This window comes from Acomys minous (genome assembly GCF_964271855.1).
Source record: "Acomys minous genome assembly, chromosome: 12".
Taxonomy (NCBI): Eukaryota; Metazoa; Chordata; class Mammalia; order Rodentia; family Muridae; genus Acomys; species Acomys minous.
In genome coordinates, this window is record NC_140493.1 from 112381031 (window position 1) to 112911050 (window position 530020).

General features: G+C 53.3%; 23 protein-coding genes and 8 long non-coding RNA genes across 68 annotated transcripts; 16 read left to right on the forward strand and 15 right to left on the reverse strand.

Annotated features, from left to right (window-relative positions):
* Positions 1-4397: 4397 nt before the first annotated feature.
* Positions 4398-39079, forward strand: ASPSCR1 (ASPSCR1 tether for SLC2A4, UBX domain containing). Its single transcript, XM_084751436.1, has 16 exons — positions 4398-4576; positions 5478-5533; positions 8163-8277; positions 9284-9384; positions 16518-16575; positions 18172-18245; positions 18558-18990; positions 31666-31805; positions 32324-32405; positions 33172-33238; positions 33775-33837; positions 34226-34278; positions 38326-38377; positions 38574-38643; positions 38714-38889; positions 38979-39079. The coding sequence occupies exons 1-16, from the start codon at positions 4475-4477 to the stop codon at positions 38990-38992; spliced, it is 1656 nt and encodes a 551-aa protein (XP_084607562.1). The 5' UTR covers positions 4398-4474; the 3' UTR covers positions 38993-39079.
* A 1054-nt stretch (positions 39080-40133) lies between these two features.
* On the reverse strand, positions 40134-42744 carry CENPX (centromere protein X). Of its 4 annotated transcripts, none has more exons than XM_084751443.1 (5): positions 42629-42744; positions 40961-41012; positions 40828-40881; positions 40585-40670; positions 40134-40503 (listed from the first exon to the last, which is right to left on the reverse strand). In XM_084751443.1, the coding sequence occupies exons 1-5, from the start codon at positions 42653-42655 to the stop codon at positions 40489-40491; spliced, it is 234 nt and encodes a 77-aa protein (XP_084607569.1). In that variant the 5' UTR covers positions 42656-42744; the 3' UTR covers positions 40134-40488. The 4 variants fall into 4 exon arrangements, with proteins under 4 accessions (XP_084607569.1, XP_084607568.1, XP_084607567.1 ...); XM_084751442.1 differs by having other exon boundaries at positions 40585-40673; positions 42629-42741; XM_084751441.1 differs by lacking the exon at positions 42629-42744 and adding an exon at positions 42467-42622.
* An 87-nt stretch (positions 42745-42831) lies between these two features.
* LRRC45 (leucine rich repeat containing 45) lies at positions 42832-49840 on the forward strand. 3 transcript variants are annotated; one of them, XM_084751434.1, is made up of 18 exons: positions 42832-42976; positions 43177-43443; positions 43809-43870; positions 44305-44375; positions 44576-44754; positions 44928-45056; positions 45564-45676; positions 46007-46065; positions 46352-46429; positions 46779-46914; positions 47130-47207; positions 47309-47420; positions 47512-47582; positions 47902-47994; positions 48301-48393; positions 48710-48883; positions 48999-49146; positions 49375-49840. In XM_084751434.1, exons 2-18 carry the CDS (start codon positions 43224-43226, stop codon positions 49569-49571), a joined length of 2013 nt encoding a protein of 670 aa, XP_084607560.1. In that variant the 5' UTR covers positions 42832-42976; positions 43177-43223; the 3' UTR covers positions 49572-49840. The 3 variants fall into 3 exon arrangements, with proteins under 3 accessions (XP_084607560.1, XP_084607559.1, XP_084607561.1); XM_084751433.1 differs by having other exon boundaries at positions 42835-42976; positions 43134-43443; XM_084751435.1 differs by having other exon boundaries at positions 42837-42976; positions 43188-43443.
* A 364-nt stretch (positions 49841-50204) lies between these two features.
* On the forward strand, positions 50205-54024 carry RAC3 (Rac family small GTPase 3). The gene is made up of 6 exons (XM_084751439.1): positions 50205-50374; positions 50985-51056; positions 51205-51322; positions 51432-51494; positions 52022-52181; positions 52288-54024. The coding sequence occupies exons 1-6, from the start codon at positions 50340-50342 to the stop codon at positions 52416-52418; spliced, it is 579 nt and encodes a 192-aa protein (XP_084607565.1). The 5' UTR covers positions 50205-50339; the 3' UTR covers positions 52419-54024.
* A 173-nt stretch (positions 54025-54197) lies between these two features.
* On the reverse strand, positions 54198-56078 carry DCXR (dicarbonyl and L-xylulose reductase). Its single transcript, XM_084751438.1, has 8 exons — positions 55933-56078; positions 55765-55862; positions 55167-55321; positions 55037-55079; positions 54860-54959; positions 54717-54781; positions 54513-54630; positions 54198-54373 (listed from the first exon to the last, which is right to left on the reverse strand). The coding sequence occupies exons 1-8, from the start codon at positions 55982-55984 to the stop codon at positions 54270-54272; spliced, it is 735 nt and encodes a 244-aa protein (XP_084607564.1). The 5' UTR covers positions 55985-56078; the 3' UTR covers positions 54198-54269.
* A 2402-nt stretch (positions 56079-58480) lies between these two features.
* Positions 58481-60522, reverse strand: LOC311580146 (carbonyl reductase [NADPH] 2). The gene is made up of 8 exons (XM_084751437.1): positions 60384-60522; positions 59913-60010; positions 59648-59802; positions 59516-59558; positions 59327-59426; positions 59165-59229; positions 58819-58936; positions 58481-58731 (listed from the first exon to the last, which is right to left on the reverse strand). Exons 1-8 carry the CDS (start codon positions 60433-60435, stop codon positions 58628-58630), a joined length of 735 nt encoding a protein of 244 aa, XP_084607563.1. The 5' UTR covers positions 60436-60522; the 3' UTR covers positions 58481-58627.
* On the forward strand, positions 60017-62306 carry LOC311580150. Its single transcript, XR_014773381.1, has 2 exons — positions 60017-60193; positions 61614-62306. It is a non-coding gene; the product is annotated as an uncharacterized lncRNA (long non-coding RNA).
* Positions 62307-75464: 13158 nt separating this feature from the next.
* Positions 75465-79167, forward strand: LOC311609799 (carbonyl reductase [NADPH] 2-like). Its single transcript, XM_084803168.1, has 9 exons — positions 75465-75595; positions 76961-77176; positions 77607-77704; positions 77815-77969; positions 78059-78101; positions 78191-78290; positions 78391-78455; positions 78684-78801; positions 78889-79167. The coding sequence occupies exons 2-9, from the start codon at positions 77125-77127 to the stop codon at positions 78990-78992; spliced, it is 735 nt and encodes a 244-aa protein (XP_084659294.1). The 5' UTR covers positions 75465-75595; positions 76961-77124; the 3' UTR covers positions 78993-79167.
* Positions 79168-84148: 4981 nt separating this feature from the next.
* Positions 84149-86999, reverse strand: RFNG (RFNG O-fucosylpeptide 3-beta-N-acetylglucosaminyltransferase). Its single transcript, XM_084803167.1, has 8 exons — positions 86662-86999; positions 86527-86575; positions 86014-86116; positions 85763-85916; positions 85420-85508; positions 85165-85330; positions 84783-84868; positions 84149-84708 (listed from the first exon to the last, which is right to left on the reverse strand). Exons 1-8 carry the CDS (start codon positions 86917-86919, stop codon positions 84639-84641), a joined length of 975 nt encoding a protein of 324 aa, XP_084659293.1. The 5' UTR covers positions 86920-86999; the 3' UTR covers positions 84149-84638.
* GPS1 (G protein pathway suppressor 1) lies at positions 86971-91876 on the forward strand. Of its 8 annotated transcripts, none has more exons than XM_084803162.1 (14): positions 86971-87099; positions 87771-87863; positions 88291-88472; positions 89169-89345; positions 89431-89566; positions 89650-89727; positions 89870-89930; positions 90280-90365; positions 90547-90641; positions 90730-90835; positions 90910-90990; positions 91073-91210; positions 91291-91425; positions 91498-91876. In XM_084803162.1, the coding sequence occupies exons 1-14, from the start codon at positions 87067-87069 to the stop codon at positions 91570-91572; spliced, it is 1476 nt and encodes a 491-aa protein (XP_084659288.1). In that variant the 5' UTR covers positions 86971-87066; the 3' UTR covers positions 91573-91876. The 8 variants fall into 8 exon arrangements, with proteins under 8 accessions (XP_084659288.1, XP_084659289.1, XP_084659290.1 ...); XM_084803163.1 differs by having other exon boundaries at positions 89873-89930; XM_084803164.1 differs by having other exon boundaries at positions 89181-89345.
* Positions 91877-92043: 167 nt separating this feature from the next.
* Positions 92044-98964, reverse strand: DUS1L (dihydrouridine synthase 1 like). 2 transcript variants are annotated; one of them, XM_084803157.1, is made up of 14 exons: positions 98800-98964; positions 97987-98233; positions 97278-97353; positions 96644-96694; positions 96162-96274; positions 95225-95307; positions 94928-95031; positions 94383-94527; positions 94101-94197; positions 93931-94019; positions 93275-93420; positions 92712-92749; positions 92484-92559; positions 92044-92386 (listed from the first exon to the last, which is right to left on the reverse strand). In XM_084803157.1, the coding sequence occupies exons 2-14, from the start codon at positions 98221-98223 to the stop codon at positions 92268-92270; spliced, it is 1374 nt and encodes a 457-aa protein (XP_084659283.1). In that variant the 5' UTR covers positions 98224-98233; positions 98800-98964; the 3' UTR covers positions 92044-92267. The 2 variants fall into 2 exon arrangements, with proteins under 2 accessions (XP_084659283.1, XP_084659282.1); XM_084803156.1 differs by having other exon boundaries at positions 97278-97386; positions 98800-98962.
* A 9749-nt stretch (positions 98965-108713) lies between these two features.
* FASN (fatty acid synthase) lies at positions 108714-125568 on the reverse strand. Its single transcript, XM_084803155.1, has 43 exons — positions 125410-125568; positions 124193-124328; positions 123600-123752; positions 122454-122627; positions 122065-122265; positions 121821-121943; positions 121617-121732; positions 121400-121534; positions 120284-120746; positions 119972-120159; positions 119532-119721; positions 118920-119014; positions 118564-118698; positions 118290-118493; positions 118090-118205; positions 117748-117920; positions 117462-117653; positions 117305-117385; positions 117032-117211; positions 116741-116923; positions 116462-116665; positions 115960-116246; positions 115231-115617; positions 114981-115148; positions 114785-114903; positions 114531-114685; positions 114238-114441; positions 113943-114093; positions 113681-113859; positions 113459-113578; positions 113237-113359; positions 112926-113149; positions 112508-112709; positions 112232-112383; positions 112038-112129; positions 111748-111899; positions 111423-111665; positions 111011-111199; positions 110607-110834; positions 110299-110519; positions 110079-110177; positions 109711-109962; positions 108714-109625 (listed from the first exon to the last, which is right to left on the reverse strand). Exons 2-43 carry the CDS (start codon positions 124317-124319, stop codon positions 109488-109490), a joined length of 7518 nt encoding a protein of 2505 aa, XP_084659281.1. The 5' UTR covers positions 124320-124328; positions 125410-125568; the 3' UTR covers positions 108714-109487.
* A 1884-nt stretch (positions 125569-127452) lies between these two features.
* On the reverse strand, positions 127453-230328 carry CCDC57 (coiled-coil domain containing 57). Of its 5 annotated transcripts, none has more exons than XM_084751659.1 (18): positions 230138-230325; positions 225093-225507; positions 223808-223916; positions 209382-209483; positions 209087-209244; positions 208925-208999; positions 207553-207753; positions 205726-205884; positions 201821-201983; positions 192487-192621; positions 186457-186655; positions 185749-185901; positions 181301-181401; positions 180296-180469; positions 175746-175959; positions 166794-166915; positions 159924-160140; positions 127453-127855 (listed from the first exon to the last, which is right to left on the reverse strand). In XM_084751659.1, exons 2-18 carry the CDS (start codon positions 225497-225499, stop codon positions 127647-127649), a joined length of 2898 nt encoding a protein of 965 aa, XP_084607785.1. In that variant the 5' UTR covers positions 225500-225507; positions 230138-230325; the 3' UTR covers positions 127453-127646. The 5 variants fall into 5 exon arrangements, with proteins under 5 accessions (XP_084607785.1, XP_084607783.1, XP_084607784.1 ...); XM_084751657.1 differs by having other exon boundaries at positions 186457-186658; XM_084751658.1 differs by lacking the exon at positions 230138-230325 and adding an exon at positions 228469-228666 and having other exon boundaries at positions 186457-186658.
* Positions 147206-150135, forward strand: LOC311580248. The gene is made up of 2 exons (XR_014773403.1): positions 147206-149373; positions 149470-150135. It is a non-coding gene; the product is annotated as an uncharacterized lncRNA (long non-coding RNA).
* Positions 179060-181163, forward strand: LOC311580249. Its single transcript, XR_014773404.1, has 4 exons — positions 179060-180144; positions 180325-180505; positions 180771-180928; positions 181031-181163. It is a non-coding gene; the product is annotated as an uncharacterized lncRNA (long non-coding RNA).
* Positions 208929-210188, forward strand: LOC311580250. Its single transcript, XR_014773405.1, has 3 exons — positions 208929-209016; positions 209182-209377; positions 209462-210188. It is a non-coding gene; the product is annotated as an uncharacterized lncRNA (long non-coding RNA).
* A 12441-nt stretch (positions 230329-242769) lies between the features above and the next one.
* On the forward strand, positions 242770-255027 carry SLC16A3 (solute carrier family 16 member 3). Of its 4 annotated transcripts, XM_084750256.1 has the most exons (7): positions 242770-243680; positions 243785-243934; positions 249847-249941; positions 251194-251437; positions 251751-251894; positions 252952-253722; positions 254187-255027. In XM_084750256.1, the coding sequence occupies exons 4-7, from the start codon at positions 251215-251217 to the stop codon at positions 254468-254470; spliced, it is 1422 nt and encodes a 473-aa protein (XP_084606382.1). In that variant the 5' UTR covers positions 242770-243680; positions 243785-243934; positions 249847-249941; positions 251194-251214; the 3' UTR covers positions 254471-255027. The 4 variants fall into 4 exon arrangements, with proteins under 4 accessions (XP_084606382.1, XP_084606381.1, XP_084606384.1 ...); XM_084750255.1 differs by lacking the exons at positions 242770-243680; positions 243785-243934 and adding an exon at positions 243961-244155; XM_084750258.1 differs by lacking the exons at positions 242770-243680; positions 243785-243934 and adding an exon at positions 244168-245539.
* Positions 254515-287294, reverse strand: CSNK1D (casein kinase 1 delta). Of its 6 annotated transcripts, none has more exons than XR_014773195.1 (10): positions 286341-287294; positions 279574-279684; positions 270138-270286; positions 269206-269434; positions 268724-268894; positions 268056-268204; positions 264913-265084; positions 263825-263964; positions 255315-255467; positions 254515-254652 (listed from the first exon to the last, which is right to left on the reverse strand). XR_014773195.1 is itself a non-coding variant. In XM_084750263.1 (10 exons), exons 1-9 carry the CDS (start codon positions 286414-286416, stop codon positions 260964-260966), a joined length of 1230 nt encoding a protein of 409 aa, XP_084606389.1. In that variant the 5' UTR covers positions 286417-287288; the 3' UTR covers positions 257778-259879; positions 260934-260963. The 6 variants fall into 6 exon arrangements, 5 of the variants coding, with proteins under 5 accessions (XP_084606387.1, XP_084606391.1, XP_084606390.1 ...); XM_084750263.1 differs by lacking the exons at positions 254515-254652; positions 255315-255467 and adding exons at positions 257778-259879; positions 260934-260996 and having other exon boundaries at positions 286341-287288; XM_084750261.1 differs by having other exon boundaries at positions 254515-255467.
* Positions 287295-307074: 19780 nt separating this feature from the next.
* On the forward strand, positions 307075-308855 carry LOC311579585. The gene is made up of 3 exons (XR_014773201.1): positions 307075-307309; positions 307914-308075; positions 308291-308855. It is a non-coding gene; the product is annotated as an uncharacterized lncRNA (long non-coding RNA).
* Positions 308856-336334: 27479 nt separating this feature from the next.
* Positions 336335-338593, reverse strand: CD7 (CD7 molecule). Its single transcript, XM_084750297.1, has 4 exons — positions 338412-338593; positions 337258-337578; positions 336880-337016; positions 336335-336642 (listed from the first exon to the last, which is right to left on the reverse strand). Exons 1-4 carry the CDS (start codon positions 338482-338484, stop codon positions 336535-336537), a joined length of 639 nt encoding a protein of 212 aa, XP_084606423.1. The 5' UTR covers positions 338485-338593; the 3' UTR covers positions 336335-336534.
* Positions 338594-351668: 13075 nt separating this feature from the next.
* On the reverse strand, positions 351669-352367 carry LOC311579581. Its single transcript, XR_014773197.1, has 2 exons — positions 352187-352367; positions 351669-351967 (listed from the first exon to the last, which is right to left on the reverse strand). It is a non-coding gene; the product is annotated as an uncharacterized lncRNA (long non-coding RNA).
* A 66-nt stretch (positions 352368-352433) lies between these two features.
* Positions 352434-358844, reverse strand: SECTM1 (secreted and transmembrane 1; the record flags this gene model as incomplete). Its single annotated transcript, XM_084750300.1, has 4 exons — positions 358580-358844; positions 353664-353857; positions 353065-353221; positions 352434-352828 (listed from the first exon to the last, which is right to left on the reverse strand). Coding segments are annotated over exons 3-4 (489 nt in total), but the record flags the coding sequence as incomplete, so codon positions are not given.
* A 5614-nt stretch (positions 358845-364458) lies between these two features.
* On the reverse strand, positions 364459-375199 carry LOC311579576 (secreted and transmembrane protein 1A-like). Of its 3 annotated transcripts, none has more exons than XM_084750295.1 (6): positions 375078-375199; positions 368890-369046; positions 367962-368270; positions 366273-366326; positions 365917-366043; positions 364459-365365 (listed from the first exon to the last, which is right to left on the reverse strand). In XM_084750295.1, exons 2-6 carry the CDS (start codon positions 368978-368980, stop codon positions 365356-365358), a joined length of 591 nt encoding a protein of 196 aa, XP_084606421.1. In that variant the 5' UTR covers positions 368981-369046; positions 375078-375199; the 3' UTR covers positions 364459-365355. The 3 variants fall into 3 exon arrangements, with proteins under 3 accessions (XP_084606421.1, XP_084606420.1, XP_084606422.1); XM_084750294.1 differs by having other exon boundaries at positions 364459-365422; XM_084750296.1 differs by lacking the exons at positions 364459-365365; positions 365917-366043 and having other exon boundaries at positions 366320-366453.
* Positions 375200-410024: 34825 nt separating this feature from the next.
* On the reverse strand, positions 410025-412917 carry TEX19 (testis expressed 19). Of its 4 annotated transcripts, none has more exons than XM_084750281.1 (3): positions 412867-412917; positions 411612-411672; positions 410025-411498 (listed from the first exon to the last, which is right to left on the reverse strand). In XM_084750281.1, the coding sequence occupies exon 3, from the start codon at positions 411384-411386 to the stop codon at positions 410409-410411; it is 978 nt and encodes a 325-aa protein (XP_084606407.1). In that variant the 5' UTR covers positions 411387-411498; positions 411612-411672; positions 412867-412917; the 3' UTR covers positions 410025-410408. The 4 variants fall into 4 exon arrangements, with proteins under 4 accessions (XP_084606407.1, XP_084606408.1, XP_084606410.1 ...); XM_084750282.1 differs by having other exon boundaries at positions 412484-412882; XM_084750284.1 differs by lacking the exon at positions 412867-412917 and adding an exon at positions 412033-412173.
* Positions 412918-429097: 16180 nt separating this feature from the next.
* On the forward strand, positions 429098-430695 carry LOC311579580. The gene is made up of 3 exons (XR_014773196.1): positions 429098-429307; positions 430251-430311; positions 430425-430695. It is a non-coding gene; the product is annotated as an uncharacterized lncRNA (long non-coding RNA).
* An 80-nt stretch (positions 430696-430775) lies between these two features.
* Positions 430776-431991, forward strand: LOC311579584. The gene is made up of 2 exons (XR_014773200.1): positions 430776-430932; positions 431703-431991. It is a non-coding gene; the product is annotated as an uncharacterized lncRNA (long non-coding RNA).
* An 11107-nt stretch (positions 431992-443098) lies between these two features.
* UTS2R (urotensin 2 receptor) lies at positions 443099-444259 on the forward strand (the record flags this gene model as incomplete). Its single annotated transcript, XM_084750266.1, has 1 exon — positions 443099-444259. One exon carries the CDS (start codon positions 443099-443101, stop codon positions 444257-444259), a length of 1161 nt encoding a protein of 386 aa, XP_084606392.1.
* A 7690-nt stretch (positions 444260-451949) lies between these two features.
* OGFOD3 (2-oxoglutarate and iron dependent oxygenase domain containing 3) lies at positions 451950-481011 on the reverse strand. 3 transcript variants are annotated; one of them, XM_084750278.1, is made up of 9 exons: positions 480877-481011; positions 479392-479609; positions 477466-477541; positions 476566-476608; positions 474453-474517; positions 473848-473904; positions 472043-472196; positions 452120-452352; positions 451950-452082 (listed from the first exon to the last, which is right to left on the reverse strand). In XM_084750278.1, exons 1-9 carry the CDS (start codon positions 480948-480950, stop codon positions 452070-452072), a joined length of 933 nt encoding a protein of 310 aa, XP_084606404.1. In that variant the 5' UTR covers positions 480951-481011; the 3' UTR covers positions 451950-452069. The 3 variants fall into 3 exon arrangements, with proteins under 3 accessions (XP_084606404.1, XP_084606402.1, XP_084606403.1); XM_084750277.1 differs by adding an exon at positions 461675-461798 and having other exon boundaries at positions 452000-452352; XM_084750276.1 differs by having other exon boundaries at positions 451950-452352.
* HEXD (hexosaminidase D) lies at positions 480933-498336 on the forward strand. 4 transcript variants are annotated; one of them, XM_084750249.1, is made up of 13 exons: positions 480933-481065; positions 482098-482233; positions 487112-487221; positions 489326-489413; positions 490364-490528; positions 492529-492712; positions 493643-493714; positions 494087-494282; positions 495269-495351; positions 496511-496589; positions 496664-496765; positions 496903-496992; positions 497902-498336. In XM_084750249.1, the coding sequence occupies exons 2-13, from the start codon at positions 482150-482152 to the stop codon at positions 498107-498109; spliced, it is 1461 nt and encodes a 486-aa protein (XP_084606375.1). In that variant the 5' UTR covers positions 480933-481065; positions 482098-482149; the 3' UTR covers positions 498110-498336. The 4 variants fall into 4 exon arrangements, with proteins under 4 accessions (XP_084606375.1, XP_084606377.1, XP_084606376.1 ...); XM_084750251.1 differs by lacking the exon at positions 497902-498336 and adding an exon at positions 497787-497893; XM_084750252.1 differs by lacking the exon at positions 480933-481065 and adding an exon at positions 484546-484779.
* CYBC1 (cytochrome b-245 chaperone 1) lies at positions 498277-505226 on the reverse strand. 2 transcript variants are annotated; one of them, XM_084750298.1, is made up of 7 exons: positions 504888-505156; positions 504295-504437; positions 503129-503170; positions 502645-502718; positions 501611-501707; positions 500428-500572; positions 498277-500131 (listed from the first exon to the last, which is right to left on the reverse strand). In XM_084750298.1, exons 2-7 carry the CDS (start codon positions 504377-504379, stop codon positions 500011-500013), a joined length of 564 nt encoding a protein of 187 aa, XP_084606424.1. In that variant the 5' UTR covers positions 504380-504437; positions 504888-505156; the 3' UTR covers positions 498277-500010. The 2 variants fall into 2 exon arrangements, with proteins under 2 accessions (XP_084606424.1, XP_084606425.1); XM_084750299.1 differs by lacking the exon at positions 502645-502718 and having other exon boundaries at positions 504888-505226.
* Positions 505227-511959: 6733 nt separating this feature from the next.
* Positions 511960-528319, forward strand: NARF (nuclear prelamin A recognition factor). 2 transcript variants are annotated; one of them, XM_084750259.1, is made up of 11 exons: positions 511963-512129; positions 513065-513145; positions 515723-515866; positions 518037-518169; positions 519407-519541; positions 519796-519914; positions 520638-520767; positions 522711-522774; positions 523621-523758; positions 524091-524248; positions 526192-528319. In XM_084750259.1, the coding sequence occupies exons 1-11, from the start codon at positions 512103-512105 to the stop codon at positions 526431-526433; spliced, it is 1371 nt and encodes a 456-aa protein (XP_084606385.1). In that variant the 5' UTR covers positions 511963-512102; the 3' UTR covers positions 526434-528319. The 2 variants fall into 2 exon arrangements, with proteins under 2 accessions (XP_084606386.1, XP_084606385.1); XM_084750260.1 differs by lacking the exon at positions 515723-515866 and having other exon boundaries at positions 511960-512129.
* The last annotated feature ends 1701 nt before the right edge of the window (positions 528320-530020 follow it).

The following is a 530020-nucleotide window of genomic DNA, read 5'->3' on the forward strand; positions in this document are numbered from 1 at the left end:
GGAACCCTGGGAACTCTTCTCTCTGAGACTTTCGGCTCTGGCGAACAGGTGGCCATCTGCAGGCAGGATGTGAGTAACCTTGAGGTCACTCGGCAGAAAGGGCTGTATCCCTGATCCTAGGGGTCTGAGTTCCTTCATTGGGAGCAGGAGGCCCCGAGGCTGTGGGTCTACCACCACCCCTCAACAGTGAACCAGTATGGGGTGACCCAGTGTAAGCGGCTTGGACTCTACTGATGTTTTGGTAGCGTCTGTTCCAAACAGGACCTCTGTAGCTACTAAGGACTGCCCTATGCCATTTCCTTGCCTGGCAAACAGTCCGGTGGGAGGACCCAGCTGGATTCTGGTTCGCAGTGACATGGGCTAATTGGAGAGGGTCACTAGGGTGTGGCCACATTCCCAGGCTGGGGGAAGACGAGGGTAGGCCTCGAAGGAGGTCCCTGCTTATTTGCAGAACTTCGGGTAGCATCCTGAGACGCCTGGTATACATATGTCCTTGATCCTGACTGGACAATAATTCTAGAAGATGTCCTAAGAGCTGCAGGCTGGTACCAACGTCTCAACTGACCAGCTGTTGGCCCCCAGGCGCCTGAAGCAACAAGCGCTACAGGCCAAGGAGGCCTGCTGCCATGTGACCTCCAGCTCCCTCTTTCCAACCCTGTGATCCTCCTGCAGCTTGCACGTGGCCTCTGGGGAGGCAGAAACAAACCCTCAGATCTTGCCACTGGGAACCTTTCAGCTGGAGGCTGCGGATGCTCCTCTTAAAGGGCCATACCGCTTTTAATTCAAAGCAGATCCTGGGACCAGCTGTCGAGCTGCTAGCAGGAGGCAGGAGGAGGGAGACCGGCCTGGCATAAGAAGGAAGGTGTCCTCAAAAAAGATGCTAGATTCATTCTCAGAAGTAGTTAAAGTGGAGGCAGACAGGGGCTCAGGAGCAGCTCCTCCTCCTCCTCCTCCTCCTCCTCCGGCACCTTGTTCTTTCAACAGAGGCCCCTAGAGTTGCCGGGAGGGGGCCTCTCTTTCCTCAGAAAAGAAAACCGAGGCTGAAAAGATCCCTAAGCAATGGGTTATTATTCTGGTAGCCCAATCTGTGGTGTGTGTGTGTGTGTGTGTGTGTGTGTGTGTGTGTGTGTGTGTGTGTGTAGTTTTTTGAGACAGGGTATATATAACCCTAGCTGTCTTGGAACTCACTCTGTATACCAGGCTGGCCTGGAGCTCACAGTGATCCACCTGCTTCTGCCTCCTGAGTGCTGGGATTAAAGGCATGCGTGCGTCACTGTAGCCTGGCTGACACTGGGAATATTTAATGAAGGAATTACATGATTTCTTTTGTGTATCTGGGACCTGAGTAACAAATGTCTGCCTTGCCTGTAGGCCACTCCCTGAGGCCAGACATGTCCCAGCCCCAGTGGACTGCACGGGGTCTGTGCACAAGATGGCTCAGACAGGCATTAATCCACCTGACCCTGAGCGGAGCCCAAGGACCTAAACAGAAAGTACTTCTCAGCTAGGTGGCACATTGAGATTTGTCTGTCTAGGTCCTGTCATTCCACTGACTAGGGGGACCCTAAGCCACTATCGTCCACCAGGGGACTTTGCTCTTGATTCACAGGCTGCAGAGAGAAGAACAAAGGAGCTATGTATCAAGGCTACTTATTTTATTTCATTTTTGGTTTTTCAAGACAAGGTTTCTCTGTGTAGCCTTGGGTGTCCTGGACTCGCTCTGTAGTCCAGGCTGGCCTTGAACTCAGAGAGATCCACTTGCCTCTGTTTCTCCTAGTGCTGGGATTACAGGAGTGCACCACTATGCCGGGCTCAGCTTTGCTTTCCTTTTTCCTTCTTCTTTTCTTTAAATAAACATAGGATACCTAACTTATTTGGAAGCTAAAGATAGTACGGGTGTGTGAAGTAATATGCAAAATATCAGCTTTGTTTCTTTTTTTTTTCTCTCTCTCGAGACAGGGTTTCTCTGTGTAGCCCTGGCTGTCCTAGACTCTCTTTGTAGACCAGGCTGGCCTCGAACTCACAGCAATCCATCTGCCTCTGCCTCCCCAGTGCTGGGATTAAAGGCGTGCACCACCACGCCCTGCCCTCAGCCTGCTTCTTATAGAGCCCAGGATCACCAGCTCAGGGTGGCTCCACCCACAATGGAATGAGCCCTCTCCCATCAATTGCTAATTAAGAAAATATCTTACATCTAGGATCTTATGGAGGCATTTTCTCAGTTGACTTTCGGCTGACTCCAGCTTGTGTCAAGTTGACATAAAACTAGTCAGGACAACTGTCAAGAAAAAAAAAATTCACTGGTGTTAAAACTGTTGCATAAATAGGTTTGGGGAGACATGACTTCTGTAGTCTTAAAGAATTAGCCCACAACTGACTCATAAGGAACAAAGGAGCTTGATTATGGAGGACTCTGACTTTAACTTGACCGGGTAAGCGGTCACATTTCACATACTTCCAGAACAAACTGTATCTCCTTATGGTCTGCCTTTTTTTTTTTTGTCACCTCACCTTTCTAAGTGTTCTGCCTCAGGACTTTAGCTGTGGGACAGTTGAAAGAAAACAAGCTTAAGTTTGTTTTTGTTTTTGTTTTTCCTTAAGAAGAAAGAAAAAGAAAAAGAAAGAGGGCCAGGCCAAGTGCACAGCTCGCCACAGAGCACACAGACTTCACCATCTCTCTCATGTACAAGGAGGTGTCCACGTTTGTCAGTATGCAGTGGGACACAGATGCATCACCTATATGAAGGCGTGACAGCACCACACACAGGCATCACAAGCTTAAGCAAGTGCTAACGTTTGCACATGGCTCTCTACACTTCTCTGCGCCTGAATCCCACCAGGACACTGTGGAGCGAGCACATGGACATGGTTCAGCTGAGGGACACGTATGTGTGCATGACCAGAGCTAGGCAGCTGAGCCGGGGTGAGCAATGCACAATGGTGTTTAAGATTTCCCTAAGCTGCTGGGTGGTGGTGGCGCACGCCTTTAGTCCTAGCACTTGGGAGGCAGAAGCAGGCGGATCGATGTGAGTTCGAGGCCAGCCTGGTCTACAAAGGCAAGTCCAGGACAGTCAAGGTTACACAGAGAGACCCTGTCTCTAAAGATTTCCCTAAGTTGCTGGGTGGTGGTGGCACACGCCGTTAGTCCCAGTACTTGGGAGGCAGAGGCAGGCAGATCGCTGTGAGTTCGAGGCCAGCCTGGTCTACAAAAGCAAGTCCAGGACAAGGTTACACAGAGAGACCCTGTCTGAAAAAAAAAAAACAAACAAAAAACAAACAAAAAAAATTTCACTAAGTCTAGGTTATGTGTGTGTGGGGGGGGCAAACATGCACATATGGTGTCTGTGAGTAGCCCGTCTGATGGGGGTTGTGCCTGGTCAATGGCTGGAGGATCACAGAGACCTGCTCTTTCCAGATCTGGTGTTTGCAGTCTGATCGTGTGAGACCAGTGGATCTGGCACCTCAGGGCTGCAGCGCGATTCCGTAGCTCTTGCTCAGCCTGGGACTTGACCAGGGGAGGTCCCCCAGGCACCTGAGCCCAAGGCAGCCCACTCAGTGTTTCTGGGTTATGTGACAACTTCTCGACTCTCAGATTTAGTGATCTTCACAACAACCCCAAGGGCCACAAGCATTTCACTCCCCTTGCTGTCCTGGTGGCAAGTCAAGAAACGACCAGAAATTAGCAAGATGGCTGAGCAGGTGAAGGTGCCTGTCTCCAAGTCCGATGACCTGATGTTTTTCCCTCAGTTCCACAAAGTGGAAGGACAGAACAGACAAGTTCTCTAACGTCCACATCCATACTACGGCATGCCTGTACCCATGCTTTCACAGACACAGACACACAAAACAAACACACACATGTATTTATTATTGTTGTTTCAAGACAGTGTTTCTCTGTAGCCCTGGTTGTCCTGGAACTCCCTCTGTAGACCACCCTGGCCTCGAACTCGGGGATCTGCCTGTCTCTGCCATCCCAGGCCCAACAGAACATTTTTCAAAAAGGTCTAGAACGGAGGCAGTTGGGGAAAAGACCAGCGCAAGGGGTGTGAAGGCGATGATCACGGACAGGGACATCGGAGGCGAGGGAGTCAAGGAGGCACAAAGAACGCCATAGCTAGCACTTGGTGGCCGCAGGCAGCACAGCTTTGCCGCGGGAAGTCTCCAGAACGTGGAGGATCCCGGGAACATGTGGCGCGGGATGAAAAGACAGTGGCCCTGACCGGAGGGTGTTCCTTCTAGGGGACAGCCCCGTCCCGCCCGCCGTCGGGGCGCCAGGAATAGCCACCAGCCGGCCCGCCCCGAGCCGCACTGCACCGCGGCAGAACCAGGGAGGGAAACTAGGGCGGCGGGGGCGGAGCCGGGGGCGGAGCCAACTCGCTCCCGGGCCCCGCCCCCGAGGCCGCGTGGCCGTGCGTCCCGGCTGTTGCGGATAAAGTTGTTTGAGGCGAGCCGCCTGCGGTCACGTGAGCGGAAGATGGCGGCCCCGGCGGGCGGCGGGGGCTCCGCGGTGTCGGTGCTGGCCCCGAACGGGCGGCGCCACACGGTGAAGGTGACGCCGAGCACCGTGCTGCTGCAGGTGCGGCCGCCGGCCCGGCTGGGGAACGGGGGACGGGTGGACGGGCGGAGGGCCCGGGTCGCCGCGCCGGGGCCCCGCCCCTGCGGTTGCTCCCGGGGCTGCGGGGGGCGGGGCGCGGGGCCTGAGGCAGCCAATGGGAGGCTTTCGCGCGGCCGCCCGCCGGGTCCTCCGGCGCTCCCGCTCCGCTGGTCCCGGGGGCGGGGCGGGACCCTCGGAGGCGCGCTTCCTGAGCATGGCGGGGTCCAGGGACCCCACCTACGGGGTCGTGCCACGCGAGACCCAGGATCTTCGGCGCTCGGCCGGATCCAGCCTCCTCGGTCACCCGGAATTGTGGCGTCCCGCCCGGCCTGCTCGGCTCAGGGGCGTCCCTCCGGACCCTAGATCGGGCCTGTCTGTGTTCCCGGAAGTGAATTTTGCCAAGTCACTCACTGCTTTTGGCTCTTGCTGCCTGTGACCTGGTGTGAATTAACACCTGCCCGTTGACCCTCTGTTAGGTTGCAAAAGCGCACAGGGTGGGGAGGGAAACACAGGCCAAAAAGGAGGTTCTGCCACACCAAACACAGCCTCACAACCCTTTGGAAGGGCCCCGTTTGGAGCTGGGCTTATGCAGGAGAGGGTTTCTGGTCACGCAGCGGTTGCATAGAGGCTTCCAGGCCACAGAGGAGCCAGGGATGTAAAGTAGCCCCCCGCATGGCAGGTTATATCTGTGGCTAGAGGCCACCCAGAACCCAGAACACGGGACCAGGCATGAACGGGCTGTGGCACAGCCGGGCGTGTAAGTCAGAATTTGCAGGAACAGTTTGCTTGGCCCTATTAAGTGGGATGTTGGGTGGGCTGGCCTGTGTGCCTGCCAGATGAGTGCCCTGTCCGACATGGGTTTTACTGTCCCTTCGTCCCCTAGGTACTGGAGGACACGTGTCGGCGGCAGGACTTCAACCCCAGTGAATACGATCTGAAGTGAGTTTGCCTGGGTTCAGCTGTGGGCTTCTCAGTCCACCTCTGGTCTTTTTTTTTCTCAACACACACATTGTCTCTGCCTTGGAAGAGCCCCCTTGGGTAGTTTTACAACGACAGAAGTTTATTTTTGCCCAGTTCTGGAGGCAAAGTCCACAATCAAGGTGTCAGTACGGATGTGCTTTTTCTTTTCTTTCTTTTTTTCCTTTTTCTTTCTGAGTCAGAGTTTAGAGTTTCTCTGTGTGGCTTTGGCTGTCCTGGAACTCGCTCTGTAGACCAGGATAGCCTCAAACCCACAGAGATCTGCCTGCCTCTGCCTCCCGAGTGCTGGTGTTAAAGGCCTGGGTCACTACCACCCCGGCAGCCGTACTCTCGAATGCTCTGGGGGTGAGCTGGTAGTCCAGGTGTCTTTGGCGTGTGATTGCATCACTGCAGCAACCTCTTCCTGAGGACACAAGTCACTGGGTTGAGGGTCCTCTGGTTGTTTCAGCGTGACCTAATTTAATTACTCCCTTAACTTACATTCATATATACCTGAACCAAATAAAGTCATGCCCACACGTTTTAGGGGCAAAAATAGGGATGTGTACTTTGGGCATACAGCAGAGTGTGCATTCTGAGTGGCTGGGCTATCCCAAAAAGCTTCGTGCCAATTCTGGCCCACTCGCCTGCCCATGGCCCATGTGAGGGTGCCTGGTTGGATCTCTGACTATAATTTGAGCAGTCTGTCTTCAGCTCTGTATGAGCGTTGCTCCTGCCTCTCCTGGCCATCTACTGACCGGAACTTGTTTAAGACGCGTTCTTGCTGCCCTGGCTGCTGCCTGCCTGTAAGCCCACTGGTCTCCCTTCTTGGGTCTGCTGTCCTGGTTTGCACTAGCATTTTCTATGGCCGTTTGCTTTTGGGCTTTATAAACAGTCTGGTGTGTAAAAGGAACTTGTAGTAGCCTGCTTCATTGTTGTCTCAGAGGATTGGTGCCTCCTTCTGCTAACCTAGGCCTAGTCTGTCACGCCCTCCCGCCGGCAGGAACGACACAGACACCAGGATTCTTCTCAATCACGCTTTATTGAGAGCATCCTTTGAAGCTGAAGCGAAAGACCCCGAATGCCTGCGAGCACGCTGCTTAAATACTGTCTGGATGTGGCGTGTCAATGTCTCATTGGTTACATTTGGATGCCCCATTAGCATGCCCGCAGTCGAGAGGGCTGTGTTGGAGTGCTTCATTTGCATACCCCTGTTCGGGAGGGGTGCATTGAGAGGGCTTATGTCTGCGCTGGCTCGGGTGCGTTAATGGTTGCCGCCAAGTGGTAACGGTCGCCGCCATTATCGGGTGTGGCCGCGCCTTACACTAGTCCTGGAAGCTTCTAGCCTCCATACAGTCTAACCTAGACCTAGAACGTTTCAGCCTCTGAGACTCACTGCTTAATGAGCTCACCCTTACTTGTTCTTCCTGAGCTGGCTGTTCAACTCAACTGTTCTGGCTCAAACTCTTCGCCCAGCTGACTTACATAATCTCGTTTCTCTCTAGGCCTCTGAATTGCTCTGCTTGGCCTCAAACTAACTCAGCAACCTGCTCTAATCTTCTGGCTCCTTCTTATTCTCTGGCTCAATCTGTCTTCACCTGAGCTCTCTCTCTGCAACCCATCTCTCTATTACTGCCCTGGTAAACCTGCCCCCACCCCCACCCCATTGCCCCTTAAGTAGCTTCCCTTTCCTCTCTCTTCTCAGGAGAGGTGGGCGGATCCTAGTCTATCAGGTCTTCTCTGATTCGTCACCTTTTCTGCCACTCAATTAGATATCACTTTCAAACATGGGTGCTTCGTACATCAAACTAACTTTACCTTCCTTGTTTGGGACTAAAGGCGTGCACCACCACACCTGGACCTAAGCTTTACCTGATACTTGCTCTTTGCCAGGCTGGCCTTGAACTCCGATCTCCTTTCCTCTGTCTCCTGGATTAAAGTGTTTTTTATTCCAGCTGGATCACACAGACCTAGAAGGTCCTTGGATATGATCTCTTGCCAGAGCAGGCATGTTGTGAATTGAAATTCCTCTGCACTGGTGGATGTTCCTTGGTCTTGCTTGAGACAATTTTCTTCTTTTCTTTACATCTTCTACATGAATTGGTACATGTGTGTCAGGCATGCCTGCGGCGGTCATGGAACAGCTGGCTGGAGTCAGTCCTCTTCTTTTCCCAGCTCACTGGCGTCCAGCTCCACCCCACATCTAGGGCTTTTTCTGAGTCCAAGCTGGCCTCCAACTCCCTGGGTAATCAAGATGGCCTTGAACTCCTGACCCTTCTGACTACTCCTCAGAGCTGGGAATACGGGCGTGGTCCCCGTGGCAGGGCTGTGCAACACTGCTGAGTGACCCTAGGCCTCCTGCATGTTAGGCAAGCACTGCACCACCTGTGCTGCGTCACTGAGAGACAGCTTCCCCGGGTCGCTAGGCAGATGTCTGCTGCGGCGTCTGCAGATTCCACCCTCACCTTTCCCAGTGGCCCATCCTGCGGTCTTTCCACTCCTATCCCTGCCAGCCCTGCGGTCCAGACTTTACCTCTTGTTTCTTCAGGTCCTAACTTTTTGCTCTTGTAGCCAAGGGAACAGTAGGCATGCGGTTGTGTCTGTTCCGCAGGTTTCAGAGGACGGTGCTTGACCTCTCTCTCCAGTGGAGATTTGCCAACTTGCCTAACAATGCCAAGCTGGAGATGGTGCCTGTGTCCCGGAGCCGTGAGGGGCCTGAGAACATGGTAGGTGTCCAGTTGGGAGGCACAATGTCTGCTTCTCTGTCTTTGCTGGGGCCGTGGACGTGTGTGGGGTGGAGCTGCAGTGGAGATGTGCCGGGGCCGTGGACGCGCGTGGGGTGGAGCTGCAGTGGAGATGTGCTGGGGCTTTGTCCTGGGCCTGAGTAGGCGTGGGGAGGTTGAAGCAGGTTCTGGGTCCATTCTGCCTTCCTCCGTCAAGCCAGAGCTGCATTTCCTACCTGAATAACTCAGGACTGGGGGAGGGGGGAGGAATTTTCTTCCGTTATGCAGGTTTTGTGTTTGTGTTTTTGTTTTTATTGTGTTGTTTTGTGTTTTGGCCTTGATAGGGTTTGTTGGTAGTGTTTCCCTTGCAGCTGGATGTTTCTGGTCAGAGATCTTGAATTGCTGTGTGGACGTGGCTGACAGGCACTTGCTTCTCAGCCAGCCTCCCCAGAGCGCTTGCTGTGCCTCCGCTGCAGCTTTGCCCACTTGCTGACATGACCTAGAAAAGTGGTTCTTAGCCTGCGGCCCTTTCACAGGGGCTGCATACCACGTACCCTGTGTGTCAGATACTTACGTTCCCATTCCAGTTGCAAAGCAACAACAAAACTGTTTTATGGTTGAGGGCACCACATGAGGAAGTGCATTAAAGGGTGCAGGGCTGGGAAGGTGAGAACGTAGCTGGAGGGCATCGGGGACTTTCTCCACCTTAGGGTGATCATGTTCATTGTTGAAGATGTGGTTGCTCGTAATAAACAGAAATGGCGGGAACAGCAGGTGTCAGTCCCCTGTGCTGCGGAATTAGCCGAGTCAGGGAGCACCTCATCCTTGGCCTGCCAGAGAGGCTACACTGCTGCTGTCTACAGCCTGCATGAAAGTGTTCATGAGCTTGACGCACAGCACTCCTGGGAAGCCCCCATGGGCGTCACCCCCTCCTCAGTGCGGATCTCCCCAGGAGTGAGGAGGGGCTGCAGGGATAGTGCGTTTCTAACTGACCAGGTGTTTTCTCCAGGTTCGAATCGCATTACAGCTGGAAGATGGCTCCAGGTTGCAGGACACTTTCTGTTCCCGCCAGACCCTCTGGGAGCTTCTCAGCCACTTTGTACAGACCAGGTAAGCACTGGTCCTTCCCGAGCCCTCCTGGCAGAGTCTGCAACCCGCGCTGTGCTTCCACCCAGAGCCTGGGACTGATGGGCGGCCAAGGGAAATGAGATGTGGGCCGTGTCTCCCTGCGCCTGGGTAAGATCTGTGTTTTGGGGATCCATGACTAGAGTGAGGGAAAGACCACTCACTGCCTGTTGCTGCCTCCTGGCTCTGTCAGCTCTTGTTGATTAGTAGTTTAAGTGTTATTCTGAACTGTTTTTGTGGGGCTTTTTTTGAAGTTTTTTTGTGGAGTGGAAGTCTTGTCTTTTTGGAGTTTTTTGTTGTTGTTGTTGTTGTTGTTGTTTTTTGTTTTTTTTTTTTTTTTTTTTGGTTTTTCGAGACAGGGTCTCTCTGTGTAGCCTTGGCTGTCCTGGACTCACTTTGTAGACCAGGCTGGCCTCGAACTCACAGTGATCCACCTGCCTCTGCCTCCCGAGTGCTGGGATTAAAGGCGTGCGCCACCACGCCCGGCTGTTTTTGTTTTTTGAGACAGGGTTTCTCTGTGTAGCTGTAGCTGTCCTGGAACTTGAGTTGTAGACCAGGCTGGCCTCGAATTCATAGTGATCCACCTGCCTCTGCCTCCCGAGTGCTGGGATTAAAGGCGTGCGCCACCACATCCAGCTAGCACATAATTTTTTTTTTAAAGATGAATTTAGGCCAGGTGTGAGCAGCTATGTAAATGAAGTCCGTGGAACAGCGTGGGGCAGTGTTGGGCAGGAGCTCTAGTACTTAGGATGTCCTCAGAATTCCGATGAGGTCATGGGCACAGCTGGTTAGAAAGGGTCACTTAGGCTGTAGGTGCCGTTCAGTAGGGAGCACGCGCACACACACACACGTTTGTACACGTACGTGCATGCTGGGTATGGCTACCCATAATTTGGGACACTGACTCAGAAAGCTTGGGAGTTTGAATTACAGACCAGCTTAGGCTGTGTAGCATGGCCTTGTCTCTGAAAATAGGGATAAAGGAAGGCCAGTAGGTGGGGTGGCTGAGTGGCCCTGGGCTGGCGAGCTAAGATGAGAAGAAACTGTTGGAATTTAGGGACACAGCAGCAGTTGGGGCCACCTCAGTGTCAGGTGCAGTTGTGGGTCACCTGGCCAGAGCCCTGCTGCAGCTGCGTGAGCCCCTCCCTATGGAGGTTGTGGGCACTGATGGTCCTGCCTGCTCGTGCAGAGGGAAGCAGCTCCCTATGTATCCACGGAGGACAGAGCAGGTCACTTGGGGTCAGGGGGTCTCTCAGCCTTCTGTGCTGGGTCTAGAGAACTGAGACTCCAGACTGAGCCGAGCTGCCACAGAGGATTTTCCAGAGCTGAAGACAAAATGGCCCTGACTTCCAGGCTTACGTAGTCTCAGCCAGCAGGCACAAGACCCCTGTCAAGGGATGTCGTCAAATGTAGGATCAGGGGACAGAAATGATTCTGTTTCACAGGGAGGGAGGAGTCTGCTTGGGCTGGACGTCACGGAAGAGTGAGGATAGCGCAGGCACCTAGAGGTGACCAGTCCCAAGTTTACCCTTCAGGGAGCAGCCTGCAGCATGCTGGGGTGCTGGGGCAAGAAGCATCAAGGGTGGGTGCTGGGGAGGAGCAGTCAGGAAAGATGCAAGGCCCAGAGGACATGCCTCAGGCAAGCTGATGTCCTGAGGTGTCCCCCAGCCTTAGAGCACGGCCGAGACACCACACGTGGTGGCTGTTTCTCCTTTCCTGTCATGCCTTTCCCCCAGGGCCATGAAGATGAAGTGGCCCAGAGTATTTTGGGGGAGTTTCCTAGGGAGGGGCTGAAGGAATGGATGAGGTGGGGAAAACACTGGGGTCCACCCCTCAGGATGTTGGCTCTTCCTGTTAAGTGCAGTTGAAGACACAGACAGTAGCATGCTCCAGAACACCATGCAGCACCCGGGTCAGTGCCTCTGCCCGGGTCTGCCCGTGGGTACTGACACCTTTTAAACGCAGGGATATTGCATACAAAGTGATTTATACTTGACTTTTCTTTGTGGTACTGGGGGTTGAACCTTGGGCTGTGTGCATGCTAGGCACATGTTCTCCCACTGTGTTGTGTTCTTAGCACTCCCCTCACTCTTCTGACTGTGTGTGTGCCGGGAACTTGCCAGCTGAGGTGGGTTGCTGGCTACTAAGCCCCAGGGAGCCTCCTGGCACTGGGGTTGCAGGGTGCCACTGCCCAGCCTTCTGATGTGAGGGTGGGCTCAGGTTCTCGTGTCCATGGCAGACATCCCCCTCAGGGCTATCTCATCGCCCACCCCTGTCACTTTTTGAGACAGGGTCTCACTTGTTTGTGAGGCTGCCCTTGGACTGACTATAGCCAAGGCAGGCCTTGAACATAGGGTATTTTTGCCTCAGCCTCCTCAGTGCTTGGATGCCGTCACCCTGTGATTGACTGTGATTGTCATAAATATTTTCCTGAAGATCCTCATTCCTTCCTGCATGCTGTGTTCTGTTGAGTGGACAGAGCCTCCGTTTTGTACCTAACTTGTGTACCTGAGCTGACAGGCCCTGCTCCTCACTGTGTGGCCTACGGAGGCGGAGCTGGAGTAGAGCCGTCCTACTTCCTCCGCCAGAGATAGGGTCAGTGGACCAAGAGATAAGACATGATTTCGGACCTGAACTTGGAGGCCTGAGCTGGTGCCCACTTGTGCTCCACATGGGTGCATGCTTAGTCTCACGGTGAGGGTGGGGACTACATAGAGGGGACAGTTGGCTAACGGTGGATAAGCAGGCTCTGAGTGGTGAGCCCACAGCTTTAGGTAGTCTTTGTTTGTTTGTTAGTTTGTTTTGTTTTGTTTTTTCGAGACAGGGTTTCTCTGTGTAGCCTTGGTTGTGCTCACTTTGTGATCCACCTGCCTCTGCCTCCCGAGGGCTGGGGTTAAAGGCGTGCGCCACCACGCCCGGCTAGAACTCACTCTTGTAGACCAGGCTGGCCTTGAGCTCAAGAATCCACCTGCCGAGATGGCTCAGCGGTTAAGAGCACTGCCTGCTCTTCCAAAGGTCCTGAGTTCAATTCCCAGCAACCACGTGGTGGCTCACAGCCATCTGTAATGAGATCTGGTGCCCTCTTCTGGCCTACAGTTGTACATGCAGGCAGAACATTGTATACATAATAAATAAATAAATCTTTAAGGAAAAAAAAAAAAAAAAAAGAATCCACCTGCCTCCTCCTGCCTCTGCTTCCTGAGTGCTGGGGTTAAGATGTGCATCACCATCTCCAGTTTGAGGATTTACTTATTTCTGGTTTTCACGTTTGTCTGCATATGCTTTGTGCTCACAAAGGCCAGAAGAGGGAGTCAGCGTCCGGGAACTGGAGTTGCAGATGCTTGTGAGCTGCCATGTGGGTGCTGGGGCTGCAGCTGAGTCCTCTGCGAGAGCAGCCAGTGCTCTTACCTGCTGAGCCGTCTCTCCAGGCCTGGTGTGAAATGTATGAAATCGCAGAGTCTCATTTGGAGCTCAGGCCATCCCTACTGCCCCAGGGACTGACACCAGGCCTTCAAGTAGCTAGGGCTGCCAGCTTTGAGCCGCCCCATGGTCCTGCACCCTGATGTCTGGTCAGCAGCCACACTGATCGCTGGTCACATGATGGAGCAAGACACAAGTGGAAATGGCAGTGTCCAAAGCTATAGAAGTGGAGAGAGACAGGGCCCTGGGACTTTGTAGTGTTACCACACCTCCTGCTATGAGTCAGAATTTACCACATGTCCGGAGGTCCAGCAGCTTTCCACACAGCCTTCATGGGTGTGTGGTCAGTTGGGCCAGTCCAGCAGGCTGCATCGGGCAAGTGGCCACCAGGAAGTGTTGAGTAAGACAGATGAGGTGGGGTGTAAGGAGCTGTGGGGCACCTCAGGGTTCAGGCAGGCTCAGTCTCTGTCCGTCTGTGCCCCAAGTTGCTCTCTGAAGTCTGTTTGGGAACAGTGTGGGTTCTTTCTTTTCTTTTTTTTTTTTTTTTAATGTCAAGTTCATGGACTCATTGCAGAGGGTACTGCCCTCAGAGGTGCTGGCTCTGTAGGCTGGACGCTCCCAGGACCCACTGGCTCCATTTGCCCTGTTCTCAGGTGTTTCTCTTCCTCTGCACCTGCCCCTGGGTCCCACCCTGCTCTTGCTGTGTAGCGTAAGCCATTTCTCTGCCACTCCTGACTCTGAGTGCCAGCTGCAGCTCTCAGGAGAACCAGGTGATTCTTAGGGTTCCTAGGGATTAGCGGGTGGAGAAGACTGTGGGCAAGAAAAGCACTCCCCTGGGGCTCTGAGGTCAAGCCTATTCAGGGTAGGTTTGTGTACCCAGTGGCTGCAAGCATCCATGTAGTCCCAGAGCCTCCCTTCCTGGGCTTCCTTGTTCCCGCTAGGCAGAGCATGGGAACACGGGGCCCCACTGTCAGCAGCAGCGGGCACCGGCTCCTAGCGCTCTCAGGACATGGCTTCCCTCCCAGAGAGCACCTGAGCCAGGAGAAGCCACACTGCCTGCGTCACGGATGGGTGGGCGTTCTTGTTGGTTTTACCTGTTTGTCATTCACTTTGGGAGATGGTGGGCCAGGCTTTTCTTGGCAGCAGTGGTGTTGGTGCCTGCCCTTTGTTAGTTGGGTCTGAACAGGCGACATACACAGAGGCGTAGATAGTACTTCTTCTCAGCGTGCAGTGCCCTTTAACCAGGAGCTGAGCCCCAGATGCCCAGGCTGTGCACCCCTAAGGGGACGATGAGCCTTGTGGTGAGTGGGGCGTGCATCTGACATCTATGACCTGCTCAGCCACACTGACTCCCACCAAGGAAGGCTTGCTGGTCTTGGAGCCCTGGCTAGACACCACCAGCACTTTCCCATGTGGGGCAGGGTGTGATGTGGCCCCACTGGTGTGTGAGGGGTGTCTTCCAGTCCCAGCAGCAGGACTGGCAGTTCTGCTTGCTAGGCAGGGGTGGCAGATCTGGAATCTATTTTGGCAGCCCCTTCCTGGGCCCATGGCCACACGGCATGTTTACCCACTGCTCCTCTAGACGACGCTGTGCGAGGGAATTGACCCGCCTGCTGCTCGCTGTGGAGAAGCACATCACAGCTGGCCGCTGTCTGATAACTTGATGTTGGACTCTGCCCGTTTGTGATTTGTTATCCTGTGATGCCCCAGGCAAGGTCTCTTGGAAGGGGCACTGCATTGGCCATGTCCTTGCTGCTACTTGGGGCAGCCGTGGGTCAGGTGGCCAGACAGTATGACCTTCTTGTCGGAGTGTGTCACATGTCTGGTATCTGGGAGACAAAGCCTCGCAGCGTTCTCGTCTTCCTCCCCAGTCTCTGTCCTGGTTCTGTCTTCCTGGGCCGGTCAGGGTAGTTCCAGTACCCAGCTGCACGGTGACTTGGCCTTTTATGGAGGGGATACCAGCTGTGGACCTTACAGACCTCAGCCAGAGCCTGTCTTGCAGGGCGCGCTTAGTGGTCCCCTTAAGCCCTGTTGTCTTGCTATCCTGACAAGGCCTCCGGAGACAGAGGACGCCGGCAGTGCTGGGCCCTGTCAGCAAAGGCTAGACTCCAGGAGTGAGGAGCGCCCAAGGGCAAACCCAGCAGAGTACACTCAGGCTGCGGAGGTCTGTGTGGACTTGGGCGGGCCTGCTCCCCTGCTTCCTGTGGGGCTGACTCGCTGCTCTTCTCCAACACTTCTACTTCATTTCACCCCTGTGGACCTGACCCATTGGACCTGGGTTTGGTACATCTGTGCCCCAAAGGTCCTTTGAGCACTTGGGGTTGCTCACGGTGGAGGATTGTAAATACCCTGCTGTGCGGGTCTCGTGTCTAGGTGGCCGTCATGTGTGGCTTCCGCTCTCCCTGCCTGCCCTGCCCAAGCTCAACCTTTACCTCACCCTGGCATCCTGACTCCCGGCCCCCAGCTCAGTTCCTGCCCTGACTCTTCTTTCCTTTGGAGAACAGCTGACCTGAGCCTGTTCTCGCTAAGGTCTGAGATAGGGTCTGTGTTAGGACACATAGGAACTAACTCAGTCGTCACGGTCACAAGCAGAGGAAATGCTTCAAGGCCAGCTGGTCACCTGGCCTCCTTAGTCCCCTTGTTTGACAGCAAAAGGTAGGCTACACCTGTGTGTGTGCTGAGGGGGTGTCACTGTGTGACCAGTGTGCTTGGGTCTGCCAGTGTCCCTGGGGGACCTTGGGGCTTCCATGTGTGTGGCAATATTTGGAGACCGGAGAAAGAGCCCAGAGGCTGAGCCCTTGGGGGTTGTTTGAATGGTGCTGAGAAGGATGAAGGCCGGGAGGTGGCGGGGCCTGCGCGTGGTTGCCCTCTGTCTCCCGTGCCTCCCAGCCCTTCCCTGCTCTCCGCCTTCGCCCTCAGCTCACCCGTGGTGCTGAGTGCTGCCTGTGACTGCCACCCGGGACGGGAGACCAGCTCTCTCCTTCTGTTCTGGGTACCTATCACCTTGGACCCTAACCCTGTGGACATCTGGTTATTCTCCCACTCTTTGTGTCCAGGCACAAAAAGGACACTTGTGCTCTGTGGTCACAGGCGAGGACGTGGTAGAGCGCACTCCAGCACTTCAGGGCACTGGGTCAAGTCAAGTTCAGGCTGCAAACCATTATTACATGGAGGTGCCTGTGGGTCAAGAACTGTGCTCTCCTGCCCTTTGGGGAGTTGCTACCTTCCTTAAGTCCTGCTGGCCCCTCTTGGGTCTGGGCTGAGGGTAATGCTCACGGCCTTGAGAACCCAGGCTGTGTAGAGTCTGCAGAATGGTCCTGTGTGTCCAGATAAAGGCTAGACCCAGGACTCCCCAGTCTGCTTGGAGGGTTAGTGAGGTGATGTTGACAGTGTGCAGCATGGGGGAGGGGCTGCTTATCCCCTGTGGGTCTGGTGCCATGTGGTGGCCTTCTGGCTGGAGGGGAGGAGGAATCCTGGCCATGTGCTGCTGCTGAGGCCCTTCTCGGGCTCCATGCAGCCCTTGGCTGCCTCCTTCTGATGGCTGTGGGTACCGAGGGAATCAGGACAGCTGGGGCTGCCTAGCAGAGGGCTGGCCCTGAGCCTGGATCCCTGGCATTTCCACAGTGCTGGGCTGGGGCCGTAGGGTCGCCACTGTGCCCTGTGGTGGGCTCCTGATGTTTTCGTTCTTTTCTTCCCAGGGAGCGTCTGCAGCAGCTGGGCGAGAGGACCCCTGTGTGTGTGTACATGAGGGATGAGGTAGGTGCTGGCCACCCAGCTCCTCTCCTACACTTGGGCTGCCCAACCCACTTCCCAGCCTGGAAACTTCGCTGCCTTGCGTCTTCAAAGCAGTGGTGGGAGCAACAGCTCCTGAAAGCATTATGTGTTCTGTGGAAAAAAGCGGAACAGCCGGCTCCTGCACTGGAGCCGAGCACGGCCGCCGGCCGCTCCTGAAACCTCCCTCAGAGCCCTGTTTGTTGTTTCAGCTTCTCTCAAAGCCAGAGAGTCACAAAAGTGGTTTCATTTTAGTAAATATTTGCTTTGCTCTGTGTTTTGATCTTTTTCAAAACTGAGTGCCGCGTGGCGCAGGCAAAGCTGGCAGTGAGGTTGTGCTGGCCCGCCAGCCCCGCCCGCCACCACGAGGACCCTCCTAGCCCTGGGTCCCCTGACCTCACAGGGGCTTTTTGTTTGTTCCCTGGCCCAGCGCCTCATCCTGGCTCAGGCAGAGGCTGTTTCTGCGGGTCCCCAGGAAGGCCCTGGGGTGGGGCAGGACTTTCTCTGTCAACTCCACTTGCCGTTCCTCAACCCAAGGAGCTGAGGGATGAGGAGGCTGCCCAGGACCCCGGGGACCCCTGGGACCCCTGGGACGCCAGCCTCATCACCCTGTTTGGTCACATAATCTGGGTCTTGAGCTATGTATGACTGCCTGCCCTTGTGGGTAGCTTCTCAGAGGGCCAGCCTTGGCTCAGTGGCTGTGGACAGTCTTGCCTGAGTCCTCCCTGTCCTGAGCTGAGTGGTCAGAAATGACCTGGGAGAATTGGGAAGTGTTTCTGCAGTAGCCGAGGCTGGAGATGGTGGAGCAGTTAGCTGGCCAGGGCAGGGCAGAAGAGACCACGAGACCAGGAATTCTGATTTGGGGGCTCTTACAGCTCACAGAGTTTTGAACACTGGGTGCCACCATCTTGTCTTCGGTCTACCAGAGAGAGTGGACTCTCTCTGTGGCCTGGTGGACGCCTGTGTGGAACTGAGAAGACCCGGATGCAGTGACCTGTGTGTCCAGATTCCCAAGGGTCAAGCTGCCCGTTTTCTTTTGCCCACTGTTGTAGAGGGCCTTGAGGCTGACTGGAGAGTGGTGGCCTAGAGCTGCTGTAATGGGTCTCAGAAATGTAGAAAGAGGTCTGGGTACTTGGTGTCTGGGCGGTTAGGCAGTAGAGATGCTGGCCATTGGTGGCCCTGGAGACTGGTGCCCAGGGAGTCATTGGGAGTATGGAGCATGCTGTGTGCCCTCCTTGTCCCCAAGATTCTGGCCAAGGAGCCATCTGTCTTCAGCACAGGATTCCTGGTTTCTGGGCACCTCACTCAGCTCAGTCTGCCTTCTCCAGGCATAGTAGGCTCAGTGCACAGCTGAGGAGGCCAGACCAGGCCAGGAGACAGATGGTTAGCGCACCCTCACCAGCTGCATGCTGGCCCTCACAGAATACAGATTTTTCAGGGACAGCTGAGGGGTTGCAGAGAGAGGGTACCCGGTCAGTGCTGGGCCTGGGGGATTTTACCAACCAGGGCTCAGGAGGTGGAGGGAGGTGTTCCAGGCTTGAGGAACTAGGCAGGGGCCTGTGTGTCTTGGTTTTTCTGCAGGTGACTGGTAGAGCTGCCTTGCAGAGCACAACGCTTCAGTCACTGGGCCTAACAGGCGGTAGTGCCACCATCAGGTAGGCTTGCTGGTCTGTTTAGTTAAAAAAGGGGCGGAGGGCTAGGTGTGGCACATGCCTGTAACCCCAGCACTAACCCTGAGGCTGAGGTGTGGGGGCCAGTGTGGAAAAGCTGAGAAGGCGCTGTGCCTGGGATTTGGAACGTGGGCAGTGCTGCCCTCGCAGTGAGCGGCGACATAACTGCCTTCGGGGAGCATTGCTTCCAGCCGGTTTCTCACTCTTCCTCTGGAGAGAGGACAAGAGGATTTCAGACGGGACCCTAAAGGAGGAAGGTTCACTCTATGGTGTTAGACTCACTCTTCTGCTCCCCAGGTTTGTCATAAAGCAGTGCGACACCACAGGCAAACAGGAGCCCATCTCAGTCAGGAGCAAGGCTGCAGGAAGTCCGACCTCCTCCATGTCAGCTGACCAGACGTCCAGCAGCCCCTCACTGCCTTTGAACCCTGGAGAGTTCAGCAGGGGAGACCTGAACCATCAGGGCGATGCAGGCACCTCAGGGACCAGCCCTGGGGATGGCCCGAAGCCAGCAGCTGTTCAGGCAAAGCACAGCACAGAGGAGCCTGCGTCGGCGCCGTTCATTCCCTTCTCTGGTGGGGGCCAGCGCCTGGGGGGCCCTTCTGCGTCCGTGAGATCCCTGACTTCACCTTCAGCCAAGTCACCCAAGCCTTTCTCTGGCCCTGGGGGCCCTTCTAAGCCCAAGAAGTCAAAGCCTGGTGAGGAGGAGCCCCAGCAGGAGCCTGAACCGGTAAGGAGTGCACTGAGCCTCAGTGGGCAAGACTGGACTCTGGCCATGCTGGCTGTGGTGTCCGAGGTGGTCCAGGCATCTCCTGGGCAGAGACTTGTTCTGTCTGAGCTTCCTGTTGAAGCATGCAGCTCTGTGAACTGTCCAGATCATCACAAGGATGTTCGTGCCACCCACGTGCCCACCTCCATGGGGCGACTGAGAGCAGCATCCACCCTCTTCTGCCTGGTTAGGGGTTTTGATGATGTGAAAATGGCTTTGAGTTTGATTTGAGTGTCCCATGCCAGGCATCTTGCCTGGCGTCCCCGTCTTGTTGCTGGTCAGCAGGTTCGACACGTAGGTAGAGCTTATGTGAGGTAGAGTGAGTTGTGTAAGGCTGGCAGTGGGCCTGTCTGCGGTCAGGACAGCCACACCTTCACAGAGAGCGTAAGCAGCGCCCTTGAGCTTGCTGCTGGGGATGGCTTTGGCATGGACAGTGCTGCTGGCTGCTGGTCACCTTAGCTGGGGCGGAGAGCAGCTCATTCCCGAGGCCTTAGGATGTGGCCCACTCGGTGTCCCTGGCCTAGAATGACCTGTGCTGTGTTACTTCTGTTGTGTGCTTGCCTGCTGTGGTTGTTGTTGTTTTTCGAGACAGGGTCTTTCTGTGTAGCCTTGGCTGTCCTGGACTTTGTAGACCAGGCTGTCCTGGCTGTCCTGGAACTCACAGAGATCCTCCTGCATCTGCCGACCTGATTTCTGAGACTACAGGTGTGCGCCACCGTGCCCAGCTGGTTGGTTTTCTTGAGGCGGAGCTTGTCACGGTGCCCCTGTTGCTGTGTGTTCCCATTGCAGTGTGCATCCATTTAAACAGTTTTGCAAAACAGCTTGGTTTTTTGGGTTTTTTGTTTTGTTTTGTTTTGTTTTGTTTCTTTCCTGTTTTTGCTTTTTGAGACAGGGTCTTACTACTGTAGTCCAGGCTGGCCTTGAACACACAGAGATCTGTCTGATTCATCCTCCTTCGTTGCTGGAATTAAAGATGTATACCACCATGCCTGACATAGCTCTTTGTCCTAATTGTGGGTCTGTCTTTGAGCTGTAGTTGTTGCTGTCCCCAACTGGCTAATGGCCCAAGCCAGCAGGAGGACATGGTGTGGGCCACTGTTGGTCTTTCCCTGCCTTCAAGGCTTGTGTAGTTTTCACTTGCTCATTTTTGGAACTCTGTAAGTGAGGCAGAAACCTCCACTGGCTTCTTGGAAGTGATGTGCTGTGTGTTCCCATCTGCACACGTTTGGGTTCCAGGTGTGGCATTAGCTTGTCCTCAGGTCCTCTGAGCCACATGAGAGTACCCTAATCTTCACTGAAGATTTCCTCAGAAAATACCGGAAGTTCCTAGACTGTCAGCTCAGCTCTTTCCCCAGTCTTCCAGAGTCCAGCCAAGCTGGACTCATTCAGCAAGACCTGTGGTTTCTGGCGCAGGGCTGCAGAGGGTCTCTCTCTGGCCATCACATTGTCTGAGGTTAGCTCTGGGCCAGGCTGTGAGGCGACCGTGCCTGGAGCCTTTTGTAGCTGGTGTCTTAAAGGAGAGAAGATTCGTTATTTATTTTCCTCTCAAATTTAAAAATTATTATTTTTTTAAAGACAAGGTCTCACTCACTATGCAGCCTGGCTAGTATGGAATTGCTCTGTAGATCAGACTGGCCAATTCACTCAGAGATCTCCCTCTCTCTGCCTCCTGAGAAGTGGGATTAATGCTATATGACACCACAAGTATCTATTTTAATGTTTCCATGTGTGTGTACAATACGTATTATGTTTTGCAAGTATGCAGGCACAAGTGTGCATGGTGTGGGTATGTGTACACATGTGTGCACAGGCACGTAGAAGCCTGAGGCTGATGTCCAGAGTCATCCCTTACTCACTGAGGCAGGGTCTCTCCGACAATCCCAGCGCTCACCCATGTGACTGACTTTGCTAGCTAGATTGCTCTGGGGATCCCTTGTTTTTGCCTTTGGAGGCTGGAACCACAGCTGGGCTGTCATGCACACCTGGCGCCCCCACCCCCACCCCCAAGGCAGGGTCTCTCTGTGTAGCCCTGCTTGTCCTGGACTCACTCTGTAGAGCAGGCTAGCCTCAAAACCACAGAGATTCGCCTGCCTCTGCCTCCTGAGTGCTGAGATCACAGGCGTGCACCCCCACACCTGGCTCACACCTGGCATTGTGTGGGCTCAGGGATCTGAGATCCCATCCCCTTGCTTGTTGAGCAAGTGCTGTAACCGCTCAAGCATCTCCCTGAGATAGGTCTTGAGAATGTAGCCAGGATGACCCTGAACTTGGGACGCTCGTATCTCATAGTCTGTGGACCACCAGGCCTGGCTTAGAGGTTTTTTTCATTGAACACAAGTTTCCTGCCTGGGATGCCCTCGGCAAGGCAGCTGCCTCAGGCCCAGGCCCTACAGCCACTCTTTAAAGTGATCCGGGTACAGGCAGTGCCCCCACTTGCACCCCGCTCCGTTCTCCCTCCCTTTCCTCTCTCCAGAGTGGGCCTGCTTACACCTGTGCTTGCATCCCAACGGTGGTGAGGCTCGGAGACAGGATGTCCCATCAAGTGCTGACGCGGTGGACAGGCTGACCCTGATGTCCCTGCCACCCTGGCCCAGGGCTTACATTCAGACTCACTGTGGGTTTGGAGACAGGTATAGAAACAGAGAGAGCCTCACCAGCAGGGAAGGCGCCTCCTGGGGTTCCTGCCTTGTGCACCTTCCTTTGGCCTCCTTCAGCATCCTGTTTTAGGGCAGGTCCCCTGCCATGGATTACTGAATTATCTGCCGAGACTTGACCCTCCTCCTCCTCACCTCGCTCCTGCCCAGCACTTCTGGATCCCAGGGTTGCTGTGCGTGCTGACAAGTTCATACCAGGTCCTCAGTGCCTTGGGGTGTTGCTACATCTAACAGTTGCCAATGAGATGAGACACACACACACACACACACACACACACACACACACACACACACACACACACACACACACACACACACACGTGCGCGCGCCAGAAGGGGGCATTGGGTCCTCTGGAGCTGGTGGTGTAGGCAGCTGTAAGCCACTTGGTATGGTCCTATGCAAGAGCATGAGCCCTGCTGACTGCTGAGGGCGTAGGGTTGTGTTTGCTAACACTTCATCTGTGGTGGCTGTGCTTGAGCGCAACGCCTCCTTGCGTTCTTGGCTCCTGAGCTTTGCCTTCGTGCTGTGGGTGTCCTTCAGCCTCTGTTGCGTTCCTGTCGCGTTGGTTGTGTTAGGTGAGTCACTGTGGCTGTGATGGCAAGAAAAAGCCTAGACTCTAGCTGCTTGGACCTTTGTTCCTGATCTTTGGTTGTCAGCGCTATCAGGTGGCGGCCTCTGCTTTGATTTCCTTTGACTCCATGTATTAATTTTTGTTGTCTGTGTAGAGTATGAGAGATTTCACTGGGTTCCCCAAGTGTTTGGTTCTAGCCAGTCTTGCAGCACAGACTTGAGCCGCACAGCTTCCTCTTGCCCTGTCCCGGCAGCAGCCAGTCTGCGGGTGCTGGGATCACGGGCATCCCCTCCAGTGGCTCCCTGCTGCTGCTGGGACTCATCTTGGAATAGCTGCCAGAGAGGTCTCCTCCTGGCCTTTCTTTGCCAAAAGTGACATGTCTCTTCAAGGACTTTATCCTTTCAAATAGTTTTCAGGATGTTAGCCAAGTTCCTGAGAAATTGCTGTTGGACATTGATGACGTGAGGTTGAGTTTCTGTTTACTTCACGTTGTGTCACCTTGGCTATGAACGTCACATTTCTTTCTGGGCTGTCACCTTGGCTATGGACGTCACATTTCTTTCTGGGCGGCTGTCTTGTCATGGCCTTTAACGTAGGCCTTGGATACTTGAAGTCACTTTCTGTGGTATGAGGAACAGGATCGGGGTTCCTGCTGCGCTGCCACAGATGGCCCCTTTCTTAGTTCCAGGAAGTCTGCCTTCATTTTTGTTGGGGTCTCTGTGACCATCCTGACTTGGTTTTTCGATGTCAGACCCATCTTGTCTCTGAGTCTCTAGTGTTCTTTGAGTCAGGGCAGTCTTAGTGGAGGCCTTCCCTTGACCTTGGGGAACATTCTATAACTTGACTGTAAACAATCTTTATCAATCTCCTCAGTTTTCTAAAAGTTTTCTCTTCAGACATTGGTGTTGAGGCCTGCAGGCAGCGCTTCCGTATCGACGGTGGGCCTCTGAGTGCTGTCTTCTTCACCCCTCACCTTTGAGCTTTTGGGTGAACTTGGGCTAAGCCATTCCTGCTTCCGTGGTCAGTTGCCAGGGATCTGTTTCATTGTCGGCCACATGTAAGTTTAGGTTAACAGTTTATTTCTGACCTTTGCGTATGTAGTCGGGGGGGGGGGGGGGGGGGACAGGCTGATAGGCTGTGCTCGCTTTCTTTCTTTCTTTCTTTCTTTCTTTCTTTCTTTCTTTCTTTCTCACTATTTGTTTAGCCTGGTCAATGAGCCCTATCCTCCCTCATCACTCCACCTTCCTATATGCTGGCGCCTCTGGAGACTTGAAGGCCACATGCAGTTGGTGGCTACGACAAAGAGTAATAGTTGGACTCCAGGGGAGGTTCCTGTGACTCCTCCTTGCTCAAGCAACAGCCCACACTGCTGTTGCCACAGAGCTACACATCACTGCTTATTTTATGCCATGACTCCTGGGCCGAGTCTCCGTGCAGGATGCCCTGTGATTGTGTTGGTCCCTAACTCTGGGAGGTAGTAGTAGTTCCAGAAGGTCTGTGCTGCCTGCTGCCAGCCCTGTCCAGCAGTGCAGCCTTTCTTCTCAAGGCTGGTGTGTACCCCTGAGCATACCTGCATAGCATTGTGGCTTGGCCTTTTCAGGTCCTACCTCTGGAGGGCTCCTGACCCTTTGTCTGACTTGTCCCAGCTGTCCCTGCTCTGGCCTCTGTCTGATGGCATCCTCTCACCCAGCCCCATAGCTGGGTTGTTTAAGTGTCTGCTTCGTCAGCATCCTGTGCAGGATAAAATGGTAAAGGCACCCATAGACTTTGGATGAGGTAGATGAGGCTGTGGACAGCTCTAGTACTGGCTGGAGACCAGAGTCCATTGTGGGACATGGGGAGGAAGTGATAACATAAGAGCCCAATTGGCCTGGGGTTGGGCCAGTGTATCTGCCCTCTTAGGCAGGCCTACCTTCCCTTCCTGAATCGCCCTCTGGGCCCCCTTTGTAACGTGCATAAGGGTGACCTCAGGATGTACCTTTTTCAGAGAGTTTGTCTGTATGGCTAATGCTCGGTTCCCACCTTATTTCCTGTGTGTGCTGCCGAGATGGCCACCGTGTATTGAGGAAAGGCCTCCCGTGTCCTGTTTGCTCAGATCTCAGCTGCCCATTCCTGTGCCCGTTCCTATGTGAGCTGTGGTACGGTAACCTGGTCCTGTTGGCCGTCATGCAGTCCCTGTTTGGGCCCCTCACCTAGTGGCTCTGAGGACAGTTTATGACTTCAGGGCTGAGCTTGTGATAGAACCCAGGGCAAGGTGCTTTGAGCCCACTGCTGAGGGGCTGACACTGTCAGTCAGGGACATTACTTGGGTGGCCAGTGGCAAGTTATAGTGCTGGTGCCAGTCTGACTAGCTTCCGTGTAGACACCACTTGAGGCCCTCACTCCTGCCCGTTGTCTCACATCTGAGGGGGAGGGGGCTGCTTACCTGTGTCCCTAGGGGGTGAGTGGTCACTCTTGTCCACCTCTTCAGAGCTTTGCTCACCTATTTGCTCATGGCTCTGAGTTCCAAGACTGTCCTTTTGGCGCAGTTCACCCTGGAGCGGGGAGGGAGCAGCGCCTTGCTGAGCCCTGCCCTGTGCAGCCTGGCTAATATGAAGTCCTGCGCCCACAGTCAGGGCGAGCTGGCTCCAGGGCCTTGGTCATCTGTTTAAGGGGCAGGCAGCTGTCTTTCCCCCACCTATGCCAGTCTTTAGTCTCTTGCTCCCTCTATGCCAACTTGAACCCATTCCTGACTGTATAGTGGGTGCAGCAGTTCAGGGCAGTTGGCAAGCAGTCACTGTCTCTCTGTCAGGCCCTCAGCCAGCAGGGTTGTTCATGGAGGGCGTCTGCTCTGCCTGTGCTCCTCTGCCTGTGCTCCTCTGCCTGTGCTCTTCTGCCTGTGTTCCTCTGCCTGTGCTCCTCTGCCTGTGCTCCTCTGCCTGTGTTCCTCTGCCTGTGCTCTCTGCCTGTGCTCCTCTGCCTGTGTTCCTCTGCCTGTGCTCTCTGCCTGTGCTCCTCTGCCTGTGCTCTTCTGCCTGTGTTCCTCTGCCTGTGCTCTCTGCCTGTGCTCCTCTGCCTGTGCTCTTCTGCCTGTGTTCCTCTGCCTGTGCTCCTCTGCCTGTGCTCTTCTGCCTGTGCTCCTCTGCCTGTGCTCTCTGCCTGTGCTCCTCTGCCTGTGCTCCTCTGCCTGTGCTCTTCTGCCTGTGCTCCTCTGCCTGTGCTCTCTGCCTGTGTTCCTCTGCCTGTGCTCCTCTGCCTGTGCTCTTCTGCCTGTGCTCCTCTGCCTGTGCTCTCTGCCTGTGTTCCTCTGCCTGTGCTCCTCTGCCTGTGCTCCTCTGCCTGTGCTCCTCTGCCTGTGTTCCTCTGCCTGTGCTCCTCTGCCTGTGCTCCTCTGCCTGTGCTCCTCTGCCTGTGCTCTCTGCCTGTGCTCTCTGCCTGTGTTCCTCTGCCTGTGCTCCTCTGCCTGTGTTCCTCTGCCTGTGCTCCTCTGCCTGTGCTCCTCTGCCTGTGCTCTCTGCCTGTGTTCCTCTGCCTGTGCTCCTCTGCCTGTGCTCCTCTGCCTGTGCTCCTCTGCCTGTGCTCTCTGCCTGTGCTCTCTGCCTGTGTTCCTCTGCCTGTGTTCCTCTGCCTGTGTTCCTCTGCCTGTGCTCTCTGCCTGTGCTCTCTGCCTGTGCTCCTCTGCCTTTGATCTGAGAGCCTTGGCAGCTGATTGATTGTGGAGCTGCCCCCACCCCACCCCACCCCTGCCTTGAGCTTCTTGTCACCAACAGCCCCACACCCAGAGGGCTGGCTGGCCACATGCATCTGCTTTGTGTCCCTACTCAGTCTTTGGGGGGAGGGGGACGGGAACAAAACAGAACTTTTTTGGGGAACTTCAAAGGTACACTTTAGTAATCAAAAAGAGTTTCCAAGTTTCCCATTAATGTTTTGCCTGTGTGTGGTTTTTGGATTTAAATAAAGACTCAGAAGAAAGAGACAGGATAAAATACAGGCAGGTCCTCGCTGAGGCCCGGGATGGTTCACAGAGCCCGGCGGTTCCTGCCTTTGATGTCAGACATTAATTATTAGAAGGTAGTTTTACTGGCGATCAGAACCGGGCTCTGGGAGAGGCTGGGGCTGCCCGGCGCCCCCTGGCCATGTCCTTTGAAGTCCCTCCACAGCCCAGGAGGCCGCCTTGTGAGCTCCAGCTCACTTGCAGGCCGGTCACAGCACATGACACCCCCTTGCCTGCAGCCTCCCCAGCAGCTGGCACAGGGGCCAACTCTGATCAAAGGCCCTGGATCCTCTTGGGCAGGACTGGCTGCCCCTCCCCCTGGGGATTTCCTTCGTGTCTGCCCCACGTGCCCTGCGCACACAGCCTGGTTCACCCTCCGTACCCTGGGCTGGTGGCTGGTTACTGCTAAGGGGCCGGCAGGGATCTGTGGTGGGCCTTGGGAAGTATGAAGTGCCAGGCTTGACGATTGTGCCGATTCACAATGCCAGCCAGGGCAGGGCGGCAGGTGTCTGTGGAGGGCTAGAGCCCGGTGCCCCTAGATGGGGACTCTGTGACTCTTGCTCTCTGCCCTAAGGGCTCCTGTTTCTGTCATCTCCAAAGTCTGGCCTTGGGCTTGCTGTGCTCCAGTGTCTGTGGGTAGCCCTCAGGCTCTGAGGACCCAGCTCACTTCCTCTGAGAGCTGCAGCCTGCACCTTCGTTGGAAGGTCTGCTGAGGCTTTGCAGTGGCCAACCGAATGTCGGGTTTTTGCTTGTTTTGTTTTATTTTAAAGATTTATTTATTTATTATTTATTGCATATGAGTGTTCTATCTGCAGAAGAGGGCATCAGATCACATTATAGATGGTTGTGGTTGCTGGGAATCAAACTCAGGACCTCTGGAAGAGCAGGCGGTGTTCTAAACCACTGAGCCATCTCTCCAGCCCATTTTATTTTAAACATCTTGTTTGTGTTTGTTTGTTTCTCTGTTTTAGAACCAGGGTTATACTGTGTCGCCTTGGCTGGCCTGGAACTTGCTATGTAGACCAAACTAGTCTCAGTTTCAGAGAGACACGCTGTCTCTGCCTCCTTAGTGCTGGAATTAAAGATGCGTGCCACCGTGCCCAGCTCATCGTCATTTTCAATAATGTGTGTGTCTGTGTGTGGCTGCGAGTACATGGTTGCAGTACCCACACGTGCCAGAAGAGGGTGCGGGGTCATAGAGCTGGGGTTCCAGGTGGTTGTGAGCCACTCACCGGTGTGAGCTGTGAGTTCTGGGGACTCAGGGTCAGCTTTCTGCAGGAGCAGCACATGCTCTTAGTGCTGAGCTATCTGTCCAGGTGCTTGCGCTTCCCCAGGGTAACTCAGGGCCCTCTGCGCATTGCACACGTGCAGCAGAGAACGGTCTAGGAGAGCAAGGGCCCCGTTGCTCCACCCAGCCTGGTGCTGAGTGCTCCAGGGTTCATCGTGGATGCTTGTCGTCTGTTTTTATTTTTTTAGACAGGGTTTTATTATGTAGCCTTAGCCGGCCTGGAACTGACTCTGTAGACCAGGCTGGCCTTGAACTCACAGACTCCTCTGCCTCTTCTTCTTGAGTACTGGGATTATAGATACACCCCAGCAGACCCAGCATGGAGGGTTGTCTTTCCTGATCCCCAGGAGCAGGGGCCAGACACATCCAGGCCATCCCTCCCTGCACTGACCCACCCTTAGCTTCAGTGAGGTGGTAGATGCCTCTGAGGCAAACATGCTCCAGATGTTTGGGTTTCAGTGCTGCGGCTGAGGGTTTGCAACTGTGCTCTGCATGGCGCGTGTGCGCCCCTCCCCCAGGCGGGTTTCTCTGTGTAACTTTGGCCGTCCTGGAACTCACCGGGCTGGCCTCAAACTCGGAGATCCGCCTGCCTCTGCCACTTGAGTGCTGGGAGGACTAAAGGTTTGCGCCTCACCCGCTTTGGTCGCTTTGGTCATTTCTTTGAGAGGGAGTCATTCATACCCACAGCAGAGAAGCTGAGCAGCAGCTGAGAGACATGTGCCTGGAAATGAAAGCTGCCCTGGCGCTGTCACTGTGCTGGGTCAGATTCGCCCGCAGGTGTCTTGAAGACGGGCAGCCCAGAGGGTGCTGAGTCTGTCTGGCCTCCTGCTCTGGCGCAGCTGTCTCCTGCTGTGCTGGCCAGGGCCTTTGATGGTGTCCCTGTGCTCAGGCGCCTCCCTCACAAGGGTGGCTGAGCCCGTGAGGGACTGGGAGGTTTGGCCTGCGTCCCTCTTGTAGTGACTCATGTAAGCTCAAAGCCTCAGGGGAAGCGCTTCACATTCCCTCCGCCAAAGCCATTGTCAGCGCTGGCGGGGCTGAGGGAAAGCAAGCAAGGGGGCAGCAGCCGTCACGGAAAAGCTGAGATTGAGGTCACCTCTAAAGAGTGCTCACATTTTTTCTTCATCTGTCATCATGTCCTGGAAAATCACTGTCAAAAAGGGGGACTTAGCAGGCCCATTTCTAATGTGAGTAGGGAACCCCGGGAGCCACCAGACCCTGCCATGGCTGGGCAGGCCAGGCTCCAGTGAGCCCTGTCCCCAAAGGCTCTCTGCTTGGCGTGGCCCTTTACTCCCTATTTCCTACTGACCCTGGGGTGGCCCCTGCCTGGACATTGCTCACACTGGTGCCCACCTGGCCCTCAGGGGTCTCTCCTCTGTGTCCCTGTGTCCTAGCTCTCAGCTGCTTGGGGTCAGGAGTGCTGGAGTTTGTGCATATGGGCGACGACTGCTTTCTGTCCTGCTCGGCTGCCCCTGCCTATAGCCTGCCCACCTGGCCTCCTTTCTGGTCAGTGTGCAAGACCCACTGCTAGCCAAGACTCAGACTCTGTAGTGTTCCTGGGCTCCCTGGAGCCAAAGCCTCCTGTGTGGGCTTTAGTGACGGGTCTTTCATCCCAATGTCAAGCCATCATAACCCCACCAACAGGGAGGCCACCCACCATCCATTTGTGCGCTGTGCCTCAGTTTCTTCACCAGTCACATAGCAACCGTAACACGCCCTCACCCTGTAGGCTTATTTTGAGGACTTGAGGCCAACATGCACGGGCCTCCTGGGGACAGGCTCTTTGGGAGGCCTTTTACACCGCACCCCCTCACACCGCACCCCGTCACACTGCACCCCCTCACACCGCACCCACTTCACACAGCACCCCCTGTTCCTTCATTGGCTTGTTTTTGGGAGCCTCCTGCCAGGCTTCTCATTGTGATACCAGGAGCCCCTTGGCTTTCCAGGCACAGCACACTGGGGCACGGCCTTTAGTGTCCTCCCCACAGCACACTGGGGCATTAGGGTGTCACTGTTTTGGTTGGAGGAGTGGCAGGACAGCCCCTTTCTGCTCCTTCAGGCCCCAGCGGTGCTCTGGTTGTCTCACTGGCCTAGTCAGGTTGGACGACCCTTCACAGCTGTCCCTGTGTGCTTTCTTTCTCCTGATGTCTCATCTCCAGAGTTGAATTCTTTATCATAACCACAACATCTCCATAAGTATACCTAGGATGGGGATCAAGTGTTAAGACTGTCAGGATGGCACATAGGAGCCAGGCACTGGCAGAACATACCAAGTAAAGTGGGTCAGGCATGGCTAGGGGACAGCTGTGTGGCCTCTGCACTGGTGACTGCCCTGTTGCAGCCCCTCCCTGCCCAGCGGCTCTTGGGAGGACTGTGGGGCTGATAGAGTTTCTGCACTGGGTTCCCTGGCGTCGCCTGCTGCCACTGCTGGCAATGTGATGCTTCCAGACAGATAGCCGCAGACCTTGTGCAGTGTCATGGCAGATTTTAGAGCCTTGGACCCTTCTGTAGCTGCTCTCTTGGCCTGATCCTTGCCAGTAGGTGCCAGTGGAGCCGTTAGCTTAGTGTTCTTAGGTTGCGACAGAGCTGTCCTGCACAGGCTCTTTGACATCTCCTCTGGTCCCTGGGCTCCCATAGCTTGTGATACTTTTCTGAGTAAACCGGGGAGAAAGGTCCAAAACAATGAAAGATGGCAGTTTTATTATTCTGATTAAAGTCAGCAGCCCATGGACAGTGTGATGCTGATGTCCCCGTATCCCGTGTCCTAGAAATGGCTAGCAGTCTACCGTCCTCCCTGCTGCCCTCAGGCTGTTCCTAGGGAGGCTCCAGAACTGGCAGCAAGAGAGCCTGCCCCACGCTCCTCTCTTCTTAGCCTGAGGCTACATTTGCCTTCAGCTCCCAGGCTGCCACCACCCAGCCTGGACTGGCTGTTCATGGACACTGTTGCTCATAGCTCAGGATGTGCCTGGGTGAGCTCTTGGCCTGCTGGAATGCAGGCGCTGTGGCCACGGGGGCAGCCTGGCGCCTGGCATCATGTTTTAAAGACCTCTGGAGCAGACTGCCCGCAGTGGCTACTGCGTGGCTGTGGCTTTAAAAGGGCAGCCCCCTGGGTCCACGGTTAGCCACCTGTGGTCCTGTCCAGGCCTTGGCCAGCCTTTTTAGCCATGTAGCCCGAGGTTAGATGGGCTCCCAGGCTGGAGCAATATGGCAAAGCTTAGTAGATTGTACGGGTATGGTGTCTGTGAACAGTATCTAATGAGAGGACTTCCCAGAAGACATCTGGGACATGTATGCACCAAAGTCCACCCAGTGGGGGCATATTGAGGGTGAGTACCTTGGTCCTGGCTAGGGTCAACCTCCTTGGCCCTGAAGGCATCCACAGAATGATGGCGGAGGGCAAGAAGGGGACGCTTGGTTCTAGGGCCAGACAGCCTGTCCTAGGTTGTCAGCGTTTCAGGGCCTGGCATTACAGTTGTTTTGTGCCCAGCATGGGCTCTGCCAGCCCAGCGGGCACCTTGGTCAGGCCTGGCTCCATGGGGTGGCGCTAGCATGGAGGAGGTATCCCATCCCCCTGGGCACCACACACGGACTGGGCCTGCCTTGTAATTTTCATTGCCATTGATGCCAATTAGGAGTGACGCCGTCCCTTCCTCTGTCCCTGGGTGGGCAGAGGAATGGCCAGCTTGCTCCCTAGGGAGGGAGAGGTGGAGTCAGCCTGGCTCTGGGGCTGTGGCCGAGAGAGGGCAGTAGGGCAGCTGGCTGGGGTTTTTTGCCAACACTCTAATTTGGTGGCTTCCACTATTCCTCCTTTTTGGAACCCCTGACGTGGCCTCCAACAGGGGTGCAGCTCCCCAAGTTGGTTTCCTGATCTTGAGGTTCTTCCATTGAGGCAAGAAATATGTTAGGACACCCCCTGGGCCGCTCTGAAGTGCACTTCCCATGGGCAGCACCGATGCCCACTGAAGGCTGAGCATCTCCACCTCAGGCCTCCTAAACATTGCTGTCCTGAGCCCTCCTCTGGCCCTGTGCTGCACAAAGGCTATGGAATGGTTTGCTGGGACGGGGAGTCTCCGTGGCTGTTCCAGCTGTGGGAACATACGCATGCACGCACACACTGAAGCCATGTCACCTGAATTCCTATGTTCACAGCCCGTTGACCGAGATCCTGTGGTGTGCCACCCTGATCTGGAGGACCTGTTGCAGCCCTGGCCAGCAGAGGTACCTGACGAGTTCTTTGAAGTGACTGTGGATGATGTGAGGAGACGCCTGGCTCAGCTCAAGAGTGAGCGGTGGGTGCTCCTGGCCCCATGGTTATCTCCAGTGGCTCTCCTGTGTGGCCTCACCCTGGATATCTCCAGTGGCTCTCCTCTGTGGCCTCACCATGGATATCTCCAGTGGCTCTCCTGTGTGGCCTCACCCTGGATATATCCAGTGGCTCTCCTGTGTGGCCTCACCCTGGTTATCTCCAGTGGCTCTCCTGTGTGGCCTCACCCTGGATATCTCCAGTGGCTCTCCTGTGTGGCCTCACCCTGGATATCTCCAGTGGCTCTCCTGTGTGGCCTCACCCTGGATATCTCCAGTGGCTCTCCTGTGTGGCCTCACCCTGGTTATCTCCAGTGGCTCTCCTGTGTGGCCTCACCCTGGATATCTCCAGTGGCTCTCCTCTGTGGCCTCACCCTGGTCCTTCCTACCCTCTGGGGGAGAAGAGTCCTTTGGGCCTCGGAGAGCAAGGGGAAGGCAGTTGCTTTTTGGGCTCAAGGTGAGGAGCTTTTCTGTTGAGACCTGACTGTGGTCCTCTTCACCACAGAAAGCGCTTGGAAGAAGCCCCCTTAGTGACCAAGGCCTTCAGGGAGGCTCAGATGAAAGAGAAACTGGAACGCTACCCAAAGGTAAGCAGTGACTTCCCTAAGTTCCTGTGGGGAGGACACACCCCAGCAAGTGACTATTTTGTGGCCAAAGGTAGTTCACAGCTTAGGTAGCCCCAAGCTTGCATAGCCCACAGCACCATAGGGGACGGGTATTCCCTGGTTGAGTGGGTATCCTAACAGGCCTGCGCGCCTGAGGCTCAGGATTAGCCAGCTAATCCTTCAACATTTTATAATGAAAAGGTCCTTTTTTTTTTTCAAGTGCTAAAAATTGAACTTGGCCTTGTACATGCTAGGCAGGTGTTTATCACCAACTATCCCCAACCCCGTAATGAAAAATCATTTCTGTGTGCTTTGTTGTTGTTTGGTGTTCTGCCTCCACCTCCTGAGCACTGGGATTCCAAGGCACAGCACCACACTCAGCCTTGGAAGCTCAGGCTTGGAAGCACACACAGGGCACATCAGATCAGTGTGTCCATGTGTCCGTGCATCCTGTGATCTATCTATTCACGTAGACAGGGGCCCCTGTGGTCCAGGCTGTCTTCACGTCTAGTTTATAGGCAGAGATGACCGTGGATCCCTGACCCTGAGGTTATGGGACTGTGCCGCCACGCTGAGCTGGTGAGCTCTTAAGGGCGCACATGTCTGCACATTTGGGCACCTGGCTCCTTTTTCTTGTAGTTCAGATGCTTTGAGGAGCTTGGGGAACATGACGCCTGGGGTAGCTGGCAATTCCTGTGCTGGGTGTAGCTATGACTCCCTTCTGACTGTCTTGCTTGCTCCTGAACAGGTGGCGCTGAGGGTCCTGTTCCCTGACCGTTACATCCTGCAGGGTTTCTTCCGCCCCAGTGAGACAGGTGAGTACCTGCAGTGGCCTGGGGAGGGCCACTGTGCCCTGTTGGGCTGTTCTAGGCCCGAGGACTGCAGTTCCTGACTTTGGAGCTCCAGGAAGATGGGGTAGTTGCAGGCTGCAGTCCTCTCTATGTGACATGCAGGTGGATCTGAGGTCGCAGCCGCTGTGCAGAGCTAGAGTACCCCCTGGCGGCCTGTTGTCAGGCCGTGAGGAGGAAGGAATCTAGGCTTGAAGGGCTTCCCACCCTGTCAGGGCTTGGCTTCTCCAGGAGCTGGAGATGCTGTGGCCTTGCCTGGCATGGCTGTCAGTACGCAGTCTCTCTTGCATCAGGATGGGGATCCTAGAAGCAGTCTGTACTGTGGTTCAAACCAGGCTGAGCACCTAGGATGGTGGGAAAGCACTGTTGAACCCCCATCCAGGGCTTAGCATTGGCCAACAGGATGGATGTGAGTTTGCATTGCCAGGGGGGGGCCCTGGACCTGATGTCCCGAGGTTCCCAGCAGGAAGGGTCAACTCTGCTGATGTCCCCTTTCTCCACAGTGGGGGACCTGCGAGACTTTGTTAGGAGCCACCTGGGGAACCCTGAGCTCTCCTTCTACCTGTGTAAGTCCCTGTTCCTCAGCCTCTGTCTGGCACTGACCCTCCTTCCCTCTTTTTAGTCTTCAAGGTGTGACCTTCTTTCTGGGATGGGATTTGACATGTTTTTGCCCTAGAAGCCAAGTTGTCTAGCTACCCAGCCCTGTGGTCCCTGGAGAGAGTGTCAGTGCCCGGCTCCCTAACTTGGACTCTTTCCCAGTCCCAGTGGTTCAGGTTGCAAGGGAGATTGGATCCAGGATATAGCTGTCAGCAGGGTGGTGAGGACCCCTTTGAGCAGCAGAGGCGGGTGGGCGACCTGTGACATGAGAGGCAGTTCACAGTGCCTACTGAGGCCTGCCTGTCCTGAGGTGGGGGCGCTGCCACTGCCCTAAAAGACAGTCCCCTCTCTCCACAGTCATCGCTCCTCCCAAAATGGTCCTGGATGACCACACGCTGACTCTCTTTCAGGTACCAGTTGCCTCACGGGGGCGCTGCTGGGGCTTGCTGTGCTGGGAGGGCTGGACGCCATGCTGCGGTTGGGTTGGGAGGCAGCTAACCCTGGCAGGCGCTGCTTGGGTAATAAAGCCTTTTAGAGCCAGTGAATTCAGAGGGAGCAGTGCGCCTCTGAAGTTGTTTCTGACAGGGCTTTCCCGTCTCCTCCGCTTCCTGCCTGGTTCAGCCCCAGCTTGGGATGGGCCTGCCCAACTAGCTGGCCTGCTGTACTCAGCTGGGGCCGCCTGGAGGTCCTGGCCCTGGGCTGCTGGATGACACTTCTAGCAACTTCCTAGCCTCTGGGTGAGGAAGGGGCCTGGCAAAGGAGTGGTACAGAGCCCCAAGAGGGCTGGGGTCCTTGACTGCTGTTGCCCCTAACTCTGCCAACTCTCTTCTGAGCTAACCTTTCCCCTGGAGCAGGAACCCCATGGTTGGCCCCAGGCTGTTCCATGGGGCCTTTGGAGGCCCTGAGCTCCAAGAAGAGGCTGCTTGACCTTGCGCCCTGCAAAGCCAATAGGACCGAATGCCTTGTCTTGGGCCTCCTGGGAGAGCAGCTGGGCCCCCCCAGCCCCTCTGGCCTAATGGTTTCCTTTTCAAAGTCTTTAGATATTTTAATTAACAACAGAGGCGCTTCTACAAAGGTCTGGGTTGGGGGGTGACAGGCTCCGCTGGCTGCCTAGAACTGCCCCCGTTGGGGTGAGGTGGGGCAGGGAGCGGGCTGGGAGGGAGGAGGTGGAGCCACGTGGGCCTGGACTAACGGAAAGCGGGAGGTACCCAGAGCGGCCCTGTGACCCTGGGATTCCCTTCCTGGCTCTTGAACCTCCAGGTGCCCTCTTCCTTCATTGCTGCCTTTCCCTACCTCCCTGGCCAGCTTGTTGATAAATATTGAATCTAGAAGATGCTCTGGGATTGAGGGCCAGTGCCCAGTCCCCTCCCCCAGGCTGGGCTCACATGCCCCCTCCCCAAGCCCCCGGGTGCCTCTCATCCGCCTTTGCCTGATTCCCTGTGACACTCCACTGCTACCAGCAGCCGGCTCCTTTCATGCATCACCTCTGTCTGGAGCCACAGGACAGGGCCTCCCAAGGGGTGGCATCCCTGCCTGCTGCTGAGGGAAGAAGCCTGTCCCCCTCTAGTAGGTGAGCATCCCCAGCCCTGGAAGCTGCAGCTTTCCCATCTCTGGAAGGACTGGGCTCTGCTGTCCAGGGGTGGGGATGACACTGGCCCAGGAGAGCAAGGGCTTTCTGAGGGCTCCGAGGGAGGGAGGACTAAAACTTCAAAGGTGGGAAGAGTCCTACTTGCACTGTACACCTTCTGGGGCCGAGCCCTAGTCTCCCTGCCTGGCCCCGGCCCACCTCCATGCTCAAGGCTTTGGAGATCGGTAGTGTTTTGTTGGTGCCACAGGGAAGGAAGTCAGGCAAAGCAGGGAAACGCCTAGAGACCCTGTGCCCAGCTCCACCTGGCCTGCTGTGCTTTCTGAAGCATGGAGAGGTCTTGCCTTTCTTGCCCCTAGTGTACTCTGGGAACTGCTGGTCAGTTCACACACACACACACACACACACACACACACACACACACACACACGCACGCACGCGCTCTGAGGAGTCCTGGAAGCCTATCGGGAGTGGTGTTGGCTTGAAAGGTGTATGTAGTCAGGTGGTCAAGTCTGTCCCGCTGCTTCTGTGTCTGTCTGTGCTGGGGTGGAGACTAGGTCAGATCCTGGAGTTGTGGGCCTGTGTTCAGTCCAGTGTGGGGCAGAGCGACCCATGGTGGGCTGTGGAGTGAGCAGAGGCTGCAGTCTCAGGTGTTGAGTGGGTGAGCTGGGGAGGAGCTGGTCCCAGGGACTAGAGGACTCCTTCCTGCGCTCTCCTGACTTCCTGCCCCAAGCTGGAGTTGTGTCACCTCCAGGTTCAGGGAGAGGAAGTGTGAGGAGTGAGGTAGGCCCTAGACTCTGCTGCTGATGGAAGAAAACAATGCCCAGGGTGCTCCTCATACCCCTGCGGAGTCAGGTGACCAGTAAGTCTCCCGAGCACGGTGTCCTTACCCCCTACCATTGGAGTGTAGCCCACTCTCCCCTGGAAGGAGACCCCAGCAACAGGCTGTCCTGCTGCGCCCTCCCTTGAACAACCTTGACCTGGCAATGACTAGTGTTTGCTTGGAATAGGCAGGCAGCTCAAGAATACAAAGTCCCAAGGGCAGCCTTGGCCTCTTACAGGATATTTGGTCCTGGGGAGAAAGAAGAAGGTGGCAGCCTTGCTTTTGGGGTATGAACTAAATTGCTGGTCCTGAAGAGGGCAGAAGCTCACACTGTCCACAGTGCAGAGAGGAATAGTGGGGTTCAGGGAGGCCCATTCTTGGGTTCATATTAAGACCCAGTGTCCTCTGAAACCTGGTGAGCCTTGATGTCAACAAGTCTACTGCCCTCACCCTCCCCATCTGGGGCTGGCCATAGGCGTGGGGGAGACAGAGCCCACAGCCAGCCTTTCCTCAGGGTGCTCTGGGCCCTGCTGGCCCTCCCTGAGCTTCCCACTAAGTTGCCAGTGGTGAGAGTAGCCGGTGGCCCTGGCCACTGCACGGCTGCCTCGGTGGGAGGTAGGCCAGCCATTCTGGGCTGAGGAGGACTTGAGCAGCGTCCTCCCATTCCCCTGCGTGGATGCCTGGCTTCCTTTTGGCGCCTTCCCAGGGGCACTAGGGCAGCCCCCCGCCCACCCCACAGGCCTCTTCTCAGGATGCTTTGATCGCAGACCTCACAATTGCGTTTCAAAGCATTCACCGCCCTTGTTTGTGTCCCTCTGCTGCCGGCTGGAGGCTGAGGTTTCAGCGTTCCTAGGCCTGGCCTTTGAAGCTTGCTCTTATTAATCTTTTAACATCCCCCCCAACCCCGCCCACCCCTCCAGCCTGTGGCACTCACAGGAGCCTGGAGCCTGGAAAGAATGCCCTCAGCTGCAGCTGCAGCCCCTTCCCAAGTCCTGCCAGACTCATGGCTACCCTCAGCCTCTGGCCTCGCCAGCCAGCCCCAAGCCCAGCCCCCGCCCCCACCTCCCTTGGACACAGAGGTAAGAAAAAAAGAAAAACCCAAAACCATTCTGATGTATGATACTAGGGCTTCTTGGGCAGGCTGGGCTGTTGAGGCCTCAGAACCTTGGGTCCAGGGGAGGCACCTTGTCTCCTGGCTCCCACCACCACCTTGCCCCAGAAAGCAGGGCCAGTCCTTACACAAAGCCCCACACCCTCTGCGCTTTGGATAGGTGGACCACTGGATGGCAGAGCCAGTTGGGAGCCACTTCTCACTGTGTGGACTGCGGCCTCCTTCACATCCCACTGCCCAGCTGTAGCACCAGAAAATTTGGTGCTGGTGTGGTTAGGATAGGTGTGGTCAGCATAGGTGTGGTTTAGGAGCCTTTGATCCCAGACTTTGAGTTGGGTTTTCAAAGCACTAGCTGCCCTTGTTTGGGTGGGACAGGAGGAGCTCGGGCTGGTCCTGGCTCTGGCTTCCTACTTTGTCCAGTGACAACCCTGCCTGGGCTGGTGTAGCTTACAAGGAAGTGCCTCTCAGCTCATGGCTTCTCTAAAGTAGCTTGATTCTGGGAGCCAGCCCCTTGCCTCATGCCTGGACCTGTCCTGGGGGCTCCTGCCTCCCAGTGGTTCTGGGTACATTCCTAACACTCAACCCATAGCCCCTCACGCTGGTTGGTTGGTTTGTTTTGCATAAGTGGGGGAGGGGTTTATGTCACGGGACAGTTATACAGGTCTCTCTGACCCACTTCTGTTACTAGACAGTGTCAGGCTGTCCACCCAACTCAGCAGCCCTGGGCAACATGTGCCTGAGTCAGAAACTCAAGTGACATCGAAATTTTGCTAGTACTACTGCTGGGGTAGTGGATGTGAAGGAGGCCGCAGTTCACACAGATGAGAAATGGGGATCCACGCTGGCGCCCTGGAGTGCTAGAGGAAGGGGTAGAGTCATCTTTGGGGAACACTGGCTGCCTGGCACTCAGCCTTCCCCGCTCCCTGCCATCCTTGTAGGCAAACCTCTTCCCTGCTGCCCTGGTGCACTTTGGAGCTGAAGAACAAACAGGTGAGTGAGGCCTCATTTCTGACCCAACAGGGGAGTTTACCTGATTCCTAAAGCAAGATGCCTTCACTCTGGTGAAGGTCCTCATGTGGGTTTGGGGGACTGCAGCCCAGTACCCACCTCCCTGGGACACCTGCCTAGCCACACCCCACTTCCAGTGTGTGGGTAGCAGTGCAGGTGTCATCTCTGGCCTCCGAAGGTCTCTACCTGGAAGCTGGGCTGCTAGAACACACCGTCTCCCCATCTGCGGCTGATGTGCTGGTGGCCAGGTAAGTTCCTGAGGGGTGGGAGCCCCTCCAAGGCTGTGCCCACCACCTGGCCTTGACCTCTCGCCCTTAGGTGTATGTCCCGAGCCGTTGGGTCCCCACCCCTGCTGCCAGACCCTGACCCTGAGTCCCTGGAGTCTGAGACAATTGCTGAGGAGGAGGCACTGGGGCCCCCAGAGCCCATCCAAGGGACAGCCCAGCCTGTGAGGAGAAGCCTAGGCAAAGTGCCCAAGTGGCTGAAGCTGCCAGGTGCCTGCCTGCCAGGGACTGGCTGGGTAGGGCAGGGTGGCTGGGCAGGAGCCCAGGGCCGTGTGCTCACTCTGGTGTTTGCATCACAGCCGGCAAGAGGTGAGCGCTGCCAGCCTGGAGCTGCCCATCGTCAGCCACAGGGCCCCACCCACCCACCCCGAGCAGGAATAAAGACTCGCGCTTCTCTCAAGGTCCTCTGTGTTTTTTCGGCAGAAAAGGCCACAGGCCTCCTTCTAGCTCAGTCTCATCCACTGCTACCCAAAGGGAGAATGGCTGGGATGCAGGGTGTTTCTATCTTTAAAAAGCTGAGGTACCTCTGAAGGGCCTGAGAAGGCCGGAAGTCTGGGCAGGCCAGCTTCCTCTCCACTTACATCTGACCTCTGGTTGGAGCTCTGTGTCCCACCCGCCAGCCCCTTCCTGAAGGTCTCCTGTCTCCCACTCTCCAGTGCTTGGAAGCCAGAGCCTATGGAAGGGTGTGTGTGTGTTAGAGGTTGCAGACGCTCAGAGCAGCTCTGTCCACCCAGCTTGATCCAGTCTGGCAATAGCCTTCAGAAGCTACCCTCCAGTCTATTCTATGTCCTGTGTGAGTTGTCCCTTCATAGTACACGCCTTCCCTGCTGACCCTAACCCTGCTGTCCTCCACCTCTGTCCTCCACCTCTGTTCCTAGCCCTTTCAGTTCTCACTGCCTTGATCCTGAGTAACTGGATCTCCTAACTCCTGGGTGCTCCATGGTGTTTCCACACTGGACTCTGACAGGCAGAGGGACTTTTCAGGCTGCAGTAAGGTGCCCTGAGACCCACCCTGTGTTTCTGAGAACTGGCCTGCCAGGACCTGATCATCAGAGGGCTCAAGGCTGGACTGGACTTCCAGGAAGGCCTCACAGTTCCACCTGAGGCCACAGCCTGTCCCTTACTTGTTCCCAGGGCACTGGGCAGGGCAGGGCTAAAGGAGGACCCTCTGCAGCTGAGAGTGGCCACAGACAGGCCCAGGCCGCAGCTCTGCGGGCTTCTCACCTTGTGCCTCCACTTCACAGAAACATGGTCGCAGCCCGTTGCCTACCAGTGGCAGCTGCTGTGGCCTGTGGCAGGAGCCACTGTGTGAAGGCTCCAGTCTTCTTGCGTATGTGCACACATGTCCTGCCGGCTCTAGAGCTGTGCATCTGTCCCACTGAGGCAGACGGAAGGCAGCATGGCGCTCAAGCTTTGAAGCAGCTGACTTGCAGTGATTAGTGGCGACAGGAAGGCCTTGCCTCAGAGCGATGCTGTTGATTTATTGATATTGCTTTGTAAGAACCAATTCACAGCTCAGGGAGGCATCCTGGGGGTGGGGGTCAGCTGGTGAAAGGCTACACAGCAGCTTTGCTGTAGGGTGGCAAGAAGGCTGTCCTGCCCCAGCTGGTTTGTTTATAGTGGAGGCTGGGGGCGATGGCTGCCTGCAGGCTGGTTCACCTTTCCCGCCACCTGTCTCACAAGGACCCCAGAGGCACCAGCTAGGGAGGGTCACAGCTGCTGAGCCTCCCCAGCCTCTGGAAGCTGGAGAACTGAGGAACTAAGCATTGGTGGTGGGAATTCACTGTAGACTTGGCAGGAGGGGTAACTCTAGAAGTCCAGGAGCTATGGAAGAGAAATGTGCTCAGTGACCACACTGGCGCCGCTCTGGAGAGCAGCTGGCCACCCCACCTGCATCCCACCTACCAGCTGCGGAAGCACCTTCTCCAGCTGGTCCACGCCCACATCATCCAGGTCTTCTGCCTGTGCCTGCCGGACCGCACGGGCAGCGGCTTCTGGTGAAACACTGAAGTGAGCCAGGGAGGCCAGGCAGCTTTACCCCACCCTTGTTGGTCTCCTCTGCATCTACTGTCAGCCCTCAGGGTTGGTGGTAGCCGGGAAAAATAAAACAAGGGACGTCCATCTTTCTGGTGCTGGCCCTTAGCTTACCGACTACAAAGACTCTCAGGAACTCCACCATGAGCTGCAGTGCATCCCCGCTGACTGCAGGGGAAAGGCAGGTCATACAGGACAGCCCCACCCTCACCCCCACCTTCTTTCCCACCCCACTGGGACCCCGAACCTTTAGTCTTGCAATCCCTGAAGTGTAGGTGGAGTAGTCTGCTGACCAGCTCCTGGAGGGAGGGAGGGAGGGAGGGAGGGAGGGAGGAGTCAGTGCCATGGCCCACCCCCACCCCCCACGGATCGGTTCTGGATGGAAGATGGCTGAGACTTGCAGCTAAGAACAGTGCCATCCTGGGCTGCTTCCCGTGCTGAGGGGACGAAGCCAGATGTGCTGTGAGGGGAGATGTAATAAGGGCTATTTCCTGTAGGGACGAGGGAGCACGAGAAAGTTCAGTGACATCCTGGACACTGAGGGACAGGGCTCTACCTTCACTGCTGGGAGATAATACTCCATCAGATGGGTGGGGAGGGCATATGCGCCGAGAGTGGACCCTGGCAGCCTTGAGGAATGCTGACCCCTTTGGCAGTCCTGGCTTGTGTCTAGTCACACATACACACGGCATCAGCACGTTAAAGCTGGGCTGTGGCTGGAGGGATAGGTGGGTGGACATACATGTACCCAAGCACCCATGAGCTGTCACTGGCAAGAAACTGGAAGTCATTTCTAGTTGTGAATGGAGACACAACACTAATTTTGGGAAGACACTTAGGTCTCTGGAGAGACCCAGCCGTAACGACGGGTTGTAATGGCAGGGCGTAGCCAGGCCTCAGGTTGGTGGCAGTGTGAGAGATGGGGATGAGGGGGGAATCCGGAGGCCTAGGGATTCAGCGAGACACGACGAGTGCAGTCTGAAGCCATGAGACCATTCACGTTTTCCTAGTGCAGAGCAGAACAGGCAGTGGCTGGGAAAAGGCAAAAGGTCCGCAGCAACAGGCGCCCACGACCCTAGAAGTCGGTGGCTTGCAGAGGAAGGTAGTTTGGATTCACAAGCATCAGCACACGGAGGCCATGATACCCACTCGCGGCAGAGGGGCACGGGTGGAAGCGGACACGCTGACCGAGGCACAGGTGAACTAGTCGGAACAACTATGCGAGAGCAGCGCCACCTGCTGGGGGTTTTCCCCTGCACACTAAAGGCTCCACCGGTTCGACCCGCAACGGGCCGATCGCTAGCACCTGGGCGGAAGCCCGTGTCGGGGAGGCAGCCAAAGCCCAGGCCGGTCCATGGGCCAGTGGATGTGACTGCTGGAGGGGAGGGTTAGAGAAAAACCTGTGGCGCATCAAGCTCTGCTCCACAGCCAGGCATACAGATCCCTCCCTCCCTGTCAGTCCTGGGACAGCCCGCTCACCATAGTCCACAGCCCCGGTTCTGGCCAAACCCCCCAAAACTCTATTCAAGTACTGAACGGGATAGAGAGGGCAGCCCGAACTCCGCACAGGGCGCGCACTGGCCTGGTAGGAAAGGCGACTCCTAACCGCACCATTTAGCTTGGAAAGGGACGCCCCCGCTTCAGCTTCCCTCTAGCAAAGGGGCGAACCTGTCACTGAGGGATGACCTGGACCCAAACAGGGGAGGCCCGCGTCGGTGTGCCGAGGGGGAGACCGCACCGTCCAGCCCGTTACCTGCAGAGCGCGCGGGCTGCCCTGCCCAGGCCTCCCCTGCTGCCGGACCCCCCGCCAAGGACGCAGGAGCACGGCGATGAGGCTGACTTCGCGCATGCACAGGGGTCACGCGGGGACCCGCAGTGCCCGACCGAACCTGCCACCGCTGTGCAGGGTCTTTACCTTCCGGAAGCCGCTGGTTTCCTCCATCGCCCACGGTCTCTGCGCGCGCTCTCTCTGGAACCCTCCCTCATCCCAGCCAATGAACGCGGAGCCCGTCCCCGAAGTCCCGCCTCTAACCCCAGCAGCCAATCATCCAAGCGCTCCCCAGCGCAGGCCCGCCTTTCGCTTTCATTGGCCTACGGCTAGCACCTCTTCCGCAATGCCTCCTGGGAGTTGTAGTTTCTATTCTTCCCTGCGCGCCACACTCTTCCTGGATACTGAGGCGCGCGGGACCGCGTCCTGAGCACAGCACCAGCTACCCTAGGCCACGTCGCGAGGGCGGGCTGGGGGCCGCAGGGCGGGACCAGGGTACGTGCAAAGCCTCCTACCAGCTCTCCTGGGCCAGTGCTCTGCGCCCCGGCCCTCCCTATCACCGAACCCCTTCGTCAGGCGCTTCCAACTTCCTTTGTACTCCACACTTTCAGGCCTCTCCTCTCTATAGCTCATCCCCGTGTACCCTCCCTAGGGAAAGGGGCTCCCAGCCATCGGCCTAGCAAGCTCATCTGCAGCCCGTCTCTAGGGGGATGCTTGGGAGCCCCTGTCAGCATTCGGGGACATGGAGGAGTTCCGGCGCTCCTACAACCGCCTGTGCAAAGAGAGTGGGGCTGAGCCCCAGGAGGCTGTTCTGCAGCGACTGCACCAGCTTCCGCGGGGCCAACTGGACCTGGCTACCCAGAGCCTGACGGTGGACACCTGCAGGGCCCTTGGCAAGCTGCTGCATAAGGAGACGCTGCTGAAGGAGCTTGTCCTCAGCGACTGCATGCTGAGTGAGGAAGGTGAGGCCACGGCCTCAGAACAGCACTTGAAACTTACGCCCTTTTGCCTCCGCGCTGGCCTCTGGGTGGGCGGGTGTCTTGGCTTTGCTTCACCTGGGTAGCCTTAAGCAGGAAAGTCTCTGTGGGGGATCCACCGTTGCTTTCTCCTATCTCTGCACCTCAGAATTCTTTTCCAAAACCTGGGAGTAGAGACCAATGTCTCTGTAATAGAGACAGCTTTCACAGTCACCCATGCTGGCCCAAGAACGGCCACGCCTGGCAAGCTCGAATGCTTCTAACATGACATTACAGCCACCCAAAACAGTGGTACCCCAAGAACAGCCAGCCCCCTGTGACAGCCCTCTCCTCCAACTCCCTTTACACAGGGTCCACACTGCTGTTCCAAGGGCTGTGTGCCAACACCACTGTACAGCATCTGGATCTGAAGGTGAGCACAGGAGGCCTGTACCCCGGGTAGCGGCGGGAGACAGAGACAGAGAGACAGAGAAGAGAGAGGGAGAGAGAGAGAGAGAGAGACCGAGAGACCCAGGCAGGGACCTGGGGTCTTGACAGTTGCCAGGCCATGTCTGTAAGAGTTCCCAATACCCAGTGTCTCAGAGCTGCTCCCTGACAGTGCCATGGGTTTGGGGAGTGTCTACAAGGCAGAGTGTTGTCTCAAGCACGCCCTACATACCCTGATCTCCACAGCATTCACAAAGTCACCAAGGGACTGGCCAGTAGGGTGGTCCTAAGATCAGGAAAAAATTAGGACCTGGCAGCCACAACTTTGCCCAGAGCTGCCCCCTAGCCTTCCCCACTGCCTGAGACGTGGTGTTAGGAGCCAGGTAACAAGACTGACTGGCCAAGGTGTTCCTCTCCTAGGGCAACAACCTCCGAGCTACAGGAGCCGAGGCTCTGGGAAGGCTCCTTCAGCAGAACAGGTCCATCCAGAGGTGACTACATCCAGGCCTCACCTGTTCCTCACAGCGTCATGTCTGTGGGCTCAGGGTTGGCCCCGGTGGGCACAGTCCTGCAACCAGCTCTGCACCTGCTGGTGGGGAGTGAGCTGGCCACGCCTTGCCTTCCACACGCCCTGGACTCCGTGGGGCAAGTGCTCTGCTGAGCCGAGAACCTGTGTCCGCCCTCCCTGCAGCCTCATCTTAGAGTGGAACAACCTAGGCATGTGGGAAGACGCCTTTGCCACCTTCTGTGGGGGCCTGGCGGTCAACACCACCCTGCGGCAGCTGGACCTCCGGAACAACCAGATCACTCACAAGGGAGCGGAGGAGCTGGCTCTGGCCCTGCAGGGCAACACCACCCTCCAGCATCTGGGTAAGGTCCCCTGAAGTCTGCTGTACCCCAGTGAGACACTGGGGTACCTTGTCCCTCGGATGCTGGTGAGGTTGCCCTGGGCTCCTGGTTGTGTTGGCAGCCACAGGCAGTAAAGCACCCTGGGCCAGGCCAGCGTTTCCAATCCACCTGAGTGACATCGCGTGTCCTTCCAGACCTGCGTTGGAATAACATTGGCCTCCTGGGGGGCCGGGCCCTGGTGAACTGTCTCCCCAGCAACAGAACCCTGTGGAGGATGGACCTGGCTGGGAACAACATCCCGGGTGACATCCTGAGAGCCGTAGGTATGGGCGCTCAGGGCTGCCTTTTGCCTCCAGGCTGGCCTCAGGGTGGGTGTCGGGGCAAGGCTTGGAGTCCGTTAACAGAAGCCCTAATGCCACAGAAGGGTGTGGCCGCCCGGGATACGAGTGGCTAGCTCAAGGCAGGCAGGTTTTTTGGCGCCCACCTCTGTAGTCACGGGTGCTGACTTCACAGGCAAGGACCTCAGGCCCCATGGCTTGAAGCGTTCCTCCGACAGCCGGCAAGTGTCCAGAGCCTCCGCTAGGGAGACCTCTTGGTATCCCCTCACCCCTCGCCAGCTACTCGTGAGTTTGTGCCTGTGCTGTGCATAGAGTGGGTAGAGGTGGGGGGTGCCAGGCCTGTGTCATTATAGCCCCCACCCCTTAAAGTCAAATACCCTTCCTCGTGTGGGGCTCCCAGATGCCAGGCTTCCAGGGTCGGGCAGCGCAGGACAGGGCTGGTCATCGCCCCTAAAGTTGAGCCCAGTGGATAACATGGCACTTTCTTGACAGAGCAAGCCATGAACCACAACCAGGACCGGCTCACAGCCTTTCGGGAGAACCGAGCCCGCACCACCATCCTTAGCAAGGAGGTTCAACACCTCCAGGAAGAGAAGTCCAAGCAGGTGAGCTCGGTGCCCTCACCAGCCCTGGGCTGGCAGCTTTCTCCCTTACACGCACAGTATATCCACCCCTCCTCCTGAGGGTCTCTGAGCCAAGGCTGACCAGGGCCCCCTGGCCCCACCTCCTGTATGCTGACCTCAGCTCAGAGTTGAGCGCAAACTGGAGTCCTCCCCTCCAGGTCTCCCTCTGTCAGTCACCCACCTTCTGAAGGAGGCGGTGGGGTCAAAACAACTGAGTTCTTCATGGCCTGAAGTGTTATGGGGACCTGCTCTCGTAGCCCTAACCGAGGTAGACCCTGCTCCTAATGATGCTTTGACTGATTTTGTCCACAGTTTCTGGATTTGATGGAGACCATTGATAAGCAACGGGAAGAAATGGCCAGAAGCAGCCGGTGAGCCAGCCCTGGGGCTGTCGGAAGTAGGGCCGTAGCTTAGCCGGGTCTCAGGGCCTGGCTTCTGGTTCGTTAGTGACCTAACCTGAGCCCTGTCTGACGCAAGGCCAGAGGACAAGGTCATTGCTTCCAAGCCAGTGGGCTGGTGGGCATGAATGCTTAGCTCTGTGCCTGGAGGCCTGGGGATGTTATGGAAATAAGTGTGTAGATCAACAGCTGCTGAGAGGGGGGGGGCGGGGGTCCGGCTCTGAGCTGGCATTTCCCAGAACCACTTCTTCATCCACAGGGCCTCAGCAGCACGAGTCGGGCAGCTTCAGGAAGCCCTCAATGAGAGACAGTCAATCATCAATGCCCTCAAAGCCAAGTGAGGCAGAGGGGGGCTGCCTTGGAACACCTCGTACTTAGAACTGGGCCACACGGCAGAGCGGGGCTGCCATCCAACACCTCACACTTAGAACCGTGCCACACGGCAGAGGGGGGCTGCCTTCGAACACCTCACACTTAGAACTGTGACACACAGCAGAGGGGGGCTGCCATCCAACACCTCACACTTAGAACCGTGACACACAGCAGAGGGGGGCTGCTTTCGAACACCTCACACTTAGAACCATGCCACACGGCAGATGGGGGAGTTCGAATAGAGGCTTGGGAGTCATGAGAACAGAAGACCTCTGCCAAGCAGGCGACGTTCCTGACCGTCTTCCTCTCTGTAGGCTGCAGATGACAGAGGCTGCTCTGGCCCTGTCAGAGCAGAAGGTGGAGGACCTGGGGGAGCTGCTCGCCACAGCAGAACAGGAGCGGCAGAGCCTCTCCCAGAGACAGGAGAAAGAGCGCAAGCTAGAGCAGCAGGTAGGAGCTGGGCTGCCTGGTCACCTTCCCCAGACGGTGGCTGTCACCTTGCCCAGACAGTGGTGGCTGTCACCTTGCCCAGATAGTGGTGGCTGTCACCTTGCCCAGACAGTGGTGGCTGTCACCTTGCCCAGACAGTGGTGGCTGTCACCTTCCCCAGACAGTAGCGGCTGTCACCTTCCCCAGACAGTGGTGGCTGTCACCTTCCCCTCTAGGAAGCTGCCGACCGGGAATCTAAGCTCCTCAGGGACCTGTCTGCTGCCACTGAGAAGAACCTGCTGCTTAGGAGCCAGGTATGAGGGGTGTGGGTCCGAGGGGGGATGGAGCCAGCTGCCCAAAGAGCCCAGGGTGGCGCCGCAGGAGGGAGGCCTCCTCTGGTGTTGCCCGCTCCCAGGTGGATGAGCTGGAGCAGAAGGTGAAGTCACAGCAGGAGCAGCTGTTTCTGACCAGGCAGGAGCTGACGAACACGTCAGCTGAGCTGAAGATCCGTGCTATTCAGGCCGAGGGTAGGCGCGGGCAGGGCCTGGCACTGAAGGGACAAGGGGCCCCGGGGGCAAACACCCCCAGAGACGGCTCACCACGTTCTTCCCTCTCCAGAGCGCTTGGATGTGGAGAAGCGGAGAGCCAAACAGAGTATGGAAGACTTGGAAAAGCTGCGCTCCAAGGAGGTGCTTGCTGTCTATGGACACCCATGGGTCTCCTGCCTGCACCTGGGGCCCCGCAGGCCAGCCCTGTGTTGATGCACTACTCCCAGTGTGCGCCTGGCCGGGGACCCTGGAGTTGGCGGCGCCGGAGCTGCCTGTCTATAGTTCAGGCAGCGGTGGACTCCTTGTTGTGTGTCCTCCCGACCAGAGCTTCTGCCCGTAGTGTCCACCAGGGCCCTCAGGGCAGGCCTCTGCCAAGTGACACCTGCTTTCCAGGGCAGGGACTCCATGGGGTGAGGGCTAGGGGAGCCGGGGTTTGCTAGCTGACCCTCTCGGTTGACAGGTGGATCACATGACCCGTCACCTGGAGGAGAGTGAGAGGGCCATGCAGGAGAGGGTTCAGAGACTAGAGACCCTGCGGCTGTCCCTGGAGGAGGTGAGACCCCCACATGGGCCCTGAGTTGAGTACAGGGTGGTATTCATGGCCTCAGGACCCCGGAACACCCCTCAGGTCTTAACATGAGGGTCCGCCCATCAGTGTCCCTGAGAGAAACTAAAAATAGCATTCCGGCCTCGTTGGTAGTAAAAGCCCTGCTCAGTGAGCGAGGACTAGGTGCGTGGCCCTGAGGAGACTTGTGGGGAAGTTTCTCCGTCCTGGCTGCTCAGTGGCCTGGAAGGAGCCCTGGATCCTGGAGGTGGAGGGGCCAAGAGGACGGGCTAGTGGTAGCTATCTGCCATGCAGGAGCTGAGCCGCGTGAAGACAGCAGCGTTGAGTGAGCGCGGCCAAGCTGAGGAGGAGCTCATCAAAGCCAGGAACCAGGCCCGCTTGGAGGAGGTGAGCAAGACCAGGGCTGTGGGCCTCAGGGCTGGGGCTCAGACAGCGGATCCAGCAGCCAGCAGGCTGCATGGGTGTGCGAGGAAGGCTACAGGCCACAGGTAGACTTGGCCAGATACATTGGGGTGGGGGTGGGGGATGCGAGCACAGTGGGAGGTGCTTCTGGCTGCAGAACAACTTTAGCGACCCCATGAAGTCGCCCCCTCGGTCCTTGCAGCGGGCCCGAGGTCGGCCCACTTGGGGACCGCCTGTCCCTCCAGTTTTGAGCTCAGACTGGGAGGCCTGCGTATACTTCAGCTAATTCCCATACCCGCAGCAACACCGCCTTGCTCACCTGGAGGAGAAGATTCGGCTGCTGGTGCAGGCAAGGGACGAGGCGCAGGGTTCCTGCCTGCAGCAGCAGCAGAAGGTAGCTGAGTGCCAGGCCCGGGCCAGCCAGCTGAGCCTGCAGATAGAGGGCCAACAGCGGCGCCTGGAGGAGCTGCAGCAGGTAGCACAGCTTTGGGGAGTGGGGGGTGGGAGGAAGGGGGAGGGGGGAGGGGCGGGGGGCGGGGGAGAGGGGTCCTGCCCAGGCTGTGATCTCACCCTCCCCAACCCAATCCCAGGAGCTCAGCAACAAGGACCAAGAAAAAGTGGCTGAAGTGAGCAGGGTGAGGGTGGAGCTGCAGGAGCAGATGGGCCGGATGCAGGCTGACCTGGTGGCCCAGGAGGCGCTGAGGGAGAAAGTGGCAGCCCTGGAGCGCCAGCTGAAGGGTAAGCACAGCACACACCACCTGGGCAGCTGAGCGTGGCCCACGGCCGGGCTTCCCTGTGCAGCCTGGCTGTCCTATAACTCACGCTCTATAGGCCAGGCTGGCGTCGAACTCACAGAGATCTACCTGCCTCTGTCCCCCCTCCCCGCACCACCCCCACCCCACCCCACCTCACCTCAAGGCGTCAAGGCACCTATCCCCTCCTTACTGAGTGAGCTCTCACTTGCAGTGGTCGGGAGTGAGCACCGGGAGGCGCTGCTGGACAGAGAGAGTGAAAACGCATCTCTCCGAGAGAAGCTGCGGCTCAAAGAAGCAGAGATTTCCCGAATCCGGGACGAAGAGGCCCAGAGAGCAAGCTTCCTGCAAAACGCTATCTTGTCTTACGTGCAGGGGTCCCCACTGAGAGCCTTGAGCCCCCCTAAATGAAGGAAGGGAGGGAGGCCTGGGGTGCCCAGCGAGGGCAGAAGTACCGCATCCCTTTCTCAAGGGCAAGCCTGGGGGTCTAAAAGCATTAGCTGCGGCGACAGTGCTCGCGGGCACACCTGCTCATCCAGGGTAGTCCACGGCGGGACGGAGCGCGCAGGAACGCGCTCAGACGACCTAGTCCCTTAACCGCGGACCAGGGCAGTACTGCTGCGGCGGGAGGGAGCCGACGCCTCAACCGCGGGGTGGAAATACAGGACTTTTGTACTTGGTGATACATTCTCGTCCAGTTCCTTGCTCCCGCTCCCGCTGCCCGGACCGCGCGAATGACGACTGGGTCACCCCGATCGCTATCGGGCGGCTGGGTAGAGCCACCCCTGTACTGGGTGTGCAGACACGAGGGTGTCTCGGCTGCGGGATGGGCGGGTGTCCCCGCGAAGCATCGGGCTCGGCCGCCCCGCGCATCCAGCTCGGCGGCGTGGAACCCCACCTGAGCTCGCTTCGTGCCACGTCCTTGTTCCTGGGTGTGGACCCTCAGCCGGAGCCTTCGGGGTCCGAGGACCGGCTGGGGCCCCGCCCCCGCCGCAGCTCGCCCCTTGCCCCGCCCCGCCTGCGCACACTCGGCTGTCTTCGCACCCGGCGCTCGGCGGCGCTCGGCTGTCTCCGGCCGCTCGCTCGGCGTTCGGGTCCGCGGCCGCTGCGGCGCCGGGCATTTCTCCGCAGCTCGGCTCGCGGCCGCGCCCGCCGCCGCCGCCGCCCGGCCCCGCGCCCATGCAGGCCATCAAGTGCGTGGTGGTCGGCGACGGGTGAGTGCGTTGTCCGGAGCGGCAGGGGCGGAGGGGCTGGCAGGCGGCTGCGGGGTGCGGCTCGGCGGGGCGGGGCGAACAGACGCGCGGGGGTCCTGGCGAGGCTGCTCCGCCGCGCCCCCGGAGCCCGGCCGCGTGCGTCCAGGGCCCGGTGGGGTGGGGGGTGGGGGGTCAAGCTCAGGCTGCCCACCTTCTTCCAGCCCAGGCACACCTGATGCTGCCCGGCCTCTGCCCGGTGCTCGCGGTGGGTGGGGCCGGGCCTCACCTGCGCTGATTCCTGGGTGGCTCCACCCTCGCGCCAGCCACCCGAGGTGCCGGGAGCTCTGACGCCCCTGTGCGTTGCGGCGCGCCCTGTCCAGGGTTGTGAGCCCTTGCAGCCGCGCCCACTACCGTGGTCCCTCGCAGGCTAGCCTGCCCTTGGTTGTTTTCTATCCGCCCCCCCATGTGGCTGCAGATCTGCTGGGCTACGACAGACCCACCCCGCCCCAGTCACCCAAACTAACCTCTAGCTCAGTGGGAGCGGGCTGCCCTTTTGCGGGGTGGGGTGGGGGCGGGGGTAGGGGTGGAGGCTCGGGCCCGGAGCCACGTGGGCTGAACCTCTTTTCCACAGTGCCGTGGGGAAGACGTGCCTGCTGATCAGCTACACGACCAACGCCTTCCCGGGAGAGTATATCCCCACAGTGTGAGTGCGTGGGGGTGGGCGGTGGCTCTCTGGCCACTAGCGGTTCTGGGTTTCCGTGGTGAGGCTGAGGCACCGGCTATAGAATTTGGGTTCTGTGTGGGGTCCGGTCGCCTGGCATCGTGCCCAGCCTAGCCTTCCCACTTTGCAGTTTCGACAACTACTCGGCCAACGTGATGGTGGATGGGAAGCCGGTCAACCTGGGGCTGTGGGACACTGCTGGCCAGGAAGACTACGACAGGCTTCGGCCACTCTCCTATCCTCAAACTGTAGGTGGCAAGAGGGCCAACTCCAGGCGCTGGGTGGCTCCCGAAGGGGGAGGAGACACGGGCTACTTGGACATCCTGTGGTCAGTTCTTTCTGGTCCTTCCTCTGTAGGACGTCTTTCTGATCTGCTTCTCCCTGGTGAGCCCGGCCTCCTTTGAGAACGTCCGAGCCAAGGTAGGGTGGGCCTGGGGTCCTAACAGGAAGCACACCCCCACTGAGCACGGGTCTCTCCCAGTGATCTTTCCTGCTGAGGGAGGCGCTGAAGGACTCAGGGTGTGGGGAGAACAGCTCACCAGTGGCCATGAGCCCTGACTGAGGAGCTGCAGGAGCTGCAGGCAGTCCCAGGACTCCCTGCATGGGTGTCTTTTATTTTTAAAGATTCATTTATTAAGTATAGACTGTTCTGCCTGCATGTACACCTGAAGGCCAGAAGAGGGCAGCAGATCTCATTATAAATGGTTATGGTTGCTGGGAATTGAACTCAGGACCTTTGAAAGAGCAGGCAGTGCTCTTAACCTCTGAGCCATCTCTCCAGCCCTGGGCGGCTATCTTTGTTCACGGCCAAACCCAACAGACTCTTAGTCACTCTATAAAGCAGGAAGAGCCAAGTGTGTCTGGGGAAAAGCCTCAGGAACTGGGGCTGCTTTGGGCAGACTGGGAGGTCCCTGAAGCCTGAAAGGTCAGAATCTCTGTTCCCACAGTGGTACCCAGAGGTGCGGCACCACTGCCCACACACGCCCATCCTTCTGGTGGGCACCAAGCTGGACCTCCGAGATGACAAGGACACCATTGAACGGCTGCGGGACAAGAAGCTAGCGCCCATCACCTACCCACAAGGCCTGGCCATGGCCAGAGAGATCGGTGAGGAAGCATGGGGCGGAGGTTGGGGGTGTGCTTGGCGCAGGTTGCCCTGCCTCTGCTGCTCCCTTTCTCACTCTCTGTCCTCCCCTGCGATGACTGCTCCTAGGTTCTGTCAAGTACCTGGAGTGCTCCGCCCTGACCCAGAGAGGTCTGAAGACAGTGTTTGATGAGGCCATCCGGGCTGTACTCTGCCCGCCTCCGGTGAAGAAGCCAGGCAAGAAGTGCACTGTCTTCTAGAACCCTGTGTGGCCGGCCTGGCTCAAGTGTGCCCTCGTGTGGAGCTGTCTGGTGTCCCTGAGTCCGCTGTGGGAGGTGTGGGGGGAGGGGAGCATGGGGGCAAGGCTGGGGTGATGGGGTCCTGTCTCCCATGCCTCCTTTTTCTGGGATTTAACTCTAGCCTCCCCTGGGCCCTATGGGAGGCCAGGAGGGAGCAGGGTCTCCCTCGGGGCTGTAGGGGTGGGTCCAGGGGAGCCCCAGGATGGGCTTCCCTGGAGGGAAGGGTGGGGGTGGGTTTTGTTCATCACGTCCCAGGAAAGAGCAGCCCCTTCTTATTTTATACAATAAACCTTCACTGCCCCCTTTGTCTCACTGTCTGCGTCTGCTCACCTTCCGTGCTGTGCTTGCCCCAGCCACTCCCCTAAAGAGGGCAAAGAGGCTGGCATCCCTCGCAGCGCCTTGGACCACACAATTCCAAAGGAAGCTCTGAGCCTAACACACCCTAGGTGTGGGAGGTGACACCACTCAGATCAAAGCAGGGGTATGCACACTTAGCTGTATACAGGATGGCCTCTGTGTGCAGACCTGGGGGACACGCTGCAGCAGGCTCATTGAGCTGACAAGAATGGTCTATTAAGAAGTCTCCTGGAGCTGGGCTGCAGCGGCCTTTAATCTCACCAGGACTCGGGAGGCAAAGGCAGGTGGATCTCTGTGAGTTTGAGGCCAGCCTCATCTACAAAGTGAGCCTGGGGCAGGGCTACACAGAGAAAGAAACCCTGTCTCAAAAAAAAAAAGAAAGAAAGAAAGAAAGAAAAAGAAAAAAAAGTTTCTTGGAAGCCTACTTGACCCATCTCTGTCTGGTATGAGATGCTGACTGAAGTGAAGGGGGCCAGCCCCAGAGACCCAAAGTTATGGTCTGGCAACTCGAACTTCGCCCCAGAGGCCACAGGCCATCTCAGGACGGCCAGAGGATGCTCTGCAGCCACACATCATCCTCTGAGGTGCATGCAGGCGGTCCGTGCTGGCTCAGAAACCGGGTTGGTACCTTTGTTCCCCCCAGGAAGTTTGCCAGCCAGTTGTTTAATGGCTCTTATTAATAATTAAATCGTACAACTTACAGTTAGTTGTGCTGAGAACAAAATTAGGGGATTCATCATTTCCTAGTTAATATATGTTGCTGTCTTCTACACCTCATGTTGTTACTTATGGGGTGCTACTATGGACCTCCTCACCTGCGTGTCCCCCCAGATCCACCTCAAGCTACCCACTTGCTGTCATTTCATGTTGAGTTGGAGGTTCCCCCCAAACTGCACGGACCAGGGCTTGGGTGGCCCAGCGCGCGGACCAGGGCTGGGACTCAGATACTGCAAGTTAAATACCACCAGGGTTCTATGTCGCAAGAAGCGCAAAGGGTTGTGGGAATGTTCAAGTGTTAGAAAACAGTTAATCAACTCAACAAAAAAGCTGTTCGGCTTATTGGCAAACTAGTAACCTGTGCCACTTTTCTCTGGTGTGGGCTACTGGCTGGCTTGCAAGTAAGGTAACTGGCGTTCACATCAGAGTCACACGGAGCCTTTGCTCAGCACCAACCCAAACCCACAGCTCCACCCCGAGACCTCTGAGCAGACTGTCTTCAGAAAAACTGACCAACCTCCTGAGGGTCCAGCCTTCTGGAAGAACCTGCCTTCCGTCCCATGCCTGGGAGCTGGCCAGACATGAGTGTGTGGGAGCCGGGGCCTACACCTGCTGTGGCTCACAGATGGCACGGATCTCTGCCTATCTGAGAGTCGGCACACGGGCTGGGCAGAGAGATTTATTGCGTTGGGCGGAGGGCGGTGTCCCGAGAAGAGCATTGGTGGACGGCCTCAGGCCTTAGGTAGCCAGGAAACCCCCGTCCACCGGCAGAGCGGAGCCAGTGGTCATGCTGCTCCGGTCGCTCAGCAGGAAGAGGATGGTGTCTACCACATTATCCACCTCTGTAGGGAGCGGAGGTCAAGAGCGGAGATGCAGGAGGCATCCCTCATTCAGCCCAACCGAAGCCCCGCCTCCGAGCCCCCACCCCCACTCCTACCCGGACCCAGGCAAGCACCAGGTCTGGACCCCTGCCTAACTTACCGGCAAACTTGCCAAGCGGGATTCGATCCAGCATAACCTTGGCCTTGTGGGGGTCACTCCAGTTGGCCCTGCCCATGGGTGTCATCACTACCGTGGGGTTTACTGCATTCACACGGATCTGCAAAGAGGCGGGCACGGGAAATGACGTGGGAGGGTGCCCTGGCCATAAAGATTGCTCGGAGGAGTTGCTCCAGCCCAACGCACCTTGTGGGGCCCAAGCTCTAGCGCCATCATCTTGGTCAGCATGTCCAGGGCACCCTTTGTAGAACCTGTAAGGAGGGTTGTTGTAGAGCCCAAACTGGCCCCCTGGAGCAGGGAGGGGGTCATGCCCGGCTGGGATTACTCACAGTAAACAGTATGGTTGGTCAGTGCACGCTGGGAGGACTGGCTGGAGACGTTCACGATGGCCCCTGGGACTCCGCGGGCTATCATCCCCTTGGCCACAATCTGAAATGTTGAGGGACATGAAACAGGACTAGCACTCTTCTTCAGGGTCCCTGCTCCAGCCGGGTAGGGCGGCTCACCTGAGACACCTGGATGACAGCCCGCAAGTTCACACTGAAGGACCTAGGGGTGAATGGACGGCCTGGTCAGGCGCAGGCCTGGGGGCGGCAGCGGGAGATGGTTTGCTTCCCCCAACCCCTGCTGCCTTACGTGTCACAGGCCTCCTTGGTGACCTCCAGGAAGGGCTGCAACAGAGCCACCGCAGCGTTGTTGACCAGCAGGTCCACAGGTCCCACATTGCTTAGGGCCTTTTCTGTGGCCTCCCAGTCTGCCAGGTCCACACACACAGGCTCCACGCCAGGACACTGTGTGTGCGTGTTTTGGAGAAAAGCAAAGCCGTGAGCAACTGTGTCCCAAGAAAGTGCCGCTGCTTTCGCCTCTTCCACCTGGGAGAGTTGGATCTGGAAGGGGACTCTCAACTGAAGAGGCGGGCGTGGGGTTGGGGGTGGCGGTGGGGGTGGCGGTGGTTCCAGCTACGGCAGCAAATTGCGAGGTGAACTGGGAGACACAGCTCCACCTCCGGGCAGTGCAGTTCCTCTTTGCCTAGCATTCTTGGACCCAGGACTGCTCCCTCCTCGGACACTCCAGTCTCTTCTAAACTCTGAGAGCCAGGATGTCCTAACGGACCACCGGGCTCGCTCGGGGCCGAGGAAGGAGAGCCCCGGGTGACGGTGTAAGGGGCGCAGTGCGTCTCACATGGCCACTAACGCCAACCCCAACCCTCGCGGCCTCTGGACCCGGCGCCTACCTCGCGGACCAGGCTGTCAAGGTCCTCTCGGGTCCGGCTCACGGCCACGACGTGTGCGCCCGCCGCCTGCAGCGCCAGCACCGTGCTGCGCCCGATGCCTGAGGCAAGCGAGGGTTAGCGCGGGGACCCCGTCTCCCGGCCGCCGGCGCCCCTCGCCCGCCGCCTTACCTTTGCCCGCGCCCGTGACCAGCGCCCGCCGGCCTGCAAGCCCCAGGTCCATGGTGGCCTAGTCTGGTCCAGCCCCGGGGCAGGACGGACTTGGAGTTCCGGAATCAGGGGCGGGGGCGAGGAGAGCCAATCGCAGGGGCAGCGTCCTGAAGAGGGCGGGGATATTGAAATAAAAGCTGGGTCTGTCGTGCTGATTGGACGAGCGGAAGTGGGCGTGGCAGAGGCGGGGCTCTGAGAACCAAGGGACGCAGCTTCTCAAATTTGCAGCGGACTTTACCCAAAAGTAGAGGGGAGAATCATCAGCCTTGTGAACCCTGGTCAGCATGCATGGTTTCCACTGGCGAGAAGATCTCCACGAAAAGCGTGGTAATTTTTTCCAGGAGTCGCGTGATACTCGTGAACCCGAGGGGCATGTCTGAAAACGTTTCTATAAGCTCTTTCCCCGGGCCTGGGAATGGGTGACAATAAAGGAAGGAAACTGGACATCTAAAGCCAGGAAGTGATGACGCTACCTGTAATGTCAGCACTTGGGAGGCAGAGGCAGGAGGATATCTGTGAGTTTGAAGCCAGCCTGGCCTAAAAAGTGACTTTCAGGACAGCCAGGGCTACACAGTGAAAACCTATCTGGGGGGGTGGGGGGCGCGGACAAGCAAAACAAAACAAGAGCCAGACAGTGGTGCACACCTATAATCCCAGCGCTCTGGAGGCAGAGGCAGGTGGAGCTCTGAGTTTGAGGCCAGCCTGGTCTACAAATCCAGTTCAGGACAGCCAGGGCTAACACAGAGAAACTCTGTCTCGGAAAAAGAAAGAAAGAAAGAAAGAAAGAAAGAAAGACCAAAATAAATAAATAAATAAATAAACAAACAAATAAAGGCCTGAGTTAGCATCCAGGGGAGCTGCTGCAGCCCAAGATGACCTCACCCAGCTTGCATCAGGCCACTAGCCCCTTACAGAGAGTAAGCAGACAAGAAGAGAGAGGATTTGCGGATGTACGTGGCCAGACAGACACTGCTTTCCAAGGCTGGGGAGCCACTTACAGATGACTGAATGGCCAGGTGTGCACTGGGTCTCCCTATGAGAAGTTTGCAGAGGCAGGTGGATCGCTGTGAGTTCCAGGCCAGCCTGGTCTACAAAGTGAGTCCGGGACAGCCAAGGCTACACAGAGAAACCTTGTCTCAAAAAACCAAAACAAACAAACAAACAAAACAAAGAAAGAGAGAGAGAGAGAGAAAAAAAAAGTTTGCTGTTAGGGCCATGGCAAGGAAGACCAACACTACGGCTTTGAGGACCCACTCTGGCCAGTAGAAGGGATCTGGTGACTGGTGGGGCGTTGGGCAAAAGACGCCATTCTGGAAGTCGGCTACAGGGGCTCAGTGGATGGGAGCACTGACTGCTCTCCCAAAGAACTTGAGTTTGCTTCCCAGCACACAAATGGCAGCTCACGAGCACGGGTTCTAGGGTAACCCAAGCCCTCTTCTGGCCTGTGTGGGCATGCACGTGATGCACAGACATACAGGCAGAGGGCACTCATATGTATAAAATAATAGTGATTTTTTTTTTTAATTAAAGGAAAGAAAACAGCTGGAGGGTAGACAGGCGAGGGCTCCCTCCTCATCTTTGATCGGCTCGCCTCTGCTAAAGGGCATTCTGCAAACAGGGCCACCTGCTCCCAACCTTGAACAGCACCCAGCCTGCCCTACACCTGCCCTAAGCACCCAGTTGCTTAGACCTCACTAGTGGCTCAGGGTTCCAGGACATGGACGAATCTCACTCACTGTTCTGTGGTCCTGGGTGCACACAGATGCAGCTCCGGCCTCGCTCTCTGGAGAGAGGCACTTTCAGAGCCTGTGCCGTGCGCTCTCTTGAGCTCTTACCTTAACCCACGGTGCCACTTGCCCTGAGTGGGACCCTGTGCCAGCTCAGATGGTTGCCCACCTGAGGCCCAGCAGACTACCAGATGCCACAGGCCAAAGCTAGCAGGCACAGGAGAACCTGCCAGGGCATGCAAGACGCTCTGAGAAGCCTGGGTTCAGGCCAGGGTGACACACCAGCGAGCCAGCTGTGAACGCATCAACCAGGTTTGGGCAACCTTCTTAGCATGGTTTTATGTATGGTCCAGCAGGGAAGTGGACATGGGCTCCACCAGAGAAGAAAGCGAGATTACAATCGCACCCCTGCAGCTTCTCTCCTGCACTAAGAGACCAGAGGTGACCTTTGACCTTCCTCTCGCTCCCTTCCCCTGATTGCCAGGTTGGAGGTCAGAGCACCAACAGGTACCAAACCCACGAATGGAAAGGTGTGGGCACTAAGGGGAGGGGCGTGACAACACAGACTCCTTCTTTTCAGATGAGCCGCTGCCTTTTGGTCACACTAGTCACGAGGCACAGTTGGGATTGGATTGCAGGCTTTGAGGTGAAACGCCTGGAGCGGAACTTGAGCAAGCATCCAGCTTTGCAACGGGCCACACCCAAGGAGACTTGTGCAGTGGTTCGGGAAACATGGTGGCACATTTATTTAGGCGAATGAGGACAGGAGTCCAAGGTGCTGAGCTTGGAGAGGTTCTGGGATCGGACAATAACATGGGGGCGGAACCGTGAGCTGTGCGGAGGGCGGGGCTGTGGCCTGGGGGCGGGGTCATGAGATCGGTAGCCGCTTTGGCAGACAGGGCCTACGGGGTCCACCGCATCTGGGCAGTCTAGGAGGCCAGGTAACCAGCGTCCACCAGGATGCCAGAGCCGCTGGTAGAGGCGCTGCGGTCGCTGAGCAGGAAGAGGATGCTGTTGACCACGTCCTCCACCTCTGCGGGAGAGCAGACCAGTCAAAGGCCTTTGCTTGGTGGCTGCTGGGAGCCAACGCTGATTCCCTCAGCCCCTGTCCCCAGCTGACCTGCGAACTTCCTCAGCGGGTGGCGTTCCTTGAGTTTCCTGGCAAACTCGGGGTCTGCAGAGACTTTCTTGCCCATGTCAGTCAGCACCACAGTGGGGTTCACGGAGTTTACCCGGATCTGGGGTCAGAAGCCACAGCTGGTGTCACAGCCAATGAACTCGCCCTCTCCACCACACAGCTCAGGACTGACCGCCCCAGGACAAGCCTGAGGAGCTGCTTCCTCTGTCCAGCTGAGCACTGACCGCACTGCCCAGAGCCTCGTGTCCACCTCCGTAAGCCTCAACCCACCCCCCACCCCAAGTGCCCATCCTCTGTCCCTCAGGTGTGGCCCAGCCCCTGTGCCTACCTTGTGTGGGCCCAGCTCCATGGCCATGGCCTTGGTCAGCATTGTCATGGCGCCCTTGGTGGAGCCTGTGGGGGAGTGGGGAATGCTGAGGACCCTTTAACTACTCTTCCATGAGGCTCACCAAAAACCTGGACTCCTGTAGTTTTTGGAGGGTGCACTCACTGTAAGTGATCAACTGAGGAAAGGTGACATGGGCCACCATGCTGGAGACGTTGACAATGGACCCCGCCACTCCACGGTTGATCATGTCCCTGGCTACCATCTGGAAGACAGAGCTGTGGGTAGGTCACCTCGCCCCACCCCACCCTCTCCAGGTGTTCCCCTGGGCCAACAGCCCTCCTGCCATCTCACCTGGGACACCTGCAACACGGCACGAAGATTGACATTGAAGGACCTGGCAGGAGGGGACAATAGTGGCCTCCTACACCTCTGGCCCTCAGCAGCCCTCCCCAGCCCACCCACCCTCCCCTGCCGAGTGTCCACCTGTTGAAGGCCTCCTTGGTAATTTCCAGGAAGGGCTGCATGATGACCAGGGCCGCATTGTTGACCAGCAGGTCCACAGGGCCGATGCCGCCCAGCGCCTTCTCTGTGGCCTCCCAGTCACCGAGATCCACACACACAGGCTCTATCCCGGGACACTGTGGGCGGGCGACATTGTTTGGTGGCCTGAGGCACTGCTCCAGCCACTTTCCGAGGTGTCCCTGAGGGTGGGGAGCAGGCCCAGGTGAGGCAGGGCTGTGTGCCTTACCTCTTTGGCAAGGCTGAGCAGGTCTGCGTTGGTACGAGTCACGGCAACCACTTTGGCTCCCGAGGCATGCAGGGCTTTAACAGTGTCGCGCCCAATCCCTGCAGAGAGGAAATATGGTTGGGACAAGGGCCCTATATACCTGGGTCACAGCTAGAGTCAGGATCCCAAGTGGAAGTGAAGACCCTACATGGCAGCTGGCTCGTGTTGGACCCCAAGGAAGAATGCCTCTGGTGGCTGTCATCTGGGACCTAGGAGCTAGGAGCTACCCTGCAGTGAAACAGGTACTGTGATGGCCAGTGTGGGTTGTCATCCCGTCCTGGTCCCCTCCAGCCGGGTGACATAAGCCGGTCAGTCCTAGTCAATGGGAGGCAGGTTCTGGAGGGCTGAGCTGTGACAAGGTCACCTTGGGCAGTGTTGAGCCTGGCCCCCTTCCTCTCCCCAGTGCGGTCTCCCCCACACGCTCACACTCACCTTTCCCTGCCCCTGTCACCAGGGCGCGCAGGCCGCTGAAGTTGAGCTTCATGCTGTCGGCACCAGCGTCCCCCTGCAGCAAGACATGAGCACCCTTTTTTATGGCTGGGCTAGCAGGCGGGGCAAGGGTGGAGCTAGGAGCCGACTGGGCTGGCCAAGGTGGCATGAGCCACTTCCTACAAGGGCAGACCTCTTACTCCCCAAATATGGCAGCCAGCTACTTATTAGAGTTTGAAGAAGAAATGAGAAACCGTGTGCACACACCTCGGAGAGGGGCCGGCACAGACATTGTCACAGGAAAGCATGAGGCCTGAGGATGAAATTCATTTTCTTTTGTCTGACACTTGGTCTTCGGCCCTCGTTATGTATGAGGCAAACTTTGTCCCGCTGGGCCACACTCCTATTCCAGGAGAATAGAAATTTTAGTTTTCTGATTTTGCCTTCTTTGGGCATCAGTAGCTGGTGACAATTTTAATGGAAGAGAAGCCGCACTTTCCAGTCAGTTGCGGGTGCTTCAGCCCAGCTGACAGGCCAGAACAGCTGTGCCCGTTGGCATACTATCCCAGCACTGGCAGCTCTCAGGAGATAATCCAGCATCGGGATTGCTCTGTGCTCCCGGGTAAAGGCAGGCTCCAATAACAAGAGTGGTAATCTGATTCCTGGCCTAGCTAGGTAGGGCAGGTGGCTTAGATGACAGCTTGAGGCAAAACTCTTCCCACGCCACCCCTAGCCCCACATCAGAAGTCTGTCAGTCTCTTCCCAGGCTTGTCCCAGGGTATCTCCACCAGGTGACCACACTGAGATGACCGCTGCCCTCTGAAGTGAGACTCCCCATTCTCAGAGCAGATGGGTGGATCCTTCTGGGAAGTTTTAGAACCAGAGGATTAACCTTCCATCCTCTCTCTACATCTAGATGTTGTCTGCCTTGGTGCCAAGCCCTTCCTGACCTTGTGTGACTTCTTTTTTAGGGGGCAGGGAGCAGGGGGTCTGGCAGGGCATAAGGCAGCTGTACCAAGCAGGAGGTTTGGATGCACCAAGCATCTCAGGGACGTCCCAAGGAGTGTGCTTAGGCCCCTGCCCGCTGCTTTCCCTTCTTGATGACAAGTTCCATGCGGCGCCTGAGTGACCCTCAGGAAGAGGGCAGATATGTGCTCAGCCCTGAGTAGGTCAGGCTAGATGCCCTGTGAGCCTCCAAGGCTTTGCGAGTCTCTGCTTCCCGTTTCTCCATAGGAAAGCTGAGGCTGCACACGCGTGTGAGCTCTCGAGGACTGCATCAGGCCCTCATGTCGACATAGAAAGCATTTTCATCACTGAGCCATTTCCTCAGCCCCAATTTCCCTCTTTGTTTCAGCTAAAATTCTGGAGAAACTTAGAACCAGCAAGGTCACCAAGTCACGTTGACTTACTCTTTTCTTTGCTCCTCCCCCTCCCCCCCAAGATAGGGTTTCTCTGTGTAGCCTTGGGTGTCCTGGAACTCACTTTGACTCTGGTAGACCAGGTTGGCCTTGGACTCAGAGATCTGCCCAGAACAGACTGAAGGCATGCCACCCAGAATCTTCTACTTCTTTGTTTCCTTGAACACAGTCATGCCCACCAACAGCAGTGATGGTAAATTGTGGTTGAGACAGTATGGCCTACACAGTCTCAATGACAGTCTCTAGCCCTTAAAATACAGTCATGTTGACTTCTGCCCTAAATATTAGTGGCTCACAATTTGGGCTATGTTGTAAGGCACTGTCCTTGGGCCGAACCACTTCAGAACTGTGGAGGGTTAGTCAACAGCTGGGTGACTAGAGGAAGGGGCACTTCACCCGAAAGGCCATTGTCTGTGTGGTGCGGCTACTTTTGGGTCACCCACACTTCTGTCAGTAACCCCTGACCTATGCTCTATATGTAAGTCCAATAAACTCATTGGTTCCCCAAGGTGGTCTGGGGTGAAATGTTCCTTTGGTTTCTCATTGGGACCCAAGGCAGAGAGGACAGACATCACTGATCCCCCAGGGGCAGGGAAATCAAGAAGGGCTTTTATGTTTTGTTTTGTTTTTCAAGACAGGGTCTCTCTGTGTTGCCTTGGCTGTCCTGGAGTCACTTTGTAGACCAGGCTGGCCTCGAACTCACAGTGATCCGCCTGCCTCTGCCTCTCAGGTGCTGGGATTAAAGGCATGTGCCACCACCACCCGGCTCAAGAAGGGCTTTTTAAAAAGGCCACTTGGAATAAGTTTATGCGTTGTTGTTGTTGTTGTTGTTGTTGTTTTTATAATTTGGTCAATATAACCAGGTATGGTGGCATACACCTTTAATCCCAGCACTCGGGAGGCAGAGGTAGGAGGATCGGTGAGTTCTAGGCCAGCCTGGTCTACAAAATGAGTCCAGGACAGCCAGGGATACACAGAGAAACCCTGTCTTGGAAAAAAAAAAAAAAAAAAAAAACAAGAGAGAGACAGAGAGACACAGAGAGAGGCCAGAGCAGGAAGCAGAGGCAGAAATCAAAGCAGACAGCATGGAGGAACACTGGTTTACTCCTATGGCTTCCTCAACCTGGAACTCACTGTGTGGAACTCACCATTTGGCCTCAGACTCACAGAGATCCACCTGCTTCCGCCTCATGACTGCTAAGATTAAAGATGTGTGATGCCACAACCTGCTTGTGGTTACGTCCCAGGACCCCCTGCCCAGGGATGACCCTGCTCACAACACACACCCGCTAAGAAAGACAACAGCCCACAGACTTGCCACTGGCCAATATGATGAAGGTGACCTTTCAGTTCCTCCTTCCCCTGTGCATCACAACTGTCTGTGGCTCCAGATCCAGGGACTCTGATGCTCCCTTCTGCCTTCCATGGGCACCAGGCACACACGTAGTGCATGGATATACATAAAAAAGGTCCTTTAAGGCCTTTAATCCAAACACTTGGGAGGCAGAGGCAGGCGGATTGCTGTGAGTTCTAGGCCAGCCTGGTCTACAAAGCAAGGCCAGGACAGCCAAGGCTACACCAAGAAACCCTGTCTCAAAAAAACAAACACAAAAACCAAAACAAAACAAAACAAAAGGTCCTTTATAAAAATCCACAATTCAAAACAAAAAAAATCCCCACTTCCCAGATATATCTAGCTTGATGTCAAGTTGACAAAAACTAACCAGCATATGATTCTTTGACAAATGACAGACAGCTGCCATTTTCTATGAGGAATATTCTGAGGGTCCAGTACTATAAATTCATCAGTAAAATTCTGTTTGTTTGGTTGGTTGGTTTTGGTTTTTCGAGACAGGGTTTCTCGGTGTAGCCTTGGCCGTCCTGGACTCACTTTGTAGACCAGGATGGCCTTGAACTCACAGCGATCTACCTGCCTCTGCCTCCCTGAGTGCTGGGATTAAAAGCACTCTTCTACAAGTCTAGCACAAAGAATTCTGTCTCCCCAAAACCGTTTGAGAACAATTTGCCAAAGTAACACTTCATGGAGCCTCAAATACCCTGGTGTTCATCTCTTTCCAACAATGCCTTGCACTGTACAGCCGCAGTCCCAAAATCTTGAAGTTTTGTTTTTTTGGTTTTTTTTTTTTTTTTTTTTTTTTTTTGGTTTTTCAAGACAGGGTTTCTCTGTGTAGCCTTGGCTGTCCTAGACTCACTTTGTAGACCAGGCTGGCCTCGAACTCACAGTGATCCACCTGCCTCTGCCTCCTGAGTGCTGGGATTAAAGGTGTGCACCACCACTGCCCGGCTAAAATCTTGAAACTTTTGTGGATGTCCCACTATGGAGCCCTCAGCTCTGTCCAATGAGGAACTCACAGCAAAGGCCACAGGCCAGGCCCGCGTGGGGCTTCTTGGCAACGCACCTCTGTAGTCCCTGGTACTCGGCCTACCTCTGTCTTTTCTTTCTTTCTTTTTTTTTTCTTTCCATATTTTGAGACAGGGTTTCTCTGTGTTGCCTTGGCTGTCCTGGACTCGATTTGTAGACCAGGCTGGCCTCGAACTCACAGTGATCCACCTGCCTCTGCCTCCTGAGTGCTGGGATTAGAGGCATGCGCCACCATGCCCGGCTACCTCTGTCTTTTCTATCTTCCACACTTTGTGTGCTTACGTGCGCAGATACCAGTGTGTGCACATAGATACTGGACACCAGTCGCCTTCAGCTTTTCTCCATCTTCTAACTTTTTACATTCATTGTTACTATTTACTGTATTTTTGTATTGTGTTGTGTTGTTGTGTGTGGTGTGTTAGCTACCACATGCCCATGCAGTCACACACACGGGCCGTTGCGCTAACACCGATGTCAGAAGACAACCTGTGGGTGCTGATTCTCTTCTTCTACCTGCTCAGCCACCTCAAATTCCTTGTCTGGGGAAGCCGGGCGGTGGTGGCGCAGCCTTTAGTCCCAGCACTTGGGAGGCAGAGGCAGGAGGATCGCTGTGAGTTCGAGGCCAGCCAGGTCTACAAAGTGAGTCCAGGACAGCCAAGGCTACACAGAGAAACCCTGTCTTCAAAACAAGCAAACAAATAAACAAACAAACAAACACATTCTTGCACTGGAAGAGACATAAACATGGTCAGCCTTGCTTCCCAGGGTCCCAAGAGACATAAACATGGTTGGCCTTCCTTCCCAGGGTCCCAAGGACAAACCAAGGCTGATTCCATGAAGTTATCACTTCCAGGGGTGTGCTGTTTGCAGAAAGCCTGTATCCAGCAGGAAGAAGGGTTCCCTGTAGCTTCACATATCCCCTCCCCCACCCCCCCATGCCCTGTATGCCCTAGGTCCCCTCCCCTAGGCGACATACAATTACGGCGCAGTTGCATACACATGTTAAACCTGAAATTTTAGAGGAGAAAGACCAAACCCAAGACCAAATTAAAACTTCATTTACTACCGACCAGGAAGGTGGACACCAGCCGAGGCCGTAGCTGGGATTCCCAGAGCTCAGCGCCTATAAAGACCAAACCCTGAAGGCGATATATTTTCAGCCTTCGTCCAATCAGGGGCAAGCGTGCGTCCTGACATGTTTTCCTGCACCTGTGCCTCCCTCCCGTGTGGGATCAAGCGCATCCTGTGCAGCTGGGGCGACCGAAGTGAAAACATAACAGGGTGACTTGATGCCTTCCCTAAACAACAGCGCCCAGTACTCGAGGCTTACCGGCCAGCTTTAGCCCTTCCACAACACTGGCCGAGCACTCCCGGCTCCCCGCTCCTCCGCCAGGGGCTGTGAGTCCTCAGCAAGCCCAGCTAGGGTCTTCCTTTCACAAGCCATACAGTGGAATCCCTCAAGATGGCTGTTGCTTAGCTTAGAGGACAGTCACAGCACCATCGAGGGATGCATGTGGAGAGAGGCAAGATGTTATGTCACACACCTGCAGGTCCAGCGAGCATGATCTCAGCCTGGCAAGAAGCTTGCACGATGTCCTGTAGAGTGATGGGCATCAAGGTGCCCGAGCAGGGCCGGACAGTCAACACGGCGGCCAGGGAGCTACATGTGGGAAGAGGTGAGGAAATTTGTCTGTCCCTGAGAACAGGGTCCCTGGTGGTCCTTACCCAGGCCTCAGAGGGAAGGGCCCTGGAACAGGGGCGCAGCTGAGTGTGTTCACGAGAGAGGGTAGCTGCAACTGTGCTTGCAAAATAATGATTTATTTTGTGAGAATCAAGTCGTTTGCACAGATCCGTCTCCCTAGCTAGGTGGTGGTGGCGGCATGTGCCTTTAATCCCAGCACTTGGGAGGCAGAGGCAGGCAGATCGTTGTGAGTTCGAGGCCAGCCTGGTCTACAAAGCAAGTCTAGGATAATCAAGGCTACACAAAGAAACCTTGTCTCGGGGGGAAAAAAAGAGATCTATCTCCTGTCTTCTGAATGCCTGGGGAGGGAATTCGTGTCGTGTGGCTGTGCTGGGCATATGTTGTCAGAAGCTGCCCAGATCCTATGCACAGCACAGTCCTCCCGTTTTGGGTTGAGACTGAGTCTTGCTGTGTAGCCCCGGCCTGTCTGGGACACACACAGTCCTTCACGGTGGCACTAACCTCTGAAGGGCAGAGTTACTGCTTCAGCACTGGAGAAGCAGAGGCCCCCAGTTTTGCCATCCCGTGGCCTGCACTCAAGGATTCAAGAAACTGACTCGGGCTTCTCCTGTGTGTGTGTGGGGGGGGGGGGTGTATTCAGCACTGAAAACCACTGTGAGCCTACTATGGGACAGTATGTGCTGGAAATCCACGGGCCACCTGTCCTCATAGGCACACAGTGGGGCTGCAGGCTTCCAGGAGTGCATGTCACCCTGGCAGATAAGCTGCCAGCATCTTTGGGGGAAGCTGGGAGGTGGTGACCTGCTGGAGCTGGCCTTCTTCACAAGACCCAGGAGGGTAGTATCGGGGTTTGGGGACTTGATCCCCCCTCAGCTTTGTCGGCGAAACCCTTTTCAAGTAAGGTCCTGTCTAGAGGCACCCACAGCTCACGGCACCACACAGCTGACGGCACCACACAGCTGACTGCACCACACAGCTCACGGCACCACACAGCTCACTGCACTGGTATGCCCCTCATTTGGTTTTGTGTTTTTTAAATTTTTTTTGTTTTTTTGAGACAGGGTTTCTCTGTGTAGCCTTTGCTGTGCTAGACTCACTCTGTAGACCAGGCTGGCCTTGAACTCACAGCAATCCTCCTGCCTCTGCCTCCTGAGTGCTGGGATGAAAGGCGTGTGCGTTTTGTGAGTTTTGCATCCTGTTTTCCTGCCACTGCAGAGTCCGAGCCATTGGGTGAACGCGTGTGTCCCTTGCAAGGGGAGCAGATCTGGGAAGTCCCTTGCTGGTCAGTGCAGAGCTGACCGTAGGCCGTGTCACGCCTTCAAGTCAGTTTACCTCTGAGCTAACCAAGCACAGTGTCCTGTCCCGGCTTCCATGATGAGGCTGCTGTGGAGAATAGGCTGTGCCCTGACCAGCCTGGGGCCGCCCTGGAGACAGGCTTCAGGGGCACACAGCTGCACAGGCACCGGTGTACCCTTGCACGTCACTATGAACACCTGTGTGCACACATGTAACAAGAGAAGTGGCAGAGCAATGAGCTGATGGTACCACAGGTGGCCGGCGGGTGGCCAAACAAGCAAGGAAGAGACCAACAGGGTCTCGGAAACTGCTGCAAGTGATGTGTGTGTAGGGGTATGACCCCTCCTGATCGCAGGAGCAAGCTATAGCTAAAGCTGGACAAAATCCTTCTAGAAGCTTCTGAGCCTCCTCTCAAATTCCTTCTTTGGAGCTCTATAGGGGGAAGTTTTTATTTGACTTTCCTGCTCTCAGGACAAAGAGAGCCCTTAACAAAACAAGTACAAGCTTGACTCAGGTTCACAAGGAAATACAACAGGCAGGTGTGGACCCAGCTGGATCAGAGCTGCCCTTCAGGGTTAGGGACAAGTGGACTTGAGGGGAGAGGGAGGGAGGCCCCAGGCACCTGCTGGACAGGCTGAAAAGGACAGTGCGGCATGGGATAGAGGCCCCAGCCTCATCCTGGGTATGATGTGGTGAAGGCCCTAAGCCAAACAGGAGCAGAATCCTGGGGCTCCCTTTACTCACCAAGCAGAATAGTGTGCGTGTGCGTGCGTGTGTGTGTGTGTGTGTGTGTGTGTGTGCGTGTGCGTGTGCGTGTGTGTAGGGGGGACAGGAGGTTGTTGGAAATAGAAACTCAGAGCTGAGTATGGCACCAGAAGTCAGACGTGCGTAAAACCCTGAGTTCAAAGCCAGCCTAATCTACAAGGTGAGTTCCAGGCCATCCAGGGTTGTAGAGTGAGACCCAGTGTCTCAAAGTGGCAATCTTAAACAAACAAACAAACAGAGGAAGAAAATACAAATTCAAGTCTGGGCTTTCAGTCAGCGTCTACTTGCTGGTCCCCTGGGGTTCCCTCCTCTCCACTCTGGTCTGTGGGTGACCCCCTGCTTGTCAGCAGATCTGCACCAGGGCCGGGAGCTTAGCCAGGCCTGGGATCTTTGAGGGACAATAGAGGCAGGGCAAAGACTCCTGCCTGGCAAGGTAACCAAAACTCATCCAAAGTATTTGATTTTGCCTGCACACTCATGGTGAAGATGGTCTGGTTTCATCTCCTCGGCGCAGGTAGCTGGTCCTGCTGCCTCTTGCAGCCCCCACCCTCTGCCGTTATGTAACAGGTCATAAAAGGACTCATGACTCACACACATGAACAAAGGACTTCCTCCACTTGAACCTTCCCAAAATCTAAGCTCTTCTGAGTTGGGCAGGTCAGGGCCTGGCCAGAGAGGCTTATGTAAGGAGAGCCGGCTGGAGAGCCTGCCAAGATTTTCTCCAGATTATGAAGTGGGGCAGGCGAGGCTGCGGTTGGGGGGTATTGTATGAGAGAATAAATAAATGAAAAAAAAATAGTGGGGCTGGAGAGACAGGTAGGTGCCAGGGTAGAGAGAAGTCCCACCCCTGACCCCCACCTCAAGGACCCTGAGGCTTTTAGCCCTCTGACCTTCTGTGTGTGTGTGTGTGTGTGTGTGTGTGTGCAGTGTGGGAGGGCCTGTAGTCTCCTCCGTAGGCTAAGTCTGGGTTGTCATCTGTCTGCTTGCTTCCTAACACAGTCCTCCCCTCCAACCAGAGTCTCAGGGACGAGAAACTGCTCCACCAGGAACTGGTTCTGTCCTCTCAGACCCCTTCCGGGCCTCTGCCCCCACCCCCACCCCCACCGCCCCCATCCTAAGAAATGCCTGAGCTGAGCCCCCAGTTACCCTGCGAAACAGCACAGTCAGACTGGGCCTTGCCCTGGGTCACTCCACTTAATGGCTTTGTACTCTCACACCAGGCACAGAATGGTAAGTGATGAGCTGCCTGTTCAAGCAGAAAGCACCAACAGCTTCTCAGCGTAGACTGGAGGGTCTCGTGTGCGTCACGTGCGTGTCACCTGTGTGCAGGGTGCACTAAATGTTATGGGACCTAACCAAGCCCTGGTCCGGTTCTGCGAGGTGATTGGAAAAGTTAACTGACACTAAATGACTTCAAATCACTTCAGGCTCTGAGGGGCAAGCTCACCCTTAAGATGACCGCCCTCCCTGAGACGGTCTGTCAGCACACAACACTTAGGGGTGTCTCTGTCCCCATTATAGATGTTTATCGGTCCTGCTGCTCCTGGAATCCAAGGTGACCTCAGGTTTAGGCGCCTTTGAATGATCTGGACACCGCACTGTCAGGGTGGGCCGTACTGTGTTTAAGGAGACAGGACCAGCTCATCCCCCAACAAAAGGCACAAAGTGAACAGAAACTCCTCAGACTTTCATTGTAGTCACCTTGTGGGCTCCGGACGGGAATCTCAGCTTCAGCAAAACTGGTACAGGTTGTGTCTTTCACTGAAAGACAGGGTTTCTCTGTGTAACCTTGGCTGTCCTGAACTCACTTTGTAGACCAGGCTGGCCTCGAACTCACAGCAATCCGCCTGCCTCTGCCTCCCGAGTGCTGGGATTAAAGGCGTGCGCCACCACGCCTGGCTGCCTGCACCGGGTTTTCATTCCTACCCACACGGTCCGCTTCCCTGCCTGCGCACCTGTAGGGACCCCCTCTTCCCAGTAGCCAAGGGCAATGGCTGCTCTTCCAGAGGACCTGGGTTGGATTCCCAGCACCCTCGTGGCAGCTAACAACCATCCGTAACTTCGGGGCACAGATGTACATGCAGGAAAAACACTCCACACACAAAATAATAGAGAAATGAAGGCCAAGGAGAAAGGTGTCCTCCACTGGCCCCTGGCCACCTGCACGGAGCTCTCACCACTGTGTGTGGCCACAGATGCGCAGTTGTGGGTGGCAGCAGAGGGCGCAGGCCTCACCCAGGCACTGCGCCTTACCACACTGGACACAGTTCCTCCCTCACAGCCAAGATCTTCTCGTGCCCTGCTCACAGTCAACCAACAGCTGTGGGGCCCGGAAGTGTCTGGGAGAGCGAGGCTTAACATAGGGACACCCCCTGCCTTACCCAGGCCCATGTCTCCCGAGGCCCTAACCTGCTGTCCTACCTATGCCCACGACATTGAACAGTGCTCAGAAGCCTCAAAGTGCCAGGCCCGAAGAGAAGTAGCCAGGTCGTGGGACTGTGTGGCGGACTTGGAGACCAGGGGTCCAGGCAGAGCCTGCAGTGACAAACCTCGGGTCGGCTTCCTGACAAGGGCAGGACATTCAAACTCTACAGCACACCACGCACACCACGCACACCCCTTGCCGTGATGCAGGTGTGATGGGGCTGGCCTCAAGCCAGTGCGGAAAAACAACTTCCAGGCCAGAGAGATGGTTCATCCCACAAAGGAGATTGCTACCGACCCGACTCTACACGGCAGGAACACAGAACCAATGTCTTCCCTCATTACACGCAGACCTTCACGTGTGCTCTGGCATATGCGCGCGCGCGCGCGCGCACACACACACACACACACACACACACACACACACGCATGCACACTGACTAACCAAAGAGGTTAATGCTGTCCAAACAGCGGGAAATAAACCCCAGCGACGTTCAGGACGCTGCCAACTGACGGCCCTGCTGTAGCATCATCTGGACGCTTAACACCCAAAGCGAGATGTGCCAACCGTGCGGGGCTCACAATCATGGAGAAATATAAAACTGATCTTAAAAAATAATTTAATTATGGGCTGGAGAGACAGCTCAGAGGTTAAGAGCACTGTCTGCTCTTCCAGAGGTCCTGAGTTCAATTCCCAGCAACCACATGGAGGCTCACAACCATCTATAGTGAGATCTGGTGCCCTCTTCTGGTGTGCAGGGGTACACGCAGGCAAAACACTGTATAAATAATAAATAAATACATCTTTTTAAAAAAGAAGTATTTTGGGGGCTGGAGAGATGGCTCAGAGGCTAAGAGCACTGGCCGCCCTTCCAAAGGTCCTGAGTTAAATTCCCAGCAACCACATGGTGGCTCACAACCATCCGTAATGAGATCTGGTGCCCTCTTCTGGTGTGCAGGCACAGATGCAGGCAGAATATTGTATAAATAATAAATAAATCTTTATTTTTAAAAAATAAAAATAAAAAAGAAATATTTTAATTAATTAATTAATTTTGGGTTTTTTGTTGTTGTTGTTTAAGTTTGGTTTTTTGGTTTTTTGAGACAGGGTTTCTCTGTGTAGCCTTGGCTGTCCTGGACTCACTTTATAGATCAGGCTGGCCTCGAACTGACAGAGATCCTCCTGCCTCTGCCTCCCGAGTGCTGGGATTACAGGTGTGCGGCACCATGCCTAACTAACTAATTAATTTTTTAGTTTTTGAGACAAGGTCTCTCTATGTGGACCAGGATAGCCCTGAACACAAAGAGATCTGCCTGCCTCTGCCTCCCAAGGGCTGGGATTAAAGAAATACGCCACCACGCCTGGCTTCTTCCTTTCAATTTGCTGCGTATGAGTGTTTCCCCAGCTTGTACCTAAGTACAGCACGCACATGCAGCGCCCATGGGGAACAGAAGAGAGTTCTATCACCCAGCACTGGAGCTACAGATGGTATAGACCGCCATGTAGGTGCTGGGAAGAGACCCCCAGGACAAGGTCCCCCCGACAAGTCCCCCCCAGGACAAGGTCCCCCCAGGACAAGGTCCCCCCCAGCTGTGACAGACACACCATGCACGACCAAGACAACTTACAGAAGGAAGCGTTTCATGGCTGGGGGAGGGGGTCAGGGTCCCAGCAGGTTAGCGTCCGTGACCAGCATGGCAGGAAGTGCTGCAGTAGGCGGGCAGGCTCAGTGCTGCAGCGTACCCCTCAGGCCCCTCAGAGCTCACATCCGATCCGCAAGCAGGATGCAGAGGGGAAAGAGCCAACTAGGAATGAGAAGGCTTTTGAAACCTCAAAGCCTCCCCACAGGGGCACACCTCCTGCAATGAGGCCACACTTTTAAAAAAAATTATTTAGGCTGGGCGTGGTGGTGCCTGCCTTTAATCCCAGCACTTGGGAGGCAGAGGTAGGTGGATCACTGTGAGTTCGAGGCCAGCCTGGTCTACAAAATGAGTCCAGGACAGCCAAGGCTACACAGAGAGACCCTGTCTCAAAAAAACAAACAAAAAAAAAACAAACAAAAAAATATTTATTATATGTACAGTGTTCTGCCTGCATGTACAATTGCTCAACAGAAGAGGGCACCAGATCTCACTATAGATGGTTGTGAGCCGCCATGTGGTTGACTGGGAATTGAACTCAGGACCTCTGGAAGAGCAGGCAGTGCTCTTACCCTCTGAGCCATCTCTCCAGCCTGAGGCCAAGCTTCCTCATCCTTCTCAAACAGCTCCACCAACTGGAGACTAAGCATTCAAGTGGAGCCTGTGGCGGCTGTTCTCACCTGACCCACAGGGCACGCTATGGAATTCTGGGCCATGCAGGCCTAGAACAGGGAGAGAGTGGTTTTACTCTTGCTGGTCTCAAGACAAGGTTTTAGGGCTTTGGACATGCCTCAGCCTCACTCCTGCTCCAGTCTGCCTCCCCAACTCGCACAGTTCTCCAGTCCCACAGTTCCCTGCAGGATGGAATTATTGTTTTTTAAAATTACATGTATTATCTATATTATCTATAGGCCCGGCTAGCAATCAATCAAGACACAGACACTTGTTATATTTTAAAATAGCCTCAGCTAACCTGGGGCAGGGCAGATATCAATCCTCTAACCTACCTCCCATAGTGGGGCAGGCTTGGGATCCCTGCCTCAATCCCATGCCATCTGCTTCCAATAACTTCTATCAGGCTACCTCCCATCCATCATCCCAAATACCTGCTCATGTTCTTCTTCTGGGCTGGATTCTCCATCCACGCCGCGGGCCATGTGCTTCTCCTCCAGCTAACCCATGGCGGCCTCCTCCCTTCTCCTCTCCTCCTCAGGGCTCTCTCCTTTCTCCTCATGATCGTCCTTTCTTCTTCTGTTTCCAAGGATCCCTCTCTCTCCTAGGCCCACCTATCTCCTCTGCTCTGCCCAGGTGGGGATGGCTTTTTATTAAGCAAAAGGTAGGTCAGACAGCAAGCAGTAATTAGCATCAAAATACATCAGACCATTCCCCAACATGGAATGTTTTTGGGCTGGTTTGTTTGTTTTCTTTCTTTTCTTTTCCTCCCCCCCCCCCCACCTCCCCGAGACAGGGTTTTTCTGTGTGGCCCTGGCTGTCCTAGACTCACTCTGTAGACCAGGATGGCCTCAAACTCACAGAGATGCGCCTGCCTCTGCCTCCCGAGTGCTGGGATTAAAGGCATGCGCCACCACACCCAGTGAAAGGAAAAATTTTTAATTAGCATTAAAGCAACCAGAACAGCAGAGCTCTCTAACTCATAAGTGCAGGTCGACAGGTATTTTAGCCCAAGGTCCCAGATGATAAGTCACAAAGAATGCGGAGATAAGAGACAAAGGCCTACTGAGTGTTCCAGGGACCAGCTGGTCATAAAAGATAGGGAGGATACACAAGGACAAATTCCTGAGAGAAACAGGTACCGGACATGGTTGAGTGAGTAATGAGCCAAGACCCCTCATCCAATCTTATGGTGTCTGCTTAATCCCCCCCTTGAGGCCCGCACACAATGTTCTAGGTTTGAGTTTAACCAGATGTGTCGTTAGCTCAGATAAACATCTACCCTCGGGTTCCAAGAAAGACAGGAACCAAGGACTGTACCCATGTGATTAAGTCTGAGCTTACCCCAGATTTGCCTATGCAATTTGCTGATGTTCAAATGTTTAAAACAACCAATCGTGTGTGGCCGCGCCAAAACTTCCCACTCCCCCCGACCCTTGCCCATATAAACCCCTAACCCTTGGGCTTCTGGGTGGACCCCTCTGTCTCCTACGTGAGATACGTGTCGACCCGGAGCTCCGCCAAAAAACTGCCTCATGTGTTTACAGCAAGACGGTCGTTTGTGTGTCTTTGGGTGTGCGCCATCCCGAGGCTTGAGTGAGGGTCTCCCTTCGGGGGTCTTTCACCAGCTAGGATGTAATGCTTTAATCTCAACACTCCTCACATAATGCTGGAGTGGGGGCTCAGCACCTGGCTGTGGGTAGAGAGGCCATCAGGGCATCTAGGTGGCAGGAGGCAGGGCGGGAGCTACAGAGAGTGAAGATGCTTCCACCTTGGAGAGGGCAAGCCTAGCAGAGGACGACCTTCGCCAGACCTCGGCGCCGGTGCTCCCTTCCTGGGGCATCAGGCATTCTCTATACGGCTGCTGGCTGGGGTGGAGGTAAACTCGGAGGCACGGACTCATACACTGGGTCCTCCGTGCTAAACCACTGCCTGGTGCCCAGCTGGCCAGACCAACCAGGTCCCTGAAAGGCACTGTTTGCCCAGGGTTCCAGCAGTACCGCACGCCAGGTTGGTCACAATTAGCCGCTTTCATCATAGAAAGGGGAGGGTTTTGTGTGGGAAAGATTAAGCTTTGTCACAGGTGGAAGCAATCTTGGCGGGCTTTAACCCTTGGGGCACCCCATGAATACCTTGTGACGACAGACTGTTTGAAGCCTTCCTGGGCTTGGAATTCAGGAAGCTTACCTGGGAACCCCACCGTGGCTATTGTTTTCCTAATTGCCCCAACGAAGGAAAAATTCGGTGACTATCCAGGCAGTCTGCTCTCTCTATACTATGCAACTTGGAAGTTGCCGGCCAGCATTTCCTTTATTAGATAGATTTTCCCTCTTGGGTCTCTGATGGGATTGAAGACTAGATAGCCACAGTGTTACTAGAAGCTTTAGTCTAAGAATTAAAAACACATTTATAGATTAATAATTGCAATTTCTCATGAAAGAAAAGGACTCTCTTTGGTAGGATAGTGGAATACTTTCCCTTAGGTTAACGAGTATAAAAGGACTTTGTTATGTTCTTGATACCTGATGAGTATGTATATATGTACATGTGTGTATATAGTTCTTAATTTTTTAAAAGGGGGTCGTGTGGGAAAAATTAAGCTTTGTCACAGGTGGAAGCAATCTTAGCGGGCTTTACCCTTGGGGCACCCCATGAATACCTTGTGACAGACTGTTTGGAGCCTTCCTGGGCTTGGAATTCAGGAAGCCTACCTGGGAACCCCACCGTGGCTATTGTTTTCCTAATTGACCCTGGAAGGGAGAAGGAGACCGCCCTTTGCATGTGACTGGGAAGGTGGGAGGAAGACAAATCTACAGGAGAGGCGAGGAGAGCGCGCGGAGAGAGGATCAGACCGGACCAGCTCGCGGGACAGAGAGACACCTAAGGACCCGTCCCGTGGAACGGATACTGGAAGGTTCACTCTTCTGTCCCTTTAATCTTTTTTTCCTTCTTGTGTATGCTAGTTGGGTTGTATAATAAAGTTTTATTGTTAAGAAACAGAGCCAACAGTTTTGGCCTCACCGGGTCTGGCAGGCCAGACCCCTGCATTCTCAGGTGGCTTTGCTCAGGCTGCGGTCAGGGACACAGTGAGCAGGTATGATCTGCCCGCCAGTGCTATGAGGAAATTGCCAGGCAGCTGCCAACCACTGGGTGTCAACCTGTGTGTGTCATGGGGACAGACTCTGGCATGGAGCTACCCCCAAGTCTCCCCCTGAGCTCCAGGAAGATCCCAGAACCCTTTCTGACCAGGTGGAGGAACAGTCAGTGGGCTACTGAGTGGAATCCTCGGGTACTACTGTGCCCACCGTAGTGGTTTCCTGAGCTGCCTTCTCTGAGGGAGTAACACACAAGCCATGCCAGGGGCTCCCCAGGCCTCAGGGCAGGTAGAGCACCTGAGATACACCTGACTTTTTTCAGAGAGTCACACAGTCTGGGTGCAGTCTGGACTGAGCAGGGGAAAGGCAGCCAGCAGGTGTCTGAGCACACCTGCTCCCTGGGGCCGTCCATGGTGGTCTGTGCATCTGAGCCTCAGGCCTGGTGTAGACGCCATGACTCTGTGGACAGTTTCCAGGAAACCCTGGCCCAGAACCACAAGACCCTCAGCATAGCCTTAGATGAACGGCCAGAGGTGGGATTGAGATGGACAGTACGTTCTCGGATTGTTTCTTCTAACTGCCCCAAGGACCCATCTGTCTACTCTGCGGAGACCCATAGAGGAACACAGGGCTCACTGCTGGACCAGAACCCCCCAGAATGCATGCTTAGGTTTACAAGAGTTCTGCCACATAGGACAGATGGTGCCTGGGTGTAGGCACCAAAGACAGAGTCTCAGGCTGGTAGGGGGCAGCAGTGAGGAGCAGGTAAGAGGGACACCAGTGGGCTTGCTGGACAGACTGCAACCATGGTGGGTCCTTGGGTCCTTGGGCATTTGGGTCGTGCTCCAAGAGCAGGCAGCTAAGCCACCTGTTCTAGCTAGATTAGGCCACAGCCCTCATTTATAATAATAAAACAAAAACGGGCTGGTGCTTCTGTCCAGATAAGGCAAATCCCAAACCCAGAGTGTTCGCTTCCCTGGGTTAAGGGTATATATAGCTCAGTGAGGGTTTCATTTGGTCTAGTGTCCTCCGAGGCCCTGGGTTCAAGCCTTTTTATGGGCACGTGTGTATGTGCGCGTACGCATGCATGCACGCACGCACGCACGCACGCTCTTTTTCACTGCTTTGTCAGACCTCTCCACCTGTGTGCACACAAACCTTTTCATTGCTTCTTCAAATCCCAGCAGAAGCAGCTGTGTGGCACTTCTGAGGCGTGAGGAGGCCACAGGAGGCAAGCAGGTCATCTACTCCCGGCCCCAAGCTTGTCCACCTTCCAGTTCAACCTTAACAACCGCAGCCCCCCCCCCCCATCCCTGCTTTGCTGCAGGGGGACGCTGGTGCCGACAGCATGCAGCTGAACTTCAGTGGCCTGCGCGCCCTGGTGACAGGGGCAGGGAAAGGTGAGTGTGAGCGTGTGGGGGAGACCGCACTGGGGAGAGGAAGGGGGCCAGGCTCAACGCTGCCCAAGGTGACCTTGTCACAGCTCAGCCCTCCAGAACCTGCCTCACACTTCACGCAGGACTTCTGTCACCCAGGCCCACCGTCCATCAGGACAAACGCCAGTCTCTCCCTGGTGACCTCAATGCTGGGCGAGCTAAGCTTGGCTTTAAGGCAGCCCCTAGATCCAGGCTGGGCAGATGGGCACAACTGCTGCCTTTCTCTGGGACCCCATCAGGGTGCACTGCGTTCTGGGTCCTCCTTCGGCCTGTTACTCAGTCTGACCTCTGCTCAGGGATGGTCCCACCCAATCCTGGCTCACAGCCTTCTGGTCAGCACCCGCTCATTGCTGGGAGCAACAACCTTTACCCCCACCACACTCCCGCCCTACAGGGATTGGCCGGAGCACCGCGAAGGCCCTGCATGCCTCGGGAGCCAAAGTGGTTGCCGTGACTCGTACCAACGCAGACCTGCTCAGCCTTGCCAAAGAGGTAAGGCACACAGCCCTGCCTCACCTGGGCCTGCTCCCCACCCACAGGGACACCTCGGAAAGTGGCTGGAGCAGTGCCTCAGGCCACCAAACAATGTCGCCCGCCCACAGTGTCCCGGGATAGAGCCTGTGTGTGTGGATCTCGGTGACTGGGAGGCCACAGAGAAGGCGCTGGGCGGCATCGGCCCTGTGGACCTGCTGGTCAACAATGCGGGGGTGGTCATCATGCAGCCCTTCATATCATCTACAAAGGAGGCCTTCGACAGGTGGACACTCGGCAGGGGAGGGTGGGTGGGCTGGGGAGGGCTGCTGAGGGCCAGAGGTGTAGGAGGCCACTATTGTCCCCTCCTGCCAGGTCCTTCAATGTGAACGTGCGTGCCGTGTTGCAGGTGTCCCAGGTGAGATGGCAGGAGGGCTGTTGGCCCAGGGGAACACCTGGAGAGGGTGGGGTGGGGCGAGGTGACCTACCCACAGCTCTGTCTTCCAGATGGTAGCCAGGGACATGATCAACCGTGGAGTGGCGGGGTCCATTGTCAACGTCTCCAGCATAGTGGCCCATGTCACCTTTCCTGGCCTGACCACCTACTGTGAGTGCACCCATCTTTGTGGTAGGAGTAGGTTCTGGGTGGGCCCCCAGAAGGAGTCCTAAATAACTCAGGGTCCTCAGCATTCCCCACTCCCCCACAGGCTCCACCAAGGGCGCCATGACAATGCTGACCAAGGCCATGGCCATGGAGCTGGGCCCACACAAGGTAGGCACAGGGGCTGGGCCACACCTGAGGGACAGAGGATAGGCACTTGGGGTGGGGGGTGGGTTGAGGCTTACGGAGGTGGACACGAGGCTCTGGGCAGTGCGGTCAGTGCTCAGCTGGACAGAGGAAGCAGCTCCTCAGGCTTGTCCTGGGGCGGTCAGTCCTGAGCTGTGTGGTGGAGAGGGCGAGTTCATTGGCTGTGACACCAGCTGTGGCTTCTGACCCCAGATCCGGGTAAACTCCGTGAACCCCACTGTGGTGCTGACTGACATGGGCAAGAAAGTCTCTGCAAACCTTGAGTTTGCCAGGAAACTCAAGGAACGCCACCCGCTGAGGAAGTTCGCAGGTCAGCTGGGGACAGGGGCTGAGGGAATCAGCGTTGGCTCCCAGCAGCCACCAAGCAAAGGCCTTTGACTGGTCTGCTCTCCCGCAGAGGTGGAGGACGTGGTCAACAGCATCCTCTTCCTGCTCAGCGACCGCAGCGCCTCTACCAGCGGCTCTGGCATCCTGGTGGACGCTGGTTACCTGGCCTCCTAGACTGCCCAGATGCGGTGGACCCCGGAGGCCCTGCCTTCCACCCAGCTCCGCGGCTCTGCTTCCATCCTGGGGACCCACTCCACATTTATCCAGTTTCAGACCCCGGGACCCCTCCCCTCCATATGCCAGCTGTGCTGGGCTATTTTGCCTAAATAAATGGACCATAGTACCCCAAGCCCTGGTGCGCTGGACTAGTACGTAGCATGGCACAGGCGTCCGTGACTTGCCACACCCCAGTGTCTCGTGCAGAACTCCTGGGTGGTGAGAACATAAACATAGCTGCCCCTCATTTCCCCTGTTGGACTCTCTTCTGCCACCTCACCTGTGCCCGTGTCATGGCCGGGAAGCTCCAGGACAGTTGGCTTTTTGTTGTTGTTTTGTTTTTCGAGACACAGTTTCTCTGTGTAACAGCTTTGGCTGTCTTGGACTCGGATCAGGGTGGCCTCGAACTCACAGAGATCTGCCGGCCTCTACCTCCCAAGTGCTGGGATTAAAGTTGTGTGCCACCACACCTGTTCCCAGTTAGCTTTTTAAAAAGGAGGGATATAGGGCTGGAGAGATGGCTCAGAGGTTTAGAGCGCTGACCGTTCTTCCAGAGGACCTGGGTTCAATTCCTAGAAACCACCTGGTGGCTCACAACCATCTGTGATGAGATCTGGCTCCCTCTCCTGGCAGAAAGGCACACATGCAGGCAGAACACTATAAATTATATATATATATAGTCAAACAACATGTTAAACCTTTTGTCATGATTATTAGCTGAAGGGAAGTGGGTGTAACAGAAGCAGCCGCCTACACAAGGGCAAAGTGCACTGGATTGACCCAGCTGCAGAGAATGGAATCTGCTAAGTCAACTCCTGTTCTGGCTGGCTTTAGGTCCGCTTGACACAGCTGAGAGTCAGCAGAGAGGAGGGTCCGGCTTTAAAAGATTTTCCTAATTAGTAATCAATGGAGGATGGCCTGTGTATCGTGGGTGGTGCCATCCCTGGACAGTCGGTCCTGGGTTCTATAAGAAAGCAGGCTGAGCAGGCCATGGGGACAGTGGTGGTGCCCTTGGGAGGGAGAGGCAGCCAGATCTCTGAGTTCGAGGCCAGCCTGGCCTACTTAGTAGATCTATATAGTAAGTTCTAGGCCAGCTGGGTTACATAGGGAGACACTGTAGCTTTATTGGTAAAGTGCTTGCCAGGTAAGCATGCTCTTTCAATCCCAGTGCTAGGGAGGTGGGTGCAGGGGGACCCCTGAGGCTCACAGGCCATCCAGTGTAGCCATGGGCGATCCTCAGTCCAGTGAAAGACCATCTCTGAAGATGACACTAGTTGTTCACTCTGCACCTGCACGCACATGCACACACGCACACACACACACTATAAAGGAAGCAGGCCTGTGGCTGTGGCTCTCTTGGTAGATCAGGTGTGGGATGCGCAAAGCTCTGGGTCCCATCCCCGGGACTGTCTGAAAGGAGCCGTGTGATTATGTCCTCTGCTCCCAGGACTTGAAGAGGAGGCAGGAGGAGCCGAAGCTCAAGGCCGCCGTCAACCACACAGCAAGTTCTAAGCTATACTTGACATAAGAGCCTGTGTCAAAAAGTAATGTCACCCAGAAGGGCCCTGAGGAGCAGCTGCTGCCTCAGAGTCCTGGGTACCCTCATTCAGCTAAATCTAACGAGACAACTGCCGCAGCCTCAGTGTGTTTGTGTGTGTGTGTGTGTATGTATATGTATGTATGTATATATATATATATATATATATATATATATATATATATATATATATATGGCTAGGCCCAAGTCCTAGACTCAATAGTGAGGACCAGCTGGAACTCTCCCCTGGGGACACACTCCACATTCCCCCAGGGCTCTTAGCACAGAGATCACGCAACATCTAGCTCCTTAAGGTACCTTGAGCCTTACTTTTTGGATTTAAAAACAAAAAAAGATGTAAGCCTAAAATAGTCCTTAACAACCACCACGCCTTGACCTTCCTGTGACTAGCCAGCTATGGCTTTCCCCCAGCAGGTCTGAACCCAACCTGAGCCTTTGACCATCCCCGGGCTCTGACCCTGAGCCACAATTCCTTAATCTCCCACAGAGGCTCCAGCCCTAAACACCTCACTGGGACCAATCATGGGGCGACTCCTTTGCTTTCTCTTGGGTCCTCTGGAGGGTGAGCTCAACCTGCAGGGTCGCGTAAATCCCCGCACTACAAGCACCTGGTGTGCACTCCACTGTTGTGACCACAAAACAGTATTGACTTAACATTCATCACTGTTACTGGGAAACACATGGACAAACAACTCCACAGGAGGAAATAAAGAGCGCCAGCGGCTTTCCAGGGACCCGCCCAGCCCCGGGTCCGCTGCCAGGCTTACGGGCCACAGCCAGCTCTTGCTCTGTCCTGCAGCGCCCCCTGCTGTCTGCGCCTGCCGCGCCGGGAGCTGAGCCTGAGCACACGCGCAGTTCAGAGCCACCTGCAGCCCAGCTCCCAGCTCCCGCTGTGCCAACTGCTGCCCATCTCCAGACTCCACCCCCACCCCCGCCCCAGAGGTGCACGCTCCCCTTTGGGCCTGAGACTAAACTCTCTTCCCAGGATAAGTGCATGCAACAAGGACTGGATGAGAGCAGAACTTGTCAGAAAGTCTGTAACCATAGCCGGAGAGTAGACAGGAGTGCATGGCTAGTCACCCAAGGAAACTGCAAGACGCTGCGCGCGCGCACACACACACACACACACACACACACACACACACACGAGGGAGAGACATCGCTCTCTCAGACACACACACACACCAACACCGACCAAAGACTGTAGACAGTAAAGCTATATTCAGTGTGACAAGTAAAGCCGTACTCAGGGGACATGCCAACTGTCTAGAAATGGGGGCTTGTGTGCCAGGTCGTCTTAAACTCACTATGAGGTTTGAATTCCTAAGCTTTCTTCTTCCACACACTGAGTGAGACTTTAAGATTTTATTAAGTAGGGCTGGAGAGATAGCTCAAAGGTTAAGAGCACTGGCTGCTCTTCCAGAGATCCTGAGTTCAGTTCCCAGCAACCACATGGTGGCTCACAACCATCTAAAAAAAAAAAAAAAAGATGAAGCTGGGCGTGGTGGCACAGGCCTACAATCCCAGGTCCCCTTCAAGAGCAACAGCTATTTCAGCCTTTTTGCTGCTTTTAACCTTTTCTAATTTATATAAAAACTCAAGTTAACATATTTAATTTTCTTCATCATATTCTAATTAGTATATTTTGATAAACAGAACAATTAGCTTTAATATTTGATTCTGAGTAGCTGAGAAATTAAATGACTGTGATGCTCAAAAGTAGCAGTTGTAGAACAATTTTCAATTAAAATTGTCTTGTGAAAGTTAAAAAAAAAAATCTGGTGCCCTCTTCTGGCCTGCAGGTATACATGCAGGCAGAACACTGTATACATAATAATAAATAAATAAATCTTAAAAAAAAAATTATGTATAGTATCTTTACCTGCCTGTTCCCCCCCACACACCAGAACCCAATCTACATGGTTGTGAGCCACCATGTGGTTGCTGGGAATTGAACTCAGGACCTCTAGAAGAGCAGATGGTGCTCTTAACCTCTGAGCCATCTCCCCAGGCCCTGTTTTGTCTTTTCCAGGCAGGGTCTCTCTGTGTAGCCCTGGCTGTCCTAGACTCGCTTTGTAGACCAGGCTGGCCTCAACTCACAGTGATCCACCTGCCTCTGTGTCTCCCCAGTGCCGGGATTGTTTTTGTTTTTTCAGGCCAGTTTCTGGCCCAAACCCTGGTTGTCCTAGAACCTGCTTTGTAGACCAGGCTGGCCAGCTGCCTCTGTCTGAGACTAAACGTGTGTGCTGCCACAGGCAGCTCACTCAGATTGTTTTATTGCAATAGGCCATTTATTAAAGAGAACATCACATCCGGTATTGCTGCTCATGAACCACAGTTATCAGTGCAGTGGTGTGGGAGCTGCTGTTCCTCAGATACTGTGGGTTGTGATGCTTGGTCACAGGAGCAGCCTGTGGGGACACAACCACATGTTCTCTATCACGCAGCAGCTGTGCAACCCTGCCTTGAGCAGTTATACCGACAGCCCTCCTCTTGGTGTGGAGAGACTTTCATCCTTGGCCCCTGCAGCCCGAAGACACTGTGTTTGCTGGTGGGGCCCGAGTGCAAACAGTACAGTCTGAGGGCAGAGGGGAGGCCTCCCACTTCCAAGCCATGGGTGGAGTTGAGACTGGCCACATTTGAGTCACAGGCAAGTGAACAGGTCACAGAGAGGTTGCCGACACTTCTTCCTACCCTCAGAGCGCCTTAAAGTTGTTGTGAGGCCTCCACACAGCTTTCAACAACTCCATGCTCTCCGGCTGCCAAGTCCATCCAGCTCAACCTGGATGCTGAACCAGTGGCTGTTTCCCAGCCTCGGCCCTTCTGCCCAGAACCTGTCAGGACCGAGCCAAAGCTTCTCCCTGGACTCCAGCTACCTAAAGACCCCAAGACCTGTAAGACGTGAGCCATGTTGCAGCTTCTCTTCTGTGAGTGCATGCACATGAGGAGGCGCCATCCCTCAAGTAGAACACATCATCTTTACCTGCCTCCCTGGAGACAGGGTTTCTCTATGTAGCTCTGGCTGCCTAGGAACGAGCTCTGTAGACCAGGCTGGCCTCGAACTCAGAGACCTCCCAGCCTCCTGACGGAGGAGACTAAAGGTGTGCGCCATCGTGCCCGGCTTATTCTCTCAATGTGGGTTTTGTAGTCCAAACTCTTATCCTCATATGTACATGGTAAGTGCTGCAGTGACTGAGCCATCTCTCCAGCCCCCAGGTGAGTGCTCATGCGCCCAGGCGCAGCCGTGTGCCCGGGTGTAGCCGTGTACCCAGGCCCAGCTGTGAGCCCAGGCGCAGCCACACATATGGCAGCCGTGCCTACACCTTCTCATACAACCAGCAGACACATTCACAAAACATTATTCCCATACTGGCCTGTACTTAGGCAGCTCTGCACACGACATGCTCATGTGTGTGTCAGGGGTCCGCCCCATCATGTGTGTTGCGAAAGACGCTCTCGCCCTGCTTGGCCTCACAGTATGGAGGGTTAGGGAGGTGGGACAGGTGGGGGGTGAGCTGCCACGTGCCTCGGTCATTTATTACAAGGGGAGCCACACTAAGAATGACAAGCCTTTACTCAGCACTGCAGCAACGTCCCATGGGGCACCCCTATAAAAGCTGCTGGTCTGCACCTTGCTCCTGAGGGGCCCAGAGGAAAGGCTCGAGCTGTGCTAGTGACTCTTGGGGAGTTCAGGGAGGAGAGACCCTGAACACCGAGGATGGAGGTAACGGAAGAGGAGCACTGTGCTGGAAGCCCTGGAGCTGTGACAAGTGTCAGCTGGCCAGGCCTGGAGCCCACCTGGCACCATCTTAAGCTGCAGCTGTGGAGGGCTGGGGCCCAGCAGGCCTTACCCGCGGGAAGGGCCTCTGGGCTGCGCCAGGGGCTCAGCAGCATTCCCGTCCACTCCGCTCCTGGGTGGTCTCGGCATGCACAGACCGGTCGTCCTCACGGTGTCCACCTGGGACCGGGATCATGGGCGGCCTAAGCAGCTTCAGCCTGAATGCGAGGCCCGAGGCAGCCACCAGGGGTCGTCAGTGACCGACAAGCTACCTCACGCTGCTCTTCGCAGGACACCAGTGGGTGTCTGGGTAGAGAAGGCAGTGGACAGACTGAAACCTGTGAGGGGAAGAGAGGAGTCAGGAGCTGACAGCAGAGCCCTCCAGGGCCAAAAGCCGCCAGCGCCCACTCACCGTGTGGGGTCCTCTTGTATGCTGAACCGTCCAGCCACGTTCACCACGTTACGTGGGTTCTCAGGACCGCCATAGCTCAGGGTGACCTGGGAGGGGGATCAGGGAGAGTGAGGGTCCGCTCTTTCTCCTGGGTCCTCCGCCTGCTGGAGGACACTTCACTCACCCCTCAGGCTTAGGGACGCCGGATGGTGGCCCTTCATGAAGAAGCCCCTGAGACTTGCTATGGGCTTCTGCCCCTGAGGGCCCGTCATGCAGCAGGCAAAGTCTCTGCCTATGGTCCACGGCCCCGGGCACAGGGAAATCCTGAGGCTAGCCCTCTCCTAAGCCTTGCGCAGCCGGGAGACCCCTGGGAGATGAAGGCCCGGGTGGGAGCGTCTGCTACCTGCTGCAGAACAGCGTCGGATGGCAGTCTCTGCAGGTTTTCCAGGTGGGAGTGGAACAGGGGACTATGAAGCAGCCGGGCCCCCAGGAGCCCTTCCACGATGTAGCCCACGGCACAGTCGTCAGGCAGCCGCACGCGCTCGGCGGTGCTCATGAAACTGCCTTGGCTGGGGGCGGGGGGCAGGGGGGACCGGTCAGCACCTCTGCCATCCTTACCACCCCCAACCAGGCAGCTGGGCCCCAGTCTCCCACTCACCTGGCCCACGGACTCATTTTGAGGGCAAGGCCCCTGCTCAGACAGAATCCAGCGCCACCAGTGGCAAACCAGAATCTCACTGGGTTTGACTGGAAAAAGGGAAAGCTTGGTCAGGGCTGCCCAGGGTAGGGCTGGTCACCCCCAACCCTCCAAGCGAGTCCTGTTATCCTGCCTAGGCGGAAGGCACAGGGTGCTCCAAACCTGTCACCTCTGGGCCCTCCTCCACCACTGCGCCTGATCTGCCAGCTCCGTGGGGGGCTGGGACCAGGCACCTGGCCCACGCCTGTCTTAGCCCTTTCGCACTCCCTGTGTCCCCCAGGGAAGATGCTGGCCCTGCACTCACGGTGCCACCGCCCTGGACCCTCTCAGTGGCTTCGATGGGGTGGTCCAGACTGGGCCGCCCCAGGTAGACATCCTGGCTGGAAGGGAAGGTGGCAAGCAGGCGCAGCAGGCGTTGGGAGTTCACGTAGTTGTCATCATCCACGTGGCAGAACCACCTGAAGGTGGGGGGAGGGGAGGCCTGTGAGCCCTCCATTTGCCTGGGACCCTCCACAGCGCTCGGGGCCTGGGCTCTCCGCCGGGGCGGTTACTCACTTCCGTCCGGACTCTATGAACTTATCATATTCCACTGACATCTTACAGCACAGGGCTTGGCGGGTGCGCACAGCAGAGCAATTGGTGTTGACCATGCGGCCGCCTGCACGGTTGGAAACGGGAGGTGTGAGGGTTGACTTCCAGCACGCCTCCTCAGGTCCAGGCTGGACCGTGTCTGTCCGGCCACTGGACCAGGTCCACCCGCAGCCCCTGCCACTGCCCTCGCCCTGAAGCAGATGACAGGTGGAAACGGGACAAGGCTTGGCAGGGTGACCGATGCAGCCGGCTGCTTCGGGGGATGTGGATGGCACTGGTCGGAGGCCGGGGCACCCTGACAGGCACTGGGGGGCCGGGTGGGGACATGACGACTTGGAAGGATTGGGCACTGGGAAGCGGACTGGCGATGGATGGGTCTCATGGCTCTGCCTTCGCCAGCTGTACGACTCTAGTCAAGTGCCCGACAGGAGAACGAATGGCCCAGCAGACACAACACAGTCCGGGCGAGCGTCTCACCTGCCAGCAGCTGGAGCTCAGGGTCGTCTCCATCCGTGAAAATGAACGTCTGTGGGAGAAAACACCGTGAGGCTCCAGAGGATGCAGTGAGAGGTCTGGGAGCGGGTGCGGAGCCCCGGGCCCACGGGCGCGCACCTGCCGTGGGGCTCGGGAGATCCAGGTGCGCAGCAGCAGCCGCAGGCGCGGGCCGTGGTTCTTCCGAGTGGTCTTGACTGCGATGAAGACGTCGTCGGGCTGCAGGCGGGAGACCTCGAGGATCAGGCCCGGGGTCGGGACCCGGCCGGGGTCCGGTGCGGGCGCGCGAGGCAGCGGCAGCGGCAGCAGCAGCAGCACAGCCAGGACCGCGGCCAGCGCGAGGCAGGCCCGGCACAGCACCCCGCGCGCGCGGACCATACGACCGCTCCCGGGGCGCCGGGCGCCGGCCTGCGAGAGCGGCGGCCCCTTTAAGAGCGACGAGCGCCCCGCCCCGAGCCCTGACCCGGAACTGACGGACGCGTCGCCCCGGAAGTGAACGTCGCTCTGCGGCGGCCGGGGTGGAAGATGCCGCTGCCGGTTCAGGTGTTCAACTTGCAGGTAGGGGTTGGTGGTTGCGCTCGCCGCGTGGCGGTTCGGTCCAGATCCGGCCTGGTGGGCGGGGCCGGCGGCGGGCGGGGCGGGGCGGGGCCCGCGGGGCTGGCCTGGGCGCGCGAGCAGCGCCTGCCTCGCGGGCCGCCTGGGCCCCGGCCCCCGCCCCGCCCCCGCCTCGCGCGCCAACGCTTTCCGTGCGGTGCGGGCCGCCCGAGAGGAGCGTCAGGCCAGGATGCGGGGCAGCCCGGCGCCCAGCTCTGCCTCGTCGTCGGCCTCCGACCTGAGCCGCAGCCCCGCGCACAGCAGGTCGGACCTGCGGCCCGGCACGTCGGGCGACTTCAGCCTGAGCGCCAGCCTGTCGGCCTGCACGCTGCTTTCCGAGGTACCGCTGCGCGCCCGCGGGGGGCGGCCCTGGGCCTCGGTCCTGGCTCGCCTTCCGCGTGGGGGCTGCCTGCCCAGGCCTCCTGACTCGTGGAGATGGGCTGTGGCCTGGAGGAAGCTGCCCCAGGCTGGCGGCCGAGGGCGGTGTGCCCAGCAAGGAGCCGGGTGGGAGAGCTGAGGCGGGCACTTGGCTACCAGCACCCGTGGTGGAAAATCTTGGGCAGAACCGACCCTGGGAGCCAGGAGCATCCCCTTGTGTCCCGGTGCCGGGTCAAGGTGCTCTTCCTGCGTTTCAGGGGGCCGTGGAACCCATGCAGATCGATGTAGATCCCCAGGAAGACCCCCAGAACGCACCTGATGTGAGCTACGTGGTGGAGAACCCCACCCTGGTACGGATGACTGCTGGCAACTTCGACCTGTTGAGGGGTCCCCTCTGTGGTGGATAGCCTAGGAAGATAGATGCCTCTGAGCGACCACTTGAGTCACGGCTGTCTCAGCCAGGAAACTGGCTTTTCATTCGCTGGGTCCTCAGGCAGTTAGTTCTAAGACGCAGCACCACTTCTCCATAGGAAGCAGCTCCATAAAGTCAGAGTGTGAAGCAAAGGTCTATTTGCAGCCAGCACACTTTCCTCTGGTCTTACCCAGCACCCATCCCTCGTCAGGGTAATGCTCAGGGTCCCACAGTGCAGAGCTTGGACCTGAAGGTCCTTAGTCCACCCCAGTGGCAGCAGTCAGGACCGTGGCTGGCGCCTCAGGGGAGGATTTAGGAGCTGGCCCAGGCTGTCAGGTCTGACCCTGTCCTCCTCGCCCGCCAAGGATCTGGAGCAGTATGCTGCCAGCTACAGTGGCCTGATGCGCATCGAGCGGCTGCAGTTCATTGCTGACCGCTGCCCTCCTCTTCGGGTGGAGGCCTTGAAAATGGCGCTGTCCTTCGTGCAGAGGACCTTCAATGTGGACATGTATGAGGAGATACACAGGAAGCTCTCTGAGGCCACTAGGTACGGCCTTGGAGGGTGGCAGGTGACGGTGCCTTTCCCTATGGGAAGTGTGGGTGTTTCCTCCTTGGTGAGGGAAGTGTGGACAGGCCTCATTTCTGGCTTCCTTTGCTCTGTGCAGACACTTGGGCTTTTTCTTTTTGTTTTTCTCTGTGTAGCCCTGGACTCACTTTGTAGACCATGCTGGGCTCTAACTCAGCCCACCTGCCTGTGCTGGGATTACAGGCATGCGCCATCAGGCCCAGCATGACAATTGGACTTAAAAAAAAAAAAGATTTATTATGTATACAGCTCTCTGCCTGCATGTACACCTGCAGGCCAGAAGAGGGCATCAGATCACATTATAGATGGTTGTGAGCCACCATGTGGTTGCTGGGAATTAAACTCAGGACCTTTGGAAGAACAGCCAAGTGTTCTTAACCTCTGCGCCATCTCTCCAGCCCTGACAATTAGGATTTCTAGTTCTTGAGAATCTAGTGTAGCCTGGCTGCACTGGGTGGAAACCACTCATTCTCCATGGAATTTTCTTGTCTGGCCGTGGGCTCTCGGATCAGCAATTACTTCTGTGCCCCTGGTACAGACTGGGCCCTTTCAGTGGGGTAGGGAGTCGGGCAAAGGCCTCTTGAAGGAGCAGCCTATGGCTTGTGCTATCCTCTCCCCTTCCTCTTGGCCTGTGGTCATCACTGTCCTGATGGCCAGATTGTCCTCCAGGGAGCTGCAGAACGCACCTGACGCCATCCCTGAGAGTGGCGTGGAGCCCCCGCCTCTGGACACGGCCTGGGTAGAGGCCACTCGGAAGAAGGCTCTGTTGAAACTGGAGAAGCTGGACACGGACTTGAAGAATTACAAGGGCAATTCCATCAAAGAGAGCATCAGGTGCTGGCCTGCTCTGGGCAGGGGAGGTGGGCACTTGGGCCTGGCTGGCCCCTCGACCAGTATCCACTCACTGCCAGGCTTACAGGCGCGGCCATGACGACCTGGGTGATCACTACCTGGACTGTGGGGACCTCAGCAATGCCCTCAAGTGTTACTCACGAGCCCGAGACTACTGCACCAGTGCTAAGCATGTCATCAACATGTGCCTCAACGTCATCAAGGTTGCCTGGGTGACAGGGGTAGGCATGGAGGGGCGGTAACGGACAACCCAGACTTAGTCTGGCCTTGCCCACTCATCTGCCAGGTCAGTGTCTACTTGCAAAATTGGTCTCATGTGTTAAGCTACGTCAGCAAGGCTGAGTCGACTCCAGAGATTGCTGAGGTAAGGTCCACCTTCACAGCTCCCCCCTACCCCACTAGCCTCAATCTCCCTTTGAGTTTTTCTCAGGGTAGGGCGGGGACACGTAATGGAGCTCCTTGAATAAGGAAGGCAGGGGCCTCATGTCCGCCTCCTTCCCCTGCAGCAGCGTGGAGAGCGGGACAGCCAGACGCAGGCCATCCTCACTAAGCTCAAGTGTGCCGCAGGTGAGGCTTCCACTCTAGATAAATACCTGAAGACAGCACTGGCAGGCTTCCTTGTGTGCCTGTCTGTGTGTGTGTGCAAGTGGCACTTACTCAAGTTCAAACACGCTGGTGGGGCTGGGGAAGTAGGTCACCTGGTCTCCCTGAGTCTGGCTGTGTGTGTGTGGGGGGGGGGGGTCATTTTGAGGATTCCCTGCAGACCTAACTTACGGGAATGTCTTTAGCTAGATACGAACAGCTAGGATTTCTGCCCCTAAGCTGAGGACTACTGGGCACTGACAGGCATGGTCTCCAGGGCTCTAGCAGCCGCCTCTGTATAGCTTGGCTTCATTCTCCTCCCTGGTCCCTTTAGGCCTGGCTGAGCTGGCTGCACGGAAGTATAAGCAGGCTGCCAAGTGCTTCCTTCTGGCTTCTTTTGATCACTGTGACTTCCCAGAGGTGAGGAGGAGCGCGAGGGACTCTTCAGCCTGTGCAAGCTCTTAGTGTGAGGGTCTACGCATTGCCTGAGCGGGCAGTGGGAAGGGCGAGACAGACCCCAACTCTGGACTTCCTCCTTGTCTGTGTACCTGTCAGTGCCGGGACCCCAGGTCTCTGACTCACTCCCCCTCCTGCCTCTCAGCTGCTGTCCCCCAGCAATGTGGCTGTCTATGGTGGCCTGTGTGCCCTCGCCACCTTCGACCGGCAGGAGCTGCAGCGCAATGTCATCTCCAGCAGGTAGGCTGGGTGGGGGGCTCCTGCCTTATATGGCTGCCCAGAGCCCCGCCTTGTGCCCCTTCTTAGCTGAGCACTCTGGTGTCTGCAGCTCCTTCAAACTGTTCCTGGAGCTGGAGCCACAGGTCAGAGATATCATCTTTAAGTTTTACGAGTCCAAGTACGCCTCATGCTTGAAGATGCTGGACGAGATGAAGGTAAGGGACAGGCCTGGGCTCGGTAGGGCTGGTGTAGACGTGCCTCGGGGTCCCTGACCCACTGTCCTCTGCAGGACAACCTGCTCTTGGACATGTACCTGGCCCCTCATGTCAGGACACTGTATACCCAGATTCGCAACCGAGCTCTCATCCAGGTAAGTGTAGGTGTTGGGGAGGGAAGCAGACATTCTGAGGAGCAGCGGGCAGCTTGGGCAGCTTGTGGCTTCTGTCCTGTAGTACTTCAGTCCCTATGTGTCAGCCGACATGCACAAGATGGCTGCAGCCTTCAACACGACAGTTGCAGCGCTGGAGGATGAGCTGACGCAGCTCATCCTGGAAGGGCTCATTAATGCCCGCATCGACTCACACAGCAAGGTGGGCAGACAGGGCTGGGCGCCGGTACTGCACGCCCTGGGACCTGCCAGCCTTCTGAGCCCCCTCTTGCGCCTGTGCAGATCCTGTACGCTCGAGACGTGGATCAGCGCAGCACCACCTTCGAGAAGTCCCTGCTGATGGGCAAGGAGTTCCAGCGGCGTGCCAAGGCCATGATTCTGAGGGCAGCTGTGCTGCGCAACCAGATCCATGTGAAGGTGAGCGGCAGCCTGGCTGCAGAGGGCGGGTGGCTTAGACAGCCTCCACTGAACCCCTCCTTGTCCACCCAGTCTCCTCCTAGAGAAGGGAGCCAAGGGGAGCTGACTCCAGCCAACAGCCAGTCCCGGATGAGCACTAACATGTGAGAGCCGTCCGTCCGTGACCTTCAGAGGGTGCTCCGCACACCTGCTCTGCTTGCGGAAGCAGCACCTGGGCCTCCTGCCTGCTTTTCTCAAGATGAGACCCCAGACTGTGTGTGGTTCGTCAGAGCAGCCGGGCCACTCTGGGGTGCTCTCTGCTGTGACAGGCAGGCTGACTCTAGGCTTCTGTTGAATCAGACAGACCCTGTGCAATGCCAGGAGGGTACCGTAAGCCTTCCTGTCTGTGTGCTGTTCTGACTGCAGCAGTGTCACTGACCGAGTGGTCCATTAAAGTACAGATTGACCAGTGTCCCAGGCTCGTCTCTTCCTTCCTCTGCTCTGGGCGATTTGATCCAGGGCACTCTGCCTGGGTCCCTGGATCCCCTGAGACCACTTAGAAGAAGAGGGGGGAGGTCCAGGGAGCCAGGAGGGCAGCCACCTCAGATGTGGGAGCAACAGCCATAGGCCATTACTAGATTTTTGCAAACGCATCTCTGAGATGTTTATTGTTCAATGCTGGAAACAGTGTGGGGACAGGGCAAGTCCAGCCAAAGCTACCCTTGGGGCCACACTGCCAGGCCCCCACCTGAAGACACCAACATGTCCTTCTGTGTCAAATAGGAGATTCCCTGAGAAGAGGTGTTTCCTTAAGAGTGTCCAGGCGTCAGTGGCTTCCTGGAGTAGATGGTTCTTGCTGGCTGTCAGGCCAGGGCACTACCCATGACTTCAGGCCCCACCTGCTGAGGTTCCTGCAGCCCAGGCTGGGTCCCTTTCCAGGCCAGAGACTTCTCTAATTTGGTCTTAAAAAGCAATCCATGACCTGATGGTGGGCAAGACGGGAATGAGGGGTGGGGGGGAGCCCAGGCTCCCACTGCTGCTGGGGGCGGGCGGGCTGCTTTCAGCAGGCACCTGCTCACCTGGGCAATCGGCTGTCTCGCGGAACGCTCGCTTCTTGCAGCAGCCACGGCATAGGTTGAACACACACCTGTTGCCCTGTGTATAGGAAGCTAGTGAACTGAGGCCAGCACCCACACCCAGGCTAGATTCTGAGGCAGACAGTACCAGCCAGGCCCCAGCAGCATGAGGCGCCGCCGGAACACCCGTGGGGACTGCCCTGCCCACAGAAAAGCAGAGGGACAGCTTACCTTTGGATTCCCACACTGGTCACACTTGGCATATTTGGCTGGAAGCAAACCAAAACAAAAAGAGAGGAACAGCCGAGTGAGGTGAACACGAGCCAGGCCACGGTGAGTCTGCCCTCATCCTTTACAAAGTCCTGAGCGTCTACGAGAAGCTAGTACCTTCACCCCATGTATGTGGGTCAGGCTCCTGGTGACCTCTCCAAACACAGCAACCTAGCATGCTCCCAGTGACTGCGTGGAGACTGCCAGAGCCTTGTGCAGGGGTGATGCACACCCAGGACTCAGCAGGACCCAACAGAGGCAAACCCCTCTTTGGTCACTTGAACAGCACCTAGCCAAGGAGCTTGTCCAATGGCCTTGTCTGATGCAGTAAGTACGCAAGAGTTAAGGCCCTTCACAGGTTCTTAGTGTCCGGCCCAAAGTCTGGTCTGGATTGTCCCCGGGGATCTGTTTGGTACCGAGGCACTAAACTTGTCAGGCCTGGACTCCTATGTCCACTAAGGATGAAGAGACCCCAGGCAGCCTGCCCAGCTGCCCTGGCCTCAACAGCCTAGAGCAGCACTTACGCTTCAGGGAAGGGTCAAAGGTTTTGTGAGGGTTTCTCAGCTGTTTCTTCAGCTTATTCTTGGATAGGCCGTCCATGCTGCTCTCTTCTTCCTCTAGAGCGCGCTTGCTTCGACCACCACTGTTCTCCTTGCTCCCCTCCCTAGGGCTGAAGGAATGGGCAGGGAGCATAACCAGAGCTACCCTGAGACACGATTGGTTCACCAGAGCTCGGGTCAGGATTCCGGAGGCACAGGGGCTGGATAACCATGGAGGCGCTGGTGCAAGGACATGCGTGGGCCTCCCGCCCAGCCCAAGTAACTCTGTTCCTGGCTGCCCAGACAGGGCTTGTCCCTGTACAGGACATAGGTGCAGCCCATACAGGACGGTGGCTAACAGCATTAAAGCCTTCCTGGAATGACAGCTAAGGTTCAGGGGCCCAGGGTCCGTGACAGCAGGGGACAGTCTGACCACTTTAGAGATTCCAGGCCCAGGATCCACCTGTTACCCCAAGGACAAAGCCACCGGGGGCTAAGGGATCTTGGAGAAGTACCCAAGGCCCCTCCATCCCACACAGCCTCTCTCCTCTTCCTTCAGAGCAGGGACTTTGCCTGAGTGACCGGAGGAAAGGGCAAAGGCCACCTGTGCCCAGACGCCCACTGTAGCTGGCTCAGCTCACCCCGGCCGGATGTAGGGCTGGCAGATCCAGTGAAAAGCAGGTAAGTTGCCACCTGGCTTCGCTCCTTCTTGCTGCTTGGACATGTCCTCCTGCAAAGGCCCAAGGCCTGTCAAAGACCCGAGCTGCTGGCCACTACACCACTGACTGAGCTCCCACTGCCCTGCACCTGCCTGGCACCGAAGCTTGAGCGCCTGGCTCACAGCGGCCACGCCTTCCAGGGTCTTCGCTTTGGCCAGCTCCTCTCGAAGTTCCTGATGCACCTGCAGCCTGAGGTAGATGCCTGTCACTCAGGCACGAGGTCGACGTCCCTTTCCACTAAAGTCCCTGTCCTCCGACTGCCAAGCCAGCGGCCCTCAGCAGTCGTAGTGGCGAATGGTTTTGGGACGACTACAGAACAATCTGACAATGGCCAGAGAGGTGCACTCTCACCTCCTCCCCAAGGAGCAACTCACGTGTGGTGCCACAGCTTGAAGAGATGGGCGCGAACGTAGGACAGTGGGCAAGGGTGCTGCTGCACGATGGCCAGGTACTCCTCGGCCAGCTCCCACACCGCAGGGCTCCGGCCCTCAAACAGGGCAGGGTTATGAAGATTACCCTCTGGGAAGAGGGGAAGGAAGAAAGCCTAGAACACTCCCCTGGCCACTCAGGTCGCTGGCTAGCTATAGGGTTGGCAAGTCTCAAAAGTCTGTCTGAGGGCTTGGTTTGGGCTCCTTGGAGCAGACAGGACAGCAAACACCATCTCCTTAAACAGGTCCACACGGACAGAGCAAGGCTGAGTCACCCATCTGCTCACGGACAGAGCAAGGCTGAGGCACCCGTCTGCTCACGGACAGAGCAAGGCTGAGGCACCCGTCTGCTCACGGACAGAGCAAGGCTGAGGCACCCGTCTGCTCACGGACAGAGCAAGGCTGAGGCACCCGTCTGCTCACGGACAGAGCAAGGCTGAGGCACCCGTCTGCTCACGGACAGAGCAAGGCTGAGGCACCCGTCTGCTCACCTGCCGTCATGACTCCCTGCACACCCGTTTCCTGGATGCACCGCTCCACGTCCTGCAGGCACCGGATGTTCCCGTTGGCAAACACAGGGATTCCTACAGCCTTCCTGTTGGGGGAAAGAGAGGCCTGACCATATACTATGCCAGTGCAGTGCTGAGCCAGGAGAGACAGACCAGCCACCAAGTTCTATCTTGCAGAGACACCTTTCCTTCCCCCTGGAAGCTGTGAGGCTGGGCTTATGAGGAGTCCACAAAGTCCAAAGGACCAGTGACTGCCCCTGACCCGCTGCATCTACTCACCGAACTGCCTTGACGTGCTCCCAGGAGGCCGCTCCTGCCAGGGGCCCCTTCTGCTCCTTGGTGCGCCCATGCACAGTCAGCAGCTAGGACAGACCCACACTTGGTTCAACCCTGCATCACACACAGGTCCACGCCAACGTTTCTCAGTTTCCCACGCTGTGGAGAACCAAGGCCACCTGGACACGGATCTGCCCTGGCTGCAGCCTCCTGAGAGCCCTGCCCCTTTGGAGGAGCCCCAGACTACAACCAGGAACACGAGTCAAGAGCCAGAACCCCAGGCTGGGCATGGTGGCGCACGCCTTTAATCCCAGCACTTGGGAGGCAGAGGCAGGCGGATCACTGTGAGTTCGAGGCCAGCCTGGTCTACAAAGTGAGTTCAGGACAGCCAAGGCTACACAGAGAGACCCTGTCTCAAAAACAAACAAACAAAAAAAAAAAAAAAAAAAAAAAGAGCCAGAACCCCAAGTTCAGGAGATACTGGGAAGAACTCAGGATGAAGGTGCTGAGGCGGCTCCTGCTGTTTCCAGAAGCTGCAAGGCTACACTTGACCAGGCTCGGCAGGCACGCGCGAGGAGGGCCTGGTCTGCTACTCCATGACTTCGGCCTAGTCCTCCAGAGACGCCGGATGCTGAGCTCACCTGAGGCAGTGCTGCCTGGTGACTGGAGCCTGAGATGTGCTGCTCCCCACTGACAACACTGCAGCTGGGATGGCAGGCTTAGAGGTCTGAGACCAGAGTAGGTGTTAAAGAAGTGAGGTCAGGAGAGGCCCCTTCCCTGCCTTCAGAAAATGTCTTTTCTGTAGCCCGGACTCAAGAACTACAGGAGAAGCAAGAGCCACCTGAGTTTTGGAAGACTGTCAGGGGCAGACAGTGCTGGAATGTGAGGCCAGGCTGCCTGCCGGATCCCAACAACCACCCCTGGGAGCCACGGCCCTCACCTGACAGCCAGCTTTCTCCAGCATCTGGGCGTACCTCACTGTCTTGTCAATCTCAGGGAAGACACGGATTTTGCACGTGACAGGAACAGAGAGTCTCTCATGAGCCAACAGAACTGACAAAAAAACATGGCTTCTGAGGGAACCATGGTCCTACTCCAAGGTGGCCAAGCCCCTACATGCTAGGCCCACAGAACCAGACTAGCTTTGCTGTGTGGGTGTGAAGTGGCACCCAAGAGATCTGGCTGCCTTCACAGGGCATTAGGAGCTACAAGGAGGACAGCCTCTGCCCCAGCACTTGATGTCTGGTTCTGAGGGGACAGCTGGCATAGGTCAGGGGACTCTACAGTCACCTCGTTCCAGCAGGGAAAGTGGACCAAGAGCCCCCGGAGGGATCACCATGGTCCTCCCCTGAGCCCCAACCAAGCAGCCTGCCAGACTGGGGCTCCTTTGTGCCCGGACGCAGCGGTGTGCGGCCAACTCACTCATTCTTTGAAGAAGATCCCACTCCTCCTGCAGAAAGGCGCCATAGTGACCTGCAAAGGGAGAGTGGCCCAGTTCACTCTTGTACCCACAGTATTGTGAACAGCCTACTAGGCCAGCTCCTCAGAATACTGAGGACTCCACAGCTAGGCACTGTGTGCCAACCTTTACATAAGATCCCCCAAATCAGCAGTGTCACTGGCTACAGCAGGGGTGAAAATGAAGTCAAACTGCCTCTGAGCCCTGACTTAGGAGCTCTGCTCAGCTGTCAAACTCAAAAGTGGGCCACACAGAGCACTTAACCTGCACAGCCAAAGATACGTAGTGCGTGCGTGGGGGCCCAGGGAGCCTGTGTGTGAGATTACTAAGCCATGGACCACACATCAGCTGCTCATACTACTTATAGGATACCTATGTGGCCAGCAGAGTCTGGTTCCCAGTCAGGTACCTCAGAGCGCTCCAGGAAAAGGGCTGCTTGCTGGCCACAGGTGCCCCCAGGCAGAGGCAGGGATTGACTCTCCCTATGTCCACCCATACCCAGGCTCCACAGAACAGGGCTAGGGCCTGTTTGGAGGCCCAGTAGACTTAGTACTGGCCTGGGCACATGTCAACATAAGACTGTAGATCTGACCTCACCTCTTTTTGCTATCATCTGTGGGCAGCCCAAGTTCAGGTCAATGGCGTCACAGTGATCTTGCGCTAGGAGAGCTGCCTGGACAAACACCTCTGGGTCATTGGCACAGAACTGAAGAAGACATGAATGTCACCCATGGTCAGACTGAGCCTAGGACTCTCCCTCCCTAGGCCACCTAGCCCTGTGAGAAGGCCCATGGTGACTCAAAAAGCTATGGTCTTTCCACCAACACTTTTAGGAAGCATCTCACACCACTGTACATATATATGTATATGCTTTCTTTCAATGTGTCACAGAAGCCACTGGCACAGACTTTTTTTTTTGGCTTTTTAAGACAGGGTTTCTCTGTTATCTGGCTGTCCTAGACTCCCTTTGTAGACCAGGCTGGCCTTGAACTCAGTGATCGCCTGCCTCTGCCTCCCGAGTGCTGGGATTAAAGGTGTGCGCCACCACGCCCGGCTATGGCACAGACTTCTAAAGAACTGAATGATACCTAACAGGAGGGGACCAGACTGAGGGGAAGTGTCATGGTGACACTGTTGCGGCAAATCCCTCATGTCATCCAAGCTGTCCACCAGGGCTTAGGCTAGTTCCCAGAGAAGGGCCCAGTTTGGGGGACGCTCACTCAGCAGCTTGCTACTGCCTGTGTCAAGGCAGGACTGCAGAGACCCCAACCCTCCTGGGCGTGAGAGCCATGTTCCCTCTGCCCACCTGCACAATGAGAGGCCTGTCCTCGGGGCACACTTCACAGTACAGGTTCTCCTTCCGATAGTTAGCATCCCTAACGAAAACCTGGGCGTGCAGCATAGGGGTGTAGCACAGCTGGGCTCCGTGGCGGCGGCTCAGCAGTCTCCAAGCTAGCTCACTCTGGTCCACCATGGGCGCCACCACATGTCGAGCACCCCCAAGGGTACGGCTCCAAAACTCAAAACCTTGCAGCTTGGGCATCCTCTCCACACTAAGGGCAAAAAGCGGAGCAGGCTGTCATTTCAGCCACAGTATGCCACTACGCCTTGGGAGGGCACAAGGTCCAGCTCAAAGGCGCTGCCCACACGCGCGCGCAAGTGAAGGTCTGCCTAACCCGATGGCGACGGGAGACGGCTCAGCGGGCAGAGGGCCCGGCTGCCCTCCCCACCTTTCCAGCAGTGGCCCTGACATATCACCCGCCCCCTCTGGCCCGTACCCCCCTCATCTGCTGCTATTAGATTAAACGCCAGCCTAGTGGAACTGGTGTGGGGGATAAACAGGTCTGCGCCCAAACAATGAATCCGCGCTCTTGAGGGCCGGACGAAACCACCGGGCTGCAGGAGGCCCGACGCCGCCTCGGGTCCTGGGCAGGAAAAGCAGCGAGCGCGTCGGTCCCCGCTCTGGCTTAGATCCCCTCGGGCAGGGGACCCGGGGCCACCACCGGACGCCGGCCAAGCGGCTTGAATTAGGGCTACTTCCCGCACGGTGGGAGCTGGCTGGGGCTCGGGGAGGGCCTGGAGCTGCGGGGACACACAGGGCCCCGAGGCACCGCCTTACCCGCAGCGCCGGCAGGAGGACCCGCAGGGACGCGGCGGCAGCCGCCAGGTACCACGGTTCTCACTCAGCGCATCTCCGCCGGAAGTGCCGGAGCCGGAAGCGCACTGCCAAGCCCTCCGCGCCGGCTGCGGTCCGGCGGCGAACAAAGTCCTCGGAAACTGCAGCTCAGAGCTGAGGTACCGGCACCGTGGAAACTGGAGCTGAGCAAGTACAGTCTGCGCATGGCCGGGGCCACGTCGCACCTTCGAGACAACCGGCATTGGGAGAGCTTTCTCCCCACCTCTACACACACCACACCCTTCACTCCTCTGTGTATCCCAGGGCAGCCCTTGGTTCTTGAGACACAAGGTGTAAATTCAGTATAACACCACAACAGGAAACAAGATAAGGAATTATTGCTTTATGTCATGGCTAAGAAAGGCCGCAAGCCAGGCTTGGTGGCTCACGCCCTTAATCCCGGCAAAAGCAGGCGGATCGATGTGAGTTCGAGGCCAGCCTGGTTTACAAAGTAAGTCTAGGACAGCCAAGGCTACACAGAGAAACCCTGTCTCGAAAAACCAAAAAAAAAAAAAAAAAAAAAAAGGAAAGAAAGAAAGAGAAAGGCTACAAGAGACCAGGCCTTCTTGAGTAAGCTTCCTAGAGGAAAGAAACAGGCATAAAGAAAGATGGTGTGGCGGGGCATGGTGTGGGTGTTTGTCTATAATCCCAGCACTCGGGGAGGCAGAGGCAGAGGCAGAGGCAGAGGCAGAGGCAGAGGCAGGCGGATTTCCGTGAGTTCAAAACCAGCCAAGTCTACAAAATGAGTCCAGGACAGCTTTACACAGAAAAGCTCTGTCATGAAACAACAGCAAACAAAACCAAATCCAAAAACACTTTTTACTGATTCTTTGTGAGTGTCACATCATGCACGGCTAGGCTTGCTCATCCCCTCACGCTGCCCTTTGCACTTGCAACCTCCCCCCAAAATAAACACACACACAGAGATAACGAAAGAACAACAAAAACAAAGCACAGAAAAAAAAATCTCATTGTGAAGGCTGCAGTGTGTGACAGTGTGCCCGCCCCCCGGTGTGTCCCTCTGTCCACACAGCCTCACTTGCCATGTTCGCTGCAGGGAGTCATCGGTCTGACCCAAGATCTCTGGCTTCTGCGACACCATCAATCTTGTATCCTTATCTGGACTCTTCCAGGTCATCTTATTGTTGCTCTGTGACATGGAGATCCTGCAGCTTTGGATCTGCAGGACTGGCTCCATCACTCGTCCCGACTGATAGACATTTTGGGGTGTGCCAACCCAGAGCCCTAGATCTGGGCCCGGGTGGGAGCTGAGCTGGGCAGCATGCCCTCTCCCTCACTGCACCACCAGGGTGAGCTCTCCAGCACTGCTCCGGCCAGGCCATCTGCTCTCATGACCTCAGGGCTGGACCAGTGATGAGGGATGGGGGCGTCACCCCCACCCCCACCTGAGGCCACCCAGCAAGGGGCGGGGCACAGGCCCTGGACTTCCATGGTCCACTGAGTAGCCACGGACTCAGACATGGCCCTCAGAGGCAGTTCAGGCTGGGACTTCACCACGGCCTCAGGTGGCAGGGCTGGGCACTCACAACTGCTGGCTCCCCTCCACCCTTGAGTCTCCAGTGCCCTCTTTCTTCACAGTGCCCGAGCTGCTGCGCCTTTTTTTTTTTTTCTCCCATCTGACCACCATATCCTCTCACACTGTGGTGGCTCCCACTGCAGGCTGGGGATGTGGCTGGCAGGCCCTTGAGTGACATTCTTCATCTGTGCTACATGGCACGGCAGCAAGTGGGTGTCTCAGCAGTTAAGAGCGCTGGCTGTTCTTCCAGAGGTCCTGAGTTCAATTCCCAGCAACCACATCTCCTCTGGTATGCACTAAAACAAGAGTACTCACATAAACAAACAAACAAACAAACAAATCTATCTTTAAAAAAATAATTACAAAGAAAACCAAAGAAAGGGCTGGGGTGTGTGGCTGAGCTGGTGGGGGATTGGCCATCGCTCCAGCTCCCACCCACCCACCGCCCTTTCTTATTCTTTTTTTTTACTTTCCTCATTTGTGCAACAGCCTAAATTTCCATTGCTTGTTGGCTACGGGGTGGACTGGAATTTCCTTCTGCTGTTTCCTGGGGGCCCCTTGGATGAGCAAGGGCATTCCTTGCTCTTAGGTTGGCCTGATGCCTAGTGGAACCTTCCAGCACCGTTTGTCAGCTGACCATCACAAGCCAGCAGCAGCAGCAGCAGTAGCACCACCACCACCACCAGCACCACCACCCTCTCCTGCCACCAACACGGATGCTTCAAGGCACCTGGGAAGGGGCAGCCTGCGGTTTCCACTCATCTTTCTTGGCAGGAACTCACAATGTAAGGCTGGATAAAGACACTGAGATGGACTCCTCTTCCTGCCATCCCAGAGCCGAACTTCCAACCTCCAGAGGGTACTTGGTGAGGAAGGACCCTGGCAGCCTCTTAAACACAGAGCTGGGCGGTGAGCCTCTGGTAGGCGGCAGGGTAGTGGCCCTGGGGGAGGGAGCCTGGCCTGAGCTGCACCCATCTAGAGTGGAGCTTGCATCATGTGGGCAGCTTGGAGCAATGGGCCAAGGCGAGTGCCCCAGACTCATGGCCAGGATCTGGCAGATTTTCCTGAATACTGTTTCTCCTTTGGCTGAGAGTCCTCAGAGCAACTTCCAGGACTTTCAATGACTCTCTGGAGACTTTTCACTGGAAAAGGCTGCTCTGCTGGGGGCAGTCCTCAGAACCCCTCCAAGCTCAGTGTGACTCACACTGCTGCTCAGGTGTGTTCAGGTTCCACCAATGTGTGCCCACATGCTCTCATCTTCATTTCTTTTCTTTTCTTATTTTTTGAAACAGGGTCTCACTATGTAGTCCTAGCCTGTCCTGGAACGTGATGCATAGACCAGGCTGGCCTCAGCCTCACAGGGGACCAGCCTGCTTCTTTCTGCCTGTGCTGGGGTGAGAGTGCATGGGTGGCGTGTGCCACTGTGCCTAGACACAAACTCTTTCAAATAACAGCAGCTGGACTAAGCAGTGTAGTCTGAGAACAACTCCTTGCTTCCTCCCATCCGCCCATCCTTCCTAAGACACAAAGATGGCGTTATCATTGAGTCCTCTTGTTTGGTCCTGTTCTGCTGGCACAGGGTGTCACATGGCTTGGAACTTACTCTGTAGCCCAGGCTAGCCTCAAACTTACATCATCTTTCTTGCTTCCTCCGCCCAAACTGCTAAGATTACAGGTGTGCTCCACCGTCCTGGGCTTACCTGTCTGTCCCATTTAATGTCTTGAAGTTTATGTTCGGTTTCCTTACTCATGGCACACTCCTCCAGACACACACACAAAACCATTTGTTCTGTCAGCCACCTATGATAGATATGTAGGTCATCGCCAATGTTTTGCAATCTACACAGTTTTACAATACATGTGTGTGTGTGTGTGTGTGTGTGTGTGTGTGTGTGTGTGTGTGTTTTGTGTTTTGTAGGTGAAGTCTGGACACTTTCCAAGAAGCTTGACCACGAGGTGATGTCTCTGTGTGCTGCCAAGTCTTCCCCGATACCCTTTGTTCTGTGCCTCCCACTTGGTGCCATGTTCCTGTCGCCTCCGCAGGGCTCTGTGGTCATGTTGCGACTGTGTCCGCCTGACAGATAAGGAATCGTCCTTGCTGTAACTATCATTTTTTATTTCCCTTATAATGAGAGGTTGAACATCTTTTTATATGTTTAGAGATCTAACTACTGGGTATTATTTTTGTTTATAAATCCCTCTTAAGCAGCTTCACAGAGGCATAATTAGTATTTTTAAAGCACATATAAAGTGACAATTACATGTTTACAGATATCCATATATACAAGTGAAACTGTTACGTCCGATAATGAAAGTGTATGTTGGGGCCCCCAGTTTCCCTGTGCCACTCCCAACCCTCTTCCTCCTCGCACGCCTGCCGCTGTTGACGTGTGTGCTTTTGTAGGGCTTCATAGCCATGGAACTGTGTCAAGTTCTTGTTCTCAGTCTGAGGCGTGCACCCCTTTCTTTCCATGACTAAGCAGGGTTCTACTGTGGAATGCTCTGGAATGTGTCTCTCCACTCAGTGCTTAGGAATCTGGTTTCCCATTGAATGTTCTTGTCAAATCTTCATATGGACAGAGGGTAATTTATATACCTAGGAACAGAATGGCAGAGCGTATGTTTTTTGAGGTGGATTTCATGTAGCCCAGGCTGGCCTCAGATTCTCTATGTAGCCAAGGATGACTTTGAATCAATGATCCCTTCCACCCAAATGAGTACTAGGGTTACAGGTATGTGCCACCACATCTGGATTCATGTTTCAGTGTGTGTGTGTGCATGTGTGTGCGTGTGTGTCTGTGTGTGCATGTGTCTGTGTGTTTAAGTGTATCTGTATGTGTGTGTGCGCACATGTGTCTGTGTGTCTCTGTGTGTGCGTGCGCACATATGTCTGTGTGTTTAAGTGTATCTGTGTGTGTGTGTGTGTGATGTGTGTGTGTCTGTGTGTGTGTCTCTCTGTGTGCATGTGTCTGTGTCTGTGTGTTTAAGTATATCTCTCTCTCTCTCTGTGTGTGTGTGTGTGTGTGTGTGTGTGTGTGTGTGTGTGTAGGAAAGGCTTTATTTGGCTTATTCCTTCCAATCACAGTCCATCACGAGAGAAAGTCAGGACAGGAACTCAGACAGAAACCTGGGGGCAGGAGCCAAAGCAGAGGCCATGGTGGACACTGCTTGCTGCCAGTGCTCAGCCCTGAGCCATGGCCACACATCCTGTCTGTGACGTCTTCGGTGGCTGCTGTTGGCTTTGCATTACAAACTAAAGCCGCCCACCCCGGCACCACCTCACCCCATTCCAGTGAAGGGCGCAAACGCTTTCCTCTTTGCACTTCTGGTCTATATGCCACCTGAATTATCTCATTTTTTAAAAATAAGGATTTATTGTACGTGAAAGAGTGTTTGCCTGGATATGTGTCGCTTTTGGAGCTCGGAAGATGGTGTGGGATGCCCTGGAACTAGGGTGACAGACGGTTGTGAGCCACTCAGGCCCCCTGCAAGAGCAGTCATTGCTCTCAAGCGCTGAGCCGTTTCTCCAGCCCTCAAAATTGCCTGTCCTATTCCTCTGTGTACACTCAGAGTTACGTGACTTACTTTTGCTATTTTGACTCCATTTTCTTTTGAGGCAGGGTCTCATGTCGCCTCACACTCTCCATGTGCCCGAAGATGATCTTGGGCTCAGAAGTTCTTCCTCCACACTGGAGTGGCGGGAGGTGGAGGCCAGGCGCGCGCCACCAAACCCAGCTCTTACTTCAGTCATTAAGCATGAATTAGGGAGGCAGAGGCAGGAGGATCGCTGTGAGTTCGAGGCCAGCCTGGTCTACAAAGCGAGTCCAGGATGGCCAAGACTACACAGAGAAACCCTAACAAACAAACAAACAAAGCATGAAATAGGGGACTAAGAGAAGAAAGCACTGTATTTACCCAGTGCTTTTTGCTGTCCCATTTTCTTCCTGATGTTTTAAGGCTCTTTTGTTGGGAAGGATATTAAGATTGGGTCTTCCTAACTTTGCCACCCAGGCAGCCCTTGAGCCTGCAATCCTCCTGTCTCAGCTTTTGAAGTGTTTTTGTTTTACAAATTTTTCAAGACAGCGTTTCACATCCCCGGGTGTCCTGGAACTCCCTCTGTAGACCACGGAGCTTCATGGGCCTCTGCCTCCCAAGTGCTGGGTTTAAAGGCGGCGTGCGCCACCACAGCCCAGCCAAGTTTTTTTCTTCAGTAGTTGGGGGTCTCCCATCTAAACCTCACCATTCAGCATCCTCTCTCTTTGCTGAGGTTTCCTGTGTTCACTGTCTTATTAGATTGTTCTTTATTGATCACTGCAGCACGTGGCGCCCGCTGCTTTAGTCTTCTCTTGCCTGGGGTTATAGGTCATGCCACCTACCTAGCTGGAGTTCTTTCCTCCCTCCCTCCCTATTTTCTGGTACTGGCCCCCTCAACCATAGATGAGCACTCTACACTGAGCTACACCCAAGCCTGTCAAGTGCTGTCAGTTTGTTTTTCTTTCTTGGCGGATACCACGCAGGAAGAGCTGCAGTGGGCAGGTGAGCTTCCTGGAGACGGCCCGCCATTTTGCACGGCTGTGATGGTTGTACCTTGGAGAGGCACGGCACCAGCAGCTTCGTCTCTGGATTCCCTCTTGCTGCTGCTGCAGTCCCTACATATCTGGCAAGGTGTGGTGGGGCGTGGGGAGACCCTCATTGCCTATAGTCTGGTGTGACTGCTTTTTGGGAGACATTCCCCTCATTTGGACAACCTTCCTGCAGATCAACATGAAGACGAACTTTCATAAAATAATATTGTTGGGCTGAAGAGTTGGCTCGGTGGTTAAGAGCACTGTCTGCTCTTCCAAAGGTCCCGGGTTCAATTCCCAGCACCCACATGGCAGCTCACAACTGTCTGTAAGTCCAAGCTCTGACACCCTCACACCAATGCACATAAATTTAAAAATTAAATAAAAATATTTTTAAAATAATATTGTTTAGGTGATTTAATATTTGACAAAACTCCTGACTTGATTTAAATAATTTTAGAAGGTTAGGTAGGTTAAAATGTTTTTGCCGGTGGCTGTTTTTTTGTTTTGATTTTTTGAGACAGGGTTTTTCTGTGTAGCTTTGGCTGTCCTGGACTCGCTTTGTAGACCAGTCTGGCCTGCCAGTGGCTTATGATGTAGAAAATCTTGAGGAACAATTTGAAGTTCAGAAAAGTACAGTCTTAATAGTTGAGCTGGGGACTTTTTGAGGTTAGGGAGCAAAAACAATACCCTAATTAGCAATAGCTGTAGTGACTCTCCTGGTGATGATGAATTCTTGCACCCATTTTGCCCTCAGCTGCTGCTTCTTCTTTTTTTTCCTTTCTTTTTTTCTTTTTTGGCTTTTCGAGATAGGGTTTCTCTATGTTAGCCTTGGCTGTCCTGGACTAACTTTGTAGACCAGGCTGGCCTCGAACTCAGTGATCTGCCTGCCTCTCCCTCCTGAGTGCTGGGATTAAAGGCGTGTGCCACCATGCCCTGCCTACATTTTTTCTAAGATTACTTTTTTAAATAATTGATTCCTTTGTTGTAACTGCAAATTGAAGCCTGCCAGTAAAGAAAGACTGGCTGAAAAAAAAATACCTTGCTTGCTTATATTTTGTTAATCTATAACAAGTTGGAGCCAGGCAGTGGTGGTGCACGCCTTTAATCCCAGCTCTCGGGAGGCAGAGGCAGGCGGATCTCTGTGAGTTGAAGGCCAGCCTGGTCTTAGAAAGTGAGTCCAGGACAGCCAAGGTTACACAGAGAAACCCTGTCTCAAAAAAACCAAAAAACCCAAGTTGGATAGTTACAAATGTATGTGGGTTCTTGGGAATTTGTTTTTTTGCATTTGTTTTTCACCCATAATAAGTAAAGCATTTGATCATGTGTGGGTGCTGGGGAACATGTTTTTTCCTATGTATATTCCTTATAATGGGTCACTTAAAAAAACCAGAATGTGGGGCTGGAGAGATGGCTCAGTGGTCAAGAGCACTGGCTGCTCTTCCAGAGGTCCTAAGTTCAATTCCCAGCAACCACGTGGTGGCTCACAACCATCTGTAATGTGATCTGATGCCTTCTTCACTGTGCATGAAGACAGTGTACTCACATACATAAAATAAATAAATAAATCTTTAAAAAAAAAACCCAGAATGTAGCCACCGTGTTTTAAAAGATTTTTTTATTGTATATGAGTGCTTTATCTGCAGAAGAGGGTATCAGATTACATTAGATGGTTGTGAACCACCATGTGGTTGCTGGGAATTGAACTCAGGACCTCTGGAAGAGCAGGTGGTACTCTTAACCACTGAGCCATCTCCAGCCCCACATTGTGTTTTATTTGTTTTTTGTTTTTGAGACAGGGCTTTTCTGTGTAGCCTTGGCTGTCCTCGAACTCACAAAGAACTGTGTGCCTCTGCCTCCCGAGTGCTGGGACTAAAGGCGTGCGCCACCACTGCCCAGCAGTCTCCTGCTTCTTATACAGCCCAGGCTGCCCTCTGCCTGCTGGGGTCATGGGTGCAGTTAGCCAATGCCCCAGTCTTCTTGAGCTTTGTTTGCATAAAGCAGTTTAGTTAGAAATTTACGACTCTTAGGGCAGTGGTGGTGGTGCACGACTAAGGCAGAGACAGGCAGTTCGATGCAAGCCTGATCTATACAGTGAGTTCCAGGACAGCCAGGCATACACAGAGGAATCCTGTGCCAAAAACACAAAAATAGATAACATAAAAAATAAAAAGGAGGTGAGGCATGGTGGTGTATGCTTTTCATCTCAGCACACAGGAGGCAGAGGCAGTTGGATCGCCCTGAGCGAGTTCAGGACAGCCAAGGCTACACAGAGAAACCCTGTCTCGAAAAACAAACAAACAAACAAAATAAATAAATAAAAAGGAAAGGGAAAAAGAAACCTTGAGCTGGTTTTTGGGCTTTTCTTTGTTCTTTTAATTTTGTGTGTGTGAAAGCTTGGCTTGCATGTATGTCTATGCACCGTGTGTGAGTGTTTCCTGCAGAGGGTGTCTGTCCCTTGGGACTGGAGTCACCAACAGTTGTGAGCTGCCACGGGTTGCTGAGAACCTAACCTGGGTCCATTAACTGCTGAGCCACTTCTTTAGCCCCTTAAGAGTCATTTTATTGCATGTGCACACCCACACCCACACCCACCCCAGCATCGGTTGTGGCTAACTCTGGTTCCGACTGGTGGAAGGACCCACGTGGTGTCACACGAGCCAGATATTAACCCTGGTCCTCCAGCACCATCCTTTCACAACAGCAACTGCTTTCTTTAATTTTCTATTTAGTATTGCTCCGCTCAGCACACGTGTGGACGCCGGAGGACAACTGCTAACTTTTCCACCTTTACGTGGGTTCCAGGGACCAAACTCAGACCACACAGCGTGCAGCGCTACCCACTGAGTAATCTCAAGTCACATGGCAGACAGCCACAAAGAGCAGGAAGGAGCAAGGGAGCTTAAGGAGTCTCAAGATTTTATTTAGTGCCAGTCAGCAGGAACTGTACCCCACCATGTGAGTAGGAAGGTCACAGGCTTGTGAGGAGCCAGGCCCTGCTGGGCGAGGTCGTAACTGTTCCTTTGTGTCCCCAGACTCCAGCTAGGTAAACACCAGAGACAAAGCAGGTCCTTCCCAAGGAGGAGCAACTCTGGACGACAAAGAGCCCCACAAACTTTCCAGGTGGGACCAGAACTGGCCAGTTTCTTGTCTGCTTGGGATAATCACTCTGTCTGGGACGAGACCGTCCTGAGCACCCTACCACAGTAGCCCTGTGGACAGGAATGCCCAACGCTTCTGCCTTCTGGCTGTCTCTCTCCTGGACACTTAAGCTTGGGGCCCTCACCGCCCTCTGGCCCGCCTCAACAAGCTACCTTGCAAGAGCCATTATGGCTTACCCCCAAGCCAATGTATGCAAGTTGGTTGTCCCTGTGTGTCCATTAGGCCGTGCCTACTTTCCTCAGGGACCTTACAGGGCCCTCTTGGCCCACCTCTTCCATGCAACTCCACTCCTCTGCTCACAGCACGCGGTCAGCTGAGTGACTCAGGAAGCAGCCCTCTGCTCTGCTCAGTTCCCTTCTAGAGAGGCTGGCACCGTCGTCCAGCGGACCACAGTAGAAGATGCTGCTCTATCCCGGGTGGAGCTACAGGCTGAGCGACCTCAACAGTGCCAGCCGCTGTGCTGAAACACTCCACTTTGACAAAGCCCCACCCCCCACGCCCGTCAACTCAACCCTCACACGCAGGCCGCTGGAAAAGTCCCAGATGGTGCTGGGACCTAAAGCGCAAGTCAGGGACTGGAAAGAGACAGAGGCCAGCGCTCACGTGCAGTTTAATTGTGGGAATGGGACAGCATCAAGAGCAGCATTTTACCAGGTTGGTGTAAAAATGACACAGTCCAGACATGGCTCTTTACACTGACAGCTGCAGCAAATTCAAAACCCAGCAGCAACCTGAACCTTTTCTTGGAAAACAAGTAAGAGTCAGCGCCCGGTGCGGTCCGCAGGGTCAGGTTGACCCTGCATCATGGGTGCAGCCGGGGTGCTGGGGACCAAGGCCATGGGCTACAGTGTCTGCTGGGGTCCTCGTTCCCCGGGAACCAGCCCTCGCCATACCCTGCTCTGCAGGGAGCAGAGCCAGGACACAAAGGGGCTCCAGGCAGCGGCCCTTCTGTGGGCCCAGAGACTTTCCCAGAGATCTTCCCCACACACAGCTTCTACTGTTTTAAGGGTTCTGGAACCAGTCAACCCTGGGGGTCTTTCCCAGTAATACAATAAATATGAGAATTTAATGGAGAAACAACCAGTGTGGCAAGTGCCACACGGCAGAAAAGGCTCAGTTTGGTTCCTGCCGGCCTCCACTGACTCTTCACAGACCAGGGTGTCTCCAAGTCAGTGGCTCTGGGAACCCCACTAGGTGGCTGGGACACATGTGATGGTTCTGTTTCTAGCAGCCACCAGGGGAGGGGGTGGTGCTGGGCCACTAGGGGCAGGGGGTCCCACCAGCAGGACCCTCCCTAGTCCCTGCATTCAGGGTGTGGTAGGGGTCGGAGCATCTCTGGTGGCGGGTGTGGAGTGTGGCTTCCTGGGCTAGCCCTCCCGTACACTCACTCGAGGCTCAGCCAGGGAGCTGTGGATGATGCTGATGATAGACTCTAGGCCACTGCCCTCCAGCAGCGTGCGGTGGTCACCCTCAATGATGTGCACAGACACCTTCCCGTCGCACACCTGTACACAGGCCAGTGTCCGTCTGTGGCCCTGCCACCCACCCCGCCCGTGGCAGGTCCACCTGCCCACTCACCTGCCCACTCACCTTCGAGAGGTTGTAGTCAGCACCCAAGCCCTCGCCGTAGGTACCGCCTGTCTTGGCACGCATCAGCGTCACGTTGCCATGGTACTTGGCCTTGGGTTTATACTGCTCGGCTGCTCGAAGCTTGTGGTAGAAGGACAGGGCAGCAAAGCTCAGCTCACGGCGGTCCAGGCTGTGGTGGCTTTTTGTGATGAGGTTCACAGCAGCAGCCACCCGGTCCTCCAGGTTCTTCAGTGGCAGCAAGGCCTCCAGCACCTAGAAGGGACAGCTCTGAGCATGGGGAGGCGGGGCCATGGGGTTGGGTGGGGGCGGGGCCACGGTCTGCCTCCCTGGTCCTGCAGGTCCTGGGTGGTCCTTGTTTCCCGGCCCACCTTGTTATGTTCTGCATCGATGAACTGCTTTATGAAGAAACATATGGCCTCGGCCTCGGCCTCGGCCTCACAGCCTGGGGTCATCTTTGCCCGGTAGCTCTGTTGGGGAAGGAGAGACTGCTACAGCCAGCACCCAAGTGACCAGGACCCCTCCCAGGAGAAGCGCAGTCTGAGCCAGACGCAGGCAGCGAGGCTCAGGACCAGTTGGCCCAGCTCTCACCTGGGTGTGGGCCAGTACGTAGGCGTGTGAGCCGTCAAACAGGAAGAGGCTGTTGTGTGCGGGGGCTGGGCCCTGCTGGGCCTGCAGCTGGGAGCACATCTCGAAGGCGACACAGGCTCCGAAGGAGTACCCAGCTACTCTGTAGGGGCCCTCTGGCTGCACCTGCTTGATGCACTCAATGTAGTAGGCGGCCAGGTTTGGAATGCTGTCCAGAGGTGCAGCTGTAATGACAGCAGAGGGCTCAGCAGCTGATGAGGGACCAAGGCCCAAGGAACCACGCCCTGCTCGGTCCGACACATGCACAGTACCTTGGGTGCACTGCAGACCGTAGGTGGGCACGCTGAGCTTGGCAGCCAGGCTGTGGAACACAGTGGTAGAGCCTTCAATGGGGTGCACCAGGAACAGAGGCCGCTCAGAGCTCTGCACGGAGTTGAGGCGGGTCAGGGTTGGCCCCTCGGGGTTCACCAGCAGGATGCTCAGGTTCAGCTGCGCCTGCCTCAGGGTCGTGTCATTCTTGGACTTGGGGGATGCCGACTCTGTAAGGACAGAGGATATAGGGTAGCCCGACATGTGGCTCAGGCACGCATGTGACCACGTGCATACACATATTAAGGGCGGCCCCAAGCGCTCTTTGTGAAAAGGGCATTGCCGCTGCCTCTGCTACTGCACGCCCCGGCAGGACCCCTCTCACAGCCTGCTGCCTGCTACGCACCACTGGTTGAGCCAGCACTGGAGGACAGTTCCTGCAGCTTCCGCAGCGTGAGCTGCCGCACCTCACGCATGGGCAGCACCAGGTCATGTTCACGTTCCAGGATCTGGCGTACTTCCACACCCATGAGAGAGTCCAGGCCGAGGTCTGCCAGCGAGCTGTCCAGGTTAATACCTGATAGGTCTCTGATGCCTGTGAAAGGGGATGCCTGGTCATTATTTAGAAGGGCCGTGGGGACCACACACAGGCCATGTAACCTCTCCAAATAACCATCACTACAGTCATAGCTCCCCAGCCGCCTCCCCCCCCCCCACTAGCCCAGCACTCAGCCCACCTAACTCTGCCCTCTGCTCCTGTAAATGGGACGCTGAGGCTCAGAGTCACCTCAGCTAGGAAGGCGCTGAGGCGGGCTCACCTAGGATGTGTGCTACGGCCTTCACCAGATCCCTCTGGGCTTCACCGTCATGGGACACAGCTTTCTTCTCAGCCCGCACAAAGCTACTCAGGACTGCGTGGGGCTGATTCAGGAAGAGGTCCAGCACCTCCATGCAAGAAGCGATACGCTGCGGCAGGGTGCCGCCGATGACTGTGTCATTGGTACCCATCGCTTCCAGGACAATGCCCACGTCACCAATGGCACCCCACTGTATGGCTAGGCCTGTGGGCAAGGCAGGGAGTGTGTCAGGTGAGTGAGGCGGCAAGAGAGCGGCAGACGGGGTGGACCGGGCAGAAGGGCCCACCTGGGAGGCCGTTGTGTCTGCGTTGCTCGCATATACGCTCCATGGCAGAGTTGGCGAAGCCGTAGTTGGTTTGGCCAGCATTACCACGCCCACAGCTTACAGAGGAGAAGGCCACAAAGTAGTCCAGCTCGGGGCAGGCTTCCCGTGTTGCCCTGTGGGTGGGGACTCGTGTCACTTCCTGCTTACTACCATGCCCATGCATAACCAGAGCAGGCCTCCCCGGTCCTCGGGTCCAGCAGGGACCAACACAGGCGGGCACACATGGAAACCTAAGCGGAAGGACTGCCCACCTGTCAAGGTTCAGAGTGCCACTGTATTTGGGCTTGTTGACATCCTGAAAGAGTTCTGGAGTCTGGTTCTCTAGCATGGCGTCTCTCAGAACCTGGGAGAAAGGGTTTTAGTGCTTGCTGCAGCTCCAGCCCAAAGAATAGCTGCCCTGGGTCTCAGGCTTGGAGGTACCCAGTGCCCAGGATGCCTTTCTCACCATGGCCAGGTTGAAGACACCTCCAACAGGCCCAAGCTTTGTGGCTTCAGCAATGAGTGCACGGGCCCCGTCCAGGGAGCTGGCGTTGCTTGTTGACACCAGCACCTGTATCCCCTGGCGCCTCCACTCTCGAACCTGCTTGGCCTGGTAGCCTGCGGGACACAGGGCCGTGGGGCTGCACCGGAGGAAGGGAAGCGGGCTACAGCCCCTCCCACAACACCTTCCAGCACAGGGCAGCCTTCCTTACGGCTGGCCCAGGTGCCCCTACTTCCTTACCTGTGCGGACCCCGGACCGGGAAGTCAGCACAAGCTTCTGGGCCCCCCGAAGCATGAGCCACCGGGCCAGCTCCAGGCCAAAGCCACCTAGGCCACCAGTGATGATGTAACTCTTATGGGCCGGGCAGAAGGTCTTGGAGATGGCGGAGATCACGGTGGGCTGGGCCCCTGGTAACACAGCCTCTGGCTCCTCTGCCCGCACCTGCACGTAAGCAACTGTGGCTCAGACCAACCCAAGGCCATGAGGGAAAGGAGCTTGTGGCACGCCTGATGACCTGAGCCTGAGCCCTGGGACCCACGTGGTAGAGGCAATCAACCCCGACAAGCTGCCCTCTAAGCCCAGCACAGGCGCCATGCATGCTCACGCCACACTAACAAGGCAGCCGGGGTGGGTGAGCACCCGAGGGCCTCGCCTCACCTGGACAAGGACTTTGCCAATATGCTTCCCCTGAGCCATGTAGCGGAAGGCGTCTTCCACCTTGGCCTTGGGGAACACTGTGCACTTGAGGGGTTTCACAACCCCATCACGGATGCCAGCCTGCAGCAGTGCCGAGACCTCCCGCCAGCTGCTGCTGGCCTCCTCAAAAAGTGCGTCCAGCAGGATCCCATGGAAAGTGATGTTCTTCAGGAAGATAGCCATGCCTGAGCAGGAGAGGGAAAGTCATGTTCACTGGTGGACATCCCTGTGCCCAACACCGGCCCCCACCCACCCCAGGACTACAGCCATACCCAGTGGGTGGTTGTTAGAAAGATCAAATTTGCCGATCTCTAAGAAGCGGCCATGCTGAGCCAGGCACCGCACGCTGGCCTGTAGCTTCTCTTCTGCCAGGGAGTTGAGGACCAGGTCGACCCCTGTGGTGGCAAACAGGTCGTCCTGGTCATCCACACCTCCGTCCAGAGGCTGGGCTGACTGCGCGCCCACTCTCAGCAGTGGCCCAGGTGGGTACTTACCTTTGCCACCAGTGTGTCGTAACACATGCTGCTCAAATGACGTGTCTCTCGAGTTAGCAAAGCTGGTGTCATCGAGCTGAGGGAACCTGGCCTGGAGGTATGCTCGCTTCTCGGCAGAGCCTGTTGCGAGAGAGGACACAGTGAGGTTGGGCCACCGAGCTCACGAGGGTCTGAGGGCCTGGGAGGGGCTGGGCGGCGGCGGCGGCGGCGGGGGAGGCTTACCCACAGTGGTGAAGACTCGGCAGCCCAGACTCAGGGCGATGGAGATGGCTGCCTGGCCCACACCACCTGAGCCTGAGTGGATGAGCACGGTCTCCCCAGGCTGAATCCGCCCACGCACTACGAGGGCGTAGTAGGCAGTGGTGTAGACAACGGGCACGGATGCTGCCTCCTCCAAGGTCCTGAGGGAACAGCACAGGGTCAACTCCGTCTGGTCACCAACTAAGATCATGTTACGCCCCCAACTGTAGCCCAGCCTGCTCACCAGCTGGAGGGTACATCCCAGAGGAAGTCTGGTGACAACAGGACTGAGGTGGCCAGGCCTTCTGCAGGCACCAGCCCCATCACGCGCCGGCCACACCTGTCGCGGCCTGAGAATTCCATGCCGAGCATGCAGTCCCGGCTGGCCCATTTACCTGTGGGCAGACAGAGGAGAGGCTCCTGTCTGCACTGAGGGTTGTCAGGGTGCAGGGTCCAAGTGTAGGCCCTGGTGCTGGGGAGCCCTCTCCTCCCCAGGAGCTGGCGTCAGGACTTCCTTCTCACCCCACCCTGAGTGGCACCTGGAATGGCATCAGGGGACAGCTTGCCCGTGGCCAGCATGATGTCCCGGAAGTTGAGTGAGGCGTAGTAGACTGTGCAGAGCTGCGCCCCTGCGCTGGCGGGCTGCGCGTGTTTGAGGGGCGAGCAGACCCAGCGGATGGAGGCAAGGTCGCCTCGGGTAAGCACATTTACAAAGGCGTGTGCCGTCTGCTCCTCGGGCTTGTCTGAGGGCGAAAGGAAGCAAGGATGCCACAGGGCTACCCGGCCAGGCTCCCTCGTTGGCCAGACAGGTACAGGGCAGCAATGGGCTTACCCTGCTCTAACAGGAAGTGACGGAATGCACCCCAGGCGCCATCGCGGTACACATTCATCACCAGGTCACTCTCCAGCACACTCTGTAGCTCTGAGGAGCCAGGGTCCAGCTTGGGGACATGAGATGTGCTGCTGAGGTTGGACAGCAGGATACACCTGTGGGGACAGAGGTGGTAAGGGTATCAAGGGTGGAGGGGAGGGCGGGAGGGCGGGAGGGAGGAAAGGAGGGACGGCATCACTCAGGGCCTCTCCTACCGAATCCGGTGTCCACCAGGCTCTTTGCGGAGGCAGGTCACCAAGCCCACCACACCCGAGTTGGGGCAATCCATGGCTGTTAGCCACACAGGCTGGGAGGAAGATGTGGCCAAGGTGCTCTGCGGAGCAAAGAAAGGTCAGCCTCCAGGAGGGTCATGTGCCAGGGCAAGGAAGGTGCCCAGCCCCAGGCCCTGACCTTCAGAGAGTCCACCCACTGGAAGCTGGTGTCCTCCACAGGCAGGAAGATGGGGCCGTCCTGCAGGGTGGCTCGGCGGCGGCACAGGAAGAGTGCGGTCCCGTAGAAGGACTTTTTAAGGCCCACCAGACGCAGTGCCTTTTGTGAGAACAGGCTCTCCCACTCTTCCTATGTATATGGAGTCTTGTAAGTGCTGAGCTGGCCGAGCCACGCCCGGCCCTCTCCTGCCCCTCGGGACTAGCCGCAGTACCTGGCTTAGGAGGCTGAGCCCAGGCTGCACCTCAGAGGGGAGGCAGGCCAAGGTCTCCCCAAGGACATGACCTTTGAGCACTGTGTGCATTAACAGGAAACCACCTTCCTTGAGGGCGGCTGCCATGTTGCCCAGGGCCAAGGCTGGATCCTCCAGAGTGGCCACTGAACAGTTGCACACCAGAAGGTCAAGTGCACCCAGGTTGTTGGGAGCAGGATCGGAAGGGTTCCACTGCGCCTGAGCAACGTCGTGCTGCTGCAGCTTGGCCTGGACATCCTGCAGGGACTGGGGGAGGCAGTCGGTGGCTGTATACTCCAGTTGCAGCATAGGCTGGGTGTTGAGCAGGGCCGGGATGCGGGTGTACAAGTGACCTTCTCCGGCCAGCACCTGGGGTAGGGGGAGCATCTTAGTTCTGTTGCTTCTAGGAAACAGCAAAACCTCGGGGGCTGGGTCTGCACCCCGGCTGCTCAGTTCTGTGGCAGTGGCAGCCAGGAGCGCCCCCCCAAGTGCTCTACTGCACTCTCCTCTGGAGTTTGTCTACAATGTCCCAGCTTGGATGGAGCCCAAGGCACCCCAGGATTCTCCCCAGAAGTCTTCTGGGTGGCGAGGGGTGAAATTCTCCCATAATCATTCACAGTGGACCAGAGCACCACAGTGACCTGCTACCCCCTGGCTGCCTGCTTTGCCCTGGACCCACGCACAGGGCCTGCCCACCTCTCCAGCACCCACCTCCACCACCTTCATCTTGAGACCAGTCAGGTTCTCCAGGGCCGTGTCTACGCAGGCCTTGAGTGCCTGGGAGTTGAGGAGGCCACTGATCAGAGGGTCTTCCGGCAGCAGGAGCCTTTCTTGAGCCAGGGCCTCGCCCAACTCCAGCTGCAGGGTCCCGTTGAGCTGCAGCTGGCAAGCAGCTGCCAGCAGCTGAGGTAGAGCATGCTGTGGGAGCTCCTCCAGCCCAGGCACTGCCGTCTTCAGCCCCTGCTGGGGGGCCTTGTTCTGCAGAGCCTGTGCCAGCCCTGGGAGCGGGAGAAGGCCTATGTTCTCCAAGGCTTCCAGCCACCTACCCCACCCGCTGGCCCACAGGACAAGCCAACAGCTGGAGAGACAGCAACCGGAGGAAGGGACGCAGTGCAAAGCTGCGCCCAGCCGAGGTGCGAGCCCACCGAGGGAAGGCTCCCCTCTCACCAACCCCAAGGTCCACACAGTCCCACAGAGGAGGGAGCTCCCTCACCCTGGCACAGCTGCAGCTCTCTCTGCAGGGTGGCGCTCTCAGACAGGCACCCGGCCTCCATGTGGGGTGTGAAGACGAACTTCTCCAAGGTGGGAACCAGCTGTTCCTGCTGCCGCCGTGGGGCTGCCGTGGTGTGTAGTCTGGAGATGCGGACACCGCCAGACACCGTGCTGCCCAGACAGGAGCTAGTTTTCACATCCACCACTATGGAGACACACTGGTTAGTGTAGGTAATGCCCAGCCCAGGACTCAGGTGCACAACGCGAGGGCCAGAGCTACCTTGGGTCTCCCCCTCCAGCGTGTACACCCTCTGCAGGTGGGTGGCGGGGTGGATGTGGATGGCCGTCACGCGGGTCGGTAGCCGCAGACTCTGCTGCTGGCTGGCACCCAGAATGGACACCTGCAGCATTGTGTCCAGGAAGGTCACCCAGTTGTCTCTCCAGAGCAGCTTGCCCTGCTCACCTGCAGCAGAGGGGCCGGTCAGCACGCAGGCCCACCTGCTCCAGAGCCCCCCCAGCAGGAGGTGCCCCTGGTAGTCACACTCACTGACTCTGGGGTGCCAAAACCCACCTTCAAGGCTGGCCTCATAGATGCCCTGGAACTGAGGGCCATAATCATAGCCACGCAGCCTCAACTCCTTGTACACTTCTGTCTGGGTCAAGCGGGAGACAGGTGTGGACTCAGGGGGGTTCAGGTCTTCCGGGTGGTCGAAGAACTTGGAGTTAGGGTCTTCCCACTGGGACACTTTCCCTGCAGGAGACAGGGCAAGCGGAGGGCCTGAGCCCGGGGCAAGCTAGGAGGAGCTGGGCCCCAGCCACACAGGCCCAGCCAGGTCACACTCACCACTCACGATCAGGTTGCCGTTCTCAGACACTTCAAAGGCATGGGAGGCCTCTAGCAGCCGCACCTCCAGAGACACAGTTCCTGCGGGGAAAGGAGGTGGGGGTGTCAGAGCAAAGTCATGACAACTTCAGCAGCTCCCACGGAAGGCGCCTTGTACCTGTCTTGGGCAGTATGGTGGCCTGATGAAGTGTCACGTCCTCAAATACCACAGGAGTCTCTTCTAAGGACAGGCTCAAGCTGCGAGCCAGCGTCTTCCACACCAGACACAGGTAGCCAGTGGCAGGGAAGATGACGCGGCCGTCGATGCAGTGGTCTACCAGGTAGTGGTCAGGCGACTCGGGACCGGCATCTGTGAGGGATGAAGGCCTCAGCACTGGCCCATGGGCCTGGGAAGGAGACCACCACCACCACCACCACCACCACCACCACGAGGCCCGGCTCACCGATACTATAGACTGTAGCAGACGAGGAGCTGGAGCCATTGGGGAAGTCTTCAGCAGCTGGGACGTCCCAAGTCTGACTGTGGTCCCACTTGATGTGAGGGGAGATGAGAGGAGTCCCCCGGGGCACCGGGAGCGCCACAGGTGGGAACAGGCCATTGGGGTTGACATCGACGCTGGTGAAAAGGGAGCGTGAGTAACACAGCTGGCCCTAAGATCTCAAACACTTTTTGCCCCGTTTTTAAGTCCTCAAGACTGAGGGACAGAAGTGAGTTGGGCCAACAGCAGCCCTGTCATGGGGGGCGGTGTGGGCCCCACGGGAGCAGCAGAAAAGCGGAGACCTACCCTGTGAGGTGCACCTTGCCGAGGTTGGTGAGGAAGAACTCCAAGTTATCTTTATGGTCCCTCTTCATCAGCGGGACGATGGTGCAGGTGGACTTCACACCTCGCTTCAGGACAGCCTAGCAAGGCAGAGAGGGGCCAGGCTGTGACCTCGTCCCTGCCGCCTTGCCCTCTCCAGTGACCCAGGCGGCCCGGGCGCTCACCTGCAGCAGTGCGTGGGGTGCAATCTCCAGCACCACGGCGTGCTCAGGGATGTGCCACAGTGCCTCCTGGAAGAGCACAGGGCTCACCAGGTTGTTGACATTGTATTCAGCAGAAGATGTCTGGGCCAGGCTGCTCTGCCACTGGGCCTCGGGGATGGAGGTGCTGAGCCAGCGAGCTGAGCGAGGCCTTGGCTCCCGGATCACCTGCACACAGGAGCTTGGTTAGCAAGTAAAGTCACCATGCCTGTAGGTCCAGGTGTGGCCAGCCACTCACCTTCTTGAGAGCCTGCAGCAGCGTGGGGGCGATGCCTTCCATGAAATATGAGTGAAAGGCAAGGCCGCCGGTTCGCACCTCCTTGGCAAACACACCTTCCTGCTTCAGCTGAGCCACAAACTCACTCACTGCAGCCTGCAGGCATTAAGGCCGGTGTCAGAGGGGCCTGGTCTGGCTCTCCCTGGTCAGGTAGAGTCCACCCAGCTTAGGTCTCACCCTGAGGGCCTGGGACAAGTGTAGCTCACCAGCTGGGCCCTTTAGGACTTGGTAGACACAGACTGAGGAGGCCTTGCCTCCCAGGTAGGGCCAGAGCAAAATGCAGGGGACAGAAGTCCTGCTATGGTTGCAGGGCCCACCTGAGGTCCAGAGATGGTCACAGTGTCCTCAGAGTTGTGGCAGGCAGGCACCACACCAGGCGGACAGCGTTCTTTACACTCCTCCCAGGACAAACCTGCAGGCAGAGTGGCAGGCCTCAGAACTGGCTGCAGCCCAGCCCAGCATCCTGGACCAGGGAGGATTCTGCCATGAACACCACCTGGGTGGCCCACGGTGCTGGTGGGTTGTCAAGAGATGGCATAGTGACTGCCTCAGCACTTGGCCTTCCCAGGGCACGTTCAACTCCCCCGCCACGTCTAATCTCAAGAGGAGGTGACAAGTTAGAAAAGGAGCCAGGTGTCACCTGAGGGGTGTCAGAGGTAAACAGTGGAGGAGCTGGGCAGTGAACACTCAGGGTGAGTAGCTAGCTCTCCTCAGCCCCTTGACCCTCATCTCACGTGTGGGGTGTTTTCATACCTTACACAGGCCTGCGGGCTCAGCACAACTGAAGCCTCCTATAAAGACAATCTGGGCAGAGTGACCTCTCCCCTTGAAGCCAAGACAGTTGGTTCTTTTGAAGGACCCAGGTCAGAAGCCCCTTCCAGGAAGATCCCGGTGCCTAATGCAGCTGGAGACCCTGGGAAGGTACCTACCCACAGCTGCCATGGATCCGGGTGGGAGGTGGGCCTCCTTGATGCACTGGCCTCTCCAGTAGGCTGCAAGCACAGCCTCTCTCTGGGAGAGGCAGCCATCCGCATAGCCACAGGCAACCTCTCCCAAGGAGTGCCCAATGATGCCGTCGGGTTTCAGCCCCACAGCAGTCAGCAGGTCTATGAGGGCGATCTGGGGAGTGGAGACATAGGCCGGGTCACACAGGCCCTGGATCACTAGCCTGACAAGCCGGAACGGAAGGCCCAGCACACCAAGCCTCCCCCCTCAGGGACCTCTGTGTCAGGACTGCTGCTTCCCTAATGTCGCGCCCGGCGTGAAGCTCTGCCCAGTGAAGGGCACGTGTTGGACAGGGCCAGCACGGTGTGACTGCTGAGTATGGCTCCTTGCTTCTGAGGAAGGCAAGGCCATGCACGTGACATACCTGGATGGCAGTGAGGCTCACAAAGGCGTTCACGATGTCGTCAAAGGTGTTCTCATCCGTGCTGAGCAGAAGGTCTGACACTTTCACTCCCAATGGCTTCACAACCTCATCAGAGCGCAGGATTGACTCACGGAAGCTGTCCAGGCGCATGAGGCTCAGCCCCATCCCACGCCACTGTGTGCCCATTCCTGTCCCAGAAAGCTTATCAGGGCCACAGCATGGCCACCTACCAGCCTCACCCTCAAGAACAGTGGACTGCCCCCCCCCCTCTGATGAGGGCCAGCCAGGGAGAACAGGGGTGGGGAGGCTCACCGGAGCAGATGAACCAGACTGGACGCTTGCTGGCAGACACTTGCTGCACTTCCTGCACAGCTCCCTCAACCCCGAGCACGGCGTAGCCCCTGTAGGGCATGGCAGCTGTCGGGGCCACTGCGATGTTGTTGAGCATGTTCACAAAGGCCAAGTCCTGGCTGTGCTGGCGGCCCTGCTCCAGCAGGCCCTGCACTGCCTCCATGGTGCGCCCACTGGCCTGCAGCAAACGGGGGAGCGAGGCATGTGGGGCAGGCGCAGGGGCCTGCTGCGTGTTGGGTTGGAGGATGATGTGAACGTTGGCACCTCCAAAGCCAAAAGAGTTGATGCCCACGTTGCCACCGTGAACAGGCAGGGGTTTGTCTACCACCTGCAGGCGCCCGTCAAGAAGTGCTGGGATTTCAGGGTTGGGGTTGTGGAAATGCAGGTTGGGGGCCCAAACCCCATGTTCCAGGGATAGCAGCACCTGTAGCGAGAACGCACGATTAGTGGACAGTTGACCCAGCCAGGTGTGGACACTACACCACAGGTCCATGTGCTGTGTGTACTGGGCACAAAGACTCAAGTCTCCTCTGGTCTTGTGCCCTCACCGGTGTTGGGGGGGGGGGGAAATGGTCCCCAAGTTGAGGGTCTGTATGCCTGAACACGAACCCCCAAGCCAGGCCCAGCCCCAGAAGCCCAAACAACCGCACATGTCTGCCAATGTAGAAACAAGCTGCAAGTCCCTCCAAGTGGACAGCCAGGTGTGCAGGGTCACCCAGCAGGAATGAGCACACCAGAGCTGATGCTGATGCTGGCTCACTCCCCAACCCCATGACCCCCGTGATGACCCGCCCCCGAAGGAGGCATTTTGCTGGACCTGGCTGCCTGGACATTTCCTCAGAACTGTCCCCATCCTTTCCGTAGCCAAGTGTTCCTTTTGGCCAGAAGCTACACAACTCAGCACACTGACCACAGGATGTGCCATGAGGGTAGCCCCACTCTCCCTGCATTTGAGCCATGGCACAGCCGAAGGGTTAGTTAGTAGGCAGGCAGGAGCTCCGAGGTCGGCAAATGGTGGGCACAGCATGCAGCTAGCCATGTGGCAGAGACCCTGTTCAGGGAGCACAACCTGCTCACCTTGGCCAGGGCTGCTAGCCCAGACGCAGGCTCGGGGTGTCCCATGTTGGATTTGGTGGATCCAATTAACAGAGGGCTCTGGCGGGAGGCACACAGGGCTCGCACAATGCTGTTCAGTTCCTGGGGGTCACCCACCTGCAGGGGACAGAGTAAGTTAAGGCTGCAGCCAGGTGACACCCTGTTGAGGGTAGAGGAAAGCCCCAGGAAGGGCTTTCACCTTGGTGCCTGTGCCGTGGGCTTCAATATACTCAAGGGACTCAGGGGCCAGGCCGGCTGGTCGGTACAGCGAGTGGATGAGCTGCTCCTGAGCTTCTCCAGAGGGGAACGTCACACCTGGGGTAGAGGGCAGTGCGGTATTAAGCCCTGCACACTCCACATCCTTGCTTCTTACAACCCACGCTCTCTTTCCCCGCGTGCCCACCTTGCTCCTTGCAGCCATCTGTGTTGGTGCCAGCATTCAGTACAGTGGCATAGACCCGCCGGGCCAGGGACTTCTTGGTCAGCAGAACTACCACAACGGCCTCGGAGCGACAGTACCCATTCCCTAGGGCAGACCAACACCTCAGCCAGGTGCTCTGGCGGCGTGGTGTGCGTGCACACGATCCACGCCGTACACACTGGGCACGGGCTCCAGAGCCCGAGGGTCCTACCCAGCCCAGTCTTACCCGCGTCGTCGAAGGACTTGCAGGTGCCGTCAGGGCTGAGCATGCCCAGCTTCATGAACTGCACCGAGGTGTTGGGCTTCAGCAGCACGTTGATGCCACCCACGAGGGCAGCAGGGCACTCGCCGCTGCGGATGGCCTGGTAGGCGTTCTGCAGTGCCAGTAGGCTGGAGGAGCAGGCTGTGTCCAGGGCAATGCTGGGTCCTGGGGGCACGGGCATAAAGCAGGTGCTGGTGCCTCAGGACAGATCCTAAACCCCCCACAGGGGAGGGGAAGGGCCTGAGCAACCCCCTCAGCCTTCCCCAGGACCGAGGACGTCCAGTCTAAAGGGCTGCCTAGGTGGGTGCACACACACAGTTGGGCCCATGCCCACAGCTGGGAGAAAAACCCACCTTTGAAGTCAAAGAAGAAGGAAAGCCTGTTGGCCATCATGGCTCGCTGGCAGCCCACCATGCTGTAGCCTAGAAGTGTCTCAGGGTCTCTGCTCAGGGCCTCTGATGCCTCGGATCCACTCACGCCCACCCAGACGCCAGTGCTTGTTCCTCGGAGTGAAGCCGGGTTGATGCCTGCCAGGGCAGCAACAGCCACATGGGTTTGGGCGAGACGGGCACCATAAGAGGACACAGTGGCCCTCGGAGGTCTGGGTCACGCAGCAGCCATGGAGGCCACAGGAAGCACAGAGGACAGCATTGTCCAAAGGCAACAACTCCCTTGGCCTCTGGTGTCACTGCTGGGTCTCAAGAGCCTGCTGGCCAATGAGTCCTCTAGTGCCAAGGGCAGCTTGGCCTGGGACAGGCTGAGATAAGGACACAAAGGCCAAGTGTCCAAGCTGAGAAAGCAGAGGACAGTGGGTAACCCCCAGGGAGCGATGCCCAGTCTTTAACAGAGCCTGGGCAGATAGGCCCAAGGTGGTAGTGGTGTCGACCTGCATTTTCACCTCTGAGGCTCCAAAAGTCCTGTGATCCCTGGCCTTAACCCGACCCCACGGTGGCCTTACATTATCAAGTATCGGGCCAGTTAGCATCCGCCAACCTGAAGCTCACCAACCTACGCTGGCTGCCCAGTGTGGGGCCTTCTATCCCTGGGGGCACGTCAATGTCCCAAGTAGCAGGATCCATAATAAGAGACTGCCAGTGGACAGGGTTGCTGCCAAAGCTTGAGGCTGAGCCCCCGCAGGCAGAGCTACCTACTGTAAGCCCCACCCTCAGCCCAAGACCAGCCAGACATCAGGGAGTGAGGAAACTGGGGTAACAGGGCGCGCCTGGGACACTGCTAGTGTGCAGTTGTGAAACCATGGCTTGCTCAGGGCCCCCGCCTCCAGAACCAATGGCCCTACATCGGGGTTGGGGACACAGCCAGAGAGGCCTGTGCCATGCCTTTCTCTGACCTCAAAGCCTAGGAGATATCGTTGCTGCATTTCCTTGTCCTGTTTACAGTGCTGGGGATGACGCCCAGGCTCCTGTGCACACAGACCAAGTGCTCTCCCCTCAACTACGTCCCCAGCCCCCAGGGCAGCATGTGACACTCCAGTGACCCACCTCCGTCCACAATGGCCTCATAGCTGACTTCCAAGAGCAGCCGGAGCTGGGGATCCATTGTGTGTGCCTGCTTGGGGTGGACCCCAAAGAAGGAGGCGTCGAACTTGGACAGGTCTTTCAGCTTTCCAGACCGCTTGGGCAGACCATAGAGCCCTGTGGAACATCACAGCCCCTGAAGCCACAGGGAAGGCTCCCAGAAAGAACTGGCTGGTGGCCTCGCTGCTAAAGAGGGGGTCCCAAAACATCCACCCGAGTGTGGTGACCCAAAGTGGAAGCCCCTGGAGGTGAGGCTGGTGACCACCCCTGCTGACCCCAGCCTGACCGGGAGACCCTCTGCCTGATAAGAGGCTGGCCAGGCTGGCCTCACACTGCTGACTCACACTTGCCCATCAGGTCGAGCTGCTCGCTGGAGCCCGTTGGGTGTGAGAGTCAAGCAAGGAGCATTCTAGGTGCCATGTGCCAGCTGGGGGCGTAGGCTGCAGGCAGGACATCGGTCGCCTTTGGTGTCCTCCGTTCGGGACCCAAGCAAGCCACCTGTCCTTTACATCAGGCCCTGTGTTCGGGAAGTGTCTCGGCCCTGAGGGGACACTCACCAGCCTTCCACCGCCTGTCATCGTCTGTAACCATGTCCACACCGTTAATGAGGTTGTCCCAGAACTCCTGCAGGTTCTCTGACTCGGGCAACTTCCCCGACATGCCGGCTATCACCACCTCCTCCATGGCTCTTCTCTGTGGGAAAGGTAGCACGGTGGGCCACACACAAGGGTCAGCCCAGCCACAGCTGCCCTGAATCCACAGGTAGCTAGTGCCTGCCCTGACTTTCTGAGAGAAAAGTGCTCAGAAAACCTCTAGGGGAAACTATCGGGTAAGTCACTGGGCGGGCTGGGTGCTAGGTCTCTCTTTGCACTGATAGCTATTTCTGAGGTTTTGTTCCCTCTCAGGGTACCGGCACTCGACCAGGCCTGACCCTGCCTTGCCAGAGTGTATGGCTCCATCCCAAGCTGGTCAAATCAGGAACTTGAAAGAGAAGGTGGGGCTGCGAGGAGCAGGGTCTGGGCACTCTCACCTAGGGCCACCGGGAAGCCAGCGCTTCCCTTCCGTGATGGGGGTGGAGAGCCACAGCTGCTCAGGCTTGGTAAGGACTCAGAGGGTACAGGCCTGACGACTACCGGGTGCCCAGGCCTGGCGGGGCCAAAGGACCCCTCCAGCAAGATCCGCTGGGTGCGGAGCAGGGGCAGGAAGAAGCCTCTCGCCACTTGGCTGAACACCTTGTGACCTGGCCGCGGCAACACAAGGGCCTTGCTATGTCCTCGGGTCCCTAAGGCACTTGCCCGGGACAGCACAGGCTTTACAGCCAGCCGTAGTGCAGCGTAGAGGCTTCCGCACCACCTTGCGGGGCGAGGCCTGGATGGGTTGATGACTTCCGCTGAGGCTCGCGGGGCCTCGTGCGCACCCAGACCCGCATCTGGCCTCTCCAAGCTGGCGGGTACCACCGCGGCCTCCCGCGCCCCGCCAAAGGCCCCCACGAGAGCGGAGGCCCCGGCCCCATCCACGCGGCGCCCGGCCTCCTGCACCCGGCTGGCGCGGCGCCCACGTGACAGCGGCCCGCCGCGCTGGCTCTCCGCACACCCCTCCCGCGCCCCTCTCGGCCGGACCGAGCGCGCAGCCGGGTGGTTGGCCGTCGGAGGGGCGCGGCGGCGCTTTTGTGAGCGCAGGGGTCCTGAGGATCGGCGCCCGCCTGTCCTCCCGCCCGAGCCGCGGCAACCCGACCCCGGCCGGCCGCCCCGGACCCCGGCCCGCAGCGGCGTACCTGACTGGGCTCTGGAGGCAGACGACAAGCGCGGAGCGCGGCAGGCGAGCTGGATGGGACACCGCTGCCGTCTCTCTGGCTCCCTCTAGGCCGCGCCGGCGCTATTTAAACCGCGGCCATCCCCGCGCGGCCACGCCACATGGGCTGACAGCTTGGCTGCGCCGCCCAGGCCAATGAGCGTCGGGGCTGCGCCCCGGGACCCGGCGCGCCGCCGCCGGTGGGGTGATGCCCGCGCGCGCCGCCCCCAGCCGGGACCCTGAGCGGGCGCGCGCATCCCCCGCCCGCTTCCGTCCCCGCCCCCAGCCTCGCGCAGGCCACGCGGGTTCCATCCCGACGCCCTCGTTTCTGTGCCCCCCACCCCCCAAGCCCCCAGGTGTGCGTTGTGCGCGCGCAGTGTGGATCGGGAGTGCTTGGTCACATTGGGGACGTGAGGAGGACACCAGGCCACGCGGGGGACAGGCCCACGTCGCCGCGACTCCACGCCGTGATCGTAGCGCGCGCGGAGCCGAGGGGCGTGGCCAGCTCCACATCGGGACCAATTGGGCACCGAGGCCATTCGTGACGGCCCAATGGCGGCGCGCGGGTGGGCGTTGCTAGGCAATAGGGTGATGGGCCGGCAACAGCGGCACGGAGCTTCGTGGGGCCCGCGCAAGCGCGGTCGTTGACCCTGGCGGAGGGCGCCTCCGGCGGGGTTACTAGCGGTCATCGTGGCCTGGCTTTCTCGGACACCCACCCTATCTGTCAGGGCTTCCTTGGAGACCGGGGTGCGGGCAGGGACGGGAGCAGTGGGCAGGATCGGGAACGCAGGAGTGCGTGCGGCGGTCTCGGAGTCCGCGCGGTGTCCAGGCGCGGCCATCTGGCGAGCGGGATACCTCCCCTCCCCCGCATGGTGGGAACAAAGGAGCTGCTGCGCGCCTCCTGAGATGCTAGCTTCCGGGACCCTCTTCCTCCCTCCCTTTAAATTCCTCTTTGGAAAGGGTTTTCGAATTTGGGGACGGGAGATGACAAAACCCACCGACCAAAAAGAGACAGACTGCTCAGGGCCTCCTGAGTGCCCAGAGAGGTTGCTTTCTTCCCTGCTGCCCTTCCACTTAAGGCCCAGGCCACTAAAGCGACACCTTATAGGGCAATGGCCTTGTGGGGGGGGGCCTGTGGTGAGGCGTCAGTGGTCCTAGAATGCCTCTCTATAGCTTGGCGCCTCAAAAAGCCTAGATGCAAAAGGGTGCCAGAGCCTCAGCCTCGGGTGTTAACCCTGACTTCTAGCTTCTCCAACTTGGCTGTCCACTCGAGTTCCTTCTGAAAGGTGCCTGAGCCCTGCCTCTGTAGCTATCAGGGGCTCAGGATAGCAGCGGGCTTGCAGGCAGAGTCTCAGCCTGTCCACGGAGAAGGACACCGCGGTCAGAGCAGGACATCTCTGCTCATCTTTTCACCGATGGAAGCAGCAAGGCTACTTGTGAGACACAGCCCGTGCTGGTTGGAAGCACAGTGTCCCTAGGTGGGCTGTTAGGAAGCTGTCCCATGGCTCCTAGTATAAGCACCTGGAGAGAAGCCTCCCTGCAAACACAGCAAGTGTGGGCTGCAGAGACTCTCAACCGTGTCCAAGGCCACATTACTCAGTGTGGTTTCTCCTGTGACATTTGTCTGGCCCACACCCGTGAGCCAGTCAGCCAGGAATCACAGTATGTTACACAGGTGCAAAATGAAGGTGCAGGAATCACGATTAGGGACACACAGCAGCGTCCGGCCCCTCAGCCAGGCCATGGCTATCTTTACGTTCTGCCATGGGCAGGGCTCGTGAGCTTTTCGGAAGAGCGTGAGGGGTGTTCTGTGGTACCTGAGGCTGAGGGGGCTTCCCCTGGCCAGGCTCATGCTCCTGGGAGGACCTCTCACACAGTGTTCTTTGTAGGTGGCCACTTAGTCTCCTCACCAGGTTGTAGAGGACACGGGGTCAGTGACATGGTCAGTAGAGGCCAGCCCAGGCTCTAGCATGCTTGTTGATACTGTGTCCCCATGTAGGACAAGACAGACAACTCTGCCGGCAAAGCAAATGGAGAATGTTTTAATGGCTTGGTAACATCAGGAAGGCCATCCTTTGGGAGTCTGCCCTGTGCTCACAGCCCACCTGTATGCCATGTGTACCCTTGTTCCCAATGTGTACAAGCACAGGCCTTAAGCACCAAGGTGGATGCACTGTGGGGGGTGGGGGCGGGAGGGGCGGGCATGCAGGGGACTGAGACTTAGTCCTTGAGGTTGTAGTTGCGGACCCTAGGGTGCCGCTGGCGCTGGCAGTTTGTAGGTTTAGCCTGGTGGGACTTGCCAGGTCTGGGGTGTGTGGCTTTTGGCTGAGGTTCCATCTTTAGCCCTTTGACAGCAAAGGCCCTATGCGTGGGGCCAGGGCTCCGGCTGACCTTTTGGAAGCAGCTGGCTCCTGGAGGTGCTGGGCACTCTACAGACAAGAGGCAGAAAACAGGTAGGTTAGGAACAGGTAGGGAAGGGGAGGTGGGTGTGTGCCCAGGGTTGATCACATCACAATCAACAGCCCATGGGGACTCTCTGTTCTTTGCAGGAGCCTATACAGACCAGCAGGCCCTCCATAGTGACCTCGCCCTAGCCAGCAGCAACAACTGTGTTTGGTCCTGACTGCAGTGCAAGAGGTCTGTGTGGCCATGGGCTCCACATATTCTCAAGTGACCCTGGGCCTCCCCTACCCCCAGCACACAGACATCTGGGCTCTGGAAACAAACAACAGCACCCCCCCCCCATTCCCCCACGCCCTACACCCTTTCCTCCTGTGACCATTTCCTAAGGGCAGGAGCAGGAGGCTGACTCCTGCTCCTGGGAGGACCTCTCACAACCTTCAGCCCTGTCCTCAGGGCCTGAGTACATAGGGAGTGTTCATGAAGACTGTGGCCAGTCAGCACCTCTGACAGACAGGCCAAGGACCTGGAGCTGCACTGCACACGGCACAGGTTAAAGCCCGCTTGGCTTCGCTGCTGCTAGAACCCAGACTTAATGATTAAGTGTCTGTTAGTGAACTACATCTGGGCTTCATAGGTGAGCATCTGTACCTTTTGAGCTTTTCTGTCTTTGAGTCTTTGACAATAAAAAGTATTTCTCTTCTAAGACAGAACAGTTCACCTCTCTCAGGTGCCCAGACAGACCTGTCCTTCCTGGCAGCTGGCTTGGCAGACCGGAAGCTTCTGCTTTACCTGGAGCTGGAGATTTTGCATTTTTATACTTTTTGTTTTCCTTTTTAGGCAGGATCTCCTATGTGGCTCTAGTTTACCTGGAACTCACTATATAAACTGCCTGGCCTAAAAAATTAGAGACCCGCCTGCCTCCCAAGTGCAGGGATTAAACGCGTGCACCAGCGTACGCTCTGTGTTTCACAGCAGAGCCTAGCGGCTTGCGGACCTAGCCGCACTGCTTGCCACCCTTGGCTCAGCCATCTTACATGCACGAGGCAACCTGGGAGGTGAGCGCATTGTCTGTCCAGAGATGGCGAGTCCACCCCTACCTGACTCCCATGGACACATACACTGAATGGGCACTGCCTAGGGTAAGAGTCAGTCCAGCCACACGGTGCCCAGCTGACCCACAGTGCAGTGGGCACACAGCCCGAGTGCTTGCACAGGCTCCAGGAAAGTGACACCAGATGAACTGCCCTCCGCCTACTTCCTGTCCTGCGTTTATTTCTACTTTAATATCCTGGGAGGGTATGTGTCTCTTTTAAGTCAGGGTCTTGCTCTGTAGTCCAGGTTGGCCTTAAACTCACAGCAATCCTCCTGCTTCAGCTGTATGAGGGTTGGGGTTACAGGTATATGATACTATGTCCAGTTTTCTGAGGAAACTTTTTGAAACATCTAGAACCAGTACCCTCATTAGGGTCGTTTCTGCTCTAGTCCCTGCAGGGCCAGGCTCTGCCATCTGACCAGCAGGGCCAGGCTCTGCCATCTGACCAGCAGGACCAGGCTCTGCCATCTGACCAGCAGGGCCAGGCTCTGCCATCTGAGCAGCAGGACCAGGCTCTGCCATCTGACCAGAAGGACCAGGCTCTGCCATCTGACCAGCAGGGCCAGGCTCTGCCATCTGACCAGCAGGACCAGGCTCTGCCATCTGACCAGCAGGGCCAGGCTCTGCCATCTGCCCAGAAGGGCCAGGCTCTGCCATCTGATCAGCAGGACCAGGCTCTGCCATCTGACCAGCAGGACCAGGCTCTGCCATCTGCCCAGAAGGGCCAGGCTCTGCCATCTGACCAGCAGGACCAGGCTCTGCCATCTGACCAGCAGGACCAGGCTCTGCCATCTGACCAGCAGGACCAGGCTCTGCCATCTGACCCTGTAGGACCAGGCTCTGCCATCTGACCAGCAGGACCAGGCTCTGCCATCTGACCAGCAGGACCAGGCTCTGCCATCTGCCCAGAAGGGCCAGGCTCTGCCATCTGACCAGCAGGACCAGGCTCTGCCATCTGACCAGCAGGACCAGGCTCTGCCATCTGACCAGCAGGGCCAGGCTCTGCCATCTGACCCTGTAGGACCAGGCTCTGCCATCTGACCAGAGTCCTCTCTGTAGGAGGAAAGGAAGCACCTGGCTGCCTCCCAGACCTTCAGGGCGGGGGGTGGGGGTGGGGTGGGGCACCAGCCCCTACTCTGTGGCTGGGATGCATAACACTGGTTATGTCAAGCCTGTCTGGGGCCTGAGTCCCTGTGACCAGAGGTTTGGTTCCCACCTGTGCTGACCTGAGGGCCAGTATCTGGCCTGCAAAACCCACTCTGGCTATCTGGAATTCTATGTTTTCACCTGGGCTCTTGAGTGGGCACCGGGGGGAAATCTGGATGCACAGCTGTCTTGCACATTGCCAGGCAAAGACTCCTGCACATCAGCCTCCTGTTTGCTCTGACTCTGCCCAGCACTTGACTTGTGGAAAGTTCTAGTTATATATTTTAGTGCTTATGGCTCTTGAGGGAGAGGAATTGGAGCCTTGTGGGTCCATGTGTGTGGGGTTACTGCAGCGCCATGGCGTGTCTTCACTGAATGCTTGACCCTGGGATCGGGGGGTGGGGGGGGCAGGGGGAGCCGACTGTGTGTGGATCTGGCTCTTACCTGGCGAGGGCACTAAAGTGTCTGACTACAAGGCGTATACTTTCTGAGCCATAGCTCTCTTGCACCTGAGATTCCTAGCCCCCAGAGTCACCTTCAGAGCTACTGTCCCAGCTGGCTGCCTCCAGAGTATGCTGTGACCTCCCAGCTCTATGGCTGCCCTCATGTAGCTTTGCAAAGGACTGGGCTCAGTGAGGTCTCCAGAACCTGCCTTGGAGCTGGGGAGGGCTGGCCCTTTCTCATCGTAGGTGGCTGCCTCAGCCAGCCCTGTCTTTGGGGGTTAGCCAACCTTCACTGAGACCTCTCTCCTAGCCCCATAGGGCCTTGTGCGCCTCGGCTTTCTTGGCATTTACCCTGGGCTGCTTTTTTTCCATCGTGCTTATCAATTAGGTCGTATTACACCTTCTGGCCCTTCCAACTCCCCAAGGCTCCCTGCCACCTCCACGGTACCGTCCAAGCCTTCCTTCTGTGTGCCCTCTTGTTCACATGCAGTAATGTCCCAGCATCCCCAATCCTGTACCGGCCCCCTGCCTCATGCCTTTTCCTTTAATTTATTTTTTTTGGTTTTTCAAGACAGGGTTTCTCTGTGTAGCCTTGGCTGTCCTGGAGTCACACTGTAGACCAGGCTGGCCTCGAACTCACAGAGATCCACCTGCCTCTCTGTCTCACAAGTGCTGGGATTAAAGGCCTGTGTCACCACGCTGGCATTTTTTTTTTTAAAAATCACCCCATGCCTTTTTCTAAAGGGACCTCTAACCTTGGGTAATCAGATGCTACCTAACTACTCACCATCACTGTGGGAACCCAAAGGCCCATGGCCAGCAGCTTGGGCTCTATTCACAGGACTGTTAGACACCATGTCCCCTTGAGCTGCACCACAGCAAAGAGCAAGAGGCTCAGCTAACACCCACTGCCATGGGGTTCAAGAGAGGGAGCCCCAGGTGGTTTGGGCCCGCCATCTGTCCTGTTTTGGACACTGGACCTGCCATAGGGTTCAAGAGAGGGAGCTCTGGGTGGCTTGGTCCCGCCATCCGTCCTGGTGTGGACACCGGACCTGTCTCAGGCTGCACTGCCTAAAGCACGCCATTTGTATAGGGAGCACACAGACAGGCTGTGCCCCACAAACGCCTGCCCGTGCAGTTGCCTGGCCTAATTCTAACCCTGCCTCCGGGAGGAGTGGGAGAAGTGAGTAGACAGGGCTGAGGGGGGGGGGGCAGCTGCAGGAGGAGCTGCACTGTGAGGTGGCCTGAGGACTTCTAGAAGGTGAGGTGGCGAGGCAGGTGAGGTCCAGGCACATAATATGGGGATGGCCAACTTGTATTGGCTGGCTTCTAGATAAAATTCATGGCAGAGGTACTTCTTTAGGGTCTACCTAGCAACCTGAGGCTGCAGGCAGGCGCCTGAGCGTCCTAAGCTATGCTGGTAGAGCAGGCTGAGGACGGAGGGGCTGTTAGATCCTCAGTGTGTGGGAAGCAAGCCCCTCCCTACCTCACTGTCGTGCCTCATGGTTGTGGCATCTCTGGGCTGCTGTACCTTAGCTGTTCTTTGCTTTCCCCGCCCAGGACAGCTGAGTGAGGTGATGTGCCCTCCCTTCATCTTCCAGTGTGGCCTTATTGGGGGAGGATGCTGGCCACGCTGACACAGGCTGCTCAGCTTGCTCAAGACATTATGGGCAGCTGGCCAGGTCAAAGGCCTCCCCTGAAATCGTTCTCTGGAGGTTTGGCCAATGACCCTTTGGACCCCATGAGCTGCTTTCTGTGCCCCCAGGAAGGAGAGCCAGAGGGATGACATGCCTGCAGCACATGCAGGAAGGGTGCACTCACCCAGCTTGGGCCCGAGGGCCTGAGGGCCAGAGGCACAGGCAGGGCTCTGACGCCTGGTGGGAGTGCACAGCTCTCCACCGTGTCTCTCAGCTTCAGCGAGCTGCTCTATGGAGGTCAGGAGGCCTCCTCCCTCAGCCTGAGGTGGGGAAGAGCCTGAGGACATGGTTTCATGAGGAGGGAGCCTGGCTTCACACAACTAGTGCGCAGCACAGGGCCCAGTGCACAGGATTGTTTTGTAGGTTCCAGGACAAAAAGGACTTGCTGGTCTGGGCAGGGGCCCTCAGGGATTGGATGAGGAGGGACACTACTCAGCACTTCTCTCTCTGGCTTGGGGATAAAGGATCAGTCTACTCTGAGGCGAGGTTCCTCAGGGAGCCGTGTAGTGGCGCTCAGGGCTGAAGACAGTCCCTCCTGCCTCGGTGGCTTTCAGCTCCCTCCATACCACCAAGTGCTCATGGTAGCTGTTTCTAGGACAGGCAGGACAGCTACAGGGCTGGAGTCATTCACTACAGGAGAAGGGACATTTTGGATGCACGGGCTGGGCCACTGTGTCCCTCTCACAGATAGGAGCTCCCCAGGCAGGCCGGTCTCTCCCACTCTCCCCCGATACCGCTCGGGCTCTCCCATGCTGCTTTAGGAGCACACGGAGCTCCCGTGTTTAAGGCCGGAGGCCGCTGTCCTCAGATAATGCGGATTCCTTGACCGTGGAGTTTGGAGCACAGGCATGCCACTCTGACTGGCTAAGAGGGACTCTCTGGTCACTAGGACACTGCTGGGAGGTGACACCTGCTGCAGTTTCAGATGTTTGACGTGCACCTCCACCCCACGGTGGCTGCACTGGCCATATGAAGGGTCCTCAGGACTCAGCGGGGAGGTGGCATGGGCTTGGCGAGCGCACACCTTAGCCTGTCACCCTGCCACCCGCTCCCACTGCAGACAAACATCAGTGGTGGCACAGAGCACATGCTAAGAGGACACCGGTCCCTGTCTCTCCTGAGTGCCCACCAATCTCTCACCTCCCGTTCTCAAACTCAGGCCTGACAGGGACCATGGCCTTTGGCCCTGCTAGACTGATGAGTTCTGAAGTTGTGTTAGGAAGGCCCCGTTTCCTAACCCTGAGCTTGAACGGAATGTTGTATAGGGGAACTGCTGCCAAGGTCTCCAGCAGTAGTTACCTACTCTGGAGAAAACTAAAAACCAAAACCAAAACCAAAACCAAAAGAGACAGGGTTTCTCTGTGTAGCCCTGGCTGTCCTGGAACTCACTCAAGGCTGGCCTTGAGTTCACAGAGACCCGCCTGCCTCTGCCTCCTGAGCACTGGGGATAAAGGTGTGCACCACCGCAGGCACTAGATTCTGCTTCTATATAGTGGTTTTACTCGCAGAACCCTCTTGTAGAAACTTCTAAAGCAGGGTGAGGCCAGATGTGGTGGCGCACGCCTCTAATCCCAGCACTGCAGAGGCAGAAGCAGATGGATCTTTGGGAGTTCCTGGACTGCCAGAGTTTTTTTTTTTTCAAGACAGGGTCTCTCTGTGTAGCCTTGGCTGTTCTAGACTCACTTTGTAGACCAGGCTGGCCTCGAACTCACAGTGATCCGCCTGCCTCTGCCTCCCGAGTGCTGGGATTAAAGGCGTGCGCCACCACGCCCGGCTTTTTTGGACTGCCAGAGTTACACAGTGAAACCCTGTCTTAAAAAGAAGGAGGAGGAGGAGGAGGAGGAGGAGGAAGAGGAGGAAGAGGAGGAGGGAAGGAAGGAAAAGAAAGAGAAAAGTAGGGAAGTAGGGAAAGAAATTTTAGGCAATAGTCAAGTCCTATCTTCTCCAAATTATCCAAAAGATCAGAAAAGAGTAAGAGCTGAGCTGGGCTGATGACACGCGGGAGGCAGAGGCAGGCAGATCCGAATTCGAGGCCAGCCTGGTCTACACAGTGAGTCCTGGACAGCCAAGGCTACACAGAGAAACCCTGTCTTGAAAAACAAAACAAGGAAACAAACAAACAAACAGAAATCGAAAAGTAGAGGGTGGGAAAACGGCTCAGTGGGTAGAAGGCGCTTGCTGTACAAGCTGGGACCTGAGTCCAACCCCAGGAGCCCATGTGAAGGTGCAAGGAGGGAACCAGCTCCACTAAATTGTCCTCTGACTCCTATGTGGGCAAATGACATGCACATGACCTGCCCCCCCACACCACACACATACACACACGCACATCAGACACACCCCACACCCCACACAATATGCACATACACACCACACACACACACACATGCCACACACCACATACACATGCACATACACACCCCACACACACATACACACCACATACATGCACACACCCCACACACATATGCACATACACGCCACACAACACACATACATACACACACATGCCACACACCACACACACATGCACATACACACCCCACACACACACACACACACACACACCACATAAAACAAATCTAGGCAAAGCATACCAATCAGCACTAAGATGGACACGCCCGCCCCGCAGGGCTGGCCCACACCAGGGCTGCCACTGTTTCACCACACTCACTTTAGCATAGACACAGGACTGGGCAAGGTTTAAGGCCTGTCTGTGATGACAGGGACATAAAGTGCCTTTACAGTTCTGGCACAGGACGCGAGGCTTTGCGCATGCTGGGCACACACACCAGCACTGAGCTCCAGCCCCTGCTAGAAGTGCTCTGCGGCGTGATAAAGGTCCCATTGAGAAGCACACAGCAATCATCACATTTAGGAGCTTTAGCCTAATCCCCTTATTTAGGAAGGATACAAGACAACCACTGTCACCACTCCTGTTGCCATGGAGGCAGGAGGCCCAGCCAACTCTTTAAGAAAAGGAGAAGGAGTGTATGGAAGAGAGGAAATACAAGGGAGACCTCATCATCCGCTTAGTAGGAGGAAGAATCAAAGCCAAATCCAGGAGCTCAGAAAGGCAAGCGGCTCCACCTACACCCCAGACCGTTTCTGAAGCAGCCGTGAGAGCCGCAACGTCAGAAACGGCAGAGCTGAAGCGCCTGCCAGCACCTTGTCGCAAAGTTTTCTGAGTGCTGGGCCTAGGTGGGAAAACGTGTCAGGGCCAGGTACCTGCTCGGCAATCCAGGAGGCCAGTCCTGGTGGCCTGCTTTATGCCTGATTCAAGTTAAGTCTCCAGGGCAGGTAGTGTGTGTGTGTGTGCACGTGTGTGTGAGTGTGTGTGTGTGCATGTGTGCATATGAGTGAGCGTGTGTGTGTGAGCGTGTGTGTGTGTGAGCTTGTGTGTGTGTGTCTGGCGCCTCCACTGGCTCTGTCCCCTGGGTTCTACCACACTCCCATGGTGCCAGGGCTCCTGGCCTGTTTGTCTGCAGTAATGGCCTCCCTTGGTGTCCCTAAGTGCCACAGAGGAGAACAATTAAGAAGCCTCCAGTGGCTTGATAAAAGTGAGATGCATCCTGCAAGAGAGGCCGCCAAACAGCAAACTCAGCAGGACAAGGCGTTTCCTACACAGACTTGTCCTGATTTTGTCTGTAATGGGCCCAGATCTCCAAGGAGAAAGAGTGTAGTAGTGTTTTGTGTGTGTGTTGGAGGAGGGGGTCCATGTGTACCACAGCATGCTGGACGCTACAGGCAGCTTATGGGAGTACTTTCCTTTCACAGGGTGGATTCCTGAATGGAACAAAGGTTGTCAGGCTCAGAGGCAAGTGCCCTAACCTGCTGAGCCATTTCTCAGGCCTCTTCAATCATTTTTATTAAGGAGAAATGTACACACAATAGAGGGCATCTTCCTAGAACTTCCTGGCAATGTATCCATTTTGTAAAGTATCTACTCAAATATTTTAGTAATTTTTCTTGTTTTCCTTTTTTTTTTTTTTGGCTTTGGTTTTTTTCTTTTTCTTCCTGAGACAGGGTTTCTCTGTGTAGCCTTGGCTGTCCTGGACTCGCTTTGTAGACCAGGCTGGCCTCGAACTCACAGTGATCCGCCTGCCTCTGTCTCCTGAGTGCTGGGATTAATGGCTTTCCTTTCTCTTGAATTAGAGTTTCATGTGTCCTGCGTTCACGTCCACAACGCCCTGGGCTCAGTCACCAGTGTTACATAAAGGGAGGAACCTGAACAACTGAACTATTTATCCCAAGCCCAAAATTGTCAATTCAGATGTTCTGGATATGAATTTTTTTTCTGGATATGAATTTTTGTTTTGTTTTGTTTTTTTTGGACAGGGTTTCTCTGTGTAGCCTTGGCTAGACTGGACTTGTTTTGTAGACCAGGCTGGCCTCGAACTCACAGAGATCTACCTGCCTCTGCCTCCCAGGTGCTGGGATTAAAGGTGTGCACCACGATGCCCCGCCCCTGGATATGAATTTTTAATATGTTTTTGTTGGTTTTCCTGTTTTGAGACAAGATCTCACTGGGTAGCCTCCAACTTGTGATCCTCCTGCCTCAGCTTCTTGAGTTCTGGGATTACAATTGTATGCTGCCAGGCCTGGAAATTTTGTTTTGCAATTTTGGGGTTAAACTGGGGTCTTCCAGGGTAGAAGTAATGGCTGAGTGACTAAAAACACTAGTAACTCCCACAGAGGACACACATTCACTTCCAAGCACCCATCTGGTGGCTGAAAACCATCCCTGACTCCAGGTCACGGGACCCAATGCCCTCTTCTGGCTTCGGAAGGTACCAGGCACACATATTGTACGTACACATACAGGCAAACATTCTTAAACATAAAATAAACGAATAAACAAACAAACCGGGACTTTCCACGATGTAAGATGACCTTCAGGCTGGCCTCGAACTCACAGCACTCCCAATGCTGGAATTAAGTATGTGCTACCCTGACTTGTCTTTTTGTTCTTGGTGGGTTCCTGGGAGGAAAGCACACGTAGGCTCATGGGCCTTAAATATTTTCTTTGATTCTGGAGTGTCCGAGAATCAGCTCCATCAGAAAGGGAGCTGAGACCTGTGTCGTGGGTACCAGGTGTGGTGAGGAATGGCGGGGCTTCTCCTCAGAGACTCTCTGTGCGTTTTCATGTAACCCTCGCCCCTGCACTTACTTGTCCATTCAACTCAACTGAGGAAACTCTGCTGTTGGTAGCTTGACAAGCAATGTTTGCAGGACCCAGTACCAAGCCCTGGGGTCTGTGTGGCTGCAGCACCAAGTTCCCCACACACCCTGTGGCATCACCATTTATGATTGGTGGGTCCTCTGGTCTTTGTTCCTATTTCCTGGTGCACTTTTGCTAAAACCACAGTAGAGTCATGGCTCCCAGCCATCTCCCTCCCCAACACTAAAGTATGCATAAAGTGCCTCAGCGTTTGAATGACGCCGACTCTAAATCACCTCTCCTGATTCTATATAATTTAACATACAATATAAATGCTGTCCCTGTAAAAACCTGCTGCACTATATTGTTGGATAGGACAGAAAGAGTATGTACATGTTTAATACAAATTCAAATACAAATTAATACAAACACACATTTTAAAAAGTATTTTCAATTTTGGTTGAAATCAGGGGCCCAGATTAGCCATATTTTCTGCTTGCTTTGGCCTTGCTTTGTTCATAAGCCATCATCTCCTGGATCACTAGAATACTTATTCAAAAGCATACTACAAATGGGGAGATTATATTAAGAAAATAGGAGCTGAGTGTGGTGGCGCACGCCTGTAATCCTAGCACTCGGGAGGCAGAGGCAGGCGATCTCTGTGAGTTCGGCCAGCCTGGTCTACAAAGTGAGTCCAGGACAGCCAGGGCTACACAGAGAAACCTTGTCTCGAAAAACCAGAAGGAAAGTATTATGGTATAGTGTGTGGCCTGAAGACAAAGCCAATAAAGTTGCAGGTAAACATGGTGCTCAGCCCAGCTCTTCAGAGGCTGAGACAGGACAACTGCTGTCCACACTGCAGTCACAGGCCTTTGCCACAAGGCTCGGCTGAAAATGTTATTTCAAAGTTACATTCCTCGTTGGGGCTGTAGCTCAGCAGTGGAGTGCTTCCTAACCACGCACACGACCCTGGGCTCAACCCCCTCAGCAGAGCGAAATTAACCAACTAAATAAAATTACTTTCTTTGTAAGGTTGGACCTGGCAGCTAGAACAATAGAAAAATAGCTGACTAGGCAACCCTGGTTAGCCTTAGGGATGCTGTTCTGTGAGGGCGAGGGCGGGGCAGTTGTGTCTCCAGGTCTGACTTCTGGAACTCGAGGTAAAGAGCTCGGCTTTGAGTTGGACAAGAGCAGTGGCCTCAGCAGCTCTATGTTGACAATCTAGCCTGGTCACCCCAACAGGGCCCTCTTATTTCTGCCACCAACTCCTGATTCAGCAATCGAAGCTGGAGCCATTTCCTCCCTTTCTTGGGCTACTGTTTCTGGGTTCCTTTTTCTGCTCTCAAGAGATCTTATTTTTATGTTTTCTCTGCATGTATGTAGCCGTGCATATAGATGTGGTCTTCAGAGGTGTTTTCATCTGGAACCACTGCCTGTTGGGACTAAACCCTGTCACTGAGGCACTGACTGGAAGCAGCCATGCTAACTGGTCCTGCGTACAGTGCTCTGCCTGCATGTGCATCTGCCTGCCAGAAAAGGGCACCAGATCCCAGTACAGATGGTTGTGAGCCACCATGTGGGTGCTGGGAATTGAACTCAGGACTTCTGGAAGACCAGGCAGAGCTCTTGACTGCTGAGCCATCTCTCCAGCCCCTGTTTGTTCTTTGAGACAGGGTTTCTCTATGTAGCCTTGGTTGGTCTGGACTCTCTTTGCACACCAGGCTGGCCTTGAACTCACAAAGATCCGCCTACCTCTGCCTCCTGAGTGCTGAGATTAAAGGCGTGCGCCACTGTGCCTGGCTCTTCTTGGTGTTCTTAATCATGGGTGTGGTGACACACTCCTGTAATCTTAGCCCCTTGGATATAGAGGCTTAGGATAGTATAAGGTCCCACACAGTATGCGCAAGGTCAACCTGAGCTATATTAGATCCTGTCTTAAAAAATAAAATAAAAGGCTGGAGAGATGGCTCAGAGGTTAAGAGCACTGGCTGCTCTTCCAGAGGACCCAGATTTAGTTTCCAGCTCACGGCTGTCCATCACTCTAGTCCCAGAGGATACAATGATCTCGTCTGGCCTCAGACATACACGCGCATTATTCTGTCTACAAAGTCCGTGTGCTTACGGTGCTGGTCTGGAACGTCAGGCTCCACTGTCCTCCTGCCTTGGGCTCTGGAGTAACCGGCTGCTGTGTGGGCTCCTGGGACAGCACATAGCTGAATCCTGCTTCTCCTTCCAGTCAGTGAGCACGGTGCTTAGACCATATAACTGTACTTTATTCTCAGAAGCTAGAGACTGAACTCTGTCACACATGCCAGGGCGCTCTCTCTCTCTCTCTCTCTCTCTCTCACACACACACACACACACACACACACACAAGTCTCGTGTAGCCTAGGTTGGCTCCAAACTCCCTATATGGCTGAAGTACTTGACGTTCTTGCCTTTGCCTCCCACATGCAAGGATGAGAGACCTGTGCCACTGTGCCTGTTTCTGCCGTGCTTGGGATGGGGACCCATGGACTCAGGGTAGACACACTCTCTGATGAGCATCCTCAGCCCCTAGTGTTCTAACGCTGAGCCACACACAGGCCATACTGCTTCTTTGTTTTGTTTTTAAGTCATTGCTTTTTGTAGACAAGTTGTCTGTGTAGGTAGCCCAGGCTAGCCCTGACTTTCTAACCCTTCTATCTCAGTCTAAGTGCTAAAGTTACAGGAAGGAGCACACACGGGCCTGTATTTCTGGGGAAATCCTGGCTTGTGGTTTCTGAGAGAAACATGGCAGGATTTTAATCTTCCTTTCTCATGTGCAATGTGCTAGTTTTTCTTTGATAGTTTTAAGATTTTTCTCTTAATCGCCTCTCTCTTTTCTGTTTTTGTTTTTGTTTTGTTTTGAGACAGGGTTTCTCTGTGTACCCTTGGCTGACCTGGACTTGCTTTTTGTAGACTAGGCTGGCCTTGAACTCACAGTGATCCGCCTGCTTCTGCCTCCCAAGTGCTGGGATTAAAGGCGTGTGCCACCACCACCTGGCTACCTGCCTCAATTTTACTTCCAGCACTCGGGAGGCAGAGGCAGGCAGATTGCTGAGTTCGAGGCCAGCCTGGTCTACAAAGCGAGTCCAGGGCAGCCAAGGCTACACAGAGACTCTGTCTCAAAAAACAAACAAACAAAAACCCCAAAAAGATATTTTTATTATTGTTTGTGCAAACCTGTGTAGGCATGCGTATGGTGTACACAGGGAGTCCACAGTGCACACTCAGAGGCCAGGAGAAAATGTTGTGGTGTTATCTCCTCCCTCGTATCTGTGGGTGACAGGGATCCAACTCAGATGCCAGCTCTGTTTGGCCTTAATCACTGGCCCACCGCCCTGGGCCGTTTATCACTGATTTTAAAAAGTGTGATCATTCTGCCTGGTGGAGCACGCCTTTTAATCCCAGCACTAGGGAAGTCAGTCTGCCACACAGTGAGTTCCAGACCAGAGAGCTACAGAGTGAACCTTATCTTAACTAAAGCCAGGCAACCAAACAAGTCTCACCAAGATGTGAGATTGTGGAGATTATGATTGGAATTAAATGTTTGCCACCACCATCTGGCAAGGCTTTCTTTTCTTTTCTTTTTTTTTTAAAGAGAAATAGAAAAGGAGTGGATGGGTAGGAGTGGAGCAATAGGAGGGCCCCAATGAGGGGAGGGCCTGGGCAGCCAGGAGGAAGGGGAAACTGAGGTCGGGATGTAGGAAAGATAATTTTGAAAAGGAGAAAAACAAACCAAAAAATCTTTTTTAAAAAGCCCCTGTGGGATTCTGTTCATTAGAGTGGAAGTCTGGTCTTCTCTGGATAGCAGATTTCCTGCTCGGAACATGGGAAACAGCGGCCTTTCTCAATAGGCCCTTTCACCCACCTGATCTAGTACTTCAGGAACTACAAGCCCAACTTTTCCTGATAAGAGGGAAGTTCCAAGGAGTGCCCCACCGGTGCTGAGATCTTAGCCTCCAACAAATGGCCTCTAATTGCCCCTGGCGCTGTCCCCTGCACACAGGACAATTAAGTACTGTTTTAACTCCTGTGATAGAGGCCTTGTTATGGAGGCACAGCACCACTGTCTGCAGATGAGGAATCCTGGCTCCTTCAGCCCTAGCGAATCAGACACATTCCCCCTCACTTCCCAGGGTCTGTAACTCCCTAATTCACAAGCAAAGTTGCCCTAAACTCCTCCCCAGGGCTTCTAGCCTGTTGCCAATGTGCTCAGTCACCTGCTCCAACCTGCTTGCCAAGCAGCCGCTAGGGACGAACTCATGGAGGGCATCTTGCCCTGTCTCCCAAGTCCACATCCCCTCCCCCGCTGCGCAGGGTTCAGGACGCAAACCTACCTGCCTGCAGAAACCCAGATCTGTGCGACTCGAGCTGCTGATGACACAAGCTCCCAGCCCCAAATGTGTTGACAACAGCCCAGGCTGGCCTAAAACTACCTAAGTCAGTGGTTCTCAGTCTGTGGGTTACTGGCCTTCTGTATGGGTCTGACTCCAGGGACCCTGCACCGAGCACAGGCAGCACAGTGTGGAGGAGATGGGAACGGAGCTTGGGAAGGCCAGGAGGGATGGCAGTTGTGGTAGAGTCTTAGTAAAAGAGAGGAGCCGGGCGTGGTGGCGCACACCTTTGATCCAGCGCTCAGGAGACAGAGGCAGGTGAATCTCTGTGAGTTCAAGGCCAGCCTGGTCTACAAAGCAAGTCCAGGACAGCCAGGGCTGCACAGGAAAATACTGTCTTTTGCTTGGGGGGCGTTGTTTGTTTGTTTTGTGAGACAGGGCTTTTCTGTCGGCATGCCCAAGGCTCTATTCTTCCCCACACCACAAAATGAAAACCAGGTACAGGGAGATGGCCACAAGTTCAAGACCAGCCTGGTCTACATGTGAAGCTCCAAACCAGCCAGGGCTATACATGGGACCCTGTCTCAAGAATCCCTCCCCCTAAAAATAAATGTATTTGAGGCCAGCCTGGGGTACTTGATAGTTTGAGATTCCAGCTCAAAAATTCAGTGAGGGAGGGGGGAAAAAAGAGAGGAGAGAGAGGAGTTAAGGGGAAGAGGAGTAAAAAAGAAAAAACACTAAAAGATGACGTTTCCGGAGCCGGGGTGGGGGGTGGGGTGCAAGCTCCATACAATGTGAGTGGCCATCCGTGGGGGACCCAGCGCAGGACCCACTGCAGGAGGGTCAGAAGGTGGCCCTCAGCTCAGCGCTTCTCGCCCGTCCTGATGCTGCGACCCTCGAACCCAACCACAAAGTGATTTCATTGCTCTTTTATAACTGTAGTTTTGCTGTTAGGATTCGTAATGTGCATATCTGACCTAGAACTGACTTCTGTTCCTCTGCTCCGAGGGTGGCACTCAGTGAAGCCAGTTGTTTACGGGGGACCTTAGAGTCCTGTCCTTATCGTCAGAGCTTTCAGAAGCAGAAGTGGGTGCCTAGAATAAATACCACTAAAAAGCAAGCCAATGTGGTTATTTCTAAATGTATTTGCTTTGCTTTAGAAGTGATTTCAAGCTGGGCGTGGTGGTGCACGCCTTTAATCCCAGCACTCGGGAGGCGGAGGCCGAGGCAGGCGGATCGCTGTGAGTTCGAGGCCAGCCTGGTCTACAAAGCAAATCCAGGACAGCCAAGGCTACACAGAAAAACAAAAAACAAACAAAAGAAGTGGCTTCAACATGTTGCTTTTCTAAGTGGCAGTTGCCATTTCCTCCTATTTAAGAAACAACAACAACAGATCCCTGGGCATCCCTGTCTCAAGATTGTAGAGGGTGCCCTGGCCTGAAGGGCCCCAGCACAGGCAGCAAACATCCACTTCCATATGTTTGCTTGTTTCCTGTTTCTAAAACTTGAGCTATTGTTTTGTTTTTTGAGTTCTCTGCGTATGTGTATGGCTGTTCTAAAGGTGTGGGCCACCACTACCTGCCTTTTTTTCCTTTAAAAATATTTATATTTTCTTTTGTTTGTTTGTTTGTTTCGAGACAGGGTTTCTCTGCATAGCCCTGGCTGTCCTGGACTCACTCTGTAGACCAGGCTGGCCTCAAACTCAACAGTGATCCACCTATACTTTAAGTGTGTGGGCATGCACTGAACCATCTGGAACTGGAGTTATGACAACCGTGAGCAGCTATGTGGGTCCCTGGAATCAGACTCAGGTCCTCTGGAAGAGTAGCCAATGCTCTTAAGTACTGAGCCATCTCTCCAGCCTTGCACTGCCTCCGTGGAGGCAGTTCCAAGATGCTGTGGAGCTGAGTGCAGGCATCTCAGAAAAATGGTGCCAGCAGCAGGCTCTTATTCAGCGACAGGGACCAGGCCAAGGACAGGCATGCTTAGAAACGGGGAGGAACCATGACCTCATACATGATGACAGTCTTGGCTGTAGTGGGCGGCGGGCAGAGGGGTGTGAGCACAGTCTTGGCTGTGGTGGGCGGCGGGCAGAGGGGTGTGAGCACAGTCTTGGCTGTGGTGGGCGGCGGGCAGAGGGGTGTGAGCACAGTCTTGGCTGTGGTGGGCGGCGGGCAGAGGGGTGTGAGCACAGTCTTGGCTGTGGTGGACGGCGGGCAGAGGGGTGTGAGCACAGTCTTGGCTGTGGTGGGCGGCGGGCAGAGGGGTGTGAGCACAGTCTTGGCTGTGGTGGGCGGCGGGCAGAGGGGTGTGAGCACAGTCTTGGCTGTGGTGGGCGGCGGGCAGAGGGGTGTGAGCACAGTCTTGGCTGTGGTGGGCGGCGGGCAGAGGGGTGTGAGGACAGTCTTGGCTGTGGTGGGCGGCGGGCAGAGGGGTGTGAGCACAGTCTTGGCTGTGGTGGGCGGCGGGCAGAGGGGTGTGAGCACAGTCTTGGCTGTGGTGGGCGGCGGGCAGAGGGGTGTGAGCACAGTCTTGGCTGTGGTGGGCGGCGGGCAGAGGGGTGTGAGCACAGTCTTGGCTGTGGTGGGCGGCGGGCAGAGGGGTGTGAGCACAGTCTTGGCTGTGGTGGGCGGCGGGCAGAGGGGTGTGAGCACAGTCTTGGCTGTGGTGGGCGGCGGGCAGAGGGGTGTGAGCACAGTCTTGGCTGTGGTGGGCGGCGGGCAGAGGGGTGTGAGCACAGTCTTGGCTGTGGTGGGCGGCGGGCAGAGGGGTGTGAGCACAGTCTTGGCTGTGGTGGGCGGCGGGCAGAGGGGTGTGAGCACAGTCTTGGCTGTGGTGGGCGGCGGGCAGAGGGGTGTGAGGACAGTCTTGGCTGTGGTGGGCGGCGGGCAGAGGGGTGTGAGCACAGTCTTGGCTGTGGTGGGCGGCGGGCAGAGGGGTGTGAGGACAGTCTTGGCTGTGGTGGGCGGCGGGCAGAGGGGTGTGAGCACAGTCTTGGCTGTGGTGGGCGGCGGGCAGAGGGGTGTGAGCACAGTCTTGGCTGTGGTGGGCGGCGGGCAGAGGGGTGTGAGCACAGTCTTGGCTGTGGTGGGCGGCGGGCAGAGGGGTGTGAGCACAGTCTTGGCTGTGGTGGGCGGCGGGCAGAGGGGTGTGAGGACAGTCTTGGCTGTGGTGGGCGGCGGGCAGAGGGGTGTGAGGACAGTCTTGGCTGTGGTGGGCGGCGGGCAGAGGGGTGTGAGCACAGTCTTGGCTGTGGTGGGCGGCGGGCAGAGGGGTGTGAGGACAGTCTTGGCTGTAGTGGGCGGCGGGCAGAGGGGTGTGAGCACAGTCTTGGCTGTGGTGGGCGGCGGGCAGAGGGGTGTGAGCACAGTCTTGGCTGTGGTGGGCGGCGGGCAGAGGGGTGTGAGCACAGTCTTGGCTGTGGTGGGCGGCGGGCAGAGGGGTGTGAGCACAGTCTTGGCTGTGGTGGGCGGCGGGCAGAGGGGTGTGAGCACAGTCTTGGCTGTGGTGGGCGGCGGGCAGAGGGGTGTGAGCACAGTCTTGGCTGTGGTGGGCGGCGGGCAGAGGGGTGTGAGCACAGTCTTGGCTGTGGTGGGCGGCGGGCAGAGCGGTGTGATCCAGGTGTGCCCTCCTCTTCACTCTCCTGAGAGCTCATCTTCTCCCTCCCAGAGCTGCTGTTCCCAGGATCTTCTTGCCCTGTGTATCTCACCCTGGCTATCCCGGGCCTTATGTCCACCTTCTAGCTCGGGTTATTCAGACCCTGGGGAATTCTGCGTCAGTTCTCAAGTGTGAGACGCAGAGAGGAAAGGAAGATGGTGTTCTGGTTTAGTTTACAGCAGTCACAAACTGTTCTTGGAGGGTACCCATCCTATGAGGTTTTCACTTGATTTTTCTTATCGAGAACACGCACCACAAGCGGCTCATTACCATCTCCCACAAAGGCATCTTGACTGCTTCCCTGAGCTCACCTTGGGTTTCACAAGAGACACAAAGCACCCGCAGAGACCAGACAGGGGGCAGGTCTGGTGCCAGGGACTCCTGGTTAATAAACATCACAGGAGGCCAGGCAGGGAGCGAAAACCAACAAAGCAGAAAAGCATCAAAATGGAGTTACTCACAGGAAACCCCACGTCACCGTCCTGAGGCTAACCTGCTTACGGAGCCTGCAGGGACCAGGCTGGGGAGCCCACGGCCACTTCCCCCCCACAGGCCTTCTCCTGCCCCCCACTTCCTCTTTCCTTCCTTAAAATGTTGTTTTACATGTGTCTGTTTTGCCCACCTGTGTAACACGTGTGCCACGCGCATGCTGTGCCAAGGGTGTCAGGGTGCTGGATTTACTGGAACTGTTCTTATGGATGGCTGTGAGCCACCGTATGGAGCTGGAATTGAACCCAGCTCCTCTGCAAAAGCAACAAATGCCCTTAACCACTGACCCATGCCTCCAGTACTCCTTGTTCTTGGTTTTTAATCATTATTATTATTATTAATTATTTTTTAGTTTCTCAAGACAGGGTTTCTCTGTGTAGCCCTGGCTGTCCTGGACTCTGTAGACCAGGCTGGCCTTGAACTCACAGCGATCCGCCTGCCTCTGCCTCCCAAGTGCTGGGATTAAAGGCGTGCACCACCATGCCTGGCTTGTTCTTGGTTTTTTAAAGCAGGGCCTTTTATTTATTTTTATTTTTTAAAAGAAGATTTTATTTATTTATGTATGCACACTCTATCTGCACGTGCATCTGCCTGCCAAAAGAGGGCACCAGATTCCAGTGTAGATGGTTGTGAGCCACCACGTGGTTGCTGGGAATTGAACTCAGGACCTCTGGAGGAGCAGACAGTCTCCAGCCCTAGAACAGGGTCTTATGCAGCCTACACTGGCCTCAAGCTTCCCACTGCGCTCCTGGCTTGTGAGCGCCAGAGCCACGGGCATTTGCGCCGTATCCACACTTCCTTTTTTTACCACAGCGTCTTGTTATAGTCCATGCTGGCCTCAAACAAATAAGCTATCCTCCAGCCTCAGGCTCCCTCGTGCTGAGATTAGAGGTACGAATCCCTCTCCAGGGACGTTTCTTTCATTCTTAGATTTTATTTGTTTGTTTTCTGAGACAGGGTTTCGCTACGTGGCCCTGGCTGTCTCGGAACTCTGTAGACCAGGCTGGCCTTGAATTCAGAGATCCACCTGCCTCTGCCTTTTGAGTGCTGGGATTAAAGGCCTGCCTAGTTTTATTTATTTTTATCTTGTATGTTTTAGTGCTTTTCTTAAATGTATATCTGTGTACAACATGTTCACACTGTGCCTTCAAAGGTCAGAAGTATGTGCCAGATTCTCCAGGACTAGAGTCACAAAAGGCTGTGAGCTGCCGTGTGGGTGCTGGGAATTGAACATAGGTCTTCTGGAAGAAAAGTCAGTGTTGTTGTTGTTGTTATTATTATTATTATTATATTATTATTATTATTATTACTACTACTACTACGTTTCTCAGATGCTCTGGCTGTCCTGGAACTCACTTTGTAAATCAAGCTGGCCCTCAAACTCGGAGATCTACCTGCCTCTGTCTTCCAAAGTGCTGGAATCAAAGGCATGTGCCACCATGCCCTGGCGCGGTCAGTACTCTTAACTGCTGAGCTGTTTCTCTCTCTCTCTTGTCTATCAGGCCCTCAGTTGGTGTTGACAGAAAGGCTGCTGTTGGGGTCCACGAGGCTGCCCAGTGACTGGACGGAGGCCACATCCAGGGGAGGTTTCAGGCATGCACAGATCCCCAGGTTTTGTTTTGTCTTGTTTTGTTTTGAGACAAGGGTTTCTCTGTGTAGCCCTGGCTGTCCTGGACTCACTCTGTAGACCAGGCTGACCATGAACTCACAGTGATCCTCCTGCCTCTGCCTCCCGAGTGCTGGGATTACAGGCATCCGGCACTGCTCCTGGTTGTTAAAGTTTAATTAATTTTTAGTTTCTTTTAAAGATCTGCTTATTTTCTTTATGTGCATAGGTGTTTTCCTGCATGTATGCACAGCACACATGTAACCGTGGTCAGAAGAGGGTGCTGGGCCTTAGAACTGGAGTTACACATGGTTGTGAGCAGTCGTGTGAGCGCTGGGACTCAAGCCTGTGCCCTTGGCAAGAACAGTAAGATGGCTGAGCCATCTCTCCAACCCCCTGTTTGTGAGGGGGGGGGGCACACTTGTCACACCATGCATATGAAGGTGAGGAGTCAGTTTGTAGTAATTCTTTCCTAATCGTGTTCCGGAGTCCAAATCCTAGTTGTCAGGTTTGGCAGCACTTTTATCTACTAAGCCATCGGCCAGCTCCTTATCTTATTTTTTTTCCTTATTTTTTAAAAAGATTTATTTATTTATTATTATGTATACAGTATTCTGCCTGCATGTACACCTACAGGCCAGAAGAGGGCATCAGAGCTCATTATGGTGGTTGTGAGCCACCATGTGGTTGCTGGGAACTGAACTCAGGACCTCTGCAAAAGCAGACAGTGTTCTTAACCGCTGAGCCATCTCTCCAGCCCCCTTTACCTTATTTTATTTATTTTGGTTTTTCAAGACACAGCTTCTCTGTGTAGGCTTGTCTGTCCTAGAATTTACTGGGTTGTGCAGGCTAGTTTTGAACTCAGAAAGATCTTGTATTACAGTACCTTAAACTGTTGTTATTTCAAGACAGGGTTTCTCTGTGAAGCCCTGACTGTCTTGGAACAGTCTGTAGACCAGGCTAGCCTTGAACTCACAGAGATCCCCCTGCCTCTGTCTCCTGAGCGCTGGGATTATAAAGGCGTACACCACCCAGTTTACCTTACATTTTCTGAGACAGGATCTCTCTGTTACGTAGTCCTGGCTGCCCTGGAACTTGCTCTGGAGACCAGGCTGGCCGTGGACTACAGAGAGCCCCTGCCTCTGCTCCCCAGTGCGCCTGACTAAGGCTTCTTGATGTTTTGAGACAAGGTCTCTCACAGAATCTGGAGCATGCTGTGGCATCCGGGCTGACTTGCCAGCACCCCCAAATCCACCACAGGTGTACTTGGCTTATGTGGATGCTGGGATCTGAACTCAGGGCCTTGTGCTTAAGCGACAAGCATGTCTACCCACAAAGGCACCCCTCAGGGCCCTACAGGAATTGTTTTGGCTGGGCAGTGCCAAAGGCACACCTTTAATGGAAGCAGCATGGATACAGAGGCAGCTCTCTGAGTTCTAAGACTGCCGGGGCCACGCTGAGAAACCCTGCCAAAGCACAAACGAGCAAGCAAGCAAACTGTTTTGTTGTCGGTTTCAAAGTGAGCATTTTGAAGAAAGAAATGCTTTAGCCTCCCTGGGAACAGAAGCCTACGGGACCCACGGAGCCAGGGAGGAGCCACTGTGGGCGAGCCCAGGCCTAGCCCAGTGGCCACTTCCTGCCTGCCCCCTCCCGCTCCTGTCCTTTCCTGCTGGAGACACTGAGGCCAGGACGGCTCTCCTGAGGTGAGGCCTGAGGTGGAGGTCTGGCTATTGGAGCTGGGTCTGGCACAGTGAGACGCCACAATGAGGCCGGCGGACAAGGGGCGCTTGTTTAGCTCCCTTTGTTCCTTCTGGATCTCCAGATAAGAGAAGCCTGGTGTGGTGACACCGTGTGGCCACGGTCACTGTCAGCATGCGCACAGGAGCTGTATTAGGTAAGCAGGACTGAAGCAATGGCTTTGGAGTACAGTGCATTTTATCTTACTATTTTAAACAATCCTTTCCCCGCTTTTCCTTTCTTTTTCTTCTAGACTGGGCAGCCCAGGCCAGCCTCGGATTCATGAGGACCCACTTCCCTCAGCCTACCAGGAGCTGGAATTAGAGGCTTGTCAAGGGGATGAGCTCAAAAGCCACAACACTCTAAAGAAAAAAAAACCCACCCCACCCCCTGCCCTGCACTAGCCCACAGCTCGGCGGGAGGAGCTGGGCTAGCCCCAACCAGCAGCCACATTCCTCAGAGCTGCCACGCCCATGACCCTTTGGCCCGTGGGCAACCATAGCCCTCTCCTGCTAAGCCTGCCCTTTCCCCCCTGCGCTGACTGGGCCTGTGCAGGCCAGGAACACCAAGCGAGCAGCTGTTTGGTGACAGTCATCTGGCCTCAGTCTCCACTTGAAAATGGGATCGCTGTACCTGGGCCTTTCTGGTACACCTCAACCCAAGCGCTTAGCTGGACTGAAGGTGCTTCCAGGATACGGGCTGGTCAGGCCACTCCTACCTGGAGCCCCTTCAGCGCCTGGTTCCTGCAGGTACAAGTTCTAGGCCCTGTCTCTGGCCTCCCAGCACTTTCTAGACCACCTGTCTACCCTCCCCAATGAGTCTGGTACCCTCAGTATCCAGTTTCAATTTTCCTCAGTGAAAAGGTCACAAATCCACATTAAACCCAACCATGAAATAAATGCCTATAGCTTCAACACTGCAGATTAATGGGCTGAGTGTGGTGGCATACACCTTTAATCTTAGCACTCTGGAGCCAAAGGCAGGCAGATTTTAGTAAATTTAAGGCCAACTTGGACTACACAGTGCGTGGTTCTGGAACAGAGTCAGTGTTATAAAGTCACACCCTGCCTCGAAAACACTCAAGCAGGGCACGGTGGTGCACACCTGTGATCCTAGCACTCGGGAGGCAGAGGCAGGGGGATCGCTGTGAGTTTGAGGCCAGCCTGGTCTACAAAGAGGGTCCAGGACAGCCAAGGCTACACAGAGAAACCCTGACTTGAAAAGCCAGAAACCAAACAAAAACTACCCACTCAAACAAACAAACAAGCAAACAGACAAAACAAAAAACAAAAAAGCAGCAACAAACTGAACCAACCAAGTAAACAAAACAAGTGATTGCAAAAGGAGTTGGAGGTGGGAGGATCAACAGTTCAGAATCGTTTAAAGCTGCTCGGAGTTTGAGACAAGCCTGAGATACAGGAAGGCCTGCTTTAAAAACCAACAAACACCTCTAAGACCCTCAAATAATTGTAAATTAAAACCAACAATGTATCAGTTTTCATGTATCAGACTGAGAGAGAGATTTAGGCCCAGGGCACTGGAGCAGAGAGCTGCCTTCCACCCAGCTAGCAGGCAGCTGCAGGCTCAGAGCCAGGGTTTTTTTTTTTTTACAACTATTTGGTAACACTTCAAACTCCCCACACCTTTGACCCAGCGATTTCCTCTCTAGATAATTGTCCCCCTGTGGGCTCCCCCTGTGGGCTCCCACAAGGAGAAGCACGCACACTGCAGCACCCCGTGTAGTGTGGAAGATGACACCCCTGAGACCTTGGGACAAAATGAGGTTCCCAGTGCTATGGGCCACTCTAAAGATCTGTCAGCCCTGCATATGCCACCAAGAGATCTTCAGATAAAATAAAAAAGGAAGCTGCTCGCGGCTACAAGCTGTTGGAAGGAAAAGGGCAAATCTGTGTGTTCGGTGCACCTGGCCCTGGCAGCTGGGTGTGTGGAGGGACTAACTGGGCAGTGGGTGGGCAGGGGCAGGCAGGGGAAGCAGCACTGGGAGGGAGGCCTGTGCTGCGGGGGAGGCAGTGTTGGGGGGAGGCAGCGTTGGGGGGTAGGCAGTGTTGGGGGAGGCAGCGCTGCGGGGGAGGCAGCGCTGTGGGGGAGCCCTGTGCTGTGGGGGAGGCAGCGTTGGGGGGGAGGCAGTGTTGGGGGGGAGGCAGCATTGGGGGGAGGCAGTGCTGGGGGGTAGGCAGCGCTGCGGGGGAGCCCTGTGATGCGGGGGAGGCAGTGTTGGGGGGGAGGCAGTGTTGGTGGGGAGGCAGCGTTGGGGGGAGGCAGCGTTGGGGGGAGGCAGCGCTGGGGGGAGGCAGCGTTGGGGGGAGGCAGCGTTGGGGGGAGGCAGTGCTGGGGGGGAGGCAGTGTTGGGGGGAGGCAGCGTTGGGGGGAGGCAGCGCTGTGGGGGAGGCAGCGTTGGGGGGAGGCAGCGCTGTGGGGGAGGCAGCGTTGGGGGGAGGCAGCGCTGTGGGGGAGGCAGCGCTGGGGGGAGGCAGCGCTGGGGGGAGGGAGGCAGCGTTGGGGGGAGGCAGCGTTGGGGGGAGGCAGCACTGGGGGGAGGCAGCGTTGGGGGGGAGGCAGCGCTGGGGGGAGGCAGCGCTGGGGGGGAGGCAGCGTTGGGGGGAGGCAGCGCTGTGGGGGAGGCAGCGCTGTGGGGGAGGCAGCGTTGGGGGGAGGCAGCGCTGTGGGGGAGGCAGCGCTGGGGGGGAGGCAGCGCTGGGGGGGAGGCAGCGCTGGGGGGGAGGCAGCGCTGGGGGGGAGGCAGCGTTGGGGGGAGGCAGCGCTGTGGGGGGAGGCAGCGCTGTGGGGGGAGGCAGCGCTGTGGGGGGAGGCAGCGTTGGGGGGAGGCAGCGTTGGGGGGGAGGCAGCGTTGGGGGGGAGGCAGCGTTGGGGGGAGGCAGCACTGGGGGGAGGCAGCGCTGTGGGGGAGGCAGCGTTGGGGGGAGGCAGCGCTGGGGGGAGGCAGCGCTGGGGGGAGGCAGCGCTGGGGGGAGGCAGCGCTGTGGGGGAGGCAGCGTTGGGGGGAGGGAGGCAGCGTTGGGGGGAGGGAGGCAGCGTTGGGGGGAGGGAGGCAGCGTTGGGGGGAGGGAGGCAGCGCTGTGGGGGGAGGCAGCGTTGGGGGGAGGGAGGCAGCGCTGTGGGGGGAGGCAGCGTTGGGGGGAGGGAGGCAGCGCTGTGTGGGGAGGCAGCGTTGGGGGGAGGGAGGCAGCGTTGGGGGGAGGGAGGCAGCGCTGTGGGGGGAGGCAGCGTTGGGGGGAGGCAGCACTGGTGGGGAGGCAGCGTTGGGGGGAGGCAGCGCTGGGGGAGGCAGCGCTGGGGGGAGGCAGCGTTGGGGGGAGGCAGCGCTGGGGGGAGGCAGCACTGGGGGGGAGGCAGTGCTGTGGGGAGGCAGTGCTGCAGAGGAGCCCTGTGCAGGCTGTTTTTCCCACTCGGAGTGGAAGATGATCTGACCAGGCTGACCACTGCATTCCTGGGACAGACACTAGGGAGCTGGACTCTCCTAATTCCGGGAGAGGACGTTCAGGCCACCAGAAGCCTCACTCTACGAAGGTAGAGGAGTTCTGCCTTGGGACCGGCTTTGGGGCCAGGTGCTGCTGGAGGAGGTCTGTGGAAACCTCTGGCTGGGACCTGGGAGCGTTAGAGGTGATGCCTGTGTTGGGATGCGCGCTTAATCTCTGTGATTAGTTTCGGTGCTGCGGATAACTCTGGGTCTTGGAAACGCCCGGCAAGCCTCTGCCAATGATCTACTCTTTGAGCAAGTGCCCCACAGTGCTGCCCGTCTCAGGGCTGGCCGAAGTTCTGCTCTGGCTGTTGGGGTTAGCGTCTCCCAAGCCCAGGGCCTGTGTGTGCACATGTGTGTCTGCAGATGAACCTGGAGCCGGGCACATGGGAGGTACGTCTCTGTCACTGAGCCGCGCCCCAGCCTTGCGTCACATGTCTTAATGTTTAATGTGTGGAAGGCTGTGGCAGGCTGACTGCCTCTTCCCCAGGCATTTCACTGCTGTGGAACTTGAAAAGCCACTTGTTTGGCTTCAAGAGAAAGTCTGTCCATATTTCAGTTAGGATCACACGGAAGGGTTCTTCACTGTGGAGAAACCGCTGCTGCCCTGATCACATTAGTACTTTCATCTAGGAAGTACATGTATTTTAAAAGCCTTACTCTTTCCCCTTTTCCTTCCCAGAACAGGGTCTTGTTAAGTACTCAGTCTGTCTTCAAAGACTTTATTCTCCTGCCCCAGGCTCCAGGGTACTGGGATTATGGCTGTGCACCACAGAGGCTACAGGGCAAACCTTAGTTGGGGGAGGGGTGTGGGGGGTGAGCTCAGAGCTTCCTGGATGTTGGGGCTTCACCACTGAGCTGTATGGGCCATGCTTGGCAGCATCACCAGCCTGACTTCCTTTCAGGAATGTCATTCTTTCTACTCCCTCCCCCACCGGGCTGCAGGTGCCACCCGCCCCTTAGCTTGCCCACCACCGGCAGGCGGTCCTTTATCCAAGACAAAGCCTCAAGCATCCCCACCCTTAGGGGTGTCCCTGAAGAGACAGAAGGGAATGAGCAATAGGCCTGGGGCAGCGAGGTGAAGGCTGGGTGGTTGACCTGTTGGATTGGCTGGGGAAGCAGGTGCTCGGGAGATGGGGGGGAGAGGGACGCCCTTGGGGTGAGGGGTGCATACTTGTGTCCACAGGTGGGTGCGGAGCCCCTGGGCTATCCAGTAACACAGGGAGCAGAAGACTGGGAGCCAGGCACTGGGCCAGCACTGCTCAGCCAGACTTGAGGCTTTTGCAAGAATAAAGGTGAGAGGAGGCCGGGCTAGCGGGCGGGCGGGCGTGGTGGGGTAGAAGTCAGAGTGTGTCTGGGTGCCAACTTTGTATGATCTAGACCCCAGGAAGCTGCGCAGAGCTCGTGTGGGGATGAGGCCTGGCAGGACCTGATAGGAAACCAAAGGAGCCACTGAGGGCGCGGGGTGGGGTGGGCAGTGCTGGTTCCCACCTCAAAACCTAGGGTGTGAGGTGGTGGGGTGGGCAGTGCTGGTTCCCACCTCAAAACCTAGGGTGTGAGGTGGTGGGGTGGGCAGTGCTGGTTCCCACCTCAAAACCTAGGGTGTGAGGTGGTGGGGTGGGCAGTGCTGGTTCCCACCTCAAAACCTAGGGTGTGAGGCGGCAGTCCCAACCTCCAGACTCCAGGGTGCCTCAAACCATGATCTTCCTACCTCAACCTCATGAACGTTGGGATTAAAGACAACCGGGGCCCCCAGCACCTCAGCGGCTCCCATGTCATTAACATTTACACTTTGACTCCTTCTGTGCTGTTTCATCAGCATTCCTATCTGTCCAGGACCATGTAATGGTCACATTGCGGCTCATAACACTGAAAGTGCAAAACACTGGAGGTTGTTGTTGTTTTGGGTTTTTGTTGTTTTATTTTTGGTTTTTTCGAGACAGGGTTTCTCTGTGTAGCCCTGGCTGTCCTGGACTCTCTTTGTAGATCAGGCTGACCTCGAACTCACAGCGATCCACCTGCCTCTGTCTCCCGAGTGCTGGGATTACAGGCGTTACGACACCACGCTCAGCTTTTCTGTTTGTTGCTTTGTTTCCCAGGCAGGGTTTTTCTGTGGTAGCCCTGGCATGCACCACACTGATTCTGCCCTGGCTGTTGAAGTGAGGCTTACAAACTGACTGGAGGCTGACTGGTCCTATGCCAACCCACTAATGGTAGGGCCTCATCTCCCAAGGAATCACTGTGTCCAGAAATAAGATTCACGAGACAGGGGCTGGAGCGAAGGCTCAGTGGTTAAGAGCACTGCCTGCTTTTCCAAAGGACCTGGGTTCAATTCCCAGCACCCACATGGCAGCTCACAACTGTCTGTAACTGTAAGATCTGACACCCTCACACCAATGCACATAAATTAATATTAAATTAAAAAAAAGATTCACAAGACATCAGCATACAGCATGCAAAGTCTCACATCCCACTCGGTCACACGTGCCCACGCCTCCCCGTGCCAGCCTGCACATGGACCTCACCACTCGGTTACACGTGCCCATGCCTCCCCGTGCCAGCCTGCACATGGACCTCACCACTCGGTTACACGTGCCCATGCCTCCCCGTGCCAGCCTGCACATGGACCTCACCACTCGGTTACACGGGCCCACGTCTCCCCGTGCCAGCCTGCACATGGACCTCACCACTCGGTTACACGTGCCCACGCCTCCCCGTGCCAGCCTGCACAGGGACCTCACCACTCGGTTACACGTGCCCACGCCTCCCCGTGCCAGCCTGCACATGGACCTCACCACTCGGTTACACGTGCCCACGCCTCCCCGTGCCAGCCTGCACAGGGACCTCACCACTCGGTTACACGGCTCACGCCTCCCCGTGCCAGCCTGCACAGGGACCTCACCACTCGGTTACACGTGCCCACGCCTCCCCGTGCCAGCCTGCACATGGACCTCACCACTCGGTTACACGTGCCCATGCCTCCCCGTGCCAGCCTGCACATGGACCTCACCACTCGGTTACACGGGCCCACGTCTCCCCGTGCCAGCCTGCACATGGACCTCACCACTCGGTTACACGTGCCCACGCCTCCCCGTGCCAGCCTGCACAGGGACCTCACCACTCGGTTACACGTGCCCATGCCTCCCCGTGCCAGCCTGCACATGGACCTCACCACTCGGTTACACGTGCCCACGCCTCCCCGTGCCAGCCTGCACAGGGACCTCACCACTCGGTTACACGTGCCCATGCCTCCCCGTGCCAGCCTGCACATGGACCTCACCACTCGGTTACACGTGCCCACGCCTCCCCGTGCCAGCCTGCACAGGGACCTCACCACTCGGTTACACGGCTCACGTCTCCCCGTGCCAGCCTGCACATGGACCTCACCACTCGGTTACACGGCTCACGTCTCCCCGTGCCAGCCTGCACAGGGACCTCACCACTCGGTTACACGGCCCACGCCTCCCCGTGCCAGTCTGCACAGGGACCTCACCACTCGGTTACACGGCCCACGCCTCCCCGTGCCAGTCTGCACAGGGACCTCACCACTCGGTTACACGGCTCACGTCTCCCCGTGCCAGCCTGCACATGGACCTCACCACTCGGTTACACGGCTCACGTCTCCCCGTGCCAGCCTGCACAGGGACCTCACCACTCGGTTACACGGCCCACGCCTCCCCGTGCCAGTCTGCACAGGGACCTCACCACTCGGTTACACGGCCCACGCCTCCCCGTGCCAGTCTGCACAGGGACCTCACCACTCGGTTACACGGCTCACGTCTCCCCGTGCCAGCCTGCACATGGACCTCACCACTCGGTTACACGGCTCACGTCTCCCCGTGCCAGCCTGCACAGGGACCTCACCACTCGGTTACACGGCTCACGTCTCCCCGTGCCAGCCTGCACAGGGACCTCACCACTCGGTTACACGGCTCACGTCTCCCCGTGCCAGCCTGCACATGGACCTCACCACTCGGTTACACGGCTCACGTCTCCCCGTGCCAGCCTGCACAGGGACCTCACCACTCGGTTACACGGCCCACGCCTCCCCGTGCCAGTCTGCACAGGGACCTCACCACTCGGTTACACGGCCCACGCCTCCCCGTGCCAGTCTGCACAGGGACCTCACCACTCGGTTACACGGCTCACGTCTCCCCGTGCCAGCCTGCACATGGACCTCACCACTCGGTTACACGGCCCACGCCTCCCCGTGCCAGCCTGCACATGGACCTCACCACTCGGTTACACGGCCCACGTCTCCCCGTGCCAGCCTGCACATGGACCTCACCACTCGGTTACACGTGCCCACGCCTCCCCGTGCCAGCCTGCACATGGACCTCACCACTCGGTTACACGGCCCACGTCTCCCCGTGCCAGCCTGCACATGGACCTCACCACTCGGTTACACGTGCCCACGTCTCCCCGTGCCAGCCTGCACAGGGACCTCACCACTCGGTTACACGGCCCACGCCTCCCCGTGCCAGCCTGCACAGGGACCTCACCACCGACTGCACTGATAATGACCACCTTTTCTCTCAACAAAATCCTTTGTGGGCTGAACCCTGAAGCCAGAGACCTTGCTGTATTTTTTTTTTTGTAACTTTTATTTTTATTACAAAAGAGCTGCTAGGAGCCACATGCCACACTCAGGCTGGCAGGGGATGGTAGCTCTGCTGTGTCCCCATCTTTCCCACTGAAAGCTCCAAGCAGCAGGTTTCTAGGGAGGTGGCCTAGGGCACAGGTGTAGGCAATCCCCTGGACAAGTGAGGGCAGCCATGAGGCCCATGAAGAGCAGTGTGTGGGCTCCAGAGTGGCACCCTCACTGATGAAGAGGAACCTGTAGGAGAAGGGGACCAGGCCTTGTGACTCATGGCACCTCCCCTGCCAACATGGGGAGAGGCGAATGTAAGGACCCTAAAGGGCCAACCAGGGGCAGTGTCCTCCTCCTTGTCCTGCCAGTTGGTGCAAGCTTATGCTCTGGTCAGTGTGTGCATTGATGCGGGCTTGCACCCTGTGGCAGGGTGTGGGCCGTGCTAGTCCCCGTGGCTCTCCTGACATGGCGCTGCATTGGATCTGGGCGGTGAAGGCTGCTCCATGCCACCTTCCCTGGGATATCGTGACTTGCAGCTGCAAGCGTCTTGCCTGATATGTGCACCCTCATACCCCCTCAGGCCACACTCCACTTGTAACCTCTGGTTTCCATGTGCTGCCTCTACTGGTACTTCAGCTGCCAGCTAGGGCGCTCCCAGGCTGCCTGTGAGGCCATCAGCTAACGCTCTCACTCTGATCCAGGCCCAGCTTTCCCGAGGACCTGCTGTTGGACACGCAGGTCCTGGGGGTTTGTGCCTGGCAGAGGAACCACAGCAGCTACTGTTTAAGAGAAAGTGTGGATCCCTCAGGGTCAGCTGTACCATGGCCTGCTCTAAAGGGCTACGTGGAAAGTCTATGAGCACGGGAAAGCTTGCCGGTCAGTGTTGGCAGCCAGTCTACCCTCTACTCTAGTCCCTCTGTCCTGCCCAAGGTCAGGGCTCCCCACCTCCTCCAGGGCTTCTCCCTGAGTTTGTCTCCCAGGACCTTTCCCCACCTCACCCACCTGCACATGGCAAGCTCCTGCTGGGAGCCCCTGGTCCACTCCTCCTGGGCCTGTGGCCACCTGATTGTTGCTTCCTGAGCTGAGCATCCACCCTACTGTACGGAAAGCACTCAGCCAGGGAGACTGACCTGTGACTGTCATCCCACTGAGAGCACTCTTAAAACCCCAGTGATGCACCCAACACGAAACTAAGGGTTTGGGCCGAGTGGCACATGTTTATAATCCTAGCCCGGGGAGGGCAGAGGCAGGAGGACTGCTGCAAGTTTCAGGCAAGCCAGGGCTACACAGCAAGACCATGGCTCTCTCTCTGACGTGTATCTGGGCTCCTTGCTGTGTCTGTAGGGCTAACCACTTCCTCACTCTTTAAAGCAAGCAGGGTGCAATTCCTGTAATCCTAGCACTTGGGAGGCATAATAAGATCACCGCACATTCAAGGCCAGGCAGAAATACACAGTGAGACGCAGTCTCAAAAACAAACAAAACAAAAGCTAACAAACAATAAAACATTAAACACATGTAATATACACAGTTGAAAGAACAATAAAAGTAATTTAAAATAAAGTTTTACTTACACAGTTGTGTTTGCCGCCTGTCTGGCCTCTACACTGCTCTTCTGCCTTTGAGGGCTGAGATGCAGTTAGGACCAGCAGGTGAGTGGTTGCCAAGCTACACACATCTGTATTTGGCTAACTCTGAAGTTATTTCTGTCGAGGGACAGGTAGTGGTGACATGGCCTCCTTGTCACTTCAGCACAGCGCAGCACAGCGCACTGCCCCACAATCACTCAGCATAGCACAGCACAGCACAGCACAGCACAGCACTGCCCCACAGTCACTTGAGCACAGCACAGCGCAGCACAGTGCACTGCCCCACAGTCACTCAGCACAGCACAGTGCACTGCCCCACAGTCACTTGAGCACAGCACAGCACAGCACAGTGCACTGCCCCACAGTCACTTGAGCACAGCACAGCATAGCACAGCACAGTGCACTGCCCCACAGTCACTTGAGCACAGCACAGCACAGCACAGTGCACTGCCCCACAGTCACTTGAGCACAGCACAGCACAGCACAGCGCACTGCCCCACAGTCACTTGAGCACAGCACAGTACAGCACAGCGCACTGCCCCACAGTCACTTGAGCACAGCACAGCACAGCACAGCGCACTGCCCCACAGTCACTTGAGCACAGCACAGCACAGCACAGTGCACTGCCCCACAGTCATTTGAGCACAGCACAGCACAGCACAGCGCACTGCCCCACAGTCACTTGAGCACAGCACAGCACAGCGCACTGCCCCACAGTCACTTGAGCACAGCACAGCACAGCGCACTGCCCCACAGTCATTTGAGCACAGCACAGCACAGCACAGTGCACTGCCCCACAGTCACTTGAGCACAGCACAGCACAGCGCACTGCCCCACAGTCACTTGAGCACAGCACAGCGCACTGCCCCACAGTCACTTGAGCACAGCACAGTGCACTGCCCCACAGTCACTTGAGCACAGCACAGCACAGCGCAGCACAGCACAGCGCACTGCCCCACAGTCACTTCAGCACAGCACCACCTTGCACTCTACGCTGTAGGTAGCAATCGGGCAGGCAGCTCTCCTACCTGTGGCAGAGTCGCCCTGTGACGGCACACCCGAAACGCTGGATCCCAGGTCTAGCAACTTCCAGGTGTCCTGGAGGGAACTGCTGGCCAATGAAGATGATCTGTGGGGATGATGGTCACTTTCTTTAGGGATTTCTTGAGCTTGTGGTAGCTTTGGGGACCTGTTTTCTTTCTGAGAAACTGACTTCCAAGTCTCTGTGGGGACTCTGTGTTGTTTCTGTGAAAGGTAAGGGAACCGTTATCTTTTATAGATACCCTCTGTGCACCTTTGGGGTGCTCTTGCGCTGCCTCCATTCTCCCATCAGGATAAGGGGACAGCACACTTCTCAGGATGTGAGTGGCTTCCGGAGAGCACCTGAGAGCTCTGGGCAGAGACACCAGCGAGCTGACTGACAGCACCAGGCTCACCTGCGTGGCTGGAGCCCGGGGTACAGGGCAGAGCCTGACAGCTCGGGTCCCCAGCAGAGTGGGAAGGCCACGCTGCGGTGAGTGTGCCAGCAGGGTGGGGGCCACGCTGCGGTGAGTGTGCACCAGGTGCTCTGGCGCCTCTTCCTCCTCCTGCCCACTGCTCTAAAATGAAGCACCGGGTGGCAAATTCACAGCAGGCATCAGAACAGTGTGACCTTCTCTAAGGCTGTGTGTGAACACCCGGCACCTTGTGAGTACACTCCAGCTCCCCTGCACCCCAGCACCGGCGGCTGCGCCTGTGCAGGCCTTGATCCCATGCCTGCTTTGTGGCCTTGATGAGGTGTTGTTTTTGCTGACCGTGTGGGCTGAATGAGGTTGATTTTTTTTCCCTGCATATTCAGAAACACATTTTCTCTTGGTGTGCCTGGGTCCTGTCATGAAAAGCCAGTGCCTGGGGTCCTGTCGTGAAAAGCCAAGAAACATTCAGGAACTCCTATCATCAGACATGAGCCTCCCAAGATTGAGAAGAAACACCCCCAAATCCTGGGACCTGGGCCTCTTCCTTTGGTGTCCGCCTTTAAAGGAAGGATATGCTTGTTTTACCACAGAACAAATCCAACCAGCTCCCTCCACTTGGTTTAGGTGCTTCTGGAAACCTGGGGAAGGAAGCTGTGGGTTCCACGCAGAACTCTTTCCCCCAAGATCAGGGCCTGGCTTACGTAGAGTCCAGCCCCAGACAGCACCCGTCTATCTGGTCCCTAACTGGGCCACTCTGCCCACCGCACAGTCGGAACTATGGGTTCTATCCAAGCTCCTCAGAAAACTCTACGGAAAAGGAGGCAGGGGACACCAAAGAGACCCACGTGAGGGGCATGAAAGGAAACACGGGAAACAGGAAGGAAGAAGCAGCTAAGCTTGTGTCAGGCTCAGTGGGTGGGGAGTGAGCACCTGACACACACACTTGTGGGCTCAGCACTGGCTGGTGAGCACCTGACACACACACTTGTGGGCTCAGCACTCCCTGGTGAGCACCTGACACACACGGACCTAGCGCTGGCTGGTTGCTAGTGGTTCCGAGCTTCGTTGTGCTGACTGACCTCTGGCCTCCACCCACCGTTTTTACCCTATTTGCTTTAGCCTTACACACACGTAATTCTTTTCTGTATGCTTTACCTTTTTGTCAAGTGTCTGTGTAGCCCAGGCTGTCCTAGAACTCTTTCTGTAGACCAGGCTGGCCTGGAACTCAGAGAGATCTGCCTGCTTGAGCTTCCCGCGAGCTTGGATTAAAGGTGTGTGCCACCACCACCTGCTTCTTTCTACTTCTTACGTGGCAGGTGCATTTACTACTAGAAATAAATAGGAATTTAAAAAAAAAAGAGGCTAGGATTAAAAGTATGTGGCACTACTGCTTGGCTATTTTTTGTTTTTGTTTTTGTTTTTTGTCTTCCTGGCTATTTTTATGTTTTCATGAGTATAGTATTTTGCCTGTGTGTCATGTACATGCCTGCTGCATACAGAGGCCAGAGAACGGTATGGGATCCCGTGACTGGAGTCACAGATGGCTGAGTCACCATGTGGATGCTGGGAATCAAACCTGAATCCACAGGAAGAGCAGCCAGTGCTCTTGACCACTGAGCAGTCTCTCTACCTGTTTAGTTTGATTGTTTTTGTTTTCTTTTAAAAATACTTTAATTTTATTTTATGTGCATTTGTGTGAGGGCATCAAGTCACCTAGAGCTGGCGTTACAGACAGTTCTGAGCTGCCATGTGGGTGCCTGGAATTGAACTTGAGTGCTCTGGGAGAGCAGCCAGTGCTTTTAACCACAGAGCCATCGCTATAGCAATTTTTTTGTTTTCTTTTTCTTCATTTTAAGACAGCGCTGGCCTTAAACTCCTCATTTTCTTGCCTCAGTCTCCGGTGCCTCTTTTTCTAGGGTTTTAAGTTATTTTAATAGATGCAATAACCATGGTAGTTTTGTTGTTTGGGAAAAAATAATAGATATATTTTGAGACTAGGTTTCTCTGTAGCTCTGGCTGTCCTGGACTAACTTTATAAGACCAGGCTGGCCTTGAACTCCCAGAGATCCACCTGCCTCTGCCTCCCAAGTGCTAGGATTAAAGGCGTGCGCCACCACTGCCTGGTGAAAAAATAATATTTTAATAAAACATTTACTACTCTAGGAAGTGGTCAGACAACAGACATGTTTTACTGCAGTTGATAGTAAGCTTGCTTACGTGATATGGGAAAGATTTCTCCTGACAAAACACCTGAGCAATGACTAGTGCAAGTGACTGAAAACTCCCAACAAAACTCCCCCATGACTGAACAGCGTCTCCACAGGTGAGGGGAGAAGCAGTTTGTGAGAGCATGCGTGCCTGTGTGGGCCCACCAGGGGAGTGGGGGTGCAGGAGCCTCCTTTCGGGGCTCAGCTGTGCTTTTCTTCAATGGGAGCGCTGTGTGCTCGGCAAACACCTGGGCTTGCCCCTCACCCTTTGGCCAATCCTGCTCAGTTTCTTCTCTGACCAAACAACTGGCCTCCGTGTGCCTCGGGCCTGTTTCCTGGGTGGCCTTGCCCTGTCTCGACTCAGCTCTTCCCCTTGGCCTGTGCTTTCTGTGTGTGGCCTCAAGCTGGCCTGGGTGTGAACGGAGATGGAGCACCTCCAATGGCCCTGGCTGCTCAGGCCTGAGCCTTGATGTTCACTGTTGGTGTTCCTGATGCTCCGCAGAGTGCACCCCGCCTCACAGCCTCAGTGGCCCCAGAGTGACAGTCAGCCTGCTGCTCCTGGGCCCAAAGCCTGCTGCTCCTGGGCTGGGAGTACATGTAGAACTTACATCACCGCATCTCTATGTGGCTTTCTTTTCTTTTAACCTATTGTAAGTAAACTCAAAAGGCAAATTCCTGTGGAAGAATATATTTGCAGTTATTCAATAAATATGAATCAGCACTGAGATTCCAAAACAATTTCCCTAGCCTTAAAGGATCACTAGTGAAGGAGCTGATCACTACTAGTGAAGGAGCTGATCACTAGCAGCTTGAGAGTCCAGAGTGGTAACCTAGGAGTGTAGGCAGGAGTGCAAGACTCCGCCTCAAACCTCAAGTAAGTCCTGCTATGTGCACATACAGCTCCAAGGAGCAGGTTGTTGTATTTCATTAGTCAGTGGGGACGAGCGAGCGATATGAACGTCCCCAGGGCAGAGGCGGCTACCTCAGCGCTCAGCGAGGCAGAAAGGACCTCAGCTGAAAGTCTGAGTAAGCACTGCTGAGCCCGGCCCACCTTGTGAGTCCTGAAGCTGCTCTGGGTAAAATGCTTTGTTTGAGGCAGAGTCTCACTGGGTAGCCTCGGATGGCCTGGGATTCACCAGGCCGGCTTCATACTCATAGAGATCTGCCTGCCTCTGCTTCCTAAATTCTGGGATTAAAAGTGTGCGCCACCACAGCAGAAGAAGGCACCTCTCTGAGTGATGGAAAGTCTAATTAGGTCAAAGGAATACAACGGCTGGAGTTGCCTTTTCCTGTTGGCATGGAAACCAGGGCCTCAGGAACACTAACCCTGTGCTCTACCCCTGAGCCAACCAGATCCTTGACCATAGCCGCCACGGCTGGCTCTAAGAAATTTACAAAGCTAGGTGTGGAAGAGTAGGCCTTTAATCTCAGCACTTGTGAGGTAAAGGCAGAAATATCTGCTAGGCCAGCCTGGTCTACATTGTTCCAGGCCCTTCGGAACTACAGAGAAACTTTGTCTTAAAAAATTTACTATATACACACATATGTATAATACACACACACACACACATGTAGAATTTTTTTCTTTTTCTTTAGGTTTTTTGATACAGGCTTTCTCTGTGTAGTCAAGGCTGTCCTGGACTTGCTTTTTTAGACCAGGCAGGCCTCGAACTCACAGCGATCTGCCTGCTTTTGCCTCCCGAGTGCCAGTGCTGGGACTGAAAGTGTGGCCACCACTCTCCAAAACCCTGCTCTCTTCAGGTTCTGCCCTGATTTCCTTCCCTTCAAGACAGACTGTGACTGAGACAGGAAAGACAAAGGCAAAGCCTCCTGCCCCAGTCGCGTTTGTTTATTTCTCTCACAGCAATGGAAAGCAAACTGACTGACAGAGGCTGTGACAGGACAGCGCTCTGCTGAGACAGACTGGGTCATGCTGCTTGAGAAAGGCTGAGAAAGGGGTTTGCACCTTCGGGCTGGAAACGCCATTGAGTTCTCAGAGGTTAATGACCTGGCAGTTAAGATGCTGAGAGCATTAAAGGCGTGGTGGCACATGCCTTTAATCCCAGCACTCAGGAGGCAGGCGGAGTTTGAGACCAGCCTGCTCTACAGAGGAGTTCCAGGAGCTAGGGCTACACAGAGAGACTCTGTCTCAGAAAAGCAAAAGCAGAATTAACAACAACAACAACAACAACAACAACAACAATAACAACAGAGATCAGCATCATAAGTTAGGTGAAGTCTTCTGGGAAGTGTTTCCTTTAGGGTCAGCAGAGACGCTGTGCTCAGCAGGCCACGGCTGCAATGCTGCAGAATTAAGGGGTCCTGGAGAGGCCATTGGAGGATGTGCAGCCTCAGTTGCAATGAAACCTCAGGACTGAAGGGCTCCTGGACAACAGGGAGCAGGGGGAGGCCCTACAGAGAGATGCAGCCCAGTTACCATGGCGACCCCAGTGTATCAGAGAGTCATCAAGGGAGCGGCCTGAGGCAATGAGGCTGGGTAGGTGCTGCAGATGGCAGAGGGCTGGGAATGCCCAGGGCCTCTGGAGACCCTGAGATCATGAATCAATCCTAGACAGTGGACACTGAATTTATTTCCTTATTTCTTTCTAAACAAGACAGGAAAGGTTATGGCTTAATATTGATACACTGCTGTGTCAAGTTGATAAGGGGTCAATTGTGGTTAGTTTTTGTCAGCTTGACACATTCTAGAGTCATCTGTCAGGAGGGGATCTCAACTGATAAAACGCCTACTTGAGACTGCATGTAGGCAAGTCTGTGGGGGCCTCTTCTGTATTAATGGTTGATGTGGGAGGGTCCTACCTATCCACTATGGGTGGTGCCACCCTTGGGCCAGTGGTCCTGGATTATATAAGACAGTGAGCTAAAGCCAGGCAGTAGTGGCGCACGCCTTTAACACCAGCACCTGGGAGGCAGAGGCAGGCAGATTTCTGTGAGTTTGAGGCCAGCCTGGACTACAGAGCAAGTTCTAGGACAGCCAAGGCTACACAGAGAAACCCTGTATCAAAAAACAACAACAACAAAAAGAAAAAGAAAAGAAAAGAAAAAGAAAGGGAGCCAATGGCTGGAGAGATGGCCTGGCAGTAAAGAGCAGAGGCTGCTTTTCCAGAAGACCCCTGTTTGAATTCCAGCACCTACATGGTGGCTAACAACCATCTGTAACTTTAGTTCTAGGGGATCTAATGTCTTTCCTGGTTTCCACAAGTACCAGACACACACATAAAATACAAACATGCCAGCAAAACACCAAGATCTATAAAACACAAATAAAGCAAGAAAACAAAACAAAAACTTGTTGAGTGAGCCGTGAGAGGCCAGCCAGCGGGCAGTGTCCCCTTGACCCTGGCTTCGGCTCCTGCCTCCTGGGTCCCTGAGTCATCTCCCTTCGTGGTGGACATGTCAGCCACATAAACCTTTTCCTCCACAAGCTGCTTTGGTTCTGGTGTTTTGTCACAGTAACAGAAAATAAACTAAGACAGATCCCTGGAGCTACAGCCAGTTACAGGAGGCTGTGAGCTGCCTGACGCTGGCACTGGGAGACAAACTCCCGTCCTCTGAAGAGCCACAAGCACTCTTAACTACTGAGTCACCTCCCCAGTCCCAGGACATTTTTTATTAAAGATACAAATTTTAAGATTTATATTGGTAGTGCCGGGTATGGTGGCACATGCCTTTAATCCCAGCACTTGGGAGGTAGAGGCAGGTGAATTGCTGTGAGTTTGAGGCCAGCCTGGTCTGCAAAGTGAGCCCAGGACAGCCAGGGCTATTATACAGAGAAACCCTATTTCGAAAAAACAAAAAACAAACAAACAAACAAACAAACAAAAAAACCCCACACAACAACACCAACCAACAAACAAAAATATAATACCCATATGGGCAAAACTAGTAAACTATATGTATAGTTAGTTACTTAAAACAAAACCATAAACAAACACAGGAGCCAGGCATGGTAGGACACTTATGTAATTACTGCACTCAGGAGGCTGAGTGGGACAACCCAGGCTTCAAGCTAGCCTGGGCTACATAGTGTGACTCTCTGTTTCCAAAAACCAAAACAAATAAAAAGCCAAGGAGCAGGCAGAGTGCAGTGCTGCCCGCACCACAGTGGGCGCTGAGAACCAGAGGCTTTCTGCTGCCCTCTGCTCCTTGTCTGATGAAAACCCACACTTGGGCATGGAAGAAATGTTCACACAGATTTCTTAGGAGAAGAAGTTACCTGAATTGTTGAGTGGGGCTGCAGTTGTCCCAAAGGTGGGCCACGGTCCAAAGGTATCTCAGGCACCTTGCGGGGGTTCTGGGGCTCAGAGGTGGGAGGAAGGGAGGAAGGAGTCTGTTTCCCTGGAAACAGGATGAGGAGAGGGTTGGTTCCCTGTGCACATCATATAGGGTTTCAACACAAGAACAGCAAACTAAGCTGGGCTGGGGTGGGCACACCTGTAATCCCAGCTCTCGGGAGGCAGAGGCAGTAGGAGTTCAAGGCCAGCCTGGTCCTCAGAGTTCAGGACAGCCGGGACTACACAGAGAAACCCTGTCTCAAATAATGGAGTCAGGGGTGGGAATGGGGCACAGTGACACTGAACTGTTTCTCAAAACCAGAGGAACTTTTACTCTAGAGAAAGAATTCAGGGACAGAGGTCAACTGTGAATTGTGACACATCATCTCCTAGCAAAGCCCAGGGACACACAGCACAAGTTCCCAGCCTAACCCTAACCTACAACCCTAACCCTGACCCTAACCCTAACCCTAACCTACAACCCTAACTACAGGCAGCTGCACAGAGCAGTGGAAAGGACATATTTATTAACAGTCACTAAAACAAGCTTCTGGGTGGTGCATCAAAGCAAACATCTGCCTGTGCAGAACACACACACACACACACACACACACACACACACACACACACACAGAACCAGGTGGTGGTGGCACACGCCTTTAATCCCAGCACTTAGGAGAGGCAGAGGCAGGTGGATCTCTGAGAGTTCGAGGCCAGCCTGGTCTAGTGAGTCCAGGACAGCCAAGGCTACACAGAGAAACCCTATCTTGAAAAACACAAACAAAAACACAGACACACCACACATACATTACATTTACATACACATACACACACTACCCATAACACACAGACACACACATATATAACATATACACACACACCACACACCCTGTATTGAGAATTTTGGTTTCTTTTCTTTTTTAAATTTATTTACCTTTGTTTTATGGGCACTGGTATTTTACAGGCATATATGTCTATGTGAGAGTGTCAGATCTTAGAGTTATAGACAGTTGTGAGCTGCTATGTGGGTGCTGGGATTTGAACCTGGGGCCTCTGGAAGAGCAGTCAGTCAGTGCCCCTTACTGCTGAGCCATTTCTTCAGCTCTCAAATTTTGGGTTCTTAAAAAAAAAATAGCAATAAGCCAGGCGGTGGTGGTACACACCTTTAATCCCAGCACTCGGGAGGCAGAGGCAGGCAGATCTCCATGAGTTCGAGGCCAGCCTGGTCTACAAAGTGAGTCCAGGACAGCCAAGGCTACACAGAGAAACCCTGTCTTGAAAAACAACCCTGTCTTGAAAAAACAATATCAATAAAAACCATAGCAATATTATGAGACCATGTGTTTGTTTCAGTCCCAGCTGTGGGGATCTGGGACTACTTTCCAGCAGCTGACTTTGATTCGCCTTGTGCTCGAGCAGAGGTGGGGTTGCCAGCTGCAGATGGCTCCTGGGAATTCTGGGGACTTCTCGGAGGATATACAAATGCTGGTTGCAATCTGTGAAGTAGTCATGTGCAAAGAAAACAAGAAGAAGAAGAGGGAGGATGAGGAGGAGGAGAAGGAGAAAGAAGAAAGAATTAGATGTCCCGATGGTGAAGATCAGATTTGCCCCAAGGAGCTCAAACTGCGACGGGCAGGAAGTGCTCTAGAGACAGCTCCCTCTGTGTCCTTCCTCGGCTCCCCTCCTCCCTGTCCTGTTCTCTCCTGTGTAGTGTTAGGGGCTCAAAGGGTGGAGGAACTAAGAACCCACAAAGTAGAAAAGACCAGTTACAAGTGACACCAGAGACGGGGCAACGCAGAACAGGAAATCTGATTTCAAATGCCACAGAGGAAACAGCAGGAGATTAAGGAATGGATATTTTACTTCAAGACGCTCCTGCTGGGGTGGCCCACTTTGCTCCCAGAGGCGATTTTCTGGTTTTTTCCTTTTCCTTTTCCTATATTCTGTTTCAAAAAAGGTTGGGAGAATAGTTGAGCAGTTGAAAAAATTGTGGATGGGTGTGGAAGCCCCTGGGAACGCAGGAGCAATAGAAGAGGAAGAACAGGGGCTGGAGGTGGCTCAGTGGTGAGAGCACTGCCTGCTCTTCCAAAGGACCGGGTTCAATTCCCAGCACCCACGTGGCAGCTCACAACTGTCTGCAACTGCAAGACCTGACACCCTCATACAGATGTACATGCAGGCAAAATACCAATGCACATAAAAAAATAAAAATAAATAAATTGGAAAAAAAAGGGGAAAAACAAAAAAGCTCAGTCCTGGTGACTGAACTAGACAGCAAAAGCTTTCTGCAGGAGGAGAGAGAGGAGGGAACGGGGCTGGAGGGCGGTCAGCTCAGAGAAAGGCTGAAAAGGCAGGACAGCCTGATGGAATAAGAGGAAGGGTTAATCCTGAACCAACCTTACTGCCTGAGCGGGCCCAGGGCTGAGAGGTCACCTCGCTTCCCAGTCACACACAGCCTAGGCTGCTAATGGTGTGGAACAAGGTTAGGACGAGCTAAGACGAGAAATGACAAATCTAAGGCTTGTTTTGGGGGGCGGTTGTTTCAAGACAGGGTCTTTCTGTGTAGCCCTAGACGTCCTGGCCTCTCTTTGCAGATCCGCCTGCCTCTGCCTCCCTGAGTGTTGGCATCACAGGTGTGTGCCACCAGGTCCAGCTGCTGTAAGGCGACATAAAGAGGTCATGATTTCATACGGGATGTACTTACCTTATGTGAGACAAATTCTACATAACTGGGCTACTCAAAATAGAATTATTTCCAGGACTGGTGACACCTACACTAGAAGCCAGCCCACAGTTGCAGTGGTTGGCATGGTGGGGGGAAGGAGCTGCGAATACTGAATAGTGACACAGAGTGAGGGTCGGTTGCTGGGTAAAGGGCGGGACTCTGATATACAAGAATAGACTCAGGGACTGGAAAGACAGCTCAGTGGTTAAGAGCACTGTCTGTCCTTCCAGAAGTACTGTGTTCAGTTCCCAGCACCCACATGGTGGCTCACAACCATCTATATTGGGATCTGGTGCCCTCTTCTGGCACACAGGTGTGCATGCAGATAGAGCCTCATATACATCTCATATATATATATATATATATACACACACACACACATATTATCATATACATTAAAAACAGATTCAATTTAATGATGAACAGTGTTGCTTAGTGGCTTTAAAAGCTTGGGACAAAGTTGAGGAGCCCATAAAAAGGTCTACCTCATTTACAAAGATTATAAAAGGCTCTGGAGATGCCTTCATTGATTTTTTTTTTTTTTTAAAAAACAAAGATTAGTCTTAACTGTGAACAAAGCTGTATCAGACCCTGGCACAGGCAAATGTTCATAGAGACCTTGTTGTATGAAAATTAAAATACTGAATATAAAAGTCATTAGACCACTAAAGGCCCAGGCGGCACCTATAGACAAGTGGACGAGAGATACAACCGATACTGGTTCTAACATGGACTATGCTAAAGTCATAGGTCAGTTATAGCTAGAGGTCTCCAAGATCACAATGCCCAGAGCTCCACTTGTGGGAAGGATGCCCATTTACAACGAGACCATGACCAGGAGCTGAAGGTCTCAGATCACAAAACGCCCGGTGCTTTAATTATGGGAAAGTTGGTCATTTGCAACAAAACTGTGAACAAGGCATCTCAAGGGAAAGGGGTTTTCTGAATACAAACGAGAAGGCAGGCCTAGGCTCCCAGCGCGTGCAGGCGACGTGGGAGGGCTGCCACTGGAACAACAGGCTTAGGTCTAATAGAGAGATGCAAGGCAGTCTCTTGCCTTTGGGAAATGGCCTTGGGGGCTGGCTCATGTCACCACAGCAGAAGTTATGAGCCATTTCAGAAAGGGCAGCCAAGAGTCACCAGGTTATACAAAAAACCTGAGAAGCAATAGCAACCTATACTCTATAAGGATGTGTTAACATCAGAATATAAGCCTGAGGAAGGTTTGTGTTGGGACAGATTGGCTTATGTTTCCACAGGGAATGAAAAGCTGTGGATACCATCAGAACTGATAAAGATTCGAATTGAGAGCTGGGCGTGCTGGCACACCTGTAATCCCAGCACTGGGGAGGCGGAGGCAGGAGGATCGCTGTGAGTTCCAGGCCAGCCTGGTCTACAAAGTGAGTCTAGGACAGCCAGGGCTACACAAAGAGACCTTGTCTCTGGGAAAAAAAAAAAAGGATGGGAGTGGAGAGATAGCTCAGCTGTTTGGAAGATTTGTTGCTCTTAGAGGACCCAGGTTCAGTTCCCAGCAGCCAACAGTGGCTCAGAAACACCTATGAATCTAGTTCCAGGAGATCCAACACCCTCTTTCGGCCTCAGGCACCAGGCACACATATGGTGTACAGACATACACACAGCCCAAACATTCATACACATAAAATAAACCTAAGAGAAAAATAAAAATGGGAAATTATGTACATAAACTTAAAAGTTATGACTGTAGACATGCTTCTGTACTCTTCCTCTGAGGAATGACGCTGAAGTCAAGTGAGTATTCCCTCATTAGCCCGACTTGGGTTTGTCTGTCTTTCTTTCTTTCTTTCTTTCTTTCTTTCTTTCTTTCTTTCTTTCTTTGAGACAGGGCTTCTCTGTGTAGCCTTGGCTGTCCTGGACTCACTGTAGACCAGGCTGGTCTCAAACTCACAGCGATCCTCCTGCTGGGGTTACAGGTGTGTGCCACCATGCCTGGCTCTCACATAGACTTTTAATCAGCACAAACTGAAGTGAGCTCCAGCTAGACACAACAACATAAAATGGGAAGACACAGGTCACAGGGGCCAGTGGGTGACACAGGTCACAGTGGCCAGTAGGTGACACAGGTCACAGTAGTCAGTGGGTGACAGGGCACAGTGGCCAGTGGGTGACACAGGTCACAGTGGCCAGTGGGTGACACAGGTCACCATGGGTGACACAGGTCACTGTGGCCAGTGGGTAACACAAGTCACAGTGGCCAGGGGGTGACACAGGTCACAGTGGCCAGTGGGTGACACAGGTCACAGTGGGTGACACAGGTCACAGTAGCCAGTGGGTGACACAGGTCACCATGGGTGACACAGGTCACAGTGGCCAGTGGGTAACACAAGTCACAGTGGCCAGGGGATGACACAGGACAGTGGCCAGGGGGTGACACAGGTCACAGTGGCCAGTGAGTGACAGCAGGTCACAGTGGCCAGTGGGTGACACAGGTCATAGTAGTCAGTGGGTGACAGGTCACAGTGGCCAGTGGGTGGCACAGGTCACAGTGGTTGACACAGGTCACAGTGGCCAGTGGGTACAGAGCAGGCCACAGTGGCCAGTGGATGACACAGGTCACAGGGGCCAGTGGGTGACACAGGTCACAGGGGCCAGTTGATGACACAAGTCATGGGGTGGATAAGACAGGTCATAGTGGCCAGTGGGTGACACAGGTCACAGTGGCCAGTGGGTGACACAGGTCACAGGGGCCAGTGGGTAACACAAGTCACAGTGGCCAGTAGGTGGCACAGGTCACAGTGGGTGACCAGGTCACAGTGGCCAGTGGGTGGCACAGGTCACAGGGGCCAGTGGGTGACACAGGTCACAGTGGCCAGGGGGTGACACAGGTCACCATGGCCAGTGGGTGACACAGGTCACAGTGGCCAGTGGGTGACACAGGTCACAGGGGCCAGTGGGTGACAGCAGGCCACAGGGGCCAGTGGTTGACACAGGTCACAGTGGCCAGTGGGTACAGAGCAACCCACAGTGGCCAGTGGATGACACAGGTCACAGTGGACAGTGGGTGCAGAGCAAGCCCTTCACCAAGGAGCCAAGACCAGACTGCGAGGTGATGTGGACACCACACACCTGGAGGCCAAGGCTGATGTATTTTGAATTTAGGCCCACACAGTGAGACCCTGCCTGAAAAACACAAACATGGAGGGTTCAGCTCAGCCACAGGTTAGACACAGGTGAACCAGGGCTCCTTTCAGACATGCGGACACCTGGGGAACAGGAGGAAATGAAAAGCTAGGTTTTTCCGGGCAGCAGTGGTGCACACCTTTACTCCCAGCGCCTGGGAGGCAGAGGCAGGTCTCTGAGTTAGAGGCCAGCCTGGTTTACAGAGCAAGTTCCAGGATGGCCAAGGCGACACAGAGAAAGCCTGTTTCAAAAAACCAAAACAACATAAAAAGCAAAGAACAAAAAGACAGAAAAGTTAGGTCTCCTCCAAAGGAGGCAGCTGCCTTTTGTGAAGATTACTGCAGGGCCAGGGGAGACGCAGAGCAGGGGCGCTGGGTTCGTGAGGTGAAATGTTGTGCTCAGCTATTTCTTCATAATTAGTGCATTTCGGCAGTAGCTTTTGGATGCACCCACCACTGTCGGTACTAAGTGTGTCGACCTGGCAGCGTGTGCACACACGCTCCACAGAGCAAAGCCACAAGTGTAACCACAGGGAAGACTAAGGTCCCCAGGTGTCTTTGTCTTTTCTTTTACTTTTTGACTGTGGCTGGTCTTGAACTCACAATCTTCCTGCCTGGGCCTTCTGAGTGCTGGGATCACAGGCAGGTATCACTGCCTCCAGCATGGTAGGTGTCCCGCAAGTCACTCATAGATGAGTCACATTTTCACCAGCGGGCTGGGGTGTAGCTCAGTGCTTGACTGGGAAGCACAAAGCCCTGGGTTTGAAACCTAGTATACAAGTCAGAAGTATAATAATATAATAAAGTATCAATGGGGAAACCCCTACAAAAATGAGAGATATTTAAGTAAAACAATGACATGTTTTACCTGTCATGATCTTCTAGTGAATATTTACTTCCTGCAGGCCTGTGGCCACAGGGGTAGGGGTGGGACTCTAATTCTCCCCCTCTGTAAGTCTCTTCCGGCACTTGATGGCTCACGAGGGGTGCAGACACTGAGCTGCTGGCAGAGGACAGGACAGGCAGACACGGCCAACAGGCCACGGGAAGAAGGAAGAAGCCAGTGACACTGTTGTTCCCCCTCTTCTAGGAATTGGCTTGCTAACGACTCACCGTGCACAGTGTGTCCTGTTGTGAGGAAAAGCAGGCGATGTGCACACTGTGTGCCTGTGCGGCCACGGCCATCGACTCTGATGAGGGTGTGAGTGTGAGTGAGCACAGTGTGCACAAGGGCTAGGAGGAGTGAATACACACACAACAGGAAGACAGAGGTGCTGGCACATGCCAAGTGTGGATTAGCACCAGTGACTCGTTTTTATTTTTGTTTTGTCTTGTGTTTTGTAAATTTTAGACTTGTTGTTTTATGTACATGGCAGGTTTGCCTGAACGTATACACAGATGTGCCTGCACCTGCGGGGTGTTGGATCTCCCAGAACTAGTTATAATCGCTGAGTCACCAAGTGGGGGCTGGGACTAAACCCAGCTTCTCTGTAGGAGCCACGACGCAGGCGCCGAGCCACTGCTCCAGTCTCTTGATCTCACTCTGCACAGGCTGGTCTTGAACTCACAGTGTTCCTGCATTAGTCTGCTGGGTTAAAACGTTAGGTGCCAGTCTTGGAACGGTCTTGGTGTAGTGCTTGCCTGGTCTGACGCTCAGCAGCACAGGGCCTGTGCTAATGCAAGCCTGTGTCCCCAGTCCTGGGACGGGGAGGCAGGGGCACCAACTGATTCCTGACTATACAGGGAGTGCTTCTGAGGCTGACCTGAGCTACATGAAACCTTGTCTAAAAAACAAAAACAAGGGGCTGGGGGATAGTTCAGCAGTTAAGAGCACTGACTGCCTTTCCAGAGGACCCGGGTTCAATTCCCAGCACCCACGTGGCAGCTCACAACTGTCTGTAACTCCAGTTCCAGGGGATCCGACACCCTCACACAGGCATACATGTAGGCAAAATACCAATGCACATAAAAATAAACAAATCTTTTAAAAAGCAACAAACAAAACAAAACAAAAAAGGTTAGGTGTTGTAAAGGGCAGCGTTTAAGAGGGCAGGAGCTGATGCTGGGCTGTGATCTGGGGAAAGGCAGCACTAAGACAGAGGGAAAGAGGTGGCGTGGACATCTCCGCCTGACCTGCGTGGCCAGGTCTGTCTGTGGACCCCTCCTCCTCCTCCTCCTCCTCCTCCTCCTCCTCCATTCCCAGGGAAGTGCTCCTTGGCGAGTCTTGGCCTGGACCCTGCAGTAGCGACTGGGATCTGAACTGCAGGCTCTCCTAACCAATAAGCTACCTCCCCAGCCCTTGTTTGCTTTGTCTACAGCCGGGCGTGGCGGCGCACCCTTTAATCCCAGCATTCAGGGGGCCAGAGGCAGGCAGATCACTGTGAGTTCGAGGTCAGCCCGGTCAAGGACAGCCAAGGCTACACAGGGAAATTCTGTCTCAAAAAATTAAAATAAATAAATAAATAAATAAATAATTTAAAGGGTCTTCCACCACAGCCCAGACTGGCCTGGAATTTGTGATGATCTTTCCGACTTAGCCTCTTGAGTGCTAGGATTACAGGGAGGAGCCATTATCCTCAGCTGTCTTGCATAAACAATAAGCCTGGGATTTAAGTACCACTGGCTTCTTGTAGGAAATGAGCAGAGTACCAGCCAGCAGACAGTGCTGCCCTGTGTAGGGACCCCTCCAGGGGGCTGGCCTGGGACCGCCTTGCCTCATTGGACCTCAGCTGCTCCACAACTGCCTCTTCCAGATGTGGCCAGCACAGTGGGTCAAGGGACACCCAGTGCTGAGATGACGCCTGCTCTGTGCCTAAGGCGTCTGGTTGGCTCCATTCCACCACCAGTGGCCTCTGTCCTCGAGCCTCCCTCCCTCTGGCCCCAGGCTTGTTGCGAGCAAGCCAGGAAGCTTTTCTTTTGGCCTCCTTAGCAGAACCATGGCACCACCTTCCCTCCCCATTGGCATGAGCCCAGTTGTGGCCTGGCCCACCATCCTGTTCCCAGATACTTACCTTTAGGGTGGCCCAGCTCAGCGCGGAGTCTGTTCCCCATTTCCAGGAGCTGTTCCCTCTCGAGGCGGAGGCTGAGTATTTTCCTAGTGGCGACCTTTAGTTTCCTTTGCAGATGGGGCACAGATATGGTCTCTGGAGGCTGTTCCTCTTCCTGGGGGAAACTAGGGGAGTCTGTCTGGTCCTCCGTGCCTATGGGTCTCCCGTCAGCCAAGCCCTGTACAGGAGATGGCCATGTTACACACTCTAGAGGGCCTGCTGCAGGAGCCCATGAGGGCGAAGGGAGTCGGTGGGGCAGCGCACTGAACCCTATGGCCCACTGAGCTGCTCACCTACCCTGTCAGAATCACCGTGGCTGCTTGGTCCTTCCAAAAGGAGGACACTAGAGTGACTATTCTCCATGCTTTAACTGGGTTGAGGACAGTATCCAGGCTTTGAGCTACGACTGTCCCAGGAGTGGGGGAGGGCCGCACAGTTCTCGGCCGTCCTGTTCTCCACAGACCACAACCCAGAGCATTCCCTTCCCTTTGTCTCCTGCTGAGAGTCCAGGTGCTGTGTTTTCAAGTGGAACTAGTGAGAACTTACACCCCACTAGCACGGGGCTCCCTGAGGGCCTGGGTGGGCTCTGTTCTGGAAGAAAGAGGAACACAGGGCGCTGTGGCCAGGCCACTTCTCTCTGCTTCTGCCCTGTGGTTTGTGCTGACTGGACCCTCCCAGCATCCTCCCTTGTTGCCCAAGGGCCAGGCATGGCTTTCCTTCTCTTCTTTCACCCCGCTTCTGGCTCGCCCCTTCTTCCACCCGCCTATTTAGTCTCCTTAGGGCCTCCATTCCCTGACACAGGAGGACGGCTGTGATGAGGGCACGGGTAGAGGAGACGCTGGGTCCTGACTTGGGCTGCCTGCTCCTGACAGTTAGGAGGCCATGGTGATCTGCTACAATGCCGAGTGCTTGAGCCCCATGCCCTGGAACATCCTGCGTGCCCTGCTCCGGCCTCCTGGTCCTTGCCAGTGCTGGCAGGTGCTTGTGCCCTCTGGGTGCTACTGTTCCTCGGGTAGCCTGGAGTGTGCGGGTGATTGCACCTGTTCATGACTATATCCAGGTGTTTCTGGTATGTGCTGCAGCCCCCAAGGGACCGAAAGACAACAGAGGCAGGAGCTCTGACCAGGCCAGGCAAGTGCACAGTGCTCTCCGGGAGTATTGCTATAGGCCCAAACACCCCAAATCTCAATGCTTTTCCAGCGTGTGCAATTTGTTCTTGAGTCTCTCCTCAGGTGTGGCCTTCAGAATACAAAGGACCTCACACCCTGCTTACCTGCAGGAAGGGAGGCTAGGGCTAGCCTCGCACCCTAGGAGAGGCGGGCTCACCTGCAGGAGGGGAGGCTAAGGCTAGCCTACCCGAGATTGCTATCATCAAAGCATTGAGGGGGACAAATCATCTCTCTAAACAGGGATCCTTCACTCAAGTGACAACACTGGTGTGGCACAGCAGTCTGATGGTGCCTTGGCCTAGAACGCTTGTGTGGGGTCAGGGAGGCTCGGTATGGCTTGTTCTTGACGGCACACTGGGCCCAGAACCCTTGTGTGGGGTCACGGAGGCTCGGTACAGCCTGTTCTTGCCGGCACACTGGGCCCGGAACCCTTGTGTGGGGTCAGGGAGGGCTCAGTATGGCTTGTTCCTGATGGCACACTGGCCTCAAAGACATGGAATGATTTCCCTGGGCTCAGCTGTTACCATTTTTTACCTCGTTAAAAGTGTTCTGTAAAGTCTTTCCCTTGAAGGAGGATCTTACAACACAAGTCGCATTCAGAGATGCCTTGCGGTAAGCTTGATGGCAGCGCACTCCCACCTATGGCTCCATCTTGGTTTGGTAGCAAGTCTGGACAGCAAAGCATCTGCAGAAATGCCTGGATGACATTCACCAGGCTCAGAGCAGTCCTCCAGACAGCTGTGGTAAAGCCAGTGGGCTCCATGGGCCACAGAGGGCTCTTTCCCAGGCCAGGGTCACAGTTTCCAGGCAGCTAACCCTGTCCACCAGGGAGGGTCCCTCTGGCTACCTCCAGGACAGGACAGGAAGGCTAGAAGTGAGTTGATGAAGGCGGCAGACCTCGGAGCAGAGGATAACCTGGGCCCAAGCCATGACTAAACAGCAAAGCACAACTGAGGGATGGAGGGAGAATCGCACACCCTGTCCACTGCCTGTGTGGCACTTTGCACAGGGACCTGTATGGGCAGTGCCCCTGGGGTCACAATGCTACAGCCCTGGATCGCTCTAGCTGTCCTGGAACTCACTCTGTAGACCAGGCTGGCCTCGAACTCCTAGAGATCCTCCATCCTCTGCCTCCCGAGAGGTGGGATTCAAGGTGCACGCCACCGCGCCTGGCTGAAGACAACAGCTGGAGGGCTGTCTCAGGCCCCGGCCTTGGGAACTGCTACTTCCTGTTCCAGCTCTCTGAACAGGAACCTTTCCCTTAGCCCTGAAGAACAAATGGTGGGGAGGCCGCGCTCAGGCCTGGACACTGAACTTCTGCACGTCCCACAGAGGGCTGTGGCTCACTGCTGACCCTGCTGACCTCACAGTCCCCTGACCATGCTTGGGATCCCTTCCCAGACTCCAGGAGTCCCAGAGCATGAATGATGTGCTCATGGTCTCACCTACAGCTGCAAGTTTCCCAGGCTGTGTGTGTGTGTGTGTGTGTGTGTGTGTGTGTGTGTGTGTGTGTGTGTGTGTGCGCGCACATGCCTGTGTGCACGTGTGCGTTTGTGTGTTTTGTTGATGTTGTCTTGTTTTATTTTATTTTATTTTGAGACAGGGTTTCTCTGTGTAGCCTTGGCTGTCCTGTACTCACTCACTCTGTAGACCAGGGTGGCCTTGAACTCACAGAGATCTGCCTGCCTCTGCCTCCGGAGTGCTGGGATTAAAGGTGTGTGCCACCATGAAATGCCATAATTTGTATTTTATGACAGTGACATCCTGAAGTGACCAGAGGGGCTACTAATCTCTCTGTCCACTGGTTTCTCTGAGGGGACCTTTTCCTTAGCCTCAGCCTGTGCTTTGGTGGAACCCAAAACGGAGTCTTGGGCATGCTCTGCTTAGGCACAGACACGAGTGTCCTTAGGTCTCTCCAATGAAAGGACTTGTTCCCCCTGTGATTCAGGCCCCCTGGGGTGGGAGAGACGCGGTGTGACTGAAGACTAGGGCAGCCTGGTTCTCGTCAAGCCTCTGCCTTGCCGTGTTTACGCACTAGTCTTCCGAGGTAGGAGTCACTTCACACTTCTTTTTTAGCTCTCCCCCCCAACCCCCGCCACACTTTCTTTTTAAAAACTATTTTTATTACATCTGTCTGTCTGTCTGTCTGGGGTGCTGTGCATGTCACTGCGCACACTTGGAGGAGGACAGTTTGTAGAAGTTGGTTCTCTCCTTCTACCATGTGGGTCCCAGAGACTGAACCTGCTGACAAGTCTTGCCAGCTCCCATTTCTTCGTTATCTGTTTGCTTGGCCCACACCACTCAGGATCTGCTACGAATGAGCTGGATTGCAGTCTTCCCCGGCTGAGGTGGTCAGGTGGAGCCCTTTCCAGCTGGCATCTGTGCCCTCCTATACACACATTTGGAAGTGGCAGCTGACCTGCTCGATGAGCCCTGGGGATGAGCTTGCTCAGGGACTTCTGTGCAGCCGCAGGCTCCCTCAGCCCCACCCGTGTCCTGCTGCCTCTTCTGCTTGTCCTTGGGTATAGCCTATGCCGAGGCCAGGAGCTATGTTCCTGTTCCTGTGATATTCTGCCTTAAAGGAACACACTGCCTTAAATGTCACCTGAGTGCCTATGACCTCTGGTGATCAATAGGTTATCATCAGCAACCATGGGTGCCATGGGCCACTGTAGGTCAGCACAGGTGACCATAAGTCACCACAGGTCAATTGGCAGGGAGTGATATCTCAGTCACTCACTGTAGGTTACAGCAGGTCAGTGCAGAGGCAGGTTATAAGAAGACAGCACACATCTCCCCAGGCCACTGAGGTACTGGCAGGGCCTCAGGGGCACAGCGACAGGACCAGGGCCGTCACCCTTCCTATCCATGGTTCCAGTGGGCCTTAGGTGGGAAGGAAGGGCCAAGCGTCACAGCTGAGACTTTTCTGTGGGCTCTGTTTTGGATTTGGGGAGCACTCAGCTGAGCACTGCGCTGAGCAGACATTGGGGGCTTGGTGGTCCCTCCCACCATCAGGCCAGGTCAGTTCACTGCCTTCTTAGCTGTGAGCCCAGGCCCGGCCGTGGAGAGAGATGCGTTCTCTGCAATGTGTTTCCTAAGGAAGGCTTTCCAATCACAGAGGGCATGGGCTCCATTCCAGCAACTGTATGGCCAGCCAAAGAATCTGAGGTGTGAGCCAACCCGCGGAGGAAAAGGTGGGTGAAAAGAGGGGCAGTGTATGGGCAGGTGACCTCTGGGCATGGTCACCTGGCTTCATAACTCAGCGTCTACTGCTTGCCTTCAGCACAGACGCTGCCAGGCCAGCGTGGGAGAAAGTGGTGGCTGTCAAGCATGTCCAGCACTCACCTCTCTCTGCGATTGCTTCCTGTATGCAGGGTCTGCTCGGGGAGGCACCATGCTGAGATGCTTCTTTAGCTCAGCCACCTGCTTCTGCAGCTCCAAAACCTCCAGGTGCACCTGGTCCACGTCACTGGGGAGCTCCTGCTGGACAGTGACCAGCTCCAGGGGTTTGTGGCGCACCTGGGCAATCCGTTCAGAAGGCGATGTTAGGAAGAGGTAGTAGGGCTGCCCTAGGAAGGACAGGAGGGCGAGGTGCAGGGGCGGGGCAGGGCCAAGGGGCCGGCTCCTTTTCTGGCTATACACGACGATCTGTAAACCTGCTGTGTATTCTACTTCTGTGCATCTGTGCTAAATGCTAAGGCTCACAGAGGGAAACTGTTGCATGAAAGTGGGTTACAATCCTCTCCTGGGCCCTACTTCCCAGGAGACATAACTGCCTCCTCGACACTGCCAGTGACTAGGAAGTCCTTTCTATCAAAAGGGCAGATGGGCCGGGTGTGGTGGCGCACGCTTGTAATCCTAGCACTCGGGAGCCAGAGGCAGGTGGATCTCTGTGAGTTCAAAGCCAGCCCGGCCTACGGAGTGAGTTCCAGGACAGCTACGGTTCTGTAGAGAGACCATCTCAAAAGATCAAAAGAGGTGAATACACCCCCCCCCACCATATATTGCTTCTGTTGTTGCTGCTGCTGCTGCTGCTGCTATTTTGAAATGGGGTCTCACGGCCTCAAACTCTCTCCGTAGCCATGGATGACCTAGATCCTCCTGCGTGCTGGGACTCGAGGCGCTCCCCACCACGTCAGGCTTCCCAACGAATCATCTGTGGTCACACATAAGATACACCGACCACTGCACAGCACTACCCTTTGTTCTGAAGGAAACAGAGCAATCGGGAAGACACCCAAGGCCAATGAGGTCGTGCTGGCACCTCTTGGAGCCTGCACCTGTGTCCAACTCTGGCCTGGTTTTCAGTAGGAATGCTTGTACAACCTCAAGTGTCAGGGCTAGCCTCACCTTCTTTTTGAGCTGTGTCACCAGCAAGTTCAAGAGTTGCATTCTGTCTCCGAGTTTTCGGAGTGCCAGTGTAACAGATGCCTGGTCTGTCAGGGCTGCATCTGTAGACAAGAACACTTGCTGTCAGCTTAGATCTCAGAAACAAGCAGTCTCCCTGGGGAGCTGAACCTCCCTTTACAGAGGCCCACTGGAGATGCTAACTGACCTCAAGGTAAATATGTCCATCCTTCAGCCAAAGGGTTGGGTCCCTAGAAAGACCAGAGGTGTGCTGACTGTTCAGCCCAGCCTTATGGAGAGATGAAACCCAGCCTCTCCATGTCAGACCAACTTTCCCACTTAAATACAGGGCCATTTATTTGGAAAGTAAGAAAAAAAAAATGCTCACATAACACCTGGGGCAAAGAAGAAGTGACACTTTATATTCCAATTTATGTTGAGTGGAATTGTAAAAACAGCCTTAAGGAAGTTGTAAAATAATACATGTAAAAATATAATAATAATAAAATAAAATAAAAAATAATAAATGCATGTAAAGCTGTCCTTTCAAGAAAACTCAAGGCCTAGTGGGTCACAGCTATAAATCCCAGCTACTCAGGAGGTGCAGGCAGGAAGATCACTGTCTCAAAGAACCAGATGAATAAGACAAATAGGATAAGAAACTTCATCCCAGAAGCTTTAAAACTTGACGAAATGGATATTTTTAGTATAAGGTAACAAGAAATATATAAAAAGAAAATATACCAGGTGGTGGCGCACGCCTGTAATCCCAGCACTCAGGAGGCAGAGGCAGGTGGATCTCTGTGAGCTTGAGGCCAGCCTGGTCTACACAGTAAGTTTCAGAACAGGGCTACACAGAGAAAGCCTGTCTTAGCGGGGAAAAGAAGAAAATATGAACAGTCCCTTAAATGCAAATATATACATTAAGCTTCAAATCTTCCCAAAGAAAAGCTCTAGGCCCTCATGATTTCAGAGCTGAATTCTACAAATTGTTTAAGAAAAATAAAATGTGTGTCTGATCACCATGTCTCTAAAGCCAGAGAAGGCCTGGTTCCAAACTCTGACCTGAACAAAAAAAAAATCACAGCAGCTCTGGAAGCTCCCTACAAGACACTGGCAAGCCAGGCGCAGCAGCCCATAAGGAAGTGCGCACCATAGAGTCTGGGCTCCTTTCCAGGAGAAGGTGGTGTGACAGAGACAGAGTGTGTGTTCCACCCCACTCTGTTCACTGACTATAATGGCGCACAGAGTGCTGGAAGGGTCAGAGAGGGCCCTGGATGGCCCATGTGAGCTCCTGCCTCCCTTCCCTCAGGTCCTGCAGCTCAAACGCGCTCCCTCATGAAGGATGGGAAGAGCAGGCCCGAGGGAAGCCTGTTCCAGGAAAGATGCCTGTCCCACCTCACCACTGCATAGGCTCTGCATCCTAGCTGTCACCTCACCACTGCACAGGCTCTGCATCCTAGCTGTCACCTCACCACTGCACAGGCTCTGCATCCTAGCTGCCTCCTCACCACCTGCACAGGCTCTGCATCCTAGCTGTCACCTCACCACTGCACAGGCTGCATCCTAGCTGCCTCCTCACCACCTGCACAGGCTCTGCATCCTAGCTGTCACCTCACCACTGCACAGGCTCTGCATCCTAGCTGTCACCTCACCACTGCACAGGCTGCATCCTAGCTGTCACCTCACCACCTGCACAGGCTCTGCATCCTAGCTGTCACCTTGACACTGCACAGGCTCTGCATCCTAGCTGTCACCTCACCACTGCACAGGCTGCATCCTAGCTGTCACCTCACCACTGCACAGGCTCTGCATCCTAGCTGTCACCTCACCACTGCACAGGCTGCATCCTAGCTGTCACCTCACCACTGCACAGGCTCTGCATCCTAGCTGCCTCCTCACCACTGCACAGGCTCTGCATCCTAGCTGTCACCTCACCACTGCACAGGCTCTGCATCCTAGCTGTCACCTCACCACTGCACAGGCTGCATCCTAGCTGTCACCTCACCACTGCACAGGCTCTGCATCCTAGCTGTCACCTCACCACTGCACAGGCTGCATCCTAGCTGCCTCCTCACCACCTGCACAGGCTCTGCATCCTAGCTGTCACCTCACCACTGCACAGGCTCTGCATCCTAGCTGCCTCCTCACCACTGCACAGGCTCTGCATCCTAGCTGTCACCTCACCACTGCACAGGCTCTGCATCCTAGCTGCCTCCTCACCACTGCACAGGCTGCATCCTAGCTGTCACCTCACCACCTGCACAGGCTCTGCATCCTAGCTGTCACCTCACCACTGCACAGGCTGCATCCTAGCTGCCTCCTCACCACCTGCACAGGCTCTGCATCCTAGCTGCCTCCTCACCACTGCACAGGCTCTGCATCCTAGCTGTCACCTCACCACTGCACAGGCTGCATCCTAGCTGCCTCCTCACCACCTGCACAGGCTCTGCATCCTAGCTGTCACCTCACCACTGCACAGGCTCTGCATCCTAGCTGCCTCCTCACCACTGCACAGGCTCTGCATCCTAGCTGTCACTTCACCACTGCACAGGCTGCATCCTAGCTGCCTCCTCACCACCTGCACAGGCTCTGCATCCTAGCTGTCACCTCACCACCTGCACAGGCTGCATCCTAGCTGCCTCCTCACCACTGCACAGGCTCTGCATCCTAGCTGCCTCCTCACCACTGCACAGGCTCTGCATCCTAGCTGTCACCTCACCACTGCACAGGCTCTGCATCCTAGCTGCCTCCTCACCACTGCACAGGCTGCATCCTAGCTGTCACCTCACCACCTGCACAGGCTGCATCCTAGCTGTCACCTCACCACTGCACAGGCTCTGCATCCTAGCTGCCTCCTCACCACTGCACAGGCTCTGCATCCTAGCTGTCACCTCACCACTGCACAGGCTCTGCATCCTAGCTGCCTCCTCACCACTGCACAGGCTGCATCCTAGCTGTCACCTCACCACCTGCACAGGCTCTGCATCCTAGCTGTCACCTCACCACTGCACAGGCTGCATCCTAGCTGCCTCCTCACCACCTGCACAGGCTCTGCATCCTAGCTGTCACCTCACCACTGCACAGGCTGCATCCTAGCTGCCTCCTCACCACCTGCACAGGCTCTGCATCCTAGCTGTCACCTCACCACTGCACAGGCTCTGCATCCTAGCTGCCTCCTCACCACTGCACAGGCTCTGCATCCTAGCTGCCACCTCACCACTGCACAGGCTCTGCATCCTAGCTGCCTCCTCACCACTGCACAGGCTCTGCATCCTAGCTGTCACCTCACCACTGCACAGGCTGCATCCTAGCTGTCACCTCACCACTGCACAGGCTCTGCATCCTAGCTGCCTCCTCACCACTGCACAGGCTCTGCATCCTAGCTGTCACCTCACCACTGCACAGGCTGCATCCTAGCTGTCACCTCACCACTGCACAGGCTCTGCATCCTAGCTGTCACCTCACCACTGCACAGGCTCTGCATCCTAGCTGTCACCTCACCACTGCACAGGCTCTGCATCCTAGCTGCCTCCTCACCACTGCACAGGCTGCATCCTAGCTGCCTCCTCACCACTGCACAGGCTCTGCATCCTAGCTGCCTCCTCACCACTGCACAGGCTCTGCATCCTAGCTGCCTCCTCACCACTGCACAAGCTCTCCATCCTAACTGCCACTTCACCACTGCAGAGGCTCTGCACCGAGGATGCGGCACTCCTGGGAAGGCCTGTGGGGAGAACCTCGTGGGGAGCCCTGCGGGACCAAGGACAATAAGTGTGTGACTTGGCAGTGCGGGTGCTGCTCCAGCACTGGAGCATTTCCCTGTGAGGGTTTGAATAGAATGCCCCTCATCAGCGCAGGTGCTGAGACACTTGGGCCTCAGGTGGTCGCACTGTTTATCGAGGTTTAGGGGGTGTGGCTTTGGTGGAGGACCACCATTACCCTCTGCAACTGTAAGCCAGAATAAATGCTTTTTTCTGTAAGTTCTGGTTCATGGTGTTTTTTTCACAGCAACAGAAAAGTAACTAATATGATCACTGTGACAGCCAAAGCCAGGACAGGATGTCCATGTTCAGTGGGGACTGCAGATTCACACGGAACACGGTATGCCACACAACTTGCAGGACGGCTGGCCAGGAGGACGGGTTCTGTACGTTGAGGGGCTCTTCTGCGTGAAGCCCAAGCCCTGGGGAGCCTGGCACTGTTCACTCAAACAGAATTTAGGCCAAAAGATACCAGGCAAGGGCACACGTGTCACATACCGCCACTTACACAGAGAACAAACGCCCACCTCACACTGGGGACTTTCAGCAAGCTCCTGGCTCTGAAACAGGGTGCCTGACACTGTGTAGCTGTGCATGCATTTGGAAGACTGTCCCAGGCACTGCAGCTTCCACACAGCCGGGGCTCCTGGGACAGAGCATAAGGTTCAGGCTGTCCAGGGCTCTCACCAGTGGCTTCTGCAGAACTGGGTGCACCGAGGCGTGGAGCAGCGGTGGTCGAGACCGTCTTCACCGGCTCTTCCATGCCCTGCAGCTGTTCTTCTAGTGTCTCAAGTTTATGTTTTAGGCTTTGCATTTCTGCTTCAAGGGCCAGAACATAATCTGCCAAAACACCAGGGAACAACACGACATACACTCACCCGCACACTTAGGCCGCTTCCTGCTGCCGCAGCTGCGTGTCTCACGAGCTTTCCCCTGTCCGAGCTCTCTCCGCCCAACTCTCAGAACCCACCTTTGCTTCTCAGCTTAGCCTCCATGCCCTCTGGGAAGGCTTTGGGACCATGAATGAAAACTTGCCTGCCTCCACCCCCATAAGCTCTATGCATGGAGGGGAAAGACTCCCACATCAGGGACAGGCCCCTTAGAAGCAGTCATGGCGCCTGCTAAGGACAAGGCATAGGTGGGACTGCCAATCAGATCCACCATAGGATGCTCCTCCCGAGGAAGGCCTAGCCAGCAACCCTCCGAGCAACGTGTGCCCTGCACCGTTTCCCCGTGTCACCAGCGCAGCCCTCAAGCCTCTCTCCTGGAGGACGAGCAGCTGCTGTGCTCCGTGGTGATGCGCTAGGGTCTGCCAGGGTCCTCTCCGTTCTGTGCTGCCCCGTGTTCCCAGCCTCTACGCCTCCTGACTCTTGGTCTCCATTTCTCCCTGCTCACCTGGAGGGGCTGAATCTCCTCCAGCCTTGGGGTCAGGGTCTGCATCTGAACCCTCTTCTGCTTGAGCAGAGGGGAGACGGCCACTCAGCATTTCCATCTCGCGCCTCATCTGTGAAACAGCGCTCCGTAGACCTGCGTTCTGCTCCTGCAGCCTCTGGATCTCACTGGACAGAACGCCTTCCCTCGTGCCCCCTTCATGCTGCTGTGCACACACATGGGGGGACCGTGGGTAGAGAAGAGCACCTGTGCCCCACCTCACCTGGGCCGTCCCTGTCCTCCAGAACTGCAATGGGCTGAGGGACAATATCCTCTGAGTCTAACAGCCACCGTTTTTATCAGAAAAGCTGATATTTGCAAGAGAGCCTCAAGACCAGGCTTGTTGACTGCTGACGCTTCCTCAGAGGCAGGAATTAAGAGGGTCACTGGGCCCTCACGGGACACTCTGGCTGCTCCTTCCTGCTTCTCTCACTCAGGAGTGTGCAGTCTTGCCTAGGTCTGGGGACATGTCAGAGAATATACAGACTATGGGATGTTAACTGAAGGCAGGGCCTCTACCTGCACAGCAATGGGACAGCCACTGTCGCCACTCACACACCACTGCTAAGAGAGCCAGCTGGACTTTGGCAGCCCTCTGGTTGCCATCCAGCATGGGATGAAGGGAGCGCGCTGGTTCAAGCTTCCCCAGAGGCAGCGCCTCCTAACCCAGAGGCACACACACCTTGAGGGGATGGAGATTTGTGAGGCCAAGTTGCTCAGGAGTTGGAGTCACAGAGTCAGAGAAGGGTCATGGGGATGAGGGAGGAGAAGGGTTTTGGGGAGCTCTACAGGTGAGTGATTCTTCAGTCACGTGCCTGTGTTTAGTGCATCAAAGGCTCTATGAATTTTTGTTATTTAAAAAAAAAAAGATTTGTTTTTTTTTCAAGATAGGGTTACTCTGTGTAGCGTTGGCTGTCTTGGACCTCTCTTTGTAGACCAGGCTGACCTCGAACTCAGAGATGCACCTGCCTCTGCCTCCCTGAGTGCTGGGATTAAAGGCGTGCACCACCACTGCCTGGCCAAGATTTATTTATTTTTATTTTATGTGCATTGGTGTTTTGCCTGCAGGTATGTCTGTGTGAGGGTATCGGACCCTCTGGAACTGGAGTTACAGACAGTTGTGAGCTGCCATGTAGGTGCTAGGAATTGAACCCAGGTCCTCTGGAGGACTAGGCAGTGCTCTTAACCGCTGAGCTACCCTCTAGCCCCAGCTCTGTGAATTTTGTGCAGTTTTAGAACAATAAGACAATTCACTGGGAAGCAGGGAGAAGAGCAGGAGCTACAAATGCAACTGGTCAGGTGAACAGCGCTCCTGAGGCCTGGGGACAACCTGGGGCGCAGGCAAACTGACACTCAGAACAAGAAGGGGAGGGATGGAGAGACGGCTCAAAGGTTAAAGACACTGGCTGCTCCTTCAGAGGTCCTGAGTTCAATTCCCAGCAACCACATGGTGGCTCACAACCATCTATAATGTGATCTGGTGCCCTCTAGCCTTCAGGTAGACATGCAGGCAGAGCACTGTACACATAATAATAAATAAATCTTTAAAAAAAAAAAAAAGAACAAGAAAAGGGAAGCCCCGTGCACCCAGGGGCATCACAGAGTGCTTGCTTCATCAGTACAAACCGAGGCTGGAGTCTGACCTGTTACCAGCTCCTCTGGTCATGAGCCAAGCAAGGCCCAGCACAGGAGATCCGAGCCGGTCTTCTGAGGAAGAGACACAAACGTGTCTGCAGCACGTTTTTAAACAGATTCATGTATTTGTATGTTATGTGTGTGAGTGTTTTGACTGCAAATATGTACATACACCACATATATGCACTACCCACAGAGGCCAGAAGAGGGTGCTGAATACCAGGAACTGGAGTTGCCACATGGTGCTGGGAACTGACCCCAGGTCACCTGCAAGAGCAGCAAGAGCAAGTGCTCTTACCTGTTGAGCCATCTCTCCAACCTCCCTCACCCCCACCCAGCCGCAGCATTAAGCCATGCTTGTAAAGAACCTGGTAAGAAGTGATCCAGCAAAGTAAAGCATGTCATGTGGCATTCCCATTTGGATTGTTTCTGGGGAGTCTCTGTGAGGTAGGAATATTTGAACTTCCTAGCGAAATGCTCAGCAGCACCTCAGACACTGCCCTCCCCTCCCCCACTGTCTGTCCCCGGCACGTCTACTTCCCACACGTGTGGATTTAGGGAAAGTGCCGCTAGGGAGTGACAAGTGCAGACTTCCTAAGGCTGAGAGGAGCTAAGCTGGGTCTGTTTTGGCCACAGCCACCCTGCTCCACCCAGTTAAGAGCACTGTCTGCTCCTCCAGAGGTCCTGAGTTCAATTCCTGGCAATCCCACGGTGGCTCACAACCATCTGCAATGTGATCTGATGCCTTTTTCTGGCATGCAGGTGTACATCCAGATAGACCATGCATACTTAAAAAAAAAGTCCATTCTCTATGTGTGTGTTTGTGTGTGTACACACCACAGCCTGCACATGGAGTCAGAGGACAACTTCTGAGAGTTGGTCCTCTCCTTCCAACGGCCCTGGGGGTCAAGATCAGGTCTTCAGGCTTAGCAGCACCCTCACCCACCGAGCCATCTCACCAGCCCAGCTGCAGCTTTACATGTTTTATTTACCTTTTTTAAAAAATGTGTATTGGTGTTTTGTCACCATGTATGTCTGTGTGAGAAAGTCAAATTTTAGAATTACAGACAGTTGTGAGCTGCCATGTGGATGCTGGGTTTGAACCTGGGTGCTCTGGAGGAGCAGTCAGTGCCCTTAAAAACTGAGCCATCTCTCCAGACCGCCCCACACACCATATCTGTTTAAGTTTCTCTAAGTTGTTTTTACTCCTAGAATAAAACCATCATTTCTCTCCACCTCAGCCCTAGCTTGCCAATGCTTTTCTTCAGGCAGCTGACTGGGTGTGTAGCCTGTGGGTGATAACCTTCCTGTCCCACCTCCTCTGAGCTCACAACAGCTCTCACACTGGACAGGAGGGGCCGTTGCAGTTTTCTATAATACTCAGCCTCCCCTTTAGTGTGACTGTGGTGATGGACAGCACAGCAGCCAGGCCAGGAAACCTGGGGAGGGTCTGTGGGAAGGAGAGGTGACAGTGACACACCAGGAGAGCCTGGTCATCCTGTGCTACCTCACATCTGTAACACAAGTTGGCTAAGACCTCTTCTGGTCTGCCTGGCTACATCTCCTCCTTCTTGGGGCCTCCAAGGTGACAAGTCTGGAGCACAAGGGCCAGGCCGCCCTTCTGACCTGCGTAGATAAGTAACTTAAGTTCCCACGTAACAGGTGCCAGATGGGAGCCTGTAAAATGAATGTACCGCATACAGCAAATCCCAGTCAGTGGAGGCAGCCTGTGGCAAGTTTGGTGTCAGCCTCTTGCACAGCACAGACACCTAAGCAACCCAGAGCTAGTCCCTAGGTGCTCCTAACAGGGCCTGCCAAAGGGTCCCGCTTAGTGACCCTCAGGCAGCATCCCCTAGGAGAGCAGGCTGGGCAGCCCTCATATTTAGCTCAAAGTTTTCCACAATGCTGCCCATAAGGGCTGGTATGGGCCTCTCTCTGCCGAGCTCTGGCCCATCGCTGTCCCCTAAAGCTGTGCCTAGGCTTGTGGGAATCATACTGGTCACTTTGGGTGTTGGGACCTCAGCCAGATCCCTTATCTAAGATCAAGGGTGCTCTTAAGGAGGTGGGTGTGTGTGGACTGTCCCTGACTATAGAACACACTTCTCAAGTTTGTTTACTTAACAAAGAAACCAGCCAACTGATAGGCCTTGCTGACCTGCTTAGCTGGCACTTGGAGACAAATGTCTTCTTTTGATTGCTAGCCTAGGGGAAAAGTACAAGAAAGCTTCCAGTAGGAAACCATTGACAAAAATAAGTACCTTTTCTTCTGTCTTGTGTGTACAGTTTTTCTTGTGCTCAGATTGGGGAGCACTTCACATAGAAGCTCAGGAACGCCTGGAGGGTGAAGGGCCCATGGGTACCAAAGGCCATCTACCCCTCGTCCTCCTTTGGTTCTTGAACTCTCTCTATCTACCTGTGCTGAAATATGACCACAACTGCTAGGGTGTGTCCTCAGTGCTCAACCCCTGGGGCAGCCTGCCTCATAGTCCTAAGAGAGGTCGGAACTATCTTCAACCAACTTCCCTGTTATGGGCCAAGTTTGGGAACTGCAGAGTGTTGGGAGTTCAGAGGAGAAATGTTTTCTTGGCAAGCTGCTGCTGAGATCCCGTATGCCCTAGCCTGCCCCACAGCCTGGCTTCAGGCCAGCACCGGGGCCGTGCTGGGTACAGTTACTTCCAGGGTAGACACTGTCGCCCCCTTGTGCCTCCTTTTTGTGATCCTGGAACTTGTCCTTCAAGGGAATGACAAGCCTGCGGCAGGCTTCCCTCAGAGACATTGCTACCTCAGAGACCTGATGAGCAATTTTTCCTAAAAGGGACAGATGTTTGGCTACAGGGGGAAAAAAAGGACCATGTGCTGACTAGTTTTATGTCATCTTGACACAAGCTAAAGTTATCTGAGAGAAGGGAAAGCCTCCAAGCCAGCCATGGTGCCGCACGCCTGTAATCCCAGCACTCGGGAGGCAGAGGCAGGAGGACCTGTGTGAGTTCGAGGTCAGCCTGGTCTACAAAGCGAGTCCAAGACAGCCAAGGCTACACAGGGAAATGCTGTCTCAAAAAACAAAAAACAAACAAAAAGTTCAGTTTGATTTTGATAGCCTTATGTAGTCCATGCTGGGCTAGCCTTGAACTCACAATTTTCTTCCTTCAGCGGCTTGAGTACTGAAATCACAAGTGTCCCAGCAATCCTGCCTAAATCTTAAATATTGTGTGTGTGTGTGTGTGTGTGTGTGTGCATTCTATGCAGTGTGTGTCACGTGTCACTGTGTGGAGTGAAGACGGCCCTGCATAACCCAGCTCCTTAAGCTTTGTACAGCAAGCACTTTACGCACTGAACCTCTCCCCATCCCTTCACACAGCCTTATTTTGGGGTTTGAGACAGGTTTCAATGTGTAGCTCAGGCTCGCCTAGAATTCACCGTGTAGACCAGGATGGCCCCAAACTCACAGAGTTCTGCTGGGACTAAAGGGAGGCAGCGCCATGCCTGGCCCTTGAAATATACTTAACCACAGCTGGGCTCTGCACCGTGCAATAGAGGGGCTCTTGCCCACCTGGTCGTCCATGGCAACAAGAGGACTGAGTCAGCGAGGAGAGACACGCAGTAGATTCACTATTCAGGATGCTAGGACCTTCATTTTTATCACATTGGGATGTGAGTGCACCTCATTAAAGAAAAGAAGCAATACCATTGGAGGCCCAGGATAATGCTCTTCCCAGATTCCCCCGGTCCAAGGCTGCCTCTAGGCCTTCTGGCCACCACCTTGAGCCCTCTGCCTAGGAGTTGGTTCTGCAATAGCTCAGGGAGGCTGGTTTCCATGGTGGCAGTGGCTGCCTCTAAGAGGAAGTGAGCTGGACCCAATGCAGTGCCTTGGTGGGTACAGAAAGGCACTGGCTGGACAAGCCTAGTCTTCTAAGTTGCTCCCTGAAGCCCACATAAGGTGGAAGGAGAGAAGCAACGCCGCACAGGTGGCGTGTCCTCTGGCCGTCTCATGTGCGTTGTGGCACATACGTGACCCCACCAACAATAACAACAACAAATATGACTTAGGAGACTGAGTTGGCAAACCTGTGGTCTAGGGACAAGGTGACACAATGGACAGACAACCAGATCAGTAGTGACGCGATGTCGCCACCTAGTGGCGAGGAGAGCCTGGGCCTTTCCTTGGTGCTCTTTGCATGCAGTTTTAGATCGTGACATGCTGAAGAGCAGAGCAGACTACACACCAGCACGTCCACTGTCACACTGTAAAGTCTTGGACTTGCCCTCGGCGGAGTACCTGTCACTGAGAGACGCTGGACTAAGAAGGCCTGAACTGACCTCGTGACACTGCCGTCCCTCGTCAAGCCAGCAGGGGCTCACCTGTGCCTCCTGTCCAGGGAGGAACCCGTGTGTCCGCAGAGTTTCCACAGCCTGGTCTCGCTCCAGTGACACAGCCTCCAGCAGCGTCTCCTGTTTACGCAGGGCCCTCTCTGTCTCCTGGAGCTTAGCAGCAACCTGAGAAAATGTCCATCTGTGGGCAGTGCTGGTCTTCAGAGACCAGACTTCCTTCTGCTTAAAAAGTAGACACAGGAGCAACTACAGCTACACTCAGAATGCTAGGGCTGCCCTCCAATGGTGGGGGAGGACTTCGCTGTCCAGCTATGGTGGACAGGTTTGCCCTGGCCAGGCAGGGGCCATCCCAGTGGGTTGGGGCCATCTCAGCATTCCCAGAACCACGCCGCTGTCAGGAGGAAGAGGCCCTAAACACGTTTGGGGATAGGGCAGGGCCCGAGCTTGCCGCACCATACTGTGTACACTCCGTGCCCAGTGCACACTCCACACTCTGTGCTCAGCGCACACTCCACACTCCATGCCCAGCGCACACCCCGTGCCCAGTGCACACTCCACACTCTGTGCTCAGCGCACACTCCACACTCCATGCCCAGCGCACACCCCGTGCCCAGTGCACACTCCACACTCCATGCCCAGTGCACACTCCACACTCCATGCCCAGCACACACTCCACACTCCATGCCCAGTGCACACTCCACACTCCATGCTCAGCGCACACTCCACACTCCATGCCCATTGCACACTCCACACTCCATGCCCAGTGCACACTCCACACTCCATGCCCAGTGCACACTCCACACTCCGTGCCCAGCGCACACTCCACACTCCACGCCCAGCGCACACTCCACACTCCATGCCCAGCGCACACTCCACACTCCGTGCCCAGTGCACACTCCACACTCCATGCCCAGCGCACACTCCACACTCCATGCCCAGCGCACACTCCACACTCCGTGCCCAGTGCACACTCCACACTCCATGCCCAGCGCACACTCCACACTCCATGCCCAGCGCACACTCCACACTCCATGCCCAGTGCACACTCCACACTCCGTGCCCAGTGCACACTCCACACTCCATGCCCAGCGCACACTCCACACTCCGTGCCCAGTGCACACTCCACACTCCATGCCCAGTGCACACTCCACACTCCATGCCCAGTGCACACTCCACACTCCATGCCCAGCGCACACTCCACACTCCGTGCCCAGTGCACACTCCACACTCCACGCCCAGTGCACACTCCATGCCCAGCGCACACTCCACACTCCATGCTCAGCGCACACTCCACACTCCACGCCCAGTGCACACTCCACACTCCATGCCCAGCGCACACTCCACACTCCATGCTCAGCGCACACTCCACACTCCATGCCCAGTGCACACTCCATACTCCATGCCCAGTGCACACTCCACACTCCACGCCCAGTGCACACTCCATGCCCAGCGCACACTCCACACTCCATGCTCAGCGCACACTCCACACTCCACGCCCAGTGCACACTCCACACTCCATGCCCAGTGCACACTCCACACTCCACGCCCAGTGCACACTCCATGCTCAGCGCACACTCCACACTCCATGCCCAGCGCACACTCCACACTCCACGCCCAGTGCACACTCCATGCCCAGCGCACACTCCACACTCCATGCCCAGCGCACACTCCACACTCCATGCTCAGCGCACACTCCACACTCCATGCCCAGCGCACACTCCACACTCCACGCCCAGTGCACACTCCATGCCCAGCGCACACTCCACACTCCATGCCCAGCGCACACTCCACACTCCATGCTCAGCGCACACTCCACACTCCATGCTCAGCGCACACTCCACACTCCATGCCCAGCGCACACTCCACACTCCATGCCCAGTGCACACTCCACACTCCATGCTCAGCGCACACTCCACACTCCATGCCCAGCGCACACTCCACACTCCATGCTCAGCGCACACTCCACACTCCACGCCCAGTGCACACTCCATGCCCAGCGCACACTCCACACTCCATGCTCAGCGCACACTCCACACTCCACGCCCAGTGCACACTCCACACTCCATGCCCAGCGCACACTCCACACTCCATGCTCAGCGCACACTCCACACTCCATGCCCAGCGCACACTCCACACTCCACGCCCAGCGCACACTCCACACTCCGTGCCCAGTGCACACTCCACACTCCATGCCCAGCGCACACTCCACACTCCATGCTCAGCGCACACTCCACACTCCATGCCCAGCGCACACTCCACACTCCATGCTCAGCGCACACTCCACACTCCACGCCCAGTGCACACTCCACACTCCATGCCCAGCGCACACTCCACACTCCATGCTCAGCGCACACTCCACACTCCGTGCCCAGTGCACACTCCACACTCCATGCCCAGTGCACACTCCACACTCCACGCCCAGTGCACACTCCACACTCCACGCCCAGCGCACACTCCACACTCCACGCCCAGTGCACACTCCACACTCCATGCCCAGCGCACACTCCACACTCCACGCCCAGCGCACACTCCACACTCCGTGCCCAGCGCACACTCCACACTCCATGCCCAGCGCACACTCCACACTCCATGCCCAGCGCACACTCCACACTCCATGCCCAGCGCACACTCCACACTCCACGCCCAGCGCACACTCCACACTCCATGCCCAGCGCACACTCCACACTCCATGCCCAGCGCACACTCCACACTCCATGCCCAGCGCACACTCCACACTCCATGCCCAGCGCACACTCCACACTCCATGCCCAGCGCACACTCCACACTCCATGCCCAGTGCACACTCCACACTCCATGCCCAGTGCACACTCCACACTCCATGCCCAGTGCACACTCCACACTCAGCGCACACTCCACACTCCATGCCCAGCGCACACTCCACACTCCACGCCCAGTGCACACTCCACACTCCACGCCCAGTGCACACTCCACACTCCACGCCCAGTGCACACTCCACACTCCATGCCCAGCGCACACTCCACACTCCATGCCCAGCGCACACTCCACACTCCATGCCCAGCGCACACTCCACACTCCATGCCCAGTGCACACTCCACACTCAGCGCACACTCCACACTCCATGCCCAGCGCACACTCCTCACTCCACGCCCAGTGCACACTCCACACTCCACGCCCAGTGCACACTCCACACTCCACGCCCAGTGCACACTCCACACTCCATGCCCAGCGCACACTCCACACTCCATGCCCAGCGCACACTCCACACTCCATGCCCAGTGCACACTCCACACTCCATGCCCAGCGCACACTCCACACTCCATGCCCAGTGCACACTCCACACTCCATGCCCAGCGCACACTCCACACTCCATGCCCAGCGCACACTCCACACTCCATGCCCAGTGCACACTCCACACTCCATGCCCAGCGCACACTCCACACTCCACGCCCAGTGCACACTCCACACTCCACGCCCAGCGCACACTCCACACTCCACGCCCAGTGCACACTCCACACTCCACGCCCAGTGCACACTCCACACTCCACGCCCAGTGCACACTCCACACTCCACGCCCAGTGCACACTCCACACTCCACCCCCAGTGCACACTCCACACTCCATGCCCAGCGCACACTCCACACTCCATGCCCAGCGCACACTCCACACTCCATGCCCAGCGCACACTCCACACTCCACGCCCAGTGCACACTCCACACTCCATGCCCAGTGCACACTCCACACTCCACGCCCAGTGCACACTCCACACTCCATGCCCAGCGCACACTCCACACTCCATGCCCAGTGCACACTCCACACTCCATGCCCAGTGCACACTCCACACTCCATGCCCAGCGCACACTCCACACTCCATGCCCAGTGCACACTCCACACTCCATGCCCAGTGCACACTCCATGCCCAGTGCACACGCCATGCCCAGTGCACACTCCACACTCCATGCCCAGTGCACACTCCATGCCCAGTGCACACTCCACACTCCATGCCCAGTGCACACTCCACACTCCATGCCCAGTGCACACTCCATGCCCAGTGCACACTCCATGCCCAGTGCACACTCCACACTCCATGCCCAGTGCACACTCCACACTCCATGCCCAGCGCACACTCCACACTCCATGCCCAGTGCACACTCCACACTCCATGCCCAGCGCACACTCCACACTCCATGCCCAGTGCACACTCCACACTCCATGCCCAGTGCACACTCCACACTCCATGCCCAGTGCACACTCCACACTCCATGCCCAGCGCACACTCCACACTCCATGCCCAGCGCACACTCCATGCCCAGTGCACACTCCACACTCCATGCCCAGCGCACACTCCATGCCCAGTGCACACTCCACACTCCATGCCCAGTGCACACTCCATGCCCAGTGCACACTCCATGCCCAGTGCACACTCCACACTCCATGCCCAGTGCACACTCCATGCCCAGTGCACACTCCACACTCCATGCCCAGTGCACACTCCACACTCCATGCCCAGTGCACACTCCATGCCCAGTGCACACTCCATGCCCAGTGCACACTCCACACTCCATGCCCAGTGCACACTCCATGCCCAGTGCACACTCCATGCCCAGTGCACACTCCACACTCCATGCCCAGTGCACACTCCATGCCCAGTGCACACTCCACACTCCATGCCCAGTGCACACTCCACACTCCATGCCCAGTGCACACTCCATGCCCAGTGCACACTCCACACTCCATGCCCAGTGCACACTCCATGCCCAGTGCACACTCCACACTCCATGCCCAGCGCACACTCCACACTCCATGCCCAGTGCACACTCCACACTCCATGCCCAGCGCACACTCCACACTCCATGCCCAGCGCACACTCCACACTCCATGCCCAGCGCACACTCCACACTCCATGCCCAGTGCACACTCCACACTCCATGCCCAGCGCACACTCCACACTCCATGCCCAGCGCACACTCCACACTCCATGCCCAGCGCACACTCCATACTCCATGCCCAGCGCACACTCCACACTCCATGCCCAGTGCACACTCCATACTCCATGCCCAGCGCACACTCCACACTCCATGCCCAGTACACACTCCACACTCCATGCCCAGTGCACACTCCACACTCCATGCCCAGTGCACACTCCACACTCCATGCCCAGCGCACACTCCACACTCCATGCCCAGTGCACACTCCACACTCCATGCCCAGTGCACACTCCACACTCCATGCCCAGTGCACACTCCATACTCCATGCCCAGCGCACACTCCACACTCCATGCCCAGTGCACACTCCACACTCCATGCCCAGTGCACACTCCACACTCCATGCCCAGTGCACACTCCACACTCCATGCCCAGTGCACACTCCACACTCCATGCCCAGCGCACACTCCACACTCCATGCCCAGTGCACACTCCACACTCCATGCCCAGCGCACACTCCACACTCCATGCCCAGTGCACACTCCACACTCCATGCCCAGTGCACACTCCACACTCCGTGCCCAGTGCACACTCCATACTCCATGCCCAGTGCACACTCCACACTCCATGCCCAGCGCACACTCCACACTCCATGCCCAGTGCACACTCCACACTCCGTGCCCAGTGCACACTCCATACTCCATGCCCAGTGCACACTCCACACTCCATGCCCAGCGCACACTCCACACTCCATGCCCAGCGCACACTCCATGCCCAGTGCACACTCCACACTCCATGCCCAGTGCACACTCCACACTCCATGCCCAGCGCACACTCCACACTCCATGCCCAGTGCACACTCCACACTCCATGCCCAGCGCACACTCCACACTCCATGCCCAGTGCACACTCCACACTCCACGCCCAGTGCACACTCCACACTCCATGCCCAGCGCACACTCCACACTCCACGCCCAGTGCACACTCCACACTCCACGCCCAGTGCACACTCCACACTCCATGCTCAGCGCACACTCCACACTCCATGCCCAGTGCACACTCCACACTCCACGCCCAGCGCACACTCCACACTCCATGCCCAGTGCACACTCCACACTCCACGCCCAGCGCACACTCCACACTCCATGCCCAGTGCACACTCCACACTCAGCGCACACTCCACACTCCACGCCCAGCGCACACTCCACACTCCATGCCCAGTGCACACTCCACACTCAGCGCACACTCCACACTCCACGCCCAGTGCACACTCCACACTCCATGCCCAGTGCACACTCCACACTCAGCGCACACTCCACACTCCATGCCCAGCGCACACTCCACACTCCATGCCCAGTGCACACTCCACACTCAGCGCACACTCCACACTCCATGCCCAGTGCACACTCCACACTCAGCGCACACTCCACACTCCATGCCCAGTGCACACTCCACACTCAGCGCACACTCCACACTCCATGCCCAGCGCACACTCCACACTCCATGCCCAGTGCACACTCCACACTCAGCGCACACTCCACACTCCATGCCCAGCGCACACTCCACACTCCATGCCCAGCGCACACTCCACACTCCATGCCCAGCGCACACTCCACACTCCATGCCCAGCGCACACTCCACACTCAGCGCACACTCCACACTCCATGCCCAGCGCACACTCCACACTCCATGCCCAGCGCACACTCCACACTCCATGCCCAGCGCACACTCCACACTCCATGCCCAGTGCACACTCCACACTCAGCGCACACTCCACACTCCATGCCCAGTGCACACTCCACACTCAGCGCACACTCCACACTCCATGCCCAGCGCACACTCCACACTCCATGCCCAGCGCACACTCCACACTCCATGCCCAGCGCACACTCCACACTCCATGCCCAGCGCACACTCCACACTCCATGCTCAGCGCACACTCCACACTCCACGCCCAGTGCACACTCCACACTCCATGCCCAGCGCACACTCCACACTCCACGCCCAGTGCACACTCCACACTCCACGCCCAGTGCACACTCCACACTCCACGCCCAGTGCACACTCCACACTCCATGCTCAGCGCACACTCCACACTCCACGCCCAGTGCACACTCCACACTCCATGCTCAGCGCACACTCCACACTCCACGCCCAGTGCACACTCCACACTCCACGCCCAGTGCACACTCCACACTCCACGCCCAGTGCACACTCCACACTCCATGCTCAGCGCACACTCCACACTCCATGCCCAGTGCACACTCCACACTCCACGCCCAGCGCACACTCCACACTCCATGCCCAGTGCACACTCCACACTCCACGCCCAGCGCACACTCCACACTCCATGCCCAGTGCACACTCCACACTCAGCGCACACTCCACACTCCACGCCCAGCGCACACTCCACACTCCATGCCCAGTGCACACTCCACACTCAGCGCACACTCCACACTCCACGCCCAGTGCACACTCCACACTCCATGCCCAGTGCACACTCCACACTCAGCGCACACTCCACACTCCATGCCCAGTGCACACTCCACACTCAGCGCACACTCCACACTCCATGCCCAGCGCACACTCCACACTCCATGCCCAGTGCACACTCCACACTCAGCGCACACTCCACACTCCATGCCCAGTGCACACTCCACACTCAGCGCACACTCCACACTCCATGCCCAGTGCACACTCCACACTCAGCGCACACTCCACACTCCATGCCCAGCGCACACTCCACACTCCATGCCCAGTGCACACTCCACACTCAGCGCACACTCCACACTCCATGCCCAGCGCACACTCCACACTCCATGCCCAGCGCACACTCCACACTCCATGCCCAGCGCACACTCCACACTCCATGCCCAGCGCACACTCCACACTCCATGCCCAGCGCACACTCCACACTCCATGCCCAGCGCACACTCCACACTCCATGCCCAGTGCACACTCCACACTCCATGCCCAGCGCACACTCCACACTCCATGCCCAGCGCACACTCCACACTCCATGCCCAGCGCACACTCCACACTCCATGCCCAGCGCACACTCCACACTCCATGCCCAGCGCACACTCCACACTCCATGCCCAGTGCACACTCCACACTCCATGCCCAGTGCACACTCCACACTCCGTGCCCAGTGCACACTCCACACTCCATGCCCAGTGCACACTCCACACTCCATGCCCAGCGCACACTCCACACTCCATGCCCAGCGCACACTCCACACTCCATGCCCAGCGCACACTCCACACTCCATGCCCAGTGCACACTCCACACTCCATGCCCAGTGCACACTCCACACTCCATGCCCAGTGCACACTCCACACTCCATGCCCAGTGCACACTCCACACTCCATGCCCAGCGCACACTCCACACTCCATGCCCAGCGCACACTCCACACTCTGTGCCCAGCGCACACTCTATACCCAGCGCACACTCCACACTCCACGCCCAGCGCACACTCCACACTCAGCGCACACTCCGCACTCTACACCCAGCGCACACTCCACGCCCAGCGCACACTCCACGCCCAGCGCACACTCCACGCCCAGCGCACACTCCACACTCAGCGCACACTCCGCACTCTACACCCAGCGCACACTCCCCGCCCAGCGCACACTCCACGCCCAGCGCACACTCCACGCCCAGCGCACACTCCACACTCAGCGCACACTCCGCACTCTACACCCAGCGCACACTCCACGCCCAGCGCACACTCCACGCCCAGCGCACACTCCACGCCCAGCGCACACTCCACACTCAGCGCACACTCCACACTCCCCGCCCAGCGCACACTCCACACTCCATGCCCAGTGCACACTCCACACTCAGCGCACACTCCACACTCCATGCTCAGCGCACACTCCACACTCCATGCCCAGCGCACACTCCACACTCCATGCCCAGTGCACACTCCACACTCAGCGCACACTCCACACTCCATGCTCAGCGCACACTCCACACTCCATGCTCAGCGCACACTCCACACTCCATGCCCAGTGCACACTCCACACTCAGCGCACACTCCACACTCCATGCCCAGCGCACACTCCACACTCCACGCCCAGCGCACACTCCACACTCCATGCCCAGTGCACACTCCATGCCCAGCGCACACTCCACACTCCATGCCCAGTGCACACTCCATGCCCAGCGCACACTCCACACTCTGTGCCCAGCGCACACTCTATACCCAGCGCACACTCCACACTCCACGCCCAGCGCACACTCCACACTCCACGCCCAGCGCACACTCCACACTCAGCGCACACTCCGCACTCTACACCCAGCGCACACTCCACGCCCAGCGCACACTCCACGCCCAGCGCACACTCCACGCCCAGCGCACACTCCACGCCCAGCGCACACTCCACACTCAGCGCACACTCCACACTCCCCGCCCAGCGCACACTCCACACCCACACACACTCTGCGCCCAGCGTACCTGATCTCTCGCCTTGGTCAGCCCTTGGATCAAGGTCTCTGATTTCTGCATCTGGTCTCGTTCAACATCATCGCAGCGACGCTGCCAGTCGAGGCTCAGCTGCACCCGCTCCTGCTCCAGGCTCTGTTCCTTCTCCACTGCCAGGGACAGTTGATGTTTGTACCTGTGGACACACCCCACGGCCCACGTCAAGCTTCTTTCCTGAGGTCCCTTCACTATGAAGAGCAAAAGTGGCTGATAGGGGGGCTGAAGGGATGGCTCAGAGGTTGAGAGCACTGCCTGCTCTTCCAGAGGTCCTGAGTTCAATTCCCAGCAACCACATGGTGGCTCACCGCCATCTATAATGAGTCTGGTGCCCTCTTCTGGCCTGCAGGTGTACATGCAGGGAGAACACTGTATACATAATAAATCTTTAAATCCTTCCCGCCTCAATGCAGCTCATGCCGAGGAAGGATGCACGAGTGGCACGGGGAGAAGTTGTCCTAAGAGAGACCTGGCGAGGCAGCTGACATAATGGGCAGATGCCAGCATTCAGCAAGTGCCGGGGAAACAGCGGTAGAGGGAGGTGGCCACGCTCAGCAGAAAGAAGGGAAGCTGTCAGACCCGAAGCAGTGCTGAGGAAATCCTCTAGATTTACAAAGACCTAGGAGGCAAACCTGGAGCATGTGCCTCCGGGGGCATGAAAGCTGACAGGGCAGGAGGGACTAGCCTGTGGACATAGGGGACAATCAGGCCTGCGTATGCTGGTACAAAGGCCAGTGCAATCCTAAACACAGGTTCATTTAATGGGTAACTTCACAGCACAGCTGTGCAGACAGAGCCATGCCTACACACACTTCTGTAATGGGTGTGGAAGACAAGAATACTGCTAGCCACCAATGCGGTCTAGGTGACATTTTCAGAGGCCAGACAGCAGTGAGAACATGCTGTGTCTTTATGTCTCCTTAGCCAGCCATTGGGGCACAGCCTAAAGCACAGCCAGGCTGCAGAAGAGGAGACCGACCACGCAAGGTGCATCCTGCATCCCTCGAACACGGAGTTAGCCAGGGATCAGGGACAAGTAAAGCATCCTGCATACTCGGAGGTAGTCAGGGATCAGGGACAAGTGCTGCACACACACTTGGGGTTAGTCAGAGATCAGGGACCAGTGCTGCACACACACTTGGGGTTAGTCAGGGATCAGGGACAAGTGCTGCACACTCTTGGGGTTAGTCAGGGATCAGGGACCAGTGCTGCACACTCTTGGGGTTAGTCAGGGATCAGGGACCAGTGCTGCACACTCTTGGGGTTAGTCAGGGATCAGGGACCAGTGCTGCACACTCTTGGGTTAGTCAGGGATCAGGGACAAGTGCTGCACACACACACTTGGGGTTAGTCAGGGATCAGGGACCAGTGCTGCACCCACACACTTGAGGTTAGTCAGGGATCAGGGACAAGTGCTGCACACACACACTTGGGGTTAGTCAGGGATCAGGGACCAGTGCTGCACACACTTGGGGTTAATCAGGGATCAGGGACAAGTGCTACATCCCACACTTGGGGTTAGTCAGGGATCAGGGACCAGTGCTGCACCCACACACTTGGGGTTAGTCAGGGATCAGGGACAAGTGCTACATCCCACACTTGGGGTTAGTCAGGGATCAGGGACCAGTGCTGCACACACACACTTGGGGTTAGTCAGGGATCAGGGACAAGTGCTGTACCCACACTTGGGGTTAGTCAGGGATCAGGGACAAGTGCTGCACACACACACTTGGGGTTAGTCAGGGATCAGGGACCAGTGCTGCACACACTTGGGGTTAGTCAGGGATCAGGGACAAGTGCTGCATCCCACACTTGGGGTTAGTCAGGGATCAGGGACCAGTGCTGCACACACACACTTGGGGTTAGTCAGGGATCAGGGACCAGTGCTGCACCCACACTTGGGGTTAGTCAGGGATCAGGGACAAGTGCTGCAACCCACACTTGGGGTTAGTCAGAGATCAGGGACCAGTGCTGCACACACACACTTGGGGTTAGTCAGGGATCAGGGACCAGTGCTGCACCCATACTTGGAGTTAGTCAGGGATCAGGGACAAGTGCTGCAACCCACACTTGGGGTTAGTCAGGGATCAGGGACAAGTGCTGCAACCCACACTTGGGGTTAGTCAGGGATCAGGGACCAGTGCTGCCTGGAACTAAAATCCCTAGATGTGGGGCAGCATGGCCCCAAGTCATCCACTGACCGAGAGCACACAAGGAGGCGGAGCTCTAGAAGAATACCACCATCACCTCCTGCGTGTCGCTCAGCTGTGCTGGAAAGGAAACTCCAACGCTGACTACATCTGATAGGAGGAGAACTTCTCAGAGTCCAATCAGAACAACAAACCAAAGCCAGAGGAAATAGAAATAGAAAATAGCAGCACAAACGGGAGCAGAACAGTAAGCAGAGTCAAACACTGGCTCGTCACAGAGACCAGCAGGGTTGACAAGCTCCAGTGAGGCTGCTCTGGGCTAAAGGAGACCAGTGTCAGGGGTACGAGGGGCCCTGGCTACCCACTCACATGCAGTGAGACAGCAGAAACCAGGGACATGGCCAGCAACCAAATGAAATGGACACAAAATTGAAAAATGGACAGAAAAAATATAGAGAAGAAAAAAAGTAGCTCTAGACTCAAGTGTCACATGGTTACTGAGCATCGTAAAGAATCTGTGGCATCCTAACTTCAAAGCAATAAGATCACAAAAGCCAGGGTCAAAGGCCACACTGGAGGCTTCCACTCTGATGTCCAGTCTAGGCAGACCCTCCCCCAGGGCAGCCAGAAGCTGGGGGTGGGGCAGTCAGGGCTGGCTACAGACCTGAGGGGGTCTGTGTCCATCCAGATCCATCCTGTGGACAATGTTTTATTATATCTGATCTATTTGATTTCATTATGGAAAACAGGCCCTTACCTTCACTCAAGTATATGCTAATACAATGCACAGGAGCTGGGTGGTGGTGATGGTGGTGGTGATGGTGGTGATGGTGGTGGTGGTGGTGATGGTGGTGATGGTGGTGGTGATGGTGGTGATGGTGGTGATGGTGGTGGTGGTGGTGATGGTGGTGATGGTGGTGATGGTGGTGGTGGTGGTGGTGATGGTGGTGATGATGGTGGTGGTGGTGGTGATGGTGGTGGTGGTGGTGATGGTGGAGGTGGTGATGGTGGAGGTGGTGGTGGTGATGATGGTGGTGGAGGTGATGATGGTGGAGGTGATGGTGGTGGAGGAGGAGGTCGTGGTGGTGGTGGTGGTGGAGGTGGTGGAGATGGAGGTGGTGGTGGTGGAGAAGGAGGTGGTGATGGTGATGGTGGCGGCACAGGACCTTTAGTCTCAGCACTCAGCCCTCAGGAGGCAGAGGCAGGCAGATCTCTCTGAGTTCAATGCCAGTCTGGTCTACAGAATTCCAGTACAGTCAGGGCTACACAGAGAAACCATGTCTCCAAAAACCAACCAACTAACCAACCGAACGAGTGAGCAGGAAAAACATGAGTGTGTTTTATTTGTTTTGGTTTCTTTTTTTCCTTTGAGACAGAGTCTCCCTATGTAGCCCTGGCTGCCCTGGAATGTTGTGTGGAGCAGACTGGCCTTGAACTCATGGCAATCTATCTGCCTCTGCTTCCAGGGTGCTGGGATTAAAGCTAAATGAGAGGCTTGTTGAAGGCGGAGGCAGGTGGCCACCGCTCAGCACCGCAGCGGCCGAGGTTCCTTCTCGCTCTTGGCCTGGGTGTTTGTTCTCTGTATCACTGTGACCTGCTGACATGTCCTTTACCACTCCTCCCCCGAAAGGACGCAGGGCCACGCTAGTTTATGTGTCCCTACCTGAGAAGTTGCATGGCTCTTGTCCCCAGGAGACACTCAGCAGAGGGGACACAGCCTTGGGACAGTACCTGTCAATGTCCTGCTGGAAGCTGGCCACCTGTGCTTTCAGCTTCAGCTCTTTGTCCTGCAGCATGTGGACCTGGAGGTCTTTGGAGACCGCCTCCTTGGACATCTGAGTCATCTGGGCATCCCAGGCGGCTTTCAAAGCTGCCGCGTCTTCACGGAGTCTGCAAGGGGAGAAGTGTGTGAATGCAGCAAAGGTCTCTTCCACTCATTCATGTCCCTATACAGACCCAGAGTACCGCACACAGTGCTGCCCGGCCCTCCTAGGAAAGCCGCACTGGAGGCCAGAGCACTGCCTAAGTTAGGCCATGGTTCTACGATCAGCAGGAGACGCTTAGCAGGCAGCCATGCAGCGGTGATTGAGGGACTCCACACAGTCAGATGATGCAGGGGATGGTGGTCTGCACTCACCTTTGCACCTCTCACCGTGGCCCACGCAGCACCTAACCTGTTTCCAGCTAAGTACAAGAAGACTCCAGGGCCACTCAGTAAAGAGCCACCAAGCCTGACAGGCTTCCCCAAAGCCCAGACACCCTGGCTCAGACGGACAACTCTGCCTTTGTCACATGATGCACCCTGGGAACAGACCTTTTGGGGCTCTGGGCTGCTGCGCCGTCCAGTGTGCGCATGATAAGCAGAGGGTGGGGCTGCCCTAGTTCAAGCAGCCAGGTGGGGTAGCTCCATCCTGTCTTTGTGCAGGATGAAAAGGGCCACCGTGCCAACGTCTCCACGCATGCTTTGGGAGTGCTGAAAACAGGCTTGTGGAAGGCATCGCGCTGATCTTTAGCTACTTTGGGCAATCTGGTCTGACTCTGTGCTGGCATCAGTTGTGAGGAAACAGACCACTTCTCAGCAAGTGCTTTCCAGGCCAGCAATCCGCCCAGACTCAGCACAGAAACACCTGCTCCAGCGACCTGTGTCCACTGTGGCCTCTCTTTCACACTCTACCACCCTTCCAGATGCTTGGCCTGGGGTGTGCTGCTCAGGTGCAGGCTGCCTTGGTTTTGGAGATAAGGCCTCTCCCTGGGGCCTGACTCACTGACTATGCTAGGCTGGCCGGTCACTGAGGTCCTGTGGCTTCTGAAGATGCATATGTTGACACAGTCACAGCATTGAAAGGGAATGGCACTATAACTGTGGGTGAACCTTGTGACAACCCAGTCACAGGGGGCAAATGGCAGAAGATTCCAATGTGTGCTGTTCTTAGAGTTAGCAAATGCAGAGAAAGCGGACCGGAGGCTGCTGAGAGACACGGGGAGGAGAGGAGCTAGTGCTGAGATGGATGGGGCAACGGCATCTGTCATACACTGATGCCAATGACGTCTACGCTAAAACCGAGTAAGTGGCAGGCTTTGTCAGGCATGGTCTGCACTTGGGAGGTGGAGGCAGGAGGATGGTTAGAGGGAAGCCTGGGCTATACATCAAAACCCTGTCTCAGAGAGGGGAAAAGAGCCAGGTAGAGTGGCATATGCCTGCAGCCCCGGCACTTGGGAGGTGAAGGTACAAGGATTGTCAAGTCAAGGCCATCCAAGGCTGTGGAGCAAGTTCTGGGCTAGCTTTGCGCAAATGAGACCTTGTCTCAGAAAAACAAAAACAAAAAACCCTAAAAACAATAGGTAAACTTTATCACTAATAATCACAAACACAAAACTACATAATTAAAAAGAAAACATTAAGGGAAATGGCCAAGTTGGAGGAGAAGGGTGGGCAGAACGTCCCTGAAGTCTCTCCCACCCGCCGCATGTGATTTCCCTTGGTCTAAAGCGGCCCATGCTGCGCAGGGCGCCAGCACACAAGGCCGTTGGGTTGGTGGGCCAGAGGCAACAGCTCACTTGTCGATAAGGGCGTTCTTTTCCTTGGCGTCATCAGCACGCGTCCACTCAGCCCTGCGCAACTGTCCCTCGAGGGTCTCACAGCGGGTGTGGAGCTCCAGCACCTTGGCTTCCTGCGCTTGCAGCTGCTCTGCATGGGTGGCTTTCATGGCCGCCAGCGCCGAGTCTCTCTCCCTGGCTTGATGCTCAAGCTCTTCGCGTCTGCAACACAGGGAAGAGCCCCATCGTGGCTCCCTCGGTGCCCTGGAGCCCTGAGCACCCTTCCTTACACGACAGCTGTCCCTGACAAGATGGCTGACTCTTCAGGAGTAACTGTGTGTGGCTGTGCTTGCTCTTTTGTGTAGGCAGCTCTTCTCAGATGACAGGCTGACAAAGCACTGTTGGCGCACCACTAGGCTTCTTGACCAGCCCATGGGCAACAGACACTACCCATCCCCGATGGACAGATTCCTGAAAGCTCCCTTAGTGAGTTTGTCTGCACTGCACAAATTATGACACGAGAAAACACCGGAAAATGGGTTCCCTCTTCGCTTTCCTTCCACACATTCCTCCCACTGTGTGCCAGGAAGCCCAAGCTTGTGGTAGCTACAGTTACTGTGTCTCCTTGGGAATGGAAAGTAAATGCTTCTTGCCCAGGGGGCTGAAACCCCACAGCGGAGCTTCTCAGCTCACCCACAGCCTCACTCCATGACGCTCCCTTGGGGACCTGCAGAACCCCCGCTGTAGCCGGGGGAGGGGCATGCTTCAGCTGCCTGTGGAAGTCCCCGCCTTGAGCCAACATACCATCTACTTCCTGGGTGTCCCAGACACCTGGCAACATGAAGCGCCTGCTGCTGTTGGCTGGGTCCCAACCCACGCCGAGTACAGGGTACATCAGCAGGAAAAAGCTCAGACAGTCTACAGCAACGAGAGCAAGAGGTGGCTGTGCCAGCTGGTAACGCTTAGGGCTACAACCTACAATGCACAGACTAGTTAAAAAAAACAACCAAGCTTTAAGTGCTAACTTTTAATGTTTGGATATTTATGTATTTAGGGTGTGGGGTCAGGTCTCTCCGTTTTTACCATGTGAGTTCCAGGGATGGGATTCGGGTACCTTCTGTGGTAACAAGTGACTTTATGCACAGAGCAACCCCACTCACCCATAGAAGTTAACTTTTAACTAGGGTTATACTTTTAAAAGTCTGGGCAGAGTTTAAATCCAGAGTTTCAGATATGCTTAGCTTGTGTTTTACCAGAATCCCAGATGCTGGGCGCCTAATACTCTTTGAGGAAGTAGAGCATGGAGCCAAGGTGGCACCCCAGCTCGGGCTACCCCCACATGCGACTGTGACGCAGACTCTTGCAGAGGCCCCGCCCAGGCAGAAACACTCACTTCCGCCTGCACGAGTCCTCGGCTCTCCTCCGGGCCAGCTGAGCAGAGTGAAGCTTCCTTTCCAGCTCCTTTATCCTAAACAAGACGCATCGGTAAGAGCAGTTACACAGGGCAGCCGGGAGGGCAGGGTCGCCCATGAGGCCTGGAGAGCATCCCACACACCGAGCATCCTTCACAGCCTCCAGGTCCTGCAGCTCCTGGGCGTGGCTGCGCAGCTTCCTCTCTAACTCCACCTGCTCCGTTTCCGCCTTGTGCAGACTCTCCGCTGCCTGTGCTCCCGCTTCCCGCAGGGCCTGCAGCTCTTTGTTCAGTAGTTTTACCTGAGAAAGAATGAAAAGTCCAGAAGAGCCGCTGGGTCAGAGGGACGGTGCGGTGCTCTGCAGCACAGGGCGATTAAGGCTGGCGGCGGGGCACAGAGCGGGAGACCGACCGTCAGCAGCCCCCGCAGAGGAGGTACCTCGAGCTCGTGGGTCAGGACCACCTTGCTCATGTCGTCGGCCCTCAGCTGCAACTCCTGCTCCCTTCTCTGCATTGCAGATTCAAACTCCAGCAGCAGCTCCTGGAAGAGGCCACGAGTGAAGGAAGGCAGCGGCCTCAGGCACGCAGCCCAGGCACGACTGCTCATCACCAACTGCCATGTTCCTGCACTCAGGACTGCTGAGTATGTCACCTACGGAAAACACAGGCAGCGCTTCCCACCCACTCACTCATCTGTATGTATGTTACACACACACAGACACATGTATGCACACACGCACAGACACCACACACGCACACATGTGGGCGCACATGCGCCCTTACTCTCAGCACACAGGAGGCAGAGGTAGGCAGATATCTGAGTTTGAAGCCAGTCTGGTCTACAGAGCAAGTTCCAGACCAGCCAGGGCTACACGGAGAACTCCTGCATCAAAAAACTAAATAAATTAATTTGCTGATGGTTTACTCATATTTCATTAAAACAAAACAAAACAAGAAAAAAAGCCTGTTAGGTTAGCAAGATGGCTCGGCACTTAGGAGCTCAGGCCCCGCCCTCGGCCCTGAGCCTGTGAGTGGAACCCACGTGAGAACCTACAAGCTGTCCTCTCACGTCTACGTGCACACTCACACACTCCAAATAAATAACCGGGGCTGCAGAGACAGCTCAGAGGCTCAGAGCACTGCCTGCTCATCCTGAGGTCCTGAGTTCAATTCCCAGCAATAACATGATGGCTCACAACCATCTATAATGACATCTGATGCCCTCTTCTGGCCTGCAGGTGGACATGCAGGCAGAGCGCTGTATACATAATAAATAAATAAATAAATAAATAAATAAATCTTTTCTTTTTGTTTTGTTTGTTTGTTTTTCAAGACAGGGTTTCTCTGTGTGTCCTTGACTCTCCTGGGCTCGCTTTGTAGATCAGGCTGGCCTTGAACTCACAGCGATCCACCTGCCTCCGCCTCCCAAGTGTTGGGATTAAAGTCATTTGCCACCATGCCCGGCTATAAATAAATCTTTTTTAAATTAAAAAAACAAACCTGCTTGTTCTTGCAGAGGGTCCAGGTTGAGTTCTCAGCCCCTGTGTGAACAGAGCCTGGGTGCTCAGCTCCAGGGGGTCCACCCCTCCTCTGACTTCTACGACACCTACACACAGGCACAACACAACTCCTTCTCTCTCTCATATATGTGTATGTATAAATAAAAGAAATAAAAAAGCTAATTGAAAAGTTAAATGAGGCCGGGTGGTGGTGGCGCAGGGCTTTAATCCTAGCACTTGGGAGATTGAGGCAGGCGGATCTCCAAGTTCAAGGCCAGCCTGGTCTACAGAGTGAGCTGTTCCGGGACAGCCAGTTATCCAGGGCTACACAGAAAAACCCTGTCTCAAAAAACAAGAACAAAACAAAACAAAAAACTAAAAGTTAAATGAATTTTGGTTTGTGATTAGGACAAAAATTAAAAATAACTTAATTTTTATTTTATGCATATGAGTATTTTGCTTATAGGTATGTGTGCTTTGCCTGAATAACGTCTGTGCACCACGAGCCTGATGCCCTCGGAGGCCAGAGGCTGGTATCAGAATCCCTGAAACGGGTGCTTCAGGCACCACGTGGTGCTGGCTCCAGGGCTTCTGCACGTAGCCTCTGAGCCACTCAGCTGACCCAGGACTGGCTTTATGAAACGGCTGCAAACAAACTCCTGTCTTTCTGTACACTTCTATGTGAAGCAGCCTCCTCAGCACCGACACCAACACAGCAACCCGCTGCGGAAAAACCCTGAGGACACTTGATGTTCTGCAGTTCACATAGTCAGCCAAGAGTTAACTTTTTTGTTTTGTTTTGTTTTTTGTTTTTCGAGACAGGGTTTCTCAGTGTAGCCTTGGCTGTCCTGGACTCCTTTTGTAGACCAGGCTGGACTTGATCTCACAGCGATCTCCTAGCTCTTCAAGGAGTGCTGGGATTAAAGGAGGGAGGCAAAAAAAAAAAAAAAAAAAGGAGGAAGCCACTACACCCAGCAGATTTAATTTTTTATGTAAAAACAAACAAGCGTATACATTCTATTAATATGCAAATTCACTTTCATTGTTAATAAATGGATAAATATATATTGAAGTTTTGTTTGTCTGTTTGTTTTTGACAGGCCCGGGCTTATCTGGAACTTACTATGTAACTCAAAACATATTTAATGTGTAAGAGTGTTTTCCCTGCATGTGTGTCTGTGTACTGCAGGTGTGTCTGTGTACTGCAGGTGTGTCTGTCTGTGTACTGCAGGTGTGTCTGTCTGTGTACTGCAGGTGTGTCTGTGTACTGCAGGTGTGTCTGTCTGTGTACTGCAGGTGTGTCTGTGTACTGCAGTTGTGTCTGTGTAGTGCAGGTGTGTCTGTCTGTGTACTGCAGGTGTGTCTGTCTGTGTAGTACAGGTGTGTCTGTGTAGTGCAGGTGTGTCTGTGTACTGCAGTTGTGTCTGTGTAGTGCAGGTGTGTCTGTGTACTGCAGGTGTGTCTGGTGTTTCTTCCATCAGATCCCCTGGAACTGGAGCTACAGACAGCTGTGAGTCTCCATGTGGGTGCTAGGAATTGAACCCAGGTCCTCTGGAAAAGCAGCCGAAGCTCTTAACTGGCCATCTCTCCAGCCCCAAGTAAGTTGCTCTGTAGACCAGGCTGGCCTCAGAGTCACAGAGATTTGCCTGCCTGAGGCTCTCAAGTGTTGGGGTTAAAGGTGTGCACCACCATGCCTGGCTCTTAGGGAATTTTTATGTTTTCATGTATTCATTTGTGTGTGTTTGCATTTGTCCACGCCTGTGGGACAGTCAGAGGGCGATGGGCTGGGTCAGTTCTCTGCTTCTACCATGTGACTTCTAGGGATTGAACTCAGGCTGTCAGGCCTGGCATCAGGTAAGGACCTTCACTCACAAGAAATGTTTTAAAATAAATGTGCCGGGTGGTGGTGGCGCACGCCTTTAATCCCAGCACTTGGGAGGCAGAGGCAGGCGGATCACTGTGAGTTCAAGGCTATCTTGGTCTACAAAGTGAGTCTAGGACAGTCAAGGCTACACAGAGAAACCCTGTCTCAAAACAAAACAAAACAAAACAAACAAGCAAAAACAAACAAACAATGCATCTATGATCTCTCTCTCTCCATTCTCAGGTAAGCAGAATGGATCTCCGAGTTTGAGGCCAGCCTGTTCTATAGAGTGAGTCCAGGATACCCAGGGCTACACAGAGAAACCCTGTCTTGAAAAACAAGCAACAACAAATTCTCAGGTAAAATGGGGTCATAAATTAAGAAGCCTCTCTCTGAGGGATGACTGGCCTCGGGCCACCATCGTGGGGGCTGGTGTAACTCCTCAGGCTGCACACCACTGCTGTCAGGAGAGTGTCGTCATCTTCTGCACATTTCCTTTTCCCTTCTCTGACATGATGCAGCCAGCCATGGGGTCCCTGGCTGATGACAGTGTTTGTGCCCTCCAGCTGCCAGTGAATCACAAAAAGCCTCATTTCTTTAATACCAGTGTCAGGAATCCTTCACCTTATTTGATCAGCAAGAGCCCCTGGGAGAACTGAGTGCGCAGGGAGCAGCCTTCGGCTCTGAAGGAAAGGCTGAGGAGTAGAGTGGTTCTGAGAGAGCTGCACCCCCCATGACACACCATCCAACCCTGGAAGACAGCCCGCCCAACCATGACACACCATCCAGCCCTGGAAGACAGCCCGCCCAACCATGACACACCATCCAGCCCTGGAAGACAGCCCGCCCAACCATGACACACCATCCAGCCCTGGAAGACAGCCCGCCCAACCATGACACACCATCCAACCCTGGAAGACAGCCCGCCCAACCATGACACACCATCCAGCCCTGGAAGACAGCCCGCCCAACCATGACACACCATCCAACCCTGGCAGACAGCCCGCCCAACCATGACACACCATCCAACCCTGGAAGACAGCCCGCCCAACCATGACACACCATCCAGCCCTGGCAGACAGCCCCACCCCCACCATGACACACCATCCAGCCCTGGCAGACAGCCCCACCCCCACCATGACACACCATCCAGCCCTGGCAGACAGCCCCACCCCCACCATGACACACCATCCAGCCCTGGCAGACAGCCCCACCCCCACCATGACACACCATCCAGCCCTGGCAGACAGCCCCACCCCCACCATGACACACCATCCAGCCCTGGCAGACAGCCCCCCATACAGATGTGTGCACTGCTGGGTCTGCACCAGCAGACTTTCTGCAGTAGATTGCGAAAAGCACAACTGAAAGTCATGTCTCACTTTCTCAATCCCTTGAAAGGTAAAGGTGACATATGAGGGGTCACATGAGTGGCCCTTACTGAAATCAGAATGTCATATTACAAACTACAAGGTCATGAGGCTGTACGCTTGCCTGTGGCAGAATGCTTGCCTGTCATGTGTGATGCCCTGGGTCCTATTTCAAACATAGAAACACTCACACAAAGGAAGGAAGGAGGAAGAGAGGAACGGAGGCAGAGGAGGGAGATAGTTGGTGGAACACACCTGGAAACCCAGAATTTGGGAGGCAAGACAGAGAAGATCCCTTCAAGTACTAGTCAGCCTGGGCTACATGTTAGGAGTCAGTCTCAAAAGACTCAAAACCAAACCAAACCAACTGATCAAACAACAACAGGCCCACAAAGTCATGGAACGTTGGTTTTTCTGAACAAAATCCACAGAGGAAGTTCTGCAGACTGTGGCTGCCAGAGAGCAGGGATCCACACCACATCACCAAGCCAGTGCTGCCCCCTTCTGGTCTTGCTGGCCAACATGACGTGCCTCCACTGTGCTCTTGTCAAGGTTCTGGGGATTTAGTGATGGCCCTAGGTCCCGTCGCAGAGGTCTCTGGATAAAGCATGGGACCTCACACAACAGTCGGTCTCTCACTGTGTCCTCACACACATCCTTGTCTCAACAACTGGCAATCGATCTCTGCTCAAACCAAACCGAGGTGCTGTGACATCTGCCTTTTCCATCAGTCAGATGATGACCCCTGGCTCACCTTTTACGCATACCCAGAGTTGGCTTGCTCCCTTCTGCAAGAGCCTGCTACCCAGGCCTGCCCTGTCGGCCTGCTGGGTGCATCTCCCATGTCTGGCCATCCTCAACCATGTCTGCATAACACCTAACAGTTTCCTGCTGACCTCCCTTCTGCAGCCCTTCTTGACCACGCCCTCTGCCCTTCTTGGCCACTCCCTCTACTAGAAAGGCAGTCCAAGTGTGCCTAACCCCTGACCTTCCTGCCTCACCATGTCCAGGGCCCTGGACCTTACTCAGGCAGCTAACTGATGCAAGGTCTTCTTTGTTCTGTGAGGGTGGCAAGCACATCTCGGTGTGACAGGCATTCATGTCCAACCCAGAGCCTGGAGAGCTACCAGCATGCACTGTGCATTCAGAAACATTTCTAAAATGAACAAGTAAATTCCTCCACTGTCTTGTGACTCTGAGACTAACCAACAAGAAAAAGGATTTTTTTAAATTTATTTTTTCACTTTTATGTACATTGATATTTTGCCTGCATGTCTGTCAGAATGAGGGCATCAGATCCCCTGGAACAGGAGTTACAGACAGTTCTGAGCTGCCATGTGGGTGTGGGGATTGAACCCCTGACCTTTGGAAGAGCAGTCAGTGTCTTAACCACTAAGCCACCTCTCCAGGCCCTCAAGGAAAAGGATTTTCTTTGGTTCACAGGGAGTGATAAAGTACACAATAAAGTTAAACAGACCAGTTAGTTAGTCACTAGTTATCAGCCTGTCTCATTTTATAAGAGAAAAACCAGCTCTACTTAATGAGGCTGACCAGCATGTGAGACTCCGGCCTAACAACGAAAAGACAGGACCCTGAGGAGGAGGGCTGTGTTTATGCAACCCTCTCCTCACAAAGACCTCCAAGGCCACACCAGGCCACACCAGGCCACAGCAGGCCGACTGCCCAGGGCCACAGAGGGCTGCCTTTGGCTGGCTAGTCCAGCCCATGGTGGGCAGACTTTTCTCAAGCTCCTGCAGCAGAGCTGGTGTGCTACAAGGTCTCTTGTCTCCAGAGAGCCCTAACCCTAACCCTGAAACGGCAGAGCTGTACTCCCTGGCGTCCACTGAGCCTGAGCAAACCAACTATTTACCAGCCTTCTCCAGCTAACTCTCCTCCAAACCCCTTGAGTGACGTTGGTTTTGGTTGGTTTTTGGTTTTTTTCAAGACAGGCTTGCTCTGTGTACCCTGGCTGTCCTAGACTGGCTTTTAGACCAGGCTGGCCTTGAACTCACAGAGATCCACCTGCCCCTGCCTCTCAAGTGCTGGGACTAAAAGCGTGCACCTCCACACCTGGCTTTTTGTTGTTGTTTTAGAAATGCTTTCTTTTGTAAGTTGCCTTGGTCACCGTGCCTCTTCACAACAGCGGAAAAGTAACTAACAGAAAAAGCAAACAGGTTAAAACAGCTTCCACAGCTGTCGCCCTCTGTGAGGGCAGCACGACTGGCTTCCGGTGTCCGCTTCTCCCGTAAGGATCTTATACACAATTGTAAAAGCGGGTTGTGTGTGAGCAGGGGTCAATCCGGTCTGGCGTGGGGGGCACACACCTGTGTCCCTCCTTGCAGGGCTATCACTTACACTACTACAGTGATGTTCCCAACCTCTGGTAGAAGTGGAGACCCTGTCCACCCTCACAGACAGCGGAGCAGCAAGGCCACTGGATGTGACTCTGCAAATCCTCAGGCCATGTTCTACCCACACCCCAGCTAGCGGAGGCTCTGCTGCGGTTGAGATGTGGCTGCCCCTTACAAGCTCGCGGTTGAACACTTGGCACCGTTTTGAAGGATGGTAAAGTCTTTAGGGGATGGGGCATGGAGAGAGGAAGGGCACGCTGGGGGACTGGCTCCCGAGAGTTACAGTGCAGACCCACTTCCAGCCTGGCCTGCATCCCTACCACAGAGGTCTGGAAGCCAAAATAACCCCCATGCTTCTTGTCAGATATTTGGTCAGAATACGAAACATGCCTTTGATCCCAGCAGAGGCAGGATGGCCTCTGAGTCTGAGGCCACCCTGGTCTACATAACAAGTTCCAGGTCAGTCAGGGCTACACAATGAGATCCTGTCTCAAAACAGACAGACAGACAGACGAAGGAGGGCCAGGTGTGATCGTGCATGCCTGTAATCCTGCCCTTGGGAGCAGAAGAAAATGATTTCAGGGAGTTTTCGGACTATATAATGAGATTCTCTCAAAAATCCCAATAATCTGTGAATTTGAATGGAGGAATGTGGAGTTGTTTCCGAGGTGTGACACTGTATCAGACGGCTGGTGACTGGCCAGTCACAATTTCTGAGTGTTGGGGGCTGGAGAGATGGCTCAGAGGTTAAGAGCACTGTCTGCTCTTCCAGAGGTCCTGAGTTCAATTCCCAGCAACCACAAGGTGGCTCACAACCATCTGTAATGAGATCTGGTGCCCTCTTCTGGCGGGCAGGTGTCATGTAGGCAGGATATTGTGTAGGTAATAAATAAATAAATCTAAAAAAAGAAGTTTAGTCTATCACCAGGGAAACCCAGGCAGGAAGTGATGCAGAGGCCATGGAGCGATGCTGCTTGCTGGCCTGCCTCCCTGGCTTGTTCGGCCATCTTTCTTTGATAGCCCAGGATCACCTGGCACTGCCCACAGTGAGCTGGGCCCTCCTACACCAATCAGCAGTCAAGAAACTGTCCCATGGGCCGATCTGATGAAACCAAGTCTCAGCCAAGACTCCCTCTTCCAGGAACACCCAGGATGGGCCATCACATCCACAGGTGACACTATGTTGCAGGTACCTCAGGCGAAAGCCCAGGATGGGCCATCAAATCCACGGGTGACACTATGTTGCCGGTACCTCAGGCAAAAGCCCAGGATGAGCCATCACATCCTCAGGAGACACTACATTGCTAGATTCAGAGCATGGGGGCAGCAAACATTCTAGACTTACTGGCCACATATTTGCATGCCTGAAGCTCAGATGTAGAATTTGACTGAAATTCAGGTTCCTGCCTCTAAAATACAAGCTGCTGCTCTGGCACCTGCCGCAGCCAAGAGAGAAGCAGGAGACCTGAGGGGCCACTTCAGACTTTGGAGGCAACACACTCCTCACATGGGTGTTACTAAGTAGTCCTAAACATTCACTTCCTGGGTGACAGTGGTGTAAAGTGGGGATTGTAGCTGCCTTCGAAACTTCCACGTGTTTCTGTATTCTCTCCTTCCCCACAGCTTGTCTTTTTGAGGTAGGGGCTCACTGGGTAGGCCTGGCTGCCCTGGAGAGATCCCATTGGCTCTGCCTCCTGAGTGCTGGAGGAATATACCACTATGCCTGGCAGCTGCCAGTGTTGAATGGGACCTGAAACATTGGGAAGGCTCTCTGGGAGGTCAGGGTCAAAGCTGCTGTGCTCTGTCACACGGGCCATTTGACATCAGGCCCCGTGGTGCCTGAGTGGAGGAAGCTTCACCACCATCCGCAGACAACTAGTGTTTCTAGGCTGGAGACGCAGGCCAGTTGCTGAGTATGTACAGCATGCTGGACTTCACAGCCAGCGCTGCAAAGGAAAAAGGGCAAACCCTGTCCTTTGTTTGCTTGTTTTAGTTGGTTGGCTAGTTGGGTTTTTTTTCCCTAGACGGTGTCTCACTATGTAGTTCTAGCTACCCTGGAACTCACTCTGTAGACCAGGCTGGTCTCAAACTCACAGCGATCTGCCTGCCTCTGCCTCCTTAGTGCTGGGATTAAAGACACGTGCATCACTACACTGCAATGGTTTGGGGTTTTGTTGGTGGTGGTTTGTTTTGTTTTGTTTTTTCTCCCTCAGAGCTGAGGACCGAACCTAGGGCATAGCAAACTCTACCACTGAGCTAAATGGGAGCTCCTCCTTTTTTTTTATTTAAAAAAACATGTTTTTTTCTTGTGTGATAGGATCGCATGTAACCCTGACTGGCCTGAGACTCATAGTGGTATATAACGCATATTGGCCCGTTCCTTTCTCCCAAGCAGTGTGCAGTTAGGTTCGCTGCCCAAAGCCCTGCCTGCTCGGAAGGTTGTTGTCCTTGAGGAATGTTCTAGGGAGGGCCTGGATGTTGAGCTGTGCACCCTCAGGTGGAACCTGAAAGTCACATAGAGCCAAGTCTTATCTTTGCCGTGAGCTGATGACAGGAGCTCCCCCTGAGGCCATGGGTGCAAGCTACAGAGAGAGGCCCAGGAGCGGGAATAAGGGCAAGAGCCTGGTGACTTACTGGGCCCCTGGCTCTGCTTAAGTCCACTTCTGTAGACACCATTTTCCATGATGGGGTGTTGCAGTAAATGTCAGGCTGTAGCTGAGTGGGTCTCATGACAACCAGCTGGAATTGGAGGATAAGCTGGTGGCTTATAGCCAAGTGTCTGCTTTATACCAAGATCCAGCGGCTGACCAAGAGTTTGCTCACAAAAAGAAAATAAGGAGCCAGGCTTAGCGGCACACAGCGTTAATCCAGCAGAGGAAGGCAGAAGAGGGCATCAGATCACATTATAGATGGTTGTGAGCCACCATGTGGTTGCTGGGAATTGAACTCAGGATCTTTGGAAGAGCAGCCAGTGCTCTTAACCGCTGAACCATCTCTCCAGCCCCCTTTTTCTTTCTTTTTTAAAAATATATTTAATTTAATTTTAATTTATGTGTGCTGGTGTGAGGGTGTCAGATCTTGGACTCACAGACAGTTGTGAGTTGCCATGTGGGTACTGGGAATTGAACCCGGGTCCTTTGGAAGAGCAGGCAGTGCTCTTAACCCTGAGCCATCTCTCCAGTCCCTCTCTTTTTCTTAAATAAAGAAAGCATTTTATTTTAAAATTTTGGATATATTTGCAGTGAAAATTCATGTCCATCCAGTAAGCACTCAGACTGTCAGACACTGTATAACATACTAAAGGTCAGTTCATGGTCTCTCATAGCAAAGTCTACTGCTGTTCTCCACTGTCTCTGCATGAGACAGGCATGTCAGGTCCACCGTCAGAATGACGTCGTCAAGGTTGCTCAAGACACAGATTTCCAGTCACGGAAGAAGTACACGACACACGAAGGCAGAAGTCTATCCATTGCTACATCACTGTCCCCTTCCTTAGAATCCACAGCTTCCTCTCCTCTCTCTAAGACCACCACGTCTCCCTCCTCTTCCTGGACCTCACAACCAATGCCTCTAGCAGGACCGTCTCACCTGGAGGATGAGGCAGAAATCTCTGCAGTGGCAGCAACTTTTAGGGGTCTATAGAAAACTTCTGTCATTTTTTAAAGTAACCTGTCTTCAAAATTTCTAACAATTTGGCTGAAAAAAATCTCTGAGTTGTTCAAATGTTTCATCCACTTTTCCAATTTTTCCTTTGTTTTCTAAATAAACCGAATTGTTGAAATGAGGCACTGAGCAGCAGAGAAGGCTCAGTGGTTAAGAGCCCTGGCCGCTCTTCCAGAGCATCCTCAGAGCCATCTTCAAGGACAGCTGGAGGCCCTAATGCCCTCTGCTGGCCTCTGTGGGCATGCACATGCATTCCAAAGCATCCTTACACAGACTTTAAAAAGAGGAAGAGGAAGAGGAGGAGGGCTGAGGAGGAGAAGGAGGGGGAAGAGGGAGAGCAGGAGGGGGAGCAGGAAGAGGAGGAGAGGAGGAGGAGAGGGAGCAAGAGGAGGAGGAGGGGCAGGAGGAAGAGGAAGAGACAGGCACCTTATTTTCTTCTATGGCATATTTACAAACTCATCTTGACAGGCATGCAGGAACTCATCTAATATGAACACGTGCTCTGGCTACAGAGAGGACACTGTCACCAAGCCTAATGACCTGAGTTCAATTTCCCAGGACCCAAAATGGTAGAAGGTGAGAACTGGTGTCCACAGGCTGACCTCTGACCTTCACAAGCAGCTACAGCATGTGTATGCCCATCCCCTCTTAGACACACAAACAGATCAATGTAACACATTTTAACTAAAGACGTGCCTTTGGCCTTGGCCGCTGTTAGAGCCTCTAGGGCTACTGCCTTGCCCAGCCTCCTGCTGCACTGGCTCCTTCCTGCTGAGGAGTGGTTGTTGCTGCTACCGTCAAGGTTGAAGCCATCTTCTAACACTTCAGTTAAGGACTCCACAACTTCTGCCTCAAAAAGACATGATCTCTCCCACCAGAGCCATGCACATGTCTAGCCCAGGCCTGCACACACAGCTCCTTTTGTTTTCCCGACTTTTCATCATGCAGCCTAGAGGGTCTCAAAACGTTCAATCTTCTTGAGTGCTATTACAGATGTGGATCACCATACCCAACTGCGGAGAGTATGTGTGTGCACCAGGTGGCGATGGTGGTGGTGGTGGGGGTGGTGTTGGGGTGGGGTGGTGGTGTTGGGGTGGTAGTGGGGGGTGGTGTGGTAGTGGGGTGGTGGTGATGGTGGTGGTGGTGTTGGGGTGGTGATGGTGGTGGTGGTGTTGGGGTGGTGATGGTGGTGGTGGTGTTGGGGTGGTGATGGTGGTGGTGGTGTTGGGGTGGTGATGGTGGTGGTGGTGGGGTGGTAGTGGGGGGTGGTGTGGTGGTGTGGTAGTGGGGGGTGGTGTGGTGGTGTGGTAGTGGGGTGGTGGTGGCGGCAGCGGCACAACTTAACCCCAGCACTGGGGAGGCAGAGGGAGGGGGATCTCTATACATTTCTGGCCAGCCTCGTTGGGGTAACACTGTGTGAAGCTTGTCTCTGTATTTTCCACTGTTAATTCTGTCCCAGCAGAGAGCTAAGTGCTGGCAGGATATCAGTACTGTCATTTCTATGGCGCACCACGGGCTGTATATTTGTGAATATTTGTCCTTCCAGCCAGGTCAGTGACACCTGCAATCCCAGCACTAGGAAGGCAGAGGCAGGCTGATCTCTGGGAGTTCGAGGGACAGCCAAGGCTACACTGAAAAAAAAAACAAAAAATTTTTTTCCTCTCACATCTGCTCAGATACTTGAAGGCCAGGCAGATTCTCACTGATTGGTTGTAATAAAGAGCTGATGAGCCAGGCGGTGGTGGCGCGAGCCTTTAATCCCAGCACTTGGGAAGCAGAAGCAGGTGGATTAATGTGAGTTCGAGGCCAGCCTGGTCTACAAAGAGAGTCCAGGACAGCGAAGGCTACATAGAGAAACGCTGTCTCAAACACACACACACACACACACACACACAAAACAAGCAAACAAACAAACAAAAACAAAAAAACAAAAACGGAGCCGGGTGGTGGTGGCGCACGCCTTTAATCCCAGCACTTGGGAGGCAGAGGCAGGCGGATCGCTGTGAGTTCGAGGCCAGCCAGGTCTACAAAGTGAGTCTAGGACAGTCAATGCTACACAGAGAGACCCTGCCTCGAAAAACAAAAACAAAACAAAACAAAAAAACCAAAAAAACAAAAACGGGGGCTGGCGAGATGGCTCAGAGGTTAAGAGCACTGACTGCTCTTCCAAAGGTCACAACCATCTATAATGTGATCTGATGTCCTCTTCTGGCCTTCGAGCACTGTACAAATAATAAATAAAATCTTAAAAAAAAAAAAAAAGAGCTGAGGACCAACACCTAGGACAGGAAGTGGAGGGCAGAACCGAGGGGTAAAAGAGCCAACCTCATGGCGGGTCACAGGCAGAATATTTGGGGCAAGTCTAGATGGGCACTGGGAATCTAAGCTTTAACTCTGAAAGTTTCCGCATCTTATTTATACTGCTGGCTGCTCTGCAAAAGCACCTCCTCCCGCTCAGGCAGCCTGGGCTGCAGAGCGAGTCCAGGACAGCCAAGGCCACACAGAGAAACCCTGTCTCAACAAACAAAACGAAACAGACAAAACGAAAAGGAATACGCGTGTGCACACACACACATGATCAAATTATTTTTCCTCCTTCTACTCTTTGGTCATGTAACAGAACTTGACTGACTCCGTGTTACCAAATCTAGATCAACATACTACAGTTAGGGATATCAGAGGAGTGAGGCCTCACTGAAACCTCAGCTGTACCGGGTAGCGCAGGCACATGGAAGGTTGAGGTAAAACTGCAAATGTGAGGTTAGGGTGGGCTACAGAGCAAGAGCAAGCCTTGTCTTTTTTTGTTTGTGGTTTTTGTTTGTTTGTTCTTGAGACAGTGTTTCTCTGTGTAGTCCTGGATGTCCTGGAACTCACAGAGATCCTCCTGCCTCTGCCTCTTGAGAACTGGGATTAACATCATGCCCCACCACTGGCCCTATAAGTCCTTTTCTTAAAAACAGAAAAATGAGCCAGGTGTGGTGGTGCATGCCTGTAACCCCAGCACTCTGGAACGCAGAGGAGCCAGATCGCTGTGAGTTCAAGGCTAGCCTGCTCTAAAAATTTAGTCCAGGACAGCCAGGGCTACACAGAGAAACCCTGTCTCAAAAAACAAACAAGCAAAACAAACAAACAAAAAAAACTCCCTTAAAAAAGAAAGCAGACAAGCTGGGCGTGCTGGTGCACACCTGTAATCTCAGCACAGCCAAGGCTGCAGAGAGAAACCCTGTTGGGGGGCGTAGACAAATGTTCCCTCCCACACTTGGGGAGAACAGCACATTGGTGTTACACTCAGCACCACGGTCTCACATCCACTGGAAGGAAAACCTTCCTAACGTCTACACTTGGTTAAACATGCCTTACAGCAGTGGGGAGATGTGTAACGGGGCGAGGTTGACAAGGCGTAGACTGTAATGTTAGCCCTTTTTTTGGTTTTCTGAGACAGAGTTTCTCTGTGTAGCCTTGGCTATCCTGGACTAACTTTGTAGACCAGGCTGGCCTCTGTAATGCTAGCCTTATGGGTCAACTGCACTGTCCTAAAGGCTTCCCAGACAGCTGGTAAATGGTGAGCAAGTTTCCAATCATCTGAATCAGTGGATTGCATAAAGAAGGCCCAGGCTCCCTGGTGCGGGTGGTGTGGGCCAATCCGAGGACGACCAACAGAGCAGGACCGCTCCTCTCTGCTGTGCCTGACTCCTCCTCCTGCCCTCACTGGGGGGGGGGGGGGGCGGCAGTTTCTACAGCCTTGGGTTCAGACATAACCGGGTTCCAGGTTCTCCAGCCTACACAGTAGAATGGGGGTGCCCTCCAGGACCTCAACGGTCAATTCACACAGTAAGTGTGTGTCTCCGTTTCCCTGGAGGCCTCTGAGTGGTACAGAAGAAAGGAGCACACTGGCAGAGGCTTCCAGAAAGGATGTGGACACCTCTCACCACAGACCCGAGAGGGGGCAGCCAGCACCCCTGATCGCCCGCGGAGAGGTGCTCAGTGAGCCCTCACCTTCCAGGTTTCAAACTAGCCGCAAGAACAGGCTGCGTCAGAAGCAAGCCCAGCGGGCCCACCTGTCTCTGTAGAGCACACCCCCTCTCCAGCTCCTGCAGCTGTCTCTCCAGCGGGCCCACCTGTCTCTGTAGAGCACACCCCCTCTCCAGCTCCTGCAGCTGTCTCTCCAGCCTCCGCCTCACAGCCTCGTACTGCTCCCGCTGCTGCTCCATCTCCGTGCTCCTGTCCCTGTGGGAATCACACAAAGTGTTCAGAGAGCCGTCACTGAGTGGTCACCGAGTGGACGTGGTGCAGCAGGGCGTGCTGCACCCATGGGGCTGGCACATGGCTTCTGCAGGGGTGCATGCGACAGGCCTCCAAGAAGTAGAACGTCTGCTTGACCTGAGCCTGTCTGCCACCCCAAAATGAAGAAGAGAGGGAGAATGAGCACGCCTGTGATCCCAGCACCCGGGAGGCAGAGGCAGGAGGATTACTGTGAGTTCAAGGCCAGCCTGGTCTACAGAGCAAGTTCCAGGACGGCCAAGGCTACACAGAGAGACTCTGTTTTGAAAACACAACTAAACAACCAAACAAACGGATCCCCAAACACGGCTGAAGGCCTCCGGTTTGGAGAGAAAGGAAAGAGTGACAAGACATCCCAGAGCAGCCTCAGCTCCACAGTGAGCTGACTCAGGTGCTGAGGAAACCCTCCAGACCCTGGCTGAGCAGCACTTCTGACTGGATCCCAGGCACTGCAGAACATGTCTGACACAGCAGCTCTGTGAACGTTAGGCAAAACTTGTGGAATGATCGCTAAAACTTAGCAGAGCAGTAGCCTCATCAAAGCTAAGAACGTCAGTAGACAGCATCTCACAAGCTGGGTGGTGGTGCCCGCCTTCAGTCCCAGCACCCGGGAGGCCGAGGCCCAGGGCAGCCAGGGCTATACAGTGAGATATTTCCCCCCCCGCCCACGATAGGGTTTCTCTATGTTATCTTGGCTGTCCTGGCCTCACTTTGTATGCCAGGCTGGCCTTGAACTCATAGCAATCCGCCTGCCTCTGCCTCCTGAATGCTGGGATTAAGGGCGTGCACCACCACACCCTGCTAAGGTTTTTTTTGGGTTTTTGTTTGTTTTGGTTTTTTAGTTTTCCGAGACAGGATTTCTCTGTGTATCCTTGGCTGTCCTGGACTCACTTTGTAGACCAGGCTGGCCTCAAACTCACAGTGATCCACCTGCCTCTGCCTCCCAAGTGCTGGGGTTAAAGGCGTGCGCCACCACAACTGGCCTGAAATGTTATCTAAAAACCAAAACAAAACAAAAAGTCTTGGGCCGAGTCTGGGGAAAAGCTCATGAGCACTGAGCATCTGGCAGCTCGTACACAGCACTCACTGGGCTCGAGACGCGGAATCAGGAGGGTCACACACCTGTGGACACGCGCCAGCTCCAGGCGGTGCTCCTGCAACGTTAGCTGCTGGAGACCCTGCAACTCCTCCATGCGGCTGGCCTCTCTGGTGAGCTCCTGTTGCAGCTTGGCCACCTCGATCTTGAGCTCACTGGCCTCGGCTTGTCGGGCCTCCTCCCGCACGCGGGCCTGGGTGAGCGCGACTTCACAGTGCTCCAGCTCCTGGTCGCGCTCCTCTAGCACCTGGAGGTTGTAAAGGAAGTCCTCCTGCAGGCGCTGCAGCTTGCCCTGTGTCTCCTGCAGGCGGGCCTGCGCGGCCTGCAGAGCCGCCTCCTGCAGCTGAGCACGGTGCGTCTGCAGTGCTCGCCATTCCTCCTCCTTGCGAGCCAGCAGCTCATTAAGTTCCCGCTCCGAGCACAGGGCCAGCATGGTGGAAGCTGCAGCAGAGAGGGAAACAAGCAGCACACCATAAAGGACGCTAATCATATCAAAATGACTTTAAGAAACAATAAAAGGCTGGAGGGATGGCTCAGAGGTTAAAAGCACTGGCTGTTTTTTCAGAGGTTCTGAGTTCAATTCCCAGCAACCACATGGTGGCTCACAACCATCTGTAATGTGATCTGATGCCCTCTTCTGGCCTGCAGGTGTACATGCAGACAGAACACTGTATGCATAATAATAAAACAAAAAAACAAAACAAAAAAGAAACAAATATAAGTCCGGCACGGTGGTGCACACCTTTAATTCTAGCACTCAGGAGGCAGAGGCAGGCGGATCACTGTGAGTTCGAGGCCAACCTGGTCTACAAAGGACAGCCAAGGCTAGTCTTGAAAAACCAAAGGCAAACAAACAAACAAACAAAAAACAAAGAAAGAAAATACTATATACAAGTCCAGTAGATTTTTTAGATGGAGTCTTGCTAATTTGCCCAGGCTGACCTTGAACTCGCAACCTTCTGCTTTGCTTCCTGAAGCGCTGTGGTAACAGATGTGTGCCACTGTGTCTGGTAAAGTCTGAACTTTTAAAAACATTAGATTCAACATTATAAAACTATTTTGCCAAATAGCTAATCAGTCTCCAAAAGCCACTTACTGGGGAACTGCAGACTCGACCTGCAGGGCAGGCGCTGCTATCCCAAGCTCTTCTCATCGGAGAGGGCCTGTTTCTCACCAGGGCACACTGCACACTGCAACCAGGTCCAGTGGGGCCCTGTTGCCCATGCTCAACATAAAACGGTTCTTGGCTCTGTACACAAGGCCAGTTGGCTTGGGGCTCCTGGCTTTGTCGACAGTCAAGCCAAGGCTACTCACAGGGAGGTACAGAAAGCCAACAATGCTGGGCATCACCACATAGGCACAAGAGCCAAGAGAATATAATGTGGAGGCACAAGAGGTCTTGTGTGATGTCTGAATGTCACCCTCTTCCAACAGTGCATCTGGCAGTAACATTTTTGCATCCCTGTCACCCAAAGAAGGTAGCAGCATGACTCTCTGTGAGCCTTTAGGAAGAAAAGACTGCCCTGGGCCAGCTCAGCTCACTGGTCCTGTGTGTGTTTACAGAACAGGTGAGGAAACACACTGAGAGCCCAGAGTGAAGCTGACGCAGGTGGCCGCACCTCCACTCAAATCACCAACAAGCAAGCAGTGCCAGACCCAGACCGGGCAGGAGGACACGGGGCTCTGCTCTTGTGTTGTGCTACATGTGTGTGGGGGCAAGGGCGCGGTGTACGTGGCATGTGTGGTGTGCTGTGTGTTGTACTGTAGTGTGTGTATGTGAGTATATTACAGTACGTGTGTGTGTTGTATGGGATATAATGTGGGTGAGTTAGTGTGTGTTATGGTGTGTTGTGTTTACATCAGCTCCAGAGCTCTAAGCCAGTAGCTGCTCTTTATATAAACAAGAATACTTGAAGGAGAGATAAACACGTTTTTTGTTTAGATCACAAGTGTGGGATGAGAAAAAGACTTGTGAGAGAGCAGGTGATCCCTTTAGAAATCGAACCACTGTGCTGAAACCAGCTGAAAACATCCTTGAACAAATGCTGAGAGGAAGCACAAATGTGAGCCAAAACCAGGAAGCGGGGCCTGTGGAGACTTGGGATAGTTTTGGCTGTTCATCGCTCCACTTCGAGACACTCCTAGAGAGAACCGCTAGAGGGAAGGCTTTGGGGCTTCCGGCTCCTGCTGAGAGGTTCCAGGTTCTGGTTACTCCAGGTTCCAGCAGAAGAAATCCTGCTGATTACGCCAGGAGAATCATTCCTCGGAACTGATATCCTTACGGTTTCATTATTATATTCTTTAATGTCCTTTTCCTATTGTTTAGGTTAGTTGGGTTATAAGTGAGGCACTCTTGGTTAATAAGTCTGTAATAAAATATATTTGTTAAGAAAATTGAGCCTACAAATACTACTTATAGAAACAATTAGTCATGAACTCACTGGTAACAAAGGTTAGTTACAGTTGGGCAGGGGAGCTGACTCAGTGGCTAAGAGTGGGGCTCTCACTCTTGCAGAGGATCTGACTCCTTTCCCACCACCCACACAGGGGCTCACAAGCATTTGTAACTCCAGTCTCAGGGGCTCGGATGCCTTCCTCTGGGGTCTACAGGCTCCTTCATATACATGGTGAACATAAGACTTCCACAAGCACACGCACACACACATAGAAATAAATTAATAAAATTTAAAATTACAGTCAAAATCATGATACATCATCAGGACTAAAAACACACACACACACACACACACACACACACACACACACGTGTATTTCACAGGAAGTACAGGTTTGTCATCAGTAGTGGGCACAGCTTTGTGGCTGCCCCCCCCCCCCCGTAGTACTAAATCACCAGAACAGGGTATGGCTGGTACTCTGTAACGGACCAGGCAGTATCTGTGGCTATAAAGCCCAGCTCTGCCCTGATGCTCTTACACAGAGAGGCTTCTATCAGCATGCAGGTGACAAGCAAAGCAAAGTCTCTCAAAGCTGGTCACAGGGATCCCCAACCCTTTAGGGGTCCAAGCATTTAGAGTAAAATAAAACTAACATAGTAGTGTCATTAAAAATGAGTAGCAAAAAGAAAAAAGAAAAAAGAAAAAAAGAAAAAAAGAAAAAGAAAAAGAAAGAAAGAAAAAGAGTAGCATACACAAAGAATTTCATCTTTTTGTTGTTGTTTGTTTTTCAAGACAGGGTTTCTCTGTGTAGCCTTGGCTGTCCTGAACTCGCTTTGTAGACCAGGCTGGCCTCAAACTCACAGCGATTCACCTGCCTCTGCCTCCCGAGTGCTAGGATTAAAGGCGTGTGCCACCACCACCACCGCCCAGCTACACAAAGAGTTTGAAAAACAATAGCTTGGTTCCACATCCTAAGTAAAAATAAAAACTGCACACAGCACTATACCTGGCTGTCATAACAGGCGTGTTTTCATAGAACGGATGCCGTTCTGTGTGTTACGGGATGTCCTGCTTAGCTGTTTGCCAACTTGACACAAATGAGTTATTTGGGAAAAGGAACTCAACTGAGGAAAATGCCTCCATCCGGTCACCGCCTGTAAGCAAGTCTGCACGGGGGTTTCCTTGTTACTGACTAGTGTGAGAGGGCCCCCTGTGGGTGGTCCTGGGGTGTGTAAGAAGGCAGGCTGGGGAAGCCAGGAACCGGCAGTGAATGGCAGTGAACGGTGAGTGCCCGCGTGGCCCCGCCTCAGCCCTGCCCATTTCAGTTCTGTCTGTCAGTCTCTGTCTCTGTCTCTCTGACCGTGGCTCAGCATGCAGCTCCCAGCTGCCGCTCCAGCACCAGCGCCATGCTCGCTGGCATGCTGATAGCACGCGAAACCTCGGAAGCTGTAAGCAAGTCTTCACTTAAATGCTTTCTTTTATAAGGGCTGCCTTGATCGTGGTGTCTCTTCACAGCAACAGAACAGTGACTAAGACAACGGGCTTACATTGGACTATCCCTAAAGGCAAGGAGTAAAAGCCTGCCTGGTCCGCAGGGAGCATTTTCATAAAGGATTCCGGGGTGCAGGTAGAAGGGCGGTGACCTTTGAGGTCCTCCCTGTGATCGCCACACCTTCATGACTAGCGCCAGGCCTGTGTCAGCCCCGGTCCCTTGGGGCTGCTGCGTCTCCTTCACCTGTTATCCTCAGGAAGGGCTGGCCTGCACCCAGACAAGAGCCCGGGAGCTTCCTACAGCTCTCTGGGGCCCCAGCTGCCAGAGCCGCGACTGAAACCTACTCTGACTCAGATTCTAAATAAAGACTGTTGGAAACTGGATCCCAGCTTAGTCTGAAAGGTCTGAATGGTTTGATTCGGTTAACTTGTCTTAACTTTTCTCCACCTAACATAACAAGAACAAAACCTGAAACTAAAAAAATATAAAAAAGGAAGCTTTCTCGCTGATGTATGCTAAAATCAGTAACTGAAAATATAAGATTAGAAGGAAGATTTTTACACAATCAAGCACCTCCCCAAAAGGTATTTATTATTTACAGTGAGAAAATAGTAACTTTTTTTTTTAAGCTTAGTTTTTGGAGACAGGGTCTCTACACAGCTCTGGCTGTCCTGGAGCTCTGAAGACTAGGCTGGCCCCCGAAACCACAGAGATCCGCCTCCCAAGTGCTGGAATGTTAAGGCACGCGCCACCACGCTCAGTAGAACACAGCAACTTTGTGATAGCCCCTTGGCAGGCACCAGCTAGAACGTGCTCAGAGTTAACATTTCCCAGGAATGAGGCGTCTGTCTCCTAGGAGGCACGAGGGCACCATTTTTAAATTTTATTTTGCTAAAACCGTGTAAACTTAATCATGTTAAATATCAGGCCAGCCCAGGAAGAGATGCAGTCTACAAAATAACGGACTAATGAGGTCAGCGAGGGGCTGAGGGGCCGTTCCGGGCTGTGGAGCAGTGAAAACACTGCAACTAGGTGCTGATTAGAGCGAAGCCTGCAGCCTGCGCTGGTGCCGGACGCCGCCTCCCGGGTGGTCGCGCGTGGCTGCTGACGAGGAAGGCGTTGGGGGAGTCTGGGTCGAGCCACAAGGGGACCAGGAACCTGGTGCGATGGCCGTGCCACTCACCGCGTGCGCCGCCGGGCAGGACCCCGTGGAATCGCTTCGTCTCCTCGCTCGACCTGGGGTCTCCGGGATTCCGAGCTCGGGCCCTCGCCTACGGCGCCAGCCACGTTACCATAGCGACCGGAGTCCCATGGCCTCGGTCCGGGTGCACCAGAGCGGCGCTCAGGTCATGCCGGGCGGAAACGGGAGCCCCAACACAAGAGTTCCGACGTGTGCGCTGGCACCCCCCCCCCCCCCAGAAAAGAGACGCACGTGTCTCGGGGCACCTCCCGGACTCCCTGAGTAGTGCAGGGAGCTAGGGCCCTGAGCTCTCCCAGCAGCTGGCCTGAGGGTCCCCAGGGTGTCCATCTTGGACCCTCAAAGGGCTAACTTCAGCTTAGCAGGAGGCGCTGGTAGGCAGGGTAACTGTGAGCTCAGGGGTGGAGCCTGCAAGTCGCGGGTCAGGAGTTATTCCGGGACGCAGGTCTTTGCTGTGTAGACTGCACGTGGGACTGTATCGAGGGTGCACTGAACTGCACATGGCAAGGGTGGGTGGAGGTTGCACCTGGGGCCTGTCACCAGGCAGAGGGGGCTACGTGAAGGAGTTGGTCCTACTTCAGAAAGGGGGACGGACTCAGCTTTCAGGGAGCTTGTGCGTTTGTACAATGGATGGAGTGGGGCTGGTTACTAGGAAGGGCCTGCACACCAGGAACTAGTTCCAGGCTTGCCTTAGTTTTGTCATAGGTAGTCAGTCATTGAAACCCTCGGGCCATCCGAGGGCGCAGGGAGATGGCTCAGCGGATGCGCCAGCCTGATGACCTGATTCACACTCTGGGACCCACATAGTGGAAGGAGAGAACCAACTCCCGTGGGTTTTTCTCTGACCTGCACATGTTCTGGTGTGCAGGTTCACACAGCCACAAAATACCCGAAAGAATGGTTTTCTGATCTTCTTGCCCTGAAGAGGTAAACTGTGGCCCGACCTGGACAGAAGCCAGCACTGGCTCACAAGCCGCAACCAGCACAGTTCCTAGCGGCTGCGGGTCCTCCGGGCATCTCCTGCTCCAGGAGGGGCAGCATGGGGAGGGGTCTAGTGTCCCTCCTCCTTTCCTGCCCCACACTCTGCGGCCTTCCTCCGCCCCTCTGTCTCTTTTCCTGTACTTGCTGTCCTCACTTCCTGACAGTATATTCCTGGTACCTGGGCCGGACCTTCCCCTAGCCAGCTTGTCTACCCTTTGTCCTTCTGTGGCCTTCTCCTCAGCCAGGGGTCCCCTGGCCCCCTAAGGGCCTTTTGTTCTATTAGAACCCCTGCCTTAGTTGAGGAGACCAAGGGTCAGCCCCATTCTAGACTTATCCACAAATATGCTCTCACCTCTTGCCTCTGCCTCACCCAGTCATATTCCTGGGAGCTTCCCAAGGTGACAGGGGGATTGGGCCTCCGTGGACAAGGAAAATGGACAAGGAGGGCTGGAAAGACCCAGCCTAAGCTGAGTGCTTAAAGTAGGGCTAGGCCACCAACAAGTGACCCAGAACATGTGTGCACCTGAGTGCCTCAGGCATGTTTTCTCATCTATAAAGGGAGGGTCTTTAAAAGCCTGTGCATTATAGAAGGAGGTGGGTTCCCCAGAATCAATGGTTTTGTTTGTTTGCTTTTTGAGACAGGGTTTCTCTGTGTAGCCTTGGCTGTCCTGGACTAACTTTGTAGACCAGGCTGGCCTCGAACTCACAGTGACCCACCTGCCTCTGCCTCCCAAGTGCCTGGCCCCAGAATCAACATTTTGAATTCCTAATCCCCAAAGGGGCTGTATTTGGAAGTTAAGGCTTTAAGGAGCTAATGACCAATAAACGAGATCATCAGTGTGGGACCTTAGTTGCACAGGACAGGCTTCCCTTAGAAGAAGAGGAAGAAACAGACGGAGCACGCTGAAAGGCCGAGTGAGGACATAGGGAGAAGGGGCTGTCTGTGGGCTGAAGAGAGAAGCCCCCCCCCCACCTCCTGCACCACGTAAAACTCTTTCCCGGCCTCTTTCCTCCTTTCTTAGCATCACTAGCCAGGAGATGGTTAAGGAAATGACATTAACTTCACTCCCGTGGACCACAGTGCAGGTGGAGCTCATGGGTGAAAGACAGGCTAGTTGCAGTAAGAAAGGATGTTAACATGAGCTCTCATCACTCTGAGGAAACCAGGCTGCTGGCAGGGCCAGACGCACACCAGAGGCTCAGGGGGAAGATCCTCTTTGTGCCCTTTAGCGGGTGGCGGCCATCTTTGGCATCCTTGACTACAGGTGTGGCCTCGGCTGTGTGGCTTTCTACACTATGTCACTCTTCTCACAGTGCTGTGCGTAGGATGCCAGTCACGTTGGATCAGAATGTCCCCAGGGCAGTGTAACCTCATCTTAACCAATTGCAGCTTCAGTGATCCAAGTAAGTCCACATTTGAGGCACACGTGGCCAGGTCTTGAGCCTGTCTTTTGGGGAGCCAGGATGTATCCAGGGTTTACTCTGCAGTGACTCCTGCTACACTTTGTGATGGGGGCATCACAGGCTAAGGGGCCCTGCCTTATGCCATAGTGAGTGGAGCAGCTGCAGCTGCAGCTGCACCCTGCCCATGCCCCTGTGCACAGAGGTATCAACGCCACCTTCCCAGCACAGATGTCAGCACGTCTCTGAATAGCAGACACATGGGTTCCAGGGTGGAATACACAAGGAAGGGTAGAAAGGCTGAGGGGCCATGACTGGGCCAGAACTCTGGGCTGCCAGAGCACAGGCTGAGCGAGCAGCCTAACTTGGTAGCTAGACACTCTCCTGGGACAATGCCCTGGGGCTGAAGGCAGCACCAGAGCTGCCCAAGGGCGGCCACCCCGGTCCTGGCCACCCACAGCTTGGGAGTTATTTGTCTTTTGGCCATAGGCCAAACCTGTGATGGCATTGATCTGACGAGCGCACGCACACACATACACACACACACACACACACACACACACACACACACACACACGGAGCTGTCTGCCTTAGGACTCCAGGTCTTGTTGGAGCTTCAATAGCACAGCGATCTAAAACAAGAAACAGGGCAGCGCTCTGCCTGGGTACAGACCTGTGTGGGCTTGAGCAAGCCACTTCCGACAGGTTCAGGAAATGGCAGTGTCAAGCTTGCTGGGACAATTTCACCATCTACCAGGGGGCAGGAGGTGAGCTAAGAAACGAAGGAGATGAAAGCCGCCTGTTTCTTGGACTTTTGTCTGAGTAGCAAAGGGTGCAGATGTCTGGCCAAGTTCCCTACAAGGCCCCCAAGTAGGGAGCCAGACTCTTACATTGGGAATGACTATTGTCACCTGTACTCCAAAGGTGAGGTCAGAGATCAGAGGTCTAGGTAAGACTCACTGTTCACGGCGATGTCTGTCACCAGCCCCTACAGCAGAGCAGGACCTGAACAAATGGTCCCTGCTCCTTAAGAACCGGGGAACTGAAGAGAGCCACAAGGATGGGTGGGCTGGCCAGGGACTGAGGACATAAGAGATGAGGCTTTAGCTAGGAGTTGGTGGTGCATGCCTTTGATCCCAGCACTCTGGAGGCAGAGATCAGAAGATCTCTGAGTTCAAGGCCTGCTTGGTCTACAGAGCAGGTTTCAGGACAGCCTGGAGAGAGAGAGACAGAGAGACAGAGAGAGACAGAGACAGAGAGAGACCAGACAGACAGAGACACAGTGACAGACACAGAGACACAAAAAGACAGAGAAGGCAGCACTGGCTCTGTACAGAGGGAAATGCCAGCTCCTCCCCTAACCTCCACATCAGACACCCGTAGTCTCTTGCTTCCCTGTGCACTTGGCCTCTAAGATGTCAGTGCTGACTCACAGGGAGGGGCAGCAGTTCCTGGTTCCTGATAGACAGTTGGGCAGAGCCTCACCCCTCCCTTGGTCTGAGCATGAGTTTCGCACAAAGGCCATCTGCCCCTAAGTTCCCTTGTCCCCCTCACTATGGCCCGGCCTCTTTCCTGCAGCTCTTACTCTTCCCTGAGGAAAGCGAGGAGCAAGAACTTTCCAAGTGGAGGGTTGGAAGACCATGGCCTCCTGCCTTGGTTTGGGGTGCTACACACTGTGAATCTGGCTGCAGTGTAGCCATGGTAGGTTCCAGGTAGATGGTACAGGTGAACCAGGCCTCGGCCAGCAGAGGAAGAGAAACAGGGGGTCCCAAGCCAGCAGAGGAAGTGGTGGGACAAGATGGGGCAGGGCTGGCTCAGGTCGGCCATGCGGATGCCCATCTGAGCAAAGCAGTGCGGAAGGCTGCAGCTCCACCCCACTTCTGGTACACAGTGGGCTTGTGGGAGTGATGAGGGCTGGGCGGACGGGGGAGGGGGTGGGACAAGGCCACTCACCTTCTCATCTTGTCTGTCTGACCCTGGTTCTGAGGCTGGAGGACCCGGTGGGACACAGGGGACCTTAGGAATGTTGGTATGGACAGAAGAGGCAGCTGCCTTTGGGGCGGGGAAGCAGCTCTGCTGGGGCCACGCGGGACTGAGGGCACCCCAGGGCACCCCGGCTACGTGGACAATTAGAGCTGTCAGGGTAAGGGTGGTCTTGAAGGCTGTGAGAGCGCATGAAGTACAGACAGGAGTGAGGCCCGAGGCCCCAGGAGCAATTCTGCAGAACCCAAGGGATTCAGGGGATGTGGAGGTTTCCCAGCTGCTGAAGGGAAGGGACCCACCAGGAGCCAGGGAGGGTGTGAGGGGCGTTTAGTGTTACCTGGCAAGGGCCTCGGTGCCTCTGAGGCAGTGGGGGTAGTGAGCGGGGCTCTGCGCTTCAACAGCTGGCCCTGTGACAGAGTGCTCATGGGCTGCTGCCAGCAGAGGCCATGCAGCCAGACTGGCCTCTGGGCTCCAGAATAGATCTCCCCTCTGTCCTCAGATGTACTTTTGGCCACCGGCCCTGCTCAGGTGGAGCCTCAGTGGCCCCGTGGCTTCCTAGTGTCACCTCATGAGATTCGGAAAGGTGACTTTACAGCGCTGCCTGCAGTTCTGAAGCAGTCTGTTGTCACTTGCACTTAATATATGGGGTAGAGACACAGCCAAAGCTGCCCTTAAGCCCCTGGGATATGGCAGAGGCAGGGAGGACAGGGAGACACAGGCGGCAGTAATCAGGAGGCCACTGGAGGCATGTGGTGGCTCTTCTTGGTTGTCAGCTCAACTGAAACCCAACTGGCTGGGCACAAGATTAAAAAATAAGGCCAGAAGGCCGGACGTGGTGGCGCACGCCTTTAATCCCAGCACTAGGGAGGCAGAGGCAGGCAGATCGCTGTGAGTTCGAGGCCAGCCTGGTCTACAGAGTGAGTCCAGGACAGCCAAGGCTACACAGAGAAATCCTATCTCGAAAAACAAAACAAAACAATAAGTTGTTACCAAATCACTTGAAGTGAGATCCAGACCTCTGGGGTGGGAAGATCCAGCTTCGATGTGCACACCTCTGCTGGCAGCCTGTGTAAAGGACACGGAGGAAGGAGGCTAGCACTCTGCCGGCTTGCCCTCGCTCTCGCTGGCCAAGTCCACTTCTTCAGGATTCTGGAGTATAGGGAAGACCAGGGGAGCTACCCCACCTCGAGATGGACCTTCCACTGGTAGGCAGCCATTGCTGAAGCACCTGGACTGCAGCTCGTAGCCTTTCTAGTACACCCCTTCGTTCAGTCGGTCCGTTCCTCTACATAACCCTGACTAAACACAAGGCTGGAAGTGCCACCTCGAGGCCTGAAGAACAGCCTGTAACAATGGGGACACGGACAGAGACAGCGGAGGAAGAATGGGGTCCCAGGGAAAATGGCGCCTCTCACTGCACAGCCTGTCTCCTCACCTTCACATCTCAGGCTCACCACAGGGAGACCCGGGACCCGAATGGCTCCTAGGAGGGGCAGAGGGAGCCTGAAAGGACGCGAGGAGGAGGGAGAGATGTGCAGGAGAACCCCCAGGGAGATCTGGGCCCATAGGGTCAGTTTGTGTCACAACAGGTGGGGGAGGAAGCCCAGCTTGCCAGGACAAGCTCCCTGCCCATCCTCCAGGCCTAAAGACTGAACTGGGAGCATAGGCCTTTAATCCCAGAGGCAGGAGGATCACTGTGAGTTCGAGGCTAGCCTGGTCTACAAAGCAAATCCAGGACAGCCAGGGTTATTACACAGAGACACTGTCTCCACGAACCAAAAGCAAACAAAAATACTGAACTGGGCTCTGGGGTGGGAGTGACTCACCAGACCCCACCTGTCCCGCTGTAACTGCCTGCTGGCCTGGCTACCTCAGGGAGGGTACCACTGTAGCTAAATCCTGGAAATCCCACACATCTGGCTCAAGGAGGGGATATGCACAATGGGCCTTGCCACCCTAGAGGAGAGAAGGGGACCCAAGGGAGCTTCCAGCCTCACAGGAAAGCTCCTGCCTGGCAATGCTCACCCCAGCGTAGACAGGAGAGAGCTGCATACACACTCCTAGTATGCAACCAAAAAAGTAACAGACTAGCCAGGCACGGTGGCGCACGCGTTTAATCCCAGCACTCTGGAGGCAGAGGCAGGCGGATCACTGTGAGTTTGAGGCCAGCCTGGTCTACCAAGTGAGTCCATGACAGCCAGGGCGACACAGAGAAACCCTGTCTCGAAAAAACAACCCCCCCCCAAAAAGAAACAAAAAAGTCGAATGGGTGGGCGAGCTCTGGTCCAATGAGAAATTCCACCTCAATAAGGTGGAGAGCAATCAAGGAAGACATCTGTCACCCGTCAACCCCGGGCCTCATATGCACATGCACATACATGCTTAAGCACCCACCATAGTACACACACACACACACACACACTACACGACAGAAAGCAAAGAAATTTATGTCCAAACCACTGGTCCCTGAGAACTGCAAGTGAACAGCACAATGAGCTGCTGCTCCCACCCGTGCAGGTGACTTTAATAAAAATAAAAACAGAAGCCCACGGCAGAGAGGTCGGGTGTTGATGAGGACACGGAGAAATTGGAAATCCTCTGCTCTGTGGTGGGGTGTGACATGGGGCAGGTTGGGTGGGAAGCCGCTGTAGGTAGTTCCTCATGAAGTTAAACACGCAATTCCTGTGTGGTGTGAGGCAGCAGTTTCACTCCTACATATGTAGCTGAGAGAGATGGAGACATAGGTCTATAGGGGAACTTGTACGTAAATGTTCATAAGAGCGTTAGTCTGAAAGCCAAGAGCAGTGACGGCCAAATGCCCACCAGCCGGTGAGCAGCGGCATAGAATACACGCATTCTGTCTGAATAACAGGGTATTCTTCAGTAAAAAGAAATGGGGGGGGGGGCGACGTCCTAGTGAATCTGAAGATTTATGGTCAGTGAAAGAAACCATTCACGTAGGCCACATACTGAGCCAGGACTGCAATCCCTGTGGCTTTGGAGGCCTGAGGCAGGAGAATTGCAAGTTCAAGATCTGCCTAGGAAACGTAGTAAGGCCTTGTCTTGAAATAAGGAGGAAGAACAGTGTCTGGAGTATAGCTCAGGGCTAGAGGGCACGTGCCAGTGGGTGCGGGGTGACAACCTAGTGGGTGCAGGGTGATTACCTAGTGGGTGCAGGGTGACAACCTAGTGGGTGCGAGGTGACAACCTAGTGGGTGCGGGGTGACAACCTAGTAGGTGCGGGGTGACAATCTAGTGGGTGCGGGGTGACTACCCAGTGGGTGCGGGGTGACTACCCAGTGGGTGCGGGGTGACAACCTAGTGGGTGCGGGGTGGCAACCCAGTGGGTGCGGGGTGACTACCCAGTGGGTGCAGGGTGACAACCTAGTGGGTGCGGGGTGGCAACCCAGTGGGTGCGGGGTGACTACCCAGTGGGTGCGGGGTGACTACCCAGTGGGTGCGGGGTGACTACCCAGTGGGTGCGGGGTGGCAACCCAGTGGGTGCGGGGTGGCAACCCAGTGGGTGCGGGGTGACTACCCAGTGGGTGCGGGGTGGGAAGAGTTTGCAACTGAAGGAAGCTGGTTACACAATACTTGGAGCCACTGTTTCTTTATGGAAACTGCATATTGCATGGATTTCATTTTGACTTTAGTTGTTGTGTTCGTTTGTTTGGTTTTCTGTTTTGTTTTGTTTTTCCCAGGCAGAGTTTCTCTGTGTAGCCTTGGCTGTCCTGTACTTGCTTTGTAGACCAGGCTGGTCTGAAACTCAAATCTGCCTGCCTCTGCCTCCTTGAGTGGTGGGATTACAAGCATGGGCCACCATGCCTGGCTTCACTTTGACTTTTTAAAAATACGTTTATTGTGCATGAGAGCGGGAGAGCTTGAGTTAGAGAATGCCATGACCAAGGTGTGGAGGTCAGGGGACAACTTCTGGGCGTCAGTTCACCTGAGTCGTTGAGGTGGAATGTGTCCTCTCGTTTCTGCTGTTGTACACTACACACTTGAGGCCAGCCGGCCTGCGGGTGTCTGGGCAACTGTGGCTCCTGCCTCTGCCTCTGCCTCCCCTCTCAGCACAGGAATGCTGGCAGTACAGATGCTCAGCATTGCATTCTGCGGATGAAGCTCAGGGGTCAGGTTGCTGCAGACCACACCTTTCCTCACGGGCCATCCACCAGCCTCCGCTCCCTGCGTTGGAACCTGGAGCTTCACTGTTTTGCATAAAGGCATGGCCAGGGTTCCGTCTCTCTGTCTGCCGCTGCCACCATGCTGGGGTTCGGGACACAAACCATGGTCTTAGCTTTCACACTGGTTCTGGGATCCAGGCTCAGGTCCTAAAGTTAGAAATGGGATCCAAGAAAATGTCCACACAGGGCTGGGCGCTGTGGCAGGCACCTGTAATCCCAGCACTCGGGAAGCAGAGGCCAGCCCGGTCTACAAAGAGAGTTCCAAGACAGCCAGGGCTATTACACAGAGAAGAGGAACCATATCTCAAAACAACAACAACAACAAAAACAAAACAAAAAAGGCACAACTGATAAAAAACTGCAACTTTTTTTTTTGTTTGTTTTTGTTTTTAGAGACAGGGTTTCTCTGTGTAGCCCTGGCTGTCCTGGACTCGCTTTGTAGACCAGGCTGGCCTCGAACTCACATAGATCCACCTGCCTCTGCCTCCTGAGTGCTGGGATTAAAGGTGTGTGTCACCACGCCCAGCCAAACTGCAACTTTTGAGAGCAGGATGCAACCCTGAGCACATACTTTATCTTAGAAAGATGCTGAATTGGGGAGGAGCTCTTGCCAGATGATGTTTTTACTAATTTCCTTTTAATCAGGGGCTGTAGAGATGGTTCGGTGTTTAAAGGCACCGGCTGCTCCTGCAGAGGACCCAGATTCAATTCCCAGCACCCACATGGCAGCTCACAACTGTCTGTAACTCCAGTTCCGGGGTATCTGATACCCTCACACAGACATACAAGCAGGCAAAACACCAATGCACATAAAATAAAAAAAATTAATTAACATATTTTTTCAGATTTTATTATTTTGCGTTTATGAGGCAGCACCCATTGGGCAGAGGCTGCCTGTGCTCAAAGCTTGCACTGCTCAGAAGCTCCTTGTGGACTGAGCCCCACTTGCTGGTGCCCATCTGTGGGTGTCCAAGCAAAACTTAGCAGAGAGTCCCAGATAGGAATCAGGAAGTTGGCAGGGGAGGCCAGCAGGCGCTGTGAGCTGAAGGGCAGGCCTAGATGGGCACAAGTGGTAGGAGGGCAAAGCTAATTGCCCACCTGGAAATCCAGCACAGCAGTGCCCACTTGGGTCGAACAGTGGAGTGGCGTGGCTGGAAGACACTGAGGACTTCCCCACAGGGCATAGGAAGGCTCATGGGAGGTTTTACAGGACGTTCAACTCCAAGCAGCTTCAGGTGGGTTCTGCTAGGGCCACACCACAGACCAGGAGCCTGAGGACCAGGGGACGCCGCTCCTCTACCTTTCTGCGGCGCCCCATCTCCTCGTGATGCTGGCATCACTGCCTGCGGTCCTAGGGGCCCTAGTTCTAAGTTCCAGAAGTGCTGTCCTTGTCCAGTTCTGGCCCCAGAGGATGCGGAGGAGAGGTTGGCAGTGCTGCTAAGGAGGTGTGCTCTGCTGCTGGCTGTTCCCGTTAGACTATATATGCCAACACGCCCACACACCATAGTGCACACACACACACACATGCACACACACAAACACATGCACACACACAAACACACATACACACACATGCACACACACAAACACGCATACACATATGCACACACATGCATACACACATGCACACACACAAACACACACATGCACACACACATGCATACACACAAACACACGCACACATGTACACACACATGCATACACACAAACACACACACATGCACACACACATGCATACGCACACAAACACATACACATGCACACACACAAACACACGCATACACACATGCACACACATGCATACACACAAACACACGCACACACACATGCACACACATGCATACACACACAAACACACGCATACACACATGCACACACACATACACACATGCACACACACACACACACATGCACACACGCACACACAATTTACCTAACATCTACCCCAACCATACACATCACACATAAATGAAGACACGTTATTCCCACCCTAATCCCCAGCACCCACCCCTACCACACACATCGCACACACCCACACAAACACTGACAAACACCCAGTACCGTGCCCATAGCCCAGTACTCATACACACTTCCGTACAAACACACGTAACGAATGCACACCAAACACTCAACATGCAGGCACACCCACATGCAAACACTTACCCCAGTACACAAATGCACCAATACCTCCAACACCCATAGCTCAAAACCCAAACACCCAACACCTATGCACTCTGTATATCCAATGTCCCTACCCCATTACACATGCAACAACACTCACACATAACCTAGCACACACAAATTCACCCAGCGTCCACCCATCCACAGCTCCAAACTCCTCTCCTGCCATACTCACACACACACACGCACACACACACACACACAAACACACACACACATGCACACACACATGCACACACACACACATGCACACACACACACACACACACACACACACACACACACACACACACACACACACACGATATCCACTTATCACCCTAGCACCGACAGAGCACAGGGGTGTGGCTTCTCCCACCTGCCCGCTCTCTGAGTGCTGCACCATGGGAAAGTCAGGCAGCTGCCAGGCTAATGTGTTTTTGTTTTTATTTTCTCCAGAGAGCTTAGGAAGGAAAAGCCCTGGGGAAAAGCACAGAATCAGGGGGTGGGTTAGGCCCAAACTCATGTCTTGGGTCCAGGCTCTACCCTGGGGAGCTTTCTGCCTCCATGACCCTCACACACTGCAGTCTGGCCTGGGGAAGGCAGCGTCCCACTATACCTGCAGGGGTCTGGAGAAAAAGCGCCCAAGTGTGGAGCAACGGGTTTCGATGGCGTGTCACTAGATCCCCTGGACTGGGATGACACGGGCAGCTGGGGACCCCAGGGACAGGAGCTGTGCTCAGGACAGAATGTTTGTCCCAGGAACTTGGCTTTCTTTTTCTGACCCCAATCCATCATGGGGTAGCAACTGGTGCTGGGTGGTTCCCGCAGGCTTGGCTAGGCACGGCGACCAGGCTGCAGTCCTGATGATCGCAGACTTCCCATGGGCTGTAGATGTGGTGTCTGTACGGCTCTGCAGACTCTGGGCCATTCCTTGGCTCCTGACTGCAGGGGAGACTTGACCTTCCACCCTCCCTGGGGCGGCTGACCGAGGACCCATCAGAAAACCCTCTCCCTGAGGTCCTATTAGAGACAGAGGAGGCACCTGGTGGCTGCCTGGAAGACTAAACGCTTGCTCAAGATTGGCAATAGGTCCTTTACATCTCATGGTTCCTAAGGGCAGGGCTCTTGAGAAAGTCCATGTCTCCCAGGATTGCAGCCACCAAGTCTCCTCAGAGTGCATTCCAGGGCCTGATGGAACCTGAAGCCACAGACGGGGCTGGAAGGAGATGGGGCCTGTAAGGGGCCTGGAGGGCGTGGGCTTTGGAGGACAGGGCCAGGTCTGCCTGGATCACTGGGCAGCTAGGAAACTGTCACCTCGCCAGGGATAGCCACATCTTGGAAGGGGGCATCCTGGACTGGTTCAGGGCTATCGTGGGCAGACTGGACACTAGATGCAGGTCTGGAGAGAACTCTCACCCCATCGCTAGGTGAGCTATCGAACAGTAGAGGCTGTGCTGTGGGATTTGTTTTGAGTCCTGAACGCTCCTAGATTCACCCAGAATATTGGGTCTTCCAGGGCACTAGTGTTCTGAGTCCGCAGGACTCTGGCTGCTGATGGTGCAGCTTCTGGCCTTAGGTGGGGACAGGAGGAGGCGGTGAGACCCTGGAGGCACGGCCTGGCTTCTGTTTCCTTGTTGGCAGCTCTGAAGGAAGGGTGGGTGTGGCAAACACGGCTCCTGCCACACTGAGCTGTGATCTCAAGAAGAGTGTATGACCAGCCCCAACATCTGTGGGATGGTGTCTGGGTATCTGTAAAATTCCCAGGGGCTGAGGCTGGAAGTTTGGCTGCCTTACCTCCCAGAACTCAGTAACCTATGACAGGTTTTCATCCCTGAAGACAGAGGCCCATATGCCACTTGTTGGAGGCCATGGGATTTCCGCCATGCATGGTTTGGAGTTATAGCCAGGCCCTAGGCAGGGGTGGGGATCAGACCATGAGTGACACTTTTCATGGAGGGTCTATTGGGGGGTGCGTGTTGAACACCTAGTGGAGAGCAGTTGGTCTTGCCAGCCTGGGCAACTCAGTAGGTAAGGACTCAGGATGGTGGGCTATGGAACCAAAGCTAATGCCCATGGTACCCAGCCCAGCCCTGCCCCAGTTTAAGAATGGACAGACAGCTGTGACCTCCTGGACGTGGAGATCACCCTTTCCCGTTCTGGCTGTGTTGAGATCTTTGTCTAATGTTGCGTTACTACCTAAACTTCCTAGCTTCAGGGGACCTGGGGTCATTTATGAGCCTCATGAGAAGTGAGGTGCAAGATGGGTGTGGTGGTGGCGCACGCCTTTAATTCAGTGCTCAGGAGGCAGAGGCAGGAGGATCTCTGTGAGTTTGAGGACAGCCTGGTCTACAAACCGAGTCTAGGGCAGCCAGGGCTACACAGAAACCCAGGTTGGGTGCCTAGTTAGGATAAGTGTCCTGGGCTCTGTCCACCAAAGCTGATGCTCCCTGGTGCCCCCTCAGACCTTAGCACCCCAAGTGCCCGGTTGTTTCCGTTGTATGGAGGAGGAAAATGGGGCTGAAGACGCGCGGAAGGCCAGGAAGAACGGGAAGGCAGTCGAAGGGTGACAGAGCAGGGCTATGATGTCAGCGCCTGTATCTAGCTTTGCAGGGCCCTGACCACAGAGGAAAACAGAAGTTCAGAGACGTTGACTGCCTTGCCCAAGATGTGCGCGGGTCTTGCTTCCCAACCAGGGGAAACAGTTGCCACAACCACGGAATAACCCCACGCTTAGGCACAGGCAAGATACGGAGGCTCGGATGGGTCGAAGGTCCGAAGGAGGCCTGAAGGAGAGCTGAGGCACGGCAGGAGGCAAGGTACGTGGAGTACAGGGAGGCGTCTCCCACGAGGCAGAAGGCGGGGGCCGGGACATGGAGGACGAGAGGTCCCAGTATCGAGGGCACTGCCACTCTCTTGTCAGAATCATAAAAGGAGCCCACAGCCTTGGGAGGGGATAAATGGAAGGCAGAAAGAGGTGCCGACGGCGCAGAAGAGACTAGCGGGAAGCTCCATGTCGGGTGGGGTCCGCGTCCGAGGTGCCTATAAAACGGGTTCCGGCCCCGTTTCCCTGGTAAGTGGAGAACCGCAAGGACCGCGCCGTCGAGGTGCAGCGGCCCGTGCGCCCCCTCCGGCAGCGGCAGCTACGCGGGGTCCAGGCGGGGAGGGCAGGGGCGGCGCCAGGCAGCGGTGACGTGCAAGGGGGACGTGCAGCGCGAGGGATGAGAGCACTTAAAATCGCCCCCGGCGCGGCGCCGGGCAAGCTGAAGCGGACGCAGCGGCTGGCGGTGGCAGGTAGGCGCGGCGGGATGCTTGGCGGGGAGGGAGACAGGGACTCTCTCTTCAGTCGCTCAGGGGCTGGGCCTTGGTTCATCAGGTGTGGGATCCGGGCCTGGAGTTGCTGGTCTCCGGCCCCCCCACCCCCCTGCCTCCTGGTTCTCCAGCCCGGGTTCTCTCCTGACTTAGAGAACCCTCTCTCCACTGCGCTTCCACCAAACGGCCTGGAGCAGCCAGTCGCGCGCTCGCATCCTGCCTTCACACAAGCCTATCTATCCATCGGGTTACCCTCGGGGGCTGGGCTTCATCCTTGAGGCAGCCCAGCTGTCCCGGGCGACCGAACGTCCAGAGTATAAATAGCGCGGCCCAAGAGTGTTGGAGGGTGGCCGGGCGCCCCCAGAGCCTGGGCTATATTTGGTGGGAATGCCTTCTTGGAACCCTGAACCTCCAAAGGCCGTCCAGTGAGAGGCACACGTGCGCTTGGGAATGGTTCCAGGTTGGGGGAGGAACGCCCTCGGGTCTCTTTTTCTCGTTTCCTCTTCACGTTCGCCTTTACTACCACCTTAAACTCACTAACCCTCATCCAGCTACCACCACGCGCCCGAACTAGGTACATGAAAAGTGGGTTTTCCTCCTGAATGGGCTCGGTTTGTCTTATCCTCATCCCGTAGGCAAACCAGAAACACAGCCTCAGTTCTCTTACCTGAAAAGTGGGTTGATTAGGCGCCTGCCTGCCTGGATGCTGGTCCAGTCAAGGGAAGCCATTACCTCTGGGCAGCTGATGATGTTTGGAATCTGAGTGACAGGCGGGTGGGCACGGGCCGCATGTTCAGGCCAACAGAAACCCCTTCTGTGATGATCAGAGTCCGGGCAACAGAGTGATCCACAGGCCCCTATGGGACCAGGGCTCAGCAGCGTGTCCAAAGCTGGGGTAGAGTCTGTCCGGAGCAGGTTCCCTCCCAGGGCTTCCTCCCAGCTTCCTTCTACAGTCCCAAAAGCTGGCTGGGTCCAGTGGGGTCTGGGTCTGTCTGTGTTGAGGAATGAGGACCGTCTCGAACGTGTGGGGACTCCCTCGGGAGCTGGGATGGTGTGCAAACGATGGGTCTTAGCCCTCAAGGGGCACTGGTGACACCACCTTGGGGTGTGATGGCACCTTCTTGCCAAGGACTTTGTGGTGTCCACAAAGCCATGGATAACCAGTGATTTGGCTCCATGAGAGACTTCCCGGACTACTAGTGACCTTGGGCAGGGCTTGCTCCCCATAAAAAAACGATCTCACTGCCTGGACGCCTAAATTTGGAGGGAAGTGCTGATGATCGTAGAGCCATCAAAAAGCGATGTGGAAGAGGCCAGTGCGTGAGACCCCACAGCGTGTTGGTTTTCCAGGATTACTGACTCCAGGGTGAGTCCTGCAGTGGACTGGCCAGGAAAGGGAGGGTGGTTGAGGGGCCAAAAGCAGGCAGCACCTTGGGGTCCCAAGCAAGACCTTCTGGATGGCCGTCCTAAGCAATCGGAGACGCCTCTGTACCAGGCCTTGGCCCACCTGGCTCTGAGCACTGGCACAGGGGCAGGTCAGGAGTGAGACCGCCCTAGTGACCAGAGTAGGCTTCCGGCCTCAGTTCCCATGAGTGGAATGGGCCATGAGGAGCAGATGGACTCAGGAACCAGCTGAGACGCCCGCGGTCAGCATGTCAGAGGCTCAGCCGCGCGCCCCAGCTCGCTTCTGCGAAGGGCGGAATGAACAAGGCCGGCTTGCCAGCGGATCTGCGGGTGAATCGTAGGCCCCTCGGGGCATGTGGTGCCGCACGCGGCTAGAACTGTGGAAGCTGAGGAGGACCGCCTACTCCAAGCAATACGGCGGCGGCTCCTCCCTTGGCGCGGTCACGTCCCCCACGTCCCGAGGCCGCTTGGGCGGAGCTTCCTTCCCTTCCCGACCCTAGCCCGACCCACTGAGCCCCTCCCAGGGCTGCCAGACCTCCACCACTAGCTTTCCAGGTGGAGTGAGGAGATCCGGCCGGCCGGTGCCCTCTAGCCCCACCCCCACCTCACCCCACCCCCATCCACACTTTTGTCATCTCTAGATAGCTATACTTTCTTCTTGACAGTGATGGGAGTTGGGGGGGGGGCGGGGGCGACTCTTCTGACTTCAGAGCCTTTCTTTAGTTTTAGCCTTAGATCCTGGCTTTAGGGAGGAAGACTGCAATGAGACTCCAGGGAGTCATAAGATGGCCTTGGAGAGGCGTGGCCAGTGCAATGCCCAGCGGGCCGCCGTTGGAACCTTGCTGGAAAGTGGCTCAGGGAAGGGTCTCCCACATCAGGCTTGAGCAGGTTCCCAGGGATGCCCCATTTTGTGACAGGCAAGTGCTGATGGTTCCTCGCAAGAGGTGGGAGTCTGAGCCCAGCTATGCTAGGACAGCTCCTTCAGGGATCTCAGGCCTGGGGTGGGTGCTGGTTGGCTATGGGCAACAGTGTTTACTCTGGCAAACGAGGCCAGTATTTCTACCCGACTGGTCCTTGCAAAATTGATGTGAGCTGACGGGACAGCTTGCAGGGAACCGGGCATGCCCTGGAGGCTGGGCAGGCCAGCAGAGATGGGATGGCGGGCCAGGCAAGCCCATGGCTCATCTTTTGCTGCAGCACAGAGGCCTCTCCAGAAGCATCACCTAGGGACTTTGCCGTGGCAGACCTTTGCACACTGGTGGGCTCAGGGCTGAGGGCCCAGAGAGCAGAGCACATTGTTTGAACATGACAGGGAAAGGGGGGGGGGGGACGGACTTGGGAGCCTTTCGGCAACCTCTTGGCCCTGCCACCCCAATACACTGGATGCTAGCCTCAGCTGGCTGCTGACTTGCTCTTTGGGGGGGGTCTGGGATGTCATCCATTTGGACCACAAAGCCAGGGCCAAGGCTGGTCCCTCCTCTGATGGCAGGCACTTAACGGGCACCTGGACTGCCTTCCTTGGACTGGTCTGCACTCCTTGGATGCATAGGGCTGTTCCCAGGGAGTCCAACGGGTACTTCTGCCATAGGCAACAGCCAATGCGGTAGGTCTTCTGACGGCCTCTCTCAACCCAGCCCCACCCCCAGATCAGTTTTCTGTGACCTGGAGGCCGGGTTATTTCTGGGCTGCTTCACAGGGAGGGTAAATGTCACTGAAAGGCCAGACAGCTAGGGTGTGCCCATGTGATACGCTTTTGGAGGTGGGGTGCCTGTGGACATAGACAGGGAAGCCTTAGCATTAGAGCACAGTTCTGCGCTGTTACCCTGTAGATCTCATCCCAAAGGCTGGCCGGGAGTCTAGCCTTTCACTCTGCTGGGGTGTGTTTAGGCTTGGGGTGTAACAGCAGGCTTGAACTCCACTCCTGGTTGGGAAATTGTCTTCTCCCTGAGAAGCCTCCCTCTCCAGGTCTCTGGTGACTGGGGTGGGCAGTCAGCGCCCAGGCTGGGTAAGGACAGTGTGGTGCTGGGCCTTGACAGGGAGGCTCCGGTCTCCGTGCCATCACCTCCATGGCACGAAGGTGGCCCGCCCTGTGTACACCTTACACGGCAGCCACAGGACTGAGTCGTCCCAGGACATTACTCTTCTGACCTTGCTTGCCCTCCAAGACCCCAGCTCAGAGGGCACCTCATTTACAGCAGGTAATTATGTCCCCATTTCTGTCCTCTATGGACTCTGAGCAGCCCAATGAGGGCCCAGCCTTTACAGCAAACACAGGTAGAGAATCGTGGACCGACTCAAACACCTGTTAGTACCTTGACAAGTGCTAGATGTATCTGATATGGCCCAGAAGCTCGAGTCTGGAAGCCTTAAGTCCTCTGTGGGGGCCTCAGGTGCCCAGGGTTGTTAGTGCCACTGCTGGCTCTGGGGGGACCTCAGGTGTCCAGGGTTAGGTCAGTGCCACTGCTGGCTCTGTGGGGACCTCAGGTGTCCAGGGTTAGGTCAGTGCCACTGCTGGCTCTGGGGGGACCTCAGGTGTCCAGGGTTAGGTCAGTGCCACTGCTGGTTCTGGGGGGACCTCAGGTGTCCAGGGTTAGGTCAGTGCCACTGCTGGTTCTGGGCATGCTCTCTGTTTTACTTCGAAAGGAAACTGGATTTTATTTGATTTTCTTTTAAACATTTTAAATTTATTTTGTGAACATGGGGTAGGGGCACAGGCATGTTTGCACCTGTTAGTGTATGCCATTGCTTGTGGAGGTCACCGTCCATCATGTAGGTCATAATGACTGAACCCAGTTGTCAGCCTCAGTGGACAGTGCCTTTACCCACTGATCCATCTTGCCTGCCCTGGATTTATTTTAAAAAGTGCAACAGAAGGCCGGGCATGGTGATGCATGTCATTAATCTCAGCACTCAGGACTTAGTGGCAGCAGTGTTCAAGGCCATCTGTTACATGCGGAGAGCTCCGGGCAAGAGACCGTCTATGCACACGTGCACGCACACCCCCCCCACATACACACACATACACACATGTACACACACATGTATGCATGCACACCCCCACATACACACATGTACACACACATGTACATATACACACGTACACACACATCCCACAAACACACACATGCACACACACATGCACACACCCACCCCACATACACCACACAGAAAGAAAAAACAGGAAGGAAAGAAGGAAGGAAGGGGCAACAGACTTGTGTAAACCTACAACCACCCTCCCATTCTCTCCATCACTCCTCCCATCACCCATGGGCCTGGTCACCCATGGGCCTGGTCACCCATGGGCCTGGACACCCTCTGGGCCTGGTCACCCATGGGCCTGGACACCCTCTGGGCCTGGTCACCCATGGGCCTGGTCACCCTCGGGCCTGGTCACCCTCTGGGCCTGGTCACCCTCGGGCCTGGTCACCCTCTGGGCCTGGTCACCCTCTGGGCCTGGTCACCCATGGGCCTGGTCACCCTCTGGGCCTGGTCACCCATGGGCCTGGTCACCCATGGGCCTGGTTACCCTCTGGGCCTGGGCACCCTCTGGGCCTGGTCACCCATGGGCCTGGTCACCCTCTGGGCCTGGTCACCCTCTGGGCCTGGTCACCCATGGGGCTGGGCACCCATGGGCCTGGTCACCCTCTGGGCCTGGTCACCCATGGGCCTGGTCACCCATGGGCCTGGTCACCCATGGGCCTGGTCACCCTCTGGGCCTGGGCACCCATGGGCCTGGTCACCCTCTGGGCCTGGGCACCCATGGGCCTGGTCACCCATGGGCCTGGTCACCCTCTGGGCCTGGTCACCCATGGGCCTGGTCACCCTCATGGTTTCATCTCTAAATGGTATGTCCCTAAGATGTGCCCACCCCAGATTTTAAAATTCCCTTTTAAATAATCTGAGGGGCCTTTTAGACTCAGGGCTGATGGAGAAGAGGTGTCTGGCACTTGGCTCCCACTGAGCATGTCCTGACAGTGGCTTATGACGCTTCTCTTTTGGGTGTTAGCGGGGAGAGTCTCAGGCTGGGCCCAGGCCAGGTGGTCAGCAGCAGGGTGCAGCCTTCCAGGGTTGGTGTGCATTCATTCCCAGCAGAGCCTGGCTTCCTGGGACAGTCTGGGTTAGCGCGTCTGCACCCCAGCCCCAGGACTGCTCACAGAAGGAAGCTGGCAAAGGGGCAGGGTGAGCAGCCAAGGCGGGAGGCTCTCGTGGTCAGGGGTTTGCATCCCAGTGCCCGCTCGCTTACACATCACGGCTTGCCTTTCTCCCCAGAATACTGTGTGGCAGGGCACCACTTGTGGAGAGAGACGAACAGGCTGGACTGAATACTCAGGTCAGAGGCCGCTTCCGCTGCAGCTCAACTCTCGGTGAGATGGGAGGAGGCTAACCTCTGGGATTAGGGGAGTACTGACGGTGGGGTACAATACCAGACACAAGCTGGCCCTAGCTTTCAGACTTGCTTGGTCTCACACGTACTAAGCCCCTGAGATTCATAAACAGGGCAGTTAGCACTGGGTGGGTGTGGGGTGTGGTGTGGGGTGTGGGGAAGACAGTAGCCAGGGGTCAGAGGATCAACTCCTGTTCCTGACTGGGATATGAGCTGCTGCCATGGCTGACAGTTTCCCCTTAACCCCCATACCTTCCCAGAATCCATCAGGACCTTCAGCTTCTCCCATAAGCCAATGTCATGGATGGTTCCAGGCAGAGTTACAACTACAGCTAGAGTCACAGCTCTCCCCAGGGCCAGTGGGAAGCCCCCCTCAGATACCACAGCCTGTTTCTTCATCTGTTTCTGTTCTGGACATGAGCCCTCCCTCCCAGCCAGCCAGAGCGGGCAAGGGTCCAGCACGGGTCCTCGGGCAGCAGAGCAGGACAGGGCTGACCTATGTAGACTGAGGTGGGCACTGTGCTGCACACCCACCCTACACATGACCCTATGCAGACTCAGAAGTGGGCACCGTGCTGCACGCCCACCCTATACATGACCCTATGCAGACTCAGAGGCGGGCACTGTGCTGCACACCCACCCTACACATGACCCTGTGCAGACTCAGAGGCGGGCACTGTGCTGCACACCTACCCTACACATGACCCTGTGCAGACTCAGAGGTGGGCACTGTGCTACCCGCCCACCCTACACATGACCCTATGCAGACTCAGAGGCGGGCACTGTGCTGCACACCTACCCTACACATGACCCTATGTAGACTCAGAGGTGGGCACTGTGCTGCCCGCCCACCCTACACATTCTTTGAACGTGCCCCAAAGGAGCGGGGAGTATAGGTTGCTGCCAGGACTGCAGTGGGCTCATCTTCTGCCCAGCACAAGTTCGGAAGACACCCGCTGGGCTGATTTCTTGGGTCTGCTCTTCCAGGTTGAGCCCTAAAGTCATTGTACTTTATAGCCACCTGTGTGGCAACAGGCACCTGAATGAGGGGTCCAGGCAGCTTCACAAAATACCAGTTACGGCTAGCTGGGGTGGGAGCCCTGAGCCAGCATGGTGCCAGTCCTGGCACCCTCCAGGAGTCTTGTGTACTTATGTCCGCACCTGCCTCTGCTGGGCTGCGGCTGAGATGGTCACCGTGGCAACCCGAGTCAGCCCTGTTTCTCTTCTCTCAGGTGGAACCGGCCCTCTTGGCAATGGGAGGAGCTGTGGTGGACGAGGGTCCCACGGGCATCAAGGCCCCCGATGGGGGCTGGGGCTGGGCCGTCCTCTTTGGCTGTTTCATCATCACGGGTTTCTCCTACGCCTTCCCCAAAGCAGTCAGCGTCTTTTTCAAGGAGCTCATACACGAGTTTGGGATTGGCTACAGCGACACGGCCTGGATCTCCTCCATCCTGCTAGCTATGCTGTACGGCACAGGTGAGGTGGGGTGAATCCCAGGGTGGGTGACCTTGCCAGAAAGCTATCGGTTCTCTGAAGGGCAAAGTGTCTCTGTCCCTAAGTGGGCAGGTTGTGTTGACGCTCCCAGTGGGCAGGGTAGTTCCTTCAAAGACGGCTGATGCCTGTTGCCCTGCTTAGGCCATGTGAGAAGCTGGGCCCTGCCCAGTGTCCATCAGTCACCGGCACTAAGAGCCTGGCTGCTCCCCCTCCCCCCAGCGCCCAGCACACCTCATACTGAGGGCAGAGACAAACTGGAGGCCTGGCCCTGCACTCAGCTACCTTCTCCACACAGGACCACTCTGCAGCGTGTGTGTGAACCGCTTCGGCTGCCGGCCTGTCATGTTTGTGGGCGGCCTCTTCGCATCCCTGGGAATGGTGGCCGCGTCGTTCTGCACAAGCATTATCCAGATCTACCTCACCACGGGGGTCATCACTGGTGAGTCTGGTGGCACCTGCAGACCTCAGGGGTCAGGACAGGTGAGCGGGCTGTGGTGCTTCTGATCACCTGCCCTGAGTCTCGGGGACAAATTGAGCACTGTTGGCCTCCTTGGCTAGATCCTTCCATCCCATCCACAACCGACTGGCAGAGTAGTGAGCACAGCCTTGCTGGGGGCGAATGGCCAGTACCTGAGGCTCTGTGCTTTGAGACCATCTGCAATGGAGCCTGTGTCCAGGGAAGCTGGGAGGAGTGGACGAACGTCCGGAAAGGCCAAGGGGTCTAAGCTGCCTTGTGTGGAAACAGGAGTCACGACGTCTCACGTGGCCTTCCCTGCAAGTCCTGGCCATGGGGTTTAACCTGCCCTCCTTGCAGGCTTGGGTCCCAGGGTCTCACACTGACCTCTCTTGCAGGCGTGGGTCTCAGGGTCTCACACTGACCTCTCTTGCAGGCGTGGGTCTCAGGGTCTCACACTGACCTCTCTTGCAGGCTTGGGTCTCAGGGTCTCACACTGACCTCTCTTGCAGGCGTGGGTCTCAGGGTCTCACACCGACCTCTCTTGCAGGCTTGGGTCTCAGGGTCTCACACCGACCTCTCTTGCAGGCTTGGGTCTCAGGGTCTCACACCGACCTCTCTTGCAGGCTTGGGTCTCAGGGTCTCACACCGACCTCTCTTGAAGGCTTGGGTCTCGGTCTCACACCGACCTCTCTTGCAGGCTTGGGTCTCAGGGTCTCACACCGACCTCTCTTGCAGGCTTGGGTCTCAGGGTCTCACACCGACCTCTCTTGCAGGCTTGGGTCTCAGGGTCTCACACCGACCTCTCTTGCAGGCGTGGGTCTCAGGGTCTCACACCGACCTCTCTTGCAGGCGTGGGTCTCAGGGTCTCACACCGACCTCTCTTGCAGGCTTGGGTCTCAGAGTCTCACACCGACCTCTCTTGCAGGCTTGGGTCTCAGAGTCTCACACTGACCTCTCTTGCAGGCGTGGGTCTCAGAGTCTCACACCGACCTCTCTTGCAGGCTTGGGTCTCAGAGTCTCACACTGACCTCTCTTGCAGGCTTGGGTCTGGCTCTCAACTTCCAGCCCTCCCTCATCATGCTCAACCGGTACTTCAACAAGCGGCGCCCTATAGCCAACGGGCTGGCGGCAGCAGGCAGCCCAGTGTTCCTTTCTGCACTGTCTCCATTGGGGCAGCTGCTGCAGGACCACTATGGCTGGCGGGGTGGCTTCCTCATCCTGGGGGGCCTGCTGCTCAACTGCTGCGTGTGTGCTGCCCTCATGAGGCCACTAGTGGCACCCCAGGCAAGCGGAGGGACTGGGCCCGAAAAGCAGCCCCAGCGGCCATCGCAGCAGCTGCTGGACCTGAGTGTCTTTCGAGACCGTGGCTTCCTCATCTATGCGGTGGCTGCCTCCATCATGGTGCTGGGGCTCTTCGTGCCGCCCGTGTTTGTGGTGAGCTATGCTAAGGATCTCGGCGTGCCTGACACAAAGGCCGCCTTCCTTCTCACCATCCTGGGCTTCATTGACATCTTCGCCAGGCCCACAGCTGGCTTCATCACGGGGCTCAAGAAGGTGCGGCCCTACTCTGTCTACCTCTTCAGCTTTGCCATGTTCTTCAATGGCTTCACTGACCTGACAGGCTCCACGGCCAGCGACTATGGCGGCCTGGTGGTCTTCTGCATCTTCTTCGGCATCTCATACGGCATGGTGGGGGCCCTGCAGTTTGAGGTGCTCATGGCTATCGTGGGCACTCAGAAGTTCTCCAGTGCCATTGGTCTCGTGCTGCTGTTGGAGGCCATGGCTGTGCTCATCGGACCCCCATCAGGAGGTGAGTGCTGCCATCAGGACAGGCCTGGACCCGACGGCTCTACCCACCCCCAGGGGCGGGACAACACAAGGGCAGCTTTTAATGCTGGTTACTTTGGTCCTCCTTCCGTTTGAAGACCAGCTGAAGAAACACTCCATTGCAATTCGGAATGGTTTTGGCTGGAGAGGGCAGTCTAGCTATCCTGGCCTTGGGTCTCTTACGCCACACACAGCCCTAGCACACCTCCTTGGAGCTTTTGGCTCCTTCTTTCTCCCAGAATAGTCCCGGGCTTTGCTAAGCTGGGCTTCTTCTAAGGGTCACAGGAGGGGTCTGTGCCTGGCAGGTGGGGTTACACCCTCAGGGCCACTTCTAGCTGGTTTTGTTCCCACAGGTAGGATGAAGAGGAAGGGGAGGATGGAGAGGGCTGGGCGGGTGCAGCCAGGGTCCTCCCAGGATGCTCTAGCAACCTGCGGTCTTCTTTGCAGGCAAGCTGCGGGACGCAACAGGAGTTTACAAGTACGTGTTCATCCTGGCGGGGGCTGAGGTGCTCACCTCCTCCCTCGTGCTGCTGCTGGGCAACTTCTGCTGCATCGGGAGGAGGAGGCCCCAGGCCCAGGCGACACAACCTGAGGCGGTGGCCTCCGAGGAGGAGAAGCTCCACAAGCCCCCCGTGGACATGGGGGTGGACTCCAGGGAGGTGGAGCACTTCCTGAAGGCAGAACCTGAGAAAAATGGGGAGGTGGCTCACACCCCGGAAACCAGCGTGTGAGCGGCCTGGCCGGGCGGGCAGGGAGCAGGGAAGAGGTCCAGAGACTGGCAACGCTCATATTTATTTCACAAACAGGACCAGCTGAGGCGGGGCCATCTGCTCAGCTCTGGCTGCCTGGTCAGCGGGTCAGTGTTTTGCGGGGAGAGGTGGCGGGGTGGGAACCGTGTCATTCCAAAGTGGATCTGCGGTGAAGTCAAGGAAGCCCCACAGTCACCAGCCGCCCACACCAGGGAGCCAGCCTCCCCCGCACCCGCCCCTGTGGCCAAGGACCTAGAAACCCACACTCAGGAGACAACACGACTTTAATCAGAGGGCAGGGCTGGGACAGGCTGGTAGGTGGGTGCTGCCTGCAGGGCCCTCCCTGGTCCCACCATCCTACCCCCACCTCCAGCCCTAGTCTCCTACATTGCCGGTCATCCCTCTGTCTGGGGGCAGAAATGGTCCTGCGTGTGGGAGGCGTGTCAGAGGGCCTGTCCCCAGGAGCTGGCCAGTCCTGGCCAGTGGGCAGTCCACCCTGGCCCCACCTTTTCTTAAATAACAAACTGCTCATCTTAGAATGGTTCTGATTGTCATTAGCTCTCCTGGTCCTGCCTGCTGTGACAGGGCAGCTCAGTAGCCACAGCACTCACACAGCAGGAAGAAAAGGGGAGAAGGGAGCAGCAAGGGAGGGAGCCCCACCTGGAGGCTATGGGGAGCCCCAGGGGTAGGGGTGTAAGCTCTGTTCACTGTGTGTTTCCTGCCTTCTGTTTATTTGGCCCTCTGGAAGGTTGGCAAATTTCTCTATGTGGCCAGCACCTGCTGATCTGTGCAGCCCGTGCTCAGCACTCGGGCACCTCACACCCACCTGCCCTGTGGCCGGCGGCGGCCTGCGTGGCTGGAAGGCCGGTCAGAGGCCGCTGGGGCCGCCTCAGTAGGTGGTACGTCGTGGGCGCTGGGGACGGCAGCGGGCACCTTGGCGGGCCGCATGCAGCCGGAGAGATGCCATGTCCCTGCTTCTCTGCAAGGAAAAGGAGGCGAGTGCTCATATCTGGGCCCAGCTCCATGAGGGACCAAGGGCTTGGAGCTCTAGACTCTGGGGTCCCTCTACCATCTGGTGGGCAATACTGGCAGCAGCAGTGGTCACATGCATCTTGGGAGTCACCAGAGCAAGTGGGAAAGGCAAGGGCCCGAGGCTTCAAGATGGGCCAAGCCCCAACTGTGACCTCTAGAAAATAGAGAAAAAGGAAAAAAAGTAGGGGAAGGGCCTCAGGGGACACAGTCTGCTCTGCCCACCTCTTAGCTAGCCTAAGCCTCAACTGCTCACCCCCTGCCCTTGCAATCCCTCCCCTGATCCCTCAGGCTGTAGCAACCATACTGATAAAATCATTGGTTGAGGGTGGCTCTTGGAGGGGCAGGCACAAGAAGAGGGCTTGTTCAACCTTGGACCATCTGCACTGATCAAACTCTGGCAGTGCTGCTCCATCCTCCACACCCTAAACCAGCTCTTCCCTCGCTAAGCTGCCCCGTCCCACGTGCGCCATCCCATAATTGCACCCAGTGACATTAGTTAGAGTCCTTATAGGGGGAAGACCCACAGCGGCCTGCGGCCTTTATAAAGCAGAGGCGCCTCTATGTACACATGCCCACCCGCCCCCAGTTGTGGCAGCCTCCGGACCCTCTAGTGAGCAGGTAGTCTCATCTGTCTGCATTTGTGGACTGAGGTATTTTCTAATTGGACAAAACAAAACAAAAAAAAACCCTTCCTGCCCTCCAAGCTTGGCTGCTTGGAACACCCAGAGTGGTGACCAACCCAAGCAGGTGATGCACAAAGCCAGGAGGGCTGGGGTGGCCTGTGGCTCCGCCTGTAGCAGCTGAACTGAGCACCACGGGAAGGCTGTATTCAGGGTCCTATGAAGCCTGAGTGACAATGGAGAGGACGGCCAAGGTTCAGGGCAACAGAGAAGATCCCCAGCAGCCCCCCACCGGTCTGAGGCAAACTAGGTTATGGTGGCTGCTGCTGCTATGCTTTGCTGGGTCTTTGACCCTACGACATGTGAGGAGCCTGTGGGTGGGGCTACCTAGTCTGCAGTGTAGACAATAGCCTCTTGGATGCTCGGTCCACCCGGACTCTAGTGCCAAGACCAAATCCTCTCACCTCTAGCACAAGCCCCTTTACAGAGAGGAGAAGTTAGCAGTGCCGTGCTTATAGGGTCCCCTGTACTTTGCCTGGCTACAACAGGAGGGAGCTCCAGACCGGGCAAGGTGCTAGCGTAGACAGAACCGGCACTAGTATGCCATCCAGCTCTGGTTCTCAGCCTGCCTAAATGGCCCTTTAATGCAGCTCCTCATGTTGTGACCCTCAACCATAAAAATCATTCTCATCAATACTTTGTTACTAGCTTTGCCACTACAAATCGTAAGCATTTTTGGAGACAGAAGTTTGACAAAGGGGTCCTGACCCACTGGTTGAGAATCGCAGTCCTAGCTAAAGAGGGGATAGAGTGGGTCAACACATTCCCTTCTGGACCTCACTAGGTGGGCCAGAAAGCCCACGTGGAATGCTCAGGGTACAGGCAGAAAGGCTCAAGAGTGACTTGGAAGAGACAACAGCAGGTTGAGGGAGGGGGTGAGGGGCAGGAACGTAGTAGCATCATGGTGGGCATTCCCCTTTCTAGCACGCCCACATGGGCCGCCTGCAGGCACCAAACAAGAGGATTTGGGCTGGAATTCCTACCAGCGCTTGACTGCTACAATTGAGCCTCTAAGTTCAGCTGGCCAAGCTCATCAGGATGTGGGACACAGATTAGGACCTCCCAAAAGGACAGGTTTCCCTGTCCCCCAAATGGGGTGCTGCTGTAGAAGCGGCAGGTGGAATGGGTGGGTGCCTTTTCCCAGTGCCTGCCAGGAGCGCAGGCAGCGGGACACACCCACCTGAGGTAAGCATCTAAGGCGCTGACACAGAGGCCTATGCAAGCTAGGTACTTGTGAGTGGAGAAGGGCACAGCATCCTATGTGAACTCACACATATACCCAAATGCATGCCACGGTCCAAGTGGGAGTCACCTTTCTGGCACCTGCTCCAACCAGCTTCCCAAGGCTCACAGGCTGAGGAGAGAGACAAGCAGGACCAGCAAGCACCCTGACAACGTGAGCCCTGGTAATTTGTAAAGCCAACGCTCAGAAGGCCGAGGCAAAAGGCCCGCTCAGGACTCCAGGCCAGCCTAGGCTATAGAGATGGCCTTAATCTCAGAGCCCCCACCCATACCAAGTTAGCTTTCATGTGGCTTACACATACTGCTGAAAGAAAGACCACACAAAGGAGAGGGAAGAAAGGTAGAAGTCATTATGAATTTATTATTTACACAATTGTTAAAGTACACAAATACAGTGGTAGTACAAACGTACAGCTCAGAGACTGCTCACCAAGACACAGGTTGATACACACATCCTAACTACGCTTCCTGCGTGATGATGGGATTAAATACTGGGCAAGAACCGTCAGAGCCACACCCTGGAGGACTTCCAATGGACCTCATCTCAGTGCAACCCAACAGGGCCAGGCTGAGCCTGGCAGTCTCAAGGCCACCCTAACACCCCTCCAGCACCACAGGTATCTACAAAGAACACGTGCCAGGCAAGGCCTGCCACTGGAGAGAAGAGGCCCAACTCTGATAAAGGATTTGCAACAAAAATCTCAAACTTGCCCGACCCTCCCAACCTCCCAGACACAGTCAGTCCCACCTAGTTGAGTCTCTGCACCCTCAACTGCTTGCAGAGCGACCAGCTCAGGGTTCAGAAAGAAGCACCCACAGGCTCAAATGGCTGGTAGACACAACTAACAGCCGCATTCTGGGATGCTATCACACACCTGCAGTGTGTCCCCCACCACTGGGCCACTGCTGTGCCAGGGAACTCTGGGAAAAAGGGAGAAGCCATGGTGGCACAATTAGAGCGCAAACCTCCACAGGGAGCCAGGTGCCCAGCATAACTCTCCACAGGCTGACAGGAAAAATAAGAGATGAACCCACACATTGTACTGCACCCCATCTCTCAGATGGGGTGCTCAGGTCCTGCCGTCTCTTCATATCCGGTGCGCACAGTGGGGAAGAAGATGTTGGCATCCTACGGCCAGCAGCAGGGCAGAGCAGCCTGGCCCGCAGGTGTGTCCAGCTGAAGGTCATGAAGCCTGTGGCACCACCCCTTTCTGGAGGTGAAGGTTCTAGATTCAGGTCACCTGCTTCTTGGCACTTCAGGATTGACTCCCTTTGGCCACTGGTCCCTCTGGGCAAACCATGGTGTCTAAGACAGCCTGCTCCCTGGCTCTGAGCAGAGAGGCCATGACAAACGTAAGTGGCATCTGCATGGGAGTATTCGGTCTGTTCAGCAACTTCCCAAGTTCAAAGGCAGAGAGGCAACCAAGACCACCAAAACAGCAATCCTCTCCCTAGAAGCCAGAAACACAAGCTCAGCTTTGAACCCTGGACTCCTCGCAGCCTGTGGGGCTCTCATGGCCACTGCATGGGAGTTCTTCAGGGTTCTGACCTCCTCCTTGCCTCCTCTGGGAAGAGCGCCATGCCACAGTGCTTTGCTGAGGACATACCTGCTGCACCCTCGCTCCATGGCAACGGTACCCCGCCTGCTCTGATGTCTGCAGGCTTATCAATTTACAGTGGGGAACGGTAAGCAAGATGCCAAAATTAGGCTGATGGGAGCCCACAAGACACACACGCACACACAACTGATGAGAATTTCCTTTCCAACGTGAACAGCACAACACGAGGAAAACAAAACAAACAAAGCACACACCCTGACACTCACATGTGCCCCTCTCTTGCCTGCCTCCATCTTACACACAAGCTCCAAGCCAGCGCGTCTTAGGGTTCTTAAGGTCAACAGCTTTTTTAAGACCGCAAAAACAGACAAGAAAGAAACAATAAAAAGACAGATTTCTTTACACAGATTTAAGCCAGTAATTTTTAGCAAAATGATACAAAACTGTCTTAACCAAGTAGAAGACTGGTAGCTGCGGTGGGATCGTCAGGGAGCGCAGGTCCGCCACCACTGGTGGGAGCTGAGAGGCTCTTCACAGGGAGTTGGTTCTCTCTGCAATGGTCTGCCAGCCTCTGCTCTTCGTCCCAGCCCCGTGATAACTGAGCTCACATGGGGCCACGGTGGCAGCCCCTGGCGATGGCAGCTCTTGGAGCCTGTCCATTTAGTTTGTGTTTTGATTCCCCATGAGCATCGCTGGGTGAGTGGCCTGGAGAGCTCCCGGCGTTAACATTTCGGGTTTAGACCGGGGGGCGTGTCACTAGTAAAGCCATTGGTAACAGAGTAGATCAGCCATGCATTGTCTGCCCTTCACAGCAAAAAGGAGAGTTCTCATCGGTGCACGACAGACTGAAGACCACTGGAAGCCACCCGACCGGGAATCTGTCGGAGCCAAAGCACAGGACAAGGTCAGCATGAGGCCAAAGAAACAGGCCAGCCAGGCGTTTCGGCGCACATAACTCAGTAGAGCCTGGGAGGGAAGGGACACACTGCCACCTGGCTTCAACCTGAGCACCCGCACCCCTGGCCGCACAGAAAGGCCTCTGCAGCCAGGACAGGTGCTGAGTAGTGCACAGGACAGAAAGATGGGGAAGAAGAGGCATGCAAGCGAGGAAACTGCAGAGCTGTGCTCCTGTAGACCCGAGTGGAGCAGTGCCACTTGCTCCCAGCCTCCTTCCTAGAAAGAATTTGGGAGCTTTCAGACAGGCACATCCCTTAGGGAAGATAGAAAAATTCTTATCGTCATATTTCCAAGAGTGCGCACGTGTGTTAAACAGAGCAGATCTCCCAGCAGCACAACCCCCACCGAAGCTCAAGCCCCTGATGGAAGGAACCACCAAGTACCCTGCGGCCAACAAGAAAGGAGCTCAGCGTGGACACCCAGCCATGCGCTGACGGCAGGGTAGCAGGAAGCTGTGCTGGATTAATACAGACAACAGCTGCATGGACAAGATGGCTGGGCAGGTACCAAGTGTGGAAAGAAACACAAAATGAGGACAGAGATAAATGAAAAGGGAAGAGGGATGACTGAAAAAGCCAGGATGGGCACAGACCACGGAGAGTCTGCATGTAGCAAGAGCTCAAGAAAGCCCGACACCAAGCATGGCACCGCTCCGCTGAGTACAACAGACACATGTGCTGCCAGCACATCTGCCCAGAGCCAGGCCCGTGGGCAGCTGCAGCATACCAAATGCAATCACAGGGAGGCCAGAGGACAAAGGCACAGCAGGATGGTCCCTAGGGTCACTTGGTCCAGAGATTCTCAGGATGCCACTAATCCCCCAGACTGGGCAGCTGGCCACAGCTACTCCATATCCCACACACAGAGAAACACAAGCTCAAGAAGCCTCACTCTACCTCCAGCATTTGGCATGCAAGCCCAGCCCACCTTGCCTGGCACTTGCTTCCTGCAGAGCCCCACCATGAGCACACTCACCCAGTGCTGCCTTCCGATGGAGACGAGCAGCTACTTGCCGTGGTGTTCGAAAGGAATGCTATTCTGAGGTAGGGGAAAAGACAGCTGTTGGTAAGTGTCCTGCTGGCCAGACCAGCACATGAGATCCTGGTCCCCTGGCTGCTTATACTGAGCCTGAGTCCTGATGTGTCCCTTGCCTTGACCAGGTCAAGACACCCACACTTTGGGAACTCCAGCTAATGGCAAGTCTCTCCACACAGCACGCAGACTCATGTGCGTCTCATGACTCCTGACCAAAGTGACCCTCCTAAGCTCACGCTTCAGAGAGGCTGAGGCCCAGGCAGGCAGGGCTGACGACGCCCTACAGGTCAGTCTCAGAACTAGCAGCAGGCAGGGGGACAGCGCCTCCCAGGAAACACTCGTGGACACACCCCTTTCTGATGAGCGCTGGGCTGGTCGTATGTTCTCCTTTTGGGGCAGGTGTGGACTAAATCAAAAGCAGTAACTGGCACATTCTGAACTTTTCAACAAAGGAAAAACAAACAGAGATTTGCTGATCAGATGCCATGCAAAGCCTATGTTCTTTTGGCTAATGAGAGCAAGCTCACAGATACCAGGAAAAACGGGAACACGGTCTCCCCAGATGACTTGCCCAATGCAAGTGTCCTTCAGCGAAGGGCAGATGCTAAGAAGCAGACGCTTGCAGGTAATGCCTGAGTGAGGGTGAGGCTCTGCCTCTGACAAAAAGAGGAGGCGCCACTATGACCTAGCCCATGCTTTATTATCATCAGAGGTAGACTAGGGCAGCGGATGCTTGTTAAGACTAGCTTTAACTGGCTTGGCTGTAAGGACTTGAGGGTATCACGTTATGCCTCACAGGATGCACCAGCTATCAGAAAGCCAGCAGCTGTAGTTAAAAGGAAGCTAAGCAAAAGACATGGGCTGCTGCAACAGGAGCCTGTATGCACGGTGCTCTCTATTTCCAGTTAAGTAGACGCCATCACTCCTACCCGAACCCCAACTCTCTAGGGGGACATTAATATTGGCCTGCCAAGTCTAGAGTAACCCCAACTAGCCTTTAATTTCCAAGCCACCAGCGCAGATGTTTGGCTGAGGCCTGCAAAGAGTGGACAGAGGGATGAGTCATTTGGAGAAGAGACCACACCATACATGGCACAAGCACACTGAAGAGATAGATGCTCTTAAGGGTATCTGCCTCTCGGTGCCAGCAAAGCTGCCCCGCCCCGCAAAGTGCAGCTGTGAATACAAATGAACATTCTGGAGACAATCAGACCATGGGCAATGCAATCTCCAGAAAGTCTGCAAGGTAGTCAGAGGAAAAGTTAAGGAACTCCAGGAAGTGAGCCTCCCAACCATGCTCACACCTGTTAACAGTTCTCCATGGAGACACAGGAGAGACCAAGCAACCAGAGACTGGTTCTGAGGCCCAAGGTCATCATGTGAAAGAAAGTGCTATTCTTTGTCACCATAAGACCAAGGCAGCCACAGCCTTGGCAAGAAGACGCCTGGCTGTGCCTTATGTTCTTGGCATCCACGGAGCCTCCTGACTCTTTTTTTCCCTCCTGGATCCCAAACTACCAGATGCTTCATTTTCATACTCGACCAAAACAAAACAAAACAAATGCAGAAAAGCCTGACCTTGCCATCCCTTCCTAAGTCTCTGCCAGCCCTGACATGAAAAATGTCCAATCCAGCCAGGGTCCCCCACATCACAGGTTATAGGCAGGGCTGGACCACTTCCTATTGTGAACACAATGATTTGTGTGGAAACAAACAAACAAACAACTGTTAAGCCTTCCACTTAGAGCATAGACACCAAGGAACTCAAGCTCTTGATAATGTCAAAACTCCTCAAGGCCCCCACTCTACGTCAAACACCCCACACACCTGTTGCCTCTCCAGGAGGGATTATCATAAACACCAGTCCTGGCTGGTGAACCAGAAACGCACAGGAACACAACCCCCTCCACAGCACCAAGTTTACCAGGCCTGGGTGTGGCCTGAGCCCACGGGCCCCCGGGTCTCCCACTGACTCGGCACATGCTCAGTCCTTCTCCACTCAGACACTGAGTCCCACAGAGAGTCACAGAGATGCTGCCACACAAAACAAGCTCCCGAAGGGCAGTGGCAGTGGCTGGTGAATGCCTGCTCACAGTCACCCTTGACCTACCTCCAAAAGCTGGGTAATGTTTAAAATTGACTTCAGAAGCAGCTATGGTGGACAGGGGTTGCCCACTCTGCTGAGAGACGCAGCTGATGCAAAGGAGCACAAGCTCTGAGGAGGGGGCTCGCACGAGGGCAGGGGCAGCTCTGAGGAGGGGGCTCGCACGAGGGCAGGGGCAGCTAAGAGGAGGCAGCCTGGGAACCAGTGCAAACTACCCTGGGATGGAAGATGACACCTTAAAGCCTGGCACCTCAAAGGATGCTACCACCAGGACCCATCACAGGGACCCTTCTATTGCAGCCACTGCCTCCACTGGCTAAGGAGTTGTAAAAGCCGGGTGTGCCTACAGTAGACCTCTTCTCAGCAAATGGTAAGCAGGCATATGGTGACGGGGCAGGGATGTCCCTTTGAAACTGAGCAGCAGAAGAGAAAGTTTCACACATAGTTCGCAGCCCATTACAGTTCCAGGCAGGAAATAAACCCTTTAGAAACCCGGCTAGTCATGGGCTCCAACTGGGTAAACATCCACAAAACTAAGCAAAAAAGTAAGGTGGGAAGGAAGGAAATACGCTCTTCACAAGCGTCACCCCACTGCTGACTTGAGCCTACAAGGCCAAGCCTTAAGGAAAGGCAAGGGAAAGAACCAGCATCGGCAGAGTGACAAGGACATGCACCCCCACGCCTAGGTCTGGCCCACGTAGGCCTCAGTGCGTTCCTACATGCATACCTGTGAGGTGGACATGCGAGAGGTATCTTGTCGGCCCGTGAGATCAGATGAGGAGACGTTGACTGGCGCCCCACGGTGCAGCCGCATACTCACTTTCCGTTCTCGCTCCATGCCAGAGACAGGCCTAGGAGAGGTGTTGGCTGGAGAAGATGAAGAGAAACCTCCATTATTATGTACCCTTGGCTCTTGTAACATCTCACTAGCTAGAGTTGGAGACCTGGCTCAGTGGTCACAAGCTTTTACAGAAGACCCAGCTTGGTGTCCAGCACCCACACAGTGGCTCACAACCATCTCTAACGCCGTCTCCTAACGATCACGGGCACTAGGTACACACGTAGTGCAGATGCATGCACGGCAGACACCCGTAACACACACAGAGTCTGCAGGCACAGCCAGGCTAACGGCCCGCACGCTCTGACCCTGAACCTGTGAACAGGCTCAGAGCTGCACACAATCCTGAGACCCCTGCTGGTAGGGAACGCACTCCAAAGGTCCCAGCATTAGCAATACACGTGTCAGCCCTGAGTGCTCAAAGGCGTGTTGTTGTGATAGCTGCGCTCTTGAAAGGCTTGTTCATGTTGTGGGCTGCCTACCCATGTCTGTGTGCCATGTGCCCAGGGAGTCCAGAGGATGGTGTTGGCTCCCTGAACTAGAGTTACACACAGTGTAAACCTGACGTGTGAGTGCTAGGAAAGGAACCCAAGTCCTCTGGAAGAGCAACTGGGGCTCCTAACCACTGAGCTGCCTCTCCAGCCCCATGAGAACAAAGCATCATAAAGCAAACAGCCAACACTAGCAACAAGTTTCAGGGAACCAATCTTTAGACCGAGTTTTATGATGAGCATTTCTACATTTCTTTCTATCTTTCCTCTGAAGATCTCACTGTGTAGACCAGGCTGGCCTTAAATTCAGAGAGCCGCCTTGCCCCTCTTCCCAAATCATGGGGTTAAAGGTGTATGTCACCATGCCATTTCTAAAGGTAACATAAGCTGTACCCCAGTCCTACCCACACTGCAGGATGAGGACTGCCTCAAATAGGAATACAGCCCTCAACTGACTGGCTTGGGTGGTTAGCAAGTCATGCTCACCCGTGTGTGAGGTAGGGGTGAGGGGCGTTGGGGGAGCCACTTCCTGGGTTCCCCGCAGGCGGCCGGAAGCTGTAGAAGGGAGGCCACGAGTGGCCGGGTTCCGGGAGTGCCTTAATCGTTCCTCTCGGTCCCGGCGTTCCCGTTCGGCATCATCTGCAGCCCGGCTGGCACCCTGCAGAGCAAAGAGCAGAGTAAGCAAGAGGCTACCTGTCCTCCTTCATTCCCTACCATACTGAAGCCACACACACACCTGCCATTTTAATCCCTGTCTGCCAATGTCGGCATGCTAACGTGTTGAGGAAGGAAAAGGAAACCGCTGGAGACAGGGAGGTGGCGCTCAACATGGGCTCGAACCCGTGACCCTGAGATTAAGGGTCTCAGTCTCCCGACTGAGCTAGGCAGGCACGGACTAGGAAGCAGGTGCCAGGCCAAGACTAGGACTGAAAGGTAACTCGCTATCCACACAGCAGACCTTAGATTAGTATGAATGGGATACTTTAAGTTATGAGCTTTTCAGCCCTTGAAAGCTGCTATTGCAAACTGTTTAGGATAATTAAGCCGTATGTAAGAGGGGTTTCTTTGGGGTGCTGCCTCTCAAATGCCACAGAGACTCAGCCATGGCAATGCCAGCCCTACTATGTACTGGCCAAGAGCGGGGGTGGGAGTCAGGTTCTAGCTAGCAGGAGTCTGCAGACTCACGCTACTTCTTTGTGCCACCTGTTTCGTTACAACTGGCTGTCTCTTCGACCTGGCAGAAGGACTAGGCCTTTCCTAGCAAGCTCACCCCCCAGGGTAGCCTCCTTCTGGCTGGTCTACATCCACGCAGGCAGCACTAGGCACAGGCAGGCACTTTAGTTCACAGTGGCCCCCAGGTGCTGGGGCACAGGGCATGCAGCTGACAGTGCTGTTCTTTCTTTTAGAGACAGGGTTTCTCTGTGTAGCCTTGGCTGTCCTGGACTCACTCTGTAGACCAGACTGGGCTCAAACTCACAGTGATCCGCCTGCCTCTGCCTCCTGAGTGCTGGGATTAAAGGCGTGCGCCACCATGCCCAGGAACAGAGTTCTTGATTTGTACCCTGAAGAAGCACTTGCTGCTGCTACTTCGATTAGATACATTACCCACAAAATTCCCAGTATCTACTTCAAATTACAAAAACTTTGATTGAGACAGGGTCTTGCAAAAACAAAAAACAAACAAACAAAAACAACAATAACAAAGAGACAGGGCCTTGCTCTGCAGTTCAAGGCTGGCCTCGAGCTAACAAGCAGCTTCCCACATGCTAGAATTAACTACAAAAGCGCACAACCATGCTTGGCTCAAAGAATGAATTTCTATTTTTATTTTATTTTGTCTGTCTATTTTATTGAGTCTCATTTGGTAGCCGTGGCTGGCGTGGACGCTCACTATATAGACCAGTATGGTATCAAACTCACAGACACTTGTCTGCTTTTGCCCTTTAAATGCCGAAGTTAGACGTGTGAGCCACCCTGCCCAACTCAAGACTGAGTTTTCAATGAAAGCAGACACAAAAGTTTCACAAAGCCTTGAAATTTAGCAGCAATGTCGGAATGATCACAGGATCAAAATCAGACAAAATACAAGCCCTTTTATCCCGGAGACTCTTTTTTTGGGGGTGAGGACAGGACAGTTGGTTGGTTTTTCAAGATGGGGTTTCTCTGTGTAGCCCTGGCTGTCCTTGAATTCAGAGATCCACCTGCCTCTGCTTCCCGAGTGCTGGGACTGAGGATGTGCACCACCACTGCCAGTGGCTCTCCTGAGACCTGTGCCGTGTGTACTGGGTTAGAGATAGAAGTAGGGGTGCGGGGTGGCAGAGCGGGGCAGGGCTCAAGGAGACCACCAGGGAAGCTTCCTAGCAGCCTAGACTGCCATGCCATCCCATCACAGGTAGCTGAGGCTACAAAGCTCTTATCTTTGGTGACAGCAACTATAATAATAGTCTAAGGTATCTGCAGTACCTGGAAATCAAAGCATGAAGGTGGCTGGAGGCCGTGTGTTCAAGACCAGCTCAGCAACAACAAATTTACAAAGAGTAAAACTCCCAGGGCTGGAGTTGCTGCTCTTGCAGAGGACCTAGGTCTGGTTTCCAGCATCCACAGAGGCTCACAATAGTGAGCTGACTCCAGTTTCAGGAGAGCCAACCTCCTTTTCTGACGCTGAGAGCACCAAGCATGCACAAGGTGTACACACACACACACACACACACACATATATATGCAAGCACTTAAACACACACCCCTTAAAAAAACAAATTCTCAGGGCAGTGGTGGCACATGCCTTTAACCCCGGCACATGGGAAGCAGAGAGGCCAGCAGATCTTTATAAGTCCAAGGCAGGCCAGCTTGGTCTACAGAGTGAATTCCAGGGCAGCCAAGGCTACACAAAGAGCCCCTGTCTCAAAAAACAAAACTATTAAAAATCTCTCAGAAGTAGCTTTACTCCCTAAAAATTAAGGAAAAAAAGGAGAGAAATAAAAAGGAAGGAAAGACAGCAGGCAGGCCTTTACCACAACTTACTGGGCTTCTTTTTTATAATAATAATAATAATAACATTATGATGATGATGATGTATTGAGTGTTCTTCATGCATGTACACCTGCATGCCAGAAGAGGACAGCAGATCACATTATAGATGGTTCTGAACCACCATGTGGTTGCTGGGAATTGAACTCAGGACCTTTGGAAGAACAGGCGGCGGCGCTCTTAGCCACTGAGCCATCTCTCCAGCCCCCTTACTGGGTTTCTTATTATGCATATCCATAAATGCCAGAGGTTTTTATTATTTAGTGTGTTTTGTCTGCACGTTAAGTAAATGCACAGTGCCCACAAAGGCCAGCAAAGGCTTAAGGGGGAAACTGGATCCCCTTGTGGTCTTGAGAACTGGACCCGGGTCCTTAACCACTCCAGCTCCAAATGCTATACAAGTTTTAGCTTTCCTTCTCAGCTCTCTGATCCCACAAGCCAATGGCTTCTAGGCTCCAGTCCTACCAGGTGGGGCTTTCACAATGCCACCACGTGCCCTGTAAACCTGAGTCTTGCACAGACACACAGCTTTACACACAAAGCCAGCCCAGCCTCCTGAGGGCCAGGTGACTGTCATCCCACGCTCCAGCAGTGCCACTTACAAATTTGAGCATGTTCCAGTCGAACACATAGTCGTAGGAGAACCCCTGGCGATGGAACAGATTTCTGAAGAGCTGTCTCAGGTAGGAGTAGTCAGGTTTGTCATCAAAACGTAAGGAACGGCAGAAATTCAGGTATGTGGCAAATTCAGCTAAAAAAATGAGAAACTCAAAGCTAGCCCGGAACTACCAATTGTGGCCCAGGTTGGTATCCATTCACCCAGTTCACCTCCCACAGTGAGTGCCATAGCAAAGACGAAATTTGAAAGCTAGTCATATTTAAGAGCTGAGGCCTTGGAAGACCGCTTGAAAAATAAACAGAGTGTATAGTTCAACTGTGAGTGCCTGGAGCTCTCGCAGCACATGTGAGGCCTTGGCCTCCACATCCAGCACCCTCTACACACCCGAAAGGACAACACCAAAGAGCAAAATCTAGCTATTGAGGGCACTGTTATCCAATCTGGGGCTGGCTAAGAAGTACCGGAGGCCTGCACTTTCACCCAACAGGGAAACTCCATGGCAAATAGCTCCGGGAGGTGAAGAGGAGTAAAGGACGGTCAGTGTAACTGTTCTCACACACAGGAGTAAGCCTGACAGCACAGCCAGAGGCTCCCACACAAGTGTCTGGTTAGCAGCAGGGCAGGCTCCTTGCCCAGGGGTGAGGGACTCACAAGGATAGCCCTTGCACAGCACTTCGATGGGAGTGGACATCTTCTTCTCACTGATCCTCTCATACTTCTGCCTCTTGGTGGCGGCCTTCAGCCCCTGCCAGGGGAGAGAGCCCAGGTTGAAGTACATCAGCACGTACCCCAGAGACTCCAAGTCATCCCTTCGAGATTGCTCTGGAAAGAAAAGGGAACTATGTCAAGGTTGGCACGTGTGTGTGTTTATAAAAGCAACACCTCAAAAACAAACAACAAAAAGGAAGAACTTCAAAACAGCAGAGCCCTCGCCAACACTTCTGGTGAGAAGCATCAACATCTCCGAGACCTTCAGGAGAAGCCAGCTCCTGCCTACCCCATTGCACCTGGCAACACAGACGTCAGCAGCTGCTCAACTCCACTTGTCTGCTACAAAGCTGGCCGTTCTCTAAGCTAACGGATGGGCATGCTAAAGGCACACTAAGTCAAGCGATCAGTCGGCCAGGGCTCACCAATGCCAAGGTGTGTGTTGATGGAGGCGTAGCGTGCGGTCCCCGTGAGGTTCTTGTTCTCGCGGTAGGGGATGTGCTGGTGGGTGCGGGCATCCCGGTACTTCTTGGCCAGCCCAAAGTCAATGATGTAAACCAGGTTGCCTTTCTTTCCCAGCCCCATGAGGAAGTTATCTGGCTTCACATCTCGGTGGATAAAATTCTTCGAATGAATGTACTCAATACGACTTATCTACAAACAGAGAAACAAGGTGAGATGGAATCCCACAGTGGTTCAGGCTGCAAACGGAGGCTGCCTGGCAGTGAGGCTCACGCTGCACTCTCTGCCTTCTGCCGAGCACAATGGTTTCAGTTAGGGTGGTCTGCTCTCAAGGTATCTTCAGCTCTGTGCCCACCACAGGCCCAGACATGTTCTACCTTGGCTCCCGCACGCGTAGACAGGCAGCAGGCTGACGTAACAACCCACTACCAGATAACAGTCCGCACAGCTGGACTCTGCAGGAGCCACAAACAATAATTTTCATGAATACCACCCAAGAGTTGCTACCAGTCAAATGTGGGCTCCCAGAGAGGAGGGGGAAGTCCGTTCAATATGGAACACCTGGGTTAAGTCTCCAAGCCAATCATTTTTGAGGCTGAGGTTAAACAAAGCCCCCGTTACCTCTATGCACAAATGAGTGCAGTAATAGACAAATGGCAACTTTAGCTTTTTAAAGATAAGGTCTCACTACGTAGGCCCTGCTGGCCTGGGATCTTGCTATGTAGACTAGGCTGGCCACGAGTTCACAAAGCTGTCTGTCCCCGACTCCCGAGTGCTGGGATTAAAAGCTACCAGTGGCCAATGTAACCCAGTAATTTACTCTATCAAGCCAGCAAGCACATGCTAAGTGCTGTGCTACCACACCGCCCAAGCACTTCAGGAAAAGGGTGCTTACCATTTGGTCAGCAAGCAACAGAACAGTTTTGAGACTAAACTTCCTTGAGCAGAAGTTGAAGAGGTCTTCCAGGCTGGGTCCCAGCAGCTCCATCACCATGACATTGTAGTCCCCCTCAGCCCCGCACCATCTGATGGTAGGGATGCCCACTGGAAGAGAAACCAAACAGCACTTCAGGCCAGGCTTGCTGCACCAGATCACCTCTATTGAACATAGCACAGGCGTTTAGAGGATTAAGTCTGTGGATGTGGGTGTTCGAGAGGTCAGGTGACACTGGCGTGTACACCCTCAAGTACGCCCGCTCGTGATTTAAGTCACACACAGTAACAGCTAGTGAGACACAGTTCCTTTCGTAACATCAGCATCCATGTGAGGTGAGACAGGTCCAGAGAAGCCCGCTGGAAGCCATAGCTTCACCAGTGAGACTAGAGCCTAATGCTGAGAAACAGAAAAGTGCCCCCTTCTTCTGATACTGATGGATAAAAGCAAACGCGATGAAAACGACTTAGAGATTCACAGACTTTAAACACAGCAACTGGTAGAAGAGCCGGATGGTGGTGGCGCACGCCTTTAATCCCAGCACTCGGGAGGCAGAGGCAGAGGCAGAGGCAGGCAGATCACTGTGAGTTCGAGGCCAGCCTGGTCTACAAAACAAGTCCAGGACAGCCAAGGCTACACAGGAAACCCTGTCTCAAAAAGCAAAAAAATAAAAAAAATAAATAAATAAATAAAATAGAAGAGGAGGAGGAGGAGGAGGAGGAGGAGGAGGAGGAGGAGGAGGAGGAGGAGGAGAGAATAAAGAGAACAGGACAAACCCAACAGAAAGGCGTGGTGATGCGCTTCTGAGGCGGGGCTGCAGGATCTCGAGCTTCATGCCTTGGCCCATGTCTACAGGAAAACAGCAGCAACTGAAAACCCAGCAACCCACAACTGCAAATGAGGGAAGGGACCTACGGATGCCTTCAAGATGTTAGCTCTAGAGACGCCAGTCCACACTAAGCAGACTCTACTTTTGAAAAATGGGTGAGAAACTAAACATCTAATCTAAGAACACATGTGACAGACACAGATGTGACACGGAGCACTTGCAGGAACAAGGATGACCCGGAGCAGCCATGCTCAGGTCCAAGAGCAAGCAGAGGCTTCACCAGACGCCCTGTGCTCCCCTGTCTGTCAGAGCATGGCGGCTAGTGAGAGCCACACAGGCCGCTGGCTCTTATCAAAAACACTGCACTGGGCTCCGTCATGAGCCCACGGCCCCTCTCCTCCGTGTGAAGCACTTAGAGGGGCTTATTGAGTTTAGATGTCTCCAGAGAGGTCCTACCATTTTGGGAAAAAATCATTATGCCAAAGTATTTTCCGTGTTAATTTGAGAACCCGTATGACAAACACCTAGGCCGGGGCCGTCTTCTATATCCCAGCACTTACGTCACTTTGCTCTCCAGGCCACCACCACTCACTCAGGCCTCCCGCATGTGGCCGACCAGTGCTCCACTGTCTCTAACTGCCTACCTGCCATGTGGACGGTGCGCGGGTTTGAATGAAAATGGCCCCCATAGGTCCACAGCAAGTGTCACTATTAGGAGGAATGGTCTTGTTGAAGCAGGTGTGGCTTTGTTGTCTCAGATGATCAGTGTGTCTTTCTCTTCCCCATGTGTGCTGATCCCAGATGTACAGCTCTCAGCTACCTCTCCAGCACCACGTCTGCCCGGGTGCAGCTTTGTTTGTTTCCCACTATGACGACAATGGACTAACCCTCTAAGCAAGCCCCAATTAAACGCTTTCCTTTATAAGAGTTGCCACAGCCGGGCGGTAGTGGCGCACGCCTTTAATCCCAGCCCTCGGGAGGCAAGTGGATCTCTGTGACTTCGAGGCCAGCCTGGTCTACAAATCAAATCCAGGACAGCCAAGGCTACACAGAGAAACCCTGTCTTGAAAAACAAAACCAAGCAACAACAAAAAGAGTTGCCATGGCCAAGGCGTCTCTTCACAGCAACAGAAACCTTAACTAAAACAGTTCAGGTTTGCGTACTTACTATACTGTACTTGCTATAATGGCACTGAAGTGCCTTCTCACTGTGTGTGTATGTCCATGGACTCCCGTCCTACCCTGAATACATGCCTAGAAACACATGTGCTGTGGTACGAAGGTACAAATTACTCAACTTTACAGGACATATGATGAGATAACATCCAAAGCGTTCTGGATGGGAAAGCCAGCTGACCCTCACAGCAACAATGATCTCGGCCTGTTCTGGGCACCCGCCATGCTCAGCGTTGCCGACTTCCTGCGTGTATCTAGCATGAGGCATCAAGCTCTGACCATATAATGTGTATTTTATAAACATAACAACCACATTCGTTTCTCTTTTCTGAAATACTCAATTTTTTTCTATGAGGATATAATTTTCCTATGTACTGCAGATTCAAAGGGTGATTTTGTGATTTTATGTGAGGCAAGCATCTTCTCATGGTAAGTAATGCTTTCATTATTTTTTCCCTTGAATTAGTGTCTCACTACTTCTGGGCTGGAGTTATAGGTTCTTCTGCTAACTCTCAAGGGCCAGGCTCTCAGGACATGCCACCACGCCTGTCCAGCTTGCTATCAGTATTTTTCTCTGTGAAGCCATTCCTGATACTAGATCCTATTACTACCTTGTAAAAGTGACAAAGTGCAACACTACATGTTTAGACCCTGTCTTAACAGTAACCAAAAGTGTTTTAAGTACAGAAGTCACCTTTGCTTCTAGTGATGAAATTAAGGGACTCAATTCACCCCGTACAACTAAGGAGAAGCAAGGTAAGACACGAACCCCAGGAAGATGATGCTGATGCTGGAAAGACCCCACCACACGTGCCTAACTGTCACATAAAACCCAGACCAAACAGACTGATGTAATCTGACTTCAACTCAGAATCAGAGGAAGAAAAGAAGAATAAGCACGACAGAAATGCCCGACGGGCAGGGGCGGGAGGAGAGGGTGAGATTCTCAATGTTGGCATCCGAGAGTTTAGACATGTCGTGAGGCATGGAGGAATGGGCCCACAAATTTGAACTGGTAGAGAAGGGGCTTAAAAATTGTTAATAATGAGACAGGCACTGTGGTGCACACCTGCGATCCCAGCATGGAGAGTCAGAAACAGGTGGATCTCTGTGAGTTCAAGGACAGCCAGGGCTACACAGAGAAACCCTCTCTCAGAAAACAAACAAACAAACCAAAATCCAAACAAAAAGTGATGGTTTTGTATACAGCTCAGTAGTAGAGCGGCTGCCTAGCATGTGAGGGACTCAGATCAAAACACAGTACCGCAAGAGAAAAAAAAACGTATTAAATATAAATAAATTCCATGTCAAGAGAGTTAAAGACACACACACGCCCCCCAAATCTAACAAAGGTTGAAAGCTGTAATGTCTAAGATGAAAAACACCACACTGATTAAACACTGTAAAGCCCAGTAAATTCAAACATCAACAATAGAAAGTGCTGAAGCAGAGCAAAGGTAACAGGAGCTTAGTGCACTGTGCAGCAGGCTCAGCTCAAGCCATCACGAAAATGGGGAGGTGAAACAGGCAGACACCTGAGAACAAAGCCAGGCCTAAGAACCACGGAGACCACTGCATTAACGCACAGGAGCCCACCCCACAAGCCGTGTCCCGTCCCCAGCTGTCCTGCACAAGGCTCCTTCTCTGAGGGCAAGGAGCCCTAAGGTCTGTAACTGCACACAGCGAGCAACAGCCCCTCCTGATGGGCTCTTCTGTGGAGAAACACACAGCTATATCCACAACAGTAACGCGGACTCCCTCTCCAACGTGTAGTAACATACTCCTGCTTTTTTATGTGCTCCCGCATCCTCCCAGCATGATTCTGTCTACTGAGGAAGAAAGGGCACTTTCTTTTGTTGCCCACGTTCCAAGTGTCTGCCTGAGTCCTGGAGCTGGCTCCTGCAAGCTGCCCATTTCTCCTGGCACTGAGAAGGGGAAGTGGACACAGCGCCCCACCCCTATCCAAGAAGCCATTTGCACTTGCTGCCTGCCTGGAAGGGGATGTTTTCTCCAAGGGAGTAGCACCGGGTGTCTCAACCACACCCTCCAAATACAGGCACATATCCAGAATATTGGAGAACAACAAAAAGACAATAAAACTTCCCCACGTGTGCTTTTTGTTAGTTTTTATCTTATTTCCTTTCCTGCGTTTTTCGTTGAGACAGATAACATTGGATTGGTAGCAAGGTGGGAAGGATCCAGAAGGAGTTGGGGAAAAAGAAAATATGATTAAAATATATTTATGGGGAAAAAATGGGCTGTCAGGCAGTGCAGAGAGTGCTAGGAAGATGGTTAGCAGTTAGGAACACTTGGTTCCTCTTGCAGAGACACAGGTTTGACTCCCAGCCCTCACACAGTGCCTCACCACCATGCGTACACAACTCTGGCTCCAGGAGCTCCAATACTCTGACTTCTGCAGGCAGCAGCCAGTCATGGAAAATACACACACACCTATACACACAGGCAAACACCCATACATACAGGTTCTTAAAAAGTTAGGAACAGTGATGCACACTTTTAATCTCAGCTGTCAAAGGCAGGTGGATCTCTGCATTCAAGGCCAGCCTGGTCTATATAATGAGCTCCAGGACAGCCGGGCTACAAACTGTGCCTCGGAGGGTTGTTATATTTTGACGGAATTTCACTTAACATTAAAAGCAACTATGACTCAGGAGGCAGAGGCAGGTGGATCACTGTGAGTTTGAGGCCAGCTGGTCTACAAAGTGAGTCTAGGACAGCCAAGGCTACACAGAGAAACCCTGTTTCAAAAAACCAAAATAAATAAGTAAATAAATAAATGCAACTATGAAGCCGGGTGTGGTAGCACACGCCTTTAATCCCAGCACTGGGGAAGGCAGAGATAGGTGTATCTGAGGTGAGGCCAGCCTTGTCTACATAGAGCCCAGGACAGCCAGGGCTACACAGAGAAGCCCTGTCTCTGGGCTGGGGAAGAACTGAGAGAGCTAACACTGACCCTTCCTTTATGCCCTCCAGCAAAGCCTTTTAACTTCCCCATAGAGTAACTGCCTATCTCAGAATTTACTCCTAAATACCTCATGTACTTCCTATTTTGCTACTATGATTTTTCTTTTCTTTCTTTGCACAGAGTTTCTCTGTGTAACAGCCCTGGTTATCCTAGAACCTGTAGGCCAGGCTGGCATCAAGCTCACAGAGGCTGGCTACAAATATTTTTAAAATTACATTTTGTAATAATATTTAAGGTGTTTGCTACCATTAAATGGTATTTTAAAACTACATTTTGCAACTAGTTTTGTTGGTGAGTCAAAACTGGCCATATTTTAAATGTTTATTTAATCTGTATGTTTATGTGTGTACATGTTTGTGTCAGAAGACATCATTTCAGGAATTTGTTTGGGGTAGAGTCTGTTTCTACTGCTGGCCTGTGAGCGTCTGGGTCATTTGATTCTCCTGTCTCCATCTTCCATATTTATTTAATTTAATTTAATTTTGGGGGGTTTTCCGAGACAGGGTCTCTCTGTGTAGACTTGGCTGTCCTAGACTCACTTTGTAGACCAGGCTAGCCTTGAACTCACAGAGATCTGCCTGCCTGTGCCTCCTTAGTGCTGGGATTGAAGGCGTGCGCCACCACGCCCAGCTCACCTTCATATTTATAGGAGTGCTGAGAATGCAGACTACTTCCTGCTTGCACTTTAACCCAGAGCCATCTTCCAACTCAACTGACAATTGTGTTTTGATTTTAAGATAACTAAGCTCGTAATTTCTTCTATGTGTATTCTAGGACATTCTATCATATGCAAGTAAGTTCCAGAGATATATTGTCAAAAGGTTCCAAAATGCATATAGGATGGCTACACTACGTAACAGCAGACTGCTATTTAGGAGGAATGTGTGTCATGGCTTCTGAACGCGCTGCCTGCATGTACACCTGCACACCAGAAGAGGGCATTAGATCCCAGTGTAGGTGGCTGTGGGGTATGGCGTGGTTACCGGGAATTGAACTCAGGACCTCTGGGAAGAACTCATAGCTGGAAAAGACACAGAGTGCCGCTGTGGTGCACTTTACTCTCAGCAAACGGCCAGAAAGTAACTAGTGGTGAACCAAGAAGAAAGTGACTATAAAGCCAATTAGGAGATGGATCCTGCTGGTGCAGGACGGGAGCCTTCCAGCGCATCTCCTACTAGCGGGGCAGCGGCGCTGTGGCGCAGTGGGGCAGCGGTGCTGTGGCGCAGCAGGGCAGTGGTGCAGCAGTGCTGTGGCGCAGTGGCACTGCGGTGCTATGGTGCAGCGCTTATCCAGCACAGGCAGCGCCCTAGCTTCATCCTAGCTCCAAAACCACCCCACACCCCTAAATCATGGTCAACAGAAGGTGCTAACAGGCCAGTGGAGATGTAGCAAGGAGACTAGGCAGGCGCTGTCTTTCCTGGAGCACTGGGGACTTCCTCACCTGCCTGTGTGCCCACAGCCCATGACCAACTATGTGCCCAATGGGGACAGTGTCCCACACTAACCCTAACACTCAAGAGGCAGAGCAGAAAAACTGTGACTTTGAAATCTTGATAAAAAGCAAAAGACAGAAGATAAGCACTGCCAAGCACAGTGGGTTATCAGAGCACTTGGGAGGCAGAGGAAGAAAGATCACCAGCCTGGCCTGCAAAGTGAGTTCTGGTCCAGCCAGGGGAACATAGACACTGGCAGAAAGAAAGAAAAAGAGAGATAGAAGAGAGAAAACAGAAGAGAAAGAAAAATGACGGTGCCTATTTCCCTACCCAAATTCCATCACAAAAACCCATTCTCCCTCCCACAAAGCTAACTTTGCCAGAAGCACCACCTGTGAGCTCAGTGAAGTTTTCTGCTGAGGAATTACAGAAGGAGGGTGTGGTCTAAATCTACTTTGGGACGTTTTAGGACTGGAACAAGCAGTTAAGAAAGCTACCAGGTTTTATCTGACAGCACCAGGCGTTGATAAAAACCGGCTACTCAATACTTTTACTAATGCTGAACTCTAGTTTATTTCTAGTATCTCACCTTTCCCCTGCTGTCCTGGTGGAAGTGCCTGGGGCACATCCTGAGGCTGTCCTATGGAAAGCTTCCTGCGCTGCCACTCACAGCACTCAGTCCACGGGGACGGCACAGAACCCCAAGCTGGCAGAAGCTCTCAGTAGTTGGCCCTCTTACACCACCAGCACCGACAAGTCTCCCAGGTAAGCCTCGTGCTGCAGCCAGCCACTCAGCTCAGGACAACTGGAGAGCTGCTTACTCCTTTCAGAAGGCAGCAAAGCAATCCACACTCACCCAACATATAGCAACATGTCATATGCCAGGGAGTGAAACCTTGTGGTTTCTGGGCAAAGTGTATCCTCCCCACCCCCTATCCTGCATCTGCCAACCTCCACTTAATCTCAGATTAAAAAAAAAAAAAAAAAAAAAAGTCAAAACTGTGTATTCTTTCCCTGGATACAGAATGCTTCCTAAAACAGAGACCCGTAGGGCATGAGGGGTAAAACCTAACCGAAGCCCGAGGAACAACATGTAAAAGCCAAGAAAGGGGAACCCCCATTTCTGAATCTTGTCTGGAGTCTGAATGTGGAGAAATAATGTGGGCAAAATTAGGCGCCCCACACAGGGAGTAGTGCTATCCACTAGCAGGCACCTGGCACCACGCGGAGCATCGTTCATCATGACAGCCAGGGAGGGCAAGTGATATATAGGATCCTCCACAGCACAAAGAACAGTAACCACAGCAGGCGGCGGTGGTGCTGGAGCCTGTGTGGAACCACTACACTCCTCCCTGATCTGTCAGGCTGCCTCTCCTTTTAGGCTCTAAGGTAGCACATTCCCAGAACTACAGCCCTTAACGCACTAAGCTTGAACGGTGACACTCTAAGAGGGCCAAGCCTCCCACCGTTTTGTTCTACTCTGCTTGTTACAAAAGCTATGCACCCAGTCCCTAATGCCCCCCACCAAGACGGCTGTCCTACTGAAGACGGTGCAAAAGGGCAGGAGTGCAAGATTAGATCTCAGTTCAAATTCTCTCTTTGGGACAATAAAGCACGATAAGAAATAAACTGAACAGAATTGAATAGGATCAAACTAACAGAAGAAAAAGAGCCAAAGAAAGAGTACACGAAACATACAGGGACGGAGAAACATACAGAAGTCCATAAGAACACAACACTAGAGGCCACAAAACATATGCAAAAGATCTGAAAGGAAAAGAAAAAGAAGAAAAGGAAAATAAATACAGGAAACCTCTAAACTGACAGAGTCACTCTGTGCTGGGCCAGCCTGGTCTACCCAGTGAGTTCCAGGACAGCCTGGGCCACACAAAGAAACCTCGTCTGGGAAGTGGGATGGGCGGGAGTGATTTGTTTTGTATACCACAGATGCTCTGTTGGAGAAAGCTAAGCTTTCCTTTCTGAGTGGCCATCAGCTGGTGACAGCTCCTGGCTTAGGGATGGTCACTGGACCTCTGCCCTCTCAGGGCTGAGATGCCACCTGGTTTACTTGGGCCCAAGTACAGTCTCTGTGACTTCACATGGGCAGCAGGCCTGTTGTGTTTGGAAGGCATGTGCGTAGGTCTCCAGGAAGTTTTCGTCTGCTCACACCTGCTTTGGTTCTAAACCCCAGGATGGGACACAATGGACACACAGCTCCTGCCTTAGACGCTGTTATAGAAACACTGGCTTCTAGTAGAGGCACAATCACCTGCTGCTGCCGAGGGAGGGCAACAAAACAACCAACCAAAGGTTCCCTCTCCTGCTGGATGACAATAAAGCTCTGCAGTGGGGGGGGGGGGGGACGGCTCTCCTCCCTACTCCAACTACCATGGCACCATGGAGGCTTCTGCTAAAACAAGATTCTCAGAGCATTAGGTATAGCCATTTTTCAGATACAAAGCGTGACACAAGCAGGCCCCTATCCTAGGAGATGGGGCTGCGGCTTCACGGTCTTGAAAGCCTCAAGTAAGAGCCCCTGCAAACTCTTTTAGAAGGCCCCAGAACCCTAGAAGTGACACTGATTCACCACTAGCTTCAGCTCCCAAGGCCCTGCAGTGACGGTTTACAGAAGCGAGAACAGTGACTTAGTTGGGAGGTCAGAGAAGTCACGCTCAAACTCCCACCCAAGAGCAACTGGAGAGTCAGAGGATTTGCATGTGACCCGGAAGAAGACAGCGGCAGGAAGCACCGTGGTGTGACATGCAGCGCCGCCAGGGGCACTTCCCACCACAGTAGACATGTTCATTTTCAGACTTACACAAAACCCGGATTTCAACGACATTGTCATCTAATGGGAAGCTAAGAACGGTAGTTCTGAACAGGACCTGTTAAGATTATGCTGCCTTCTCTTGGGCGAGGTCTTCTGTATCGGAAAGCCACGCGATGGTAGATGTTTAACCCAATGGACCTTACCTCCTCCCTGCATCATTTTGTAGATCTTGCTCTCAATGTGGAGCTGAGGATGTTTGGTTTTGACACATTCAAGCTTGATGGCAACTTCTTCTCCTGCAGCAATGTCCGTACCTTGGCAAATAAAGAAAATTACATGTATTTTGTTGTGTCTAGCTGACCAACACAGAAAGCTATCCTTAGTCCAAAAATATATAGGAAAATCTATTTGGCATTCCACCTTCCACTTTCACCTGAACCCACTGCACTCACAAGTCAGTCAGCGGAGTTGTAGGTTCTGCTCTGTCTACACACTCAGAGCACAGCACGGGAGAGTAACGGGGTGTTTCCCTGTGACGGATGGACAAGCTGTGGGGAGTATGCTCAAGTCTCCCCCACTCTCCCTCCTCAACATCTCAGCGCAGACAGGCTTGACATCGACCCACACATCTCCTCTCTCAGGAGCAGCTCTCAAATGGACGCAATCCCCTCACGGCTGCAGGAGCCATCCCCAACCAGCCTACCACAGGCCTAGCAGAGACCCTTACCCCTTTATAGGTCAGGCTGGCCTTGAACTCAGAGACCTGCCTACCTCTGTCTCTCAAATGCTAGGACTAAAGCCAGGAGCCACCCTCACCCCACTGGGGACAAAGACCAGAATGGACTCTCCTCCTAAGCCTGGCCAGCTCTGCAGCACAAACAGGGGGCACGGTTTTTGTTAGTTTGTGACAAACGCTATGATGGCCAGAGCCTAGGAGTTTGGAGGCAGAAAGACAGTCCCATGTATAAACGTCCTGTTCATACTTTACTCCAAGCTGCTTGGGACCTAATGACGACAGCCTGCTGCACAAGGCCCTCCGCCCTGACAGGCTGCTTTTAAGCAGAAAGCAGTGCCATACTTCCAGGACTGTGGTTATTTGAACAAATCAGCCTGGCTTTCTACAGAGCCTGACACAGCCACACAGGAGCATGGTCTGCGCTGGGCAGACGAGCTGTGGACTGCACAGCCTGGCCAGCTCTTAGTGACTCAGTTTCTCTTGTCAACTAAGAGGGACTAGGGAGCTGAGGAAACAAGTGGTTAATGAGTCGTTCAGGTGGAAAGCGTACAGATGGCCTAACCAGAACCATGCAGACCCGCTGCTCCCAGAACATGTGGCCCAAAGCCAACCTCCAATGCCGCAAATCCCCAAGAACAATCAGACCCAGTAGTCGCCATTGAACAGCCCAGGGTTAAGAACTTTACTTACTATTCCACAAAAACTCTTTGGGACACTGGCAATAAGAGGCAATATATCCTATTTTGTTGCCTACAGGGTGCGAAAGCTATCCATTTACACAAGAAGTGACTTCATCTAGAATGTACTTACAGATGAAAAATGACCCTAGTTCCTTTAAGGACCTGGACTCTGAGCTGAACTTGCTGGCCAGGATTAACGGTGACTCACTTCACCAGTTACGTCAGAGACTCCCAGCACCCGAAAGCAGTAGTCCCAGGGACAGCATACCACCACTGCCAGTTGGCAGGTCCACGGGGACAAGACAGCCGGGGCCGGGCAGCCTGCAGCCCAGGGCCTTCAGGGAGGTGCTCTCCACGCCCGCTAGCGTCACTCTTCTGTGCCTCCTGTATGTAGCTCACACCTTCTCCACCACCCTGCAACACTGTAGCACTCTCAGCCTTGGGAACAAATGACCACTAGCACAACGCTAGAATATGATGTAAATTACACTGCTTCTTTCTTTTCTTTTCTTTTTTTCAAGACAGGGTTTCTCTGTGTAGCCCTGGCTGTCCTTGGAACTTGCTGTGTAGACCACACTGTCCTTGAACTCAGAGATCCGCCTGCCTCTGCCTCCTGAGTGCTGGGATTAAAGGCGTGTGCCACCGCTGCCCTGCTGAATTACATCTTTTCATGGAGCCAGTGCCAAGTACTGTATCAAGAAAAGAGCTGCTGGGCGTGGTGGTGCACGCCTTTAATCCCAGCATTCGGAAGGCAGAGGCAGATAGATCTCTGTGAGTTCAAAGCCAGCCTGCTCTACAAAGAGTCCAGGACAGCCAAGGCTACACAGAGAAACCCTGTCTTGGAAAAAGAAAGAAAAGAGAAGGGGGGGAGGGGAGAGGGAGAGGGAGAAGCCTGTAGGACCTATTAAGAGGGCTGCAGTGAGTCCAGCAGGAGAGCCAGCTGGACACAGGACATGCAAACAAGAGGACAAGGCCTACTCCGGAGACCTCATTTGTGTAAAAGACTAAGCAGCTCCAAGTTACAGGCGCCGAGACAGATTCACTGATACGTAGCCGTGTAGTTCTGTCCCCTCGCCCAGCAGGCTGCACGGGCTGAGCCCCACTAGCATGCTGAAGGTCCAGACACAAGACGACTAGGAATCTGGTAGCAACTTAGCACTACTACAAAGGCTGACATTATCGGGGGCTGGAGAGATGGCCCAGCGGTTAATAGCACCGCTGCTCCCCCAGGGGTCCTGACTTTAATTCCCAGCAACGACATGGTGGCTCACAACCATCTGTAATGTGATCTGATGCCCTCTTCTGGCTTACAGGTGCACATGCAGAGAAAGAGTACTCATAAATAAAAAACAAAACAAAAAAGGGGAAAGGGAGATTTACTCAATGTAGTCATATTGGGCAGAACAACAAAGAGAAATCCAGTGACCCCCTGAGCCCCCCAACCACCCGGGCACTGACTTGAGGCTCAAACATGCTGAGCATGCTAGGCTCAGGCTGGACCCTCCTGGAACTTCAAACACAGGGCGAAAAGTAGCATAACTAAGCAGAGCTGTCAAATGTGGTCCCACCCTGCGGTCTCTTTCAGCTCTGTCCAGAAGGGTAGTCATCTAAGCCGGCGGAACTGTATGAAATCTTTCTGGACATCAAGTTCCTATTTGACTTCAGCCTTGACTTTCCTCCAACACAGGTAAATTTAATTCTTTGGTGTCTAGCTCAGTAGATAAAACACTAACTCCCCAAGCAGGAGTACCAGAGTTTGGATTCCCAGCACCCATGTAAATGCCAGGCAGCTGTGCCATCCTACTTGTACCCCACACTCAGAAAGCACAGGCTGGATCTCTGGAGTAAGCTGTTAACTAGACTAGCCAAACTGTGGAGTTCTGGTTTCAAATAAGAGACCTTGCCTCAATATATAAAGTGGAAGCTGGGTGTGGTGGCGCACGCCTTTAATCCCAGCATTTGGGAGGCAGAGGCAGGTGGATCTCTGTGAGTTCAAGGCCAGCCTGGTCTACAAAGTGAGTCCAGGACAGCCAAGATAACACAGAGACCCTGTCTCAAAAAACCAACCAACCAACCAATCAAAAACAAACAAAGTGTATATATATATATATATATATATATATATATATATATATATATATAAAAGCAGAGAGAGAGAAAGACAGAGAGAGAGAGAGAGAGAGAGAGAGAGAGAGAGGGTCAGTTTCTGGCCTCCACATGTACGCATGCTCCTGTGTATACATGCATTCATATGTAAACACACATACATGCGCAATTTTTTAAAAAGACCTTCCTGTGGAAGGTCACAGTGACATTGGAAGCACCCACTCTTGTGGCCCACCAGTGTTCAGAAGCCCTTCAAGGCTGTGAGGATAAGGTTTTAGATCCCAGGGGATTTTTAAGCACATCATAAAATCTGACTGCACTGCCCATCAAGAGGTGGGCAGCTATGGTGCAGAGAAACTGGATGGAATGGGCAGGGCACAAGCATAAAACAGTGGGCACGAAACCTACAGTTCACCAGTCACAACCTCAGGCTGAACCACTTGCTTCCAGAGGATGAAAGCAGCTGCCAAAACAGTAGGTAATGCTTGTCCTGCCTCTTGTGCACCTAGTACTTTGTAGGCTGGGCCTACAGTGTGGAGCTGAACAGACCTTAGCCTACTATGTCAACCCGGACAACCTGGACGCCAGCCTAGGCCACCCAACAGGCCCTTCCCTGTTCTGGGCTGGCAACAAAGTCACATCACAGTATAAGCTCTGTGTGAAGTGCTATCTAGTAGGAAACAGAGAGATGTAGCAGCAGTTAAGAGCACTGGACACATAGTAACAGTCTCTAACTCCAGTTCCAGAGGATCCCGCCCTCTTTTGGCCCCAAAGGGTACTGCATACACACAGCATGCAGATAAAATGCCCATTCACATAAAATTTCAAAAGAAAAAGGAAAGTTATCAAGTGGCACAGTACCAGCAAAAGCAAAAGGGTTTTTTACTGGTCTCCAACGCCTCAAAAACATCAGTTCCAGAGCAACAAATGCAGGGGAAGGGCCAGTGTGGAGAGGCTACCTAAATCAGCAAATCCTCATCCTGTCCAGGGGTCATCTACAGGTGTGTGGGCAGCAGCACACTTGACACCTGATAGCTTAGACAGCCTTAGACTGAAAGTGGGCAACCCAGAAATGAGACTCATGCTGCTGCTGCCCTCTCAAGAGGCAATTCTGGAGAAGACATGAGTGATGACCTGGCGGAGCACTCAAGTCCTGCACAGCAGCCCACAGGGAAGCCACAAGCACAGGCTTCACGACTTACAACCACAAACAGTTCTGTATGTTTCTATGCAAAAAACATCTCTGAAAGAAACCTAAAACCAGGAGAATGTCACTGGAAGAATAGAGTGCTTTGTGAAGAATACCAAAGCAGGACGGTCAGGAAATGTTTTCAGTGACATTTGCACACTGGCTTCAAGATGAGGACCCAACGCTACTCATGCTCCTTGCTGGGATGGATAAGCCAACCCATCCCATTGTCTTCAGGTCGTCTTCTCCAAACCTTCCTTAGACCTGCCTTTCTAGCCTATCTTACTGTAAGTCGCTCACTTCATGTTTCAGTTCCCCAAGGTGGACAGAAGGGCACCAGCCAGGGCTACACAGTGAGAGCCTATCTTAAACAAAACCACCCAAAACCCCACACACCACGGCAGGCAGGTAAGCTAGGGGCTCTAACCCTAGAATCCCAGTGTCCACTTGGAACACAACAGAGGACTCATCAAAATAGAACTTTCTGGAAAGGTTAGCTCATGTGATCAAATGCTGTGACCGTCCTCTGCCCCAGGCCAGCCAGACACCCACATCCCTGTAGAAGACCCTGAGCAGGATACGTCTGTGCTGGGTCAGGACAGTCTCTCAAGCCCTCAGTCCTTTCCCTGTCCCACTGCTCTGCTGGAGGTGATTTCTTTTTTCTTTTTTTTTCTCCTTTCTTTCTTTCTTTCTTTTTTTTTGAAGGCTGCAGGAACCAGGCAGGGCAGAAGGGATGTGACTGAGTGAGCGGCATGCCCAGACAGCGCTTGCACTGTCCTAGAGAAAGGTTTACATCTCTGAATGACATGTGACCACCGTATCACAATTTGGTTGTTACAATCAATCTTCAGAAAGTACAAAACCTTTTGGCAAGATCTCAGGGAACAAAACGTTTCAAAATGACTATTTTCTGATGCCCACGAAAGGGTGGCTAATGGACTGGTTTTCAGTATAGCTCCTATATCCTGAGGTTAAACTTCTGCCAAAATCTATTGTTCTATAAATAAGCCAAACAGCTCCAATTTATCCAGCACTTTGACTCCCAAACTCTGCCGAGAAGGCATCTGGCTGACTACTTGGTTATAAATATTTAAATAAGCAAACCTTAAGTATATTTTACTCCTCCGACCACTCTGGCAAGTAGTACAGGTCAAAGGCACTGATGTGGCACATACATAGCAGGGTCACCCGGTGTGTTAAGCAGGCACCACAAACACTTAGGAACTACCCAAACAGGCCAGCTGCTGAGGTCCTGGACCCGGGAAGCCCGAAAGGCAAGGCCCAAAGCACTGCTTCTTCCTGACAGGGGCCAAGGCGGCAAGCGCTAGCCTCTAACCACCACCACCACCACCAGAAAGGGCTCTTAGCGCTCAGGTCCGGGGTCGGCTTTGGAAAAACTTATAATTACACTAAGAAATGCAAAGGGGGGGAGGGGTGGTTTTTATTTTAAAATCCCTAACTGGCGGGTGTGAGCAAAGCTTTGGCCAGCCACCCGGCGGGGCCAGGGCAGCCTACCTGACAGAGCCCCCGGGCCACGACAACTTTCACGCCACTTCTCCCCGCTGCCAACACCTCCCCACCGACCGCCGTGCCCGCCCTAGCCAGAGAATGTCATTGTCCAGCGAGTCAACGCGCAGGGCGACCCACGGCCGAGGGGCCGGGAGGGTCCGCGCCGAGTCAGCGGGCAGGAGAAGCCGCCGCGGGGAGCGGGCAGGCCCGGACGCCGGCTCCCCACCTCCACGCCGCGTTCCGATTGTTTTGACAGTTCTGTCCCCCCCACCACCACCACCACGCACGCACGGGAACACCGGGGGCCGCGCCGGACCCTCGGCGGAGCGGAGCGTGGCCTTTGTTTACCGCGGTGACCTTAGGCGCGCCGGGTGGGGTGGGGTGGGGTGCGGGTGGGGGCGATGCGGGAGGGGGGGAGCCCCGCCGCCCAGGCCCTGCCCCCCAGCCCGCTGCCCTCCCCCGCCCGCCCCTCCCCCGCCCCGCCGCCCCCCGCCCGGGCCGCTGCCCGGTTCCCACGCCCTCTGACACCGCGCCTCCTCCCGGGGACCCCCCCTCCTCCCCGGCCGCTCCCCGCGCCCAGCGCGGCCCCCACCACCCACCGCGGCCGTTGGTGCCGGTGGCCCGGGCTCCCCCGCCCCACCCCGGACGGCGAGGCCGCCGAGCGTCCACCCCAGCCCCGCGCAGGCCCCGGCCCGCCGGCGACCCCGCCCGCCCGCCGCCCCGCAAGGCCCCGGGGGCGCCGGGCCTCACCGAGATAGATGTCCCCGAAGGAGCCGCTGCCGATCTTGCGGCCCAGTCGGTACCTGTTCCCGACCCTCAGCTCCATGGCAGCGGTGCGGCTCGCTGCTGCTGCCCGCCCGCCCGGCCGCTTCCTGGGTCTGCGCTCCGGGAGGCGGCGCCGCTGCTGCCGCTACTGCGGGTCCGGTCCGACTCCGCCCCCCTCACGGCCCCGCTTTCACCATCGCTTTCCGGTCGCCCCGTCGCTCTCAGCGCCTCAATACGGGGCGGATGGGACAGTCCGAGCGCCGCCGCCGCTGCTCCGGCCCCCGCCGGCCCCGCTCGCCCTCTCCCCGCCGCGGATGGACTCGGATCTTCCGGGCCTAAATCCCCCTTCAGCTGCCTAAAGGAGCCGCCGCCATCGCGCTGTGACGTCACTTCCCCTAGCAACCCACAGGGGCGGGGCCACGGCGCTCGGGGGCGGGGCCTGCCTGCCTGCTGGGAGGATTGCGCAGTCGCAACCTGGCCTGTTTTCACCCCTGTCCCGCTAGCCGTGGCTCCCGCTGGACCACCACCACGTCTGGTCTCTCTGGCCTTTCCATCTGTCTCTCGCAGGAATCCGAGGAAGCTAAAAATGCACACGTGGTAGGGAACGCCTGCAATCCCAGCCCTTGGGAGGACGAGTCAAGAGGATCGTGAGCTCAAGACCAGCCTGAGCCACAGAGACCCTGCCTCTAAACACACCACACACACCAAAAGAAGCCCCGGGAAAATGCCCCGAATGCTGCCCTTTGCAGATAGGGAAACAGGGCACCGAGGGAGCTCCAGGCCTGGCTCTGGGGCCACAGGTAGACAGTGTGCGTTGTAGGAATCGCCAGTCCTGGGCTTTGAATGCTGCAAAGCATGCAGTTGTGGCCTGCTGCTGCCTGGCAGCTTCTTGCACATGAGGAGTGGGGGAAGGAGGCTAAATGTTGTTGTTGTGTAGAAGGCGTGTCCCAGACCCTGGGCTCCCCGGGGCCATCCGCCTGGACACCAAGTCAGCATTTCTAGCTGTATTGGATCTGAATGTTCTTCTGGCAAATGCAAACATGAATTCTGAAGTTCGGGCTGGTGGCCAGTTTCCAAGAGTTGGCTGTCCGTTCTGAGCACTGGGGCGGGCCTTTGGCGGACCCTGGACACTGTGCACAGGGTAGGGAGCTCCATGACACCTCAGATAGGGTCCTGGCTGGTGAGCAGGAAGCGCGGTGCAACAACTGCCCCAAGGGGAACATGGAGCTCCCATCTGTCCTAGTCTCCCCTGGCTCCACCACCTTTGGGTGCACTGCAGTGCCTGCTGGCAGTCATGTTGGGGAGCACTGCACATGTGGCTGGAGACAGAGGACACCAGAAGGCAAACTGAACCCAGAGGCCACTGCCCAGCATCTCAGTCCAGGGTCAGAGCCAGCCTTGACTAGTAACAATCATCCCCCTGACAGAATCTGCTTACAGTGAACAGCACCCAGCTTCCCCATCAGAGAAGCCCAGATGCTGAACTGGAAACACCACACACCTGGCAGTGGGCTCGACCTCTCTCGACAGCCTTGGGCCTGATCCAGTGGTGGTCCCTCAGGAGGCACCTGCTCTGTCTGGAATAGGATCTGAGGGTGTGAGCTGCTGTGTGCCTAGGGTCCTGCGTGCCTTTCCTATCTGTCATCTTCTCCCCCCCCCCCCATAGGGTCTCTCTGTGTAGTCTTTGCTGTCCTGAACTCACTCTGTAGACCAGGCTGGCCTTGAACTCACAGCAATCCACCTGCCTCTGCCTCCGGAGTGCTGGGATTAAAGGCCTGGCTCCTGTCTGACATCCAGTCGGCTGATAAAGCACCTGGTGGTGAAGGGGAGGCAAAGCGTGGAAGAGGCCCCAGGCAGGGTCCATGCTCTTGCTTTTGAAGGTCGCTCACAAGCGGCCTGTGCCGGGGCTCCTGGCTTCTCATCACATGCCACCGGCAGGAAATGTGTGCCAGAGCCATCCCCCGGGCATGCCAGGGACTGCAGTGGCTGAGCTCATGACTGCTGCTCACCACCTGCACTTCGGAAGCACCTCAGGTCCCTCCTGCACCCACGCTCCACCCTCTCTGCTCTGCTGCTGGCTTGAACATTCATTTGAGGGGGGCCAAGTACCAGGCCTTCTATAGCCACAGTGCCCGTGCAGAGGCCAGCACAGGTGCCTGGCAGACATGCTGTGTTCTCTTGAGAATGGCTTTGTTAGCCTCCCAGCTCTTGGTGACCCTAAGTGATGCCCACCCTAAGTGTTCAGTAAACCATCAGCTTCAGGAATGAGTCCTTGAGCCGGGCGTGGTGGCGCACTCCTTTAATCCTAGCACTCGGGAGGCAGAGGCAGGCGGATCGATGTGAGTTCAAGGCCAGCCTGGACTACAAAGTGAGTCCAGGACAGTCAAGGCTACACAGAGAAACCCTGTCTCGGAAAAAAAAAAAGAATGAGTCCTTGGATCAGATGCCCAGTGTGGGGCACAAGGTCAGGCCAGCCCAAAGCAAGACAGCAAGGTACAGACGCTGCCTTGAGGGCCTAGGGTAGGCTCTGTGGGGTCCTGGCTGCCCCTTTCTTCGCCTCACTTCCCGACAAGGGTGCAGGCTCTCCCCTCCTCAAAACTCGTACCTGGATACTGTAAGTATGTTGTAGACTGGGCACCCCTGCCCAACCAAAGTCTGCTTTAGCCACAAACCACAGTGGAAGCCTAGTCTCCTCAGGAAGGTTTGAGTGGCTCTAGTTGGGGCCGAGGTGCTAAACAACTTCCCAGCTGCCCTGACAGAACCTGGAGCATAGATGCCATCGTGGCCTTGCTGAGCGCAGCCCCCTGTCCTTCGCTGTGAGGGAGGGGCGCGTGTGTCTGCGGTATCCCACCCGCAACGCTTATAGTAGTTGTGAGTTTCCAGATACATACAAGACCGCTTGGCCTCAGCCCAAATCCCCAGCCTCCCAGGCACAGGGTGAGGCTCCCTTCCACAGTCCCAAATCGGGAGCCTCGTGAGGTGGGCGGAAGCCTGATTTGTCCTTCATCCTGTACTGGGAAAAACAGAAGGAACACATCTTCCTCCTGGAGGGAGGGAGGGCATCTCCTGCTGAGCGGCCTTTCTGAGTGGACGTACCCTTGTTTAACTAGAGTTTCCCTTCCATTTAAGTTTTGCAAGTCATCCTCAGAGGTGCACCGCCAGGCCTCCACAGATTTAGCCACTTGTCATCTAAATTTCCTTTAGATTTACTATGTGAAAGCGTTTTGACTGCATGTATGTCTGTACGCCACGTGTGTGGTGGAAATAAAGCCCATCTCCTCTGCAGGAGCAACACGACCTCTTAGCCAACATGTCTCTGACCCCCAGACTTCACCCTCTTATAGTCCCCACAAAGAAGTTCAAAATACCACTCGCACCTCAGGAGTGAACAGAGAGGCAAGGCTTGGGCTCTGAGGGCTCAGAATTTATGTTTCCTGTGTGGCCATCAACACTCAAAGTGATGACCCAGAGAGTGCTCACTTCTCCACTCAATCTCCACCTTGTCAGGCAAATAGTAGCCACACCCCATCTCCAGAATCCAGGAGGCTGGTGTGTGTGTGTGTGTGTGTGTGTGTGTGTGTGTGTGTGTGTGTGTCCCAAGATAGACACTTGAAGGCCTGACTTGGGTTAGACACAGAATGAGAGGTACTCTGGGGGTTCCCTCACAGCTATTTCTCTTGTGGCCCCACTCTTACTGGCCATTTGACTCTGTTCTTACCAATGGACTGCTCTAGCTTCTAGAAGTTTCTGCTCATAACAGCTTTCCTGCCCTCCCAAATAGTCAATCCATTCAGTTTGCCGAGCAATGACACCTGGCAGTTAGCCAGTTTTATTTTTCCTCATCAGATCATAGGTCATAGGTCGCTAGCTAACCCCAAATTGTCACTTCAAGGCAGTTAGGAGGGAACCGGGCCATTCCCAGACGTTGTGGCTACTTCTGGCTTCCCGTGTGCTAGCCCTGGGGCTCTTGGGGTCACTGGCAGAGCTTTGCACTTGGGGAGAAGGCCATCGTTTCAGCTCACTACAGCCGGCTCCCTGATGGGCACCAAAGGTCAAAGATCAAGGCTCCCCTCTGACGGCACCACAGGAATGCCGGTGCACCCTGCCCAAGGTGGCACAAGCTGGCCATTGCTGGTGGGGTTCGGGGTCGGGGGAGATGGATAAACCAGCTCACAGATGAGCAGAAATTGCCAACTTAACAAAAGCTGTAGGCTCTCACGGCAGCAGCCTGCGACACAGGGCTTGCCCTGGCTGCACTTTGCAGCTTCTGGCAGTGTCTAAGACAGCTGATGGTATTAGAGTTCTTAGAGGAACAGAGCTGATAGAATAATTAGTAAGGTGGGGTTTAATATATGTATTACATATGGCAATACACGTGTATGGAGGTATTAAAATGGCTCTCGTTGCTCAGCGGGTCCAGCGGTGGCCGTCCACCAAGGGAAGGTCCAGTCGTCCAGTCCACGAGGCTGGATGTCTCAGCTGCTCTTCAGTGCACGCTGGGATCCCGAGAGTAGGCCCCGACGCCAGTGAAGGAGTGGACTTTGCCAGCCAGAACGAGGGCGAGCAGAAAGGAGCAAGGGCTTCCTTCCTCCCTGCCCTTTACATAGGCTGCCAGCAGAAAGTGTGGCCAGACCAAAGGTGAAAGATCTGGATGAAAAAACTCCCTCACAGGTGTGCCCATCCACTTGGGTTTTAATTAGCTCCAGGTACAATCGAGCTGACAGCCCTGATCGGCCACCAGGGTGTCTTTGCTGAGTCCTTAGCTGAAGGGTGAGGGGTCGCGCTGGCCTGAAGGAGATCAGCTCCTGGGCGGGACCCGCCGTGGAGCATGGGAGTTACTGTGCAGGTGGCCAGCAGGGTGCAGGCTCACAAAGGCGTGTGTGCGTGTGTGCGCGCGTGTGTGTGTGCGCGTGCGTGTGTTCGTGTGTGTGGTGTGTGTGTGTGTGTGTGTGTGGTGTGTGTGTGTGTGGTGTGTGTGTGTGTGTGTGTGTGTGTGTGTGTGGTGTGTGTGTCTGTGTGTGTGGTGTGCGTGTGCGTGTGCGTGGTGTGTGTGTGTGTGTGTGTGTGTGTGTGTGTGTGTGTGTGGCCATGGCAGCACCCAGCCAGATGCTGAAGGGAACTGCAGGAAGTTCTGGGCTTGTTGAACTCAGGTGAGAGAGACACAGGCTCCTGTAAGAGCTGAGGGAAGCGGCACTTCGGGTTCTGAGAAGTTCTGTGCTAGTCTTAGAATCAGGCAGAGGTGGGGACCCCTGACCCACACAGAGAGGACGGAAGTAAGTCTGTGCCCCCCACCTCCCTTAACTCAGCCCCATGAGGCCAGGACTGTGGAGAGTTGGCCCCGGGGATGCCGTGTGGAAGGCACCGAGCACAGGTGGCTGCCTAAGTCAGACCGAATGCGAGTAGAGAGCCAGCTGTTTGCTTCCTGGTTCATGGGAAGCTTGGTGAGGAGGGGACCCTGAGTCTCCCTGCTGGGCCTGGGCACTGCACTGACTTCTCCAGAACCACTGATCTCCACACACAGGAGCTGAAGCACAGGGCTGAGTGACACTGCTCCAATAAAGCCAGGACTCAGGCTGGGCCTCCTAATCTTTTTTTTGAGACAGAGTTTCTCTGTGTATCCCTGGCTGTCTTGACCTTGCTTTATAGACCAGGCTGGCCTTGAACTCACAGTGATCTGCCTGCCTCTGCCTCCCAAGTGCTGGGATTAAAGGTGTGCGCCACCAGGCCCAGTTTGGGCCTCCTAATCTTGATGCCTGACCTGACATAGTTCCTGTAGATTATCACTCGGCTACGGGTGTGTGTGGGCAGTGGGGTGTACTGCAGCAGTGGCCTCTCTAGAGCTGGCTATGTAGCTCTGGGTTCCCCTCAGCCTAGCACCCTTCCTCTGCATCCTTTCCCATCCAAATTCCTTGGCCTTCCGTTCAGATCCAAGTCCTGCCTCAAGTAAAGCCCTGTCATAGTCCTGGCAGACAACCAGAGTGCCTGAGACCGTTGCAACTTCTTGTGGCACACTAGGCAATGGAGGGCACCTGCCTGGCGTGAAGGAAATCACGGTAGCCTTCAGACACGCCCTCCCTGCTCAGGCCTCCAGTCCCTGTTACTGAGGTAAAGCTGCAAGGCTAGGGAGTCATGCCTGTCTCTGCCCTGAGGCCTTGCTCCTTTCTTGTGGGCAGGGAGGCTGCTGAGAGGCCTGTCTGGTACCCCACTGTGTCTAGGCACCAGCCAGACCAGCATGAGAGCCAGCCGATGCAGAGACACTGACTTTTGAGCCTAGACACGCCCACTGTCCCTGCTTATCTGCATCTCAAGACTGTGGGGCGCTGCCTGGGCAGTGAGTCACCATCCCAGTTTCTCTTGGTTCCCCAAGGTGAGCACCCAGTGAGCTGGCAGCCATGGGAACATCCTCAGCGCTCAGTGGGTAGCATGAGGCCCACCCACCCCAACAGGCTTGGGTCCCCGTGGAGCAATCCGTGAAGGGAGGGGCGCTGCAGCCTCTGACGTCAGTGCCCCCCTCCAGGCTCATCACACCTGGCTCAGCTGGCACAGCGCTTGAGGCCAGATGAGCAAGCCTGGCTCTGGCCAACCCTGAGCGTGCTCTCTAGAGGCCGAAGAGAGGGTGCCGTAGTGCCAAGGGCATTTTGAGTAAAACCAGGGTAAGGTTTGTAAACTCTCAAAGGGGCTCACAAGGCCTGACTGGGAGGACAAGGTGGACATACAGGGTTGAGGAGACGGCCATGCCCAGGGGCTGACGAAGGTACAACTGTCATGATTCTTAGACTTAATTGCTGGGGCTAGACACGGTGGCGCAAACCTGTAATCCCGGCCCTCAGAAGATGGAGGCAGGAAGATGAGGCATTCAGGGTCACCTGGACTACCCCGTAGAGTACAGCAGACTTCCATCCGAAAACAAAACCAAACCAAACAATGCTGGGGGAGGTGGGTTAATTAGTCTTCAAGCATGAGGACCTGAATTTGATCCCTAGAGCCCAAGTTTAAGACCAAACCAACCAAACAAACACAAGGCACGTCTCGCCACACCATGCACAGTGGCTCAGGCCTCTAATCCCAGCACTCTGTAGGTACTAAGAGGTGGGCCTGGTATATTAGAGAGTTCCAAGCCAGCCAGGCAAACAACAAAAACAATAACCAAAGCAACAACCAGTTATAGTGGCCTGCGCGCAATCTTACTTCTAAGAAGACAGACAGTGGATTTCTGAGGCCTCGGTGGTTAGTCGGCTGTTGTAAGTGGCTGTCCTCTGAATTAAGCTGTCATCTTGGGTTCAACTGTACCCCTTACAGAACGATTGTCCCATCTGAGATTGTCAGAGTGTTAGGGAGAGTCATGAGACCCTCACTTGAGTAGTGGCATAGAACTCTGCCTTAATGGCAGGTGGCCTAGAATAGGGGCCGGAGCAGTGGTTCTCAAACCCCCTAATGCTGAGGCCCTTCAATACAGGTCACCATGTTGTGGTGACCCTCAACCATAAAATTATTATTATTATTATTATATTACATTTTATTGTTATTATTATTTTATTATTATTTTGGTTTTTCAAGACAGGGTCTCTCTGTGTAGCCTTGGCTGACCTGAACTCGCTTTGTAGACCAGGCTGGACTTGAACTCACAGAGATCTGCCTGCCTCTGTCTCCCAAGTGCTGGGATTAAAGGTGTGCTCATAAAATTATTTTTGTTGCTACTTCATAACTATTTTTGCTACTGCTATGAATCATAATGTAAATATCTCTGTTTCCTGGTGGTCTTTGGTGACCCTTGTGAAAGGGTTGAGCACAGCTGGGCTAGGGCGTTTAGACCAGAGGAGAAGACTCCATTTACAGAGACATGGGAGAGCCCTCATATTCTGCCAGGGATGGCCTGTCGTGGAGAAAGCACCCACGCCCTAAAGTAAGCCCTCACGAGTGCTCTGTGAAGAAGTCCAAGAAACTCATCAGTTTCCCAGAGTGAGCTTTGGCAGAGTCACGCCTGGGTAGACACTGCTTATGTAGCCCTCTGGAAAGGAGATTTAGCAAGGTCAGCACAGCCTGTGAGCTCAGGGCAGTGAGGGACCTGTTCTCAGAAAAGAAGGTGTCGGGGCTGGAGAAGCAGCTCGGCTGTTAGGAGCGCTGGCTGCTCTTGCTAAGGACCCAGGTTCCATTCCCAGCCCCCACATGGTGGCTCACAACCATCTGTAACTCCTGTTCCAGGGGATCTCACACCTTTTTCTGGTTTCCTTGGGCACTAGACACACACATGCAGGCAAATACTCAAAAATGTGGGCACAAGATCAGCTCTTCTGCAACTAAGCTTAGAGCAAACTGAAGAAGCCAGGAACAAGAAAGCCAGGAAGGGGGCTGGAGAGATGGCTCAGAGGGTAGGAACACTGGCTGCTCTTCCAAAGGTCCTGAGTTCGGTTCCCAGCAACCACATGGTGGCTCACAACCATCTACATGCAGATAGAACATTGTATACATAATAAATAAATAAATAAATCTTTAAAAAAAGAAAAGAAAAGAAAGCCAGAAAGGGGGCTAGAGAGATGGCTCAGAGGTTAAGAGCACTGGCTGTTCTTCTAAAGGTCCTGAGTTCAATTCCCAGGAAGCACATGGTGGCTTATAACCATCTATAATGAGATCTGGTGCCCTCTCCTGGCATGTAGGCACACACACAGGCAGAATATTGTATAAATATTAAATAAATCTTTAAAAAAAAGAAAGAAAAGAAAATAAAAGAAAAGAAAAACAAAGTCAGAAGGAAGGCGGAGCCAGGATCCATGAAACCAAAAGCCAGTCCCTGGAAGAGAGCAGCAGGCCACCCTGCAGGAGCGACGCCAGGCAAGCATGTTAGTTAGGGCTAGCAGAGTTAGGAACATGGGACCCCGGGGAAAGATGAAAGTCCAAAGAGAGAAGGGGAAAAAAAGTTCTGGAGATCTGTTAACATGTACAATCCACCCTCCCCTACCCAAAAAAACAAAACAAAACAAAAACAAAAACCCTAAAAACAAAATAACAAAAACAAGCCAAGGAAGAAAACAACACCAGAAAAGACTAAAAAGCAAGCGTGTGAGCCTCCCTTCCTACAGCTCAGCGGAGGGGGAGAGGGGGGTGGGGGCAGGGGGAGGGGCAGCTCCACCCAGCTTCTGGAACCACTGGATTCTTGCCTTGGATGAGATGTTCCAGAGGTGAAAAGGAGGAGGCCGCAGCTCATTTCACAGGGTCAGGAGTGTATGAAGACAAAGCAGGAAGGACGAAGGACCGGATGAGAGCCTGTTTCACTAGGAGCGGAAGTGAAAACACATGAGTAAGATGGCTGAGGGGGGTAAACCAGGCCTAACAACCTGAGTTCCGTCCCTAGGACACACATGGTGACAGGAGACAAGCAACCCCTGGGAAGTGTCCTCTGACCTCTGCAGGCATGCACAGGCACTCCCCAAAACACATATGTAAGTCAATGTAACAAATACAAATTTAAAAATAAAACGCAAAAAAAAATTAATAAAATAAAAATAAAATAAATAAAAATTAAATGCAATATCAGGAACTGGATCCAACTGTTCGTTAGACTTCACAGTCTGGGCTTCTCAGGGTTGGTGTCAGACAAGGTACACGGTCCACCCTTGAGGAGATGAAAGAGGCGGGTTTTGTCATTAACTCAATGGACAGAGAAATTATTTGATGTGGTAGGGTAGACTTTGTCTCCTTTTCGTTTGTGATTAAAGAGCTCTTAGCGCAACAGAAATGAGAGCATTCCCGGGTCTACTGCAATATATATGCACATATAATACAAATAACATGATATATAATAATATAATAATAAATATAAATACTATTGCATACTGTAGTGAAGTGTAATAGGAAAAGTCAATGGCCAAGACCACACAGCCAGATCCAGAGGCCCGGCGAGGGCCCTTGGTCACACAGCCCTCACACAAACTGTCCAGCAGGCAAGCGACGTCCGGCTGAACTGAAACCGTGAGTCAGCTGGACCGACGGCTCAGCTAGTGAAGATGCGCTGTGCAAGCTTGGAGACCTGAGTTCAATCCCCGGAACCCACATGAAGGTGGCTGGAGGGAGCCAGCTCCCTAGAGGTCTCCTCGGACCTTACACGTGGGCCATGGCGTGCACGCACGTGCACACATGACACTAATAAATACGATTTGTTTTTTAAAAAAGGAAAGAAAAGAAAACTAATCTCAACACAAACATTTTCTTCTTTCTTTTTTTTTTTGTGTTTTAAGACAAGGTATAGTCCAAGCCTCAGACTCAATGTGAAGCCCAGGCGGGCTTTGAACGTGCAAATTTCTTGCCTCGTTCTCCAAAATACTAAGATTACGGTGTGGCTTTCGCTTTTGTTTCCCATAAAAATGTTCATACAAATAGTTGTATCATCTCTCTTAAAAAAGAGAGTCCATTTTTTTGTTTGTTTCTTTCTTGCATTTTTTTTTAAGCGCTCTCCAGCACCCTCCTTGGCCTGACAAGGTTGCCAGTCTCAGTCGCTCAGTCACTTTGCATGGCTCCCCCTCATGATCGGCTTGACAGAGGCCTCCACCCCCTTGATGTACAGAGGCTCATCATAACTGGATAGCCGGTGCCCGGAGATGGGCGTGGCTCATCATAACTGGATAGCCGGTGCCCGGAGATGGGCGTGGCTCATCATAACTGGATAGCCGGTGCCCGTAGATGGGCGTGGCTCATCGTAACTGGATAGCCGGTGCCTGTAGATGGGCGTGGCTCATCATAACTGGATAGCCGGTGCCCGGAGATGGGCGTGGCTCCCATCTAACGCTTTGGCAATCTCTCAGATTCCACAGACTAGGCCATGGTGGGTGAGGGTAGCCTTCAGCACCTCTTGTAAAGCAGGAGAAGTGTCTGTTACACCCCCAACAGCAGCGCTTCCCGTGCCACATGCTCTGTGCACCTTGGTGGGGACAGGGGAAAGGTCTGTATGTAGCCTCTCTCATAATAAAGTATCCCCAGCTGAAAGACGAAGGGTGCTCGTCAGTAGGCAAATACTTAAGTTTGTTTGTTTATTTTTGCTGTGACAAAAAACCCAAAGAAAAATAACTAAGGGATGTTTCATTTTGGCTCACAGTCTCAAAGGTTTTAGCGCATAGTCCCTTAGCAGCCTGTTGTTTGGGCCTGAGATAAGGCAGGCTGTCCTGAGAGTGAGGGCTTGATGGAACAACGTAGCTTACCTCACGGTGGCCTGAAGCAGACGCGGGGAGGAGAGGGAGCGGGCACAGGCTGGCTTTTCAGGGTGAGCTGCTTCCTCCGGCTAGGCCCCATCTTCTGCTTCTTACTACCTTTCAATAATGTCGCTCATATGACTCCATCGAGAGATCAATTCCCCACGAGGTCAGTGCTCTCAGGCACCAGTCACGGTTCCAAAGTCCTTGGCTGGCAGCCACACGCCCCGGAACACGCAGAGAAAGAGAAGTCATATTCAAAGGATAGCAATATAATAAACCATTACATACATTTAATCACAGGGAGAAGGGGTGCGTTGCCCAGGCATGTGGACACGGGGGTGAGTCACGGTGCTCAGGCCAGGAAGAAGCCAGTCAAAAAGGCTGCTTGCTATGCAGATACCCTGGGGAAAATCAAGGGGTTCCCCGGGGTGGGGGTGGGAGGTTAGTGGAGGAAGGGGTGATGGGTGAGCAGCACGGGACCTTCCGGACAGAAGATCTGCTTTGTTCTATAGACTTTAGTCAGCTGACACCTGCAAATTTAGTCATTTAGCCAGTGGGGCGTCCCGGGGTGGAATTCTGCACTTAGGCACTTCCCTGCGTTGGAGACCGTCGGTCGGTGAAGGGCTCTGCAGCTTCGGTCCGAGCACCTGGAGTCAAGGGATGAGTTAGATGGTTTCTCACTGCGGAGTGGGAATTCTGTCATGGTCAAACCATAGTCGTGGCTTGAGTGATTCGGGAAACTAGGATTGGGGACATTAGTTGGGCTAACTCACGCTCACGGAGGCATGCGTTACACATTTGTGTGTGCAGAGGGCAGCACACGTGTCGCTAGCTTTGGTGGGGGAAGAAGCAATGGCGCTTCCGGGAACCCAGGCACCACCTATCATGACTTCTAACAGTTATTCTGTAATACAGGACCTGCAGCACTTGGGGAACTGGAGGATGCTGGGCTAGCCTCGGCAAACACCCATGCGCCGAGGGTATCTTCTAATGCTGTGGACCAAATTGTGCTCCCTCAAATAACATACCCCCCCAATGTGATTGTGTTTGGAGCCAAATCATTTAGTGAGGTAATTACAGCTAATTGAGATCACCAGGGTGAGCTTCCGTCTGGTGGACGGTCCCCCGTATGAGAGGAAGGGACTGCTGGAGCTCGAGGAGCATGTCGGGTGAGGACACGGGCTGCAAGGGGACATCTGCAGAGGAGAGAGGCCGCAGGGGAAAGCAGCCCTGCTGGCACTCCCGGCGGCCGTGACTGCAGGTGTGCAGCTCCAGAAGAGGAGGAAGGGAGTAGCTGTTCTTTAAACCACTTTGTGGATTTGGTCACGGCGACTTGAGCAGATTAAACCACCCAGGAAATGAAGAGAACATCAACAAAGCAACAAACCCACAATGATGGGATTAGACTGGACACACAAGTGGAAGGTGTTGCTAATGGCTAAAGCCGGAATGATCTAGATTCTAAACAGTAAAACAGGTACCATGTGCTGGGCTATGAGCCAAATATAAACGAGTCCACGTGGGCTCACACACGGGTAAATACACAGATGGAGAAAAGAAGTGAATGCCCCACAGTAGAATGTTAGAGGGGTCTGGGCAGAGAATTTTGGCTGAGGAATTGCCTAGCTCGCAGTAGCTTGTGAGCATGCCTGTGGAGGACTGTCTTGATTCCTGTTGCAGGAAAACCTAGTCCACTGTGGGCGGCTCCGCCCTTAGGCAGGTGGTCCTCGGCTGTAGTAGGAGACGTCCAGCTAAGAACGAGCCTGTGAGTGAGCGAGCCTCTATGGCTCCCGCACAGACTTCCCTAAGCCAAGGGCTGGAAACGTAAGCCAAATAAGCCCTTTTCTCCCCAAACTGCTTTTGGTCAGAGTGTTCTGTCACAGCAGTGGAAAGGGAGGTGGCACATCCCCCCCACCCAACAAAATGTCCTGACCTCCTCCCACAGGGCACACAGTGCAAAGAGGGGGAGAGGATGGTGAGACGTGATGACGTGACATGACAGTGTTGGGCACTCTCCTGCCGCAGGGATAGCCAGGACACCATGACCACAGCAACGTATAGAAGAGGGGTTTGTTTTATGGTCCCAGGGGGACAGGAGCCCATCAGCACCGTGGTCGGAGGCACGGCAGCGGGCAGGCATGGTGGTCGGAGGCTCGGCAGCGGGCAGGCACGGTGGTTGGAGGCACAGCAGCGGGCAGGCACATCCTAAAACACAAGCAGGAAACAGAGGGAGGCAACTGGGATGTTTTACCCCAGAGCCCTTCTGTCTCCAGCTGGGCCACAGCCCTAACCTGCTCAAACTGCTACCAACCGGGGACCATGTGCCCAAATGCCAAAGACTGCGGGGGCAGCTCTTATTTAAGCCACCACGGGGACTTTAACGGGCAGAGTTCCCTGTCTCCCCAAACCCCAAGCCCCAGTCCTGTCATCATGAGGAAAAAAATGGACACATCCTGGTAGAGCAGCCATCTGCGTCATACCTGCCCGATGCTCCTGAGAGCCTAGGGACAAAGGGAAAAGGAGTCCTAGGTGGAGGCAGGAGGATGGCTACAGGTTGGCCAGCCTGGGCTACACAGTGAGCTGTTGGCCAGTTTGGTATACAGACAAAGGAGAAAAGAACTGAGATACTCCCAGCCTAAGGAGAAGCCCAGGGGACAGAATATAAAGGACACGTGGATCCTGAACAGAAGGGCCCCCTGAGCGAGGGGAGACAGGAAGGGGCTGAGGTAGCACTTCTCTACTTAGAGACAGTCTGATGTAGCCTAGGATGGCCTCCAACTTGGCTATGTAGCCAAGGACAGCCTTAAAATTTTGATCTTCCTGCCTCCACCTCTTTTTGTTGTTGTTATTGTTTTTTGTTTTTTGTTTTTTGAGACAGGGTTTCTCTGTGTAGCCTGGACTTGCTTTGTAGACCAGGCTGGCCTTGAACTCACAGCGATCCACCTGCCTCTGCTTCCCAAGTGCTGGGATTAAAGGCGTGCACCACCACCTGGCTTCCACCTCTTTTTTTGTGTGTTTGTTCTTTGTTTTGGTTTTGGTTTTTTTGAGACAGGGTTTCTCTGTGTAGCCTTGGCTGTCCTCAACTTGCTTTATAGACCAGGCTGGCCTCGAACTCACAGTGATCCGCCTACCTCTGCCCCTTGAGTGCTGGGATTAAAGGCATGCGCCCCCGCACCCAGCCTGCCTCCACCTCTTAAGAGACAGACTTGCAGGGTGACTCCGCACCGGGTTTTATATGAGGATGGGATTGACTGCAGTGTTTTGAACACCCTAGGAAAGTGCTCTACAACTGGGCTGCAACATCATCATCATCGGCTCCTGAAGTATGACTTTCATGTTCTGTGTGGAAGCGGCATCGTGGCGCCCACTGCTTTGCATAATTAATGAGCACGAATAAAACACAGCAAACCCCAAAAGTACCACGTTGGTTAGGATGCTAGCAGAGGGAACATGGACCAAGCGGGGGTTTTAACTCTATTCTGAAACAAATACCGATACAGAAACCTTTTAAAGGAATTTTAAGTTTCAGGACGGCCCCGCATTAAAGCTCTTTTCTGTCATTTCTAGTTTGCTAAATCTTGTGCTTTGAGGTTATGCAGCCGAGGCTAGCCTCAAAACCCGGACCCACCAGGCGAGGTGTCACACACCTCTAATCCCAGCACTCGGGAGGCAGAGGCAGGAGGATCGCTGTGAGTTTGAGGCCAGCCTAGTCTACAAAGTGAGTCTAGGACAGCCAAGGCTACACAGAGAAATCCTGTCTTGAAAAACAAAAAACAAACAAACAAACAAAAAAACCCCCGGACTCACATGCTCTCCTAGCGTCAGCCTCAGAGTGCTGGCACTACAGGGCCACTAAGCTGTGTCTGGCTGGAGCGGTTGCAGCAAGAATCAATATTTATATGTATTATCTCTTGAGACGATAACACCACAGCAATGAAAACACACCAGGAAAGACTTACCTGAAGGTCAGAGGATGGGGGCAAGGAGTGACTGGGTGGGGTGTAACAGGAAGCCGAGTCCTGTGCACAGGAACCAGATTATATGGCAGGATCTGGGGATTGCTTGAAGTAGGCCTAGCAGAGGAAAGGAGGAAGGTGGCTGTGCTGCCAGAAGCCTGACAGGCCCCTGCAGCGCGTGCCCGTCACAAACAACAAAAGGACATAAAACCAGAATTGCTCTTTAAACTTGTGTGTATGTGTGTACATGTGTGTGTGTGCATGTGTGCTCGTGTGGTTGTGTGTGCACGTGTATACATGTGTGTGCATGTATATATACATGGTGTGTGTGCATGTGTGTGCATGTGTGTGCGTGTGCTCGTGTGTGCATGTATATATACATGGTGTGTGTGTGTGCATATTGGGGAGCAGAGACCAGGGGAGACTGAGAGAGGAGCTCACGTAGCCCAGGCTGGCTTTAAGCTCTCTGAATAGGTGGAGACGACATTCAACTCTTGCCTCTTCTTGCCTCTGCTTCTAGAGTGTTGAGATTCAAACATGTGTCCCCCAAGGCTGGAGAGATGGCTCAGAGGTTAAGAGCACTGGTTGCTCTTCCAGAGGTTTGGAATTCAATTCCCAGCGACCACATGGCAGCTCACACCTGTCTGTGTACTCTAGTTCTGGGGGGATCCGCCACGATCACACACAGACATACATGCAGGCAAAACCCCAAGGCACATAAAAGAAAGAAAGAAAGAAAGAAAGAAAGAAAGAAAGAAAGAAAGAAAGAACAAACCTGGGCTGTCACACTGAGCTTTACTTTTAGATATATAGAGAAAACTGGAGATAGAGAAACAAATGTTCAGGCAGCAATATATTCATGAAAAATTGTTAGGCCCTACTGGACCTAAAATTACGCCTATTGGCTGGCTGTCCCTTTAGCACTGTCGAAGGCATTCAGAGAAGCCAGCCCAGGGTGAACTCAGGTGCTGCTTGGTTTTCTGAGGCTGTTTCCTTAGAAATTCGGGGGCAAGAGGTGAGACTATAAGAGAGGACACCTCATGGGCAGATCAGCCAGACTCAGGCCACCTTCCCAAATGAGGTCCCTGGAGACCTACAGTGTCCAGACTTCACAACAGGAGCATGGAGTGTCCAGATGAATCTGTGCTCCAGAGACGCCGTATGTACGTTTGTGATACAGGTGAGCCGTGGTCCACTCCTAGGGCCAGGGAAGGGTAGAGTGACAGCTAATTATGGAGGGTTTTTTCTGAGGCACGAAGACAGTTTAGCAGGAGGATCAGCTGCACATCCCCGAGCCTCACGCTAAACACACATGCTTTGAAGGTGTGCATCACAGCACTAACAGCTGGGTCTAACTCGCCCCAAGCAAGCTGTGTTCTTTCTGGCCACACTCAGCTGCCTTCTGATATCTGTGTAAAGGTTCCTGCAGTGCACCGGGCTTGCCTCTGGGCTGCGTTCCTGTGTCTCTGGGGGACTGGTCTCCTCAGTTGGCTGTCGAGGGCCACATAGCTCAACTTTCAGTGACCGGGAGCTGGGATCATCTGCAGCTTGGGCTCCTCCACGGCAGGTGTCAGGCTCACAAACACGGGAGGACTTTCAGTAACCAGGAGCCGTCGGTGCCGATGTCGTCCACAACTTTTGACCAGGCCTCATGTGACAGGAACCTTTGACAAGATGGAAGTTTCAAGGCCTCCCAGTGAAGAGGAGATAAACATGTTTTTGTTTAGATGCCCAGTGTGGGATGAGGAACAGACTTGTGAGAGAGCAGGTGATGTTTATCCCCGTAGAAGCCGAACCACAGCCAGGCGGTGGTGGTGCATGCCTTTAATCCCAGCACTCGGGAGGCAGAGGCAGGTGGCTTGCTGTGAGTTCGAGGCCAGCCTGGTCTACAAAGCCAGTTCAGGATGGCCAAGATAATATTGAGAAACCCTGTCTCAGAGAGAGAGAGAGAGAGAGAGAGAGAGAGAGAGAGAGAGAGAGAGAGGAAAGAATTCGAACCACTTTGTGGGGGAGCTTGGCTGTTACCAGCTGAAAAACATCCTTGAACAATTTCTGAGAGGAGATATAAATGTGAGCCAAAACCAGGAGCTGGTCTTTTGGAGACTTGGGATTGAGTGGCTGTTCTTCTCTGGCTTTTGAGGCGCTCCTTGAGAGAACCGCTCCAGCGAAGGCTTCGGGGCTCCGGCTGGGGTTCGGGTTCCGGTTGCTCCAGGTTCCAGCAGAAGAAATCCTGCTGACAGCGCCAGGAGAGTTGTTCCTGGGAACTGATACCTGGGAAGGTTTCATTTTTGTGTTCTTTAATCTCTTTTCCCTCTCATTTGGGTTAGCCGGGTTGTAAGGGAGGTACACTCGGTTAAGAAGTTCATAATAAATATAATTGTTGAGAAAATCGAGCCCACATCCTAGTGCTTCTTGGGACACGCGTGTTCACTTGATGTTCTTGGGGAAAAGGGTAGGCACCTCCCAGAAGGCTTTGCTGAGTGCTGCTGGGAGAGCTGAAGGGCCATCTTTGTAGACTTGCAGACCAAGGCCGCTACTGAGGGGAGGAAGGGCTGGGCTGACAGAGCCCCTCATCTGTCCAACTGCTGCCCACCCAGGCCGTGGAGGACTCGGAACCTCCAGCTGCTGTCCAACTGCTGCCCACCCAGGCCGTGGAGGACTCGGAACCCCCAGCTGCTGTCCAACTGCTGCCCACCCAGGCTGTGGAGGATTCGGAACCCCCAGCTGCTGTCCAACTGCTGCCCACCCAGGCTGTGGAGGACTCAGAACCCCCAGCTGCTGTCTGTGCTGCCTTTAGGGTAGATTATCAGAACGCAGCCAGGGCGACATACGGAGAACCTGTCTCCAAAAAAATTTTTGCTTGTAGTTTTTTTTAATAAAAAATTGATATTCAGGCATGAATCATAACTGCACATCTGTTGCCTTCTTGCAAATACTCATAACTCTATTACCTAGGATGCTTTGCAGATGCATAGAACATTCTAGCAGCCCGGATCACCTGTGCCATTCTGGTTACCCTATCCATGGAAGCATCAGCTGCTCTGGTTTCTCCCACTAGTTTGGCCCTCAGCGCTCATGTAAGGTCATCACACACACTCATGCGGAGGACTTCCTTCTCTAATGTGCTTACAACTCGCCCGTGTAGCGCAATGCATCAGCAGTCTGTTTTTTCATTTTAAAGATTTATTTACTTACTTTTTGAGACAGGGTTTCTCTGTGTAGCCCTGGTTGTCCTGGAACTCACTGCATAGAGCAGGCTGGCCTTGAACTCAGAGACCTGCCTGCCTCTGCTCCAAGTGCTGGGCTTAAAGGCATGCGCCACTGCCACCTAGCAGATTTATTTCTTTTTGTTTTGTATGAGTGTTTTGCCTGACTGTATAAATGTGTGCTAAGTGTGTGCCTGGTACCAGAGTAAGCCAGAGAAAGGGGTTGGATTCCCTGGAACTGCTGTGAACCACTGAGAGCCACCATGTGGGCACTGGGAACTGAATCCAGGTCCTCTGCACGAGCCTCAGAGGTCTGTTCTTTCGTTTGCCGAGTGGCACTGTTGTAAGCACACCACAAGGTCTTTATACGCATCACTGATACATACTTGACTCTCTCCAGTTTGGGCTATCAAGAATAGAGCTGCTATGGGCTTTTTTGTTGTTGTTGTTGTTGTTGTTGTTTTCTTTTTTCTTTTTTTCTGAGACAGGGCTTTATTATGTAGCCATGGCTTGCCTGCAGCTCCCCACGTAGAGCAGGGGCTGGCCTTGAGCTGAGATGAGCCTGCCTCTGCTCCAAGTGCTGGGATTAAAGGTGTGCCCCACTGTACCTGGCCCTCACCTTGCTTTCTTACACAATCCAGGCTTACCTGCCTAGGGGCGGCATTGTCCAGAGTGAGGTGGCCCGTTCCTCATGAATTAACCAAGAAAACCCCACAGACACACTCACAGGTCAGTCTGATCCAGGCAGCTTTTCACCTGAGGCTCCCTCTCCCAGGTGAATCTAATTTGTATCGAATTGAGACTAGTTCACCAGTGCAGCCACAAAAGGTGCTTTTAAAAAGGAGGAGGAAGAAGAATAATAAAGAGTACTGTAACTTTTCCTTGGGTGGTAGGGACAAACATCTACCGCAGATGGGACACCAACAACAGATCAAATAAGTCATTCTAAGTCTAGCTTAGTGAGCCAGCACATTTCTTGGGCTTATTTACAGGAACACGGGGAGGGGTTGCAGGAGTCATTGACGGCTCCAAAACAAGTGCATCTCTGAGAAGCTTTCTGAAGCTGCATCATGCAGTTTCCCCTTGACACACACACACACACACACACACACACACACACACACACACACACACACACACACAGAGAGAGAGAGAGAGAGAGAGAGAGAGAGAGAGAGAGAGAATTCAACAACTATCACGTACAACTTCTATACGCTGCCGAGATGATATGCAGGTGGGTGGGGCACACAGGGACTGAGTGACTGGACCATTCCCTCCTTCAAGGGAAAATCAATAGGCCCCCTCTGTGTGAGGATCCCATGTGCAATTCATAGCCTCTCTTATTAACATGGTGATGATGGGCTTAGGAAACGGCTTGCAGGCACACACCTTTAATTCCAGCACTCGGGAGGCAGAGGCAAGCAGATCTCTGAGTTCCAGGCCAGCCTGGTCTACAAAGAGAGTCCAGGACAGCAAGGGCTGTTACAAAGAGAAACCTTGTCTTGAAAAACCAAAAAGAGGCTGGGCGTGGTGCACGCCTTTAATCCCAGCACTCAGGAGGCAGAGGCAGGCAGATTTCTGTAAGTTCGAGGCCAGCCTGGTCTACAAAGTGAGAGTGGGTCACCAACATGGCTCAGTGGGTGAGAGTGTTGATCCTGATGGCCTGAGTTCCACCTCCAGATGGTAGAAAAAGAGCTGAGCCCCTCCTGTCCCACAAATAGATGTAATAAAATGTTAAAAGCAGGTAAAGTGGGATTGAAGGACAGTTAGAGGGGTATGTGCAGCCAAGGAAAGCAAAAGCAGGCTCCTGAGCAGCAGCTTCTTGTTCCCTGGAGACATGAGGCAGAGGTGGGGGGTGGGATCAGAGGGGGGTTTCTGAGCAGAGACAACAGGGAGCAGGGGAGACCCAGGGGTCCGATGGAATACCCAAGCCACAGTGATGTAGGGCTCCAGCCTTAGGGGCTCTTCCGTCCTGAAGGCTTAAAGCTGTTACTTTTTCTTTCTTGGCAACTTGCTCTCTGTCTTCTCTGAAGTTCAGTTCTTGTCCATGCCAGGGAAGGATCCTATATGCCAGGGAAGGATCCTATATGACCACCAGCAAAACACACGCACCCACGCACCCACACATGCACGCACCCATGCACACACGCATGCACACACGCACGCACCCATGCACGCACGCACACATGCACACACGCACGCACCCATGCACACAAGAGAGAGACAATGAGGAAGGGAGGGGGAGAGTTAATGGCTATGAGGCTAGGGGAAAGTGTTCTACAGCTGTCATAAGCAACTTCTCAGAGCGCATGCCCTTGGAACGGCTTATGACATGGGAAAAGGCTTTTCGAACACACAGCACCGTATTTCAAGCCCCCGATTAAAACAGACTAAGTCTAGTTCCGTGTGGTCAAATCTCCTAGAATCACTGTAGGGACTCACTTGGCACGATTACAGCCATCTTTGGGCACAATTGCAGCCTTGTGCTCCAGGCATCCCTGGCACACATCCCAGAGCCCGTCAGACAAATGAAGTCTTTCACACGGTCAAAGGCGGTGTGCCAGCCACCGGCCGAATGATGGGGGCATGACAGCAGCGAGAAAAACCAGGTAGGTTCAGGGGCTGCAGCCCCTGCTGTCTAACGTAGCATATAAGCTTCTGCTTTAGGATACAGGGAGAGTCCTGTCTTGCCAAGAGGCTCTTTTGCCTGCGAATTCTCGCTAAGCCGCACCAGTGTGGCCCTCCGCTCTGCGCCTCCTCATATATCACAGCACCTTCCGTCTTTGGTGGCCAGTTCTCTGAACTAGGGTAACATCTGGGAGCCAAACGTGGTGCGCATGCTCACAAATCAAGTCCATGGGAGGCTAAGGCCCGAGGGTCAGGAGTTCAAGGCCAGCCTGGGTTACTGGGATGATGTCAAATAAAACTTAACAAAAGTGGGTGTGCTGACACACACCTGTGATCCTGGTGCTTGTGGGGTGCCGGCACGAGGCTCAGAAGCTCAGAGTCATCCCTGCTACATAGCGAAAATCAAAGCCAGCCTGGGCTACAAACAAATAAAAATAAACCGCAAAACAAAAGAGAGCATTTGGCCGGCCCTGGCAACTCTGTGTCCACCTTTAACCCAGATGGTTTGAGTCTAGTTGCAGGGAGGGCGTCTGAAGCCGGATGGGAAACGCAGTTTTGTGCGTATTTAATGGAACCTTGTTTCAGGTAGAATGCTCCGTCTGAGCGGATGAGCTCAGTGGGAAGGAATTTTGGAATCCCAGGGTACTGGAAGCCTGGCTTCCATACGCAGCAACACAGAACAAATGGGATTTTGTTCCGTGGAAATCTTACATTCTGGTTTCCGCATGGATGTGCAAACAGCAGCAGGTGTGAGGTTTTTCTATTACCCCTGCCTGCCCCTCCCCCAGCCTGTGCTATGGGAGACCCGTCCTTGAATCTCCAATTCCCCTCCTCCTAGCCAACGTTGGCATACCCTCCGCACCCTCGCCACCTTAGTCCCTCGGCCTCCTTAGTCTTCCTCAGCGTCATCTCGGGGCAGTTCTGCACTGGGGACTGGTGGCTCACGACTTTAATCCTTACAGGTCTCCCTGAGTACAAAGACACGAAAAGAGAAGCTCGGGTCACTCCCTAGCGTGACAAATGCAGTTGGGATCTAAGCGGTCCAGCCCACATGGGACTTTTGCTGCTGCGGGATCGCGTTCGCTGGTTCCCGACTGTGTTCATCACGCCTGTAATAGCATGGTTCCGAGGAAGTGCGCTCTGCCCCCGGAAACGTGAGTGACGCCACAGTCCGGCTGCCGCTCTGCCTGGACTGTCTGCGGAGCATGCCCACAGGCGAGCATTTGCTGCCTCTAGTGGCGATGCTGGTGGGTCGCTCACGTGGAGCTGAATCCAGAAGGCAGAGCCAAGGCGGTGTCCAGGAAGAGCTGCCTCCAGATGACGAGGTCTCAGACGAAGGCCTGCCTCAGGACCGAGAGTGAGCAAGTGGCTTGTCATCCGCTGAGGGAGGACGTCAGCAGGCAGTTGCTTTGCCAACAGCACCAGGACTGACAAGATCTAACCAGTCTTCTTTCATTCTTCACGACATCTGTGCCTCCAAACTTACTGGATACGAATGCAAGGCCGTTTTCTATGATAAATTCTCATCCAGATCCCTAATAAAGGTTTTCGCTATATTTCTATTTTTACTTTTGTAAAACATTCACACTCTCAAATGAAACAAAACAAAAGCCCAACACTTCACAGCAGGGCACCCTACCCTTTTCCCGGTACACTGAGCGAGGACCCAGCGCTCCACAGCAGGGCACCCTACCCTTTTCCCGGCACACTGAACAAGGACAGCTCTTGAAACAGGTGGAGCTGCGACAGGCATGTGTAGGTCCTCCCAGCTTGCTCCACGGGGCCCTTAACTGTGAGTGAGCAGAGACCGGGGAGAGGTGCCTGTGGAAGGGGCAAACAGCTTAGCAAGCAGCTGAGGTCCTGCAGGGCCAGGGCAGCAAGAAAGTGAGTGTTTACGGGGCAGGGCCATCTGCGCAGGGAAGATGTTCCTTAGCGCACACGACATTCCATACTGGGCTGGGCTCCTCCCTGTCCGCCCCATCTTTGTTTTTTGTTTTGTTTTATGAGATAGAGGTCTCCCATAGCACAGGCTGGCCTTAAACTTGCTATGTAGCTGAGGATGGTCTTAAATTTCTTATCTTTCTGCCTCTACCTCCCAAGTGCTGGCACTGCAGGCATATGCCACCACATACAGCTTCCACTGAGCCCTTCTGGTTTTCTCTGATTGTCAGAGGCAGCAGGGACCCCATTTTAGTGCTGCTGAGGGCAGCCGGAGGTGACCCCAGCTAAGGACCTCCACTCGGATAAAGCCAGTTCTGTGGCTACGTCACAGGAAAGACTTCCGGGTAAGCCGATGTGAGGTAAAGTTATTGAGTTATTAAGTAAAGCCACTCGGGAGGCAGAGGCAGGCGGATCACTGTGAGTTCGAGGCCAGCCTGGTCTACAAAGTGAGTCCAGGACAGCCAAGGCTACACAGAGAGACTCTGTCTCGAAAAACAAAAACAAAAAGTAAAGCTAACAGATGGTAAATATTTGTATTTAGGGGTGGTCACTGGCAAGAGGAATGCTTAAGAGGACAGAACACTGAGCTGGGTGTGGTGGCACACACCTTTAATCCCAGCACTTGGGAGACAGAGGCAGGCGGATCGCTGTGAGTTCAAGGCCAGCCTGGTCAACAAAGTGAGTCCAGGGCAGCCAAGGCTACGCAGAGAGAGACCCTGTCTCAAACCCCTCCCCGCCCCCCAAAAAAGAGAACAGAACACTGCCTCTCCCAAGTCATGGGCGTTAGGTGTCTCTAGAGGTATTCTCAGGGGTCTTTTACAATGACCAAATATGATCTTGTGCCTTGCTTTTGCTGTTTTCTGAGACAGAGTCTCACAGTGTAGCCCAGACTGTCTTGGAGCTCACTCCGCAGAGAGCAGACTGATCTCAGACTTAGAGTGATCTTCCTGCCTTGGCCTCCCAAGTGCTGGATTTACCACTGTGGTCCACCACATCCACTTGATCGGTAGCTTTCTAAATTACATTGCTCTGGAGAGATGGCTCAGAGGTTAAGAGCACTGGCTGCTCCTCCAGAGGTCCTGAGTTCAGTTCCCAGCAACCACATGGTGGCTCACAACCATCTGTAATGAGATCTGGCGCCCTCTTCTGGCCTGCAAGCTAATAAATAAATCTTTAAAAATAAATAAATAAATAAATTACATTGCTCAAAGGATATAATTTGCAGCAGGGCTTAATGAAGAAGTAAAGTTTAGGAAAACCTGAGGGGTTTTTTTTTGTACCATGTTGTAGATGAATTTGTAAAGTGATTTTCTGAGGTGCATTGTTTATATTTAGGGATGAGAAATGAGAGCTCATATAGCGAAACTCAGGGCCAGGCATTTGGCCCTGGACACACTCTGTTCGTTAATGGCCTTCCCCATCCTTGTTTGAGATGTCTCTTGGGAAAGCAGATACTGTTTCTGTAGGCAATCTTGGCTTTATAACGTGTGTTCCGGTTTCTGATTTTGGCCGGATTCTGGCATGAGGGGCTCCCTTCTTTTCCCGTAGTAGGGAACACAGGCCTTTCTCTAAGATGCTGGTCCCTCTAAGAGGGCAGCCCAACATCCTGCAGAAGTCAAGCCGTACCCGATCTAAGTGTCCCTGCAGACATCACAGCCATTAGGAAAACAGGCCGGCAACACCAGGGCGGGTGCTGGGTCAAAAGCGCCCAGAGTCTGACCAAGCAGTTTGTTTTTCTTCCTCATTTAAGCACAGTAAACTTAGCGGGGGAAATCTCCTTGGACAATTCTCACAACAGCGCCTCAGGCACAGCCTCGTGGAAACTCGAGTGTGAAGCACATCTTTACAGCAAAGCACCTGTGGCCTTTATAGTATGAAAGGTCGGTTGCCTGATAAGCAGTGCTCAGGTAAGGGCCTGAGGAGAAAGGATCTGCAAAGGATGGGTTCCACTGGTGGAGGATGCAAAGTAGGCGGACCTCTTTCCTAAGGATGGGTTCTACTCACAGAGAGGCAAAGCTCAGGACTTGGGGGGATCCAGGTGAAGGCTGGCTTCATAGAACAGCAACACCCACTCCAGCCTTCCCGGTGAAGAGCCACCACGTCTTTCCCCTGAAAAACATAGTCCTGCTTGTTAACAATTCTGGCCCCTCCAGCTCTTTCTCTAAGCCGTGCCTCCTAACTGCCCCCCTACCCCGAACACACACACACACACACACACACACACACACACACACACAATTACTCTTTTTAAAAAATATTTTTCTTTTTAAGCTGTGTGCGTATGTGTGTAGGTGTATTCACGCTGGAGTGCAGATGTCCTCAGAAGCCTGAAGAGGGAGCGATCCTGATGGCTGCCGCACCTCGCCATCCTCACTGCCTAGCTGTTTTCCTGCTTCAGAGTTAAGCCGGTCTGTGCTGTGGTTAACGGCTCTTAATTTATGGTACCTGGCTCCTCTGGCCTTGTTATTATGTGTATTATCAAAGACCAAGTCACATGGTATAAGATGTCCAGTCAGGCCCCAAAGCTTATAAAAGCCTCCCCCTCATCTCTTTCAAAAATGTTAAACCTTAGTTGGGCGTGGTGGCGCACGCCTTTAATCCCAGCACTCTTTGGAGGCAGAGGCAGGTGGATCTCTGTAAATTAAAGGCCAGCTTGGTCTACAAAGCGAGTCCAAGACAGCCAAGGCTACACAGAGAAACCCTGTCTCGAAAAACCAAAAAAACAAACAAAAAAGTTAAACCTTTCTTTTTGTTGTATGTGTAGGGTCTCTCTGTGTAGCCTTGGCTGTCCTGGATTTGCTCTGTAGACCAGGCTAGCCTCGAACTCGCAGCAATCTGCCTGCCTCCTCCTCAAGAGTGCTGGGATTGGGCTGGAGAGGTGACTCAGTGGTTAAGAGCACTGCCTGCTCTTCCAGAGGTCATGAGTTCAATTCCCAGCAACCACATGGTGCCTTACAACCATCTATAATGTGATCTGATGCCCTCTTCTGCAGATAAAGTACTCATATGCAATAAATTAAAAAGAAAAAAAAAGAGTAGTGCTGGGATTGTAGACATGAGCCACTGCTCCCAGCTTGCCTCTTCTTTCCTTTAGGCCTTTGTCATTCTGTTTTTAATATATTATTGTTTCTTCTAATATCCTCTTGCATTAAGGCCCCACCATGGCTTCCTAATAAACCTAATAAACCTAATAAACCTCACTCTCGAAGAGTAATCACGTGTTGTCCCCACTCATAAGGCAGCAACCATGGGCTTCCTTTTCTTATATTTAACACTCAGATTCCCGAAACTTCCTCTTCCTGTCTTGTCTCAAGATTTCCTTACCTAAAGCCAAGGCAGCATCTGCCAGGAGGTCATGGGCCTCCTGGAGGTCATGGGAGTGATCGGGAACACTCAGGGAAAAGCCGTCTGTCAGACCATAATGAAAAGACAACACCAAGCGCAGGGGTTGGAACGCAGCTCGGAAACGAAGCACTTGTCTAGTTTGTTTAAGGCCTTGGGTTCACGGCCTCAGCACCGAGGAGAAACTGTTGCTGATTCTTTGAAGTAGGTGTGGTGCCTCAGGCAGTCATGTCAGAGGAGGAGAAATGAAACTCTGCTGACGCACTGGTGATGCTAACGAGAAGGCTTTACTGTAAGCACAACTTTCTATGCTAATTTTTACAAATAAGCTAAGATGTTGGGGGCGTGGTAGTTTGGCTCTGTGATGGGCAGCTCTTAGACCCTGAAGGCTTTGAGAAAAGGACTGTCACACAAACAGCAGCTGAGATACCTTTGTGTTCCCGCCTTTGCTTTGAATGCTCCCAGAGTCATGACCGCCTTTGCTTTGAATGCTCCCAGAGTCATGACCGTAGATGCTCCTCAGGAGCCTTTGGCCCTCCCCTCGGGCTCCCTGTCCTCAGCCACCATCAGCTTTTCCTGCTGGCCACTGCAGCCCAGGGTGGGCTCCGTAAGGTCCAGTGGTCCATGTTCACTCATGCCCACTTCCCTGACCACAACTGCAGGCGTCTCCCACTGTCCCTTCCGTTCCCAGACCCAGACGCCTGCCTTGCTTGGTGCAGCCGGGTCCAGCGACCGGGACCTCATCTTCTCTAGTTTCTGTCCCAGCATCTCTTTGAAGTCCTTTGCTTGTTCTGTCACTACTACTGCTCTAGCACACGCACGCACGCACGCACATGCACGCGCGCACACACACACATGTGATCCAGGGGCACAGAGGCTAAAGAATGCCTCTGCCCTCCAGGTCAGTCTCAGAGCCTACTTCCATCAATGGCCGAGGGTCCTCCCAATTCTGGTCCAGGTTGAGCTCAAAGGGGGCTGCAAAGCTCTCTGTGAAGAGACAGAGAGAATCTCCAAGTCTCAGCCAGCCTTTTAGGATATGCAATGAGCACATGAGCAATGGGCGGGCGAGGGGGCGGGGGACAGACAGACAGAGATACAAGAACAGAGAGAAAGACAGAGACAGAGAGAGAGGGAGACAGGGAGAGGGAGAGAGAGGGAGGGGGAGGGGGAGAGAGGGAGAGAGAGCGAGGGAGAGAGAGAGAAAGAGAGAAATAGAAGAGGCCCACCAGGCTTACGATAGACACTCTCAGGTAGCAGAGAAAGACATCTGGGACAGGGGGAGTCCACTTGGTCCCTCCCAGCTGCACTTTCTGTTAATAATCTGGGTGATCCCACTGACCTGCTCTCAGGGGACCTAGCAGCAGCTTCCGTCATGAGCAGAAAAGGGTCCCCAGCCACCTCAGATCCCTCTCTCCTCAGCCTCACTCCTCTCTCTCTCCCCTCCCCCGCCCCCCGTCTGTCTGTCTGTCTGTCTGTCTGTCTGTCTGTCTGTCTGTCTGCCTCTGTCTCTCCCTCATGCCCTCATCCCAACAGTCTTTCTTCCCCCCTTAAGCTTCTTATACGAGATCTGTTGTGCGGTGTGATCTCTCAGTGGCACGCCTTGGCACAGGCCGCCAACACTTCAACACTTCTTGCCGCATTTTATCCTATCACTTGCTTTTCCAAACAACAGCTCTTCCTGGTCCCTTGGAGACGATGCTACCGGGAGACCAGTATAGATGGTTGTCCTTTCACCGTGGGTCATCTTTATCTGTTTTGCCCAAATGGGCCTCGGTGGCGGCCAGATCACGCTTCTTGACACTTTATTCTTGCAGCCCTGCCTCATGCTTTTCTTTCCTGCTCTTTTTCTCAGATGTGCAGGACCTTGTGGGTGGAGATGGGCAGGGTTCACGCCCCCTTCCTATTAACACGCAAACTCAGTTTAGCCCTCTCCACAGAGGGGTGGCCCTATCTGACTGTGCTGTCATGCTTCTGCCACCAGAGGGCAGGCTGCCACCTTGCCTTGGATTCTCTGCTTCTCTGTGCTAGACTCCTCTGGCCTGTTCCTGCCCAAACCCCAGTGCCAGCCCTGCCCAGGACCAGGGAGGCAGGGAGGGAGGGAGAGAGAGAGAGAAAGGTGCTGCAGGGATGCTAGAGCTTGGACATTGTGGCAGGAGGGTCCACGGGAATGGTGGACCATGCCGTCCGTGAACTACTCATTTCCAGTCTCCTAAACATAGGCTCAGCCTCATGCTCAGATGCTTGGTACCAGGGTACTGAGCAGAGGCTGCAGACAGGAGAGGGCCGTGAGGAAACCCGCAGGTGCTCAGGGAAGATAGTATGGCTCAGGTAAGACATAACAAACCCCAGCTCAGTACGGGAGGAAGACTTTTCACCTTGGGTATCAGGGACAGCTGAAACAGACAAGTCCAGGGGAAAGGAACACCTGGGCCAGAAGCGGAGCCGGCCCTGAGAAGGAAGAGCCAATGCTCATGAGCTGTCCCAGGGTACAGACAACATCCTGGAGGGTAGGGTGAGGGAGACGGCTGCATCCCTAAGTGCTCATCGTTTTCTGACACCTTGGGGATGACCTGACAGGGACCACGTCACAGGGCTACCTCAGAGACCGGGACCACAAGGAGGATAGTCAGCATGCCCCCGGGGGGTCTATGGCCAGTGGTGGCCGCTGCAATAGCTCACTACTGCTCTTGATCCCCCTTCCCCAGTCCCTCGAGCCTCAGGAGTGGTGGATTGCCTTTTGGCAGCAGACACATGGCCGGGGAGTGCATAGATGCTGAGGTCCTTCCCAGACTTGGCCTAGTCTCGCGTGAGGCCCCATCCCAGGTGTGAAAGGCTGAGGTGGCCTTTGAGCTTTGGTGGCTAAGAGTCTGAGGTCTGTGGTGTCTTCAGAGAGAGGGGATGAAGCAAGAGGTGGGCAAAGGGGGGAGGGGAGGGTTCTGGGGGCAAAGGTCATTCCAGGGCATGCCAGCTATGGTCCCGACCTTCTCAGTATTCCCCACACTTGGGTGAGAATTTGGGTTTCCCTATATTCTGCACTATGGCATAGCTCTGTGTTCCCCTGGGGGGCCTTCTCTCTCTGGATGTGATACGCACCCCACATCGGAGGCAGAGCTAAGGAGTGAGAGGAAAGGGGACTGAGCTTCCTCGTGGCTCTCTTAGAGGATTTCAATAGGACCTTGAAGGGGCCTGGCCAGGGTCACCCCTTGGTGCCCCCCTGACTCTCAGATCAGATTAGCAGGGTTACCTGGGGGCCCCTTCTGTCTCCATCTCTCCCAGGATGGGCGGGGAGTAGGTGCGGATACTGGGCTGACTGCACATGGGCCTCACTTGCGGGCAAACTGGAGTGAAGTGGTCCAGAGGAGGCAGCACTTTCCTGCAGGTCGGCTGGGCACATCGGTGGACGGAGGGTGGGACATCTCTGTCTTCTCTGGAATCTTCCTGTGGACTAATAGTGGAAGGCTTGGCCACAGAGGACCCAAGTGACAGGGCAAGATGCCCAAGACTTGTAGGCCAAGAATGCTGTCTAGTTTAGGACCTGAAGAGACTGGGCTTCTCTCTATGGTTCAGGCTCAGACACAAGGGCCAGGGGCCTGGAAACGGGGTAATTGTAGGCTCAATTTTTTTAACCAATATATTTTATTAACAACTTAGTGACCGAGCCTATGTCACTTATAACCCGACTAACCAAAACAATAGGAAATGAGGGTTAATGGATACAATAACAAAACTGTAAGGATATCAGTTCTGAGGAACGATTCTCCAGTCAGGAGCCGCAGGATTTCTTCTGCTGGAACCTGGGGTAACCAGAACCCAGAACCTTAGAGCAGGAGCCGGAGCCCTGAAGCCTTTCCTTGAGCGGTTCTCTCTAGGAGCATCTTGAAGTGCAGCGATGAACAGCCAAAACTATCCCAAGTCTCCAAAAAGCCCCATCACCAGTTCTGGCTCATTTATATATCTCCTCCCAGAGTCTGTTCACGGGATCTTTTCAGCTGGCAACAACTAAGCTCCTGCACGAGGTGGTCGGTCTTCTAGTGAATTAACCTCACCTGTTCTCTCACGAGACCGTTCCAATCCCGCACTTGGAATCCTAAAAAACAGGTTTCTCTCTCCTTCAGGTAGTGACCACCTGGCTCTTGGTGGGTCCTTGGCCTGGTCACTTGCTGTGAGTCTGTGACCTGTGACACCCTGATCCTTCCTGGGCTCTGTGCTGAGCCTGGGGGACTCTTGTAGGGGGGTTACCATCTTGTCAGAGCAGCCACCTTTTCACTAGTGATTTATGGGAGCCAAGATGTAGCCTTCCCACCCCATTTTTTCCTGTGTTTTTCTCCGTGGTCTAGCACAGGCCCACAGAGGAGCTAGAGGCACTGAGTGTCTAGGGTCCCTCACAAACGTTCTTAACAGGGTGAAACTGCTCTCCTTGAGGTGGCAGAGCCGTCACCTACCTGGTGGCATGAACAAGGGGCTTGGCTGGGGGACGTGGCGCCTGTGGCAGGTTGAGTCTCAGGCCTCGTTAGGTCACGTGAGGTGTGGTCAGGCTGGCAGGAGGTGACTAGACCAAATCCTTCACAGGAGGCATGGCTGCAAACTTTCACAGGCCAAAGAAGGAAGAAAGCGCGATGCCCAGGTCCCGTGCACACTGCGCTGCCGTGGGCTTTCCCAGTGGATCAGGGACCCAGGGGCCTTGTCTCAGTCTGGATCTTATCTTTGTGTGTTGCCAGTTCACCCTGCTGAGGCCTTAGGACTGGCAGGCTTCCTTCTCCTCAAGGGATCTTGGTGACCTTTGGAGAAGGAAGAAGTTGAGGAACGTCCACTTCCTGCTCGGGAAAGTCACCTCTGTGGGCCTGGGTCTCGGGGGAATCCCTGCCTCAGGTCACTCGTGGAGTGAGATCACGGTGGTCTCTGGGCCTGGAGGGTGCAGGTCGGGTGGCTGAGCCAAAGCTCAACCAGACCAGTAAGTCCACCTCCATGAATGGCGGTGTGGCTGCTAGACCGCGTGAGTGGAGCTAGGGTTTTAGGGTACTTAGTGCCCTGTGGGGGGTGGAGGGTATCTCAGACAGCCCAAGCTCCTGGGGTAGGCCCCAGGCCAAGAAAGGAGGTTTAATAAGAGAAGGTTCCCTCAGGAGGCAGGATGAGGTAAGGCCCACCTGAGAGAGAGAGAGAGAGAGAGAGAGAGAGAGAGAGAGAGAGAGAGAGAGAGGGAAAGAGATCCTGGAGTTCCGTGTTGGATCCTGTACCCGGGGTTTGGCCTCAGAGAGAGAAGTTGCTGTTTTAGGTCTGGATAGGTTCCTCATGAAGTTCCTTCCACAGGGTCACAACTAGCCTGGCACCCTAACCTCTGGGAGCTGCTCCCCAAATGTCATAGCAGTCTACTCTTCATAGGGGAGTAGTGGTATGGTGGGCTGGCTCCCTATAATGTAGTTATGGTGGGCCTGTGATTGTGACACACTGACTGGTCACTCTGGGCTCAGGACACCTGGGCCCTGGGCCCTCAGGGGACCATGGTAGTGTGAGCCAGACTCTTTTTTTATTTTATGTGTGAATGTTTTGACAGTATGTGTGTGTATACCGTGTGCAGGCCTGGTACCTCGGGAGGCTGGGAGAACTGGGGCTCTGAGTAGCTTTGAACCACCACATAGGTGCTGGGAACTGAATCCCCATCTTAGCCCTCCCCCCAGCTCCTCCCCCTCCCCACTGCTAGCAGCCTCTTATCAGAGCAGCTACCCGCCTCCCATTTGGTGTTTCCTCAGCTGTTGTCTTTGGAGGGCCTTGAACCAGGAAGCCTCCATGCTGCCCGGAAGAGCTGCAAATAGGAAGAGCTGTTAAGAGGGCGCAGACTACAGATCCCAGGAGCTGCAAGGGGGTGGTATTGGGGTAGGGGTAGGTCATAGGTCTGAGGTGCACACACAGTCAGTGTAGGGACGTTTGCTGTACGTCCAGCTTGTTGCAGGGAGACCAGGGATCCCCTAGATCAGGAGTCACAGGCAGCTGGGGACTGAACTCAGGCCCACTTGAAGAACAGTGCGTCCTCTTAACTGCTGAGGCATCTGTTCAGACCCAGCAAGCTAACGGCCACCACTCTGTGCCTCTTCTGGGTGGGCGTGGAGGGGGAGGTGGGGGGGGCGAATGCGTTGAGTAATATAATGATGATGAGAGCCTGGGCCTGAGAGGTGAGTGTAGAGGAGGAATCTGAGGCAACACAGACCCTTAGGCTCGGGAGAGTCCCCTGGGTGCTGCCCTAAGAGCCACAGTGGTACGAGAGTCTGCAAGCCCACAGCTTCAGGCAGGCTGTTTAACCACCGTTTGCTGTCCTTGGGCACTAAGAAGGATGTGTGAAAGGCTGAGGAGAGCAGAGCGCTGGGACTTTGCGATGGAGGTCTCATGCTGTGGAGAGTGGGCTGTGGGGCTAGAGGGTTGTCATCGAGAACGTGCCACTCTCCTCACGCTGCCCTGGAGGCTGCAGGGCTCTGGGTCCTTGTTTCTGAGCACTGAGGACCTGGGCTCTCTCCCCCAGCCTAGGCTGGGGCAGGAGGGTACCTGGCGAGCTGTGCTTGCTGACCCCAGGGCTGCAGGGGTCTCTGTACAGCCTCTTCCCTCTCTCTCAGCATCCTCCCACGCTCACCTCCCCCCTCCGAGGACACAATCTAAGTGTCATTCCTGTACTCTGGGACATTGTCCTACTGGGCGTGCCCGTGCAGATGAGAACGAGGAGGCTGAGGGAGAAATAACGGGCCGTGTGAGCCCCCCAGGTTGACCACGACTCTCCAGCAGGAAAGAAGATGGTGGAGCGAGCAGAAAGGTTGTATCGTTGATGCGCCCAGGGAGATCTCACCGAAGGGGCCGGGCATGGCAGAGACTGGACACTCAGCCGTGCCCACTTGGTGCAGAACCCCTAACTTGACTCTCACGCCCATGTGAGGGATCCTTGCCAAAGCGGAAGTGTTTTATGAACCCACCTGTGACGGAGTTTAAGGGTGTGAGCTGTCCAGCACGGAAGTCTAGGACCCTTGCCGGTGGTGAGGAACAGCGGGGGTGGTGTTAAGCAGTGGGGCCCTGAGAACTTGGCGAGGCCTCTGCAGGCCCAGCAGGTTCTTCCTGCATTAACCACCGCAGACCAAAACCATTGCCACAGCTCCACAGCTCAAGCAGACAGGTGCCCACAGGCAGGTTGTCGATTAGGTTGCTCAGCATCCTGGGGGGTGCAGGCAGTGGGGTAGGGGAGCCTGCTAAACCTTACTAGGAGTCATGAGCGGTGGATGGACTTTGTCACAGCCTTGGCCAGCTGATGGGGCTGTGTGGGGCTGAGAACCAGGTGGCAGCATCAACGATGGCTAGAAAAAAAATATATAGGAGCTGAGTCTGTGGGGCACACTTACAAAGCCTAGCACTTGGCAGGCTAAGGTAGGAGGTTTGAGCGCTGGGCAAGTGTAGGCAGCATTGTAGCTTCTAGACCAGCTACAGAGTAAGACTCTCTCTAAACAGAAACCCAAGGGGCTGGAGAGGTGGCTCAGCCGTTACGAGCACTGGCTGCTGTTCCAAAGGACCCAGATTTGATTCTCAGCACCCACACGGCAACGCACAGCTGTTGTAACTCCAGCCCCAGAAATCTGACACCCTTTTCTGGTCTTCAAGAGCACCAGGCACACAAATGGTGCTTAGGTACATGCAGGCAGAACACCCACGCATGCAAAAGTAAAAAATAAAACAAAAATGAAAGCCGGGTGTGGTGACACATGATTATAACCCCAGGATTTGTTTCATGGAAGCAGAAGGGTCAGGAGTTCAAGGCCAGCCTGAGCCACATGAGTCCCTGTCTCAAAAAACAAACAAACAGCCGGGTGTGGTGGCGCATGCCTTTAATCCCAGTACTAGGGAGGCCGAGGCAGGGGGATCGCTGTGAGTTTGAGGCCAGCCTGGTCTACAAAGCGAGTCCAGGACAGCCAAGATAACATAGTGAAACCCTGTCTTGAAAAACCAAACCAAACAAGCAAACAAATAAGTAAACAAACAAAAAAGTAGCTGGGAGGTGGCCCAGTCAGCAAAATGCTTGCTGTGGCATAAACACGAAGAACTGAGTATCTCACTGCTAAAGAGGCAAGGACAAGAGGGTCTGTGGGTTTGCTGGCCAGCCAGTCTAGCCAGATCTGCGAGTTCCAGGTTTAATGAAGGATCTTGTCTCAAAATATGAAGTGGTGAGTGACAGAGCAGCAGACCCGATGCTGCCGGGTATGGTGGCGCACACCTTTAAGCCTAGCACCGGGGAGGCAGAGGCAAGAGTATTTTCATGAGCTCAAGGCCAGCCTGATCTACAGACTGAGCCAGGACAGCCAGGGCTACACAGACAACCCTGTCTTGGGGAAAAAAAAAAAGGCTATACAATGTTGACCTCTAACCTGCACATATACACATACACACATATATACAGAGAGAGAGAGAGAAAAAAAAAAAAGACTAATCTTGTGAGGACATGGTTTTGGACTAAGGTCATTCACTGGGTCCCATATGGTGTCAGTCATGAGCCCAAGCCGATCTCAAACTTATGACATGCCCGAGACTAGCCTTGAACTCCTGACCCTCCGGCATCTACCGCTTAGGTGCTGAGATTGCAGGTGTGTGCTGCTGTGCCCACTCTCTCAGGAAAAGCTTCCTTCCTTCCTTCCTTCAGTTCCTGCTTCCTTCCTTCCTTCCTTCCCTGCTTCTTTTCTTTCCTTCCTTCCTTTTTTTTTTTTCCTTTCCAGCCTTGGGGATTGAGCCTGGGGCTTTGTGCGTGCAAAGCAAGCACTCTATTGTTGAGCTACAGCCCCAACCTTTTCTTAAAAAACAAGTTTGTTTGCTTTTTAACTTGGAAAGAGAGGTGTGGGGAGAATTTGTACATATTCCAGTGTGGGCATAAAATTCTTTTTTCTTTCTTTCTTTTTTTTCTTTTCTTTTCAGTTTTTCAAGAAAGGGTCTCACTGTGTAGCCTTGGCTGTCCTGGACTCACTTTGTAGACCAGGCTGGCCTTGAACTCACAGTGATCTACCTGCCTCTGCCTCCCGAGTGCTGGGTGTGTGCCATCATGCCCTGCAGGCATAAAATTCTTAATAAAGAATAGGCTACACAGAGAAACCCTGCCTCGAAGAAAACAAAACAAAACAAAACCAAAAAGTGGATAGCAGCCAGGTGGTGGTGGCGCACGCCTTTAATCCCAGCACTCAGGAGGCAGAGGCAGGCGGATCGCTGTGAGTCTGAGGCCGGCCTGGTCTACAATAGTGACTCCAGGACGGCCAAGGCCACACAGAGAGAAACCCTGTCTCAAAAAACTGAAAAAAGAGTACTGAATAGCATTTGAGTCAGGTGTGGCGGCACATGCCTTTAGTTCCAGTTCTCAGGAGGCAGAGGCAGGCAGGTGTCTGCGAAACTGAGTCCAGCCTGGTCTACAAAGTTTGAACCCAGCCAGAGCTACAAAGTGAGACCCTGAGACAAGTGGGGATGTGGAGCGGGAAGGGAGGCAGAGGGAAACTATGAAGGGCCGGAGAGAGGTTAAGAACACCAGAGGACCCAGGTTTGATTCCCAGCACTCACATGGCAGCTCACAACTCCAGTTCCAGGGGAACTAACACTTTTTTCCCTGCCTTTGTGGGTACTGCACACACACGTTGCACAGATGTACATGCGGGCAAAACAACAAGCATACATTTAAAATAAAATTTTATTGGCTGTTATCCATGTAGGAGCTGAAATTGGCCCTGGGTTCACTGGAAGAGCATCCAGTGCTCCAAAATAAAAGACAAACAACTCTTTAAAAATGAGTCACAGGCTGGAGAGATGGCTCAGAGGTTAAGAACACTGACTGCTCTTCCAAAGGTCCTGAGTTCAATTCCCAGCAACCACATGGTGGCTCACAACCATCTTTAACTAGATCTGGTGCCCTCTTCTGGCCTGCAGGGGTACATGAGGCAGAGCGCTGTACACATAATAAATAAATAAATATTTAAAAAATTTATAAAAACCGAGTCACCTTTTAGTGTTTTGACAATGGCCACATATATGACTTTGAAGTTACACTGGCCAAAAGATTGACAATTAAGAACATTTGCTTTTGTCTAAGAGACTTTACTAAGTGAGCCTGTCAGTGGACCACGAGGTGCACCATACAGGAGATACAGGGTGCTGAGAAAGAAAGCAGCTCAGGGGAATGCAGAGGAAGCAAACCTCAAGGTGTCTTGCAACAGTAAACAGGCTCGATGTGAAATTCTCAGAAAGGTACCAGTCTACAGATGAGTGTCTTAAACCCAAAGACCACAGACATGTTGACCTTCAGCGCAAGTCACTGACACGTTAACATTTTAAAAAAGGGCTTGTGCATTTTATGAGCATGACTGTTTTGCTCTGCCTGCTTGTTCATGTGCCGCCTGTGTGCCTGGTGTCTGGGAAGGTGGGAGGAGGTCATCGGGTCCCCTGGAACTGGAGTCACAGAGGGGTGAGATGCAGGAACTGAACCCAGGTCCTGTGCAAGAGCAGCGAGTCCTCTTAACCACTGAGCCATCTCTCTAGCCCTTATTTTAATGTTTTTGTTTGAAAAAAAATCTCTCAAGAAAAGAACACAGTCCTTGTGGACAGTCGTCACTGTGACTGTGATTTTACTTAGTTGTGCTAAAATGCTTGACTCTCAGTTTTGGAGAGACCTAAGCCTGGTCCCAAGGTCAGGAATGTTCCTTTCTTCCTCCCTCCCTTTCTCATGTCCTCTGAGTGTTTTGTCACTGCAGCCTCCTTGGGCTCTCACTCGAGACCCAGGTGTGAGTTCAGGATCACTGGTGCCCTTCGGAGGTAAATGACGGAGGGTCAGAGTGGGAGTTGGCTGTGTGCAATGAGTCAGGATTGTGGCGTTCTTGGGAAAGGCTTGGTGTACACACACACACACACACACACACACACACACACACACACACACACACATAATCACAAGGACTTGAGTTTTGTCCCCAGAACCCACACAAAAATCCAGCACGAAGCTGGGCGTGATGGCACACACTTTTAATCCCAGCACTTGGGAGGCAGAGGCAGGCAGATCTCTAAGTTCGAGGACAGCCTGGTCTACAAAGCGAGTCCAGGACATCCAGGGCTTTTATACAGAGAAACTCTATCTTGAAAAACTAAAACAACAACAACAACAACAAACAACAACAAAAAACCAAAACAAATAAACAAACAAAATCCAGCATGAATCCTGGATGGTGGTGGCTCATGCCTTTGATCCCAGGACTCAGGAGGCAGAGGCCGGCTGTCACTTGCAGCTACATCGTGAGTTCAAGACTAGGCTGGGCTACTCATTTAGGATCAAAAGAAAATCATAACGTGAATGTTTGGATGCGTCCAGATTCACCTGTGTGAGTTTGATGTCAGCCTGGTTTTACAGAGTGAGTTCAAGGACAGACAGGGCTCCAGAGAGACCCTGCCTCAACTCCCGCTCCAAAAAACTCCGGGCACGGTGGCCAATAGCTGAAAGGTAGAAACAGCATCTATCCACAGCTCGATGGGCAGCCAGCCTAGCCTAACGCTGAGCCCCGGCCTGGGTACCCCTCCCCCCCTTCCTTCTCCCCCATGCTCACTTAATACACCTCATATAATATTTTTAAAAAAAAGAAAGAAAAAAGGAGAGGACTTTATTCAGAAAGCAAACGAGACAGTGAGAAGTCCACCCCTCTCCGGGAAGCCGGTCTAACACGTTGGGGGTGGGGGGTTCCCTTTTGATCTCAGCAGCCCCTAAATCCCCTCTGGTGAGAGGTGTCACAGACCTGGTTCTGCTTTGATGAAAACCTTCAAAGCCAGCTCTGGCTTACGGAGGGCTGCTGCCAGGATAAGCCGGCTCCTGGGACCTCCTCCTCTTTTACAACCCCCAGGGTTTAAACACCCTGGGTTCCCAGGTGGGAGGTCGCCTTGTGCCTCCTTCTGGCCCCCTTTCTGGTCCTCCCCCCTCGAGACTTCTGGTCCCCAGCCCTTCCTTCTCACCGTGCTTTTTGCTGCCTTTTAATCTTTTGGCTCAGCTTTGACACCCCCTTCTACACTGAATGCACGAGGCTTAGAATGCACAATAAAGTTTGGTTCAGAGAGAGAGAGAGAGAGAGAGAGAGAGGCCTAGGGGCGCTGACGCTGACCCCTACACCCCTCTTAGTCTGGTCTGTCTGTCCTGTCCACCAGAGCAAGCCTCCCAGGAGCCCAGAGGAGCCAAGGAGGACAAGACAGTGGCTGTAGAGAGAGCGCGAGACACCTGAGGTTGACCTGTGACTTCCCTATGTACCCGCACACATGCGAATCTAAGATGCATACAAACATTCACATTATAGTTTCCTTTTGATTCTAAACGCGTAGCACAGCCTAGTCTTGAACTCACGATGTAGCTGCACGTGCCTTTGAGTCCTAAGCCTTCTGCCTCTGCCTCCCGAGTGCTGGCTTGCAGGGACGGTCTACTTCACTGTGGGTGTTTGCTGACTGGGCGAATACATACGAGCAAAATGTGGCTCTGTTTGGGGGTATGATTCTGAGTAATCTTCAGCAGGCTTTTGTGGTGCAAGCTTGTAATCTCAGCAAGAGGATTAATATGAGTTCGGAGGCAACCTGAACTACATCTGGATGTTCTGGAACTCTCTATGTAGACCAGGCTGGCCTCGAACTCATAGAGCTCCACCTGCCTCTGCCTCCCAAGGGCTGGGATTAAAGGGGCCACCGCCACCCAGCTGTCCTCTCCTTTATATGTTGCACAGCATTCCTCACAATGATTGTGCAGCCAATATTACTCCCAAAAATATAGAAATGCTCTTTAAAGTATTTTATATATTTAAAATTTTTACTTTAATGCACACATGTGGGTCTGTGTAAGCTTCATCCCCCCAGCCCCCACTCTCCCCACCCCGCACTCCACCCCCCCCAACACACACACACACACACACACACACACACACACACACACACACACCCCAGTCCAGAAGAGGCCATCAGATCATCTGGAGATGAAGCTATAGGCAGTTGTGAGCTACCCAAACGTGGGTTCTGGGATCCGAGCTCAGGTCCTCTGAGCAAGGAAGTGCTCTTAGCTGCTGAGCCATCTGTCCAGCCTCCCCCGTTTAATTGAATATTATTTACTGAGCACTTGGGGGGGCGTGTAGGTGTGTTTGTGCCACAGTCTGTGTGAGGAGGTCAGAGGAGGGCTTAAGAAGTCTGTCCTCAGGAGAGATGGCTGCTTTTCCAGAGGTCCTGAGTTCAATTCCCAGTGACCACATGTGGCTCACAGCCATCTGTCATGTGATTTAATGCCTTCTTCTGGCATGCAGGTGTACATGCAGGAAGAACACTGTACACATAATAACTAAATCTTAAAAAAAAAAAAGTCTGCTCTCCCCCTCCACCGTGTGGGACCTGAGGATTGAACTTAGGCTATCAGGCTTGGTGGTAAGTGCTTTTGCCCACGGAACCAGCTCAGCATTCATTTATTCATTGATTGCATGGGCGATTAAACCAGTGGGCCTCACACATACACGCTATGCAAGCTCTATCACTAGGCTGTATCCTCAGGCTAGCCTTGCACTTATTCTGCAGACCAAGTCAGCCTTGGATTTCTGATCCTCCTGCCTCAGACTTCTGGGATCCCTTATCTGGGATGACAGGTCTGTGGGCATCGATCACTTTTTTTTTTTTCCGAGACAGGGTTTCTCTGTGTAGCCTTAGCTGTCCTGGACTCACTTTGTAGACCAGGCTGGCTTCAAACTCACAGCGATCCACCTGCCTCTGCCTCCTGAGTGCTGGGATTGAAGGTGTGTGCCACCACGACTGGCTCATCTTCCTTTTTAATACCCTGATACCCTTTAATTTTCTCACGGGTCTCTGCGCCACCTGGAGGAGCAGCAAATTGAAGACCACAGAGTGCTGGGAAGGCCGGGAAGAGAGCAGGGGATGGGCTCACACCGAGAGGGGTTCATCAGCACCAGAGGGAAGAGCCTAGGATGGATCAGGAGCGGCTTCCTTCAAGGCACACTCCAGGGTCCTCTATTCTGAGCTGCGGCCCAGGTGGGAGAAAGGCTGGGGAGGCTGGAGTCCTTCCTGGGGGTGCAGGGGTGGGGTGGTGGTGGGGGGTGGTGGTGGGGGTGGTGGTGGTGGGGGTGGTGGGGGTGGGGAGTGGAGCAGAGCCAGGTTTTGGCACAGGCCTTCAGGTTGGGTCCAGACAGAGGCCAGGCTAAAACTTTAAAGAGAGGTGCGCAGGCCTCAGGGCCTCCTCAGACGTGAAGGCAGCAGCGGTCACCTGCCTTATCGTAGCCACTCTCCTGCTCTGTGGTTTCTTGTTTTTTCCCCTTGTAAGAAAACCAAGATAGTCACACTTGACTCACGTGTGCTGGAGTGCACTTGCCTTTGTGTGCATCTACAGCAAAGAGCTCTGACACTTTCTGCAAGTTCATGAGCTGCGCGAGGGACACTGGGCTCCTGGGCCTCATCCTGTTTCTCACCGACCGGGGCCTGATGATGCAAGTTGTAATTAAAACACAGTTTCACCTACTCTGGTGATAGTGTCTGCATGAACGTGGCACTCCATGTTGACTGGTTCTGTGAACTGGATCCGTAGGGGGCTTGAACTCTCCCCAAAGCCAGACGTGGTGGCACACGCTTATAATGCCAGCACTCTGGACGCTGAAGCCGACTCAGGAGTGCAAGGTCACCCTCCCTTACACACATACTGACTTTGACCGGCTTACTCTCCTCCTCACCTTACTCGGTGAAATCTCTGCTTAAAACTATTGGTTTATCTATTTCTGTCTGTGGCTACAATACCCTCAGCTGGCAAATTTTGTGTTTTCAGGTCACATGTTTTCATAGTGACTATATCATTGAACTTCGTATGTTTTAACCATATGCAAAGCACCACGTTTCTATATAGCATTTTCACACATAGCTGACTTGGTTGGTTCTCCCATGTTTTCTGCTGTCTCCCGGCCCCCATCCACACTGTGCTCTCCTAACCTCACTGTGCTCCCCCACCCACCCTGTGCTCCCCCACCCGCCCTGTGCTCCCCTACCCGTCCTGTGCTCCCCTACCCGCCCTGTGCCCTGTGCTCCCCCACCTGCCCTGTGCTCCCCCACCCGCCCTGTGCTCCCCCACCCGCCCTGTGCCCTGTGCTCCCCCACCCTCACTGTGCTCCCCCACCCGCCCTGTGCTCCCCCACCGGCCCTGTGCTCCCCCACCCGCCCTGTGCCCTGTGCTCCCCCACCCGCCCTGTGCTCCCCCACCCGCCCTGTGCCCTGTGCTCCCCCACCCGCCCTGTGCTCCCCCACCCGCCCTGTGCTCCCCTACCCGCCCTGTGCCCTGTGCTCCCCCACCCGCCCTGTGCTCCCCTACCCGCCCTGTGCTCCCCCACCCGCCCTGTGCTCCCCTACCCGCCCTGTGCTCCCCCACCCGCCCTGTGCTCCCCCACCCGCCCTGTGCTCCCCCACCCGCCCTGTGCTCCCCCACCCGCCCTGTGCCCTGTGCTCCCCCACCCGCCCTGTGCTCCCCCACCCGCCCTGTGCTCCCCTACCCGCCCTGTGCTCCCCCACCCGCCCTGTGCTCCCCCACCCGCCCTGTGCTCCCCTAACCGCCCTGTGCTCCCCCACCCGCCCTGTGCCCTGTGCTCCCCCACCCGCCCTGTGCTCCCCCACCCGCCCTGTGCTCCCCTACCCGCCCTGTGCTCCCCCACCCGCCCTGTGCTCCCCCACCCGCCCTGTGCTCCCCCACCCGCCCTGTGCTCCCCCACCCGCCCTGTGCTCCCCCACCCGCCCTGTGCTCCCCCACCCGCCCTGTGCTCCCCCACCCGCCCTGTGCTCCCCTACCCCAGTACTCCTCCTTCCACTCTCCTATTTTATGTGTTTTTTTAAACTCAACCCTCTCCTTTCAAGCCTCTATTTTCCCTCTATGGACCCTGTGTAGTATCATAGTTTCTTTTCTTTCTTTTTTTTTTTTTTCCGAGACAAGGTCTCTCTGTGTAGCCTTGGCTGTCCTGGACTCACTTTGTAGACCAAGCTGGCCTCGAACTCACAGCCATCCACCTGCCTCTGCCTCCCGGGTGCTGGGATTAAAGGCGTGCGCCACCACGCCTGGCTTTTTTGTTTGTTTTGTTTTTTGGTTTTTGGTGCTTACTTTTTGTACTTCCTGTTATAGGCTAGATACTAGCTCTTCATCTGAAATACAGCTGGAACAACCCTACCATTCTGCAGACCGTTTATTCTGTTGATGTTTTCTTTTGCTGTACAGAAGATTCGGGGGCTCATGTAATCCCACGGAGACAATTTCCTGTGCTATTGGGGTCCTGTGCAGAAATTCCTGCCTAAGCCAGGCACATCATTATCCTGGCTCTAGCAAGGCTGAGGCGGGTAGAGCTGTGCGAGCTGGAGGCTAGCCTGGTCTGCATAGCAAGTTCCAGGCCAACCAGGGCTACAGAGTGAGACCTTTCCCTTAAAAAAACAAAAAACAAACAAACAAAAATCATTGCCATATCAATCTTGAAGTATTTCTTCCCCTGCATTTTCTTTTTTGCAAATGCTTAAGATTTTAAGTTAGGTTTTTTGATGCACTTTGAGTTAAATTTTTTTTTAATACAGGGTGAGAAATACGGGTCTACGATTACTCGTCTGCAGGAGGATAGCTTGCTTTGCCAGCACCGTTTATTGACTAGCGTATCCCTGCTCCAGTGTGTTTTGGACACTTTCGTCAAATAGTAGCAGCCCATAGCTGAGTGGACTGATTTCTGGGGTTTCTATTGTGTTCTGCATGACTATTGTGTCAGCACCATGCTGTTCTGTCAGTATGATTTTGTAGTATAATTTGAGGTCAAGTAATGGAATATTTTTGGCTCTGCTCCTTATGTAGATTGTGTTGGTTATTCGTGGTATTTTCTATTTCAATACAATTTTTTTCCATTTCTGTAAAGACTATATCTTTGGAATTTTGATGGACAGTGAATTGAGAGTTATAAAAATATGTATATATATGAATATGTCTGTGTGAGTGTGTGCCATGTGTGTGCCATGTGTGTGCCATGTGTGTGCCATGTGTGTGCAGAGGCCAGAAGACAGCGTTAGATCCCATGCAACTGGGGTAACAGGTGGTTGTAAGCCACCCGATCTAAGTAGGTTCTGGGAGTCAAACTCAGGTCCTCTGGACAACCCGGGAAGTGCTCCCATCTGCCACATCATCCCTAGCCAGATAGGGAGTGAACCATCTTCACAATATTAGTTCTGCAAATCTCACACCTGTTATATCTTGCTTAATGTATTTTGTCCTATAGACGATGTATTGTTGAAATTTTTACAGGTGTTTTTCCTGGTTTTAAGAGAAGACGGGTATATTTTGTTTTTACAGTGTGATTTCATCTGTTTCGTCTTTCTGACATGAGGCGCGTCTAACACTCTCTTCCCTTGGTCTCTACCTGCACCTGCCCCCGCCCCTGCTGTATTGCTATAACGCAGAATACCAGCTCTACGTTGTTGTGTAGATAGATGCTGCACTTGCTTTCTTTGGTCTTTTATTCTTTTGAAGCAAAAGCGAACACTGATCTCTTATCTCTATTTTATTGTGTAAGCTGCTTTATTGGCATATCAGGGGACAGTTGGGGAGCAGAGCTCACACAGTCTTCAGAATTTAAACTACACAATAAGTAAGCTCAATTTTCTTTCTTTCTTTCTTTTAAAGATTTATTATATGTATACAGTGCTCTGCCTGCATTACACCTGCTCACCAGAAGAGGGCACCAGATCACATTACAGATGGTTGTGAGCCACCATGTGGTTGCTGGGAATTGAACTCAGGACCTTTGGAAGAGCAGCCGGTGCTCTTAACCTCCGAGCCATCTCTCCAGCCTATGCTCAGTTTTCTTAACAATTATATTTTATTACGAACTTATTAACCGAGAGTACTTCAGTTATAACCCAACTAACCTAAACAAAAGGAAACGGAGATTAAAGAACACAATAATGAAACCTTAAGGTTATCAGTTCCAGGGAACAATTCTCCTGGCGTAGTCAGCAGGATTTCTTCTGGAACCTGTCTCAACCGGAACCAGAGCCTCAGCAGGAGCCCAGAGCCCTGAAGCCTTCCGAGTTCTCTCTGGGAGCATGGCGAAGCAGTGAACAGCTAAAACTATCTCCAGTTTCCAGAGCCACCGCCATGCCTCCTGCCAAGGGCTCCTATATATATCCCCCCAGAGTCTGGGCTCGGGTTTTGGTCACGGGTTTTCCTCAGCCGGCCACAGTCAAGCTCCCGCACAAGGTGGTTTGTTTTCTAGATTAGCATCACCTGTTCTCTCACGAATCCATTCCCCGTCCCATTCTTGGGATCATAAAAAACAACAACAAAAACAAAACAAAACAAAAAAACATGTTCCTTTCTCCTTCACATTAACTTTATGCCTACACTTGAAGAGCCTGGCGCCATCTGGGTCTGGACCCTCCTCACGGCTCTGCTGTTCTCATAGGCTGTAAACAGGCAGTGCTCTCCCAAGCTGCCTTAGGTTGAGGTCTTGCCCCACAGGAACTCTCTGCTTGCTGTGGATCTTTCCTCTCTGTACTCCCCATTGGCTGCTACCCCTTGGCCAGGCCCTCGCATCAGAGCATCATATTAACAAAACAGATTCACTGATGCCTTCAGGCTTGGAGGAAGGGAGGAAGAGGCCATTGGGGTATGGTCCCGTGGCTCCCTCTGTGCTGAGAGCCCTTAAGGCTGAGGCTGTGTATGAGGAGGGAGCCTTGCAGGTGGGGCTTCTCCTCACGTTTTCCCCCCATGTAGTCTAGCTCCCCTGTCTGTCCAAGCCTGAGTGGCTGAGAGTGTATGCTCTGTGGAGGTGTTGCACGCGGCATCTTGGTTGATCCTCATGGCATCCAACTACCGCCTTGTCCCAGACGTCTGCACAAAGGCCCAAGGGCCAGAAATAAGGCTTAGCAAACACCAGGTGGCACCGATGTACACTTGACTCTGTCCTTGGCTGAGTCCCAAACCGCAAATGTCTCCATTGAAATTAGCACAGTCAGGGACCGGGTCTAAGACCAAGCACATGCTACTGCGCTAGAGGAATGGTCCGGAACATTACCGCATAGCACTTCGTGGTGCTCAGGAAGAGGCTGGCGGGGAGGGACGCAGGAGAAGGACTCCTTCCTGTGTGGTGTGACCAGAGAGGAGGACTGTGCGGAGCTCAGCCGTGACCGTGGAAGGGCTCATGGGAAGGAAGGGCCCCGGGGAACAGAACCCTCAACATAGAGTGCTCAGGAAGAGCAAGAGCTGTGAGGAGGGGGCCCTGGGGAGTCAGCAGTGCGGAGCCATGCCTGCTGTTGCTGGGTGGGGTCTAGCAAGCCATGTTTTGGATGACAAGGGCTTGCGGGCTGTCTGCTTATCTTTCAGGAAGTTACTTCTGAAATGAGAGGGGAAACCAGAGTAGGGTCACTTCTCTGTGATGGGAGTGGGGGTCTGGGACAGCTTAGTTGGTGCCAGGTGCTGGCCATCAAACCAGCACTTGAAGAGAAGTAGACCCCACCCCCCCTAATTCACAGTGGGAGATGAGGCGAAAGGGCTCATCATAAGGCTTCTTTGTGGAGTGGACAAGGCCCTGCTGGTAAGGCCTGCATCTGCCCTTGGCCGAGTCCCACTTCCTTCAAGGAGGCGGAGAGGACAGGAACTGGCCTTGTGGGTGCTGTCCCGTCGCTCTCCTTTGGTATAAGGAGGCTTGTGCTTGAACAAGACTTCTGTTCTGCTCAGGGCACCACAGCCAAGATGGCAGCTTTGCAGGATGGGAGGGGATGGTGTATAGATTACATCTTGAGGGTGACGGGTGTTTATCAGCACCAGTCATTCTCACTGAATGTCAGGTGTGCTCAGCCTATTGCCCAGCACCCCCACACCTGCAGCACCCCACACCTGCAGCACCCCACACCTGCAGCACCCCACACCTGCAGCACCCCACACCTGCAGCACCCCACACCTGCAGCACCCTCACACCTGCAGCACCCCCACACCTGCAGCACCCCCACACCTGCAGCACCCCACACCTGCAGCACCCCACACCTGCAGCACCCCACACCTGCAGCACCCCACACCTGCAGCACCCCACACCTACAGCACCCCACACCTGCAGCACCCCACACATGTAGCACCCCACACCTGCAGCACCCCACACCTGCAGCACCCCACACCTACAGCACCCCACACCTGCAGAACCCCACACCTGTATCACCCCCACACCTGCAGCACCCCCACACCTGCAGCATCACATGCCTGCAGCACCCCCACATCTGCAGCACCCCCACTCCTGCAGCACCCCACACCTACAGCACCCCCACACCTGGAGCACCCCACACATGTAGCACCCTCACATCTGCAGCACCCCCACACCTGCAGCACCACATGCCTGCAGCACCCCCATGCCTGCAGCACCCCCACACTTGCAGCACCCCACACCTGCAGCACCCCACACCTGCAGCACCCCACACATGTAGCACCCTCACATCTGCAGCACCCCCACATCTGCAGCACCCCCACACCTGCAGCACCCCACACCTGCAGCACCCCCACACCTGTATCACCCCCACACCTGCAGCACCCCACACCTGCAGCACCCTCATACCAGCAGCACTCCTATACCTGCAGCACCCCCACACCTGTATCACCCCCACACCTGCAGCACCCCATGCCTGCAGCACCCCCACACCTGCAGCACCCCACACCTGCAGCACCCCACACCTGCAGCACCCTCACACCTGCAGCACTCCTATACCTGCAGCACCCCACACCTGTATCACCCCCATACCTGCAGAACCCCATGCCTGTAGCACCCCCACACCTGCAGCACCCCACATCTGCAGCACCCCACACCTGCAGCACCCGACACCTGCAGCACTCTCACACCCGCAGCACTCCTACACCTGCAGCACCCCACGCCTGCAGCACCCCACACCTGCAGCACCCCCACACCTGCAGCACCCCATGCCTGCAGCACCCCACGCCTGCAGCACCCCACACCTGCAGCACCCCACACCTGCAGCACCCCACACCTGCAGCACCCCATGCCTGCAGCACCCCACACCTGCAGCACCCGACACCTGCAGCACCCTCACACCCGCAGCACTCCTACACCTGCAGCACCCCCACACCTGTATCAACCCCACACCTGCAGCACCCCACACTTGCAGCACCCCATACCTGCAGCACCCCACACCTGCAGCACCCCACACCTGCAGCACCCCACACCTGCAGCACCCCCACACCTGCAGCACCCCACACCTGCAGCACCCCCACACCTGCAGCACTCCATACCTGCAGCACCCCCACACCTGCAGCACCCCACACCTGCAGCACCCCCACACCTGCAGCACCCCACACCTGCAGCACCCCCATACCTGCAGCACTCCTACACCTGCAGCACCCCCACACCTGTATCAACCCCACACCTGCAGCACCCCCACACCTGCAGCACCCCCACACCTGCAGCACTCCTACACCTGCAGCACCCCCACACCTGCAGCACTCCTACACCTGCAGCACCCCCACACCTGCGTTCCTTTGCTTTTCCTGGTCACTGCTCGGATCCTGCTGGTGGTGCTCAGTGTAAAGGATTCATCAGGAGCCATCCAGGCTCTCGGTGGTGGACATTACGGTGTCTCCCAGGGCTGCAGAGGGTTGGTGGCCTGCAGACATCGCTGAGGAGTCGGGGCTGACACAGAGGGGGCATGGGTGATGGCAGACGCTGCAGAGCCACTGTGAAGGAGAAGGGAGAGCTGGGCACTGCTGGGCACAAACTCGTTTTGGCGTATTCTCTAACTCAAATGTTAGAGAACTTCCTATTCATGACCAAGTCATCTTATAAATTAAATATATTGGCTCCTGACCTGAGTTCGCTCATTAAACATCTCCCTACAGCCAGGCATGGTGGCACACACCTTTAATCCCAGCACTATGGAGGCAGAGGCTGGTGGAATGCTGTGAGTTCGAGGCCAGCCTGGTCTATAAAGTAAGTCCAGGACAGCCATGGCTACACAGAGAAACCCTGACTCGAAAAAACCAAACCAACCAAACAAAAAACATCTCCCTGCAGTGTGTGGGTCTCTGTCGTTTGTTCTTACTTGGGATGTTTTTTTAAGCCTGCGGCTGACAACACTAACTTTGTCTCTGTGGCTTACACTGGTGGTCAGGCACAGGCTGAGGGCTCGCTGGTGGCCTCTACATTTGTGGCCATCTTAGTCAAGTTCTCTTAGCCAGGACTCTTTGTGGATGACCCCCAGCTGAGCAAAGGCCTGCCCATAAGGCCTGAGGGAGTGCCAGCCAGTGGAGGCATTATTCAGTCCTGAGATGTTTGGGATAGAGCAGGCCTGGGAGCTAGGTTAGCCCTTCCAGGCCTGCAAGGAGGACAGAAGGCCTGAGTTTGGGTTTAGAGGGAGGTCTCATGTCTTAGAGGCCTCGTTCAAGGTTGAAAATGCACCACGTTTTCCTGAGTGAAGTTGGTGACGCTGTCTAGGAGGTTACCTAGACACAGGACTGTGGCCCGGCCAGATGGGACTTCGGGCAGCAAGTGAGAGGAGACAAGACTTGCCAGGGCTTCTCAACAGAGGCCTCTGCTACCCCATGGGGGTTTAACCACATGGGACCCAGGATGTCCCCATTGCTCTTGCCCAGGCATCTGTCTACACAGCCGGCCGGGCGCTGCCAACCCCAGTGCCCTACATGGCTGTTTCAGGCTCTGTTGTCACTATTGCCACAGGGATGGGACAGAAGGGCAGGAGACAAATGGAGGCCAGCACAAAATGGTGAGTTTGTTCTGGTCCTTGTTTTTTGTTTTGTTTTTAAAGATGTATTTATTATGTATACAGTATGCATCAGATCACATTATAGATGGTTGTGAGCCACCATGTGGTTGCTGGGAATTGAACTCAGGACCTCTGGAAGAGCAGTCAGTGCTCTTAACCACTGAGCCATCTCTCCAGGCCCCTGTTCCGGTACTTTTTGATGCCTTCAGCTATCCCAGGGGTCAGTGGTGCATGGTGGCTGGGGACAGAGGGGCCCGCCATGTATCTGTTGAGCACAAGCACTTTAGCTTCCCTCCCCACACACGGGAGAGTGTTCCTGGCCCCAGGTGGAACGCTGCGAGCTGGGCTGCCCGTCCCCCCAGCCCCCAGCCCATGGTAGGATGGTGTTGTTGTGGCTTCATGTGTCAGTCCCCAGCAGGGGCCTCTGAGACAGAAGGGGGGGGGTCTGCTGTTTTCACTGAGGGCCACCAATGAGGACCCAGTAGGGCTAGGCCTTTAGGGACGTGGCCTTCTAGAACGGGGGAGATTGCTGCTGTTGCCTCTTCACATTTGTGGGCGAGATGCTCCTTATTGGGGTGTCAGTGTGCAGAGGCTCCAGGGGGCTGGGCAGGAGAGCTCCCCGCACCCCCACTTTTGTCCTCTTCTGCTCTCACAGACACTGGCCACAAAAACCCTGGAGGTCCGACAGTCTGAACACCTGCCCTCTTCAGCAGGGAGCTGCCTGTCGAGGACAAGCCATGGACAAAGAGAAGGACAACAAAACAAACAAACAAACAAACAAACAAACGAAAAGCCATGGTCAGAGAAGGAAAACAAAACAAAACAAACCAGCAAACAAAGGAAGTACTTTATTTTTGCACTTGTTTATTTATTATTTTTTTCTGGCCAGGTTGCTCCAAGGCAGTAACCATCCCCCCCAACCCCCCCACCCCCCCACCCCCGCAACAAGCTTTGGTCCTGAAGTTAGCACAGCCAGGGCTACCTGGCTAGGGTGGGGGACAGACTGAGGGGAGCTTGCAGAGGAAGCCCCAAGGGGGCATTTGAGGGCACAGGAAGGGCGCTGGGGAGTTGCGCTGGGTGGGTCAGCAGGACCCCATGAGCTCTACTGAGACAAGGCGTGGGGAGCTGGCAGAGGGGTTCACTGGTACATGTTGGGGGCGCATGCGACCTTGCGGTGGTTACAGGACATGTCCTCGTACACCACGCACCGTGAGTCCATATCCCGTGAGGCACACAGTTTCTTGATCTGAAAAGACAGGTGCATGTTCACAGGCATGCTATCTCACTTTGGGGCGTGGCCAGACGCCCCACACTCTACCTCCAGGCTTCACTGCTGCATTTAGTGGCTCTGCGTGACACCTCACACCCCGCTCTCTGCGTCCTCGGTGCTCTGCCAGGTGCACCCTGAGCAGACCTCTGGCCTTGAGCCTTCTCTCTCTTTCCCTCTGTTGGCCTGTGAGAAGGGCTGTAGGCTCACACTGACCTGTGACTTCGTTAGCACGCACATGGCCCCGAGGACCAGCCCAGCGAGGAAGAAGCCGGCAGCAAGGGCCACTGTGAGGGAAACTGACGTCAGCCTAGGTCCCTGGGATGATCTGTATGCTTCTTGGAACAGTTGTTCTGGGAAGAGGAACAAAAAGAGCCATTGGTAGGACAGAATTCCAGCAGGTGTGTAGGGGGGCTCCCCCCCCAAAGGCTTGGGGTTCAGGCCAGAGAGGAGATATGGTGGTAGCAGGGAGGCAGCAACTAGGAGGCTTCCAGGAAGAGATAGGCTCTGAGCAGACAGTGCCAGCAAGTGGAAAGAAGGTTCCTAGCAGCAGTGGACACACCCCGACCGTTCACCACGCACAGATGGACACACCCCGATCTTTCACCACGACGGTGGTGAATGAGCTGCAGATTGGGACTCGGGTCACGGGACTGCAGGTGTAGACCCCAGCGTCATCCAGCTGCAGGGGGCGCACGGTGACGGTCAGGTGCCTCTGCGAGCCGGAGAAGGCAATTCGGCGCCAGAAGTGCTTATCCACTGTGGGCTCCTCCTGGTCTTCAAAGTAAATCACATCAAAAGCCCGTGGCCAGGTCTGTTTCAGGTAGATCCCTTCCAAGTCCTGGCTTGTAGAGCAGGTGATGTTGATGGAGTCCCCCTCAGAGGCGATCACAACTGGGGGAGACTGTTGCATCTCTGTAGAGGACCAGCTACTGTTACCAGCGAGCTGGCACCAGCCACTGTTACCACTGAGGTGGCAGAGAGACCTTTCCCCCCTCACAGTGCACATGGTGACTCAAACACATCTCTCAAAGACTCTACATACCCCACATTCATACACGCCCATGCATACCCAAGCATCTTGCACACACACACACACACACACACACACACACACACACACACACACACACACTGAAGGGCTAACAGGGCCCTTCAGACAAGGTACCTGGGGACGTTGGAGCAGGTGCTGGTAACCCTGCAGCTGTGTCCAAACCCTGAGCAGTCCGTGGGCTTTGGGGTGGGCTGTCTGCAGCTTTGTTGCCTTCCCTTTGGCTGCTCTGGGCTCCACCCTTTCTCTTTCTCTTAAGTGAGTACCGTTGTCCCAGCTCCTCTTCGATGGCTTTTCCCAACGCCCCTTGCTTAGCCCACCCTGCTCCCCATCATTTCCACGAATGCAGAGCCTGTGGCTTGGTGGAAGGGGCACGCGTTGTCTCGTTCTTGAGACCCGCACTCTTTCAGTTTGCCCTGCCTGGAGCCCACACCACCCATTTTCCTGTGCACACAAGACTGCGTGTAAACACAGCACCTCACAGACTGAATGCCTTCCGTACTCTTATTGTAGATTTTCTTTTCTTTTCTTTTCTTTTTTTCCCTCCAACCCTCTGCTTTTCCATAGAGCCGAGACTCCTCTAGGGCCCTGCGGCAAGGACAACAGCTCAGGGAAGTCAAGCTCAGGCCGACTGTCCCCTAGGCAGGTGTGTGAGATACCCCGTGGGAGTGCTGCCATGGGGAGGGAGAAAGCTTACCTTGGGCATCCACGGGGCCAGGCAGGACTCTGGCCAGTGTGAGCAGCAAGGCCAGCAGCGCCTGCTGAGTCATGATGCCCAAATCCAGCCGATCAGAGCCAAATCAGCCGTTGGCTATAGCGGGCTCCTGAGCACTCTTAACAGATGCACCTCAAAGCCCAGGAGAGGAAGAAACAGGGGTGTGTTGGCGCAACATGGTTAGTGGTGAGGTGCAGTGGGAGGGCTTCCTGGAGGCGAAGGTGGAGTCTGGGAGGCCACTCTCATCACACTGCCACCTGACTGCAACTGTCCTCCTTGGCTGCTTGTCTGGTCCACCTCTCACCTCCCCTAACCCAGAGTCTCCACAGGAGACGTCAAGAGAGAGAAGAGATAAGGACAGGGCCTCCGACTGTGGTCTTAGTGGGTTAGGGGCCAGGAGGCAGCTGAGGTCTCCTCTGTTTTCTGGTGTCATTTTCTGCTGGGACATGCTCGGGTCTATGGTGTCACCTGTCATCTGTTCTCACTGGCAGAGCATACCTAGTTGCCTTAGAAACCCAGATCCTTCCTTAGGAGCAGGGTTGAATCAGGACCTGTGTGTGCATGTGAGTGCATGTGCTCACATGTGCGTGTGCTCGCGTGTGTGCATGAGCATGTGTTTCTAACAATCATATTTCCAAGAAGGTGATGGTTTCTTATATTATTGGTTTACTATACTCATTTAAACAGAATCAAATAAACAGAGGTTTATTTGAGGACTGGGTTATGGCATATATAGGGGGTAAAATCACCCAAACTGGGATTACAATAAGAAGAAAACGGGCTCAGGAGAAACAGAGGGTGGAGATGGAGGTGAGTGGGCAGTCAGTCAGGGTGGGGTCTGCAAGGAGAGGTCCTTAGGGAGGTCAAAGTCTCCAGAAGCATTTTGTTCCTTTGGGCTCTCTGCAGGCTGGCCGACACTGCCCCCTTGTGGTGGGAGCCAGGTGACTAACCTTGGACCTCTAATCTCAAGGGGCTTGGGAACCTGACAGCTGGCTCCCCGGTGAGACTCTTAGGGAGTGGAGAGGCTCTGAGATGAGGGGTTCAGTTGAAGGGCTAGTGCCCAGGTGTGTCTCTCCCCCCCCCCATGTCTGTGTCTCCCTCCCCATAGTCTCGCTATGTCACTCTGGCTAGTATGGAACTCCCTATGTAGATAAAGCTGCCTTGGACTTACAACGATCCCCCTGCCTCTGCCTTCCAAGTGCTGGGACTTAGATGCGAACCACCACTTACAAATGGCACAACCTGGAGGTCAAGTGTGTAAGGAGCAGAACTCTTGGGTTTTTCAAGGGTTGTTCTCTCCGAGGCCGCTCAGTTTGCTTAGCAGCAGCTGAGTTGTCAGAAGTGCTGGGAGACCGTGTCTCTTGTTTTCTGTGGCTTCATTCTAATGTGTGGCTTTGGTCTGTGGGCTCTTTTTTCTCTGAGTTTTGTTGCAGGTGTGTGTGTGTGAATGCATGGCCACACACAGGACCAGTCATGATGTGTTCAGTGTCCTTACGTAAAGCATTGCATGTCAGAACTAAAACTTTCCCTCCTTGAGGGAGGAGGGAGGTTCATAAGATGCTGGACGCTGCCGGGCGATAGTGGTGCAGGCCTTTAATCCCAGCACTGGGGTGGGGGGGAGGCAGAGGGATTGCTGTGAGTTCGAGGCCAGCCTGGCTTACAAAGCCAGTCCAGGACAGCCAAGTCTACACAGAGAAATCTGGTCTCAAAAAAGAAAACAAAAACAAAAACAAAAACAGAGAGCGAGGAGAGAGAGAGAGAGAGAGAGAGAGAGAGAGAGAGAGAGAGAGAGAGAGCGCCTCTGTGGTAGCACTGGCTGCAAGTTGGGCAGAGACCCAGAGACTGATAGAACCAAAGGTAAGTTTAGGGAGAGCGGTCGTACAGGCCCAGTGATGAGACGTGAGTAATGAGACATGCAAACTGAGGCCAGTCTGTCAGAAGATGGAGAATTCTCATGGCCTCCTTTTCTTGTGTGGTATAGGATGGTCTGGATGGCTTGGTTTTCTATTTGTTGTTGTTGTTGTGGTGGTGGTGGTTGCATGCTCACTGTGACAGGCGGTAAGGCATGCCACTAAAGCTGCGCCATCTGAGAACGGAGCATCCTTGGCAGGGGGATGGGGGGGCCGTCCCGTGGCACTTGTCTTCTTTTACGTGGTGCATAGCTAAATGCTCCCTTGACGATGACGCTCCCTGGGATGGTTAGTGCCAGTTGCCAACTTGAAAGACTCTAGAATCACCTAGGAGATGGGCCTCTGGCCTCTGGGGGATTACCTTGACTATATTAAACGCTATGGGAGTACCCATCTTAATTCTGGGCAGGACCATCCCCTGAGCAGGAGACCCTTGACTGAAAAAACAACAAAACAAAAAGTTAAAGGCAAACCAATCACATGGGTCTTCGTTTTCTGCTTCCTGTCTTCCGGCTTCCGCCGCCTTAACTTCCCCAGCAAGATGGATTCATCCTTGCGCTGTTGGTTGGGTCTGGCCTCTGAGATGACCTGCCACAGGCTCAGTGAGTTCAGCTAACACCTGAGTTTGTGCACGGCTGGTGTTCCCTCACAGAAGGAGGGTGAGGAGGTTTATGTCAGCGTCAAAGGCCAGGGCCAGGGGAAACTGAGGCAGGGTGTAGCAAGGATTGGAAGAAAGAAGTCACGCTAAACTCTCTTTTAACTCTTAAACTGCCTGGCTGATGGCTCTGGTTAACACATCCACTGATCATGGTGAGAAACTCAAGGGGAAAGGAAGCAGGAGAGGTCGAGAAACTGATGGCTTCTGGTAAACAAAACAAAACAAAACAAACAAACAAAACCTCTTGGGCTCTTTATCCAGAGACAGTAGCAAAGCAATCAGCTGTGAGCCAGCGATAAAGAGAAAGAAAACAACAGCCATGTACTCACACACATAGTCAATGGATGAAGCAAAGCAGGCTCCAACACTTACACACACACACACACACACACACACACACACACACACACACACCTGGTAGATAGAGCAAAGCCCTGATGAGCAAGCTTTAACAGTTTCACACACACACACATTCATACATATACACACATACATCTGGTGGGTGGAGTCAGCCCAAGTGGCTCCAACAACTTTTTATCTTTGTCCTTTGGGCTTGTGTACTTCCTCAGAGTTCTTTATGTAAGGAGAAAAATTACCTCATGGCCATAAAAGCAGTTATCATAAAATTCATTACATAGCAGGATTAATGATTACATGTTTCTCCATTAAAGTTGACATTTCTTTTTTTTTTTTTTTTTGCTCCCTGTGCCCGCCCAAGTTGACATTTCTTATCTATGTCTTCAAGCCATAGGTTTATTGTAAGTTCAGAGCAACAGTTTGCACGTCATAGGTTGACAGGGCTTAAGGTAAACATATCCAAGGGATTACAGCGGGATTATTGTTTATATGTCTTTCCATTAAGACTCGTATCTGCCTAAACATTTTTCAGCTATCCATGAGTTCATTGAAAGTTCAAAGTAATATTTCTATCTGTCTTTAATTCCACCTATAAGCTCACTATAAGTTTAAAACAATAATTTTTTTATATCATAGGTTTACTGAGAAACAGGCCCTCTATCTTATGTTTTGTTTTGTTTTTTTGTGGCTGTGTATAGTTAAATTAGTTAATTATCTAGTTTTGTTCATGGCTTATCTGTCCCAAACCTGTTCTTCTCCCTAGTGCAGTTTATGTGCCAGTGACATGTGAAGGTTCACGCACTCTTTTTTTGTTTTTTTGTTTTTGTTTTTTTGAGACAGGGTTTCCCTGTGTATCCTTGACTATCTTGGACTCACTTTGTAGACCAGGCTGGTCTCGAACTCACAGAGATCCGCCTGCCTCTGCCTCCGGAGTGCTGGGATTAAAGGCGTGCGCCACCACCGCCTGGCTGATTCACAGACTCTTTATGATGCCTCTGCAGTGGGGCTTAAAGTTACTTGAATCAAATCAGGCATTCTATAAAATCATTATCGGGAATTATAAAATCATCCCTTCGTCTAAATAGCATTATTTCATGGAAGTGCATCTTCATACTGATCTGCAGGTAGCCTGCCCAACAGAGTGAAACAGATACACCAGAGCGTGGGCAGTGAGGATTTCTCTACGCAGCGTCAGACATATGGGAGACACAGCCATGACAAGCACGGAAAGGCCTATCCGCAGCAGGAAGCAATCTAGAGACAAAGTACCTGGGGCCTTGCCTCAGCAGGACAAACCCTGAGCTGCCTCCAAAGCTCACTCGCTTGCCACAGGCCCTGTCTGCACACGGGGCCCCTGGCAGGACTGGGCCTCCTGTTCCATGCCTACATGTAAGTGTAGTACACTTGAGTCCCTCAGAGTGGCACGGGAGTGCAGTTAGCCTATGTTCCTAACAGAGTCATTGTTCACAGAGATCTGTTGCATGTGGCGTTTAAGATGTTTAATGGGCCGGCCGTGGTGGCGCACGCCTTTAATCCCAGCACTCGGGAGGCAGAGGCAGGTGGATCGCTGTGAGTTCGAGACCAGCCTGGTCTACAAAGCGAGTCCAGGACAGCCAAGGCTACACAGAGAAACCCTGTTTCGAGAAACCAAAAAAAAAAAAAAAAAAAAAGATGTTTAATGGAAAAAAAAAACTTACTATGACAGAGGCCCCCAGCTCCTAACAGTGACCCCAAAATCCCCAAGAAGATAGTGGTGCATGACATCACCTGGACTGTGGTAGCACTAACCATTGGGAGAGACTGTCCCAATGCCTCGTCCATTGCCAGGACGCAATCCAAACTCCTCCTCCTCCTCCTCCTCCTTCATTACTTCACCGAGTGCTCTTGGAGGTGAGACAAGAATGTGGGGTCCCCTGTACCTGGAGTTGCAAATGATGGCTAGGAACTGAAGCCAGGTCCTCTGTGAGGGCAAGTGCTAATCCTGAGATTGGCGTGAGAAAAACTCGCTCTGTAGACCAGGCTAACCTCACACTCACATCAGTCCATCTGCCTCTGTGTCCCTGAGTTCTGGGATTAAAGGTGTGCACCACCACGTCAGGCTAAGATCTGACTTCTGCAAGTGGTCTTCTGACTTTCATAGACACACTGTGGGGCACATCCCACACCTCCAAGCGGACAACAATAAATTAATTTTAGAACTTTAATATCCATTCTGGTTTGATAAGTGCTTTTATCATAATCCCTTTCTCTTCATTCTTGGCTGAGAAGTTATGGACATCCAGCCATGATTGCATGGACGCAGGGCACATGGGGGTGGGGGGAAGCCACCAACAAGAGACAGGGCTCGAAGGACCAGAGAGGGGAGCCAAGGGTGGCCAGGCAGCACGGGATCAGCATTCAGCCTGAAGCAGAGAAAATCTAAAGAGGCAGAGCTGTGGGGGAGAGAAGAAAAGCCGAGAGCTCCTACCCAGTTAATCTTTGCACAGAGGCAGCTGGGTGCCCAGCGCCTCCCACCGTCACAGGGCTCAGAGCTGACACCTGCTGTTGTGAGGACCAGCACTCTTGACTGGTTTTAGGTTGTATTTAACAGGTTTCAGAAGTCCCTAATGCATGGATCCCATGAACTGGGCCTGATGTGTCCAGGGCATCAGAGGAGCTGGTGGCCGGCCAGCTTGGCTTGGCTTGGCCCAAACCCAGCATCATGATGACGTGGACCTTAGTTTAGACTAAGAGGCGCATGTCCCTGTGCACCTGCATTAGGGTCTCCAGCCCAAAGCTGCGATGGGCCTGATGTAGACCAGGTCAAGGACACCAGGAAGTGTGTCCACAGCTTCAGCCTTCATCTTTAGGACTCGGTGTGTAGTGCCAAGCAAGTGTTTTGTGGTTTAAAAATTAGTGTGTGTGCGTGCGTGCGTGTGTGTGTGTGTGTGTGTGTGTGTGTGTGTGTGCGCGCGCATGAATTTGCAGCCCATGCATGCAGGAGCCTGTGAAGGCCAGAAAAGGTATTGTATCCCCTGGGACTGGAGTTATACATGGTTGTGAGCTGCCATGTGGGTGCTGGGAACCAAACTGAGGTCCTCTGCAAGAGCAGCAAGTGCACTCAATCCCTGACCAATCCTCCCAGCCCTGTGCTGTGGGCTCTAACTTTTCTCACTCGGGAGTGTATCTCTTAGACGACCCACAGCTTTATATAATCACTGAGTTACTATTCTTACTTTGCAATTTGCATCATGAAGAGTTTGTTTTTGTTTTTGTTTTTTGTTTTTCTGAAGAATGAGTAATAGTGTATCTAATATGAAATTACTCAAGTTGGCATAAAAATAAAGATGGCAAATGGGTCCAAGAAGAGCAGCAGGTGAGGGTGAGGATGAATAGGGAGTCACGGAGAGGGTCTATAAAGAGAGGTCCTTGGAGGGCGGGCTGAGGGCCCATCTGTCCTCCACAGGACAGCAGGGACCACTAGCAGGCATCTGCTCCCCCTGAATTGTGGGATAGATTAAGCTTTGTTGCAGGTGGAAGCAGTCTTGGCGGGCTTTACCCTTGGGGCACACCATGAATACCTTGTGAGAGACTGTTTGGAGCCTTCCTGGGCTTGGAATTCAGGAAGCCTACCTAGGAACCCCACCGTGGCTATTGTTTTCCTAATTGACCCTCGAAGGGAGAAGGGACCGCCCTTTGCATATGACTGGGAAGGTGGGGGAAAAAAAAACAAGAGGTAGAAGGAGAGAAGGAGAAGGCGCGGAGAGAGAGGAAGGGACCGGACCAGCTCGTGGGACTGAGACACCTAAGGACCCGTCCTGCCGAACGGATTCCAGGAGGTTTTAATCTTCTGTCCCTTTAACCTTTTTTTCCTTCTTGTATATGCTAGTTGGGTTGTATAATAAAGTTTAATTGTTAATAAACTGAGCCAACATCTGGCGCCCAACGTGGGGCCCGATGGGTTCCACAATCCCTAATGATATGAGGAAAGATTCAGTATTCCACGGGATAAAAATGTTGTTTCAGGGTATTGGCAAAATTGCAACTGCTGTTACAAAACTCTTTCCTACATTATACTTAGAGGGAATTCTTTGTTTTCTCATTGTCCTTTTATTACAATATTTCGTGCTTAAAAGGATTAAAAGACAGGCTAATGACATAAAAAAGCCGGAAGGGTCAATAAGTTCTATCCTTTTGAAAAAGATTACAGATTTGACTGAACAGATAGAAAGGCTGAGGTATAAAAATAAAGGGATGGGAAAACGCATAGAATTTTTGACATTTGGTAGTGATAAAGGACAAAAAAATAGAGAGACCAAAAAGCCAAAAAAATCAGAAAAAGTCAATAAGCTCTATCCTTTTGGAAAGAATTACTAACTTGACTGAACAAATAAACAAAATACAGAGAAAAGTGGAAGGGCTAAAAAAGCAGAAGGCACCTTTGGTTAAAAAGGGTGGAGGAGGTAAAAAACCAGAGGCAAAGGAAGCCAGACCGACCAAAAGGTCTTTGAAAGTAAATGTACCAGTGGAGGATACTTCCACAGTCACCCAGGCACCTTCAGCTTTTCCAGTCACTGTAAGACATGTAATCGAGCCAAATGGTACTGAGGGTCATGACAAAATAGCCTGGTGTCCTGTAAACATGATGGATTTAAAACATTTTAAAAAATCCGTCATCAGATATGGTATACATTCTAACTTCGTTAAACAAATGTTAAACAGCTGGGCCTATCAAAATAGACTTGTTCCCCAAAATTAAAAAAATTTAGTTTCAGCGGTATTGGAAACAGCACAACAGTTACAGTGGTTATCATGGTGGCAAACAGAGACTATAAAAATAGAACAAAAAAAATCACACAGGAAATAAATATTAATAGAGATCAGTTACTTGGTGATGGACCATATACTAACTTGAGAGAACAAATTCAAGCTGACGATAGAGTGATTAAACAATGTCGTAAGACAGCCTTGAGAGCTTGGGAGCTGGTAGAGGAACCTGAGAAAACAACTATTTCTTTTACTAAGGTGTTCCAAGGACCTCTGGAGCCCTTTACAAAATTTTTACAGAGATTAGGATCTGCTATGGATAAGGCGATGCCAGATTCTGATAACAAAAAGACATTAAAACTTATCATGGCTTATAAAAATACAAATGCTAAATGTAAAAAGGTGCTTAGACCGTTAAAGGAAAGAGGCGCTCCATTAGATGACTGGGTAAAGGAGACAGTTAATATCAACTCTCAAAAATATCAAAATAATATTGTGGGACAAGCTTTAGTCAGAGAGCCCAAATATCATAATACTCGGTACTTTAATTGCAGTCAAATCGGTCATATACAAAGAAACTGTAAAAATAAAAGACACACTAACCCAAAAAAAACCGTAACTCATAAAAAAAAAACAGGGGGGTTCTGGTTATGATGGTAATGAGGTACCAAAACTCCCAGGGTACTGTAGTCACTGTGAAAAAGGAAAACATTGGGTTCGGGATTGTCAATCTAAGCAAGATATGCAAGACAATATCTTGCCGACGAAAAACAACAGGAGGGGGCCATCGGCTCGGGCCCCCGTAAACAATGCCAGCCAAATTCCTTTGGCCAGTCAGAAAGTGACAAACCCACAAAAAAACGGGAACTGAGTGTTAACGATCTAATACATGCTACTAAAGACAGTACAACCTTGGATCTGGCTTCAAATACGTCTCTTACCCTAACTCCTCAGGTTAAATGTTACAAATTAAATACTGGTATTTTTGGACCTTTGCCTTCAGGCACAGTAAGATTGGTTCTGAAAAAAAGCGGGCTGACGTCTCAAGGTTTTATTGTGCATCCTGGTATTATAGATGGAGATTCTAAAGGGGAAATAAAAATCTTGGTATGTATAAAAAAAAAGATAAAAATTGATGCCGGAGATAGGATTGCTCAACTCCTACTGTTTCCTTACATTAAGAACAAAGCCGCTCCAGTGGAAAGGACTGATACGTTCAAAAACACAGGGACCCGTGTGTTCTAACAAACAGTAATTAATGATCAGAAACCTAAGTTAATTATACAATTAAATGGTATTAAAATAAAAGACTTGGTAAACAGTAGAGCTGACGTCTCCATCATTTGCCAAAAGTCTTGAAACCAAACTTGGCCACTTAAAAAGGTTTATACAAAAATTGTAAAAATTGACAAGTTATCTCAAATAAAACAAAGTGTACAATGGCTTAAATGTGTGGGACCAGATGGGCAGATAGGGAGGCTGAAACCCTATGTGGCTGACATTCCTATAAATCTATGGGAAAGAGACCTTTTACAACAATGGGGTACTCAGATTACTATTCCTACAAATACTGAGATAAAAAAAGTTAAAACAATGGGTAAATTAGTATGCGCTTCTAGGAAAGAGATTAATATAAGTGATCAGAGACGACCACCAACTATACCCATTGTCCAACCTCAAAATTCTTCAGATTTAAAATGTCAAAATTTATAAGAGGGGCCACTGCTGAGATACCAACCACCTTGCCCCTAAAATAGATTTCAAACAAACCTGTATGACAAAAACAGTGGCCCTTAACAAAAAAAAAGTTACAGGCGCTTCACGGTTTAGTACAAAAACAACTGAAGGCTCAACACATCAAAAAATCTTCCAACCCCTAAAATTCCCCTATGTTTGTGGTAAAAAAAAAATCAGGTGGTTAAAAAATAACAGATTTGAGGGCCATAAACAAGGTGATTCAACCCATGGGTTCGCTTCAACCTAAAATTCCTTTGCCTTCCTTATTACCTCGGTCTTGACATATAATTACAATTGATTTAAAAGATTGTTTTTTTACCATACCTCTACACAAAAAAGACAGAGAAAGGTTTGCTTTCTCAGTACCTACTCTAAACAGTAATTCTCCAATGAAGAGATATCATTGGAAGGTACTTCCACAGGGAATGTTAAATAACCCAACTTTATGCCAGTATTTTGTACAACAACCTTTAAAAATACTTCGTAAACTGTTTCCTCAATCTATCATATACCATTACATGGATGATATTCTACTAGCTGATTCTGATTCTAATATTGTAAAAAAAATGTTTCAAAAATTCTGCCATGCTGGAGATTACAAATTGCGGTAAAAAAAAAAAAAAATTAAAAAAAAATTCAATTACCTATTTAAACTATAAAATAACTAAACAAAAAATTCAACCACAAAAGGTACAAATCCATAAAGATCAATTACAAACTCTTAATAACTTTCAAAAATTATTAGGCGATATTACCTGGTTAAGACCTACAATCAAGTTAACTACCTATAAATTAAGTAACTTATTTCAGATTTTACAGATTTCAGATTTCCTTGTCCCTGAGGGCTCCGTGCTCTCTTCACGCCCTTGTTGTAGGGGTGTGGTGATGCGTCATTTTGGACCTCCAGTTCTCACATAAGGCCCTGGAACTGACAGCAGGGTTGCTGTTGCCGTTAGGAGAGAGATGTGTGTGCCTGAGCGAAGCTGGTACAGCATCTCCCCAACACCCCACGGGGAAGCGCAGTTCAACGGAAGAGGAGCTGGGGGGGGCCTTTAAAAGGCAGAGGCAGAATAGCAAAGTAGAAGGATCCAGAGGGTCCTAGAAACCTACAAGTAGAACATTATGATAGGCAGATTTGGGCCCAGGGGTCCTGCTCAAACTAAGGCACCAGCCAAGGACAATACAGGCGGTAAACCTTAAACCCCTACCCAGATCTAGCCAAGGGACAGAACATTCTCCCAGTTGAGTGGAGAGTGGGATGTGACTTTCACACGAACTCTGGTTCCTCACCTTTGACCATGTCCCCTGGAGTGGGAGACCTGGTGGCACTCAGAGGAAGGACAGCAGGTTACCAAGAAGAGACTTGATACCCTATGAGCATATACAGGGGGAGGCAATCCCCCTCAGGAACAGTCACAGGGGAGGGGAATAAGGGGGAAATGGGAGGGAGGGAAGAATGGGAGGATACAAGGGATGGGATAACCATTGAGATGTAACCAGAATAAATTAATAATAAATAAATAAATAAATAAATAAATAAATAAATAAATAAAAGGCAGAGGCGGTGAATCCTGAGGGCCAAGCGCTGTGCAGCTGGCAATTTTCCCAACTTTGGGAAAAGCTGAGGGCTAGAGTAAACAGTAATGATCATGAGGGAAGAGTCTGTCATCGTGAGTGCCAGAGAGAGGCCAGATCATTGCTTACTGCTTCACGGGCCCCTCCCTAGTGAGCCAAAGTGCCTGTCTCTGCGCAGGATGTAGGTGGCATCCTGTGCCTCTCCCCAGACAAGGGACACGGGCTACTGTGCCTACAAAACACAAGCAAGGTTCCTAGTGGGCGGTGATAGGCCCGTGGAGGGTGATGGGGCTCCAAACCCTGGGACCATGATCAGCCCATGGTGCTGGTCTGGCTTTGGGGCCTCCCAGCATAGGAATCCAATCTGCAAGTGGCTCCCCACAGGTCCCAATAAGGCCCAGAACCTCCTCATTTGGAGAAAGAGAAAGAATGAGCAGGAGGAAGAAAGGAAAGGCGCACGGGAGGAAGAGGTGTTGCCTGCAATCCTGGCGCGGGCCTGTGTGAGGTATAGCTTCTCCAGCACAGGCATCTTACTTACACTAGTAAGCAGATACACCCCACAAACGTGGGGTGCTCTGAAGTGCTTTGTTTTGTTTTGTTTCGTTTTTGTTTTTTGAGACAGGGTTTCTCTGTGTACCTTGACTGTCCTGGACTCACTTTGTAGACCAGGCTGGCCTCGAATCCACAGCGATCCTCCTGCCTCTGCCTCTCAAGTGCTGGGACTAAAGGCGTGCGCCACCACTGCCCGGCTTCTCTGAAGTACTTTGATGTTCCCCCAAGTCCCAACAGAGTTTACATTTTGAGTACAGGAGTGGCTCAGTTAACTTCCAGGGCATCCTGAATCAAATACCACAGCTCTGTTCTCAGTGCAAATTTCCCTGAGTCCTAGGAGGAAGCTGAAGACTACAAGCCCCCCTTCTGCCTGCCCTCTGGGGGTCCCAGGGCTTGGGGGGACCCCTTCTGCCTGCCCTCTGGGCATCCCAGGGCTTGGGGGGACCCCTTCTGCCTGCCCTCTGGGCATCGCAGGGCTTGGAGGCCCCCTTCTGCCTGCCCTCTGGGGGTCCCAGGGCTTGGGGGGACCCCTTCTGCCTGCCCTCTGGGGTTCCAGGGCTTGGGGGGACCCCTTCTGCCTGCCCTCTGGGCATCGCAGGGCTTGGAGGCCCCCTTCTGCCTGCCCTCTGGGGTTCCAGGGCTTGGGGGGACCCCTTCTGCCTGCCCTCTGGGGTTCCAGGGCTTGGGGGGACCCCTTCTGCCTGCCCTCTGGGGTTCCAGGGCTTGGAGCCCCCCTTCTGCCTGCCCTCTGGGGGTCCCAGGGCTTGGGGGGACCCCTTCTGCCTGCCCTCTGGGCATCGCAGGGCTTGGGGACAGAGGGTTCCTGTGAGCTTGTCTCAAGTCAGGGCTCAAGACTGTCAGCTGTAGAATGAATATTAGACTTGTTTTAGATTTTAATCTATCCCAGCTAGCCGCAGATAGTAGAGACAGGGATGTTAGTTTTATTCAACAAGTTTCCATGCACAGTAACTGAGCAGTATTAGTGTAAATTACTCCTCTAAGCTGATGCAGTTACCTCTCAGCCAAAATCTGTGAGATACCTGCATTTTAGGCCTTTTCTGACTCGCTGTCTTCTCATCCTCTCTCCTGGACCTTTTCTCATGCTTGAACCATTCTTTCCCTGCTTTTGCTGGAAACGGAAGTCCAGCCCTGTTCTCTCTTCTGCTCAGCTACTGGCTGACCGGTTTTATAGAAACATTAGAGAGCAAATGGGGAGAAATGTTTACGCAAATTTGAGGCAGGAGGTTCTTACACTAAGCTTTGTTATGTACCGTCCAGACTGCAACCAGATGCGGGCGTGGGAGTGGGGTGGGAGTGGGTGGGAGTGGGTGGGAGTGGGGTGGGAGTGGGGTGGGAGTGGGGTGGGAGTGGGTGGGAGTGGGTGGGAGTGGGGTGGGAGTGGGGTGGGAGTGGGGTGGGAGTGGGGTGGGGGTGGGTGGTGGGTGGGAGTGGGGTGGGAGTGGGGTGGGAGTGGGTGGGAGTGGGTGGGAGTGGGGTGGGAGTGGGTGGGAGTGGGTGGGAGTGGGTGGGAGTGGGTGGGAGTGGGTGGGAGTGGGTGGGAGTGGGGTGGGAGTGGGTGGGAGTGGGGTGGGAGTGGGTGGGAGTGGGGTGGGAGTGGGTGGGAGTGGGGTGGGAGTGGGGTGGGAGTGGGGTGGGAGTGGGTGGGAGGGGACGCGGAGAAAGCAGCACTTGAATAACAGAAGATTCATCTTTACACAGTGGCTGATAACTTTATGTGTTTGGTGCTAATAAGGCCCCTTCAGTGCCTTCTGGGGCAGAGCTTGGGAGACCTTAGGGCAGTGGCAGGTAGGGGCTGTAAGGAGGAGATCCCTGACTCAGACGAAGGATCAGGGCTCTGCGGCACTTCAGGGAATGACGGTGCTTGTACCGGGCCAAAGCAATGATTCCTGTGAAGAGGATGATGATGATGGAGCCGACTGTGATGACGACCTCCCACCTCACCGCAGATGATTCCACCGCAGATGATTCCAGGCTGTCAGTGGCTGGATGTGGAGCAGAAGTGTGAATGAGACTTGCCTTGCCTAATTAATTCACTCTGGGAGCAGTCACCTCACCCTTGTGCCCTCCCAGCCCTCAACGCTCCCCTCGTGGGGCTCTACAGCAGTAGGAAAGGGCTGTGGAGGAGGTTGAGAGGTTTGGGGAGACCTCCAGGAATAGTGGCTATGTGGCTTGAGCAGAGGGAGACCGTGAAGGGCACAGACTTTGGTAATGCAAGGACGTGAGCAGTTTCTGGACACCAGCTTCTTCCTGATCTTGGGGCTCCGCCAGACACAAATGATCAGGGTTGAGGACAGCAGCTCTGATGAACCTCCAGGTCAGAGCAGAAGGAATTCTGGGGTCACCCCTGATCTCCCAGGGGCTCATATGACTGTTGGATTGAACTGCTGTTAAGGACCGGAGGAGTGGAACCCAGAGAGAGAGAGAGAGAGAGAGAGAGAGAGAGAGAGAGAGAGGGTGGGGAGGACAGCAGGGTCCCGGCTGGTGTGTGGAAGCAGATTGAGGGGTTCCTCCTTGTTCCTTCTTCCCCAACTCACCAATAACGCTCAGGGTGAAGCTTGTGATGTTTTTCTGGAGTCCACGCAACAACCACAGGTACTGCCCTGTGTGGGTGTCCTGAGCATCTGTGATCACCAGCTGGGCCCAGCCTCCTTGAATCTGAAGCTGCCATGCATCCTTACGGTAGTTTCCTGGAGACATTTTGTTAAAGATGGTCGTGGTTTTTCCGTAGGCCGTCCACTCGATGGTGATGTATTGGAAGGTGTTTGAGATGTTACAGGCCATCAGAACACGGCTGCCTCTGGGTACAGACATCTTAGGCTCAGTGCACTTAAGTCTGTCCCAGCCTGTGGAGAGAGCACAGTCTTCACGCTGTGGCCCAGGCACGGTCTTTGCCAGCCTTACTAATGGCCAGAGAGTGACCACAGGCACAGCTTTTCCCAGAGACGCATGGCTAACCCTTCTTCAACAGTTTCCAGCATCCTGTGTCTGTGAAGTCAAGGTCACCACCTGGGCCTGACCTTGGTCTGACCCTCCCACCATGGCTGGCCCTCCACTTGGGAGAAGTAAAATCCTGACTTACTTTGATTCTGGGCGTTCAGGGAGGCAGCCAGCAGAAGGAGGGCCCAGAGCATGCTGGGAATCAGGCCAGCGGATGTTATGGAGTAGGCCGGCATGGCTCATCCACAGGATGGGCTTCTGGAGACAAATGTTCTGGTCAATGGTTTTTAGAACACTATCTAGAGGAAGGAAAAAAAGAAGAGGTCAGAAGTCCCCAAAGCTGCTGCAGAGGCCCCTGAAAACAGCGCCTGCCTGATGAGGGCTGAGTCCCTCCTGCCTACGCCTTCCCAGATTCCTGACCTATGAGGGTGCTCGGCCACCAGCCACCACGCTCCTCCTGTCCTCACCTTCAGTAAGGCGTGAGGCTGAGGGGCGGTGCGTTGTACACTGCTTTCTTAGAGCTTTGTAGTGAACCAGGCAGTCTGCCTGAGCTGTACTTTGTACAGAAACAGGGCCACGTTCCAGTTTTTCCTGACCTGTGTGCTGTCTCCTCTCAGTTGTGGCCTCTGCTCAATGCAGGGTACCTGGTCTCGGAGCTGCCTTGTGCTCATGGTGGTGGCGCCTGCTGTGGTCACACATATCCTGCCTCTGTCCTTGACTCTTTTGTTCAGTCATCCTTACCCTGAGCACCGCGGTTTACAGGATGCAGTCTGTGTAGTCCAACAACGGCTGTCTCATACCAGAGAGGCCAAGAGTCTGCAGTTAGCTGTTCAGTCCACTAGCCTGGGCGTCTCCGCAGTGCCAGTCGGCTGCTGGAGGCCGGGAGGATTGCAGCTTTGTCTTCAGTCTGTGTTGAAATCCTGAGGAAGTGGGTTCTTTAAAAAAAATATTTATTTTCATGTGCATTGGTGTTTTGACTGCATATGTCTGTGTGAGGGTGTCAGATCCCTTAGAACAGGAGTTACAGACAGTTGTGAGCTGCCACGTGGGCCGGGAATTGAACCTGGGTCTTCTGGACCACTAAGCCATCTCTCCAGCCCAGAAGTAGGTTCTCATGTTGGTGGAGGAAAGCTGCAGCTGCGTCTGGGTAGATGAACCTTGCTGTGAGTGCGAGGGGAAGCAGGTGAAACTGAGAGCTTCCCTCGGCCATTCCCCGTCTGCCCACCAGAGGGCACTGCTCACACCTAGGGTGGCTCTTGCTTCAAATACTGGGATCAAGAAAACCCCACCCAGAAGGGTCCAGCAGCTTGGGTTTTAGTTGAAATCTGATGTGGTCAGGTTGAGCAACAGGATTAGCCACCGTGCCAGAAACGGTGAGAAGCTGGCCAAGTCTGCACCCCAAATCAGCAGAGCTGCCGGCACAGTGCCTTCTTGCTTAAAGAGCTCTGCCTACGCGCCCTGACTGCCATCACTTTTGTACTATACGCTTCTAAAGCACAGGTAAGCTTTATATGTCTTCTGTTACCATGAGACAGGCCGCTTGCTGTTTCTAGTGGGTAGACAACGCCTCTTACACCTCAAAGTCAACCCGACTGATTCTGTCTTATGGCAGAGGCTGCACGTTGCACCACCCTCCCCAGCCTCGAGGTGCAGTTCCCAGCACTGGTGAGACCCCACTACACATCCTCCTTAACAGTGCAGCCTCCGTGGTATGTGCAGACCCTGTTCAAGGGGCCCTTGGGGTGTTGACTGGTAGGAAGAGAAAAGGCTCTGCAAAACGCCGGCACTTCCTGTTAGAGAGCTTGTCCTCCAGAGGACTCCTCAGAGACAGCATGACCTGACCCTACTTACAGTTTCCTGCGTCTTCTGCCAATATGTAATAACATGTTTCCTGACTCCTCCCTCCTTCCACCACCATAAACACGTTCACATGCATGCACATATACACACACACATGCATATAAACTTACAAATACATGCACACATGCATACACATGTCTGCACACGCATGCACATATAACACACATGTACATATACGTGCATGCATGTACATATACCCAAGTATTATGTTGGAAGAGGATGAAAAAGCAGGGAGGAGCAACCCTGTCAGTAGCTTTGAGTTTCCTGCAGGCCTGGTAATGCTTTGCACATAGTAGGTGCTCAAACAAGTGTGTCTAGACCCACCGAGATGTAGGAAGGGTCCCCGGCCAGCCTCTTCTGCAGCCTTATTGTCTGGACATGGAGCACAGCTTTGCTCGCTGGGACATCGGCCAGCAGCCCCTCCAGAAGGTTTGGTCATTGCCCCGTGGGAGGCCTGTTCCTGTGCTGGCGCTAGGCTGGTCAAAGGTCAATCTTGGCCCTCATCTGGACCCAGGTCACAGGGAACGTTAGCAGCCTCAGCAGAAAGAGTGTTTCCCTAATGCCTACTGATCTACAGCTGGACTTGGGATAGAGACGGCCACAGAAAGTGAAAGACAGGCTGCGCTCTGTCTCGAGGCCCTGGGAGCTCGGTCCAGCAGGCCCGGGAGGCTGCTGATCTTCGGCCTTGCGGACTTAGCCCTCTGGAGGAGGCGGGAAGCTCTCAGCTGGCACCAAGTGTGACAGGGACCCTGTTGGCTCTTAGGAAGCCTCTGAGGGGGGTCTACTGTACTTCATGCTCCAAGTCCTGGCAGCCCGCCCAGCTCCCCCCACCCCCCCCACCCCCCCACTCCCCACCCCCACCCCCGCCACTGTTGGACTCTACCTCCCTATCACCTTCCACTTCAGGAAACAAATATCTGCGGAGTCCCCCTCAGAGGGCCGTTGTGCACAAAAGGCACCCTGAGGCCACCCCAAAGTGTCCTGAAAAGCTGGAACTGACGCCCCCATGGTGGCCCCCATAGGAAGCTGCAATCTTTGCTTGTCAGGTTTCTCCCGTCGCTGAAGGCCAAGGCCATCCTCCAACTTCAGGCCCAGCTCATCCACAGCTTCTTTTCATGCTGCCCTGACATCATCACAGAGAGGCCCAGAAGGTTCCATGATCACTCCTCTCTTTTACTGTCAGGTACCCCTGCTAGGAGTGGTACCTGTGGCTTTTGTTGTGACGTCGTGCATGGTGCTGGCCAGGCACCATAGACAGTCAGGTGACTGACTGAAAGTCACAGCACAGGGACTGACAGACCTTGCAGTAAATCGAGATCCCTCCCCAGAAGGCCTGAAGGCATGGGGCCAGCTTCTTGTGCCTGGCCTAGATAAAGCTGGACAGGTTGTCCTGACCTTAAGGTGGCCTTTGGCTTGCAGTGTGGATGCAGGTGCCACGTGGACTGAGGTTGGCCATCAGAGAAAAAGGCAAGCATAGGGCTGTCCCTCAGGACACCTCCAGGTTCCCAAACCTGTTCCTGGGCTTGGAAGCCCATCCTCCCTTTCTCTCTGGTAGCCTAACTTTGCCTACCTAGGGACCCACTTAAAAATGGATACAGGAGCCGGGTGGGGTGGCGCACGCCTTTAATCCCAGCACTGGGGAGGCAGAGGCAGGCGGAGCTACACAGAGAGACCCTGTCTCCAAAAACCAAAAACCAAAAAATGAAAAAAAAAAAAGAAAAGAAAAAGAAAAAGAAAAAAAGAAATGGATACAGGAGCACCCCGGCCAAGGGACAGGAGGGACATGTCAACTCAGCAGTTTTTCTTTCCTCCTCCGAGCCCTGGGCCCCTCACACAGGAACTGTTAGAGCCCATGCTTTGTTCTCTCTGCACTTTGGACCTTCACTCTGACGGTCACAGGTGGATCCTCAGGGCCCTCAGCGTCCGAGGACTCCTTTCACACTCCACCTGTGAGTATTCTGTCCTTTGCCCCTCGTCAGTGACAAGACCACCCCTGGCCACCTGGGATTCTAGCCCCAGCTCAGAGCAGAGCGCGGCACCCTGGGCCCCGTGCCTCATGGCTGCGTCCACCTCAGCACCTCGTCCCTCTCCTTCTCGGAAAGCATAGAAAAGCAGAGAGACTGTGGGGACAACGGGGACACAAACGAAGCCTGGCTGAAGCCGCTTGTTAGAGAATTAGGAATTCCAAAACCGCCAACGTTTTCTGAAAGATTCTGTATAAGACACAGCGGCAATATTCCTTTATGTAAGAATATTTTCAAGTAAAAATGTTGAGATAACTGGCAGTGGTCGTACACACTTTTGGTTCCAGTAGTTGAGACACAGGAGCAGGCGGACCTCTGTGAGTTCAAAGCCAGGTTGGCTTATAGGACAAGGTCTAAGCCAGCCAGGGGTGCTGCACAGGGAGACTCTGGACGCCCCCAACCCCCAAAAGTTACAATAGCAAGGAACATTGCCCAAGGCCTGAGCATACATAAGCTAATGTGTGTCCTCACTCTAGCTCTCTGTGGTCTTCTGGGTCTCAAACAAAGAAGACTATTATCTAGTTTTTATAACAACAGTGCCCTACCTTCCTGAGCCTGTGACCCAGGGTTTGCCCTGCCAACTGCAGCCCTGCGCAGTGTCCCTCAGAAACATCTGTCCAGTCTCATTTTATTTATTTTTATCTTTTTCAAGGCAGGTTACTCTGGGCAGCCCTGGCTATCCTAGAATTCACTCTGTAGAGCAGGCTGGCCTTGAACTCACAGAGATCCACCTGCTCCTGCCTCCCAAGTGCTGGGACTAAAGGCATGTGCCACCACTGTACGGCATTTTTTTAAAATTAAAAAACATTGTTTATTTATTTATTTTTAGGCATCTGAGTGTTTTGCCCTGGAAGTGGAGCTACAAACAGCTGTGAGCAGCCACGTGTGCCCTGGGAGCTAAGCCGGGTGCCTTGCTTAGCACTGAGCGCTCGTAAATGCTGAGCTGCTGCTCCAGCCGCATCGATGAAATTCCTTTTTCTTTCTTTCCTTTTTTGTTTTTTTTTTTTTAAAGACAGGGTTTCTCTGTGTAGCCTTGACTATCCTGGACTTGTTTTGTAGACCAGGCTGGCCTCGAACTCACAGGGATCCGCCTGCCTCTGCCTCCACCACGCCTGGCTTTAACCCCATTCTTAAATCAATCAATGTTAATGATGTTTCTTAAGGACTGGTGAGGTGGCTGTAAAGGCAGTTGCCTCAAAACTGACCGCGGGGATCCATCTCCGGAAACCTTGGAAAGCCATAAAGAGGAAACGCACTCCACAGAGTTGCCCTCTGACCTCCACATTTGTGCACACACACACCAACACACACACACACACACACTCACACACTCACACACACCAACACACACACACACACTCACACACACCAACACACACACATACCAACACACACACACAAATGCGTGCACACACACACACCAACACGCACACACACACTCACACACTCACACACACCAACACACACACACACACTCACACACACCAACACACACACAAATGCGTGCACACACACACACCAACACGCACACACACACTCACACACTCACACACACCAACACACACACACAAACGCGTGCACACACACACACCACCAACACACATACTTATACCAGCACAACACACACCAACAAACACACAAACACATGTGTGCACACACACACACACCAACACATACATATACATCAACACACACACATACCAACAGACACACACATACACACACACACACAATTTTTAATGCCTTTTTCCAGGTGTGGTCGCACCTGCCTACCTTTAATCCCAGCACTCCAGAGGCACCAGGAAAGTAACAAAGAGAGGATCAGCTGCACAGCAGTAAAAACACTGGCTACGTAGTGAGGGAGAGAAACTCCAAGTCTGATTCTCCTCAGCCACCGTGGCTTTGCTTTTCTCCAATGCCCTACCGCTCCAGGCCACTTCCTGCTGTGAGGGTTCTCAGTGGACTGGGGTCGTGTGCCACGCAATGGCTGCCCTCCCTGGCCTCTCCCGGCCAGCCTGGGCCCTGGGAGCCTCTGGAGCTCTTCCAGCCGTAACAGGACCTCTGTACCTAGGCCCACAACATAACCAGATGCAGGCTGCGCCTGGTGCCCATCCCGTTTGCAGCTGCGTGCTTTATGCTCCAACTTATGCTCACCCCTGCATGGAGGTGTGGAAGATATTCAAGGAGCATTTTTCTAACCCCCCTAAACTCCTCATGGCTGAAGGAGCAGAGACAAGAGTCACTGGAGCCTCTGTCAGCTTTCATAGTGTCCTGTTCCCACAAAAGTGCACGGGAAGTCTCCGGGCATTGGACTTCATTCTCACTGGCCCAGGGTGTCAGAATACCAGTCTCACGGACAGATCCCTTAATGTCACCCCAGCAGGAGCAGGCACCTCTTGGGAACCCCATTATCCCTCAAGCAATTAGGACTTCTTGGCAGCACCCCACTAGGAACCGAGACAGTGACCAGCCAGACCACACTGCAACCAGGACTTGTTAGTCACGCAGACCCTTCCTCTGTTTAAGCCCAGAGCTCATGTTAGCACCTGGAAGATGGGTTGACGGGCTCTGTTGCCGTCCTTGCCCAAGGACTGTGTTGGTTAGGTTCATATGTGCTGTCTCAGGGGCAGCAGCAGAGCCCACACATCGGAGCCCTCGGCATCAGATCTGTGTTTCAGGACTCAGGCTGCACAGTCAACACAGCGTGGTTCCTTTCGGAAGCTCCCCCCCACCCACCCATGCCTTTGCAGTTAATGCCTCGGTGAACCTCCTGGAGGATGAGCCACAAGGAGCTAGCCGTAGCTCTGACCTCCTCTGCATCCCATGTCATACAGCACAAGGGCCTGCGGTTCAGGGTCGGGGGAAGGGCTGAGAGTTGCATGCATGGAGCCTCAAGACTCATGGAGTCGAGAGAAAGTCACAAGAAAACCCTTCAACCCCACAACTGTATGTTGGCTTCTGCTTTCACTAAGATGAGCGCAAAACAACAGAATCCACAGGGTCCCTGACCAAGCATGACGTAGATTCCCAGGACTCTGAGTGGCCAGCCTCAGCTCACAAGCATAAAGCACAGCTCACCCGTGTGCGCCAGGTCCCTCTCCTGCAGGCCTGGCCAACTGTGTGTCCTGGCCTCCCATGCTCACGGTCAGGTGACAAGAAAGAAGGGGTCCTCTCTCCTCTTCCCTCTCAGTACACACCAAGAACCCACGGCTGCCTCTGCCCCTTCAGGGCCTTAGCGTGAGGCACTCTGGGAGACAGAGGTCAGGGCACCTGGGCAGTACCTCACCTTTACGCTGGACAAATCCTTGAGGCAAGAGGCAGCCAGTGAAGTGAGGGTCCCAGAGTGGCTTGCAGCCAGGGACACGCTGCTGCCCGAGGGTTTCCTCCCCGCAAGCTACATGCCTTGGAGCGCCAGCACTCTGAGCGCCACTGTCCCCTCCAGTCCTCACCTGTTTGCAGCACCTGGCCTCTCACCTGCTTCTCTGGCAGTGAACTCTGATGCTTCCGCCACTAAGTTCATCCCGCCACTGCCGAGGGCGAGGGCCAGCGAGGCTAAGAGGACGTGGTGAGTCGGGAGAACCGCCCACTCATACCTGGGAGTTGTACTCACTCAGGAAGAAAAAGCTCAGGGAAGCGGTTGCAGGAATTACCCTGGCCTTGCAGTTTCAAAATAAATAATCTAGTTTCACTTTCATGATGTGGGTTTTTCCATTTTCACTCATCAAAGGCATTCTGATGCGTTGGGGAGACACACAGCAGTGACACAGGGTTTTCAGTGGTTCCCTCATTAATGCATTTTAACTGGAAGCCCTGCCTTAGCCGCTGTCTTAGGAACACAGAGGGACGGTTCAGGCTTTTTCTAGAAGAGTCCTGCCTGGGGCCAATGTTTGATTCAGGGCTCAGAGGCTGCTCCTTTAGGGGACCTGGGTGCGTCTGTCCCCTACATGGGACAGTGCAAGACCGCTCTGGGCTGTCACACAGGGAAAGGCAGGCGCTTTAGACTTGAGCTAAGGAAGGCAGAAGCCTAGTGTCCATCTGGACACAGTGCACAGGTTCCATACTCCCTGGGTCCCCAGGGACCCCATGACTGTTGCACCCACATGGCAGGGCTCTGGCCCTCAGACCAGAGGTGGAGGTCCTCGGTGTGGCGGGGCAGGAATGCCGTGGGGAAGGGATGTTGAGCGACAGCTGCAGTTTCCCAGTGTCTCAGCCCCACCCATCACTGCGGAATGAAAATGGCTTGTGAAAGTGAAACCAGATTATTTGTTTTGAAACTACAAGCCCAGGACAAGAACGGTCCAAGTCTTCCCCCGGTGAGAGTCCCCGGTCGAGGTCCTCGGGGTGCGCATGCGCGCTTGGGCCTCTGGAGATTCTGTGCCCAAAACCGCACTCCTGTCAGGTTTGCCTCCTCCGCGTATGTAGTCCTGCACTGTCTCACTGGTACACACAGCTGCTGTGTCCTGCTCGGCTCCATTAGGAGTCACCCTCTGCACATCCTCTGATCAGAACCTCCTCTGTGGGGGAGTGGGCGCGGGTGGGGTGGGGTGGGGGGTGGGGGGTTGGTGGGGTGGTGAAGTGTATCTCATCCAGGGGTTTTTCAGAGACTTAATGCTCCAAGGTCACTCGATTTCTTTTCTTTCTTTTTTTTTTTTTTTTTTTGTCACTTGATTTCTTCTGCAGGATCTGCTGAGAATTTAGGAGTGCTGGGTATTTATTTCCTGTTGTCTTTTGTGGCTTAATCCTTTTTAATTAATCGATTAATGTGGGAAGGAGAAAGAGAAGGAGAGAGAGAGAGAGAGAGAGAGAGAGAGAGAGAGAGAGAGAGAGAGAGAGAGAGAGAGAGAGCGCAAGCGCACACCTTCCCACAGAATTGCTCCCTGGTGAGTGCGCAGTGTGGGTCAGATGAGACTCTTGGGGCTAGTTTCTTTTCTACAGCAAGTGCTCTCCAGCCCCAGGTGTGGCTTTGCTCTGTGGGTCTCTCTCTCTCTCCCTCTCCCCCCCCCCCTCTCCAAGATAGAATTTCTCTGTGTAGTCTTGGCCAAACAAGTTTTGTAAACCAGGCTGGCTTTGAACTCACAGAGATCCTCCTGCCTCTGCCTCCCGAGTCCAGGATTAAAGGCGTGCGCTACCGCTGCCCATTTTTGTGACAGCGTCACCCATTGGCCTGGATTTCACCAGCCAAGCTGGCCACTGGGTCCCAGGGGTGCTCCTTTCCCCACCTCCTTGGAGCTGGGTCACAGCTGTGTACACCACACTCGGGCTTTTTCACATGGAGTCTGGGCATCAAACGTGGGTCCTCACTTTACCAGCAGAAACACCTCCGCAGTCCATCCCCTTGTCTTTCAAGCATGTTGGGGTTGCATGCATGACTCTGTGGTCACACACAGCGTCATCTGTAGATATGGCTGGTGTCTTTGGGCCATGTGTGTGCTCTTGGGAAGCTGAGTCTAGAGGTGCCTCCATAGCCACGTGGCCAGCGGATTAAGTCCTTTCCTATGTGGACTGACGTGAGCCATCAGTGAGGGGGTGGGGGTGGGGGACAAAGCCTTAGGGGTGGAGCAGGAGGAAAGATGTCGCAGGGTGGAGGTAGGGGTCAGACTGCAGCTGAGGTCTCCCCTCAGGAGTTTGGTCTTTATGGTCACGTCCCTCTGGAGTCTGAATTACGTCCTCACACCTGCAGTGTCACCTGAACCAGAACACGGGCTGGATTGAGAAGACCTGGCTTTGGCCCTGAAGAAGAGACCCCAGGCTGTGACTGTCCTGGGAACACAGCAGCAGTGGCCGTTCTCCTAGGATGAAAGGGAGAGGCCTGTGTCCAGACCCAGAGTCGATGACCCTGCTGGCCCTGATCCCCGGGACAGTGTGAGGAGCATGTCCTGTCCTGGAGTCTCCTGTGGGCGTCTCATGCTATAGCTAAGCTTGAGTCACAGTGTGTCACTGTGCAGGTCGAGGGAGCAGGAATGGGGGGCAAGGGGCTGGCTCTCACTCTATCCCCAACAGAGAAAACCTGAAAAGACAGAAGCCACGGGACCAAGCACGGTCGAAGGCCCTGACTCAGTTTCCTCCTGAGGTTCCTGCAGCTGCAGGCGCAGAGGGACCTCACGGACTTTGAGGTTTCCCTTCTCAGTAGAGGTTTAGAGCTGACTTTTGTTGGAACGACACATCAGCACACTTGCCTGGCTTAGAAAATGCACGGCATGCTTCAGCAGTCAATATCACAGGAGGTCAAGAGACCAGGGCAGCTGGTGGCCGTGACAAGACCTGTGACTGTTATCATTCATCTTGACTGCAGTTAGAGTTTCTGGGAATCACACCTCTCCATATGTCTATGCCAGTGTTTCCAGAAAGGTTCCACTGAGGATGGCGTGTGGGCCACACCATCCTATGGGCTGGGATTGACTGCAGGTTGAAAAAAGAGACAGCAAGCCGGGCGTGGCGGCGCACGCCTTCAATCCCAGCACTGGGGAGGCAGAGGCAGGCGGATCGCTGTAAATTTGTAGGCCAAGGCTAGCCTGGTCTACAAAGCATGTTCCAGGGTAACCAGGGCTACATGGGAAAGACAGAGATGGAGAGAAAGAGACAGAGACAGAGATAGAGACAGAGATGGAAAGAGACAGACAGAGACAGAGAGACAGAGAGACAGAGAGACAGAGAGACAGAGGGACAGAGAGAGCTGAGCACCAGTGTGCGTTGTTTTCTGCTTCCAGCTGCTTCACATCTGCCCCCTCTATGCCAGGCTGTCCCCTCAAACTGAGCTGCAACAGCCCTTTCTCCTCTAAGCTCCGTGTCTCAGGTATTTTGCTTCAGCAAGAAAAGTAACGCATGGCCTCACATTGAAGCCAGCATTGACGCGCTATAGATCACCTTACCTTGGCCTGAGAGGCATGTGACTCTCAGCACCTGAACACAGGCTGTAGCCTGGAGACAGCATGGGGCTAGCTCTGGAGGCCATGGGCACTAGGCAGCACGCCCGGTCTCAGCTTTCACTCAGGTACCAGTGTGTGAGGTTTCTGGCAGATTTATTTTTTATTTTTTGTTTTCTTTTGTTTTTTTTCAGAAAGGGTCTCTCTGTGTTAGCCTTGGCTGTCCTGGACTTTGTAGACCAGGCTGGCCTCGAATTCACAGCGATCCACCTGCCTCTGACTCCCAGGTGCAGGGATTAAAGGCGTGCGCTACCACGCCCGGCTTCTGGTAGATTTTTATGTGTCTGAGTAACAGCTGTATTTCCCAGCTGACCTGATGGCCTCCTCGTTGGGTTATTATATTTATTTAATTAGTTTCTGGGATAAAGGATGGCATGTCTAGTGGCCAGTGACAGGGCTCAGCAGGTAAAAACATTTGCCTGACGACCTGATTTTATCCTTAGAACTTATATGAAAGCCAGGTGTGGCAGCATCTGAAATCCTAGCACTCTGAGGGTGAGGAGGACGTAGAGCCTGGAGAATTGTCTGGGTGCTCATGGCCTAGCTGGGCTGCAATAGATACCACAGCAGCAGAATCAAGGCAGAGTCGGCCTCAAACAAGGGGGAAGGAAAGATCTGGCTCCCCTACACACATGCACCCCTGATGTCCCCGTACCCACAGACGTACACACATCAGCAGTGACAACAAAATAACAACAACAATAAATTAACAGTAGGTAAAGTATGTGGTTTCTAACAAAAGAAATATATTTTTTTATTCTATATGTGAGGAAAAACAACATTGTAACCAAGATAAAAGGTCAGAAGGGAATACTGGGTAGGAGATATGAATCCAGGGAGTTGGGGCTGGGTGGGGGGGGGGCGGCCTGCTGATGAGAGGTCCCAGGGAGACCCAGGGCTGGCTGTTCCCTAGGAGAGCAATGGGGGCCAATGCGCACCTATGCCTTTCCATATCCCCTGCGCCTGAGGCCACTCACTCTGCCTTCCTGTGGCTGGCGTCAGGTGTTGCTTTAGCTTAGACCCCTCAGCTCCCTATTTCGGGCCCTGGAACCTGACATCTGGGTTTCCCAGACTTGTCACTACCACCCTGAGTTACAAAGCAGGCGTGTGCCCAAGTTCCACCTGAAGCAAATCTTGGTGCATCCACAGGCTTGCACTGGAGGACTCTGGGTAGCAGAGGGGCCCTGACCTCAGAGGCCCAGCAGAGGAAAAGGAGCCCAGGCCTTTGTAAAGAGCAGAGGGTTAGGATGCTGAAGGTCAGGAGCTGTGCAGCTTGCAAAGGCCCAGTTTTGGAAAGAATTGAGAAGCAGATAAGGTCACTGACGACCGTAGCCAGGAGGCTGCACTCTTGTTCACGTGACCAAGAGATGCCTGAACTGTTTTGCAGCTTCCAAGGCCCTTCCTCAGTGTGTCACTGTCTCTCTTCTGTGCAGAGCCAAGGCCTCCACTACCCTCGGGGAAAGGTCTTCTGTGCCCAGCAAACATGAATGAGACTTTTGCTCTGCCAAGCATGTAAAAATGCCTCCATAGTGTTTGGGAAACAGAAGGTCAGCAGCCTCAAAGGCCTAAGACATGATGAGCTGGTGGCCTCTCTCTGGCACCCTTCGTCCTCCACTGGCCACAGGCTTAGAACCTCCTTATGTAGACAGGGAGAGATGAAAAGAGAGGGTGTGTGAACCCCTTGAGCTCAGACCTGTGTAGAGAAAGACACAGGCATGCATAGATGACACACCATGCACTGCACACACGTGAACGGTCACGCCACCTATGCTAAGCATGTTCTTCCTTCCTGCCCTCCTTACCCCAGTGGAGCCTGGGTCTAAGCCTACGGTGGGCTTATTTCCAGGGCCCCACAGGCCTCAAACGTCCTCAATCAGAAACCCCGGGTTCCCTCCTAAAAAACAAGCTCCTGAGACTCCTTGGAGGACCTGAAGACTCCAGGCTCCACGCTGCTCTCCAAAGCGCTCCAGGGTCAACATAAAGCCTTGAGAACAGATGAGCCTTGTAGGCCCAACTCAGGGGCCGCATTCCTGCCTATACGAGACTAAGAAAAGCCCCTGCTGTTGGACCCACTGCTTTGGTCCTGTGAGGCCTCCACAGTCCCCCTGAACCCCCTCTGAGGCCCCTCTGAACAGGGGCACCCCAAGACAGTGCCAGGTAAGGATCCCAGGAAGACTCCCCTCATACCTGGACCGATGGCGCTTGTAGCAGATATATACACCGATTCCCGCCAGTCCCAAGATCAAGATGACAGCGACCACGATTCCCACAAGGGTCTCAGAACTGGCCTCCAGCTGAGCGCTCATGACTGCATCTGAAGTGGGTCAGAAGTCGTCAGGGGAGAGGCTTCTCATCACCCATTTCTTACTACGTCCCTCACAGGCTCACAACCCTATTCTCCCCACTTTCTGTCTGGCAACACTCTCCTGGGCAGTGACATCTGCTGGGCAAGCTCACGAAGGGCTAAGGGTGAAGGGTCCCAGGTGGGCAGCACGTGGCCCCATGGCATCGAGAGCCGATGGAGACAGGGTCGCAGCGCCTACCTGAGATGGGTGTGACCTGCTTCGCGCCTATGACCTCGTTCTTGTTTGAAGGCTCTGCAAGAGACATAGCATCAGGTTGAGTGTTATGTGAGTGCACTCCCTGCTCCAGATGCAGGAGTCCTGTGCGGCTGGCTGGTCCCAGGAGAAGCCAATGTCTGGCTCATCTCTAGGAGCTCAGTGGCTGTGACAGATTGAACCGGTGTGGGGAGGGGGAGAGGGCGATGGAGACTGGGCCTTTACAGGCACAGAAAGGGCGGAGGGAGTGGCCAGTGGCTCTCAGGCTAGGTGCAGCAAGAATGGCGAGCTTATAGCACAACAGGGGGTGTGCTGGTCTCTGGAGGGACACAGGGTGGCCCCGAGGGGTGTGGGCAGAATAGATGCCTCTGGTAGTTACTTCCACTTTCTTCACGAACCATGACAGTAGCCCGGGTAGCGTCCTAGCCTTAACTAGAAAGAGAGAGAGAGACACAGAGAGACAGACAGACAGACAGACAGACAGACAGACAGACACAGAGACAGAGAAGGGAGTGAATGAAGAACAGAAGGAGAAAAAGAAAAGGAAGGAGAGACGGATGAGGAAGGAAGGAAGGAAGCGTGGGTCAGACAGCAAGTCAGTGAGCAGCGCGCTCCATGGTTTCTCTTCCTTATACTTTTTGCTGAGGGGGGGCGGGGTTTCGAGACAGGGTCTCTCTGTGTAGCCCTGACTGTCCTGGACTCACTCTGTAGACCAGGCTGGCCTCGAATTCACAGGGATCCGCCTGCCTCTGCCTCCCGAGTGCTGGGATTAAAGGCGTGCGCCACCACGCCCGGCTTCCTCCGAGGTTTCTGTTTCAAGTTCTTGCTGAAGTTCCTGCCCTGGCTTCCCTCATGAGCTGAAACTAACCCTTTCCTCTTCTCCTCTTCTAACCTGCTTTTGATCATGGAGTTTGTCATAGCAAGAGAGTCAAACTAGAACCGGTAGGAAGTGAGGCTGAGGAGGGTTCTGGGGAGAGGGGGCAGGTGCAGACAGGAGCGCCATGGGGGGGTGGGGGAGGAGGTGGTGGCCTGTGGAGATGCTGCCCTTCAGTTCTTATTTTGAGACGAGGTCTGACCCTGGACTAATGGTCCTCCTGCTCGCAGTCTCCACGGTGCTGGGATCACAGCACACTTGGCTGAACTTGATTTCCTTAAGGTGACAGCGTATAGGACAAGCCTCCATGGTGGGAGTGCTGTGGGGAAGGGGCAGGGTCGTGGTGGTGTGGACGCTGCTAGAACTGGGGCCTCACTCTGTGGTCACCAGGACACGACACTCCCTCAGTCAAGGTGGCCGTGGCTACTGACCTCTGCGTGATCTCAGTGGCAGGTACGGTGTGAGTATCCTAGACTAGACAGTGGCTGGGTTTTGCTGGAAACTTCCAGAACATGGAGAATTGAGGTGCAATTTCACCCCTCAACAGCTGATGTGGGAGAGACTTGAGGGTGGCTGGGAAAGACGGGAGCATCGGCCTCAGCTGCTTCTGGTCCCCCCCAGACTGCTCCGGGAGTGGAGCCTCTCCAGCCCTCAGGACAGATGAAGATCCTCGGGGAGATCAGTGTCTTTGCCTCCCCCTCTGCCCTCCTTCCTGTCTGCCCCTCAAGTCACCATCCTTCTCTGCCACACGCCATACACTGGTCTTTGTCCCAGCTCACCTCCTCGCTTTATAGCCTCACCTGAAATATTCAGGGTGATGTTGTGGTAACATTTCTGGCGCCCATGCAGAAGCCACTGGTACAGCCCGGTGTGGCCATCCTGGGTGTCCCTGATTGCGAGCTCCGCCTGGCCCTCTTGAACTCGGAGCTCCCACCCGCTCTGAGAGAAGTGTCCTTGGGGCATCTTATTGAAGATGGTCCTTTCCCCTCCTTGGGCAATCAGCCAGATGGTGACATCGGTGAAGGTGTTGGAGATGTTACAGGTCATCACCGCACGGCCGCCTCTAGGCACAGACACTGTGCCGCTGGTGCATACAGGGTTGTCCCAGCCTGTGTGGAGAGGATGGTCACATATGGGCAAGGCAGAGCTGCGGGACAGTTGCCGGCTGCTCTTACAGGCTGTGGGCAGAGAGGCCGTGTCAGGACTTCCAAGAGACAGAGTGAGGTATTTCACACTGATTGGGTCAAAACTTAGGCACACTCTGTAGAAAGAATGGGATGGCGGGGGTTCACTGGGGATGCTGGATCTGGGGGTGTTGTTGGGGGGACTCCCAGGGGCCTGTTTTCTACACCCACTCTGAGATTCCTAAGTGTCTGCTGCCCTAAGGGTTTGGATGACGCGTAGGTTGCAGGACAAGGCTGGATGTGTCCAGAAGAAGCAGTCCTCAGTTAGGTGATGTCCCATTGCCTGGCCAGGGCCCCCTCTTTCTCTTTCTCTTGCAGCACAGGTGTAGTCACATGAGCTGCAAGTGTTGCTGGCCCTTTGCTGTCAGCCATACTTAGATGTACAGAGTTCACACTCCGTAGCCCAGGGGCACCAGCCCTCCTGCCTGTCTCTGGTGCTGAGTCAGCTGGGTGGCAGCCATCGCCTCGATCTAACCTTGGTTTGTCCTCCCATCCCGTCTGGACCCTTGTACCCTTCCCTCTGTGGCAGAGGACCCAGACCTACTTCTATTGTGAGCATTCAGAGAAACAACCAGGAGCAGGATGATAACCAGCCTGGGGGCAGGGACAGTGGACATCAAGTGGCCAGTCAGCATGGCCAGTTGGTGAGATGAGAGGCCTTGAGAGAGGCTTGTCTTCTTCAGCTGTCTGGAAACACCCACCTGGAAGGAGGGAACCGCAGAGGTCAGAGGTCAGAGGCCCACTGAGGCTGCCACAGAGCCTGGTGGGAGCAGTCCTAGCATGGCCAGGGTGTACAGCCCACGGTCTCTGAGCTTTTGACCAGCCCTGCCTGAATACCTGAGCTTCTGTAGGACTCCGAGCATCAGTGCCCAGTCTACCCCCCCACCCCCACCCCGGTTCTTGGTGAGGGCCATCTCTCCAGCCCTGGGCTGCACTTCTTATGGGAAGGGAGCCGTGGCAGGGAGAGCGTTTCAAGTCACCTGCCTTGTCTGTCTATTTAGACAGTGCCTTGCTATGTAGCCCAGGGTGGCCTGAAATTTGCTATGTCCTTGCCTCAACCTCCCAAGTACTGGAATTATAGGCAGGTGCCACCACACCCGGGTGGCTTACAGGACACGCCCTCAGCCCTCACATGACGCCTTCTTAGTTTGCAGCGTCCCATCTTGGACTATGTGGTGGAAAGCCTGAGTCTCCCCCTGTGCTCAGCACCAACCTCCAGCTCTGCCCTGACTCACGTAGCTGCTGCTTCCCCTGAAACCTGTCCCCAACCCCCTGGGAGCAGCCTGGGCAAGGAAAGGGTGCCCCCCCACCCCACAACAGGCACGTTCCGAGCCATTCCAGGGTGACAGGTATCAGCTTGAAGTTGGGTCTGCGTTATGTGGTTCCAGGGCTGCTGTCTCTGAGCTTAGGACAGTAAGGTGCTATTTTTATCTTACTTTAAAAACTTTTCCCAGAAAAGCATGTTGTTTCACCCCTGTAATCTTAGCCCTTGGGAGGTAAAGACATGAAGATCCAAAGGTCAAAGGTCAGTCCGCATTGCATAGCAAATTCAAGGCCAGCCTGGGATACAGGAAACCCTGTCTCAAAACAAAAACAAACAAACAACAACAAACAAAAAAACCAAAACCCAACAGTATCCTTTTCTGTTTTTATTTAGAGGCAGGGTCTTCCTATATAGCTCAGGCCGACCTTGAATTCGAGGCTCCCCTTCCTCAGCCTCCTGAACCGTGTGCTACCATTCTGCGCCCTTTTCTTATTTCTAATTTATTGTTGCAAGAAGGGCAGCCAGTTTAAATCACCACGTTTCTCACATATGCCTTTAAAAACAGCCCGTAACAGAAAAGTGTGAGGCAAGCCAGTCATGGCGGCTCACCCCTGCTATCCAACGCCGGGAGGCTGAGGCAGGAAGAGCTCCGTGTGTTCGAGGCCACCCTGATCTACGGGTTGACTCCTTACTGCCACACTCCTCTTCACCCCTTTCCCAAAGAAAGAAGCAAGGGAAAGTCTATGATAGAAACTGCCAGATAGAGGCTGGAGAGATGGCTCAACGGTTAAGAGCACTGGCTGGTCTTCCAGAGGTTCTGAGTTCAATTCCCAGCACCCACATGGTGGCTCACAACCATCTATAGTGAGATCTGGTGCCCTCTTCTGGCCTACAGGTGTACATGCACATTCATACATTATATAAATAAATCTAGAAAGAAAGAAGAAAGAGAGAGAGAGAGAGAGTGCCAGATGGACACATGCTGAGAGAAGCCAGGAACATATGAAACCATAAAGCTTAGTTACAACACCCCCCTCTGTCACCCTCCTCTCCCTGTCACAGCAGCTGTCCTTTAAGACACATCTACTGAGTGCCTGAGGCCTTATTTGGAATTAAGCCACAGGTGCAGCTAGTCAGGATGAGGTTCTACTGAGTCTGGCGAGCCATACCTAGTAGGATGGCTGTCTTAGAACTTAGACACGTAAACAGAGAGATGCAGGCCGTCTGAGGCAGAAAGGAGATGGCCCACAGCCACAACACCTAAGTCTCCCAGAGTCTCGGACACAGACGGACCTTCCCAAGCCTGTACGCTGTGGTACGTGACTATGTCCTCCACTTGCGGCAGCCAGGACTATGAGAGAATAACTCCTGCACTGTGGGGGTGGAGATTTGGTTTAGCCGTAAGTACTGGTGTAGCCTGACTGTATGGGTTGGAGATTTTGGTTCAGCCGTAAGTACTGGTCTAGCAGCACCGGATGTCATCACACACAAATCCCAGACACAAGAAGAGAGGTTTAGAATCTCCTGCCCCAGATGTCTTCCTTACTGGAGCCTGTCCACTCTGCTCACTGCTGCTCCCCACACAGCACATCTGCCGGCTCACTTCCCAGGATGCCTTGCTCCAGGAGGGTTTCCGTTTTGCACACTTGCTAAGTCCTGTCAGTGTCTCACCGGGTTATCTGGCTTCTGACTGTGAACGCAGAAGCGCGCTGTCTGCCTTACACCAGTCTGACTCCTGTCTTGGTCACTCCTGTCTCTTATCTCTTTTCCTTAGACGGGAAGACTGTACACACGGATGCTTCCCTTGTTTGTTTTTTTCTTTCAAAGCTTCAAGTTTTAGTTTTAAAATGCCCACCAGAGGCTGAAGAGCTAACTCCACTGGTAACTGCTAAGCAACAGGGCCTGAATTTGACATTTAGAACCTACATTTAAAAGTCAGGTATTGGGGGTTTGAGGCCAGCTTGGTCTCCAGAGTTCCAGGACAGCCAGGGATACACAGAGAAACCCTGTCTTGGACCCCCCCCCCAGCCTCCCCCCCCAAAGTACAATATTATTAGCCAGGCATGGCAGCACATGCCTTTAATTCCTGGTGAGCCTCTGAGTTTGAGGCCAGCCTGGTCATACAAAGCCATTTCCAGGACAGAGAAACCCTGTCTTGAAAAACAAAACGAAACATCAGGTACAGGGCCTGCAGTGGTGATGGCTCAGCAGTTAATAACGCATGTTGCTCTTCTGGAGGATGCAGGGTTGACTCCCAGAGCCTGCATGCTGACTTCCAACAGTCTTGTGACTTTAGTCCCAGGGGCTCCAGGGGCACCAGGCACCCAAGCGCATAATTATATATCCAGACACAAATGCAGGCAAAACACTCATATACATAGGATTAAAACTTTGAATTAAAAAACAAGTCAGACATGGTTGCACACACTTATGATCTTGCCCCTGGGCAGGCAGGAGGAGGAAGACCCCTGGGGCTTGCTGGGAAGCCAGCCTGCCTTGCCTGCTGGGTAAGTTCCAGGCCCATGAGAGACCATGTCTCAGAAAAGCAAAGTGGACAGTGCCGGAAAAGCAATACCTACTTCAAGTGTGTACGTATGCATCCACCCATACACATGCACCCTTTACACAGAGGGGAAGCCGGGCGTGGTGGCGCACGCCTTTAATCCCAGCACTCAGGAGGCAGAGGCAGGCGGATCCGCTGTGAGTTCAAGACCAGCCTGGTCTACAAAGCGAGTCCAGGACTACACAGAGAGACCCTGTCTCAAAAAACCAAACCAAACACAGAGGGGAGGCGGGCAGGGAGGTAGGCAGGGAGGCAGGGAGGCAGGGAGAGAAGGAGGGAAGGAGGGAGAGAGACTCTTTTGCAAAGTTTTCACATCTGCCTGGAAGTCATGTTGAAAGCTGTGAGAGAGTCCACTGTGGGCGGCATCTTATGAGCCGCTGGTTCAGCAGGACTGGCTGCCCACTACAGAGCCCCGACACCTGGCACTCACGGCCGGCCCTGCCTTGGCCATCCTCCTTATCTTTCCGGATTTTGGCAAGCAGACCTGACACCTGGTTTTATCTTCCTGTAGATCTCTTTCCCAGCCAGAGTGGTGACCTAGTTTTGTAACTTCTTTCCTTAGAGCCAGGGGTTTCCCAGAATCTACCCTGCACCCTCCAAACGCAGCCTGTAGGTCTTAGTGCCTCCCATGCAGGTCCAGCACCAGGATCCTGGGTTGCATGGTTGGAAACTTCTGGAAGGTGTGGCAACTCTTCTGAGGAGGCTTCCCACCTCTGAAGAGATCCACCTAACACTTTCTCTGAGATGGCTCTATGAAACGCTTTCTCCAGGGGCTGGAGAGATGGCTCAGAGGTTAAGAACACGTCTGTTCTCCCAAAGGTCCTGAGTTTGATTCTCAGTAAGCACATGGTGGCTCACAACTATCTATGCTGGTGCCCTCTTCTGGTGTGCAGGCATACATGCAGACAGAATACTGTATTAAAAAAAAATTTAGCTGGATGTGGTGGTGCACGCCTGTAATCCCAGCACTCGGGAGGCAGAGGCAGGCAGATCACTGTGAGTTCGAGGCCAGCCTGGTCTACAAAGTGAGTCCAAGACAGCCAAGGCTAACACAGAGAGACCTTGTCTCGAAAAACAAAACAAAACAATCTCGAAAAACAAAAGAAAAAAGAAAAAGAAAAAAAAAAAAGAAACACTTTCTCCAACTTGAAAGTTTCTGCCGGGACACATTCTCCTCAGTTTTGGGCTTGCTGTGTCCCAGGGCCTCCCTTTGGCTCTCAGAACTGCAGCTGCTGGGCTGTGGGGGGCGGGGCTGAATCTCATTATTGAGCTCAGTTGGCCTCACTGCTCTGTCCAGAGGGAGGCTAGGCCACTTCTGGGTCTTACCTTTCCCGCCTGTCTCTCCTTCAGTAGACAAAGCCTCGGGGCTGGAGTTGGCAGAGGGGCAGGGGACAGCCCTAGGTCCCTTTGGTTGTAGGCGTCTTGCGGGATCCTGCTGTTTAGGGCCCATTACCCCTCCTCAGCTCCAACACCTCTGTGCACTCTGCCCTGCGGCCCTCAGGTCTATTTAAAGGCACCCTTCAGGCTGGCCAAGCCCACTGTCTTGTCACAGAGCTCTGTGCTGTGGTGGCCTGGACTTTTTTTGGGGGAGGGCCCCTCTGAAGGCCACTGAAGAATTCCTGGCCTTGGAGATGCCACCTTCGTTCTTGGCCATCAGTAGATTTCTGTCTCCTGAGCCACAGGCTCTTTGCTGCCTGAATATGTCAGACAGATGCACACAGCTCCCCGTGCCAGTTGTAGGTATAGCAGGTAGAGGGTAGAGCAAGGTCTCTACTGCCTAGAAGTCTGTGAGGCCACGATCCCGAGGGCCAGCCGTTGACTGGAGAGCCTCCCACTCAGGACCACACATCCTGTTCCAGTCCCCTGGGAGAAGTGAAAGGCCAGCAGTGGAACAGACACAGGGGAGCATGAAGACATGAGGACATGAGGCCAGAAGTGGGCAGTCAGCTGGCCTTTTACAGCACAGCGCCAGCTCAGTGAGAGGCACAGTGGGCCCTGGCTCAGATGCCGCCTGCAGGATGGCAGCCACCCGTCTTTGATGTTAGTGGCCCAGCGTGTGTCCCCTCGGTGCCAAGGCCCATGAAGTTAATGTCCACTGGCACGTGGCCAGGAAGGGTAGCTGGCACAGAAACTCTCCATCCCGTTCAGGGATTCACTTTCCAGAGACCCAGCATAGCTGCCTGAGGGACCCAGGCCCAGCCCTGGCTTCTTGGCTAGAACTCCTATACCTAAGATGGATAACATGGTTTTCACACCGGCAGACGTTAACTTGAAAGTGGGAGGTAGTTTGAGAGAGTGCTGTCCTCAAAGGAAGAAATGAAATGGAGAAAGGGAAGGAGCCACTGAGCACCCTGGTGTCTGGCATGACGCACGTGTGTGTGTGTGTGTGTGTGTGTGTGTGTGTGTGTGTGTGTGTGTGTGCGCGCGCGTGCATGTGCCGAGAGGCTCAGCATCCTACATAGAGGTTTGCACACACAGCCGTGGGCAATGAGACTCTGCAGGTATCTGTGCTATTGGGTGAGTGCGCGTTTTCCTCCTTCACAGGCCTGGGACACAGTGTCCATCCTTCCGCCCCTCCAAATCCTCCACCGTCCATGTTTAGAGGGCAGAGGTGAGGACTCCACCCGACTTGCCCCCCTCGGTGCATGCTGAAGAGCTGTGACTTGCTTTTCCTCCTCCAGAGCAGAGCCTGGGGCACCTGAAGGCGCACAGGTCCTGCTGAACACTGAGTGCAGCCTGATCCTGCCCTCCATGCTTTCTAAATACCAACAGCCTGGCTGATGGCCCAGCTTTGCCCTTGCTCATGCCTTTTCTGAGGCAGCTGTTCCCAGCCCACAGAACCCTGGGCCCTCTGAAAACCTGGGTGCCCCCAAGTCCTTGCTCCCTACACACCCCAGCCCCTCACCTGCTCCTTCTGCAGCGAGCTCCTCAAAGTCACTGCCTCTGCAGCAGCTGGAAGTCTGATCTTGCCCAAGCCAGTGGGAAACTGAAAGGCTCAGGGGAGGGGCAAGAGGAGGCAGCGTGTCCTGTCCTCGGCCCACGCCGCCCCAACCCGCACTTTGTAGGAAGCCAAGCAATTTTCAGGAACTACTCCATAGTTAGCATAAGAGTGCAGGGAGTTTCTCAGTGATTTTATCATTAGAGTGTTTTGATTAGAAGCCCTGTATTGGTTTCAGTAGAACACACAGGGGGAGGGTCCAAGCTCTTTCTAAGAAAGCCCTGGCTGGAACTGGTGTGTGATTCAGGCCTCAGGGGCTGTTCTTGGGGGGTGCTGTGTGCTTCCCTACAGGGGTCAGGGCCAGAAGGTGCCTTAGGGTTGCGCTCTGGAGGGCAGCTTGGTCCATCTGGACACCCTTTGGGGTGGGTAGCCGGAGAGTTCTGGGGCTGACATCCTTTGCCCAGCCCCACCGTAAAACACCGGAACTGGGACACCTGCTCTGCTAGTCTGCACCAGGGTCCTCCTCTTTGCAGACAAACCCCGGAGCGCACTCGGGCTCCACCTGGAAAAGGTCCCTGAGTCAAGGAAGACTCCTGCTCCTAGCAAACAGGTTTTGCAGCCTGCTGCAGGGATCGCAAGAGGGAGCCTCAGGGCGGAGGCAGAGACTGCTGTCCACTAGGGCTCCTGGAAGGAAGGGCCAGGCTTCAACCAGCTCCACTCTCAGCTCCCTACTCCTTGTGGCTTAGCAGGGCTGTGGGGTCAGCACTGTGAACTTCCCCACGGGCAGTGAAAGGAGCAGTCTATGGCCAGAGACGAAGTGGGGCACCCTGGGGAAGCTACGTGTGTGTGTGTGTGTGTGTGTGTGTGTGTGTGTGTGTGTGTGTGTGACATAGATGGGGTGTCCGGGAAGAGGTTTGTTTACTTCTGAGCAGCTCTATGAGCTGGGATGAGACCTGCATTTAGAAGATCTACACCAGGCCAGGAGTGGTGGCGCACGTCTTTAATCCCAGCACTCGGGAGGCAGAGGCAGGCAGATCTGCTGTGAGTTAGAGGCCAGCCTGGTCTACAAAGTCAGTCCAGGACAGCTAAAGCTACACAGAGAGACCCTGTCTTGAAAAACCAAAAAGAAAGAAAGAAAGTCTACACCTATGAGTACAGTAGACACTAGGGCAAGACTTGAGGGCCCCACAGTGACTCTGGCCTTGTGGCAATCCAGAGGGCGAACCCAAGATGCTGTCTCTGTCAGTGAAGAGCCCTGGAGGGATTGTGCATCAGGACGGGCCCTTTCTCATGCTGGGCCTTAACTTGGGAGATAAAACAAAGAGCCTGAAGCCTCAAGCAAGACAGAACCATGTAAGTGTGGAACCCAGATGCTGCATGGGGCCTGGCAGCCAGGCAGTGCCCTCTCCGGTTACACACACACACACACACACACACACACACACACACACACACACGTGCGCACACACACGCACACACACACACACACGCACATACACACACACACACACATGCGCACATACACTCACATACACACACACAGGCACATACACACACACACACACACACACGTGCGCGCACACACGCACACACACACACAGGCACATACACACACACACACACACACGTGCGCGCACACACGCACACACACACACACAGGCACATACACACACACACACACACACACGTGCGCGCACACACGCACATACACACACACAGGCACATACACACACACACACACACACTCTTCCCCCTATCCCCGAGACTGCAGCCCACATCACCGCTGCCTTCTCTCCTCTGGCTGCATCTCTCAAGTGGACCGCCAAGGTCTTTATCTGTGAGAAGGAGCTTCTGGCTTGCTGGGCAAGAGCTCCTTGTGGTGAGGGGCTAAGGGACAGGCGAGGGCGCCCAGTGCCTTGCCCACAGAGATGCCCATCACAGTTAAGTAAAGTGCGCTCACACATCGGTGAAAGTGAAACCGGTTTTGCATTTTGAAAGTAATAAGGGCAGAGGGAACAGGCAGACCAGAATAGTTTCAGCGGTGCAGTGATGGTCCCCACGCCAGCTTCCTTTTTATTTCTCCCTTTCCATTTCTTTTTTTAAAGTATATCTTATTAAGTTATTCATATTACATCTCAATTGTTATCCCATCCCTTCATAGTTCGTGTGAAAGTCAGACCCCACTCTCCACTCAGCTGTTTTCTTCTCCGTTTTTCTCATTATGAAGGCCCTAGCTGGCTTGGAACTCACTAAGTAGACCAGGCAGGCCTTGAACTCAGAAAGATCAGTCTACCCTCCGCCTCCTGCTGAGATTAACAGTGTTTTCCACCACACCTGGCTCTCACTCCAGTGTCAATGTCCACGGGCGACAAACGCTTAGCTTTCTGGAGATTCCGTGTGGAAGGAATGTGACCTTACCTTAGCCTGGGCTCAAGGTGAAAGCAGTCCTGGGAGGCGAGACCCCACAGAGATAAACATCGGTGACTGACTGAGAGGTGTTGCTTTCTTCCGTCCTGTAGAGGATCTGCGAGATTCCTGGAGAATTACACAGGGGAGTCACCCGAGGAACTGATGCTCAGAGGTTTAATCTTGTTCTCCTTCATCTCCTTTTCCCTCCTGTTTAGGGCAGTCGGGTTGTAAGGAAGATACCTTTGTTTAATAAATTCATAATAAAGTTCAGTTGTTAAGGAACCAGAGCCAACAGTTCTGGGGGTGTCAGACTTGCTGGATACGTACCTTCACCCAACTGATCCATCTTGAGAGAGTCTTCAGGGCAACATGGGCCCGAGAGCAGCCTGAACTTCTCAGGAGAGTCCTACGGAAGCTACGTGTGTGGATTTAGTGCTTTCTGTGGTCATGATGGTCAAAGGTCCTAAGGATTAAAATGCAGTGTTTTGTATTCTTATGTTGATCTAAGGAGTTTACTGAGTGAAGTCACAGGGTGGATTCTCCAGCGCACAGGTGGATAGGAGACACCCACAGGCCAAGATGTCAGAGAAATCACTGACAAGGAAGTCAACCCATGTTTTGACTGTGAACTAGGCCCATGACCTTGTTTTTATGATTCTTAGAAAATTACAAGCCTATTGACCAGAAAGGAATAAGGCTGAATTTGAAAGTTATACATGTTAGGTTATAGACATGACTCACTGATTTTTTTTTTCAAGATAGGGCTTCTCTGTGTAGCCTTGGCTGTCCTGGACTGACTTTGTAGACAAGGTTGGCCTCAAACTCACAGCGATCCTCCTGCCTCTGCCTCCCGAGCGCTGGGATCACAGGCGTGTGCCACCCTCTACACTCTTGCTTTTCTAAATTCCTTATTTCGCTTTCTACTTGTTACCACAAGATTTACGCTTCCCTGGATATGGCAGAAACCCAAATAATTCAACAGAACCCAGATTTTTCTCAAAAGAGCTCCCCAAGATGGCCTTTCACACAGGTGGAGTCACCCTGATGGTCTAACAGAATCCTAGTGGCCCAGAAGAACCCCAAAAGATAAGCGTCTCACACTTCCTGTTAGACAAAGTGCAGACATTACAATTAATTCAGAACGAACCAAAACAGCTCCAGAGAGTCTCCAGGCTGACCAGGAAAAGGGTGCTGGCCACAGGAAGGGCACTTGCCTCGTTCGCAGAAACACACACAGGCGGTCTGACCTGAAGGTGATTTTCAAAGAAAAAGACAGAACAAGTCTGTGGCCGTGCAGATCCTTCCAAGAACATCTTAGGAAACAAAGAATCTGCCAAAGTGTAGGACACTTCCACAAACTGCCTCATAAGAAATTAAAAGATTTTTCTTCTTAAAAACCCTGAGGAGCCGGGCATGGTGGCACACACCTTTAATCCCGGCACTCGGGAGGCAGAGGCAAGTGGATCGCTGTTGAGTTCGAGGCCAGCCTGGTCTGCAGTGTGAGTCCAGGACAGCCAAGACTACACAGAGAAACCTTGTTTTGAAAAACAACAACAACAACAACAACCTCCCCCCCCCCAAAAAAAACCAAACCAACAAAACAAAACAAAACACCCTGAGGGATCAGATGACTCAGGAGGTAAAGGTGTCGCCACCAAACCTGAAAACCTCAGTTTGATCCTGGGGACTCACATAGTGGAAAAAGAGTACTGACTCCTGCACGTGTGTACACACACACACACACACACACACACACACACACACACACACTCGTTTTAAATAATGTAAAAACAAACAAATTTGGGGGACAACACAGGGTCTCACTCTATAGTCTTTGTTGGCCTGGAACTTACTACATAGGCCAGGTTAGCTTCAAACTCACAGCAATCTGCTTGTTTCTCCGGCCTAAATTCTGGGATTAAAGATATGCACCACCGTGGCCTGTCCAGCCTCTTTTAAAATTGGGAATGGGTAGGCCACGTGGCACAAGCCTGTGATTCCAGCACTTGGGAGGGACCAGCATCAAGAGGCCAAGGCCAGCCTGAGCCACACTGCAGTCTGTCTCCAAAACAACACAGAACATGGAGAAAGCTCTTTCTGTGAGCTGTGCAGTCCCTACCCCGTTTCCAAGGCTGTCTCCTCTACCAGCTTCTCCGTTTCTTCCAGTCAGGGCAGCAGTGGGGCCTCCAGGTTAGATTAGCGATCACAGCAGTCCAGGTCACGCCGACGTCTCAGTCAGAACTTTTCTGCTTGCCTGAGTCTGTGCGCCTCGTGTCTCGGCTGATAATGGACAGGTGCTGCTTTTAGAATGGCGTCACTGGGGCAGACACAGCCTGAAGCCTCTGCTCCGCACAAGACGGAGTAACACGCAGCTGATTTCCTCAAGCAGTCAGCATCCTGATCATACGGCTGTGGCTTCAATTCAGAATTCACTGCGCCGGGGCAAGCGGGGTGGCAGAAGTAGCTATGCCAAGGACAGCTGCCAAAGGGGCAGCCACTGAGAGGGCATCTCTTTGGAAAGAAGACTGGTGAACAAAAGGAGAAAGAAGAAGGAGGAGGAGGAGGAGGAGGAGGAGGAGGAGGAGAAGGGCATGTTAGCATCTGGACCACAGGACTAAAACAAAAATAAAGTGCGGTGGCCAGCAGGGTTAGCACATAGTGACCCTTCCTGTCTTAACCATGTTCTTTTTTGTTTGTTTGTTTGTTTGTTTTCCAAGACAGGGTTTCTCTATGTAGCCTTGGCTGTCCTAAACTCACTTTGTACACCAGGCTGGCCTTGAGCTCACAGAGATCCACCTACCTCTGCCTCCCAAGAGCTGGGATTAAAGGCGTGCGCCACCATGCCCAGCCCTTTTTTTTTTTAAAGACTGTGTGTGTGTTATGTATGTGTGTGTGTGTGTGTTATATGTGTATGTGTGTGATGTGTGTCCATGTGCCCAGTCTCACCCCCAGGATTTTGTGCATCTTAAGCAAGGACTCTACCACTGATCTGAGCTACATCCCAGCCCCCTCCCCCTTTTTACTGCTATGTTTGAGATGTGACCGAGCACGTAGCCTGGCTTGCCTCGAACTCGGTCTGCTGCTGCAGTGACTCTGAGCAGCTGACCCTGCTGCCTCCACCTGTCATGTGCTGAGATTACAGACATTATCCTAGCGCCGGGTGGATTTTCCCGGAGTGATAGGATGATAAAAGTAGAACAAGTATTATCTCACATATTGTTGACAAGGGAAAAAAGGACAGACAGGTAGGTTAAGTAAGGGCGTGGCCGCGCTGATAAGGCTAATGAACATTGGCAGGACCTGGAGCTAGTCCAGTAGGCAAAGTGCTTGCTATTTAAAAGCCGTGACCCGAGGCTGGTCCCTAGCACTGAGGCAGAGGACCTGGCCTCAGTTCCCAGCACCCAGATGCTGGTTCACAGACACGTGTAACTCCAGCTCTGGGGAATGTGGTGTGGTCCCCCGGCCTCTGGGAAGTGGGGTCAAGGATGCCCAGGCACATACATGGTGCACACACATATGCAGACAAAATACCTACTCATACAAATAAAATGAACATAAACAAACCTTTTTTTTTCCACGTCAGGTGTGGTGGCATATCCCTATAATCCCAAAGCTGAGGCGGTGGAGACAGACTCCTGAATAAGCCCCCTACTTAGTGAGCTCAAGGCCAACGAGAGACCCTGTCTCAAAATAAGGTGGGTACGGCGGGCCTACACTCATGTGTACAGACATGTACACACACACACACACACACACACACACACACACACAAAGAGGTGGCACATATAATCCCAATATTTGGGAGATGGAGGCAGGAAGATCGAGGGTTCAAGGCCAGCCTCAGCTACTGGAGACCCTGCCTCAAAAAACTAAAATAGAAAAAGAAAGCTGGCTCTTTGTGCCAGAGTATCCCCAAGAGGCAACCCCCCCATCCCCTGTGCTCCCTACCCCCCCCCCCGACCCCCAACCCCCCTCCCCCTGTAGCCGCTGTGTGCTGCAGGAGCAGCAGAGCAACAACAGGCTCTTGCTCCAAGGACTCTGCCTCAGCCGCACACTGGGCACCACCGCTGTGTTGCTCAGACAGGCACCCGCTCTTCACTGTTGCTTTTGCAAATACGTTGTTAGGTAAAGCAAACAGCAACACACCTCCCCAACAAGACGGGACCTGCAGGCAGGCCTCAGCACCCTTCTCCTGCTAGCTAGCCCTAGCTCTGCTCTTACGGGAATCAGGCTCCTGAGGCAGGACTCAGCAGAAGGAAACGAACGTAATCACAGCTTGAGTCATATAGAGTGGGAGGAAAAAGCGTCCAGTCTCTTTTCACTTTTCCTGTAGCGATGTTAAGCCGCGTTCTGTGTAAGAATAAAATGAAGTCAGGAACACATACGTGAGCCATGTCTAAGGGAAGCTATGGGAACGGCGGATTAACCATTTCTGGGGACTAGGCTGTCAAGTCTGCTCTCAGCCACCGCGGATGTCCTGCGGGGATTATTTAAATTCATTCTCCCCACCCCCACCCCCACCTTCTCCGCCACCTTCTTCAGATAGGTCTTCTGTATGCCCAGACTGGCCTCAAACTATTCTACACAGTCAAGGACGACCTTGAACTTTTCGATCCTCCTGCCTCCAACCCCTGTGCTACAGTCTGGTTTACGGAATGCCGGGGTGAGACCCAGGGCTTCGTGCTTGTTATACAAGGACACCAACAACGGAGCTGCATGTCCTGCACTGGAATCCGAATCGTTTAGGGTCCCCATTACCGTTACGCTGCTTCCCCGTGGACAGCCACCTTCCCGAAGCCATGGTCGCCATCACTCCTCATGCACGCGGGCAGCTTTGCAACTCTTAGCTCTCCTGGTTTAGAGTGCATCTCTAAGTGGCAAGCCCTGAGATCCGTGCGTCTCAGGGTGTGTCTGAGTTTTTCAGGCCCAGTGGCATGTAATGAGATACAAGTCCAGATTTTGGGGGAGGGGGCAGAGTTTCATTGTGCGGCCATGGCTGGACCTCACTCTGTAGATGAGGCTGGCTCAAAATTTGCAGACTTCCACAGGACTCTGCCTCCTGAGTGCTGGAACTGGAGACCCGTGCCACCATGCCCAGCACAATTCTAGGATTTTTTTTCCCTCATATTAACAGTACTTTGGCTTCTGTGTCCTATTTCCTCTTATTCAAAACAGATGAAGGACAAAATGTCTCCTGGCTGCTGTTTTGTTTTGTTTTTTGAAACAAAAGTTTCTCTGTGTAGTCCTGGCTGTCTTAAAACTCACTTTGTAGACCAGGCTGGCCTTGAACTCAGAGATCTGCCTCCCAAGTGCTGGGATCAAACTGTGCGCCACCATACCCAGCGGATGCCTTCTTATTTTTAAGTTTGTTTTTATTATTTTTACTGTGTGTGTTTATTATTTTATGTTTGTATGCATGTATCTTTATACGTGAGAGCCCAGGTGGCCAAGGAGTTCAGGAAAGGGCATCAGGTCCCCCAGAGCTGGAGAAGAACAGGCAGTTTTGAGCTGTCTCTGTGACTGTTGGGAACTGGACTCAGGTCCTCTGTAAAAGAAATATGTGCTTTTGACCTTTGAACAGTCTCTTCAGACTCCATGGTTTTTTTATTTTCTGTATGTGAGTGCTCTGTTTTCATGCACACCAGAGGAGGAAATCAGATTCCATTACAGATGGTTGTGAGACACCAGGTGGTTGCTCAGAATTGAACTCAGGACCTCTGGGAGAGCAGCCAGTGCTCTTAACTGCTGAGCCATCTCTCCAGCCCTGTTTTTTTTTTTCTCCCTTACTGTCTGTCTTTCTTTAGAATGGTTGGTTCTAAGAGCTCTCCTTCCTTCCTTCCTTCCTTCTTCCCTCCCTCCCTTCCTTTTTCCATTCCTCTTTCCTTCCCTCCCTTCCCCCTTCCTTCCTACTCTCTTTCCTTCCTCCTCCTTCTTTCTTTCTTTCTTTTTTCTTCTTCTTTCTTATCCTCTAAATGTTTGACAGGGCAAGGCAGTGCAGAGGTTCCTCCATTTTGTGTTCTTGCTGAGGCCATTCCAGGTTTTAGCAAAGCGTGATCTCCTTGAAGGAGAATCCCATGGAAAATTACCCAAATTACCTTTGGTTCTAGGAACCCAAGGTCAGGATGTGCTAGCTAATTTACTGTCCGTTAAACTGCCTGTTTGTGTGAAATCCCGTCCAGCTAAGTACTTACTTACCTTAGAGTCTGTTAAATTGCCTACGGGTATGGGATCCCAACCACTTAACTGCTCGTTTTAGGTTTTGTTAAAACTGCTTGGTTCAAATTGCTTACTTCTGTCCAGCTTCCTGCAGCTGCCAAGAGATGCCAGCATGTGGTCCTTGCCTTTAAAAACCCTGTGTTCTGGACACTTGGGGGTACACCTAAGCCCCTAAATACCTGGTGTGGCCCAGCCAGCTGGAATAAAGACTAAATTGACTCTAAACTGTGTCTGAGTGATCATCCCTGTGGCTCCCTGTTACAGTGGATTTCCTTTCTTCATTATTCAAGGTTCTGTACAGGAAGAGCAGGGGGAAGTGTGAAGAGGTGGCTCAAAGGCGAAAGCACTTCCTTGGACTTAAGTTCAAACCCCCAGAACCCATATAAAGCCAGACATAATAGCAAGTGTCTTTAATGTCCATGATCCTAGGGTAAAATGAGAGGCGGTCACAGGGGACTCTGCAGAAGCTTCCCGGCACATGAAACTGGATGTCTGAGGACAAGGAGCCAGGAGGATGCACTTCAGCCCCAGAGGCATGGAAGCTCCCTTTGGTCACAGTGATAGCAGGAGCAAAGGGCACCCTCAGGGCGAGTGGAGCTTGCACTGATGAGCTGGCTTTCTCTCCTTGCACTTTTACTCTGCTTAGGCCCACAGTCTACTGGAAGGTGCTGCCAGCATCAGGACCACAGTCTATTGGACGGTGCTGCCAGCATCAGGACAGGGGTTTCTCTTGGCCACCGCCCCACATACTAAAGTCTCTGGAACCACCACCACAGACATACCCAAAGGTGTGCCTGGCTAGTTTCCAGCAAAAGAAGCTATCAGCAGACCAAACAGGTAGCCCTCGGATGGGAGACAATCTTTAACAGCTGTGCTTCAGGCAGGGGCTAGCAGAATTTACAAAGCATAGAGGCCCATGTGTTCCCAGAATCGCTAACCACACAGGAACGGAAGAAACTGACACCTGTTCACGCAGAAGGCTGAGGGGATGTTGTTTAATAACCTGGTGATCTTTTGCACTCTGTGGAGTCAGCCCTCACCTGAGCCCTCCTTAGCCTAGGCATTGTTTCTCAGTCAATAGAATTCATTCTTGTGGGTGAGGTCACAGGTACGTTACAAAAGACATGTACTTTATACAAGAGTTTTGACGTAGCCTTGCCTTAAGCTTTGCTTTGATAATTGCCATGAGGAAACTTCTTTCAAAGTTTTACTGTGTTTAGATATGTAAAAAATAAACTGCTCAGAAGTCAGATTCCAGGAGTTTGAACCAGCCTGGCTAACTAAGCTGTGCTGAACCAGGCTGTCTTCTTTTCTCTTCTGGCTGCAAAGCATGCAGGGACCCCATGCCTTAGCCAGTGTTCTACTGCTGGGAAGAGACATCACGACCATGGCAACGCTTACAGAGGAAAAAGCATTTAATGGGGCTGGCTGATGGCGGCACGCGGGCTGACGTGTGCGGCAGAAGGGGCTGAGAGTTCTGCTTCCAGACCCGCAGGCCACAGAGAGAGAGGGGGGGGCCACTGCACCTAACTTGAGGCTTTGAAACCTCATAGCCTACGCCCCAGTGACACACTTTCTCAACAAGGCTACTCCCTATCAGCCTACGGGGACCATTTTTATTTAAACTACTGTACCCCACAACAAAGAATTGCAGAAATTAAATATCAAGGAAACAAAGCTGCCAATTAAAAATAAACTAATGAAATGAGCTGACAGCTCAAAAGAAGACATACAAATGGCCAATAACTGATTTTAAAAGGGTTGCACATCCTTTTTTGTTTTTGTTTGTTTGTTTGTTTGTTTTTTGAGACAGGGTTTCTCTTGTAGCCCTGGTTGTCCTGGCCTTTTATACCTGGCTGGCCTCAAACTCACAGTTACCCGCCTGCCTCTGGCTCCCCAGTGCTGGGATTAAAGGCATGCACCACCACGCCATGCGTGTTCTGCATCCTTAGTCATCAGGGAAGTATGTATTAAAACTACTCTGAGATACCACCTCTCCCCAGTCAGAGTGGCTTTCATCCAGCAATCTGACAACACATGTTGGAGAGGATGTGGGGGGTGGGGGGGGGTGGAAGAGGAGCCTTATTCACTGCTGCTGGGGTGCAAACTAATGCAGCCATTATGCAAATCAGTTACCTGTTCCTTAAAAAATGTAGAACTACCACATGACCCAACCACATCACCTCTGAGCGTATCTGCCAGCGGACTCCGTAGTCCACCGCAGAGACATCGTCATCCAGACTTACTGCTGTGCTAGTCCCCAGAGCAAGGAAATGGAGCCAGTGTAGATGCCCATTAAAAGATGAATAGATAGTGGAAATCTGTTACGTAGACAAATTGGAATTATCATTCAGCTGTAAAGAGAAACAAAACCATGAAATCTGAAGGGAAAAAAAAAAAAAAAGAATGACCTGTAAAGTATATGGAGGCAACCCAAACTCAGATAAAAACCACTTTTCCTTCATATGCAGACCCTAGCCTACAATGTCTACATGAAAGCAGGTATACATGTGGATATGGCCTGAAATTTAGAGAGGAGATCAAGAAAGGGTGATATTAGGTGATAAGCAAGAATAAATGATGCCTGGATCCCGGATGTGAAACTAAAAAACTTTCCTTGTTTTGATGTAGGGGAAACTTGAAGTGATTAAAACTGGTGCTGTAAAAGATGTCTTAATAAACTTACTGAAAAAGTTACTAGTTACACAAGCAGGGTTTAGCTGAAGGAGCGCTGCCTCCCATAAGACTGGACGACAAGCAGCGCCTACCAGGCTGATAGGAACTGTAACATTGTAACTGAAGTTTAAGGTTCCCTGAAAAGTTCCTGGCTGGTGCTTGCTCACCAGGATTGGCCCCTAATTAGCTATCATTCCTATGACAAAAGAAACAAGCATCTCCATCCATAACAAAGGCCTGATCCTGGCTAGATCAGGTAAGAACTTGCCTCTAACCCCAGGGTTACAGGGATAGGTCCCCTTTTGCCAGTAAATCTCGATTCTCTTATCAGGGAAAGAGCCAGGAAAGCAAGATAATCCAGCGTGGCTGCTCTGAGAACGCTGGCACAGTTGCTGCGTAAATCTCCCATCTGCCTAAGTGACTACACTGCAGTCTCCTGCCTCTGTTTACATTAGTCAAGACTTGAAAAAGACTTAAGGACGACAGAGTATGCAGCATGTTTAAGCCTAAAACGTACAAAAACTGCTAACATTTCTATGTGAGGCTGGTTCTTGGCTATGCATTAGCCAGTTAGTGTTATTATTAAAAAAGAGTCTTTGACTTTGTTAGTCTCTAAGTGTGGAGTGGTTTGGCGGGGGGGGGGGGGGTGTGAGTATTGGGAAAACATATTAATTCTATAACAGTTTTGGCTGTCATTATCACTATTATTTTTGTGTGTGGTGGGTCTGTGAACTCAGCTTTTTTTGGGAATTGAAATAACAAGAACCATTTTTTTCATTCCAAAAGAATCCAGCATGTTCTATTTCTTTCAGGCAGTGTTTGTGAAAGTTGGACTTTAAAAAAAAATTCCATTGGCCATCTGTGATTAGTCCCTAAGGATTTTGTCACATTGACTCAGAAAAAATGATTTAAAAAAATTGTTCTGGGGGAGGGTTTCGTAGCCTAAAACTTTTTCCTTTTCCCTTCTGTTTATATCAGATTATTCTATTACTATGTAACCTGTATTGCTATATGTAAAATAGAATATAGTTTTGATAATATATATGGCCAAAGATCCAATTTTACCTGAGTTGAAGTCCTTAAAAGGTTAAGGTGATTTCTCAGGCTGCTCTAAGTGACAGGGGACAGTGTGGCCATCCCTGTGGCCACTGACATAGGGGAGGGCTAGAGGTCTCTGGGATTCGTGTCTTAAGTCTAAAGCTGGGGGTCTTACCCACCCAGAGAACTCATTTCAGCATTCTGGCCTCAGTCTCCACGCAGTGTCTGCCTATATCTTTTCCTTTGGAGAAAGCAGGCCACCAGTCAGATGTCTGGTGACTTCAGATGCCACCTTCCTGAATAGATGCAGGCCGGTGGGCCAGCAGAAAAAATGGAGGGGTGGGCAGGAGCCGAGCGTGGAAGTCCATGGGTACAGAGTTGAGTGCTTCTAAACAGGAGAATACTCTTCCCTTTATTATGACTTTTTTTTTTCAGGATATCTACATGTCGAGTCCTCCCACCAGCAGGAACGACGCAGACACCAGGATCCTTCTCAATCGTGCTTTATTGGGAGCATCCTTTGAAGCTGAAGTGAAAGACCCCGAATGCCTGAGAGCACGCCATTTAAATACTTGTCTGGATGTGGCGTGTCAAAGTCTCATTGGTTACATTTGGATGCCTCATTAGCATGCCCGCAGCCGGGTGGCTGTGTTGGAGTGCTTCATTTGCATACCCCGTTCGGGAGGGGTGCATTGAGAGGGCTTAGGTCTGCGCAGGTGCGGGAGCTGTAACAGTTGCCGTCTCAGGTCGCATTTATCGGGTGTGGCCGAGCCTTACATCTACAAAATATAAATAATGGGAAATTTAAAGTTACCTTTAACAATGCCCACAAGGGAATTTTCAAGCCTCTGAGGTTTGACTCACACAGTGGGTCCTCACAGTGCACTTTCCTCCTCTCCACACCCTGAGTGGGTTAGGGGCTTCTCCGACATACAGGCGGGCGGCACTGATGCATCTAGGGCTGTCCTTCCTCTTTCCTGCCGTCAAGTAGGCTAGGAGCAGCCCCATGCTAGGCTGTGCTCTCCCTCTGTCTTTGGGCTTGGGCACAGGGCCTATAGAAGCTGGAGACGGAGGCACAGCTCCTGGATTGGGGGTCTCTTTGGCCTCTGTGGGCAAGAGGAGTGAAGTCCACTCACCTCCAGGTCCAGCCACCCACCAGACCCAGCTACCTCTGGCCAGGGGTGATTTCCTCATCAGCATGTCTTAGGTCTCCAGAGAGCTAACCCCTACTTTGTCCTGGGCCCTCTGAACTCAGATTGAACACCCCACACCCATGATAGACCATTTTCCTGGAAACCTGATCATGTCTGAGAAACCCTTGTCACTTCTGATGTCATGACACATGGGCTCCAGGATGCGCTGCAGGAGGCAGCTTCCCTGCCAGGAGCTGGAGTTCAAGATGCGGCAGGCGGGGTAGGCCAGTCCCTTAGCTATGTGGGTTTCCCTAGGGCTTCTGGGACAGTAGGAAGCTAAATACATGGCTCTACCACACTTAGGAAGTCTGTCTTCAGGCCCCAGCTGTTTCAGCCCTGCCCCCAAGGGAAGCCCTGAGCTCTGAGGGGGGAGAGCATTGAGCCCCAAGGGGAGCACTGGGCCCACTGCCTGGGGACCCAGTGGGCATGGACAGGCTGACACTTCTGAGGCTTCTTCACCTATAAGGTGGCCAGGCTCCTGGGGGCTTTTCTTTGACAGCATCCATATACATGTGTGTTCTCAGATGTTGCCTAGATTGGTGGAGGACTCAGCAGGATCCCAAAGCCAGGAGAAGCATTAGGTCATCCCCCTTGAGGCAAGGAGTCCTCCCATCCGCTATCCAGAGCACCACCAGTTCCCTTCTCCCAAAAGTCTGGCTGAGGCACCCACTCCAGGAAGGTGGAACTGACTGAGGGCTAATGCTGGCTCTCTCTCAGCAGCCCTGCTCTTGACAGCCTTCTATGTCTCCTCTGCAGGGCTCTGATCACTAGAGGCAGACCAACTGAGTCCCACCCTATCCTACTGGCTGCCCCCTTCCTCTTCCCAGGACTGTCCTAGAATCAGGATGCTAGTCCTTGGAGATATGACATGACAGTGAGTTAACAGCCAGGCAGGCCTCGGTCTGTAGATGCTCAGGTGATGGATCATGGCTCCAGGATGCTGCTCTTGTCTGGGAGGAAGACAAGAGTTCACAAAGTGTCTCAGAACCAGCCTTGTCCTGCTGATGCTGGGGACAGGCGTTATCAAGGGCCCAGGTCCCCCTCCATCCCCTCCCTTGTCTGCTCTCAGTTCCAGTTGGGGTTTCAGTAAGTGGTGAAGGATGCCAGGGACAGGCCTGCTGGTTGCTGGGCAGCCGTTCGCGGCTGGGTACCACTTCTAGGCTGCAGTTAGTCCTCTACACCAGGCAGGATGACAACAAGGGACCAGGGATGTCCTGAGGGGTAACTCCCCTAAGCTGCAAGCCAGGCTGGCACTCTCCGAGGGTCAGAGTGGAGGACCGCAGGAAGCCAGACACCACACCTAGGCCTTTCAGCTGCCAACAGCACCCTGCGGGCACCTTCCCCAAGCTCCCTATTTGACCTCTAACCCCGGAATTTGGTAGTCTGTAGCAGGAGGCCCGCCATGAATCTGAGGCCATCACAAAAACCCAAAATACTAATAATAACAAAGAACAAAAATAAATGCTGATGAGATGGCGCATAAGTAAAGGCACTTGCCGCTGATGCCAGGAACCCACACCGTAGATGGCGCGGTGGTGAAGGCACTTGCTGCCGATCCCAGGGACCCACACCGTAGGGCGCAGCGGTGAAGGCACTTGCTGCCGATCCCAGGGACCCACACTGTAGATGGCACAGCGGTGAAGGCACTTGCCACTAATGCCAGAGACCCACACCGTAGATGGCGCGGCGGTGAAGGCACTTGCCGCCGATCCCAGGGACCCACACCGTAGACAGACGGAAGAACCAATTCCCACCTCCACACATACGCTGTAGCATAGGTGCCCCCCCCAGGCACGCATAAATAAATAAATGTACTATATTTTATGTGTATATTTTTATTTATGTGCTTGTGAGTGTATGCCACATGTACGCACACGTCCAAGGAGGCTGGGAGAAGGCGTCAGACAGGTGCCTGTGAGGCAACCGAGCTTGTGTACTTTGGAAAGACAGCAAGTACTCTTACCACCTCAGTCATTTCTCCCTCCCCAGTTATAATAACTTTTTCTTTAAAAAGAACAGATCAACCAACCAATCAATCAATTAATTAAAACATACTTCAAAACTGTCTCCTCCGAGCGCTCCTCATCAGAGGCCAGTGGGTGAGAACGAAGGCTCATTTTCCAGAATGTTTGGCAACTTCTACAGGACCAGGTCATAGTATTAACACGTTCTTTCCTCACAAACTCAATCTGGAGGATCTCTCTACCCAAATGGAGATGAGGAGCTCCCTGCATGTCTCCCCTGTCCTTGCGCAGTGCCTGCACACTGCTCAGACAGCTCACCTTAGCACAGAGCCGAATGGAGGGTCTGAAGTAAAGAGTTAGAAACTACATACACGGCTACAAGGGGCCCTGCCAGCCACTGCCGCACACGGCACATTCCTCCCCACCTGGCTCACCAGTAGGCACTGAGTGCTGAGTCTAGGTGACAGGGGCAGGAGGTCCTCCTGTTCCGAGGCCCACAACACTGGAGATGGGCTGCGGACAAAAAGACCCCTCAAAATCCCACCGGAGAACCCAGGCGTGTGGGAAGGCAGCCGGTGACCTCCAGGGGAGGGGTGGGTGCCCTGCTGAGTTCCTGTTCTTTCTTTTCAGGAACTGCTGTTGATATCCTGCAGTTTCCTCGGAGGTTCTGTGTAAGCTCGTCTCAGAGGCCTTTTCCTAGAAGTGCTGAGTCAGTCCCATCACCAGATTCCTCCAGCCACTTACATCCTGAGGGTCCCACTTCATGGCCTGTACTTGTACTGCACTTTCAAGGAGCTGCTGGGCCGTTCTGAGAACCAGGGTTGGGCTGACGGGATGCCCACAGCCCCCCACCCACTTTAAATCAGGAGTGGAGAAAGAACATTGGGGTTTGCTCTGCGCACGGGTGAAGTTCTGATGTACAGGGTCATAGGTGGGACACAGGTCAATTGGGAGGTCCCTGTTGGCAGGTCTGAGGCAGCTTGCTCGGGTGTTGGGCTGAGGAGCTGCCATTTACTGACAAGTTCCCCACAGGTCCTGCAGGCTGCCAGCACATGCTCTGGCTAGGGGGACAATGTCTACAGAGAGCCACAGGTAGCCAGCAAGTGGTGGGAGCCCGGGCAACATGGTCAGGGCCCTGTGATGACAAAGGGTGCCAGACAAAGAGTAGGGCACCCCACTGACTCTCCCAGGGGAATCCCAGAGTTAGGTTTCAAACCCAGGACAAGTGGCTGAGGTGCCTAGTTAACATAACAGAGTGGGTCCTGGTCTCCAGGCTCTCCCTGCACCTCAGTCCCTGACTGTTACAGGGCGTGGCCACCACATCCCACCATCTCCCCTGAACTCTCTAGCCCAGGTGGCTGGGCTGCTCTTCACTAACCACTTTGTTTGCTCGCTTTGTGCCTTTGGGCACCCTGGCTGCTGGACTTCATGCCCCTGTCTCCCCTCCCTCTCCCTTTCCCTCCCCCTCGCCCCACATGGCTCAGTGTGGCCGTGCCCATCTTGGACGGTCCTAGACGTCCCTGTTTCTGGCTGTGCTCTCCCACATATCTGCAATAAACCTTCTCCTCCACCATACCTAGGAGTAAACATCCCCTTTCTTTCTTTCTTTCTTTCTTTCTTTCTTTCTGTCTGTCTTTCTTTCTTTCTTTCCTTCTTTCTTCCTTTCTTTCTTTCTTCCTTTCTTTCTTTTCATTCACCCAGCGCTGTCCAAGATGGTTCCTGACATCAGCAGCCATTGTGCGCAGTGGGACTTGTGCTATAGCTAAGACCTTCTCATTCTCAAAGCTCTTCTGGTAAAGAACAAACAAAAGACTAAACGTGCGTGAACACCTGCGTGAGAAACTTGGAGGAAGCTTGCTTGGACCTTGGTGTGAAGAGGAAACTGCAGGCTAGCTAGGCATGCGCGCGCGCGCGCGCGCGCACACACACACACACACACACACACACACATATGTGTTAGGGGCACACCATCCTTTAGGGGACATGTGCTCTGTGGAGCCACGGAGAGCGCTGCGGCCCCTGGTCTCCACTCCCCAGCTCTTTACAGGTCTAACGGTCTGAAGCTCCAGGCTGGTGGGAACCGGGGGAGGGAACTAGCAAGTCATTTCTTGTCCACTCACCCAGGGTCACAGGAGAAGTGGGGTTCGCAACTCCTGCAATGCAGCAGGTACAGTCGGGGGTGACTCCAGTTTCTGGAACGCTATGCTACTCTTCTCTGCTTTGGTGCCCAGGTCGCCCAGATGTGCCGAGGTCCCGCCTGCCTCTGCCGGGCCACAGCCTGAGCTTGGCTGATTCCTCACTAACACTCCACTCTCTGGCCCAGTCCTGCATCTACCTTTGCCTGCCCCACCCCCACCTCCCAGAGGCCCCTGGCTTTTCCTCCCCAGGGTGGACATTTTCCCAGGGTCGCCAGCCTCAGGGAAGCCAGTCAATGAGGCTGCCTACTGTCTGCTAAGACATTTCAGGGTCATGAGCAAGACTTTTGTTCCCTTTAAATTTTGTGTAGTGGGGGATGAAGAGATGGCTCCGCAGTTAAGAGTCCTGCAGAGGACTCCAATTCACTCCCAGCACCCACACGGGGTCGAGCTCAGCATGAAGGAGGTGTGACGTGACAGAGCTACCCAGGGGCTCTGTAACCATGTCCCCACTCTGGACACGGGAGGAGGCATTTCTAACAACATCAGCTGGAGTTAGACCCTACTCAGACAACTATTATCGCCAAATTAATGAAACCCAGAGCTTTCATGGGACAATTACTTGTTAAGTCGGGAAAAACGTAGTTTTAGGGACCTGGAGAAATGATTAAATGGGTAAGTTTGCTGTCAAAGTGTGAGTTCTAGGTGTTGAATATTCTGCCCCCATGTAAGACATCTGTCACCCCAATGTTAAAGAGGCAAAAATGAGGTCCCCAAGGCAAACTGGCTAAGTAGAAAAGCTAACCTGGTAAGTGAAAACGAAACAAAACAAAAAATAAAACCCAACCTCGGTAAATAATGTGGACACCAAATATTAACCTCTGACCTACACACACATACACACACACACACAGACACACACACACACACACACACACACACAAGTAAATCTTGGCACAAATCAGCCTTGGCTGTCCTGGACTCACTTTGTAGACCAGGCTGGCCTCGAACTCATAGAGATCCACCTGCCTCTGCCTCCCAAGTGCTGGGATTAACGGCCTGTGCCACCACTCCCCAACCACACAAAAAATTTTCTTAAACAAACAAAAAAACCAAGGCTGGTTGCTCCCGAGGAATGGCACCCAAGGTTGCTTCTAGCCGCCTCTGTACCAGTGTGCGCCAAGTGCATATGAGCCAGCAAAGAACAACAAAAAGGGTTCAATAATTCTCAAGAAATGGGGCAGAGTCAGGGATCAAAAGACACTTTGAAACTTGAGTAGGCTGGATCTCTCATCCCACATTCAAGGTCAAGATGTAGATTATGAGGCTGAGAGGGGAGCAGGCAGGGAGTAAAGAGACAGAGGTCCTGGGGTCAGTAACACGGCATTCCAGGGCTGGCGCTATCTATGTGCTAGGAGAGCCCAGTCCACCCACTAGGCCAGGGCCACTGTCCACAGGGCTGTGTCTCGGCTGAAGCTCTCTGACCAGAGCCTATGGGGAAGGCGGTTGCTTGTAATAAGCTCCCGAGCCTTCCTACATCATGGTGTGCATGTATGCCAGTGTGCACCGCACAACTCGTGTGAGTTATGGGAAAGGAAGTGTGCATGTGTGCAAGTGTTCAGGGGACACTGTGGCTTCCCCTTATCAGGAAGAAGGGTCTGAAGATATGGTGTGACACTTAAAGTAGCAAACCGTTTTGGCGGCCTCTGGGACAAAGCTGCAAATATCTGCCTTCCCCGAAAATGATAAGTCCTGCACTGAACTGCGTTAAGCGCAGAGCCCGGAGCGGTGAGGGCTGCTTCTCCAGTCACTGCCCACAGCTTCCTGCTAAAAGTAGGTGTAAAGACTGATGTGGCCTCAGGGAGGTCACTGAGGAGCTCAGGAGGAAGGGCCAGGTCTGCTGCCCCTTTGGCTACCTGCCCAGAAGAACACAGTGCGTGAAAAGAGCACCGACGCATTATCCCCCATGGAACTGGCACCATTGTCCGAGCCACACACTCACGCTGGGGTGGAGATGCTTATCAGGAGCAACTGCTCCTTGCCCTGGGGTTAAAGTGTAAACAAAACCAAGATAGTTCTACCTTTGGGATTTTTTCTGTTTGTCTCACACTGTGCCTGAGGCCAGCCTGGAACTCACTCTAGTCCAGGTTGGCTGTGAGCAAACAGCAGCCATCCTGCCTCAGCCTCCCATGTGATGGGCTTATTGGGACGTTCCCTATGCCCAGCAGGTCTGTCTGTTCTCATAATTGGTAAACTTGCGTAATACTGGCTAGCCCTTAAATCCTTTCTTCAGTGTAGGTCTAGAATCCTGGCTTACGGCTGAGGATATAGCTCAGTGGCTGACTAGCGTGCAGGAGGTCTTGGGTTTAATCCCCGGCAGTACCAACACCCCTCCCAAAATGTTTTTAGCTGTGGGACACCCTCATATGGGTTGTTGGTCAGAGAGTCCCTCGAGTTTCCCTCAAACAATATTCTATTGCCATTCTTCTTGGCTACATAACGGAGCAAGATTTTTTTTTCTTTCTCCAAGACAGGTTTCTCTGTGTGTGTCCCTAGCTATCCTGGAACTTGCTCTGTAGACCAGGCTGGCCTTGAACTCACACTGATCTGCCTGCCTATTTCCCAAGTGCTGAGATTAAAGGCATACGCCACCACAACCCAGCAACAGAACAATAAGTTAAAGACACAATCTGCTGGGGGCTGGAGAGATGGCTCAGCGGTTAAGAGCACTGTCTGCTCTTCCAGAGGTCATAAGTTCAATTCCCAACAACCACATGGTGGCTCACAGCCATCTGTAATGTCATCTGATGCCCTCCCCTGCCTGCAGATGTACATGCAGGCAGAGCACTATATACATAATAATAAATAAATAAATCTTAAAATAAAAAAGACACAACATGCTGTGTTTGGAGGACATAGAAAAATAAAGTTAACTGATCTGGAAGCTTCCTCCCTATTGGCTAGCTTTCACAGTGCTGCCATGTGCCATACAGCTTCCTAGGAGAGAGAAATCGGCCCCGGCTTCAGGTAACTTCCCCTGCAAGCTACAACACAGACCTGCCGGTTAGGATGTACCCAATGATACCACCATGGGGTGGCTTTATGTAGGTAGCTATTATGTCTTGGCTGAGTTTGAGGTACATCTCCCGGGAGGGAATTCACATCTAGAGCGGTAAGCCTGGAGGAGCCCCCCACTGCTGTTTTGTTAAACGGACATGGTATCTAACTGCCTTTAAAGCACGTATGCTTATATCCACAGGTTTGTGTTGCTCTCAGCCTTGGTCAGAGATGCTTCTCACTGCGGTGGGCAACGGTTATTGCAGAGATTCATGACTGGTCAGAGTGCTGTGGGCTCTGTCCTAAACAGGGCACCATGTCACCTCCTCAACGGCTCTGAGAACCTCTGTATGCAGATGAGGGAGCGGAAAGACTGGGAGACAGAGGCTGGGAAGAATGCAGTGAAAAGCTGTCGTTTGGACGTGGCGCGACTGCTGCACCCATGAACTCAGCAGCTGTGGCTGGCTATGAAAGACCTACACGGAACAGGCTGTCAACACTGCAAGTGGGGGAGGAATGCATGAGGGTACACCCCTCCCTGAGGAGCCGCTGGCAGTGGCTGACGGGGAGGGTAATTTCTTCAACAGCACAGTCGCTGGTGAGGTCTCCATGTTCCAGTAAAAAAAAAAATCCCACTGATGTCCATGCAAGCAGTGTAACTAGCAAGCGAGGGACAGGGAAATACGAGGGAGAGGGGGCTGGCTTGGGAGAAGAAGGAGCTTAGCGTTAATTAGGAGGGACTGAGGGAGGGCAAAAGTGACCCGAACATTATACTTACATATAGTTTATAATATAATCGAATATGTGATTGTCAAAGATTTTAAAACAATCTTTGCTGCTATCAAATACCCTGACAAAAGCAATTTGAAGAAACAAGCTTGTGGCTCACGGTTACGGATACACACAGTCCGTTATAACGGGGAAATTAAGGCAGTGGGTGCTCGAAACCACGTGTCACATTGCATCACGATCAGGAGGCTAACGGCTGCTGCTCAGCTCCCTTTCCCCGACTTACACAACCTAGATCCTTCCCAGACAGTTGTCTCCTCACCGCACTTATTTCAATCGATGATCTCTGATTCTGACAGTCATGCCTGTCTCCTAGGTGATTCTTGACTCTGTCCAGGTGACAGTTAACACTACCATCAAGGTAGCTCATTCTTTAGTTCTCTGGACTTCAGCTCTCATGTTTTCTCTTCCTTCAATCCCAGACCCTAGAGCTAAAACAGACCCAACTCCCAATGCATGAGCTGAGGTCCACACAGCACAGGCCCCAAGACTTTTCTCCATCTCTGTCTCCCAAAACTCAACCATGCCCACTGCTGGTGCGAATTCATGAATGTGTTTATGCTTTGTCAGTCATTGAGTCAGTGCCCGCACACACACACACCTAAAGACCTAAAGACAGACCATAATGATAGCTAAAGACAGACCATAATGATGGGTGAAGTTGGCACTACAGTGAAATTCAGCTTGGAGTCTGAACTGGCAAAAATGTGGAATTTCAGGCACATGGATTGGCATAAAAAATGCCCACTCTGAATCCAATTTTCAGGCACTGGGCAGGTGTTTTGGGGGGATGCATGCCACCCCATCTGAGTCATTATCAGGAGCTGTCCACTGCCTCTTCTCTCTTGCCCACCTTTCCAGCACCCAGGTGATGCCAGGTCTCCTCTGAGAGGCTCCCCTGCACAGGTGAATGGGGACAATGGCGCAGAAGAGGCAGCTGGCAGGCGCCCCAGAGGGGTTGGTACCCCAAAGGAAGCTCTTATTTGATTGACTGAGACAGGCTTACTATATAGCCCAGGATTACCTTAAACTTGTTATGAAACCCAGGCTGGCCTTGAACTCAAGACTCTACTGCCTCAGCTTTCTGAGATGAGAGTTGCTGGGGTTTTCGGATTACTCGGGCAAGCTCTGAGGATTGTATTTATTACTGGAAAGGTCAGTCATCAACCCAGATGGAGGCATAAAACAGGATCACCAGGATCACTCATAGCCCAGTTTCGAGAGTTTTCGACAGGGAGCCTCTTCCGTTTCCTCCCTCCTCGCTCTTGGACTTAATCTTGTTGCTTCTTCTCCCAGCACATTCCTGGCCCGCACTCCGTTTCCTGACACTTAGGAAGCACAGGCTCGCTTCTCAGATTTGCTAGCAGCTCGGATGTGGGGGTTCCTCCTGACCAAAGGGCAAGCTAACTATGTGCATAGCTGAGAAAAGGGTCCGCGTTTCCCTGGCTAAGGGGCGCTCTCCTTTTAGCCCAGGTGTCCGGACAGGCACTCTCGAGCCTGATCATCCGGGGGAGCAGAGTCTCTAGCTGTGCTGAGGTTATGTGGGGGTGCTTCCTGCTTGCTATACAGCCTCTGAGGGAGGCGTGCCAGGCCCTGGGAACACTTTCCCATGCCATTTGTTGTCTTTTAGAAGCATGGATGGGTGTTGCCCGGTTGGCATTTTAAGTGGTGTCAGAGAGACTCTTGGGTCAACTAGTTAAGCAGGACACAGGCATAGACTCTGAAGTCCTTGGGCTGCCTACAACCCTGACAACACCCCAAGCCTTTCCTGAGGGCCCAACCACAGGGCACATCAGTTTTCAGGGACAGACCAGGCTGCAAACCTGTGGACCTCTGGCCTTAGGCAGATCAGGGATTCTGGAGTCCCTGGGCCTGACAGCACTTTGTGTTAATCCACCAGCCAGCCACCTGCTATACCAGCAGGGTGTGTGTGTGCGCGTGTGTGTGTGTGTGTGTGTATGTGTGTAAGTGTATAGGTGTGTGAGTGTGTGTGTTATGTGTGTGTTATGTGTGTGTGAGTGTGTGTGTATGTGCGGGAGTGTGTGTGTGTGTGTGTGTGTGTGTGTGTTGTCTGTGTCTGTGTGTCACTGCTGGCAGATAGGGAGAATCTCTGGTGTCACAGAGGAGGTCAAGCAGGAGATGGGTTGGGGACAGTCTCTGGTGATGGCACAGAAGTTGGAGCCTTGTGTCCACCCTGGATAGATGGCTCAACTCCATCCCACATTCAGGAGATGCCCTGTGTCACCTCACGAAGCCCCTGCCTCAGTCACACTGTGGGACGGCTGAGAGGGAGTGAACAGGCTGTGGAAACCTAGGGTGCCGTTCAGGGCTCTCCCAGCAGATTGCAGATGAAGGGTTGTGAACCACACAGGCAGCCTGTGAATCTTTCCTGTTACACAGAAATTCAAGTCAGTTTTACAACCCTCCGAGGGCACGAGAGGAACGGGAACTGTGCCGCTCTGTGCCGCTCCTTGCCAACAGCAGGTCCCCTCTCCCTAGGCCCTCCTCACTCTTGAGTCCCTGATATTAATACCCATTTCACTTTAACGTGCACAATGCCTGATGCACCAACCCATGCTCCTTGGAGCCTGGGAGGTGCTCCTGTTAGCAGGGGCATAGGTGTACCCAAACATCTACACACCCACCACCTACACACCTACACATCCACCACAAACCCATGCACACTTAAGCACACCTGCTCCCTAATACACACATGCTCACACTTGGCCTCCAAGTCTGAGCATGTGTTACTGGGGTTCTCTCTGTAACTTCTTAGTCTTGTTAATAAAACAAAACCAAAAACCACATTTAAAGACAGACTCGGAGGGCTGGAGAGATGGCTCAGCAGACAAGATCACTTGCTGCTCTGGCAGAGGACCTGTGTTTGATTCCCAGCACCCATGTGGTGGCTCGCAAACAGCTGTAAAATCCCCATTCCAGCACACTTGGTGTCCACTTCTGGCCTCCTAGGCTACCAAGCAAAAAACTTATACACAGAAAAAAAAATGTGTGTGTGTGTGTCTGTGTCTGTGTGTGTTTGTTTTTCAAGACAGGATTTCTCTCTCTGCATAGCCCTGGCTGTCCTGGAACTCGCTCTGTAGACCAGGCTGGCCTTGAACTCAGATCTGCCTGGCTTTGCCACCTGAGTGCTGGGATTAAAGGCGTGCACTACCACTTCCAGGCCAATAAAAATAAATCTTAAAACAAACAAACATAAAACAAAAAACAGACCTCAAAGGAAGCTGGTAGACTCTTGTATTAGTTTGAGAGAAAAATGAGAGCTTAGGTAGGTAGCAGCACCAGCAAACAGCCAGGAGGAACAGTAGGCCGGGAGCAAATGAGCCCCTGAAGTTAGAAACAGAGGTTAGAGAGCTAATGACAAGTCCAGAGTGGCAGGAAATGTGCCAGGCTGAGTCAGGGGGAGCTTCACCCCAGCCTCTGGTGTCCCAGAACAAAGGCTCAACCCAGAGACACACACTTACAAACAAGGACAAGAAACAGCCAGGAATGGTGGTGGCAGAGCACAGCTCCAATCTCAGCACTGTGGGAGCAGAAACAGGCAGCTCTCTGTGAGTTCAAAGCTAGCCTGATCTACAGGGCTAATTCCAAGACAGCCGGGGCTACACAGAGAAACCCTGTCCTGAAAAAACAAAAACACAAGAAAGAGAGAGAGAGAGAGAGAGAGAGAGAGAGAGAGAGAGAGAGAGAGAGAGAGAGAGAGAGAAGGAAGGAAAGGAAGTGTGGTGGCCTGAGTAGGAAGAGTCCCATAGGGAGTGACACTATTAGGAGGTGCAGCCTTGCTGGAGGAAGTGCGTCCCTGTGGGGGGCGGGCTTGAGTGAGTTCTCTCCCCACCTTTTGTGGATCAAGATGTACAACTCTTGGCTCCTTCTCCTGCACAATGCCTGCCTGTGTGCGCCATGTTTCCCGCCATCGTGACAAAGGACTAACCCTGAAACTGTAAGGCAGCCCCAAGTAGATGTTTTCCCTTATAAGAGCTGCCATGGTCACAGTGTCTCTCACAGCAATAGAAACCCTGACTGAGACAGAGAGAGAGAGAGAGAGAGAGAGAGAGAGAGAGAGAGAGAGAGAGAGAGAGAGAGAGAGAGAGAGAAAGGAAGGCGGAGAGGGAGGGAGGAGGAGAGGGAGAGGAGGGAGGGAGGCTAGTGCACTGAGGAAGAAGCCCATAAGCACTGGGTCACAAAGAACACCACCCTCAGGAGAACACATACATGGCACATTTGTATGCCCTAGGCTTTTCTTATGAGTGTTCTGCTTATTCACGTAAGCCGGCATGAACGTGCTCAGGTTGTTCCATAAAGCCCGTGGTGAAATGTCCAGTCTTTCTCTGCAAGCTGGCTTCTTTCAGATGTCAATCTTGGTGTTCCATCTCTAGCCCCTACTCACTTGCCAAAGGTGGAAGAGGTCAGGCGGTGGGAGGGCTCACGGTCAGATGACTTGCATAAGGTCCCTTGTCCTTGGCCCAGCCACCCATCAGCCAGAAGAGTGCCTGGGACACATAAAAGCACACCATCTCAGATCCAAAGCCAAGGGCAGAGGCCATCGGAGGGCTGGGGTCACAGGAAGTTTTAAGGGACTGGCAGTTGATTCTCACTTCTTCCTAAGAGACAGACTAGGAACAGGGCCTGGAAGACTCAGGGACCACAGCGTGATCAGCCTCAAGTGACCACCAGGTTGTGCCATTGGCAAGCAGAAAGTTTCAAGAAGGCCTACCCTGAAATTGGGTCTTACTATGGGGTGGGGGTGGGGGGGCGAGATTCTGGACACTGCCAAAGATCCTAGGATTCCAGGCACCCACTCCATGCCAGCGGGGGAGGCCAAGTGCTCCCAGGAGCAGTAAATTCCCATAATCTTTCTCCACCAGATGTGTGGGCTGGACTTAGTCCTGACTTTGGGTGCCTGTGATGGACTGTGGATGTTTAAACCAAACAGCCCCGCAGGATTCAGACATGGGTTTTGGCCCAGGGCCGCCATGCCCACACGCCTCCTGGGCACGGGGCTCTATGCCTGGGCCAGGGTGTGCATGGGCTTGTCGTTCCTGGAGAGGAAAGCGCAGCTGACTGAAGAAGGGTGCTTGGGTGCTTTAGGGACCTTCCGTGTGCCGGCCAGTGGCCCCTAGAGGTCTCTACTGGGGTCCCCAAGTGAGGGTGGGGTACACCTAAAGTCTAGAACTCTTAGAACTGCCAGGGAGCATTTCGTTTTTCAAGAGGGAGGGACAGAAGTCTGCAGCCAAGATTCCCGCGGCCCCCCATTCCGACCACTCAGCTCACGTCTTCGGTTTTGCTTAAACCTCAAAATGAGGAAGCCAAATAGAAATGTCTAAAGCCATTTTCAACCCAAATATATGATATTCATTGCATGCAGCACTGTCTGTCACTCGGGTGATGGACACCGAGGGCGCCCTCCCAGAAGGGCAGATTACTAGCGGCTGAGGGCCAGATGACGGACATGGGTCTGACGTGCCCGGCATGGTTAACTCTTAAGTGTTACCTGGATTTTTGCCTAAGCAGAAGTGTTGCTTATATTTTTGTCTAACGAGGGCACCGTATCTGGCGGGGCGCCTAGAACTGCCCCTGCTGTAGGGGCCTGGGATACGGTGGGCGGCTACACTGTCAGTCACTGCGAGAGTCCAGGGCCAGCAGTACCTGTTACTGCGGCTGTGGGCAGCTGACACACAGAGGCCTGGATATGGCTGTTGGTTACCAAGACAGGGCTTGCTCGCCTCCAGCGTTGTGATCTGTTGGGAGGGGAAAAGAGCCTGTATTCTCCCAGCGGTTCAAAGGTCAGGACTCCAAACCCCAAAGGCAGCAGAATTCCAGGAGTCTCTAGAACAGCGGTTCTCAGCGTGTGTGTTCAGCCCTTTGGGGGTCGAACGACCCTTTCACAGGAACCTTATACCATATATTTACATTATAGAAAAACTAGTTATAAAAGCAACGAAAATAACTTTTTGGTTGGGAGTCGCCACAACATGAGCAACTGTATAAAAGCGTCACAGCTTTGGGAAGGCTGAGAACCGCTCACCGCTCTAGGAAGTAGCAGTAGCGGTGCGTGTGCTAGGGGTGCAGGCACGTGCACAACTCTGGGTGGCTCTTATACACTGGGCAGACCGGGAGTCTTGAGAAGCAGCATTTCCAAAAATCGGGGGTCAGGTAAGGTGGGCCCGTCGACACCCTCCCCACCGCCAGTGTCTCCCCGGTTAGTCAACTCCACTCCTTGGGCTGCTCAGAGATGGTCAAATGAGGCGTCAAACACCTGAAATCCCCGCACTTGGGGGCTGAGCAAGAGGACCGCTGGGAACTCAGGGCGAGCCAACGCTACAAGCGTGACACCCTGGGGCAAGAGAGATGGCTGAAGTGTGCATGTTTTACAACAATGGGATATTCAAATTAATATTCCTGCAATCCCAGAGACAGACAGTGATGAAATTAGGGGTGAGATGGTCGATGCGCCTCAAGATGTGTAATCAAGAACAGTCACGAGCTGTGGCCGTTGTCCAAACACAGGACACCTCAGGGCTTGAGTTTTCAAATTTATAAAATGGGCCACTGGTGAAATACCAAAAGCCCGAGCCCTGAAACGGCCATCAAACAGACCCGTGTGGCAGGATCAGGGGCCCATAACAAAAACTGCAGGCACTTCAACAACTGGTACAAGATCAGCTGGAGGCCCGACACAGAAGAGTCTACCATCCCATGGAATCCCTGTGTTTGCTGAAGAAATGAAACCAGGAAAATGGAGGATGGTAGCAGATTTAGGAGCAGTGAATAGAGTAATTCATCCGACGGGTCCACTACAGCCTGGAATTCCTTCACCTCCTTTGTTACCTACGTCAGGGCCCATAATAGCAATAAGTTTAAAAGGCTGTTTTTTTTCACAACCCACTCGCACTAGCAGGATATGGAAGGGCTTTCTTTCCCAGTATCTACTTTTAACGATAGTGGTCCAATAAGGAGATACCACTGGAAAGTTTTACTTCACGGAATGTTAAACAGTCCAACTTTATGTCAATATTTTGTGCAACAACTGCTAGACATAATTCATAAACAATTTCCTCAATCTATTATTTATCACTACATGGATGCTATTTTGCTGGCTGATTTTAAAGCACATACTTTATAAACAGTCCAAGGTGTTTAACAGCTGAAGCAGAAAAAGACTTAACCCTGGTAGAACAAAGATTGAAAGATGCAATTGAACTGGTCCTAAACTTGACTTTATTTTGATTGTTTTTCCTTCAACTCATTCTCCTACTGGGCTCATTGTGCAAAGGTAAGATAGTATTATGGAAGGGATTTTCTTAGCACATTAAACAAAGTAAAAAAAAATGAATGCGTACATAGAAAAGGTTTCTGAATTAATTATAAAAGGTATAATAAGACTGTATCAGCCAGGCGTGGTGGCGCATGCCTTTAATCCCAGCACTCGGCAGGTGGATCGCTGTGAGTTCGAGGCCAGCCTGGTCTACAAAGCGAGTCCAGGACAGCCAAGGCTACACAGAGAAACCCTGTCTCGAAAAAACAAAACAAAAAGACTGTATCAATTGTCAAAGAATAGACCTGGTTGAAATTGTGATACTGATATTGTAATACTGACATTATGTCACTGTGGGTTATTCATGAAGACTGGCAAAGAGCTTGTAGTAACTATGCGAGAGAAATTAAGAACAAATATCCTAGAAGCAAATGTTTACAGTTTATAAAAAGAGCTAATTGGATTCTTTCACGCATTGTAAAGGGAACACCAATTCCTGAGGCAACTACATTCTATACTGATTCTAACAAGATGGAAACAGCAGGTTATAAATCAGATTAAAATAAACAAGGTGACCCAAAACCCATATACCCCAGTTCAAAAATCAGAGTTGTATACAATCCTTATGGTATTATTAGATCTTCATAAATCTCTCAATACAATTAATGACTCTCAATATGCAGAAAGAAATGCTTTTCATATAGAAACTGCTGAATTTATCCATGATAACTCATAATTAATTTTGTTAATAACACAATTGCAACAGGCCATCAGAAGTAGAAATTATCTATTATATAACTCCCATATTAAGTCTCATACACGTTTGCCAGGTCCACTGACACAAGAAAATGAGGAAATTGACCAATTACTAATAAGAAATGGGAGCCGGGCATGGTAGCACATGCCTTTAATCCCGGCACTCGGAGGCAGAGGCAGGTGGATCTCTGAGTCCAAGGCCAGCTTGGTCTACAAAGGGAGTGAATCTAGGACAGCCAGGGCTGTTACACAGAGAAACCCTGTCTTACAGAAACATTAGAAAAAAAAACCCAAAACCACCACAAAAACAGTAAAACAGTAAAAGTTGAAAAAAAATTGCCATTTGGCAACAAAAAAACACAACAAAACAAGCAAACAAAAAAACCAAGTGTCCTATATATTCTCTGAACAACCAGACTCCATTACCTGCTGGGAGTAACCGTAGGGGTGCCAAAAGAAATGAAATCTGGCAGATGGATGTGTTTCATTTTGCAGAATTCAGAAAACAAAGGTACATACACCATGTCATAGATACATATTTAGGGTTTCAGTGGGCAACTGCCTTCTGTTCTGAAAAGAATGATTGTGTAATTACGTATTTATTGGAAGTAATGGCAATTATAGGGATTACCTGCACAAATTAAGACTGATAACGCCCCCGCATATGTACCCAGTAAGATGAAGGGGTTCCTTCCATGTTATAATATAAAGCACATTACTGGCACGCCACACATTCCCACAGGACAAGCAGTTGTAGAAAGAGCTAATCATACTTTAAGAGATGGTTATTAGACAAAAAGAATAAAGGCCCCCAGTGACAGACTAAATAATGTTTTATTAACTCAGAATTTTCTTATTGTTAGTGAGGAAGAAAAAGCAGCTGCTGAAAGATGGCTGTTATAGGAAAAAAACAAAACAACAACAAAAAAAACCAACAACAACAACTGTGAAACCAGATCAACCAATACACCATAAGGATGTGTTGACAGCAGATTGGAAACCTGTCATAGTTTTGAGATGGAGAATGAAAAAATATGGCTACCACACAGGCGCACGTCTGTGATCCCAGCGCTCTAGGAGGCAGAGGCAGGCAGATTACTGAGTTCAAGGCTGGTCTGGTCTACAAAGTGAGTCTGGGACAGCCAAGGCTACACAGAGAAACCCTGTCTCAAAAAAAATTGAAGGAGGAGGAGGAGGAGGCAGAGGAGGAGAGAGAAAGAAAGAAAGAAAGAAAGAAAGAAAGAAAGAAAGAAAGAGTGAGTGAGTTACCAACAAAACTTAGCATGGCAAATGAGTCTTACTGGCTACCTGGTCCCTTGACATGCCATTCTTTCACAGAGCATGGATGGAGATTTGTTGTAGTTAATTTCGCAGTAGAGTGTAATGTTTATTATCAGGCCTATAATTGTTATGGTGGTATTTTCTAACCCACTAGCAATTAATGAAACACAGACACCTGTTATATTTTTAAAAGCCTTAGTTATTAACCTGGGGAAGGGCAGATATTAATCTCCTAAACTACTTGCCATAGTGGGGCAGGTACCCAATACCCTGTCCTAATCCCATGCCATCTGCTTCTAATAATTTCTATCAAGCGATTTGCCTTCCATAATTGCAAATACTTGCTAATTATCATCATCTGGGCCAAATCTCCATTCACACCAGCCACGTGCTTCTCCCTGCACCTGGCCATGGTGCCAGCCTTTTTCTTTTTCTTTTCTTTTCTTCATCTTTTTTTTTCTTTTCCTCTGGTCCCTCCTCCTCTTCCAGTCTCTTTCCCAAAAGCCCATGAACTTTAGCCATGCCTACCCCATTTGCTCTGTCCAAGTGTGTTGGCTTTTTGTTGGCCAAATAGGAGTTAAGTTTTTAGGTAAGGTTACATAGCAATCTTGGGGCACAGAGACAGCAAGCAGTAATTAGCACCAAAATACATCAGACCAACCTCCAACAGAGATTTATATTACAGTCCAAATGGAGTTACAAAGTTGATAGATGTCATTTCATTTTGGACAAAAGGGGGGAATGTAGTGCATGTTTTGGTGTATTTAAAAACCCAGTTATGTTATAAAAAATGTTTTTGTTTTCATCCAAGTGTGGGATATGGGGCTGCTTTTAGTTTGTCCATAGCTGATAAGAGCCTCGGGCAGCTGGGAGAGGCCCATGGTCTTTGCCAGCTGCAGATAGTTTAATTCTGAAGACTCTGAGAGGGTATAGATATTAGATCCCAGAGAGAGAAAATGACGCTCCAAGAAAGAACACTTTGAGGGATGCTTCAAGAGAGAAAGGACGCTTCAAGAAGATGGGGGGGGGGCGGGCGGAGGAAAGCTGCTGGTTCACGGGACTGCTACATATCCTGACAACTCAGATTGGCATTGCCACAAAGAACCCAACAACCCTAACAGGCTGGGAGAACTCTGCCCTCTCTGTTCTAACCTTCTTTCTCCTCTACCTAGCATTGGGGGATTAGCAGAAGGGAGGCAGAGGTGTAAGAAACCAAAATTAAATAGTTTAAAAACCGTGCCAACGTGCTAATACGCACATACATGCACATAATTAAGTAAAAAATTTTAATTACCAGTATGATAAAATTAAAAACAAATCATCTGTGTATACTCTGTAAAGCAAAAAAAAAACAAAACCCCTCACAGGTTAATCCCCCTTTGCTGTTGATGATAGTGAGGCCACCCTTGTCAGTCTTGCACGGCCTTCCTCTACCCCTTGGTGTAACCCCAGGTGGCTGGGAAAGGTAACAAATGACACAGACTTGCTCGCCACGTACATCACAGGCCTATGTGAGTCCAGACCCAGGCCTGGCAGCATGGGCACTGAAAGGAGTGCGTCTCCTGCTTCCTGCCCGGGACTGTCCTCTGCACAGACCCTGCAGGCTCCAGGCTCCTGGATGGACACTACCGCCCTCAGTGCTTTCTCAGGGGGCTGGGCACAGGGCTAGCTTGGCTGGATGTAAGCTTTTGTCCTATTTGAAGCCATTCTTCCTGATTAACACGTGGAGGCCACACTTTTACGTTTTTCTCTTATAAAACTTTGTAAACATCCACACAAAAACACAGAACATGTATGCCGTCCTAGAAGACAGGTAACCAGGCAGGGGCCTCCCCTAAGACTCTCTCATCTGGTTATTCTAAATTCTGATAGGGGATTGAGAGGTGGCTCAGTGGTTAAGAGCTCACTGCTCTTGCATAGTACCCTGGTTTGGTTCTTAAGATTTATTTATTTATTGCATATGAGTCCTTTTTATCTGCAGAAAGCATCAGATCACATCAAAAATAGTTTTGAGCCACCATGTGGTCGCTGGGAATTGAACTGAGGACCTCTGGAAGAGAAGGTGGTGCTCTTAACCACTGAGCCATCTCTCCAGCCCCCTCTGGCCTGGTTCTTAACAACCAAGTATCGCTAACTCCAGCTCCATGGTGACTTGACACCCTCTTCTGGCTTCCATGGGCAGTACGTGAACTTGGTACACATACATGCATGTAGGCAGCATACGCATGCATATACATGTGAAATGAAAATAATAGAATTGTTTTAGAAATAGACAGTGAAGTACTTGAATCAAGCAAGGGACACCTGAGTTTCTTTTTAAAGAATCGCTCAGCCAAGCCGGATAGCTTGGGCCTCAAGTCCAAACTATTAGGGAGGCTAACGCAGGATTCAGAGTTTGAAGCTAGCTGGAGTTAGGGAGGGAAGCCGAGATCAGCCTTGGTAAGCTCCTGTCTCAAAAAAGTAGAAATTGGAGGAGGTACAACTTGAGTGATAGAGCACTTGCCTGGCGTGCTTGAGGCTCTGCGCTCCATCTTTCATAAAACAAGCACACGTCTGCAGCTGACAGAAACTGCTGTGCTAAGACACTGTGACCAGGAACTAAGAAGTACTCTGTGGCAGAAAGGCATGGCAGCAAGCAGGAGAGAGAGAGAGAGAGAGAGAGAGAGAGAGAGAGAGAGAGAGAGAGAGAGAGAGAGAGAGAGAGACACAGAGAGAGAGAGAGAGAGAGACAGAGACAGCCACAGCCACACAAAGAGAGAGAGAGAGACAGACAGCCACAGCCACACAAAGAGACAGAGAGAGAGGGGGGATAGAGAGAGAGAGGGGAGTCTTTTCAGCCTCAAAGCTTGCCTCCAGTGACATGATTCCGCCAACAAGACCACTGCCTCCCAAGCCTCCCCAACCAGTGCCAGCAACTGAGGACCAAGCATTCCACAGGTGTAGTGAGAGTTTTGGTTTCCTTAAAAACTCAAGTTATGCTATGTAAATATGGCTTTTGTTTTAATCCCAAGTGTGTGGGATATGGAGCTGCCTTAGTTTATGCACAGCTGGCAACTGCCTCGTGCTGCTCAGAGGGGGGTGTGGTCTTTGCCAGCTGCAGATAGTTTAATTTTGAGGACTCTGAGAGGGTATAAAGATCAGAGCCCAGAGAGAGGAAAAGAACGCTTCAGGGAGATGGTTTGAGGAGGAAGAATGTTGCTGGTTTGTTTTTTTGTTTTTTGTTTTTTGTTTTGTTTTGTTTTGTTTTGTTTTGTTTTGTTTTGTTTTGTTTTGTTTTGTTTTGTTTTGTTTTTTTTGCTGTTTGCTGGACATCCCAATGACTGAGATATCCTGGGTACTGCCCCAAAGAACCCGGCAACCCTAAACAGCTGGAAATGCTAAAGAGATCTCTTTCCCTTCTAACTTCTTTCCCAGGGAGGGGGGTGTTGAAAGGGAGGTAGAGGTGTAAGAAACAAAAATAAAATAAGAGTGGGCAAAAAAAAAAAAAAAAAAGCACCTAAACCAGGCCATGGAGCTCAGTGGGTGGGCAAAGCAGAGCACCTGCAGGGCTGCACACGTGGTGCCCCATCTCCCAGCATAGTGACCACTTACTCAGAACCCCAGGATTAGATTCACGTACACTCCAGGATAATTAACTGACGGTTTTTTCCTTCCCGAAACAGTGACCTATGCATACGACCCAAGCACTGAGAAGCTGAGACCTAAAAGTTCAAGTCTGGCTTGGGCTCCACGGTGAGACCTCATCTCAGGAAACAGAAGTGCGAGGGACACGCTTCAGAAGCTCTGGCCAGCACACCACAGGCAGTGCTCGATCCTTATCACCAGGGGCTTTGTTTCGCTTCCTTGAGACTGGCTGTCATCCAGTGCTGGCTGGCTTCACACTCAGTGTTGTACATGATGGTGACAGGTCTTAATGCTACTTCTGGGATTACAAGCCTGTGCCGTCTCCTGTCAATCTGTGGGACTGTCATAATGTGGCTGACAGACTTGAGACACAAGACCCCGAAAACAGACCAGAACCCACATTCCCATTCCCTGCTCTATGAGGTCTGAAGCCCGTGAGCAACCAAGCACCCAGGAGAGCGGCTAACGAGCCGCCAGGACCCAATGAGGGGGCTGCAAACGGCTTCTCTGAAAACGACAACTTTATTCAACAGAAACATACGCACAGGAAAGAGACTGAACAGGACGGCACCGGCAGTCAACTTGGAAGCCAGGGCTCACCATCCCTCAGAAGCCAAGTGCAGACCATGCACGGGCACCCGACCTGGCGCCACACTTCCAGCGTCCCCACCTTCAACTAGGGCAGAACTGGTGAAGGCTCCTGCGTCTTCCCCATGCGCACAAACACCAAACAGTCAACTGAGGACAACTAAACAGGTGTCCATCCCTAGACGGATCCAGACCTTCCCCTCAACACGATGCATGCCCTCCAGGACCTGTGGCTGCGCAGCAACCTCTGGCTCTTCACAGGCCATGGAGACAACTGGGGCTGCCTGAGCACCAGCCCCTTAGCTCTCTGGCTCAGGCGAGGGGGAGGGGGAGGGGGAACCGAAGCAAGGCAACTCCCTCAGGGACACAACTTCTGTGACGAGGAGCCTCTCCCCCGGCTCCCTGCTCCAGGCATCTGGGGTGCTGTTTTGCCAGGGCAGGTAGGAGTGCACCCTGAAGCCGCCCTTCCGCAGGCTGCAGTCGGCGGGCACCAGCTCCACCCCCAGCTCCGAGGACTCCAGGATGCTCAGCTTCCAGCGCTGCAGGTCCTGCTGTTCAGGCGCACTCTGCAGCTGGGCCACCCTCACCTCACCAGGGTCCAGCAACACCTGCCAGCGCTGGACACGGGTTCTCACAGCCCAGCAGGGAGTCATTGACAGCAGGTAGCAGACGGCATCAAAGCCACCCAAGAGCAAGGCAAACTTCAGGTCTACCAACCAAGTCTCTGCTTCCAATGGGTCCATGGGCCAGGTGGGGCTCAGCTCCAACAAAACCGGCTGCCCGGGAGCTGGGCTCTCATTGAAAACATCCCACCAGGACAGGGGAGGGATGAGCCAGTGGGAGCAGGGAGAAAGGCCATCAAACCTCCAGGGAAGGGCCTGGGTCCACTCAGCATCCTCCGAGCCCAGATCCAGGGGTACAACTTCCTGAGGCCCCAGCTCAGTAGGCACAGACTGGGGTCCCAGCCCTATCCCTCCTGTTCCCACAGGACCTGGTGCCGGGCCGCCAGAACCTGTAGAGACAGAGCCGCCGTGGGGCAGATGCCCTGGCCACTCCGCAGTCTCAGACCCGGCCGCGGAGAGTTCCATGGGCTCAGCATCCCACCCTTCCTCTTCCCAGTCTCCTATCTCCAGCATGTTTTTAACAACCAGGAACGCTGCCTTGAAGCAAGCGAAGCAGATCTTCATCTGGTCCCCATGGACAAGCTGGTACAGCCAGGCTGCATAGAGGCAGGACATGCCCTTGTCGCCATGGCGAACACTGACAGGGGGACACATGGCCAAGCAGCCTGCCTGCAGCTAACTGGACGGAGAAGGGGAGACTTGCTCGGTGGGATCTCAGCAGCTGAGGTCTCCAGGATCGTGAGATGCTGGGGACAGGCGGGGAAACCTGAGCGTGGGAGAAACAGGAGACAACGGGGTATTACAGGAGGCCTAGGGTGTTGGGGCTCCAGGACACGGGCCCGCGGCGGTTCAAGAACTGGGTGCCAGTTCAATGGATACCTCCTTGACTTGAGCTTCCAGAACCTTCTTCAGCTTCTTGCTTGCTCCAGGATCTGGAAAACTAAAAACAAAAAAAAAACGCAAAAGAAACGAGGCTTGGCTCCCCCCTGCTGGGCAAGCAGCCAGGACCACTGTGGGGAGGGGTGTTGGGACTCAGGCCCTCAGGGGGCTCAGGCTCACCTGGAGCTGGTGGAGGCTCTTTCAGCACACCCACCGCTTCAGAAGCTTCCTTAGGGTCACAAGCCTCAATTCCACACTAGGGCCGGGCTACCAACGGATGGAGGCCGAGAAGCCTAACTGAAGACCCCATCCAACTAGTCCCAGCCAGCCCAGGCCTAACCCATCCAACCGGTCCCAGCCAGCCCAGGCCCACCCCATCCAACCGGTCCCAACCAGCCCCTGAGTACCTTCCCACGTTCACCTTCCTGACTCAGCTCCCTGCAAGCCAGCTAATGGATGCCGAGCTCCCCGCCTTATAAAGGCGGAGCGCCCATGATGCTCTAGCTCATTTACATATTTCCCATAAGCCCTAAATAACGCAGGAAGCGAGGGCGCTGAGTCACCCTGGCGCCCCCCACCCCACCCCCGCGCACATGTGCCCTGGCGCCCCCACAGGACGCATGCGTAGCGCCTCTCGTTCCTGTGCGCTGCCTTGGGGTGCCGCATACCCCCCCAAGCCCCCCCTCATCCCTCGTCTCTGTCGCTTCGAGGGATATCTTGCGGGGGGGCGGGAAAGAGGATTCCTTATTCTAGGCCTCTTTAGTAAAATTCTTTAAAGCTCATGAAAACGCTCCCTCGGCCTCCACTGTGGCTTCCCCCCTCGGGCCTTTCCATTCTTAGTCTCTTGCAGACTTTGGGACCCTGAGACAAACCAGGCAGAAGAGACAAGGTTTCCAGCGGCGTCGCTCCAAGCGCAGCCTTCACAGCACAGAGGTCCACTCAGGGTGCTAGCATCTCAAGTTGGTGCTCGTAGTCCATCCCCCACAAACATGGCGAGCCCCTGTCGCGCAGGGCAGATTCACTTTCTCTACAGATCCTCCGGGCTGGCCTCCCCTTGGCGTCCTGCCCTGCCTGGCCCTGGCCTTGACCTCTGAGACCATTCGGTTCTATCCAGAATGTCACACGTCTGGCCTCAAGCAGCAAGGACTATCCCAGTTTCCTTGCAGGATACAAGGCTAGGTTTCCTGGGTGCCCCGGGGCAGCCCGCAGCAAGCTTTACTTCAGGGCTCAGGAATATGCCTTTATCTGCACATACCTGTTTATCCACTCACTTCATGAAGAACATCTGGCTATTTTGGGGGGTTTGGTAATCTGGTAATTTAAAAAGCCCTAAAGCCAGGCTGTGGTGGCGCAAGCCTTTAATCCCAGCACTAGGGAGGCAGAGGCAGGCGGATCTTTGTGCATTTCTGTCTACAGAGTGAGTTTCAGGACAGTCAAGACTACACAGAGAAACCCTGTCTCAAGAAACCCAAAAATAATTACCAGCTTTGGGTCCGTCTTCTCAACTTGAGCTTTTGTCTCCTCTAAATAAACACGGAGGGGCGCAAAACGATACATTGTGTCCTGAGCCACTAGTGTTGTATGAAAATTGGCCAGTTCCAGCCGCTGGCTCTTTCCTTCAGGGTCAGAGTCTCTGAAGCTCCATGCACAAAGCTGCAAGTCCTGGAAAACGGTGATCGAGACAAAAACAATAGAAAAATGTTCAGTAAATGGCCATAGCATAAAAAACTACTCTATCACAGACTGGAAACTGGAAGTTAGGATCCAGGCTTGAACAGAGCGTTCCGTCATGTCTGGGTCCTTTCGCTCCAAGCTCTTTGCCTGAGAGGGAGCAGGATTCCTGAGGCATCTGTTTGTAAAGGTAGCTAACTGGACTGAGGAATGGCCTAGTGACAGAGCTCTTTTCCTTAGCACATTCAGGCCCCAGGCCCCCTATAAAAACAAAGGCACAGCTGAGGGAGCAGTGGTGTGCACCCCTTTAATCCCAGCACTGGGGAGACAGAGGGAGGCAGATCTCCTTAATTCAACGTCGACCCGGTCCACATAGTGAGTTTCAGGACAGCCAGGGTTACACAGAAAACCCCTGTCTTGAGCGGAGGGGTGAGCAAGCCAGCCAAATCACAGGGCAAAATGTACTAATCCCGTTTACAAGAGCTCAGCCTGTGACCTCTGCTGGGTCCCCCCACTCCTGACCACACTGGGTTAGGATTTCCATGGAGCGTGGAAAGAGGTGGTCACAAACCTTCAGACCTTAGCAGGCATGTGCAGACTCCTTGTTTCCTAAGCTTCTGAGTGTATTTTTTAGTGAGGGGGGGTTGAGGCTTTTTTTTTCTTCTCCCATCTTTAAATTGATGTCTCTTACTATTGATCATCAGCAGTGCTCTGTATCGTGTGTCTGTGCAGACTTTTGCTTCTGGGAAACAGTCAAGACTGCCCGCAACTGGCTTAGCTGCCGCTCTGTCGCTGTGAAGATACATCACGACCTAGGCAACTCTTATAAAAGAAAACGTTTAGTTGGGGGCTTGATTCCAGCTTCAGGTTTAGTCCGTTATCGTCACAGTGGGAGCATTCAGCTCTCATGATTCTGGATCTTCAGGCCAAGAGCGGGAATCTGTCTCTGGCATGGGCTTTTAAAGTGTCAAACCCCACCCCAAGTGACACACTTCCTCCAATATGGCCACACCTCCTAATGCCACTCATCCTTCTCAAACAGTTCCGCTCTCTGACCACTGAGCACTCAGATATATGAGGCTATGGTGGCCGCTCCTATTCAGCCCATCACAACAACTCTCACACCGGGGAGATGGCTCTGACGCCAGAGACCTAGGAACTGAGCTCTGCATCCCAAACCCACACAAAAGCTGTTCGGAGTCAGGCATGCGTCTGCCACCCCAGAGTCTTACAGGGAGGGATAGGGCAGAAAGAGACAGGAGACTCTCCAGAAGCTGGAGGGACAGATGACCTAGCAGCAGCCAACAACAGAGACCCTGCCGTCTCCAACAAGATGGAAGGTGAAGACGGATACCAACGCTGTCCTTTGGCTTCCACATGTGCTCCGTGAGACACATGTATGCACACATTCATGTACACAAACAACACACCCACACAGTTTCTTCAAAAAATTCCACTTTAGCTGGGCGGTGGTGGTGCACGCATTCAGTCCCAGCACTCGGGAGGCAGAGGCTGGTGGATCGCTGTGAGTTTGAGGCCAGCCTAGTCTACAAAGCGAGTCCGGGATAGCCAAGGCTACACAGAGAAACCCTATCTCAAAAGACCAAAATAAACAAATAATTTCATCTTAAAGGCGGAATTAAAATAACAACAACAAAAATGGTTTATCCTGGAGCCAAATATGAGTGACTATGGCCCTAGGACACAAATTGAAGTCATGTGTTCCAGTATGTAACAGTGCTTACAGTAACAGAAAGAAGACAGTTCTAAGCCAAGACACTTTCCAATCCATTGGGTGGACACATTGGACAGGTGGGTTCAGTCTCGCCGGAGACCTCTGCTTACAGGCCTCAGGTGCTGGCTGACGACAGTCTCACGCTGATGGAAGCTGAGGCCCTGCTCATACATTCCCCAAAGATTTATCTACTATTCCACAGTTCCTCACAGGCAGAGGTAGGTGATGAATGGCTATTTGAAGGCTGAGCTAGCTCAAGGTATCTGGCCTTAAATATTCTAACCACGCCGCGGTCTCTGAAGTCCCAGCGTTGTGCAAGGGTCAGTGAGGAGAGGCTTCCTTTTAGAAACTTGACTTCACAGTTTCCCGTCACCCAAGCAATACATTTTGTGCGTGTAGAGTCCAAATAGTATTCCAAATATTATTTCACACTCCCAGTTGCTAGGAAAGCTCATTCCTAGGATCTGATGAAAATGAAGCTAAGAAAACAGCAAAGTGGTTTGTAAAAGAGAGTGGAGATGCCGGGCATGGTGGTGAACGCCTTTAATCCCAGCATTCGGGAAGCAGAGGCAGGCGGATCACTGTGAGTTCGAGGCCAGCCTGGTCTACAAGGTGAGTCCAGGACAGCCAAGGCTACACAGAGAAACCCTGTCTCGTAAAACAGAGAGAGGGCGGGGGGTGGGGGGGTGGGGAGTCACCATGTGTGCCGGGCAGTGAGCTAAAGTCCTGTGAAAGAAGCACCTCTGAGCACCTCCCTGGCACCCCCCACTGTGTACATTAAAACTAGATTGACTACGTGTTTCCGCCTATATCTGACAGGGATCTTTTGTATTCTATAGAATATGGTGTTTTGAGAAACTCTGTCTCGAAAAACCAAAAAAATTAAATAAATAAATAAAGTAACTTTAATCGCCTGACTTAATTATCATCTTGGAGGTTTGCTGCCTTTGTCAGCTTGTCCTCTCTCTCTACAACTTGTCTCTAAAAACCTGTCCTGGTAAAAACTGCCCCTGAGCTCCATGAGTTGAACTGCTGTGAACTCCACTCCCCTGCACTGCCTCTCAACCGAACTGCCTGAACAGAACTGACTAGAACTCAGAGATCTACCAGCCTCTGTCCCCTGAGTGCTGGGACAAAAAAAAAAAAACAAAACAATACAAACAGAAGAAATCCCACAGCCCAAGTTCCCACTGCAAGACACAAGCTGGCACTGTAATTTAACAATCCAGTTGACCTCACTCACATCTGACCTTGGCAAGTGGGCCCAGGTGCAGGTGGAAGGACCAGGTGTTTCTACATCAGTCTTTCCCCTCCCCCTTTGGTCTTTTTGAGACAGGGTTTATCTGTGTAGCCCTGGCTGTCCTGGACTCACTTTGTAGACCAGGCTGGCCTCGAACTCACATAGATCCATCTGCTCTGCCTTCTGAATTGCTGGGATTACAAGTGTACACCATCATGCCTGGTCCTATGTCAAAGTCTTGCTTTGGTGACAGAGGATTGATGGGTATTGAAACCCATTTAGACAATTCCCATCAACGCTCAGCTACCGGGCAACGCATCCGTCCACCCATCCACCCAGTCATCCATGTACCCACTTATCTATAGATCCATCTGGCTGCGTAGCCACTTAATTCTATTCATCCATCCATTCACTCACCCACTAATCCATCTGTGCAACATCCTCTAAGAACCCATTCACTCGGAGCTGGAGAGATGGCTCAGTGGCTAAGAGCGCGGCCTGCTCTTCCAAAGGTCCTGAGTTCAATTCCCAGCAACCACATGGTGGCTCACAACCACCTATAATGAGATCTGGTGCCCTCTTCTGGTGCACATGCAGGCAAAATACTGTGTATATGTGATAAATAAATAAATCTTAAAAAAAAAAAAAAGAACCCATTCACTCATCCATTCACCCACCCATCCGTCCTTCCACCCTCCACTCGTCTCTTCGCTCACTCAGCCAGCCACCCACCCACCCATCCACCCTTCCACTCACCACTCCACTGTGGATCCATTCGTTTGGTAAATAAAGAGCTTAGTGCCTGTGAAGGCCACACTTAGTCGGGAAGCTATAGTGACGTCACTGGGAAGTCAGCACCCTAACTTCAGCTGTCAGCAAGTGGTAGGAAGGAACTCAGAGGACACAGTCATGAAGGATGTGGCCACCTGCAGGACTCAAGTCTCTCAGGCACAGACTTGGTAGCGAGGAGCAAGTTTCATTACTGTTGTCCCCAGGAAACCTCCTGAAATTTGCTCTGTCCAGACTGGCAGGGGCAAACGCCCTCTTGGCGGAGGGATGTCCTCTGAGGCCAAACCGCGTATCTATGGCTGCTTAGGGTAGGATGGAAACTGCAGGAGAGTCAAGGAATTGGATGTAAGTGGCCGGAGCCATTTCGGTCCCTCATACGGAGGAGAAAGTGAGGAAACGATGGAGAAACTGAGCTCAAGGGCTTAAAAACAAAGCAGACTGGATGAAGACAATTACACAGACTGTATGCATACAATTCAAACATGAAAACCCAAGGCACTTCCAGTTTGCAAATTTGTTACAGCATTCAAAATTGAATGTCCCTAGAGAAGTACAGAACGCTAAGGGACTTAGAATACAGTGTGGGAGACCTGCTTCTGTGACCTTGGGCACGCCCCGGAGGAGGAGGTAGAAACGTCGGCCAGGTGCTGTACAGTAAACTTATAACCCTTCTTTACTTTCATGGCTTTTTGGAATATTATTAGCGCCATCTGGTCAGAGAATTACTGTGTGTCCTTGTCTTTGCGGCTTTTTATCCCTTTTCAAAACATAACTCTAATTTTATGAGGCAACTCAGTTTTAAAAAAATAGAATCCATCATACAAAAAGTCAGCAAATCGGCAACCTTTCAGAACACATCTGTTTGCCACATCCAAGGGTGTGCACCGTCTTGGCCACCAACCCGTCTGTTTTCACATCGAACGTTGAGGCCTCTCTGGCACCCACAGGCAGCTTCTCTCCGAGGAGTTCTCTGGTGTGAATTTATGCGTAAAAGACACAAAAATTCTCATCTCATTCATCATCCATGAGGAGGAATGAGAGGAAAAAGCCAATAAAAATGCAATTGCATCTGTTACCGAAACGCTTTGTGCAAATGCCGAGACTGCATTTGAGAGCCAAGCTTGGCTGTGAGGTACGCAGAGCAATGACACAAACGTTTGTTCAGAATCAAAGTTAGGGCATCACTATCTTCTTCCTGGTTTCAATTATTATAATAGATTTCAGGAAGGTTCTTTTTCTTTGATGAGTCACCCGATTGTCTAAACACACTTTTTTTTTTCCTTTTAAATTAAGGTTTGATTCCAGCTGGATCCTCTTCCTTCATGGGTCTTGATGGCTTCGTGGTTTGGACGGTTTCTCTGGGTGCCACTAGTAGTGCTTAGGTCAGCTTCTCGGACAACTGGGAAAGGCACCAGTCTAGGGTGGCCCTGGGCCTCGTCCCAGGGATGCCGCGGGTCAGCTGCCGGGATGGCCATTGATTGCTGAGAGGCAGCTCGTAAGTTTATTTACTTGAGTGTGCTGCACCCCACAAACATCTCTGAAATTGAGGATGAGGCAAAGTAGGTGCTCAAAAGGCTTCTCGAAGACCTTTTCTTCTTTCCACTCCTGGTCTTGTACTCTCTGGAGCAGCTGGGGGCAGGTGAAGGCCGTGGCCCCGCTGTAGTCCTCTTCTGGCTTGCCCAGGCCTGTCCTCTCACCTATGGCGCGTGCTTTCTGGTTTCTCCTCTCTGCACTTCTGCGATTGAAGACCTCAACGGGTCCAACACTGTGGAGGTGCCAGACTGCTGGCACGTCCCGGGGATGGAGTCTGGTCTGGGTCCTACAGACCAGGCCATGACCTTGATCACACAGAAGCCAGCCACACCCTCTGCTGGTCTCTGCAGCTGCACAAATGTCTGGCCCATCCCTTTAGGAACACAAGGTGTTGGGTTTCCTGGTGACGGCCATGTCCTGACCCCCCGATGCCTCCCTATCCACTGGGTCTCTGTCCAACCCCAAGACAAGCTGTTCAACCTTCTGTTCCCAGTTTCTCAGGAACAGGAAGTAAGAAATGCTTATCTTAGAACCTACGGTTGGGGTATGCTTTAAGTAATAAATGGTATTATAGGTTCAGTGGATGAACAACCCTCCAGAAGACATTTACTGGGAGACTACAGCCAGCCACGATGGTACCCCGAAAGGAGAGAACCTTTAGATCTGAAGAAATAAATGGAATTTCTTGCTCCTATAGGCTTAGGGGTATATTCCCACGTCACATGAGCTAGCCTGTGTGTAGGGGCCATGAGGGAACATACTAGATAATGTGTCAGGAAAGTAGGAGCTGGAGGCTAAAACATAAAAATTAAAATATATAAAAGAGGCTAGAGAGTTAGCACAGCAGTTAAGAGCACTTGTGGAGGACCAGGGTCCAAGTCCTGGCACCCACATGACTCCAGTCCCTAGAGATTCGACGCTTTCTTCTGGCCTCCCTAGGCACCAGGCATGAGCACATTGCACATACACACATGCAGACAAAACACTCATACACAAAATAATAAATCTTAAAAAAACAAAAAACAAAAAAACAAAAACCTAAGACCCCTTGTTGTTGAAGACCTGGGTTTCGTTCCTTGCACTCATGTGACAGCTAACAACTGTGATTAGGTCCAGTTCCAAGAGTGCCAACGCCTCTTCTGACCCGCTGGCTCCTGTGTATGGGCAACACATACAAAGATACTCGGCACACACAGACACACACAAAATAAATATTTTTAACAATATATAAAAAATGCAGAGAATGGGGCTGGAGAGATGGCTCAGAGGTTAAGAGCACTGGCTGCTCTTCCAGAGGTCCTGAGTTCAATTCCCAGCAACCACATGGTGGCTCACAACCATCTATAATGAGATCTAGTGCCCTCTTCTGGCGTGCAGGTGTACATGCAGGCAAAACACTGTATACATAATAAATAAATAAATAAATAAATAAATATTGTTTTTTAAAAGATGCAGAGAAACACTAGGAGCGATTCCCCACCTGGGCTTCATATAATGAACAGAGAGTGCTTGGCTAAAGTCCAGGATATACAAACCTGGGGGAGGACGGTGCTACATAAATGTAAATAAAGGGCTCCACGCAGCACAGCCCAAAGCTTCCTGGGCTTTCCCCTCAGTTCCCAGCCCATCCATGCTTGTCAGTGCTCTTCCTTCTTTCTTTCTTTCTTTCTTTCTTTCTTTTTCTTCCTTTCTTTCTTTCTTTCCACACTGGGAATAAGAATTCCCGGCAAGAGGCTGTGGTTATAAAGGCTGCTTGACTGATAAGAACTTCAGTGATGCAGAGGGTTTGAACTGTTTTAAGTTCAAATTATCTAGAGCCATCTATAGCTCTCCTTTGTATGTGGCCATTAGACAAATCCTTCCGAACACACAGACTGCTAGTTTCCACCAGGCCTGTGGCTAAGATCTCTCCAGGTTGGGGGACCCGCCTACGTATGTACACACCAATATACCTGGAAAGCCCCTTGACTTGTGATTTTCTTTGTTCTGTTACTATAAAAATCTCACTGAACTGTTGACACACTGAAACATGGGATTTGGGGTAAATTGACGCTACGTCTGTGTGCCAAGTTCACTCGGGTTGGACTCCTCTTATGCGATAAGAGTTGTGTTTCTACGCCGGGCGTGGTGGCGCACGCCTTTAATCCTAGCACTCGGGAGGCAGAGGCAGGCGGATCGCTGTGAGTTCGAGGCCAGCCTGGACTACAAAGCGAGTCTAGGACAGCCAAGGCTACACAGAGAAACCCTGTCTCGAAAAAACCAAAAAAAAAAAAAAAAAAAAAAAAAAAGAGTTGTGTTTCTACCTCAACAGTTTCTTATTTCTTTGGCTTTTTGGGGAGCTGGGAGGTGGGTTTTTTGTTTGTTTGTTTGTTTCAAGACAAGGGTTTCTCTGTGTCATCCTGGCTGTTAACAGTTTCCATTTTTACTTCTGGCTGCTTATCCCTGATAAAATTCTTTGTTCTGCAGAGTGGACCAGGATACCCTCTGACCTCAGACCCTCAGCCAAGAACCAAGCATGTTCTTCCTTCTCCTCTTATCTCCTTTTCAGATTTTGGTCAAAGGCCTGAAGATGCTTTCATTGTCACTCTGGGCTTTCTTACTTTCATCTGAAGCCTACCTTCCTTTCTACCATACAGCTACCCGCCAACCTTCATTACCCAGCATGCCAGCTTCCTTCATTACCCAGCATGCCCGCTTCCTTCATTACCCAGCATGCCAGCTTCCTTCTCTCTCTTCCTCTTCTCCATCTCCCTCTTCCTGGTAGGCACTCAGATTTAGAGCTAGATTGGGGGGGGGGGCATCTCTGGGACAAGCTAGAAACCCAGGACAATGGAAACTCCCAGGAATCTCTGAGGGGTGAGCCTGGCTAAGGCGCCTAGCAATGGAGGAGATGGGGCCTGAATGGGCCATCTCCTGGAACCAGGCAAGACTTCCGATGGAGGGACTGGGACACCAACCCAGACACACAACCTTAGACCCACGGTTTGTTCTGGGTCCACAAGATATGCCAGGGTGAAAGATGAAGCAGAATGTGAGGGGATGGCCAACCAATGGCTGGCCCAGCTTGAGACCGATGTCACGAGAGAGAGCCCACCCCGACACCCCGATACTCTGCTGTGCTAGCAGACAGGAGCCTAGCATAACTGTCCTCTGAGAGGCTTCACACAGCAACGGACAGAAACAGATACAGAGACCCCGAGGCAAACATCAGGCAGAGCTCAGGGAATCCTGTGGAAGAGGGGGAAGGACTGAAGGAGCCAGAGGAGTCAAAGACACCACAAGAAAACCCACAGGATCAACCAACCTGGGCCCTGAGGAGCTCGGAGAGCCTGACCTGCCCAGAGCGTGCACGGGATGGATCTGTGCTCTTAGCGTGTATGCAGCTGGGTCTCCATGTGGGACTCCCAGAGTGGGAGCAGGGGGCTGCCTCTGACTACACTGCCTGCCTCTGGATCCCTGTCCTGACTGCGCTGCCTTGTCTGGCCTCAACAGAAGAAGATGCACCTAGTCCTGCTGCCATCTGATATGGCAAGGCTGATATCCGTGGGAGACCTCCCCTTCTCTGAGGAGAAAGAGCAGAGGGAGGGACTGAAGGGGAGAGGGGACGGGGAACCAGAGGAAGAGGAAGCTGTGATCAGGATGTAAACATAACTTAATAAAAATGTAAAACTAAAAATATAAAAAGACGTACAGCTTGCCTGCCCTGTTCATTTTCTCTCACATGCTAATAGCCCTCAGCTTCCTCCCTCTGAATCTTTTTTTCACATCCTTTTACTAATGAGACTAAGAACCCAAAGTGGGGCGCTGGGCTCACAGGTAACAATGAGAGCAGAATCATAGTTACCTTGTGCATCAGAGGAGCAGGGTTTGCTCATCATCGCTGGAGCAGGGAACAAGGCCACAGCACATTTTGCTCTATCAACTCCGTCTGGAGACAGTGCAGGGGAATGTGGCTTGATTTGGGAGAGAACAAGACGGCGGCAGAACACGTTAGAGGGCAGATAAGCTGCTGACAGGGGCGGTTCTGTGGCCCCAGGAAGCAAGGGATGAGCTTCCTGGCCACCAGCTTCCATCGCCCGTCCTGTTCTGCGGTGTCTCAGTCTACACCTTACTGCCTTCTTTCGCTCCTGCCATGAAATGTTTTAGATCCAACATATATGAAAGGCCAGCAACTCTCTGATGCTTTTTATACACAAAAGGCGGGAGAGTTCACTGAGAAATTTTACACACTATTACTACTTTTATTTTTATTTATTTATTTATTGTTTTGTTTTGTTTTTTGAGACAGGGTCTCTCTGTGTAGCCTTGGCTGTCTTGGACTCGCTTTGTAGACCAGACTGGCCTTGAACTCTCAGCAATCCACCTGCCCCTACCTCCCTGAGTGCTGGAATTAAAGGTGTGCACCACATGCCTGGCTACTACTTTTATTTATTTATTTATTTGTTTGTTTGTTTTGTTTTGTTTTTTGAGACAGGGTTTCTCTATGTAGCCTTGGCTGTCCTGGTCTCGCTTTGTAGACCAGGCTGGCCTCGAACTCACAGCGATCTGCCTGCCTCTGCCTCCCGAGTGCTGGGATTAAAGGCGTGCGCCACCACGCCCGGCTCTGGCTACTACTTTTAAATAAAGGTAAAAAGCATGGAGTAAAATGTGCAGTTGTAATTTATAAGCACAACACCGAGCGACTACAGTTGGGCTGCTGTGGCCACCTTGCCGTTCCTAAAGCTAGTCTCTTTTGGTGTTTGGCAAGTTCACGGCTTTCATAAAAGCTTGCCACATTCTATCAGGAGACCTGCTGCGGGGAGCCACACATGAGGTAAGCAACACAGCCTTTTCCACTGCTAGCCTTCCCTTCTGTTGATGTTTGTTCTGCTTATTCCTCAGGACTTGATATTTTCTGACACACGTTGTATCCTTTGGTTGTTGTTCTGAAGATTGAAACCAGACATTTGTCCTTGCTGGGCCAGTGCCTGATACTGAGCAATAACTATTGTGGTTAACTTACCAGTATGCCCAATAATGTTTATTATCAGGCCTATATTATTATAGGCGGTACTTTCTAACCTAGTAGCAATCAATCAAAAGACAAAGACACCCATTATAGTTTTTTTTTTCCCAAGCCAGGGTCTTTCTGTATAGCCTTGGCTGTCTTAGGCTCACTTTAGACCACGATGGCCTCGAACTCACAGCGATCCACCTGCCTCTGCCTCCCAGGTGCTGGGATTAAAGGCGTGAGCCACCACACCCAGCTCGACACCCATTATACTTTTCAAAAGCCTTAGTTAACCTGGAGCAGAGCAGATATTAATCTCCTAAACTACCTGCCATATTGGGGCAGGTACCCCAGACCCTGCCCCAATCCCATGCCATCTGTTTCCAATAACTTCTATCACACCTGTGACTCTAGCTCCAGGGTCCCACAGTGGCTTACAGCATCTGTGACTCTAGCTCCAGGGTCCCACAGTGGCTTACAGCATCTGTGACTCTAGCTCCAGGACCCCACAGTGGCTTACAGCATCTGTGACTCTAGCTCCAGGGTCCCACAGTGGCTTACAGCATCTGTAACTCTAGCTCCAGGGTCCCCACAGTGGCTTACAGCATCTGTGACTCTAGCTCCAGGGTCCCACAGTGGCTTACAGCATCTGTGACTCTAGCTCCAGGGTTCCACAGTGGCTTACAGCATCTGTGACTCTAGCTCCAGGGTCCCCACAGTGGCTTACAGCATCTGTGACTCTAGCTCCAGGACCCCACAGTGGCTTACAGCATCTGTGACTCTAGCTCCAGGGTCCCAAAGTGGCTTACAGCATCTGTGACTCTAGCTCCAGGACTCCACAGTGGCTTACAGCATCTGTGACTCTAGCTCCAGGGTCCCAAAGTGGCTCACAGCATCTGTGACTCTAGCTCCAGGGTCCCCACAGTGGCTTACAGCATCTGTGACTCTAGCTCCAGGACTCCACAGTGGCTTACAGCATCTGTGACTCTAGCTCTAGAATCCCACAGTGGCTTACAGCATCTGTGACTCTAGCTCCAGGGTCCCAAAGTGGCTTACAGCATCTGTGACTCTAGCTCCAGGGTCCCCACAGTGGCTTACAGCATCTGTGACTCTAGCTCCAGGGTCCCACAGTGACTTACAGCATCTGTGACTCTAGCTCCAGGGTCCCCACAGTGGCTTACAGCATCTGTGACTCTAGCTCCAGGGTCCCACAGTGGCTTACAGCATCTGTGACTCTAGCTCCAGGGTCCCCACAGTGGCTTACAGCATCTGGCTCTAGCTCCAGGGTCCAGTGTCTGGCCTCCCCAGGCACTGAGTACATGGAGTGCACAGATACACAGAGAAAACATCCATACAGATGAAATAAATCCTTTTTTAAATAAAGGAAAAAGAGAGTAGAAAATTAACAACAGCCACACTAACGGCCTGCATGGGTAAGAAGGTTATGCAGCAGAAAACACTTCAAATCAACAGGCATAAGATGGAGATAAGCCACGTATCATCTTCACTGAAAACAAATCAAAATGTCAACTGTAGGTCATGTGCAAGACTGTAGCTTCCTCATAGCTCAGCCAATAAGGAAAGTGGGGAAGAGACCCAATGCAGAGTTGTAAAACCATTCTTTACTTTTACTGCCATCCCCAAGTCTTAACCTCTGTTGAGGCACCTGCCTTTGCAAGGTCATAAAATAAACTGCCTCAGTTCCACCACCCTGATTCTCACAGGCTTTGTCAGAGTGAAGGGGTCTTCTCTACCCACACCGGGAGCTAGAGGCTGGATCACGGATAAGTTCGGCTTTGGCGAGGCCGGGCCAGGTGTGCGGCTGACCCCGGCGGCTGGTACACACAGCACAAAGGGAATAAGCAGCATAGGGTGTAGGAAGGGGTCCAGCACACCCTTCCAAGGATCCCTCTGAACACACATTCCTGATGGGAGCCTGCGATGGGACAAAACTTTTCCTGAGGAGACGCAACACACACATCTACTCACCACAGATAGGGAGCCATGACAGAACAAAGTAGAGTCCAAGTTAGTGAGCCTTGAGTTTTGCTGACGTTATCTACAGGAGCACAGAGCACAGGCGAGGGGTCACTTACATAGCAGAAATGAATCCAAGACATTTGTATCACTGTAGTCCACCCCAGCATGGGTGACAGCTCACAAAAGCTGGGCGTCTGGACCATACCGAACAGCCTGTAGTCAGGTCAGCAGGCTGGTGGGTGTGCCTTCCAAGTAACTCCCGAATCTGGTCAGTTTCCGGAACTTCCTGAAGCTGTTTTGAGTTGTTTACCTCTCTGCTTAAGGAGCTTCCATCCCAGCACTCGGGAGGCAGAGGCAGGCAGATCGCTGTGAGTTCGAGGCCAGCCTGGTCTACAAAGTGAGTCCAGGACAGTCAAGGCTACACAGAGAAACCCTGTCTCGAAAAACCAAAACCAAAACCAAAACCAAAAACAAAAAAAAAGGAGCTTCCCTGAAGGAGGAAATAGTTCCGTGTTGGAGGAAACACACAACAACAGAGCTTAGCAGACACCCACTATTTCGTGTAGTCTGTCCTGAATCCTGTCTGCATGCACAGGGGACATTGGTCACCATGAAGGAACTGGATGATGCCTCATCCCCCCATCCCCGCCCCCTTTTTTAGACTAAGCAGGCCAAAGTCTGTAAAATTCAACTGCCCTTTGTTACCACAGTTGCTCCTCCCTACTACCCCTCCCTACCTAGAAAATAGTTACAAACCAGCGTCCCACCACCCACCAAGGTGGAAAGTCCCAAGCCCAAAACACACAGAGGCATCACCTGTTTTGAGTTGGTCAATCAATTTAAACATTGGCATCACCTGACTTAGGATAGCCAACAGGTTTAAAGGTCAGCTAGCTCCACCAATGACAAACCGTTTGATTGCTGTTGCTGACGTCCACTTGCTCGTAAAGGTATATAAACTCTGTAAAATTGTTGCTGGGGGCCGCCTCTCCCTAGGGTGAAGGCAGACCTCAGCACGCAGGATCAATAAACCTCTTGTTTTTTGCATCCAGCCGGTCTCCATCTCTCATTTGGGGTCTTCCGGAAAGTGAGATTTCGTCCCAGAGTCTTAGGTCCTTGGGCGTAAGAATCCCATGGCTGCCAGTCAACGGTGGTGCACACCTTTAACCTCAGCACTCAGCACTCAGAAGGCAGAGGCAGGTGGATCTCTGTGAGTTTAATGTCATCATGGCCTACAGAGCGAGCTCCAGACAGCCAGGCCTACTCACAGAGAAACCTGTCTTGAAAAACAAAGCAAAACAAAAGAATCCCATGGCTGCCCCATAAAGTCCCTTACAGATGCCACCTGACTCAGAAGGTACAGGCTGGCCTCTCTCAAGTGCTCACCCACCATGGAGGGTACATTTAATCTAGAGCAGCTATCAGCAGAAACCCCACAGCCAGGCCACAACCCCGGAAACCCTGTGCCTCCCTTTAGTTTGCTACCCCCACCCCCGCCCCATCCATGTAAGGACCCCAGGACCTGCAGAGGAGATAGCTCTGGTGTCTCACATACTGCATCCAGGTGTCTGCTGGCCCCGCCCATTGGCAAAAAAATAAAACCGCTTTCCTTTCTTCCTTGGCACTAAGAGCTGTGGCTCCTGCTAGATGTCATCTGAACACATTGTTTTAGTCGTAGGAAAACTAACGCAAAGTATCGGTAGAGTGGGTTATGGTCGTATTGAAGCTGCAACTTCCAGTATGACAGTGACTGGAAACATACTATTTATGGGGTAAAGTTAGCCAAAATCAAAGGGTTAGGGCTCTGCCCGGCCTGACGAACTCTGGGAACAGAGGCTCCACTCTGTGAGGCTTCGCTCTCATCGTTAACTCCACACAACCTGGAGTTATCTGGGAAGAAGAAATTATCTAGATCAAACTGGACTGTGAACCTGGGGTGGGGGGTTGGGGGGTTGGGGGGTGGGGGGTGGGAGGTGGGTGGGCAGGTTGTCCTGATGGTTAGCTGATGGAGGATGAACCTGTGGGGGGGGGCAGTTAACTGATGGAGAAAGACCCAGCCCCATGTAGGCGATCCTGTGATGGCTAACGTTATGTTGATGCTAACTCTATGCTTAAAAGCATAAAAATTACTGTGCTTAAAAGAACTACACACACTGGAAAGGCAGAGGCAGAGGCCGGCGGATCTCTGTGAGTTCAAGGCCAGCCTGGCCTACAAAATGAGACCAGGACAACCAGGACTACAAGAGAAACCCTGTCTCGAAAAACCAAAAAAAAAAAAAAAAAAAACCCAAAAAACAAAAACTACATACAAAGTGAGTCCAGGACAGCTGAGGCTACACAGAGAAACCCTGTCTGGAGAAACAAAACAAAAAAACAGGGGTGGGGGGAGGGGTGGGGGCAGGGAGAATGGTCAGACTGGTGAATCTCTGAATGACCCCAGACCCATAACAGTATCTCTTCCTAGGCAGAAGCCCCAAACGTTACAAAGTTGGAGAAAGCTGGCTGCAAGCAAGGAACACAAGGTTTATTCTCTTTGCTCTCGACTATGGCTGTGACGTGACTAGCTTATGGAGCTCCTGCCTTGATTTCTAAAAAACTATGGGCTGTGAACTGGAAGTGTAAACCATATAATCCCTTTTCCCCCAGAGCTGCCCTTTGCAGGGGTATTTTATCACAGCAGCAGAAGTGAAGACACAACATGCTCTCTAACCGCGTGTGAGCACAGCGAAGGGCCTGATCAGCAAGCCGGAGTTCTCGCCTGAAAACTTGATGAACGCTCACAAACACGACAGAAGAGAAACGTTTCAGTGGGCCTTGCTGAAGGGTAAAAGATTCAAACCTACTTTCTGGGTTTGAAAACTCACCAAAACCAAGCCCTGAGTTTGCCTTGAGATCCCAGCCATCCCTGACCTGGGAAACCCTGGTGAGGAAGCCGCATAGAAGGCGTCCCTCCCAATAAATCTCTTGTGTGAGGCTTATTGTGCCCTACATATGACTTTGAGGTTTTCCTTGGCTCCCAGCCGCCAGGTGCCTTTTCCTCACAGCTGCAGTACTTAAACCTGTGTTACCATCAAGGACAGCACAGGAAGTGAAGTCAGTAACACAGCCTGGCCGAGCAGATGGGAGGGGTGTGGCGCTCTTGGTTTTTTTTTTTTAATTAATTAATTTATTTATTTATTATCAGTCCCATGCCCTCTCTGAAGTCTTCCAAAGAAGTGGTGGTGTTTCTCCCACTCTACAGAAGTGAAAACAGCTTCAGGCAGTGGTGGCACAGGCCTTTAAACCCAGCATTTGGGAAGCAGAGGCAGGTGGATCTCTATGAGTTCGAGGCCAGCCTGGTCTACAAAGCGCGTCCAGGGCAACCAGGGCTACACAGAGAAACCTTGTCTTGAAAACAAAACAAAACAAAAAAACCAAACAAACAAAAAATTTAAAAAAAAAAAAAAAGGAGAGTTCAAATACAGGATCTTATTTGATCTTACTGGACTTTTCTCATTCAAACCACCACGGGTGTTAACAGTTGAACACTAAGGCCAAAAGGCAAGAGTGAGGGTGGGCAGCTGCCTAGGTAAGAGGAGACAGCTGAGCCGTTCACGAGCACAGACGCCAGGTAACAGTGCGGGTAGAGAGAAGTGAGGATAAAGGGTGGAGGACAGAGCCAGGCAAGACTGTCGAGTTCACAGCTGCACATAGCCGCTTTACTCATAAAAGCCACAGACAGCAACAACATACTCTTCATGAGGTGAGTGGATAAACAGGTATGTGCAGATAAAGGCGTATTCCTGAGCCCTGAAGTAAAGCTTGCTGCGGGCTGCCCCGGGGCACCCAGGAAACCTAGCCTTGTATCCTGCAAGGAAACTGGGATAGTCCTTGCTGCTTGAGGCCAGACGTGTGACATTCTGGATAGAACCGAATGGTCTCAGAGGTCAAGGCCAGGGCCAGGCAGGGCAGGACGCCAAGGGGAGGCCAGCCCGGAGGATCTGTAGAGAGAGTGAATCTGCCCTGCGCGACAGGGGCTCGCCATGTTTGTGGGGGACGGACTGCGAGCACCAACTTGAGGTGCTAGCACCCTGAGTGGACCTCTGTGCTGTGAAGGCTGCGCTTGGAGCGACGCCGCTAGAAACCTTGTCTCTTCTGCCTGGTTTGTCTCAGGGTCCCAAAGTCTACAAAGGATACTAGCAAGAGACTAAGAATGGAAAGGCCCGAGGGGGAAAACTAAGTTTAAGCCACAGTGAAGGCCGAGGGAGCGTTTTCACGAGCTTTAAAGAAGTTTTACTAAAGAGGCCGAGAAGAAGGAATCCTCTTTCCCTCCACATCGACATGACCCAGGCCTAGGCGTCCCCCCTAAGGGACAGAGACCCGGGGGCATGGGGCACCCAAGGCAGCACACAGGAAGCTGGGGGACCAGGGTGACTCAGCACCCTCACTTCCTGTGCTTTAGGGCTTATGGGAGATATGTAAATGAGCTAGGGCATCAAGGCCTTTATAAGGCGGGGAGGTCAGCATCCTCACCCTAGTGTGGAATTGAGGCTTATGACCCTGAGGAAGCTTCTGAAGCGGTGGGTGTGCTGAAAGAGCCTCCACCTGCTCCAGGTGAGCCTGAGCCCCCTGAGGGCCTGAGTCCCAACACCCCTCCCCACAGTGGTCCTGGCTGCTTGCCCAGCAGGGGGGAGCCAAGCCTCGTTTCTTTTGCCTTTTCAGTTTTCCAGATCCTGGAGCAAGCAAGAAGCTGAAGAAGGTTCTGGAAGCTCAAGTCAAGGAGGTATCCATTGAACTGGCACCCAGTTCCTGAACCGCCGCGGGCCCGTGTCCTGGAGCCCCAACACCCTAGGCCTCCTGTAATACCCCGTTGTCTCCTGTTTCTCCCACGCTCAGGTTTCCCCGCCTGTCCCCAGCATCTCACGATCCTGGAGACCTCAGCTGCTGAGATCCCACCGAGCAAGTCTCCCCTTCTCCGTCCAGTTAGCTGCAGGCAGGCTGCTTGGCCATGTGTCCCCCAGTCAGTGTTCGCCATGGCGACAAGGGCATGTCCTGCCTCTATGCAGCCTGGCTGTACCAGCTTGTCCATGGGAACCAGAGGAAGATCTGCTTCGCTTGCTTCAAGGCAATGTTCCTGTTGTGTAACGAAAATCTGGAAGAAGCCCCTGAGGAGTCGTCGGGCGAGCTGGAGCTGATGGCCGGGGCGGGGGTGGGGGTGGGGGCGGGGGCGGGGGCGGGGGCGGGGGCGGGGGTGGGGGCGGGGTCAGGGTCCACATATGGGTATTTGCTATTGACTGACTCTGAAGAAGGAGGAGAGCTTGAGTTCCTGAAACCACCCCCGCAATGGATACAGGAAATGGAGGTACCCAAGCTTTTTCCCACTGAGCTGGAGCCTGAGGAAGTTGTGCCCCTGGATCTGGGCCCCGAGGATGCTGAGTGGACCCAGGCCCTTCCCTGGATGTGTGAGGAGATTTACCCCTGCCTGCACCAGCTCATGCCTCCTATGTCCTTGTGGGATATTGTGGATTTTAACCCGGCTTTGAGGCAACCTGTCCTGTTGGAGGTGAGTGCCATCTGGCCGGTGAACCGCTATGACGCAGGATCCTTTTTGATAAGCCTACAGTTTTTCGTCCCGTTGATGATCCATCAGTGTATGTGTCACTTGCTGTCGATGCACGTCTGCTGGGTTGTGAGGATTCACACCCAGCGCTGGCAGGTGTTGCTCGATCCCGGTGAGGTGATGGCGACCCGCCTAACACACACATTGTCTACACCGCTGAATCCATACTGGAGGCTGACCATCCTGGAGTCCTCACGATGTGTACCGGAGCTGGTGCCTGCCACCTGCAGCCTGCGGAAGAAAGGCTTCAGGCTGCACTCCTACCTGCCCTGGCACCATCACATCCCAGATGACTGGAGCAGACCGACAGACAACAGGGTGTTTGTCACAAAACCTGTGCCTGTGAACCACATGTTCTACTAACCACTGCCTTGCCCAGTCCTCCCTCCCCTGACTTCCCGTCTCCTGATCCTGACTCCCTCCTGCACATAGCCGATACCCAAGCAGCCCCCAGGGCTCCAGAGTCTGTGAAGAGCCAGAGGTTGCTTGTCCTGAGCAGCAGAACAGCTGGTCCAGGATTTGAGGGGAGCATCTTGAACGGCCTAGGGACTTAGGGGCCCCAGAGGGAAATCTGGCATGTTCACATGAGGCGTGTAGTTGTTCCCAGTTGTCCAGTGTTTGGAAGGTGAGGTCGAGCTGTCTGAGTAGACAGAGTGTTGTGGGGAACAAGTCGCAGAACGTGTATTAGTATGTCGTGGTCTCTGAGGCACTGGGTGACCTGATATGTTACATACTTAGATACTGTCTTGGGCATCAGGAGAACTGGTTTCAGGGTTAATCTTTGGTTTTACTCGTGTTCCTTTCAATTGCTTTTGTTGAATAAAGTTGGTATTTTAAGATTTATTATTTTATGTGTATGGTTTTGCCTCTACAAATTGCCTTCGTACTTGGTACTTGCAGCAGCCAGTTGAGGGCCTCAGATCTCCTGAAGCCGGAGTTGGTGACAGTTTTGAACCACCACGTGGGTGCTGGGAATTGAACATGGCCCCCTAGAAGAGTAACCAGTGCTCTTAGCTGCTGAGCCACCTTTGTAGCCCCGGTTGTCAGTGTTTAATGAAGGTCGTTTTCCTAAGTGGGTCTTGATGGGGCAACTTCTGGCCTTGGGCTGGCGGCCTTGTAGTCCCACGGAGCTGGGACCCGGGCACAGAGGGTTTTGTGTCTCCTGTGACAGGGTTCTCATAGCCACCAAGTGCACAAGAGTTTAAAATAAAAAAGTGCCCCGTGTGGAAGGGTTGTACGTGCTGTAGAAGTTGGCAGGGATCTGTGCACCCACAAGCATGTCAGCTCTGCACTTGCGCGCTCTCACAGGTGATGAGGTGCCCGGGTGCCTCATCAGCGCACACTAACTGGCCATTGTCGTCTTCCTACAAGTGACGCATCTAGAAACTTCTGCAGTTCTCTGGGTACCTCTGGCTGACATCACCTTCTGGTGATACAAGTGGTTCGGTTGATAAAGACCAGAAAGGTCCCCGTCCTAGGGCCATCATGCTGACCAGTTCACCACATGATCGCATCCAATTATAGATTTTCTTTGTTCTGTTGTTTTTTGAAATAAGGTCTTACTATGTGGTCTAGGCTGGCCTCAGGCTCACGATCCTCCTGACCACAGGGATAACAGGTGTTTGCCATACGCCCCACCTCAAACATTGCTCTTTTACCTAACTTTTCAGTGTCGCTTTTCTTTTTCATATGTCTTAATTCTTAAGTCACTTAGGGTTCTGGCGCTCGTTCCTGGACGTGTGGCGTTGCATCGTTGTGTAAAGGACACGGGAAGGAGCAGCCTCAGTGTGGCCTCCTTCAGTGGCCAGTGGATCCCCGACTCTCCTTCATAGTGGGGGGGCTTGTTCCTCTCGTTCCCTCCTCCCTCCTGGTTACGCCAGCAATCCCAGCAGGGATTGTTGTTGTTGTTTTGTCTTTGTTATTTAATTTTGCTTTTATTAATGTTTGTGTTTGAGAGTGTGGAAACACACATGCCACTGTCACACGTGGAGGTTAGAGGACACGGTTCAGGGGTCAGCTGTCTTCTCCCAGGAGTGGGCACTTAGGTCATCAGCAAGAAGCTTCACCTGTCAGACCATCTCATCTAAGGGAGTGGGTTTTTTTGTTTGTTTGTTTGTTTTTTGTTTTTTGTTTTGTTTTGTTTTTTCCTGGTACTGGCTTTGGCTGTCCTGGAACTCACTCTGTAGACCAGGCTGGCCTCAAACTCATAGGAATCCGCCTGCCTCTGCCTCCCCAGTGCTAGGATTAAAGGCGTGCACCACCACCAACCGGGCCCCCTCTTTTTTTTCTTTTTTAAGAAGAAGAAATGTATTTGTTGGTTGATTTGTGACTATGTATGTGCCCAAAGCCCAGAAGAAGGTCCCGTTGTCCTCTGTCGCTGCCTGTCCCTGAGGCAGGGCCCTAGTGCCTGGACCTTGTGGTTTTCTCAAGTAGGCTGGAAGCCAAGTGCCAGGTATCATCCTGTATCTGCCTCCCTCCCTCAGGGTTGCTGGCATGAATTAGACACGTGGTTTGTTGAATGGGCACTTGGATTTAAAGTCCAGCCCATCTCTCCGGCTCCCAGGCTTTAAAATTTTTAATTATGTTCATGAAGGAGAGATAAACATGTTTTTTGTTATGATCCCAAGGGTGGGATGAAGAACGGACTTGTGAGAGAACAGGTGATGTTAATCCACTAAAAGACAAACCACCTCATGCGGGAGCTTGATTGTGGCCAGCTGAAAATCACGCCGCCAGGCTCCGGGAGGAGCTATGTATATGAGCCCAAGGCTTCTGGGCTTGGGCTGAGGCTCTGGTTCTGGTTACTCCAGGTTCCAGCAGAAGAAATCTTGCTGACTACGCCAGGAGAATCATTCCTCGGAACTGATATCCTTATGGTTTCATTATTGTGTTCTTTAATCTCCTTTTCCTATTGCTTAGGTTGGTCACGTTATAAGTGAGGTACTCTCGGTTTATAAGTTCATAATAAAATATAATTGTTAAGAAAATTGAACCTGAACCCTGTCTCGAAAAAGAAAAAACAAAACAAAATTGAGCCTATGTGTTCGTTTATTGTGGGGACTTGTGTGGATGTGGGTGCGAGTGTTGCCACAACCACAGCATACATTAAGTTGAGGTGGCATTCACAACAAAATTATTTGATATGAAAAATTCGACAGCACTTCACATGTAGGGTTATCCTCCCCTCCCACGGGTGGAAGACTGACCTCAGATCGTCAGTGTGGCTGCAGCCGCCTTTACCACTCAGCCATTCACTGGCCCTTCCAGACTTCTTTAAACAATGTCACCACAGTGGGACATTCTGGGGAGGGGGTACATCATGTGGAGAGGCAGCCCCAGGATATTGCTATTTCTGTCCAGCAAGATTGTACTGGCTCCTCAGTTCTTCTCATGTAAAAATGGGGAGAAAAACACGTGGCCCAGAGTAAACTTCAGAAGAATTCTGCACAGGTATGTTGATATTCTTAGCAGTGTTGCTCACAACTGTAAAGATTAGAAGCAAATGCCACGAGCAGGTAAGTTGTGGGGATCCAGGCCTGGGGATGTTAGTGACAAACAGACAGCGTGGGCTCATGCCTGTAGCACAGTCAGACCTCAGAGCATCATGCTGAGTGAAAGAGCGCACACTGTTCGCCGTGTTTTTATGAAACATTTAAAGTAGATCAGCCCTTAGGGAGAGAGGCCACGAGGGGCTGGGAGGCTTCCTGCTCTTCTCCAGTGGTGGACGTGCTCTGCCATCGGGTGGTGGTGGGGCTGGCGGCGCATGCCGTGAGCTCATTAAATGCCCCTGAGTTCGTCATATGGAATCATTTTGTTGTGTGAAAGTCACCTCAGTCAAGTGTTGCAGTTCTAGGGTGCTGGCCCAGAGATGGGATCACCACCCTTTCCTAGAGCACCCGTGGGGAAAACCGAAGCAGACACACATCTGAGAGCACAGCCACTGCCTAGGGAGATACTGGCCTCTGTGCTCCCACAATCCTATAATTCCTGCATTCGAAGCTCTGTCCCTCTCATTTGTGCTCACAGCTTTCCAGGATCATAAGGTCTGTTGTTCTAAGGACAAAAAAAAAAAAATTGTTGTTGACCTGAAATTCAAATTTAATTGAGTGCTGTACTTTATCAGACAATGCTGCCTGGATCAGTAGAGTAGACCAGACATGAGCTTCTGTTCAGTCTGGGCCTCTGGGGCTAAACAAAAAGCAGGAGATAAGGACAGGTATTGGGGCACCAGAGCCAATGGCAGCATACCTTCAGTGCTTGTTACCAGGGTGTCAGGGGTCAGAGCCAGGGCCCTAATGCTCTAGTAGCCGTGACTGGGCCACCTGTCCTCAACAGGCCAACGAAGCAAGAACGAAAAGCAGAAAGTCATGCTGGATGAAAGATGTGTCAAGTATTAAACTGATTTAAAAAAAAACAAAACAGGGCTGGAGAGTTGGCTCAGTGGTTAAGAGTGCCGCCTGCTCTTCCAGAGGTCCTGAGTTCAATTCCCAGCAACCATATGGTGGTTCACAACCATCCATAATGTGATCTGCTGCCCTCTTTGGCAGATAAAGCACTCATATACAAATAAAGTTTAGAAGATATTAAAAAAAAAACAGGTTATCAGCCACGCGGTGGCGTACGCCTTTAATCCCAGCACTTGGGAGGCAGAGGCAGGCGATCACTGTGAGTTCGAGGCCAGCCTGGTCTACAAAGTGAGTCCAGGACAGCAAAGGCTACACAGAGAGACCCTGTATTGAACCCCCCCAAAAATGCAAAATGTATCATCTCATTGTCTGCGGCATTCTATTTATCTTCCTAAACACCACGTGCCCTCTCGTGTGTTTGTTTTCAGCACAAGACAGCTTCCAGCAAAACACCACATGACACAACTGAGGTTTTAAAGACACCAGAAACTTCCACTTCAACTGTCATTTCATGATCTAGACATAGGAGGTGTCTTCTACTTACTATAGGAATGAGAAACAGTGGTTACGATCATACTGCTAAGGGTGGTGGCGATAGAGATGACGATGCTGACAATGGCTGGGATGGTGGTGATGAAGACGAAGATGGTGGCAACCGTGGCGATGATGCCTGGATACAGTAAGGATAGCGAAGAAAGCTCCTGGGAGGGAACCTAGAGAAACAAGGGTCCCGCCCCTTAGATTCCAACTGTCACAGCGGGCGCCTCTATTGGTTTTGGGGTGAAGGCCCTTGCACTGCTGTTAGACATGAGCTAGCTGATGCATCACTCCTGCCTAATTGTCACCACTCAGGGAGCAGAAGGGAGGCAACGCCATGCTGAGGGGAGAGGGGGTTTGAAGTTACATGATCACAGGGTCAGCGGTATTTTAAGCCCGTATAAGCTTCAGTATACGTCTTGCAGGAAAATGTGGGCGTTTGCAGTCACTCCACCTTCGCAATACCCAGAAAGGCTCCCCCGTGGCTCTGTGTGCAGGCTCTTGGCCCAGGATGTAAGGGATTCGTAGGTCCTAGACTGAGACCTTTTCCCAAAGGTCATTCAGCCTTGTGGGACCAGGAGACTGCAATGTTGGGACCCTTATAATCCCTCTCCACAGCAGGAGGCCCCTGAGGTGGACTCTCAGGGAACTGAGGACGTCCATGTTTCTCTTTGCACCTGTGTTTCGGTTTTCACTAGCTTGGGCGCTTCCAGTCAGGAACCCGGTCTGCGTTGGGCCCGCCTGGCAGCCTCAGGCCTCCAGCGAGACGTCTGGGGCTGCCCGCTAATCAGCTGCCCGTACCCCCAGCTGCAGACTGGTAGGGACTCTAATTGATTTCATTGTGGGTGTCATCTCTCCAGCTGTGTCTCAGATGGAGACGGGGACACCATGTCGGGAAGCAGGAAACTCCTGTGCCTGAGCAGCTTCTGGGGCCATGGTGCGGCTGCAGGCTGTGGAGTGCTGTCGCAGACGCGTGTGCAGAGAGAAGCCCAGCTGACATTGGTGGGCTTCAAGAGCCATCTCTGCCCCGAGCACTTTTGGTTCCCCAGGGGCTGCCTAGAATGTTAGGAGTGCACAGAAGCCTAGGCTGCTGGACTCTCGGCCCGCCCCTTACCTCTCCCAGTGTCTTCCATAGCAAATCACTGCTCTCGTGGCCTGGAACGGTGAAGAGAGGGGCCCGTGGTCTCTAAGCATCTAGTGGTAGACGCTTACAAAGCATCGGGCTTCTTTAATAAGTCAAAGAGCACGTGTGTGGGGGCTGGATGTACACCCGGGAAGAGATATCCCCACAACTGGCTTTTCTGAAGAGTGTGCTAATGCAATTGGAAATGAGTTCTTTGATGAGAGAAATTATCATTCTCAAATGTAATGAAGCCATTATGTGCAGAACAAAGCTTTGAAAGTCACATTCAGTGGAAGTGCAGGCTGCACGAGCAGCGTGCGATCTGATGGTCCGTGAAGTGACTCACAAACAGGTAGTGTGCTCCTTCACAGAGCATACTAGATGTGGGGGGTGGGGGGAGCATGGAAAACATTTGCCTCCTGTGGACACTCAGGCGCCCCTTTAGCAGGCTTCTCAGATGGCCTCCCATTTCTGGCTCTGAAGTTTCTCTTTGACCCCTTTCCGTGTGCTCTCACCCCTGCTAACCACCCTTGGGATGATCCAGCAGCTTCCCTGCTCACAGGGTCTGTCCAGCGTCCACATTACATAGGTGTCTGTCCTTTAGAAATGGTGTTGCTACCTTCCTTGGGGCTCTGCAGGGTGAAGAAATGAGGGGCTGGGCTGGGCCTTGGCTCCGTGGTGGATGCTTGCCCAGCTGTCCTAGAAGGGAGAAAGGACACCCAAAGACAAGGGTTTGCAGCTTCTGCTACAAGTGCAGAGAGGCAAGGGACAAACGATGACCATCTCGGTCGTCCGCGTGTCTGGCAGCTTCCTCAGGAAGGCCATCAACGTCTAGAGGCCTTTCTCTCTAGTCTGTGCTCCCATCAGGCCAGAGCATTGGCTAAAGGGAACGAATCTCTGGTTCCTCTGCTGCAAGGAGAGTGCAGATGTGATTGCTCATCAGCCCCTGTTATCTAGAGCTTTCCAGCGGCCAGAGCTTCCTTTCTACCTAGGACAGAGACACGGTTGAATCCAGATAAAGATGCCGCCCAGAAGGTCTACTATCCCTCCTGGCTGAAAGTGCTGAGCCTGAGGTGGGAACCAGGCTTTAAAGGGAAGTGGGAATCTGATGGCTTTGTAAACAAGAGAGGAATACGGCTCAGACAGAGGTGAGATTAACCCTAACCCTAACCCTAACCCTGAGCACAGGGGATGAGGATGAGGCCCCGCCCACGCTGACGTCACTAAAACTCCAAGTCTGAGCTCCAAGTAGGAAGTGGATCCCCACAGAGTAATCTCTTGGGATTCATCTCTCTGCATTGGGGATGGTCTGGCTCCCTGTCCCAGAGACATGGGAGATTCACTTTTGTTCAGCATGTGACCAACATGGACCTGTCCTGTCATCATCTCCAGCTGGGGTTAGCCACGTCACAGGGTGGCTTTTCTAACACTGATGAGGGCAGAGCGCTTGCATCCTAAGTTTGCCTACACGGCTGAGCCACCTGAGAATTGTGAACGCAGCAGCATCATTTGCTGCATAAGACCTCAGGGTTGCTACCCAAACCCAGGCTCCTGTTACTTAGAAAATAATGGATCTTCACCCTACCTGGGCCATGAGCGCAGGGCATGTTGCTCACCTTTACAGTAAGTCGTAAATCTTTGAGCCTCAGCCTGACACTGGTGGTTACATGAGGTGTGGAGGGGATGAGCCCTCAGCATACACAGAGGTCCTTCCCGCTCCCTAACCTGGCAAACACCTCGGTGGCCGGCTGCGACCTCAGCCCCGAATCCGGTGCCCATCTCTGCTGAGGAGCCCTCACAAGGGCCCGCGTGGCCGGTTATTAATACCCAGACCGGCGCATTCCCAGCTGGCAGTGGGACAGGTGGCAGCTGCAGAGCAGGAGCGGGCGTGGTGTGGGACTCTAGGGAGGCCGGCGACTAGTATGCCCCGAGCCCAAACCGGCTCAGAACACGGAGCCGCGCCGCCCCGACTGCGGGGAGCGGTCTCGCAACACGGCTTACTGCGCGCGCGACATTAGCCAATCTGTGCGCGGTGATGGCCACTGGGTCTCGAGCATCTGAGTGACAGGACGCAGCGCCTTTCTTAAGCCCGGGGCTGAGAGGCAGCCGATGACTTCGTGACAGAAGTGAGGGCGCCGGCTGCACAGCCCGGGATAGGGGCGCACCGGGGAGCGCCTCGCTGCCTGTGAGCTTCGCGGGGCTTGGCCGGCAGCAGCGGCTGCTACTGAAAACTTTCACCCTCCCTGAACCGGTGGCTCGAGGGCAGTGGCTTCTGTGCCCTTTCGCCTTCCTAGCGGGGCTGGAGGACCTCAGTGTCTCCGGAGCTGACCTGTGAGGTGAGACAGCTGCAGGGCGAGGGCAGATGAAGCTGGGAGCTGCTGGTGTGGGGATGTTTTCTTAACCCTAGAGCTGCCTAGGTTCTTCAGCTTTGGCTGAGGGGAAAGATCACTTGTAGAGGCATCCCTAGGCCTGGGTGTGAGAGAGGCCTGTGCAACTCTGGGTGTTCTTTGCTTCCTTTCAGAAAGTCCACCCGTTAGGCCTTTTTCTTAGGAGGCTAAGCTAATCCACAAGGCTTAGAGGGTTTTGGTTTTGTGTTGTTTGTTTTTGTTTTTTTGAGACAGGGTTTCTCTGTGTAGCAGCCTTGGCCAGCCTAACTTGCAATGTAGACCAGGCTGGTCTCAAACTAAGAGACCAGTCTGCTTCTGCCTCCTGATTGCTGGCATTAAAGATGTGTGCCACCACTGACTGCGTGAAACTTAGAGGCTTCCCCCCCACCTAAAACATGTTCACTTGTGTGACCCCTGCCGAGGGAAGGGAGAGACAGACAGGCAGACAGACAGACACACCACTGCTTTGGCTTCCTGTAACCATGACCTTGTCAGTTAATGAATTTGCCTCAGAGGGAGCCACATTTAAACACCTGCCTGCTATTGTCCTTTAATAGGACACTGCCGTGTCACCCAGCCTGCGGCAGTAGGGCTCATTGCTCCTGCGGGTCATTTCTCTGGAACTTTTGCTTATCCACACTACTGCTGCTGCTATTTACGGTCATTTGGGTCGTTTCGAGCCCATTACACATAACGGTGCTGTTCTTCGGGGTGTAAGTGGGATCACTGCTAACACGGGACGCACCTGCTTTGCCTCATTGCAATGCCAAACTTTTCCAAAACTGCTTGTAGCATTTCACTTCTCAGCTACAGTCACTGAGGAGCCTAGTTCCTCTCCCGCCCTCTCCCCCACAACTGGACAAGAGGTGCACTGATCTTTTTGGGTATGGACTCGGCGCACTGATTTCTCTGGTTACGGACTCGGTGTGCGTGCGTGCGTGCGTGCGCGTGCACACACATGTGTGTACTCGCATACAGTGCTTGTTAGAGTATCTTTGTAGTTTTGATTTGCGTTTCTCTGATGGCAACAAACCGTGTAGCATCTTTTCCTTAGCCTGTGGCCGTTGGTGTGCTTTCTTTCAGACATTCCTGTTCAGTTTGCCTTTCCCGCCTACAGACAGCTAATTACTCCTTTCCTTACTGACTTACAGTTCTTACATGGGTCTTTTTTCTTTTTTCTTTTCTTTTTCTTTTTTTTTTTTTTTGACCAGGCTGGCTTCGAACTCACATCGATCCGCCTGCCTCTGCCTCCGGAGTGCTGGGATTAAAGGCGTGTGCCACCACGCCCGGCTGTACTTGCATGGATCGTGTTCTCTGGTCTGTTGAGCTGATGCATATTTTCTCATACTTTCTCAACTTGCTTTTGCTTGGTGACGTTCTTAATTTCTGTGGGGCGTTTTTTGTTTTTGTTTAAACTAAGCCAGACACGGTGGCACACACCTTTAATCCAAGCACTCAGGAGGCAAAGACAGGTGGATCGCTGTGAATTCCAGGCCAGCCTGGTCTACAAAGCAAGTCCAAAGGCTACACAGAGAAACCCTGTCTCGAAAACCAAAATAAGTAAATAAATAAAACAAAAAACAAACAAACAAAAATAAAAATAAGCCAAAAACCCAGAACACCTTATTTTTGTTTCTGTGTATGAATGTTTTCATTTGAGTGTATGGATGTGTTCTATATGTGTGCTGTGCCTGAGGAGTTCACAAGAGAGTGTCATCCCCTGCGGCTGGAGTTACAGATGGCTGTTAGTGCCATGTGGGTGCTGGGAATCAAACCCAGGTCCTCTGCAAGAGCAGCCAGTGTTCTCTCTAGCTTTTGTTTTTTGTTTTTGTTGTTGTTTTTGTTGTTGTTTGTTTTTTGGTTTTTGGTTTTTCGAAACAGGCCTCTCTGTGTTAGCCTTGGCTGTCCTGGAGTCACTTTGTAGACCAGGCTGGCCTCGAACTCACAGCGATCCGCCTGCCTCTGCCTCCCGAGTGCTGGGATTAAAGGCGTGCGCCACCACCGCCCAGCCTGAAGTTTGCTTTTAAGTAATCTTTTCCTGGGCTAGAGGGATGGCTCAGTGGTTAAGAGCACTTACTGCTCTGGCAGAGGAGCTGGGTTGGGCTTGCAGCACTCACGTGGTAGCTTACAACCATCTGTAACCAGTTACAAGAGAGCTGATACTCGGCTGAGGGCACCAGGAATGTACATGGTGCACATGCATTTGTGAAGTCAAAACACGCATACACATAAAGTAAATCAGAGAGACAGACAGACAGACAGACAGACTGCATTCTCTTTAAAAAACAGAACAAAAAGCAGGGCATGACAGCACACTTAAGTAGAAGCATGCAGATTTCTGTGAGTTTAAGGCCATTCTGGTCTCCTCAGAGAGTTCCAGGCCAGCTAGGGCTACATAGTTGTGTGGGTTTTTCTTTTCCTCATTTTGGGGGCTCGGGGGCTGGTACTGCTCAGTGGGTAAGGCTGCTTGCCTCCACGGCTGATGGCCTGAGTTAGAGCCTGGAGACCTGCACGGAGGGGAAGAAAGACTCAGTCTCCAAACACTGTCCTCTTAGCTCCACATGAACACTGGGGCACGTACATATGTACACACTCACACACGCACCCTAAATACAAATGTAATTTAAACAACTTTTTAGAATAAATCTTTTCCTGCCATGCCTCATGGTTTCTGCCAAAGGCTTTTTGACTGGCTGCTTCCATCACAGTCCATGTAACGTGAGGCAGGGGCACAGGCTCATCTTCTTCATATGAAGGAAAAGCCAAAGGCCTTTACCTGTTTTTCTATTTGAACTTTAAAGCTCAGTAGCTGTTACTTTTGTGACTGAAAGAAATCATTTTTTAAAAAGCGTACAATTAGGAGCTGGAGAGATGGCTCAGAGGTTAGGAGCGCCACCTGCTCTTCCAAAGGTCCTGAGTTCAATTCCCGGCAACCACATGGTGGCTCACAACCATCTATAGTGAGATCTGATGCCCTCTGCTAGTGTGCAGGTGTACATGGAGGCAGAACACTGTATACTATTAATAATATATATATATTTTAAAAGTGTACAAGTAACATGAAATGGGAAACGGGACTCGGGTTGTAGGGCTAGAACTTCGGGCTCTTGTCTCTGCCCACAGCTGACCTCTGCCTTGCTGTGCTCAGCTTTTCAGAAAAGCAAAGGTCTTACACTTGCCTTGGGGTGGGACTTGGGGTCCTGCTGGGGAATGTCCTGGGGGACAGAGGGACCCAGTGGCTCTAGGGTCCCCCTGTGTAGTTGAGGACATACCAAAAAAGTTCTTTGGGGGGGGTTCCAACAGGGGACAGGACTTGGTGAGCCTGTGTCCCTTTGCAGGGGAACAGGGACTGTGTCCATCATGGAGGCCGCTAGGGCATGGATGTGGGTTGCTGCCTTGAACCTTTGACCCTACTCTCCTCCCACAGGACAAGCTTCCCACGGGCCCTCCTCACTGAGCACTGGGACTCCCACCGGAAGCCTAGTGTGAGGACAGAGATGGCGCTGCGCCTGGAGTCTACAACCTGCTTTCCCATCCCGGCCGTGTCAGGAAGCACTGTGTCCGAGCTGCCTGGTGGCCTCAATATGTCCCTCAACGGTTCCTGGGCCAGCCCAACAGATCCCAGCTCCCTGCAAGACCTTGTGGCCACGGGTGTCATCGGGGCAGTGCTCTCAGCCATGGGTGTAGTAGGCATGGTGGGAAACGTGTACACTCTGGTGGTCATGTGCCGGTTTCTGCATGCCTCAGCCTCCATGTATGTCTATGTGGTCAACCTGGCACTGGCCGACCTGCTGTACCTGCTGAGCATCCCCTTCATCATAGCCACCTACGTCACTAAGGACTGGCACTTTGGGGACGTGGGCTGCCGTGTCCTCTTTAGCCTGGACTTCCTGACCATGCATGCCAGCATCTTCACCCTGACCATAATGAGCAGCGAACGTTACGCTGCGGTACTGAGGCCTCTGGACACAGTGCAGCGCTCCAAGGGTTACCGTAAGCTGCTGGCCCTGGGCACCTGGTTGCTGGCGCTGCTACTGACCCTACCCATGGTGCTTGCCATCCGGCTGGCCCGTAGGGGCTCGAAGAGCCTCTGCCTGCCGGCCTGGAGCCCGCACGCCCACCGCACTTACCTGACACTGCTCTTTGGGACCAGCATTGTGGGGCCTGGCCTGGTCATTGGGTTGCTCTACGTCCGGCTGGCCAGGGCCTACTGGCTGTCTCAGCAAGCTTCTTTCAAGCAGACACGGCGGCTTCCCAACCCCAGGGTGCTGTACCTCATCCTTGCCATTGTCCTCCTGTTCTGGGCCTGCTTCCTGCCCTTCTGGCTGTGGCAGCTGCTGGCCCAGTACCACGAGGCCATGCCGCTGGCGCCCCAGACTGCGCGCATCGTCAACTACCTGACCACTTGCCTCACTTACGGCAACAGTTGCATCAATCCCTTCCTGTACACGCTGCTCACCAAGAACTACCGTGAGTACCTGCGTGGCCGCCGGAGGCCACCAGGTAGCAGTGGCCGTGGTCCAGGGAGTGCTGGCAGCTTCCTGCCTGGCCCAGTTCACCTCCAGCAGGACTCTGGCCGCTCGCTGTCCTCTAGCAGCCAACAGGCCACAGAGACCCTCATGCTGTCCCCATTGCCCCTGAGTGGGGCTTTTGTCTGAAAATGTCCTGTGTGACCCTGGGGGGTGGGGTGGGTAGGAAAGGACCCAAAGCCAGGCCACTCAGAAGCCCATTCCCAGAATCCCCCACTCAGACCTAATTAGCTTGTCTATCTTAAGGTTTCCTTTCTTTTTAGCTGTTCAACTCTATCACCATCTTGCCTGCAAAGCCAACACACTCCTCCTTCAAACCTATCTCTGAGAGGCTTCAGAAGCTGGGCCCCAGACCCTCTTCCGAAGACCCTGGTGACTCAGCCAGAGCAGCTGGTGCCAGGCTGTAAGCCTGCTCTCAGCCCCGGGGACCCGCCCCCATTGGTTGGTAAGGGGCCTGCAGGCATCGCTACCCTCTCCCTCCGCTAGCCTTACCCCACGGTAGCTTCTTGCTTCCAGATGCACACAAAACAATAAACCCTGTACTCTGCAGTCCGTCCTGCCTCAGTGCTGGGGATGGAAGTTAGGGTGCAGTGGGGGGTCCTGGACTCAGGGATCCCCAGCATGAGGCAGCTGAGAGTTCGGTGAGGGCCTGTCTGCTTTCCAAGCCTCCTCTTACTTAGGGCAGGAAAGAGGGCAGGTGGCTGAGAGGTGTGAGAGGCCAGGGTGGGCTGGGCTGCCTGAAGGAAGCTAGCCCAGCTAGCACTGAAGCTCGCATAGAGGAAGGGGGCCCTGCAGGCTGAAGTTCTCAGATGAGGCAGCACAGCCCACAGGGGCTCACGTTGACAGCGATGAGGCCACGGCTTCACTGTTCCTGGAAAGACTGTTCCCCTGTCCTGAGAACCATTCTCTGGACACCCTTCCCTGGCAACCGTCTCTCTTACCATGGCCAGAGACAGCTGTCCACCCCTTTCCGGGTGACCATCAGAGGCTGGGACAGCACCTTGGTCTGGTAGTGTTCTTGCTGAATGTCAGATACACTCTGGTGGCAGGACATGGAGTGCAGGTCCCTGGAGTGACAGAAGGTTCCAGAAATAGGTTCTGGTGCCGCAGTACCGTGTGCTTCACCATGGTTATGATAGGTTGATCTTGCTATTTTTTTTTTTAAACATGAGGGCTAAACATGGGTACATACATACCCAAATGAATGGGTTGGGCCTGTAATCCCAGGTGTTGGGGAGGACTTAGGTCAGCCTGTGCTACCTGTCAAAGACTTTGTCTCTAAATTTAAAAAAAAAATTTTTTTTTTGAGACAGTGTCTCACTATGCAGCCCTGGCTGGCCTTGAACTCACAGAGATCCATCTGCTTCTGTGTCCAGAGTGCTGAGTGCTGGGATTAAAGGCCTGTGCCACAATGCCCAACTCTAATTTTTTTTTTTAATTCTTTTAAGGTCTGAGAATATAGCTCAGTGTCAGAACTCTTGCTTAGCCTGTGAAAGGCTCTAGGTTTCACCACCAACTCTGCAAAGCAAAACAAAACAAAACCGGCTGGTGGCTAGTGAATTCACTTGAGGAGTATGTGGGTGGTGAGGCAGAGCCTCCTAACCCAGGCTGGAGACCCCTATCCCTGCCCTGCTCCTCCTTTGCCCCAAGCCCCACATGTCTCTGATGCTGGGCTTCAGCTTTAGAAAGCCCCTTCTTGACAAAGCCCAATTCCTGGTTGTATTTCTAAGAAAGTGGACCTACCACTTTCACTTGACACTCACATAAGTTGTGGCCTCAGGCCTGGGCGGGGATGGCCTTCATTCCCGGCTTCTTCATGCTCCAGAGCTCAGATGCCTCAGAAAAGAGAGTTTCTGCAACTCTCAGAGTCAGCACACCTAAGGTCAGGACAGTGTGCCAGGCTCCTGTGCCCTTGGGATGTCAGGTCCTGTCACCCCGGCTCTGGAGGGAAGGCTGCCCACTCTTGGGGGGAGGAGGTCTACCCACGCCTGCCTGGGGCTCTGGCTTTTCATGCATCAGACTCAAGTGGGAGCTCCTGGACAGTTCAGCCTGGCTGTGGACGCCTGTGTCTGAGCCACAGGATTTGGGTGGGGAGCCAGAAGCACATTAGACATAGTGTGGACAATGGCCAGGGAGCAGAGGCTACACGGCGTTGGTGCCACTTTCCTCCAAGGTACTAAGCATCTGAGCACCGTAGCCTTCCACTGGGGCAGCCTGGCTTAGAAGGCCCTGAGACAAAAGAGTTGCCTTAGGTAGGTGGGGCACTGCACCAGGCAGAACAAAACTCAGGTGGCATTTTAAACATTCCTGTGAAATACAAAATCATAAAAGAATGAAGGAGAAAAATGAGTGCTCATATTTCTAAAATAAGGAAAAGAAAGATGATTGGGAGTCTGACCCAGCAGATGGCGGTGGCACACATCTGTAGACCCAGCACTAGAGAAGCAGAGGTGGGCAGACCTTTGAGAGTTCAAGGCCAGCCTGGTCAGTCAGCTGGAGCTACTTAGTGAGATCCTGTCTTAAAAAAAGAAGTCTGACCCAGAGCCATTTAGGGGAAAAAAACAAAACAAACAAACAAAAACACTGCAAGCCAAAACAGAGATCCTGCAGTTACAAAACAAACAAGAACAACAAAAAGTTGACCTTTTGGGGCTGGTGGGTAGAATATTTGCCTGAGAGGCCTGAGGGACTGGGCCCCATGTCCAACACCACAAGACAAATAGGTAGGTAGGTGTACAATGGATACGACCAAGATACATTGTTTACATGAAACTGTCAAAGAATAAATCGAAATCTATTTTAAAATTCAAATACATAAATAAATTGAGCCACACCAATGTTTATAACTCTTGCCTGAGCGATCAGGGCTTTATCCCTTAATCCAAATATCAGTATTTGTATTTATGCAGCAAGGAGCTAATTTCAGCATTGCCATGGAATGCCCCACAGCTGTTAACATGGCATGGCATCTTCAAAGAGCAACGTTCTCTGGGGTCAGGAAGGATGAACCTGAGGCACTGACCCAGACTCCACTGACTCCACTGTCCAGTGGTCGTGGAGAGGAACCAGGGCGTAAGACTGTATAGCACAATTTTGTTTCATTTTTAAAAATGTATTTGTGTGTGTGTGGTTGTATGTAGGCATGCATGTGTGTTCGTACAAGTGTGCCGGTGAGCATGACTGCTTGGTATGTAAACACACATGCACATATGCAAAAAAGAAAAAAGAAAGAAAGAAAAATAGTTTCACAGAAATGCCTTAAATATCAACAGTTAGCTCATGGTGGGAAGACTTTAGGGGTTTTTCAGTGTTTGGTTTTGGTTTTGGGGTTTTTTGTTTTGTTTATTTGTTTTTGTTTCTGTTTTTTGAGACAGGGTTTCTCTGTGTAGCCCTGGCTGTCGTAGAACTAGCTCTGTAGACCGGGCTAGCCTAGAACTCAAGGGACCGGCCTGTCTCTGTCCCGAGTTGTGGGATTAAAGGCGTGCGCTACCACCTCTCACTGGTTTTATTTAATATTTATTTTAATCTTATACTTTTCAAAATTTATCACAGAGGATGCATGCAGCTTAAAATCTGGCAATGTTACTTAAGCATTCCTGTGTCGCAGGCCTCCACTACCAGCCCCGGCTCAGGTGGATGACGGCATCTCCTGGTAACAGGGCCTGCCCCACCCCAGGTCTCCTATGCTACCACCCCCCTACACCGGGCCCCGTCAGCTACACCACGGGCAGAAGGGAATGGACTGAGTACAGAAGTCCGGGAACTGGTGAGGTCAGAGCTAGGGTGCAGCCTGTGTTGCCCAAGCGCCAGGTGTGCCCTGCCGCACCCTGCCTAGGCTTTTCCTTTCTCCGGTGTCTACCCACTATTTAGGTCTGGGTCCTGGGCTCCTTTGCTTCATGAATCTCCACGAGCTCTGGCTCTACTCTATGAGGTGATGTGGGCGAGGGAAACGGTGGTCCCTACACGCCAGGCAGCTAGTAAAATCTGTCTACCCCAACCAGAGGCTTTCGGCAAGAGGCTTTTCTGCCCACGGTAAGCACCTGGCTCTAACCTGCCCATGACGTCATTGTCTGTGAGACAGGGACCTGAACATGACCTGTGGGCATTTCCAGCTACTTCCTCCTAAAGGTCCAGCCACCCCGAGGCTGCGAGAGGCTATGTTCCTGCTGCTCACCACAGATTTTCAGACAGTGGTTCTTCCCGACCTTCCTGATGCGGCAACCTTTTAATAAAGTTCCTCCAACCATGAAACTGTTTCATCACTACTTCGTAACTAATTCTGTTAGTTATGAATCGTAATGTAAATGTCTGATAGGCAGGATATTTGATACGTGACCCCAAAGGGGCTGCGCCCCACAGGTTGAGAACTTCATGCTGGGATCTCGCACCTGTGGCCCTGGGCCTGCATCCTGCTGGTTTCCAGACAGGTGCACGCTATCAGTAGCCACAGCTCCCTCTCCGTGGCTTAAGGAATCCGCTGACGGATGAACCACAGCCCACAGGTGGACATGTGGATTTATACAGTGCACATAACGACAAGGTTGCCAGCGGCGGCCACAGTGGGGCCCCCACAGGGCCAGTGCTAGTCTGGACTAAAAGCCACTGTTGTAGTGTTTGGGTCATGACTGCTCATGGAGGCCCGGCCTTTCTGTTCTCAGCCTTCACCACGGATCCAAGGTGTTCCGGTGTGGCTGAGAGGAAATTTCTTCTCAGAGAATGCTGGTGGGCATTCCACCGGAAGATGCTGACTTAACTGGGGTTGTGTTTTGTGAAAAGTAGAGTTCAAGGCCGAGGGTGCTGGGGCAGGAGACTTGCCAAGTATGGGACAAGGAAGCCTGGAAGCTGGGTGGCCTGGCTGGACTGAGTGTCCGTGTGCCTCAGGAGGGAGCCACAGGGACAGACATACCCTCCCTGAGCCAGGGGTGGTGACGGTATCCTGACAAGCTGTGAGCCCACGTGCAGGACAGTGGAGGCTGCATTCAGCAGATGAATGAACGGACTGAGTGAATGAATGAAGAAAGCAGCTCCACTAGCAAACCTGGTAGGTAAACGGGTCACAGGCACGATCCCACCCCCAGCCAGAAGGCTGAGCTGACTGCAAGCAGCTTTATTATAACTTGAGTCCGGCTTCGAATCATCTTACTTCAGCTGTGGGTTAACGACACATCTCCCAGGCTGGATGTTTTCGCAGCTCCAACGTGGAGAAGGTAGGGGGTGCCCAGCTGACTGTGCGGGGTGCAGCAGTGAAGGCGCGCACGACGATCTATATTGTGGCTCAGAGCACTCCTACGCCGCTGTTAGTCATTCATTGATGGGAAACCGCACGCACTAAGGTTTCCTGCGTTCATAATCTTTCCGGGAATGAGGTCCTCTGGGAAGAATCACCTACAGGCAAGAGCCTCTGCTCCCCTGCTGTGGGCAGTAGATCAAGTACAGGGAAGCACAGAGGCCCCACCTGGACTACGGGGACGCCCTGCCCTGCAAGGACAGCAGGAGCAGATGACTGACTGTCACTGGTTTGTGAAGGCCTGCACTGCCCCTGAACCTATTCACAGATGGGGTAGGGAGGGGCGCTGATCTTGCTGGGCCCCCAGAAAGCCAGCAGGGGATGGGTAGCTAGGTTCTCAAACACCCTTGGGTAGGGCCTTGGGAACTGGTCCTAGACTGTCCTGGCACCTTCCTTCACCACATGCATGTTTTTCCATTAGAATTCCAGACAGATGACGGGTGAACGGAAGCCAGGCTGCTGGAGCCAACAGCAGGCACCTCCAGACTCAGGCCATTTCTAGGCCAGTGAGAAAACCTTGTCCCATGTGGGGTCAGGAAGGCCAAGTCCCTCCAAGGGATCCTGTCCCTGTCCCTGTCCCCTAGGCCGTCAGGGGCAGGTGCACAGATTGGCAGTGGCCTAAGGCTGAACAGTGGTGTACTACAGCGCTCCTGTCCTGGAACCACAGATGCTGGGTGGCGCCGAGGCTACAGAGGGCAGGAAAGCAGCACAGGGCAGCTGCTGGGGAACCTTCCTGCCTGCTGTCTCCTACCAACAAAGCCTGAGATGCCTCCGTGACCTCTGTCCAGCCCAGGGGTCGCCTTCTGGGGGTGCCCCTTCCTCCCCTTCCTCTCATAGCCAGTTTTTTCACCTGCAGTGCTCTCAGGCTACACAGGTTGGCCGGCCAGCTGTGCCTTCCACACATTAGTGACCTTGCTGGCTGTCCCGATGCTAGGCCACTTTATATTAAGCCCTCTTAGCTAAGGCACCAGGGGCTTGTGGGGGGGGGCACCCCAGCTCTGCAGTCAGGGGGCATGGGAGGGATATACAGATGCTACGTACTGATGGCTCTTTGCAGGGTTCCTGCAAAGACACTGCCCAGACTATGCTAGTGGGGCCTGCCATGAGCCTGGAATACAGCTACTTTGGCTAGCCAGCAGGGACACAGCAGGCCTTTCACAGCCTCTGGCAACTCACAGCATAACTGAAAGTCCAGATCCTGTGTCTCACTCCATAAATATGCATCAGTGTGAAATTCAAAAGTACCGCAGGTGCCCGGGGCGGTGCCCTGAGCACTGGTAGTCAGGATTGGCTGGCCCGTGCCAAGAACTCTTGTAGAACTGGGACCCTGAACAGGGTTGGGCCTGCGGGCTGATGGGTGAATCAGCAAGCACATACAGCCTGAAATACAGGCACAGACCAGGTCTGTCTGGGTCTGAGAGGGGCCTAGAAACACGGGGGAAAGAGACACTGGTGGAAATCCTTCCCAAGCCCACCCTGGGATTGGCCTCATTGACAGACAGAGACAGGGTGGAGTGGGGGTGTTTGGAGAGATGGCTCAGCGGTTAAGAGCATTGTCTGTTCTTCTGGAGGTCTTGAGTTCAATTCCCAGCAACCACACGGTGGCTCACAACCATCTGTACTGTGATCTGATGCCCTCTTCTGGCCCGCAGATGTACGAGCAGATAGAGCAATCATATATAAAATAAATAAATAAATCTATTGCTGGGCATGATGGTGCACGTCTTTATCCCAGCACTTGGGAGGCAGAGGCAGATGGATCTCTGTGAGTTCAAGGCCAGCCTGCTCTCCAGGGCTACACAGAGAAACCTTGTCTTTAAAAAAAGGCAGAAATGGGAGGGCTCATTGGTCTGGCCCTAAGCATTGCCAAGATCCCCCACTTTAAGTCCTCCTAGTCTCCCCTATAGGTAACGAGAGTGTTCTTGGGATTCCATTTATATGTGTATATTGGGGGAGGTGCCAGCCCTTCTCCTGGGGGTGTGACCTGGTAGGAACTGTGCTGATGGGACTGGAGTTGCTGGGGCCCAGGCCTCCCCCATGGCACTTTGTCCCCAGTTCCTCTGACTGTTGCTGATGGGGAAAGAGATGGTGCCAGAATAAGGAGGGGACAAGCACGCCGCCCCCACTGGGCACGGGGATGCTGAGCCCCTCCTCGGCAGGGGCACACCTGAACCTGTTCTGCCGGGGATAACGCTGGTAACAGGCAGGCCCGGCACAGCAAGACTGAACTCAGGCGGTTCCCCAGGTGCACACTTAGTCCCTGGGTCATTCAATGTCCATCTCCTCCCCTAGCGCTCAGAATTATCCTTCACCCGTGACAGACGCCAACTGCTGGAGCCTTTTCCAAAGTGCCACCATTTCTGTTCCCATGTCCCCTCCTTTTCTCTTGTCTGTCCTAGGGCTGACCGTCTTTAGTGGGCTAAGTGGGCTGGGGCAAGACGTCTAGCTCCACCAATAGACTGGTGTTTCTTCCCTCCTGAAGGATGAGGCCCGCCCCCCACGGGGAGCAGCACCCAGAGCACACATGCAGAGGCCCCTTCCTTGATTTACTCACAGATGAAAAGATGAAAACATCAGAAAAATCAACATTCAGGCTCATTCATAAGGCACTCTGTGCAGCAGCAATGGGCTGAAATGGGAGGGATGAGCAGATCACGCACTCAGCCTGGCCTGGGCGCGCCTCACTGACAGGGCTGTGGCACCTGGCCTGGGCGTGCCTCACTGACGACAGGGCTGTGTCACAGCAGGGTGCCGTGAGCAGGCTTCTAGACATGGTGCTGAGGACCCAACCTAGCTGGTTATGTGAGAACGGGATCCGCGATGCCATGGTCAGGGTTGCAGGTGAAAGCGATGGTGATGGCGTAGCGGGTGCCCCAGAGGACCTTCTCCACTCGGTGCAGGTTCTCAGAGCCCGAGGTAAAGAACGAGACTCGACCTGGAGGGAGAGAGAAGAGAGAGAAGGCCTCTAGGACGCACTTACAGGACGAAGGCAGCAACGAGCACAGCAGCACTGGACAAAATAGACAAACCCTGACCCCCAACTGCCGCCACAAAAGCCAGAGGAGTTAGAGCGCAGAACCAGCAGTGCTGGGTTTATCAGCAGGGCTGCAGGGCACCCCAGGTCTGTTCCTGAGTACAGTGCCTGTCCTGCGTTCCTGAGTACAGTGCCTGTCCTGCGTTCCTGAGTACAGTGCCTGTCCTGCGTTCCTGAGTACAGTGCCTGTCCTGGGTTCCTGAGTACAGTGCCTGTCCTGCGTTCCTGAGTACAGTGCCTGTCCTGCGTTCCTGAGTACAGTGCCTGTCCTGCGTTCCTGAGTACAGTGCCTGTCCTGCGTTCCTGAGTACAGTGCCTGTCCTGCGTTCCTGAGTACAGTGCCTGTCCTGCGTTCCTGAGTACAGTGCCTGTCCTGCGTTCATGAGTACAGTGCCTGTCCTGCGTTCCTGAGTACAGTGCCTGTCCTGCGTTCCTGAGTACAGTGCCTGTCCTGCGTTCCTGAGTACAGTGCCTGTCCTGCGTTCCTGAGTGCAGTGCCTGTCCTGCGTTCCTGAGTACAGTGCCTGTCCTGCGTTCCTGAGTACAGTGCCTGTCCTGCGTTCCTGAGTACAGTGCCTGTCCTGTGTTCCTGAGTACAGTGTCTGTCCTGTGTTCCTGAGTGCAGTGCCTGTCCTGTGTTCCTGAGTGCAGTGCCTGTCCTGTGTTCCTGAGTGCAGTGCCTGTCCTATGTTCCTGAGTACAGTGTCTGTCCTGCGTTCCTGAGTACAGTGCCTGTCCTGTGTTCCTGAGTGCAGTGCCTGTCCTGCGTTCATGAGAACAGAGGCTCATCCTCAGCACCACTGAGGGGCATAAAGGAAAAATGAGGACATCCTGAAACATCACAGCCTCCTTGCCACAGGCTGAAGGAGACGCTGCTAGCTGGAAACCCAGATCCAGAGAGGGGTGATAAGTACTAGAAAAGGCAAGCATGTGGAGGTTGGGGGGCATGGAGACAATATATAAACCTCCTGCTAATTCCCAAGAGAGGAAAGGAGTCATTTAAAAAGGGGGAGGATCCACAGCACATTGCTTGAGTAAAATTAATGAAAATGAAAACACAAAAGTTATGGAAGCACTTTGGGAGGTGGAGGTGGGCCAGCCAAAGACCTTGGTATTTTGCTGTAATTACTCCACAGATTCAATGCAACGCAAAACAGAATTGCTGAGGAAATTAACAACTAGACTCTAAAATTTGTTTGGATAGATAGGAAGCCAAAAAAATTTGGCACCCAAATCACTTTTAAAATGAAGAATAAGGACTAGTGCCACCTGTTCCCGATTACAGAGCTGCAGCAGCCACAGAGGGGACATGCTGCTGGGTGGACAGAACAGGCAGAAGCAGATGACATGGACTAAGGATCTGGGGCAAAAGCTCCAAAGGCCCCTGGATGGGTAAAATGGTCTCTTCAGCAGATGATGTGGCAACACCTAGAAGCCACATGCGACCAGTAGCCCGACTGCACACCGCACAGCAATAATATTTCAACAGAGATATCAGAAACATAAACATAAATGCCATCAGGAAAGTCTCTACATGTAAACACAAAAGTCCCTGTAATCTTGCGGTGGCAAATGTTTCTTAGGCATTATCTTAAAGTATGAACACTAAAAGAAAAAGACCAGCAAGTGTGGCTTCTTAAGAGCTTCAGCTCTGATCTCCTTCAAGAGATGAGGACATGAAGCCAGGTGTGGCAGTGCACACCTGTACTCCCAGCACTTGGGAAGTGACAGCAGGAGGATCGGCCAGCCGCATGGCACTGTCTCAACCCAACCAACCAGCAAAAACGGGGGGGGGGGGGGGGTGAGTGGGAGGAGAGAGGCCGAGAAAGACAGAGAGTGTGAGCCAGGGAGACAGCTCATGGGGTAAACATGCTGCCGGCCTGACCATCAGGAGCCCATGTGGACAGTGCAAGTGGCTGCAGAGTCCATAGCTCCAGGATTAGCCTTCAGCAGGAGGCCGCCTGGGCCCTGGGTGAAGCCTCTTGTGTGAGCAGGTGACTGGCGTCAGCCAGCTGCTATAGAGAGACCCAACCCCACACAGGGAAGTTATCTCCACAGCTGCACACGGCAGCTCACTACTTTGTGAGGGAAATGTGTCACCACCTTCCTCGCTGCATTACCAGTGTCGCACACCAGATGACGTGGTGATGCTGACAGGGCTAGTGCAGGCTTTGGACTTCATTTCCCCTTAATGAACGCCACTTAACCCTGGCAGCTGGGAAGTCCCTCTCTGAAAAGACATGAGAGGCCTTGGAGTCGCAAAACGGTAGAATCCTTATCAATGGAGTCAGAACGTCAGAGCAGAGACAAGGACAGACTGACAAGGACAGACAGACATGATGATGAGCAAGGATACCCCAGTTCTCCAAACAGGGTATTGTATGACACCCACTCTTCCTGGGAAGCACTGTCTGATAGCAACCAATCTCCTCAAAGCAGGACTGCTGACCTGGGTTGCGGGCTCCGCCACAGAGTCTAGCCAGCAGCATGATTTACAGCAGGGCCAAGAGCCATGTGGACTAAGCCCAACCTCTGAGGGCTAGAGACTTACGTGGGTTGGGGTATCAGTCGCAGCCTCCTAACCAACATCCAATAAAAACCCTGCATACTAGGGCTCAATGGGTACCTGGTTAGAAGTACTGTGTGTGTGTGTGTGTGTGTGTGTGTGTGTGTGTGTGTGTGTGTGTGTGTAAACGTGTGTGGTATGTGCATGTGTGTGTGTTGCTGAGTGCCAGGGCTGAGGTTTGCAGTACATAGCAGGAAAGTTGCTGGCTCAGCACGACCCTACCCTTCAGCTTCCTCCCTAGGTGAGTTATAGTTTATAATGAATACATAGTGAAGAGTGAATGGCCTGGCTACGTGCGGAGCTCCAGGCTGAGCCACAGCAGACATGAGGAGAAGAATACAGAGAAGGCAGAGACGCTCCAGGCTGGACCACAGCAGACATGAGGAGGAGAATACAGAGAAGGCAGAGATGCTCCAGGCTGGACCACAGCAGACATGAGGAGGAGAATACAGAGAAGGCAGAGATGCTCCAGGCTGGACCACAGCAGACATGAGGAGGAGAATACAGAGAAGGCAGAGACGCTCCAGGCTGGACCACAGCAGACATGAGGAGGAGAATACAGAGAAGGCAGAGATGCTCCAGGCTGGACCACAGCAGACATGAGGAGGAGAATACAGAGAAGGCAGAGATGCTCCAGGCTGGACCACAGCAGACATGAAGAGGAGAATACAGAGAAGGCAGAGATGCTCCAGGCTGGACCACAGCAGAAATGAAGAGGAGAATACAGAGAAGGCAGAGATGCTCCAGGCTGGGCCACAGCAGACATGAAGAGGAGAAGAATACAGAGAAGGCAGAGACGCTCCAGGCTGGACCACAGCAGACATGAGGAGGAGAATACAGAGAAGGCAGAGATGCTCCAGGCTGGACCACAGCAGACATGAGGAGAAGAATACAGAGAAGGCAGAGATGCTCCAGGCTGGACCACAGCAGACATGAGGAGGAGAATACAGAGAAGGCAGAGATGCTCCAGGCTGGACCACAGCAGACATGAGGAGGAGAATACAGAGAAGGCAGAGATGCTCCAGGCTGGACCACAGCAGACATGAGGAGGAGAATACAGAGAAGGCAGAGACGCTCCAGGCTGGACCACAGCAGACATGAGGAGGAGAATACAGAGAAGGCAGAGATGCTCCAGGCTGGGCCACAGCAGACATGAAGAGGAGAATACAGAGAAGGCAGAGACGCTCCAGGCTGGACCACAGCAGACATGAGGAGGAGAATACAGAGAAGGCAGAGACGCTCCAGGCTGGACCACAGCAGACATGAGGAGAATACAGAGAAGGCAGAGATGCTCCAGGCTGGACCACAGCAGACATGAGGAGGAGAATACAGAGAAGGCAGAGATGCTCCAGGCTGGACCACAGCAGACATGAAGAGGAGAATACAGAGAAGGCAGAGATGCTCCAGGCTGGACCACAGCAGACATGAAGATGAGAATACAGAGAAGGCAGAGACGCTCCAGGCTGGGCCACAGCAGACATGAGGAGGAGAATACAGAGAAGGCAGAGATGCTCCAGGCTGGACCACAGCAGACATGAAGAGGAGAATACAGAGAAGGCAGAGACGCTCCAGGCTGGGCCACAGCAGACATGAAGAGGAGAAGAATACAGAGAAGGCAGAGACGCTCCAGGCTGGACCACAGCAGACATGAGGAGGAGAATACAGAGAAGGCAGAGATGCTCCAGGCTGGACCACAGCAGACATGAGGAGGAGAATACAGAGAAGGCAGAGACGCTCCAGGCTGGACCACAGCAGTCATGAGGAGGAGAATACAGAGAAGGCAGAGATGCTCCAGGCTGGACCACAGCAGACATGAGGAGGAGAATACAGAGAAGGCAGAGATGCTCCAGGCTGGACCACAGCAGACATGAAGAGGAGAATACAGAGAAGGCAGAGATGCTCCAGGCTGGACCACAGCAGACATGAAGATGAGAATACAGAGAAGGCAGAGACGCTCCAGGCTGGACCACAGCAGACATGAGGAGGAGAATACAGAGAAGGCAGAGATGCTCCAGGCTGGACCACAGCAGACATGAGGAGGAGAATACAGAGAAGGCAGAGACGCTCCAGGCTGGACCACAGCAGACATGAGGAGAATACAGAGAAGGCAGAGATGCTCCAGGCTGGACCACAGCAGACATGAGGAGGAGAATACAGAGAAGGCAGAGATGCTCCAGGCTGGACCACAGCAGACATGAAGAGGAGAATACAGAGAAGGCAGAGATGCTCCAGGCTGGACCACAGCAGACATGAAGATGAGAATACAGAGAAGGCAGAGACGCTCCAGGCTGGGCCACAGCAGACATGAGGAGGAGAATACAGAGAAGGCAGAGATGCTCCAGGCTGGACCACAGCAGACATGAAGAGGAGAATACAGAGAAGGCAGAGACGCTCCAGGCTGGGCCACAGCAGACATGAGGAGGAGAATACAGAGAAGGCAGAGATGCTCCAGGCTGGACCACAGCAGACATGAAGAGGAGAATACAGAGAAGGCAGAGACGCTCCAGGCTGGACCACAGCAGACATGAGGAGGAGAATACAGAGAAGGCAGAGACGCTCCAGGCTGGGCCACAGCAGACATGAGGAGGAGAATACAGAGAAGGCAGAGACGCTCCAGGCTGGGCCACAGCAGACATGAGGAGGAGAATACAGAGAAGGCAAAGATGCTCCAGGCTGGACCAAAGCAGACATGAGGAGAAGAATACAGAGAAGGCAGAGATGCTCCAGGCTGGGCCACAGCAGACATGAGGAGGAGAATACAGAGAAGGCAGAGATGCTCCAGGCTGGACCACAGCAGACATGAGGAGGAGAATACAGAGAAGGCAGAGATGCTCCAGGCTTGGCCACAGCAGACATGAAGAGGAGAATACAGAGAAGGCAGAGATGCTCCAGGCTGGACCACAGCAGACATGAAGAGGAGAATACAGAGAAGGCAGAGACGCTCCAGGCTGGACCACAGCATACATGAGGAGGAGAATACAGAGAAGGCAGAGATGCTCCAGGCTGGGCCACAGCAGACATGAAGAGAATACAGAGAAGGCAGAGACGCTCCAGGCTGGGCCACAGCAGACATGAAGAGGAGAAGAATACAGAGAAGGCAGAGACGCTCCAGGCTGGGCCACAGCAGACATGAAGAGAATACAGAGAAGGCAGAGATGCTCCAGGCTGGGCCACAGCAGACATGAAGAGAATACAGAGAAGGCAGAGACGCTCCAGGCTGGGCCACAGCAGACATGAAGAGGAGAAGAATACAGAGAAGGCAGAGACGCTCCAGGCTGGGCCACAGCAGACATGAAGAGAATACAGAGAAGGCAGAGACGCTCCAGGCTGGGCCACAGCAGACATGAAGAGGAGAAGAATACAGAGAAGGCAGAGACGCTCCAGGCTGGGCCACAGCAGACATGAAGAGAATACAGAGAAGGCAGAGACGCTCCAGGCTGGGCCACAGCAGACATGAAGAGGAGAAGAATACAGAGAAGGCAGAGATGCTCCAGGCTGGGCCGCAGCAGACATGAGGAGGAGAATACAGAGAAGGCAGAGATGCTCCAGGCTGGACCACAGCAGACATGAGGAGAAGAATACAGAGAAGGCAGAGATGCTCCAGGCTGGACCACAGCAGACATGAGGAGGAGAATACAGAGAAGGCAGAGACGCTCCAGGCTGGGCCACAGCAGACATGAGGAGGAGAATACAGAGAAGGCAGAGATGCTCCAGGCTGGACCACAGCAGACATGAGGAGGAGAATACAGAGAAGGCAGAGATGCTCCAGGCTGGGCCACAGCATACATGAGGAGGAGAATACAGAGAAGGCAGAGATGCTCCAGGCTGGACCACAGCAGACATGAAGAGGAGAATACAGAGAAGGCAGAGATGTTCCAGGCTGGGCCACAGCAGACATGAAGAGCAGAATACAGAGAAGGCAGAGATGCTCCAGGCTGGACCACAGCAGACATGAAGAGGAGAATACAGAGAAGGCAGAGATGCTCCAGGCTGGACCACAGCAGACATGAGGAGAAGAATACAGAGAAGGCAGAGACGCTCCAGGCTGGGCCACAGCAGACATGAGGAGGAGAATACAGAGAAGGCAGAGATGCTCCAGGCTGGACCACAGCAGACATGAAGAGGAGAATACAGATAAGGCAGAGACGCTCCAGGCTGGACCACAGCAGACATGAAGAGAATACAGAGAAGGCAGAGACGCTCCAGGCTGGGCCACAGCAGACATGAAGAGGAGAATACAGAGAAGGCAGAGAAGCTGCCAGAACCCCAGGAAGAAGCTACATTGGCCTGACTGTAGGGAACTCATAACTAAGATTCATGAGTTTTAGGTTTATGAAGTTAAAGATTTGTTCTTTCTAAACTTTAAGTTCTAACACGGCTTTTAAAAGGAGGTACTAGGTACACTCCTCACAGGAGAGGCACTGGTCATGTGCTTGATGCCTTACTTACCTCAGTGGACAAAGGCAGAGGCTGACATGCCATCAGCTTTTACTCCCATCTTAGGAGCTGCCTGGGTCCTGATCACCAAGCAGCCCTGGACAGGTCCCCACAGTTCCAAAACAGGTCCCTTTTGACCTGGGAGAGACCATGCTCCCATCAGAAGCCCTAAGTGGTAAGTAGCCTTGTGGTGGTTTGAAGGCCTGGTCGCCAGGGAGTGGCACCATTTGAAAGGATTAGGAGGTGTGGCCTTTTCAGAGTACGTGTGGCCTTGTTGGAGGAAGTGTGTCACTGAGGGATTTGGGGTTACAAAGACCCCAAGCCAGGCCCAGTGGCTCTCTCTTCCTGCTGCCTGAGAATCCAGATGTAAAACTCTCAGCTCCTTCTCCAGCACCATGACTGCCTGCGTGCTGCCGTGCTTCCTGCCATGGTGACAGTGGACTAAGCCGCTGAACTAAGCCAGCCCCAGGTAAAGGCTTTCCTTTAAGAGCTGCCATGGTCATGGTGTCTCTTCACGCACCGACTAGGACATGCCCCCACAGCTCATGTCACGCAGAAGCCAGCTCTTGTGCCGGCTCTTGGGTCCCAGTCTGCAGGGCGACCAAGGCAATGCCGTCTCCAGCCTGCTCAGCCTCCGTGGTGGACACCCTTGAGTCTACCTTTTGATTTCAAAGCCATTTTCAGGGGTTGGAGAGATGGCTCAGCAGTTATGAGTACACACTGTCCTTGCAGAGAGCAGAGAACCCAAGTTCAGTGCCTAGCACCAAGGTCAGGCAGCTTACAACCGCCTGTTACTCTAGTCCCAGAGAATCTGACGCCTTCTGCCCTCCACAGGCGCTGCACTCATGTGCACAGACCCATCCTCCCTCCCTCCCTCTCTCTCTCTCACACACACACACACACCACACACGCGAACCCCAATTTATTTACTTATTTTAAAGATTTATTAACTTATTACTTATACAATATTTGGCCTGTATGTGAGCCAACAGGCCAGAAGAGGGCACCAGATCTCTTGAACTGAACTCAGGACCTCTCATCCTCTGAGCCGTCTCTCCAGCCCGTTATGTATTTATCACACATATAACCATAAACCCCCTAAAATTAATTAATTAATTAATTTGGTTTTTCCAGACAGGGTTTCTCTATGTAGCCTTGGCTGTCCTGGACTTGCTTTGTAGACCGAGCTGGCCTTGAACTCACAGAGGCATTTATCTCTGCCTCCCTGGGGTGCTGGGATTACAGGTGTGTGCCACCACCGTGCCTGGTTTAAACCCAAAAAATTTTTAATTTTAATTTATTTTTTTAATTTATTCACTTTACATCCCGATCATAGCCCCCCACTCCCCTATCCCGCCCCACCCCTGTCTCCTCCTGGTTAAACTCAAAAAGTTTTAAAGCTGTTTTCATGTTCAACCCTGTGGGGGCGGGGGGGACGGAGTCCTAAATGCGCATGTAGTATTGCTGTTTTCCTTGAAACAGTCTCCGTAGCTCTGGCTGTCCTAGAATTCAGCTGTGAGGCCTGCCTGCCTGTGCCTCCTGAGCGCTGACACTGAAGGTGTGCGCCAACACGCCCAGCCTGAGTGTGCATTACTGACATGAGCCGTGCCTAGGGCTGCGATGCTTCAGGCCTTTCTTTCTCTGGTGCAAACACAGGTACTACCAAGGACTGACCTTCAGCTTAGTGTGCCATGTGCAGCGTCCTCCTTCCTGAGCTCTGAGGCAGGCCCCACGGTGCCATGCAGGACGCCGTAGAATGAGCACGCCATCTCTAATGTTGCACTGGTACTATCACTCAATGTTTATTATACTATTGTCTTCGTTTTATGGAGCGCATAGGCACTCTGAAGTTGCCAGTGTTCCCTTCATAGAAGGTATTGGGCAGGGCATGCAACAGTCTGGTGAGATCCTTAGGAAGCTGGCTCTGCCAGTCACCTGCAGTGACACTGGGCAACTGAGTAGCAAAGCTGGCCTCTGGGCGTCACAACCAGCAGGTATACTTAGACAAACCCAGAGCCAAGCCTAAAAGATGTAGAATAAGTGTTCTACAGATGTAGTATTGACTGGAGCAAAGCCCACTCACCCACAATGTGCCTGTGCGTGTGTGGGGGTATGTGTGCATGTGGGTGTGTGTGGATGCTTGTGAGCACGCACAAACGTCATCAAGCTGAACTACAGGCCTGTACCCCACCCCAGGCAACCCAGCAGCCCGTGTCCTACCAGCTCTGGGCTCCACTGTCTTGTTGGAGCCTTCCTCCATGAACACAAAGCGCCCTCCACCGAAGTCCTCTAAGTAATCCGATAGGTAAAGCAGCGACGTGTAGTCAAAAGAGCCATAGGTTACCTGTGGGGCGAAGCGTAAGGGTCAGATGTGCCAACTCTTATGGGGAACAAGGCGCTTCAAGTACCTGTGCTGTGTACATCATGTTGAGGCGCCCAAGGAGGCCAGAAGAGGGTATCAGGTCCCTTGGAGCTGACGTCATAGGCTGGTGTGAGCCGTCCAGTGTAGGTCCCCTCTACAAGGTCAGCAAGTGCTCTTAACCTTTGAACCGGCTCTCTAGCCCCGGAATGAGGCTTCTGGACCCAGCCTCGCTCCACAAAGCTGCACGGGGAGGCGGTGAGCACAGAAGCTGGTGCAAACGCTCCAACCTGAGCACAGCAATGGGAGCAGTGTACGGCTGCGGAGAACAGCGTGTAAACTGTGCTCAGCTATGGGGCAGTGCCAAACGTTCTGTACATAGGGTAAAACAGAGGTAGTGTCAAGTCTGCTTTTGACCATTTTTCCGAGCACTATTAGCAGCACTGAGCACGCCACCTTGTGTGCGGCCATCTCTACCTTCTATCCTGGCCTCTGCGCCTTCCCCAGTTGGATGTTGTCCCAGTGACCGTAACTCCCCACCTGGCCCCTGGCAGCCACATTCTGTGCTCTCTTTGAGAATGTGGCATTCTGGGAGTCTGACGAGCGGCACAGACCACTGTGTGGCCTGCGTGCTCCACTGGGTGTGGGAACAAGCTCACTATGCTCCTCCATGCTTCAGACCCTCGCATTCCTGGAGCACACACAGTAGGAGGCCTCACCGGGGCCTTGACAGGGGCCTTGAGGAGGTGGCAACACTGCCCGGGCAGCCCATGGGCACAGAAGAGGCTGCTCCGCCACTCAGGTGTGCTGGGCTCCAGGTCTGGTGGCTTGATGAGCTTCCTGAGCCTTGCGGCCTTTTCCTCAGAAGGAGGTGACAGCAGCCCCAGGATACAGAGGTTTGTACCCATAATCCCCACAGAGCCAGTGCTGCGGGCAGGAGGGGATACCCTCTGTCCCAGACAGCCCCACTGGACAGAGACCATTCCGGAGCCAGTCAACTGTGGGAAGAGCTGCCCCCGGAGCTCCCCTGCCCCATCCTACTGCTCCTGCGCAGACCCCTCCGAGAACGTCCCACACCAGGTCTTACTCAGGCCTTGCTCTGGTGATCCCAAACTAAGACAGAGTCAAGAGAGCAGAGCAATCGAATGTAGGAAAAACTTCAGCAGAATGTCTACGAAATAACAATCAGAAAATCTGCTTTACATCAAAGTGACATGAGTGTGGAAAACCCTTTTACAGCAAATCAAAACATCAAAGTAGGAATGTATTTAGCCAGAAGCACAGAGTAAGCTCTGCTCGGTGAGCATGCCTGCAGTCACAGCTCTTGGGAGGTAGAGGCAGAAAGACAGAGTTCAAGGTCACCCTCAACTACATACGGAGTCTGAAGCCTCAAGCACAACACAACGAAACAACACAAAACGCAACCACACACGCGAAGGCGGGTGTAGGAGAGGGCTCATGGGGTAACAGTCCTTGCTATGCCAGTAGGAGACTCTGTTTGAGTCCCTAGTGCTCACATAAAACCTTGGCCATAGCTATGCAGGTGTCTGAAACTACTGCACCATTGGGGGTGGGAATAAGAGGACTTCTCAGGCTTGCTGGCTGCCAGCCTTGCTCCAGGCTCAGTGAGAGACTCGGCCGCAAAGGGATAAAGTGGAGAGTGACACAACGGGACACCCAGTGTCCACCTTTGCCCTCCACACGCACAGATAGTAAACACACATACACATAAGGTATGAAAGTAATGCTACCCTGAAAAGCTGTACAACAAATGCTCCTGACACTGACTTTCAGGAGAACAGATCCATCACGGGACAACTGTTGGAACACTCCTGGAAGCCAGGCGCAGTGGTGCACACCTGTCATCCCAGCACTTGGGAGGCAGAGGCAGGGGGATTTCTGTGAGTTCGAGGCCAGCCTGGTCTACAAAGTGAGTTCAGGGCAGCCAAGGGTACAAGGAGAAACTATGTCTTGAAACAAACGAAAGAAAGAAAGAAAGAAAGAAGGAAAAAAAGAAAGAAACTCCAGTTTGCCATCTTCTGGCCTCCGTAGGCACACATGTGGTACACAGACATACATGCAGGCAAAACACCCAACCACATACAATAAAGTAAATTAATTTTAAAAAGAAAACATATTAGAACAGAAGAGAGAATTCAGAAACTCACATATGAATTTATGGGTAACTGGCAATTGTATGTGTGGTACCCCCCAGGTTTATGGGGAAACCACAGATGACTTTATTTTTTTTTTTTCGAGACAGGGTTTCTCTGTGTAGCCTTGGTGTCCTGGACTTGCTTTGTAGACCAGGCTGGCTTCAAACTCACAGTGATCCGCCTGCCTCTGCCTCCGGAGTGCTGGGATTAACGTGACCACACCCGGCTTCACAGATGTCTTTTAAAATGGCCTCAGAGCAATTGATCTTGATATGAAAAAATGATAGGCCTCTACCATCAACAGACATGGCAACATTTACTTCTCATAATTCACAATGTATGAACAGCTAGAATGTACAAAGGAAAAAAACCAGTCATATTAACACTTTGTAATCTTAGCACATAGGAGAAGGACAAGGCCAGCCTGGGCTACACAGTGAGCTTGAGGCCAGCCTGGGCTACACAGGGAGCTTGAGGCCAGCCTGGGTTACACAGTGAGCTGGAGGCCAGCCTGGGCTACAGAGTTGAAGTCTGTCTGAGAAACAGAGCAGGAAGGAGGAAAGGTGGCAGGAAGAGCGAGAAAGAGAGAAGCTTGAAGAAGAACGGCAGGTTTGTTTGGTTGTTTTTGTTTTGTTTGGTTGTTTGCTTTATCGTTGTTGTTTGTTTTATTTTGGCTTTGGTTTTTCCAGACAGGGTTTCTCTGTGTAGACCAGGCTGGCCTTGAACTCACAGAGATCCACCTGCCTCTGCCTCCTGAATGCTAGAACTAAAGGTGTGCACCACCACCACCCAGCTAAGAGAACGTTTTCTAAACCTCCTTAGGTCAGGGGCATTTCTACCTAGATTCCAGAACTATCCCTTATTCATCAGCGCGTACACACACACACACACACACACACACACACACACACACACACACACACACACACACACCCCAGACTGATCAGGGATCACACGCCCTTCCACTCCCAGCAGCATAAACTGTGGTAGCCAAACCCTGGACACAAAGGTTATGTGACTGTGAGTGAAATGCAACATTGTCATAAGTAGAATATTCTTCCCTGTTCCATATAACAGATTGAAATCTGTGTATCAACCCACAAGAGACTGCTGCTGGTAAGAAGGGTGCTGAAGACCACGGCGGTTACAGGACACATTAGGCCAGCACGGAGGCTCAGTGGGTAAAGGTGCTTACATGCAAGCATGGTGCGTGAGCTCAGCCCTCTGGGCCCATGAAAAGGAAGAAGAAGAGAACCAATCTCACAAAGTTGCCCTCTGACCTCCACACATGCTCACGCACACATACTGTGTATACACAGACACACACACACATGGGCATGCATGCACAATAAATAATAATAATAATAATAATAATAATAATAATAATAATAATAATTTTTATTCATTTGAAGGCTATCTCAGCATCTAATTATCTAGTTTCCATTAAAAACAATGAAAGGGATGAGGTGGTTCGGTGGGTAAAGCCTGAGTTCAGTCCCGGGAACGTGCATAAAGACGGAAGGAAAGAGTGAGCTCTACTTAGTTATCTTCTGAAGCCTGCGCATTCACCACGGTACACCTTCTCCAGTAATAATCACGGTTTTAAAGAGCACTACAGGTACAGACCTGCTGATAGCAGTGTGCTGTGTTACTGCAAGATGAAAGTAACAGGAAAAAGGAAGACAACTTAAAAAAAATGCTGTTCTCTACAAATGACAAAACTCAGTATTTTATGCATTTGTTTTTGCATTAAAGTAGTTGGAGATGGCAGGGAGTGGTGGCATAAGCCTTTAATCCCCGCACTCGGGAGGTAGAGGTCCATAGATCTCTGAGTTCGAGGCCAGCCTGGTCTACAAAGAGAGTCCAAGACAGCCAAGGCTACACAGATAATCCATGTCCTAAAAAGCCAAAAAACAGAAGTTAGAGAAGGGACCCTAAAATCTGGCCAATGTGTTGACTTGGGCAAGTGAGGGGCTTCTGCGAAAGGGGGTGCTTGTCTTCTCATACTCTTTCCACTTTTGAACCTTGTGGGGTACAGTACTCTGCAAACAACCCAACTTAAGACGAAGCCGCTGGCTGGAAGTCATATGGCATGAAGCAGAACACGGTGGCCGTCGCCACCTAATTCTGTTTCACTGAAGCAATTTTTTTTCCAAGACAGGATCTCACTATGTAGACCAGGCTGGCCAAAGCAAATATCTAATTAGGAACGACACGCCTCATATGCTGGGCTGGTTCCCCGACAGACAGGTAGAATTTAGTCATGGGCCACAGGGAACTTGGAAGACTTTAAGTCACTGCAGTAACCACAATTTACCAGGCAGAGACACAAACTACGTCAAAGCTCAAGAGGAATTGAAGAGAGCCAGGCATGCTGGTGCTGGCCTGTGATCCCAGCACTCCAGGGGTGGAGCAAGCACCTCTGGAGTCAATGCCAGTCTCAGCTGTACAGAAAGTTTAAGGCTAGCCTGAACTACACAAAGACCCAGTCTCAAAACAAACAAACAAACAACAAATAAGCAATCAAAAAAATGGAGTTCTTCAATCTGAAAATCACACTGGTTTGGATCCCGGCTGATGGAAGAAAGAGCACCTTGGACAGGAGCAGAGCTCCCAAGCTCTGGGCGTGGAATCTTGGGAACATACCTGAAACTCTAGTATTCTGTTACTGAGGAGAAAAATTAGTGCAGAAAAACATTTAAAGAAATAATGGCCCCAAATTCTCCAAATGCAGTAACTAAGCTCATACTCTGCCACTGAGAAGTAACCAAGCACCAGAAAAACCACTTTAAAGCTTTCAAAAAGCATTTAAAATTTCACATAGAGGGGTTTCAGAGGTGGCTCAGTGGTTAAGAGCTGGGCAGTGGTGGCACATGCCTTTAATCCCAGCACTCAGGAGGCAGAGGCAGGCGGATCTCTGTGAGTTCAAGGCCATCCTGGTCTACAAATCGAGTTTAGGAGAGCCAAGGTTACACAGAGAGACCCTGTCTCAAAAAACCTAAACAAACAAACAAAACAATCCCTGTCTCAAAAAATCTAAAAAACAGGTTGGAGAGATGGCTCAGCGTTAAGAGCACTGTCTGTTCTTCCAGAAGACCCAGGTTCAATGTCCAGCAACCACATGGCAGCTCACAACTGCCTGTAACTCTAGATCCTATGGCTCTGACACCCTCATGGCAATGCACATAAAATAAAAGGAAATAAATTTTTATGAAAACAAAACAATACGAAAAGTAACAACAACTGGCCAGGTGGTGGCACACACCTTTAGTCTCAGCACTCTGGAGGGCGAGAAAGGCAGCTCTCTTAAGTTTGAGGCTAGCCTTGTCTACAAAGTCAGTTTCAGGATGGATAGTCAGGGCTATATAGAGACCCTATCTCAAAACCAAACCAGAGAGAGAGAGAGAGAGAGAGAGAGAGAGAGAGAGAGAGAGAGAGAGAGAGAGAGAGAGAGACAGAGAGAGAGAGACAGAGAGAGAGAGAGACACTGACTCAGCAGGTAGAGGTGTTTGCTAATAAGTCTAAAGACCTGAGTTTAATTCCTGGGACCCACATGGTGGAAGGCGAAAACCGACTCCAGGAGGCTGTCCTCCACCTCCACACAAGCACTGTGAAATGTGCTTGCACATTCATATACCCACTGCCAAAATAAATGTGATTCAAAATATATTATTAAAAAGTCTATATTGTAGAGAAAAGTTTTTTAAAGATTTGTTTTATTTTTATTTGTGTGTGTGTATGTGTGTGAGTGCAGGTGCCTACCCAAGCTAGAGATGTCAGATTCCCTAAAACCCGAGTTACAGGTGGTTGTAAAACACCTAATGTGGGTGCTGGGAGTTAAGTCAGTTCCTTGCAAGAGCAGTGGGTGAGCACCCTTTACTAATGCACCTCTCTAGCCTCAGGGGAGCATTCCTACTGTGTGACACTAGCAAAGTGACTTGACCTCTCTGAGCCTCAGTTCCCTGCTCTGCAAGAACAGGATGGCAGACCAAGACTCGGTGGCCCATGCCTTTAATCACAGTATTTGAGAGGCAGAGACAAGTAGATCTCTATGAGTTCAAGACCAGCCTGGTCTACAAAGTGAGTTGCAGGCCATGTAGGGCTACACAGTGAGACCTTGTGTCCAAAACAGGAGAAAAAAGACTGAGTACCTGTTTTCTTAGACTGGTTAGGGTTAGTTCAGGAACTGGGTGAGCAAAGCAAGACCCTGTAGCGGGAGAGCTGCAGCTCACTGGGGGTGCTACAGGTGAGAAGGTTCTGTGGTGCTGTGTGGACAACATACCAGAAGTGTGAGGTGTGACTCTAGCAGCTAAGCTTCTAAAGGGCAGATCCCCCGCAGGGTCAGAAGTCTCCTCCGTATGTCAGTTCTGTGCTGGTGCCTGGACACATATAGTCACCCAAGGCCCCTCCCAGGCCATATTTCATAAATAAGAAGTGTGGGCCTGCCGGGTGTGGAGGCGCACACCTTTAATCCCAGCACTGGGGAGGCAGAGGCAGGCGGATCGCTGTGAGTTCGAGGCCAGCCTGGTCTACAAAGCGAGTCCAGGACAGCCAGGGCTACACAGAGAAATCCTGTCTTGAAAAACAAAACAACAACAACAACAAAAAAGAAGTATGGGTCCTTGTCTGCAGGCCTAGGAGATGCTCCCTCCAGGTAAGCTTAGTGCTCAGACATGGGTGAGCGAGCAGACCCCCCTGCTCATAACAACCTGCCAGACCCAAATGTGTTAAAAAGCTAGTTCCTTGCAGACCTTAACCCACACAAAAGGTGTCAAAAGCTGGCTCTTTGAAGAAAAACACATCACAGGTGCCCTGGAGACAAGCCTTCCCCCCCACCCCAAGTATCCTGGGGCTGTCTCCTGCTATTCAAGCACACTTAGTTTAAAACCCCAGGGGCTGGAAGGCTTGGCGAGCTCACTCCCCATTTCTCCCCTGTAGCCGCCTGTCCTTGTCTTTTTTTTTTTTTTAATCATTAAGTTTAGTGAATTAAAATCTAGTTCTTTGACACTTGACTGTCTCTATTTATTTTTTTATTTTCTTGGTTTTTTTGAGACAGGGTTTCTCTGTGTAGCCTTGGCTGTCCTGGACTTGCTTTGTAGACCAGGCTGGCCTCGAACTCACAGAGATCCGCCTGCCTCTGCCTCCTGAGTGCTGGGATTAAAGGCATGCGCCACCACACCCAGCTGACTGTCTTTATTTTAATCAAGTGCATTAGGCATTCTTGGCGACTGGTTCTCAGCGCAGAGCCCTCTTCAGCTAGCCTCCGGAAGGCTGAAGAAAACTCTGTGACCAGATTCTGGGCCCAGCTTCCCGGAGAAAGGAACCCACAAGGAAGCAGGAGATTCACGCTCCCACAAGAAGCACACCAGGCATGACAGCCATTTCTGAGCAGCTACATGGAGGACGCTCAGAACAAAGTGCAGATGGCTTCCAGTGCCCTGTACAAGTGCCTGCCACACGCAGAGCTGTTTTCAAGGGATGCCAGAGAGAACACTCACAAATTGGCCTCTGGTTAATAAAGGTGACTAGTGAGATGTGCCACAAAGACAGTGATGTGTGACGTGCACAGACTTTCAATCACATTAGAAGACCATCCAGCCTGACACATCATTCAATTAGCGAGTCTGCGGTGAGAGGTTAAGAGGCTCCGAGGCCCAGCTGCAAACGCTAAGCCCCCACCACCTGCCTGTGCCGTCCTCCGCTCCCCTCCTGAGTTTAGAGACAGAATCAAATGATTGATGGGCCTGGCTGGCACAGGCCCAGTGAGGCGTGGAAGATGCAAGACTCCTACTTGTGGGTGTCAGTCTGCTGGCGGACCCAGCTTGACCTTGTGAGCTGAGTGCTCCCCACTCCAACATCAGCCCTGTGGGCTAACACCAAAGGAACACCAACAGGGCAGACTCCAAACGCTTCAGCAGTGAAACGCACGGCAAAGAAAGCAAAGATAAACCACACCTACCCTCAGAAGACCAGGCAGAGCCAGCAGCACCAGGAAGCATGTGCGGCTCTGACGCCTTAAAAGCCTCAGCCCACCCTCACATACTGCAAACCTCCGAACAGTTACCAGCTACCACACTCAAAGGGAAGGGTGGGGGCAGACTGCCACACAGAAGGGTGGCACTGCACTTTCTCATGGTATCCTGGCAGCCACCTGGCACTATGTGAGGTGGTGGGTGGTGGGTAAGAGTGAGTCCTCACCTGCTGTGCACAGTTTAGGGGGAAGAGACCTTCACAGAGAAGGCTCCTGTCACTGACTGGGCAGAACTGGCCACCAGGGACTGAGAAATCTCAGCAGGGCTGACCTAAGCAAGGCACGGGACACGAAAGGCCCCTCAGTTTCTCTGCTCTGATTCCCACTTCCCACTGGCTGGCACCCCAGGAATTTTCATATTGCTAATCAGACCACCTGCAAAATAGCTGTACCCACTATAAACATCCCACGTCATGATTTTTTTTTCTCCTTTATTAATTTATTCTTGTTACATCTCAATGGTTATCCCATCCCTTGTATCCTCCCATTCTTCCCTCCCTCCCATTTTCCCCTTATTCCCCTCCCCTATGACTGTTCCTGAGGGGGATTACCTCCCCCTGTATATGTTCATAGGGTATCAAGTCTCTTCTTGGTAACCTGCTGTCCTTCCTCTGAGTGCCACCAGGTCTCCCCCTCCAGGGGACGTGGTCAAAGGTGAGGCACCAGAGTATGTGAGAAAGTAATATCCCACTCTCCACTCTACTGTGGAGAATGTTCTGTCCATTGGCTAGATCTGGGTAGGGGCTTAAGGTTTACCGCCTGTATTGTCCTTGGCTGGTGCCTTAGTTTGAGCAGGACCCCTGGGCCCAAATCTGCCTATCATAATGTTCTACTTGTAGGCTTCTAGGACCCTCTGGGTCCTTCTACTTTGCCATTCTCCCATGATTCTCTCATCTAGAGTCCCATTAGAATGTCCTCCCCTCTGTCTCAGTTTCCTGGTAAGTGAAGGCTTTCGTGGGACATGCCTCTTGGGCTAATATGCAGATATAAGTGAGTATATACCATTTGAGTCTTTCTGCTTCTGGGTTAACTCACTCATTATGATCATTTCCAGCTCAATCCATTTATCCACAAATTTTGGGAATTCCTTGTTTTTAATAGCTGAATAGTATTCACGTCATGATTGTTAAAATGGCGAATGAAGCAAGCCTTACGGGGCCTGCCTACCTGTGACACACACACAAAGGGCCTTTAATTAATAGGGCTGTTGTCTTTTCACTGTTTTGGGACTGTATGCTGTAGCCACACTGAACTCAAGCTCTCCATGTAGCTCACGGTGACGTGAATGCCTCTGCTTCTCTCCCCCAAGTGCTGGGGTTACAGGTAGGAGCCATCTTGTGCAGCTGGTGTGAGGCTGGGGATTGAACCCAGGACCTCATGTGTGCTGGGCAAGACTCTACCAGCCGGGTCACAAACCAAGCATGAATGCTTTATCTCCCTTCTCAGCAACAAGACTGTCCAGTGTACCTAAAACGAACTCTCCTTCAAAGACAAAACCCTGTGGCTAAGAAAGAAGAGGCCAGCACAGGCTGTCCTCAATGTCTAAGCCTAGGAGCAGACCATGCGGCTTCTGAGCGAGCTCCCAGACCACAGTCATGGTGACTGCTGAGGCGTTCCGTGTGTCCCCGCCCTACCACCCACACCGAGTCTCCTCAGGTGCATCCTGTCTTCCGAGTTCATCAATAAACTTGTAACTTTGCTTCCCTCACACTCATACTGAATTCTCTTCTGTGGTAGAGGTCAGCGGCAGCCTCGTGGCTCCCCTGACAAGGTCTTAGGGAGGAGACGAAGAAAAAAGAGGCAAAGGCTATGATGGGGAGAGGGCACCCTGTGGAACAGAGCCCTGCACCCCACCCTCTGCTTACACAGCCCAGTCAGAAAGGCTGTACGTGAACTTGGGAGCAAGTATAGAGCAAAGGCCGCTGCAGCTGTCCCAGCCCTTGACGCTCATGAGACAAACTTGACCTCCTCAATTGCATCACCTAATTCAGAGTGCACCCTAGCACCTCAGGAAGAAGAGCTCTAAAACAGCGGGTGCTTACCTTGTCCACATGTGCGTGCCAGTACTCATCGTGAGCCGTCTGGGCCGCTGTGCTGTTTATTCGGGAGAAGAACGTAGGCTTTGTCAGATACAACGAGGAGGCACTGATGCCAAAAGCTTTAGCAATGGTGAGCTGGACCTTCCGCCGGATGTCCCTGCATGGGACACAACGCATCAGGCTGACAGTTCTGTACGTTTTAATTATTTCAAATGTTTTATAGAGTGAAACATGTCAGAATATTCTTTCCACTTTTCCTCCTAATTGTAAATCTCTTTTTTTTTGAGAAAGTGTTTCTCTGTGTAGCCTTGGCTGTCCTGGACTCACTTTGTAGACCAGGCTGGCCTTGAACTCACAGCGATCCACCTGCCTCTGCCCTCCTAGTACTGGGATTAAAGGTGTGCGCCACCACGCCTGGCCTTTCACTTAACTCTTCAACCTAACAAAATATAGCCGACCTTTGGATAAAAACCTGTACTTGGTGTTTTCCACCTTTAATTCTTGGAGGGAGCAGCGTCTGTGAGGAGCAGGCCGAGGCTGGCACTGCTCCTCAGGCCTCCTGCTGCCATCAGCCATAAACACACGTCCCATGTCCATGTGAGGTGGCTCCTGGGTCTGTGTGTGGAGGGAGGCCGTGTGGAAAAGCTCTCTCTGCTGTGTGCAGCTCCCGGATGTTTGTGTCCATAACGCTCAACAAGAACATATAGCTCAATCTTGTTCTCCTGTCACATTGTGCGCGCACGTGAGTGTGTGTGTGTGTGTGTGTGTGTGTGTGTGTGTGCGCGCGCGCGCGCGGTCCAGATTACAGGTATACACCACCATGTATCTTATAAACTGTGGAATTTACAAACATCAAACTATCACAGGGCACTTTCCATTTCAGGCAGTGTGTGCATACCAGGAATAAACACAAAGACTGAGATGAACTAGTGAGGGCAGGCCACAACTGTCAGCTGGAGACAGGCAGGGCTGGGGCCTGAGCCTTGAGATAGCACAGAGTGGAGCCATATGCAAGGTTGGACCCTTGAAAGTTGCTGCAAAGCTTCTGATGGCTCCGTGCCGCCTCAAAGAGCGGACTTAAGAGTGACTCTGTTGTGTGCACTGAGTGACAGCTCACTGCTGCCACTGCCAGGTGTGCAGAGTCAGTCAGGCCTTCACCTGCTCCCTGGACCAGGAGCCTAAGCGTTGCTTAGCAGCTGTTTCCCTGGGAACATAATGAAGGCAAAATATCAGCTGTGGTTCCAGGCAGTGATGCTGGAGGTGAGAAGACGGGTGGGCACGGGGCTACAGGACAGCAGGAACTCGGTGCTCTGCTGGCAAGCTCAGTATCGTGGCTAGTTCAACACTCTAGTAGGTGATAAAACCACATAAAGTCCAACACACACAGGGCTACAGGACCAGAGTGCTGTACTAGTGCCCACTCTGGGGAGTGCTGTCATACTGCAGTTAGGCAGCATTGGTGATGGGACTAATTCAATACGCAGTGGATAGAATGTCCCTGGACTATAAGCCACATCTTAACAATCTTTAAATAAAAGCTTTAATTTCAAAATTCTCCAGATAGGCCAGCTGCCTCAGGGTGAGGACTGTGCAAGAACTGTGTGACAAGTGCTGGACTGTGACCACTAACAGGACATGTTTGCAGGAGGACCAAGAGGGCTTAGAAAGTATTAGGGGAGGTGCCCATCTATCAGAGACAGGCTGAGCTCTGTCTACACCCACAGGTCTTGATCGCTGACACAGGAGCGATGTTCTGGCCTGATGTGACCTCAGCCCCCTTGGCATACCCAGCTCTTCATCCTCCTTACCTATATAGCCGGAAGTCCTCCTCAGAGAAGATATTTTGTATTTTATCTCCAAAGTATCTGTGAAATAATAAGAGCATTAGCAGGGATGGCAAGTTACTAATCTTTCCCTTACTTTTTGTTTTTATAAAAACAGGGCCCCACTCTGTAGCTCAGCTGATCTTCAACTTTGAGGTTCAGATTACAGGTATATACCACATGCCCAGCATCCTTGTTTCCTCAAGCTACCCAGCCTCCACACGTAGGTCTGACCCATCACCTGAGCATCATCCCACTTCTACAACAAGAACTATGTGAGCGAGGAGGAAAGTGGGGCAGAAAGAGGGAGGAAGGGAGGGAGATGGTGGGAGGGAGGGACAAGGAGGGAGGGAGGGGAGGGAGGGAGAGGGGAGTGCGAGGGAGAGGGAGGGGAGGGAGGGAGAGAGAGAAGAGGAAAAGGGGGGATGGAGGGGGGCGGAGGGCAATCAGCAGTTGACAGAGTAATGACTCGGAGGCTGAGAGCTCTCAGGTCTCTCCAGCCCTTGAGGAACATCATAGCTCCCTGAAGCCCATGCAACTGCCAGACACGCATCTGCACCCTTCCTCTTCCTCTTCCTCCAGCCTCTCACCTGTACAGGTTCACAAAGTGTTTCCCAACAGACAGAGCTCCAGAATGCAGGTCCAGGATAGATGCCTGGAAAAAAATACATACACACACGCGCGCGCATGTGTGTGTGTGTGTGTGTGTGTGTGTAAACAACTGATAGTCACTCAAATAGCCAAACCCCAGTTACCACAATCCACTGTATAAATGTTCTAGCTCTGCCTGGAGACAGGGTTTCTCTGTGTAGCCTTGGCTGTCCTGGATTCCCTTTGTAGACCAGGCTCGCTTTGAACTCACAGCGATCCTCCTGCCTCTGCCTCCCGAGTACTGAGATTAAAGGTGTACGCCACCATGCCTAGCTTACCTCTGACTTCTTTTTTTTTTTTTAATAATTTAATTTCTATTTTGTGTGCATTGGTGTAAGGGTATCAGATCTCTTGGAGCTGGAGTTACAGACAGTTGTGAGCTGCCATGTGGGTGCTGGGAATCGAACCCTGGGTCCATTGGAAGAGCAGACAGTGCTCTTAACCACTGAGCCATCTCTCCAGCCCCTACCTCTGACTTCTTAAAACCCTGCCTTGTGCACTGTCTGCCTGGACAGATATGTCTTTCTCTCTCTGCTGTCCACACAGAAAACCAAACTCTTAGGCCTAACATCTTTAGAAATAGTCCCCAGACACGTTGGGAATGCTTATGGTGAGTCACAGGCCACACTACTGACTCCCTCTTTCCTTCCTTCTACTAGGTCTGTAGAGGTAAAAGTTTGGCACATGATTCTGTCCCTGTGTCAAGTGTGATTGCATAATTGCAGACTTCTGCATATAAACCAGGTGCCACCCTGTGGGACCCCTCTCTGCTCCACTGCCTCTTTCTACAGCCCATCCTGGGCATCTGAAGCTCTACTTTCTTAGGGAGCTGCCATGTTCTACTGAGGCAGAGAAGTGGCAGAAAGACCCTGTAGTGGGCATGACTCACGCTGTTCATCCCAGCTAAGCACTGAGGCTCCTCCCCATGCATGTGTCAAACCAGCTGGCCTGCCCCTGTGATAGCCGCAGGCAGCTCGTGGGCTCCCAGTTAAACGCTACATATAGAACAGCACCTCAGTAACTTTTGTTTTGTTTTTCGAGACAAGGTTTCTCTGTTTAGCAGCTCTGACTGTCCTGGACTCACTCTGTAGACCAGGCTGTCCTTGAACTCCCAGCGATCTGCCTGTCTCTGCCTCCCAAATGCTGGGAGTAAAGGCATGCACCACCTTAAGAAACCGCCAACGTGTCTTATGACTCTAACTGCCCACCTCTGAGTCCTTCCCCGTGTTCCAGGAAGAAAGCGGCCACCAACGTGGACCATTTTCCCCCATGCGCCGTGGCCAGTGGTAACAGACATTAGGCCCTTTTCTTATTCCTACAGTGACTTAGCTAAGGTGTGGACACAACATGGGCTCAATGTTTACAGAACTTAAAGGTATCCAGACTATTACGTGGGGGGCGCTCAAGGGAATGCTGAAGACTGAGTGAGGGACAAGGCTCTCACTGTTAGCCCGTTAGCAAATATCTCCCTGAACTCATCAGAACAACATAAAAGGAATTCCACTTTGAGAATTCTAAAGAAAGAGGTAAAAGCCTGGCGTGGTGGCACATGCCTTTAATCCCGATGCTTGGGAGGCAGAGGCAGGCAGATTGATGTGAGTTCAAAGCTAGTGTGGTCTACAAAGTGAGTCCAGGACAGCCATGACTACAAGAGAAACACCATCTTAAAAAAATAAAAATAAAAAAGCTGGGTGTGGTGGCGCACGCTTTTAATCCTAGCACTCGGGAGGCAGAGGCAGGTAGATCTCTGTGAGTTAGAGGCCAGCCTGGTCTACAAAGTGAGTCCAGGACAGCCAAGGCTACACAGAGAAACCTGTCTTGAAAAACCAAAAAAAAAAAAAAAGAAGAAGAAGAAGAAGAAGAAGAAGAAGAACAAGAACAAGAAGAAGAAGAAGAAGAGGAAGAAGGAGAAGAAGAAGAAGAAGAAGGAGAAGAAGAAGAAGAAGAAGAGGAAGAAGAAGAAGAAGAAGAAGAAGAAGAAGAAGAAGAAGAAGAAGAAGAAGAAGAAGAGGAAGAGTCAAGAAAGTGAGAGCAGGACCCATGCTGACTCACCCCTCCATCTGATCCTCCTAGAGAGAGCCCCTTCTCCGCTATTCTGTGGAGGCAAAACCAACTTCAGTCAGAATTTAGCTGACAGCATTACCCAGAAAGTATCTAGGCAAAACACCAACGGTATGGCAGTGCCTCGTGCATGGTTAACGTTCATAATGTCAACAAACGTGGAATCCCAAAACCGTGGCCTTCAAAGCTGAGGACGGGTACGTCAGCGTCCTCTTGCTGCTAACACGGTCTGCTCGGAAGCCACTGGCCTAAACCCTGTGCTCTGACGGCTCCCCGCAGATGGGGAGTTTGGTAACCACAGCTCAGGAAGTGAAAGAGCCATCCCAGCGCCGAGAGGACCACCCTACTGAAGAGCAAGCAGCTCTGACAAGGCCACCAGGAGAGCTAAGCCCTCAGTAAGGCGTTAGTAACCGTCAGGCCTGGGGGAGCTAGCGGCTCAGTGGGCAGCAGGGTACAGCGGGCAGGCTCCCTGCGGCAGGCCTGGCCTGAAGACAAAGGGCAGTGGACGCAAGGGCCTAACGAAAGGCCACATACTAGATCTGAACAACTGGTCAGAAAACGGTATCTTTCTTTTTAAGATCTTGATTTTTAAATCCTCACAATGAAAACTCCAGCACCAGCTGGTTCTGGGCTGACATTTATGATTACCTAATAATTGTCAGCTGAGGCTGGGCCTCTAGACTGCTCAAACAGCAGAAACATTGCTAAGGCCACAGCATTTCCTCAAAGAAAGCAGGAAGCAGGAAGCCTGCTCTCTGACCCCCAAAGCCCTTGAGCATGGTCCACGGAACTGTGAGTTCTGTCCACTCTGTTGCTGGCCCGGCTCACTCCCCATTCACTGTTTAACTCAGCTGTGGATGCTCTAGGCGGGGCATAGAGATGCACGGGTACCTGCGAATCTGCTCTGCCTCCTCCCTGGTGATCACCACATCAGTGACTCCTCGGCCACACTTCCTGGGGGTGCAGCCTGGAGGGAGACAGCCAAGGAGAAATACTGATTTCCAAAGCCTCTGCCCCAAGATCGTGGCTGAGCTGGCAAGGCCCTCCACCCTGACAGGGGCCAGTTTGGCTAACACACCTAGTTAAAAGTCAACTTCAGATCAACAGTGGTGACTTTCCACCAGAACTGCCCCGAGACAGCGACTGACATTTTGATTTTGTTTTGTCTTGTTTGTTAGAAACATGCTCACGAGGTAGTTCAGGCTGCCTCAAATTCAAGAACTTCCTGCTTCCTGAGTCTCCTGAGTTCGGTGAGATCACAGGCCTGTGCTAACGCACTAACAGTCTGACAACATTCCTTATCTTGCTCGCTGGTGTGAGCACTCCTCACACCCACTGAAAAGTTCTGGCACAGCCCAAGCTGAGCCTGTTACTCTGGACACCATCTCTCTCCAGGACCAAAGCACCTGCCCGGCCAGCTGCACTCACTCCTGCATCTCCTCCTGCCCTGGTGTCATGCAGAGAGAGGAAGTCAGGATGGGGAGAGGGTGAGAGTGATGGCGCTCAGGGCTGTGGGAGAGACGGCCTGGATGGAGAAGCGCATCGGAGGCAAGCTCGGCAAACAGCCAGTTCCTGTATTCTGGCAGCAAAGGTCCAGTTCCCTTGGCCCTCACTGATGATATGGGACTTTAGACCCTGGGGACCTCCCTGTAAGATATGCTGGCTGCCATTTATAGCTCGCTCTCGCTCTCTCTCTCTCCTCTCCTCTTCTCTCTCTCCGTGTGTGTGTGTGTGTGTGTGTGTGTGTGTGTGTGTGTGTGTGTTAAATTAGGATGCTGGATGTAAAGTCCTAGCACAGAGCATCCAGCACAATAGAAACACATTTATTTCACTCACTGCTGGAGGAGAGATGGTGTGCCCGTTGTCCCTGGCTACCCAGTCTACAAAGCACTCTCCTGCCACCTCCCAGGTGGACGAGTGCTGAGTTCCTGTGCATCACAACAGCGCCCCTTTGTGGAAGAACGTGGAATCTTTTCACCATTCAAGTCCAAAACATTACTACGAATTTTTTTTTGAAAAAAAAAATTATATATATATATATCCTTATAGAGCCAGGCCCAAATGCTACATTTGAGAAACAGAATGAATCTGGGTGGCACAGAAAGTTTAGGAAAACAGCCCAAGGAAGCCTGCACCACGGCACCCCTTCAGCTGGGGTGTGGGCTCTCCAGGTGCTGCCCTCGACCTGGCCCAAATCCCAGGGCTCCAGCTTGTACCCACCTGGCTGCTCCTTCCTGCCTCACCCAGTGACATCAGTAGAGCCGCAGAGCTGACCTGGGCTGGCGTCCTCGTCATCACATTTGCTGGGTGTTTGGTCTCCCACTTATCATCCTCATCATCCTTTTCTGGAACTTTTTTTTTTTTTACATTTATTATTTTATGTGTGTGGGAACATGGCATGTGCAGATGTTGGAGGACCACTTACAGGACTTGGTTCTGTTCGACCATATGGGTTCGGGATATTGCACTCCGGCCATCAGGCTTGGTGTTATGCACTTTTAACTGCCTCGCTGCCTCGCCGACCCTTTCTCATCTTCCTAGTCCTGCTTCTCTGTAGGCAGCCGCTAGGCTAAGATGCTAAGATGCTGTGTACGCCTGAGTGGCTCAGCATTTAAGAACGCTTGCTGCTTTCCCAGAGGACCTGAATTCAGTTCCTAGCACCCTTGCCTGGCAGCTCACAACTGCCTGGAAGTCCACCTTCAGGAAAGCCAACTCCTTCTGCAGCAGGCACTTCACACACACACACACACACACACACACACACACACACACACACACACACCCACGACCGGTCACCCTTTATTGAGAAGCACATACCTTCGAACCTTCGGTGGCCATCATAGTCCTCAGAGCAGGGGACTTCAATGAATCTGCCTTCTAGCACCTCACCACGACGGGCCACGACTTCAGCAACATCATCATCAGTCCCAAGGCTGCTCCAGAGCCGGACTGTGACCAGAACAAGGCTGACCCCAAGGACCACAGCCTTTAGGCAAGTCCTCTGTGCCTCCCGAGGCAGCCAGTCCCTCTTGGTGCTGGGAATAGAAAACAACCTCTGGACGTATGCCAACCAAAACCACAGGGTGTCCACACCGGGTGTCACCAGCCTCGGGCTGTGCCGACATTTGACCTCTGATCAAGATGGATGGACCCCCATCAATCCTGAGAAGCTGCAGGTACCCATGGGCTGATTAAGAAGCAGCCGGTGGGAAACAGGGGCGTCTACTTCCACCCACAGCTCACCGAAGCTTACCAGGATGCCTACCTCGCACCACGGCTCAGAGGAACCTCCCAGGCAGTATGTGCCTTGTCTTCTCTGACAAGACAGGGCTAAACACGTGCTTCAGTGGGCAAAAGACTGTGGGCTGACCACAGGTGCTTTCTGTCCAGCCCACGGAATGCAAGTCTCTAACCTTACCCACCTATAAGACTGTCCCTACAAGAACACATGTGTACTTGAGCCAACACACATGAATCACATCCATATAACTCAATTCATAAACCCAGGGCCAGAAAGAGCACAGAAGAATGTCAGAAATGATATGTGAGTTAAGGTGTCTCTATGAACCAGGTCTGTGTGGCCCAAACAGTCACGGATGAAGCTGCATCAGTACCTGATGCAGCACATCTGGGTGTGTAACTGGGGTATCTGAGCTCTGCTGTCCAGGAAAGGTCTCGGGAGCCATAGGTCTTGAAACACACGCAGAATAGTCAGAGTTAAGTCCCTGTCCCTAAAGGCTCCATCCCTTAGCTACTACCAATTCAGGTGCAGGTTTGGACAGGCGAGGTGTGAAAGGTGTGACAGCAGGGACGTGAGGAGGTAGGGCATGCACACACAGCAGAAATGGTCCCTAGAGAGAAAAACCTGCTCACGCGACTGAGCGCGGACCGACTCCAAGAAGAAGCTCCCTGTGGGCAGGGCCTCTGTGCAGAGCTGGGAGGTGGACAGCCACGTGGACAGCTCGCTATGGGAGGGTTGCTGCAGAATACTGCAACCAAGCCACGCCCACAACAACACATCACGCCCATTCGCCAAGTTGTGCCAGGTCACACAGCAATAGGGCTGCTTCCGCCCCACACCTCCAGCCAGGAGCCAAACCCACAAAGACACAAGCACACCAGTACGGCGGGTCAGACCCCGCCTTGTCAGAACCGTGCCCGCCCCTGGTCAGGCCACGCCCACTCTGCCGCAGCCGCCGCGGCTGTGACCACGCCCCCGGGGGTTGGCCACGCCCACAGGCCCCTAGTCAGGCCCCGCCCGCTGTTGCGCGCGGCCTCCCGGTTCCTGGCGGTCCTCGCTACCTGTTCGCGCGCCGGCGCTCGGCGGCGCTGCTTCCTTCGGGAACTCGGGGCGGTCCCCTCCGTTGAGGCGCCATCGGGCCAGGCGGAACACGAGAGCCGCCGAACTCGGGACAACACAGCCGCGACAGCGAACGCGAGGCCCGCGCGGCGTGGAGACGCGAGAGCGACACGCTCGGCCTTCGGCCAGACGTGAGCAATCGGAGGCCGAGCGGGGGCGGGGTGGCGGGGGGAGCAGGTGGGCGGGGCTTCCTCGGCCCGTGGCGCCGCTCCCCTCAGGACGCCTTGGGGGTTCGGCAGCCGTGGCGTGGGTGAGCCAAGGCCGCAGCCCTCTGTCTATCCTGTCGGGGACGCTGAGCTGCCTGACCGGTCTCTGGACAGATTCCCTGCCTGAGAGTGGCCGGCCCGGGTTGGGGGGGTTGAAGGCCAGGGGGAGTGGCTCCTAAGGCCAGGAGGGACTTTGAGTCCTTTGCACAGGATGAGCAGGTGAAATCACGGAACTGAATGCCCGGCTGAGTAACTCTGCTCTCCTAAATACCCTTTTTGTGATTTTACAGGAGGTAGGGAAACTGTTTTCTCTAAATTCCTGGCTGCTTCATTGTCATCCAGAAATGCAAACTGCAGTCAGCTCTGATATGTGTAGAGCTTGTTCCCTTTGCAAATTATTATTACTTGCGGTGGTGTGGGTGGATCCCAGGGCTTCCGGCACAGTGAGCAAGGGCTGTATCATGGAGCTAGCCACACTTCCCATCTCTCCAAATTACCAGTGCCCTAATTGTTTTTTCAGTACTAGGAATTGAACCTAAGGCCTTATGCACGACAGACACGTGTTGTGCCACTAAGCGATACCCCAGGCTTCCTTTTACTTACTAGTACAGAGGCATGGTCTCCTTAATTTTCCAAGGCTAGCCTTGAACTTCCTTTATAACCCCAGGCAAGCTTTAAACTTTACTTGTCCTTCCTTATGTGGGATGGATGGGGACGGTGTTACAGGTGTGTGCCACTGCCACGCTTGCAGAGTTTTTTGTTGTTGTTGCTGTAAGTCATAATCCTCTCATAAATTAGTGCTTTCCTATTTTGGGGCAGTTCAAAAATACTGTATTTAAATGTGGGAATAAACCTTTTGGCTTATTTTCATATTAGTAAAATGGTTTCCCTCTAGTAAGAAAGGGGAGAGAGGGGGCTGCCTCTGCTCCTAGTTGTAACTTGAGTTCTTTCCACCAGGAAGAAGTCACAGACAGAGAGCCTGCTCCAGGAGTTTACAGGAAATACCAACATGTCGTGTGACTCGCCGTTCAAGATGAGATTCGTTCATTTGGACCTTAAAGGAGCACCACCAAAGGTCTCATATCTCTCTGAGGTAAGGGCTCCCTTCAGCTCCAGAGAATCACTTCTTACAGTGAGGGTGTGCACTGGTGGCATCACCTTGAGGCCCTAAGGACCAGGCAAGGTAGTGACAGAGCACAGGTTTTTCATTTTCTTCCAGTTCCCCTCAAAAGCAGACAGAACAACCAGGGTGGCACAAAGAACAGAGAAACCATGCCCTCTCTGCTGAGGCTGAGTTGTACCCACCAAAAAGATAAGTTCAAGTCTTAACACTTAGTGCCGGTGCATGTAACCCTAACTCAGAGGTCCCTGGAGAATCGCCCAGCTAAGATGAGGTCATACTGGATTTCTGTGTGCCTGAGTAAGAAGTGGGCTGTGTTGGGGGGGGTTGTGTTGGGGGGAGCACACCTTACACTCACCTGTGTGTGTGTGTGTGTGGTGTGTGTGTGTGGTATATGTGTGTGTGTGTGTGTGGTATATGTGTGTGTGTGTGTGTGGTATATGTGTGTGTGTGTGGTATGTGTGTGTGTGGTTGTGTGTGTGTGTGTGTGTGGTATATGTGTGTATGTGTGTGTGTGGTATATGTGTGTGTGTGTGGTATGTGTGGTGTGTGTGTGTGTGTGGTGTGTGTGTGGTATGTGTGGTGTGTGTGTGTGTGGTGTGTGTGTGGTGTGTGTGGTATGTGTGTGTGTGGTGTAGTGTGTGTGGTGTGTGTGTGTGTGTGGTGTGTGTGTGTGTGTAGTGTGTGTGGTATGTGTGTGTGTGTGTGGTATATGTGTGTGTGTGTGTGGTGTGTGTTTGTGTGGTATATGTGTGTGTGTGTGTGTGTGTGTGGTATATGTGTGTGTGTGGTATGTGTGTGTGTGTGGTATATGTGTGTGTGGAGATGACAGGTTGGCAACAGGTCACTTGTTGTGTCGCTCACCATGCTTCCTTGTTCTGAGCCGGGAGCTCTCAGTGAACCTGGAACTCACCATTTCAGTGAGACAGGATGGCAGCAAACCCACAACCTGCTGTCTCTGCCTGCCAGAGCCTGAGTGACAGGCACCAGTCAGTGAACGAGAAGGATGTTTGTAACGACCAGCAGCTAGAAAAGGCAGGCAGGCAGGCCTCTCCCAGGGAGCCTTCGGAGAAAGCATGCCCTGCCAGCTCCCGAGTGTGGGGCTCCTGGCCTCCAGAACCGTGAGAGGAAATCCCTGCTCTTTGAAGCTGTTTCGTTTGTCATTTCTCAGAACAGTCCTAGAATACCAATGCACTCTTCAACACGGACGTGGTGACCCTCATCTGTAATCCCAGGACTTGGGAAGTAGAGGCAGGAGGTTCAGGAGACCAACGCCAGCATTGACTCCCATAGCAAACTCAAGACCATTCTGGACTACATAAGACATTGTCTCAAGACAGAGGACGTGTGGGGAGCTGGTAAAAGTGCGGGCCACCGAGCCTGTGTGCCTGAGTCTCATTTCTAGGACTTGTGTAATAGAAGGAGAGAACCAATTCCTGCAGACTGTCCTCTGACCTTCACACTCACACACACAGACGCACACACACACAGACTCACACACACAGACACACACACACACTCACACACACAGACGCACACACACACTCACACACACAGACGCACACACACACACTCACACACACAGACACACACACAGACTCACACACACAGACACACATACAGACTCACGCACACACAGAATCACAGACTCACACACACACACTCACACACACATAGACTCACATACAGACACACACACACACACAGACGCACACACACAGACTTACACACAGACACACACACAGACTTACATACAGACACACACACACACAGACTTACATACAGACACACACACACACACACCACTAAATAAGTCAATGTGCTAAAAAGGAGTAAAATTTAGGTGTTCGGTATCTCCATAGATTCTAACCCTGGAATAAGCAGAGCCGAACCCAGACACCATAAAGGCCGTGTTGGGTGAGCAGCCCTAGCCGAAGATAATAAAGCAAAAAGAAAGGGAATTCTAACAACACTGTGACAAAGGACCTAAGAAATACCGCCAAATAGATGTTACCCACATCAAGAAGAAACTGGGAGGAGTTTTTAACTGGCTTGAATTTGAAGATTGGTGTAAAAACTGAGTCAAGAAGATAAAAGGGGCAGTGGAGGACAGTAAGGCTCGAACCAGAGACCTAGTGTAAAGACAAAACACTGGGGAGGGTAAGAGAATGTTCAGGTGGCAAAGGAGGCAGAGACCCGCGGTGGCCTCAGGAGTGACCGTGGCTGGAGGGACTGATGCCCACGGCAACAGTAGCCTGGTCAGAGGCCCATCTCCATCCCTACAGGTACCTGATCCTAAACACGAGCGGGAACAGCAGGACATAAACTTGAGCTGTACAGCGAGTGCCTGCCCAACATGTATGAAGCCCTGCGTTCCACCTGCAGCACCTCAGTACCTCATATGTAGGGACTGGAGTTAAACTCCTCTGAACATAGAAGGACACTGCAGAAAAGGAGGGTAGTATTCATGGCGTAACAACAACGAGGTGTGGCAGACTGTGCAGTACCGGGGTCCTCAGGTGAGATTCAGGATTTCTAGGAAAGAGCTGTAAGAATCAGAAACAAGACTTGGAAATGGGATAATTAGACAAAAGGATATGAAATTGCTCCCTGCCAAACTCCAGAGTAAACCGAGGAGGACAGTTCAGAGGTGAGGTGAGTAGCATAGAGAGCTCGGTATTGGAAGTAAGTGGCTAAAAAGCATGCACTCGTCCTGTAAGCAGCCTGAGACGACTTGTGAAAATAGTCATTTGGCCTAGAAAACTCAACAAAACCATAAATCAAGAGTGTCATGTCAGCCGGGCGTGGTGGCGCACACCTTTAATCCCAGCGCTCGGGAGGCAGAGGCAGGCAGATCGCTGTGAGTTTGAGGCCAGCCTGGTCTACACAGTCCAGGACAGCCAAGGCTACACAGAGAAACCTTGTCTCAAAAAACAAACAAACAAAATAAAACAAAACCAAAAAAAAAAAAAAACCCGCTTATTCAGAAGTCAACCAAAGGAACGGTTCAGAGGTTTCGAGTACTTACTGCTCTTGTCAAGAACCAGTACTCAGTTCCGAGCACCATATTAGGTGGCTCACAATTGCCTGTAACTCCAGGTCCAGAGGATCCAATGCTCCTTAGCCTTTGTGGGGACCTCTGATCTACATAGCAAGTTCAAGGTCAGCCTAGGCTATGTAAGACCCTGGCTAAAAAAAAAAAAAAATGACATCAGCGATGAGCTTAAGGACTATCTGGTCACTGAACATGCCCAAGTGAGCAAAGCACTGAGATGCACTTACAAAGCCCGTGTAGGATTAAGCCATATGATCACCCCCTGCCATATCGTAGATGGTCCTCACTGAAAGGACCACACCATCCCTAAGTCAGCAGGGGCACCTGTGAAGGAGAAGATGCCCCAAGAAACAAAAGCAAGCATTATAGGAACAAATTCTACATAAGATAAATACAAATACTTCTTAAAAACTAGTTTATGACTTAGACCAGATCCTAGCACTTGGGAGGCAGAGGCAGAAAGACAGGAATTCAAGGTCATCCTTCCACTAACAGTGACCTTGAGGCCAGGTTTTACTATGTGACCACCCCTTTGTGACACACACCCCTTTTGCCAAAAAAAGGGGAGGAGGAAATAGGGAAGGAAAAAGGAGAGATATCACTTAGTAACCATCATGACTACTAGCTGCAGTAACTCAGGGCAGCACAGCCTTGGGAAGAGTCACCCTGGGATATCAGAGGCTGGTACAGGAGGAGGCAAGTATGGGTGACATAGTTCTAGGCCAGCCTGGAGTGCAGTGTGATACCCTGACTCAAAAACCAATGCTTTAGGAATCTGCCCCCCAGTGAGACGATGGGTCAGTGGATACAGGTACTAAATACCAGCCGGTGTGAGTCTGATCCTAGATCCTACACAGAGAAGAGAATCACTTCCCAAATTCTCTGACCTTTACATAGGCAGCATTCCCCCTACACACACACACACACACACACACACACACACACTCTCTCTCTCTCTCTCTCTCTCTCTCTCTCTCTCTCTCTCTCTCTCTCAATGTTTGTAAAAATGTTATCTGTCCCAGGGGCCAGGGGATGGCTTACACCTGTAACCTCAGCATGTGTGGGGTAGACTTCTGGCCTACTCATATATGACCACACATTAACACATACAAACAAACAAACAAAAAACTTACTTAAAAATGTATAAATCTGGCCCAAGCCACTGCTTTTTGAAGCAGGAAAATGTGAGAATGAGCAGTATTATGGGCTGTTATTGATTGGCTTGGTGGGGTTAGGAGCATGGTTATTGTCTTTTAAATTTGTAGCAAACCATTTGAAATATAAATTGAAGTATTTACAAGTGAAATGATGCTTTGGATTTGCTTTACAGTATTCCAGATGAAAAGAGAAGTTAGTGTGCTCGCTTGGGCAGCACATACACAAAAATTGGAACAATCCAGAGAAGACTAGCATGGCCCCTCTGCAAGGATGACACGCAAATTCATGAAGCGTTCCATATTTTAAAAGAAAAGTTAGCTGGGTGTGGTGGTGGCGGCAGCGGCGCACGCCTTAATCCCAGCACTCGGGAGGCAGAGGCAGGTGGATCGCTGTGAGTTCGAGGCCAGCCTGGTCTACAGAGTGAGTCCAGGATGGCCAAGGCTACACAGAGAAACCCTGTCTCGGAAAACCAAAAAAAAAAAAAATAATAATAATAATAATAATAAAGGTCTACCAGAGAGAACTATGGTTATCAGTTCAGATTCCTCTCCAAACCCAGGAAGGAGAAAGTGCACACTCTGTCTAAGCCGTTTGACGTTCGGATCCCACCGTTCCCAACACCCTCTTTGTCCCTGCAGGTTTTCCCCTTGTTCCATGCACTTGGTGCAAATGGCCTCCTCATTGAGTATGAAGACACGTTTCCCTATGAGGGCCACCTGAGGCTGCTGAGGGCCAAGCATGCATACAGGTATCAGAGCTGGCAGAGGACACCGCGTGGCAGGCAGGGGCCTCCAACAGGGAGGGCTGGGGGATTGCAGCCTCACATTTTATACTCCCCCTGTCTTTTTCCCTTTTCTCAGTGTCTTTGTTTATATGGGTTGGTGACAAAATTAAAACACATAGCCACATGTGGTGACTCACACCTATAACCCAAGCACTGGGGAGGCAGAGTGGTTGTTGATAGTTGAAGGCCATTTTAGACTGTGAATTGAAATCCTGTCTCAGATACAAACTGCTGGAGGTGGTGGCGCACACTTGAATCCCAGTATTCAGGCAGAGGCAGGCGGATCTCTGTGAATTGGAGGCCAGCCTGGTCTACAGAGTCCAGGACAGCCAAGGCTACACAGAGAAACCCTACCTCAAAACAAAACAAAATCCTGGCTGTAGTGGTTCATGCCTTTAATCCCAGATAGATCTCCGAGTTTGAGGCCAATCTAGTACACAGAGCCAGTTCCAGGACAGCCAGGGCTACACAGAGAAACCCTGTCTCAAAATACAAACAAACAAAAAGCAAACCTAAAACACATTATGAAAAAAGCAATGGGCTGGAGAGATGGCTTAGGTGTTAAAAGCACTGAATGCTTTTCCCGAGGACCCAGGTTCAATTCTCAGCTTCTACATGGTGCCTCACAACTGCCTGTAACTCCAGTTCCAGGGGATCCAATACTGTCTTCCGACCTCTCATAAACATGGAGTGATGTCTTTTGTAGACATGCTTTCTATGTTACTTTATTTGGGTTCTTTTATCTACCACCTTCTCCCCCCCCCATTCTCTTCCAACACCAGGCAGGAGAGACAGGTTAGTGGGAGAGGGGCCATTGAGATCTTCCAGACGACTTCCTGCTAATTAGGGGCGTCAGGTTCCTGGGGCACGTCCAGTCTACGTCTTGTTGGGATATCTGTAACTTCTTCCTGTCTGTGTTCTCAGGAGGAACAGCTGCACCTCCTCTCCTGGGGCTCTGGTCTTTTTATACCCTCTCTAGAGTCCCCAGAACTAAACTGTCAGAGCACACATGAGGCAAATAGTCTGCCGCTGTGCACAATCTGAAGCAGCCCCATATCCCACACCTGGGATTAAAATAAAAACATGTTAATATGATGTAACTGAGTTTTGAGGGTTTTGGGGGGTTTTTGGTTTTTGGTTTTTCGAGGCAGGGTTTCTCTGTGTAACCTTGGCTGTCCTAGACTCACTTTGTAGACCAAGCTAGCCTCAAACTCAGAGATCTGCCTGCCTCCACCTCTCCGAGTGTGGGGATTACAGGTGTGTGTTTAGGAACACTTACTGCTTTTACAGAGGATCTAGGTTTTTCCCCCCCGGTACTCATGTGGTGGCTCACAACCACCCGCAGCTCTAGGTCTGAGGGAACCAATACCCTCTTCTACGCTCCTTAGGCTCCTGCACTCAGTACACACACATATGCAGAAAAACATGTACTTAAAAGGTAATCGGGAAACTTTTTTTTGTTGTTTTTGGTTTTTCTTTTTTTTTTCTTTTCTTTTCTTTTTTTTTTTTTTTTTTTGGTTTTTCAAGACTGGGTTTCTCTGTGTAGCCTTAGCTGTCCTAGACTCACTTTGTAGTCCAGGCTGGCCTTGAACTCCACAGCGATCCACCAGCCTCTGCCTCCCAAGTGCTAGGATTAAAGGCGTGCGCCACCACCGCCCAGCTGTTTTTGGTCTTTCTAGACAGGGTTTCCCTGCATAGCCTTGATTGTCCTGGACTCTCTTTGTAGACCAGGCTGTCCCAAACTCAGAGACCTACCTGAGTGCTGGGATGGGATTAAAGGCGTGCCCCACCACCACCCAGCTGCTGTGCTGTTTTCTAAACAGTGAATATCTGCTTGTCTTTTAAAGTCTCAAAGGGGGAGGGGGGGTGGTGACGGGACCCTTTCTTAGGTAAGGGCTATACAGAAGCAGCTGAGGAATAAGTTAGCCCTTGGGCCAGTCTGCCAACCCCTGTTGTACAGGTGACTCTGGCCAGTTCATACAAGATGCAGAGGGGTAAGAAAGGGCTGGGCTGGGCTGGCAAACATGCCAAGCAGCTGACCCAAGCCTCTGCTGCTCTTACACCCAAGCCCCTCTGAAGTGACAGAGATCCTGCGCCTGGCCAGACTCAGCGAGCTGGAAGTTGTTCCCTTGGTGCAGACATTTGGACACATGGAGGTGAGTGGGAGGGAGCCTCAGAGATTGCGCTTGGGCTCCAGTGAGGAGCAAGGGCCTGACAGGCACAGCTCATGGCTGCCTGAACCCCTCTTCTCAGAAGCACCAGCCTGTAAGCAGCCAGAGAACACAAGTCTTGGTCAGGGCAGCTTCACTAGGAAGGGACGGAGGGATGGAAGCCTTCTGTTTTCAGCTTGTATCTTTTTACCGGGACTGAAATTGTTCTCCTATGTAAGACACACAACTGAGAAGCAAACACGGTGTTGCTTTAACAGCCTGTCCGTTGCAGCTGCATTCCCTCCTCCAGAGCTGTTCAGAGCACCCGTGTTCCTTCAGAGAACCCACGTTTGATTCCACAAGGCAGCTTAGAGCCGTCAGCTCCAAGGGATCTAATGCCCTCCTTCTGGCCTCCATGGGCTCTAGATGCATGTGGTGCACAGACCCCTAACCCTGACCCTAACAAAACAAAACACCCATGCAAGTAAGGAGATGAAGCTGGAGATCTAGCTTAGTGGAAGATAATTTACTTAGCATGTGCAAGGCCCCAAGTTAAAGTCCCAACACCACAGAAATTGGGGGGCGGGGGGGGGGGAACAGGGAGAGAGAGCAAGGAGGGGAGGGAGAAGGGGAAGGGAGCTGCTGAGGAACTGGCTGGGGGGAGGGTTCAGAGCCCAGCTCAGGCAGAGTCTGGAAGAGCTAGGAGTAACTCTGCAGGCCACCCACTTGCCTCTCAGGCACACCATCAGATTAAGCAGCAAAAGCATAGACTCTGGCCAACATGGTGGCACACGCCTTTAATCCCAGCACTCAGGAGGCACAGATAGGTGGATCTCTGAGTTCGAGGCCAGCCTGGTCTACAAAGAAAGTCCTATCTCAACAAGCAGAGCATGGACTCTTGCCAAGGACATGCCAAGGGGCCCAGCTTCCTTCCCTCTCTGCCCTTCTGTCCATAGTTTGTGCTAAAGCATGCAGCATTTTCCCATCTCCGTGAAGTGGCGCTCTTCCCCAACACCCTCAACCCTCACGAGGCTGAGTCCCTGGCGCTGGTACAAGCCATGATCGACCAAATCCTCCAGCTCCACAGGGATGTCCGGTGGCTCCACATCGGCTGCGATGAGGTGAGTGTGTGCAGCCTCTGTGCTTCAGAGCCACCCTGTGCGAGGCATCGCTTCTCCCTTTTCTCCTTTCTTTTTTCTATGTATGATTTATTTTATGTGTCTGGGTGCTTTGCCTGCATGTGTGCCTGTGTACCATGTCTGTATGTACCTGGTGTGCCCACAGGGGCCAGAAGAGGCCTGGAGTGGCGGATGGCTGTGCGTTGCTCTGTGAGTGCTGACAATCAAACCTTCATCCTCTGGAAGAGCTTCCAGTGCTCTTAACACTGAGCAATCTCCCCAGCTCCCTTTGTCTTTTTGATTTGTTTTGGTTTAATTTAATTAAAAGATTTTGATAGCCAGGCATGGTGGCGCATGCCTTTAATCCTAGCACTCAGGAGGCAGAGGCAGGCAGATCACTGTGAGTTCGAGGCCAGCCTGGTCTACAAAGGGAGTCCAGGACAGCGAAGATAACATAGAGAAACCCTATCTGAAAAAACAAAAATTTAAAAAAAAAAATTTTTTTTTTGAGATAGTTTCATTACATCCCTAGGCTGGTTTGAACTCTTGACCCTTCTGCCTCACCCTGCCAAACACGGGGATTATAGGCATGTGCCATGATGCAGGCCTGACGGATTCTTTTAAATGGAGAAACAGTCTGAATCCTAAAGAGTAAAGGTAAGGATTGCCAAGGAGACAGGCCTACTGGGGGAGCCATTCTAGATGACATCTCTGGAGAAGAGCGTCGCCTGGCACGGGGCAGTCTTGCCAAGGCCATGGAAGGTGCCCTGTGTACCAGATGGCACTGCCTTCCAGGGGACAGGCTTCTTTACCTCCTCCTCTTGCAGGAACAGCCAACCCCAGCCATGAGCAAGTTCACACCCTTCCAGACTCTGTGGCCAAAGGAGAGCAGTTTGGGATGTTGAGAAGAAGGTGTTGTATGTTTGGATCTTGACGCACTAGTTGGGACAAGTGCTGCTCTGGGACATCTGTGGTGTGTCCTCCTGCGCACCCAGTGGGTAGCCTCTACCCTTCCGCTTCTCCGGCTTGATTCCAGGGCAGGGCTGGGCAGGCTCTGAGACAAAGGCCTCTGCCTGGCTTTGTAGGCATTCAACCCTGAGGTTTCCATTTTTAAAAGGAAATGGTGGCTGATGCCTATAATCCTAGCACTTAGAGCATTGCGGAGAGAATTGCCACAAATCTGAGAGCAGCCTGGGTTACTTAGTGAGTTCTAGGTCAGCTTGGGCCATGGTGTCTCAAAATTAGGAAATCTGAACAGTGTAATTATACACTCCTGTAACCCAGCAGCCTTTACAGCATAGGGAATTACAGGCCAGCCTAGGCTACATGAAATCCTGTCTCCAAAAAGAAAGGGGGGTGGGGGCGTTGGAGTGATGGCTCAGCAGTTACCAATATTGGCTGCTCTTCCGGAGGATCTAGATTTAATTCCCAGCACCCACATGGCTGCTTTATAACTGTCTATAACTTCAGTTCCAGAAGATCTGACACCTTCACAGACATATGCAGGTAAAACATCAATGCATATAAAAATTTAAAAATAAAAAAGGAAGAGTAATAATAATACAACCTATTACAATCTGGCTCAGATGGAATTACACCTCCTGTTGCCTTCTTCACTCCCATTGTGAGTGCAGGACAAGGCTCATCAGCATGATCATGTGTCAGCAGGTGACATGGCACAGTGGGTCACATACCCACCCACTCTGCAGCGAGTCAAAGGGGCTGTCCTGCTTCTTAGTGATCCGAGCCAGCCCTGGGCGAATCCAGTCCAGAAAGGCAGAGTCTCCTGTGGAAAGTGGGGAATGCAGTCCAGAAAGGCAGAGTCTCCTGTGGAAAGCAGGGAATCCAGTCTAGAAAGGCAGAGTCTCCTGTGGAGAGCAGGGAAGATGAGCTGCTTTCTCGGGCTCCTCTGTATGTGTAGCCCCCCAGGATTTAGGGCAGGTGGGTGCCCTACAGATGGAAGGATGGCAACAGATGCAATCCCACCCTGTTTCTTCTCCTAGGTCTACTACTTAGGTGAGGGGGAGACCTCGAAACAGTGGCTACAGCAGGAACAGAACAGCCACGCGAAACTGTGTCTGTCCCACATGCATGCAGTAGCCAGCCACGTGCTGGCCCAGCACCCTGGCACAACACCCTTGGTGTGGGATGACATGCTGCGGGACATCCCCCAGGAACAGCTAAAAGGTTGGCAGGGCCTGTGTGGATGGGGGCTGACATGTGGCTGCTGGCAGGCCCACAGGAGCTGTGGGACAGCTTAGCCCAAGCGATCTGTGTAGCCAGGGCCAAGGGTTTACACTGGCCCAACGCTTGGAGATGAGAGCTGAGGGGACCTTTCCCAGCCTGGAGACCGCACTTACACACTTCACTTAGCGCCACTGAGCCCTGCGGTTCACTGCAGAGCTCCAGGGCCAGCTGTGCCTGTACTCTGAGGCTAAGTATAGGTTTTATGTTGATGAGTGAGAGTCAATTAGAGACCTGCTCCAGTGCCCTGAGACCGCAAGGCCAGCAGCTAGGAGAAGAGCTTAGTCTCTCACAAAAGCAAACAGCTACAAACATTTGTAGTTCTGGTGTTTGTGGCCAAAAACCTAGCACAGCTGCAAGCTGTACGTAGAACCCAGTAGACCCAAAAGATAGTTTATGTTCCCACTTTAACGTTAAAAGAATGTGGCTGGCGTGGTGGTGCACAACTTTAGTCCCAGCGCTTGGGAGGCAGAGGCAGGTGGATCCCTGTGAGTTTGAGGCCAGCCTGGTCTACACAGAGGAACCCTGTGCCAGATGAGATGAGCACAGTGGCACATGACTGTACTGTCAGTACTTAAGAGGCTGAGGCAAGAGGATTGAAGTCCAAAGCCAGCCTGGGCAGCAAAGTGAACCCCTGTATCTAAATATGTCTAAGAAGCAGGGGTGTGAGCCGGGCGTGGTGGCGCACTCCTTTAATACCAGCACCCGGGAGGCAGAGGCAGGTAGAACCCTGTGAGTTCGAGACCAGCCTGGTTTACAAGTGAGTCCAAGACAGCCAAGGCTACACAGAGAGACCCTGTCTTGAAAGAAAGAAGAAGAAGGGGTGTGGTGTGCGTGGTCCTTCCCGCGCTCACGGCCTTGCTCTGTTGACAGCATCTGGGGTGCCACAGCTGGTGCAGCCTGTGCTCTGGGACTACGGAGCTGACCTGGATGTCCACAGCAAAAGTCAGTATGGGTGCTCACGATGCAGTCCTCACGGTGCATGCGCCTGTGTGACTATTTCCCAGTCCTTCCTAACATTATAACCTGAATTACTCAGCCTGGGAAAACAGGCACCTCATTAGCTTGGCTGTCTAGCATGGAACAGAAAGTCTATGCTAAGCCTCCTGTCCTGGCATGGGATCCCCTGCTGCCTCCAGATCCTCCCAGGTCCTTTCCAGCTCCTCCTGAAGAGTTTACCCTAGTGAGTGATAAACCCCAGGCATTGGGACCGGTTGGTCTCCTCAGCGAGCACAGGCATGGCTCTCGGCTGCCCTGGTTAGCCCGTGCGTCCAGGGCCTCTCTGAGAGCTGCTCATCTGTTTGCTTTCTTGCCTAGTCTCCCTCATGGGAAAGTACCAGGAGTGTGGCTTCCAGAGGTTGTGGGCTGCCAGTGCCTTCAAGGGGGCCACAGGGGCTAGTCAGGCCCTGACCCCTGTGGAGCATCACGTCAGAAACCAGGAGCAGTGGCTGCAGGTGGCAGGCAGTGGGCCAGTGGATGCCCTGCAAGGAATCATCCTGACTGGCTGGCAGAGGTGAGTGCTCAGAGGCTTGAGGTCAGGCATGGCAGCAGCTGCTGTCTGTCAACTGTTGGCCTTGCCTTCCCAAGTCACGCCCTTCATGCCTCTCTGGTTGCCTCAGTAACTGTACTGAGGAGGGCGGCCTCTAGTCTCTGATCTGCATGGCCGTGAGTGACTCTGTCTCATGTGTTGCAAGGCATGCAGATCAGTCAGGGTGTCACACCCTTAGGGAAATAGAATGAAGCCCGTCTTTGGTTCTAGCCACCAGGAAGAGCTGGAAAGATGTCCCTCTGGGGTCTTCATAGGGTTCTCAGCCAAGTGAGGCTGTCAAGGTGGCTATAGGAGTTGCTCATGGCTTCAGTGCCTGCCCACTGTTGGCTTCAGAGATGAGTCTAGACGGCTCCTGCAGCCTTCTCAAGCATTTGTCATTCTGGTAGAGTGGATTGCCGTGTGAGTCAAGCCCTTTCTACGCATTGGAAAGTGGCTAGGGACTCACAGAGGTAAAGGAAAACTGATGGGAGTGATGTGACCCTGGCCCCTGGCCCTTCTGTCAGCCTCCGTCTGCCACACTTGAGGAGCTGAAGGAATGGAGGCCAGGCCAGGTGGAGGCTCTCTGCCCAGCACTGAATGGATCAGATGCCCACTCTAGCCTGGGGCCGCGGGTGGAAAGCATGAGCTGGCTAGACAGGATTGGGCCACAGGATAGAAAGGCTTCCAGAATGCAGGCCAGAACTGGGAAATGGCTGGTAAGGCTCTACAGGAGCTCCACCTCAGGCACACTGAGTGGACCCAAGTGCTCAGAGCCCATTTCCCCATACAGGCTTCTGCCTGCTGGGGCGTCCTCACAAGCCTAATATGGAGTCCCCATGACAAGGAACCCACTTTGCAAACCCTGAGCCAGGATACGCCAGGCTGCCACAGTGGCTCCCATAAATGTAAGAAAGGGCTCCCCAAGTCGAGGCAGCTGAGAGCTGTGGGGCTGACACTGTTTCTGGACACAGGTACGACCACTTCTCTGTGCTGTGTGAGCTGCTCCCTGTGGGAATCCCTTCCCTGGCTGCCTGTCTACAGTCACTTGTACATGGTATGTCCCAGCCAACAGTCCTTGCCCTCCTACTCACTCTCAGCAGCTTCCCCCAGTGACTTCTCTGTTCTCTCTGGGCTGAGGAAGGCTTGTGTTGGCTTGACAACCACTGGTCCAGGACTGCCTGTATATACCCAGCCCCTCAGCCTGAGCCTCGAGTAGATTAGGAAGTTCGAGGGGATGTGCCCACAGATCCAGAAAACCTATTTAAGAAACAGGCTTTAGATGTAGGTGTAGAAGGATCTCTTTGCTGTGTAAGTGTCTGAGAGATGTGAGGCAAACTCTGCAGAACTGGGTGCCCCATACACCAGATGACGTGAGGAAACAGCTGCCCACAGAAGGCAAGCATGGGCACTGCTCAGCAGGTATAGGCCCTGGGGCCATAGTGAGATGACCATGCCCAGCTAGACTATAAAACAGCTCTCAGTGGATGCCCAGATATACACATTTGGCAGCTATGGGTTAGAGGAAGGATGTACAAGTTGTCTTATTTTAGCTTTTTTACTGGCAGTTGTTCCTTGTAAACTGTCTAGAATGTGCAGAAAAACAAGGAAACAATGCGCACAAACAGCCTCACCCACACCGAAGAGGCACTGATGTCAGTAGTATTGGCTTTAGCTCTTCCTGGTTTTTTTGGTTTTTTTTGTTTGTTTTTTGTTTTTGTTGTTTTTTTTCCTCTTTGGTTTTTCAAGGCAGAGTTTCTCTATGTAGCCCTGGCTGTCCTAGACTCATTTGTATACCAGGCTGGCCTCGAGCTCAAAGTGGTCTACCTGCCTCTGCCTCCCAAGTGCTGGCATTAAGGGCGTGCTCTTCCTGTTTTTAAGGATTGACCCAGGCCCCCCAGTGCAGAGCTAGGAACCCTCTGTCAGTGGCATCATGCTACAGCCTTTTGTGCTGACTTGTAGGTGTGTCTGCTCTGGTCTCCATCAGTCTCCAGGCGCTCTAGGCTGCTCCGCCCTCGATTGAGCCTGGACAGCATATGGCCTGTGTAGTGAGGCCAAGGGTTCACCCAGCGATCTTTAACAAAGACCCTTCACATGCCTAGTGAAAAGTAGCTGGCGGGGCTGAAGGGGCTCCCCAAGCTGTTGTGCCTTTTGCCCACAGCTCCCAGAGGGAGGCTGGGAGGCCTCCTGACCCCTTCTGCCTGGGGATGTTTCAGGAGGCTTTGCTGAGGACGTTAAGATGAGAGTGGAGCGCCTCCTTGGGGTTTCAAGCCTGGAAATAACAGATGCTGTGAGGTAATCCCACCCTCCCTGACACTCCCCCACCCCTCCCTCTGGTGACCACTGTTCTCAGTGTGACTCTCTGGCAGTGAGGGAGCCGGCTCCTTCCCTGGCAGTGACATCCATGCCCTCGTCACAGAAATTAGCCTCCACCTGCGCAGCTCTGTGGACACGCTTCTAGAGAGGAACCGGTAAGCTCCCGGCATTGTTCCTGGCAAAGGCTTTCTAGAAAGACTTGTAATAACCCCTGCCAGATTCTCAAGTTTCCCCAGCAGTTATCTCCGAGCCACTCCTGGCTACTGACAGCCACTGTCTGGACTTGCTGCAGGTATGTCACTGGCTGGTTCAGCCCCTACCATCGCAGGCGGAAGCTTATCCACCCAGTTATGATCCAGCACATCCAGCCCGAGGCACTCAGGTAGCTGCCACTGTCATCCTCATGTCCTCCCAGGGTTCCACCCCGGGACACCCGGTCCCTTATGAACACAACAGTAGCAACGCATATGGTCATTGGGGTTAAAGCAAGACAGGCTTTCCAGTAACACTGCCCTAATGTTCTAGTGGACAGGCCACTGCTCAGTAACACTGCCCTAATGTTATCATGGGTGAGTGGACAGGCCACTGCTCAGTAACACTGCCCTAATGTTATCATGGGTGAGTGGACAGGCCACTGCTCAGTAACACTGCCCTAATGTTATAGTGGACAGGCCACTGCTCAGTAAAACTGCCCTAATGTTATCGTGGGTGAGAGGACAGGCCACTGCTCAGTAATACTGCCCTAATGTTAGCAAAAATCCCTGGCCTGAGATAGCAGCAACCACATGGCCAGTGTGCCCTAAGGCTCATCTTTGGAATCAGACAACCAAGGGTCCCTGCTGTCCTGTCATTCCCTGGTGCATCCTGGCAGAGTGCCCTTGTGGCCGGAGCCCCAGGCAGCCTGCACTGAATGCAAGGTGCTGCCAACAGCATGACCAGTTCATGGCTGTGAGAAAAACTGCCAGGCAGTGGTATCGTTTTGATTGTTAAAATATGACCAGTCGGCAGGCAGTGGTGGCACACGGCTTTAATTCCAGCACTTAGGAGGCAAGAGGCAGGTGGATTGCTGTGAGTTGGAGGCCAGCCTGGTCTATAGCCAAGGCTACATAGACAAACTCTGTCTCAAAAAAACCAGAAAAAAAAAAGTGACCAGTCACCCACTTATTTTTATCTCAGTGTTAAACTGGGGCATGGAACATCCTGGCTCAAGGGGCTGAGAATGTGAGTGTAGCTATGTAAACTGGAGTCTTAGCAGGAGCCCCCATCAAGTCAAACCATGGCTGCTGTTCAGCCTTCTGAACAGGTGGAGCAGCCTTGTGCAGCGGTTGGAGGCCGCCCTGCAGCTGGCCTTCCACCCGGACACCATCGAGGAGTGGCTGGAGGAGAACGTGCTCCCAAGCATGCAGCGGCTGCAGAGTCTTCTGCAGGACTTGGGTGAGGTGGCTGCCCCACCGCCACCGGCCACCAGCCCAGGCTGGGACACAGGTCAGAACCCCTGAGGGGCTGGAGCCCTGTATAACCTGGACAGCATCAGCATTTCTGCCCCCAGTGGCCCAGCCCTGTGGGGCCTGTGCTCTTCCCGCTGCGCCCTGGACACCTGTGTGGATAGGCTCCCAAACTGTATAAACAGTAGCCTTGGGCAGAGCAGACACCAGAAAAAGGCACATTTGCAGTCTGCATGTAGAGCTTTATGAATTCTGAAATAAAAAGACCAGTAGAAGCAGAAGTCCCACAACAGAAACTTGAATGAGCTGTTTACCAGCACCCTAGCTTACAGAGTGTCTTGTTCCTTCACCCAGGAGTGAGTCCCAGCGCTGGGCAGCATAGGAAGGGGATGTGATAGTATGCAAGAGACAGACTTCTCCCTTGTCTAAAGAACCTTACGAGTCTGTTGGTAACAAGCCAAGACGAACAAACTATGCGTCACACTTTCATTGCGGGGGTGGGGGGGGGTGGGGGGGGGTGGGGGGAGCGGCGGGGGGATGTCTTTAACTTGGCCATTTTTAAAGCTCACTTTGGCAGTTGGGAGGTGGTGGTGCACACCCGTAATCCCAGCACTCAGGAGGCACAGGCAGGTGGATCTATGTGAGTTCGGGGCTAGCCTGGTCTACAGAGTGAGCTCCAGGACAGCCACAGTTACACAGAGAAAACCCTGTCTCAGAAAACAAAACAAGCTCTTGGCATGTTCAAGGAAGCACGTTCCCTAAGTAAGGACTGGTGACAGTCACTTCAGAGAAGATGTACTCAAGGTTCTGGCCTAACCACCCAGTGTGGGTACGATGGCCTCAAGGCGGCCTTGACTTCTTTGTCTATATAACTCTTCAGTTTCCCAGTTCTACCTGGCCAGGCATAGGTATGCAGCCGTGGCGGGGCTGTGTATAGACCAGAGGTCCACACCACTGAGGCCTGGAAGCCGAGCTGGGAACTTAGTGAACACTGTACTTTTGAGGGACTTGAGTCCACTCAGAAGAAAACTAGAACAGAGAAGGGCCATCAGTGGCTCGTACCAGGCAGTGGCCTAGGCTGGCCCTGAGCTTTCTTCCTGCCTCACTTCTGAAAACTGGGGTGTCTAGGGGTGTGTGCCACACACCTGTCTTCTTCAGGTTTTTTCAAGGCTTGAGAGGCAGGAGCTCCCAGGTCCTGAGGCTGCAGGTGTAAAGAGGCGTCTTTTCTTCCACAAGCAGCTTCTTCCCAGGCTGAGGTGGGGAGCCTTCTATCCCTGACAGCTGTGCTACACTGCTGGGGTCTCAGACAAGCAGGGCAGTCGGCAGCACCCAGGCACCCAGAGCTGCCTGCAAGGAAGCCCCTGACCACTGTCGATGTCCAGCTTGAGGGATGGCCAGGGAGAGACGTCAGGATTTACAGCAACACATGTGCCCTCCTCACATGCATGTGTGTGTCTCACTGTCACCATGGAGTGTAGCCTGGAGTGAGTGGCCTGCAGTGGCAAGGCCTCTTGAAGGCAGGCACTAGGTCTGTGCTGAAAGAAGCCTGGCATCTTACGCTTCGGATTGCCCGTGGGTGAGCTTACTCGGACCAGGCTAGGCTGCCCGAGGCAGGGCTGCGTTCTGACTCTGGGGAAGGCACTAATTTCTGAGACCCTGCCTCCCCCTGGCTGTCCTGATAGATGCAGCCTTTCTGCATTGTGGAGGAGGTCCAGCCGTGGTTCTGCCCTCCCCTGGCTGTCCTGATAGATGCAGTCTTTCTGTGTTGTGGAGGGGGTCCAGCCCGTGGTTCTGCAAAGCGTAGAAGCGTAAGTAAAAAAGGCAGGTGGTCCACACTAGAATGGCCCAGGGAGTCACAGGCAGGTGTCCAGAATCTGCTTGTAGCCTGATAATTGGCAAGTCAGTTGGAGACGTGTCAGGAGTGGGTGACATCTGCCAGCAGCCATTCTGCGCCGTCAGCTCTGGCCACCAGGACCATCAGGCTCACTGTCGCTGCTTTGTGACCGTTCAGAGGGGCTCTCCAGGCGGTGCAGCTCCAGGAAGCTAGTGATGAGTCTGGCGATGGCTTCCACATCACTAGGTCATCAAGAGAGCAGGTCACCTCAGCAAACGGTGCAGCTCCACAGCACACCACAAGAGACCCACACTGTCTCACCCTCACAGAACACCTACAGCAACCCCAGGGTCTCCCAGATGGGCCTCAGTCCTCCTCTCAACAGGCCCCAGCTCTCTTCTGATGGTTCCCCTACAGACGGCCACGGCAAAGCTGCTCCTGAGCACACGCATCCTTCCCACAGCCCCAGATCCTGCCTGTGAATGTTCAGCTTCTCCCCTGTTGCCCTGAGAGACACTAAGGAGTTTCCCGGCCTTACCTGCGTCGGCCCATGACCGCACTCTGAGTAAGGGGATGAGAGAATCCTGTTGCAAACCGGAGTACCACAGTGTAGCCCTTCCCGAAGTAACGGACCTTCTCCTCCTCCACGTTCACGTCCTGGATGTCCTTCAACAGCACCACCACTGGGGACAGGGGTTTACAGATGAGCCGTGGCCCCTATGTCGCACCCTAAGCTGGAGGCCAGCCTGCTCAACAGCAGGAGTGGCATTAGTGGCACACGCACTTGCTGTTCCACATTCTGGACTGTGGATCCAGAATACCTTCTGGATAAGGAAGCACTCAAGAGGCCCACCACACCTGCAGTTTCCCGCAGAAGAAGCTGGCAGTCGTAACTAAGCCCACGCTGCCATCACATGTCCTTTTTGCCTCATTTTTACCTAAGGCTGGAAAACCTGTCTAGGTCAAGTGGGACAGCCCTGCCATTTCTTTGCACAGGAAAATCAGTGCCTAAGTAATACACGGCTGATGCTGCTTTCTGAAGAACCACTGGAAAACCTATCTCTTCTCACGGCCACAGTGACACAGGGTAGGCCCTGTGGCATAGTACCTGTGGGGACCGGCTCCCAGATGCCCACAAGCCAGCTCTTGATTTCACCTATTCCACATTAAGCTGTCCATTGCTGGCACTCCAGCAAGTTAGAGGCCTGAACCCTTGGGGCTTAACTCCTCATGTTAAAAAGCCTACGGAAGGGCCTGCGAACGCATAGTTATTTGCACGTTTGTAATGCAGTGTAACAGGTGCACTGGACACGTGGGGGAAGAGACCTGTGAGAATCTGCTACTTCACAGCTTGGCTAGTTACCAAGCCTAGAAGTTCAAGGATTGGAGGTCTCCCAACCATCTTCACTGCAGGGCTAGCATGACTGACAGGAATCAGGTTCAGGACCTGGGCCTGAGAGACGCCAAGTGGTTCCTGAAGACCAGAATGGCTCTGTTCTAGTCTGCCCGGCACAGTGGCCCACTCCTACCACCCTCACCCAACCTAAGCGAGCTGCTGAGGAGCCTCCATCCTGCCTGGCAGGCTGAGTCCTGAAGTATGCAAGATGAGGCCTCTGCTTGGATCCAACACTGCAAGCCAGGATAGGCCTGGGGACCCTCATTCCCTGAGCCGGAGAACTTGGACCCAAGCCTTCACCCAACTGCAGCTCCCCACATCTTACCTTGGTCGTGGCCCGCTCTGAGAAGAGTCAGCAGCTTCTTGTAGAGGCTGAATGTTTTCAAGATGACCTTCCCAGTGCTCTTGTTGAAAATGGCCTCCTGCAAACCAATGCACACTAACCACACAGCTCCAGGGAGAGGCCCATCCCCATCTACACGGCACAACTCAGGATGCCCAGTGCAAACTCAAAGCCTCAGGACTCTTCCCAGAGGCAACACCTGTGTCTGACCTCTTGAGCTCCTGTGAGTAAGGAGCACATGGGAGAATGCAGACAGAGTGGGTGCCAGGCTGGGCAACCCAGCTCTGTGGTAGAGCACTTGCCCAGCAGGTGTGATTCCCTAGGTTCAGCCCTCAGTACTGGGTATAAAAGAACAAAAGGATCGGATGTAAGTGCAGCCCTTAAGCAAAAATGAGAAGCCTGGGCCAGGCAGCATCAAGGATTCTAAGGCCAAGACCGAGGAAAGGGCTTCCCCAGAAGCAACACCTGGCTCCAGGCTCAGGTTCTGTTCCTGACCCCTGTCAGCCATTTTAGGCCTGCAGTGAGACCTGGATGATCAGAAGGAGCCCCAACCCTTCAACTTCAAGGCCTGGGAGCTGGTCCAGCTGTGAGGCAGCAGAATGCTCTCTCAGGTTCCTGTCCTGTGCAACCAACCCAGCAAAGGACAACACAGACTCGCTGCAACAACCCCAGAGAAAAGGCACTGCTGTGAGCTAAGGCTGAGGCAAGCCTGCCGAACACAACGCAACACAACACAGCATGCCACACAGAGCCTTGGTGAGACACAACATGCCACGCAGAGCCTTGGTGAAAACAGAACATGCCACACAGAGCCATGGGGAGACACAACATGCCACGCAGAGCCTTGGTGAGACACAACATGCCACGCAGAGCCAGTGAGACAGTTGTGAGTCATTTCTAGATGAGCCCAGGGATGTTACAAGACAGGACCGAGGAAGGGCTGAGTCAGGTGACCCAGTGCCTCGGGACTGGGGCAGGTGCTTCCAGAAGGGAAAGGTGCTACTGTGCCATCTTACCTCCCAGTCCTCCAAGTTCTGTACAGCCACAAACAAGCAGCCTGTCACATAGAAGAGCTTCCAGCCCAGACTATCTGTAAACAGATATAGTGTGTCAGCCCATTAGCTACAGAGTGATGTGTCCACAGGAGGCCCTTCCTAGCCCAGCCTTTCCTTTGGCTCAGGTTAAAGGTACTTCTGTCCCTGCCTGGGTCAGTGGTGACACATGCATCCCAAACTCTGCCTAAGGCGACCTAGGAGATGGGTAGACCATACAGCCTTGTCACGGAGGGTGAGACATATGACTCCTCCCTGTAGCAAGGTGGCAGGCAAGAGGACTTTATAACGCAGGAAGAGACTTAAGATGCAAGACACGGGCTGGGCTCATCTCCTACACGAGGCAAGGCAGAGGCTACCCCAAAGGCCACACGCACCAAGACTGCTTACAGGTCACTGGATTTTGTTCATCTCCAAGTGCAAGGAGTTGAGGGGTAGCATACTTTACCTCCACTGTAGTAGGCAGCAGCCAAGCCAGTGGACAGTATCCCTGTAGAGAGAGGAGTGTACCGTGTTAGCCAGCTAAGGGAGCCAGCAAGCAGGCCTGGCTCATGGGGCAACAGGCAGAGGCTACCTGTTACACAGTTGGTGCAACAGCCAAGAAGTTTATTTTAAAATGGAAGGCAGCTGGGCATGGTGGTGCACACCTTTAATCCCAGCACTCGGGAGGCAGAGGCAGGTGGGTCGCTGTGAGTTTGAGGCCAGCCTGGTCTACAAAGTGAGTCGAAGACAGGGCTACACAGAGAAACCCTGTCTCGAAAAACAACAACAACAACAAAGGACAAGGGGACTGGGAAGATAGCCTATTGGTTAAGCGTATATATTACTTTTTTAGAGGACCCAGTTCAGGCTGTAACTTCAGCTCCATGAGATCTAATGCTCTTTTGGGCTCCACAGGCCAAAAGACACACATAAATGCATATTTTATTTATTCATTTCAGTTTTTTGAGACAAGGTTTCCCTGTTACGCAGAGTGCTGGCTGTCCTGGACACTTTGTAGATCAGGCTGGATCCGCCTGCCTCCTTGAGTGCTGGGATTAAAGATGTGTGCCACCATGCCCGGCTCTAGATACACATAATTTAAGAATAAAAGTAAATTAAATAAAAAGCAGGATACGCTATCCATGGCATTCGCCATTTTCATTTGAAATGTACAGATGGCCCTGATGTAGGCATTGTCTGCACATGGTGAGGGATGAGAATGACAACAAAACACAGCTCAACACGCAGGTCATGTGTAGACCGTGAGGGCAGACTAAGTCACAGCTAGTGCTTCCCCTCAACCCTGTACAGCCCAGCCAACAGGTGCAGCTGGCCCGGACATGCAACAGCCTTCTGATGGGCAGCGGTCTATCAAGAGGAAGCGTGTGAACCCATGGTCACCTGCCACATGGAAGGACAACTACAGTGATTCAAGAAAGGCAGATAGGCTGGGTGTTTATCTCAGTGTTGAGAAAGGTTGCCTAGCATGCAAGGCTGCATGTCTTCTGAAAGAAAAGGCACACCGAGGGTTAATGAAACATGCTTTGTCAAGGCCTTGAATTGAGAATCTGGCTAATAGAACGCAACGAAGCTGTTTACATCACTTTTTAGATTTGTATTGGGAAGCCTTACCAACCAGTAGGGACCAAGACCGGATGCCTGGAGCCCTCTTCAGATGGAGGCGGGTGCTGGTGCGTGTCTCCACCTGCATGTACATCCCTGGACCCTGGGCTCCACTGCACAGCTGACCGGGCTTGGGAAAACACAGCTGAAACCTGAAATCACAGGCGGCCAAGGGGAAGATCCACAGCTGACCCCCAGCCCCTTTCTCCTGAGACCACCCCCGCTCGCAATTATACACATGGGCACCAGGGCTATAGCCCACAGGCTCAGTGTTGGTCTCACTTCCGAACCCTCCTCTTGAAGTTGTTACATTATCTCCCCCACAACTCCCCGGTTTCCGGCACCTTGCCGGAAACTTCCAGAAACCCCTTTCCACCAAGAAAGGGAACTGAAAGTGCCAACGTGCATGAGTCTACAGTCATAGCTGTGAGACCCTGACTGCTACTGACACCGACTACCTAACAATGCCCCGAATGCATTAATTAACGGAACTCTGGAGACTTAACACCCAAAGCCCCCGGTTCCGAGTGGCTCCTTGGATAACCTACACCATCAAGAATCCCAGCTAGGCACACAACTCGCCTCCCTCTGGCCTCAATTACCACAGAGCTCCTCAAGAGGCCAGTTCCGCTCGCTCCTCCGAGGTGCACGCGCGGGTTTGCTCAATCTACGCGCACAGAGCACGAACATGAGACCGGGAAGCACAGCGGGTCGGAACCTGAAAAGCCGCGGGGCGCGCACCTACATGGGCACGGAGAGACGCGCAGAATTAGCGGGACGGAACAAGGGAACAGCCTCTCGAACTTCCGGACTTGTGTCGGGCGGACTTCCGGGATAAGAGCTGGGTAGGGACTTCCCAGGGGTGGAGACTGGTTACGTAGTCTGGGTTGTACCTCTGCTTCCTCCCGGGGGTGGGCGGTCCACGGGACACCTGAATTTAACCTCCTGGCTTGCCAAGGATGACATCATTCAGGGAGGCGTTCTACCTGTGCAGTGTGTGGGCGTGGTTTAGGAGCCTGAGGTGTGGATCTGATTTGTTTGGTTTTAGGGAGTGGGTGGGAATTGTCGTTTTGGTTTTTATAGATTTATTTATTATTTATACAGTATTCTGTCCGCATGTACGCCTGCTCGCCAGAAGAGGGCACCAATCTCATTACAGATGGTTGTGAGCCACCATGTGCTGGGAATTGAACTCAGGTGCTCTGGAAAAGCACTCAGTGCTCTTAATCTCTGAGCCAACACTCTAGCCCTTGTTTTGTTGGGTTTTTGTTTTCCGAGACAGGGTTTCTCAGTGTAGCCTTGGCTGTCCCGGACTCACTTTGTAGACCAGGCTGGCCTCGAGCTCACATCGAACCACCTGGCCTGCCCGAATGCTGGGATTAAAGGCATATGCCACCATGCCCGGTGAATTTTTGTTTTTGTTTTTGTGTTTTTGGTTTTTCGAGACAGGGTCTCTCTGTGTTAGCCTTGGCTATCCTGGAGTCACTCTGTAGACCAGGCTGGCCTTGAACTCAGTGATCCATCTGCCTCCGCCTCCCAAGTGCTGGGATTAAAGGCATGCGCCACCATGCCTGGTGAGTTTTTTTGTTTGAGTTTTTGTTTTGTTTTTTGTTTTTTGTTTTTTTGAGACAAGGTTTCTCTGTGTAGCCCTGGATGTCTTGGAACTCAGATCCGCCTGCCTCTGCCTCCTGCTTGCTGGAATTAAAGGCGTGTGCCACGACCTCCCAGATGGATCTGAATTTTAAGGAAACAATGAGAGGTTATACTCAGGAGCCTCCTAAGGTGCCTGAAGTCAGTCTAACAAACATGCACAGTAAATGAAAATGAGGGCGTGCCTGCTCCTAGGCTCCAAGTGTGGTTTAGGAAGTTTTTATTGTAGAGGGGTGGGAAAGCACAGCCAGAGGCCCGTGGCAGCGCTCAGCTGAACAAGGCCAGCAGAATAGACAACGCCAGAGAGGAGAAAGGGAGGGGCAGAGTGAGGAAGGACGAGGAAAGAGAGACAGAAGACCAATAGGGCAGAGAGAACCAAGAGGCTAGGATAGCATGTAGCCAAAATGGCTGGGCTTTATAAGCAAAAGTAAACTGGGGGAAGCCTGGTGTGGTGACACATGCCTGTAATCCCAGCACTCAAGAAGGCAGAGGCAGGCAGATCTCTTGCGTTTCCGAATAGCCAAGACTACATAGAGAAACCCTAATTTACTTAACCACACTAACCTAGCTTTTGTCTTCTGTAGTTCAGCTTCTGGCAATCTTGTATGTCAGCCCAGAATATGTCTTTTGTCCTTAAAATCTCACCCTGAAAGAGGCTTGGGGCTACACTGGGACCCAGAACACTCCGGGTAGTCACTGGCTGCCTAGTACTTTCTATTGGCTTACACCATGTGCAAGCAGCCTTCTCTGTTGGACACCACACAGCATCAGGACAGGCAGGACCACCTGGACAGTATCACAAACAGCCAAACAAAAAACAGAGAGGCTGAGGCAGGACAGGGAGTTTCAGCTCACCTTGGTCTACAAAATGAGACTCTGTCTCAAAGGCAGATTTTATTTTTATTTTAGTTCATTTTTAAACGATTTTAAAGACTTGTCTGTGTAAATGTTTTGCATGTATGTATGTATGTATGTATGTATGCATGCATGCCAGGCCGAATGCTTCCCTAGTACCTGGGGACATCAGAAGAGGGCGTTTGATCCCCTGGGAGTGGACTTCAGATGGCTGAGTGTTGTCATGTAGGTGCTGGGAACCAACACCATGTCCCTTGTGAAGGGAACAAGTGTTTGTTTTTCGAGACAAGGTTTCTCTGTGTAGCCTTGGCTGTCCTGGACTCCCTTTGTAGAGCAGGCTGGCCTCGAACTCACAGCGATCCGCCTGCCTCTTCCTCCAGAGTGCTGGGATTAAAGGTGTGCGCCACCACACCCGGCTAGTTAACTCTTTAAATCACTTAACTTTGGAGGTCACACACCTAGTGATAAATTATTTCTCCAAGTAGGTTTGCTATAGGTGACACCTCTGCCTGTACCTTGTAGGTGAAGGGTCCAAGCCCACTTCTGGCTTTGAAGACCTAACAAACCCCACAATCCCTGGCAACTCCTTCCTCAAGACACTTTGTATTAGCCCGTCTCCTGCTCAGACCACTTCTCGCCCAAGCAGAGACAGCCACCTTCTTGGGGCTCTCCCAATAAATCTCTTGTGTGAGGTTTGTTGTGCTGGGTTATTCTGTGGTATTACTTGGCTCCCAACTGCTGTTAGGAGACCCCACACAGCAAGCGGTCCCTTTGGACGTGGACTAGGCACAAACCACGCCCAAACACCGGTTTTCACAGAGAGCACCTTTATTAATCAGGGAAGGCAAGTCAAGGTGGCTGCTTTCTGACTCAGGCTGGAAGACAGCAGCAAATGACCTCGCAGGTGCAACTTTTCAGAAGAGAATAAAGGGAGGGCTGCGTCAGACCGAGTAGGCGTGGTGGTGCATTTTGACTGGGCAAACCAAAAGACGCTTTGATTGCTGCACTTCAGTACTTTGGTAGCTGGACTTCGACAGTCAGCCTCAGGAGGAGGAAGTGGCCAAATAAGGGACCTTGGTGGCTAGCTTTAGGAACGTAATCTAGTGTTTTGATTTGTTTTGTTTTAAGCAAGACAGAGGAATGGAGTTAAGGACAAGGTTGCCAGAGCCAGGCTCACCATGACCAAGCTGGCCAGAGTCCCCTCACCTTCTAGGATGCCTTTGCCCTCAGAGCTGCAACACCTCCACGGAGGAGGCCTTTCCTCGAAGAGCTCTGACACAGTGCTTATGTGGTGAGCTAAAATTGTAGAGCATTTGCCTGCCATACCGAAAGTCCAGTGCCTTTGTGAGTATAGCTGAGAGTCTGGAGGTAGACTGAAAGCAAACTGCATCGTCAAGTGTAAGGGGTTTTATTGTTTATCCAGCCTCCATGCTTAATGAGACTGAACATTTTTGTACCTCCCAGAAAGTGACGCTGGCTATGCAAAATTTATTGATAATTATCCAGTTAATAGTGCTATAACAAGTACATAGGACAATATATTCTATTTTTTTTCTTTTTGGTTTTTTTTTTTTTTTTGAGACAGGGTTTCTCTGTGTAGCCTTGGCTGTCCTGGACTCACTTTGTAGACCAGGCTGGCCTCGAACTCACGGAGATCCGCCTGCCTCTGCCTCCTGAGTGCTGGGATTAAAGGCGTGTGCCACCACCACCCAGCTAGGACAATATATTCTAATTTATTTTTATTTTATGTCTGTTGGTGTTTTACCGGCATGCTCTCCCTTGAACTGGAGTTACAGACAGTCATGTGGGGCCTTGGAATTGAACTCCTGTCTGTGGAAGAGCAGCCAGTGCTCTCAACTGCTGAGCTATTTCCCTAACCCCCAATATAAGTACTTTATCAGAAAAGTGCATGCTTATTAGCAGATTGTACAACAGTTTCAGTTATTGAAACATTCTATCCTGACAGAAGTTCCTTAAGCTGAAGGTAGACAACCCAAAATAGCTTCAGGAAGCCCCTGAAACTGACCACATTCTCTAGGCTTTATCCCAGCTGCAATAATCAACAAAAGCTAAGTCTCTCTCAGACAGAAGGAAGCTCTGAGACAGCAGCTGCCTGGAAGAGGGTTAGGGCAACGGAAGCAATGCTTAGAGGAGACACTCTGCCTGCAGGCGGAGCAGTGTGCTCCAGTCCCCAGCTTTGGGAGCTGTCACCCAGGCTGTGGTTGGCTTTGGTGCGGCAGCTATCTTTGAGTCAGCTCTGCTCCTGCGGGTAACCCAGTGCAACTCATTGGTTCACCAAATTGTACTTTGGTGATACCCATACTTTGGTCTGTCATGGGTGAGTAGATGTGTGTGTTGTGTCTTCCCCAGTGGTAAAGAAATCATACAGGTAACTTTATGTAGAACTTTCTTGATATCATGCTACTTCTATATGAATTTTGAGAATAAAAACACGTTTAGGGGGCTGGAAAGATGGCTCAGAGGGTAAGAGCACTGCCTGTTCCTCCAGAGGTCCTGAGTTCAATTCCCAGCAACTACACAGTGGCTCACAACCATCTCTAATGTGATCTGATGCCCTCTTCTGGACTGTAAGTGTGTGTGCAGGCAGAGCACTGTACACATAATAATAAATAAATATTAAAAAAAAACACTTTTGGTTACATAAACAGGCAGGACTAAAGGAATGTGCTGACAACTCATGCGTGTAGCTCAAAGTGTAGAGCACAAGAAACTTCCCAATTAGACTGTCTCATGACTCCTGTCTTCAGTTCCTTTTCCTAGTTGTACCTAACCTTGCAGTTAATCAAGAGAATCAAAGCGTCAGTGAATGGCTAAGTTGCTAAAATTCATCTGAGTTTGATCCTTGGAACCAAGATGGTAGGAGAGAACCAACTTCCACCCGTGTGCACACAAACACACACACATACACTATATGTACATATATGGAAAACGGCCAAAGATACAGAAGAGAGTAAGAGAGAGAGAGAGAGAGAGAGGAGAGAGAGACACAATAGCCTTTGCAGTAGAGCATGCTTTGGCTCTAGGGATGGAATCTGGAGTTTCTCAGGCCCATACCCATGACATTACTAAGAATAATTTCAGTGAACTAAAAGTCAGGTATTTAAACTCAAAATGATATTTTAAAATGTACTTATTTTATTTTTTGGATTTTTGAGACAGGGTCTCTCTGTGTAGCCCTGGCTGTCCCGAACTCACTTTGTAGACCAGGCTGGCCTCAAACTCACAGTGATCCACTGTGTGCTGGAATTAAAGGTGGCTTAAAAATGTATTTATTTATGTTGTGTGTATGTATGCATTCATAGTGGCAAGTGAAGGAGAAGACAACTTTCAGGAGTTTACATACTAAACCATTTCACTGGGCCTTAAATTCAGAATGATTTTTTTGTTTTGTTTTATGAGTGTTTTGCCAGCATGTATGCAAATGCACTGTGTGTCTATTGCCTCCAGAGGCCAGCGAGTGGCACTAGACCACCAGAACTGGAGCTAGGGATGGATCTTAGCCAGTCAGTCATATGGGTGGTAGGAACCAACCTCAGTCCTCTGGAAGAACAGCAGTGCTCTTAACCGCCAGCCATATCCCCCTAGCTCCCTTAAATCCCTAATGATGCTTACACTCAGTTTGTAGAAATACTGAAAAGTCGGGTGGTGGTGCACGCTTTAATCCCAGCACTCAGGAGGCAGAGGCAGACGGATCTCTGTGAGTTGGAGGCCAGCCTGGTCTACAGAGAGAGTCCAGGACAGCCAAGGCTACACAGAGAAACCCCACCCCCGACCCCTCACACACACAAACTCCATTTAACACACTAACCTGATGGCACTGTTATTGCCTGACCAGAAATAAACTGCCCTATCCCAGTCATTAGAGACACTTTCTGGAGAGCCCGGTGCATTAATTTACAAATAACTCCCCCATAATACCTCTTAAAGTACGGCACCTCTTAAGGGCCAATGTCTATGAGATCCTAGTAGCCAGCAGGTGACAATGGGATGGCATTCCTGCTGTGAGGGATTTAGTGCCTTTTGCTGGCTGGGATGAAGCAACCTTTTTATTACTATAAAATGTGAAGGAGACACAAACAATTCCGTGACCAGCTGTGGATTCTTTGATATGCTTTATAAACCCTCCTTTGCCTCCTCCCAGCATGCTGTTTGGCTCTGGGACCAGTAAGAATAAATTCATTTAATCTAAGTTTGAATTGACTCCAAGTCGTTGGTCTTTCCCAGTGTTAGGGCTCTCCTTCAGTCCCCCTACCTGTGATGTCAGTGCTGGTCTCTCTCTACTCCCTCTTACTCTACTTTCTCTTCTTGTTGCTCTTCCTGTCTGTCTGTCTGTCTGTCTGTCTCTCTCTCTCTCTCTCGGGGGTACCCCTCTCCCCTTTCCTTCTCTCTCCATGCTCACTTAATAAACCTCATATAACATAATATCTGGCACCTTGTATCTTTCATTATCTTATTCTCATATATAAACCCCAGTGGATTCGAACGCCACAACAAAAGGTTGAGGCATTTAGTCTGCCTTTGAAACAGGTCTCACTGTATAGCAGTTTAGGACATGTTGGCTTTTGTCTCACCACTCTCAAAAGACTCAAAACCCTTCGCCAACATGCCTACGTATCCTACTTGGTTTTCTGTTTGTGGACAGGGTTTCTCCGTGTAGCACTGTGCAGACCGGACTGACCTCGAACTGAAAAGATCTGCCACGTGCACCCGCCCCCCACAGCCCGGAACTGCCTACGTGAGGCCTCGCTAGATGGTCATGGCGGCGGCAGAGGGCGGCGCCGGCTCCGCCCTCCAGGGCTGCAGTGGAGCCGAGCTGCTGCCGCTGGCCTGACTGGGCCGGCCGGGGACGCGGCCTCCTCCGCTAGGACAGCGCTCACTTCCTGCCTCGCACACCACCTCGGCCGCCTACGGGACCAGACCGCCACCGGGCAGGAACTGACCGGAGGACGTGCCCTCTCCGGGCAGCTTCCAGCCCAAGGACAAGCTCCACCCCCAACCCCTGATTGGCTCCTGGGAGGGACCTGCCACCTCCTGGCCCTCTCATTGGCTCAGGCGGAGGAGGCGCGGCGAGCGTGCCGTCGGAGCCTCGCGCCCTAGTCATTGGCTCAGGGGTGTGGCTCATCTTGTTTCGGCTCTCTGATTGGTCTACCCCAGTTCATGGGGGGCGGGGCCACAGCGGACGAAGACAACAAAGGGTCGCGGGACGCCAGCGGGCGGCAGGCGGCGGTGTGTTCCGGTCTTCTCCTTCCTCTCCGCCGAGGCGCGCCGGCCTCCTGCCAGTCCCGCTCCAGATGAAGTGTGAGCACTGCACGCGGAAGGTGGGTGCGGCGTCCGGCGGCGGGGCTCGGGGCGGGATGGCGGCGAGTGGACTGTGAGGGTCGGGCAGCGCCCGGTGCGCCGTCCTCTCCGCGGTGTGTCAGCCTCTGACAGCCATCACCTGTCTGCCGAGGAGGAGTGGGCGGCGAGCTGGCCGAGGTCCACTGCGGGCCCGCGCGCCGCCGGGACTTGCCCTGGACGCTGCTGTGTGGCGCCTCCTCTTAGTCCTGGCGCCCTGCTGTGGAAGTGAACGATTAAAGAAGTGATCAGAAATGCTCAGAGTGGCTCTCACGCTAAAACAACTCCAGTGAAACTTCAGTGAAAGCAAGTGGAGAAGGAAATAAGGGCAGGCCCTCCTTTCCTGCTCGCTTGGTGACTGAAGTGACTGACAACCACCGCACCTGCGTACACATGGTGATGACCATGCGATGCCTGTGCAGGAATCCTGTTTTTGCAGAAATTGTATCATATGTAAATACCCCATAAGTTGTTCACCTGTCATCTTGTGTAATAGCCACATCTAAGCGTTCGCATACCCATCAGGGCCGTATCACTTCTTAGTTATCGCAAACAATACAAGTGGAGGGGTGTGTGTGTGTGTGTGTGTGTGTGTGTGTGTGTGTGTGTGTGTGTCCTTCCTTAAGTAGGGATGATGGTATTTCTGTAGAAAGGGGTTCTAGAAATAAGATTGGCTGCGCGGGGTATGTTTTGGTTCTTGGTAACAGAGAGAATCACATTAACGTATCCTTGGCTGAGCTTGGTGATACACACCTATGATCCCAGCAATCAGGAGGCAGAGGCAGGAGGATCTCTGAATTTGAGGTCAGCCCGGACAGTCAGGACTGTGTAGAGAGACCTGATCTCAATAAATAAATAAATAAATAAATAAAAAAAAAAGAAAAATAATTTTCCCTTCCCCCCCCCCTTTTTTTTAAAGGAATGTAGCAAAAAATCAAAGACTGATGACCAGGAGAATGTGCCCACTGCCACATCAAGTCCAGCCCAGCAGAAGGAAGAGGTAAGTAAGCGTCTCGCTTCCGTGTCAGCCTAGAGCACATGGAGTGGCCGCTGCTGTGCCTCCTCCTGTCAGGATCCCATGTCACCTTGCACCTCACTGCTCTGAGCCTGAAGCAAAAGGCGGTAAGGCCACGAGCAGGGCAGTCTCGGGTCTTCTCAAACACACCAGGCTACGTGAGAAATAGGGACATCATGGTGCTGTGCTGGGACCAGTATCTTATAACATGCAAGGGATTTACACCCTGTAATGTGTGAAAAGACTTGAAAGGCAGGTCTCATGAGCCTTTAAGCTTGCCGTGGAAATGGCTGCGGTTCTTCTTTCAGCCAGCAGTGATGCCTGTTTGTGCTTCCTTGTCACGCTCTGAACTGAGGTTCATACCTACCTCATTCATGCTCTCAAGAGGCATTTGCCTCTGCATGCGCCCTGCATTCACCATCTTGTAGAGAATACTAGGACCAGTCAGGAATGGTGGCACACCTCTGGAGTCCCAGTTTGAGGCCAGCCTAAGCTATATAAGGAGACCTTGTCTCAAAAAATAACTGAAGGCCAAGGTTTTAAGTCAACCCATCAAGGGCTTGGCTAGCTAGCCTGGAGCCCTGAGCTCAGTCACAAACAAGCAATTGATTTTAGAGCTGGTTAGAAAGCTCAGCTGGTAAAGACACTTGCCACCAAGTCTCAAGATGTCCGTTTGATCCCCAGAATCCATATGTGACATAGGGTGACATGAACACATAGGTGACAGGAGGGAGAACCAGCTTTCACAAGTTGCCTTTCTACCTCTACACACATGCTCAGCCCCACCCCCCAACACCAAACAATGTAAAAACCAAAAACAACAAAACTTTGTATAAGTGGAGAATTAGTAACACGGGAGAAGCAGGTGGCAGGATTTTCCTCTTATATTTAGTAGTTCTGATGCATCTGATGGGCAAGGCTCTGGCTTTCCTGTGTGCCAGTGCTGTGCGTCGGAGACCAGGCCTTTGGGGAGCGCCAGTGGGGCCTGGAGCCCTGCCAGTGCTTTAGACACCAGGCCTGCACCCTAATGCCTGCCCTCTGTTGCCTGACTCTGGACAGAAACCTAATTCCAGTAGCATGTTAGTATATACCCGAGAAGTAGAGGCAGAAAGCCATGAGTGGGAAGCCTGCCTGGATGACACAGCAAAACTCTGCCTCCAAAGTAAATACACAAACAAATAAATAACCCCACAACCCTTTGACGCCCTGTTTCTTATCAGTGTCATGGGGGGCTGGGTGCCTTCCCTCCCAGGGTCCTGGTGAGGGTGAGATAAGTGCAAACACAATCTAACCAGCATTTTGACAGTTTAGTGGAGACATTTTATTTTTTTTAAAGACTGAGGGGTGCTGAGGAGGAGTTGGTAGACTGGGCGCTGAGGGTAAGAATTCAAGGTATGATGGAACATTGGGTGGCTGTCTACACTACATAATGCCTGGTGCCCACTGACGTCAGAAGAGGATGCTTGATCCCTGCCATTGGAGTGACAGGTGGTTGTTAACCGCTGTATGGATACTGGGAATCAAACCTGGGTCCTCTGGAAGAGCAGCCAGTGCTCTTAACTGCTGAGCCATCCCCAGCTCCTATTTATTTTATTTTTTGTGATGGTCATACAATGCATCCCTGTGGCTTGGAACTTACTATGTAGACCCTGCTGGCCTTGAGATCAGTGATCCTTTGTCTGCCTTAGGAGTCCTAATATTAATGGCGTGTGCCACCAAGTCACTTAGAAGACAGCTTCAGCTTCTAGTGCCTAGCTGGATAGCCAGGGTATAGCAGAGACGTGGGGCTGGCTTTGGGGCCCTAGAGGTAGTGGTGACAGGCAGTGGAAGGCTTCTCACCTCAAAAGAAGAGGGCTTCTGTAGAGTCTAGCAGTTCAGGAAGCACAAGAAAGGAAGGAAGATGAGGGTGGGAAGGAAGCCAGCCAGGACCCGGAATGTTGCTTGTTTGCTTACTTATTTTGGAGACAGGATTTCACTATATGGTGCTGACTGGCCTGGAGCTTACTATGTAGACTAGGCTGGCTTTGAACTCAGAAGTCACTTGTCTCTGTTTCTGGAGTGTTGGGATTAAAGGTGTATACCCATGCTCAGCTGAGAACTATATGTATGTATTTCTTCCTCCTCCTCCTCCTCCTCCTCCTCCTCCTCCTCTTCTTCTTCTTCTTCTTCTTCTTCTTCTTCTTTTTTCTCCTTTGACAGGGTTTCTCTGGACTTGCTTTGTAGACCAGGCTGGCCTTGGACTCATGGAGATCTACCTGCCTCTGCTTCCCCGGTGCTGAGATTATAGGCATGGGCCACTGTGCCTAGTTACAAAAACTATATCTTAAAGGAATACACACACAGAGACACACACAAACAAAAAGCTTAAGCATGTGTAACAGGAGCAGGTGGATTGTTGTGAGTTTGAGGCCAGCCTGGTCTATAAAGTGAGCCCAGGACAGCCAAGGCTACATGGAGAAACCCTATTTCGAAAAACCAAAAATACAAATTAAAAAAGAAAAAGAAAAGAAAAACCAAAACAGAAAGGAAAAGAAGCAATGTTAACACCATTTTCTTTCATAGAAGGGAGAATTCCATAAGTTGGCAGATGCAAAGATATTCCTGAGTGACTGCCTCGCATGTGACAGCTGTGTGACTGTGGAGGAAGGAGGCCAGCTTTCCCGGCAGAGTGCCAAGGATTTCTTCCATGTCCTGAACCTTAATAAGGTATGGTGGCAGCGGGAGCTGATGCGCAGGCCTGTAAGCTCAGCTACTGGGGAACTGGGGCAGGAGAGCTGCCAGGTCAAAGTCTGCCTAGTGAGCCTACAAAGTGAGTTCAAGACCACCCTGGGCAACTCAACAAGACCTTGTCTATGAATGAGTGAGTGGAGTAGTGAACACTAGAGACACAGCTCAGTAGTAGGACTTTTGTCGCGCCCTGAGCCCAGCACTAGGTTCAGCCCTCAGTACAGGTAGATGGGTGGATGGATGGCCGACTCCTAGTTAGGGTTGTGATTACTATGGTGCGACACGGTACCAGCGTTTATGACCAGTTGATAACTAAAAGCAAGTTGGGGAGGAAAGGATTTACTTGGCTTACACTTCTATATACTGGTGCGTCATTGAGGGGGAGGTCAGGACAGGAACTCAAACAAGGCAGGAACCTGGAGGCAGGAGCAGATGCAGAGACCATGGGGGTGCCGCTTCCCTGCTCGCTCCTCATGGCTCGCTCAGCCCCCTTTCTTACTGGACCCGGGACCGCCAGCACAGGGAGGGCACCGCCCACAATAGGGCCGCCCCTCCCCCCATCAATCACTAATTAAGAAGCTGCTCTTCAGTTGTATCTTATGGAAACATCTTCTCAACTGAGGTTCCCTCCTTTCAGATTACTCTAGTTTGTGTCAAGTTGACATAAAACTAGCTAGCATAAGCTGGGCGTGGTGGCGCACACGCCTTTAATCCCAGCACTTGGGAGGCAGAGGCAGGCGGATCTCTGTGAGTACCAGGCCAGCCTGATCTACAAAGTCAGTCTAGGATAGCCAGGACTACACAGAGAAACTCTGTCTCAAAAAACCAAAAATAAGTAAATAAATAAACAAATAACAAAAACACCCAAACAGGCTAGCATAGACAGACAGACATATAAATGATTAAAAGGAAAGATATCCAGTGTTCCTAACAACTATGTGCTTGAGGATCTGCCCCGTGTGTCGCTGCTCCTCGATCCTTTTTTTTTTTTTTTTTTTAGGATTTATTATGTATACAGTGCTCTGCCTGCTTGTACCCCTGCAGACCAGAAGGCATGAGATCTCATTATAGATGGTTGTGAGTCACCATGTGATTGCTGAGAATTGAACTCAGGACCTCTGGAAGAGCAGTCAGTGCTCTTAGTCTCTAAGCCATCTCTCCAGCCCCTGCCCCTTGATTTTTTTTGTATTGGCAACTTGTGTTGGGATTTACTGGTGTTTTGGAAAACACACATTTTATTGTTACGTTCCACAGTGTTGACTTCCACAAGTGTGTTGGAATTCTGTTGGTTAACAAGTCTATTTTGTATGCAGCATTATATTTCATTTGGTTTTCCAGACAGGGTTTCTCCGTGTAGCCCTGGCGGTCCTGGAACTCTGTAGACCAGGCTAGCCTCCAACTCACAGGGATCCGCCCGCCTCTGCCTCTTGGGGAAAAGCTTATCAGTTGACTTCTAGATTAGACTGTGGGGATTTGTAGTAGCTGTTCCTGTCACCCTGCATTTCACCTGCAGATAATAAGCTCCACCCTGGAGCCACATAGACAACACTGGAAGCCTAGGCATAAAGGAGATAGATGCTGACCCTCCGTCTCCTGTCCACAACCACTCACCACACCAAGTTCCCGTGCATCTTGTTTGTTTGTTTGTATTTTGAGACAAGGTTTCTGTGTAGCCCTGGCTGTCCTTGAACTCAGAAATCTGCCTGCCTCTGCCTACCAAGTGAGTGCTGATGATTAAAGGAATCATCACCACTGCCCAGCTTTCTTCTTTTTTTTGTGTGTGTGGGGGATGTGGGTTTTTTTAAGACAGGGTTTCTCTTTTCTGTATAGCCCCTGGATGTCTTGGAACTTGTTCTATAGCCTACATCTTTTTCTCTTTCTTTCCTTTTTAAATGTAATTTAAAATTTTTATGTTTTGTTGAGCTACAGTGGCACATGCCTTTAATTCTACCACTCAAGAGGCAGAGGCAGAGGCAGAGGCAGAGGCAGAGGCAGGTGCATCTCTGGATTTGAGGCCAGCCTGGTCTACAGAGTGAGTTCCAGGACAGCCAGGGCCACACAGAGAAACCCTGTCTCAAAAAACAAACAAACAATCTATTTTACTATGAATTTTCCATTAAACATGTGACATTAATGTTTCTCCTTCCAGAAATGTGACACCTCAAAGCACAGAGTATTGGTTGTGTCTGTGTGTCCTCAGTCTCTGCCTTATTTTGCTGCTAAGTTCAACCTCAGTGTCACTGATGCATCCAGAAGACTGTGCGGCTTCCTCAAAAGTCTCGGTGAGTTGGTCACCTTTTTATAATCCTGTGGATGAACTCATAAAGGCCTCTTTATTTCTCAAGTTCAGTTTTAAGGGCACAGGAGAGAGATGCTTGAGGGAGACCCCTGGAACATCAGGGCCGGCCTTGTGCTGTGAGTGGGCAGATGTCCTGTCATGAGGGAGACCCCTCGAACGTCAGGGCCGGCCTTGTGCTGTGAGTGGGCAGATGTCCTGTAGTGAGGTTGACCTCTCTGCAGTGAGAAGTGAACAGCTGCTAACTAGATACAGCGATTCCTAGAAGGCTTCTATACTACCTCCAGCTCACATAATGACTACTTGACAATTATTTCTGCAATGATTCATGTCTCTAGCTAGTTAAGTGGTAGCCCTAGCTACATCTCCCGTCCCAGGGCATGCGTTCTTTATAAGAAGACTGAAAGGTGGTAATTTGCCACAGTGGTGGCCCACACCTTAATCCTGGAACTTGGGAAGCAGAGGCAGGTGGATCCCTGTGAGTTCAAGGCCAGTTGGTATACACGGTAAGTACTAGGCCATCCAGGGATATACAGTGAGACCCTGCCTGGAAAAAAATCTAGGCATGACAGCCGACTCCCTGTGACTCCAGCATTGGAAGAGCTGAGACAAGTAGACTTCAGGGGCTCCCCAGCTAGTCAGTCTAGCCGAGATAGCAAACGAGGTTCTGTGAGAACACGGCCTCAGAAGTAAGGAGGAGGGCGGGCAAGAGGCTCAGCAAGAAGGGCTGTGTCCAATAGAGGGGCGTGCTGCTGTGAGCCCATTGCCCCCAACACCGTACATAAGTGAGAGGCACATGACTATAATCGTAGCACTCAGGAAGCAGAGGCAGGAGGACCGTCCGTGAGTTTAAGGCCAGCCTGGTGAACATAGTGAGCTCCAGGATGGCCAGGACTTTGTTTCAAAAAGTAAAATGCTTGTCCTAACCAGGCGACTGCTGTAAGAAAGGGATTAGGACTAGCTGTGGAGGTGGCTAAGGAGAGACGTGTGCCATCGAACCTGTGATCCGTGTTTGTGTCTGAAGCAGAGAAGGCCAAGCTGAATTGGGGTGCTCAAAAGCTGGGGATGCTGTAATGCAAGCATTCAGCAGCTGGAGGTAGGAAGATGCTATGTAGTCTAATGAGCTCTGGGCCGGCAGGACTGCATAGCAAGACCTCGTCTTCCTATAAAGTATGTAGAAGGCAGTCAAATGTGACCTGGATCCCTGCCCCTCTTCCCTGCAGGGGTGCACTATGTGTTTGACACCACAATCGCTGCAGATTTCAGCATCCTGGAGAGTCAGAAGGAATTTGTACGCCGTTTTCACCGGCACAGCGAGGAGCAGCGTGAACTGCCCATGTTGACCTCTGCCTGCCCTGGTGAGCACAAGCCTGCTGGTACTGTTTCACCAGGACGGTGGAAATAATCACGGCTCTGGCTTTGGATGGAGGTGGCAGGCCCATCTCACTCAGCCTTGTAGAGCAGGGCACCTTATGAATAGGGACAGTGTGGAGGAGGAGTCTCGGCTCACCCTGGGGTGACAGTCTCAGGAATTCACTGTACCCAGTGCCAGAAGGCAGGAGGAAGTGGTGGGAGCTGACCTCCTGTGCTTTCTCTCCCTCTCTCTGTCTAGGTTGGGTCAGATATGCTGAGCGGGTGCTGGGCCGCCCCATCATCCCACACCTCTGCACTGCCAAGTCCCCCCAGCAGGTCATGGGCTCCTTGGTGAAGGATTACTTTGCCAGACGGCAGGTAAGCCGACCTCTCCAGAGAGCTGCATCAGGGAGTAGATTCAGGCAAGTAAGGCCCGAGGGGAAACACTACAGACTGTGGGTAGGGTGGCCCTGCTCACCCACGAGACACCACTCGATTCTTCTGTTTTGGGGGCCTCAGGGAGCAAAGCCTCACCTCTATCCTGGATCTTTGCTCCAGACCACAGATGCCACCCTTAGCCTGTCCTTTGGATGGGTTTGGTTTTTTTTGAGACAGGGACTCTCAGTGTAATCCTGGGTGTCCTAGAATTACTATATAGATCAGGTTGACCTTGGATTCACAGAGATCTGCCAGCTTCTACCTCCCGAGTGCAGGATTCAAGAAATGTACTATCACACCCAGCCCTTTAAAATTTTTTTACTTTTACTTTTTATTTTATGTGTATGGGTGTTTTGCCTGTCTGTCTGTCTGTGCACCATTTGCATGCCTAGTATCTACAGAGGCAGAAGACACCATCAAATCCCGTGGAACTGGGGTTACATCTACTTGTGAGCTGCCACATGGGTGCTAGGAATTGAACCCAGGTCCTCTGGAAGAACAGCCAGTCTTTTAAACCACTAGCCGCCTGTGCAGTCCCCGGTCCCATGGTCACAGGACAGCAGCACACATGGCGTAGGGCAGGAGCAGCAGCTGGGACTACCCCGTGCTGTAGCTGCCCTCATTGCTTGCCTGAAGTTCTGAGCTGAGCTCTCTCTTCCACAGAATCTGTCTCCAGAGAAGATTTTCCATGTTGTCGTGGCTCCTTGCTATGATAAGAAGCTGGAAGCTCTTCGAGACAGCCTCTCCACCACCTTAAGTGGAGCCAGGGGCACTGACTGCGTCCTGACATCAGGTGAGAGCGGGCGGCTACTCTCGGACTCACCAGAAAGTGAGCACGTCCCTGCCAGGCCAGGCTGCCCAACGACACTGACAGCCAAGGGTTCCTGGGATCTCGAAGGCCTAAAGTGAGGAGGAAGGCCCTCCTCCTCTCAGGTCTGGGGCTTGACATGCTATGCCCTAGGCCTTCCCGTAGAGAGGAGCCTGTGCACACAGTGAGCATGGAGGAGCTGGGTTAGACCTTCCTGTAGAGAGGAGCCTGTGCACACAGTGAGCATGGAGGAACTGAGTTAGACCTTCCCGTAGAGAGGGGCCTGGGCACACAGTGAGCATGGAGGAGCTGGGTTAGACCTTCCCGTAGAGAGGAGCCTGTGCACACAGTGAGCATGGAGGAGCTGAGTTAGACCTTCCCGTAGAGAGGGGCCTGTGCACACAGTGAGCATGGAGGAGCTGGGTTAGACCTTCCTGTAGAGAGGAGCCTGTGCACACAGTGAGCATGGAGGAGCTGAGTTAGACCTTCCCGTAGAGAGGGGCCTGGGCACACAGTGAGCATGGAGGAGCTGAGTTAGACCTTCCCGTAGAGAGGGGCCTGGGCACACAGTGAGCATGGAGGAGCTGAGTTAGACCTTCCTGTAGAGAGGGGCCTGGGCACACAGGAAGCACTAGGGGAGCTGGGTTAGACTTGCAGCATCCTCCAAAGGAGAGCGATGTCTAGCCTGTCCTCCTGGATGCTGGGACTGGATGAAGTTTCTAAGGCAGTAAGAACCCATCTTAGCGAGGAAGCCATATGTAGTTTGTAAAGAGCCTTAGTATAAACATGTCTTAAGCTTAGTTGTACTCACAGGGCTGAGTTGTTACCAGAAAACTTTTTTCTGAAATTGTACCATGCGTAAATATGGCTAAAAGAAATGAACTGATGTCATGGCCCAGCACCGGTACCTAAAGCGGGGCTGACTCGAGTCTCAGTCTTGTCTTTTGTGAATTGTTTCCCTGCCTGCTGTAAGGCTGCAGCAACCCTTCCCACTTTCCCACATGTGAGGAAGCAGTGTACAATAGGACACAGGAAAGTGGAAGCTCAAATGTACTCTCTGTGGCGCTGCGGTTAGTGGCCCTGTTGGTAGCACTTTTCAGATGCTACGCTTTAGAGCAGCGCGCTTCAGTCTGTGAGCCGTGAGTCCTCACATATCAGACCCCGCATACCAGATACTTAATTATGATTCTTAACAGTGACAGAGTTATAGTTATGAACCAGCAATGAAAATAATGTTATGGTTGGGGGAAACCTCAACATGAGGAACTGTATGAAAGGGTCGCAGCATCAGCAAGGTTGAGAACCACTGCCTGAGAGACTGGTAGGTTTGGTTGGGATGGAAACTCTTCTAGTGTCCTGGGAGCTTTTCAGAAGGACGAAGGCCAGGAGCACTTGTGGGGCGCTTTTTAGGGTCTGGGCTCATCCACTTGGATTAGCCTGTGAGGACTGATCGTGACGGTGTCCTGCTTCTCTCTGGATGACTGGGAGGGAAGGTGTCTGTCGGGGCCTGAGCAGGGGCCATCTCAGACCCTCACCGAGAAGTTACCCCGTGCTGTGTGTCCATGTCTCATGGTGCCTGGTGTCTGACCGTTGTCTGGTGGACTCTGCCAGGGGCTTCTCCTGGGCACCTTATGTAGAAAGAAGGTAGTATAGAAAGTGCAGGGTCATCAGTGCGGTGTGGAACCTGCACATGCTTCCACCTCAAGGCAGCACGGAGCAATACAGTTCAGGGACCAAGAGAGGCCTTCTGTTCTCACATCTTTTTAGTGGTTCTAGATGTTAGCATTCTTTTGTCCTGGTGAGGGGCTCCTGCTACAGGAAATGGATTTTACAGCAAGGAGGGTCCCAGGTTCCTAAGCAAAGCCTGACCCAGAGCTGTGGACCACTCCTCCTTTCAGTGACTCGTGCCTCTTGTTTTTTTCCTCCAGGTGAGATTGCTCAGATGATGGAGCAGAGTGGCCTCACAGTGAAAGACACTGCCATGGATACTTTGTAAGTGGCATCGTTGTGATTCGGGAGGGGCCTCTGCTGAGCTTTGCAGGCCCGGAGCTGCCCTTCTCAGGTCATGCGGGTACTGAGGCAGCCTCTGCAGCCTTACCAACCTGGCCTTTGAAGGGGATTCAGGCAAGATCCTGGGGTGCGACACTATTCTCTAGTACTGCCAGGAGATTGGGATTTCCTTGAGTGATGGCCATACTGAACTCTTCAGGAAGGGTGGTGACCCTGATGCCCAGCCAGGACTTTGGCTCTTCCTGCATCCCCTGCATCCCATACAAAGTATATTTAAAAGGCCAAGTGCACAGCCGGTGGCATGGGGGCTGCATCTATGCCCTTTTTGTGGAAGGTGAGCTGGAAGGCTGTACAAGTCCAGCAGCTTGAGTACTTGCTGCTGGAGCCTACCTGACAATCCAGGGTGACCAAGGGTCCTCACTCTGGCAGGGCACAGTCAAGCACGCTTACATCACTCTCAGATGGTCACTCACCACACCACTACTCTGCTCTGAGTGCACATGTAGCTGCTCAAAGAAGCAAGCAAGCGAGACCAGTGAGATAGCCCCATTTCAACCTTAGGCCAGGTGCAAAAGGACAGCTCATGTTGTTCATTACAGCTCACTGGGAATTTGCTTTTCCGGGCTGGAAAGATGACTTAGTGGTTAAGAGTGCTTACGGCTCTTTCAGAGGAGCCAGGTTTGGTTCTCAGCACCCACATGGTGGCTCCCCAAAGTTTAACCACCTGCAAAGGACTAAGTGACTCCATGAGTCCTGTTCCAGGAAGAACTGGGTTAGAACTGCTGCTCCTTGTCAGCACGGTGAAGGCTTCTGTCCTCTCTGTTGGAGGTTTGGAGATGTGAAGGAGGTGGCAGTGCGACGTCACGATGGAGTGAGCTCAGATGGGCACCTGGCCCACGTCTTCAGGCACGCAGCCAAGGAGTTGTTTGGCGAGGATGTGGAGGAGGTCACCTACCGTGCGCTAAGGTTGGAACCAGCATACCCATAGTTGGTGTACAGGAGTGACGCTAACAGGAGCCAGAGCTAGGGTGTGATGCCTGTGGCATATATGCCGTATGTGTGGGCTGTGTGGTAGCTCTGGGGAACCAGCACCAGCTACAACAGTGCGCCTTTCCACTGACATCTTGGTGACATTCTAAAATTGAAAAGTGGCGGATATGGTAGACCGATCACTGGGGAGACCAGGGGAGAACTGTGCGTTTAAATTTAGCCTGGGCTACATACTTTGAGATTGTACCTCAGACAAACAAGTGACTTTTAGGCCACTGACCATTCAAATATATTTTATTGATTTATAGAAACACAGACTTCCAGGAAGTCACCCTTGAGAGGAACGGGGAGGTCTTACTGCGCTTTGCTGCGGCGTACGGCTTTCGCAACATCCAGAACATGACCCTGAAGCTCAAGAAGGGCAAGTGCCCTTACCACTTTGTGGAGGTCCTCGCATGTCCCAGAGGTAAGGGATTCAGAGGGCCACCAACAGCCTGTCCCCCCAGGGACCATGTAAGCCAGGGCGGGCCATCCTCACACATGAAGGCCTCCTTTCCTCAACTGCAGGGTGAGAAGTAGACAGTTGAATCTTTTTTTGTTTTGTTTTGTTTTGGTTTTTTTTTTTTTTGTTGTTTTTGTTTTTGTTTTTCAAGACAAGGTTTCTCTGTGTAATAGCCCTGGCTGTCCTGCTTGCTTCAAACTCAGAAATCCGCCTGCCTCTACCTCCCGAGTGCTGGGATTAAAGGTGTGCGCCACCACGCCAGGCTAGACGGTTGGAATCTTAGGCACTCCCTGTAGGTGCTCTAAAGAGCCTTGGCTTGTTGCCGAGGGGAACCAGCTCCTAAGGTCACTAACATGGAGTTGGCACATAGGGCCTACAGGAGGAGAAGCTGAACCTGTGCGGAGGCAGCAGGAAAGCGCAGGTGTCACTAATTGAAAGACCTGGGCAGGTGAGGAAAGTTCCCCGCTGGGGTGGAAAGGCAATGGGAGCAGGCCAGAGCTAGGACAGGGTGCAGGGCCTGGACTCTGGCTCACACAGTGGGTGTCCATAGTGGAGAATGAAGGGACCATCCTTGGTGGTCTGTCTTCGGCCCTGGTGTGAGGGAGCCATCTCAAGATCAGGAATGTCTCGGTCATCCTGAGTCTGTGGTGACGAAAGGTCCTCAGGTAGGAGCACTGGTGTTCTCAGGAAGGCTCAAAGGGAACCCGGCAAGGGACACACCAGGAGTGCAGACAGGCCCATGGCGGGTGTGACAGGAGCGCCTGTCCCGAGGGATCCTCTAGAGGGGGGAAGTGGCGAGTGGCCACCATTTAGCAGAAGGGACCCGAGCAGGGCACATCTGCTTTTCCTGGGGCTCAGGAAAGGAGATGCTGCTGCCTTGGAGCCTGTGCTACAGTGGGTAGAGACAAGATGGAGCCTGTAGGAGGGCTTCTCTTGCTCTCCGGGGAAAACTGTACAGGCCTGGGACAGAGAAGAGGTGGGCACATGCCCACTGGAAAGGTGGATGTCCGAGCTCTAGCTACCAGGTGTCTTAGCTCAGTGGACAGTGAGGTTAACCAGGTGGGTATTTCCTGCTGCTGCTGCTGGTTTTCCCCTGGTGCTGGAGTCTGAACCCAAGGCCTTGTATATAGTAGGTAAGTCCTGGTCCACTGAGCCATTTCCATTTCCAGCCGATCTCCTGGTTCTTTTCAATGAAAGTCTTGCTGCTGGGATTAGACACTAGGACCTTGAACGGTCAAGACAGTCTACCGCCAAACTGCCCCACCTATGCCCTTAGTGCAGGTTAAGAGTGAATTGTCCTGACAGTAGCAGACACACACTCGGGCTGTGTGACTGGCATGTGTGGGCTTGCGTGGACTCATGGACTCACCGAGGTCTGATACAGCCTTGTTGGGCCCTGCACGCGGACAACATGATGCGCAAGCAGGAGCGTGCAGAGCTTGTCAGCCACCCTAATGCTCTGTAGGTGGGTAATTCTCAGAAGCCAGGTGTATAAATCGCAGACACAGCTGCCCACTTCTAAAGGTTTTTAGGAGCCAGGCATGGTGGTGCAGGCCTGTAATCCCAGCAATTGGGAGGCAGAGGCAGGTGGGTCACTGTGAGTTCGAGGCCAACCTGGTCTACAAAGCGAGTCCAGGACAGCCAAGGCTACACAGAGAGACCTGTCTTGAAAAACAAAACTATGTAAAGGCTCTTAGGCAAGACCTATGGTAACGTACATGTAAGAATAAAGAACACTTAGGGCTCTCCTCCCAGGCAGGCTCCCTGACAACACCTCGAGCTGCAGGAACAGCCTCAGCTCATGTGGACTTGCCTATTTCACCTTCTGCTTCAGCTGCCCCTGAGGTAAAGCTCCCTGTGGCAGTCCATTCCACAGGGAAGAAGAGGTCTATCTGTATGTCTTTCAGGATGCTTGAATGGCAGAGGCCAAGCACAGACAGAGGATGGCCACACAGACCGCGCACTGCTGCAGCAGATGGAAGGGATCTACTCCGGAATCCCGGTGCGGCCCCCAGAGAGCAGTGCGCATGTGCAGGAGTTGTACGAGGAGTGGCTGGAGGGTACCGAATCCCCCAAAGCCCAGGAGGTGCTGCACACCAGATACCAGAGCTCCGAGCCCTGCACAAACAGCCTGGATATCAAGTGGTGACAAAGCCAAGAGGGCAGGAGGGGGACACTCTGAGCGAGAAGTGGGGGCGCTTCAAGCAACAACGGGTCACGTAGTTTTGGCAGCAAGCACTCCGCGATGCAATTTCTTGTGGTGCTATCTCTGTGGTGTGTGAGGGAGTGTAGTGTTTTCACATGGGAGAGGCATTTTTCCCTCTGAGTGTCCTTTTACCCCAAGATTGTGAGAGTGACCCCAAAGAGCGAGGCCAGGGATAGAACCCTGCTTTCAGGTTAAAAAAGTCCAAAATGTGTGCTTAAAGAATCAGGACTCGGGCTGAAGAGATGGCTCAGCGGTTAAGAGCACTAACTGCTCCAGAGGTCCTGCGTTCAATTCCCAGCAACCACATGGTGGCTCATAACCATCTGTAATGTGATCTGGTGCCCTCTTCTGGTCTGCAGATGTACATGCAGGCAGAGCAGTGTATACATGATAATAAATAAATAAATCTTAAAAAAAGAAAAAGAAAAAAGAATCAGGACTCCATGAGCCTAGACATCAGGATGACAGGGCTGCTGCACAGTGGGCAGCTACAGTCAGTGATTGCACAGCCCAGTCTTCCGGCTCGGTTTTCCTCTTCTATTTGTACACATTTTTAAAAACGAGCAAGATGCCGGGCGTGGTGGCACACACTTGGGAGGCAGAGGCAGGTGGATCTCTGAGTTTGAAGCCAGCCTGGTCTACAAAGTGAGTCCAGGACAGCCAAGGCTACACAGAGAAACCCTGTCTCAAAAGCCAAAAAAAAAAAAAAAAAAAAAAAAAAAAGGAAGAAAGAAAAGAAAAGCAAGATGGCTCATCGGTCCCAGCCTTAGTTTGATCTTTGCAGTGCACATGGTGTGCATATGCACCGAGGCCACCCCCCAAAGTAACTATAAAGAAAATATACACAGTTTAAGTTGTAGTAACAGTGAGCTATGTTCTTCACAGTCACCAAAGGTCAGCAGCCACCACAGCCCTTGGCAAGCTGGACCTTTGGTGAGTTACATCTTTGTATGTGACCTGTGCGTTCAGCGTGGGCTGCACTCACCACATAGCAGGGGAGGGCTGATGACAATGACACACATCCACCCCGGGGAACCTCTGCTTAGCGTTTGTGAGGCCGGCACTGGATGCAGTGTGTACTTAAGAATGAGTGAGAGAATGAAGGGGGCTAGCCCACCTGGGTTGGGGTCCGCAGGGAGGCCCAGCCTGTTGTTCCCATCATGGGGCACGGCTGACACAGCTTTCTGAAGTGCTCCCCATGCCCTTGTCTTTTCAAACAGATGGGCTTGGACACCCCACACACACACCACAGTGTGAGCATGCCTTAAAAAGGGAAACTACCATCCCCAACTCCTGACCCCTGATGCTGCCCTGCAATGGAATGCACAGTCATGTGACACATAGGGAGTTCATCCAGGAGATAACACCTGAAGAAACCCAGGGGGGGCTTTAAGAAGCCCTTGAATTTGCTCGTGTGTGTGACTACCCTGACTCCTCAGTGTTGGCATCTTTGGCCTGTGTGTTAGGGGCAGCTCCTGTGTGTGACTGCACTGACCCCATCGTTGGCACCCATCTAGGAGCATACCTGGACATGGTTTTGTAAACCAGTGGTTCTCAACCTGTGGGTCGTGACCCCCACAAAGGGGTCACACTGTTCCATATCCTGCATCTCAGATATTTACATTTAAATTCATAACAATAACAATATTACCACTATGAAGTAATTTTTATGGTTGGGGTCACCACAGCACGAGGAACTGTATTAAAGGGTCGCAGTATAGCAAGTTTGAAAGCTGCTGTTGTTAATTAGAATGTTTTGCTTTCGGTCTATATGCCTTGGGTATTTATCCCCCAAAGTAACTGATTATGGAATAAACAATGCAACAGGGTCTGAGTTTGAGTTGAAGGAAGCAGATGCTGTTCTGCCTGTCCTGGACTACCCCTGCACTATGCCTCCCTCACCATGCCCAGCCTGAGTGATGTTGCTTTGTTTCTGACTTCCTTCCTCATAGCAATATTAGGTCAGGAAGAAGCTCAGCGGGCCAGAACACCAGGAGTCAATGTGAGAGAGGACTGCCTTCCTGAAAAGGTCATGGCACCATCCATGAGAGCAACTGAGACTGGACTTGTGTTTCACTGATGCTAGGTTGTGGCCTGTGAGCTTTTTTTTTTTTTTTAAAGATTTATTTATTTATTATTTATACAGTATTCTGCCCAAATGTCTGCCTGCACACCAGAAGAGGGCACCAGATCTCACTGAAGATGGTTATGAGCCACCATGTGGTTGCTGGGAATTGAACTCGAGACCTCTGGAAGAACAGACAGTGCTCTTAACCTCTGAGCCATCTCTCCAGCGCCCCTGTGAGCTTTTTAAGATTGCAAGTGCCTTTCTGTTCCATCACAATAGAAGCATGAGGAGGCTGGTGGGGGTGCATGCCTTTAATCCTGTCACTCAGAGACAGAGGCCAGCCTGGTCTACAGTGTGAGTTCCAGGACAGCCAGGGCTACACACACAAACCCTGTCTCAAAATAAACACAAGAAACCAAAAACAATGGAAGCATGAAGTGAGCAAGTTCCTGACAGACAGGACCTGTCCAAGCAGCATTACAGTTAGAGTAGACACTGCTGCTGCTGAGCGGCTGGTCCCAGCATGAGAAGACAGCATAATCCCAGATTTCTGTGTACCCAGTCCTGTTGTACCTATGGCCTGGCTTGGCAGAGGCCCAGTTCCTTAGCTTGTTTCCTGCCTGGCCTGAGCTGCATTGGTTTACACTACTCTACATGATGTCTCAAAGACAACGAATTTAGTTTCTGTTATAGGTGATTTAGAAATGGTTGTGTCAGGGCTTGGGGGTCATAGTTCAAGAGCAGAGCCCGTGCCTAGCATATGTGGGCATGAGTTCATCCTCTGCAACCACAAAAGCACCCCTCCTGGTGAGGTGTACTTCAGACTGCTGTTGGACTCAGTGTGTGCCCTGCTCATCATCAGTTGACATCTGGGCTTGCCAGGTGCATCCCAAGTGGGCCAGCTATGGAGCTGGGATTGCAGCTGGCAGCTAAGCTGCAGATGCTGCCTCGGGTGCAGCACTCACTTGAGGGGCACAGCTGGCTGCAAAGGTAATGTAGGAAATGCGGCTTCTTTTCCACTTCTGCATCTGCTCGTGGGAAAGTGCCTGAAGAACTTACTTCTACCATCTGAGGGACCACAGCCCATGATGGCAGAGACGACACCTCACACCTCCCCTTTCATGAAGCACAGGGTCTTCTGTGCATGTGGCTCCTTGTAAATACTGAGTTGAGATGGAAGGTTGGTTTGTTTGTTTTTTCTTTCCAGCCAGAGTTTCTCTGTGTAGCCCTGGCTTTCCTGGACTCACTTTGTAGACCAGGCTGGCCTCGAGCTCACAGCGATCTGCCTGCCATCCTGATCGTCCTGCCTCTACTTCCCAAGAGCCAGGATTACAGATGGGCTCCCATGCCCCGTTTATACATCGGTGGGACTGAACGCAGAGTTTGGGGGTCGAGTATACAAAGCTGGCACTCTGATAACTGAGCCGTGTCCGCAGCTGTTTCTCCTCTTCCCTTCCCTGCC

Coding starts and splice junctions, on each gene's coding strand:
- SLC16A3 (XM_084750256.1), top strand. CDS start 251,215: ATGGGAGGAGCTGTGGTGGACGAGGGTCCCACGGGCATCAAGGCCCCC. Junction 251,438..251,750: donor AGCTATGCTGTACGGCACAG/GTGAGGTGGGGT, acceptor TTCTCCACACAG/GACCACTCTGCAGCGTGTGT. Junction 251,895..252,951: donor CACCACGGGGGTCATCACTG/GTGAGTCTGGTG, acceptor CCTCTCTTGCAG/GCTTGGGTCTGGCTCTCAAC.
- DUS1L (XM_084803156.1), bottom strand. CDS start 98,223: ATGCCCAAGCTGCAAGGTTTTGAGTTTTGGAGCCGTACCCTTGGGGGT. Junction 93,421..93,930: donor CAGCCCTACATCCGGCCGGG/GTGAGCTGAGCC, acceptor CCATTCCTTCAG/CCCTAGGGAGGGGAGCAAGG. Junction 92,560..92,711: donor ACCAGTGTGGGAATCCAAAG/GTAAGCTGTCCC, acceptor TCCTATACACAG/GGCAACAGGTGTGTGTTCAA.
- LRRC45 (XM_084751434.1), top strand. CDS start 43,224: ATGGAGGAGTTCCGGCGCTCCTACAACCGCCTGTGCAAAGAGAGTGGG. Junction 45,057..45,563: donor TGACATCCTGAGAGCCGTAG/GTATGGGCGCTC, acceptor CTTTCTTGACAG/AGCAAGCCATGAACCACAAC. Junction 48,884..48,998: donor GCCTGGAGGAGCTGCAGCAG/GTAGCACAGCTT, acceptor ACCCAATCCCAG/GAGCTCAGCAACAAGGACCA.
- LOC311579576 (XM_084750294.1), bottom strand. CDS start 368,980: ATGCTGACTGGCCACTTGATGTCCACTGTCCCTGCCCCCAGGCTGGTT. Junction 366,044..366,272: donor GCAGGTCACACCCATCTCAG/GTAGGCGCTGCG, acceptor GACCCACTTCAG/ATGCAGTCATGAGCGCTCAG. Junction 365,423..365,916: donor TACAAGCGCCATCGGTCCAG/GTATGAGGGGAG, acceptor TTCTCTACACAG/GTCTGAGCTCAAGGGGTTCA.
- TEX19 (XM_084750281.1), bottom strand. CDS start 411,386: ATGTGTCCCCCTGTCAGTGTTCGCCATGGCGACAAGGGCATGTCCTGC.
- RFNG (XM_084803167.1), bottom strand. CDS start 86,919: ATGGTCCGCGCGCGCGGGGTGCTGTGCCGGGCCTGCCTCGCGCTGGCC. Junction 85,509..85,762: donor GGGTCCAGGGCGGTGGCACC/GTGAGTGCAGGG, acceptor CCCTTTTTCCAG/TCAAACCCAGTGAGATTCTG. Junction 84,869..85,164: donor CCGACGCTGTTCTGCAGCAG/GTAGCAGACGCT, acceptor TCCCCCTCCCAG/GTCACCCTGAGCTATGGCGG.
- LOC311580146 (XM_084751437.1), bottom strand. CDS start 60,435: ATGAAGCTCAACTTCAGCGGCCTGCGCGCCCTGGTGACAGGGGCAGGG. Junction 59,427..59,515: donor CCGTGTTGCAGGTGTCCCAG/GTGAGATGGCAG, acceptor TCTGTCTTCCAG/ATGGTAGCCAGGGACATGAT. Junction 58,732..58,818: donor CCCGCTGAGGAAGTTCGCAG/GTCAGCTGGGGA, acceptor GCTCTCCCGCAG/AGGTGGAGGACGTGGTCAAC.
- ASPSCR1 (XM_084751436.1), top strand. CDS start 4,475: ATGGCGGCCCCGGCGGGCGGCGGGGGCTCCGCGGTGTCGGTGCTGGCC. Junction 16,576..18,171: donor GTGTGTACATGAGGGATGAG/GTAGGTGCTGGC, acceptor GTTTTTCTGCAG/GTGACTGGTAGAGCTGCCTT. Junction 38,644..38,713: donor GCTGATGTGCTGGTGGCCAG/GTAAGTTCCTGA, acceptor TCTCGCCCTTAG/GTGTATGTCCCGAGCCGTTG.
- HEXD (XM_084750249.1), top strand. CDS start 482,150: ATGTCGTGTGACTCGCCGTTCAAGATGAGATTCGTTCATTTGGACCTT. Junction 495,352..496,510: donor TCTACAGTCACTTGTACATG/GTATGTCCCAGC, acceptor GGGATGTTTCAG/GAGGCTTTGCTGAGGACGTT. Junction 496,993..497,901: donor ATCCAGCCCGAGGCACTCAG/GTAGCTGCCACT, acceptor GCTGCTGTTCAG/CCTTCTGAACAGGTGGAGCA.
- CYBC1 (XM_084750298.1), bottom strand. CDS start 504,379: ATGTACATGCAGGTGGAGACACGCACCAGCACCCGCCTCCATCTGAAG. Junction 502,719..503,128: donor TGCTGCCTACTACAGTGGAG/GTAAAGTATGCT, acceptor ATCTGTTTACAG/ATAGTCTGGGCTGGAAGCTC. Junction 500,573..501,610: donor CAGAGCGGGCCACGACCAAG/GTAAGATGTGGG, acceptor CCCTGTCCCCAG/TGGTGGTGCTGTTGAAGGAC.
- CENPX (XM_084751440.1), bottom strand. CDS start 42,562: ATGCGCGAAGTCAGCCTCATCGCCGTGCTCCTGCGTCCTTGGCGGGGG. Junction 41,013..42,466: donor GCAGCCCGCGCGCTCTGCAG/GTAACGGGCTGG, acceptor CCCTCCCTCCAG/GAGCTGGTCAGCAGACTACT. Junction 40,882..40,960: donor CAGGGATTGCAAGACTAAAG/GTTCGGGGTCCC, acceptor TTTCCCCTGCAG/TCAGCGGGGATGCACTGCAG.
- GPS1 (XM_084803166.1), top strand. CDS start 87,326: ATGCGGGGCAGCCCGGCGCCCAGCTCTGCCTCGTCGTCGGCCTCCGAC. Junction 88,473..89,168: donor AAGCTCTCTGAGGCCACTAG/GTACGGCCTTGG, acceptor CCTGATGGCCAG/ATTGTCCTCCAGGGAGCTGC. Junction 89,567..89,649: donor TGTGCCTCAACGTCATCAAG/GTTGCCTGGGTG, acceptor CTCATCTGCCAG/GTCAGTGTCTACTTGCAAAA.
- OGFOD3 (XM_084750276.1), bottom strand. CDS start 480,950: ATGGCGCCTCAACGGAGGGGACCGCCCCGAGTTCCCGAAGGAAGCAGC. Junction 477,542..479,391: donor TGGCCACCGAAGGTTCGAAG/GTATGTGCTTCT, acceptor GTCTCCCTCCAG/GCTGCACCCCCAGGAAGTGT. Junction 476,609..477,465: donor GAGGCAGAGCAGATTCGCAG/GTACCCGTGCAT, acceptor TTGCCTCCACAG/AATAGCGGAGAAGGGGCTCT.
- CCDC57 (XM_084751657.1), bottom strand. CDS start 225,499: ATGCTGGCCCTGTGCTCGGAGCGGGAACTTAATGAGCTGCTGGCTCGC. Junction 223,917..225,092: donor GAGCTGGCGCGTGTCCACAG/GTGTGTGACCCT, acceptor TGATTCCCACAG/GGACAGGAGCACGGAGATGG. Junction 181,402..185,748: donor CAGTTCTGCAGAAGCCACTG/GTGAGAGCCCTG, acceptor TCTTGTCTACAG/ATGCAGCCCTGACAGACCAG.
- CSNK1D (XM_084750261.1), bottom strand. CDS start 286,416: ATGGAGCTGAGGGTCGGGAACAGGTACCGACTGGGCCGCAAGATCGGC. Junction 270,287..279,573: donor CAAAATGATGCAGGGAGGAG/GTAAGGTCCATT, acceptor TTTCTCTTCCAG/TGGGCATCCCTACCATCAGA. Junction 265,085..268,055: donor ACTGGAACATGCTCAAATTT/GTAAGTGGCACT, acceptor TTTGCTCTGCAG/GGTGCCAGCCGGGCTGCAGA.
- CD7 (XM_084750297.1), bottom strand. CDS start 338,484: ATGACTCAGCAGGCGCTGCTGGCCTTGCTGCTCACACTGGCCAGAGTC. Junction 337,579..338,411: donor TGGCCCCGTGGATGCCCAAG/GTAAGCTTTCTC, acceptor GGTCCTCTACAG/AGATGCAACAGTCTCCCCCA. Junction 336,643..336,879: donor GCGTGCTAACGAAGTCACAG/GTCAGTGTGAGC, acceptor CTGTCTTTTCAG/ATCAAGAAACTGTGTGCCTC.
- DCXR (XM_084751438.1), bottom strand. CDS start 55,984: ATGGACCTGGGGCTTGCAGGCCGGCGGGCGCTGGTCACGGGCGCGGGC. Junction 54,782..54,859: donor GACCAACCATACTGTTTACT/GTGAGTAATCCC, acceptor CCCTCCTTACAG/GTTCTACAAAGGGTGCCCTG. Junction 54,374..54,512: donor CCCGCTTGGCAAGTTTGCCG/GTAAGTTAGGCA, acceptor CGCTCCCTACAG/AGGTGGATAATGTGGTAGAC.
- FASN (XM_084803155.1), bottom strand. CDS start 124,319: ATGGAGGAGGTGGTGATAGCCGGCATGTCGGGGAAGTTGCCCGAGTCA. Junction 121,535..121,616: donor CCCACGGCACAGGCACCAAG/GTGAAAGCCCTT, acceptor TGTCCCCTGCAG/GTGGGTGACCCCCAGGAACT. Junction 117,212..117,304: donor CGGCAACCTGATCGTGAGTG/GTGAGTGTGACC, acceptor TGTCTCCTGCAG/GGAAAGTGTCCCAGTGGGAA.
- LOC311609799 (XM_084803168.1), top strand. CDS start 77,125: ATGCAGCTGAACTTCAGTGGCCTGCGCGCCCTGGTGACAGGGGCAGGG. Junction 78,102..78,190: donor CCGTGTTGCAGGTGTCCCAG/GTGAGATGGCAG, acceptor TCTGTCTTCCAG/ATGGTAGCCAGGGACATGAT. Junction 78,291..78,390: donor TCCTGGCCTGACCACCTACT/GTGAGTGCACCC, acceptor ACTCCCCCACAG/GCTCCACCAAGGGCGCCATG.
- RAC3 (XM_084751439.1), top strand. CDS start 50,340: ATGCAGGCCATCAAGTGCGTGGTGGTCGGCGACGG. Junction 51,495..52,021: donor TTGAGAACGTCCGAGCCAAG/GTAGGGTGGGCC, acceptor CTGTTCCCACAG/TGGTACCCAGAGGTGCGGCA. Junction 52,182..52,287: donor GGCCATGGCCAGAGAGATCG/GTGAGGAAGCAT, acceptor GACTGCTCCTAG/GTTCTGTCAAGTACCTGGAG.
- NARF (XM_084750259.1), top strand. CDS start 512,103: ATGAAGTGTGAGCACTGCACGCGGAAG. Junction 523,759..524,090: donor GTCACCTACCGTGCGCTAAG/GTTGGAACCAGC, acceptor ATTGATTTATAG/AAACACAGACTTCCAGGAAG. Junction 524,249..526,191: donor GGTCCTCGCATGTCCCAGAG/GTAAGGGATTCA, acceptor TATGTCTTTCAG/GATGCTTGAATGGCAGAGGC.